The 530,853-nt window shown below is 41.6% G+C and overlaps 2 protein-coding genes across 3 annotated transcripts; both read left to right on the plus strand.

Moving 5' to 3' along the window:
- The first annotated feature begins 22,921 nt into the window (after positions 1-22,921).
- Positions 22,922-380,998, plus strand: TENM4 (teneurin transmembrane protein 4). Its single transcript, XM_030461389.1, has 29 exons — positions 22,922-22,986; positions 35,205-35,494; positions 40,005-40,274; positions 173,500-173,752; positions 178,855-178,953; positions 181,023-181,258; positions 201,958-202,128; positions 206,922-207,136; positions 211,528-211,738; positions 230,617-230,718; positions 235,244-235,438; positions 239,633-239,833; positions 258,733-258,918; positions 272,700-272,846; positions 288,599-288,815; positions 300,810-300,929; positions 306,496-306,757; positions 311,462-311,729; positions 313,813-313,956; positions 315,049-315,298; positions 324,757-324,989; positions 333,552-333,706; positions 337,697-338,574; positions 348,808-348,980; positions 352,771-353,006; positions 359,938-360,234; positions 361,438-363,052; positions 367,317-367,459; positions 377,172-380,998. Exons 2-29 carry the CDS (start codon positions 35,272-35,274, stop codon positions 377,928-377,930), a joined length of 8,259 nt encoding a protein of 2,752 aa, XP_030317249.1. The 5' UTR covers positions 22,922-22,986; positions 35,205-35,271; the 3' UTR covers positions 377,931-380,998.
- Positions 380,999-461,210: 80,212 nt separating this feature from the next.
- On the plus strand, positions 461,211-521,302 carry NARS2 (asparaginyl-tRNA synthetase 2, mitochondrial). 2 transcript variants are annotated; one of them, XM_030469060.1, is made up of 14 exons: positions 461,211-461,405; positions 465,077-465,186; positions 466,363-466,483; positions 467,141-467,281; positions 470,973-471,053; positions 480,666-480,766; positions 495,910-496,042; positions 503,090-503,188; positions 504,482-504,519; positions 506,222-506,288; positions 507,699-507,836; positions 508,970-509,067; positions 511,199-511,225; positions 521,269-521,302. In XM_030469060.1, the coding sequence occupies exons 1-14, from the start codon at positions 461,274-461,276 to the stop codon at positions 521,285-521,287; spliced, it is 1,305 nt and encodes a 434-aa protein (XP_030324920.1). In that variant the 5' UTR covers positions 461,211-461,273; the 3' UTR covers positions 521,288-521,302. The 2 variants fall into 2 exon arrangements, with proteins under 2 accessions (XP_030324920.1, XP_008493432.1); XM_008495210.2 differs by lacking the exon at positions 521,269-521,302 and adding an exon at positions 517,685-518,492.
- The last annotated feature ends 9,551 nt before the right edge of the window (positions 521,303-530,853 follow it).

The raw sequence follows: 530,853 nt of genomic DNA on the forward strand, positions 1-530,853 counted from the left end.
AAAAAGTTTCCAGTTTTAAAATTTATGGGAGTTTAGGTCATTCTTTGCTGCCCATGAAAGAGCTCTGGAGAAAGAGAGAGTTTGAGGAATTACAGAATTGGAGGAACTCATATTTTTATCTTACGAATAAGAAGAGCTGAGAATATTACTCAAACAGCCTATTTCCTGAGGAGGTGGAAGGAATTTTTCCTGAAGAGTTGCCACTTACAAACTGTTTTCCTCTCCACAAGATTTAAAAAGAGACATTTTTAAATAACATAGCACACCTCCTCTTCAGCTGGGAAGCTGACATGCAGTGTGGGTAAGTGGTTTTGAGAAAGCATTTTTCTGAATTGGTGTTGAAGCTGTAGATAGTACTGAAAAAAAGTTGAACTCCCAGTGAAAAAATTGCTCTTTTTCTGTTGATCTCTGTGACCAGTCACAAAACCAACACACATTAAGATTTCCAAAACTGCACATTAAAAAAAATATAAATTATATAATTTGCTTAGATTCTGTAATTTCTTGTTGAATGGATGTGAATGAAATAATGTTTTGGGGTATTAGAGAGGAGGACAGGTGCCTGAGTGGATGATTGCTGCTGGTTCATATTTAACTGGCTGAATGCTGGGGACTCAATGCCAGCTTAAAGACCCCTCTCTCCAACAAGTTCAGGGTGGATATTGTGGGCATTCCTCTCCACCTTGCTAGAAGGTGGTTTAGGAAGAAAGTTCCTTCATGGATTTTACTATTGGACACCGTATGTCTCCTCTGCTGCTACAGCAGAAAATGTGGCAAACCAGACATGAACCCATGGGCCACATCCAAGTACTGGGCTATCTTGATCTAAAATGCTACATCATTGTCAAGTCAAAAAACCAGTTAAACATTTACATATATGCATATCTATATGGAGCAAAGTCTTAAAAATACAGGCACACACCAAAAAATACAAACCTTTTTGGCATTTGTACAGATAAGGCCATTTTTATTGGGAAATATTTTGTTTGGCACCGATTCAGTGTGTACTAATAGCTTAATAATTTTGGCAGACACACCAATGAAAAATGTTACTGAACCAGACCCAATTATATGTATAAAATGTAAACAGTTGTGTCTGCTGGGGATAACTGCAGTATGTTGTCAAGCCATGGCTGTAAATTACATATGGTAGATTGCTTTAAATTTGTTTTTGACAAACGACCGTCTGATGAGGTTGTTTCAGGGCCACAAAACTGATGGAAGGACATTATCAGCAGAATGTCATACCAGCATGGCTTTTGTTTCAGCTCTGGGTCCAGTTCTCTGAAGTTTGGCAGCTTTGACAGAAGTTTTGGGCTGGTTTTCTGCTGTTCACTTTCAGTAGGCTCTCCACAGTACCCTGATGCTGAAGTTATAATGAGTCAATTCCTGATAATTATTTCTTGTTCTCTACATTAGCCATCAGTGGAAGAGCTATTTAGGATATTTCTTGCTCTGGAAAAAATTCCTGTGGCACTGGCAGAAGCTGAAGTTTTACAGTAAAGCTCTGAAAGCACAACAAAGCCCTTTCTCACCTCCTTTATGCAGCCGTTTTGCTAAGCTGGATAGACGGATGCCATAGGAGCTATGATTCAGCCCTCATAGCTGCAAAGCAACTCTGAAAGTGGCTAAAAATCCTTTCAGGAAGAATGAGAGTTAAGCCTGGGATGCAATTAAAGAATCTCCATGCCAAAGGCAGGGGGGTGGGCACTGGGAAAAGTGGAAAAAATAATGAATCTTTTCAGAACATGGCAATGAGGAGACCCTTCCAGCCCAGCACCTGGTGAAACCATCAAGTATGCCCTCCTGCCAGCTTAAATTAGAGTAACACTGCCACACAGCAGGGTCCTCCTAAAATCAGGCAGGGAAGGAAAAGTCTTTAAAAGACCCTTTTCTGATGCATTCAGGTAGAAGAGTGCAAAGTAAATAATGAAGCCGAGGGGCAGTGCACAAGAACGTGTCTTTGCATTCCTTTCACATCTGCTGCTGGAGGAAAGAGCACAGAAACTGAAGTACTGAAGGATGCAGAGCCCTCTGCTCCAGCTTTTCTGGAAGCCAGCATGGATAAGGAAAGGAAGTTTGAGCACCAGCCATAGCCCACCACCAATCACTGCCCTTATCAGACTTTTCCAGAGAGCCTATAAAGATGCAGGCTTCAGTAAATGTCATGTTGTAAATATGGGTGAGTAACATCATTGTGGTGGAAAAGAAAACAGGGTGTTATTTATTACCTTTCTATCATCATCATATTCTCATGGAAGAAGGTAGTTACTAGAAGAGGCTATTGACAGGGCTTTGTCAAGCTTCTTATGAGTAAGCTTAATTTTTAAATAACAGTAGCTTAGTTATTCAGTAGTTCCTAGAATCACATTTTTACCAAAAATTCCACACCTCTGGAAATCAATTTACTTTTATCGTTCCACAGTGACATTATATTAATTGTTTTTTTCAGTTATTCACTGACATAGGTAGAGGAAGCAAAGGGGAGCTATTGGTATGGAAGCATGCTTTTAGTATTTATCCCATTGGATTTTTATTTGTATATAATTACACACATTGTAAAACATAGCTGCAATAAAGAATAAAAATTGAATACAGAATAATAATTACATGGCTCAGAAAATGTGGAATTGGCTCACTTAGTGTTGAGTTCAAGGTATTTGAGACAGATGAGATAAGAAAAAATAAATAAAGTTATAGGTTTGAATAAACATGGTCTAACTCTATGAGTGTGACTGATACAGAATGAGTTATTGTGACAGAGCATGATTAAACTTCAGGCAGAGATTCATTAGAGAAGATAACACCAAGAGCAAAATTGTTCAAATAGAGGAACTTGTTTGGCTAGTGAGGTTGACTTGGGTGCACTCTACCTCTTCTGCCATGAGATGACATATAATGACTCCCAATGTGGTTTGCAGGCACACCTTTCTTGCCTTGATGCAGTTTCACTCCTGAGCTACACTAATGAAAAACGAAAAGCAATCACACTTCAGGGCTTTTCTGAGGTCAAACTCTCTGTTTGCTCTTGTGTTCTGAATCTTTACTATGTTGGCCAAGAAATCAGCCCCAAATGTTAAGCACGTAGGTCAGGACTCCTGAATCTTATTTCCTCTGCTTGTCAGCTTGGGAACTGACAGGATCTCTCTCTTCATCTTCAGTCAGGATGTGGAGCAGGAAACCAGGCAGTTATTGCAGCTGAAGAATAGTGTCACGGGACTTCATCCAAACAGGGGGACAGAAATGCCTTGAGTATTGCACAATTTGCATTAAAAGTTGGCATCTGAAGCAGGGAATCCCTCCTCTCTCAGTGGTATTTCAATGAGGAGGAAAGAACAAGTCCATCTGCAGTTACGTTTATTTTTTATGTGGCAGTTTAGTTATGACTTTTTTTTTTTTTTTTTATAGGAGTAATCATTTTGTAAAGCTGAATACTTCCCATGTAGCTTCCTTGCATGTTTATCAGTCAGGATTAGCACCATCCTGGGACCTGAATTGTTTTATCTATCCTATCACAGAGGTGCAGAGAGGCTCTTCCCATTCAAAATGGAGAACTGCTCAAGTGAGCTTGAGTTAGAAAATTCTACATGGCACCAAATCACATTGAATGTAGTTGGAGATGCATTTTTTGGACCACTTGATTAAGTTTTGTATTTCTTTGTCACTCCTGTTATTTCATCTCATCTTTTCTGCCTTAGCAGAATGGGCTTCACATAAATACCAGCTGTTCGGTTTTTAATTGTTTCTCATCCATACATAGGGAATTCCTCCTCACAGCAGAGTACAGCTCTGTTGTGTTCACCTTCAAAGCTCTGTGACCTTTCCTTGTCCTTCAAAATGTATTCCTCTGATTTCTGTTTCTCTGAAAAATTCCTGTCCTTCCAGTTACCCAGCCTTCATTCCCAGTACGGTCTGTCTGTTCAGGTCTCCATTTCCATGGAGCAGACACTCTTTCTTCCCCAGTACTTTTATGGCTTTATATGGAGCTATAGGTTCAGGACAAGATATTAACAACAGATTTCTTAAAGGCAAGAGAAAACTCAGTATTCTGAAACTGAGGAACTAAGCTATTGTATTATACATACCCAAGTAGCAACAATGCTGGAGCTTAGAAAACTTAAGAGAGTTGCTTTAACAGAGGAATATAAATCAGATATATTTCAATTTAACACATGCAAGGAATTTATATTTAAATCTTTGAGTAGGCCTAGCTGGAGGTCACTGGCTAGTTGTTTTAGTATTGAAAATTACTGGGTAGTTGTTTTAATGTTGAAAACAATACATATGCATAGGTAGTTATAAAATACACAGGGTGGGAAATCCAGTAGAGAAAATATTGGAAGTAATAGGTATTACTCCTTACTTGACAGACAACCTAATTAATTTCTCTGGGGCTTATACATAGACTCATAGAGTGTTTTGGGTTGGAAGGATCATAAAGATTGTATGGTCCCACCCCCTCTGCATAGGCAGGGGCATCTTCCACTAGACCAGATTTCTCCAAGCCCCATCCAACCTGGCCTTGAACACTTCCAAGGATGGGGCAGCCACAACTTCTCTGGGAAACCTGGGTCAGGGTCTCACCAGTCTCGCAGTGAATAGTTTCTTCCTAATGTCTAACCTAAAGGTACCCTCTTCCAGTTTAAACCATTGCCTTTCATGCCCTTGTACAACATCCCTCCTCTGCTTTCTTGTAGGCTCCCTCTGGTGCAGATAGCATTATACTGCTTGTAATTTTCTGGCCCATGGTGGGAGAAAACATAAACTGTACTGTATAAATTTTGTTGCTTCTCATCCCTGCCTTCATGGCAATTTCTGGTGGCTATGACCTGACAGCTAAAAAAGAAAGTGGCAAAGTCCATCAGGGATTTGCAAATCCAAAAGGAATGTCTGAATGCACAGTGACCTGATAGCACAATGCAAACATCAGTAGATCTATCATGAGCAAGAATGATTTAGAATAAGGCTGAATCTTGTCCCTTTGAAGTAGCTGATATTGTTGGCTAGACCTACAGCCATAACCCATTGCAATCCCATATTTGTTATACTGACTTTTGTTTAAAAAGATCCTTAAAGGTCTTTAACCTGATTTGCTCACATGTTGTTGACATTCCATTGTTGAGAGGTGAGCAGATTTACAAGTAAAAAAGAAATTAGCAGGGACAAATTTTTTTTACTGAACATAGGAAAAAATATTTTTAAGAGAAGAATGCTTAAGGTTCTGTAAAATTCACAAAGAGCAGACAAATTCAGTGACTCTTTTTTCTCATCTGGAAAAGAGCAAAATAATACATTCTGCATGCAGAAAGATGGAGGGCTGGTTTAGAAAACATATCCGCCAGTATCTCTACCCACCATACCCAAAAGTTCAGCTCCTCTAATTATAAACATCTAAAATCTGTCTAAGTCTAACTTCAGTTAACTATTTCATGATGAAATTATTCATTTGCTGCAAGTTCTTTTGTCACTCTGAACAGAGCCTCAAATCTGAGCATACCTCAAGCACACAACTTCTTGCTGTGTAAATTGGGGGATCTGAATCCCACCCAGCTACCCTGGAGATAAGGTTTACTCAGAAATTTTAAGTCATTCCCTGACTCATCCATGATGGGATTCCACTGTAGAAATATTCTGACTTCAGTTTTTGGTAACTTGTTGTAGGATCTGAGGTGTACCCCAACATCCTTTCTTCCTCTTTCAGATCTCAGTAGGAACCAGGAAGTGTTAAGGAGCAATTTTGCTGCATTGCTCCCTGCTGAAAATAAATGAAAACTGAGCAGATATGTTGTACAGCTGCACCAAAGCCTGGCTGTGCTCAGCACTGTATAAAGTTAGAGTGAGATCTGTGTCTAAACTTGAAGAATTTGTAAGATAAATAGGAAAAGGTTGAGAATCAGACATGAAGGCTCTGCAAAGCTGTAGATAGTAACATCCCAAGGGAGAAAAGCAAGTCCTCTGGGCTGTCTGGTAACATCCTAGCCTTGAGCCTGCAGCACATTGCTCATTAAGTGGATTAACTGATTGACTGGAGATTGCATCTTTGGCAGAGGAGGCTGATGTGCCAGGGACACTGAAAATCTCCCAGATTCAGAGATGGGAAAGAATTTTCCCTGGGCAATATTAGCAGAGATGACAAAGCTTTTCTGAGAAAGACAAGGGTGGTCCATTGAGGCATTTTCACAAGATATTCCCTACCCTTACAGGGGATTTACAACACTGACCATGCCCTTAGCCTGCCCTGCTTTTTATCTGTGGCCCAGTGTAGATTTTACCTCTTGTGGTTATAGGTACTGAAGGTTTCAGCATTGTTTTACTGTCTGAAGGACTGATTTACGACTTGTGTGCAAGTGGATGTTGTGTGGGCAAGACCCTGGAGTTGTTGCTGAGTAACTCAGTGTTTGCATTAGGAACCTTGAGGCCAAATCAGGGTGGGGTTGCTGTGTGCCATGTGAGCTGTGCTGATCCCTGGAGGAAAAACAGATACCTCAACTCAGCAATTTTGGTAGGTCTTAGCATTTGATATAATTGCCTCTGATTGGAGGGGCCTAAACATGAAAGCAGTCCCTCCTGGTATTCAGGGTGGTAATGATGACCTATGAATGCTGCTGTAGCTCCTTTTTTACCCAATTTTTTCTGTATTTGTTAAAGAAGCAAAAAAAAAAAAAAAAAAAAAAAAAAAAAAAAAAAAAAAATAGTGTGTGTTGTTTGAGCTCTCTCATGAGTCTAACCAATTACTGTTTTCCTTCAAGCTATATAAATTGTGTGCATTTAATATGTAGTTATCTCCAGACTGTTTATACTAATTTTCATTTATACAATGCATCTAGTAACAGAGGTAGAGTGCATTTCTTTCACTATTTCTCTTTTGAATGAAAGCCTTGAGGGAAGCCCGCAGTTTTTGATCATTCTCCACTTTGATGTAAGCAAATGTTTAAGTTATACTCTGGCAGAACGTCTGAGACTCCTGTTCATGAATGATGCAGGATTTGTCCTCTTTCCTTAGTAGCTCTATTTATAGCCATGGCTGTTTTTATTTTCCACGTATTCATAAGAGAGAAGGTGAAAAGGAAGGAACTACAAGTCCTTTGTCTAAGCACGGCTAAGTTTGTTCTTGTGCTTTACTGTTTTGTACATTCTTCCATGCTGTGTTTCATCCAGCTATCTACAGAGCAGATAAAGGTCTTTTCCAAGCCCTGGGCTCCAGGGACCCAAATCTCTACTGCTCTGTACTTCCCAGGATCACGTACTCTACACTGATGTGTCTGCAAAGAGCTGTCAGAGAAAAACAATGAACCTATTTCTGTGTTCCCTTCCAGCACGGTCACTCCCCTGACCTGTGCATTGCTGATGGTTTTGCCAGTGAGTAAATCCAAGCCAGCTACATCTAGTCACAAAAGAGACCAAATCACAAAGTCTGTTTTTTCCCAGCATGTTGTTTGTTGTTTGTTTTGTTTTGTGTTGGTTTTTTATATGTCTGTTTGTTTTTCCCTTTCAAAGCTGCTCTTTGTCCTATTAGCCAGCAACCCAGAGCTGTGTTTGGATCAGAATGGTCTGCAGTGTTAAGGGCTGGGATGTTGTGATAAGAAGGTCTAGGGTGCCAGCAATGGACAGTCATTCCTCAGGGGAGGATGTACAGCTCTGTGCTGCTGCAGGATGGTAGGAAATCAGGCAGGATTGCTCCCAAAATGCACGTTTTGGTGGGTTCAGTGCATTGTTTTTCCAGCATTTGATGGTAAAGCTTCCATGGGGAAAGAAAACTGCCTGTTCCTGGCAGAAACCATGAAATACAATTTGCAAAATACAATTGTTAACTGGTAGACAATTAGCTCCAGTGCACATGGCTCTTTTGTCAAAGAAAACCTCTGCTTTTCCATACCTTTCACCAGTTCAAGGTTGCTATAAATCTCTTCACTGATGGCAATCTGGCCCCTAGGAGGCTGGGATCTGGCCAAGAGACACCTGTAGAAAAGGTGATACATGATGACAAAAGGAGACAAAATGGATTGTGCTCAGTTCACCCTCAACAGTCAGTTCCTATAAAGAGGTGGAGTTGGATACAACCACAACGGGGCTTTTTCTTCTGGGTAAGAACACTAGGAAGTAAACTCTGAACACTGATGATGCTTTCTGGGACACAATAACAAGATCCAAGAAAATTTGGCAATTAGAGGCTTAATTAAAAACAAGTGACTCAGAAATACAAGTTAGAGAAGAACCCAACTATGAAGTTGTATGTGACAGAACAAAAAGCACTGCAAACCCTGCAGTTTGTTTGGCCAGGACTCTGTCCTGTCTCTCCAAAGGGCCTCTGCCTGATCAGATCTATGCTGGAGTTTGTAAATTAATTCATTTTCCATTTCCTTTATATTTTACCATTTCCCCTTCTTTTTGATTTGGGAATCTGGGTTCCACTAAGGCCAATGCACAGATCACATTCTGTGGCCAGGAAAGCAGTATCTTAGATGGATGGGAACTGGAGAGAGTCACAGCATCCCACAAAGCTATATGTGTCTTGTCCAGTTTTAGAGAACTCTTAGTGGAGATCCTGCTGTTAAGAAGATACTTTTCAGTCTTACATCTTGGAAGTTTTATAGACTAAAAAAAAGCCCACGTTTCCTGAACACAGTGCATTTTAGCTCTTCACTTTGCTGGCTGTGTTTTAGTTCTCTGCATGCTAGTTTGCCTTTTGAAGTCTCTCAGTTAACATATTTCAAAATAAAAACTTGTAGCCTGACTTACTGTTTCCCAAACTTTCAGAGGTTGCTTTTCATGAAAGGAGAACCATTCAACCTCTGTTGTAACTTTTTCAGTCTAATTCCTGGCCTCTACTTCTTCATTTTTTTTTTCCCTATTTTATACCCCACCCTCCCTCCCCCTTTTGTTTTTGTGCTGGTCTTCAAACTTGGGAAAATTCTTGTACACTTCACTATTACTACTTGGATAAACAATTAATTAATTAATTAATTAAACAAACAATTTCCATGCCAGTGAGCAACAGTTATAGGGACATTTCTATAGCATACACTGTTAAATATTGGCAAATACAGCTTTTTAACAGTACCCATTTGCTATTGATTTGCCCAAGGTCAAGCATCTGGGTAGTGGTAGAGTGCAAGAGGTCATCTACCTAGAAACCCCTGTCTTTGAAACCCTTCCTCAAAGCTCTGTCTGACAAGGTCAGTTGGGCAAGCAAAGAATTATATAAAAGCAGGCAGTGAGTGTAGGTTCAGGGAAAGGATTTGTGTAGGGCTCTTTTCAAGAAGAACTGATGATAGACACCTGCTGTAGGGAAAGAATTGAGACAGTCCTTGAGAAGGACTAAGAAACAGATCTTGGGCTTCAGAAGAAGGGTTGTTACTTTACAAAAGAGTGGTGATAATACTGAATTGCTTCTTTATGTAAAGGAGTATCACAAAGAAGTTAGTGCATTTTCACTGCTATGGGTCTTGCTATTTAAGATACTGTACAGTGAGCCAGCCCAATGGACAACAAAAAGATCAGACCCTCGTTTCTCTTTTCTTCTACTTTTCTTTCCCCAAAGGCAACACTGATGAGTGCTTATCAAGAAATAAAAAGCAGGAAGCTGAAAGACACAGAATGCCCGGCAACTGCAGTACTGCCTTTGAGCCTTAACCACCTCTGAGATTTGTCTTGCCACATTGCAGCTCCGTGAGAATCAGCTGCTGTGTTTCCCCTCCTCTCTCCCTTGTAATAAAATAAAATAGAAAAAAAATGAGTGAAGAGGAAAAAAAAGAAAAACATGGGGAGAGAAGGAGGGAGAATGTTACATGGGCACTAGACATCAAGGCTATGTGTGTCTGTGAAACACAGTTCTCTAAGCCGCACGACTGTAGCTGTTGCACCATGAGTGTACTCAACAGGGTTCTGCTCAAGTTTCAGTCAATATAATTCCAGAAGCACTTTTAAGTGCTGAAATCCATTGGAAATAAATCTGAAGTAACCCAGTGCACTGATTTTTATTCCACCAGCTTCAGCTTAAAAAATAATATATGCAAACAAACATCCTACAACAGGGGTTTATATCCTGTTTCCATATGGACTGGTGGAATAAATGCCCCATGTTTCTATCAGTAAATAGGGTTACTCAGAGTATAAAGTCAGCAAATAAAGTTTGTTGGTTGGTTGTGGGTTGTGGGGGGGTTTTTTTGTTTGTTTGTTTTCTTGTACATCTTTGGATTTTTTAAATTCTTCTTTCATCACAGTAAAATGCAATGAAGGAAGCAAGATGAATACCAAGTGAAATCATTCATGGTTGCAACCTTCCTAAAGCAGCAAAATGGTATAAACAGAGAAGTGAATATATAAATGCAGAAGTGAACAAGGCTGCTTGATGTACTTTGTTCTTCAAATATATTCCTGAGGAGATCACTGCTCCTCTAATCTTTCCATTCATTTCCATGTCTTGGCAATAGTACCTGGTGGTAGTTCCATATGGATGTGTGATGACATTTTGTTACTGTTTTGAAGAAGAAGGTACACAGAATTAGGGATTATTGTAACAAATTTTGCAAGACTCATGTAACATATCTGCTTATCTTTCATTTACTTCACATTAGCTGAACAAATTGCCACTCTCTGCAATTTCATCAACTGCTGTGGATCACACTACCAAGCTAAAAATAAATGAGTGTGGATTAATGAAATAGTCAAGGAATATGTCCAAACACTCAGCTGGTGATTTCTTTTTTTCAGTGGTTTTCTTTCTACACTGTTGAAAAGCAGTGTTGTATTATTGAACGTCTGCTGTAAAATACTATCGACCCTTTGTTACCACCTTCCCTCTCCTGTGCTCATTTGCTTTCATAAAATGATGTAAACATCTGTTGGGTAGGGATGGGAGGCAGTGGCTTTCTGTTTGCATTTGCCCTAACCAGCTGCATGGCTTTACTCTCCTCCCAGCTCACACTGCTCATGGGAGGCTCCTTCCGAGCCCCTTCCAATGCCTGAGGATGTTTCACATACCCAGTAAGACAAGTTTTAGCATCAGAGTGACCTTTCTTATGCTTTATTTTTACGAGTTTAATGTTTTTTTCAGAAGCTCCTCAAGTTTTCTCAGTAGCACACTAGTGAGCTTGTCAAGCTGTGCTTAATTGCTCCAGAAAATCTGCTCATGCAGAATTTCTCTGCCACATTCAGATTTTGTGTACACATCATGCTTCCCACATGCAGACTCTGTCTGTAGCCAGGTGTGGAGGACCTGGTTGCCACCACTACTGATGTGGAAAAGATGGTGAACCTTTTCACTGTCTGGCCTGTATCTGAGGAGTTGAGTATTCAGTGGAGCAGAGACCAGTACATCTGAACTGGGATTGTCTGTGGCTGTCTCCAGTTTGCTGTGAGACTTTTCATGCATCTACAGAACCACTTCCAATACTGGATTCAGCATTTTAGCAGAGCCTGTTGTGAAAGAGCAATGGGCTGTGTCAGAATTCTGACCAGTGGGTTGAGGAATATGATTCTCTCTCTCTGCTCTCCTTGTGTAGGATTCCACCTGGAGTACTCTGTCCAGTTCTGGGGCCCCTAAGGAAGGACATGGAGCCATTGGAGCTCCATTTCTGGAGACATTCCAAACCTCCCTGGATGCCATCCTGTGCAATCTGCTTTAGGTGAACCTGCCCTGGTAGGAGAGTTGGACTAGATGATCTCTAGAGGTCCCTTCAAACCCCTAACATGCTGTGATACTGTGAATGGTGAGACACTTGAAGAGGTTGCTTGGGGAATTTGTGGATGTCTTCTTGGAAGTGTTCACAACCCTGTTAGATGGGGCTTGGTGCATCCTGGTCTAGTGGGACATGTTCTTGCCCATGATGGGGGAACAAGGTGATTGTTAAGATCCCTTCAACACAAACCATTCTGTGATTTAATGGTTCTGTGATCCTCATCCAGGGCACACAACAGTCATAGCCATTTTATATAATAATTCATCAAAAAGCAAATATTTACCTTATATGAACAATTGATTGCATCCTATTTTGTCTCAAAGGTGGGTTTACTTAAAAGTAAGTATTTGTAGCTGTGCAACACTGAGATCCACAGGAGGGTGGAGTCCACAAAGTACCAACTGGAGTTTAAAATTGCCTAATTGACTTCTCCTTCCCTGGCCAAAGATTACCAAAAAAAAAAAAATCTCCAACCTAGAGTAAATGTTTTCTCATACTAGGCTGGGAGTAGAGTTACAACACATTTACACTCCCACAGACAAGATCAAATTTGGCCCTTCTTAATTAATCCAGGATCACAGTGAGACTTTACAGTTCTTTACTCTGGAAAGCCTGAAATAACTTCAAAGAACATATTTTAATTGACAAGGGTATTCCTTGCCAGAGAGAGGTATAACATGAAAAGGGGATTAACACCCAGCTGTGCTCTAGAGGAAAATTAAGGCACAGACGTAGTGTAGATCAGAGAAAGTCTGCATTAATGCTCATGGACATGAACTTCCATTGTCTTCACTAATGCTAAGCAGTGCTCATCTGCCAACTAAAAGTCTCCTCATTCTAGTGTCCTCTCTATAGTGTTAGGTCTGTTCACCCTGACTCACTGTTACTATTTAATTATGGCAGCTAGAGCTGCACATCCTCATACTCAGCAGAGAATTTGCTTCCTCCCTGAGGGTACTACAAAGCTGGAACCAGCTGACAGTTTCCAGATCTCCAGTGAACATGCCTCACAAAAGCAAGAACATTGGGATATTTGGAAGCTTAGTGATGTTACTTGGTGGCTCTGATTCTCCTCTGCTGCTATGGGAATCATGTCCTGCCTTCAGTCAAGCTATCATCTCAACTGTCCTCCTGGGCTTCCTTCCAACAGCTGTTCTGATAAGTTAAGGATTATTTAGGGCCCATTACAAACTGCTGGGGATTGCCATTGAGTAAGGAGTCTAGCCCATGCTCCATACAAATGACAAGCAGATGTTTGAGGGAGGAGGCGGCTTGTACAGCAGTTCTGCAGCTCCAGGGATTTTCTTTACAGAGGATGTATCCTTCTAATGCCAAGACCATGAATTCAGGCTTACTTTGGGTCAGTGAATTGCATTCTGGTTGTATGGAGGGTGCAACAGTTCTGTGATACAGCTATGGACCTCCATTAAATGGAAACAGCTTGGTTTCTTTTTCCCTTACAATATGTTTGATAGTGGCAAAGTGATAAGGGGCTTGGCCTACATCTGCCTGTTTTAGGGTACATAGAAATAGAGACAAAGTTTTGCAATCATTAGTACAGATTTATCTACCTCCACTGTGGATTAGACAGTGCAGTAAACCTAAGAAGTGGAAAAGGATCTTCCCAGGCTATTCCAGTCCCAATCCAACATAAGACTGCTCATTTATATAAAACACTGTGTTTCTATTGCACTTTGGGAAGTGCAGTTTCAGATGTTTGATTACTTGATTTTTTTTAAAAAAAATCTACTTCTCTTAAGAGATCTCATTATTAGTAAAATATTTCATTATATTAATGAAAAATTTTATTTCTCTTAATCAAATCTTCTGAGTTATACAGTACCACTGACATCCATTCTATTTTTTTTTCTTCTTGAATTTCTTCAGATTTCTGTGCATGTTTACCACTCCTTTGTCTCTACTGCCTTACACACTGCACATATTTATTGCAGATGTTTAATTGATGGTTCTTCTTACCCATCCCTTTCATGCTTCCCTCTACACACGTTCTCTTCAGCATGTTGATATATTTTTGGTAACTACCTGGGGACAGATGACATGCTCTAAGCTTGCTTGTAGTAGTCATGTAGAAGGAGACACACAGACTTCCCTGCTGCAGGAGGTACTAATGGAACCAGGAAAAGTTGGAGATGCCACCACCAGGCTTATGAATTGAATAAGAGGGCTCTCTGCCTACTCCATCTGCCCTCCCAGGAACACCTTACAGCATATGTAGGGAGAAACACCACTAATGTTACAATTTCCTCTGCCCTGTAGCTTGACTGTGATGTGGAGCTGTAATAAATGGAATAAACACCATCACAGCTTCTTTTCAAAATGCAGAGCAACTGGAATGTCTTCTGAAAACCAAGAGACCTTGGTCGACTCTCCTCTTTAGCCTGAGGGGACTAAAAGTCACATTTCTCATAAGAAAAATCATACTCATCAATAAGCACTTGTGCAGGAAGCGTGGAGGTGGGAATGTCTTTGGGAGAGACAAAGATGGGGAACCAGTCATGGAGAAAAAGAATAATCATGGCCTGTGTTCTGCACTATGGAGCACATATAAAAGAAAGAGCAGTCCTTGGTTTGGATCTGCTTTTAAGATTATGTCCTCTTTTCCATGAGTGGAAGGTAAAAGCAGAACTTCATGCAGTTCTTTGCAGGTATTGAGCTACAGAGACATAATGAACTAATTTTAATTGTATTAGTAGAAGGGTCTGGATTTACATGCTCTGCACTGCAACCACTGGGATTCAATTTGAGCTGGACTAGGTCAATATTTACTGATCTGGGACAAGGAAACAAACCTTTCTGGGTGAATTAAGCCAACTTCCCCTGATCTCAGAGCTTCTAATATGCCATGACAATCTCAGATAGTTTCCTTCACTTGTTTCCTCTATTCCCAAAACAAATTCACAAATTCACACTGTCTTACCCCCCATAAACTAATAAATAAAATCCAGGGCTTTGTTGCTGCAGTCATTTTTTTCAGGCAGTAAGAAAACATCTGCAATATTCTGCTATAATTAAGAAGCTATGATCATTACCTTAGCACCCTACTATCACTCTTTGACATGCATTTCAGGGGCTCAGGTCATAACATAAGAGAAGTTTGAAGACCATCATACTGCAGCAAGGATAGATGGATTATCTCCACTGCACAATATTTTCCAGATTCTTCTTCAAGGTCCTATTTCTTATCTCCAGCAATGAATCACAAAGCAGTGACACAAACAGCATGGGCTACATGGACCTTCTACTCCACACAAATCCCCTTCTCTGTTTCATGGCCAGCATCCCCAGCCAAGCATGACAGAATGCATCTGACCCATTTATCAGGCAGCTCACCAGTGTTTATCAGGGCTTGCCAGCCTCAAACCTTAAAGAAACTCTCCTGATACACATCTCAAAATTCTGCTGTACATTTCTTCCACCACACCAGTTTCTTCCTTCAGTTGAGTAACCTTTACCCCCTCTTACAGTTCCAATATCAATTTTTTCTCCTGTTTACATTTCAGATACTGGAGCACACCCTTTTATTTTAAGCTCCTATACACCTTCTAGTCCTGTTTGCTCCTTTTATTGTTCTAGGTGCTGATTCTCTTGATTTGGGAAAGTAAAATCCATTATCATTATAAAAGGCCCACACTCATTGAAGATTTCTCCTTAAGTTACCCTGATTAGTGTGTATTCTATTGTGTCTCTGTGCCTCCCAGCCTCTGATAAGCTTCTCTTTTTAGATGATCTGAAAATGCTTCCCACTGAGGTTTGAGCCCTGTAGGAAGGACATTCTTACATTGTCCTGGGACCACAATGTCCTCCCCAAGAGAACTGTGGGAGCTGACCATGCCTGGAAGATCCCTGCAACCAATTCATCATGAGCAGGTGTCTCTCCCAGAGACAAGATTTGTCTTTAGATGGTCTTTAGAGCTAATCTGATCTAAAAAAGGAGCAGTTATTTCACTCTGTGGATCAGCCTGCTTCTGATTTAGGAAGCTGCTGTCAAACTGGTGTCTTTCTGAAGAGGTAAAACATAGGACTGACAATTGTTTTCTGGAGTATACATATTAAATGAAGCCTTAAAAGTGGTAGATATCTATAAATAAATAAATAAAATAAGGAAAATGTCCAACAAACCATCTCTATTTTATTTAAAAGAAAGTTTAAGAAAGAAAATGGTTTAATATTCCACTTTAGAAGGAGCATGTGAAGTCACCACTGAATTGTCCACTCCTGAGTTCATGGAAGCATCTGCATATTTGACTACACTCAAGTCGGAAGGAAAAAAGCCAAGACATGTGGCAAGGGAAGGAAGGAAGGGATTTTAGCAGTTAATCCCACAAGCTCAGGATGGAAATATACTCTCCAGCAGAGAGTGCATCCTCCACAAGTGACATAAAAGCATAAACATCTCAAAGCTGAAACAAGCATAACTGCAACATTGAGACTAGATCTGGACTAGGCAGCAGATTTCTGTTCAGTTCCTGGTTCTGCTGACAGCTGATGTATTGGGTGATTCACTACATGGGTTTGTCCCTCAGTTTTCTTGCTATTTACCTCCGCTTTCCCAGCTGCAATTGATTTCCAGCACACCATCTGGGGCCATTTCATAGATTTTTTAATTTTTTTTTTTTTTTTTTACTGAGGAAACATTTTTATTCATAACACAGACAGTTTGACAAGGAAAATTTTATTACTAATTATTTTAATTAGCAATTATTCTAACTTTTTCTTTATCCTGGTGTGATACCCATATCTGAGAACCACAAAACTGATTAAAACAAACAGAAACTCATAAATAGAATGGGCTTAGCCAGAAAACAAGCTAGTCCTGTTTATGGTGATGGATAGTCAAAAACATCTTTCCTTCCTCAGAAGGGCATTGCTTAGCTGCCTGCTCTTTGGCCAGGGCCAGAGCATTTGACCTACCTTGCCCACACTTTCTATCATCTTGTGATTCATGATTAATTCACTTGATGGATGGCACTTTACAAATGTCAAGCAAAGTCACAGCCCTGGCCTTCAGGGAGTGTCCACCTCAATGTCAAGCATCCTGAAGATAAACAGCAGCATAAATACTGCTGAGGTAGATAAACTTAGTCCTGCTACGGCTCTGCTAAGTGGCTGTCATAGAAAAAATGTACAAATAACTCAGGCTTTCACTCATTCCTTGCTATACCTGTCCATTATTCCTTAGTTGGACTTCACTCAAAAAAGACAGTTATAGGTAACTTAGAGACAATTTAAGATAATGTTGGGAAGTCAGCTTGGAGATAGGCTTTCAGAATCCGGCCACTAAGATTCTCTGAACAATCAGGGCTCTGAGTTTCTGACTTACAGATGTGAGGGAAAGGTCTTGTTTAGGTGCCTTGCTTTGTTTTTTTTCCTTTTTCCTGTAAGAAGTTTCTGAATGAAAATGTCCAGCATTGATGAAAAGGCCACTTCCACAAAAATGTCAGGACTGAAGTCCCCTGTGTCCTGGTGGCCTCCATGTGCTCTTGGGCTTTAAAATCAGTTGTTCAGAATGCACCTTATTAAGGTGAAAACTCAGAATTGAAAATAGAGAAGGGAAACATGGAGAGGGAGAGAGGAGACATCTGTTTCAGTGCGTAACAAAATCATAGCTGCATGCAGGCATGGGAGAGATTGAGGGATGCTTTTAAAATATTAACACAATTGCAAAACAATCCCTAGGGGTGCCACAGGAATATTTGATTTGACGACAATGCAGTTCCAATTTGCTCTTTGCCAAGAGCTGGGAGATAGCATTCACGTCCAATAATCCCCCCAAATGGCATCTTTCTTTGTTAAACATCCCTTCATTATTGTTCACATTGTTTGTTGATTTGCAGGGCTTCATGTAATAGCTTGAAATCAGAGATTAGAGTTGGGAATGCAACTTGGCAACGTTTCCTGTTTGGCTGGCATTGCCTTCTCTTCTAGACAACCTACTCTAAACGGTATCTATTCCATCGATGGACTTTTCATACTGAAAGATCTGTTCCATTTCATTTGTTCCTTTTACACTAAAAAAAAAAAAAATAAAGAAAATGAAACTGAATGCTGAGAATGCTGAGAATAATTACACTGCTCAACAGCCTTGGGAGGAAAAGGAAGGAGCAGGGATTTCCTTAAAAAGCAAACTCAAGGTCCCTATAATTGTTACATTCAAGCCTGCCAGCTGTGAGGCTACCACCATATAGTTCTTCCAGGGTCTGTGCTATGCACATAAGGCAAAGCAAGCATGGGTTAAAGAGCTGGGTAGCACACTGATTTCATGGCTTGAGTAATTAAGCTATGCTCAAACCAATGAGCACATTTTCTTTTACAAAAGAAAAGGAAAATTACTGTAAATATGGACATACCTATTTCCTTACATTTCAGCCAGCTGCAGTTTTAGTGTCTATGATAGTAAACTAAACAGTACCAGGGAGATATTGTTCATACTGTATACATTATTGAATAACAGCTAACCAACAATTAATAGAGGTTCCTGGCAGTGTTTTGACCTAGGCCAAATAATTTCTAAGCATGGCTCAAGCACCAACATGGGCCAGAGACAAGGAAGGTTTATTATATAGATGAAGGCTTCTCAGTGCCAGTTGGCCTCAGTACCAGGGAACATTCCCAGACTGTTATTTATTGTAATCAAATATTTAATTTACTAGTGTAGATATCTCCTTTGTGTCTCCAATTTCAGTTGAGCTGTTCCCAGATTAGACTGGTGAAAAATCTGGTTGAGTACCCATACATTATTAGCATTCCAGTCAGGCAATAAATGTAACCATCAAAGCCTTTTACAGCTTTTTCTGCTGTTTGTTTTTAAAAAAATAATTATATTTGTTTCAAAACATACAAATTACTGAGGCTATTTCTTATGTCTTAGTGAAATATTTTAATTTCAGCCTTAGCCTATATAAAACTGGGCCAACTGGAAAGCTGCTGTAGTTCTCATACTGGTTTATAAAATGCAGGCACAGGCCAGTCATGGGCTGGAAGCTGTTGGCTAAGAAAAGGGCACAGAGAGGCTAGCTACTAATATTGACATAATTAATATCCTACTTAATCAGTTTCCTGGGGTGTTTCTCCCTCAGCATTCTCACAGGGGAAACTGTTGGCCTGAGCCCAGTACAGGGATCCCAACTGTTGCCTCTGCCCCTTCCCCATCACATTTACCTCCTTTCCAAAATTCTGGGGTCAGAGATGTTGTCTACACCTTCTCTCCTCCCTACCCCATGAAGCAGCTGCCCTCTCTGACACAGATGAGCTAATCTGAGCTGAAAACCATGAAGCTAGAGAGCCACGGGCATGTTTGCCTGAGCCTGAGGTCTCGACAGTGCCTGCCTGTGATCTTAACACCCCTTGCCTGTACATTTATGCAGAGCCCTCCTGTCAAGAGCAGCTTTGCACAGCAGCATAAAATCAGAGCTTTAATATGTTACCAAGCCCAGCTCTCTGCTCTCCTGCCATTTCTGCAGCAGAGAAAGAGGAAGGGAAGGTGGAAGGAGGCTCACACCTGCCATCCTCTTGCCAACCCAGCTCATGCAGGGTTAATAACTGAATTATACTGCTGAGCTTTACACTAATGAGGCTCCAGGGTAGGCACATTTATTTATTGCTTCTGCCCTTATAAGACCATTAACCACTACAAGAAAAGGTGATGTGCAAAACTTGGTTCAGAGGGACGTATTCCATGTCACCGCAGGTCTGGCCAGTATCACCTCTGTTACACCCCTGGTCTCTGCTTTTGGCATTAATGTTATCATGTGCTTTCAGAGCTGCAACTGGCAGACCCTCAGCAGGACAAGGTAACCACTTGATGCAACATCTTGCTCTTTATTTACCAGCCAAGGAAGTGCCAAAGCACCCAGTGACTGCTGTTAGAGTGGGCTGAGAAGCACAGCAGAGCCCCTAGACCATGGGCTACCACTTCAACTGGTTCCTTTCCACTTCATCCCTTTGTCTTCTGGACATTCCTACCCCTTCTTCCTCAGAGGCAACTACTTAAGAAACAATCCTTTCCTAATCTAAGACCTTTGCTTGTTTCCATTAAGCATATAATTACACAGAGGATGTTGTTTGACTCATTGGCTCCAGCCCAAGACAATGCACAGACATTAACCAATGCCAAGGGAGGAGGTAAAACACATGTGAATGAGGTTTCCATTTACAGCTCCTTGCTTTGATGCTGTACTCATCCCCCATACACACATCCTTCCCTGAATTACAATTTGTAGCCTAACACAAGCTCAGCTCAGTTGAGAAAGTTCAGCTATGGGCTTCTCCTCCACACTCCTATACCAGCTGAGGTGTGAGGGAGGAAGAAAGCCATTTAAGATCACAGAATCATAGAATGGCTTAGTTTGGAAGGGGCTTTGAAGAACATCTAGTTCCAACCTCCCTGCATCCTTCAGTCTGGCTAAAAACTTCACATTCTCTTCATCCAGATGTTTTAACAGCTAATAATGCAGAGCAGATGGGAGTTATGGTGCAATCCCGACCAGGACAACAGGGTGACAGGGATGTGGGACCTCCCTTTACCCTAAACACAGCATCATTGTCTCTCATAAATCCTCCCTGAGGTCATAGCTTTGGTCAGCAGCAGATCCTGGCTGCCCCGTGCACAGCTGCACCATGCAGCACTGAACCAGAATGGATGCCTGGTCTGCAAAAATGCATTTGATTTATTTTCATTTCTGCAATCATTTTATGCCAGATGAGAGTCACACAGATGCTTGTATTATCTCAAGAAAAAAAAAACATGCATGGGTAAAAATGAACATCCAGGTGAGACAGGGAGAGGTCTTTGCTTTAATTTTTTGTCTATACAAACATTTTTTTGCCTAGGAATACTGCAAGGTGCACAAACCCTGTGGTGTCCAGGACCAGTGAAAAGCAAGTAAAATGCAGAGTTTTATGCAGAGTTGCATAGGGGAAAAAGAGAGAAACAGATTTGAGAGGGGAGGATCATAGACATGGAATGAGTGGGGTGGGAAGCTCTACTACTTAATCAGATTCATCCCCAGGATATGGCCCAATAACTGACCTACAGATTTGGCTTTTTGTAAAATTCCATCACCAGAACATCTAAGTTTCTCAGTATAATGCCTTGACAGAGAAACTAATTGACTGCTCTTCAGTTTATGTCACAGCACCAAATCCCCAGTACAACTGGGACAGTGCAGCTGAAGTCACTGAACCCACCCTGAGGTGGGGTAAGAAGCCAAGGAGCAGGGATCAGCCTCTGTGTTTGCCTCAGAGCAAAACAGATATTTAAAAGAATTGTGTACTCCACTTCTTCTGGCTTTTAATTACTGTTTGCAGGGTGCATCTGCCAGCAGCAGAAGCTGCTGCACAGAGGGGCAGGGGTCAGGTTTACACGTCTGCACACTTCAGAAAAGCTTCAGGGACATCCCAGCCTTTGGTATCAGCAAGACCAAGATGTTTTCTTCTGCTTTGGGGATGCACTAATTGCCACTGTCTAAGCTGCAAAGCATTTGATGTGTGTTCCCCACCTTTGGCATCGTTGTGGATGTTTGTCTCCAGCCTGCTGTGCAAAGGGTGGGGAGAGGCATTTTCATTCCCATGAATACAGTTGTATTTGGTGAGGTATTTGTTTACATGAGTCTTCTCCCTCTACCCCTCTCAGGGGAGCCATTAATTTATCTGCTTTGCTTCCCATCAACAGGAGTTGACAGAAGGAGTTATGGGTTAACTGCTCTGTTTAGAGCGAGTGGCAGGTGCTGGTATTGCTCAAGCTAAATGAAAATATAAATATCTCTTTACCTACCCAAGAAATCAGCTTAAATGTACAGGCCCCAGTGTTTAGGTTCAACCTGTTTATAAGCCTAATGACCCAACGTGGCATTGGATGTGTTTAGTGACAGCTTGAATGTGAGGCTGTCCCTGGTTCCAGCTACATGTAATTATGGAATGAAAATTTCAAACATGGCTTAATTAGAACAGGCACTATGCTTATACTGACAGAAAGGAGACTCTTTTTGGACAAATACCTGCTCCAGCAAACCCAGGCCCTCTTGGAGGTCCTCATGGGAATCCTTGCAAATCAGAGGCTCCCAAGGTCACAGGTTACATCTGAAAAAATTTCCATAATATGTTTCTAAATGTTTTTCCATAGCTTCATTTCGGATCACTATGGGAGGGAGTTTTTATCCTGAGAACATAAGGCAGTGTGGCCCATGCTATAAATGTGTATGTTAAAAGATTTTGTACTGCTTATAAAGTTCCATTTTACTCCCCAAACAAAATGAATGGAAAATATTTCCAGGTATTTTAATGGGCATTGAATCAGACAGAGTTCACAGAAGCCATTGCTGGTATAAAACCCAGTGCCAGGAGATGACACAAGTTCACTCCTTACCAGTCAGAAATACAGGAAGAAAATTTTTCGTTGTACATGCAGCATGATTTATGAAACAAAAAGATCCAAGGCAGTAGGGAAGATCCAAGTTTCTTTTTTCACATTACTTTTTCCTATATGGGATACTAATAATTGCTACTGAAATAAAAGGAAAGAAAAAGAAAGAAAATGCTGACTGCATTTGATTGCTTTGCTTTTAACAGTTTTCAACTTTTTTAAGAAAAAAGTTGTAAAGACATTGCAAAGAGAATAAAGTATTAACAGAAATTCCAATAAATGGCAGAGAAATGGAGGTCTGTAAGCAGGGAGAAATGGATGAGGCGTGGACATAAAGCAGAGGGGTTTCTGCAAAGCAGCTTCCATGAAGCAGCAGCAGCTCTCTTGGCAGAAGTGGAGTGATATTATCTGTCAGACTCACAAAATGAACATCTGACCATGGGTGGTAGGGGCTGGAGCCTAAAAAGATTTATTGGAAAAAAATATTAGAAACCCTCTGTTCTACTGCTTGACAACTGACTAGAAATACAGATTTTGAGATCAAGCAAGATATTGCATGCCATGACCTAAAATGGATATGGTTCCATCTTCCTGTTTGGGTGACTGAAAAGAGTTTCCCTATCTGTTTTAATTCCTGTCCCAGTCTATTGCCCTCTTGCCTGAGCCACTACTTGTGAAACCACACTGTAAAATCAGATTGATTTTAATCTAGCCCAGTTAAAGTCGGGGGGGGGGGGGGGTGTTAAAAAAATGAAAAGGTAAGTGTTGGGCAGATAAGAGCTCTTTTCCTTTTTATTTCCAGACCATTTCTCTGATCTGCTTCTGCTTATGGTGTGGTTTTACAAACAGCTGCATCAGTGTCCCCAGGGAGACAGGAAGCAGCAGCGTGGCTGAGCCCTAGCAGGAGGGAACATCTGAAGCCAGGTTTGTCATAAGAAATGTTGAAACACAGAACCATTCCTCCACTCAGGTTGACATTTTCAAACCCAGGAGCCTGAACTTTGGTAAAATCAAGCTTATGTTGAAAGGATTTTTTGGCAATTGGATTTCCTGCGGATTTCTGCATCTATCAGATGTAAGGATTGATCCAGCTGCACTTGGGCAGTGATATGTGTGATGAGACATTTGGCTTCAGGAGCCAAATGAGGGTGTTGCTATCTCCTCTGTCTCCATCTGTACCACTTCCCTCTTTACAGATATAATTCTTAGCTAATAAATTAACATTTGTATACTGCTTTGAAGATCATGAGCACTAAATATAAGGTTTTATTAGGTCATATCCTGGCAAAATATTTCTTTTTTATAAGTTACTTTTTAAATTGAATTATCGTTTATGATTTTTTAAAACATTCACAGTGGTTGGACCTCTGCTATTTATCATTCTTCTCTACAAGAGTTTGCCAGGAAAGGAAGGAAATTGGGTCAAGGATTAGCTGCAAAAAAACCCCCAAACAGATAAGCATTTTACTTTAGGATTCTTTCATGTCCATGATTCCAACAAACCTAATAATCTTTGCAATTCATTGGCATGTCATGGCCTAGAATCCATCCTGAAGCTGTATGATCTCACCTAATCCGTTTCTTGTTAGACTCCTAAACTCTCTCGGTCATCATCCTGATAGTGATACTTGTCTCATAGATTATAAATGGAAATGACACTCTTAAAAGCATCAAGCAAGACTCTTTACTTGTCTGTGAAACATCTAAGAGTGGTTATATCTGTTTTTCATAAAATGAGTATAAAAGGTTAAATGCTTTGTCCAAGATCACACAATAAATTAGTGGCACACTGAGGCGTAAGGGAAAGTAGTGCTCTTTCCCAGACTCTTGCTTTTTAGCAGCAGAAATAACTATCTCTCCATCTCAGGAATGATTGCATGGTCCAGACTGAGATGGTTTACTCTCTACTTAAATCCAAGGCCTTGATCTCATAAATTCCCTTCTCTTTTGACCTTGTGCAAGGTCAGAATTGTACACGGTATGCTGCAGAGATAGTGGCCTCATGATAAGTATTTACCTTTGGTGGTTTGTGTGGGCTTGGGTTTGTTGGTTTGTTTGTGGTTTTTTTTTCATTTTCCAGAAGATAGATTTTGCAGAGATAGAAAGTCACCCTATGACTTCAGCAGAAAAGTTCACCATTCAGAGAGGGCCACTGAATAAAAATCTGTGTGTTGCCAGAATGCACTTTGCTATATCTCAGCTAAATACTGGAGCCTTTTACTACTGAGCTTTGCTTTTTTGTCTTTTACCTCAAATAAGACACATAAAAGATCATGTTTGTTGCATCTATTTGAAACAAATAGTAATAATTAACATTTATATAGCACTTTCTGCTTTCTAAGCACTGCACAAACACTATCTAATTACTCTTGGTTTAGTGTAAATTAATTCAATCCTACTCTGCTTTACAATTTATTTGCATTTTTGTTGACTGAGAGCTAGTTTAATTACTTCTAATCTTTAGTCTAACTACTCATAAAAGGTATAGCTAAGAAGAGCCATTTGCATCTTCAATTGCCTTCTGCCCTCCCCAGTCCCTTAATTTATATTTTCCTTTTGTTTTCACAATGTTTTTTGGGTTGGTTTTTTTTTTGTTTGTTTGTTTGTTTTTCCTGAATGTTCCTCCAGCTGGATTCCTGAGCATGACAGCAAACTCTCCTTCAGCAGACCAGTGAGCCTTTCCACTCATTTTGTTAAATGATACAAAAACTTACTCTTTATTCTAAGAATTACTTAATAAGTTATTCTGCTTTGCCACAGAAATTTATCTACAAGACTTATTTTCCTATGGTAAATCAAATGACTTATCCCTTCATCATTAAATTAAGGATCTTAGTACCACTAGCTGTGAATTTAGTTTCTAGTTTGGACTTGAATAAACTTAACCTCTTAATCTCTTACCCAGCATTTTATCTACTAAAAAATGTAAGAAATATTTGGCTTTCATGAATATTGGCATAAAATCCAAAAACTTCAGCAAACATGGTTCTGAAGTGCAAAGAGGAGCTGGGGTTTGTTCAGACTCTTCCACTGATTTCCTTCAAGACCTTGATCAAGTCACCTCCCCTCTGCCTGTATCTCCCACCTGTGATACAGGTGACAAGAAAATGTGCCCCTTTGAATGGCTAAATCATTGAGAATTTAGTTATGCACAACATAAATTAATAACTCTGCTGTGTGGTTAAGGAAATTTAGACTCATGTTCTTGAACGTGTCAACCTAAGATCCATCCCTTTGGAATCACTACAGTCACTTTCAGGTAATAATTTATCTTGTTTAAGAAATTACTTTTCTTTTTCCTTCATTGATTGTAGAAGGAATCGAGTGTGATTAGTTTGGCTGAAGGTGTTTGCAGGATAAATATAAAAGGTGAGACAAATTATTAACATATCTTGCCTATTCCTTAACATCATCTTAACATCATTCCTTAACATCGCAGCATCTTGAAGTCCTTCAGCATGTGTACATCCAGCAGAGTGCATCAAGGTCTATTTTGAAGGCTCATACCCTGGACATGTCAGTGCTGAGCTGTAACCCAGCAATCAGGTATAAGTCCCATTGCCAGATTGTAGCCAGTGTCAAGCAGTCAGTGATTTGTGGGGGTGTCCATCAGAGTTCTCTTGTAAAAGGGACTGTAGCTGCTTAAAATCTCTTCTTAGATAGCTCTCCTTGTTATTCCAAAGAAGGAGCTCTTTGTTTAAGGAAAAAAACAAATAGCAATTATTTCCTATTTCTAATTTGCTATTTTTATCTCTATTTTTTTCCCCTATAGGCATTTTTACCTAAGAAAAATATACTGTCTACTGCATAACGCTTGATGTGTAATTGAAAGTTAAGATCTGGACACAGTAGGGGTTATACTGATTAATCAATGCCTAGCATCTCTCAATGCACTCTGATTATCTCACAGAGCAATCCTGAAATAAGTCCATAGAAAATCAGAAATCAATTCATGGGCCTTTGCAGTCTTTTTACAGATAATTCATATTTTAATAAACTTAGTTTGAAGTCGGGCTCTTTAGGGGATTTTATCAGAAAAAGAAAACAGGCTTGTTTCTTTCCCTTCTGAAGGAAAGCAAGGACAGATTACCCCACAGCATCTGAGACAAGAGCAGGGACAATTTCACGCCTAGCACTTTAGTGTGACAAGGACATGTTGGCCTTGTGACTAATCTTGCAGGAGTTTTGGGTGTTACTTATTTGAATCCTGTGACCTGTACAAGGTACTTGCTGTTGCCTGCAGGAGGGAGACAGTAACACTCACTTTTTCCTATGTTTTCCCTCCTTGTTCAGGTGAGAGCTTCCCTCTACTGCAGGATGTTGTTCTGCAGAGTCTCTGTATGAACAGCGTTGATAAATAGGAAGGTACAAAATGAATCTGTTTCTTTCAATGCTTTTTGAGCATACCTTTGAGTAAAATCTTCCAAATTCAGTTGAGCTTTTGACATCCCCAGCCATCCAATTGCATCAGTGAAAGTCAGTGCAAGCTTAAACTATTCTATTATTTTTATAGCTGATAGGTGTAGAACAGGAGATGAACTCTGTTTCACATATGACTAGTGCTATTGCTGTAGTGATAGGACAGGGAGTGATGGCTTTAAACCTGATCTAGTTGAACATGTCCCTTCTCCCTGCAGGGGGGTTGGACTAGGTGGTCTTTAAAAGTCTCTTCCATTCCAAACCACTCTGTGATTCCATGATTCTATGATATGCACACATGATACCGTTACGAAAAGAATACATTACAAGAGTTATGCTTTGAACTTTATCTACCAACAGTTTCCTTCTTCTTAGTTTTCCTGCAGCAAACACAGCCACTCCTGATAGTGTCAGTGTTTTTAGAGGCAGGATCTGAGCCTGTTCTGGTGACCACAGGAAGAAAAGGCAGATGTGCCTTCCTTCATAAAGTCCCAGCTCTCATTCTCTTCTTTGAGAGAAGAAATGAGGAGTATTACTGATAATTAAGGTAGGTCTGAGGGTCAGTATGAGTTCAAAACCTTGTTCTTATGTAAGAGGCTGTGAGCTCATCAATATCCCCATGGAAGACACAAGACTTGCACACAGCAGGCAGTGAGTTAAAAGCAGACGAGTGTTTTTTCACACAGCATGTAGTGGCATTAGGGGACTACCCATGAGATGTTGCAAAGTATTTAAATGTCAAATGGGAATAAACCAATTCTCAGAAGGCAAGTACATAAAGGACTGTCAAACACAGTAGCTAAGAAGTTTGCTGAAACCCATTCTTCTGGAAGTGTGTCAAGAGGAAGGAAAAATCTTACTCCTTAAATCACTGTCCCCAGCCACATTCCCCTCCTGTTCTTCCAAAGCACCCACCAGTGGGAGAGAGGATACAGGGCTTGATGGTCCTTTGGTCTGACCCAGTGCCATCATTCTCCTGTGCATGAATTCAGGAACTCTTCACAGGATGATTTACTCTAGACATAACTGCATGAAACTCAAGAAGCATGAATTTTTTTATTGTAGTCAGCTATTTGAGAACAACCCTGTAAAATGTTTTCCAGTGTAAAACACCATTCAGCCAGCCTCTGATACCTTACCAAGACTGCCAGTTCTGCTTTGTGTGTGTATATATATATATATTTATATTATGTATATATATATATAATATTATATATATTATGTATATTACATACATGTTATATAAATTCTATTTAGTATATGCTACATTATATATATTATATTCTATATAATATATGCTGTATATTATATACTATATACTATATAGGATATTATTTATTCTCTAATATCTATTAAATATACTATTTTATATGTGCAGATAGGAGTTTTTAGTTATAATTATTATTGCTAAAAGCTGACAGAAATGTAAATATTGCCTCTGATTCTATAGAGCCCATACAGGGGTAAGTATAGTTTCCTCGATTGGTGTACTTGGCAGAGAAGTAGGGATATATAGGGAAAGTATCTAGGTGTGGGTGTTCCCTCACTTAATAATGGGGTAAAGATGTTGAATGACATGGTGTGCATGGGAGTTGTCTGGGGATTCTTGATGCTCTTTCGTATGGTCCATAATCTTATACTAAAAATTCCCTCTAGGCCACAGCAGACAGCTAGGAATTAGATACAAAACTTAACAAAGAAGCCTTTTTACCACCCTGAGAGATATTTGTACCAATCTTTTGTTAGTGTCTGGGAGGTGACTAGAGAGTATCAAATACATTCTGTTGTTTTTCAGAAGAAAAAAAAAAACAAGACTCTTTTTCTTTTCTGGAGGGAAAAAACTCTACCAAGCAGGTTGAGGAAACCTGTGCCTAGGGTTTCACCCTTGATGGCTGAGACACATTCAATCCTGTCAGATTCAGATTAAGTACTTAAATCTTGCTTTCTGGTATCCCTGCTAAGACTCCTAATCAGCATGTGGTGGAAGGTATAGAAAGCATGGGTATAGTTTTTTTGGATTCATTCAGTCTTTACCTGCATCTGATAGCACCAGATCTTTCTCACTCAGGGACTCACTGATACAGAGGCTGTTTTCACTCTGTGGCTCTCTGGCAAATCTCAAACCCAAACCTTGAGTCTGACATGACGAGTCAGTAAAGTTTGTAGGCTGAATGTGAAGCAGTTTACGCTGACAGATTGACTCTTCTGGCATTTTTTAAATTTAAATACCTTTATGCATTACCTATTAAACTGAGGTTGTGAAGAAACCTCACTTCATCCAAGAATGGCTATGTAAATTATTTCAGTATAAAATCAAGGTCATTTCTATTTAATTTCCATTTAGGGGCAAGCCAGATTAGGGTTCTAATGACTGCAGCTGCAAACTGCTTATAGTAGTAAAAAACTATTTAAAAGCTTTTTTAACTTCTGGCCCCCAAATCTTCCCCTAGCATAGGCTAAATGCTGCAGCCCATGAGGGAAGACTCAGACATTTGCAAACCAGAAATAATTGAGATAATTGTATTCCAGCCCCCTTCATGCTTTCCCACCATACTTCAAATCTCAACTACTGTTTCAAGCTTTTCTGGGCCTCCAGCTCATTGCAGTTTTAGATTTATTTACAAAAAGGTCACAGACCACATCTTTTGGACAGAACATTTCCAATTGCCTAGAAAGCCTCTTACCAGTAGAAGAAAGCCTGGTTGAGACCAGAAAAGGGAGTTTTTGTTACTTTCTTTGAGTACTGGGTTGAAGCCAAGCAGGGTTAACTCAACTCTTCATTCTTCTCTCTTGTGCCTGCTTCTTTCCAAAGCCTTTGCCAAAAATGTGAGAGGATGTTATACCTACAGCTCAATTTATTTCCTACATAGACCTCCTGGGATCTGAACCTCTGTTAGAATTCTGAAGCTTAAAGTTTAATAAAAAACACAAGAGTCTTTTATGTTATAGAAGAATCTTTCAGAAACCTGGTAAATAACATCACACTTTTTAATCCACGGTTGTGTGTTTGCTAAGATTGCAGCCTCTGATTACCTGGCAATACAAATTTGATTTGAATCGCCCCTAAGTACATGCCTAAATATCTGCTGAATACATTAGAATATTCAACAGATGCCAGCTTTGTGCTTTAGACCAACTGCAGATTGACAGAAACTATCACATATTTTTCTGGACAAACAGAACCAGGAAATAAGATCTCTCAGGTTCAACATTTTGAGTCATGAGAACAGAATTTAGAGCCTCAAACCAGGCATTTGCATCCTGGGAGTGGCAGGACAGTCACAGTGGACTTTATTATTTCAAGTACAATGTTAAATATCAAATAATGACTTACCATGGTGCAGGACCTTAATAACCACAGTCAAAAAGACATTTAAACATCTGAACTAAACATCTTCGGTTGCAGCTTAGGATCATGAGTTGTAGCCAACTTCCCAAATAAGAGCTGAGCCCAATACCTGTTAGTGTTTTGGAGAAGATCAATGTAAATGTGGCAAAAAAACCCTGTCTCTCTTACTCAAGAGTGTGGTTTTCATCATTCATCATAGGATTTTGCTGGTTATGCACAACTGCAATTATACCTGCTCCACAGTCTTTATGACAATCCAAATATGAAAGACCATCTTGTTAATAATACCTGAGCTTCATACTACTATCACACAAAGATTTCAGACATGTATTAGTCAAGATTTTTTTGGCTGAGTATTCTGCTATGATTATGTGACCTGATTCACAAAAAGTGAATTAGGGCTCAGTATCAGACTGCCTGAGAGGTCATGAGTCTCCTTTCCGTTCTGTTGCTTTCTTCTTGTACCACCTTCAGCAAGTCATTTTGACTTCCCATGCCTCATCTCTTCCTCTGTAAAGTGAAGGAAAGGGAGATCTTGGTTAACAATTTCATTTGTGGATCCCAGAGGGGGGGAAATAAAATCCAACTTGCTGTTCAGTATTCTCTGGCTGTGTTTTGTTTAAAAAGGGCAATGGCAATAAAGAATAGGAGGGGAGGGAGGGTGCAGAAATTGTTCTAAGCAGTGGAATGAGAAAATCTGCATTAAGAAGACAAAAAACAGGCCCTGCCTACTGGAACAATGTTGGTTTTGCATAGACAGTTTTTGAGTGGAAAACAAACATCTGTAGGAAGTCTCTTTGCTTCCTCTAGCACAGAGGTGAATGGAAATCAACCCTCCATGATTCATACTCATCTTTTCACAAAGACAAGATATTTCACTCTTCCAGATTTCACAACCCTCTGTTGCTGTAACTGTATAGGAAATGCATAAAGCTATCTCTACCATTTAAACCCTCACATTTTGACAGAAAGTTGGATGATATGACATGCTGCCTTCCAGAACAGGCACTGTCTATCACCTAGCTGCTAATCTCTGTGATTAGTGACCTGCAATGTAAGTCAGCTATCAAAGACCACCTGTCCCTTTTGCTGTAAGGGCCTCCTAGCATATCTCTTTGTGGTGTCACACTCCCTTGTCTGGTTTTTGATTGATGGAAGGTTGTCTTTTGAGCGGTGACTCAGAAAATAAATCATTCCCCTTGCCATTCATTCAGTGGGATTCTGCAGCACAAAGCGAGTGTGGTTAATCAAAGCTCCAAAGAGCAACAAAAAGCAAGAGAACTGAGAATGAGAAGGATAGATATAAAGGATAAAACATAATAAAAAGGATTATTTGGGAGCCAACCAAAGCAAAAGCAAAATAAAAAGAGCTGCAGACAAGCATTGCATTAACTGCACTGCTGCACCAGAACTAGCAAGCTGATTTTTTGTGTTCTGCTTCTTGACATATATGCAAGGATGAGAGAAGAGTCCCACACTTCTGAAATATATAACTATGTCAAGAAGCCTGATTTTACAGTATTTAGCATGTGAGTAACCCTTTGCAGGGTCAGTGAGATTTTTCTGAATTAAGTAAATAAAGCCTGAAGGATGCTTCTGTTGTGAATTGTACTCTAAACCAGCTTGTGGTTCAGACTGTACACTCAAAAATAAGAATGAAAAAAAAAAGAATAATATATCCATTCATTGGCATGGTGGGGGAAAAAAAAATCAAACTAAGCCAGAAATATTGTGTCATAGGATGAGAAAGCCAGAGCCCTTTCCAAATAAAAATGGTTCAGAGCAGAAGGCCTTTTTGTTTTGGAGAAGGAATGGAATTGTTTTGAGTGGAGAGGGAATGAAGGGTGGAAAGAACAATATCAGAAGCCCTTTTTTATAGTAGATCCATCAAGTTTATGGAAGCTTTTTAAATTATGAGGAGCATGAGAGAGATATAGAAAGAAACCAGTGGTTGAGTGTGTAACTGAGATGAGCAAGGCTCTTGGATTTGCCATATGCAAAAGTCAGAAGAGGATGAGGTGTTGATGGCACAGGTGAAACTGTAGCAGAAGTGAAATCAAGACACAAGGAGTAGTAGATAAAAAATAATAATCCATCAAAGAAACACTGCGAGGCAAATTCCTTGACAACACAACTACATCAAAGGGAAGCTATTGAGACCATCCTGGAATTGGGCCATAAAAATAAGATGACAAGAACTACATGTTGATGGAGAGGTGCTGGAAACTTACTTAAGTTAGTTGAATACAAAAGTTTCTATTTAAAAAAAAAAAAAAAAAAAAAAAAAAAAAAATTCATTATGTGTTTTGGGGGTGACCTTTCTAGTTAAGAAGTATCTCCTCACAAAATGTGAGACAGGGAGAGAAAGAAAGGGCTGAGGAGAGTTAAATTTATAAAGATATGCATGTATTGGGAATTGAAGCACTGTTATAGAGGAATGTGTCTGTGAATGGTGCAAATTTACAGGGCTTTTTTTGATGAACTGTAGGAGGAATTTCATTTTTTCAGCACCTTTCTTTACAAAAAGAATAATCTTCATCTGATGGGAATTCAGTCAATTTCCTGATAGTTTTTCTGGCCATTTCCTAAGTTGCAAGGTTACTAATGGTAATTGCAGACCCTGTTTGTACCTTGTGGCTCTAACTGTGCAGAAAGGTTTCCTTGGCACGTGTGCTTCTCCCACTAGAGTGTTTTTAAATGATTGGCCCTTGGTAGGAATTGCTGCAATACTCATGAGCAGATAGAAGCCACCTTGTTTCTTTCTGATAGAACATAGCAAGTGCTTCTCACTCACATTTTGCTATCACCATCCCCCATGGCAATGAACTACAATTTCAGTGCTCGTTGTAACAGTTCCTACTAAAGCATGGTTGTGAAGGAGCCTGTTCTAAGGTGTTTTATTAAAAAGGTAAAACAAACCTGCTCCTTTGGAGGATTTCACACAAACAGACATGGTATAAAGGAGACAAATCAATTCAATAACAATTGGGGAAAAAAAAAACAAACCAGTTTTTCAAGCCAGAAGAAAAGTCCTTTTTTTGTCTTTTTTTATTTTTTTTTAAAGAAGGAAAACAGTGCACTGAAAAACAGTTCTGTTCCTTTTACCTCCCTCCAGTGTACCAACAGGTTTGATTCAATACACCAGAATAGCTACCAATATTTGGTAGAATTCTTACATGCTTATGTTAAATTGGCTCTTTAGCATAACACCTTTTCCTTCCCTGCTGCTTCCACATTCAGGCCTTAGGTTTGCACCTCTCAAGCCCTTATTCTGCAAAATATTTAACATGTGTAAATTTTGGCTGGTGAGTAATCCCATTTGCATTCACTGTCTTGAACTTACATAGTTCATGAATGAATGAATGTAAGTTTGGTGGGTTTAAGCACATGTTTAAAATCAAAGTGGTGCTCAAATCTCTGTGGATGATTTAAGTTAAGCTCAATTATAACACACCATTTCCCTCCTCCCCCATCTTTTCATTTGTGTTCAATAGTTTCTATGCTCTTTGCTGACAAATAGGAAGAGCCAGGCTTGGTCTGCTGCCATCACTGGAATAGACTGGGAGAGAACTAAGTGGAATTTTTTTTTTTAAAGTACTGTCTTAATTTCCAAGATGAGAGCCACTAAAACAGTACAAGCTGTTGGAATTAGGTTCTCTCATTGTAAAGTTCATTTTAGTGGTTAAAGGGAAAAAAACGAAGGAAAGTCAGAAAGTCCTAGGAAAGTCAGAATTGCAGAAATATGAGTGGGTCCCTCAGTGGGACCCTGGTTGTCTTTTCCCAGCTGCAGGTGTATCTCACAGCCATCATGCAGCTTTTGCTCCCTCCTTCAGGCTCCCTTGAGGTGAAGAATTTGCTTAACTATGCTTGTGCCAGACAGCTCTACAGGTGAAGAATTCATAAGAATATATTTTCTTCAAGGTCCTGCACTAGTATTATGATTTGTAAGTTATAAAAATCCATGCTTAGGGTCTTACATCCCTCAGAAGCTCATAATATTGAGAGCCACAAACACTACTGCTATACCACATCCCTTTAGACCAACCTCCAAAGCTCTCTGTGCATCCATCTTCCAGTGCTGCACCAGAGGTGTGCACACACATCCAGGGTGCAGCATCTGAAGCAAAGCTGAAGTCTAAGAGTCCTGGAGGAGTAGGATTTCATTAGTACATTCAGGATTTAGCCTTTCAAGAGAGAAATACCAACAGATTGGGATTTTCCTGGTCAATGCATTTCCATACAGATTTTCTACCAAAAAAAAAAAAAAAAGAAAAGGTGGTAGGTGTTTTCTGATCTTCTTTTCTCTTTTTAAGTATAGGTAGTAAATAGCAATATCCTGATGTGGCATTTAGAGACTTGGTTTCTGTTCTTTAGTGGTCAGGAGGGTTTAGTTCCTGAGACACTCAGCCTGTAATTGGAGATTTCAGTGTTTAGTGTGTGGGTTTTATCACTATTTTTCTTTGTTAACTGGTAGTTATTCAAAAAAGTATTTTACCCTCTTGTTGCAAGTAATTGATTTTTTTTCCCTTTGTCTCCTGCTGCATTTAATAAACTTGAAGTAAAAAGACAATTTATTAATTAGTACTAATTATTATTATTATTTTTACCAAAAAAATTTTAATACAGGTTTTATTTCTGATATTAATTTTCCATACATATGTACACTTGTGTATATACAATGGTTTTCCCACAGGCATAAATGCCAGGACATGCTGTGACATGAAGCAGAGCACTACCATTTATTTCTACTTTCTCAACTGTGCTTAAGTTCTAGTAAATTTCCAGCTGAGTAAAGACAGGTCCTCTGAACAGGAGGACATTTTCATCCAATTTCCATCCACATCTCATCCCTTCATTCTTCTTTCCTCCTCTCCTTTCTCACTTGCCTTCTTCTCTTGTTCTTTTGTTCTTCCTTTTTAACCCCACGAGCTATCAAAACACTTTGAAAACTTTAGGACAGCAATTTTCCAAAGTCCTCTGGCTGCCAAAATATAGATGTTTCAGCATAGCCTGATTTCCCAGAGATTAGGTGACTGACGTACAGAATACATGCCTCCTCAAAGTGTCTGAATCACTTCCCATGGAAAGAAAACACAAAAAAAATGTCAATCATTTTGAAGTCCCTGAATGCATGCCCAGTTCAGACATGTGCAGGTTGCTGCATGCATATGTCCCACCAGGTGAAGCATTTATTAAATGACTCACAAATAATTGAGACTTTCTTTCCACTGGTAATTGTTCTAAGAGAGTTTTCCTCCAGTCCATTAAGTAATCTCTCTTTTGTTCTTTACAAGAATGGATAAAGAAGGCAAATTAGCCTTCAGGTGCCCAAAAGCGTGAACTCAGATCCTATTTCTTTTCTTGTCTCTTTCAGGTTGTTCCAATCTGACCACCAGAGGGGACTTCATTATTTTCATGTTGAATATTCAGACAAGGGTGCCATGGATGTGAAAGAAAGGAAACCGTATCGATCCCTGACTCGGCGCCGCGACACCGAGCGCCGCTACACGAGCTCCTCAGCTGAGAGTGAGGACAGCAAGGTGCCCCAAAAATCCTACAGCTCCAGTGAGACCCTGAAAGCTTATGATCAAGACTCCAGGTTAACCTACAGCAATCGGGTCAAAGACATGGTGCACCAGGAGGCTGATGAGTTCTGCCGAGCAGGTGAGTGTGTTTTAGTAGATACTGATTCAAACAGAGCTGGGGCTGGGTGGGAGGCTACCTCTGGAGAACTGAGGCCAAAATCAAAATGTAAGGAAAGAAAGAAGCAAGGAGCATCCTCATTGTATTGCACAGATGTGGGATGCATGCAAATCAGTGTCCTTAAGTGGGACACCTCTGTTCGTTACCATCAACTAAGGCACATTTTCTGTGTCTTCGTCTTTCTTCCTTCAACAGCCTTTTGCCATTTCCCACCAGATCCCTGTGCATGAGCAATACTGACATGACATGGAAAATCCCTGGCTGCTCAGGAGATCTTTTCACTAAGTAATGTGCCTGCTGTGACATGAACTCAGTAAGGATGCCAAGAGATAAGATAATGAGGGGAGAGTGTCACTGTCCACACTGACCATCCAGGCTACAGCAAAATCCAAGAAGCCTGGAAGAAGGGAGGCAACAGACAGAACATGGGATAAACCACCCTTGGCATTGTACATGGCCTGCATGCTGTAGTTTTGTGATGGGGACATGCTCCAGTATTAGAGTAGTAGACCACTTTTAGGATTTCTAGGAATCCATTTAGTGAATCTGAGTCAGAGTGGCTGTGGAGATCTGGAGGTTCAAGGGTCAGCATAGGCTCCACAATCTTAATAGATTCCAGATATTCTTTTTTTTATTGCTAGCCTGGAGTCAGTGCAGCTACATAGCACTGCTGCTGTTGCCTATGTGAGATAGATTTCTGAACCCTGCTATAGTTTCATCTTCATTTTCCTGTAGAGACATGAGTGTCTTAGTTCAGAAACCAAGCAGGGCTTCATATAAATTATTTTTAGAAGTCCATCAAGAAAAGCATAAAGTGGCAAAGAGACTCAAATAGAGTAGGCAACATTCCAGACAATGAACATGAATTGCTGACCCAGGCTGCTCCAAGCACACCTTAGCAGTTTGGAGAAGCTGATTCCCCAAAGGGAAAGCACATAACTGTGCTCGTTTAACTTGTGTGCTGCTTCATTTCACTCTTCAAACACCATGCTCTTGTGGTTTTGGTGCAAGACTCATTTTTAAGGCATGCACAAGCACAATACCTTGCAGAGGTATCTTTGTGCATGTGGCTTTGATGTTTGTATTTCAGGATAATGCAACAGGCAACAATTAAAAAAAGGGCCAAGAGGTGTTGTAAGTAATTCTTTGCAATCATAAACAGAGTTTACCTCTTAGCAGTTCTGAAGTACTTCATCCTCTCTAAGGAATCTATGAAGTTATAAGGAAAAGGAAGCCATTTAGGTCACTGAGTTTGATCACTTCACACAATATATTCACTGTGCAGTATAGATATGAATTAGTACATAGTACAGGTCAGTGGTTTTCAGCCTGAGAGTCTATGGGGCCATGCAGGTCCACAGACTTCTCCTAAGAAGCCCACAAAAGATAAATAAGAAAAGCCAGTCTATTGGCAGGGAGTATAAATTTGCTATGCACAAGTTCATCCTTTCCTAGGAAGATTTTGTAGGGTACTGAGAAATTATTAAAAACCATTGGTCTAAACAGCTAAGATTAACCAAGTCAGGGCACCAGTTCTACTTCTCAGATACCACTCATAGATTTTTTCACCTTGTAATTTTCTCTCGGTTTATCCTGAGGGTCCCAAAAACTGGGCTGAAGAGTGTTAGCAATAACCCCAGGCTTTCTGTGCCACATTTTCCACTGGCAGAAAGTCATGAATGGACCTCAGTTTGTGGTACTGCTTGGGATGATGCCAACTGAAACCAAGCCTTATTAGCCTGCTCAACATCAACAAGGCAAAGTGAATTTCTTTTCTGCGTTGGTTTGGAAGGCAGAGGAGGGAAGCATTTAAAATTGACTAAATAAATTCAGTAAATAAACAAGTCAGCATTTAAATGGTTTTAGCTAGAGTGAGATTGCCAGCAAACGTGCAAGTCAGCACAGGAAAAAATAGACCAGATCTGAACTTAAAAGTCTCAAATATTTATTATCTTCCTTTTATTGACTTGAGTTCTTCCAGCTTAAAAGGCAACAGTGAGCATAGCATATGAAAATCGATGCATCTCCTGCTGTTTATTGCAAATAAATTTGATTTTCAGTTAATTGTAGTGGTCATTTTTCATAATTTATGAGCTGCTGTTGCTGAACAACATCAGTCACGCTGCACACTGATGTGTCTGCTGATGGTGAATGTAGCTGGTTCCAGAGGAAGGTGTAACTCACCAGCAGTGACTCAAACACGCAAACAAAACCCAAAGATGACGTTTTCCAGTGCTCCACAGGGGATGGTTTAAAAAATACCCTGGCTGTGCACAAAAGACAAAACTGAAATAGAAGAGCAAGGTCTTTAGGGGGATGCTGCATTCTTGTGTTTGTGACGTAGATCAAGTTCCTTTGCTACTTCATGCCATGGATCTGTAGAGGATGCTCTCTCAGACCACTTTGCAATCAAGTTAAATGGATTAATTTGCCACAGGCTTGCACTGTGTTTCCCAGGCAGTGTTTCAAGGAGGTGTGAGTACCAAGCAACCCTATCTGTCCACTTTGACTGAAATTTTGAATCTTGTTCAGTCAGTTAAAAAGGCATGAAGTTCATTAATACTTTATATAGTTCCGAGTGCTGTCAGCTGCAGATCTGTAACCAGCTGAACAGTGGTTATTTCCTTCTGATGTGAAACAGTTCCTTCCCTGAGCTTTATAAGGATATATTGTCCCGTCCCATTATTCATATTGCATTCAACCATCTTCTGTCTTCTCCCTATGAGCTGCAAAGTACCCTGAATGCAGTAAAAAATAAACAAAAAAAGTATCTACTTGTGGCCAGCTGATCATTCAATGCACATATGTTATAATACAAGACCTACCCCATGCTGCAGGGCTCAGGGACAAGCCAGGGTGTTTCCACATGCATGAAACCAGATTCTGGAAAAGTAGAAAGCTGAATGTTTCCATTGGATACACATTTCCCATCTTTTCATACATAACCTCAGCAAATGGAAATATGAGGTGAGCCACATGTTTGTGTGGTTTTGAGCAGGGAGAGAATCATAACTCAGTTTTGGATACACCTCCAAGGTCCTGGCCCAATGAAGAGATTTCAGTAATGAGTAGATATGAACTTCACTGTTCAAAGGTAGGTTTAAGCCTGAACTTCTCTGGAGATCATGCACTCAGATTTATCTTGTCACAGCATGTCTGAGCTGCAAACATTATTCTTCAAACCAAGCCTGTGGCTTATGCATGGATTGGGCAGGTTCCACCTTCCTTTTTTATTTCAGGGGATTTATTTATGAAATAATGGGAAGAAGCCAGCTAGAATGAACGTGATCACTGGTATTGGTATTTGGCCACAACCCAGGGCTTGATGCCTCCTGCTGGGTACAGATAAAGTTCTTAATCCACCCAATTGAGGCGTAGCATAACAGGAGCAGGAGCGCATTGTGCCTTATAAATGCATGGTGCAGCTAAAGGCATTCATGGGTGGCCAAAATCTTTTAAAGACACTCAGGGATGAAAAAGAAAAGCATACGTTAATAATAAAATGGACTCACTAATTGCCCTCCTCAGCTTTCTCACTCAACTTTCCAAAGTGTGCTAATATTTGAAGCCCCATTCACATCGGTGGAGGCTTATTTTGAGGCTCTGCAGGTAACCAGGCATGAACTCAAGAGTCATTTTTTAGGTTATATTTTTAGTCAGCTAAGCAATTGCATCCATTTGCAGCCAAATAACCTCTGCTGTGACTGTATCAGAATGAAGGGCTAAACCGAGTCAAGGTGTGAGTGGTCAGCAAGGGGAAAGTAAGATTGCCAAAGGAAATTTAAATCCCCAGTATGTAATTTTAGGGATTTCAATGAGCAGAACTCACTCCAATTTCCTGTTGAAGCAGAGTTGCCAGGTATATGGCAGGACTTTTGATCATTGCATGCCTCATTTTGCTTTTCTCCTGAGGAGATTACTTTTCGTGTCTCCTAAAGAATTTCACCGTTTCTTCATTTGTCTTTGCCTTCAAATGTGGTGATTTCATTGAACACACCTCTTGTCAGGTTCCAGAAGCAGGGATACAGCTGCTTTTTGGTCTCGACACTCAATCTCATACTAAGCAAGACCACACAATAGGGGAATCTTTGGTATGACAGACTTAGGAGCTGCTATGTCCTATTTGAAGGCAGAGGATGAGGGGAATCTTTGGCATGGTGGACTTAGGAGCTGTTGTGTCCCACTTGAAGGCAGAGGATGACCAGTTCTACCATTGACCTCACAGGATATTTCCATGGAATGGTTTGTGCTGGAAGGCACCTTGAAAATCATCTAGTATTCAATCTTGCTATGGGCAGGGACATTTCCCACTAGACCAGGTTGCTCAAAGCTCTGCCCAACCTGGTCTTCAAAATTTCTTGGGATGGGGCAGCCACTGATTCCCTAGGCAACCTGTTTTAGCACCTCCCTGGGATGCTGAGTGAAACCATCTGCTATAAAGGAGTAACCAGGCTGCTGTGTTTTCTCCCAGGAGCCAACTTCTCCTTGCGAGAGCTGGGGCTTGAAGACGTGACACCCACTCATGGGACTTTGTACCGGACTGACCTTGGGCTGCCTCACTGTGGCTACTCCATCAGCGCCGGCTCAGATGCTGACACGGAGGCAGATGTGGTCATGTCACCTGAGCACCCCGTGAGGCTCTGGGGACGCAGCACCAAGTCTGGACGCAGCTCCTGCCTCTCGAGCCGGGCCAACTCCAACCTCACCCTCACTGACACGGAGCATGAGAACACTGAAACTGGTAAGTGGGGACAGCGCATGCAATGTCAGCCTTGAGCTCTGCCAGGGATGAGTCTTCTTACTGCTCCATCTTTATCTTCCTGAGGTTTTGTGTAGGTTTTTTTTTATCAAACTCAATGAAAACACTCCTCTAATAGCCCCACAGTGTGGCCTTTTGTGCTGTCCTATAGAGTGTTTGTTAATAAACTGCTAGAGAAGCTCTTACTTATTTATCATGGCGACAGAGATCATTAAGTGGCTGTAATACTCTCTCTGCTTTTTGTAGCAACCTTTCAGACAAAAAGCATTTAAATCTCCCCTCCTCTGGCCAATGCTGCTCTTATCTTTGCTACAGATTTTCGGGGCAGATAATTTCCTTCTTTTCCTTGCTGATTCCTTGACAGGAGCCATTTCATTTATGTAAATTGGACGACTGCTCTCTGAAGGAAAATGATGTGAAATATTTTTAGAAGCCTTTTTCATTGTGTGAAATAAAAGCTGAAGGTCATGGATTTTTTATCTCTGTAACTTTGTGTCCCCAGCTGTGGGGACTCCTGCATGCTCTTTGTAGGTCTGCAAACCTTTTGGTCAGCAGTTCTGCCAAGCAGTGTAGGAAGGAGAGAGGATTTTGATTCAATTGCAGCTTGACCCAGGAGTTCACACAGCCCTATATGCCTTTGCACCTTTAATTCAATTATGGCACAGCCTGCTTCTTAATATAGCCACTATGTACAAGTCATCCTGAGCTTGAGCTCAGCACAGAAATCTCATGTGAAAAGACCCTATTGCTTTTTCTCTTAATGCTTTTTGCCAGAGTATTATAGGGACAAATGATGATAACTTTTCCTTGGGAACCCATGACACAGTGAGACATACACCACCCACGTGGTTTTATGTTTAACTCCAACAAAATTGGAGTCAGAGCTTAGTAAGTTTATGCTCAGAGGTAATGATGTATTAGGCAAAGTTCAAAGATAAATAGCTTTGGGCTGTTAATAGTGTACAGAGAATATTTTCAAATTATCTTTACAGTACTTGTTGTACATTACAGAGCAGCACCTGTTAGGACAGACAGACAGCACCAAATTATATTGCTTTCCTTCCAAGTCTCCTAATTTTTATGAAAAAACAGAAGAATCATCAGGTTCAGTCAGAGTTCTGCACACTCCCAAGAAATCTCTAGAAAACAACCAAAACCAAACACCTTGCACTTCCATCTCATTCTCCTGTATCCAAGCTCTCTTACACTTTCCATGGTGCTCTATGAGCATCTGTGCTCCTATCTCATACATCTTTCTTTCCACTAAGAAAAGCAAAGTACAGAATTTTAGGTTTTGGTGTTGCTTTGTTTTTTTGGGTGGTTTTGTTTTTTGTTTTTGTCTGTCTTAAGAGAGGATAATTACATTAGCTACAGGAGTGTTTTTCACTGGTTTCTGTAATGCTATCTCTGCATGTGCAAATGCAACTCTGTACCTACAGATCACTTACAAATGAAATTATGTTAGCAACAACACATTAGCAACAGCACATTACTGAAAGTAATAACAGAGGCAGTAGTACTCATACCAGGATGAAGACAACCTCCAGTTCCTCTTTTCTTAAATTTAATGGCACACTAAACATTTGTTGAACCATCATTTCATAGCAATTAGAAAAGGGAAGATGGAAAAAGGGAGAATACATATCTGCAGGGTTTTTAAGTGCTGTACAAGTGTAGGAGTTTCTTTGGACCTTAGGCATTTGCAGTCTTACCTGTTGAGTGTTTTGAGTGAGAAATGTTATGTTGTACTAAAAGACACAATGTCTGTGTAACATAAATAATATTTAGAGAAAGGTGGTGTCCAGTATGTAACCAAATTGTTTGTATTGACAAAAAAGAAGTGGTGGAACTTGAAGGAAAAGCTGAAGATCCAAACTGTTGAGGAGCTTCAGCTGATGCTTAGACTTCTTAGGGAGATGTCAGAGACATCAGCTAAGATCAGGTCAGAAAAGCTGGTCCAGAGCTTAAAGATATATCATCTCAATATAATGATTACAGTTGAAGTTGTGGTATGAACATATCCAAAGACTGTAAGAAAGGAAGAGAAGAAGGGCCAAGGAAGAGTCTTAAATTTAAAGAAAATTTGGATGTTTTCATTTTGTATTTGGTTGGCACAGATGAAGGTGTGAGCAATTTTTGCAAACAGCCCCCTCACGTCCTGCAACCTGCTGTTGGAGCAAGTGAAGCCTGAGATCCTCTCAGAAGCTTTGTCTAGCAAATGAAAAGGTTGCTCTGTGTTTCCTCCCTCTTAACATAAGCAGTGTTACTCTGGGCTCTCTGCTGCTAGCTCTCAGCACAGGCTATTTTGAGAAATCCCAGATTTATAGGAGAAATGTTTTCAAGACATGAAATCTTGCTAATGGCAGCATAAAGTAACATAATGCTATGACTCAGTTTACAGGATACCTTTATTAGTCAATATTAATTGTTGACAGTATTGATAGAAGTTATAGCCTTTAGCTGAAGTCAATATGGAACTTTATGAACCTGCCATCAATAGAAGATTTTATGGGGCCCATTAAACCAACTTTTGCAATGAGGCTTAGCGTCAGCAGTCTTTATGCTCTTCATTATTTACCCAAAATAAATAATCAAAATTTACTTGTGATGTTTGTAAATTCAAAGATGTGGAAGCATGATTCTACTAAGACATTTATTGTATTCTTTGAAAATGAGACTTCTGGCTCCCTCAAATAGCAGGTTTGCTTTTATTTCAGGAGTGGTGATGCCTTGAAGGAACAGATGCACTGCTCTGTAAGTGCAGCCACAATCCACCCCTCTGTCTTTAAGGAAACCGATGAAGTGCTCTGGTTCCATGGCATATTACAGCCCATAAATCTCTTGCAATGCAGCTGGCATAAAAAGCCATGCATTGCTTTATCTAAAGAGTTCCCAGGCTTTCCAGGAGGTTGAATACTTTCACTAGGCTAAGAGGTTTTTTCCACTGAGGAGTTACCTGAGTTATAACTCTAGTATTGCCCTGAGCTCAAGTCCAGCGCACTCATATAGCCCAAGTGGCTTCTCTTCCACTGGGCTAATGTAGCAGGCACTTGATATAGCTCAAGGGTTTATTCTGCAGTGAGACCATCAAGGCTATGCTGAAATTGTGAACTCCTATTAAAAGTTCAGACACATAAACAGGGAGGAGTTTGGTTCCTGGAAATCTAGCAATGAAGTTCGGAGAACCTCTTTCCTGTAGTAGTTCGTGCTGTTTCTCAGCAAGACTTCTTCAAGCAAAAGAAGTTCCTGAAGTGGTCATTTGGACCTGAGCCTGGAATTAACTGTCCTTACCTTAGGTAACCCTGAATGGGCATTGTACAAAGCCATCAATTGTTTAATATAGAGAAGAGCACAGTGAAGGGAAACAAGGTAATAGTCTTCCAGAAATTAACTTATTTTGCAGCACTTCAATCACATATGAAAAGCAAAACCTATAATCATAAAGACATCATCATAAATATACAGTACTACAGAATAATTTACATTGAAGGCATTGCTCTGGTCCAGTCTCCTGCTAAAAGCAGGGCTAACTGAGGTCAGACTGGGTGGCTGAGGATGTTGTTCGGTTACACTTTGGGTATCTCCCAGGGTGGTGAGGCCACAACCTTTGTGTCCTGATTCTGGTGCTCACCAGGCTTGTTATGAACAATTTCTAGGAGCCAGTCAGGACTTCCACTGCCACTCCTCATGTCTACTGCATCCTGTTCACTCACTGAGCATCTCTAGCAACAGTTTAATCCCCTCTTTTGTGTGTCCTCACACCTAAAATGGTTAAAAGACAGTAGGTAGATCTCCCTTTGGCCATCTCTTCTATCAGCTGAACAAAGCCACCCAGATCCTACTCTCCTCATAAAAGGTCTGTAGACATTTAAGCACTGGAAGGGATAGAGCAGTCTGAGGAACTCCAGTGGTGAAAGCTGTTCAGTGTAAACTACACAAATAGTTAAAAAGAATGGTTGAGATCAGATGCTGCCTCTGACAGTGGCTGTACATGCTGGCCTCTTGAGCCTCACTATGTCCAGTTTCAAAAGTCTGTGGCATTGCTGAGCTTTCTTTGACTTCAGGGCCATGTAGGACTGTTCAGACTGGGCTTTGAGTACCTGGGCTTTTGTACTGCCTAGGGAACTCCTAACAGATGTAGATGCAGAGAGTGTTTGTGTGTAAGCATCCATGATATGGGCTATGAATATTTCCTTTGGGTCTATAGGGGAGATATTACCCTACATGTGCCCAGACCATTATCAATCATGTTGTTAGTCCACAGATAGATCTGAACTTAAGAGATGCACAGAAAATGTAGATATTCCCATAAAGAAACCCCCACCACCAAAAAAAAACCAAAAAAACACCAAAAAACAACCAGATGAACAAAAAAATACTTTTCTTCTTTCTCCAATGTGATCATGAGATTCCTGGTTTATTCAGTGTAATCACTGAAGGATAACTTTAGACCTGGGCCAACAGCATTTTTTAAATTTATCTTTGTGAAAGTCACAGCCCTTTGCTAAATTAAATAAATAAATGACACAGCTTAACTTCTTCACTTTCAGCTATCCAAAGAAGCTGTGGCAAATTGAGGGTTCATGTTAGTTTTAATCGGGGTTTAGTGTAAATATCCACCAAGGCACATAGTTGGTTAAATATGGGAAGGTACAGGAGAGAGGGAGAGCAGTTTTCTTGGTTAGCAAGACAGGTCAGTGGTGATTAATGCTGTGTACATGTGCAGAGAGAACCTGATGTTTCCTTCTGTCCTCATCTCCTTCTGGGAAGAATGTGGGCAGTATCAAGAGGCCACACAGGTCTCACAGGCAGGATGGGTAACATCAGATGTCTTGAGACAGTTCAACTGAGCTGGAGATGCTCCATTATGAGATATTGTGTAAAGAAATTCTTGCAGTAGAAGTGTTGCTGGAGTGTGGCATTTCCTTATCTAGTGGACTGAGAGATTAGTAGCCATGAACCAGAATTCCAGATCTGAGATCCCTGGAAGACAAAATTTAGACTGCAGAACCATGTCTGTCAAATTGCTCTTTGCTAGTTCTTGCCATCTTCACAATTCAAAATGACATAGGAAACGTCATCTGGCAAACAGATCTGCATTGCAAAAGGGGTGAGAATGGCACTGCTGGACCCAAATATCTCATTTAATAATGGACTAGTGAACTAGATGCAGGTACGATCAGCCCCAACACTTCCGCCACCCATCTGTTGGTCACCTTGGTAGAGAAAGAGCAGTTTAATCTCAAGGTTCATTTATCTTTGGCTTCAGCTCTGAAATCACCAGTCAGTGCCAAAAGTGGTGTGGTGACTATAGCAATACAGACACTTGCTCACTGGTGACAAGATTAAGAACACCAATTCATTTTACATTGCTGGACCCACAATCCTACAGAGAGGAATAATTTTTCTTTCTGTCACTACTGTTTTGGGATACATTTAAATGAGCTTTAAAACTGTCAAGCAAACAACCAGCCCAATATCCAAACCTGCTCTCCAAGCCTTACAGACTCAACCAGACAGGTAGCAAATATATTGTAATTAACTTTTACTTTCTGATCAAATAAATTGCATTCCTGGAAAATTCTCACAGGCTTGTGTAAAACTGAAACATATTGGCAATCAGGAGCTGGAAAGCTCAGGTACTAGCTCTGACTGCTCTACCATCACAGCTCCAACTCATTTTAATTGACATAACACGTGATTTAAAGAGCATTTCTTCTAGTAACCACCACACTTTCTGCTTCCACACTGCTTAAGCCATTACTGCTGCTGGAAGGAGTGCTTAAGAAACTGCATAGGAAATTAGGACTCAATAGAATTGAATGCTATAAGAAGATATTTAGAAACACAGGGGTACATTACAGAAGGAAATAATTAAAGACAAGTCTTTCAAACAGGGCACACCAAAGAAATGATGTAATTTTATTTCTCTTGGGTAGTTAAGAAATCTAACTAATGCTTTTGCTTGTTCAGTGGTGCCTGATACAGACCTCAGTGAAGCCTTTGAATACTCCCATTGCCATCAGCAATGTTAGATCAGCTCCTAGGTGTATGCTGGTAACTGGATGGTTTGGCAGTATAGGCAGTGCACCCACATGGTGTAAATCCCAGTAGTTTTGATTAAATACACCACAAAGTGCTCTTTGCTGCTAGGTTTCTTATCTCTGTTTAGGCTTCTTATTAAATCAGAAAGCTCTCCTGATGATCGAGTCACATGCTTCAGAATTTCATCAACTTGTTCCAAATATTGTCTCTTCAGAGCTATCTTACAATAGCTAGGGGAGCTATGGGAAAAGGGTAATTATTTCTATGTGTTTTTCTTCTTCTTTGGTTGTCCAGAGCTCATCTCCTAATGTCTATATTTGCTGCCAGAGGCCTTGCAAGGTTCTCCTAAATAGCTCCATCCTTCTGCAGAGGAGGGATTTTTACTCAGTTTTCTATACATTCACCTTCCTGTTTTCCAAATCATGTTGACCCAAATCACTGGCCCAATATACAATTCAATATATCAATGCAATTAGCAGTGCCAGCATTGCTGTGTAATTTTAGCATTACAAATTATTTGTTAATACCCCAGTAGATAATCTATGATGACTTCTTTTTATTACCATGGTTTGCCAAGCAATTTCCTTTCAGGCTTCATACACTCCATTGTTAATATCGTTACCGTGGCTGCAGCAACATCATCTTGTTGTTTTGGTTTTTTTCTCCTTTGAATTAAATAGTGCATTATAAAGTACTTGCAGTGAATGAGTGTGTTCTTCAGATGTGCTTCTTCAGCAAACCATGTAGGCAAAAATGGGATACTCAGACTCTGAAGAAGTCAGAAAGGGGCTTTAAAAAAATCTTCACAATAAATAAATAAATAAAGAATGTGCTATGAGCTATACTTTATTAAGTTTCCCCTATGCCCTTTGGGCTGGGGAAGACAAGAATAAATTAGAATTACCCAGTCAAGATCAGACATCTGCTGGCTGTCATCTTTCACTTGCCTCTTATCAGTTGTAACCTTAATATTAACAAGATGTTTCAGCTTGAAATAAAAATTAGTCAGAACCCTTACCACAGAAGATCCATCATCAATTGCATAAGTTATTGAAGAGCTCCAAAAACAAGTAGCAGATACAGAAGGGTAATTTTAATTAATCTCCTTCCTTGTTTCAGCTCTTGAAAGCTCTTACGCTGCTTGTTTCCTGGAAGGATTTGCAAACAATCCCCATTTTAGCAGTACATGGGTATTGCTTGGGTATTGCAACCTACTAAAGCTGCCAGGTAGAAATATTCAGAAACTTAATGATTGCTTGAAATGTGAAGGTTAGAGGAAGGAATGTGTCTTCAAGCTCTCTGCCCATAAAGATATTAATATTCTTATGAAGAATACTAGTCCTAGAAAGGAGACTTTAGCTACATGACCATCCCAAATGCTACATTCTCCACTGAGAAACAGCTCCCTTGAAGGCTGTTACATCTTCCTTACTTGTGATCAAACTTTCTAACCACTGATGTTCTTGGTGACAGATTCCTCCTATTTTCTGTCCTCTTATCTTTTTTGTCCTTTTTAGATATCAGCCCTAAGTCAGTTCTTCAACGTGAAAAGATGAGGCACCTCCTCACTTCTTCACAAGTGTCTCAGGGAAAGTCTTACCTTGATGAGACCCCAAATTTTTGGTGTTTAGGGCAACAGACCCTTCATCTCCCTCCATATTCAACCAACTCATAGCCCACTGGATGTTAAAACAACCTTTCAGCTGAAGTTACCACTGTGTCTCAGGCAGTATTCAACCTCCTCAAGAGCTGATTGTCCCTTTTGTAGCACCTAGATCATCCCAGGCACCTCAGAGGGAGCTGACAGCATCTGTGCACCCAGTTTGGGAGGTGAAGGTACATGGGATTAATGAGTTTAATAATTCAGTCACTGCATTAGTTATCAGTATCTTGATTTTGTTCCACAGTGAAAGAATTCCCACTGATTTCTAGAGCTATTCTATCTTATCACTGCCTGTTTGCCTCTAGAGGAAAACAAGTCTTTCCATTTTCTTTTTTATTATTTTTTATTCCCCTATGGTATGCCCTATAGAGAGTGTATTTTCTGTATTACTGTAATCTATGTCTGAAAGGATGCTGACATTAAAACCCTTCACAATGTTATTCTGTTGTAATGAACTGCAGTTCAGTATAGGTTAGTGTGTAGGTTTCCCATTATTATTATTGTGATGATGGTGAAGCCATTAAGCAGGAAAAAAAGGCCCAAACTGTAGAAACTCATTAATAGCCTGAATATCAGGGGAGAGGGCATGTAGAGAAAACATTAACAGGTAAGAATTTACTGTTCTTTTCAATTAGTCTGTTAATTTCTGCCCCTTCCTTCACCACTTTAAGCTGCCTTGTCATGGAGATTTTTTTTTAAAGGAAAATAATTGCATTCAGTAATATTGCTGGCAAACTGCCAAGTTCTCTGTAAGTAAACCTATGCCTTTCTTTTGCACTGTTTCTAAATGATGTAAATAACTTAAGTTTGGTGTGAAACATCTTAGGGGGGTGTACAGCCAGGTTCATCAGGATAAAGTTCTTGCTTTATCAGGGGGGTTGGATTAGATGATCTCTAGAGTTCCTTTCCAGCTCTGATGATACTATGATTCTTTGATAAGACCTCTTGCTCTTTTGTCAGCAATATTTTGCTTCCAGCCTGGTTTTGGGGTGAAATTTGTGTGTCAATCCCATTGGAGAATGGCCAGCGCATGGAGTGAGGGTTATAGTCAGGATGCTGAGAGCCATTGAAGGTGGCTTGCTCAGCAGTTCTTGGGTAACAATTCACATGGAGCTCGGTGAGCATTTGGAGTGGGATTTTGTTTTTAGGACTAGACACAAGCTCTGTCCTAAGCAAGCAGTTGAACTCTCTTGAATAGATGAAAGAGAAGCAACACGGAGAAAAGCAAAGAACTAGAGGGGATGATAAATCCAAGCAAGGAGAGAGTGATGGATGACAGCTCAAAATGATCTCTGTGGAGATCCTTGCCCTGCAGACTTAAGCACAGAAAGGGATCCAAAGCTTCTTTTCCCTTTGCCTTTTCCTTTTTCCCTAATTGGTCCTGGATGTGTAGGGTCACTCCAAGTTGCAATGAGCAGGACATGTCAATATGCCATCCCAGCCTTTCAGAGAGGTACAGCACTATTTCCTGCACAGGGCAGAAATATTCCAGGTTTTCTGTCTAACCTGGAATTTCCAGATGCTCCTGTCTGCATTTCTAAATTCCCATTCAGATCACTGCATCTGCTTCTAGGTTCAGCACACAGAGTATTAGTCCTCATCTGGTCCAATCTCCTCAAATGCCCCTTGAGGTATCTGGCTTTGCTTTTTTTCCAGAGAAGATGTATCTTCACCCCTAAGCAAAACAAAGTGAGAGGGAAGAAAATGTTTTTATTTTACCTATGCCCAAAGGTGTGCACTGAGATCCAAATAAGAGGCTGCACAGCTTCTGTCATGAGAATTTTGTTCATTAAAATCTCATTGCTTTATTTCTCAGAGGGTTTTGATTAACTTTTAGCAAAAATGCCATTTTATTCAATCCAAGGCAGTGATTGAAAATGCAGCACTGCCCATTTCTGCAAAGCAGTCCATGTTTGAACTGTTCTTAAAGCTTTAACTTTTAACACATTTTAAAGCAAGTTGTTTTGTTTTATCCATCCCAGCATTGTTAGTTTTGAAATTTATATATAAAGAGAAAATAATAATTCCTGTAGGGTGTTCATGGAGATTAAACATTTTACAAACTTGACTTTTGTTATGTCCTGATCAAAAATAAGTCTTTGCCACATGTAACTAAATTATAAAGACATTTGGGGAGCAGACATGTTACAGGACTGCTTTTGGGTGAGCACTGGGTTGCAGTTCAGGAGATTTAATCCATGGCTCTGCTGCAGACAGTGCTTAACCTTGGGTATATCACTTTATATCTCTTTCTTTATGTCCGTTCCTCTTTAAAAACCAAGGATGTTATTTCTTTTCTGTCTCTACTTCCTTTTAACTTGTGAACCCAAATATTTTCTAACCAAACATATGGATAGCAGCAAATAAAACAACTTTACTCCACTTTTGTCCAGGAATATATTAAGAGAATTTTTAGTGATTAAGTGTTTAAAATATGGGCCTAGGCAACCCCTCAAACATGCACTAAGTATCTTGGGGGGTGAAAAGAGACCCTTTCATACCAAGCAGCACTGGCAGCCAGCACAGCCCTTTTCTCACTGCTGTATTTAATGACCCCCTCTCAAAGTGCTACAGGGCTTCCACAACCAACTTCAGCTGCAGCAAATTTAGAAGTGAACTACTTCATCAAAATGACAGCTTTCTGCTGCATTCAGAAACACACACTCTGATTTCTGCCCTGGTCACTTTGTAATGGGGGACATAGAAATTTATTTTTTTAAAAGAAACCTGAAGTTAAATACATATTTCTTCTTTTAGTAGGTAAACTGTTTAAACAAAATGGGAAATTATCACAGGCTCAGCTAAAGCTGAAATTCAGAATAATCTGTTAGACTCTTGCCAATAATTTTTAGATGATTTGCAAGCAGTTATGTTTTTAGAGCCAAGGTTTTAAGGAAAGGCAAAGTAGTCAATGGGTTGCAGTTTCTGGGAGGCCAGTCAGTGGAGGTGCCAGATCAGCTCCTGACAATGATTGCTTCTTCTGCAAGTGGAAAGGGAGATTTTTTTTTCAAATCAAGTCATTGAAGTAAATCAGCTCATAGAGCATGTAGAGGAATCAGAAATTCACCAGCAGTTGAAAAGCAGGGGAAGGAAGACCTGCATGAATAAATCTGGAGACAAGATCTTTTCTAGTGACTTCCGGGACCTCTTTCTTACATCTGGATAAGACAACTGGTTTAGGAGGTTGCCAGTCCTGGTACCCATTTGTATCCCCTTGAAGTGGTTCTCTATCTCCATGGTCACAGCAGTGCAATTCCTTAGGTGGTTTGGCTGTGACTTATCCCGAGTAAGGTGTGACCTGAAGCTTTTCCTCAAGGACAGGGTGTCAGGGCTCAGAACTGTGATTTTACACCTCCTGTGGGACCACTGTTATCCCACACCAAGGTGCTGAAGAATGTCCAAAGAAGGGCAACTTAGCTGGTGAAGGTCCTGGAGCACAAGTCCCATGAGGAGCATGTGAGGGAACTGGGGGTCTTTAACTGGAGAAAAGGAGGCTGAGGGGAGACCTTCTCACTCTCTACAACCACCTGAAAAGAGGTTTTAGCAAGGTAGGGGTCATTCTCTTCTCCCAAGTTACAAGCAATAGGACAAGAAGAAATGGCCTCAAGTTGCAAAAGGTGAAATTTAGATTGGATATTAGGATAAACTTCACTAAATGGGTTGTCAGGCCCTGGCACAGACTACCCAGGACAGTAGTGGAGTCACCATTTCTGGAAGTACTTAAGAAACTTGCAGATGTGGTGCTTAGGGACATGGTTTTGTGGTGGACTTGGCAGTTCTGAGTTAATGGTTGGACTTGATGATCTTAAAGATCATTTCCAAGCAAAACCATTCAATAATTCTACATAGAGAGATCAGTTCAGCCTCGGGTAGAGAAGTGGAAATTCCACCCAACAGAAAACTTGCCCAGTTTGGGTCAAATAAAGGCCAGTGGCTGAGGGTGGGGTAGTAAAAACACCTGGGACCTACTTAAGCCAGGACTGCCAGAGAGGAAGAAGCATTGCTGAGCTCTCCTGAAAACACAGCTCTGTTTCAGCTCCCCAGCCACAGCTCAGGCTGTCATTGTTAATGCCAGTTCATTTTCTGTGCAAGACTTATTTTCTTCTCATATCTCCAGCAGGTTCAAGTACTTTCATTACACTCATTTTGGGAGGAGGTGGATGAAATTATGACTGAATTCCTGTTTCCATTTAAATGCAGCTTCATGTGAATTCCAAATAAATGAAAAACAAAACAAAACAAAAAAATTCCAGCAATCATCTACTGAATAAGAAATCTGTTGTTCACCATTTTCTCTTCATAAAAAATGAAAAAAAATAGGAATCTGAATAAATGCATACTAAACTATATAATTGCTGAAATAAATATGTATAGATATAGGATATTCTTTGATTTAGCATAAAGAAGCAGCAAATTATACCAATCAGTAAGAATGAACTAGTTTTAAAAGAAAATAACTGAAAAGCACACATGCAAAACAAGATTAAAACTGATTATTTAAATCAAGATTCTCTGTTTGCTGGTTTAAACCATGATTACAATTTAAATCAAGCCACCCTGCCATGAATAGTTGAAGGACAATGATTTTTCCTTCTTATATAATGTGCAGATTTTGCAGCCAAGTGAGCCTCATGCTGCTCATAAAGGAACATGGAGGTACCAAACCTCCATCTCTAACCATGTTCTTCATTATGTTCCACTTTGGTTTGGGTATTTGAAATAGTCACATGGCAATCTTTGGCTGGAAGAGGAAGAATCTAGAAACCTACAAAAAAATCTCCAAGATGCTTTTTTTCTGTTGGGAGCCTTTAGAATGGAAAATAGAGACTCAACTGCAAGCCCAGGTTGTGATGTTGATTGCCCAGTAACACGGGGGCTGGAAAAGCATCTGTATCCTGATACTAGAATATGTCTCCTAGAATCTCTCTCCTAGATATTGCCTCTTTGGATAATTACATTCCACTTAACAAAATTCCCTCTGCACCTGCAATTGGATGGGGTGTTTCTCCTCCATTAAATTGCTCTGTTTTGCTGCTGTGCTCTACCGAGCAGCTGTTAATGTTCCACCCCAGAGGTGTCTGCAGTTCAGTGATGGGTGAAATGATGGAGGCTAGCAAGACACTTGATCATTTGGAATGAAAGGTGCTACATAAACATACCCCATTAGTTTTATTAATGCTCAACAAAGCAAACTTTTCCTGTAGCTGGTTCGACTCCTCCTTGGCATTTAATACATAGTGTTCCCTCTGGGAGAAATAGTAGGTAAATGCAGGGCACGTGCAATTTACTGGATGCATTTTTCCTGAGAGAAGCCTATTTCCCAGACCAATGATTTGACCCATCGTATGCTGGGGGACTGCAACAAAAGGAGCAAGAGAGGTGATTCTGCCCTTCTGCTCTCATGAGACTGCATTTGGGATACTGTGTACAGCTTTGGTACCCCCAGCACAGGAAAGATAAAAACCTGTTGGATCAGGTCCAGAGAAGGGCCACAGAAATTATCAAAGGGCTGGAGCACCTCTGCTATGAAGACAGACTGATAGATTTGGGGCTATTCAGCGTGGAGGAGATAAAGCTCTGATGTGCTTTCCAGCCCAACAAGGGTGCTACAAGAAACCTGGGGTGGGTGTTTCACCAGAGAGGGTAGTGATAGGACAAGGGGTAATAGTTTTAAACTGAAAGAGAATAGATTTATGTTGGATATTAGGAAAAAAATCACTATGAAGGTAGTAAGACACCTGAATAATATGGTGCCTACGGAGGCTGTTGATGCGCATCCCTGGAAGGGCTTGATGCCCAAGCAGGGGGGTTGGATCTTGATGATCTTTAAGGTCCCTTCAAATCCAAACCATTCTATGATTCTGAGTGTTTGTAAAAGTCTGGAGGAGCATAAATCTTGGGTCACTTCTCAGGAAAAGGAAGGCTTTGACCTTGGGCATTGCGCACATGCTGGTGTCAGGAGAGTAGGAAACTTGGCATGGGATGAGTCTGCAAACTAAAGAACAGGGAAAGGGTTTAGATGAATGGCACCTGATGGAGTTATAAAGAAAACAAGTCTTTTCAGGCAAACCAGGCTTCAGTCTTTAAGCATGTTGTAAATTTTGTTGATAGAGAGTTGCCAGTGTTGAGTTCTGTGTGTCATTGGCTCAGGCATCTAGATAAAGGCTGACATTGACATCTATGCAAACAGAATATAGATGTTCATATTTGTAAGTTATATGAGTAAACCAGACTTCTTGTGACACACAGCAGCAGGAAAAATGTGATCTCTTTGTCCCCTCCCAAGTCTCAGTGTCCCTTGTCCCCATCTGAATATTTTTGGCTGTTCATTGCCCATGAAGTTTTGTTCTCCATGGGGAGAGTCCTTGGCATTCCATCTGCATAGGACCTCTTCCACTGGTAAGCTGTTGGTTCTCAAATCATGACAAATTTGCTTTCTTTTCTCATTTTTCTTCTGTGAATGGAGCTGTGAATGGAGAAAGCAGAAAGCAGAAATCAGCTCACAAAAACTCCCTGGCTCCTATTGTGGTTGAATAGAATATTTTCATAACTCTCTGATGGGGGTCACGAGTGTTTGTGGAGGGGTATCTTCTTTCATGTGAGATGGAAGTAAATAAGCTGGGTCCCATATGAATTTTTGATTATTAACCCCTTTCCTGCTCCACATAGACTTAGGGACTTGCAGAGCCCTGGTGAAATTTCAGTGAGCAGTCCTACCCCTTTAGTGTAAATGGATGAAGCAAAAACTTATTTAGTCAAAAACTATAAAAGCTGTCCCCTCCTGTCCTTACCACCTCCAAAAAAAAAAAAACCAAAAACCCAAAACAGTAAAAACATTTAAAACATATAAATTGCTATGTGAATCGTTGGATACAGATTTCCTGAGGCTGAAAGGGGAGGTTTTGGAGCTGCAGATATTGGAACTCAGTATGATGCTTTTCAACATTTTAGTGGTTACCTTGTGAAAAACTTAGACTCATAGCTGGTAAAGTGTGTGACCATTAAAACTAGACAGAGTAATAAAGCAAGCAAAATAAAAAGCTGTAAGGACAGGGCCTAAACACAGTACAATGCAGGCAGGTGCAATGATCTAATGATCTGTACTGGAGTGGGAAGCTCTTGAGGACAGCAAGGTGACAGCCCAGAGTTTTGGGGTCTGAAAAGAGTCATGGGTTGGGGTAAGCAGATTCCCAGCAGCATCTCTGTGCAATGGTCTTGGTGTCTTTAAACTCAGTACTGGATGTCTTGCTGGAAGGCAAAGAAAATGAATAAGACAACTGGGTGAAAGATATAGAAGATATAGAAGATAACTTCTTTCTTCTGGTGCTTAGGGACATGGCTTAGCACAGAACTTGCTAGAGTTAGGTTGGTGGTTGTACTTGATGATCTTAAAGGTCTTTTCCAACCAGAATGATTCTGTGATTAAGTTGCACAACTATGTGCAGGATCATTTTCCAATGGTGTATTTGAGAAGGGATTAAGATTTTCTCCTAGGGAGATATTTCACCATCTCAGAATAGGAGATGTATTTGGAAACTTTCAGGAAGAGCCACAGCCTGGGCTCTGCAGACCCCCAAGTCATTTTGTCATTTTTACCTCAGTTGGTGGCACTGGAGGTTTGCATGCTCAGCATCACATTATGGTTGGTCCCACATGAGTGTAAAAGGTAAGAGATGATATTCATGAAGTAATTTTGTAATTACTCAGTAAATTTGCAGGTGACACTAAATTGGGTGGGAGTGCCAATCTGCTGGAGGGTAGGAGGCTCTGCAGAGGGACCTGGACAGGCTCCATCAATGGCTGAGGGCAACTGCATGAGTTTCAGTAAGGCCAAATGTCAGGTCCTGCACTTTGGCCACAACAACCCCCAGCAGCACTAACAGGCTTGGGAAGGAGTGGTTGGAGACCTGACCACCAGAGAGGGACCAGGGGGTGTTGACTGACAGCCAGCTGGACATGAGCCAGCAGTGTGCCCAGGTGGCCAACACCAGAAGGTGGCCAACACCGTCCTGTCCTGCATCAGGAACAGTGTGTCCAGCAGAAACAGGGAGGTGGTCCTGCCCCTGTATTTGGCCTTAGTGAGTATTGTGTAGGGCACCACAGTACAAGAAGAACATTGAGGTGCTGGAGAGGGTGCAGAGAAGGCCAGCCAAGGTGATTAGGGGTCTGGAGAATAAGTCTTATGAGGACAGGCTGAGAGAACTGGGGCTGTTCAGCTTGAAGGAGGCTGAGGGGAGACCTCATTGGTCTCTACAACTACTTGAAAGGAGGTTGTGGTGAGACAGATGTTGGCCTCTTCTAACTGGTGACCAGAGATAGGAAAAGAGGAAATGGGGTCAAACTCTGCCAGGGGAGCTTCAGGTTGGTTATCAGAAAAAATTTCTTCGCAGAAAGGGTGGTGTCCAGGAAGGTGGTAGGGACTCCATCCTTGAAGATGCTCAAAAGATGGCTAGATGAAGAGCTACAGCGGATGGTTTAGTGCTTAGGGGTTGTAGGGTGGACAGTTTGGATGTAGGGTGGATTTAATGGTCTTAGAGGTCTTTTCCAGCCTTGACAATTCTATGATTCTATGAAGTGTTCCCAAAGATCCTAGGCCCTAGCATCTACTATTTCCTCTAAACAACACCTGAGTGGATTCACATCTCCATAGGCAGTGATGAACTGAGTCCTTAACCTTCTTCTAGTTCTTTTCATCTGGAGTATCTCACTGTAAGTAATGTTTTCCAAACCTTTAATGCTCTCACGATCCGTGCCTTGTTTATCACTTTCCTCCCTGAATTGGATTTGGGTAATTCATTCTTGGCTTTGAAGTTCTTGCAAAAATGTTTTTGTCCTTCAAGAGAAGAATGTCCAGACCACAGTAGAGATGGGAGAGGTCAATACCCCTATTCCTCAGCAGGCACAGAAAGCAGATAGATTCATTTGGATGTTTTCCTGGAGAAACTACTAAAAAAATCTCTCCCAGAGCTATTTCACAGATTGATGTCTTATCAATGGTGGCATGTGGGGATTGAGAGGATAGGAGGGACAGATGGTCCATAAGGTTCCTTTGAGCTACAGCCAGACTCAGAGAAGAAAAAGGAAGATTGGAGAATTTGGGGAGGAATTTATTTCCTCCTTGGACTTGAACAGGGTGCTGAAATTCATCCAACAGACTCTGTAAGGCCTTTTGGATTCTTAGAAGAAGACATAGATGTACAGCCTCATTACTGCTTATTTGGACATAAAACAAGGGCTGTAAGGAAGGAGGGAGTCAATAGGCTTTGCTTCCTTCCTGTGCACACAAACTCCTCTCCAATTGGAAATTTACTGATAGGACTCTTATGAAATAATTATTTCAGCATAGTTTGTTTTGGCACAAGTATCTAGCTGATCAGTCTGATTCCACACAGAGAGTTAGTTTGAAATAAATATTTCCAAATAATTTTCCAGGAACAATTATATTGGTACATTTCCAAGTCTAGATAAGCCTATAAGTAAGATTCCACAGTAGGATGGGAAAAAATAAAACAAAAAAACCCCAAACCTAACAAATTCTATACTTGCATGTTTTCTGAAATATGAATATGCAGAAATATGAAATATGCAGAAATTCCCTCCACTTGAAAAAATTATGTCTGAGAATTGTTTAGTGAATCTTTTTCTAATAATTTTAAGTGAGAGTGCCAGAAATTACAGGGAATTCAGATGTCACTAGCAGGGAATATTTTGAAAATGTCACTGTTAGGAAAGCTGATGTGGGAAGAGCAATATTTGTTTAAGTCCTATGCAGCTCTGTAGGGATTTAGGAAGGAGCCAGTGATTCCTTTCACCATGACATGCCATAAAACCTCTGAAATGACACTTGAACCCATTGAGATCACAACCCACTTGTGCAAGAGAGAAGAGCAGAAAAACTTAGCTTTGCCCACCTGTTACTGAAGAATAGTTGTTGCTGACTGGGGTACCTGTTGCCCCCTGAATCCAGCATCACATATTCTTCCACACTAGCCCTCAAGCCAGGCCCTCCAAAAAAAAAAAAGGCATGACCTTGTCCCAGGGTCATTTTTCCTTTACCAATTGCTTGAAAGGTTTCAGAGGGAGGTTCTGCAGTGTCTGTTTGGTTTTTTTACACAGCTTCAGGGAAAAAAAATAAAATCAACTGCATGACTCAGACTCATCCAGCTTCTTCTCAGCATTTACGGTTTCTACCACCCGGATTTTGTATTCAGTATCTCTACTCAAACAACTCTATTTCCTCCCTCCCTTTCTTCACCTTTATTTCTTCCTGATGAGCAATTCAGACAGCAAACTGTTCCTCTCCTTCATTCCCATCAGTGACTGCATTCAAAGTCCTGCCCATGTTCTTATTTTCTTGGCAGAGCTATATTCAGTGAACACATTTGTTTCTCTAGCTAGAGAACAAAAATATCTGCAAGCAAACTCATTTCCCTTCTGAACTGCTTAGAAGGGTAGTGCTGGGAATGGGGAGGAAAGTGCTTTGTCAAGTGTTAGGGGAACAAGAGAGACATCTTCTCCCCCCCCCTGACATTACCCTTTTAATATTATTGGGAAGGCTCTCTTTGTCTCTCACTTCCTTGGGGACTGGAAACATCTTGAAAAATTCTTTCATGCAGGCAGATAACAAACTCACTGCAGAGCTGCATCAGAAAGGGAAAAATGACTTGCAAGCAATGACAAACATCATCATTCCTACAAAGGAAGTTAATTCTTATATAAAGGCCAAATCTTGTGCATTGGTTTTTTGTTTGTTTGTTTGTTTCTGGCAAACTATCCATTCTATAAAGCCAGCGTATCTAAGCTTGGCTGATGGAAGTTTTACCTAAGAAGGGGGATGAAGAAAAAGACAGCATGGGATAGTGTGATTTATTTGAGATTGTCCTGATCTGATCATACACAGCACATAAAAGGCTGGGTTGCTTATGCTCAATGAATTGGCACAAGGGCTGTTCCCACAGCAGAACTGGTGAAGCCCGGGCCAGGTGTCAGGGGGAATTCCCACTTCCACTGGACTGAAGTCCTCAGCCAAGTCCAATTGGCTTTTCATCCCACCAGGACAGCAAAACAAAGCTCTGTGGCCCTGTCCAGGACTGCTTTGAAGTAGACTTTGATTTCATCTGCTCTGCATGGCTGTTAGAAAATCTCACAGTGCTTTAATGAGAAAGCTGACCCAGGTGTTTTGTCCTAGGGTGTCTTTCTCATCAGGGGTGTATAGTTAGCACTGAACCAACTGGCCAAATGTCCTTAACATTACAGGCATCCACATCCTAGAGGAGTAATTACCTGTTGCTAAAAGACAAGTAAACTTCATGAAACAGCTGCAAAGTGGTGATGTGCAAGCCTGCAAAGTGTAGGTGTATGTGCACAGGTAGTTTGCTGGGATGCATATCCAGCCCTGTTAATTATCCCTGCCTGCTGTTCCATGATCTCTTGTTGTTAAGACTGGGACCACAGCCCAAGGGTCAAACATCTGGTCTCCTGAGTCTGCCCAAAATGCTATTAAGATCCTCAATTAATAGGAATTGATCTGGAACTACTGACTTCAGCTCTCTGGAGTCAGAAAATAATCATGTACACCCCTAATGCAGTCAGTCCACTGGATTTATGAGACAAAAAAAAAAAAAAAAAAGGTTTCTGGTTTTGGTAGATGGTAAATCTGTTTATTAAATTCAGGGGGGGAATGCCTGTATATCAACTGTCTTTTTTACAACTGCAAAAGGACAAAAATACTCCAATTCTTCAGCATTTACTGAAAATAAAAGTACTGTGTTGTTTAAGGCCCAAGTAAGTGGCAGTCATAAAGTAAGTGCCCACCTAGTAATATTTCACCTAATGTCTTATCAGATGATGGCTGACATACCAAGGTCAGCCAGGTTTAAGATGCTGAAAACTTTGTCAGCATGGTGCGAAATAAATGAAATTTTCCTCAACATGTTCTCAAGAACAATAAAAGAAATGGTTTAAATATATACATACAAAAAAAATTCTCTCCAGAGTGAAATGACTGAAAAAAAGGAGCAGGTATAAAAAACAAAATCAAAGAGGTCACATTTTTATTTCTTTTTTTTAATAGAGAGCTTCCTTTTTCAAAAGCAAGATGTTTCTGGTAGAATTGTACATAAATATATGACTTTTTAATAAGGGCATGTAGCTCATTACCCTCTGCAAATTAACCATATCTAATCATATATTTCCTAAAAAATAAAATAGCACATTGCATCTGTTAGTCTTCATTCAAACACAAACCAAATATGCATGAGTACTGTAGTATAAACTGTTCCATCTGTTGCCATGAATGTATAGGCATGCAGGTCACCCCCACACACACAACAGAAGGGGCTTTTGCTCTTCAGCATCTGTCTTCACTGAAGAACTGCATTTCAGCTGGGAGTAGCCAAGCTGGAGAGCAGCACTACTGTAAAATAAGTCCTGTATCCTGATGTGGTGGTCATCCTGTGTGCATGGCTTTTGGATCACCAGGGGCAAATCTTTGGGTTTTTAGCACTGCTATAAAGCCAAGCTTCCCACTGAATTATTGACTACATCACACAGAATCACAGAATGGTAAGGGCTGGAAGGGACCACTGGAGATCATGTAGTCCAATCACCCTGCCAGATTAGGTTCACCTAGATCAGGTTGTACAAGATGGCATCCAAGAGGGTTTTGAACATCTCCAGAGGCAGGGACTTCACCACCTCTCTGGGCAGCCTGTTCCAGTGCTCTGCTACCTCAGAGTAAAGAATTTCCTCCTTGTGGTTAGGTTGAACCTCCTTTTGAAAAAAGACTGGCCCCATCCTCCTGACACCCACCCTTTGAGTATTTAGAAGCAATGATGAGATCCCCCTTCAGTCTTCTTTAAGCTGAACAAGCCCCAAATCCCTCAGCCTTTCCTCATAAGAGAGATGTCCTTGTCCTCTAATCATGTTTGTAGCCCTTTGCTGTCCTCTTTCCATCAGTTCCCCATCCTTGAACCGGGAGCCCAGAACTGGACACAATGTTCCAGAGGGGACCTCATTGGGGCAGAGTAGAAGGGGAGGAAACTTCCCTCAACCTGCTTGCCACACCCCAAGATTCCAGTGGCCTTCATGGCCAAAAGTGCACCCTGATAGCTCGTGGTCATCCTGTTGTCTCCCAGACACAGAGCTGCTTTCTAGAAAGTCAGTCCGCAACTTGTACTGGTGTGTGGGGTTGTTCCTTCCCAGATGCAGTACCCTTCCTACACTTGCCCTTACTGCATTTCATGATTTTTTTCCAATTCTACAGCCTCTCCAGGTCAGATTGGATGGCAGCTCAGTCCTTTGGTGTGTTAGCCACAGTTTTGTATCATCAGTAAACTTACTGAGGGTAGACTCTGTCTTCGTCCAGGTCATTGATGAATATATTGAACAGGACAAGACCAATGGGGAACACCATTGATTACTGACTTCCAACTATGTTCTGCACCACCAATCACAATACTCTGAGTTCCATCTTTGAGCCAGGTTTTCATCCACCCCATTGTTCCTTCATCTAACCCACACTTCCCTAAACTTGTCTATGAGGATGCTGTGAGAGACGGTGTCAAAAGCCTTGTTGAAGTATGGTAAAAGAAATTGTTTGTCCTCTCTGAGGATGTGGAGTGAATCATGGGGAGGTGTTGGAAGACAGGCATTACTTGAGATGCAGACTAGAGAGTGGTTGATGTTAGCAGCTGGTATGTGTAATACTGCTCTGAGTTTCATCCCACATATTATTCTGAATAGGTCACTTCAAATTTATTGCATTGCTATATTTGAGTCAAGTGGTCTGGTGTGACTGAGGGGAGATTTACAAACAAATTTGAAGCCTCAGTTCAGGTTAGTGTTGTGGGAAAGACAAGGTACTATTTTTAGAACACAGGAATTTACAATTCAGTGTGTGACACTGTCACCACCTCTCTCATTTTCTTTTGCATTTTCCCTCTGGTCTGCATATCTCAGCCACTCACACCAGAGTTGCTGCAAAGCCATAGCATGTAATGGCTCTCCAAGAGTCAGTTCTTCTTAATGGACCAAAAGCAGCCAGATGTAGCCTATTCCTGTAGGGTAAGGGGAAATCATAGCCATGGAGACCATCATATTCATGTCAGGAACTGTACTGGTATAAGTTCAGCACTGGAAAAAGCCAACCTCCTTCAGTCAGTCACAGCTGTTACAGTTTCATCTGAACTCCCCTTCTTGTTATAAGATGCAGACTTTGTCTCCCAGCACAGTAATTTTCCTTTTTTTGGGCTGCAGAAATATCTGCTTGGGGCTTTGGTCTTGGCTTAGTGAGACTTGTGGCATTTTGTGTCCACGAGATGATTCTGGTGTGAGCACAGCAGTTCAACAGTCACAACTATTGCCCAAAAGTTAGGTTTGCTTTGAAGATCTTAGATAATATCTGGGGAGGACACTGTGCAATCTCATGTATATGTTTGCTGGCCTGGTACTCAGAGATGTGCCAAGTTCAGCTGTGCTGAGCAAAGCAGATAAAGCCAGAGGGTCTCTAAACTGTTTTCTGAGATAACTCTACCCTCCAAAAGCCCAGCTCTTTCACAGATATATGCCATCACCCCTGCTTGCTTCACTTGCCATCTTCTTTTACGTTTCCAGTAACCTGGCTATTGCAGTCATCATATTTATAACTTACTTCTGGACAAACAAGATCTTTCTTCTCATGGGCTGGTCTTGGGTCACTGATAGCGTATCAAAGCAGACAGAGAAATGGCAACTTCATAAAACACAGCCAAATTCCAAGGTTGTGTCTAGACAATCATCACAGGACTACACTGAAATGTGAAATCAGCAATGAGGGGTGAGCCCTGGGGACTGGTGAGCAGCTGGGAGGAGCTGATGAAGAAAGGTGCCATGGAGAGAGATCTGTCCCAGCTGGCCACTGGTGCCAGCACTGTCATTTTAATTAGCTATGTGTATATATACACATGTAGAATACACACTGTACCTCTTTATCAGCAGGATGGGTTCACTAAATATATGTCAACTGAAATGACTTTAGAGAGAGCCTCAGCACTCGGGTACCCACCTGCTTCCCTATGACAGCTGCCCAGACTCTGTAAAACACATCAGATGAAAGGCAGCACAGAGCTCCAGCATGATACTGTTATTACATCTAACAGATGAGCAATCAGATCTGAACTGACCAGGGACTGAGCATCTGAGGAAAGAGGAGAATCCTTTGGGAAAACTGTTACCATGAAAGTAATACAATTCAGTATTTGTACCAGTGACTCTGAAATTCAACATCAGTCAACCTAGTACTAGCATCCTTTTAAATATCATCTTTCATTTCTTAGCAAACAGCAATACCCTATAACAGCACTTGGGCAGGAAAAGCAAAGGAGCTGCACAGCAACCAAACACCCAGGTGGGAGGCAATCTGGGTGGATAGAAGCAGTTAAAAAGCAAAGTCTTGGTAAGTTTTGGGGTGCTCTGAAAAATAAGGACAGTGATATACCTGGCTGAGGTGAATCTTAAGAACAGGGCAAATAACAGAGACCACCTGTGAGATGGTGGAAGGAGGCAGCACTCAGCCAGAGGCCACAGATGATCCTGTGAGCCCATCATGTGTTCCTGTACTTGGGATCCAGCAAACTGGACAACCATCTCGAAATATGCACGGAACAAATCCAAGTGGGATAGCTACCTCAATATCTGTGTGGTGGGCATTTGTTTCATATTTTGGAGGAGGAAAAAAAAATAAAATAGGAAAGAATGAAATGTTCTTTGACCATTAAAGACAGCTTTAGGGAAAAGACAGTGTATAAATAAATAAAAACAGCTTCCCAAGAGCTTGTAAAGCTTTTGTTTGGTAGTGGAAGGACATTGAAGCTCTCTTGTAAAAATTTATTTTACCCTATAAAGTTATCTTTTTAATATGCAAAAAAGAGGAGAAGACTATTGATTAGCCTTACATTTCACTGCACTGATTTCCTGGACAAGCTCAATATCAATAACTCAAAATCTGGGAATAAACCAATAAACATGGACTGTGGTTGACCTTAGCTATAACCTTCATGATATCTCTGTGGCAAAAAGGAAAAGTAAGCATTGAAGAGGATAATGAAAGCTCTTGTTTTAGCACATCTTAATATGCACAGCCATCAAATACATCCTGCTAGATATTCATTTCATGAGCAAATTAGATGAGACTTAGAAGATCATAGGGTGAAATGCTGTTTTTGATATCCAAGTGTCTCACACCTTAGTAACCCTCTGATATGGTGAAGGTGTGCCATGAATAAAAGTGTCTACAGGTAGTGGGCTTGGTATCAGGGGATTCAAATTATTCTCTTGCTTCAGTCAATTCTTGTGCCATTTTATACAAAACTCTTCCTCTCTCTGGACTTTAATTTCCTTTATGGCAATACTAACTCTAACTCTTTTCCCCCCAGCCACCCCAATTTACATGTTGATGAACATGCTCAAGAAAGAAGAATTCAAACTGAAATAATTGCAAAAGAGCAGCAATTTGGATGGCTAAAGCATAGGGGAGCCTGGGGTTACTACAAAGTCTATCTGAGTTTCATCTATCAAAGGACTGGAGGAGGAAGGCAGGGAAAGGGTATGATTTCAGACTTTAAATATATCAGCCAGGTAAACACCAGGGAGGGAGCAGAGGTCTTTAAGCTAAAATAGGATGTTGGCACAAGAATAAATGACTACAAATAGGCCAAAAATAAAATTAGGCAGGAAACTAGAAATTTTCTAACTGCTAAGAAAATGAGTTCTGGAATCCCTTCCCATCCATATTAGAGAGAATAAATAGTTTAAGAGAGCTGTGAGGAAGCTTGTATGGAATGATGCCTCTTATATTTGAGGGACAGAGTTGGTGACCTTGATCATCCCTCTTAATCCCACGTTCTTCTTTCATTTCTGTCTCATGCAACACCTGCAGACTCCTGTATAATGTGTCAGGGAGAGCTGTGTCAGACAGGTCACTTCTGCAGCCCAGCAGCCCCTCTTTTAATACACTTCCAGTTCACAGGGCTGAGAGCCATGGTGGAGGAGAGGGATCAAAGACAAACTGTATTTAAAGTTTTCCTTTCTGTGCAGGAGAGCAAAGAGCTTTTTTAATTACAAACTACCCCAGACAGAAGGGATGTCTCTGCATTCAGCACAGGAATACAGGAACAAGGGAAATTCAAAAGCAGCTTGAGATTCATCTACTAAAGTATTTTTATACTTTCTGTTTATGTATTTTTACCTTGCTGCAAATTTGAGCCATTCAATGGAAAGTCAGAGCCCTGCTGGGCAAAACGCTGCTCATTTCATGCTAAGGAACAATCCTTGTCCCAAAGGAATTGCACAGCTTGCTGGAGAAAGAGGTTATTGTCCCCCCACCTTGCACATGGAGAACTGCAGCCAGGCTTTATATTTCAAAAAATGGCCTCAGCTTGGGCCCTTACAGATATCTTTAAGCTTCTCTGATAATACAAGCAGTTGAGTGTGAAGCCTGACACTAAAAAATAGTATGTTTTTTTTTACATGTTGCTGTTCTGCTTCTTAGACCTTTTGATTCCTTGCTGCAATGTGTTTCTCCTCCTCATTTTTGGTGGCTGTCAAAGCCACTTTCAACATACCCCAGGACAGAGAAAACTGAAGGATTTTAGTGTGCCTCCATCAGGCAGATCTGCCTGACCAATCACTATGTAGCTGAAGAACTGAGGCAAAAGAAGAACTGGCTCTCAGATTTCCTATCTAGTAAGATTTTAATCTGAACATTTACTAATTCATGCTTTTCCTCTCCTCTTTCAAGACATCCAATCTCTATATTTTTTTCTTACTCTTTTCATCACTTATGCTCCATGCTTAACAGAATTATCATCACCCCTGATGAACATGTTGTTCAGTGGTGATGGTTTAGCATTTATACCTAGCCATTTGCCCTCAAAACTTTTGACACAGGGTAAGAGAGCAAAACAATTAAAACTTAATATTCTGCTACATTATGATAATTTTCCTTCATTGGTGAACATTAGGAAATGGCATTATTGTAAAGACCCAATTACCTTTTTTATGAGCATTGTATATTTGTAAAGTAATAAAACAGAGTTATAAAACTCAGATGATTAGAAAACTCAGAGATGTTCTGCATTTTAAGAGGGGGGTTGGAATATTGTTTTCATAGTATCCAAGCACAGCCCAACCAACAATTAGTTACTTTGAAAGCAATAAACATTACCTGGGAAGCAATAAAAGGAAATGCAGGAAAGTTACTTGATGAATGATTCTCAGAAGACATAAGGCAAAAAGAAGGAAATGTGGTTTAGTGGTTAGAATAACAGCCAAGTAGTCAGGACTCCCAAAATCTCGTCCAAGCAGTGATGCTGACTTGCTAGATTCAATTCATTCAACATTTCATTTTATTCAGTGTCAGATGTGGTCTAATAATACCCAAAGAACGGATGAGAAAATAAATATGCAAGTATTTGTCAAGTCTTTGAAAGTTAGGGTGAAAGAAGTCATTATAAATACAAAGAAGTGTAAATGGCAGAAAAATCATGGAAGGTCTTTTGGTGAAGTCTAACTCTGTAACATGCTAGCATAAGTGATAACAGACTAGACAAGCTCCTGTCATCTACAGGTCAGAATTCAGCTGCTTAATTTTACCAAGGGAAACACAAACATCTTTAATTTCAGTTCTGAGAGAATTAAGTGAATTCATCTCTCTTCCAGTGATTTCCATAATGCCAGTTTTGGCCCTACAGACTGAATCTGCTTAATGCAATCCCATGCCCATCACACCCTACAACTGACAAGGTCTCCTTAGGTAAGATGATCTGTTGGGGTGCAGGCAGAGCAAAAGAGCACAAAGCACCAAAGAGGGATATGCACAAGTTCCTAGAACCAAACACTCCTGCCAAGCATCCAGGAAAGCTGAAATCAGAACAAAAAGCACCCAGGATTCATGGAGACCCAGGAACTGCCACACAGCAATTTTCAGGTTCTAGTTAGAATAATAAAAAAGAAACCTTCAGTAAAATAAAAGAAATTCTGATGGTTTTGTATACCTTTGAAAATTCTTCTGTTACCTTAACCTTCAAGGCTAGGAGAAGATGCAACACAGGGGTTGTTACTCCATTAGTCATCTCCATTCCTAGAAGTGTTTTGGAAGCGCTGATGAGCACAAACAAGGAAATGAGGATTTAGATACATTAATTGAGTGATAAAGATAAAACTATTGAGAAACAGGAAAGAGAGGAAGAGGTAGAAGCAGACAGAGTCAAGTCCACCCCTTATGTTGGGTTCTTATGTTCGTGTCAAACTTCAAGTCTGCATTTTCCAACACACCTAGAAAAATGTGGCCTCTGGCTGCCCTTTTGAGCACATGGAGGCCATTTAAAAGTGCAGAACCCAGTTGCTGGGTCCCCCTAAGGATACACATCTAAACAGAGGTATGTCTTATCATTTGCTAGATAGCAGAAAAAAGGGCTTTAGGGGACTAGTTAATTTTTTCATCCATATAAGTCTTTACCTAAACCTGAAAACAGGACTATTTTTAGAGTCTTTGGAACACATTGCCCTCATTTCCTGCACTGTAGCCAGGTTTTGGGTAGATATCAGATTTTGTAAGCATTATTTTTACTATGCATAACTCACTTCACAGATACCAGAACTCACTTAGCATATGTAAAACATGAGCAGCTTCAGATGGACTTTTCTTGCCCCAAGTGCAGGCTGTGATCTTCAGGGACAAACACTGTCCATAAATTAATTAGATCATTTCCTTCCACTGATATGAACAGCCTGGGAGAAAATGAGATTGCATGCATGCTTGCTTTTCTAGTTTTTTTCTGTTTCTGTGCCAAAGCATTTCTTTTCCTTAATTACAAAGAAATTTGACCAGGTTTATGCCAGAGTTACAGCATTTCTTTGTATGTAGTTCTTTCAGATTGCAGGGCTTTACTTGGAATCTAATGCTTGTCCAGCAGTAGAGGGAGAAAAGTTCTGTTTAAGGCCCCTGAGATGTTTGAGAATATCCAAATTTGGCCTTTTAGTGTCATCATTTTTCATAAGTATTCACACCATGTAAAGCACCTCAACAGTTTTAATGCAAAACACAGAAAACATCCTGGAGCTGCCTGGCCTTCTCCACTGAAGTCGAGGACCACTGCTCCCAGCTTCTCTGCTTTAATTAAGTACCTGCAGTTAGGTGGCATCATTCTGTAGTAAAACCCTGTTGATCTCATTGGGATGTAAGCAAGAGCTTAAAATTAGGCATAGCTGAAGTCCTCTGCAAGATCAGGACCTCAAAGCATAATTCTCTGAGATGCCAAAAGCCTTTATGGTTCATTTAATCATCAGGAGCGAAGGATATTCAGCATTTTGCCAAGCAGGCCTCTCCAGCTGTGTTATATTGGTTTTGATTGCTTCTAGTTCACTCGTGTTCATGCCCCATTTCAATTTGATTTGTACAAAACCCAAGCCTCCAAAGGCTCTCTGCTGAGAGCTTCACAATCTACCCAATTCTGCCTGGAAATGCAGAAAAATATTTTAGCTGCCAATTCAAAGCACAGAATGGCAACAGTCCCTGTTCAGCCATGGGTTTTGCATGTGTGGCATTGATGACCAAAAAACTGAAAGCAAAGGAAGTACAGAAAATCAGGGAAAAGTTGTTTGAAGAAGGATTATTGGAAATTTAGAGTGGAGGCAAAAGATGAAAGCATATAGGTTGATGGTTTGCTCAGTACAGTCAATGATAAAAATCCTGTTGACTTTGATAGCAGATAATCAGGCTTCCCATGTGTAAAGTTAATACTGAATAGGAAGCAGCCTAATTTCTTAAGGATTCTCCTGGTGCTATCAGCTGGAACCTGAAAAACCTATATAGGAGCAGACCTTTCACTGCCTTGTACTTTAACTGGCTGTGAATTGCTTAAAAATCAGGTTCCGAGTGGGTATAAAAAGTTCAGTTTGATACAGGAGCATCTGAGCACAATTCTACTTCACTTTGCACTGATATAAGTGATTACTCACATCAGAAAGAACCAGAGAATCAATTCCAGAATTTTTTTAACTCAACAGCTCTTGGGTCTGCCAAATTAGCTGAGGACCTGGCCTGCAGAGCACAGATTACAGGGGAGAAAATAAAGGATTCATAAATTCAGATTAATTTTTTCTTTTTTCAGAGATGTATATGGTAGAGAAGGAAGAAGCATGTAGCAGATTTGCAGCCAGTCAGCTTCCATGAGGCTTAACTACCTTTTGCAGAAACAAGACAAAAACACCACTTTTGAATTATCTGCCTCCATAGTCATAGATATTGTGAATTAGTCCAGATCCAGTCTGCATTCTTCAACCTCTAAGCAATTGTTGGCAAACCCCACCTGAGTGCTGGGATTGCCACTAAACGTTTTCACAAACATCTGTTCGGGCTGCCTGATAAAAACTTTTTTTTTTTTTTTTTTTTTTTTTTTTTTTTTTTTTTTTTTTTTGGTGTACGTGAGGTTTTTAAAGTTCAGAAATCTATTTTAGAAGCTTCAGAACAATAGCATTTGAGCCATGCCATCTTCTCCAGGAGTTGGTAACTCTCATTGCTTAATTGGAAGGAGTGTTTGAGTCTTGGCCACCATCCCAGTTCATACTGTTATTAAGTTGATAGGGGAGCTGTAAACTAGGCTTATTATATCCTCATTCTGTGATCCTCTACATCTGACATTACTAGATACAACTAGGGAACAAAAATACTGGATAGTTCTGTTCTGCACTAGAATCCAGATGACAATAGGAAGTAAGTTAAATGAGAATGTAGATCACATTTCCATATATAATTTCAGCATTTCTTCATCTCTTTTCCTCTGAGTATATACGGTTCTTGACTTTTTATCCTGATCTCAAGTACTGTTTGTTCTAGAGTGTCCAAGTCCAGAAGTGGCTGCATTTTACTAACTAATGATTTGCCTCTGAGATGCTCTTTAAAGAGGTTCTTATAGAGCACTCAGCCACATGCAAAGGGGTTTAATGACCCTGTCTCCAACCTGCTGGGGCTCAAAGATGAGTCAGTATATGATGAGGAATGAAAAAATTTGCTTCTGCAAAAGACAGAAAGATGGTTTGTTTAATTCAGTTAATGTAAATAATTTTCCTGTGTCTGCATTAATGTAATTCCAGTGTGCAACCACAAACAAGATTATTACCAAGATGTGGCATAGGGTCTGTACAGTCTCAAGATTATTAAGTTATTATGAAGAAAGCTATGTATTTTTATACACACACACTCTTACAGGTAAATACTCAAAATCCCTCAAAACGTGGGAATATTTCTAGCTCATCAGAAGCTCTTCCCTCGTAATTTAGAGTTTTCTGGACTGTTAATTTTAATTCTGTCATTCATTTTGTTTAAATTGTTCATTATCTCATCACTGCCAGAGTAAGCTGAGGCTTGTTGAAAGCACTCAGTATGAAGCTGTCTAACATCTGAGGCTTAGAAAAGTTGAAGGCACTTCCAAAACTATTAAGAATTACATTTTCTACCTTATTTTACATGGAAAAGAAAATCCCACATCCAAATGTGAGGATGATGAAGAAATATAGAGAATAAAATAGCTTCATGTCTATACTGGTTTTACATAGTAAATGATGTGCTTCAGATGTCCTGGCATTTGCACAATTATGCAACATGAGAGATAAGAACAGTGAAGTAGAATTTATTTATGGCTTTTTTTTCATTATGACAGGGAAAGTGATTTTACAACGTCATTGAAAATGCTGTTTGTTGGTTTAGTTTGGGTTTTTTGTTGGTTTGTTTTGGTTTGGTTTTTTTGCATTACAAAACTTGCCTCATTTAGAGCATATTGAATATTCATCTTATTAGCATATGTAAACTGATAAGTTTCCAAGGCATTTTTCAGTTGTGATGGAGCCAGGTCCAGGCAAGAAATGAAGCTGGTTTCTCCTCTGGAGACAAAATAAAATAAAATAAAATAAAATAATTAAAAACGAAGCAATATTTTAAGTCCAAAAATGTCACAGATAAGGCAAGATCAGTGTTTTCTGCTGAGGAGATTTAGGCTGAAGAAAAGCAGAGGAACACTCTTTTCCCATCCCTCTGCTGATGCTGCAGAGCTGAGTCACTCACACACATCCCCACCTCCTTCACTTCAGTCTTTTAGGTTGGAGGAGATCTTTAAGATCATGAAGTTCAACTATTAACCCACCATTGAAAAGTCCACCACTAAACTATGTTCCTCAGCATCAAATCTCCATGGCTTTTCAGTCCCTCCAGTGACTCCATCACTCCCCTGAGCAGCCTGTTCCAATGCTTGATTACTTTTTGCTCCAGTTTCCAGGTTTCCCATCCTGAATTGAACCTTGATGCCCTTCAGGTTGGGAAATCCTACATTGGTCCAGCATCCTTCCCATTCCTTTCTGAGTACAGAGGACTGCACCAGTGTTTCTAGTTTTAGACCCCTTGTTCCTTATTATACTATAATTCAACAACCCTGTCTTTTTATGCAACATCTTTCCTTCTCCTGAGGTATAAAGAGGAATTTATCTCTGCTTTTTCCCTTTTCCTGGTGGTGAGGTTATTTATTTCCAGTTAGCTCATGGAAGACACATCAGGAATTCCTGCTTATTTCCTTGCTTTGCCCCCATGTCACAGCATGACCCTGGAAAAAATATTTGCACCCACATTTAAATGCACAAAAGCTGCATCTCATTTATTCATGATAGGCCTTTCCAGCCTGAAATCTGTGCATAATCAGTATTTGTGCCCTCTCTTTAGTTGTCCTGAATGGGATTTATGGTGGAGAGGAGGACTGGATGAAAGAGTCAGTCAGTACTGATAGGGGTAGATAAGCAGATAGACAAGTAAGCAGACATCATGCAAACTTCTGAGCTTTTTATTCTCATAAGGAAGTCTGTTGGTCCACTGTGTGTCAAACAGGGCATTCCTGGCTTTCTGCAAAGGCACAGAGAAGCTCTACTTGCCCTTCCTAAAGTGTCCAGAAAGCAGCTTTCCCTCTCCCTTCAAACTAGGCTGAATTTGTTAGGGATCCAATTACACAGATCAGAGGCATCTCTAGAAAAATGCATGGTAGAGCTCTCACTGCACTTCAGCAAAGATTTGTGCCTTATGGCATGATGGATTAGCCTATGGTTTCCTCTAGGAATGAGGTTGGTGGGTCCAACATACTCTGTGCCAGACCAAGGACCTCTTGAAGAAGGGGTGCTGTGAAAAAAGAGGTTCTACCTTGGCAATACAAAGACCTCCCTTCTTTCTCCTCCCATCCTGGTGGTCTGGCACACTGCTGGCACCATCAGAAACAAATAAACAAATATCAGTCAGGTCAGGAATACCTATGATTACATTTTTGACAGCAATACCAGCCAGATGGCAAGCTGGTAGGAGATGATTTGTGGAATAGCTTTCTTGTGCCAACAGCATTTTCATCGAAGTCTGGCAAAAGAGCCATTTGATTCATCCTTCCCATCTCCAGGTAAATGGAAGTTAGTTTCTCCTTGTTTCACAACCCACTACAAAAGGTTTCTGTTGATAGCTCAGCTTCAAAACAGGCTGCATACATTGCAGAGGATTCCTGGGGAGCAGATGACACAAAGCAGCTCCTCACCTAGAACTCACTTGTCTGTGAATCAAGGCCTTTCATAGCTGCTCCAGACAGGGATTATAATAGCTGCATATTTAATATTTGGAACTTTCTATTAAGCATCCAAACCTGTCACCCCAGTTATCCCATAAGATATTTAAATATTGAATCAGATCCCTTACTACAGAGCCACATTTACATTTCCAGTGCTTGCTGCAGTGATCCAGACCTCAAACTCCAGGCTGTGAAGCATCTTTCCTGCTACCTCCCTCTCTTCTTCTCTGTATTCTGTGGCAACATAAGTGTCAGTGCTGCTTCCATGGGCAGCACCTGCTAGTCAAAGCCTGGGTCCTGCCTCTTTACTAGAAAACCAGCTGTGATTTTCTGTTCTTTGGCTGGACAGGGATGGGGATGAAAAAATGAGGATAGGAAGAACAGCAGAAATAATTTGTCACGTTGCTCAGGCAGAGTGGGATTGGCATGGCTCTTGTATGAATGCAGAACTGGAACATCAACAGACTTCTAAAATATTACAATATCAGAAAACAACAGACAAACAAACAAAAAAAACCCAAAAGACAATACATTAAGATTGTTTAGTAATAATAATAATGATAATTATTATGTATATTTTGTTATTATTAATAATACTTTTATTACTATTATTTTACAAAGACATCATCTAGTTAGTGGTTGTTAATTAAGAAATTATCCCATTGAAAGCTGCTGCCTCCACTCTAATAAATCATTCATTAACAGTCCATTTCAGTGGGGTTGTTGTTTCCAAGCACTGTATTTAGTTGTTTGAAACAACCTTCACTTGCTTAGGGGGGGAAATGCAGTTACAGCTTGGTCATTGCCTGGTGTTTAATGATGCAAGGTTCTGTGAGCCAACCTGGGAAGAGAGGGTTGTGCTCTTTGGTTGTTTTGCAGCTCTGGATGGTTTCAAGGGAATGTTAGGGGATTTGTGGGGTTACTATGGTGATTGGTGTCCAGTAAGACCACAGGTGGATTATAGACATGTGCTGCAAACACAGACATACAGACCTTGCTTTCCTCTGTACTCCTAATACTCAAAAGATTGTTATATTGCTGGACCATCAATTAGGGTGAAAATATCACTTGTCTGTCTGAATGCTTTTCACTGCACAATTACCCTGAACCACAATTATTTTGTTTGCTACACTACATTTTGTTTGTTAAGACTTTAAAAAATGGCAACACACTGCTCAGGCTGCCAATTTGTTGGACCTTTCTTCCATTCTGCCTTTGCTCTTTTTTCTTTCAGTTTGGCCTCTTTGCTCAGAAAGCAGAGGCTGGGAGCTGAGATGCTGGATCAAGGCTTTCAGCCCGTGGGATAGAGGGATCATCTCTGCTCTCATTGCAGGCAGAGGGTGCATCATTTCCTGATTTAACAAGGGTGAGGTGACCCTAATGTCAGTCCCTCATTTCCTTGAGCATTAATTCCATATCAAATTTGAATCCATGCTTTAGCTCACGTGGGAACCTATTCCGTGGATGATGCAGGGCTTGCATCCTTAAAGCTTCCTTAAAGCTTTATTTAAGAATTTCATACCAAGCAGATTATAAGTGCATGGATGGATGTATGTGGATGGCCCACCTGTAGTCTGTAAATAATTCAAATGTTAATTGTTGTGCTTGGCACTTCAGTGATGGCTTTTACTTCAGTAACACCTCAAGCCCTCAAGCAATTATCAGGATCCTGCTGTGCAGAGTGTGATACACTCAGCTAGAAAGGGCAATCCATAGCCCAGAGTGTTTGCTGTCTAGTTGCAAAACCCAGCCTTCAGAGAAAGGATCATTAAACAAACAAAAAAATAGAGTTTCTTTTATACCTGTTCATCAACTCAATCAACCATGACCTACTTCTTCTTGACTAAAATAGTTGCATTCAGTACATTGCTGTGCTGATAGGCAAGTCCTCAATGTCTTGCGCTACATAGGTAAATTTCAAAAAAAATGCACATATAATTAAAAATGTTGTGGCAAATCAGGATGCTGCCCTGACCTGATGCTCCAGCTTGCCATGTTTCCAGAAGGAAGGGCAATCAGTCCTGATCACACAGTATTTAAAAAGCTCACCTTAGCCTTGAGTTTGGGATGTTGTTTGTTTTTTTTTTATCTTTAGCCACTGATGTGACTAAGTCCCTTGTGAAAATGCAGCATCTACCCTTGTCTGTGCAAGAGGAAAGGATCTTGAGATGAAAATCCGGGACAAGTGACATGTGTTCCTTTTCATTCCATTAACTTCATGGTTGTCCCTTGCTGAAGCATTTCCATGGCACCATGTCTCAGTTTTCTATCTGGTTTGCAAAGCTGGAGATCAGGCACTTGCCTGCTGCTGGAGATGCTGCACAAGCACAGTGATCCAGATAAAACTCATCAAATGCTGTTGGGATGAGTTCTTAGAGATCCTTCTGTGTCAGAGCTTTTTCTTCTCCTTCAGTCAAGTCTAACATGAAGGTGAAAGAGCCACCTCTGGCCTCCACCATATATTCTTTGTTTACTCAGCAGCCTTTCAGGGTCCTGGCTATACTTTGCAAAAATGCAGCTGGAATGTGGTCCCTTTTGTCTCGTGTGTGGTTCAGAAGCTCTTCTTTTCTAACAAGACTTTATTCCAAGAGGCCAGATTTCCTGGGCTGTATTCTGGGATTTCTAAATAAAACATGCAGGCCTCTGCAGAGCCTTTTACAGCCTTTTCTAGCCTCGTGAAACACACACAGAGGCACTCCCTCTTGTTAGCACCACTGTTACTATCGTATAAAACCTTGGTACCCACATTTATAAAGGCTATTGCTGGACTCTCCAATCAACTTTTCCCCTCAACACTGCAGCCTTTCTCCTTTCTCTGCAGCAGTGAATTATTTATAACTTTTTGCAGGGTGTGTGGGGTTTGTTGTTTTTTTCACGCTGGACACTGTGGTGTTTTCTTAACTCATGAGTGGTTTGCCACTCAAAAAAAAAGACTTAAAAGCATAGCACTGTTACAAAGAGAGGATCAAAGTCTTATCCTAGCATCCTGGCTGGTTTGCCCCTTTCAAAACACTTGAAAACAGACACAATATGTTGTCTCAGATTTGAGCCTACATACTCTGGGGCTTTGTGTACTTTTCTTGTACACATATCATATTTCAATGATGCCAGCCCAGTATTTTATTTATAAATCTATTGATCCACCTTTCTTTAAAGTGTGTATTTCAATAGATGCCAACATCAGACAAGCTGAGCCCAGGCACCCTGGTGATGCCATCGAGTGCAGAAACAAATATAACATAGGTCTTTGCTTAAATATATATTAAACCATACTCTGTCTGAATTCTGTGTGAACATTAAGAGAAGTTTTGTCATTGACATCAGAGTGATCAGGTCAGGGTCTTTTGGTCACTTCCTCTCCTTCCTTACTTGTAGATCCATGATATGTGGGAGGTTTGGCACAGAGAACTTACTTCTCCTAATGGTATGCAGTCATTTTCAAACCATATGTTTCTGACTTTTCTGAGTCAGAAGAATTAATTTATATTCCATTTAGGAATATTTATTGCATTTCCCAAATTACCTCAGAATCTGTAGATCAATGCTTATGTGTATATATATATATATGTACACACACACACACACACATATATGTGTGTACACATAGATATCTTAATTTGAGAATATCTCACTGTTAAAAGTTGCAGGAAGCTGGAGAAGGGGAAGAACACAATAGCCTCAAATACATCCACCTCCTTTTTAGACCAGGAAAGGAGATCCATCCTCTTCTGGGACTTTGAGCCACCTTCCATGGAGGGTTTCTCATTGTTTTTTCTCTCCTCATTCCTCCCATCCTTGCAGCCTTCACGTCCTCATGAACCAAAATTCAGACTTCATCACTGCCTGCCTCTACCTGTGCACTGACAAGGAATCAAGCACTCAGGAGCACACAGATGTTACCAGTGCTGTTAGCTCATGGCTTTTTCTTTGTTTCTATGGATTCCTGATCAAGAGGCTGTTTCTATTTACTGGTTTGCTTTTTAAAATGGAAATCTGCTCTGTCAACATCAAAACCAGTTTTTAAATGGATGCTTGTTGTTCAGGCTTGATTGTTGCAACACCACAAAAGAGAAAAGTGGGTATAAAGCCAGAAATCATCCTTAGTCACTGGATATTTAATAGATCTGTCCTGATCCACCAACCCATCCACAGCTGAGCCTCCAAATCCCTTGAGCAACTGCTCTGAGCAGTCGCTATGTGGCAGAGAATTTTAACTCAATATATAGAAATTTTGTTGAAATTCTCATTTAAGGATGAAAAGGGGAGGAAGGTGAGACCTACCCAGTGTTAAGGACAGTAGGCCAAATGACCATGTTCTCACTTGCTCCTGCTCTTTCTGGCTCCATTTCCAGTGAGATGAGAACAGTTTGTGCCACTGGAAAGCCTGGCCCTGTACTTTGGGCCAAACAAATTGGTCACTCTAAGGAAAAGGCACAGTAAATAATTTCTAAACTGAGCTTTATTCCCAAGAGTCATTGCCAGCTGACCAGAAGTGGATGAAGAGAGCTACCAGGGACATTTTTTTCCCTCCACCCCAGACAGCTCATATGGCATCTTGGAGAGTGCAGTTCTTGGCTCTTAAGGAAGAGAAACTGCAGCCTCATTCCTCAGAAGAAAACTGCAGAAAAATAAATAAAAATGGTTTCATGAACCTTGTAGGGGAAAAATAAATATACTTCTGTATGATATAACAGCCATCATATAGTTCAATTCCCTGTCATAGCAGGTTACATTGTACAGGAGAAGAAGTTTTATGTTAAATTATGCACTGCAAGGGAAGAGGATCAGAGCACTGAAGACAGTGGAAGGTGTTACTGGATTTAGTTTATTGCCTATTGTATAGTTTTGAAGTAACTTAGAAGCTCCTTGCTCCTCAAACAGGAAATTTTGCCACCCATAGGTTGAAAATTCTAGTGGGAAACTTGCTTTCATTTCAAAAAACAAATGGTTAACAGTAATTTTAAGGCTGTTTTCTTCGGTGCCAAAGACCAACACTCAGAGACCTTGAATCTTCTTTAGAAAGTCATTAAATTAACTTTATAACCATGAGACTCTAACATAATGAGAATACAGATTGCCTCTCTTTCTTTACCTTGGGATTTCTGAGCTTGCCAACCATGTATTTTCAGGCTTTCTCTTGTAAACCAACAAAAAAATAAACAGCCTCCAATGTCAGGCAACTGAGGGAAGTGTCAAAGTTTTAAGAAATTATTGCCTAGACCAAGATTTTCAGCACAGCTTTTAAGTTTACAGCACTGTCTTATCTCATGCCTAGAGACCTGGCCTGGAGCAGGGGGAGTGACTGGGGCACAGAGATGCATTAGGTGCCAGAAATTACTCTTCTGTGTCATTCTGTGACTCCCATCTAGCAAATATCAACAAGGTGCTAGATGTAAAGTATCCAGCAAAGGTGGAGAAATGAATTATTTTAATACTGGACCATTAAGAAAGTGGTGGGAGAGGAGCCATGAGCTAAAGACAGTTGTAGATATAAAGTATAAAATAAAGTTAAAAGTTTAATAATAGCATGAAATAAAGGAAGACATCCCTGGAAGTGTTCAAGGCCAGGTTGGATGGGGCTTAGAGAAACCTGGCCAAGTGGGAGGTGTCCCTGCCCATGCCGGGGGGTTGGAACTGGATGATCTTTAAGGTCCTTTCCAAGCCAAACTATTCTATGTTTCTCTGATTCTATAAAAATGCCCAAATTCTCTTAGTAGGTAAAAACATGTGTGTGTGTGTGTGTGTGTGTGTGTGGGAACACTTTATTTTTAAATGTTTGACTGGAAAAAGATATATACTGATTTACATCAAGTGGAGGTTTGGCTCAGTGGCTAAGGTTACACACACTCAACTCTCCTCCATCTCAGACATCCTGAATCCCAATTCCTTTTTTGAGTCTTTACATATTTTGGTTTACCAGCATTAGTGAAGCCAAACTGACCAGTATCGTTCTCTTGTTCTCACATACCAGCAATCAATACCCTGTTTCCTGTGAGATGAATCCCACTGATGCCAGGAGGCTCAGAGCAGGACTTTTCTTGATGCTCCTGTGGTTCTGCTGTGCAGCTCAAGCAGCCAGGGCATCACACTGTATTTATAGAAACAGCTAAAAATAGGTATAAAATTGCACCTCGACATAGACCTGAAAATCTGCTTCTGTTAGTTTTGGAGGTCACTGTTTGGATCATGTTGTATTATTACAAAAAGCTAAGTCTCACAGACCAGGTATTCATTAGCAACTGAGGCAGCACAAGAAGCTTGTACATAGAAGGGTTTGCAAAGCTTTGAAGAGAAGACAACCCAGCTGCCAAGTGCAGAGTCAAGATGCTGATGTTTTGTTTCTCCTGATCAGACAACTCACTCTTATATTCGATCCTGACTTTGTGCAGATTTTGTGAACAAAGAAGAAAAGCAAACTGCAAACGTGTGGTATGGCAAACCATCAGCTTCATCATTGCAGTCCCATCAGTTTGCTGCATGACATTTTACTGCTTGGCCATTCTCAAACCAAGAATAATTGAACTTACTTTTTAGAGTTTTCAGGAACTTTTCTCCCCATTACTTGTTTGTTTTGCCTAGGAAAAGACACTGCTTTTCTCATGCTTTCAAAGTGATATATATCGATCAGCTCCATCTGATTCCTGACCCGGACTACAATGAGCAGGCTAAATCCAAGTGTCTGGTAATGATGAGCTGTGCTTTAAGCCAGACATAAAAACAAAACAACAAAAACCCCACCAGAAACTCAGCTCAGCAACAGTGTCTTAGAGGCTCACGCTGCTTTTGCCATTTAATTTGCTGCAGGATAATTAGAGCCTCCTACGACGATTTTCACTTTGCAGAGAGGGAGATGGAGACCCTTCAGTGCACTCTCCCTTGGTGCACAAGGGGTTTCTTTCCTATAGCTGTTTTCTTGCCAGCATGGGGTGCAGGGGCTAGCAATTGACCACAGTACATTGAGAGAGCACTTTTAGCCCTGGGAATAGCAGTGTTTATGCCTTTTATTTTTCCATGTTGAGATAAGCTTATTAGTTTTGTTAGTACATTAGAAAAATACATTAAACAGATTTGAAGTGGTTGAAGAAGGGAGAAAAGAGAGCTTGTATTCTTTGTGACCTGATAAGATTGTACACCCTTTTCAATGAAAGCTCATTCTCTCCCATGGCCTTCTATAGGTCTTGAATTTAGCCCTTTAATTTTTCTGTGGGCTCATGACATCTCTTTGGAATGAAAACAAGTGTATTTTCCTATTTTGTGACATGTTAGACAGATTGTTCTTTTTCCCTTGAGCTTTTGGCTCCTTAACCTGGTTAGTGGCAGGTTTATTTTAAAAAAATGATCATATATCTGAGTTACAGTGAAGAATATACATACACCTGATCACCTAGACACAAATATAGGCATGTATTAGAGTAGCTAGCTTCTCTGCCTCTGGATATAGAAACAACTCTTTGCAATAAGGGTTAATTTTTTTAACCTACTTTGTGTTGGGCAGAAGCAAGAGATCACAAAACTTGAAATCTGTGCATCCAGCATGCTGTACAAGCTCTTAGTCTGTGGTTGCTTTAATCCACTTGATGAGATTTCTTTCCAATCCTGTTTAATACATTACATCAAATACTCCGTTCGCTTCTGTTTACTTAATGAGCTGATTAACATTATTATTGTTAAAGAAAGTCCTTATGTGCATAAGTCCTGCAGCTCTCTTCCCTGGTGCTATTATACACTTTATATAAATTTAATTTGCCCATATGTATCCTCGTGTGATGCTAGCACTTACACTACAAAATACAAATTACACAAACCAACCTCACAGCCACTGTACATCTGGCCTTGTGTGTTTACAATAACCTAATCCTTCCTGGTGACTTGATTTTCCTATGGGTACAAATGAAAAGTAGTTTTAAGTAGCAACATGAATTTTAAGAAGAAATTCCTTTTACATCCCCAGAAGGTGTGTGGAGATGCTGGTCACATTTTTGTGTTAGGTAAACCTCTGCATTTTTCTGTAGCTTCCAGTAAGTCTCAAATATACTGTGCTTATAAAGTGGAATAATCTGTGTGCATGTGTTGGAGGTATGGCAAGATCGAAAGTGTTACATTGTTTTTTATGTCTGTGCCAACAATGGATTAAAAACAGTTTTTATACTTTAATCTAAGAATTAGATTTCTCCCTGAAACTTAGCACAGACATCATATGATTTCTCCAAGCCATGGTTTAGTCTAGTCACAGCATTTCCAAACTCTGGCTCTGCTTGGATGTGGATTGAAGTTTCTGGGAACCCGGGCTCTTTGCAGACAAACTCGAGGAAGAAATCACATTAGATACTGAGAAAAGAGCTTTTATTTCAAATATTTATTTGAAAGCAACTTTCTGCATGCTGCAGAGCAAAGCTCTGCCAGGCTACTTCACATAAAAGGGGTGGCTGGTACTCTTGGAGAGCTGGGTACATTTGTTTTCTCTAGGAATTGCTCATGGGACAGGTCTGTGGTGTTTGTCTGAGGACTGTTTCACTGCAAGGGCTGCACAGGCTGAACACAGGAGACAATGTGAAGTAGAATATCCAAAGACTTTTGTTGGATAGACTGTTTCAAGGATGTCTTCAGTAGGAATATGGATAAGACAGTCCATGTCTTCATCATTACTGATATGGGCTATGAGGCAGCCCTCTTGAGCATGCTATAATGAGCCATTAATTCTTTAGTAACTTGAAAAAAAAAATCTGTTTAACTGTCTGAGGCCCAAGGAAAGACCACAAGAGATAGGAGAAAATGTGGACCCTTGTAGCAGTGTAGTTTGAGTATGGAGGAGAGAGGGGTTCACAGTCCCAATTCCTAGCAGTGCTGCCCATCTTTTTGAAGATGTCAAGAACAGTAAGAGTGACACAAACTAATGATAAGACTTAGCTGAAAATGTGTGGCAAGGAGGTGTAAAGGTGTGGGTAGGTTCCTGGTGAGCCACATGTGGCTTCAAGTCCTCTCTGGGGTGGCCAAGCTGGCTGTACTAGATGGGCAAGAGGAGCCAGGACAAAGGCCTGTTCATGTCAATAGGCACTGGGTACATCCTTCACCTGCCCCAGTGTGTAACACAGAGAGAGATCAGTGGGTTTAGCCTGGGAGTCCAAGCATTAGAAATTCTGGATGCTGCTCCTCTCCCCCTAAGTGGGAGCAAGCTGTCCAAGTCTCCAACAAGCTTGAGTAACTTAGGCACTCACCCAAACATCCAAATGCCAGCAGTTAATAGCTCTGTCTCACCTGCTTTGCCTGTGCATCATGTTTTATTTTTACAACTAGAATTTACAGTTTCAGCCTGCGGCACACGCCAGAAGTTCATGAACACAGAAGAAGGAATCACGTTTGCTGCAGCAGCACTAACTTAGGTAAATGGAGATGACAACTGCTTTTCCTCCCCCTGGCTGTCCATCTCCTACAATGAAAGGCAAAAAGAGCCCTGCTAAAAGAAAAAGTCACATGAACCAACACAAATAGCAGCATCTCATAAAGGACAGCAGGGAGAGGGACCTGCTGCCCATTACAACACAGCCTAACTGCATTGTGATGGAAAAGGCATTTTTTTTTTCTTCCTTAGAGCTACTTTGGTAATTGTGAAAGAAAACACTCTAGCAGAAGTGGTGTACAGCAACTGCCTGTGTGTCAGCTGTTGATAATGTTAGCAAGAGGGTTTGATTGCTGTCTGTATCATTTCAGCAATGTTGCATTTGTTTGAGAAGATGGAGCAAGAGCCCCAACCAGACAAGTAGGCAGAAAGCAAGGCAGAAAAACAACCTTTTGTTGGATCCACCGTGACTCTTTTATATCACAGAATATTTCCTTTAAAATTTTTTTTAAAAAAAAAAAGAAAGAGGAGAGGCAGAGCTTTTTTATAGAATCCTTAATGTTGGAAGAGAGCTCCAAGATCATAAAGGCCACCTATTAACCCAACATCACCATGCTAACTAATCCACCTCCTGAAGTGATAAATCCACATTTTTTAGACACCTCCAGGGATGATGACTCCATCACTTCCCTGGGCAGCCAGTTCCAGGGCCTGACCACTCTTTCAGTAAATAATTTTTTCCTAATATCTAATCTAAGTGTCCGCTGGTGCATCTTGTCCTATCACCAGTTATGTGGGAGAAGAGACCAACCCCTGCCTCACTCCAACCTCCTTTCAGAGAGCAATAAGGTCACCACTCAGCTTCCTCTTCTTCAGATCAAACAATCCCAATTCCCTCAGATACTCCTCATAAGATTTGTTCTCCAGACCCTTCCCAGCTTTATTTCTCTTCTCTTCTCTGGACTTTCTCCAGCCCCTCAATGTCCTTATTGTAGTGAGAGGCCCAGCACTGAGCACAGTACTCAAGGTGCAGCCTCACCAGTGAGGAGCACAGTGGAGTAATCACCCCCTACTCCTGCTGGCCACACTATTTCTGATGTAGGTCAGGATGTTTTTGGCTTTCTTGGCCACCTGGGCACACTGCTGGCTCCTGTTCAGCCTCCTGTCAACCAGCATCCCTTATCTTCCTTTATGTTTGCCCTCTGCAGCCCCTAATGTTACTGTTTTGGCACCTAATGCAGATATTCAGATGGCTGAATGTCACCCACAATTTTTGCACCTCCATTACAGCACCATGGCAACATCTCCAAAGCCAGTAGCACCCTGTAGGCTATTTCTGTCTGTCTTGATCTGCTAATCTTCTGGTGATTTCTATGTGCTGTTTTACTCTGTGATGGGATCCTCAGGAATATTCTGGCCTTAGAGAGTATTTTCTCTATTTGACCTGCCTAATCAGAACCAGTTTTCAAACTCCATTTTCATTAACTCAGGAAAAAAAAAAAGTTTCAGACAGAGATGATGGTAAACAGATGCTATTCAGCTAATAGCACTTGGTTCTCTAGGTACTCAAACACAGGGATGGGGCTGAAAAGAACAAAACCTTCCCACTACTTGTTTTAATGGGTAGTCTGTCTTGCATTTGATCATCTGTTTTCTCAGAGGAAAACGTTAAGAAGGCTTGTGATAAGCCAGAGGCAATTCAATACCCAATATAATAGAGACGTGGGGGGAGTGAATTGCTGATGCTCCATGTGAAATAGTCCCATTCCCCCTCCTTTCCTCCCCATCCTCAACTCCTGTTGCAGCTGCAGCCAACCACGGGATGTGCAACCTGGAATCATAAGATCAAAATAATTGAGAAACAATAACTTCTGCAGCTAAGCAAACCAAGACAGCTTGCAGAGACTGTCAATCTCCACCTTTACAAGCCCCAATCTATTTTCACCCCTGTAGACTGCCAGGTTAATTAAATGGGACTCCTTGTGGTGTCAGGAAGCAAGTCAAGCAGCAAGTGTTTGTAGAAATAAGCTTTAAAGTGAGCAGCGTATGAGAAATGGAAGAAATTTCCTGTGCACATTTCTTGGGAAATGTGTTATTCCTCAGCTGTGCAGAGGGACAGTGTCTCCCTAAGTAGTGTCCTAGTTAGCCCTGGAGCAGTAACACCTCCGTTCCTCACATCTAGAGATGCTGGGATGAATCCTCAGCTCAAAGAGTTTTGTCATCACCACTGCTCCCTGACAAAAAGCCTGGTCCAGAGAACTGCTGAATACCTTCAGCTTCCATGTTATTCAGGACAAGCTCTAAAAAAAAATCTTCACATCTTTTTTTTTTTTTTTTTTTTTTTTTTTTTTTTACAGGTGGTGAGCTGACATTACTGTGTTTCCTCCACTTTTATGACTCATAAAACTCAGTCTCCCTTTAATGTAGAAGCAGCAGCATCCTCCTTCTTTGTGTCTGGAAAAAATGCACGACCAGCACAATTAAGACAGCAGGATGACATCTGAACACTATTTTTCACATTATAGTGAGAATACTGCAGGGTTTTCCTTGATGTCAGGAAAAGAAAAAGGGCCAGTTTCAGCAATTCCCATTTCCTTATCCAGTTTCTCCTTAACTTGGCTTCTCCAGGAATGCAAAGTGCTAAAGGTACAAAATCATAGAATCCACGGTCTGGTTTGGAAGGGCCCTTAAAAATCATCCCATTGCAAACTCCCGGCATGGGCAGGGACCCCTCCCACAGCCCAGGTTTCTCCAAGCCCCATCCAACCTGGGCTTCAACACTTCCAGGGATGGAGCAGCCACAGCTTCTCTGGGCAGCCTGGGCCAGGGTCTCACCACCCTCACAGCAAAGAATTTCTTCTTAATGTCTACTATCAATCTACCCTCTTTCAGCTTCAAACCATTCTCACTCACCCTATCACTGAATATCCTTGTAAAAAGTCACACAAGTGCTTCTCTAATGTTATTTTTAATCACTTAAATTTTATTAACTGCTTGGTGCAGTGCAACTATTAACGCATATTTAGCTTGTGCCATCCTTTGATGGTATTTCCCCCAAATTATGTTGCATCCATCTTTCCCTGAGTATTTTTCACACAACTATCCAGCAGTTCTAAAACAGTGATGACTATGATGAGATCTCTGTAGCCATATCACCCATATTGTATGTTTAACCTGCAAAGCTATGTACGGGGCAGTGAATTACCTGTTGGATCACAAAAATGGCTCAGCAAGTTCAGAATGGTGATAAGGAAAAGGCACAGGTAGATTTGCAGGCTCAAGATTAAGCTGCAGGAGCATCTGTTGAGGTGGGAAGTAAATCTGATGGCTGAATGAAGCAGATCAGGTGTGAATGAGGCTAATCCACTTCAGTTCATCTCCAATACAGAGTATATCTGGTGGAACTGCTGTTGCCTCAACAGGCACCTTTGTACTGCAGAGCTGAACCTGAGTTATTAAATCATGATGCCTACAATATCCTGTATTGGTCACTTGTCCATAAAGTGAATAAGTTCTGAGGGCCTGATTTACAGGGGTCATCTTGATTCTTATTATTCTTAGGGAGGTTTCTGTGTACCTTCCCATTGCCTTCATCTCTAACTTCCCTAGAATAAATTATTTTCTATATTATTAATATTTAGATTATTTGTCAAAATAGGAATATCCACTCTTCTCATTTATTACACAGAACGACTTTGTACTACTAAGCAGAGCAGTAAACAAAATCCATTCTTTCTTTTCATATGGAAAAATAAGGAATTTGATGGAAAATAATTTCTTCTCTAGAGGTTTTTGAGAATTCTTATTGACTTTAGAACAAAAAAGATGTAATTCTCTGTCCTTTTTCACATGAGTTCAGAGTTATTCCTTTGGTATAATTCCTGTTTACCTATTTTACACTTTCTGTAGGAGGTGTAACACTGTATATGTGCAAGACAGAAAACCTTGGCTGTTTTTAATGCTTCAGTCTTTTAAAAATAAGCATAGAAGCTCAGCAAAAAATGTCTATCAGACCCCAAGTATCAATGACCATTCTTTATGCCAATCTTTCCATTTCCTGCTATTACCAGTTCCAGGGTCAGCAGTTAAAAAAAAAATAAAATGCTGAACTATTGTAAAATCATCTGTCATTTTATTTTCTCCCCCAAGTCTCTTAAAGAGTGTCTGCAATGAATTACCTCTGTGTCTGAAATGAATTACTACTCCATCCCACACAAACACACCATCATTACCTGCCCCAAGCAAGGTCTGGAACTATATTGCTCTTGTATGTTAAACAATAGTCAGGCAATGGTGAGATGCAATTGATTATGTGAAACTTTAGAAAGCTTTAGTAAATCAGCTTCTCTGAAGTCATCTGGGCTTTAGGTGTAGCTGGTTTTGCTTTAAAAGGTTATTACACTTTTCTTTTATTCTTTCTTGTTTGCTTGCTTTTTTCTTCCTCTTTTTTTCTTCTTTTCTTTCTTTTCTTTTCTTTTCTTTTCTTTCTTTTCTTTTCTTTTCTTTTCTTTTCTTTTCTTTTCTTTTCTTTTCTTTTCTTTTCTTTTTTCTTTTCTTTTCTTTTCTTTTCTTTTCTTTTCTTTTCTTTTCATTTTTTCTTTCTTTTCTTCTCTTTTCTTCTCTTTTCTTCTCTTTTCTCTTTTCTTCTCTTTTCTTCTCTTTTCTTTTCTCTTTTCTTTTCTTTTCTTTTTTTCTCTTCTTCTCTTCTCTTCTCTTCTCTTCTCTTCTCTTCTCTTCTCTTCTCTTCTCTTCTCTTCCCTTTCCTTTCCTTTCCTTTCCTTTCCTTTCCTTTCCTTTCCTCTTCCCTTCCCTTATTTCTATCCTTTTCTCTTCTCTTTCTTTTACCCTATCCTTTCTTCTTCCTTTCCCTCTCCCTTTCCCCTTTCCTTTTCCCTTTCCCCTCTCCTTCCTTGCTCTCTTCTTCCTTCCCACCTTCCCTCCTCCCTCACCAAGTCCATGTTCATGCTATAGATAGGAATAATCTCTTTGTCTTTAAGCCAAATCAGTGCCTCACTCCCATCACTTTAAATGAAAACCATTGCTTCATTCTTCAGATGCTGAGAAACATTTATCTCATTTTCAGCCTCAGATTATTCATACAGTTCTATACTAATTTTCTTCAGTGCCAAAAATCTCTCTTAGTTCAGTTGTTTTTCTTTCTTGCCAGCATTTACTCACTTAAAATATTGTATATTCCACCTTCGGTTTCCTGTAAGAGGCAAAGCAAGTTAGCTGATCAGGTAGGTTTTTTTCTTTGGGTTTTTGTTTGTTTGCTTGTTTTTGAGGACTTTATTGTCATTTAGCTTTATCTGATTAGGAACAAACCTACTTGAATCAAAGTAATCCACCCATCATTCAAGTAATGAGGGGAGTTGGTTTCTTCTCCAAGTAACAAGCAACAGGACGAGAGGAAATGGCCCCAAGTTGTGCCAGGGTAGGTTTAGATTAGATACTTGAAGAAACTTCTTCACTGAAAGGGTTATCAAACACTGAAACAAGCTGCCCAGAGAGGTGGTTGAATCACCATCCCTGGAGGTGTTTAAAAGATGTGTAGATGTGGTGCTGAGGGACATGGTTTAATGCTGCACTTGGGAGTGTAAGGTTAATTGTTGCACTTGGTGATCTTAAACATCTTTTCCAACCAAAACAGTCCTATGATTCTAATGTCACACTCATCAAAATGTATTCTAGACAGTGCTCCCCACTGCATTACAATTAAGATACCCCTAAACTACTGCTTTCCTTGAAATTCCCCTTTTCTCCAACAGGCAGTCTAGCAACTGTTAAAAAAATCTTGTGAGGAAAGCAGACTGTCACATCTCTTCAATTTTTAGCATGTAGTTGACTAAAGAAGGTTAAGTTCAGGTTTACATTTGAAACCAACCTACAATCCAAACACATTCCCAGCACCATTACACAGACACTAACAACACACACACCCATTTCCATTTTTTTGTCAAAACCTGTGTATACTGATGTTGGTGCAACAAGATCCCTCAGCCAAAGTGTTTGTAGCCTTTGCAGAGATCACAGTGGGAACTGGAATAATGTGGGATTTTCCTTTAATGCAGTGGTACCCAGGCACTTTGCTTCCTACTGTTTCAACTCTCATTTCATTTCTCTGCTCTGGTCTTGCTTTTATTTAGAGGTATCTGAGTTAGTTCGAGTAGAAATGATGCTGGGGCATAGTATAAATAAGAATAATATCTTCTAGAGTTGCTGTATGAGGCATATAAATCACAGCAAGAAGAGGTGAAGGCTGAACTGTGCTGGTGTTATTTCCACTCTGATATCAGGCAAGGAATGCATGGAAATGAAAGTGGAATGCATTGTGGGGCCACATTTTGTACTGCAGCTCCTCTCTGGATGACACAAATGAGCAAGTCAGTAGAGATGCTGCATTCTGTCAGCATAATAGAGGTCAGAATGCAGAGCAGCAGCCCTGTATCTCTTATTGGGGAATAACAGGTACACATGAAGGAATAATCAGGCCATGCTTCACCCTTTACATCTCTTACTGGATTCAGTGTGTGTTCAGACCAAAGGGCAAAACCTACGTTTCAAGTGGTGTCAAGGTAAATGCATTGGGTTAGAGATTGGGGTCTGACACGTGGTGAGATGTCCAAGGCAGATTTCAAAAGCCTGCCTGATGAACACTGCAGGCATGGGGAAAGAAAAAAACCACACCAGGTAGTGTGGTCCTCTTCCTGAGATGTGTCTGTGTTCTAGTTGCATATGTAATGCAGCTCAGAAAAGTGCTTGCAGAGTTGTGGATTGTGTCATCTGTTATTTGACCAGCTGAAAAACAAATAGCTGGAGAACTTGGTTCAAATGCATCTTGAATGTAATTTTCATGGGCTTTACCCTCTGGCCACACCATCAAATATCTTCACCATCTCCAGATCTGAAGCATAATGTCCAGTGAGCTGAGCTGTCTTGCCAAGGTTTTGGACAGACGAGGGTCACTGCTTGAAAAACAAATAGAAAGGATTCCTTAAACATCCTAAGAGAGCCACCCATCCAGCATCCAGCCACTGATTTATTTTATCCAAAGCTGAGAGTTGGTGGAGGGCAGGGTGAGGCTGGTTATGCACAATATGAATGTACAGATCTTTTCAATCATTAGCCAGAACGATAATTACACCTTAAGAACAAGAGCCAGAAGCAGAGATTGAATGGTTCAAGGGCTGTGCAGGGTTATCATATTAAGTATCTTCACCAGTGTATTTCTAAGCCAGGGAAAAGCCTTTTATACCACTGCGGCTGAGCCCTCACTTTATAACTGAACTTTAGATTTCATCAGTGATTTATCAGTGATAAATCGAGTGTCTCCTGAAGACTTCTGTTAAACCACTAAGCACCAGGAATTGCATCAGATCAGCAAACACGAACACGAAGCAGGGTCTGTCCACAGAGCAGTGAATTACTTGGCAAGGGCTCAATCACTTGGGGTGATAACAGTGTTTTTAAAACCAGGAGAGCAGCGAAGCTCTGCACAGCGAGTCGGCAGACCCGATGTGATGCTTAGCACCTTTCCCCTGATGCTGCCCTTCACCCTGCTGCAAAATCTGCCTTCATTATTTACTGTTTGTGAGGGAAAAACAGGTATCTGTGAAACAGCCATTGAGAATTTTTATGGCTGGCTGCAGATTTTTTTTTATTATTTTTAAATTTTTTTTTATGCTCTTTTTCATCCCTCTTTGCCATCACCTCTTTGCACTGCTCCAGAGTCCCGTCTGTTTGTCTCTCTGTTTATTTTAGGTATATTAATTAGGTGTATTAATCTTGCACCAAAAGAAATGCTCATTCACCAAGGGGCTGGTGTCAAACCAGTTTCCTTGGCTGGAGTTGAAGGTGATCTGGCCCCTCTCCAAAACATCCATCCTGGCCCCTTTACAGCCTTGTGTGCTTGGCGTTCAGCCGTGCCGCGGGGCCCTCCGTGCCGCTGGCCACGGCTCTCAGCAGCTCTCATCTCAATGATGCAGCAGAGCAGCCAGTCAAGAGGCTGCCGACATGGTCTGTGATGATCATGAGCTTTGTTGTTTTGGTTTGTTTTGTGTTTTGGGGTGGGTTTTTTTTGTTCTGTTTTGGGGTTTTTTTGTTTTTTTTGCAGGGCATGGGCACACAGTCAAACCTCACTGAACCGCTATGGTTTGTCAAGTTGCCACCGTGCAGCTGGCACTCCATTAGGTCAGCTGTAAACTAGAAGAATTTAGGCTAAGAAAAGAATTGCAAATCAACATTTTCCATCTTGCAGTTAGGAGCGTGCCTCTAGTCAGGAGCAGGTTTCCCAGGGAAGTAGATATCATGAGTGCATTTCTGTCCCTGGTGCACTCCTGCCCCATACAACATCGTCCTCTCCAGACACTCAGGACCTGCACCCACTCTTTGGAGTTACAGCAGCTCAGCTACCAGGCCTCCATAATTCAGCTGCATTTGACTGTGCATCCTTTCCCAGAGACAGTCCTATAGTCCCTGTGGATTTGTTGCCCAAAGCAGGTATTTTTTGTTTTTGAGCAGCAGACATCATTAGAGATGCTGTCCCTCAAGGCAATACTTGTCCTCATCCCCCTCTGCAAACTTCTGAGGGATGCTTAAGGAAGTCTATGAGAAGGATAAAGAGGTTTGCATTCAGGAAAAAAAAAGAGAGAGAGAGATAGAGAGAGATAGAGAGAGAGAGACAGAAAGAAAGACAGAAAGACAAGGAAGGAAGGAAGGAAGGAAGGAAGGAAGGAAGGAAGGAAGGAAGGAAGGAAGGAAGGAAGGAAGGAAGGAAGGAAGGAAGGAAGGAAGGAAGGAAGGAAGGAAGGAAGGAAGGAAGGAAGGAAGGAAGGAAGGAGGAAGGAAGGAAGGAAGGAAGGAAGGAAGGAAGGAAGGAAGGAAGGAAGGAAGGAAGGAAGGAAGGAAGGAAGGAAGGAAGGAAGGAAGGAAGGAAGGAAGGAAGGAAGGAAGGAAGGAAGGAAGGAAGGAAGGAAGGAAGGAAGGAAGGAAGGAAGGAAGGAAGGAAGGAAGGAAGGAAGGAAGGAGGAAGAAGGAAGGAAGGAAGGAAGGAAGGAAGGAAGGAGAAGGAAGGAAGGAGGAAGGAAGGAAGGAAGGGAGGAAGGAAGGAAGGAAGGAAGGAAGGAAGGAAGGAAGGAAGGAAGGAAGGAAGGAAGGAAGGAAAGGAAGGAAGGAAAGGAAGGAAAGAAAAGAAAGAAAAGAAAGAAAGAAAGAAAGGAAAGAAAGAAAGAAAGAAAGAAAGAAAGAAGAAAGAAAGAAAGAAAGAAAGAAAGAAAGAAAGAAAGAAAGAAAGAAAGAAAGAAAGAAAGAAAGAAAGAAAGAAAGAAAGAAAGAAAGAAAGGAAAGAGAGAAAGAAACACAAAAACCACACAACCCTCCCCCCCAAAAAAGGAAACAAAATTTAGAAAAAAAAAAGAAGGAATATCTCAAGAAAGAGGACAGGGAAACTTCTTTCAGGCTCAGCAAATCACTTTGTCACTGAAGCAAAGGGCTGTGGTTACTATGGTGGCAGTTCTGCAGATATTGAATTTGAGGCATCCTCACTAAATCTTGGAGTACAGTGAGGCAATGGTACAAGTAGTTGTTTTACACAACAGTAGTATCCTTTGAATCCTTTGCTGTTTCTGCCTTAATCAATACAGACCATTAAAAGCTCACTTTTCTGCTAATACCACTCTGGATACATCTTGTTGGGAGGTATTTGTATGACATTAAAAGACACAGTGCATTGATTTTTCATGAGACATAAAGCTCAGGGTTTTTTCTCATCGCGCCATGTAACAAAATTTCTTGCTATATTTCTAGCTACTGGGACTTAATATTCACAGTCAGTGAAACACCTTACTAAATTTTTAACTTTTTTACAGAGAAATGAAAGCAAATACCTTTAAATATTCAGGTATATATATATTTATAGATTATATGATGGTGTGTATATATTCATGCATATATTTATATATAAACCAACCATTACTCAGTCACTGTTCTTTAAAATCCTAAATGTTCTCCTGAAAAGAAACCAACAGAGACTGCTGAAGTTCTCTGATTGACAATATATATTGTCCAGTAGAGCATGGTAATGTAAAACCCATTGTCCTTCCTTAGCCAGCTGGACATCATTTCTGAAAGGATGAGTGCAGATTTCAGAATTCAAACTACCTTAGCCAGCAAGGCTCTGAGATCTGGAGTTAAGCTGGCAGGTTCTCAACTCCTATCTTCCTATTGTGGTATTGACACACTTGTCCACAAGTCAATTTCATGTTCTCAGGACATCCCAAACAGTTTAATTAGAGAATCACAGAGTGGTTGAGATTGGAAGGGACCTCTGTAAATCATCTGGTCCAAGCCCCTTGCTCAAGCTGGACCATCTCAACCCAGTTGCCCAGGACTGTGGCTTGTGAGCATGACCATGATTTTTTAGTATCTCCAAGAATGGAGACTCGAAAAACATTTGAGCAACCTTTTCCTGCTCTTGGTCAGTCTCCTGGTAAAAAAACAAAACAAAACAAAACAAAACATTTCCTTTAACAGGTTCCATAGCCTGTTGTCACTCTTAGGAACCCTGCAATTCCTCATGCATTTAAAAAGAGCAGAACTGTTGAATTTGAATGCCAGACTGTAAAAAAGGCATTACATTAAATCTCAAGTCACTTAGAGTAGGATCCATCCCAGGCAACTTTAGTGAGGCAGAACACAGTCATTAGATCCAAGCAAGTCCTCTAGGCAGCCCAGGCATCCAGCAGAAAGAGATCAGTATCTCTAGAGGGTGATTTATGCCACCAAAACAAGTGCCTCAGGGAACAACTCACACTCCAAAGGTGCTACAGTATTTCTATTCTTTTTATTACAGACAGTGCCCTGCTGCTGAGACCAGACAGCAAAAATCAAGTGCCCTGGATGTCTTTCTTAACAGAGCAGTGTTCATTCTCTGACCACTATTGGAAAGGAAGCTGATGTCAGTCACAGAAAGGGAAGCTATTTACTCAAGCCTAGGGGACTGGAGGGATGAGCATCTCCAGCTTGCTTCTTCAGTAAGAAAGTGGCATCCCTGAATAATGGGCCAACAAACTTCATCCACAGGGTGATAACAAGGTTAAAAATGACAAATTACAAATATCTAAGTGTACACAATGGAACAGATGTAAACATGCTTTTCCAGTCTGTCAATCTTTTCCAGTTAAATTTGAACTTAACAAAAAAAATGTTTATAAAGAGACAGGATTACATTTAATCTGGGCTATGAAAAAAAAAAAGGCTTTGACAGAAGATGTTAGGGCCTGATAGCTGGACTTGATGATCTTGACTGTCCATTCCAACCATGATGATTCTGTGATTCTATTTGATGTGTCTCTTGCTGACTTGAAAAAGCAGTGAAGAGGGAAGGGGCTATGCTGGCACAAAAGCAGTGACAGGACTAGAGGAGGCTAAGGAGAAAATCCACAGCCATCTCCCAGACCAAGGGAACAACAGAACCATCGTTTGGGGAAATGCAGATGGGAAAATCAGAGCTGAAAATACAGAGGTTGGAGGGTCAAGCCATTACTGGTTTCTGGAGGATTTCAGGGGAGAATCAGTTGGTGACTCTGAACAACAGTTCAGGGAATTCCTGTGCTCAGTGCAGAAGTGTGTTTACAAAAATAACTGCACTACTAGAATATTAACACTGGATTTTAAGAATAATACAACAAATGGTCTGATAGCACACCTGGCCCTGTGGCAGGAATACCACAACTGATTCAGGGCATTTCAAATCAGACCTTCAGAAATCAGATTTCAGTACCAAATTCATTATTGTTTTTAAATAAAATGAGCAGAGTAAACATATCTAAGGAAGCAATTCATTTATTATTCAAAGAATAAGAAGGATCTTAGGGTAGAAGAACTCTCCTGCTGCACAAAAATTTTTAGGAAGAATGCAAAAAGCAGCAGACTCAATGAAAAGAGCAGGAACAGTTAGTTTTTTTTTTAAAAAGGTGAATAAAAAGGTGTTTTATGGAAGTAAATTACATCCTGAGTACTACAGAGAAGGTAAATTGGCAGCCTTATTTACTCTCACTCATAAAATCAAAACAGGAACCATGCAGTGCAACTCAAGGGCAGTAAGTTTAGAAGTGATAAAAGGCACACTTCTGAAGACAATTTAACCTGTAAAATTCACTGCAACACGATATTTCTAAGCTAAAAATTAATCAGATTTGAAAAAGGAACAGGTATTTATATGATTACTGAATATAACCAAGGGCGGGTTAGACAGGAGCTAGTACAAATGCTTCAGGTTTTAAGCAAAAAACCCTCTATTTTCTGCCAGAGGTTAGGATGAGCCTTCCTCTATGGGAAGGTTGTTCCATAATTGGTCATGAAAGGTTTCTTACATTTTCCTGTGATGTACCAAAGCATAGTATTAGTCACTGTCAGAGAAAGAATACTGGATTATATGGACCATTGATCTGACCCAGCATGGCATTTTTTGTGGTCCTGTTAGCAAAATCTGATGGATTTGCAAGGATCTTTATGGGATAACAGCTTCAGTTTGAATTTTTCTTACTGCTACAGAGGCCATAGAAAAAGCAACTTTATTCCTGGCAGTGACACATCTCTGCAGTCAGGTGTAGCAGCAGAGCAGGTACCTGGTGCTTTTCTGCTATTTGCTAAGGATTATACAGCCATAATCCTTCCCATTAATACTTTGTCTTGTTCTGTGTTGAAGATCCCATAATCTTCTCCCTCTCTCCACAAATGTAACAAAACAAACCAAAAAAACCCACAGTGGATCCATGGACCAAAAGATAATAACTGAGATTAATATTAATATTAATTCAAAATGCAGACCTACCTCCTATTAATGTCATGTTAACTTTCAGCCTATCCTTCCAGAAGTTGCATTACATAACTGTGAGTTTATCCTTATTTCTTTTCTTCCTTTTTCTTTCTTTGCTTCCACCTGTTATTGATTCCCTGCTCCAAGGAAACACACATCTCTGTCACTTCCAACTCTGTCTCTTGCACTGCTGGTCAGTGACCATCTGTAGTGTTAGTGAGGTGTGAGATGAGATACATATCAATCCATTTTTCCTTCCATCTCAAGGAGACACTTGCTTGACAGAAAAACATTTCTGAATTCATCTCCACAAAATCTAATAGCCGTCAGGTTTTAATTTTTCCTCTGATTCTAAGCTAAGCAGTAACAATCACCATACTCTGTGTCTTGACCCAAGGGCAATCAAGAAGTTTGGTGAAATTAGCTTTAGGGATGGTGCACTCTTGCCTTTTGTTAATGAGGCCCTGCTCACCAGCTTTTGGGAAAATGTTGCCTATCTTCAGGTATTTTTTCAGCAAGATAGGTCAGAACACACAGATATTGTTACTTCATTGTAAACCAGTGGGCAGCCTCAAGAAATAAGGAAGGAGACATCTCCTGGAAAGCTGCATGATTGATGGAGGATGGATTTGGCCCCAGATGAAGCCTTGGGAGTGGGGCTGACACAGGGGGGGTCACATCATGACCACTCTGAGCCTAAACCACAGCAACATTAGACAGGAAATTTGTGTGAACTGAGACTTGCACCTTCTTTTACTTTCCACATGAACACAGCCACAATGTGTTTGTACTGCAACTTGGTAGAGATTCCTTGAAATTATAAGTATTGGAGGTGAACTTAATCCAGCCAATATATTGCTTGCAGCGTTTAGGTTTTTTTCTAAGTACCAGCTTTCCTTTTACAGGATCTCATAAAACCAAAACAATATGTTGCTCTCTTATAGATAACCTAAGAGCAGCAGTTGGAGAAGTAGCCCCAGTGTCTAGAGCTATATTATACCTTTGATGTCTGGTTCTGCAGCACAAACATTTCGGCAGAGCAAGACATAATGAAAGTTTAAGAGCTTGTTAAGGAACTGACTATTACAAAGAGCCATGCTCATTTTGATTCTATTAGAAACACAAGAAAAATAATTTGTCACTTTCCCGTGACTAGAAGGATCTCGGGGGGAATCTCAGATAAGACATCAACATTGTTGGTGATTACTCAGCCTTTTTTCATTACAGTTTCTAAAGCTCTGAATAAGAAACCGGTTTATACTGGTGTTCAGATCCTGCAAATGTGTCTTTACAAGACCCAGCTGTGGGAAGGACATTTATTTCCAGTTTACAGATGAGGCTAGGGAATCACAGGTAACTGGTGACTTGCACAAGTTCATGCTAAGAAGGCTTTGGTGCAGTATGGGTGGTACCAGTAATGATTCTACTACCAGTAATAATTCTACCACCAGTAAACAATAACAATAATGATTCTACTAAATAGAAACCCTGTGTTTCCCTTTTGGGTCATGGTGTGGAGATTCTTCTTACTCTTCCTCAGCTGTTTCTTTATGGTTACTATTTTATTTTCCTAAACTGAGCATAACATAGATGAAAAAAAAAAAAAAAGTCTTCTTTCCTTGGGATCCATAACCTTTTCAGAAATATACAGCTACTAGATGATGTTCCTATCTGACTGATATTTAGTACATTTTTTTCTGTGAGAACACTGCCATGCTGGAGGATAAATTCCAGAGATAATGTTGCAACAGTTCCAGTGGTTTCTCCATTATGTGTCTTTACAATAGAGATAACCTTTTGCTTATTGAAATATAATTGCATAGGGAGATAGTTGTTTTAAAACAGATTTAACAATACTGGCTGAACATTTTGTAGGAACTTTCCATAATAACCTGTTTTTATGTCAGCTTCTCTAGAGCACAGCATCACTTGTACTATAAAACTAATTGAAAATTGAAAACTGAACAACAGGAGATCTTTTCTTATAGCACATTCTTGGAATTATCTGCAGTATTGAAACTCCATTTAAATGTCAGTCATTTCTTGTCAGCAATTACCCTGCAGCAACATTAGAAAGGGATTCTCTCACACTTCCCTCAGACCATATATTGATATATGAAGATATTGATATAGCTGTGGTAACTCTGTGTCAATAACTGTGGTATTGTGAATCAATAGATTTTCAGAATGTTCATAATATAAGCAGGATATGCCACTTTAATTTATTTGCAAATCTTCAACCACATTGTTGAATTAACAAAACTAGTAATATGTAATTATTACAATTAAATGCTGGTAGTACATTGGAAAACAGAGTATAGCCCTCTACATTCCTCTTTCCCAAGTAGGTTTGCACTCTGATGCTCCTAAGTTCCTGCGAAAATATATTCAGAGATGGACATAAAATGATATCTCTGATTCCTAAGGCTGTCCTCAAGAGTAAACTCGCATGCTGCAGTAACAACAAACCCACAAACACAGCTGCAGGAGTGGCCATGGTCTCCATTTGGGGTTTTCAGGATTCTGGCCTGCTGTCTGCCTTTCAGTTTAGCATAGACCAAAGTTTGAGATGGGTGTACATGAGGAACCTCCTCCCAGAGGATAAAGATGGGAACAGAGCAGCCTGATCCAAGAGAATGGGGTATCCAGGTGGGGGACAGGTGGGGGACAGGACTGCTGTCTGCACCCACTTGCCTTCTGGATTTCAGCTGTAATTAGATAGACTGATGCTGTTGCCTGTGTGATGGCATGACTGAGCTGTAACAGCACCCAAAAGGTTCACTTCTGAGCTCCCAAAAAAGGTCAGGTTCTGGTGCCTGACCTCCTGAAGACCCTTCCTTTCACCAGGTGGCCCTTCCCTATCTTGCATACCCCAGGATTTTCTCCAGCCATCCCTTAAGACATCTTTCCAGCCACTATGCTGTTAATGAACTGTTCTCCTGGCATTTTGTCCTTTCTGTTCATGGTGGTGTCTCAAGACCCTGCCCAGGGAGCCAGCAGCAATTCCTTTCCCTCCTCTGGTGAGGAGCTTCAGCAGAGACCTTCTCCTTGCTAAGGGCAGCAATGCCTCTGCTGAGTCCCTTTTGGTAGAAAGGACCCTAAGGGACAGGATAATAGTTAAATGTTTGGGTTTGGCCTGATCTTGAGCTGACTTATTTCAGGAATTCAGCGAGCAGCACAGTCCCACAGAGAGCATCACAGCAGCCAACAGAGACACTGGCCCATGGTGTAGAAAGAGGAGGACCCAGGGAGAGCTAAGCTGCAGCTTCTGCTGCCTCAACCATAAGATGCAGCTTCACATTCAGGCTGCTTATGTGAATCATCAGCCAGCACGTGAACAACAGACTTCCTACATGTTCCCTGTTCCAAAGGTATTTGATAGGGATAGGTCCCAATCAGTGGTGGTTTCCTCTCCCAGGCCACCTCCACTTTGGCATTATTCAGGATTGGGGGTTTGCTATCAGTAGGCTGCTGGGGGAGTTTATTTTCCTTTGAGTCAGGCATCACTAATCAGACCTAGAACTTCCTCCCAGGCTTTATTAAACAGAAATCTCTAATGCAGAAAACATTTCCAATATTAAGACTAATTGAGTGTCATAATGTCAGCCAAGGTAAATAAAGCACAAAAGGAAAGAAATCAGCTCTGGGAGTGGAACGTGCTGTAGTGAACACACATCTGCTACTCAGACCCACGTCTGTCACTCAGGAAGACATCATCCAGTAAACCTGATCAAACAAATCCCAACTGAACTGATAAAGCAGAGCAACTCTTCAGATGACTTATCTGTTGCTTGAAAACCAGCTTGCAAGCCTGTGGGCTGACACTGGTGCTGGAAGGCAGTGAGGGTTTGAAGCTCATGGATCCAGTCTCCTCTGGAATTCAGAAGGAGCAAGGTCAGGTGCTGAGGGCTCCCTTCTTTTCCCTTGCAAAGGAAAAGAAGTCTCTTCAGAATTATTTCTTCACTTTTTAAAGGGCTGAGTAAAATTCAGGCAAAGTGAGTGATTTCCATCCCAGGTATGGTTGTGCTATTTCAGTCATTACAGTGCTGGAATTTTAAAACTCTGATAATATGAGTGTTGACTTGCAGTGAGTACAAATACCCTGCTTATTACATTTAATTTTCTTTTGGCTACCTGCTTAGTATTAAAAAGAAAACTTTCAAGAAGTAAATTGCTTGAGAGACATTATATAGTCATTCTCACCAAAAGAAACTCCTGTAATATGTGTCTTCAATCTGACTGTTTCTGCCTTATCTTAAAAACACCTTAATGCAGTACTATAAATAAATAGGAGAAGGGAAAGTGATGCTTCATGTAGGAGGGGAAAAAAACAGCAGTGATTGTCCTTAATCATGTTCAAACACAAATCTGGAAACTGAATGAATGTCCCCCCATGCATTTCCAGGCTGAACAGGATAAACTGAGACCAGAGGGATTTGCAGTGACCTTGGAGTCAGCGTGCATTGCTGTGGGCTTTGAGAGATGCTCTTAAAATGTTTCTAAAAAACCAAATGGCACAACTCTCTCCAGCATGATAATCTGTGCTGTTACTGCTGCAAGCTCTGGAGAAGGAGGGGGCAGGGAAAGAGGAAAGGGAGCAGAATTCTATTCCAGCTGTGCCCCAGAAATCCTTTGCAACAGTAAGCAGTAAACATCAGGTTTGATCTTTCCCCTTCTTGGGAAGGTAGATCCTGCTGTAACATCTGCACAGAGTTTGGATGTGCAGTGCCTGGGCATTTTGCATCCAAACAAGGGACTACTGCTTTTGAAGTCAGTGGCCAAAACAAATGGCATTAAGGTATTATGTAGGATTTCTCTGTGTGTGGATGCCTCCATGGAAAGGCTCTCTGACATAGCTCAGTAGATAAAGAATGAGGTCAGGCTTTGTTTAAGCAACACAGGGAGACTGGTGTATTTTTTCCTGTAATGAACACGAAGCATTAGGCATGTGGCAGCAGACTCTGCTGCTGTTGTGTAAGACACAGCCCTTGGGGAAAAAAAAACCCAAACACATAGGTGCAGTACCAGCTATGGTGTAAACTTTAATAAATTCTTTGGAAATCTCAATTTTGCCTGCCTGCTTTTCAGTGATTACATTTAAGCTAATGTTCTAGGGCCCTTTTTGTGTGGGGAAAAAAAAACCAAGGAAAAAAAAAACAAACCTTATTCCTGGGAGGGCTCTTGCAAAATTCATGGCTGGTACTATTCCATGCCCTTCTGACATGACAGTAACATCCATTTGTTTCAGTTTGGCACTGTGCAAGTAGGTCACACAATTACGATGAAGTTAAAATGAATTTTCCCTTCCTTTAAATGGGAGTGGAACAGTTACCAAATGATTAAGGAAAACATTAGCAAGTACATTTTAATTGATTTGAATGCATGTGTGCTTTGTATTGGTTTAGTTCGAGGGCATTTTTAAACAAATAGCACTGTCATTGTGAGCCTTAATTAGATAATAAATTAATAGATAAATGGATTAGAAAGTTCAGTATGGCTTTCACAATCGCTGCTACTGGCATAAAAATGAGGTGCCTGGTATTAGCAATGCTAATAAATGGCACAAGGAATGCACTTGGGGAGAATGATGATGTGGCAGCTGAGTGACTGGTGAGGACCATGGTCTTTCCTTTGGCCACACGGATTTTGGAAAACAAAGGTGCTCCTGTGCTTCCTTAGGAAAGATAAGAGTGGTGCTGCTCAGGAAGGGTAAATATGTCAGCTCCCCAGTGCACCTCAGAGCCTGCAGATTTAATGTGGGATTCATGAAACATTCAGTAAGCACACAGGACATGTTCTAGGGGTTTGGCTGCACGGGGATCACTCAGGGATGTGCCAAGGGAAAAGGTTCAGGACGTGCAGAATATATTCAGGAATCAGAACTCTGCCTAACAGGGCAGGAAGTCTGGATCACTCGGAGTGGATACGAAGCGTGTGAGAATCGTTAGGGTCTTTCTGAAAGAAAAAATGGTGATTTTGTGGATGTTGTACTGCTTATTTAAATCTGTCAAGCAGTAAATCCAGCCATATGGGTCTCGGTGCAGTTCACAGAGGCAGTGACAGTAACCAGATAACATACACAGAGTGGTACAGGTTGGAAAATGATGCAAATAATCACTGCCATGAGTTCAGGCTGAGTGTCAAATACCTGAAATGAGAAAGCTGGAAGAGCACTTTCTGTGGTGTGGATTGAATATTATGCAGCTTGCCTGAAGACGTGGCTGACTTGGATTTAGGTGGGACCTTTTTGGGTTGATTGCTCCTCAGAATACTTTGCCACCAAAATTAGAGCAAGTTCTCAGGAAGGGTTTGAAGCCTGCTAAAGTTATTGTTATTCTCATGCGGATATCAAAGAACAGCAACTTTCTGCAAAAATTTCTACTGAATGACCAGTGAATACTACTGAAATATCTTTACCACCTAGATGAAAATACTTGGATAGACCTTATTCTTATTATTTAACACTTTGGATGCAACCTCTTCTGCATCTCCCCTGAAACTTTAATTCTTAAGCACAGGATTTTCAAGGTGAAGTGAACTTCTTCAGCAATCCATCCAACCTTTGCAAAATTAACCATGGTGACAGAAACATCTTTTGGTGCACATTTCAGGAGCATTTAGATAAATGCTTTCTTTTATAGTAATATTTAAATACCTTGTGTGCAGCACCCTGTTGCTTTTGTTAATGAGAATTACAGTTCCATCTGACTAAAGGCCAGTCTGATAAAATGTGAGTGGTGTTCTACCCCCCCCCAGCTACCTCACTAATAGTCTTATTATCAGTCTATCTAAAATATAAATGTTCATTCAAAAATGCTCCAATTACTGTACAGCATGTTGCATGGAGTATAGACCTTATCACTTGAGTAATTTAAAGGCCATCAGAGTAAAGTACATGAAAATATATGAGGATAGTCACAGCTGACCTTAGATAGGAAGAGGTAAACAAGATGTAAATGGTCTTTTTCACCTCTAGTTTCCAATGCTGGAGACATTTGTCATCTGTTAGGTTGTTTAGCAAGTTTCTAATTAGTATCTTTTCCAAGTTTCACTCTCACTCAAAGGGCTCTCATCTCAAGAAACTCTAAACAGGATCAGAGACAGTAAATCCATTACAGTGGGTTGTTGTTCAAACTCATGCAATCCCAGTTCTTTGCCAGCCCCATGCACATCTGCTGAAAACCTTAAATCCATGCAGCCATGTCCTGGAGTGTTGAGGTTAACCAGCTAAACCACAGGAAAGAGAGATCCACAGATAAAGTGCTTCTGGTGGCTTTGGTGCATGGGCAGTCAGATAGCAGAGACTTTTTTGATATATTTACTGACATATTTAGCCTGGGATTCTGAGAATGGGGAGGATAATCAGCCTAATTCACTACAAAAAATCAGTCTCTTCAGGGAACAAGTTTAACCCAGGCTGAGGACAGAGAGCACACCTGGTGGGAAGAATGCAGATACCATAACACAGTCAGGACCCTGAGAAACCTGGAAATCAGGCAGGTATAGAATGGTTTGGGTCAGAAGGGGCCTTTAAAGTCATCTCCTCCAAACTCCCTGCAATGAGTAGGGGCATCTTCAACTAAATCAGGTTGCTCAGAGCTCTGTTCCATCCTTTTGGAATATTTCCAGGGATGGAACACCTACTATCCCTCTGGGCAACCTGTACCAGTGTTTCACCACCCTCATCTTCAAAACTTTCTGTGTTCTGCTTTTTAAAACTTTTATTTCTTTCTGTTTCACATGTACAGCTAGGATGACAATTTATGTCCCTCCACCATTGTATTTGTTCTCCCACTTCGTGCCTTTACTTCTGAGAGTGTTCAGCTCCTGCCAGGGAAGAAGGCTGTGGTTTGCCTTTTTCCTGCTGTCTACAAACTTTTACATAAATTAATGGAGGAGGAGGAAAACTTGAAGCCCAGAACACAGAGACTGGGAGCTGGTTAAAAAGGAGAAAAGCTGAGGGAAGCTTTGATCAGAGTTTGGTCTTCAAAATCAAAATGACAGCTTGCTTCACAGGATTTCTGAAAGGCAACAGAAACAACTTCAGGCCTCTTGTGAACACATTGCTAACACTTTTTCATGTATAGCAGGGGCTCGTGATTTCTCTTGAAATTTCTCCCTAATTGTGCAAGTTATTTTTCTTGGAATGCCATAAAGAAAATGTTGGGATAGCATTGTTCTGCTCATCAATCCTCCTGCAGGTTGTATATATTGGCACAAATGATGTAGCTACATATTGAGTTTATGAGTGCCACACATGGCCATCAGCTGAAATTTGTCAGAAATTTTCTCCACATGCTCCAGCACTTCCTTCCTCTTCTCCATCCCTGATTCCATAAGGAGGACCTGGAGCAATTTTCTGTTCTTGTAAGATCTTTCCTTTTTTCCAAATACCTTGCTATTTATATCACTAAAAGTCATGTTTGGGGGGAATTCACTCTGCATTTTGGCCAGTGACACATCTAGTTTTGTTTAGCAGAATTTTGTTTAGTGTCTGTCCCTCCATTGTATCTGCCTGTTTCAAACATTGTGGAAAGAAATTTTTAAATGTTTTTCCTTCTGGAAGAGAACATTTGTTTGGCCTTGCAGATACCTTAATGTATGCTGGTGTTCAAAACCTATTAGGAAGAAAAAAATAAAAGAAGGAAGGGAAAGAAAGGAAAAGAGAAACAAACAAACAAACTCTTCTCGTAATTTAAATCCGTGTTCATGTTTTGCAGTTTAATATTCCCTCTACAAGAGACTGACTCAGGACCCTAAATCATGTTGATTGTACAAGGCACACATTAAAATCTACATGGGATCAGAGAAGTCTGTGACCAGTCTGAAACAAAGGACAGAGCACCGAAGCAGAATAATTATGGTTCACCCTGTAGCTCTTTTCCATTCCTAATGTCTCTGATCCTATGAACCATCAACAAAGTATTCATGTTTGGGCCGTTCATACAGTTGTTGCTCTTTCAAACCTTTCTTCTTTGCTCCAGGGATCAACAACCCTGTCCAACTCACTGATCTTAAAGCACTTTTTGTGCTTTAGGACTTGGCTTATGCTGAAGTTCACATATTCCTTACCATGCCAATAGAGCAGCTTCTCCAACACATTCTTTTTAACCATTTCTCTACAATGGGAGATGACTGCTTATTTTGGTAGTTTTGGATTAAGGCTAAAACATACTGAATTGGAAAACCCTGAGTATGGGGAATAAATTGGTTTGAGATATTTGAATTGGTCCTTTCATACCAGGAGACTCTGTAGAATCATAACATGGTTTGAGTTAGAAGGGACCTTAAAGATCATCCAGTTCCAAACCCTCTGCATGGGCAGGGACACCTCCCACTAGATCAGGTTGCTAAAGGCCCCATCCAACCTTGCCTTGAACACTTCCAGGGAGGGGGCAGCCACAACTTCCTTGGGCAACCTGTTCCAGTATCTCACTACCCTCACAGAAAATAATTTTTTGCTAATATCGAACCTAAGTCTCCCTTCTTCATCTTTGAAACCATTTCCCCTTGTCCTCTCACTACACACCCATGAAAAAAGCCCTACACCGACTATCCTGTAGCCCCCCTTCAGTTATTGGAAGGTTGCTATAAGGTCACCTTGGAGTCTTCTTTTCTCCAGGCTGAACAACCTCAACTTCCTCAGCCTGGCTTCCCAGAGAGGTTCTCAGCCCTCTGATCATTTGAGTGGCTCCTCTGGACAACTTCCAGGAGCTCTGTGTCCTTCTGAGCTGGGGACACCAGAAATGGACAGAGTATTCCAGATGGGGTCTCACAAGAGCAGAGCAGAGGAGCAGAATCACCTCCCTTGACCTCTGTCTGTGCCTTTTTTGATGCAGCCCAGGATATGGGCTTGATCTCAGCTTGGGATGTATTAGGTTTATATATTCATATCTTGATAAGCTGCTTGGTTTGGTTGCTACTTCATGATCAAAAAAATCCCAAAAGCCTGCATGAAAAAAATCAGAAGTAATCATTCTCTTCAAGCAAGAGGGAAATTTGCTTCACTCCATGTTTGTACTCAAAAAGCCAAACAACTTCTTAAGAAACTTGTGCCTAAACCTGGCCAAACAGTTAACATTCCAGCATCTTTTATCCACCTCTTACAGTGCTTACAAGGAATCTCCACTCAATAAACCAGAACTATTTAAACATTTTCCTGCAAATATCCCATTCCCTCCTTGAACCTTAATAGCAGACCTCACCTGTTCTGCAAATAAACAGGTTCCAAGGGAACCTTTAGACCTGAAATAATCATTTACCTTGTGGACATTTGATTCAGGGTATTGAAAGCAGGATGGGCTTTCTCTGTGCAGTACCTGCAGGGCTGGTGACTGGTGCTGAGCTGACAACTCTGAAAAGTGTTGATGTGCATTCATTCATAAAACTGGAGAGGGTATGATAAGACAGTGATAGACTAGGGGAGAACATTTTAGGCTTTGAGTCCCCATGAAGAGCTGATCATTTCTGGTCATCCTCCCCAGGTACAGATTTTCAGATGGGGATCTAAAGGGGGTCCAGGTCCTTCAGGTTATTATTCCTTCCATCAGGTTGTGTTAGGATCCAGATGTTCCAACACAACCAAACCTAGGGACCACAGGGACATAGTAGCCCCTCAGCCTCAAAAATAACCTTAGGAATATGGGTGTCCTCCCCTGCCTATCTCACATTATGTTCTTCCAGAAGGATTAGCTGACATGCTATTTTGATCAATGAGACAAAGCATGGCGATGGTTTTGAGTTTTTTTGAGCTGAGACATAGCTAGAAAGAAGAAAGATAAACTTTTAGCTCCTACAGATTAATTTCAGGTTGCTAAGAATAACAGAGATAAGGCAGTCTCAATTAGACAGAGCTAAAAATCACATATAATGAATCCAAGATGGAAGAGATTGTTGTATCTGAAAGTGAAGTTACCACTGTTCTTTAGATAAGCTCTCAGATTTTCAGATTAAAAAAAAAATATTGCAAAAAAGGGTTTTCCATGCTCAACTTTTCTGGCTAGACTCACCAGGTCTCTGTTCTTTCCCTTGCTCATTTACTCAAGTTGCCTACTATCAAAAACCAAGGAAGACCAAACAGGGGGATACTTTTACCAGAAATGATTCTTTTTATTACACTATGCCTTTTTTAAAAAGTAAGTTAAGAGTTTGCCCTTCTCCACACATTTGAGACTGTTTCAGAAAGGTCTCTCCTTGCCTTTTTAAAGCCAAAAACGCTCAAGCAAGACAATCACACAAACAGGCAGAGATGTCTCACCCGAAATAGTCTGCACAAAACCTGCACAAGCCCAATGTCTGTTTCTTATCTGCATGGCAGTCATTTATTTTTATGAACGCTAGCATTCACTCACCAAAAATAAAGCAGGGCAGCATTTCATCATGACTCTGTTTCCTCAGAGGTATTTCCTACAAGGTGTTGGATTCACTTTCTATATGATCAACAGCTATCCCTGTGTAATTACCAGGGAGCAGGTCCCAGTTCTGAAGGTCACACAGACAGCACACATGTCCCAAGCACAGCTGCTTCTGTTTAAAGTCCCTAATAAAGGGAGGGAGACATTTGATTTTGATCAAGGTTTTAAGAAACACCATATCTACAGAGGCCGGACATTTTCTTTCTCACTTCATCAGGAAGCTTTTCAAGATGGAAATGCAGGACTGAGCAGTTTATCAAAGAGATGACCTGGCTTTGGAAAGCTTTGGATAGGTCACAGGCTTCCCACTGCCACTACGGGAAAGTTTTTTTTTTCCTCAAATACAGCAGAAGTTGGTTAGTGTATGTCTTCTGGATTATGTTTTGAGTCAGCTGCAGGTCTTTTTGAGTCTTGTCATAGCTTATACTGAAAGCTTAAAACAAAAGTGTATTTGTTTGTGGAGGGATGGTTCATTTATTTCCCTTTTTTTTTTTTTTTTTTTTTTTTCTAATTTAAACTGCTTCTTTATAAAGGTCACTCAAGTCCAGAGCAAGAGAGGATTAATTACCAACAGCCATAATTTAGAGATAAATTACCCTCTTGATATTTCAGCCGTCCAGGATACACGATGGCAAAGCCATCTATCTGAGGGAATGACATGGGTGATTTTAACCTGCAGTCCTGTTGATCACTGGTGTGCTTCATTTCTCTTGAAGAATGATGTGGGTTTTAATATATTAATAAGAGAGGTTATAAAAATAATGTCATACTTCTATGCAACTTTCCTCACCCAAAGAAGCTAGTTTTTTTTTTTTTCTCTCAGACTAGGCAAAAAGTTATTCTACAGGAATGCACACTGACTTCAATGAGGTTGTTCACAGAATAAATGTTTCTCTCCATGAATACAGCCAAGAGGATTTGGGACAAAATTATTTCCAAGCTCTTCTTTCCCTGGGTCTCATTAAATAGTGACTTACACTATTAGTAACTCAATTAAAATCAATAAGATTGGTCCATGTGGAAAAAAACCCTGGGTAACCAGCACTGTTGAGGCATGATACACATGGCAAGCAAAGCTAAGATCCTCACACTTGTCAGTGGTGGACCTTGAAGTGGAAACTTCAGAAATCCACCTCCTTCCTAAGGCCTGAGCAATCAAAGTACCTAGGCACACCTTGAAAAACCTTAAGATCAGCCTGGTCTGTTCTCTAGAAACCTGAAAAGCCTGAGGGCTTCATGTGCACCAGTGCACTGGCATTTTGTGGTGACACTGGTCTGTGCTGGTGAGGCTCTTGAGTCCTTGGACAATACCAAAGAGCCACAGACTGCTTTTTGGCTTGGGGATGCACCATGGGAAAGTGACTACAGACAATGTCCCATTTATACCCACATGGTTTCTGCATTTCCAGAGCTGACCTGCCTGAAACCAGCTCCATCCCCTTCTGATATATCTCCATCCCCTTCTGTGTATCTCAGACTTGTTTAAAGTTTACTTCATCAGTCTCAGATGGTAGCTACATACCTTTGTCATGCTGCTTATAAATACTTCTGTATTTCTTGCAGTCAACTTTTCTACCTACAGGTCTTTTCAGAAAGGGCAGAATCTTTTTTTACCAATGTTGCCTCATAATACCTTTTTCCAAAGGTCAATCATAAATGCATTCATTCTACTTTATTGTGCATAGTGACTTCTGCTTGATTTCTGGCAAGCCTAGATTCTGGGATGATCTTAGAGGCTCACTGTTCTACTGCCAAATTGCAGTCTTCTAAGAATAGGCAAAAATGGCTGATGAGAGAGTTCATAGGAGGCTTACATAAAAAGGAAAAAAAAATAGGAAAAAGTTGTCAGACAGGAAGAGTCTGGGTATACAAAACACCTGGCTTAGACATTAATCAGTGTGGTGTCTTTTTTAACACTTTCTGTGTTCTTTCATTTGGGAATAATGCACAATTCTGCTTTACATTGCAAGACAGTTAATTAGCATCCACAGGCTTATAAATAGGATTTACAGAATAGCCAATAAGATGGTATTATTAGTGTTCATTTCACTCTACTTCTACTCCCTTTTGAAATGAAGGCAGATTTTATTAAAGCAGACCTTTCAGAAAACACATCTATTCATTGCAGCTTCCCATTAAACACCAAGGTGTGAGGGGTAGATTGGTTTCATTTGCTTTCTTTTCATCCTCGATGACCTCTTTCTATTAATACTGGAGTTTCCTAAGCAAATGGGATGATCAAATGGATGGAGCCCTGTCGTGGGAATCAAGCAGTGCATCATGGTCTTATCTGATCTGTTGCAAGATTTTGGCATGGTAGCTTAACTGCCCACTCATCTACGAAGGACACTTGCTTCTGTCAAACAATTTGTCAGATAAAATGTGAAGTGTAAACACTCACTATTGTTCTGCCAGGACAGTTGGAAATTGAGGTTGGATTTTGAGGGTTTTTTTTTTCCAGTGACTCATAAGGCCTTGGTGAACAGGTGGCAGAAGTTGCTTTTATTCAGAAAATGTTCTAATCAGTTCTAGAGATTTGCATAATGCAACTGGGATTTGCAAAAAAAAAATAAAAAAATCTCATGCTCAAGGGCATGTGCTTATAACCTGCCAGGGATCTAAGGGGAATAATTCCTGTCTGTACAGCAGTGTGCAGTTTGCTAGATGGATCATTTCTGTATTTGTCTTACTACTGACTGTGGTAAAAGAAAATACTGAATTAATGAACAAATAAGATTGGGAAAATGGAATGGTTTGAGATGTACTGCTCCAAGAACTATAATTCAAATTCCATCAGTAATGGGTACAGAAATCACTCTTCCAGTTCAGTTTTCCATTACGTGACTTAACAGCCACCTTGTACCATTGGGAAGGATAAAATGGGAAGTGTAAAGAAGATATTCATTGATCCAGCACTTGGCTGACTCCACAGCATCACAGCAACAACAGGTTTCTGAACATACCTATGTTTTAGTAAGTAAATAAGAGGGAAAATCATGTGCAGATGCTGTGCTTTCCCAAAACGCAAGTCCAATGGCCTAGTTCATTCTCATTATTTCATCAGTTCCCTTTCTGTACATCATATTTTGCAGTGCCATACAAAATTCTGGAATCTTTTTGTCTCTTCCCCATATCCTGTAAACTTTCTCTAGCAGTTACTGATGGTCTCCCCACCTCTGTTTTCAGCAGATTTATCTTCTGGTGTCATTGTGCTTTTTATGTTTTCTGCTTTCTGTTCTCCATCTGCCAAAGTAGTCCAACTGCCTTTGCTTTTGTTGCCTTTGTTTACATGGTCATGTGGATGTCCCTGGTGATATAGTACAACAAAGGTCAAAAATTAAATCTGAGTGCAAAGTATTGATCATTCCATACATGCTCACATTCAGGTTGCTGACCTTCTGTTTTTATCTGTGCTGTTCAAGACCTGTGGTACATTTTCTCATATTTTAAAGGACATAGTTATTTCATCTAATTCACATCAGGTTTTCACATGCTTTTATTACATGAGGTGAGTTTACCCTAAAAAAAAAAAAAAAGAAAAAGAAAATATATTGGGAGGAGGTGGAGGGGAATCTGTTCGGTGCTTTTACTACCTGAAGAGCTTAAAATGATTAAAACTGTTGCTGATACAGTTATAAAACTGATACTGTTGTAGAAAACTGTTTCTCAAAAATGAGCCAGCAAGCATCTGTTTGCCATCTGAGACCTTGAAATGTCAGCCCAGTGGCATATTTTTGTAGGTGTGATAACCTGAAGAGTTAGACAACAAAACACTTACAGGCACAGGTAGTATCTTTTATTAACCCTGATATACTCAGAAAATGTTGACAAGCTTTCTTCAAACCTGAAATAGAGGCAGCAGACTTCACAGATAAACATAAGTTTAGAGAAATTGGTATAACTGAGCTGGTATCAGTGTCTATATTTTTGCAGGGTAAATGGCATGGAATAATGGTTACCTGAACACTTTTGTGTGTGTGTCAGAACTTTTAATGTTCACACCAGGATGACCACTTTGATTATGAAGTATCTCTTGGTCCCAGATTCCAGAGCCTCTGCTTTCACTGACTGGAAGGCCAGAATACTCAAATAGAGCCAGGTTCTGGTTTAGCAACCTCAGAGGCATGCAGAAGGAAAATCACAATAAGCACATAAGAAAAAGGAAATGTCATGCCTTCTCACATCTATCTTTGCATCAGCTTCAGCGTAAAAGAAAATAATAAAAAATAATAATAAAAAAGGAAGACAACACAGTTATTGTAGAACAGCAGACAGATCCAACCAGAACTGCCTTTGAAATAAGGATAAGGATAGGTAAGGAACACCTTTGGGACCCTTCAGATGCAAAATAGTTTGTCAATAGAATCTTTATCTGTTCACTGCTGGAATCCCAAACCTAAATGAGTTTTATTGCAGGTTCTATACCCACTGAGCCTCTAATAGAGAGCAACGAGTTTTTGTTTTTCTTAAAACATCTCCAAATGTGTGGGTTTTTTTTCCCATGGGGTTGTGATGGGCTAGTTTATGCCCAGAGGCACAAGAATCTACAGCAGTCTTTTTTTCCAGCCAAACCCACTAAAAATACAACTTATTCATTCTGTACAAAGTCTGTGTTCAGGTGACTCTTGACTGTTTAAGATATATTTGGAAATAACCCATGTTTATGATTGTGTGCATTAGCAATTTCATGCATAAGGTCTTAAGTGCTTTTTTTGTTTGTTTATTACATAAACACATACAAAACCCACTTACTGTCTTCACCATAAACTCAGGGTTTTCTGCACCTCAGAAAAAATCAAGCTCAAACATAACCAAAAAATCCTGGGTGGCATCAGCTACTTTTAGGCCTTTTGAGGATTTAAAAGGGCTCTTCAACTCAGTGTACCCTACAGCGAGGTTGAGCAAGAGACAGATTTCTTTCATTTGTAATACTCTTTTTAACATTAAAAACCCAGCAGGTTAAGTACCAAGGCACTTAATGTGCACAGAAACCTACACAGCTGGGAAGCCCTTGGATGTGATAAAGTTTGCTGACCAGCCAGGACTTCAGGATTCTCCCCAGCATCATTTACTTTACTCTTTCTCTCTCCTGTGATTTTTAACATTTTACAAACAACTGATCATATATAGAAACAAAAAGTCATACATTAAAAAGAATCTTTTCCCACTTCTAGAATTTTTGAGTTCATTTCAGTCATTCTTCCCTATCTTGTTCTAATATGATTTCACTTTACACATCAAGGTCAGTTCTTAGAGGATACCGAGCAATTAAATGGCTTAATTACAGAGCCTAAATAAATATATTAAGTGGGGAAATTGAAGGTCTGGGTAATTATACTAACACAAAAACCCTTGCTTATTTTATCTTTCTTCCTGCTGATAAGCAGCAGCTGCCATGTTTTTTTTTAAATTTAATAAAATAATTTTTAGCACTTCTTTCCTGTCAGCCTTTGGACTTTTCCAGGTAATTCAGTGAAATGTTTCAGAACTGACTGGCAAATGAATTTTCCAAGCATTTATATAGGCCATGATAAAGGGGCAATTTAGGAGTCCAAATAGGAATTAAGTTTATACTATTATCTTCACTAATAGGATCAGTACCCAGGATGTGACATCAGGAAGGAAGCATTCTGTAAGCTGAAGAAACAGCCACGTGGCTACCATATTTTTCTGTATATTGAAAAAGAAAACACTGTAATAAAATACTGCTGGGAATTTTCATATGTATAAAGTTGAGAGTAATATAGCCTTGTGAAAAACTGAGCTTTAGCTAAACCTTTATTTTTCTTGTTGTTTTGGGTTTTTTTAATGAAAAGCATTGCCTGGAAAGTTGAGCCTCTTCTCTGTGCATGCAGGTGCTGCACGATCAAAATCTTAAAAAGAAAGGGGAAAACATAACTCAAATGAATGTGTATAGAGATAGTCAAAAGGTAAAAACCAAGGCAAAACTGAAGCTAGAGTTGGTCATTAAAGCATGATGGAAGCACTGTGATGTCTGCAGAAGTTCCTCCAGGGATGTTTAGCAGGAGCTGCTCCACTCCCCTCATTTGGCCAAGACATCTGTGGACTGAGTAGCAACCTGGTGGCAGTCAGCTGGTTCTGCACCCTGCTTGCAGATCAAGGCCTTTAGTTCAAAAAGAATTATAAGAAAGCAAATAGCTCCGTAAAATATTGAATAGTGTACAGAAGGTCAAGACTGTCAAAGAGGTCAGGCAGGTAATCATCAAAATTACAGATAAAAGAGACCACTTTGTTCCTTATTCTATTCAGCAGCCCACTGAAGAGCAGGCAGTGCAGTATAACATAAGCACACCTAAGATTGGGCATTGTTAGACCTGAAAGACTCTGGAACAGGCTGCCCAGCCTAAATAATTGGGAACTGAAAACTGGATTTGTTACAGAAGGGATCTCTATACTGTAGTGAATACCTCAGAGCTGGACAAGGTAACCAACAAGGGGTTTTTTGCCACCCAAAACATAAGGATTCTCTGCTCCCGTTATCATTTTATCACAATCAAAACCATTACATTTGAAAGGAAAGAGTTCATTGTTAGTATGTGAAACTACCCATTACATGTCAGTTTTGAGGCAAGCACCTTTGACTGAGAAAAATAATTACCTATCAGTTGTATACATAGCACATACTTTTCCAACCATCAGGAAAAAAAACAAAGGCCATTAGTCATCTGGCTTTATTGCATAACTTTGATTACCTTGCAGTAATAGAAAGATTTCTCCCTACAACACAGGCTGTAATTAGCTGCTTTATGGGAGCACTATGTGGCTGGAATTAGTGATAAGGAAAGGATGGTAAATCAGGTGTTCCAGAAGTTTGCACTCTGGCAAAACCTGTAGCACATTTTCACGAGGGTTCAGATGTTGCATTGCCAAGCACAGAATTCTTTTCTAGTACTTCTCTCAACCAATTGCTTTAATTTGCCCTCAGAAAAACAGAAGCTGGGGAAATGACAGAGAGACTTTTAAGTGAACAGGGCTCTGGGTGTACTTTTCCCTGTATTTAGCTCTACTGCTTATAGCCCACACTGCTGTGAATCCTTCTCCAACCTACATGGATTTTTTTTTTCTTTTTTTTCAAATAATCCTCACATGCCTGTTATGTATTCTGAATTCTCATTACTTTCTCTCTATAGAGAAAACCTCTCTTATTTGGGACCTTTAATGTAAAGTGCCTTGAAGATTTTCAGGTTTTTCATTGAACAGAGAACTGAACATACATGAAGGTAAAGATTCTTTTCTTACAGGTCAGTAAAGCAATGATTAAGGTATTCAAATTGCAACTTTAAAGATCCTAATCAAGGCTTTGGAGAAAAAAATCAGTAACATCAACGATGACTGAAATTTTCTGAAGTCCTTCTATTGCATTTGCAAGTTTATTTGTTGTTGATTTGCTGAAAGACATACAGTCCTTTCAGAGGGAAAAATAATTGCTTCCATTTTGGGACTGGAAATGCCATCCAATAACCTGAAACTTCGTATCTACCAATTTCTTTTTTCTTGTGGGTGACTGTTGCTCCTCTAGTTGCTAATGTTGTTCTCCATCTGAAACAAATACACAGGAAATCAGAACTTTCGGTCCAACCCTAAACATAACATCATCATATCCTTCCATTATTCCATTATTTTCTTGTGCAATACCATTGACTGGCCATCTTTCTCAGGAGAGAAAAGCATCCTCTACACAAGTATATCTATATTTTGTCTCTTTGTCTCTCATGAGCAAGAATTTTTTTATGTTTTCTGAGAAAACAAAGCTGAGGTGCAGGTTTGCTAGGGTAAATTTTGTATTAGAGCAATGAGGGTTATGTATCTTATTTGCAGGTTTATCAGTAAATATGAGCCCTTCACTTCAACCTCCCTGAAAAAGTAGCACTTGTCCTGCCTTCAGATTATTGCAAAGAGACTCTCACTGACTGCAGAACATACTGACAAGCTCTTCTTCATAATACTTTAAAAAAAAAAATTAAAAAAAAAAAAATAAAATCACTTGAAGATATGGGATAGATCTGGGTTTTTTATGTGGAATAGTATGTAGACGTTCAAATGAATTCCTGGGGGTGCATGAGGTGGATATCTATCTAATGAGAGATCAATGCATAAGGATCAGACCAGACAGGAATTAAAAGTTCTTCCCTGGGCTGCACAGAAAGTCTCTCTCTGAGTCAGTGGGAAAGGCATCATCAGGCTGGGTGAAGAGGGACAGACTCAGGGTTTTCCTCTGCACACACAGCACTGTGCAAAGACGCTGGTGTGATGTGCAACCTCTTTTAGCATGACCCCATGCCCTGCAATTGTGTCTGAAGCACATTAACTCAGGCTCAGGATCATCCTGGTGCAGCCATCCTGCTTCCCCTTCTGCAGTATTCTCACACTTTCAACTGTTTTCAAATCTAGAGCCCCAGGACTAGCTCATGAAACAAACTCCTAAGGAAAATCATCTTTCTTCTTCTTCAGATCCCTTAAGAAGTCCATCTAAGAAGAGTTTTTAGCACTAGATTGCCTTCATCTCTTTTCTCAACTGAAGAAAGAGGACAATCTGTGACTCATACGTTGAAGGGAGGATGTTTTCTTTGTTTGAAATCAAGCACTGGAAAAAAGGACTTCTCAAATTAAGAAGGCTAGAATATAATAAGTGAGAGTTGCTGTCAAATGACTACCATACAACTTTAGGGATGTAAGCATCTGACTCTAACAGGGATAAAGAGTAGGATCAGAAGGAAATTGTCCCAGTAAGTATAAGAGGCTAAACAAGTACATTCATTAGCTTTATGAAGTGCAGAAATCCAAAGCCAACATAATGTTAATGAAAATAGGAACAAATACAGTCTAGTCAGGCATCATTCTCCTTACCCCAGTTTTCCTCCCCTGAGAGCTTATGGACAGATGAGCTGGATTCTCATTGTAGTGTAACTTTGATACCCCTCTGTCACGCTCCAGAGATCTGCAGCCATATGTTTTCCTTGGACTGTACTTACTCGGGCAGGCTACGTTTCTTCCCAAGAGAAGCATAAAATATCATTGCTTCAAAGTCTTCCTTCCCTGCAGCTTTTCTCTCCTGCCAGCTGCCTATGTGTTTAGTCTCCATCTCCATTGCTACCATACAGCACCTTTGTCTATGAGTTTGAAAGGGAAGTGTTAAGCCTGCACATAGGATGGCGTCTTAGGTATTACAGAAAAACCCAAAATATACCACTGCCAAAAACATCTCAGTGAGATTATCTTCAGGAAGGTTCCAAACGTTAAGCCCAGGATTCATTTGTACTCACCTGAATACATTCACATACTCACCTAAGTCAGGATCACTCAAGGCTCCCAGCATAATCAATGAAATGAACTAAGATACCCAGCTCAACTTGCTGGCAGGATAAGTGACCTCTGGAAGATAAGGCTCTACTTCCCCTGACTGCAGGGAGACCTTGGAGTGACTGTACTGCACAATGTCACATTAGCCTTTCAGTCCCCCAAGGAAATCCTGGATTGACTCTACGAAGGGATCTGGATCTGGCTGAGACTGATTACATGAGGTTTAACAAGGCCAAGTGCTGGGTCTTGCATTTGCATCACACCACAGGCTTGGGGAAGAGTGTTTGGAAAGCTACCTAAAGGAAATGGACCTGGAGGTGTTGGTTGACAACAGCTGAACATGAGCCAGCAGTGTGCCCAGGTGGCTAAGAAGCCAACAGCATCAGCAATGGTGTGTCCAGCAGGAACAGGGAAGGGATTGTTCCCCTGTACTCAGCACTGGGGAGGCCACACTTCGAATCCTGGGTTCAGTTTGGGGCCCCTCACTACAATAAAGACAGTGAAGTGTTGTAATGCATCTGAAAAAGAACAATGAAGCTGGGGAAGGGCCTAGAGAACAAGTCCTGTGAGAAGTGTATGAAGGAATGGAGGTTGTTTAGTCTGGAGAAAAGGTCTGGATAAGGGAGATCTTATCACTCTCTACAACTATCTAAAAGATGGTTGTAGCTGGGTGGGGATTGGTCTTTTCTCCCAAGTTACAAACAATAGGACAAGGAAATGGCCTCACGTTGTGCCAGGGGAGGTTTGCATTGGATATTAGGAAAATTTCTTGACTGCAGGTGTTGTCAGGCCATGACACAGGCTGCCCAGGGAAGTGGTAGGATCCTCATCCCTGGAAATACATAAAAGATACGTAGGTGTGGTGCTGAGGGACATGGTTTGGTTGTAGACTTGGCAGTGTCATGTTAACTGTTGAACAAAAAGTATCTTAAAGGTCTTTTCCAACCTAAAAGATTCTTTGATTCTATGATTTCTCTTAGAGCTGTAACTTTTATCCCTTTCAAGAGATCCTCAGTTGTGACTGTCTCATTAACAGGGGGAAATCCATATTTTATACCTGCTGGTTTTGATAGACTAATTTTTTAATAGGCAATGTATGTAAAACCCATCCCCAATGGCCAGAAAGGTCTCAAAGTGTATCAGTGATCATGACCTGAACTTTTTCATTATTTGGTGCTTTGGGTATAGGTTTTTTTAGGTGCTTTTGGGTTAGTTTTTTTTCCCTGGTAGATGGGCTCTGATGTCACACAGTTTTGGTTAATTTCCAGTATTCCATAGTTTTATCTCTTCTGCCCTTGCTTCAGAAGTTACCTTTAGAATGTAAAGCCAAACACTTTGCAAGATATTTGTGTTAATGTTATTTGCTGGGGCAGGTGAAAAAAATCTTGCACTGACCCATAACTTTTCCCTGCTAGGATAACATGAATGTGAAAGGGTGCTTTGTCTTGACCAAGTGTACCACAAAAAGTTTTGCACATGTAAACCAGTTTTGTTAGCATTAAGCTTAGAGGAAGAAATCTCTACAAAGTCTACAGCTTAGTGTTCAAATATAGGAAAATGGACCTTTTAGGAGATTTGTATGCAATCATTTGCAGAGAACTTCATACTTTATATTGCGTGGTTTGGATCAGATAGAGCATTAGTGTCAGATTGAGAGAGGCCATTTCATGGGCAGCTCATCAGCCTTCCTACTGATTACATTATTCTTTTACAAGTTGGGTTTGAGCAAAGCTGCACAAGCTTTTGTAATGCTGATCCATAATTAGGGGCTTGTATTTATTTCCCTTAAAACTTTAGATGATGTGAATTACTTGCCTAAATATTTCAGAAGGTATAATATAAATATTCTGGGGTGATTAGGTTTGTTTATCCTGTCTTTAGCAGAAGAGAGTTTTTCCTTCTTGATCCTTATTTCTTTGATTTCGAAAGAGATACAAACAATCTCCCATGTATTTGGAATTCACATTACCTGTTTGTGCTTTTGAATAACAGCACAATCTCAGCCCTGGAGACTGATGTTTCAGAAAATTGTGTAGCTAACTTCCACAATCTGTTTCTACTGTTGTGTCTACAAATGAGCAAGCTGAGTATCCGGCTCAGGCAATTGCCTGTGTAATTTTCTGAAAATCTGCTGTATTATTTTCTTGTGTTGGCAAAAAATTATATGTGCGGCTGTGCTGCTCCAGAGCACCCCAAGCCCTGAAGCAACTGCATTTCAGAAGGGAACAATTTCCTCCCTGCTCCTCTTCAGCTTGTACAATGGATAATTGTTTTCTTCTGGTTTGGGTCAGGTTAGTAACCTCAGGAGCTGGAGGAAAGGAGATCTGAGGTCTGGGTAATTTCTTGTCCCCTCCTACCTTGTGTTTCATTTGGGGGAAAACTGCATAAGGCCCAAAAACTCAGTCTATGATCCAGGCTGGGACAGAGGCAGGTAACAGCTTGGGTGCTTTTACATATCCCAGCATCACATCACCCCTCACAGAGCCACAGCTATTCCAGACATTTTCCACACAGAGGGAAGTCTGTCCATGGTCTGTCCTGTACGAACAAGAACGTTCCTGATGACAGTGAAATTCATGACTTCTGTGATAGAAAATACATCCTGGCAAACAGATTTGAAAAATCATTGTATCTCCTCAGAGCACAGTGGAGAGAAAAATCACAACCTGGAAGAGTTACACAAATCACCCATAAGGCTGGTGAAGTCCATGCAACATGTGTTCTTCATACTTTGCTTCAGTCCAGGGGAATTTATTCATTCCTTCTGAACCCTGCATGGCCCTTTTTTCCCCATATGCCAGTCTTCATACAGGGCATGGGATTGTTTCTCATTTTTGAGGCCCAACTACTCATTTCTTAATTTTGGTAACATGGCAGCTGCCCAGGTTTTTCCTGTTAAGATGATATTCATTTGTCCCCTTTATTTCATTTATTTTCCCCTCTGGCTCCATAGCTATAAATCAAACACAAAAAACTAAATTAAATAAAATAAACATAAGTGCAGGTGGAAATTCAGGAAATATAAATAACTAAGAGCAGTTTTCCAAGACTGCTTTTTTAATAAGTTTTAAACATAAGATATATATTCCCTGTTGAACTAACAATGTTGTGACCACCTATTGTTAAAGAATAGCAATAAATCTGCACAATTCCTTACTCCTATGATTCAGTGACATGTTTTGCCAGGCAGCTAGTTCAGCTTGCTCTTTTTCCAGAGTTGCTTTATGCTGTCCAAAGGAAAGGCACAATATGCTGCCATAAGAAAAGCACGACTGCTACTTGTCCCTTAGGAAAATTCCTTCTTTCTCCACCTCTGAGGGAGCAAGGCTCCTGGATGCTAAAACAGACTTTTATCATGTGATAATCAGGGCTCATCTTCAAATAATATGTTCCATTTCATCTTGCAAAGCGAAATGCCAGATAATCTCCCACTCCCCTCCTCAACCCAGCAGGATCTCTGATGCCCTGAAATGCTGGTGGAGCAAATCACTGGCTTTTATTTTCTGCAGGGAACTGCACACTGCCACGCAGGCAGGGCACTGCCTTTCCCACCTTGTCCTGTGTGTTGACAGCAATCAGTCTCAGAGACACTGCTTGGGATGTCCTGATGTGCACTTTGCCTGTATGTGCACTTCCAAATATGGCTCTCTCACAGAAAAAGATCTCATCCCCACAGCAATGTTTCATGCTTGTGGGCTTTTAATCAGTTAGATATGGTGAGGGATGAAATTCCTTGAGTTTTAGATTCATTTATTAATTTACTTTTTAAGTTTTATTTTTTTTTAGTTAGACAGAGTTACTTCAGTGTTTCTGTTGTGTGAGCAGCTCACAGCTTTCCCCAGCACAAGACTAACTACTAACTTCATTTTTCATAGAATCATAGAATTGGATGGGTTGGAATCATAGATCATCAAGTCCAACCCTTGATCCACTACCGTTGCAGTTACTAGACTATGGCACTCAGTGCCACATCCAGTCTCTTTTAAATATCTCCAGGGATGGAGAATCCACCCCTTCCCTGGGCAGCCCATTCCAATGTCTGATCACCCTTTCGGTAAAGAAATTCTTTCTAATATCCAACCTAAACCTCCCCTGGCACAACTTAAGACCGTGTCCTCTTGTCTTGTTGAAAGTCATCTGGGAAAAGAGACCAACCCCCCCCTGGCTCCAACCTCCTTTCAGGGAGATGAGAGTGATGAGGTCTCCCCTGAGCCACCTCTTCTCCAGCCTCAACACCCCCAGCTCCCTCAGCCTCTCCTCATAGGGTCTGTGCTCCTTCACCAGCCTGACTGCCCTGGTTGCCCTCCTTTTTAATATAGATCAATGAGATTTAGTTTGGATGTCAATAAAAATCACTCAAAACCACTGCACAAAGTGAGGGAAAGAAAAAAAAAAAAAAAAAGTGTGCCTGTTTGCACTCTCCTTTGGTTGACAGGATAATACACCCAGACAGAATACACTCCACTGTCACTTACACAGCCTTCCTATGAACCCACAGTGCATGCCAGTGGATAAATTGTGTGAGTACCAGAGCTGTGTTGTGATGTCACCTCTAATGATGCTTCCCATCACTGGTGCACTGGTACCACTGTCAGAAACTTTCTATTTTAAGGTTGTGTGAAGGCCAAGCATTTTCATTGGCAAGAGTTATTGTGGGAGTTCTTCAGTGAGAACTACTGTAGGTGCTGTACTGAGGTAATTCATGAGGACAGTATTTCTCCCTGCCCTTCCTCCACGGGTGGAATTTTGTGAATTTAAAGTATTTTGAGTGTGACAAAAAGTATTTTAGACTCTTTCAGTGGCTTAAGATAGAGTCTGATGAGGCAGCGAACAACAGTACTTTGAATCAAGTTATTTCAATTCTCTGTGCCTCAGTTACCTTACCTGCCAGACAAACTAATTTTGTCAGTCAATCTGCTAATAGATCCCAACAGATCTGTTAAAATTATTCCAAAGTTTGCGTATTCAGTGCTTGCAAAGCTCCTAAAGATTTTTCTTTGAAGCTTGATAGAAGAAGGCATGGAGGAAAAAAAATTTATATTAGTGATTTATTGATTGCAGATAATACCATTTTGGCTGTATTGAACACTATTAAATCCTGTTGCTTTGTGGTATGAGTTGTGTGAAAAGTCAGCTTTTTTATATCCACACTTTTTCACCCCTTTTGGGACAAATTGTAAACATATGAGTATAATCCCCAGGATATAGGCTATGAAACAATTTACTGTCCTTCATCTGAAAGTACCTCCTTGAGTGTTCTGTGTTCCTGGCAGGCATTCTATTCACACTAGCAAGAATGCACCCGTTTTAAATCAGCTCTTGATCTCTGAAGGCCAAATCCTACAAGAGACAGAGTCATTCTAGAAACAGGGAGTATTCTGATACATTACAGACAAATGTGTAGCATCAAATGAAGGCATGTTTATTGTTTGTCTTACTTTCCCCTAACTATTTTGAGTCTGCTCTGGTCTGTCTCTTCCCTAAATGTAAAGCGGTTGCCTGAATTTTGCTGAGTTCTTTAGTTAAGTTGGGAAGCAGTTTCTTTGTGTTAATCTATTCCCAAAGTTTGTCTTTCCTAAGTACTTTCGTAAATCTACCCAGGACTGTAACATATCTTGCCCCAGATTTTTTTAATCTTAATCTGAAAAACTGTCACAAAGGTAAAATAGAAGTTTATGTTCTGTTTTCCTCTGAATATGTGCAAGTAACATATCATTCATACAGACATCCAACTTCTATTATTCCTGCCTCAAGTCCAAAGAACATAATTTTGACTGTTCACTGTGAGTGGATATGGAAGATTGTAACAAATTGATGCCAAGGGGCCCTTGCTTGGAATCTGTTTTGTTTTTCTTTGAGTTAGCTTCCAAATTGCAAGAGTCTGCATAATGGATGTGTTATCTAGTCCTTCTGTTTTGTGTTTTTGAAGGAGAAACAGCACATACCGCAAAGTGACTTGGCCTACTTGCTCAGGTTCCATAGCAACCCAGTATTGCTCTGAATTCATTTTGTATTTATCAATTAGAAATTTTGCTCTGGCAGCTGAAATGAAAGTTTATGGGCTGAATCCTACTTGTTTTCCTTGGACCTGCAGTCGCAGTAAATTCAGTGAGATACTTGTCTGAGAAGGATACGGACTTGTATATTTCATCTCCCTCTTGGTTTATTTTTCTGTGAAAAGGTCAGATTTAATTTCTGGTTTTCTATCCAAGCAGAGAAAAGCAGAGAAATTCTCTTAAAGGATCCACAACTTAAGACACCCTTGTCTTACAAACACAGCTGCTGACAGGTTAAAAAAGCAAGCATCGTTTTGCTCCCCATGCATTTTCAGGTTGTCAGCACAGCTGACCAGTGCATACCTTCCATCCAGCAGCTTGTAAAAATCTCCTGTCACGGCCACCCCAATACTGAGTGCCCAAAAGGGAATTTTCCAGGGCACACAGTGATATGTGCCAGTGCCCTTCTCAGCAGCACAGCCCTCAGTAATGTGGTTTATATGCGTGATTCCTAGGGAACCTTCCCTTGTAAAGGTCAGCTCAAGCACTGCTGGAAGTGCATGTAAAAACCCCATGGGAACTTCTCACACTCTGTAATGGTGCAGTTAATTAATTTCATTAAAGAAGTTTTGGTTTTGGTTTTTTTTTTTCTCATTAATTTTCCTTCTTTCTTTACTTTTTTTTAATTTTTTTTTTTTTTATTCCCCAAAATTGCAATACTGGAAGCTGGAGAAAGCCTGTAATGAAAAAAACCAACCTGCAAAAAATGTGGAAATGCCAGAAAATTTCTGATGTGGGCTGAAAAAAGCAGTGACATTTAGCTTTTAGGGTTACAGCTCCAAATTCAGCTCATTCTGCTCCTGGTCTTTATGCAAACATAAAGTCCAGGAACTACAGATTTCATGTGTATATATGCCAAGCCTGCTGTCTTATCAAAACACAGGCAGAGCATTGAAGAACACATATCATTTAGCACAATTATTATTTTTTTTTTGTCAGGGTAGTCACACCAGTAATTTTATGCATTTTTACTGGTCTTTGGTTGAATGATTCAGAGGCTTGAAATAATTTTTTAATCTAGGTTGTCTCCATGGCTAGAAAAAGGTGTCCTCTAGTTACAAAGTTCACTGAAGTTCACAGTCTATAGGAAGACATAGGTTTAACCCTTTCTTTCCATTTCACTCTCTGTCATATTTATACTCAGGCTCTGACTATGCAGTATTAGAAATACACACATCATCCTGTTTCGCAACAAATGCATTTCAAATCAAAGAAATTATTAAACTTTGTTATCAGATAAAGCTCATCAAATCTGCATTGCAACAAAGAGGATGACACAGAGTAGATTTCAAGGAGTTAGAGCTGAATCTCTTATTTGCACGTCAGGGTCTGTGAGCAGTGCTCATCCACTTGCACATTCTCCCTTTTTGAGCTGTCTCCAACTCCTACCAGTAGTTAACACAATGGAAAGGTTATAGCTTTGGCACCATAAAAATGGTCAGGGAGGGTGAAGTGAGCTGCATACTCCTTAAAAGCTGCCTTCCTAGAAGAGGAAATTCTCTGTCTGTAGGGCTGTCAGAAAGAATGAGACCCAGACAGCTTCCACTGCTGATCATAACAAAGCACAAAAAAGGGCTTGCAACTCCTGCACACAGTCTGCAGGCTGCACAGACTGCAAGAAAGCAGCTCATGAAAAAAAGCAGAAACTCTGTACCAAAGCTGGCTTCTCCTTTGGGGAACCAAAGTCACTTGAGTGTCTCTGAGCACAGGTGCAGTCCTGTATTCTCCCCAGGCTTTGCCTCCAATGCCCCCAATTCTGCTCTGATCATAATTTGCAATCTATAAGATCTGCATATGCCAAGAAGGTGACATCCAAGGGCTTACAAAGAGAAAAACTGATGCCAAAGTGGAAAGAAACTTAGACAAACAAGCTTTGGGGGATTTAAATGTTAAACCCACTTCATTGTTTTGGCTCTGTGTCCTTTCCTAAACTGTTCATGTTGTGTGTAATAAGTAATATTGTAGAGCTGCTATGTTCAAAATGTGCTTTTTTTTTAGATGCAGATTGCTTTTTAAGTTTGCTAGTTTTCTTGTGCTGACTGTTATTCTCTGATTTTGATGGATGTTGCATGATAACATTCCAGTATTTGGGAAAATGTGGGAGATAAATCATTATGACTTTCAGATCAAATGTATCAAGGGGAAAAGCTCATGTTTAAATGCATGTTCCTTTATTTTAACCTATTATATGTCTTTGTGCTTATTTTCCCTGTTTTTATTCATGTACTGCATATATCTGACCTCCAAGCTTGCCTGAGAGTTTCTTCATCAATTTGAGGGTTCTGATTTCCCAGTTTCATTTAAAAATCTGATTGGAATGTGATCCTGGTAACCATTAATTACTTACAATATGGTTTTCAAACTGGATCTCCTTAAACTCCAAATTTCCCTGATCCAATTTCCCTGCAGTCAGTAGAAGCTCTTCCTTGACCAGGTGCAGCTGGATGTAAAGTATTATCTAAGAACCTCATTCACTGCATTTCTCATGATTTAATCAACGAAATGATAGTGTCTGGGCTGAGCTTCTCTTCTGCTCAGTACCAGTACATGAGTTCTCTGCCACGCTTCACCACCGCACAAGGATGACCGTCCCTTTCCTTCATCTTCTGCCTGGAAAAGGCAGGCTGTTCGCCTGAAAACCTCAATAAGGGAACGGTTCAACCCCATCCCCAACGGGCTCTTACCTTTTCCACGCGAAATGTGAAACAATTTACCTCACAATCCGGCAGGCAAAACTTTTTACCTTTAGTACAAACTCAGCCCGGAGGCAGCGCTTGGCTTCGCTGACAGCCGAGTGCGCGAAGCCTTATCTTGCACCAGGGATTCCCTCCAATACCGCAATACTAAACAACGAAAAAACCGCAACAAAACAAAACAAAAAAAAAGGATGAGATACTATTTTAAACGGACTGTTCCCGCCCGAGGGACGGTGCGGTCCTCTCAGCGCAGCCGGCGGGCAGATATGTGCAGGCGGCCGCCCCTCAGGTAGGGCAGAGTCGGGGTGTGGGGTGAGGGGTTGGGGGGAGGAGGGGGATAAGCGTGTGTGTGTGGGGCGGCCTTCCCTTGTGCTCAACTTTTTTGTCTCTCTGTCTGTCTTTCGTGGGGTTCTTTTGTTTATTTTCTTTCTTTCTGTGTTGTTTCCCCTACAACCCACCCCTTCCCTCCCTTCTCTCTCTCTCTGTGTCTGTCTCTGTCTGTGGCCCGCAGGTCCCCCCCTGCGCTGTTCGTCCGCCTCCTCCACCCCCCCCGAGCACTCCCCCTCCCCTCCCCTCTCGCCGCCGGCCAATGAGGGCCCGGGGCGGTTGCTGGGCAACGGCGCGGCCCAGCCGGCCGCCGACTCTGACTCTGAGGAAGAGTTTGTCCCTAATTCGTTCTTAGTTAAAAGTGGCTCTGGAAACCTCTGTGTCGCCGCCAACGGTGAGTGACTCTCTCAACCTACCTACCTACCTACCTACCTACCTACCTACCTACCTACCTACCTACCTACCTACCTACCTACCTACCTACCTACTTTTCTTGCTCGTCTGACAGCCGTGCTTTGGGGTGGGAGATTGCCCGGGTGTCTTAATGTGCTCTTTGGGGTTTTGGAATGTTGTGTACGAAAGAAAAAAAAAAAATCTACAAACTAACAAAACAATCAAACCAACCAAAAAAAAAAAAAAAAAAAAGAAAAAAAAAGAACAAAACAGCATTGGGCAAGGGGACTAAGGGGGGGAGGAGGACTCACCTCATAAAGGCTGAAAAAGAAAAGAAATCATCGGGCAGGTTTGTAGTGGCTGCTTTCTTGGTTGGTGGGGTTTTTCTTTTTTTTTTATTTTTTGGGGGGGTGTGGCGGGAGGATTTTTTTCTTTTGAGTCTTTTTTTTTTTGTCTGAAAAACTCACCCTTCTCAGCAAGGGTGGCAAGGTGCAGCCAGGGGCTGGCAGGGCGCAGGGTGAAGGGAGGGGTGGCCGGGTGGGCTCACACGGCCCTGAGGCTCCCACTGCTGTCAGAAAGCTGTCACCGAAGAGAAGTGTGGATGGAAAAGTGAATGCCGAAAACCCAGAGTTTTCCTTCTGAGTTGTGACAGTGGCATCAGCGTTGTGTGCTCAGCCTCGGAGGCTCAGAGGAGGGTGTCTGCCTCCACATCGCCCTCAGAGGCTCTGAAAGATGCCCTCGGGGTAAGTATTTGAGGTGGAAGCTTCTGGGATGCTCTGAGACTCCCCAAACTGGAGCCGAGGGTGCTCAGGCACCGCTGGACAGACCGTGCTGCTTAAACAAATTTCAGGGAGAGGAATGAGATTCGTATCTGTCTGCTGCAAAGACAATGAGTTATAAACAGAAGGGTAATGCTCATTGGCAAAGAAATGTGAAATTTCATCAAGGGTAGTGTAACCTGACAAAGTGCAGATTACAGCAGTGGAATAGCAGTGGCCAGTCAGGCCGCTGCCATCCGGCTTGAGTGATAATTGCTCACGGGTCTGATTTATGATGAAGGAGAAGGCATTCAAAGATATCTTGAAAGAGAGAAAGAAAGGTGAGAGAGAGGTTTACAGCTGGCAACAGCATAGCTCCATTTATGTTAAGCTTCTAAGAAGGTTTCCTAGTATGCTGTTATCTCCAACTAAGGAGAGAAAGTTTGACATTTAATTTGTGTCGTGCCCCCCACCCCCTTCTGTCCCAGCTTCCCACTTCTTTTGTAATATTTGTTATGGTAAAAAAAAAACACTTTCCCTTCAAGGTTTTTCAAAGGAGAAGGTTATCTTCTCTGAATTGTCATCCTAAAGAGTGTAGGGGGAAATAGAGTGTTGTATTCATTCAGGAAACTGCTTAAAATTCATATCCTCTGTTCAGCTTCCCCCCTCCCCTCCCACCCTGTAACACACACACACACGTTTGACTCCTTGCAGTTGCAGTACATTGAAATCTGCAATCATGTAGATTTCCCTCTTGTTGGAAGTAAAGCAAAATCATCATTTATACACTTTGATAATTTAGGGAAGATATATGTACACATACATGCACACCCTCCTGGTAAAAAGAGGGAAGAAAGAGAAAGCAAGTGAGAATAAAGACCTTAATCTCTTATTTTATTAATTAGAGCTGAACAATAGAAAAAGCATTGTTCAGAGTCCACAGTGGGTTGATGACATTATTGTATTATTGATGTGCTGGTGAGCTAGTTAGACTTTTGGCTTTTCAGCTGCCTGTTTATTTATCCTCTGTGTTTTTTGCCTTGCCTTGTAGACCTACTACATTCCCTGAGGTCTTCTTTTTGTGTAGGATTCAGCAGATCGGTAATAAATATGTCCCACACAAAGACAGAGTGTTGGTGGTCTCATATATGTGCTCATACTAGTTGTCCAGTAATCAGAAGTGCAGGTAATGCCACCAAACTGGTGACTTGTTAGGATCAGCTCAGCATCACTCTGCTATCAGGAGGTAAACAGAGGTAACTTTTGCCTCCTACCAACCCATAATCTCAGCATTCACATGAGTAAGAAGCACAGAGCATGCAAGCCACCGTGTCTAAAAAACCCAGACTCTTCTGACCTCTGTAAATTGATTTAATTGCTTTAGTTCCTTAAGGTTCTGTTTCTGTGAGGCTTAGGCAGTTTAAACTTTAAATGACAAAGGCAGGTCTTTATGTTCCTTAAATGGTGAAAATTAGTAAAAGCTTATTTTGGTTAGGGCTAAGTTTAATACAGTTAGAGCACTCATTCTCAGAGAATAGTGGCTGTCTCAACAGCAGGACAGCCTGAGAATGCTGTCCAAAGGATTTGTGTTGCACTTTTTAATTGATTGTGGCTAGGTTTTCCTTCCACAGCTGTGTAAACTCGGCCTTAGAGGAGTCCATCCAAAGTAACTAACACCCAGGGAGCAACACTGCTGTTACAAATCCCCATGTAAATTGCAAATATAATGCACATGGAACTTAAGAAACATGCTACTTTTTGAAGATACAGTAGCCTATTCTTTATCTAAGTGCCTTTCATTCCAGAAAGGTAATAATGTCTGTAATATGATTTCTATACTTGCAGAAAAATGTCAAACTAAACTTTCAAATAAAGGCTAGAACAAGCTAATAAGTACATAAATATGCAGGCATCTTTTGAGGGCTTTTAATTTTGTATTCAATGTATTACAAGACATTGTTTTTTTCTTTTTACTTGTAAGGTGAAAGTAATTTTAAAAATTAAAACCCCACATTTTTGTTTTTACCTCTACTATCAACAGGTATTTAGTTTGAAGGAAAAAAAAAAGACTTTTGAGGGTTGGATCTTTCTGCTTTTGTTTTTTCATACATCTACTTCAGAGGATTTTTTATTTTCCCTGAAATTACCTAAAGTAATTAGGATGTGAATGCCTCCATTTCACAGAACCATAGAATGGGTTGGGTTGGGAGGGCCCTTCAGCAATCATCTAGTTCAACCCCCCTGTCATGGACAGGGGCATCTTCAACTAGATCAAGTTTCTTTAAGTCTTGTCTAACCTGACCTTGAACACTTCCAGAGAGGGGGTATCCAGAACTTCTCTCAGCAACCTGTTGCGTTGTTTGACCACTCTCAAAGCAAACAGACTCTTTCTTATACCAAACCTGATTCTATCCTCTTTTAGATTTGTAAAAAGTTCAGTAAAATGTCTCTCTCCATATTCCTTATAAGCCCCCTTTATGTACTGAAAGGCTGCAGAAAGCCTTCCCTTTTCCAAGCTGAGCAACCCCAACTCGGACATCTCAGGATGCTTCCTTCCAGAAACCTAAACATTTTTTGACTTGAGGATCTCAGCACTTTTTGAAAATTAGCCTGACAGGGAGTATCTCACTGGACTTTCAGTAATACTAACTAGTACTGCAGGTTTCTCATCCATCATTATATCTATATGCTGGTGTGTAGGTATATGTGCATAGCACTGGTGAGAAGCCAAAACTTCTGAAGGCATCCAGACTTTAATCTGATTGCTTTAAAAAACTAACAAATGCTGTGCTGGAGCAGAACATCCATTTGTGGAGTCTCTTACAGAGGAAAGGGAGAAGAAGCACAAACCAGTGGGGTTGTAGGGAGGATGCTGATAGGCTGGGAAAGGTTGATTGCCAGCCAAGGAGAGGGATGTAGAGGCTGGTGATTGTCTTGGCAACAGCAGCCCTCTGCCATTTGTACCAGTAAACATCAGGAAAAAAAAACCAAAAAAACCCAAACCAAAACAAAAAAAACCACCAAACCCCAGCAAACTATTGTCTTTGGGGAATGGTGTTTAGGAAAATGAGCCTGACCATTGCTGTCCACTTCATAGAACCATAAAATGCTTGACTTGGAAGGAACTTTAAAGATCATCCATTTCCACACACCCCTTGCCATGAGCAGGATAACTCCCACTGGAGTGCACTGGGGATGTTAGCAAGTACATCTCTGCTTAGCACTGCTCTGATGTAGGGACATGGCTGCTATCCTCATGGGAAACTGATGCTCAGAGTGACAAAGAATAGGTTCTGAAAAATATATGAAATCTGTGCAAAGCTGACATCTAAATTCCTTTGAGAGCACTGACTGTGTTGCCTCATAGTCAGAGCATGACTTGTTCCTGGTCTTTCAGAGGTGAGCAGGCATTTGATGTGAAATGTGCTTTTGTCATTTTGTGGGGTCTGGTGTGTTCCTCTGTGTTGCTCATATCAGGCAGACAGGAGGGCTGGATGTAGCAATTTGAAACAACATCTGCAGATGGAAGGCCCAAAACCCAGAGTCAGGTCTCATTGTCTGGATTTTATTTAATTCCAGCAGAAGTAAGGAGATACCAGAAAGTTGTAAGAATATCTAAAACTGAATTGCTGCTCCTAGAATTACTTTTGTTGTGTGACACTGGAAGTAACATCTACTAAAGTCTCCATAGGAAGGAACTAATACAGTTGGGAGCCTTATTACCCATTTCTGAATATATGTAACCCAATTTCTTTGGTTTCTCCCTCAAATACATCCCTATTCCAACAACTCTTTTTGCTCCCCACAGATTACCCAGTCCTGTTCCTTTGCTCCCACTAAGGGCGTTTATTCACAAAACCAGCAGCAGTGAAGGGTCACACTGTCAGTCACCCAAAGTGACATTGCTGCTGGAGAGAGAGAGGGGAGGTAGACATGGCTCACTGTTATTAGATTTTAAATTCCAAGAGGAGTGTTCAGTGTTGTGTGAAGCATGGACAATGCAGCCCTCACCTCAGGCACAAAATACGTTTTCAGTGGATGGGAGGAGAGAAAATCATGTTGAATATGTACATAAATATTCCAGGGTTAGAACCTTGGAGACAAGTGAGACTTCTATAGGATCCTTAATTTCAGTGGAAAACAGGGCAAATTGGGATCAGTTTGCCCCCAAAAGGCTGAAAAAAGCCACAACCTGCTGCTTCTACTTAGTGGGATCTACATGAAAGAGCTACTTGGCCAGCAAAATCCATGGTCAGGGAAGAATGCAGATTTTGTACTGGCTTTGCAACTTTTTCTTTATTTAGAGTTCTGGACAATTCAAAGCAGTAGGTTCCCCTCTAATTTTTAAATAAATTGTACCAATCTAGACCTCCTGATTGGTATGCTAAAGGATGTGTCTTATTTTATTTAGGATTTTTTTTATCTTTAATGATCAGCCTTGGACTGTTGAAGACAATCATCATTTCCTCCCTTTCCTATTAATCAGAAAGATTTTTCCAGCTTTTTATTAAATGATTAGACACAGATTTTTTAAGATAAATCCTTCACAGAAAGGCTGATGAGGATTACTATAGTCTTGTTTATGTTTTCTTAAATATTTTGATTTGACATAAATTGTGGATTTCTGACTTTACACTGAGTAACAGACCAGATCATCTGCCACTAGTGCTGCTGGATTCTTTCAGGACCTAAAGGAAGTCATCTTTCAGAAATGCAGGGCACTTTCCACTGAAAGTTTTTAATTTAGGTACATGTGTGCTCAGTGTTTCTTTCTTTAGCATCCTTGATGTGTTTGGTGCTGCATGGGCTACCACACAGAGACTGCTGTTTTCAGACTCATCCTGCTCCCCAGGATGACCTTCTGAAAGGCTGAATTTAGCATCATCCTTATTTCCTGCATCACTCCTCTGCTAGCTGGGTCCTACTTCAGCCAGAAGTTGTCCTGTTAGGAGTCCTGCTCAGGGAGAGGGTTTGGTGTTTACAGCACTGGGGTGGAAGAGACAGTCAAAAAGAAATCAAACTGCAGCAGGGAGCCCAAAAGACACAGAATATTAAAGCATTCCAAAGAAAGAATGCTTTTATTCTTAGAAGAGGAGAGTTCTCATGAATCTGACTGAGAAGAGCAAAAGAACCTTTGGTAACGTAGTCTTAATAATTGATATTTTACTCATCTGATAATTAATAATAAATCACAATTAAATACGGTTTTCTTTTATGTAAGGCTTCTTTATTTTTTTTTCCAAAAAGGCTTGTAGATGGAGTATCTATTCTTTTGCAGTGTTTTGTCCTTGCTCAGTGTTGCTTCTTCCTTTAATATCAAGTAAGGGTGTTAAGTAAGAATAATAATCAATCTCTGTATCATTTATCAGAGATTTAGCACTCAGTCCATTAGCACTCAGTGTTACTCAAAATGGTAATTCATAATTACAGAAGGGAAATGGAAAAAGGAAGATATAGCAAATAATTTTTCAAGTGCCTTAAAAAAAATTAAAATATTCTTTGGTTTATTGTGTTCCACGTTAACATTTTTTTAACAACAACACACCACCCCTCAACCTTTCAAGAGTTCTGGAAAAAAACATCTTAAGGAGAAAAAAGGTTTAAAAATAAGTTTAGTTTAGTATTAGCTTGAAAATATTCTTTAACAATTTTTCTTAATTTTTTAGAAAAGTGGTGATGATCAGAAAAAAATAAAGATGGTAGGTAGGGCATGTGCTTGGAACAAAGTCTTTCTAAAAACAGTTCTACATAGTTCTTCTCTGCATTTATCCTCTAATTTGGGAACATGTCCAGAGTTCAGAAACTGTGACCTAAATTCCTCCCTCTTAATTTTAGTTGGAAAACTAAACAACAGACCTACTAATCATAAGCTTTCAGTTTATTTAGAGGTATTTCAGGCCACCAGAGTCTAAATCATCTTGAGGAGATTCCTCTTTTGCCATTCATTGTGGAAAGAGCTGTGGCTGAGAATGGGTTCATAGGAACCTGAGAAGTTACTTAGGGTCCTGGATCTGGTCCTTTTGGCTTGATTTTCAGTTGTCACCTACGTGAACTCACTGAACCATCAAAAAATTCACCAGCATTCTTGAAAGTTGATTCTCCCAAACTTACCTGTGATGACAACAAGGTTCAGGTTTTGAATTTCCAGGCATCAGCCATTGCTTCTTACACCCTGAAGATCAATAAGAAGTTGTAAACCCAAAGATGTGAGGAGGAACAAATCATGACTTATTCCTGCTTCTCTTCACTCAGGAGTAGAACCATCCTGGTGAGGTTCTGTTCCTTCTGTTTCACTCTTCTACCAGGAGGAAAAACCAGAAAGATTTCAGTGTGCAAGCTGCAGATCTTTTGAGGACATGAAGCTCCAGATGTAGCCACTTTCCTTGCTGTCACTGATGTTCTTGCCCTGTGAATTTACTTTGCATCCTGAGTGTATTTGTTTAACCTGGTAGTTGTTTGGCTTCAGGATGAGCCAAAGGTGAGAAGCAAATCATTTGCCATAGGACTAGATTCTGTCTGCTGATAATGGTGGGAGGCATTAGGATTGGATTCCTAGCATAATGAGGGTCAAATCCTGACCCAGCTACAAACCTCTGGCTCAAACAGGGGGAGGTTTGTTCAGAAGTGGATAATATGAATACACAGTAAGTCAGGGTTGTGGTTTTGTTTTGTTGTTTTCTTTCTTTTTTCTTTTTTCTTTTTTTTTTTTTTTTTTTAAATGAATAAATATTCCAAAGAGAACAAAGCAAAGTTATGAGTGTCACATTCACTGAAGGGCAGCATGAAATGAGTCACCTTTCCAGGCCAGTAGGGAACACACTGAATCACTTAAAGCAGATTTATAGCTTTTTAGCTGTGATAAAACCGTATCAGTGTGTATATGAATTTACATAGGACTAGGGCTTTTTTTTTCATTCTTTTAATGCAAGCCACATTGGAAAGTGTGCACAAAGGAGCTCTACTCTAAGGAAAGACAACTGGAACAAATTATATGCATTCAGACTTGTTAAACTGAATTGGCAGCAGAAATATTCCTGGTAACCTGAGCATTACAGCAGCATTGGTATAGTTAAGGTTATGTCAGCATTTCCATTAGAAACCCCTACTTTCAGAGGTTTATATTTGCAGTAAAAATTCACTGTGGGTTGAAACTTGACAAGCTGTGCAAGGTCTCATCTGAGATGGATTTTTATTTTTTTTTTTTTTTTTACCTTTTTCTTTATAGAATTGGGGAGAAAAATCTGTTTGAAGAGTCAAGCTACAAGAGCAAAAACAAAAATAGAAGCATTCTGGCTTTGATCCTTTTCAGTGTTAAAAAACCCTGTTTCTTTCTTTATAGTGTAACTATTGAATGCGCAACAAAATCTTACTCTGAAGCAGGAATGAATCATTAAACTATTAAAGGAAATGAAACATTAATTTATGGCCCATTAGATGCTTTTTCACTACAGGACTGCCAGTGTTTTGGTCTATCTCAGGTTATACTGAGAGATTTGTGACTAACATGAAACAAAGCCCCCAGAGGAGCAGGATTCTGTGTGGAAAATATGCTTCTGGGCAGCTTTAGAACAAAACATTGAAGGCAGCGTTGTCCAGAGATTGAAGCAAGTACCAGGAATTCAGGTTTCTGCCACAGGCTTCTCAGTTAACCAACTTAACCTCTTTTTTCTCCATTGGAAAGGGAGGATATAGCAAGCCATTGGCTTCAGTATCCTTCCAAACTAATTCCTTGTCTGTATGATATTACTAGAGCTAGCCAAGGTTTACACTATAGTGAACAAGTAGACAAAAGGGACCTGTGGCTCCATACTTGCAAACAACAGGTTTCAGAGAGTAAGCTAACCTTTTTTTTTCTAAATCTTTTCAGATTTCTGGGTGCACAGCCCTGAACTTGTTATTTCTGGGTATGTATCACCTGTGAGTTGATGTCTATATGGCTGAGGTTCTTTTAGGAGGCTGTGTGTGCTCTCAGTTCCTGCAGGGCCATGTGTCTTCTACACTCTGAAAAGTCTTAGCTGTTGTTCATCAGAACTTTTTCCATTCACCAGATAAAAGCTGGTGTGGAAGTGCAAAGTATTATAAAATACAGGAAGGAAGTCTAATGCTCATGTACTTGTGGCTGTGTTGTGTTATTACTGTGAAATGGATCTCTCAGTTGGGAATGAGCTCAAACTTTGGGAAAGCTTGTTCCATTAGCTATTTTCAAGCCATATGTCTCCATTTTAAAATGAGGACCTGGGGGCTTTGAACTTTATTTATAAACTGAAATTTGCTGGACACCATGAACCAGTTGATTAATTTGTAAGGGAGAAGATGCCAGAAGTCTTGCTCTGAGCTGTGTGGTTGTTCAAACTAAACATCCAATAACTGCATAGCCCCAGAAGATGTCTCCCCCCCACTTCCTCCTCCATCGTTTCTGTGCTTTGCATTATTCACTGTGTTTATTGTAACACACTATTAATCTCAACCACAGCTTTCAAACCATGGTGTGACCTCAACAAATACTTCAGCTAAAGCAGTGATAGCTTTAGGTATTCTGGGTGGAAGCTCTGAGACTCTGAGTAGAAGGGAAAGGATCGGGTTAAAATGTTTTAGGCATTAACTCAGAGAAGAAAGTGTCTTCAGTGGATACAGTTCAAGTTTGCTGAAAAATGATATTTGGAACATGACATGAGGGGATAGTGCAGATTCTTGCTGTGTGTGTATGAACCACGGTGTATCCTTTGAAGTTACTTCCCATGTGTACCTGGGTGCAAAGCAGTAGGGTTGTTTTGTTCAAGAGAGGGCAATCCTTAACTGTGTGTCTAACAGCAGGACCAAACCCTTAGTGCCCATGCTTGGTAATAAAGCTGATGTGATAGACAGTTATGGCACAGAAGAAGCCTTTGATCTTGGAAGGATTTATATGAAAGACTGTCACAGTTCCTTAAGAGTCAATTGGGTTAAGCCTTTGAGGCATACAAGCCCCAGTATGTGCATCCCACATAAGAACTGATTTTGCTGGCAGTTTGGAAAACACCAGAATTTGAAGGGTTAAAAGTTTTGTTTGCTTTTCATTCCCACCATGTGGATTGAGATGAAATAGCTAGTATAGTGTTTTAAAGGTGTGATTGGCATTAGCTCAAAATCTACGACTACAAGATCAGTATTTTGTAGTAAGTAATGCCTGGAAATGGGAGTGCTGACAGCTTGTGACCCTGGCCAAGGGACCTAAATTTTGGTGCCTCACTCTTCTATAAATGAAATGGAGGATAATTATAATTGTTTGAGTCTTACAAGCTTTGGAGATTTTTAGATTCTTGATTGAAAATGAAAAATACTCTTCTTGTGCTGTGTCCATTCTACTGATAGATCCACAGCATTGCAAGGCTTTGTTGCTGGCATTTTATATCAGCTCACATCTCTGTAGGAAAGGGGTAATAATGCCACAAAGTATAGGCTCCTGTTTTGTAACGTTTTCAAAGTCTGGCCTGACTGTTAACAGGGAAGATTTGCTAGATCTTTTATCTCTTTCCTAGTAATAATTAGGCCTTTTAATGGAAGCCTGCCTAATTGAGGCCTTTTCCATTTAGAGCAGATATAAACTATAGCAAAAAGACAAAATGGTTCAAGTGAGAAGGGTATGACAGAAGCTAATGAAATTCAGAAATGTATTTCTGCTTATGAGAGATCAGATGATACCTGTCAAAGTAGCATCAAAATATAGAATCATTCACTAGTGGCAGCAAGAACATTGCAAAAGACCAGTGACTCCATGTTACTTAAACTACAGAAGCCTGAAGCTGACCCCTTTTTTCATATACTCTCTCATTTGTTGTCTCAAACAGCAAATAATCTTATTGGTAAAAGTGGTCAAAATAAGAAGGCAGGACAGGCCCTCATTAATTGCCTTCTAGTTGCTTCTGTCCTTTCATGTCTCAAGACATCAGCTATGTTTGGAAATTAACCCCACAAAATACAGCAAGGGTGTTTGGAGTGGCTCTCAGAGTAGTCTAAAAATTACTGTTATCATTTCTTGGCTTCCTTACCTGTCCTAACTCAACATGCCCTGGCAGGGCAGTAATTTAAGGGGAGTTTTTACCTGTTGTCTTAAAATATATGTGAGCTTATTTTTTTTCCTGTTGTGCTAAATTTCTGTAGGTTTTCAGGGTATTTCTAGATGTCCTGACAATTTAGTCTCTCTACTTCATTTTCTTTCCTTCTAAATAATCCCTTTATTGCAGAGACCAAAATCTGCCTCTTACAATTATTGAGGTTAAGCAGATTATTATTCCAGCATTTTGGACACCTGAGGATAATGGATGTTCAATAGGTCCAACACACTGCAAGCAGGGGAAAGCATTCTGCAGCCAGAAGTGGCTGTATTTCTTTGCAGCCTTTGGGGGGAAGGGGTGTTGTGGTGGCCAGGCAAGTAATATGAGAGTCTGTGTCATCATATGCACTATTCAAAATCAGCCAGCCATGACAGCTCAGGAATTGGAGTCCAGGTTCTTCCACATGAGGGGAGAATTGAGCTTTGTGACCTGCTGCAGAAAAATTAAAGTAGCGCCACATGCCTCATTAGCATGACAGCTGTGGCAGTGGGCTGGGGATATAATCAAGTGCTGCAAGACCTTGGAGTGCTTCAGGAGGGACGCTCACGAGTGGAAAATTGATGCTTTTTGATACATTAGGTGGTAATGGAAGAAGCACAGCAGAGAAGTGGTGTGATCGGATGATTTAGTTACAGCTATAAATCTCGTGGCAGTGTCGTGGCAACGTGATAGGACACAGCATTTGGGAAAGAGCGTGGCATAAAGATTCCTGCATTAGTCAAGTCTGATGTTGGAGCACGTGAGGTGAAGGGTTGGATTAGTGATATAAATGACAGAGTGGTTCATCCTGGCAAACACTGAGCTGGTAGAACAAGGGTATTTTGTAGTTAAGGAGCACTATAAACAGTGGTGGCAGTATCTGGATTCTGTACAGGTATTGCTGGTATAAAATTGTTGTGGTGAAATGAAAATCAACATGGATTACTCCAGGTTAAAACTTATGCTTACACACTGACCCCTTCTTTGCCATACCCTGCCTGGTCAAGCGTGGAGATTTTGTAGAAATTCTCTGGAGTCTCATTTCAACAGTAGAACTACTAATACTTGATGATTGCCTGTGCTATGTTTTAATGTAAATCAGGTCTTTTCCCTGCTACTCAGTTTACATAACTCCTGCCCAAAGCACCTTAAACAACTTCTCTTTCTAAAACCTAAAAAAATGGCTACCTGAGACTATCACAAGGATCTCTGTTCTACCTCAAGCCATATAGTTCCTCATTCGGGTATCCTGTTTTAAATTCATTCTTCCTCTTAAATTACAATAATTTTTTCTGCTCTTCTTTGTACTGTAGTCAGTTTTTCTACATCCCTCTTATAGAATGGAACAACTGAGGTTGGCATAGCTTTAGATATGGAGCTAGTATCCAAATAAAGGTCAGGTAAAAAAAGAATGGAGTGATACTGATTTCAGTCATTAATATGTGTTTGATTACAAAAAATATAATTACAATTAGTGCAAAGGAGTGGAAGTTAGAGGAGACAAAGAGGATTTTAACATTTTCATAGAATGAGTTCCTGAAATCCTTACTATTACTATTAAAGTTACTGCTTGTAACTTTTCTGATACACCAATGAAACTTGAAACAAGAGGTCATCTCAAAGGGTAATAGTTTCCAGCCAAAATGTGCTTCATTCCACCAGACCACCCATCCTTTCTTTATCAATGAGGTCAAAATAATAGCAGTGCTTGACACTTTTACACAGATGGGTAAAATCTATTGTGTCAGTAGATACTTCCAGAAACCTAGCCCATGTAACTGTTTGTAATAGAAGAAGTAGTTATATTGTGCCTTTCCTGTGTATATTTCCAAGCAATTAGGAAACAGTAGGTCCCCTGGTACCTCCTTGAGTCAGATAAGTCTGATTATCTCCATTTTGCAGAGGTCACAAGTGACTGGCTCGAGGTCACCCAAGCATTCTGCGATACCATCGTGGTGGGATTCATCTCCCCTTATTCTTCCATTTCTGTAACAACCACTACACTATGTTCTCTCCCAAAAAGCTACACAGGGACACTTAAATACAATTGAGCACTTTGTTGCCATTGATTTTTAACAGTCTGTAAGCCACTTCCCAGACCTGATTTCACCTGCTGAAAATGGCTTGCTCTGATCAGGAGCTTTCCCCAGTTTACAGACAACAACAATGCTCATGCATGGAATTCATGTAAACTACACAAATATGGACAAACTTCCAAGTACTACAGCTAGCTAGATCTGCAAAAACTATTCACTTTGCTAATGGAATGAGAAATAAATTATTTTCAAACATACTTGTGAAATTGTCAAAGGCACTTTAACTGCCTATTTGAAAACTGTGTCTTAGTTCTCAGTCACATGAATTTCTGAACATCAAATTTAGGCTTGAGCCAAATGTTTTGGTAGCTGCTATTTAAAACAGTTTGCTTTGTCTTCTTTTTTTTTTTTTTTTTTCTCCCCCCAAAAACTCTTGGGTGGTTTATATTAGTGTCAGTCCATGCCAGAAGTTCCTTCAATCCATCTTGGGATAAAACATAAACAGTTCTCCTCTGACTGAACTGTGGGTTGGTTGCTGTCACATGGAAAGCTGACTAAAGCCCTTTAATTTATGAAATGCTACATAGTCCTCAAAAGATTGCCTAAATATTTTACTGCATGTCACTTTTTGTTGGAAACCAGAACCCATATTCGCTGTGCTGTCCATTAAGTAGAACCTCTTCAAATTACTTTTGCTTCTAAATGGGAGTTTGTGTGTGCTAACTTGTATCCAAAAACTTCAAACATGTCTCAGGGCTCTTGCATCTTTTTCACTATTTGTCTCCATCTTAGTTTAATATAATATTTATGTGTAGGAATTAGAGGTGGTCTTAAAGCTCTCGTTTTATTTTTTTTCCATATTTTCCTTGCAGGGCATTGCAAGGGGGTAATATTTAAGGTCCCTTTAAAGAATGTGGATGGCTTTCATATGCTCAGATGCTAAGAGAATAAAATGTTTGCATGCTGCAATGATTGATAAATGATTGTATACAAGAAATAATTATAATATTTGAAGTTTTACAGCATTAATTTCCCTGGAAGCTTTTCATCACAGTAGCCAAGGAAAATTTATTTTAGGTAGACTGAGGAATGGAAGATAAAGGATCTTCAGATACTGGCATAAGTGACTTGCGTGGCAGAAAGATAATCCCTGAACACACCTGTGCAGTAGAAACACAACATGTGGATTAGTTTTGTACTTAATCTGTCACTCTGGCATTCCCTTGGTGAACTGCCTGAGTGGTTTCTGGCAGCCCAGCTCAAGTGTCACTGTGGCTTCAGCAGGAGCCACATGAGCACTGGTGGATTTTGATCCTGAACAATGCATGTTTGTTTATTCTAGTCTGGTGTCTGAATTGGAATTTTAATGGTGTGAAAAATGAGGGGAGGGAAAGGAAAGCAAAAACCTCGGCACCGAAACACAGCACTCAGTGAAATGACTCAAACTTTGCAGTCACATCTGCAGCAGTTTTTCCAAGCAGCTCCTTGTTCCATCCCTCATCCCAGTAAAGTGGAATTCTGCTGTTAGAATTTTTCTGCCAGCAAGCAGAGCATAAGTATAGTTTTAAAGAAGAATAGATTATATAAGAATAAGTTTAAATTCCCAGTTCTGCACTTTTAATCCATCCAGCTGGCTTTTGCACTTACTGAACTATAGTTTCCTTGTGTTCTACGTTTTGCACTTTGAGAGTCCAAAGACTTGCACTGAGGGACTGCACGTGTATTAAAAACATGAGTTTTGTAATTTCAGGAAAATTCTTTTTGATTCTCAGAGTGCTCCACATAAAAAGTGGGAAGTGAGAAAAAGGGAACAGATTACAGGAATCTGTCTGTGATTTCTGCCACTTCTGGGCGTTTTGGAGGAAGTGGCTCACCTGGATGAAGTACTTGTTACAAAAGCCAAACTTCTGGCATTAAAAAAAAAAAAAAAAAAAGGCATTAAATTCCAACCTGCCAGTATTAAAGAGAGGAGGAAGCAGAGGCTAGAAAAAGACCTAAGAGCATTCAAGAAATCTTTGTTTCAAACATACTTGAGTTTCAGATTGGCCTGGTGTACTTCCTGTGCTGTTGGAATGATGTAAGTTGGAAGGGCTCAGGTTGGAAACAGGTCTGAAACACTGATTTCTGAGCCCAAACAGTGTTGCACTTACTGCCAGAATGGTTTATTCAGCTTGCTGGATAGGAGCCAGAGGAACTGACCGCCCTGGGAGCTGAAAACAGTGCCAGCCAGCCAAAGGATAACATTGCTTTGACTGAAATGGCAACTGCTTGTTTGTTCTTCCAGCAAAAGGGGGTAAAAAAGCAGCTTTTAGTGCTGGTGGTGACAGAGAAGGTTAAATATTTAAGAGAAAAAAAGATTATTGTGGAAGAGGATGAAAGGGGGCATTTCTATTTCTCCTTTATTACACTTTTCTGGTCACTTGGCCTTCACTGGTTTTTAATTAAAAGAAAAGCTTGCTCTTGATTGGTTTTAGCATGCAGGGTTTTTTCCTTCTTCTGTTAATAGATTACCAGTTCTACAGAATAAAATACCTTTACTGATAAAGTTTAGAGGGTACCAAACCCAGTAGTTGGTGTAGGCAGTGACAGAGCAGCATGGGACAGTTGTGGAGGTTGCAAGTCAGAGGTTTCCACATAGTACCAGAATATTTTACTGAGTACATCAGCAGCTGAATGTGACTTAGGACTTGTTATCAATGACTTGAGCAGGAGTTTAAGGTGAAAAAAGTATTCAAGCTGAGGTATTTTCAGGTTTTGCCTTTTTTTGGTTGCAATTCAACTGTCAAAACTGCTTATTTTATTTTATTTATTTTATTTTATATTATTATTATTATTATTATTATTATTATTATCATTTTCTTCAGCTTGTTAATGTTTCTAGCAAGACAAAAAGTTCCAGTTAAGGGATATAGCTGGTGATACTAGCCTCTTGTTCTGTATGTCTCAGGGCAAATACTGCATTTGATTTTTGCTATCTCTAGAGATGTTTGGTGCTTATTTTAGTAATCCAGCTCCTGGAATTTTCCAGTTACCACATAACTTCAGTCACACTAAAAGGAGAGTAAAAATAAAGTTTCTAGTGCTCCTTATTTTACTTAAGCAGGTTTAAACATGGGGCAGCTGCAGACATTCAAGCTGAAGAGAAATAGTTATCTTATTAAAAGTCATTTTAACAATAATTTTAATGGAATATGTTAAAAATAATTTAATATTTTTTTAATAAATTAAAAATAATTACAATTTAAAACTTCAGAAATCGGATTTTGTAGGAAGTCATGTCATTTACGTGGTTTTGGGGGGCTCACCTCTTACTGGAGAAGGTTTACCTAACTCTTTTGGGTTGGATAGACAAAGTAAGGGACAACAGCTACTGAGGGCAGGTCAAATGGTCTTATTATTTGAATGAAGCATGCAGTGAGGAATATGAAATATTATATTTTATATTTTCATTCCCAGATGCTGTTAGAGATGAGCAAATGCTTATGCAGATATTGTAAAACTTCGTGGTGTTTTCAGAAATGGAAGATGAAGCAGGGAAGCAAGGAAGAATAGGCCTTCCTCTCATTCCTTTTTGACTTTAAATACCTTGGAAGCTCTTTATCTTTCTTCTGTATTCTGGGACCATCACCTGAGTACAGTAAACCTTGTTTGGTCCTTCCAGCCTCCCCTTCCTGCCAACTTTTTTTTGTCTCTGAGTGGGACTTTGGCCCAACTAAAGCCATACGTGACATTCCAAGATTAAATACGAGTCACAGGTTGCCTATTGAGAGCTGTGGGCTTTGTCATTGGCATGGTCTTCCTCCCTGGAAAGCATGAACTTCCTCATATGATGCCATGAGCACCACTTCACACACTTTTAAGGGTTAAACAATATTTCTGTGCAGTGATGAATTCCAGTGTAGCTCAGCTTTACTCCAGGTGAGTGGAAGGACAAAGATTTGGCCCATTGGATTTCTACTGTTCCTTTTTTAGTGATGTGCCAGAATGTGCTCTGCTTTAGAATTGCCATTCTGGGCATTTAGAGGGAAGACAAAATGACAGGCTGAGAGCTAGCATTGCTAATACCTCAAACAAATGTTTTTCCAATTAATTAAAATAAATTGGCATAACAAGAAACACAGTGTGCGTCCTTAAAAGTGCAAAGCTGTGTTCTAATGCAGCTTCCTGTTAGAGCAAGTACTTTAATTATCTCTGTTTGTGCTCAAAAGCAACTTTGGATATTTTTTTCTTAGAAATCAGCATTGCTTGATTCTCATTGCTCCTTAAAAGGCAGTGAAAAGCAGTTGTCCTTAAGCACGATGTGTGTTTTCCCCAATGCACACAGACTGTTCCCTTCAGCCTCCCTTAGGAGTGACCTAAGCCTGGTGCTCAGTAAAGAACTTTCATCTGTGTTTGAACAGAATCACTCTCTTGATTTGCAGCATTTTATTATTTAAACACAATAAGCTTTGGTAGTTCATCAACAGAAAGACCGTTCACTGAAAGACAGAGAGTGGTGATAGTAGTAGCAGCAGGTTTTTCTTATTCAACATAGATCATAAAAAAAAAAGAATGAAAAGAGATTCACTGCAGCTGGCAGGCATGAAACAGTTCCATCAATATCAGTAGGAAAGGAAAAATTCATGTTGTTGTAGAAATAATTACTGGCCAATTCCTTGCACAAAACAAAATAAGACAGTAGTACAAAAGTATATTTCTTATTTTTGCCAGATTCCATATCTGGATGAAAGTGAATTTGCTAATTGCTTTTTGTGTGTGTAGAGTGTTAAGCAAACTGCAAGCTACTTCCTTCATCACAAACAACACTGCTTATGTATGTTTGGAGTTACTCCAGGTTGTCCTTTTAAACTAGTTGTGTATTTTTTTCTTTGGTGCTATCAGATGTGTGAATGGGAAACCCCCCAGGAATGCTTGCTGATCCTGCTGGAATTGTTGCTGGTTCTTCCTGGCCTATCAGTTTTCATTACCAGTCACTCTGGGACAGTCTGAGGTGTTCTCTTTAACTGAGACATGAAACCAAGTTCTTGACCACTTCTTTGTGGTTCAATAAAAATCTCTTGTAATCTTTGTAATACATGGGTATTGACTCCTCTATCCTAGTCCCATTCTAATTCCAGTAATTCAGTTCCACCAGTCCAGATTTTCCCTTTCTTTGCAATTAGCTGAAGTAGTGTTTTTATTTTGCAGTTGTTTTTTTGGTTTGGTTTGGTTTTTTGTTTGTTGTTTCCCCCAGTTTGTATTTGAAACTTAATTTACTGTTCAGTGAAACATGGTGGAGTGGGTTAGCCAGGAGATGAGAGACTAGAAAATCAGGTGGGCTTTTTTGGTCTTGACATCCATGAATCTGTTCAGTGCTGTTCATGGTCTTAGGCAGCTGTGTTTCACTGCAGATGAATGCTAGTGATGTCTTTCCCATGTCTCTTTACCTGCAGAAAGGATGGGGAAGGGCAGTTAATTAAATTGTCAGAAAAATCTAAGATCATCTTGGACCAAACACAAAGCAGCATCACCTTAATGATTGAAAAGCACCCAGCCCCTATATGCTTGCCACTGCCTTTCACATTGCCTCAAAAAACCTTTCTTACTTCAGCTAGGATGCCTTCCAATTCTTTGCAGATTTTCAGTGAAAGTGTTTGTGCTATATATTGAGAGAGCAAATGCCAGAATAGGAAAGTTTCTGTTGTATGAAAAAAAAAATCTTTCTAATGCTCTTGATTATGCATCCCAGCTGTCCTTGTTTTGCAAGTCCAATAATTTCAGCTTTTGTAAAAATGTTTGTTTATTTTTTTTTCCCTCTCCCTGCTTGGTACACACACCAGGAATTCTTTTTGTGTCATGGCTCAGATTTATTTCCAGCAAAATAAAAGAAAACAAACCTCAGCTAATTGGCTCTTTGTTCTCAATTTTTTGACAAGTGACAAACACTGAGATCAGATTGTAGTGCATATCCTGCAGCGGTCATATGGAGCCTGAGTTTCTGAATCTCAAATTCTCCATAATAAGCTCCCACCTCTCATCACACTGCCTGGGTTTGGGGTGTTTGTGTTTGCATGTGCTATACCCCAAATGCTTCCTCCCACAATTAGAAGGGTAACCTGTAGCTGACCAACCTTATGTGGAAAATAGGATTCAACATTTAGACTTAGCTCCTATCCTGTAATTTTTTTTTTTTTTTTTTTTGGCTTTGTTTCACAACTTTTGAGCTGTAAAGGGTTTGAACCTTGTTGCTAGGAAATTGTGGATAATACTGCTGGGCTGAATTCAGCCCAGGACACCCACCCATGAGACCTGCTGTTGTCTGAAATCTGTGTATGGATGTATAAAAAATATGTCCAGTGCTTGCTGTTCTAGAGAGTCTGGTCTTACTCATGTTGAGGTCAAAAGCAAGATTTCTATTGTCTATAGGCAAGGCTCAAAAGTTTGGGTAATCAGAGAAGGAAGGCTGTTCCCTCAGTGAGTTAGGGCAGAGTTATTGCTGTAATCTTGTCCCTGTCCAGCCATTCACTGTAAAAGTCAATTGACATTTTACTGCTGAGAAGAACATAGCATCTGATAGACCATGTAATTAAGAAGTTACTCATTACATTCTGTTTTCATTCTCCTTTGTGGAGGACAATGTGCCCCAGCTATGTTGATAAAACACTGCAAAGTCTGGTAAAACCAGAGCTGAAATTCCACAAGCATTTAGTTGAAGCACTGCCCCACTGTGTTATCTACTTTATTATTTATTAACCCTCAGCATAAACAGTCTTCATCTGCAAAACGTATTTGTAATAAGATGGTGTGATTTTCTCCTTTTAACTTACAAATGCCCTGCTTTCTGCCAGTGGGCAGTTTATATAATAACCATGTGAATGAACAAGAGTGGATCATGTGAATTTTATTTAGAAATCCTTCCCCCGCCACCCCAGAACTGGAGCCACCAACAGCTGTTCCATAAAAAAACATGATGATTATTTTCAATAATAATTTGTCTGCCCCTGTAATATTCTCTCTCTCTGTCCCTGCTGTGTCTCTGTAAGCAAAGGGGAACCTCTCATGACATCCTGGACACTGCCAACACTGGCTTTGCCCAACACTTTTGCTTAACATTATCAGTTTAGGTGTGGATAAGGAAAATGGAGAGGAAGCTGGGACTTCACTTGTCAGTTTTGAGCAAACATCATGCTGCAAGCTTAGACTGCAATTCATCTCAGGGGATTTTTGTTGATCTCCACATTAGCTGCTTGAAGCCACATCATGCTTAGGTGTCAGATAACCCACAAAAACACCCAGGAGGCAGCTAGGCCTTCAGTGGGTACTTTGTCTTTTAAGGGAGAACTAATGGGTCATGTGTGGGCTTTTGCCCCCCTCCTTGAACTACTCCATCCTCTTTAAACTATGTAGAGACTGTGTAAATCTTACTTGAAGGAATCCCAAGCATGGCCTGCTGGGATGTTGTTGGCAAGTGGCAAGCAAAAAATTTTCCTGGTATGTTGTATCCTCACATTTAATTTCAAGTGTTCACACTGTCATTCCTTTCTCCTTAGTATGATTTAGCTTAGAGGGAACAGTCCTGTGATCAGACAACTGTTGTTGGTTGTATGTAGTCTAAATTAGGGAGGGAAGAGGTTTCTGGCCTCTTCATTGAGTCTGTAGAGGAATGGGAATCTCAGACTGAGTGGCACAGGTTTTGTGGTAGGAGTTCCAGTGCCAGAGAAATAGAATCCTCATGGTGCCTTTCTTTCTGCAGTTCGTTGCCCAGAAATGTAGATCTTAAGATCACCTGGGGCACCAAGAGTGACAATTAGTGCTTATGACTTTATTCACTTGGCATTCATTGCAAGTTAGCAGGAACATTCTCATTGCAGTGGTGAGAGCTATCGGGCTGGCCAGGTGTGTCTCTGTTAGCAGAGCTCTTCTCATCTTTGCAGATTATCTTCTAGATGTCTGTGTCCTGTGCTTTAACACTTGTAGGTCAAATCGGGCTGTAGAGGCTGGAAGGATGTGTTTGAGCTGGCATTGCTCCAGCCTTAGCAGCAAGTTCATAGCAGTGATCACTGGGAGATTTGATTATCAGGGATTTATCAATACTTACCCAGTGGCCTTGCATGAGTTATCCTGTTGCTTTTAAAGGACACTAGAGGACGAGGTGAGATTTATTTACACATATAAAAATGCAGGCAGATTCCTGGGGGATTTATAAAAGGTGCCTAGCAGGCAAGCAGCCTCATTCTCCTGACACTTGACGAGAGGTACCTTGCTGTACAGATGCTTTTATACACTTTACTAAAGGTATGCTTTTCAGAAGTGCCCAAGTGATGTATGAGCCTAAGTCACAGTAACTTTTGGGAACACTTAGACTCTAAAATGCATGGATCATTCTTGAAAATTAAGCCTAACTTGTGCCTAAGGCTTTCTAGAGAATATATCTCCAGTGCTTTCAAAAGTATTAACCTCGTCATTTCTCTTTCACACTTCCACACACCTAAATATCTTTGCATACTCAGCCTTGCACCCTATTAAACCTTATAATTTACCACTGTGACAATAACTATCTTCAGCAGCACCTTGTACACACAAACTAAAAAGCACTGCTTAAAAGCAAATGAGAAAGAATGAGTGTCCCTTCAAGTGAACCTTTGTGTCACAAATCACAGCCATAGGGGAGCTGATGGTTCAGAGGGAGCTGTTCCTGTCAGTTCTCTAATGCTGCCTGGATGCTGTTGAGAGGGAAGGTTAGCCCACAGTAGAGGCTTGCTTGAAGCTATCACAATGATGAAGTGAAATTTGAAATTGCATGAGATGTTTGCTTGAGAAAGAGCAGATGAGTCCCTGCAGATTCTCAAATCTTCCTTGCTGTTCTGTAAAATGAAACCATAACCATCTGTTATTCTTCCACTAGTGTCTAGGAAGCTGAGGCACAAAGGGATAACCTTTGAATTATACCTTCTGACTTTTAAAGGGTTTGAAAGTATTGCTGGTTTTGGTACCATCCAAGATTCTGGTCATACAGTTGCATGATACTGACTTTTCTTCACTTGAAAGTTTGGAGTATTTTTGGTACTACATCAGTAAGATCTTGAAGGCAACTCAGCCCTCTTTCACAGATTTTGCATGACTGTATCAAGTCATTTGAAGGAACTTAGTGAGAGTTTAAATTAAAGTCACTAATAGTGGCATGGGAATTAGTAAATTAATTTGGAAACAGGACCCCCAGTTGCTCGGAAACTCTTAGGTGATGTGCTGAGCAAGTGGTCCTTCCCTCTTTAAAGAGCTACCATTGTTGACATAGCTTACCTTATAAAATATAAATTACAGTTCTAAAGGATTTAAATGGTTTAAATATGGGTTTGTAATTCCCCCAATGATTGCAGCATAGCTTTTCCCATCTCCAGGCTAGTTTTAATTAGACTTGGAAATGGAAACTTCTCAGTAAAACAGAATCCCATGAAGGGCTTTTGTTTTTTCAATGTTGTGACTAAAAATGTCACATTTTGCTCTAAGGTGATGTATAGCCAGCCAGTGCTTTCTAGGATGTGAACTTTTGACACCAATGAGAATAATTCCTGCCAAACAAAAATCTATTGCTGTTCAGATTCCTTGCATGACTGTATTAATGCAAATGTTTCTCATAGCCCAACATGAAGTTCTGTATTATAAACCATTACAACACAGCCATCCTTTTCTCTGAGTTTCAGATCATTAGCATAGGGCCAGCAGAACAGAGGACCAATTTCCATGATAATGGAAGCCCTCTCCTATTTAATCACTTACCACCAAATGAACCATTTAATGCCACATTCAGACCTATTGTTTGAGGATTTCCCAAGGCCCCCCTTGATCCACTTACACTCCCTTATCTGCCTTTTGTCTCTTGTTAACCTGCTTGCTTTCTCTTAGAGGAGGGGGGGGGAAGGGGAAGAAAAATCAAATCAATTGCAAGAGGCCTGCAGCTGTTTAATTAAACTTTTTCCCCCTCTTGAAAAGTTGCTTGAGATTTCTTGGAGCTTCTTAGCAGCATCTAATCACTATAATTTAAGAGATTCTGTAATTACTGGCCTCACATGGAAATGGCTTGGTTGCTGCTTCTTTGTCCAATCTAGTTCAACTTTAAATGACAGCTGAATTTATTCTAGATGAATGGCTTGTGCAGTGGGAGCTCTGTCGGGGTGGTCTGGATTTATTTGCAGCCTTAAAAGCATCTAAAACAAGAGCAAAACATAGTACTAAGTTCACAGAAGAGTGGACGTGCAAGGCTTCTGTATTTATATCCTGAGGACCAGCTCCTCTAACCTTTGCTTTGAGTAGAGCATATGTTGTACTCATTTGGGAGTATATGGGTAAGTAGATTCTATTCTATAAGAATAGAAAGCTGCAGAATATGCTCCAGAAGGTGGATGGAAACCAACAGCACTTTGGATAACGATTCCACACTCTAATAAATTCAGGAATATGGTTAACAGTGTTGTCTAAGCCAGGAAATTGAGCATTTGATTCCAACTGTATTTCACTTCATTCTGGCTGTGACTAAATGGCATTGTCTGTGTTCAGAGAGCCACAGCTGCCACCAGCATGTTCATGCAGTGCTTTCCAGTGGTGCCAATCTGGTTCTGTCTACACTTGGAACTGAAACTCTCTTGGGCACTGAGGCCAGGGGTTGAGGAACAATCTTCATCCATGCAAGTAAATCTGCAAGCCTAGAAAAGAGGGTGGTTATGTGTGCCAATGGGCATCACCCCAGGACTATGGTACCTCCTCAGTCATGTGTCCAAAACTATGGCAGAAGATTCTGGTGGCATCATCCAGCCAGTAACAGGAGTGGTGTGCCAGTGGGTGTGCAGACTGGGACATCAGACTGGTTTAAGCTGGACTGGGAGATGGGTTTCTAACATGTGCTTTTTTCTTCTGAAAGAACAGAAAATGCTTCTGTGACTGCACAAGTGAGCAAGAACATTGTTTTCCCCACTGTGTTTTAATTGTATATAAGGTAGAAATGGTACAGCAGAGAATAGAAATTCACACAATAAAAGATGAAGTAGAGCAGTTGCTCCCTTCAGCTCCTGTTGCAGGATTGCTTCCCACAGTCCATTTTTATATACTTTGTACTATTTTGTTTTTAATGTTCAAAGTAATGAAGTTTCTTTTAAACATAATGTGGAATTAGATAGCATTAAAAACACATCTGGAGATTCAGAAAAATGACAGCCCGTGCTTATAAATTTATGCATAAAATAATATTTATTTAAACACTGTGCTCCATAAGACAGCCTCATTTCCTAAGGGTCTCAAGAGAAGAGCAATCATACAGTATAATCTATTTAATTTAATATATATCATTGCAATGCAAACAATAAATACAGAACATTCAGACTAGAAATTGCAGTAACTATATTAAGCAATCATAATTTCAGTTCATTATACACTGAAAAGCTTCTTAAGATATACTATTTTCTTTAACTGAAACAATATGTAACACTTTTAGTAATAATAATATTTAGCAATAACATAGCATTCATCTTCAAAGTACTTTAAAAAAGAATCATGTTTTAAACCCAAAGAGTGTGCACAGGTGAATATTAACCTGCTGCACAGCTGGAAATATATGGGCTAAAAAACTTGCTTTGGACTACAAGGATAGTCACAGGGAGTGATATAATAGGGACTTATGCTGCCCTCTTTTATGTTTAGACCTTTCTGACTGGTAAATTGAAGAAGGAATCCCTGGAGCTATTGAGCCTTTTTCATGATTTGTCCCCTAACTCTACATTTCTGAAGCTGTCCCCATCCCCATACTGTTGGATTTTTTGTTTGTTTAGGCCTGTGTATCTCCCTTTTTATGCAAACAAGTCTTCCTGGAAGGCCAATTATTTCTTGACTTTGCATTAAAGTATCTGTTTAGATAAGAGGAGAGATAATTCCCCTGATTAGTATCTCTGGATTTATTTTCCCTATAACCTTGTAAGAAAATCGAGCCAGATCTCTCTCTCTCTCTTTCACCCCTACATGTCTTGTGATACAAATTCAGGATTAACATTTTGCTTCATCTTTCCTTTATCAAATGTTTATTCAAGCAAGGGAAACAAAGAGGCCTGGTTGTAAGCTCTAGGACATCTACTGAACTTTAGACCTACTACTGCAGACTTGCAGAAATGATTATGTGGGAGATTATTCTTTATTTGGAGCTGCCTCTGGGTGAATTTTACTTTCTTAATAGCTACACATCCAGTTTTCAGCCTAGAATAAGAACACAGTAGCTGCCTCTTGGTATTCCCAGGAATCCTTTTGACAAACAGATTAGTCCAAATACTAAAATGGATTTACATGGTTAAAAGCTGGATTTCTCAAGGACCAAAGTTTTCTGAAATTCAAGCAGAGCTGATACCAGTCTTGTAGTTTTGAAATCAGTATGGCAACAAAAAGGCTGCATTTCAGACCAGCTGAAATACATTTCAGTATTTTTTAACTGCATTTCCTATGTAGATATGGAGTAAGCAGTGAATGAGGAGTTTGAAAATGACATTCAAGTCAAGAAATGCTATTAAAAAATCTCATAAGCACACTTTATATCTTTTTTTCTGTTTTGTACTTGAAACCAAGTCCTGTTAGATCAAGATTTTTTGAGGTAGAAGAGCTTGATTTTTCAGAGTTGATGACCCATTTCTCAATAATTCATAAGAAGAGCTGAGTTGCCCTGTGTTTCAGTATAGGAGAGCCAGCCTGTGAAAGTCTCAGTCATTGAACTTGAGTTCTCAAAGACTTTGTGATCTTGTGCCACTGAACTTTGGTAAATCTAATAAATCTTTCCTTCAGTCAGAAGCAAACTGCATGGGCATTCACAAAAAATGTTTTGGTGACACTCTTCCTGTTCTAGTTATTCTTGAAGCATTAAGAGAATTACCTCCATCAAGAATATGAAATAAGTTTGATGGCTGCAGTGCACTGAAAGCCTGCTCAAATGCACTGTACATCAGGGCTTTTTCACTCTGTTCATCTTTGCATTGGCAGTGAGAGCTTCTGGGGACAATTATAGAAATATTACTGTAGGACTGGACATTTATAGATGGGTTAAAAGACAGCAGAATTAGAGGACTATGAAATACTGACTTTAGGAGTGGTTGTTATCAGGTAATAGGATAGAGGAAAATCATGTCTGGCATATGATATAAAGATAGTGCATAAGGTAAAGTTAATAAAATACAGCTGAGGAAAAAGACTCTGATTTACAGCTATAGCTAGACTGTTATTTGAAGTGTTCTTTTCGAAATAAGTTATTTATCTTCCAAAACTATGGGAATCTAGCAATACAGATGTCAGAGCTCATGCTTGCCTGAAGTTACATGTGCACAGCTTTTGTGAGCTCTTCAGTGCCTGTGACCAAATGCAGCATCTGATTTTTCTTGTTTGTGCTGCTTTGCTTTACTCATGTCAATTTTTTCCTTTTCTCTTTTCTTTTAGTCTTCTTTTCTTTGGACTTCTTAAGCCATGGAGAATATCCTTTTGCCTGCTCAGAGCTTAGTGGCTGATACTGTTCGTCATTAGCTCTTCATTAGCTCTTTCCACTGTCTGTTACTTGCTTTTCAAGTGCCAAAGTATTGCTCAGACCCTTGTCCCTTACCTTCTTTCCTGTAAGCTTTCTAATCTTCTAGTCATGCCAGCTGCAGTGCCACCTTCCCCTGCAGGAACTTCTGTCCTTGTGATGGCTTCAAGTTTGTGATGCCCAGGTTTGCCATGTTTGCTAACTCACCTCCCTCACATCCTTGCTCAAAAACATTGCAGCCACCTGTCCACAAGAAGCTGGTTTATTCCCTTGCCCAAGTAGAGAACTCATGAACAGCAAGTTTATGTGTTGGAAGTCATTTATGTAGCCAAAAAGCACAAGTCAGGGTGGTTTGTTTCATTTTATAAAACCATCTGATAGTGTTTGGGTCCCTCCATCATCTGTCAGAAGGGGCCTAGACAACTGACTGAGTGGGTAACACTGATAATCATTGGACAAAGAAGTTGGAACGAGATGATCTTTAAGGTCCTTTCCAACCCAAACCATGTTATTAATGTCACCGTGGCTATTCCTTGGCTTTTCTGTTAGTAACACTGCCTTTTACTTGAAATTTAACTAAAAGTTCTGCAGGACCTCAGCCTTGATTTTTGTGTGACTTGCAGTAGCTCTTGAGGAGTCCAGCCTGTGTGCCCTCCCAGTGCTTTGCTAGCAAGGGAAACTGGAGCTGTCTCAAGAGCATCCCACCAAGATAATCTTTAGGGACTGCAGTTAAATCCAACCACTCTGCACATGAGATACTGAGTGAGTCCAGCCCAGTGTCACCAGTATGTCCCAACCTCTTGTTTGGGTAGTTCTATGGTCCCTGTCAAGGAAGGGGAATTACACTTTACAGGAGTGTGTGAACCTTCCTGAGGTGTCTGAGCCACGAAAGTGCTGGTGATGGAGCTACTGGTGGAGGCTCTGGGACACATAATGAGCAGCCTGATTCCCTCCAGCCCCGAGTGGTTTTATGAATACACAGTGTGGATATCACTCACATCTGAATGAAACCAGCACAAGTCTGCTGAAGTTAGCGTATTTATTCTAGACTAACATTAAGCATGCTACAGATCAGATTCTCTTGCATACAGAATTCATTATGCCATCAAGTTCTCCTCTGGTCAGATTCAGTAATAACTATGCAAGTTACTATAAAATATAGTACAGGATGTGAAATAGCTCCACAGTGAAAATTGCTACAGTAACATGTAACATAGTCTGAGCATTGACACTAAATAGCAGAAGGATGTTGAAACAAAATCCAAACTCTGCAGGAATGGAGACATTTAACATCTCTAAGAAATACCTTGCAGCAGCACTTGTCAGATTTCTTTTCAGTTGTAGTTTCCCCTAGTGCATGCGTGCTGTACCAGTTTTTCCAAGAAAAATTGCTGCTCGGGGGCCTACCTTTTAAAATGTCTTTCAGTGGATACTAAAACCAGTTCTGTCATAGTTGGACTTGGAGTGCTGAATCAAAAGTTGATTAAAATATTTCATAGAATCATAGAATCATAGAATTGGCTGGGTTGGAAGGGACCTCAGAGATCATCGAGTCCAACCCTTGATCCACTACTGCTGCAGTTCCCAGCCCATGGCACTGAGTGCCACATCCAGTCTCTTTTGAAATATCTCCAGGGATGGAGAATCCACTACTTCCCTGGGCAGCCCATTCCAATGGCTGATCACCCTCTCCAGAAAGAAATTCTTTCTAATCTCCAACCTAAACCTCCCCTGGCACAACTTGAGACCATGGCCTCTTGTCTTGCTGAGAGTTGCCTGGGAAAAGAGCCCAACCCCCCCTGGCTCCAACCTCCTTTCAGGGAGTTGCAGAGAGTGATGAGGTCTCCCCTGAGCTGCCTCTTCTTTAGGCTGAACAGCCCCAGCTCCCTCAGCCTCTCCTCATAGGATCTCTGCTGGATCCCTTCACCAGCCCAGTTGCCTCCTTTGGACCTGCTCCAGGACCTCAATCTCCTTCCTAAACTGAGGGGCCCAGAACTGGACACAGGACTCAAGCTGTGGCCTCACCAGAGCTGAGTACAGGGGCAGAATCACTTCCCTGGACCTGTTGGCCACGCTGTTCCTGATCCAGGCCAGGATGCCATTGGCCTTCTTGGCCACCTGGGCACACTGCTGGCTCATGTTCAGCTTCCTGTCAATCCAAACTCCAAGAGAATTTTTTGTGTTCTAAAGTAACTGATATACATAGAAGTCTTCTTTATTGAACCTTTTCAAGCCTTGATACCTTCTCAAACACTTTGTCTTAGTTTACATAGAAATCTAAATTTACTTCTCAGTTATTCCTCTGCAAACAGGTATGTCCCACAGAGACAGGAGCAGAATTCTGAGGTTCCAAGGGGAGCTTTGATGCTATGATGTAGGAGCCATAGGCCACCAGCAACTGGTGGAAGAACACATGAAGAAGGTGATCAACAGGGAGATGATGGCGTATCAAAGCTTCTGCAGTTTCTGATCTGTGTTGGGCTGCCTCAGTAGAATAATCTGTGAAATTTCAATCACATCCACGTAGGTAGACCCAGTAAAATCAATAGATTGTCTTTACATCCACTTGGCTTCAGATGTGTTATTGGTGATAATATCTGAGGTTCAAACAAGCCAGTTCAGCTCTCACTGTCCAGGTTATGTTATCTGGTCTATAAAGTTCAACTTGCAAACCAGGCATGCTTGATGTGAAACTAAGAACAGTGTTACTTTCTACCTGAACACTGTGGCAAGTGTTCCAAAGTAGCAATTTAAAACAAATCTAGGAAAGCAGTTATAATTCCATGAGAATATAAACATATGAAATAATGAATAGTGCAATACATTTTCATTTTCTTAACTATGTATCATGTAGTTCTGCTTTCCACACTAGATGCATCTGACTGTGAAACTAGTGGAAAATAAAAATACTTCCATTCGTCCTAGTTGCATTTTCTCAGACTACAAGCCTTCACAGAAAGAACTGGTAATTACACTTGTCACCATCTCATTTGGCCACAGCTGCAAAGATATAATACAGTAGCAGGCTCATGTTTAAAATGGCATTGACTCAACTGGAGCTCCCAAAGGTCACCATCATTAAAATCTGGGGCATGAGTTTTATATGTGCCACTAAGATCACGTAGATGAAGAAAATAATCTACAGGGAAAGAGGATCCAGGAGCCTGTAATTCTTTTAAAGCACTGGTTATATAATGCATAAGCCAGTGGGGGCTGCAGGAAATAGAAATATGTGAAAAAGAAAGCAGAAAATAAGTGTAAGGTCAGTCAAGGCAAATAACACTTGTATTATAAGGTCAAGGCTGCCCCTGGTTTTCAGTGCCTGGACTTCCTCATGTTCCCTTTATCTTACAGGACAATATTGAACATTATTATTAATAAGATAATGAATTACACATAAGAGGGGACTGGAGGTATAGTCACTGAGCCTCAGTCCATCATATTTGATGGCAGTCATGGCAGTCAGGCAAAGTTCCTAGTGATTAGAGAAAGGGAAACATCACACCCATTTTTAAAAGGGTGAAGAGGAGGACCCTGGAGACTGTTGATCAGTCAGGTAGTTATGGGCCTGGTAGGATCATGGAACATATTCTCCTGGAAGCACTTGATGACAAGGAGGTGATTAGAGACATCCAGCATGCCTTCACAAAGGGCAAGTCATGCCTGATTAATCTCATGTCCTTCTACGATGGAGTGACAGCGTTAGGGGATAAGGAAAGAGCATTTGATGTCATGCACAACATCCTTGTCACTAAATTGGAATATGGGCCTGATGGGGTGGTGACTTGACCTTGACTGGCCCTTAGGTGCCCACCAAGCTGCTCTAGCACTCCCCTTCTTCAGCTGGACAGAGGGAAAAAATACAATGAAAAACTCCTGGGCTGAGATAAAGACAGGGAGATGTCTCAACAGTTACCAACATGGGCAAACCAGACTCATCTTGGGTAAATTAGCTTAATTTACTGCTAATTTACAGAGTAACATAAGAAGAAATAAGACTGAAGAGATAAGACCAAGTCTAAAGCCATGTTCTATGATTATGTGGTAACACTGAAAAAACAAAGTGCTTGAATGTGTTTTATCCAGGCAATGACATTAGCTCCACACCTACCTACGGATAATGTATGCACTTGCCTAACTCTGTGTGAGATTCAGAACACTTTGGCATTTCACAGTTCTAGTCATTAGTTTCCTAGGCATATATTGATTCATGTGCTATGTATTGGTTTTCAGATCTCTTTCTTGTCATCTTACGTGTGTTATATGCAATATTCAGATAAGCTTTTGTAGTGTCTTCCCTCCTGTTCCTTCCAGCCCTTCAATATGCTGCCAACACCACTGACACTCCCTGTTTTATGTCAGGCTACACCCTGACCCACTGAATCAGTTGCTTTAAATCCATGCTGGACTATTTTTTATAGTGTTTTTGTTTTTCATGAGAATTTTGATTGTGTGTGCAATCACTTGCAGTGTAACTGAATGAGCAGGTGTAATGCTTTCAAATTTTAATGGATAAACAGTACCTATTACATGAGAAACTATGCTCTGTAATTGTGCAAAGAATACAGTCAGGAATTAAGAAGCATTTTGTCACTAATTACAAAATGGCAAGGGTGGCACAGAGTGATCTGTGACTGCCTAGAGAGAGGGTGTCAAGCTGAGAGGGATGAAGAACAAAAAAGCAAGTTCCAATTGCTGTAGTAGCCTGTAAAATATGAGGCACATAATCTGTCTAATAGTCAGGAAGTTTTCTTTAAGATCCATCTCTCAGCCTGACCTCATGACAACCAGGTCAGACAAAAGTCCCAGGCTGATGGGTAAGATGTAATCTTGTATGAGCAGAGGAAGAGATTGACTGTTAAGAAGGACCTGAGAGAAATTTTGCTGCTGATTTAATTATGATCAGGTTTGGGCATATTGTGTTACCAGAGCAATCATCTTTTAACTTCTGAGTTCTCACAGGGATAGGAAAAATTAAAAACAAATATAGATCAGCAGAAATGTTTGAACTTTTCTACCAAAACTGCAAATGACTGGTTTTGATGTAGAAATGATTGGGAGATATACGATGACCCCCAACATATGAGTTTCATTTAGATGATCCTCATGGTCCTGGCAGCAAAACTGGAGAGTCTATAAGGGGAAGGAGGAGACAAATAAGAAGGGTATTCCTAAAAATATAATAATTTATGATTTAGTGAACTAGATTCTGATCTAACTAATACCTTGGCTTCAGTGGAATTTATTTTGGATTTACCCTGGTGTAAACAGGATCATATCTGATCCAGATCTGGATCACTGAACCTTATCTAGGCACAAGAAATATATCTGGTATTTCCTGTAATGTGTGGTATGTTATTTCACTGTAGCATTTGCTAAATCACATCTCTTGAAACTTACTCAGCCTGTTTTGGAAGAGCAGTTGATATGGAAAGAGGATTTTTTTTTCATTACATGTTTGATGTCTTCCTCTCAAGGGTAACTTCCAAGCTCCATCAGATTGTGGTTTCATTCTAATTTAAATCATTAGATTCAGAGCAGGACAAGATAATCCATCTGAAAGAAAAAAACCAACAATGCAAGTATATGTAATTAGTACTACTTTCCTTTGGTTAGTCAATGGTCTAGAAAGAACTGAAAAAGCACTCAGACTACATTTGTTCTTCCTAATGTATTGCGACTCACTCACAGCTTTTATAATGAAGTTCTTTAGATCTCCTCTAGGAATGATACCTCTTTTTTTTTCTGGTTAAATGTACTAACAGGCTCTAGTATGCTGTGAATAATTTTATCTATCAAGAAAGATCCAGACACAGAGACTCATGTGGGCAGCAGGAGTTTTCATTTTCATATTTGTTGAAAACCAAACTAAGCTTTTGATGAAGTGCTTACTTCACATTTCATGTTCTTACTGTGTTCAGTACATATATTTATAGGTGTAAATCCCTGAGGATATTTTGTCTAAATTTGAATGTTCTTCCAGTCCCAGGGAGGCTGGGTACCAAGATTTGTGGCTATATATGTTATCAATTGCTCCTTTCCATTCATTATAATTTGCCAAGAGAGTAGTCTTTTCTTGACAACTTTAGTAACATAAATGACAAAGAGGAAATAGTAGCAGCCAAAAGATGAGGATGTGACTTCTCCATGTGTTTCAGTTTCTCCAGCAGTCAGGTTATTTGTATCATAAACTTGAGCTAGTGGGAGTAGGTGTATCATACACCAAGATCTGAAATGGAAAAATAAATTAAAAAAAAAAAAAGAAAAAACCAAACAACCAACAAAAAAACCCTCACTACAAATATAATATATATACACCTATAATTCCTTTTTAGAGTACTCCTACCTGAAGGGAGGTTGTAGCCAGGTGGGAGTTGGTCTCTTTTCCCAGACGACTTTCAACAAGACAAGAGGGCACGGTCTTAAGTTGTGCCAGGGGAGGTTTAGGTTGGATATTAGAAAGAATTTCTTTACGGAGAGAGTGATCAGACATTGGAATGGGCTGCCCAGGGAAGGGGTGGATTCTCCATCCCTGGAGATATTTCAAAAGAGACTGGATGTGGCACTCAGTGCCATGGTCTAGCAACCGCAACGGTGGTTCAAGGGTTGGACTCGATGATCTCTGAGGTCCCTTCCAACCCAGCCAATTCTATGATTCTATGATTCTAAGCCATACACACTTTTCTAGGTCTTGATGTAGAAGTAGGTGTTTGACCAATAACAACACAATTTTGCACAGATTTTGTCTGTTGATTTTACATATTTATCTTAATTAGTGTGCTCTGGATTCATGGTGGTTTTGGAGTGCTCCATCCACCTCCTTTCCCCCCTTTTTACATCTTGCTGGCATCCTCTTTCCAGTCTTAACTTGTCCAGCCTTGAATATTACCTCTATAAATTGTTACAGAGCAGTATCTGGGCAAGTCTTCAGAAATGCTCAGGATCAAACAAAATGCTTAGGGAAGAGGCTAAGGACATGGTGTATTTGTGTATAGAGTAGCCTTCAGAGCTACAATAAAAAACCAGCAACCTACAAACAAGTGCCCTACCTTGAATTTTTCCATATAAAGAGGCACAATTCTCTTTCCTGGTGCTGATCAAAGATCCTTGTGTCTCAAGCTGTGCTTTGCTAGAGCTGTGAAGAATCACATTGGTGTCACTCTGACCCTGGCTCAGAACTAAAAACTGATTGCTCCTGATGCTGAGATCTGAGCAGTAGTCACTAGTCCTGTATCATACCCCACCATCAAACCCCAATGTGCAAGCTGTCACAGTCCTGACATCTTTGATAACAATCTTTTTTGCCCAGGTGAGTGTATTTGGTATCAAACAGATCTGTAGACTTGCTGTGGGTTTCTGTATCACAAATTTACAGCATACAAAAGCTGTATGAAGCGTATGAAGGTTGTTGTAGTGAGTGCTTGTCTTTGCTAGTTTTCTGGCAGAAAACCACACTTCATCATCCCAGACACTTGAGTTTCCAGATAACCTTCCACAGATCATCCAGCCCCAACAGCTAGGTTGCCTTCATCTGCAAATAACAACACAAGTTGCATGTCAACCAGAACTTTCCTTCTGCTTCCATACCTGCTCATTTGACCTGTTTTGTAGGTAGAAACCCTTTTGGAGTCAGCAGAGTCCAAAAGACTTAGTCACTCCAGGTCAGCTAAGAGATAAAAATGCTATCAATAGTTGCTCATGGATCTTCGCTTGATTTATTACAGATAATGGTGTCTAATGATGGATGCCTGTAGCAACAGCCAGGGACAGCTTCTGGAGAGGATGAATCAAAGTTTCTTGATTTATTTGAATACAAGTCTTATTAATCTGCCAGCCATCAGTTTTGAGTGGCTAATTATCAGACACTGCTGGTGTGATAAAAGCTTTTAATTGAAGTAAGTTCTCAGAATTTGTTGATTCTGGATTGCAGAGAGAAATTGAGTTACTACAAAATTCAGTGACTGCAGTATGTATATAGAGAACTGATCCCCTCCCTGCAGTTTTGATGACTCCCTGTGTCTCATCAACGTTTTGACAACTTTCATCATCATGAGGAAGCCAGTTGACTGGAAAAGGCCTTCATTGGAAGCTCTTTGCTGTCTTCTGTGGATGTTCTTGGGGACATCCTAAGTCTTTTAAAGGGAGGAAGAAAGAGAAGGCTTAAAGGACACTTAGGTGATGCATCACTTCATGGGAGCATTCATGTTGATTCCTAAAAAACCAAAAGGAGCTTCCTCCAAGACTGAAAGATTATTGTCACTACTTTTTTTTTTCTCCCTGTAAACTCTTGAATACTTCAAGATCGAGGCAGCACTTTAAAGAAGACCATACACTGTCTGAATATGCAATGACTAAAGAAAGACAGTAATTTTGGCAAGTTTGTAAAAGTCTTTTTCATAATTTGTCTAACAATCTCTGTCCTCTCAATGTAATGACATTTTCAACTGTGTTTCCCAAGTAAATGAGGCCTAAATAATATTTTTGCCTGTCTGCCTGTCATTCTGAACATGTTTTTTAAACTACTGGCCATTTCAGATGCTTGGTGATGGAGCAGAGGTCTCTTAAGTTACCAAATTCTTATAGTTTTTATAGAAATTGGTGCTTTTGTGGAAAAAAGGACAAGGAGAATTACACTGATGACCATTCCTTGAATCAGCAGCCTGCAGGTCAGCCAAAACATCCCCACTGCTACCAAAAGGCCATAAGGAAGCCACTCATTATCACTTCTGCTCTTTTCCAAATAACTTATTTCCAAGAGTCATGAAAAGAATGCCTCCAAGAGGCTGAATAACAGCCATAATTGTGATCAGATATTCTCCATAGTTCTCTGCTCTCTCTACTCACTCCATTTGAAGAGCTCTTGACCTTTGTAGAAAGCTGTCTCTTGGCCTGACCTTCCTACCCTGCTGCAGCAGCACTGGGCTGTATTTACAGAGAGATTCCAACTCCTGATCCACACTGTGCATAGTGCCTCAAATATGGGAATAAAACCTGATTCAGGATGTGTCCCTGTTCTCAGCAAATGTATCTGTCCAACAAAAATAATGATCCTGAATGCATGCAATATCTGCTCATCAAGAATGGAACCAAATGGGCAACAGATCTTGAAGCATTCCCTTTGCTGCCATCCAGTTTCCCTTTGGAAGCCTGAAACATCTGAGCTCAGTCATCCAGTTTAAATTGCCACCCCAGAACCCTGCGTGCCTTACTGCTCTTGGTTTGGTGTTTTTGTTTATTTATTTTTTTTTTTGCTTTTCTTCTGGTGTTAGTTGCTGTAGCAAAAAGCAAAAAAGCAAAGCTTTTACCAAATCTTTGGGATCTCACGCACACATATTCTTGCTAGAGGCAAGCTTGGCCAAGAGAAATGAAATCCATAAGTTATTCTGTATTTGGTCACAAATCTTTGTGCTCAGCTTTGTTACTTCGGAGTTTCAGACTTAAGTGTTTTAATGTACAAATTGAGCACAGGTCCTTTCATCATTTCATTACCTTTAATTATAGTCGTAATCATTTTAATATGGAGTCCTGTTATCAGATGCTCTTAACCACTTAATGTTTTAAATTACTTGGATAATCTAGGGTGAAAGTTGCTATGCAATTAAAAATATTATTTACGTTTCTGACTCTCAGTGTATACCAGACAGATTATTTTAAAAGCATCGTGTCCCAAATAGGGAGAATATCACTTTGCTCCTCTTACTAGACACTGGGCAGTTGCACAGAAGCTTTTGGGGTTTGTAACTCTCAGCTTTAGTACCATGTATTTCAATAAATGGAGAGTGTAAATTCCCTGTTGCTCAGAGCTTTTCTCTGAGATCAGACCATCTCTTGGCCCAGAAGATCCCATCACAGTTGGGTTTGTGGGTTCATTTCAGAGAGCAGTCTGGTGTTTTGCCTATGAATCTTCCAGAAGATAACAGGCTGGATTGGGTAGGGGAGAGGTGCAGAGAAATTTGAGAATCTACTTGCACCCCTCGAGTTGATACGGGTTATTAGAGCTGACTTTAAGGACAGTTTGGCAGGGTTTAGGGAGTTCAGGGTGATTGGGGAAGATCAGGGATGACCCAAAAGAAAATTGATAGCTCAGAATAAAAACTGCAGAAGAGAGAAAAGACAGCCTGATCTATTTTTCAATGATCCTTTCTTCAAGACTAACCTCCCCCTTCCTTCGTTTTGTTTTTCTTCACTGGCTTCATTTGTAATTTTTAGTGTGATGGTGATTTTTCTGGCTGTTCCTCACTGACTGTATCCACAGCCCCTCCTCGTTTGTTTTTCTCCAGTGAGGCATCAAATCTTGATTCATCTCAATGCATCCCCAGCTTCTAAAACATTCCTTAGGAGCTGAGCACAAAACTGCCACTGACGTCAAGAATTACCTGGCAGATCAAGGCAAGTATTGACAGTACAGGAATTTTGCAGATGATCAAGGGCATTGGATCTCTCTGGGAGTTTCTGCACGTTTCTTTCCAAATAGCTGCACTGACAGAGAGGTAGGCAACTGGATTCATAACAGCAAACACAAATCTATCCCTGTCGTGGTTCAATCACTGGAACTGAAGAATAGAGTCTTGCCTGGTTTCCATTATCAAAGTTCTCCTCAAGCATTAGGGTGTTTTTTTGCACAAGATGAGTTGTAAAATTATTTGACAGGCATGATGGCCTTTCCAGTGATGACTTAAATGATTCTTTCCTGTGGTTTGGGTGGCAAATTGGTAAATGTATGATGTGTTTTAGAAACCTTTAGGATAAAAGTAATCCGGAGTTTTGAGCATAAACATATTCTGTGAAATTTAAGCCTCATAGCTAAAAATATCCAGTCATTATTCATTTAAAGCGTGTTATTAAGTAATTGTACTTTTACTTCAGAAATGTATTTTTGGAAAGAAGTTCCTTGACATTAGACTGAGTAACATGTGTTATGTTAGCATTCCTAAAACCAGACAGCCAGTTATTCATCCCAGTGTTTAATTTACTGCCTGTGCTTTATGATGGGTCCATTTCCAGACTCTACATCATTCTGCTAAAGGGTTGAGGGGGTTCTGGGATTATGAAAGGAAGGAAGAAAAATCCTTTATCACATGTAGTTGTTGAGCTGCATGCAATAAAATAAATCTTTGTGGTCATCTCTTTAATTAAACCAAAAAATGATGTCAGCCTCATAGATTTGTGCCAGTTGGTGTGTGTGACAGATAACAAACTAGTTTTGACAAGATTGTCCCTAAAAATGCTGTAGTTTAATACCACTGCATGCTGAACTTGATTTGTTCTGTTTAAAAAGAGTTCAAATGGGTATAAAATTTATAACAAACACTTTCAGTATGAAGACAGTATAATTTTTTTTGCTTAGTGAATAACTACCAATGTTTGAAACAGAAGTTTCCTATATAGTTGAAATGTTTATTGTCAGCATACTTGAAGGTCATATAAAATCCCCTTTCTACACCAAACAGTTGTTCTACTTCTTTGGCAATGAAATGTGAAATTATTGTTTATTGTTTTGATCACACTGAAGCCCTTGATAACACACAGGTGTATGCATGTGTGCACCATCTCCAGAAGTTGCTGATCTTCATTTCTAAATCATGCCGTGCTCACATTTTGTTGAACAATATTATAAGAAAATTATTGCTTTATTTTGACATTTTTCACTGGAAGCTCTCCTAAACTGCTTCGGAGAATGTCAAGAGCACTTACAGAAAGTAATGAAAAGAACCTTAGAAAATTCATCTTTCATGATAATCTGACTGAGCTTTACAGTCTCACGCTTCATGGCAAAGTGTTATCTGAGTGCACTGTCACTCTCTTGAACAGCCACATGCTCAGGGAATCTTCAGCTAATATTGGACTTCAGTGCTAGGACTATATATTTCCAAAGTACTTTATTTAACAAGCTAAGCACCCAGCTCCAGAGGGCTGCACTAATGTTGTTAATTCAGGGCTTGGTTTCAAAATTTTTGTGGTGAGTTTTTGGAGGTCACTGAGAGGCACAGTGCCACTGGTGTAAATGGAAGATGGTGCTTTGTAGTGTAACGAGGCAACCAGGTGCCACTAATTGCCAGGGAGTGAGCATGAGCTTGTGTCAAGCCCACCTGTGCCTAATTAGGGTGGGCCCCCACTGCGCACGAGCAGGACCAGGGGGCCAATAAAAGGTGAGGCCTGAGACACAGGCAGGGCTCACTCCTGAGCTAGCCACCAGAGAGATCAGTTGCTCTCAGAGCAACAGCACTGATCCAGGCTAGTCAACCCTGTGGGCTATAGGCTCAGAGCACTGTTTGTGAGTCTCTGCTGGAACACCTGGTTGGACCTTGAAGCGCCGTTCCCTAAAAGAGGTTTGTCTTGCTACAGTGCTTCACTTCTGTTTGTGCATCTGAAAATCTTCCTGTTGGCACACTTAAAGCTACCAGTAATCCAGTGGCAGTTTCACACATGGGTGGGTTGTAGACTTGTGTCCATGAGGTAGGACTTGCAAAAATAGATAATGCCTCTTTCAAACTCTTTTCTACCTTGTGCACTTGACAGTAACTGCTGTATAATCAGGGTTTTTTTCTCCGTTTCTCCTGTACTGAAGAATAAGCACTAGAGTAATAAAGAATAATTCTGATACAAATGTTTTTTCTTTCAATTTTTTGCATGAAAGCTAGGGCAGTCTTTTTGTTCTACCAGAAACCTTTTTTATTTTTTCATTTTAAATTAGTCCGTTTTCCAAGATAAAAGTTGATGGGTAGCAAGCACCTCTTTAATGTATAATAGCATTAAAGGCAATACTTCCTGTTATTGTTAGGGGAACAAAAAATTTAAGAGCAGGAATTAAGAAAAGATCAATATCTTTAAATTATAACATGGGGTTTCTGTCTCTATAGCACTGTAATACTTATGTACCCAGCTGTCTATCTGTAACGAGGCAGAGAGAGGTACAAAGGTACATTCAGAATAATAGGCTAAAAAATGAACATCAGAACACGTAGAAATGGACATGCCATTTCAGATGACAGGAAAAAGTATGCTAAATGAGACTAACCATGAATGAGAGTCATCATATATATTTCCTTTCAGAAATGTCAGAGGGACTGTATTAATTTGTACTGAGATATTTTGGGGTGGAGGCATTGTGAATAGCCAGACAAACAGACACACCAGATAAACTATATTGCTCTTCCATCATGGCACTTTTGTGAACAAAGTGCAGCATTGCTGAGGGGTCTTGACAGATTCATAGTTTTGATTTTCTTTTAGTGGCCTCTTCAAGTGTTAATAAAAATATAAAAGTTTTATGTCTGTTTCAGAATTATTTGGAGTGCAGCCTTCTGCCATCCTGCTTCTGAGAATGTCAAATAGAACCTGAAGGGAAAGGTCATGGAGCCCAGCTCTCACAAATCAGATTCTTGTGCCAAAGGGAATAAGGTTTTCCACCTGTACAGAGAGATTTTACACTTAACTGCACCCATGGTTTTCACCAAAGGAAGTCAGCCAGCTTTTGTATGGGCAGTGGATGGGGTGGGGGATGTAGGTATTAATCACTATGACAGACATCATGTCAGTCACAGCTGTCAGATGGAATTGTCACCAGTTTATGTTGGGCTTTGGAGGTATTTAACAGAAATGGCTTTGTTAAAACTTTAAAGGCAGAAAAAAAAAATTAAAAAAATAAAAGGAGAATGGGGTTAAGGAGGGAGTAACAAAGAAAAACCTGGCAAAGCAGTTCTGTATTGTGCAGTGCCTCTGGTGGCACTTGGGTGGCAGAAATTGATCCAAAGTAATGAAAAAAATCAAAATTTGCTAGCAAATATTTGAGATACTTTATTTCAGTTGCTGTCAGCATGAAATTTCCCTGTTTCTTTCTCTAGAGTAAATAATTAAAATCATTAGAGCATGTTGCCATTGTGCTACACCACATCATATTGCATTCCATAAGGGCTTTACTGGGAAATAATAGAATTGTGTGTTTTCCAGAGACTGATTCATTCACAAGCCTGGGACATGTACAAACAAAAAAGGAAGGGACAAACCCCTCCCTTGGATCTCTGTGCTTTGCAACTCCCTAGTGGCTCTAGGAATTACCAACCCTCAAAGGCCAGAATACAGACCCAAAGCTTGCAAATTAACATGGAATATAGCAACTTTTTAAGATTTTTTTGCAGCATATTAATCTTTTACTAAGAGAGCATCACTGGTCCTGTCCTGCAGCTGAACTGCATGGAAGTCCCCTGGCTTCATATTTGCAAAAGGAGCATCTCTGGATTGCCACTGCTAAATTGTAAAAAATATATAAAACAGACTCTTTTCTCAGCTACTATAAGTAATCATCTCTGCTGATGTGGCTTGGGATCTGTCAGTCCTGTCTCTTTGTCTACACCTAAGCCCCAAAAGCACTGTAGTTTAGATAAGATTGTTGAAGGGGGTAAGCAAAATAGAGACTGGTCATTTTATTTTTAGGGAGAAACAGGCAAAGATCAGGTCTATATTTCAGATCTTTTCCAATATAGGTATATAAAAAAACCCAAACTAAACCAAACCAATGATATTTCACAGAGACATGCTGGCAAAATCCTGAGTTTATGTACTATTACAGGAGCCAAAGGCACCTCTTGGGGATGTACTTTAGTTTGGGAAGCTGCTTTACACAAGCAGTTCAGATATCTGCCAATCTAACTGTACCAGCTAATCATGCCTGGTTTGGACAAGGCTGAGCTGTGTGGTTTTTTGTTTGTTTATATATTTGTCTCCATATGTTACTGTATGAAAGAATCATATAGCAGACCCAGGAGACAGCATACCCAGGGAAAGCAGTGAAAACTCTCTGTACAAGAGTTCCTCCGTTCCTCCTGTTAATAAACTGCAGACATCAGAAAGATATTCCACATTTCTTCCATTAAAGATAACCTTAGGTGTAATAGCAGCTGTGTTTCGTAAAGATGCAGGAGGGGGGGAGAGGTAGGCATAAAATCTAAGCCTTATTTCCATTTCTCCAGGCCTTTTGTGCATGAGAGATGGCACCCAGCTGCTTGTGCTGAGCCTCTGCAAGTTGGGCAGCACTGAAAGGAGACTTGAGATTATCTAAGCAGCATATGCATTGCCTCAGCCCCAGCCACTGGGCTGGCTGCAAATTACTTTTAGGGTTTTTATAGCATACATTGCAATACATAAAACACAGGGGATTGAATACACCTTTTGACACTTTAAAAAAAAGCACATTTTCAGAGGTAGTGGTTTCCTGCCACTCTTACTTAGAAAGGAGAGAGCTGCAGGCTCTCAGTTGTTCAGGAGATAGGTTGCAGTTTTAGGTAAACGTATTTAGAAGTATTTGATGAGTGTGATTTGCAGCAACTGGAAATTAGAGCTTGGATACACCATCATTTACTCAAACCAGTGGATTTTTTTGCCTCACTTTAGAATGCTCTCTCCCATTAAGATACAGCAAAGGTGTTTATCCTTAGTCACTTGGCTGAGAGTCCATGGAAGCTGTCAGCTATCAAAATGGCCCAGCAAAGTTACCTGAGCATCCTCCTTGCAAGCAGGAGAACTCTAATTACAATTCTCCAGATGTAAGAACTCAAATCTGAGGGTTATAGTGAAGTTTTATGTTTGGGACATTTCTGAGAGGGAAGGAGCTATAAGGATGAATTGTTATATATAGAATTGGCTGGGTTGGAAGGGACCTCAGAGATCATCGAGTCCAACCCTTGAACCACCTTTGTGGTTGCTAGACCATGGCACTGAGTGCCACATCCAGTCTCTTTTGAAATATCTCCAGGGATGGAGAATCCACTACTTCCCTGGGCAGCCCATTCCAATGCTTTATCACTCTCTCCATAAAGAAATTCTTTCTAATATCTAACCTAAACTTCCCCGGGCACAACTTAAGACCATGCCCTCTTGTCTTGTTGAAAGTTGTCTGGCAAAAGAGATCAACCCCCCCCCTGGCTCCAGCCTCCTTTCAGGGAGTTGTAGAGAGTGATGAGGTCTCCCCTGAGCCTCCTCTTCTTTAGGCTGAACACCCCCAGCTCCCTCAGCCTCTCCTCATAGGATCTGTGCTTGAGTCCCTTCACCAGCCCAGTTGCCTCCTTTGGACCTGCTCCAGGACCTCAATATCCTTCCTGAACTGAGGGGCCCAGAACTGGGCACAGGACTCAAGCTGTGGCCTCACCAGGGCTGAGTACAGGGGCAGAATCACTTCCTTGGACCTGCTGGCGACACTGTTTCTGAATATATGTATATGAAGTATATGTTTGTTTATTTATTTGTTTATATACCTAGGGCTGCCATTGTCTCCAGTGTGTAGTTTGAAGGTAGTTAAAAATATTCCTTTCCAGTATAGCCATCAGGAAATCCATCTCCAGGGCTACAAGAGGATTTTCGTTGGGCACTGTAAAGGCTATTTTTCCATGTTTCCAGCAACACACTTAGGAACTTAAATATGTTGTTTAAATATAAATACCTTGTTTACACTCCGCCAGATATTCTGGTGCTCTTTCCATTTTCTTCTGGCAATGATTCTTCATAAACTGTTACAGTCTAAATAGTAATCTTCTGCTTTGATTTTTTTTTTTATTAAACTGTTAAGTCTGTGATTTTCTTTTATTAAGTTAAATAACAAACAGCATGGGTTAAAAGCCTGCATATTATCCTTTGACAGTGCCATGGACCTTTTTAAAAGCATTAAAATTCTATCAGATGCATACTGATGAAAAAACAACTACCCAGAGCTCTCGTTGACTCTGTGCAGACAACGCCTGACAACCTAGCATCAAACAAGAAATTGATTTCAAACCCAAAAGTCAATAGTTTGCTTTTGCAAAGGCCCTTTGGCACTTGAGAAGAAAGTTTGAATGTAATGTACACATTTGATGAAAAAAGTACAGAAGAGAGGGCTTTTTTGGGCTTGAATTCATGCACCTGTAGTTTCCTATAAACAGTAAACCCAATGAAGTGTTAATCTGTGCAACTGAGAGGAGCTTCACCTAATTTTACACAGACACATATACCATCCAGGTGGGCCTGATTTGTGATGTCATTCATCTAAAGAACTGTTTCAGAATGTTCTCATAAAGCTGAAATTTGTCATCAGTAACAAGGTACCATTTTATCTCCTGTCTGGTTACAAGGTCTTCTGTTTCCTCTTGATGCTGGTTACAGTGTGATTGCAAGATGAAGAATTATTGCATTTTTCACACAGTGTGAACCTACTGGAGGTTAAGTTTAGGCTTTCATACTTAGTATGTCTTTTTTCACTGTCCCTAGTGTATGTAGCTTGGTGTGACAAAGGTGCCACCTTTGCACCTTACTTCAGTTCAGTCCAGATGTTTCACAGTCAGCTAGATTATATGCAAATGGGAGAAAACCTTGGCCTGCAATTGATCTTGGTTATCACCAGAAGCCACCAAGATACCCTACCAGCAGACAGTGTCTTCTATTCTGATTTTTCTTCTTGTATTTTTCCATTATCTTCCAACTTGGAAGCTAAATATTTTGCTTGCTTTCCATCTTGCAGATGCCATCATTGGCTTGTCGTGTCTGACAGGGAACCTGTCCCTGGCAAGCTGTCTCACTTTTAACAACAAACTCTCTGTTCCCTCTGTGAGTCCTGGGAAAGACCCAATGCAGTCTTTCCAAGCTCACCTGAGTTTAGGTGGCTCATCAGGTCAGGGGGTGAAGGCACCCCAGCACCCCAGCTTCCATACCCAGGGGCACTCAAAGGAGCAGGGAGCCTATGAGGGTGATTTCAGCTGATGGGGTGAGTGCTGTGAGTCTACATCTGCAGTAGATTGAATATGGTCCTGGAGATGAAGTGAGACTCTTACCTGCTCTGTCAGTTGAATGGAGAGTTCAGTATTTTAAAAAACATTGTTTCCTCTAAAGCAGGGGGGATTTCTCTGTGTGTGTGTGTGACCCAAAGTCACACTACCAAGTTAGCCATCACAGCTACTGTGAAGTTTGAGTTCAAGGGAGCAATGAGTGATTCGTTCCACCTGGCACTATAGACACTGAGTAAAGAGAAATATTTCCTGTACCTAACCCAGACACCAGTCAGGCATCAGGCTGTCTGAATATGAGCAGACATACAAATGACAAATGTGTGGAGGAAAAGGAGAAGCTGTGGGGGAAAAAAAAAAAAAAAAAAAAAAAAAAGATGAGATCTTATTTTTCACTCTGGGGTTAGCACATTTGCCCCAGAACACAATCCCAAAACTTAATGAATGAGAGAGTGTAATTGTTACACAGAGTAATTTCAAAATATAAAAACAAGACTACTCGTTAAAGATTAAGGGAAAGAAAAGGAACATGGGGTTCAGACTTTTATTCAACTTTTGTTATATTATCATGGGTAATCTTTTTATGGTTCACATTTATTTAGTTCTTCATTCACAGGTTTTTTTGTCAAGACTCTCTATCATGTGCCAAGTACAAGCTTCATTAACTGAGTTATCTTTCAGCTCTGCTTTATCTGGGGCTACCAAGCCAGTACCAGTCAATGACATTTTAATGTTAAAAAACAAACACAACAAAGCAACACAAAGGCAATTTGATTTCTGTTAGTGCTTTTCACAATCAGATTTCGAATATTTTATTACATTTGAGTACTTTCATGTTTCATCTTTCATGTTTGAAACACTTAGGAGACCCATTAGAGAAAATGAGGCTTACAGGGGTGTCCTTTAAGTTCTGAGCTCTTTAGAATTCTGCAGTGCCAGCCTATCTTCTAGAAGAGTTGAACTTCAACACTGGGAACCTGTTTCATTGGCACATGACATCTAAGACTGCAAGGACACCTTTGCTATTGACAGTTGTTTTTTTTTTTTCCTGTCACTTCAAAGCAAAAATAATCTCATAGGCTGTGTTATTTGACACTGAAGGCTATTAGAAATTTATTTGAAGGAACACTGTTTTACAAAGTTTTTTTTTCTTCCTCAGTGCTTTGTTAGCTTAGTGGATCCTTCTGAGCAGCATATTGACATATTTTTTCATGCCAGAAACAAATAGGTAGCGATAAACTCTGTATCTTTTCAGGAACTAAGAGGAAAATGGCAAGGAGGAAAGTTTTCATAATGTGTAAGCTAACTTCAGAATAGCCACAAATTAGCCATCTGATAGTAAAATTTGCTGTTAGATGTAAAAATTCAGTGCTGCCTAGCAGCTTTAACTATGTAATGTTTATATATAATATATAGTAGGATAATGAGAGCACATTCCCACTGTACATGATACAGACACATACAATGATTTATGCTCCCAGTTCTGGAGCCCCCGACACAGGAAGGACATGAAACTCTTGGAGTAAGTCCAGAGGAAGCCACAAAGATGATCAAAGGGCTAAAGCACTTCTGAGTGCTTCTAAGGCTGAGACAGTTTGGGTTGTTCAGCTTGGAGAAGAGAAGTCTCCAGGAAGACCTAATTGTGTCCTTCCAGTACCTTCCAAGGTCGTAGAGTGATAGAACAAAGGGTAATGGTTTTAAACTGGAAAAGGGTCCTTTTAAGTTTGACATTAGGAAGATCCTGGAACAGGTTGCCCAGGGCAGTTGTGTTCGGGGCCAGGTTCGATGGGGCTTGGAGAAACCTGGTCTAATGGAAAGTGTCCCTGCCCATGGCAAGGAGATTGCAACCAGATGATCTTTTAAGGCCCCTTCCAACCCATCCCATTTATAATTCTGGGACTCTATGATACGCTGTAAAAGAGCCACTGCAGCCAGCATTAAGGTTCTCTTTTCTTTAGAGAAATGTAACCACACACTTCATATCACTCAGACATTGCAGAACAAGTTAAAAAGAGCATATTCAAATGAGAGGACAATTGCAATTTTAGGAAATCAAGAAAGAATGTGCTTTTTGGTATTCCCTTATCCTTTCCAAATCCCATAAGATCTTTGGTGACTGCAGAGGGTAAGAGTCCCGGTACTTTTGTCGCATGAAGAAAATCCTGCAGAGCTGCAGTAATTTTCAGTAGGAAGATTTCGTGGCTTGTGCTTTCATCTACACCTTTTTTAATGTTCCTTAACTTCAGAAGAAAAAAAAAATAAAAAAGATAGTAAGGCAAGAGAAATAGTTGCTAATCCTAGTCAAGGTATATTAAATTCAGTAATGCTCAGACATGACATAAGTGTTCAGAATTTGTATATGAATAAAATTAGAAATATTCTGGAAGGAAAAGCTACCTAAATGACAGAAAAAGAAATATAAGCTATAAAATCATATGAAAAATCACATAGACCAGAATAAGATAGATGTGCTGTCTTTGCTTAGTAAAGAAATCACAGAGGGTATGCAAACAGAGAATGAAAATGACACATTTTTACTTTATTCAAAAGCATTATCCATAATAGCATCTGCAATGTGTCTGCAATAATAGGGTGTAAATTAGAATTTACATAACAGATCTGTGGAAAAAGGCTCTGACTCACAGTCTGAAAATGGTCTGAAAAGTCATCCAATAGCAAGAGAACTTCATAAAACACCTATAGCATATATGAAGATTAACCCATTTCCCCCCCTTTCTTGTTTGTGTGGAGTGTTCATCTCAGGCATAATTTGTAATAAAAACTCAAATAACTGGTTTGGAAGCATTTGGTATGTTGCTTCTGATTAGACAAGTAATTTTCTCTGGAATGAATTACATTCTTGTGAACACTGATAGACTGACAGTCTTAGAAACTGGAAATCCTCTGTTTATGTTCCTTTCCCTCAGCTTGGAATTAATAAACTGTTTCCATCTTCCTTTGTCTACAAGAAGAGATGTTCCTGAGACTGCAGGTTTTGGTGCACACTGTGCCTACCTCCCCATCATCTCTCTGTCTCTAAGCACAGGTCACACCAAGCCATGGCTTCTGTCTAGTGAGTGAGAAACTGAGTCACTAACTTAACTAAGCCAGCAGAAGGATTCTTCCATTTATCCTTTTATTACCTTCCTGGTCATGGCTTCAGTTAAACAACAGCCCCCAGTAATATCCAGTCCAAGGATTGCTGGATGCCACAATCCATGTGGTGCTGCAGAGCTGAGGTCAGATCTGATTTAGTTCTGATATTCCCCATCCATACAGTCCATGATCATGGCTCTGTCCTTTAGTTTGCAGACTGATGGACAGAAGTTTTTGGGGACAGGTAGTGTTAGGTCAGAGGTCAGAATAGCAGTGGTGGTTTACTAAATCAGACTTCTCAATATTCAGTTAGATTACAGGGAAGAACCTGTCTGTACAAATGTAGATTTGGACCAAAAAAAAACCCCAAACCAAACCAAAGCCCAACCAACCAACCAAAAAACTAAACAAACAAAAAACCAAAAAACAACCCACCAAAAAAACCCCCCAAAAAACAAAGCCAAAAACCAAACCAACCAACCAACAAAAAAAAAAGCAACAAAGCAAAGCAAACAAAACCAAAACAAATCTCAAGCCCCAAACAAATGTTATCATTACTAGGTTGGTCTTTCCTAACTGTCTGCTTTCCTTGATCTACTACCTCAGAGTATTGCCATATCACTAACCTTTACATCCTTCTTCACCATATGTTGTTTCTTTTCCCTGACACCTCAGTTTTTTATGCTACATGCATTTCTTAACTTAGTTTGAGTAAGTTTTTATCAGCACAAACTATTGAATTTTGTTCAGTTGTATAACCCTGACACACTTTTATGGCTTTCCCTAAGTTCAGTCTATGATTAAATGTATTTTCAGCCTTCTTGTTGACTTAACTACTGAAAAATCTTGGACAAAAGCGACAGAACAAACTTCACTGTGAGCTGTGTATCCATCATAAAATTAGTCTAAAATGTTATGTATCCAGGCTGGTTGTATTTTTCATCCCTTATCACAAATCAGTGTCACAGATAGACTGCAGTTTGCAAGCAGTAGTTATTCACTGGAGTTAACTTAGCTGTCAGGACAGCCTTTTTGCAGTGCTTTAAGCTTTCATAACTTTTATGTGTGAAACAGGACTGTTTTTCTAGCCAGCTGGGGGATCAGTTCATGTGTCATAGAGCGTTTGGTACAAGGCTGTGTTGCCCTCTTGAATTTGATATGGGGTACCTGGTGTTTCATAGTTTTTCAAATTTCATAATTTTTAGAAGTGCCTGATGCATAAATGAGTGCAGTATGGAACGAGTGGAATCATGAACCTTAAAAATATTTTACTTATCTTTTAGACCATCCTCCAAATCTTCAAAATCATTCAAGACTTAGAACTCCACCACCTCCGATATCCCACGCTCACACCCCAAACCAGCACCACGCGGCCTCCATCAATTCCTTAAACAGAGGGAACTTCACTCCACGCAGCAACCCCAGTCCAGCTCCTACAGACCACTCTCTTTCTGGAGAACAACCAGCCAGCACTCAAGAGCCAGCCCATGCTCAGGACAACTGGTTACTTAACAGTAACATCCCACTGGAGACTAGGTAGGACTTTTTTTTAGTACTTTACATCTGACTGTATGTGCTACTGATGTTATATACAAAATGTACACACTTTATAGGCAGCCTTTCGGTTTGTGAACAGCTGTTTAGCTTATGTATTTTGAGTTGTATTTATTATTCCTTGTCTCTATTTTTTATTTTGGCTAGGAGAAGAGGAAATTTCTTTCATAAAATCAAAATACTGTCTTTAACATCTGCTCATAAGGTTATTTTCCTCATTTAAAATTGGAATCAGGATCATAGATTAAAATATTCTTGATTTTCTTTGTCTTATTTTCCTTTGATGTCTTTTCTTCCTATGTGGTAGTATCAATCAATATCCTATTTAAGAAACTGAACTCAGTCAATATATTGAAAACTTTCTAGCTGTGCCCTATCAAGCAGATAGTTTTGTAATACATCATTCAGGAAAGGTTGATCTTGTATTACCTGATAAGGAGAGGTCAGCTGCTGAATTTTACTATCCTGCAACATTGCTCCAGCAAGCATCAAACACTGGGTAGCAGGGCATCCGTTGGTTCATAGTGGTTTAATTTAGCATCTAGATCCTTTTCCACCTATACAACACATGAAGCATATGGCAAGGGTGAACTGGGTTCGTCCAGTTCATACCTTTGTTTAGGTTTTATGTAGGTTCTGGAAAAGGAAGCTGGCATACTCAGCCTCAGTCCTCCCATCTGATGGTGAGTGCATCTACTTGTTGCTGTCACACTTGAAACTCAGTTTTCACATTCTCCAGAGGTCTTGTGTCACCATTCCCTTTGCTACTGAGAAACCAGTAAAGATGCTGGAGTCATTAGCCCCCACATATGGTATGTTCTTCAGTCTGGAGTGTCTTCCAGGTCTCACACTGTGCACTTAGCTGCCTTTTCTCTAATTTTTCATACCTTCTCAAACCAATAAGAAAAAGTTTAGGCAGAAAAAATATATACCAGCTGAAAAGGGAGTCAGGAGCCAAATTTGTCATGACACTGCCTGTGGGAATCTTACTGAGATTGGTGGTATCTCTGCCTGCATCCTGGGACAAAATGTACCCAGTTTTGCCAGCTTCTGCTAAGAAAATGGTTTTAAAAACTGAATACATCTGTCAGTCTTTCTGAGAATGAGCTATGCCTGCTGGCCCTCTGAAACATCCAAAACAGACCTCAATCTAACATTTTATGGCATTTAAGGATAATTAATTTCTCTGTAACTGCTTGTTAAAAAGACCCAGCTAAGAAGCCGGATCAAAAAGATTAAGATAAAATTATGAGCAGGTACTGAAAGTGTGATTTGGCAACAATTTCAGTAATTATATCGTGTTACTAATTCTTGAGCATATATACCCAAGCAGTGACTTTTATGTGTTATTTCTTTGGGGAAAAAAAACCCAAAACCATAGGCCCCACTCCTGCAGCCTTTATGTCAATAATCCTCTATAATTCCGGAGGAGGCCCTATGCCTTTTTCTAAACCAGGATTCTTTGGAGAAGTGTTAACAGACTGTTTTAAAAGTTCCAAGACATCCTCACATCTGAGTAAAGTCTCTCAGAACCCAACACCTTGCAACTGAGAAGGAGTGTCCTTGATGCTGAATCGATGCAACAATGTCAGAGATAAAAGGTCTTTGCTGAAAACATCCTGCCCCCATTTGTCCAATATTGCTGGCAATCAGAGAAGAAAATGGACAACCCTACCATGTCTTAATAAATGCAGGAGTTTGTAGACAGAACAATTACCTGGTAGTACTGAACTGCTCCTGTTAAACTGTAAATGAATACATCCTTAAAGACTGCCCTCATTTCTTCACAATGAAATAATTGTGGATGAAACTTTCCAAGTTCTGAAGCAGACTGTTCTTTCTGCAAGTTGGGTTGGCCATATAATTGCCATTAACCACTCTGGATGTTGGAGGACTACCTACGTGAAGAGAGCCTTCTTCATCATCTGATTATTTGCATCATTAATAGTCATATTTGTAAATGCTCTGCAATATAAGTATTTTATTAATTATGTAAAAAGCTGATCTTTTTTTAGACTGATGGTGAGGCTTTTGACACATTGGTTGAAATGGTGTAATTTAGCCCAGTGTCCCTTCAGAGAATGAGCATGTTGGAACAGAATGTGCAATTTTGTGCTAAGCAGCATATGAGCACGTTTACAGAGCACAACTGACATGCTTTTGTTTCTTCATTAAACAACACTGAGAAAATAAAATGTGTTATAATGGTGTCATAATGCAGAGGTGGTGCTGAATAGATGAGCAGTAAATATGTGACAAATCTCCACTCTAAGAGTCCACTCTTCTGACATGCAGAGATCTTCCATTTCCTTCACTGGGAATTTCATAGACAGAAAAGCTCAGGCTACAGAGCTCTTCAGCAAAATTTGGACACTGGATGCCCAGTTCCACCTCTTTCATCAAATTGACCTTCCCCACTGCAAAGTTTTTTAGAACCAAAAAAAGATCTTCACCCTAGAGAATAAATGTCCAATATGTAAAATATAAATCCTGGCTAACAGACATTAATCCAAGAATTAAGGCCTTTGAAGTATACCAATAGGAGATTATAGTAATGTCATGTCAAAAATGGAATTGTACTTCTCTTGAATATCCACTTTTTAAAAACCCCATATTAGTCAACAGAGAGAGAAAACATGAAGAAAAAGTTATGGCTTTTAAACAGGGATTGTCACAGGCAGTGAAATGTGCCTTCCATTATAGATGTAAAACACCCCAAGAGGCTTGATTTTGGCTGCTGTAGATCCCAAGCAGTAGTCAGAAGTAGAAATTTAGGATGGTTTGTTACTGCCTGGAAATTTGCACTCTTAGATGTATAGGGCAAGTGCAAAACTAACACCAAAGCACATCCCATATCTGAGAACTTCATTTGTTTCATGAGGAAGAGCCCCTCCCCATCTCTCCCTCCTTTTCATTAGTTTCCCTCTAGACCCTTTTCTCTCTTCTTTTTCCTCTTTCTTTTCCTGTCTGCTCCCTCTTTTTGTTGCTTTAAAAGCAATATACTGTCAAGGTTTATGATGAGAAGATCTTTGCTCAGCAGTCAGTCCTGACAGGTAAGTCAGTTCCCCCCATATTTATTTCTCACTCTTCCTTTTTCTGTGGCCTCCTTTCTGTTCTTTTACATCTGACCTTGCAGGAGCAAATAAATGCCAGCTAGATGGACGGTTAGTTAACAATCCAGCAGCTTTCAGGAGACTTCCATTCCCAGGAAATTTCATGTGCTAATCTCGTAAGGTCAGATTCTGCCACCACCACTCATAATGAGAAGGAAGAGTGGTTTGTAACTAGACAGCTATTTACAGGTAATCTCCAAGGGAGCAGGGTCTGGACAGGCTTCAGGGAGGAGGACAGTCATGTGTCAGTCACCTCTGTGACCCAGCGACCTCTCTGCTAGCAATACATGCATTAGAAGATTATGTAACCCTCCCCTCCTCTGTTTTATTGACAATCCACAACTGAAATTCATGGAACCAATTTGACATGGATTTTAACTACTGATGAACTTTTATTGATTGGTGTGTTGCTAGATGCCTTGCCTCTTACCCATTAAATGCTTGGTGCCTGCACGTATGTGGCTTCTTTCTGCATTGAATTCAACATCCAACCTTTCCTGCATTCCCAGGGAATGTAAGGAAGCTGCAGACACTTGGGGATGGATTGATGTCTCAAGTGCTATGGCACACAGCTCATGCATGTCAGTCCACTTTACTCCTATGAATAGGAGTCACTTTCATTCAGATCAAGGAGTAATATGTTCTGTCAAAGAATCCCAGAGGTCTCCAAAAGCAGTGAGTTGAGCTAAACAAGCACTGGCACTAGCAGTAGGAAAAAGGAGGAAAGAGAAAGGAAAACGAAGGTTGAGGACATTTTAGAAGAGACAGTACCCAGGTTTGTATAACGTGACAGGGTTCATTTCTCTTGAAACAGCATGTTACCTGAATCCAGTTTCTTTGACAAAGGAGTTCTCGTTTGAGTTCACATCATGTCACTTATATCCTCTAAGTGCTTAATCCTGCATAAGGGATAAAGTGTCACTATGCTGTTGTTATGTTCCCTTTGCTAGGTTCAGCCAGGGAATTTATTCACATTCAGGCTTAGGTTCCATTTTGATGCTGGAAACAGATATGGGCAAAATCAGGACTGGTTTTTGGCTTGTTTTTGTTGGTTTTTTGTTGGTTATTGATTTGTTGGTTTTGATTGTTTGTTTGTTTGGTTGTTGTTTTGTTTTGTTTTAAAAAATATGGGAACAATGTTCTTTAGAAACAAGCCTGACACAATCTGTTTCCAGGTGTCTCTGGTTAGTTCTTTATGCTCCTGCTGTTCTCCTCAAGAAGTACAATAGAGTTGAGCATATATAGGTCAAAATGTGATTCATCAAAGTACATGCCAGGGAGGCCAGATAATGTAAAATGCCACTATTGTGTGCAAATGTCAAAACCAGGCTTTTTCACATATAGGCCCTTAGCATCTTGCCTTTTGCCTATATTATACAGATTACAGCCAACACTCTGGTACTGGAATTTGGGTTATATCATAACTTTTTTCCAGATTCTGTCTTCTTATCACAGAGAGACTTTTATTTGGAATATTCATTCTGAGAAAAACTTGCATTTTTAAACTTCTACATTACAAAATATTGATCTAAAAAGGAAAACAATCAAATTGGTAATGAAAAAGTGCTCAAATACAAAACTGAAACTTAAGCAAAGCAGTGGCAGATTTTCACTGGCAATCCATGAAGAAGTTTTGGAGTTCACAGTAACACAGATGCAGGAGTTTAACAAGGTTGCAGCTTTTGCCTGGACTTCCATGTGTCACTGGCAATAAATAATGTGAAATGAATGTCAACTTATTTTATACATGCACATGGGTGTGTGTGCTTATATGTGTGTATATGCATATATATAGAGAAGTGAACATTCTTGAAAGCTATATATGTATATGTGTAGCATCTTATACATATAAATATATGGTCCATCATTCTAATTCCATGCACAACTGCACTATAACCATTGTGGTTTATAAGATCACACTTCATATATGCATGACTCACTGGCTTCATTCATGTTTCCATATGTATGTAGAAACATAGCAAAGCAGACATTCCTAGAGACATTGCAGGACAACCTCATTGAGATGGACATTCTCACCTCCTCCCGACATGACGGTGCTTACAATGATGGGTATGTGACACTTATGTGGTCTTCCTGTTTACTGTACAGTCGTTATGATCCTTGCATGAAAGCATTTTGTCATATCATGGTGTTTAAGGGCAAAAACATTGCTGGCCTCTTCCAATATGGCTTGAAAAAATGAGGTTCTGGAGCTCGAAGCACTGTGTGCTGTACATATTGATGGTGGCCTCATCATTATGGTAGCAATCCACAGCATATTATTTATTTTTAATTTTTTTCCCATTGTTTTGAAAGTAATTTCTTTCGACAGAAGTACCTACAGCAGTTTTGAGTCCCATATAAACTAAGATGAATGTAATTTTCATAAAAGTCTTAACCATTTTTGTGCTGGCAGCCTGATACTTCATTGTTAAGCTGCTCTTTTCCACATACCTTATCTTACAAATGTCTACCAGTGGTGCATGTAAGCTAAGCCTTTGATTTTGAGTTAACCACCCATTCTGGCATTTTTACCTAACTTTTGATCATTTAACTTTGAAGTTATAACAGATATTTAACTTAATGCCAAAACTGTTGACCTCATGTGAGCAGTTTTCATTTGGTAGCCACCATAAAGTGAAGACCCAATTGGTGTACTTGGAACACTGCAGGTACCTCTTTGCTCAGAACAGAAATCTGTGTCTAAATAAATACTTTCCAGAACACAGGGTAGTGTCTGACTCATTGCAAAAATGAATGTTTTGATGTAGAGCATTAGTAGAAATGATTAATCTTTCTCTAATGCTCAGCAGTCATGCTTAAAGTACCAATAAAGCCATGACTGTAATACTACAAACACCTGTTTTGGAGATTTATGTGCTACTTCATGATGCATGAATTAGTGGCTTTTCTGCATGGTGATGTTTCTGCATGTAACATTTCTCCCTGTGACTGTACAAGTGACTTCAAGAGGAAAACAGAGTCACGTCTTTCATCTGATATAATCCATTGGCTGACTGACTCCCCTGGGCCCATGCTGATTGCATTTATGCTGGCTGCAAACCTGTCCCCATAAACCATGGCAGGAGGTGCATAGTGCACTAGGGCTGTTGTTCAGTCCTCACAAGCTGCATTTTTGTTTGAAATCAGCATGGTGATAAAACGAGTCAGATCCATTCCCTGGGTTCCATTCCCAGAATTCGAATGCTTTGTACTTCACGGTGTCCCACCAAAATTAGGTTTTTCATTCAGGATTCCTGTGGAGAGAACTTCCATCAGGACATTTCATTTCAGGAACTCATGGACTACAGTGGGTTCTTTTTGTGCTGACTTTCATGAGTCTCACACAAGGTCCTCATAGGCTGGCTCTCAGGCTGCATTTGTAGTTATGGACAGAATGTGGTGCCTCCCAGTATGTCACTGGACAGGAAACGCTGTTGCCTTTGACAGTAATTCACACTTTTTAAAGGTAGGCATCAAATATGGTGCTCTGGACTGCTTTCTGGAAGCAGGTGCCTCTCCCCACTAGCAATACACGACTTGAATTCCGGCCCTTGATGCTTTTAAGCCACACCATTGCCCAATGCTTAAATTTGCTGGGTGGGGACAGTGTAAATATTCCCCTCTGTGACAATTTGGGTGCTATGGAATGGCTTAAGCTCTCCTTCCCCATCTCCATTCACCAGTGCCATACAAAAAAAGCTCTCATGCAGTGATCAACGAATTGGTAAATGCCCTCCCCTCTTTAATCTGAGCCACACTCCTCTTCAGTCTCTATAGGGCTCTGTGGGAGCTCTGGTGCTGCCCGTGCCACCAGTCTGTCATAGCTGTGCTCGGGGTATTCATCTTGCTCTAAAGCCAGCTCTTCCACAGAGGGGACTCCCCCCCTTGAAGAGTTCTCTGTGGCACTGTTGGCACTGTGATATTTTTTTGTTTTATTCTGTTTTGTTTTCCTTTAGTCTGTGTGACTTGCCTTTGATATTTACTATTCTCTTTCGTGCATGCCATCCATATCCGTAGCCAGCATTGTGTGGAGCTGCTTTCCTCGTCCCAGCAGCAGTCATCATCCTCCCACCCCACATCTCCTATGGCTTCAATCTGTGTGAGGTGTCACTTGCTGTTGGTCTTTCTCCCCTCAGGCACTTCCTGTTCAAACCTGGAGGCACTTCTCCCCTTTTTTGTACAACGTCGCCGGGATATCCCTTGACGTCCAGCACTGTGTACTCACCTCCCCCTAGGCCCCTTCCCAGAAGTACCTTCTCTAGGCCTGCCTTTAACCTGAAGAAACCTTACAAGTACTGTAACTGGAAATGTGCTGCCCTGAGTGCCATTGTCATCTCGGTCACGCTGGTGATCCTGCTGGCGTATTTCATAGGTAAGCTCATTTCTGTTGTTGTTTTTTTTTTTTCTGCTTTTCGTTCATTTAGTACAAACCCACCCGTAATCCTAATGTTTGGGAACCAGAGGGTCAAGATCATGGTATGGAGTAATGGGGAAGAAGGCCTCTGTTGACTTAGTTGATGTTGCAGTGATGTGGTTGGGAGCCTAACACATCACAGAGCCAGAGGAACTTATTAAGACATGAGTCGTGTGTTGCACTCCCTTCAATGACATAGACTGTTTATTTTCTGCAGAGAAAAGTTTACCTGGAGTGAAACAAACCCACCATGTTTTTCCAAAGCAGACCATTAAAGCAGGCAGTGAGGTTCATGTCCCAGGCACAGTCACATCCAGGTCCATGGGAATACTTTGCTATTGACTTTGATGGGAGCAGGGTTAGAAAGAAGATCCTGATACTAAAAAATGTGGGTTTTTTTATTCTGTCTTTTAGTGGCACATCCTAGCAATTTAACCAATGATATTGAAGTTTTTCAAGTAACCTGGAAGACAGGAAAGACTGAGTTTAGATTGTGGTCCAACAAAGCCTTCTTTGAGCAGGGGAGTTAGGAAAATGTGCTATTGGGTAGAACAACAGGATTTTTTTTGAGTTGTGTGTGATCTGAATTTATTTGGTTTATAAGAGTTGTCATTATTCATTGTAAGAAAGTGTACTCACTGTTTGTTGCAAAAGTAATTGACACATTAGACTTGCAAATTGTATTTTTCAGCCTGTAAAGTTGGGCCGTTCCCATTAATTTTTCTTTAGTTAGATTTGATATTTGTGTTACAAATGTCTTACAAAGGTTCATCCCTATACTTATTTTAAATTGTCAGTGGTGCAAACTCTAGCTGTCAGTCACTTGCAGATATGATCATGGGTAAAAAAGCCCATTTCTTGTGGCACAAATGAGTCTTTTTGATTTCTCTGTAACTTCCTATACACTAATGATCCATAAAAGGTTGTGGTTAGAATTACAAGTCTTCGCCTAGATTGAAAGTTTTTTGCTTTCATTTCACATGAGTATAATTAGCACTGCCACAAAGGATTGCTTTTACTGTGTTCCTTTTATGTATATGTTTCTAATGACTGATACTTTTCCACTTCTGCCTTGCATCATACTCTGGTCACTTTTATGCCTCCTGTAAGAGAAGCAGGAATGATTAATTAGCCAACATTAAATCAGCAACAGTTTGATGAAATATGCAGCCAATTTTCATCATTTAGTACGTACATTTGGGCTCGCCTTTCTCATTTGTCTGGTATTCTCCTAATGCCCTGAACATGGTTCCTTTGGACATTATCTCACTGAGTCAGAGGAATATCATTATATCTCAGAATAGTGGCATGTGCTAATTCTGATGAAAGAGGTCTGTGATAGATTGAGAAGAGTTTGGTTTGCTACTTAGTATTCTCCAACTAGAAAACCTTTTTTCTGCATTCTGGAGAGTTGCAGCTCCGTTTGTAATTAGTTAATGTGGTTAAAAGGTAGATCCATTGAGTTTTCTCTCATCCTTTTTTCCCCATTCACAGGAATTCTGTTGCCTTTGCCAGGCTCCATGGTTGGTTGGCAAGGTGCCAGAAATGGTGATCAGGTTGAACTGCAGTAATTATGGGTCATAATTACTAATTTCTAAAGGAACTATCAATTATTAAAAATCAGATTCAATGGCTCAGTTCAGCATAAACATATTTAGCAAAGATTGTCTCTACCAGACCCAGTGGTCTAATCAACAAGAAAAAAAGACAGATATTTAATTAGATTTTGATGAAAAATTGTGTTTAATTTCAAGTATAATCAATTATTAATTACTGTAACGAGTGACTCTGGCGGGGTTTACTAATTAACTCATTTAAAAATTATGAATAACCTTTTCATTTATAATTATTTTCTACATCCTGTCAAATTGCAGATGAGAATTGTATCACCTAACCCAAAAGAAAAAAATGAATCAAGGAGTCAAAATGTTTGTACTTTAACTAAGTTAAACTGAGATCTTCTGCTTTCTGATAAAACGTCACAGTTCTTAACAGGAACTTGTTCATTGTTCAAAGTAGCTTATTCTATTTGTGAACAAATTTCTGGTTTTCCTCCAATTTTTGTTTCCCATTCCTCATTTGAGAAGTATCTTATCCTTTTCAATGCCATGGAGGCTACTTGAGTGGTCAGGTATAACAATAATGAGTAAGAAGGTCAAATCTAAATAACACTGCATAAGTGTTGGGAACTTGGCTACTTTTCCATCTGCTCTTGCTAGTTAAAAAAAACATAGAAAGGATCTTTTTAATGACCATTTTCATCCTCCAAAGCAAACTGAGGTCATTGGAAAGACTCCCATTTAACTGCGTAGACTTTGGAACAGGTCCCATGGCAGTGGCTTAGCATTTGCTCTATTTTTTTTTTATTTTCTTTTTTGTAACACCAATCAGTTAATGGAAATACTTCAGAGTAATGTCTAGAGCTTCAAGATGATCTTCACAGCATCAAGCACACCTCACTGGTCTCTATAGATATTAAAAACTATCTATTGCAGTCCTTACCTGCTGGTACAAGTGTGTGGAGCTAGAGATGTCAGGAGATCCATTAAAGACTCTGCTACTGGCAATATTTTTTGTGGGAAAGGTGCTCAGACACAAGGGTGAGGTGCTCAGACACATGCATCTGAGGCAGGCAGCACTGCATGGAAACAACAAGGCATTGGGTTACTTCAGGAGTTCTTTGCTGAAGCCAGCTCATTTTTTGTTCATCCAAGGTACTCACTAAATCATTTGTTTAAGGCCGAGAGGGCAAGTTTCCATTATTTTATTAAAGTCTTTGTGGTATTTAGTGCTTTGAGGTTCATTTGTCTTGCTGGGATTTTTCAAAGAAGAAATGAGAAGGCATAAATAGAAGTCCATGGAAGCTGAAAGGCTGGTATCATCTGTCAACACCATGATCACACTGAAGGTTTTACAGGGCTGAGTCACTGGTCTGGAGAGATAATGACAAACAAAATATACCAGGGTGTATTAAGCACCAGAAGCTGGTTATCATTTGAATTAACCAGCTTTTGATTGACTTGTTGCCACTTTTTCAAATATTCAGAGGCTCACTAAGGCAGGGGCAACAATGCACATCAAAGTTTTGCACACACACAGCTTATGCAAATCTTATGAGCTCCACAGAAGCTTGTCTTGTGTGGTGAGAACACCAAAGAGAAAAGCAGTGACAGATCAGGGCTGTAACATTAAAATGGCAGGAACAGCCCTGCTGGAACCACTGCAATGAAACTCTTTAAGTAGTTTGGAACTGACCTGCAAATTTACTGTTCCAGGAGGTTGTGAAGAGACACCACTTTAAAACTAAATCCCTCATTTTAGGACTGTCCATTCAGTTGAAAGCTAAACAAGGAAAATTTTCGTGGCTTTTGCTGGGCTGTGATGAGTTCTCTATGCTATGGAGCTTTGCCTTGGAGGGCTAATTTATAGCAAGATTCTTATGGCAGAGATAATACCAGGAGGTATATTGCTATCCAAATATTTTGCCATCTGAGTTTCTGTACCTGGTAAATACCAGGCCTGCTAGCATGGCATTGTGAAGCATTTCTGACATTGCTGCACTGTCTGGAAGGAAGAATTGGGGATTTAAAACCAGAAAAGACCTGTTTGATTGTAGCTATCTCCATGCCCAGCAACTTCTTGGCTAGGTACATGTAACAGTTTCTAAATGAATTTAGTAGAGAATAGTTTCTTTCTTCTGAAAGTATCCTCTGCCTGATGCAGATTCCAGGCTAGATGGAAGTACAATTTGATGTAGTTAGGCACTTGCAATTTTCCTACACTTAAGCATGTGCTGTGGTTGCATTGCATGAACAGAAAGAAAGATGGGCATTTGATTTAGATTAAAGTTAGGGCTGGAAAACATATTATGAAGCTAAAACAGTCATTCATGTGACTGGAGAGAGCTCTCAGCTTTTTAGCTCTGTGTTCATTTCAGATGCAGCTTCACTTAAAGAACGGTGTTGCTTGCTACAGGCAAAATGCTTTGACAGTAAAACTGGGCTAGGATTATGGTGTTTTTATAAGGTGTCTTTCTTTTTACTGTCTAAAAATAACCCTGAAAGCTAAATTTAGGTCAGTTTGCCCACTATTCTTTGATGCTGTGTAATAAACTCAGTTTAAAAGCAGGTCTCCAAAACTCTTAGCTATCTTAACTAGTTAGCTATGGATGTGTAGTACACCAGTTACCATGGTGTTTACATGCCACTTTAAATCAGAGGGAAAAGTTGCTAATAATTATTAATCTGGGGCTATGACTACTGATCCTACATTTATACTATGATATTCAAGTTAAAACCTAAACCAATTTATTATCCTGCCAACAACTTTCTTACATTTCCTGCTTCAATATTTCTTTTCTGATCCCAGATTAAGTTCTATTTTGCTACTGTTGCCATTTGTTCTTTGGATTTACAAGAATCTTTCAATATTTTCTATTTCCAGCTTATCTTAGATAAAATGCAGAAATAGTAGCTAAACAATCTGTTCTATCAAAACCTTTATGTTATGAAGTCAATCTGTCACCTATAGAGGAGCTTCCAGGTCCTTTCTTGGTTCTTTCACAACTTCCCAAAATTACTGCACACAGTTCACTTGAGAACTTTGGATCTCATTTACTTCATTTTACCCTTAATCCAAACCTGAGAGATCCAGTCTGGAAGGTCTTATAGCATTATCGGTAATATATTTTATTATTTATATTTCATTTTATAGTTTAAATGACATCTAGCTCATCCTTTCAAACCCAGTGACATTTGGGAAATGTGGACCTTATTCTTCTCTTCCTCATGTTCCTCTTAAACTGGAGAAAATCCATTTTCTCTAGCACTTGTTCAAATGACCTGACTAAAGAACATTAAAAAAGAGAGACATTGAGCCTTCAATCTAGTTTTGAGTGATCTTATCTTTTTTTTGTTGTTGAGCTCCAAATTTTGTTCCTGTGAATTATCTAAGGAAAGAGAAGACATGAAAATAGTCTCAGCCCCATGAATGCCATGAACATGAGCTTCTGGTTGATTGTGGATGATTTCAAATGAGGTGCAGGAATCTTTTTGCATCATCTGTTTCATGGCAGAGAGAAGGAAAGGTCACAGGGTTTTCTTTGCATGGGCCTCAGTCATACTCACTCTTGCTTAGGAACAAGTGAGGGGTCTGTGTAGTTTACAGGGGTTGGTGGAGTAAATCTGAGCTCAGGGAAGCACCTGCAGGAATCTGGTGAACTAAATTTTCCCTGGTCAGATCCACAGAATATTAAGGAACCACTCAAATGTTTCAGCTCCAGTCACTTTACTGACATTCCCCTTTCTTCCTCTCCATGTGCATGCACACATTGTTCTGATAGATCCTTGATGTGCAGCTCAGTGTAGCTACATTGTCTGCTTTTCACCCAATTTGTCCCAAAAAAAGGGCTTTTTGTTTTTAGTGCTGTACCCCTACACAAACTGTAATCATCAGAGAGATGTGTTAGACCCAAAATTAATTTCCCCCTGTTTTGTTGCTTTTCATTGCATGTTGCATGATGGTCTGAAGAATAACTCAGATCTTATTTTCCATTCCCTGCAAAATCAGGAAGAACTGTTTATGTTAGTAGATATTTGTGGGTTTTGTTTGGTTTTGTTTTTTTTTTACTTTGGATACCAACTTTACAGTTCAGAGAAAAGTAAAACACAGTGATTTAACCACAGCTTTAAAATGAAGGTGATAAAGGTGCACAAGCCCACTCTAAAGCTATTCTCATGAAGATCAATTCACTTCTGTGGGTGTTAAAAACCTCACTATAGAAACTTCATTAAAGAATATTCACTGTCTTGACCTAAATAAGATCTGTATCTGACATTAAAGGTGTTGGGACAGGAAAAATATACAATTTTGTATGCACTATTGAAAGAGAAACAGTGCCAAAAATGTTGCTGGAAAAGGATAATAGAAGATAACATAAACCAAATAATTTTGTTTCAGTTGTCCAGCAGGGAAAAACTGAGAAGTAGTAAAATTTAGGTATTCCATGTTTTGAAATTCAGCAGCAAAACTTCTACTTTATAAAGTGGTAAACACTTATTCAGAGTCTATACTGATAAAAAGCCTTATCAAGTACTGCCTCTGTTTTGGAAATAATTCTCTTTATTAGAAAATTCCTGTAATTTTAATTTAAATTGTTTTCTTAACAGTGCTGAAAGCCATAAACATTATCATATTACAAAGGCTGACCTCTTAGCAGATTAAAGGTTGTTAAACTACAGCTACCTACTCAAGCATTTATGCATAGCTCAGTAAAATACCTCCTTCAGTTCATTTTTTCCCAATTCACATGTGTCAGGAGCTCATTAGTTTATTTTGGCTATGAAAATCACATTAGGATTTTGTTACACAGCACCTTTTTGTGCTTAGTCCTGCTGCTATTTTCAGGCTGTGCTTTTGAGGAGCCAATGTCCCATTTCACCCAGGGAACTTGTGGCTGCCCCTTCCTGGAAGTGTTGAAGGACAGATTGGATTGCAGCAACCCGGTCTCATGGGAGATGTCCCTGCCCATGGCAGGAGTTGGAAGTAGGTGATTTTTAAAGCCCCTTCCAATCCAAACCATTCTGTGAGTCTAGGATTCACTGACACAACTTTTAATCCATTATCCTAAGTTTATAGGCTGGCCTTTGAAATGTTCTGTTTGAAGAACATCTTGTTTGACTCTTTCAGATTTTCCAGCTTTTCTACTTATCTGTTCTGACCTCACCGTTGTATTTGTAACTTGAATATTCTTTGAGTCATCCACATGTTTAGTCATTCATGACTTTTGTATTTACATATGTAACATTGATGTCAGTGTTGGATATTTTCAGGCTGACAATCAGGTGTTGAATTTCACAAGAAATTTTAACATTTAATGATTATTCACTGGTGATGATGATTTTAGGAAGAGCTTGTTTCTTTTATTGAAAGTCATCCTGAATTAAATCAAATGTCTCACTAAACTGTGATCCTGTCAAAAAAAAATGAAGAGCTGTTTGATTCTTAGGATCTATTTTTCAGAAAAGCAATATGGTTGCCTGAGCTGCCACACATTAATTTTCTTTATTCTTCATCAGTTGAATTCTGTGTTGTGTTTTCCATTATTTTGTCTGTAATAGCTGTCAGGTTACTTCATCTGAGTGACTTGCATCCTCTTCCCTTCTTAAATATTTGCACAGCATTAACCCTGTTCTAATCTCTTGGTAGCTGGTTCAGTATTAATCAGTAGTCAAATTCCTCTTCTGCTTGCTCATTTCATTTGCTGGGTACAAGTTAAATGAGCCTGAAGATTTAAAAATGTTTCTCCTAGAGTAGATGCAGTTTAATATAATTCTTGGTTATGAACATTCTGGAAAAAAAACTTATGTCTTGTGAAATAATTGCATTATCCCAGGTATTTTCAAAAACAAGAACAAAAATTCTTACTGAATACTCTCTTATAACATTATGAACAATTTTCCTGTCTCCATCAAGTAAATACCTATATTGTTGCTCAGTTTGCTATGTTTCAATATGGTTTCAAAATTTCAGTTTAAAAATGTTCTGTTTTTCTTTGTTTTTTTTCAAGCCAAGTATTTTTTTCTTCATGTCCTCAGCATCCTTTATCAACTCTCTACACTCTCTTAGATTTATATAGATTACTCTCTCTTTCCCTATTGTTCTGGGGGTTTGTGTATTACTCTTTTTTATTTCTGCTTATTGTTTTATTTTGACACTGAATTAAGAGCTCTTTTTGTCAAAGTCTGATCTTCTCTCATCATTGTGGGATGTCAGGAAGAATGACTTCCAGTTACAACCAGACCACCAGTATGCCTGATTCTTTAACCAGTAGAAAGCAGGTTGAGGCTGTATATCTGATCTTGGAGCTTGCAACAATGCACCCGAAAACCACAGGCACATAGCATCACAGTTAGCCCTTTTAGGTGACTGATCCTTTCCTAAATTTAAGAATCTTTGATACACAAAGGGATGAATTTAATTCTATGTATTTCTTACTAAATGGTAAGATACGGGCTGTCAGCTTTTACAAGGTTTTACCAGTTGCTTTCAGTGAGTTTATATAGTTGCTATAAGCCCCCAGAAAAGAAAATAAAAGCATGATGACACCAGAAGTGCTGGCCCTGCCTTTATGAGTGGCACAGATGTGCTGCTATGGTCTTCATCTCATGGCTCAGATTGACCTTTGCACACAGACACTGCAAAGGAATTGGTTTTGCAGATCTCAGTATCTACTGGGATGACTTCTCCTCAACTCCATGTTTTTATTTCATACTAATTCGTGTGAAATAATATAAATTAATTGCAGTTAAGTGGAGACAGAAAGAAGTGCTTCCAGAAATGGGATCTCTTTCAGGGTTATTAAATACCATAATTTTTTCTGGGTAACTAGTTGTAAGGCTAAGCTCTGTTAGGGATGTCACTGACAGTGAAAAATATTCCTCAGTTCTAGTTTAACATTTGTCCCTATCTTTTTCTAACATAAATAAGGAGATGGTTTCAAAACCTGATTTACAGCAAGCTCATCCATATACAAATAGTTAGATAGCTAAGAGCTGCATTTAAGTTGAGTTTATTGCATAGCATAAAAAAATAATGGATAAACTGACCTAAATTTAGCTTTCTATTGGATATGTTCAGCAATGCATTCTCTAAGGTTTTTTACCTGTAGTTAAAGTTGAGCTTTGTGGTGGATTTACATCTTTATATTGTTACCTGAAGTGATGTTGATAATTATACTGCCCAGGTGACATGCCAGATGAACTGTAGAATAAATAATAAAAAGTCCAGTCCACTCTTTCTGTGACAAGATTTCAACAGTGCTGTTTATATTGAAACTTAAATCTCCAAAGGAACCAATTCCAGAGTTCCCTTTGAAACAGCCATAGATAGGTAGTTATAGGTTGTTATCTCTGTGTTTAAATGAAAAAAAGAATAAACTCTCCCACCATTACCAGCTTTTCCTATCTTCCACTTCATTTGATTTTATCATACCTTATTTTCCAAGCCTGCCCTTGTTGTAACCAGAAGTTTTTTCCTAGATGGGTGATGAGACCAGCATATGTTGGTTGTTTTCAGGTATGGTAGCCCATCCCACAGCAGCAGCATCACATTTTGCTTGCCTGGTACAACTGTAGCATCACTTCATTATGCAAAAGAGACTCTTTAAAAAGCAAAGCAGATCAAGGCAGTTAGCAGAGATGATGGGTATGCTTACACTAAGTATTTCAAAAGAAACTCTAATTGGACTCTATCTGTGGAGATGGATCTCACTTAATTATGGCAGGATTTATAATGAAATCAAGCATCAAAATTACTTCCTGAGGCTTTTGGTGAAAAAAATAATCCCACAATCTGAGCATAAAGATAATGCAAATGGAATTAATTGAAGTGGTCAAACAGTTTGTTTTTATTAGTATACCTTCCTGCATTACTTCAGGTTGTGAAACATGTATATGGGACCATCTTAAGCATCCTGCTGGTCCAGCGTGGGTGTGTTTCTATGTTGTTAAACTCTTATGGATGGTCTGTTGAGAATTATCACTAGTTTGTGCTAGCTGAACTGTACACAGGATTTCAGGAACTGGCTGCCAGAGCCAGAATCACAGTAGACTCCCTTCTAACAGTGAAATGATTCAGACTGTCACGTTACATTGCTTGATAGTGTTTAATTGCCTTCTATCAATATGGTCTTTGGGGATAAATGAACAAAGCAGTGTAATATGTTCCTGAGCAAGGCCTTTGGTACATTAATATTTAACCATGAAACACAATTATCATGGCCTAAAATACTCCAAATAGAGTTGTGACAATAGGGGTCTGCATCCCTACTGCCAGCATAACCATTCACTTATGCAAAACTTTGCTGTTTGATCTACTGGTATTTTATATCCACATTGCAGAAGTGTGGAGGTAATGGAGAATCGTGATGCCTCTTTTCTGGTAGGAAGAACAAAAAATGCTGTGTGCTTTATCATCTCCCTGATCCACCCAGAGCTGGATGCCACAATACTAGAAAATCTGAGTTCACACATACTCAGTAGGGACCTATTTAGAGTGCAGTAGCAAAATTGTCTGCACTGAGTGTATTCCTTCCCTTTCCAACTCCCTCCTACTGCTACCAACCAGGCTGCACATATGGCATCCCTAGAAAGCAATTGAACATTCAACAATGCTGGAGTTGCCAGGGCTGAGTGGCAATTTCTGTGCAATTGTTCTGCTCAGCATTGGGCCAGTGGAAAAAAAAAATAGCCTGTGATGAGGGAATTGAAGGCTGCTTCAGGGTAACATATGCATACAGGGGCTGATCTAAAATCACATCAGCAATCTTAATTCTGTTCTTTGCTCACTTTTGAGTGCTTGACTTGGCAAACTTTGAGTTTCTTTAGCAAATCCTTTTTTTTAGGTGTAATTAAATATAAAGATGACTGTGGGGCTTTTAAGAGAACACTGGGGGTTGCACTTGCCAGCACTTGCCTTAATCTTTGTGCTGGATTTAGTTCTAAGTCCAAGGGAACAAATCATCAGGTTGTGTTAAATTTTGTTACTGAGAGAGCTTTCCACACTGATCTGAAACATTCACTTAAATTTATAGTACCTGAAAGTATTGTGCTGGATTTTGTCCATGGTCTCTGGACAGAAAAAAAATTTCTAGTGTCATTAATTTTGTTGTGTCACCCACTTTATCAGCTTTCCTAGACAGTACATTTGTATCCATTTGCCAGACTTTTCTACAGGAGAAATAAAAAGGAATTTTTCCCTCTCCAAATGAACTGTTGGAACAATCTGCTTGTTTTTCAAGTTCATGTAAAGTTGGAATATAAATTAAAAGATCATTAGCCTGCTTTAAAAATACCTATGTATTTGTCATCTCAAGTAGATGAGATGCTCCTGAATACATGTGCAGGTTACATTTTTTTCAGATCTCTTCTGAAAGTCATCAAATCAATAGGATTCTGCTTTAGAGCTCAGGTTTTTTGACACTGATGAATCCTGATCTACAAAATGTGTAAATTCCTACTTAATTTGAAGCACCTCTATCTTACTCTTGTAGTCAGAAGATTTACTCAGGCTGAGTAAAGCTCAAATTAAACCATTGCTTTGGACATCAAGGAATTCAGAGATTGTACTTTTGTTAATTTTTCTTACATTAATTAGCACAGCCCAACTGGGGCTTTGGTTCCTTTAGAGCACACATGGTGATTGATAACACTAATGCAGGTTTCAGCCGATTTTAGGAATAAAACACAAGCAACCCTCTCAAATCATTGACTTGTCTTTATAGTAAAATAATCCTTATGTTCAGAAGAACAGATGAACAAACTGAGAGGTGTTGAATTCTACAACAATATATAGATCTTAAACCTTAAATCAGGATACTAGATTTAAACTAGTTACCTCTGTTATGCTGGAGTAATAGAAGATGAATATAATTTCTGATTTTCGAACAATAAACTGTTTTTTAATCTTTAAACAGCCTATTATATTAATTTGGGGAAGCAGGTTTTCTGACAGTATCTGGTAGAGATAATAAGAAAGGAAGCAAATGAGAGGTTGATTTACCTATGTAAATTACACCCTTTTAAATTAAGGTCTCATGGTTTATATGTGTGTAACAAAAGAGCATTTGTAAAATTATACCGTCCACAACAGACTAGCCCATAATTTTAATAATTGCAAAGCAAGGTGGGAGGCCCTCTGGTAGGGCTGCTTGTCCTCATTTCTCTAATTGAAGTGAGTACCCAATGGGAAGACCCATTATTTCTCATCTTATATACACAAATTAAAACTCCATTTAGAGGTACAGTGGGACCGTCTTATAATTGACTTTGATCTTGGATAAATATCTCAGTAATATTTATAGTAATATGGTCTCTCCCAGAAAGGGTATCTAGGAGGGAAAATATTATTTTAGTGAGAAAGGCCTGGGCTTGTGTAACACCAAAGTTATTAGGGCCGTGGGGACTGCAAGAAGCTTCTTGGGCACAGGAAGCTGTCTAGTAGCAGCAAAGGGCTCCTGAGGTCCTTCTTTCAACTTCCTATTTTAGTTTTACAATGGTGTAGGTGGTGAAGGGAATTACAGGTTGTACTGAAGCAGGTAGCACCTTGGATAAACCACACCACCTTTATATCTATTCTTTCTAATAGGTAAACACTTGTCAGTCACCACTCACTGTGATTGGTGAAATAATTGTTTCCCTCTCAGAAATGAGCAACTGGATTTTTTTCTTTTTTTTTTAAGGTCCTAAAATACTCATAAAAGTATTTAAATATATCCATTTAAAAATTGATTTTCCCTTTCCTGCAGGAAATTGTAAGCATTCAGAAAACTACTATAGAGCACTGGAGGGGCCAGTGATCATCTATTAGAGGTTTGAATGGACAGGCAATCACTTGAAAGTCTTTGATCCCCAGGAGTAATTAGGAAGACATTGAATAGGAAGTGCTGACTCTTTTCATTGAACAAACATTGAATTTAACTGCTTCATTTTATAACATGTCTTTCTAGTCACTTCCTTGAAGGTTTCAAAGAAATATGATGCTGGAAGCTTTTTTTCCTCCTATTAAGAGCAATTGGGATCTAAATTAAAATATGAAGTGTTTTCCTAAGGAGGAACTAACACTGTTTGGTAGACCACTTGCTTCTATCTGGGAAATCTTCAATACAGCTCTTCAGTCAGGAGGGGTCAAAGAGTGACTGATCTGTGTCAAGTCTAAGCAAGTAAATACATTTGTAGCCAGGATTTTAGGTGATGACCACAAAGCTTTGATTTTCTGAGAGGCAGTTCCCACTCTGGTGGCAAAATTTTAAGAGGCAGGAAACTCTCCATCATTTGAATTCCTCCTTTGCACATGGAGATTCCGATTGAGGGAAGAGGTAAACCTGAATTATCTCTGAAAGAAAGACTTCTGGCACTTGCATAGTTTAAGCTTTGTTTGAACATGGAGGGATGGTCAAGCAGCAGGCAGGGTCCCAGGTATTACTGGATGCACCCAATAGCTGACTATGCAAGCATATGCCTCTTACTTTATGAAATTAAAGGTTCTAAAAAAATCCCAAACAAGCACAAAACAGCTATTTCTCTGTTTTATCATTCAAATCTTTCATCCTATTCCCTCCACTCAGGAATAAGTAGATATGTATTCTCCAGTTCCCAGCAGGAAGAACTCACAGTCCAGTCTAGCAGAATGGTTTCATCCCCAGTCTGTGAAGAAGGCTTGTAAACTCTTTTTTCTTGTTGAAGATGGATCACTGAATAGTCAGAAAAAGGGCCAAATGGAGAATTTACAAAACTGAGTATTAGCCTAAGTTCCTCTTTGTAGCTTTTTTTTTTTTAATATTTCTAAACTATTGTCTTGTGTCTAATAAATCAGCAGGTTAGGAAGCAGAACCATGGGACCTCCCAGCAACAAGCTGAGGGTCTTCACTGAAACACCATGGAATGAAACTTCCTTTTGGGCTGCATTCCTTCCTGACCTAAGAATTTTGCATTTCTAACTGCATGGCACCCCTGATCCTGCTGGGCTGTGGAGAGCACTGTGTGTGTGCATCCATTCAGGCAGAGGATGATTTCAGAAATCAGCTTTTGATTCCTCAAATATGACTTTTAAGCCACAGAGCAAGAGTATTTTGCACAGGGAAGAATTTTAGAGGCCAGAAACCCAGAGTGCTGTGCTGAGTTTTTGGTCACAAGGTACCTGCCAGAGTCCACAGAAGAAATGGCCTTGCAAGAATCCTTCTTCTTGCCCTGCAGTCTCTGGCTCAGTGATCTGGCAATGTTTGTGTAAGTGAATTCATGATATTAGGGATCATTGGAATCTTTAGTTGGGATGCTAGATTTCAGTTCCAGACCCAGGAACCTGTTAGTTACTTTGGTATTAAATTACTCCAGCACTCAAAGTGTCTCATGCCCTTAGATGAACATCAGTGTGAATCTGTCAGGTACATAACTTCATCTTAAAATTGTATATGTATATTGCTGCTTTTACACTCTTCTGACACCAGTAGAGCTTCAATCCTTGACTTTTGCTGTGTTGGTATGCCCTGCCATGCTGGGACACAGAAGCCTTGTCAAACATTGAAAAGGAACAGGAGTGTAAAGAGAAAAAACAAACTGGTTGATTTCTTTCTTTAATGTTTGTTTTACTGTTTCTGTTCTCCTTAATCTTGCATGCCTCTTCCTTGATTTATTGAAGATTGACAAACTAGTGATTATTTCATGCTGAAAGGCTCCTTTTCATAACACTGAATGTCACAAAAATATGATTAACTCTGCAACAGTCAATTCTCCCACTTCTACAGAAATCATATAATTTCAGTGTGGAGAGACACAGTTATCGAGATAATTACAGTCAAGTTTATTCCAGAGACAAGAGTGAAAGCAATACATTTACTTGAGTCAAAATTAGCCCTGAGTAATTTGGTGGTGGAATTCAGGGGTTTTTTTCAACTAGAAAAAAAAAAGCAAACCTCAGGTCTTATTTTAGAGTGTGTTATTTTAAGTCTGACTGTCAAACCTGTAGATTAAAGAGGAATATGTAACTACTCTTACTTTTTTCCTTAGCTTTCTCGTGATCTTTCCTAACTACCTTCTATTTCTTAGTTTCTATAATTCTGTGTTTTTCTCACTTTCTTCCTCTTTCTCTCTCATTTTTATTCTTGTTCATTATGGCCTCCCAGTGCTTCTTGCCTGATCCTCCTCACGCTGTCTTTACCCATTCCCCCCTTTGTCCTATGGGGGCTTTGGAAAAATATTCTTTCTACCAGCAGTGCTCTTTTGGCTTGTGTTGGCTTTGGCTTTGCTGTCACCAGAGCAATGAAGTGCTTGTAGAAATCAGTGGAGTTTGGCTTCACTAGCCAAACTTTTCTCCAGACCAAGCCCAGGGTTAGGAGAGTTGAGTTGAGGAGGGGGAGGGTGGCTCTGGAGAGAAACCTGGCATTGCCAAACCTTGTACTCTCCCTGGTGTTATTTATGCAAACTATACTGATATCTTCAGATAAATAGGGATTCAAAATATGGAACATTCTTAGTGTGAGTCTAAAGACTTTGGGTCTTGCCAGCATCCCATTTAATCTCTGCACTTGCTGTAAATTCAGGCTTTGCACATGCTCATGGTGGTGACAATTAACTTCTTGGTTCTCTTGTGCTTCCATTCTGAAAAACTCTGTCTCCCTTGTTCATGGCAAGATAAGTTGTTAGCTGTGAAACAGTTGCTATTTTATTCATTTCTTAGCTTATCTAGGAGCTTTATCTGGGTGAGGAATCACCATGCCAGCAGCAGTATCTGCAGGACTTAGGTACGAGAGGACAGGCAAGAAGGCAGCAGCAGAGCTGCTGTGGGAACACATTTAACAGACACTATTGAAGCAGCTGGAGGTTTCAGCCATAGCCTTAATTTCAAACATTGTAATTGATTCCTTTGGTTATTTATTACACTTAGCTAGCTTCCTGGGGCAAAGTTACAAGCTAATAAAGGGCCAGAAGTGTGTTTTTCAAGTTTTTGCTGACTGTTGTGATTTCTGGGGGTCTCGTATGCTTCAGTAAGCATGTCTTGTCTTTTCTTCTCCCTGTGATCTATCACAATCATCAGCCTCTCTCTACTAACTCCTTCGCTCCATCAGCCTGTCCCAAGAGATGTTCATTTTGTTGACTGTGTGAATTATTACCTTTGTTTGTCCTTTTTCATTCTAAATGCTGTACCAGTGTCTTTGTTCTCTACTCCGCTGAGTGTGTTGGTTTGTGTTTTGCTGTGTCCTAAGCAAGAGGCAATACTAGGAAGATATTCAAAAGCCTGTGTCTCTTCAAAACAAACTTTGAAACATCTCTTTATCTGGCTCAGTAGCATCAATTTAGTTGCTTATGACCTCCACAAATAGCTATGGATTAAGAATAATGCAATAGAGATATATATAATATGCTAAAACCTGAAGAGTCATAATCCTAAATACTTCGTTCCACTGATCAGAACTTTAATTTATTTGGATGGTTAAATAGCTCAGCTGATGCTAATTTGTAAATTTGCTTTGCTGAAATGAATCTGAGTCCAGCAAATGAAGAACCACATCACACTGATATGGTTGAAATCCTGAACTCAGCAAAGTGATCAAACCCTGAAAGGACTGGAGTTTGGCTTCCTTCTTTTCCCCACCAAGAGGGCAGCCAGAGGTGACTGAGGTCTGAGGATAAGGTGGCTTATTCTACCACAGAAAATTCTGTTATCTACTAAGAAAGTTTCAGGGCACTTCTTGCTATCACTTAGCTACATTTTTTATCATTCCAAGATAAGGAAAACAAGAATTTTATTAGCTATGGGGACTGTAATCAAAGCTTCTGCAAAGAGCAAATCATGAAGCTTCCTAGGCAGTGAAAGCTGCGTGGTATTCTACAAAGGGTACACAGTAATGATTGTTAATTGCAGTGCACTCTTGCAATGCATGGGAAACCTTCAATATCTGAATATCTACTGAGTATCATGTTGGGGAGGGAGGGGAAGAAGGACAGGGGGGCTTTTAGGAGGGCATTTGCTCTTGGTGAGACACATCTTACACCTAGCTGAGCAGAAGAAAAAGAAAAGCCAGAGAAAATGTCAACAGTGGGTTCAATTGACCTGGAGACTGAGAACATCAGCAATCTCAAACTATTTTTACAGCTTCACTTTGCTTTTAGGAACATTAACACTTCAAAGTGTATGACTGTGCTTCTCATCCATGGTTCCAGGGCTTTTCCCTGATTATAGTCTTTTTTGTTTGTTTTGGGTTTTTTTTTCCCAAGGAAGAACTTTGCATCGATTTAGCACAGAGCAAGGTTGATTTGTACCTCTCCTAAAATCTTTAAACAGTTGTGTGCATCAACAGTTTGACACATCCCACTGAGCTGTAGAGACCCAAAACATCCACTGCTGTTACTACTTGAGCTGGCACGAGTATGGCAGTTAGAGAGGATCATCAGAAGAATCAACCTTCCACTGGCTTACCAAGCAGACACGATTGGTATTTGACAGATAGTAGTGATAAACACTTAATCACTTGATTTCCTAATAACAAATCTGTTATCAGGCCATGTTTCCAAAGTAAACTCTTTGTACTCTTCCAAAGTAGACTCTTTGTTTGGGTTATTGCCTACCTGCAGCACAAATTGCCAGATGTCTGCCTGCCTTATGGTTGGGAATATTTATAGTCTTTTATTTTGCACTTAGAAACATCAAATCAGAAACCCTTAGTAGAGCACTAGCTCGAGGCTTTTGCACTTCATTTTATGACTTCTTTTTAAGCCAAGTGGAAATCCTTGCTCAAATACTTTCAAATAAATATGTGTGTTTCTTGAATTTTTTCACTTTTGTATATGTGATGTGCCTCATTCTTGTGATGATCTCATTCTTATGGGTCATTGCCTGAGTCCTTCCTACAGCCTTCCATTATTTCATGGGAGCTTGTAAGAAAGATGGAGAGAATTTTTACCAAGCCCTGTAGTGACAGGTCAAGGGGTAACAGTTTTAAACTAAGCCAGAATAGATTTCCACATTTATATATTTACATATTTACACATTTTCATATTTACACATTTACACATTTACATATTACATTTAATATAAATTATTCTTTACTATGAGGGTGGTGAAACACTGGAACAGGTTTCCCAAAGAAGTTGTGGATGCCTCATCTCTGGAAGTCTTCTAGGTCAGGTTAGATAGGGCTTTAGGCAACCTGTTCTAGTGGAAGATATCCCTGTCCATGGCAGATGAGTTGCACTAGATGATCTTTAAGGGTCCCTTGCAACCCAAACTGTTCTATGATTTTTCCATTCTATGATCTATGTGATGATGGGAACAGTGTACACAAGAAGCTTTTTGCTTTAGACAAAATCTACTAACCAAAGACAAAAGTTAACATATTAACCAAGCCTTTTACCTCTTTGTGATAACAGAGTATCTATCTTGCAGATAATTCTGTCATTTTTTCTGTGTTGGGACATTGTAAGGCACTTTGCAAACATTTAGGAATTAATGGTGACATGGAATAGTTGATTCACTTGCTCAAGGGGATGGATAATATGTTGAAAAGCCAGAGCACTTCCAGGCTGCCAGTTCTGTTACATTGAAGCACGATGTTCCCTTCATAAGAAATTTCCTTTCAGGTGTTTTCAAATGCATTTTGAATATCTGGAAGAAACGTTCATAGCTTTCCCACTACACCCAAACCAAGCCTGAGTTCTTAATTTTTTTTTTTTCAATAAACAATTATTAACAAGCAGCAAATCCCTACCGAGGAGAGGAGGGGTAACCATGTCCTTTTGGGGAAACAGTGGCCTTTCAGGATGTTCCTAGGAGTTTGTGTGGCACTTAGACTGATATCCAAAGGACAGAGCAACTCAAATGGTGTAGTAAAATAAAAAAAAAAACACTGGGTCAATTTCAGCCTAGACCATTGATGCTCAGAGTAAGTTCATTGAAGTCACTGAAGTAAGAGGACATCTGGTTGATGGAGTTGGTATTAAGCACTTAGGACCAGCAGAGGCATCTGGACTGTTTGCTGTCTAGGACTGCCTGAGTTTGGTGGAGCAAACAGTAGAGTTTTCATTTGGTTTTGAACTACAAGCATCCATGTGATGAACCATGGCTACTTGCACGTACTCAGAGCACCTTATCCCCTGAGCTCTGTAACAGCTCAGAGGCACCTGGGGAACAGTTGGGTCCTGGGGAACAGTTGGGCTGGAAGGCGTTTCAGAGCTTCAGCATCCATTACTGAGCTTGGAACAAAAACTGCTGGTGGAGGGATGCCTGAAATGCCCATTAGAGCTTGTGAACCTTTGAGCATAGAGTAAGTTAAGTGAATTAACACAGAATTGCATTTTAATGTGCAAACAACTGAATCAGGCCTTTAATCTGCTGTAGTTCTCTTTTTCCTTCTGTGAAATAGAAACAACAGATGAGGTTTTCTGAGGTTAATAGCAATGAAGTGCCCAGGCACTCTGATGATGAGGGCCATATAAACACAAAGTTATTATGCAAGCATAGCAGTGCCAAGTGCTTGATGCAAATTCCTTGCTTCCAGTCTGATTTCCTCTCTTGCACAGTTTCTCTGCCAAGTAAATATACTCCTTTCAGATGAAATTACTGTCCACTCTGCCTAAAAGTATCTTGGTTGAATTACCAGTTGTGTTGGTAGCATTCCATCTATATGTGTATTAAAATACTGGAGTTCTTAACAGCTCCTCAGGAAACCTTCCTTGCTGTGTTTCCTTGCTGGTAGTCTGGGACTTTTTGGAAAATATTTTCTTTTTTGAAGGGTAAGACTTTGTTAATATACCCATCCCCCATTACATGACAAAAAGAGAGGTTTGTTCTCATTATATTTTGTGATGTTGTAGTAGTGCAGAGACAACCTTATTCCTGGTAGTAAAGGGTAGGTGACGTAATGAGACTGAATTGGAAAAAAATCTCTGATTTTGCTAAATTGCCTAAACATGCTTGTTTTGGAGAACTACTCGGGTTACTTTTCAATCCTTCAATACTTCTCAGTTTCTCTTTTAAAGATTGCTACTGATCCACAGGTTTAAATAAGTGCTCCTGATGCACTTGTCGCTGACACTGTTTGCCAACCTCAGATGTATCTTTCTGAGTAAAATTACAACTATAGGCAATGGAAATGCTTTATTTCTGTATTGGTTTTGTTTATGCAAAATGGCTGTGATTCTAGTACCATTGTACAGTTTCTTGGAGAAATTATAATGTAAAAAACCAAGGCATTCCCTTAAAAAAGAAATGTCATTCCAAGTGTAGCAAATATCAGATCATTTAGTTGTGTAGAGCCTGAAGCTAAACTTGATATTGATTGAATATGAATTTTATGTTGGACATGGAAGAACCAACATTGGAAGCCATATTCTTTTTCTTTATATTTTCAAGAGGCAAGTATTAGTTGTATGTGATTTTCTATACCCTTTGTACATGCATTTGTTTTTTAACTATTCTATCTTTTTCTATAATATTCTATCTTTGCACAGCCCAGAAACCTTCAGAGAGCTATGCTCTGATATCACACACACTTCAGTGGTGCTGCTTGCTTTCAAATCTCAAGGATTTATCTTTGATCTGAATAGGAGAAGCTGAGTTGTGCTAAGGAATGCTCAGTCACAGTTGTTCGTATTTGTGGTACTGAGCATAGGGGCATATGTGTAAGATGGAACTTAAATTGCTGTCCTTTCACTTGGTCTTATTCAGGAATATCTGTCAGAGATGTCTATAAGACATTCTGTGTTTAATTGGTTGGTTGGTTAAAATAAATAAATAAATTATAATACACAGTGAATAGAGAAAAACCAAAGTTCAGATTTTGGGATTTATTAATACATAGATAAATGATACTCATTTATTTCTGAGTCCACCATACTGTCACCCCAGTCTTGGGAGCTTTCTGAAACACTGTGCCAGGTTATTCTCTTGCAAAAACCACAAATCAGCAGTAATCCTACTGGAAGAAGCAGAGTAGATTGGTACAGGTGATCCCAAACAAGTTGAAGTGGGTGGAAAGACCTAGGCCAATTCTCGTCCTAAAGCAGCAATCACTATTTGGGCAGTGAAGCAAGGTTTTAGAAAGTGCCCCTGTAGTTCTGAAACTCTCCCAAACAGAAAAAGATGACTTTTCTCATTGCTCACCACAGCCATGCACCTGTTTGGCCTAAACTGGCACCTGCAGCCGATGGAAGGGCAGATGTATGAAATCACGGAAGACACAGCCAGCAGTTGGCCAGTGCCAACGGACGTCTCCTTATATCCTTCTGGGGGCACAGGGTTAGAGTTACCTGACAGGAAAGGCAAAGGAACCAGTGAAGGTATGGTGTGTGTCCATGTTGTGAGTCTTCTGTCTGCCTCTGAACTCCAGCCATCCAATCTCATCTTCCATTACCCTCATCAGGTGCTTTTTTCCGGTCTTTCACGTCTAAAACTGGTAGTTGTCAGTCTTCTTTCCATATTTTTCTAAGTTTCATACTCTTCTGATGCCCACTACTGTAATAAAACTACACACACCTCACCACACATCTAAGGCATCCTCAATGTGGAACCACCAGCATTGTATATCACAGGCTACAGAGGTTCATCATGAAAACCCTGCCTCAAGTTGATGCTTTCATGGGAAAAAAAAAATGTATCTTCAAAATTAATGATTCCTGAGCATTGGATCAACTTTTCTCTATAGCAGTATGAAAATGAGTTTGCCTACTCATTGCCACCTCATACCAAATGTCTTGAGGACCAAAATATTTACTAAGAGCTATGACATTATGAGCTCTGGCACCCCAGGGTAGGACATCTCTTTCCAAAAGCAGCCTGGTCTCCACAAAGCATCATGATATTGAGAGTTTGCAATTTGGAGCAACTTATGGGTCATCAAATGAGCATTATCCAGCATCTTTGCATCTTACTGTGCTTTGTATAAAGGCAGCACTGCCAAAAGTACAAAGCTCTGCAGAGGAGAGGTGCTTTATCCCTCCCAAGACTTAGCTGGAGAAATGAGAAATTCAGTTTTACAGACTTGGTCTGTCGAGATTCTCTATACAAGACTAACAAAATCCAGTAAAATTAAAGTCATTGGCTATTTTTGGTAGTTATTTTGGGGGCTGAAGTTTTGTGGAGAAGAGATAAGAAGTATGCTACTGTTCTGGCAACACATTGAACTCAAAACTTTCCACAGAGTTCCCTCGACTTTGGCTGAGAGCCTATGTTTACATCTTTCATTTAAATTAATTGTAGTCTTTTTTTCATTTTTTTTCCCTCTAGGAGCTTATCTGTCTTTATTAATCCAAATAAACACCATAATTATGTGTGTTCCTTAAAACACTGTATTTACTAGCAACTGATGTCTGATATCAACTTGCTACAAGCAAAAATCAGCTATGTCAGTTATTCTCAGCAAACCTTACGAGACAGTACAACAAGCTGCAGATACCCTGCTGTTGTATTCAAAAATACTTCATGGCAGATTCTTTTTTTTTTTTTTCCCTCTGACTCACCATATGTTTCATTTTTGAAACATCCAGTTTTTGATCTGTCCGTTTCCTTTTAAAAGTCAAAATGAAAATAAATGGCTGCATCCAAAGCTGCCATCCAAATCAAAGATTTCTTTTTCAGCCATGTTTACAGTGAAATCAGAAGTTTTGATTTCTGAAAAAAAAAAAAAAATCTGTTAGAAGAGAAATCTCAGAAATGCCCTAGTTCTGTCTTTAGAAGACCTCTCCATTTCAGAGGAGAGTATCTTGTACTGACTGAAAAACAGATCAGAACATCTTTATTGCAAGTATGAGTCTCCCCATCAGTTTACTGTGCAACTAATGATGGACTAGCAGTGTTACACAGCTGCTGTTCTAAACCACCATGTATTTGACTGAAATGTGTTAAAAATTGGTAATATGGTATATTTAAAAGTCTTCTTGATCGCAATATAATAGGCTGTAATGTGTAAGACTATGCTTCTGATTGAGTTATTACCAAAGTATTGCCAATTCTTACTAGTTATCCCTCATTTTTTCTTATCTGTGGCTGTGCTTTAAGCACAGCACTGACCTGTTTTTAAGCCCATCCCTGTTTAGCAAAGCTCTTAATCACATTCCCACATTTAACCATGTGCGTCACTGCATTTGAAGTCACAGAAACAGAAGTGTTCTTAAGTCACCTTGCTGTCAAAAATGCAATCAGATTCAGCAGGGGCTGAAATGAAATGGTTCATTTTGATATCCAAATCAATTAGGAATAATTGCTACGGCAAGTAAAAAGTTCAAGGTAATGTGTGGAAAGACCAAAGTAATTGACAGCCCAATTAAGAATTCAGACCTGAAGTTAATTTCAAGGAGTCAGCTATTCTGATTAAAATCTAATTTCTGATTAGGAGTTGAAATGGCTTTCTTACTGAATTTTCTCTATGAAGATTCCAGTTTATAGGGCCTGATCCTAGTTTAGGTTAAAACCTGATGAAACACAGATGGATTTGAGGGGCTGAATTCAGCCGAGTGAGGATGCTCTTTCTTCAGATTTCTTTTTCAGGATAAATGTCCACAACTGTCAACATGATGTAACACTTCTTAGGATATGAGCTACTCAGACATACAACTGTCCACCAAGAGGAGACATAAACTTTCTAATTGTGTACACAAGCAATTATTTCTGTGAGGTTGTCTCCTGCAATCACAGAAACATTTTTTCTTGCAAGAGTGAGCACTGCTCTCTGTACAGGCAGAATATATACTGGGCTCCTTTTCTCCAGGCTATCTCTTGCACAGCAACATTCCTCACATTAAATTCTCACTGATTCACTCCGATGTAAAATCTTTATTAATGGAGAAGTAGGGCACATATCAAATACTTTAGGTTTCATCTGAATTTCAAAAAATCTATAAAGCACGTAACTAGTAATCCTACTAATCAGAAAAGTATATCCTGTGTTAAATCAAAACATTTAGTGTCTTTAGCTCTTTTTTAATAGAATCCTGAATCATTTCATCTTACAATAATGGAATAATAAACTTTACATAAAGACATGGGAACTGTTTCGTTTAATCCTGGAAGGGTGAAAAGTAATTTTTATTATGCCAAATAAATATTAACAATCCAGTTGATAAAGGAATCCCCTTCAGAATCAAGCTAGTTGGTTTTTATTGTACAGTTGTACTCTGTGATCACAAAATGATTCAGAAAGAATGTCCATTTACCTAAGCTGCTCCTGCTTGTTTAATATATACTTTGACTAAAAAAGGATAGGTAGTCAGCAGATTTTCCCCTTATATTTATTTGAATGTGACAAACAAAGATAAGTGAGGACCTCCTAAAAAATTACCAGTATCTTTTTTCTATGAACATTTATTTTCTAGATTGTGCTGGCATGCATCGATTTCTGCTATAAAACAGCACAGGACTGAAACATACCATCAATTTCCAGTGTTGAGCAGTTGCTAATCTGAGGTTACTCTTATTTGGACCAAAATTTTCTGCTAAAATGTGTTATACATGCCAAAAAAAAAAAAAAAAAAAAAAATTAAAAAAAATTCTCCATATCATAGACAAATATCATTTTCAAGGACTACTTTTGTTAATAGGCATGCATATAATTTCATATGGATTTTACAGAGATAGCTAACAATTCATCTGGTTCTGGAGAGTTTATGTAGGGATGAAATATGTAGAAGTTTAAGGAAATATTATAATTAATATTATATAATATTAAAGGAAATATAATTTGAAATAATACAATCAAAGTTGTTCTGCCATCACCTTTCCAAGAGAACAATTACATTCTAAGACTATTTGACTTGAATTCATGATTGGTGGGAAAAGATATTTTGGTTTCCCATTTCCCAAATGTAGGTTCTGGGGAAAAAAAAAATTGACATGTAATTTTCCTACAAAATATTGCCTGTTCCTGAAGGTTTCCTTCTCCTTTTGCTAGAAATGTTTGATCTGTGGAACATAGAGTAGTATGCAGTAATGGCACAGAGATAAGTTAGCAAAAACTTAATTATTAGTCCCTTTTGGTGACATGATGCTTTCCATACTAAAGCCAAAATCTTTCAGGTGACACTACTGCATCCTTGTCAGCCAGAAATGTACTTAAATAAAGTCTGTTTGCTAAGCAGTTACTTTCTTCATCATTATGTACTGGAGGTGAAACTGTGGCCAATGCTTAGAGCTTTACAAGGCCAACAGGCCATAAAAGCAGTATCCTGGGACTTTATTTTTATTCTAGCCCCCATTCCCTGGCCTTCCTTTGATCCAAAGGTTTTGAAGCAGCCACCAGTTTTGAGAACTGTGAGTGTGGGAATTCCTAACTTGGAGTTTCTCAGAAGTGTTTTCCAGGGATGCTCCTTGCTGACTCCCTTGGACATCATGGGCATTTCCTGCTGGCCATCCAGACACGCAGGCTCTTCAACCTGGTGGTCACTTCAGGAAACTGATGCCTCCATTTGCTTGTCCTTAGAAAGAAGATGGAAAATAATAAGACACTTTACAAATTGTATTGAAACAAAATTAAAATCTCTCATATTTTTTAGTAGATATTACTCAAGTACTCAATGATTACTGTGATTTTTCTCAGTCTTGTTTTTTCTTTAGCTTTTTTTTTTTTTTTTTGGCTGTTGAACAAATTTAAAATCTTGTTACCACTATCAAGATTTAACTTAATAGAGAAATATTTTCCATTCCCCCCTTAGGTGTTGCTCATGTTGCTGTTCTCCACACTACCATTCCATCCTGTGACATGTCTACCTCACTTTTACTACCCTACTCTTTTGCTAATTTAATGATTTCTCTGTTCATGAATTTATGTTCATCTAGGATATAGTGTCAGATTATTTATTCATATCTTCAAAATGTAATTGCACACTTTCTGATGTTATATTATAAACAAAAGGCCATTTTTATCCAGGTTGCTCTTCCCGTTTCCATGTTTTCAAACCAAACATTTTCTGAAGCCAGGAACAACCCTGCCTGTTTTCCTCCCATAATCATATGGATTGGGTAGGAAAAGTACTCTGAAGACCACAGGACACTAATAAACTCTTTCTCAAAATCAGTGTCAGAGATACTTTTAGGCTACTTTTAAGGCTAATACAAGATTTTTGTTCCTGTGTTTTGGCAGGAAAGCCCAGTAGTTTCTTTCCAGACGACAGTTTTATAGACTCTGGAGAAATTGATGTTGGCAGAAGAGCCACACAGAAGATCCCTCCTGGTATCTTTTGGAGATCTCAGGTGTTCATTGACCACCCTGTGCATCTGAAGTTCAATGTGTCTTTAGGAAAAGCTGCTCTGGTTGGCATCTATGGCAGAAAAGGCCTCCCACCATCACATACACAGGTAATGAGACTTCATTATAATTAAATAATAGTTGTCTTAACTGTTCTTATGGCTATTGGATTTATTATTTCAGCTATTCCTTTCAAGAATTTGTTGCATTCTTGCAAGATGTTAATCATCTGTCCAGAGAACAAGTGACAATTGCAAGATGCTTCCACAGGCAAAGTGGAAGTATCTAGAGGAGGAAAAGGGGTTTGTGGGCTGGTGGTCACTGAAGGCATCAGCTGGTTACTCCTAGCAGCATAAGATAGCACCTTCTCCATACAGTGCCCCTTAGAGCAGCAGCCACACCCAAAATATATAAAAAAGAGTTATCTTTTAAGCAGTTTTGTGTATCACAGGCCTGTCTCCCTCTTTCAGCCTCTACCTTTCCACTCTCATGGTAAGAGCAGCAAGACCTCAAGTGTCTCAGCCTCATGAGATCAAGGTTCACTTTTGTCTTCTGTGCTAAAATGCCTCAAGCCAGCTCTTCACATTATGTGTGTAGTCTGTCAGGTTGAACTGAGATTGGGCAGGATCCAGTAACTGGTGTATAACCAAATTAAATAAAGTTTTTACAGAAAAGCACTGGCTTACTTAAGCAGCGATCAAGAGGTAGACATTATTCTCTAGGACTAAAAGTGGTTGCTTTTCTTGACAAACTTGGCAAAAAACATGGCAAGAAGTCACCTTCTGGGAAATAAGGATTTTGTACATGATTTTGCCTGCTTTACCTTTCAGTTTATTATTTGTCTTTAACCAGATTTATTAATACATTAGAGTATAACACTCCTTGGCAGTGCAAAGCATCTTACTCCCACTTGAATCAGCAAGTTACCAAAGTATTACCAGATTTACATTATGTTGTAACTTCCCCTTGCCAGCCACTGTTAACTTAAAAGCCAACACAGCTATTTGAGACCTATAGAAATACCCTGCCTTTCTTCTCTTTTTGAACAAATATGTTTATTACACTCTTTCTGGGTAATACAGAATTTTCTACATATTGACACCTTCAACTTATTAATTTTAAAGAGGTGTCATAAATCTACACTTTCTCTGCCTAATTTTCTGCAGAATTAAAGTATTTTCATAGGATGAGCAGGTCATAAATTGAGTGACACAGAATTGCTGCTGTTGCCCATTTTTAGTCGATCTCTCTTTACAGGATTTTCAAACATTTAAAACTTAAAACTCATATATATATAGTTTAAGTGAACACTCAAGTCATGGTCACATAATACTAACTAGATTAGAAATCCCTATTATTTGTACTTGTTTATTGCCATTATTAATTTCTTTTATGGAATAGCAACTATTATATCATAGTAATATTTTAAACAATTAAGAAGCCCACACTGACTTCACCATTGCTGCTGGGGTTTTTTTCTGACTTCATTCTTACTGGCATTTTCTGGGAGATTTATCAGTGTCAGGACTTTCCCCATTTAAAGCAGCTTGGTTGTGTGTCAATTGAAGCCTCAGCTGAAAATGAGATGTTGACTGTGGGATGTGGTACATGTTCAGCAATGTTCCATGCTGGAGGAGGAAATGCACTTGCACAGAATCCCTGGGAGTGCTGCTTTGTGTATAGCCACTGACTGGGAGCTGCCAAGTATATTAAAAAAAAAAAATCATTATCTGGACCAAAATATCACCAAAAATGACCAGAGGGACATTTTTATGCAAACAATAGAAGCCATTTATACTGACAGAAAGAGATCACAAACTCCACCCTGTTATAAAGAAATAATGTCATGAGGCTGCAGCTATTGAATCAATATTGATTTATTACTTATTAAAATTTAATTTAGTTTTTTAATTATTTCTTTTCCTAGATTAATATTTTATAAACCTGCTGTCAATTAAAACATTATTCTCATTTTGTATATTGTTATATGATGTTTAATCTTATCTTAGTTTATTAGTTTTAGGAGTCATTAAAAAGGTAACTTGTTTTCTACATTGAAACTGTAAACTTGTTAATACCTGTTACACAAATCTCATATTTTGTTTTTTATAATCCAGAGTATCTGCTGCACCTCATAATCTACCCAATGAGTCTTATATTTCCAAAATTTGCAAGACACTTCATGAACAAGACTTGAACAAAATGTATGCTTATAGCAGAGAAACAATCTCTCCAGTAAGAGTTTAATAAAGGCTCAATTATTTTTCCTCAGCCTATCTAGTTGATGGCAGCAGTAAAATTGTGGCTGATAATCAGGTTTTCTATGTTAGATATTTGTATATTTCTTCTGTCTAGATAATCAGTTTTCTGTAGCATGAGCCTTAAAATATTCTATTCTCTTGCAGGATCTTTGAATTGATCTGAATATATAATAAGGCTGACCCTTATATATTTCTGAATTTGCTAAAATGTTAAAAGTTATATTTATCTGTGATAAAACAACAAACTATTCCAGACTCCCTTTAGGAAATTTTTTCTGCCTGTGGTTATCTGTCTTTTAGTTAAGTCTGCCAAAAACCATGGACACAAGTAAGTAGGAAGAAAAAGCAAATTCCGAATTTCTATAGTCTTAGAAATAGAGCCTGTAGAAGCCTAAATTAGTTTGCTGTGAACTAAAGGCATTTCTTCTCATTGTCCTTGAGAAAGCATAATAAATGTTAAACAGTTTTATTGTGGTCTTTTAGATTTAATCTTCCTAGACAAGAGAATTTTAAAAAATGTTTTTAACAGGACAACTTTTCTTTAATGCTAAACTGTAGGGCTCGGCCATCACAGCTTGTGAGAGGCTTTTTTCCATTTGTACAATTTGAATCGATTAACATGGTACATTATTTACAATTTCCTTGCTTGCAATAACTCTAATTGCATATTAAAAGACTCTGAATGTATTAAAATGCAGTAAAACACAATCCATTTGTGGTTCAATTAATATTTACAACTAGTAACTCTGCAAAGTCATCAACAGTGGCAGCAGCATCTTGCAAATATTTATAAAAAATTAACTTCTACTTTTGACAGGAAACCCCATGTCAGCATCACCCAAATTACACTGTACCAACAGCATCTCACCATAGCTGAGTGCCTTGAACTTGTTTTCATCTCACTAAGCTTTAACCATCTACATCCAACACGTAGCAAGATGATATTCATCAGGCACAATCCGTGGGACATTTCTGGATTATTGGAAATAAACACTGTTAATCTATCTTAATTTAGCATTGACTGCAGAGGAAAGAACATGTCATCAAGGCTGACTTTGAAAGACACACCAGACAACTTAATGTAACAGAAGCACCCAGACTTTGTTTACAGTAAAGTCAAAAGAGATAAGAAGCATGAATATTGTTGCTACACTCAGCAATCATTCAGTGCACCAACATTTACTGGTACAAAAATAAGTGGTGGTGGTTTTTTCTGTCTGTTTTCCTCCTTTTTGCCAAAATATAGAAGCTTTTTTGACCAGCCTGAGAGAGGCAAAACCAAGTGAGGTCAGGAGACTAAGCTGTGTCTTATCTGTGCTTCAACTGTTGGATCCTGCCCACAAGATGTCCTGTTCACCAAAATTCACTATATAAGTCATATTAGTTCACTTAAAGTTTGTGTTCTTTACTGGGCTTCTATCTGACTCCATTACTATATTACCAGATAAAATAAAATTATTGCAGCAAGTCTGTGGAAAACTATTTAAATAGGTATTTGCAATACTAATAACAGCATCAAAGCTGTTCAGCTGAGGTTACCCTGGAAAAAAAAAAGAAATTGTCCTTTCAAGGAAAACTTCTGAAAGCCACCCTCTAAATGAGACTTTTATGTTACTTTATCTCTTTTCCATCTTCATCTTCCATGATCTTTTGGCTATTTTTGCTGCTACTTTTACATAAAGCCCTTGCTAGTTAAGCAAAATACTTTTGCCGGAATTTACTTACCTCTTATCTGTTCCTTGGAAATCCCCAGCAGTTCTGGCAAACAATCTGATTAGGCTGGATACAATTTTCTGTCTATTTTCCCTATTAGGCAAGACACAAAGAAGCTAACAAATAAGCTTCTTATCATCATACTCAGAGTGCAATTTAGGTATGGTCTGTGGACCTCATGTTTCCCTGCCTATGTTTCTACAGAATGAGAACACATCTGTAGGGTTAGGATGCCCCAAGTCACATTATAAATAAGGATGTTTTCTTGATTCATGTAATTAGAGAAAAATACATTTATATACTAGTTATTTTGTCTATGGTTACTTGCAGGTAGCCCAGGAACATACTTGAGTTACCAGAGAAAGTCTTTGTGATGCTTCCGGATATGTGTGTTTCCGGTTCTTGATCTTCATCTTGATCTTGATCTTGTGTTTTTCTCCCAGATAAGACAGACCCAGAGCAAGAGCAAGAGGCAAAGCTCGAGAAAGCCAGAAATGCTCACAAATGTCACTCTTTCTGTGTTTCAGTTTGACTTTGTTGAACTTCTGGATGGAAGACGTCTGCTGACACAGGAGGCAAGAAGCTTAGAAGGACCTCAGAGGCAACACAGAGCTTTTGTGCCCTTGTCCAGCCATGAGACAGGGTTTATCCAGTATTTGGATTCAGGAATATGGCATTTAGCCTTCTACAATGATGGCAAGGAGTCAGAAGTGGTTTCTTTTCTTACTACTGCTATTGGTAAGGATTTCCTGTATTATTCCTAAACTCCTAAATATGCCTTGTGGCCAGGTATGAACACACATACTCAAACTGCATGGCAGTGTTGTGTAGTTCTGGAGAGAATTTTGTAGACCTTTACATAACTATACCAAAAGGAGTTTCCACCCAGTGGCAAGGATGGATTACAAGCTTGAAATTCCCTGCTTCATTTACTTCCTTTAATCTTCTTTTTCTTTAGTTTGTTTGGTTCATTGGTTGGTTGTTGGTTGCTTTTTTTCTGAAGCATTGTGTAGGAATTATTGAAGAGCACACAGCAGCATCATGCAACAATTTTATGTGACAGTGCCTTTGAACACCATCCAGATTATTCAAGCAGAGGTTCAGAGTAGTGAAGACACCATTAAAGGTCACTACAAAGGTAGTGGTCACTACACCATTAAAGGTCACTAGCAGTAGGAACCACGATGGCAGCATTCTCTATTTCTCCTCACTAACCAAAAGAATCTGAGATTTCTTAAGAACAAATTAACTAAATGAGTCTCCCAGCTTTGTCAGTTCAGTGCAACAGCAAACATTTGTTGCTGTCAAGGAGAAAAGGATGCTGCCTGTGGCCTGTGTGACAGCCCAGCACACTGGATATTCTCTCCCCACTCTGTAATTATCAGAATCTGTTTCTGATTCAGTAATAATTTTAAATTTGACCTGCTGAAACTATTCATACACCCAAATTCATTTGATTGCAATTTAAAGATTGGTCCATAAACTAGCACTCAGCTTTTTTCTAGCCACAGTGATCGTTTAATGGACTTCTTGTCTTTGCTGAAAAAAGCAGACTCCCTCTAAAGCTGCCATTAATCCCTCTCCCAGAAGAGGCATTTGTGTTGAGTCTCAGCTGTCTGCAATAGTTACCAAAGAGCTAGTGGCTGTAATTTGTCTTGGCAGGTTAATTAAAAGTTTAGGTTTTATTAAAGCAAAGTCATTAAGATCCTAATATTCCGTTTTAGTGCTAAAGTTTATCTAATGCAGAAGTGGAAACACTGCTATAATACTCTGTGTTGGATTTAAAACCTGGAAATACACATGGCAATCCTGTTCACAATTAAGCAACACCAAAATAGTTGCACATTAGCTTTTTAACACTGTAATCTTGCTCAATAGAATGCAGATGTCCTTTCACTTACTTTACATTAAAAATTTAAGGTTTTAGTTGCACCAACCACCTTCTGCCCAGAAGACCATCCAGATAATTCTCCTGAAAGTGACTTTTTTTTACCTAAGAATTGTTTAAAATTTTCTGCCACAAGAAAAGCAGTGAGGATCTCACAGCAGAAAGGCTTTTAAAGCACAATCACTAGTTGTTCTTGCTTTCAAAGTGATTCTTTTTTTTTTTTTTTAATTTGCCTTTGAACAGTGGGGAATGGTGTGGGTGAGCAGTGTGTCAGAATGTCTTTTAGGTAATTCTTTTTGTTTGTTTGTTTACACTCTTCTGTGTATATAATAAGCAGAACAATCCATGATATGCCATTCATGACATATTAAATGTATCCCTCTTGACCTTAAATCATTCTTTGTTTCACTAAAAGAAAAGATTTTTTTTTTGCTATACAAGAGAGAGCTTTGGCCCATACATGGAAATGTCTTTGCCCAGTGGCAGCTGTATGTGAGCACAAAGCTGTAACATACAAGAAAAACTATTTAGGTACAAGCTATGCACTTTGAAACTCATTTGAGATAAGTAAAAAAACTAGATAGGAAGATAGAGCTTTTTAGAATTTGGCCAGAGTAATGCAGCATTTTGGTACCATAAAAAAATGTAGCAGCCTTAAAACATTGGTATCTTTCTTCTTAGTCCAGATTTCAGCAGCTAGGTTTTAAAGCAAACAAGACAGGTGTTTTGTATAAATATACTGTAAAGCTTCAGAACCTTTCTAGTGCATTCATGAGGTCTGGCAAGACATGGCTGCTAGAATTTAAGTCTATATAAATACTCTAACACCGTGGTGTTATAATTTTTATCAGTGCCAGGGTAAAGAGGACTCAGCAGCCTGACACAGTGTTTATGAACCAGGGTGTAAAATTGCAATGCCAAACAAATAAATCAAGCCACACGTGATGGAAGCCTTAGATCTGTCTGTGTGGGGTGAGGAACCTGCAAAGGAGTTGTGCTGACTGTCAGAAGCAAGCTGCCATTTAATTTGATTTCTGTGGCAGGAGCACATAATCTCCCTTTATTATTGCACTGACATAGGGCTTAGAGTGAGAGTGTGTTAGCAAAGTATAGCAGGAAGAAGTAGAATCTGGTGATCTGAGAAGAGGACCAGCAGCCTGGAACTCCTGAATTCTGATTGATGTGCTAATTCTGACCCAGCCCAGGCTCATGCTTCAGCTTCTCAGCAAGTAAAATTGAGGAGAGTGACATTTCCCCCGAGATGCTGTGAGGGTGTTAGAATTGCTGGCAAAATGCATTAAGCATTAATTTTGTCACATATAATAGTAGAAAGCAGAAAACTGATAATGGTGATCATAATGATAAGTTCACAAAGCCAAATTGTGCAGTCATTCTTCATGCAAACTTCCCCTATGAGTAAGGACTCACCTGAGTAAAGGGCTTTTATTCAGTAATAAAAATGTTGAGTGGAAAGGGTGCTGATTTTCCAAGTGCTGCTATGTTCCAGCAGACTGAACTTTTCAGAGCCAGTAAAATCATTGCTGGCTCTGTATGACAATATCATCTGCAATTACTGTGCAGTGCTTGTCTGGAATGATTTGGCCTCCATTATTCTAGAGAAAACTGAGGAAAAATGGAAGAAAATATCTGCATTCCACTCTGAGAACAGACAGCTAATTTCATAAATTGTGAGGCTGTCCATCATGCAGTCTTGGAATCCAATATAGCTATAACTAAAACCACTAAGGAATATTAACACTGATTTTGAGGGCAGGAGATGGCAGTTTAGCTTGTTTTCTAAAAGGATATGGAATCATCAGCACTAAATAGTTAGGTAACATCAAAATGTGTGCCTGTTAAATGTCACTGCATGTAAACCTGGGGAAAACACAGCCTCATAATGCCTGTCAGAACTTACATGTCTGCATAATACAGGCAGTCCAGGTGGAGGGGGAAAAAAGGATTATTCTGGGATTTTTTTCATCTTTTAATAGCATTTTTATACCCCATTCTAAAGGAATGGACGATCAAGTTCTCTCAATAATAAATTAATCTTTTTGTAAATGACATTAGTAGCACTTACTAAAATTTCTAATAGAAACACTGCTCTGAAATCCTTGTGGATTCACCTCTGCCTGGTAGTGGTGACTTATTCAGAGAAACCATGCACAAGTGGGGCAAAATATTGGGCTAAGGAATCAGCTGGAGTCAGGACAGAGACATTGGCCAAAAATCTGCTCAGTAGAAGCAAGAAACATCTGAGAGCCTCAAAACATTGTTGTTTGAGAGCAAGTGCCTTCCAGCAACTGTTATTGCTGAGCTCTGGCAAACATGGCTGTGCAGGGCAGGAAATAAAAAGGAAAAGCAAAATCAGATGTCTGAGAGAGGAGAGCATCTCTGTTTACCAACATGGCACCTAAGAGACATCAGGAAACACATGAAGAACACCCACAACAGGATGTAACTCCATAGAGCACTCAGTGCCATGGTCTAGTAACTGCAACGGTAGTGGATCAAGGGTTGGACTTGATGATCTCTGAGGTCCTTTCCAACCCAGTTGATACTATGATGAGAGTTGAACGGGACCAAGTGCAAAGTCCTGCACATGGGTTGGAGCAATCCCAAGCACAAATACAGATTCTCCCCTTCTACTCCATTCTCATGAGACCCTTCCTGAAATACTGCATCCAGTTCCGGAGCTTCCAGCACAAGAAGGTCATGGAGCTGTTGGCACAAGTCCAGGGGAGGGATAGAAAGCTGATCTCAGGGCTGGAGCAGCTCTGCTCTGGAGACAGGCTGAGAGAATTGGAGATTGGAGAAGAGAATGCTCCAGGGAGATCTTACAGTGGCCTTTTAATAACTGAAAGGCCTTGTAAGACAGATAGGGACAAAGCATTTTGGTAGGGCCTCTGGTGACTGGAGAAAGAGTAATGGTTTCAAACTGAAAGATGGGAGATTTAGATTAGGTCATAGGAAAAATTCTTTCCTGTGAGGAAACCTGGCACAGGTTTTCCAGAGCAGTAGTAGATACCCCATCCCTGGAAGTGTTGAAAGCCAGGTTGGAGTGTTCTTGGAGCAACCTGGTTTAGTGGAAGGTGCCCCTGCCCATGGCAGTGGGCTGCAACTAGATGATCTTTAGGTTTCCTTCCAACCCTTACCATTCTGTGATCTCATTTTTATCTTCTATAGGAGACAATTCTTAAGCTTAAAAAAAAAAGGGCTGTTGTTCCTTCTGCCCCCTTCAGTATCCAAAAGAAAACTACCATAGGTACTTTACTCCATCAAAGTACAAAGCAAGCTGGTGGTGTTATTTCTAAGGGGCTGCCAGAACCTACAGCCCTTCCTGTAATATCCTGCAAACCAACCCACCCCCATACAGCCCCTAGGACAGAAGTTCACACACAAGGCTATCAGCAGAGGAGCACTTCATGGTAGGACTGACCTTAGAGAGGGGAGAAGAAATTCCAGGGTGCAGAGACAAGCACCTGGGACTGGGAGATGTCCTTGTGTGAGAAGTGAAAGAATGACTCTTCCTTAGCTCTGAGTGAAAATGTCTTTTATGTTTAACTTGTTCTTAGCAAAAAAGGAAGAACCTGAGCAGCTCGGATTTGCTTCCCTTGGTTTTGCTGTCTTTGTAGGCTAACTTAAATGCTGTCAATTTCCCATTCAGAGGGGATGTGGAAGTGTGATCCACTTACAGTCTCAAAGCCATTCCCGTTATTTACACTTGCTTTGGTAATGTCTGGAAAAGTTTACGTTGGTTTCATGGAAATATTGAGGAGTCAGGATGTTGTGTAGACTGAAGGGGGGTGTGATCTGCTCTGGTACTTTCTTTTAGCTCCTTCATGCCTGAGTTAGTTGACTTATAACTCCCCCATATACAATTAGCTCTTTAGGACTCAGAATGAGGGAAAGTGCTTCTAATGTCACAGCAACCCTTTTCTGAACTTCTCCTTAGGCTGTATCCAGCAAAAGGGGCTGAAAGTTTAGCAAGTATTTTGCTGAATCAGGACCCTTAAACTGTTAATGGGATTAGAGCTGCTCCATGCAAATGCATGGTTGCTACAAGTGTTGTTCTCTGTTGCATGAGTGTGGTCATTTTAGCCCTTCCCCTATTTCACAGAGAGACTTCTGAGCACTTCCACCTTGTGGTCATGCTATGCAGATAGTTAATTACCTGTTCCTTCCCAAACTCAAGCTCTTTTCTTGCTCTACAAAGAAAAAAGACATATAACAGCATATGAGAACCATGGCAGGGAGGAAAATCACCACTTCACTTTTGATGTTATTGATCTCTCTCCTGTAAAATAACAGCAGAGCTTTGCATGCTCTGCAAATAGTTTTTTGCCTCCAGCTCTATGTGTCCCAATACAAGACTTTGCATGACAGGCACTCTATCAGATGGTCAGTGCCTTTTTTGATTACTCTCTTGTTGCCACTTTGTGGATGCTGTGTTTCCTGCTTTCAGCTCTTATCCAGTTTCTCTGACAGTGGTGAAGGTCTTGGTCAAGTAGTATTTAGAAAATAGTCTTTCAATTCAGGTAGGAGGCAAAAAGGGCATTTAAGATTCCCTGGCAGGCAGTGGTTTAGCTTTTTTTTTCCTTGTGAATTTGGTCTTATGTGATGTTGCATTGACAGTTCTGCTTCATGTAAAACTTACTTTTATCCAAAGAGTAGATTCAGGTTATGCTGGAGCACTGCAAAGTGTCTCCCACTAACATCCAGCTGGCCACAGGACTTCAAGTCCTTCAGTCAGAGTTGAATTTGTCCAGGCAGAAGGATTGCAAGAAAAGAGGAGATTGCTGTCTCCACCCTCAGCAAATCCAGCCATGGTCTGGGGAGGTGGAAAAGTGGGGTAAACTCCCTCTGCCTGAGTTTTCTATGAGCTGAAAGAATTCCTCTCCACAAGCAGGTGTAGCTGATGAGATGTAGCTGTGTGATTCATGAGATTTCATGTTTTCATCCAGCCCATGTAGAAATCTAGTCTTTTTGCTTTAGAGGGTTTAATAAAGAGCTAACATAACTGAGCCTGGATCTGGAAATGGAAGGAAAGCTGTGTGGAGGTGAAGCTTTTCACATGACTCCGTACTCCCCATGGCTAGAGGTTTTTGTTTGCTGTTCTTAGTAAACCAGAGATGATGTTTTTAAACTGACAGTGATGGAACCCTTAAAGCTTCATCACCTGTGTCAGAAATACCTCTATCAAGGCCCCCTTAATCTCTTCACCTTTTTCTCCAGACCCAATGCACAGTCTCATTTCCCAGTGCAGTAAGCTGAAGGGATGAGCATGGCCCAGTGTTGGAGTTTATCTCCCTGTCTGCCTTTCCAGGCAGCTCCTAACAGATCAAGCAATGCTCCAGGTTCTTAAATCCCCTTCAGCTTCAGTCAGTAATGTTTCTACATGATCCTATGCCAGACCATTCCTTAAATGCTATCCTATCTGCAGCTTTCTTCCTGCTTCTGCTGGAGAGGCAGCACTTCCAAGTAACCTGAAATCAGACCAATCTATTAAAATCTACATGTTATTTGTGATGACCTTTTTTCCTTCTGAGTGTGTCTGGAACAATTCTTACATAAAACCCCTGCTTCCCAAGCCCTAATGGCAGGCAAAATTATTATTTCAGGATTTTTCTTTTGACGACTTCAGGCATCTCTAATAGAGGGAAAATCAGGGACGCATCTCAAAGCTAATTAAATAATAAGAAGCCTGTAAAGGTCAGATACTTGGCTGTAAAAAATTCCACAGCTGCTCTTTCCATACAGACTATATCTCTTCATAGACACTCTGTGAGTAAAAGCTAGCAGTAGGAAAACATGATGTGTAAAGCTAGCTTAGTTTTAAAGCAGAGATAGAATAATTTATTTAATGTTACACTTGAACTTTTTCTTGTATTTTTGTTTGTTTGTTTGTTTTTAATATTTTGGTTTATATATGTACACTTCTTTCAATAGAACTTATGATTACAAGTGGTAATTTGGGTGGGAAAAATAGACTAGCAGGCATATGCTTTCCTTTATACTGTTGAACAAAAGAAATTAAGCCACATTTGTTAAGATTGTGTGGATGCCAGTGAGTATTCATCTCAGTAGAAGTTAGACATCTGAATGTCTTTAATGATACAGATTTTGTCTGGTTTTGATCATGCTTGAAAATGGTAGGAAAATGAAGGTAGATTTTTCTTTATTTGCCTACATCTGTACTTACATGGGCTGGTAGCCTTGAACTTGCTTGTCAGAGTGCTGTTTGCAGGCAGGCAAGTTCTCTTGATCTGACAGAGCTTGTACAAAAGGTTTATTGATTGGGGTAATTATGTTAGTTTTAGGGTCAAGAAATGGTTTATTTAATACTGAAGTTAAAGCCTTTTTTCTTCATGTCTGTTATTTCTGTCCTTTTTTCTGTTCAATTTTTTTCAAACCAGCAGAATTCTTCCTTAATAGCACAGCATATTGTGCTATCCGAGGGTTTCTGGAGAAACGTGTAAAACAGTGCATATGGTTTTTGTTTTTACACTTTTGTATATAGCTCTTTCCATGCACCCCAGACTGCAGGCTAATGTAAGCACAGCTTGTTTTATTCCCGTGTCCTATTACTGAGCTGCTAGAACTGCTCTGTGCAGACTTTTCTTTCCCTGAATGCTCTCCTGCTAAAGCACAGAAATATGGTTGTGGGAGTTACTCACTTCGACAAACAAAAGGAGAACCCTTTTTGTACCAGAACAACAACCTTTTTAAAGACTTAGTCTTCTAAAGGCTGTTTTAAAGTGTATATACTTTTATACAAGCACACAAAAAAGGACAGAAGCCACCATCATCAGCATCTTAGGAGTTACCAGGTCAGTCTCTCCTTTTGCATGGCAGCCAAGTGGGATGAGAAGGGCAGAGTCTGCACAGTAACTCCTGGCAGATGTTGGATTTTTCAGTGAAAATGGCTGGTCTGTGTATTAGATATGTGAATCCTTTCTTTATTGAAGTGCTACAGCAGTCTCAGAAGAAGTTAAATAAATTACATTAAACTGATTTTTAGAGGGACTGCAGGAGGCTCTGAGACAGAACATGCTTTGACCAAGTTTGTACAGCAAGTCTGCTACAAGAAGAAGCAGAGCCATGAGTTCTGCCTCTGTTTTTGTTTTGGTTTTTTTTGGCCCTTTTCAAAGATCACTGAGAGTTCAGTGCATCTGCCTGAGCACAGACATCTAGTGGCACCTGAGATGGCCCAGGGAACATCAGGTTTTCAGATCTAACACAAAACCTAGAGGAGAGTCAGGCCCTTCTGTAGCAGTGCAATTCCCTAGGACCAGACACCTACCTAATTGAACCTCAGACATCAGTCATTTGGGCCAGCATGTGCCCATCCGTATTTATCAGGCTGGCTGTATTTGCTAAAGGCTTTATGTAAAATGAAACTTAATCTTTAATGCATCCAGAACACTGCTGAGGTTTCACAGCATTTGTTTGACCAAGTGAGATCACATTTGAGGTCCACTCTCTGTGTGTATGCAAGAATGATTTGGGGTTTTTTTTCCTGCAGAAGACAACAACTTACAACATCATTTAAAATGAAACTCAAGGCCAACGTTAGCCTTGCCCTGAGCTACAAGAGCAGAAATTGTAATGTACTGAATGTGAAGTAACTCCCTGCTTGCTAGTGCAGCTCCAGAAGTTGAACCCTGAAGGCTGAACAGTTGTTGTTTCCTCTATTAGTTTGTAACAATTTATGAGAGTGAGAAGGAAAAAAAAAAGCTTTGCAATCCCTTGGGCAAATTTGGGATATAAGAGTTTCATTTACTGGAACAAAATTCAGGTTTAAAAATATTCCAACTGCAAAAAAGGAAAACTAAGAAGAAAAGAAATGTTCTCAACGTGTCTGTCTAGATTTCCACAGCACTGTCATATGTACATTACAAGCATGGGATTAAAGTCTTATTGTGCTTTGAAGCTGCATTGCAGAAGAAGACTTCAGTCCAACAGCTACACTTTGTTTAAAATATTTCCTTGAATTTTTATTTTTTTTCTCAGATAACCTGTGATCACATTTCAAGTCATTTAGAACAGAGGCTTTTTGCAGTAGGTCAATATGCAATTCCTTGAGAAGTGCATTTCATAGATCCTTTCATACTCTTAGCATTGCTCACATTCTCAAGGAGGAAAGCAGCATTCCCTGTATATCCCTATGAACAGAAGAAATACATTAGCAAGATTTTCAAGAAGTTGCCATCATTCTGGTCCCACTGAAGACAAAGGAGATTTTACCATTAAGTTATCTAGTACTATACATGGATGAGTGCCCAAGAGCTTTTGAAATCCCATTGCACCTTATGCTTTCAGCCATCTGATAGCTTTAGATTATAATTCATTCTGCACTGGAAAGATTTCTTCTTAAAAAGGAAATAGTAAGAGAAAGGAACTAATCAGTGAGATAAAGCTTTCCCTCCAAAGCCAAAGCATATTCAGACCAAATGTGGCATAAGCTTCTGAAATGGTTGGGCTTGTTCTCATCTTTATTTACTCTCCAAACTATTCCCATTTGGTCCCTGTTTCTGTAGCACAGAAGTTCAAAAATAGTGCACAAAAAAAAAAAGCTGGTTTTGTAGTATTTCCAGCTGGGCTTAGAGTCGAATATGCTTGAAATAATGTGAGAAAGACTGTGGTGAGAGCCACTTGAGTACCTGGATAGAGATCTCAAGCCAGACCTGGGAGGAAAAGTCCAGATATCTCAAGGGAAAAAGTGTTCACATGATATACTGTCAAATTTGGCAAATTCAGCAGCTCTTGATGGTTTCAATAAGCAACTCAAACTGATCCTGGAAGCCAAACCATTTGTGCTTCACTGTCACCTTTTAAAATGATCCAGCCTCTTGAGTCACTGCTGCTGGAGCAGACATTTGCTCTTGGTGCACTGATGGAGATGTGGAGAATCTGCCTTTGCAAATGACTTTAAAAAAAAAATTATTACAGAACAAGAATAGAAGGAGAATAACATGCAACTGGATACTGTGATTACTGTACTTCACTCTGACTTTCTAGAATCAGGAGTGATTAAGGGAGTTGTTTAAAGGACTGCCTGTCTGTTGCCCTTTTCCTAATTTAGCATCCTGATACCTGCATGTGAAGGTTAGAGTTCCACTGGGATATGAGAGCAAAACAGCATTTTATGCATTGGTCTTTAATTAAAACAGACCTCCCAGCATTCAGAAAAAAGAAAAAAAGAAACAAATCTGGCACAGCATCACACTAGGTGCCCTACAGAAAAGGAAACTGTGAAAGAGCACTCAGAAATAATGACTGAGTTTCCATGATGCTGTCAAGACTTTCACATCCCTGGTTGCCAGGTGTGGATTACTTCAGCTAGAAATGTAAAAGCCTTCTAAAACACAAATGAAGCAGCAAAATCGAAATCTCAGCAGGGGAGATGTACCCTAAGAAGGAATCAGTCCTTTCAAACCTCAGCTGGGGAAGGAGGAGGAGGAGCAAGAGAATACCAGACCCAGACCCAGCATTTCAACATTTTATTCATTTCCAGGGCCTTTTTTTAAAATTTCCCTTTCTTTATTTTTGGCTCATAATGTCAAATCTGGTATTTTGAGATATATGAAACCTGTTTTATTCCTTCTCACCTCCAAGTCTCCCTTGTCATTGTTATCACAATTACAAGGGCAAGTGACAGTTCTCTAGACTTAGAATCCAACTACCCTGCAGTGAAATTCAATTGAGTAGCATCATTTCTTTGAAAAATAAACAAGACTGCAAGCTCTGCAACTGGGAAGTAAATTAAATATGTTCACAGAGCCTCAGAATCTTCTTTGCCTTTCATGTTATACTGCCTGACTTCTTATTAAAATTATTGCTAACACAGTCGGGGCAGTGACAGGGAGCATTTCTGTGAAAGAGATGTTATTGCAATCAACTTGTAGGTGACAGCTTTATCCTGGATAAGCAGGTCTAGGAGATAGAATATGTGGCTTGCTGAGGTTGCTCTGGTGCAGCAGCAGAGAATAAGGTGAAATAATGTGCTGTTCCTTCACTATGCCATAGGATGTAAGTCACTGTAGGGTGAGAGGGATGCTGTGCACTCCTCATGGCCCTTATGCATTGATGTGCAGAGGATTTCATGGTCAGATATGAACCAAGGAGTCTGACTACCTTCTGCCCTTCTCCATGTGTGCTCCCTCCCTCATAGCAAAGTGTCTTCCTTAGCAAGGTCAATATGATGAAGGAGAAAATAAGACAGAGGACTGTCAGGAACAGTTTCCTCTGTGTGAGAATAAATATATTTATTAATTTTATACAGTAAATAATTCTCTGAGTATTTGTTTTACCTCCATGTATTTGAAATTTATTTACTATTTTAAAATTAATGCATGTACATATACAGAAGTTTGACATTTTTAATGGGACAGAAAAGTGCCCTTGTGGCCAAGATGACCAGTGCCATCATGTCAAGATGACAGGTCAAGATGACCAGTCCTTGCATTTAGAAGAGTGTATCCAGCAGGTTGAGGGAGTTTCTTGTCCCCCTCCTCTTTGCCCTGGTGAAACCATTGTTTCAAGTTAACAGTGAGGTTGCCTAAAAATCCTCTACTCTTTTCTTTGCACCTTCCTTCTAATATTAAACATTCTCATTGGTAAAACAAGTTTCAATTTCTTTGAACCTTCAGTTCAGGAACTGAAATTAGCACTGATTCATCAAGGAGGATTCACTGATTCATTTAGGAAGAAATTCTTTCCTGTGAGGGTGGTAAGACACTGGCACAGGTTGTCCAAGGAAGCTGCGGTTGCCCCATCCCTGGAAGTGTCTCAGCCCAGGTTGGATGGGACTTGGAGCAACCTGGTGGGAGGTGTCCCTGCCCATGCAGGGGGGATGGAACTGGATGATCTTTAAGGTCCCTTCTAACTCAAACCATTCTGTGATTCTATGATTCAGCTATAATTCTTCTACTGTAGCATTACCTACAGGTTTCTGACAACAAAACCTGCCAATTCCAGTATAACTCTTTGAGGTTCTCAGATGAAATAGTTGCATTTGAATTCATAGCACAAAATGGCATTTCATCAGTTCTTAGAAAGCAGTCCTGATGCTTATTAACTCCCAGGAAAGCTACTGCCCTCAATTGCCAGCTGGATAAATGTTTTTTTTTTTCTTTGCCAATAGATAGTTGCCTCTAAATGCCAAAGAAATTATAATGCTGGGTGGCAAGTGTAGGCTATAAAATATTTATCTTTAACATACAATTGTGTTACTGCAGCCTCTAATAGGATTTGGTGTCAGGCAAACATCTGCCTTGGCCTCTGGCCCAAAGATATAGAAACAAGCTATTAAGTTGAATGTTGCATAGTAAATAAATAAGGCAGAAATACTGTTCAAGTAGCTATACTGCTGACCAACAAACAAGGTGAGTATATAAATGAGAAGTCCATCAAGAGTCTAACAGTTTGCCTGCCTCCTTAATATGTTTATTGTATTTCATTGGGATAAAGGTAATTCAGGTAGGTAATTGGAAGCCAGGCTGACAGATCTTTATAGAGCTCACCACAGCAGAGTTGGCTTTCGCAGGGCTTTTTGTCAGCAGCAAAGTGGTCCCCTGAGCAGACAATTAGCCTGGGAGCTTTGCTGATGTCACATGAGTCAGTTTATGATATGAAGCAAGCAGTGATTTGTCTTTGCCTCAGACTACCAGAAAGAAAAATGGAAATTATAACAATTAGCATTTTCCTGTGTAACATGGCGATATCCTTAAATGAAAGATAGCGTAAGGGCTCAGGGCAGGATCATGCCCATTTATAGCTTCTTTCAAGGTAAGGAGTGACTAAGAAAACAAGGAATGAGACAAAGATTTCAGCCAAACTTCCCTCAAAATCTACCAACTGTGAGATAACCTGTACTGGAAAAAGTCTCCTGGGACAAATGGCAAACATCCAAAATTATCTTCAGCAGCTATAAGTCAACCTGGTCCATGAAGTAAAGCTGGTTTGCTCCAAACCATGATCTGTTTCTTTCTCTTTTTTGATAGCTAAAGCTCTTGAGTGGAAAGGACTTTAAGGAGTACTTCAGAAGAAGAATTTTGCTCTTGGAGAAGTTTAGGCTGTCTCATTTAATGGATCTTTTCTGTCTCTCATTTTTATGGATCTAGAAGCACTTCTGTACATCCTGCTGGTAGGACTAGGCTGGACTAGGGTAGGGAACACCTGCTGTGTCAGGCCAAGTATTTCTGTACCATTCTCCAATATGAGGCAGCATGTATTTGAAAACCATGTGTCTCATATTGTCATTTACTCCTCCTCTCAGAAGAGATCTGGATGTTCACAGTATCTATTTGGGAAATCACTTGCTATGTCAGTTGCTAATTAGGTTTTGAAGTTAGCAGGACAATTACTTCCATATTTAAGCTTCTGCAGTCCCCATTAGAAGCCACAGCACCTCAAGTTTTGCAGGTGTGTTCTCCAGTGTGAGTTGTTTGCTTTCAGGTTTCCTGTTGCTGGCTTTGATTTGTTGAAAGGTGGCATGGGAGCTGCATTTTCAGTGTTCTCTTCAGACACAGTAACAAAACCATATGAAAGCATCATTCGTGATCCATTGGCCGACTCTGTATTTAATAATCTTTGCCTTTGCCAGCTGGTGTCAGTCAGATCACTTCAGAGTCTGGAAGGCAAGAGAAAGCTGTGAGAGTCAGACTGAAAACAAAAAAAAATAAATATGTAATTCTTTCTTTAAAAGAATTGTCCACGGTCTCACAGTGAACTTTAACAATTAGACAAAACAAAACGTCATTGTTGTCTAAATCAGTTCCCATGGCACTAGTCATAAAACGCCATATGGAATTCTGTATATATTGGAAAATATCCTGTTAATAACACTAACATCTCACAGAATAAGCTGTAGAAGGAGAGTAGAACCTAGCCATAACTTCAGAGACCTGTTTTTATTTATTGACTGACAGTTTATCAGCTCTGTAGTATTGACTGTAAACATCCTTAGAAGACAGACAGTTGCTTTGTGCCACTTACTTAAGGGATCCCTGAAGGTTAAAGAGTTTACTCTCTTCTATCACCTAAGCCCCATGTGCTGGTATTTACAAACTCCTCCTTCTGAACATTTGTTCATTTGATTCTTCATTCTTTTTAGGGTTCCCCTTTTGTGACTCCCTAATTTCTTATGACAAGTCACCCCCTCCTCCTGGTTGCAATGTAGTTGTTGGAGCAGTGTTCATGGATGTGTGTGCCTGTGTCATGTGTACATTTCAGATGGGCCAAAAAATGCACTGAGCTGGCCCAGTGGTGCAGTCTGTAATCATTTAAATGAAATTCAGTCCTGGGATGAAGACAGAGTATTTTGTGGGTAGTCTTAAGTCAGGGTGACTTACTAAGACCTTCAGTCTTCAAAGTAAAAGAAATTCCAGCTTGTGATTGTACCTAAGAATATAAATAGGACCATGCTCAATACTGCACACACAGCTCTCAGATTTGTTGCTCAGAAGCCAAGTTTTAAGCCTTGTTTGTTCTCATTAGCTTTGGAGCTCAGGAAAAAAAAAAGCAGGTTTGTTTAACACTTCCTTTATGGAAATATTTTTTGAGCAGCTTTGAGACATGTACTGTGTGAATCTTCATTGCTTTTCTGAGTGTATTCTCAGTGGTGAAGAACTTTGGGGAGTGTGCAGAGACCTTAATTGCCCTGAGTCACACCAGGCAAGATAGCATCCTTAACTGCTAAAAAATGGTAAGTGGCACCAGCCACTGGAGGGGAAAAGTTTCTTTTCTTCTTCAGTTCATCTTGCCTCGAACAGGCAGGTTATTCCAGGGCAAAGTGCAAAATGCAAGCACATTAGAAATGGTACTTCTAGCTGTATTAGAAAAACAAGGAGCATCAGAGAAAGCAGTGAAGTAGAATTTGAAGTAGAAGATGAAGAGATTTTTAAGGGCTTGCTGTATTAATAGTATAGGGTGGTCAGGCCACAATTAGTTACGGAAGTGCTTTAGTGAAGAAGATACAATGGGCTTAATGCACCTGCTTTTTTATTCCTTTTGTGTGGGTGGCAACATGGTATGATGCAGGTAGGGAAACTTGCAAAGAAAAGTCTGGGCAATCAAGGACTGAGGAAATAGTAATGTCTGAAGTGATACATGTGCATATCACTGCATTTTTGCAAAGTAAAATGACAGATCTGTAGCTCAACCACAAAATACACTTTTTTTTTTTTTTTTTTTTTGCATGTGTTAATGTTGGTCACTGTGGATGGGATCTGCCTAATTATAGCTGTTTTTGATGACAATATCTGTATCTCATAGAATCATAGAATCATAGAATTGGATGGGTTGGAAGGGACCTCAGAGATCATCGAGTCCAACCCTTGAACCACCGTTGCGGTTGCTAGACCATGGCACTGAGTGCCACATCCAGTCTCTTTTTAAATATCTCCAGGGATGGAGAATCCACCCCTTCCCTGGGCAGCCCATTCCAATGCCGGATCACTCTTTCCGTAAAGAAATTCTTTCTAATATCCAACCTAAACTTCCCCTGACACAACTTAAGACCGTGCCCTCTTGTCTTGTTGAAAGTCGTTTGGCAAAAGAGACCAACCCCCCCAGGCTCCAACCTCCTTTCAGGGAGTTGTAGAGAGCGATGAGGTCTCCCCTGAGCCGCCTCTTCTTTAGGCTGAACAACCCCAGCTCTCTCAGCCTCTCCTCATAGGGTCTGTGCTCGAGTCCCTTCACCAGCCCAGTTGCCTCCTTTGGACCTGCTCCAGGACCTCGATATCCTTCCTGAACTGGGGGGCCCAGAACTGGACACAGTACTTAAGCTGTGGCCTCACCAGAGCTGAGCACAGGGGCCGAATCCCTTCCCTGGACCTGCTGGCCACGCTGTTCCTGATCCAGGCCAGGATGCCATTGGCCTTCTTGGCCACCTGGGCACACTGCTGGCTCATGTTCAGCTTCCTGTCGATCCAGACTCCCAGGTCCCTTTCTGTCTGAACTTGTCTGAGAAGGAAGTGAACAACCACTAGAGTAGAGCTCATTAAATAAATTCACCTTAACAGTTAGGAAAGTTGGGGTACTGAAACACAGGTATTCTCGTTTCTGTGATCCCCCTGAACTTATGTACCCATTGTACACAGTCATTCAGTTTAACCTGCAGTAGAAATCTAGATGTTGTATGGAATCTTCCTTGTCTTATCCTAGACATCTCTATACATCAGCTTAACCACAGCATAAATGAAAAATATTATTTCCAGAACCAAAGATTACTGTTTAACTGATGAGGTGAATTGTTGCACTTTGGAATAGCTGCCATGCCTGATGCTACATCATTTTTTGAAGGTTGCTTGATTTTTTTATTGTTTTGCATACATAAATATACCAAGACGGTTGTATGGATATTTTACTCCCTTTCAAAGACTCAATTTAATCCTGTAATGCAAAAGCTTGAAAAAACCCTCTTTAAAAAGTTTTTAATATACTATAGGTGTTGTCATAACACTGAGAGTCTGTCCTGCATCAAGCACTGACATAGCTGTTCCCATTGCCTTCAAAGATCAGGCACGTGTAACCTCAAATGCTACAACTTCCAGACCTAACCCAGAATCTTGGTGTGAGGGGAGGTAAATCCTGCTCTGATGCTGAGCAGGGTGGCTCTGCTCCTTCAGCTCCCACTTTTCAGGCAGTAGAATGCTGTTAGCTTGATTTTTTTTCTCTGCTGCATTAATTTTTGTGCTCTGCACCTTTTGAGCTTACCCAGCTCATTGAAGCATCTGACAAGTGCCAGAACCAGCACAAGAAGAGGGAGCTTAGGCTTGTACAGAGCATGAGAGGATTAGAGGCAAAGGACTGACCTTTCAGCAACAGGAGCTGTTAAATCTTCCTGTCTGTCTCATTATCTTGTTTGGCTGTACTCACACTCTATATGTTCTTCATATGTGTAAGTATGTGTATGTGCATCAACAAATAACTTTTTTCTTCTAAATTTCTCAATATATTTCTTGAGGAAAAGAAGGATATAAACATTTTTTTTTAAAAAAAAAGTATAGAGAAAAAATGCCCAGAGCAGAATTATTTTCTTTTTCAGCAGTGAACTGAAAACATCAAAAAGTTCTGAAAGTTGTATATATATGGCCTAATATTAATTAATGCAGGATAGAGCTGTGTTTATACTTGGTATTAAGTGAAAGTTAGTGTACTAAAATATCAGTATAAATGCTGAAGACCTGAGCTGCTGTTTTTTTATCGTAAGGAAAGGTGGATGCTATTTGACTGGAATAAAGACAGCAGCTCAAGCCCCAAGTGTTGACTACATGCTGTGATTGTATTTCCATATGCCATAAAGTGAATTTCTGCTTAACTATAGAACTTATGTGTTAGAAAACTGACAGCAGTTCCTTCTACCTTCCTTGTTGTGTGGAGCTATCTGATTGTGAGATGTCTGATGCTCAGATTTAAAACATAAATGCTTGGTATTGTTTTTATTATTTAAAATTGTTACCCTTTATGAATAATTAAGTTACACCACGTCCTTTAAAACTGTTGTTTGGAGAAAAACCATCCAGAAACAGTCTTCCTTTCATTTGTGATCAGAAACTCATCTGCACATCTCTGCTGCAGCTGTTTCTCTTCACTTGCATAGATAGGAAGTTTACAAATATCTTTGCTACCACAAGGCCTTGTAAAGTACATCTATGAAAGCTCAGTTATTATCCACATGGCTGAGATTTCCACCCCACTCCATGATAAATGTACCATTGGTGCCCGTCCTATATAGATTAATCCAGTTTTAACCTGATATGCATCTCCCTCAGAGAAAATCTAAAATAATAGAGTGGAGTGAACCATGGTATTCCATCATCTTTCCAAGCCCCACTTCTTACATTTACTCAATCTTGACTCACAGTTTAGTCAAGAAAATAAAATTGTTTTCATTGTCTTTTTGGTATCTAATGTTTACCAGCTGGTGTTCTTCTTTTATGAAAGATATTTTGAGCCCAAATATTCTGAACTGTCCTCAAATTAAAAGTGCTAGATAAAATTTTGCTTACCTGTTAATTTTCCTCAACTTGAAAGATGAGTGGCCAATTTTTTTGCCAAAATCAAGGAATTAAAGGTGATAACTAGAGACAGAAGAGAGGAATAGTCCCATTCCTGTTCCACCAAGATATAATATTAGCCCCAGTGCTTTGGGCTGTTTATATATTACTGCAGAACAAACCAGAAGAAATGCAGTGAGAAGTAATCCTTCAAGAGGCAGCCAGGATGAGCTTGGGTTCTGTGTTCAGCAAACTTCAGAGGGGAACTTTTTCTGTCATAGCTCAGCTCTTTTTTGGCACAAATAAATGCCCCCACGTTCACTTAGCAGAGTCAACAAAATTGAAACAAAGATGCATGTTCTGCCATCACAACTGTGTGCACTGCTTCTCTCCACTAAATTCTGAGAGAGGAAATGGTCAGGAAAATAAGGTGGAAGAACAGACAACGGGAAGTTTTCAGGTACTGAGTGAGGACAAAGCCTGGTGGGTACGGAGGAGCAGTGATTTAATCTTAAGGTTTGCAATAGCTCCACACTAATGTGTTAGGGTTGAGCCATCCATGGGTGGGTGCCATTTAGTGGAGCTCAGACCAATGCTTTCAGCCCCCAGAGCAGTGATGGCTTCAAGGTTCCAGCTGTCCTGCCATCCAAAGCCTTTTCAAACTCAGAGGTGTTTTCTTTCCTAAACTGTATGAATTCTCTTTTTTTTTTTTTTTTTTCCAGAATCAGTGGATAACTGTCCCAGTAATTGCTATGGGAATGGAGACTGTGTGTCTGGGACTTGCCATTGCTTCCTTGGCTTTCTGGGGCCTGACTGTGGCAGAGGTAAGAATTCATGCTTGATTTATTCTTACCCTCTCTCCTTCAGCTAATTTTTTTGTGCTAACTGTATTTGTGTTTACATTCATGCCTGGGCCTTTTCAAAGCACACCTCACAAAGTTGGGGATGATCCAGAAGAATGGAAAAAGGTTGGATTTATGGATTTGTTTACTACTGGTCTTGAATGCTGTGACCTCAGCAACAACATAAGCCCCCAGCTGAAGATGGACAGGCAAAATGTCACATTAGGAATTTTCTTTCTGGGAGCAACTAGAAAACAGACATTAAAAATTTGGCATTATTGTTTGCTTAGCAGAGGGCTCTAATCATGATACAAATGATTCTTTCTGATTATACAAGAATTATGTACCTCTGTTCATTACTGCAGGGCTTGCAAGTCTGCCTGAGCTCTAAAGAACTGCTGAGAGCCCAGCTGTGGGGAGTGGGGCAGGCTAAGAGGGAGCCTTGGAGTGGAGAAATGGCAGGAAGAATGGGATACTCTGGCCAAAACTGAAAACATTGGGACGACAGGGAAGGAGGGTTAGCCCAACAAGCAATATAATACATTTTTCTGCTCAAGTGAAAATTATTTTTAATAAATGGCTTTGGAAGGATTTTCCTATGACCTGAAATTTTTAGGTTATTTAAACATTTAAAAAACAAACTGAAGCACTTTTAGTAAGAACACATTTCAGTCCGAGAAATCAAAACGTTCCATGTGGGAAATGCCAGAATGCTCTGCATCAACCTTTTCAAGGCTTTTTTCAGCTGAAACAATCCAACAAACTAAGTGCAGATTTATAAATTTGGAGAGGGAGGTAGGGTAAAACATCAGTGCCCACACAAGGAGCTTTGCTAATGCAGCAGGTCAGGCCTTCACCCCAACCCACAGCTTCTTTGGAAAGCAGGCTGGCTCCTTCCCAAGACAGAGAGCTAAACTCCATCCAACCCCACGTCCTCTCCTCCTCCAGCTGAGCTGGGGTCACATCACTGCAGCTCAGCCAAGAGATAAGAATGGCTGCACACCCTACAGGGAGCTCTCTGCTGAGGGAGTGTGGTCCAGGCTTAAATCCCAGAGGTGTCTCAGAGTTCACAGCCCAGTAAGATGGATGTGACAATCTGCATCCCTCAGAGCTGTTATGTCAGACTTCTTGCTGACTCAGGTTACACTTGGTTTGCATTTCCTTACACTTGGTTTGCATTTCCAAACTTCTTTTCAAATTCTTAGAGCTGGAGACAAAAGGAGAGGTTTTTTCCATCTCCCATAGCATATTCCTACTCACACCTCCTAACTTTAGGTAGGGGCAGAAGTTCAGGGTTTGTTCCCCTCGAGGCTCCCTGCAGAGTCAGTAGAGGAGAAACTCCTTCACATTGTGTCAGAATATTTAAACTTTTGCTCTGAATCCACTTTAAGAGGAGCTATGTGGGTTATATACCCAGCTTTCAGTTTAGCCACGTGAGTATCTTCCATTTCACACAAGACTGTTTACTCTGGCTGATGGGAACACCTTTTATTCAAGGCTGTCTTTTGGTTCAGAATAATCTGAGTTCAGATCACAGAATATTCTCTGCCTTTAGGGGGGCAGATTAATACAGAATGTCATTTGTGTGTGCATTTCCACCCACTGGCCTTGTAGAATGGATCATCTTGCCCTGAGTGGGAGATACAAGGGCCCCAACACTGGCTTCATGTTGGTTTTCAGGGGAATCTAAGATGCTTCTTTTGACCTATAAATCCCTTAGAGGGCAGCAACTGCAGCATGTGTAAGGCTGCTACAGTATCTGTCTGCAGCCCTGAATCCCTCCCTGCACTGAGCAGTAATCCTTAAATAAGCAAGTCTCTGCCCATATGAATATTTCTGGGTCACAGATTTCCTGGGTGTTCCTTTGTTTCAATTCAGCCTTTTAATTCACCATTCAAATGGATTGGGAAACTGTGGAGTAGAAAGCCCTTCTGGTTTAATAAGGGTTACTTATTAATGTGTTATTAACCAATTATTTTAAACAGAGTAAATGAGGAAAAATCACCAGAGGTGATTCGTGGGCCTTTTGAAGGCCTCTTTCAACATGGGAGATGGTGTTTTTAAAGTTCTTGATAAAGTAAACAAACAAATGATTTTAATTTCTAATGATAATTATTTTAAAGTGTTGTACATTTTAGTAATCACTACCAGAACCACACTAGGTATAATTACTACAATTTCAGCATCTTAGATATTTTTTGTTGGAATCTGAATGATCAAACTATTATATATCTTTAGAGATGGAGAAGAGCTGCCCAAGTAACAGTGGGAAAAAATCCACAAACCTCTTTTGTCTTAATTCATTATTGTATGCTACAAAGGAGGCCTTGTCCTTGCCATTGCCTTGACATTTCCAGTGTCACTTTCCAGGCTGTGCTGAAGATGTTTTCCCTAAGATGGCTTTGTAGAATCCTGGTCTTATTGCAGATGGCCAGTAATTTATCTGATCTTGCATTGAGTGATCAGCTGTCTGATCACATTTAAGTCTTTCTCCAAAACCTCTCACTGGATAAAGGCAATTATTCTTTCTTCTTGTTGAAAAAAAAAAAAAAAAAAAAAAAAAAAAAAAAAAAAAAAAGCTGCAGACAATTCTCTTCCAGTGCCTTGAAAGAACAGGCTCCATTTCTGAGCATTTGAAATTTGAGACCAGGAGAGGGATGAAAATTCCATCAGCCAGCTGAAAAGTGAAATTACAGAGTGAGTTTGCTTTGAACCATGTACACAACATAGTGTATCTTAAACAACCTGCTATTGTACATGGAGATAATCTCCTTGGAAATGATGCACTTGAAACACACCCCTGCAATGTGCTTCCTTTAAAGTGAACAGAGGGCTCCTCAGTAATAACAGTTGCCAAATTCCTTTTTTTTTTTTCTAAACCTCTTTTATCTTGGTCAGGGAAATACAGTTCACTGCATATCATACTAGCTGAACAGTCAGAGCTGGCAGTGCTTCACGTTGTATTGAGCATGCTGTAATTCTGTGACACTCAAATTGACTTGCCTGCAAGGACACATGGAAACAACATAGGATGGGCACTGTGCAATTACTGTCTGGAAGAGTAGAAGAGGTGAGGAATGTTGCCCTTGACCACATTAATACCTCTTCCCACATATATTCAGAGTCAGGAATGGAGCAAAAGTGTGTATTCATCACATGCCCAATGCAGTGAAGTTAAGCAGACTGGAACATCCCTTTTACATTTGCCCTGCATAAAAATGTTCATAAATTGCCTTTGGAAGGTGCACATGAGAAGCCCAGCTGCTCCCCCCCCAAGGATAATGTGCAACAGGGAATGAGAGAAGACTGTGCTGAATATTTGTCCTTGCAGCTGAGTTTCAGCAAAACAAAATGGAAGAGAACAGAGCTTAACCAAGAATAAATTTCATGGAATAGTGAACAAGGGGAGGCTGTTTTTTCTGAGGGACAGAAATCAGCAGTTTACTTGGTAAAATCAGAACAGAGGACAAAAGGAGCATAAGGTGGCAGGTAGGGAGAATGTTAAAGGGGGAAGACATCATCAGAGAGAAGGAAGCTTAGAAAGCAGCTATTTACAAAGTTTTAGTCATGGGGGCATGAGGTCTGGTCCTTGATGCCCTCTCCATCCTTGGGGAGCCTGCACTGTATCTTTCAGTTCATCCCATCCCACTCTGGCTGACATTTTCCCTCAGAAAATGCTTAATCCTGGGATCCATCATGTCACAGCTTGAGCTTGTCATCTTTCTCCTCTCCCCTTTACCACAGAGAAGAACTCCTGTAGCTGGTTGGCTTTGAGATTCAGCTGACTTTGCCAGAAACAAGAACAATTTAAAAAATCCTTTTCAGACTGATAGAAAGATCAGAGGGTAGATTTTGAGAACTCCTGTTGCAGGAAGCTTGTAAAGACCAGTGGCCAGCTTTACACTGTGATGACTGAAGGAATCCAGCAGAGGATGACCAAAAAAAGGGGGTTGGAGATTCAGTAGATTGCATCACATGAGCTAAACTGGGGAAATAATCTCAATATAGCATTCTGGATTCTGATTAAAGCCACTGAAACCCCCAAAACTGAGAATTACAACAGAAAAGCAAGGGAGGGATTTGTGTATAGGTAAGGTCCACAACAGAGGCAGTGGCAAGGACAGTATGAAGCCTGGCAGGGGATCAGGGATAGTGATAAGCAACCTAAAGTCAGTGGTGCTGCTGAAAAGAAGACACCAGCACAGTGAAGAGACAGAATGGAAGAAAATTCCAAACTTAGTGAAAAAAAGTGTCTGAGACACAAAGCAAGGAGATAGTCCCACTCAAGGGTATTATTTGTTTTGAACATTTATATGAGGATACAGTTAACAGCTAGGTAGCATCCATGTAAAATATTATTTTTTTTTTTAACAAAGAAAAGAATAACGTAGCCCACTGAAGGCTGTGTATGAAGAATATAAATCCCATGCTGGACTCTTGTGCTCTTCTTTGAAGTGAGAGCCATGCACTGTTGTGTTTTAATGTGATTTTTCTTATATTTTCCCAGCATCCTGCCCAGTGCTGTGCAGTGGGAATGGGCAGTACATGAAGGGGAGGTGCTTGTGCCACAGTGGCTGGAAAGGAGCAGAATGTGATGTCCCAACCAACCAGTGCATTGATGTCTCCTGCAATAACCATGGCACCTGCATCATGGGGACTTGTATCTGCAACCCAGGATACAAAGGGGAGAGCTGTGAAGAAGGTATTTGCAAGATACATTAAATTAGCCTTTTGCTTTGATTGTTGTTCTATAATTACATGGATGGAGGCAATTCAGAACAGGGCTGGCACTTAAACAGAACAGTAATGGGAACCTTAGAGATACAATAGATGGATGCAACATAAAAATGATACGTTGTGCTAACTTGTCCTTAGCTATCATAATTGTTCAATAATTGGATGAAAAGCTATCAAATGTTTCAGATAGGCAAATCCAGTTGAAAGACCAGAACATCTAATCATATGTTCAAATGTTGTTATTAATGCATCGTTTCCATTGCCACGTCTAAACGTATAATTACTTTTACAGTGCTTTCTGCTCTGCTGTGCTATGCCAAGCAATTTCAGTTGCTTATATATACACAAAATGGTGGTGTGAGAGAGAAAGTCTCTGATTCTTGTCAACTTTAAAAGCTTAAAAACGCTCAGGACTTGAATTAAATTCTGCTTCAAAATCAGATATTATTTTAATGGCTCTTCCATAGCTTTTTTCTCACATTAGCCCCCAACCCTTTTTCATTTACATTTAGATTTGTTGCTCAGAAATGCAATGCCTTTTAGCACTTATCTTTAGTCTTTTTTGTGTAGGAAGTCACCTGCCACCATAAACCTTTATCTTCCCTGGTCTGTGACTGCTTCTAACTGCTAAATGAAAAAGTGGACTGTACAGTCATTCAGACAGTTATAAAAATACATCTGAAAGTGCCTAACTTAGGGAATAATGTTCAGCACTTTTGAAAATTATTCTCAAAATTCTATACAGATGGCCTGAAAGATAATTATGTTTAAATTATGCTTCTACAAATGCAAATATCAGGCCTCTGCACTGTCTGAGAGACTGAGGACATCCATTTGATACATGTATGAGAATCGTAGTGGCTTGAATTAATTTATGGCTGTCTTCATGTGTAAGGGATAAAGATTTATGTGAAATGGTTTTATTTTATGGACAATGAAAATAGACTGAATTGGATGCAGACATTCAAATGGCATCTAATCTAGCAATCCTTTTGGTGTGTGAAGTGTATCAGAGTGGGACATCTCTGATGTAACATGGCTTCAGTGTCAGTGAATATTAGAGATGAAGACAGCATCAGCTCTTATACCAATAAGGAATCTCTTGAGAAAGCTTCCTTTTGGCTTAAGAAAGCCTAATTCAATGAAGCTGTGGGGCATGTACAACCCAAGGATGGTGACTCCTGAAGTATCTTTAAAGCATCTCCGTAAACCCTGTATTTCCTAGATCATATCTTTACTGGATAAACAGAAATTAAAAGATCTTGATTTTGCCTCCAGCTAGACTTGTTTAATGTGTGTAAATCAGAGCAAGATTTGCCCTTTTTCTGACAGGAACCTTTTTTCCCTGGTCACGTTTAAAGCAGAAAATCCAGACACTACTCAGCTTTTTATGTAGCAGGGGACAGTGTCAGTCCCACTAGGTAAAAACTTGAAAAAGAATGAAGAATAAAGAGGACATGATTTTTCCTATGAGCTCTTTAGTCTTTTCCCAAATATGCATTTGTTTTTCATATAGAAGGCATAATTTGTATTGTGCTGTGAGGGGGGGAAGTAACTCAGAAATATGCCATGTGGGAAATCTTCAGGACAGAAATACATGTGTATATATGTATATGTTGATTTATACTATTTTTTAAATTGCTTTTACTTTTTAATTTCTCTTCTAAGAAGGACCATCTGGTATTGATTACTTTTTATTATTTCTCAGTTCTTGTAGCTTCACTGCTTAGTCCATGTTTATAATGGGTTTTCATTCCAGGGTTTCTTCTGTCTTTGCTTTCCCCCCCGTAGAAGTTCAGCAATGTTTATAAAGCATCAGCCAACAATCCTACATGAGTTTTTCTTTCCTCCTTACTTAGATTATTGGCCCATATTTTATAAGGCATGGGCTAAGTCAGCAAAACATTAAAGGGAGGGGAGCAAATTTAATCAGTGAAAAATGAGAAGTTACTCTTCGGGTACCAAATAAGCCTAATAACTTGTGTGACCAATGAAGCATGAAGCATATTGGGGAAAAGAGTAAAAGAGGCACTAGCCTTGCTAGCTGCATGATTTATCTCCCTGGCAAAGGTTCTGCACAAGGCTGAACTATAAATGGGGCATTTTCCAACCAAAAATTAGACCATTTGGGACATTTTCTAAACAGCAACACAGATATATACAAAACACTATTTCTTTTTTCTTTTTTGTAAGTATAATAGATTTTGTCTGCTCTGCCCTCCTGCCCTGCTCCCCATCTCCATTTCTTCCAGAGTTGAGCCACTAAATTTGTCAAGCAGAACCCCCTAAAAATATACCATTGTACTCCAAATCCACTAAGCAATTGATTAAGAAGAAAGCAGAAGCCCCTTAATCCTGTCCCAGGGCCCTTCCAACGGTGCAGAAAGCCTAAAGAGATACAGCTAGTGAGGCTGAGATTAAAGTAACCATTGTGTGTGACATTTTCTGAAAGGGCTCATTTCAACATGAAAAATGGCCCTGGGATTATGATAAATGGGGGGTTCTGACATGCACATTCCCCTCCTATAATCATCTGTGTTAGAGCTGAGATAGCAGATTGTCTGCCTCCTGTGATGGAGCCCCCCCTGTAAAACTCACCTTTTTCCCAGTTGACCTTCAGAGGGGATGATTAATTGCCAGGAGGTAGCCTCTTGTCAGTTAGCCTGTGATCTTTGTTCTCAATGTTCAAACCATCTGCTGAGAACCTACGAGGCTGCTACTCGGTTTTTTGTGCTTATTACTGCTGAGAAAGAACAGGGCCAGGGCTCCAAGGGTCTCATGCTAAAATTGGCACCCTAGCTCCCAGCTTGCTAACAGTGAAGGAGATTTATAGACTCATCCTTTCCAGCCTCTTACAATTTTTGAGGATTGTTCCAGCTACGAGCAGGGCTCCAGGAATCAAACAAAACAAAAAAATGCTCTCATATGCCTTGGGATAGTAATTGCTGAGCCATTACTTGTCAGACTGAGGAGGTTTTGAGGACTCAGGGAATTATCAGAGCAGCTGTTATGTTTCCTTTTCAGGTTTCTGGATCTTAAACAGGTCATTGGGATTCTTATTAGCTTTTGCAGGAGGGGAAAAAAATGAACTGCAAACCTGCTGTGTGCATGTGGTGGCCACTGCTCTTCTGTGTGAGAGCCAGGAGCTGGACAGCTTTCCTCTTGCTGCTTAGCCAGACTGACACTTGTCACTGATCCCCAGGGCACTGCCACTGCCACACACTGTTTCAAGAGATGGGAAGAATTTCTCTAGGCTGTCCTATATGTTTATATATAAAAATAGATGATCAACTCCTCCAATCTTCTTTTGGAAGGGTGTCTGGTGCGTTTCATATTTTTTTCAGTTGCTGGATGAAGTTCCCCCATGGGCAGAGGAGCTGTGAGTTGCCTATGAAATACCTAATTCAGGAATCAGGCAGCAGCATATATGGTTTTTTTGTTCACGTTTCTGTACCACACACCTAAATGAATGGTCTCCAGTCCCATTAGAGAAGTGCCCTTTTTGCTCAGGGGTCTGAGAGAGAAAAGCCACTAAAAACTAGTATTAATTGATCAAAAATTGAACTGGAAGAGCACGAGTATCCAAAATGGTATGAGTTTGCTTTAATCCCTACTCCAAAAAAACTGTCTAAGGATGTGTTTAACAAAAAAATTATGGATGTGTCTGTGAAAGCTGGAAAGATTTCAGCACATTTAGACATGTAGCTTGCTGAATATGGATGCCAACCCCTGCTGAATCTCTATGTCAGGTTCTCTCTCAGAAAACAAGAACTCAGCTTTGAGTCCATTAGTAACAGTATTTCAGGTTATTCTGGTAGAATCAATGGAGCCACAATACGTGTGCAAGAGAATATTATACTATTCTTAATTAATACTTGCTCATTCTTACTAGAAAGAACATTTATTAGTCTAGGTCTGGGTAAAAGAATGGATTTAATCACTAACACTTCCCTTGGTTTTCATGTCAGGGTTTAATATTTTGGGACACTCTCTTCTTGCACGAGACATCTGTTTTGTCCACAACAGGGCTTTGCTTTGTGGCTAGAGCCTTGAGAGCCCTCTTACAAAAAGAAGTTTGTTCTGCTGACTGCCTGCTAGCTTTTTCTCTGAAATTCCCTTCTGATTCCCATGTATGCTTCCTCTTCCTTCTCCCGTGTAGTGGACTGCATGGATCCTACCTGCTCAGGACGAGGCGTGTGTGTGCGAGGAGAATGTCACTGTTCTGTTGGCTGGGGAGGAACAAATTGTGAGACCCCAAGAGCCACTTGTCTGGACCAATGCTCTGGTCATGGAACCTTCCTCCCAGACACTGGACTCTGCAGCTGTGATCCCAACTGGACCGGCCATGATTGCTCAATCGGTAATGTTAGCAGTGACTTCTTGTTGGGTTTTTTTATTTTATTTAAACTTTGTAAAATATTCAGACTTCGATCTGCAAGGAGAGTGCTATAAATGTGTTCCAGTAAAGCATGTGTAGGGCATGACTGGAAGCAGAAATGCCATAGCTCAACTACATAAATAATTCTGCTTCCATTGCTGAGCATAGAGTAAGATAATAAATAACCCCATTTAAGCCACCTAGGCTTGCTATTGTTCATTATATTGCTAGGAATGTAATTGATAGTCTACATCTAACTGCTTGTTCTGGTGCTAGTTCTTGATGAATCCTAGTAGCCACCAAAAGGTCTGTTTTGATTTTTAGGAGATGGCTAAATACTCTTTAGCTGGCTGTAAACAAGAAGGAAGAGGTGGCACTCTTTCCAGGTCTTGTTTCCCTTCTGAATTTAAAGTGTTCTTCTAGGATAGGATGAGTGTCACATGAAGTTTGTATTATGTAAAAATCAAGTAAAAAATAAGTTTACTGAATAGAAGTATTTAATAGCACAAACACCCACATAGAACACAGATTTTCATGGACAGCTTTGGAAATGCAACTTTCCTTCATTCATCAGCTCGATGGGCATCTTACTCAAAATATGCATCAGGTATGTGAAATGAAGGCTAAAGAAACAATATTCAGGAGCCTTTTTGGTTCTTCCAAAAGCAATTATCTTTTAGAGGCCACACTGAGAAATGGTATCATACATTAGATAGTCAGAACCTATGAAACATTAGTCTTTTGGCTTTGTTGCTGTATATTGTGCTCATAAACAAGAGACAACAACAATAACAGCTTCTTTATCTTGCACAACTGGGATGGAACTAGGCCAAAAATCCAGGGCAGCTCAGTATAGGCAATGAAATGAACTTTCAGCAAAGTGACAAAAATACCCCAAACTATTAGGAGAATAGATATAGTAGAAAAATTACATAAACAACATTTTCACTGAAGAATTACTATCATGTGTAAAGAAAATTAGGTTAATGACTTGCAAGTATTTTCAGAAGGTAACTTCGAGGATGGGGACTGGTACAAGAGATATAAAAAGAAAACCTTTTCTACAATCATAATTTAAGCTAGATGTTTGGAAGCTTGTCATAAAATAAAATTGACTGGGCTGAGGAACAAGCAAAAGAGGAGGCCTACTTCCTGGGGCTAAAACTAAGAAGATCAAAACTTTTGAAGACATAGGGAGAGAAGCTATCCTGCATTGATAGGAGGGTACATTTGGTGTCAGGCTTTTATTAATATTATCAATTCCACACTCCTACGAGCTCATTTATAAGACCACCATAAGGGGAAAGGTAGTAGTGTATTTCTAGTGATTTTGTAGAGTAGCTTATAATTGAGTAATTATTCTGAGTTTATATGGTGGTTTGGAGATTACAGGAATGAATTTGGAAAAATGTTCATTCCTATACACAAACAGAATTCACTTTCCCTTTGTTAACCTCCAGGGTCATGTGCAGATGATTTATTAGTTTTCCTCATATTGCTTTTATAAATCCATCTAGTACAAACTTTCTTTGGTAGTGTGAGGTTAAGACAAACTTGAACATCATTCCAAGGCCTTTTTCCTCTCTGGGCTGCTTGTAACTTTCAGTTTATTGTGCCTCACAGCTAAAATCACAGCTAAGGTGATTTGTAAACTTCCATTTCTAACCTGGACCTTTCTACTGAATTGATGGCATGATTTCAAAGACAGATTTGCTTACAGATTGTGTGGTACTCCTCTTGCATCATTAAAATAGAGTGAGCCAGCACGTTAATGCACATAACAAAATACTTCCCAACTCTGTGGGGTGGAGGTTCTCTAAAAGGGACTAAAGAGCTCAGATTTTATTGACCTATAAAATAGGAACAAATGCAACAGGAGAATTATGAAGTGAAAGAATTAAATATTGCATTAATCAGCCTTCAGCTCAGTGAAACTCTTAGAACACTGTTCACATCCCAGTGAGTTCAATAGGACTGTGCCTACATGGGCCCTTCACAAAACACATTGAGAAGCAGACCCTGAGAACAGCAAAATCAACTGGATACAGAATAAAAAATGAGAGACACAGTGGGTTTTCCAGCTCTTAATACCTTGAAGCCAAGACATACCTGTCTGAAATGCATTAGGATGGATTCATTTAGAAGGTATCAGTCTCTATGGAAGCAGCAAGGTAGAAGCTTGCCTAATGTCATATGCAGAAAGTAAGATTGGACTGTCTTTGAACCTTAGACTCAGTCTTTCAGTTAAGGAAATAGATTTCACATCCATTAGCAGGAATCTTTGAGGACCACGGATTGCTGGATAAAACCCTCAGTTTCTCACAAGATAATGATATTACACTGATTTCTGTTTCTGGTTTATAAATTATTTTTTTCATTTTGCTTAGCTTGTGTCTTCATTGACAAGCTGTGCAATTTCATTTGTTGTGAATTCCACTCTGCATTGTAGGAAGAAGTAATGATATGGAGGCTTTTATTTGCTTGGTCTGTGTGCCCACTGCCAGTATCTTGAGCTGAGGGTGCTGCCCTGTTACCTCAGAATTTTTCTTCTGTAAAAAATGCTTCTTAAACATGCCTCAGCCTTTCATACACAGGATGGTTTCTTAGGATCTCTTTTCCCTCAGTATACACTGAGGTAGTTATTTGGTAGTTTCCCAAACAAGAAAAAAAATGTCTTTTAGTGGAAGCTGCAGAGATAAATTCAGAGATGACCTGTACTAATTAGCAAAAGGTGCATTTTGATTTCTCTATGGGAGTCTTAAGTATATTTTAGTATTTTACTACTATATTGCAGCTTAGTACTCTTTGCATCTAAGTACTGTTGCACAAGCAAATACAAAAAGGTCCTTTATAACCCAGTGCAGCTAAAAAGTCCAAGGCATTGCTTAGTACAAGAAAGATAATTAAGGAACTGCTCATCCTACCCCCTTCTCTCCAGGGTCTGCCATCACAGATCCCCTGTATCCCAGGCTTTTGGCATGCTATGTCCCTTCACCTCTTAATGAGCCCTAGCAAAGGACTTCATTCTCCAATCACAGCAACTAATGAAGCCATTACAGGGCAGCTCTTTTAACCTCTTATTGTGTGAGTACAGCAAGAAGAAGGAAATGGCCTGTGCTGGAACATGATATGGAGCTTAATATGTGCTAGAGTCTCACTCTTGACCTCTTCAAACTGAATCAAGTATTTCTGGCTAATAAAGAAGCAACAAAAGACTTACCATAAGACATATTTGCTGAGTGCAGTGAAAGGAATAGGTGAGTCAGGTTATCTGCACTGGGGGAATGCAGCATTCCCAAAGGATTGTCACTGATGCATCAGTACAGTCACAGGCCCATTAAAACAGTGTTATGCTTGGATGCAAAATCATTCTCAAATGAATTAGGTTACCTGATGATGTCCTTCACTCTCCTCAGGTGTAAATCATTGATGTTCACAATGTTCTCTCTTTGGTAGTTGACATCTTGACACGCATGATATTCACAGGAATCATGGGAAAGTTGGTTGTACAAAGCAGCAATAGAAATTATGGTCTCAGTGTAATAAGTGCACTGACTTTTTCTGGGCAGTTAACAGTGGGTTGTACATTGACCTGCATACAGATAAGGATCCCTTCTCAATCACTCATTCCTAATGACTCACTTTATGCACAGATGACATCCATACTTCAGGCTTCTAAAAGTACTCTGGAGAAGAGCAGTAAGAGGAATAGTATTTTGTATATGGTGGCCCTAAATTGGCTGTGGAGATATAAAATCATGGGCTGTACTTTTAATGATGAGAGCTGGGAATTGGAAGCTGGAACTTGGTGAAGATGTTAGAAGCTACAATGTTTTTCTTCACATTTTGAAAGGTCTAAGAGAGCGTGCTTGGCCAGAGCCTGAAGCTGAGCTTGCATAACTATATCTCATAAAATCTACTACTTTGGTGTTATTCACAGCTTCTCTCACAACTCCTGCTGCCAAGGGTGTTTTCTGAGGATATGTTATTTAACTTTATGACTGCCCTTCTGCCCCTCTGTGACAGGGAGGAAATGCAGCTTCCCAATGAATTGTTGCCAAGCTTTGTCAATGAGGTCTGTGATCACAAAGATATTTAGGCATTTAGGATTTACCTTAAGCAAATGCAGATTATCTAATTTTCCTACAATGTTGCAGAGAACCTCTTCTCAACTCCTGAGACATATCCCTGTCTACTACCTAAAGTTCTTCAATTTCTGCTGTGGCACATAGAGCATGTGTCTCCTGTCTGAGAAAGCATGGGATATGCTCTCTCACTTCTTAGGAGAGTATCCCTAGTACCAGGTCAATGCAGATGGATCTCAGAGAAAATAATGAAATGTCTGGGCTGACCCCCAACTGTCTCGGGGTACCCTACACAGCACAAGGAGTTGGACTTGATGATCCTGATGGGCCCCTTCCAACTTGGCAAATTCTGTGGTTCTATGAACTGGAAGGATGCCAAAGTTAAGGACAGAAGTTTCATGTTCCGATCCTTAATGTCAGCTGGGTATTGTTCTCAAGTACAGAGTGCCTGTCATTTAGGCCAGGAACAGAGTTTCAGATCATCCATCTCCTCTGCGTTTCCTCCACTGCAGCTCTCCTCCTTGCCACAATTACTCTAGAAATGTTATAAATTTCTTCAGTGGACAGAAAAAAAAAAAAAAAAGGTCTTGGATTCATACCCAGTTTGATGCTATCCTTTCCTGCTTTTAGGCTTCCCATGACAGTACCAATTTAGTGGGATAGTTGTCTTAGAGCAGAGAAACCTTTGCAGAGGACTTTTCAGATTTTAGTTAAGTGGAAATCCTTGAAAGGGAACTTAACTCATTCCTCATTGATTCAGCTGCCTTCTCATTAGGGTGCTTCATGTTACTTTGGAGCAGTCTGGGTTTCAGCTTTATAGAGACTCTCAGTTCTGCCAAATAACTGTAGAAGTTTCAGCAGGCAACATGATCACAGAGTCCTCAGGAAAGAGGCAATTACAGAACTGTGACATGTAACATAAAAAATAGGAAACCCCCCCTCTTAGGCTGCCTGATCAGCTAAAAACAGCTCATGAGGAGTTTCAGATTGCCATGTAGCAATCACCAGACTTGCAGGGATGCCCAAGTTAAGCACGGCTTCCAAGCACACTGAGGAAATAATGTGGGTGTCCACAGGTATTTACTCACCAGTTGTAAAAAAGTCATCCATGGCTTTGCTGCTTTGCATAGGCTGGATTTAAAACAGAACTAGGCTGGTGTGTGTGTGCTTGTCTCTGATTGCAGGGGAGCCATATCCTTAGAAATTATTGCCCAACACATTGAAATCAATGTTTACTTTGCAGGAGTGTGGCTCAATTCAAGTCCACTCACAAACAATGATTAGATTTAGGTTCTGTATCAGCTAATGGTAATGACCGAATTTTTAGTACCTATTTAGTTGTATAAATTAACAATGGAGAAAGCGTTTCAGATAGCACCCAACAGGGTTCCCCAGCACAGAGCTGTACAGTTCACTGGAACAGGCATATTTTGTGCATTCCAATTAGGAGATAAGGAGACCAAGAAGAATTAATTTTTAAGAGGGAATGCTAGAGCAATGCACCTTTACTTTCTAGTATTGTTTTTCATCAGGAATTGCACACACATACAGAAACACAGTTCTTGTAAATCTTACCAGACAGCATCACCTCCTATTGGTCAAACAACACCAGGAATAGCATGTGTGTGATAAAAATTGATTTCCTTGAGCTGGTTACAAAACAAAATCTTGTGTTAAATTTATGTCATGCCCAAGGTCACCAAGGTAAAAACATCAATCCTTGGAAAATGTTCATACAGTCCCTCATTTAAACTATAATTTTCTTCATTAAGGGGTAAAAATGTCCCTGTAAAAGATGGATATTACATCAGCTGTCACATGATACAGGCTTGTCATCTACCTTACTACAGACTAGGTCTACTTTTAATGTCCAAGAGATTGTGGATTTGTCTTAAAATTAAAGCCTGGGGAAGAATGAGAAAATGAACTTAAAATTTCAAATAAAGGTGCAATAAAATACTAAAACCAGCCAAAACACTTGAAATAAAACTGTTCAGGAAGGCTTTCATTTGAATACCTTCTTAGTCCCTTTCCTTTTGTTAATTGAAAATGTCCATGAGACCTCAGTATGGTGTATAAAAAGGTAGTAGCCAAGATATTTGTGGGGAGTCCAGTTCTTCAAAAGCCCAAAGTTCTTGTTTATCAGAAGATGAATAAGACATGCTAAAGGGAGGGGACAAATAAAAATAAGATAGAAAGTGCAATTTATTTTTTAAATATGGATTCCAACTCCCAATCTGATGGGAGAAATTGTCTTAGCACATTTCTCTGCCTAGCTAGAGATCCATCAAACTTCAGCCAGCTTCAGGATCTGCTTAGGATCTTACTTTTAGCCATTTCTCTCTTTGCTGAAGCTCCTGCAGTCTTGGTCAGACACAATGACCAAGGGAGAAAGGGAAGGAGCTGAAAACTTGCATGTTAGCTGTCATTTCAAAGTTGGCCAACGCCAGTGGAAATGGTGATATCATCAGTCTGGCTCTGACCATTAGATCACAAAACATCTGCTCAGATTACATCATGTCTCAGGCTGAGCACAGTGATGCCTGGTGGTGTAACAAGCAGTCCCTGGTCTTCACTGACCTTAGGCATACTGAGATGGGTAAAGCTTCTTTCTCTCATATCAGCTGTTCCAGCATCAGTGACAATTTGTAGACCTCCTCAAAGGGCAATGGGTAGACCATCCCATTCCCTATTTGTTTTCTACAACAATTATATTGGATTCCTAGCATGCTGGTTTTAGCTCCATATCCTTCCCCAGCTCCAAATGTGACCTCAGCAGTCACATCATGAGCTCAAAACTTCTTTTGTTTGGATCAACTATGCTTTGTGTTGTGGACTTTTCTGACTGAAAACAGCAACGATGTACCAGACTCTGTGGGGTTGATGTTAATTTGGTTAATTCTAAGTATAGATGCTTCACAGCACCACAACAAGCTGTTGAATTCCATGGGTGCTATTAAAATAGCATGTTTTGAGGATGGGTAAGCAATTAGCATGTTTGCTTTTATCCCTGAAAACACAGGCGTCTCAGATGACCAAATTTTGGCTTATTCTCTGACTTTACTTTTGAAAGAATGAGCCTTAGAGTCATTACAGTTTCTGGACATATATTACACCAACATGAGGGCTGCTCATAATTTATCCCCTTTCTCTACAGTAGAATCTGTTATGAAGTTGCTGCTTTTTTAAACAGTATTAAGTCACTTCTTTGACCCAGTAATCCAGCTGTCACTGAGAACAAAACTACTGTCTGTCCTGCAGGAGTGACTGAACTGGTGCTGCATTTTCTTTTGGAGGTAAAACCAGTTGATCAAGGCAGATGAGAATCTGGAATGTTATAGTCACTGCATGGAATAGGTCATGCTCCTGAAACTGTAGTAATCTGTATATTTCTGCAGTCTTAGAATTGCTCTATGACAGTTGTGCAGCTTTTGAATTGAAGATACATGACAGTCAGTAAGTTTGGCTTATCAGTTTGTAACCAGCTCAGAGAAGATGGTATAGACATCCTCTTAGATTTTTAAGTCTAGATCTTTGCTTCTGAATATTCCTTTTTTTAACCAGAATATAGGTGGAATAACAGCAGAGTGGCCACTATTGTGTAGTCCGGGTGTTAGGGTTTAACACTGGCCAGCAATTAAACCAAGTGATAGATGCTTGCTGTTAATCTCTCTCTCCTCCCTGAGAAAGAAAGGAGAGAGAATAAGAGAGAGAGACTGATGGGTTGGAAACTGAACTACACAGCTTTTATGAAACAGTAATGATAAATAGGAAAAATTACTAAATATATACAAATATACAAATATACAGGAAAATTGATACCTTGTTCTTTCCCTCCTTCCCCCCAATAACTCTCACGTCACCACTGAGGCTGCAGGGCAGCCCTGGGAAAGTCCAGGCTGGAATCCTGGAGTCAGCAGCAGTTGGGAGCTGGAGGCAGGAACACACAGATTCAGGATGGAATGGATCAGGAGCACAGGCAGAGGAATGGATGGGATCCTCCCAGGATGCCCAAGCAAACAGGGAACGGGCGAAGAAAGGGAAGCAGAAAAGGCAGGGAGGGCAGGAAGCAGGAAGCTGGAAGCTGGTTTGACCCTTGTGGTCCCTCAAATTTATACTGAGTATGAGGTGGATGGGATGGAATACTTTGTTTGGTCAATTCTGGCATCTATCTTGTCCATTCCTCCCCAAAGGACGGCTCAGGTGGGATCTCTTTACTCCTTCTGGAGGGCAAAATGTTCCTCAGAGCTGAGCAGTGTCCCTGGTTCTGCACCCCAGGCTCTGGCTGTAACTATAAACATCAAGTGTTATCAGTCCCAGCAGCAGCCACTGCCTGAGAAACTTGCTGTTCATTTCAGCAGTGCAGCTGCTTACAAGAGACTGAGCTGAAAGCAGAAGTCCAAGACAGAAAATTACCTTTATCCTGGCCCAAACCAGGACACAGGGTCTGTCTTGATTAGAATGGATCAACTCTGTCCACTCATACCACATTCATTTAGCTCAGCAAGGGTGTTCACAGGTTCCATGTCATAGCTTCTCCACTTGCTTTTCAGTCATTTCTCCTGTGGTGGTGGTGGGTAGCTCCTGCAACTGGGACAATACACTCTGGCCCAACTGGATCTCATCACAATTAGAGTTTCTGTAAAGGTTTATTGCATGTTTTCAGCTTCATCAAATCACATTTCATTCCATTTTAGAATGGCTGAGATGGAATAATAGGGAAAACAAACTAGGGACCAGTAAAACGGAGTAGCCTAAAAATGAGCAAGAAAAATTAATAATTAATCATTATACAGTGATTCACTGGCTACTGAAGGGCAGAAATCCATGATTCAATAACTGCAGGAGAATACACTGGATTCAGTATAGCTTCTCTGCCCCCTTCCAAGCTGCAAGATGTTCATACCCTAAAAACTATCATCACAATTTGTACTAATGAGCACCTTTCTAGTCATCTTGACAGATGAAAGTTCTGAAAGGCCTTTGGAGAGAGAGCTTTACTACTTTTCTGTGAAGGTGATCCTTCCAGACTGGTGTTGAGGCATATGGACAGCACAGCAGACACAGTCTTCTTCTGAAAAATATGAATAACAATAAAATGTTGAAGTTCCTTGGTGCAATGCTGTCTGAAGAAAAAGGAAACCATGTTAGGACTGTCTGTATAGTAGTGCTGAGCTCTGAATATTGGGAATCTCAAGCAAATCAAGCTTGTGGTTACTTCAGCATGCATATTTGAAAATGCTCTGTTGAATTTGTTTTAGACAAAACTGAACTGTACAGAATTGGAAAAGAAATTAGCTCTTGTCAATGACTTGTAAGCATGACCAAAGGGCTTTTCTACTGTCAGATTATCTCCTCTTTATGGATAAAGAGAGGAAATGAAAATCAGTCCTGACAAGAATCCTTGTTAGAAACTTCATTTGATACATTAGGAGCTGTTTCTTTTCTGGGAAGCTTTAACTCACATCCCAGAAAAACAGAGAGATCCAATTAAGCATCAAAGAGAAAACCATAATCCTGCACTTTGGGATATTTATTTTTGTTCAACAAATCTCAGCTCCAAGACTGAAGTCCATCAATACCTGGCATTTCATGTCCTGCTATTCAACTTCCAAGAGACAGTTTAAAATAAAGTTCAGAATAATAAATAAAGGGAAGATTGACATGAGTACAATAGTAAATCACAGCCATAGAGAAGATGCTTTAGACCCAACACCGTGGTCAATCTCTAGCATTTAAGGCAAGGTTGAAAATAGGGTATAAATATTGCAGAAACTAGAGGCTGGTAAAAGGCAGCAGATGGGTTTAATGGATTTTTGTCTCACAGAGTTATAGCTTTTCAGACAGGAGCTGGAAAACCTTTATGCAAATATGAAGCAAGGTGAAATTACACGTAGAAGTTTTCTTTTTTTTGTTTTAACTTTTTTCTATTTTTCTTTTCTTTTGTAGTTTTCTTTTTTTTTTTTTTTTTTGGCATCCCAACTGTACCACTGTATACTGTGAACTGCACAGATTGGGTAAGAGCTGTGATCCATTAGCACAGGGGTTGCTAATGACTGCTTCAGTCCTTACTCTTACTATTTCTAGCAAGACCTCCCAAGAATCCCATTGTGGTAGGTGCTGTATATTTGTAGAGTAAGATGCTCAGTCTAGGAGGACAGCCATCCATCACCTGATTCATTCAGTACTCATTTGAGAGATGGAAGGTGGGTTCCAGGTCAGTTATGGGACAGATCTCCTGGATCTGCTCATCACCAGGTGAACAGTTGCTCTGGGCACTCTTCATCTCCAAGTTAGGCAACTCAGAGTTGCTTGGATTCTTGATTTGAATCTCCAGAGGGAAATGAGACCTAGAAAGGGATTTGCAGAAGCCTTTCAGTTAAACACAAAGACTCTTATGCAAGCAAGGTACTAAATACTAGGAAGAAAATGGGGTAAAGGACTGAAATGTGGTTAATCTTTTGCATCTAGCTGATGGCCAGAGATGAGTATTTCCTTTTATTAGGAATTTCCACAAGCCTTTCTCCTAGAGATAGACAACTAAGCCAGCTCAACTGCTTAGAGTAAAAACTCAATCCTGTTCTGTCATGCACTCATTTTATAAATCCTTTGGGTACACCCAACCTTTCTACACATGTATGGAGGACCTTTACTCAGTCTTCCTTTTGCAGAGCCTGGCAACAATCAGCATTCAGACCAACTAAGAATCCTTGTTAGGGTCATGGCATAAAGCAGGATATACGTTCCCCAGTGCAGGAACTCCAGGAGCCTCTTCAGGGCTTTTTCAGTAAGTGGATTCACCTATTGTAGTAGGTGAAAACTCAGGTGTCCTGAATCACATTTCAAAACCATCACTGAAGGTCAGTGTTCTTCCTGATGAGGGATGAGAGCAAAGCTGATGGATTAATTTTCAGTCTCTGGAGAGCATTCTTTAATCTTGATTTCCTCATCCATGGAGAGAAAAGAAATTACTGTTACCTTTCAGATATATTCAGTTTGCTGAGCTATGTAAAATGCAGTGAGATCCCAGAGTGCATAATTGTCTCAGTACCAGAAATTTAGTTACATTCATGAAGGCAAATAGGTTTTGTATTTATTGACATTAATAATAACTTCTACATTAGTAATATTTACATAATTTATGTATGGTTTAAAAATAAGTAAACCAATTATTTGTCAAAAGGCATTCAATTATGCAGACCTTGCGTTTAGGACATGATCTCTGAAGAAAAAAACTCAGGACCTTCAATTAGGGACATTGACATGAATTGCACAACTGTTCCCCAGGTGCTACTTAACAGGATGGTTTTCAGAGGATTTCATGCTACAGATTTGTTACTGACAAGGACAGAATATTCAGATCTGTCCTTTCGGGTTTTGTCTTGCTCCTTAGTTTGAACCTTTCCTTATAACATCTGTTAAAAGGATGGTTTTAAAAGGTAATGAGCTTTATGTATTCCTTAGTTCCAGCAGGGGAGTTCATATGTCACTACATTTATCAAATCACATAAGTGAGAGTTTCATAACACTGCAAAATATGTTTCATTATGTAGAACGTATTTAGCACTTCACTGCTATCTAAATCATGCTGATCATGAACCTTCTGTTTTTTCCATCCATATCTATATATTACATACTTTTCCCATGTATTCCCCATAATTTACCTTCTAAAGCAAATGCAGGTTGTGAAAATCAAGGCTTACTTCCTCACCAAACTCAGCCTTTTAGCTCTCTGCAGAGCCTCTCTCCTGTGCTTCTTCTCCGGAAAAAACTGTCTGGGTCTTGAAATTGCCTCAGATGAGCCAACTTGAAACTGGAAAATCCCAGCTAATGCAGATTTTTAATTATTAAATTTTCTATTAATATGTTGAAGGTCAGTGGAACTGCTCCAGTTTTCAGGAAGCTCTGAGCAATTTTACCTGATCTTATATTTTAGCACTAAATCCATATTTATTAAAGGATTTAGCAGGCAGGTCAGAAGCAGCTAAATCTCTGATTCTGCATCACATGAATGCTAAAGTAAAATTCTCATCTGCATTGCTCTTCTTTAAGCTGGAAAGCTTTAAACTGTTGTCAAGCCAATTTTAGGATTTTAAGGGGATAGGGGTAAACATGAAAAAATGGATTTGCCATGAATGAAGCACAAATTGACATCATTATCCCTTTCCCAACCCAATTATTTAATGTAATGTGAAAATAATATGAAATTCTGGATTATGCCACTTCCTCTTTTGGAAGCTGCTCTGTCTGTTCTGTCAATTAAAAATGGACATGAACAAAGCATTACACTTGTGGATGGTGTTTGATAGGCTTCTCTTTTCCACTTTTCTTCTGAAATATCAAAGGCAACATAGCAGACTTTTTATTCTTAGGGGGACAGATTTGGGTCAGTTTTCAGCAGGGTATGGAAAAAAAACCAAACCAAAACAACAACAAAGAAAGAATCAGGTACAAGGTTTTTATTTGGATGAGTAATTGCTTTGGTATTCTTACTTCTGAAGTGCTGTTAATGGACTGTGACCTCACTACACCTGGCACGGTGCAAATGCAGAACAAAAGGGATAATCTTGGCCTCAGATAGCTGAGATTCTTAAGTATTAGGTGAACAACAGGCAGAGATTTCCTGGTAGATGCAGAGTAAAATTACAACACAATTTTGATGCAATATGCAGAAGCTAAGGCACATCAGCAGCCATTGTCAAGATTTTGGGTAGATTTTAGGGTGGATTAGGGTTTTTTAAGAGAGCCTTGAGGAATTCTAAGGTAGCCTATACAAACCAGAGAGAAATTTCTCCTACAATCTTGAGGGCATAACAAGAAAAAAGAGACATTTGTTTAAAATCTAGGCTCATGGGCTTATTCCAGATGGGAGTGAGCAGTGATGAATAGAGCAGGTCCTGAAAGTGAAGATGGATCATTTAATTTTTATTAATTACATGAAAACCAAGCAGAATCCTGGTGGAATGGTATTATCCTTTCCTAAGGATGGTGTTTTATGATGAACCTGTGACCCCTGGGAGAACCACCCAAAGCTCAACAATGCTTTGAGCATGGTCTGCTCCAGAATTTCTCTATGAAAGAGGTGTCCAGTGAATTGTCCTCTGGATCTACTTGTCTTTCCTCCTTGATCCACAGGGAGCAAGTGGGATCAGTTCATTTCTTCATGTAAGAGTGTGACATTTCACATGGTGAAATCGAGACAGTGGAAGACACAAATCCCAAACAGTAATACTGCAAAAACAGATGGTAGAGTAGAAGTGAACTTGATTCCTTAGATAAGACCTTGCATTCATGACTCAGTTAACATCCATCAGTGCCCTAGGTTAAATGCAAGTGTCAGGGAGCAAAATCCAGGCTATTACTCAAAGTCCAAGTATTTCCCACAGAGGTGCATGGGCTGATTGTACTTTCTGAGTACATTAAGCCTCATATTTACTTTTAGAACTGGGCACCAGATTTGCTCAGAAGATTCCCTTCCTTCAAGAAACTACAGGAGGCTTTGAGAGCTGTATGGCAAGACAAAGTAAAAGACAATGGACCTCTGGGAAAGGAAAAGGAATGGCTAAGCTGTTCATACAAACAGTGGAAGCGATTAAAGATGAAAGGAAATATTTAGTCACCTTTTGGGAACAGCTGGTGTGAAAATATTTAACAGGCAGGTCTTTTATGCACAAGCACAGTGTTCTAACTAAGCTTAAATAGGCAGGAGCAATATAGTGCAGCTGGCCAGTCTATGAATGCTGTAATAGGAGAATTAAAAGCTTTACTTCTCATTTGCTTATGCAGCTCAGATGGTAGCTAATCATGTCCTCTAATTTTAACAACAGACTTGGGAAATGGACCCAAAAAAAGGCAGCTTGTAATAAGAACAGAGGTAGCAAATTCTGTCCCTGGGACTGAATAACGAAGAAATTATTCACCTGCCCTTTTCTGTAAATCAGCCTTAGTTGCCTTGAGCTCCCCAAAAAGACCTGTATTAAAGAGGAAACTTAATCTGAAATCCATTTTGATCATTTCTTTGAGTGCCACCAGAAAAGTAAAAGCTACTCTGACTATTTAATCACCCATTAGAAACCTGTGAGTATTTAAGAGCACCATGTTATAAAGGGCCAGGAGTACAGAAGGATGTGTAAGGCTGTTTAAATTGTATGGTTCCCATCTATCTTTAAACTGGCAGCTAAATAGAGGATTTAGATTTGAGAGTTCCTGGCTCCTGGTTCACTGTCAGAAATAATTAAACTACATTTTAGGAAGACTGTCGTAAGTAGTTTGCTTCACAAATGTTTTCTACAGCTGAGGGTCTTTATTGCAGCTCTTGGGGCCTGGGAATCCAAACCATCTTCTACATCCAACATCTATGAATTTATGCACTCTTAACGTGGAGGCTTCACTCTCTTACTTGTGGGGGTGGTGGTATGGCTGGGGTCTCAGCTGGGTGGGAGATGAAACCCAGAATGTTCCCAGTGTTCCTCTGCTGTGTTAGCCTAGGATCTGTTTGGTTTTAGATCATTCAGTGCTTGTCCCTGGCCTGCATGTGCAAAACTGTTGCTTGGCAGCACGTTGTCTGAGAAATATTTCAGTTGAGATGAAAAAATGTCCCTGTTTTCCATCCCTTTTCATTGAAATGACTCCACAGAGATTCTGCCTTTCAGAATCTTTTGACGGTTTTTGAGTGTCACTCCATTATCCGAGTTTCACTCCTATGAATAACTCCGAGAAGGGCTTCTGACTATCACTCAAAATAGCTTCCCTTTGTTGCTACTTTTTTTTCCTGTACCACTAACCTCTAGATGTCTAGATGTCTCTACTGTCATTTCCCTGACTTACCAACAGGACACAAGAGTGAATATAAGACATCTAGGAGCTCCCATGCCTGTCACAGAGTTCACATATACCTGTAGACCCATCGCTTTAGGTCCTTATGCCTTTTCTACTTCATAGAATCATAGAATCATAGAATTGGCTGGGTTGGAAGGGACCTCAGAGATCATTGAGTTCAACCCTTGAACCACCGTTGCAGTTGCTAGACCATGACACTGAGTGCCACATCCAGTCTCTTTTTAAATATCTCCATGGACGGAGAATCCACCCCTTCCCTGGGCAGCCCATTCCAATGCCTGATCACTCTCTCCGTAAAGAAATTCTTTCTAATATCTAACCTAAACTTCCCCTGACACAACTTAAGACTTAAGACAACTTAAGACCATGCCCTCTTGTCTTGTTGAAAGTCATCTGGCAAAAGAGACCAACCCCCACCTGGCTACAGCCTCCTTTCAGGGAGTTGTAGAGAGCGATGAGGCCTCCCCTGAGCCTCCTCTTCTTTAGGCTGAACACCCCCAGCTCCCTCAGCCTCTCCTCATAGGGTCTGTGCTCGAGTCCTTTCACCAGCCCAGTTGCCTCCTTTGGACCTGCTCCAGGATCTTGATATCCTTCCTGAACTGGGGGGCCCAGAACTGGACACAGTACTCGAGGTGTGGCCTCACCAGAGCTGAGTACAGGGGCAGAATCACTTCCTTGGACCTGCTGGCCACGCTGTTCTGGATACAGGCCAGGATGCCATTGGCCTTCTTGGCCACCTGGGCAAAGACAGAAAGTCATCTGTCAAGACAGAAATAACATCTTAACATAAAAAATAACCACTGGTTAATGAGTCAGTCAGACTCATTAGAATTCTCAAACCAAAGATAAAATTCTAGGTATATAATAGGAAAGTCCTTAAGATAGTCACAAGAGACCAAGTCCTCCAAGATGCCAATTTTCCTGTTCATTGCAGGAGATATTTGCCTCTTTGGAATTTCAGAGCTTCCCAGTCAACACTGGAGGTTATTCACAGTGCACATCACTGGACTTGAGGATACCATTACTATCCCCATTGAGAGTTGGGACCCTAAAGGTCAAAGCTGAGGAATGGGAGATAACAAAAGATGTGAAGTAACTGAGCTAGTTCTCTCTGGATTGCTCAGTGAACTGGGAGCAAGAAAAATTACATGTTATTTAATATTTTGAGGTACAAAGCTCAACACATGTGAATAAAGAATGTAAACCAATAACCCAGGAGTTGTTTCAGGCCAACACTAGAGTAGACCTGTGGTGAAAGACTGCTGGGAAGCACCAGAGGCTACAGCAATACTTTTCTAATTTGGGCTTAAATGCCAGCAATCTCAGGCTTTGTATTTTTCTCAGTGTGTTTTTTCTCAGCTTACTGAAATTTTAGTACCATAAATCTAGCTTTTTTTTTTTTTCATATGCACTTTCCTTTGTCCTCCCCCCGACTTTGTTCATCAGGTCATCCAAGGAGAGCTTTTTATTTATTTTTTTTCAGTTCAGCTTTATTGCAACATTAGCCAAATTCCAGGTCCTGTGTTTTCACAGGACCAGCCCACACTCAATTGCAGTGCTGCCAGGTAGTTGAGAAAAGGGGGTAGAAAGCACACCAGGCTCCAGCCCTTTAATAAGTCAGTAATTGACCATCCCTTATGTTCATAATGGACACTGTAGTAAATTACCTCCCTCGCATCCAGGAGCTGTGAAAATCTCTGTCTCAGTGCCAAATGAAAAGTAAAAACTTATGACAGCAACTCAAAAGTCCTTCCTCAGCCATGTCGTGATAGTGTAACTTCTGGCTCCCCAGAGACCCTACATTTGATTCTCTTGCCTTTAGGCAGCAAGTGGTGCTTGCAACGTCCTTGGTTTAGGCACCCAGTGTGCTCAAATATTTTTGCAAGTTTGACTCTAAATGGGACAGAAAGATTCCTGAAGGTCTTAAGCATATTTGAACTGCAGAGTTCTCTCATTATAGATTTGAATATAGATATTAGATATTATAAATATATTCTATATCTATATTTATATCTATCTATATCTATAGATATATAGATAAACGTTTGAGAGGTTTTGGAGACATCCAAGACTGCATAAAATGGAGATGAACTAGAAGCTGTTGAACCACCCTGAGCTGTGTAGTAAGCCATGAATATCATGTTCATATTGTACTTGGAAAATTAGAGGTTTTTTCTAGACCTACAAAGCAGTATTAGTAGTAGTGTCATAGTTATCACTGTCTAAAGAACTCCCTGATCTTTGGGGACAAGGATCCATTTCAATATAAGGAGCTGAAGACCTTCCAGTTCTGTGCTATGGTTCAAAAGTTTACTCCAGGATTGAAGTGGATGCTGTAATTCAGTATCAAGAGCATGTCAGAAGTTCCCTATCTCCCTGTTACTGGTGTTAATTAACAAAAGAGTAAAGCCAACATAAGTAAAGCTGAATTTCAGTCAGGTGTGATGTTAATGCAGGCTGAGTAATTTTGAATATTTTATGTGCAGCCAGTGACCCAAAGTAAATGTCTTGTATAATACCAGTCACCCTTCCACCACAACTGAATCCTGCACTTAATACACTTAGAGGCACAAAGAGAGGCACTGGAGATGGGCTGGTGTCTGAGATATCATTCTTGGGTACTAAGCTGGGGAAACAGAGAAAATGTGCTCTGCAGAGTGTCCTGGTACCCCTTTTTTGGGTTTCCAGCCCAACTCTGCACAGTGTTTCTTCCATTTGCATCATCTCTCCATTACCCCCAGAGGAAAGTGTGTCCCTGCCCTATACAATCTGTATAATGGCTCAGGCAAGTGGAGAGCTTGAGTCCAAAACATTTGGAAAAGTTTGATCCAATTTGGACACACCAGGCAGAAGTCAGAGAGAAGAAGGAAGACCCAATATTCTGAAATCTATCCTGAATTCCCTCTCCTCTGACTGAGAAGAGTGTGGTCATGGTCAGGTGATGAGCCTGAAGATGAAAAAATGCATTCATTTCATTTCATCTTCAGTGTAACCCTACATCAGGATTTGGTTTTAGTTTTTCCCTTGAAATCAGCCCTCTCTAGTGATGCTGGTAACAGGCACTTTTACACCTGACTCACGGGCACCTGTTCTCCACCAAGTCTCAATTTTTCCAGAAAATACAGTGCAGATGAATCATGAAGCCTCCTAAATTCATGCCAAGGGCGTGGAAGGTTTTAGCCAGAAGTCTAGTGCTGGGCAAAAAAATTATCTGTAAATATACTATCATGCTTGCTGGGGCTCATGGAGGGTGGGAAGGCCAGAACTTCTTGAAAAGTCAGTATACTTAACTCATCTCTTTTTTGGAGGTAAGTACCAAAATGCCCGAACAAGCACCATCCTATAAACTCCATCTCACATAGCTCAGTAAAAGAACACAATGGTAGCTCCAAGTACCCAAGAGGGGATTTTTAATAGGATGGTAGAAAAAAGAAATAGCAGATGTGCATAATCAGTAGAAATACAAATATTTTGTATTCATTTTAAAGAGAGAAGAAGGGTTTTAGTAAATTCCATTCCTGGGACCGTGGGTTAGCAAGCCATAAACAGGCTTTGCCAGCGCTTAACTGTAGCATTAGTAGTTTATCAGCACATTGTTTCCACACTTAACCAGATTTTAATTAAATGTGACTTTTGTTCTGTTTATTGGAAGATCCTTTTCCTTCGGATTCAGTGATCAACAAAAGCTCAAGGAGTGCAAGAGAATTAGAAAGCAAATAGGAGGATCAATCACAGCAGACCTCTGCAATCCACGTCCATCTCTTTTTTGTAATACACCTATTAGGTTCTTATTGTCAGGAAGGATTAGTCTTACGAGCTCCAGGAATTCCTTTCTTTGCCCTGCAAAGCGAGGTAGTGAAGTGTGGCTGCTTTTCTGAACAATAACATTCTGGATTTTCTCCCTTCCCCTTCTCTCCACCCATCTCCCCTCCTCTTCTCTTCTCTTCTCTCCCACAGAGATTTGTGCAGCAGACTGCGGAGGACACGGCGTTTGTGTTGGGGGCACCTGCCGCTGCGAGGAGGGCTGGATGGGCACAGCCTGTGATCAGAGAGCGTGTCACCCACGCTGCAATGAGCACGGGACATGTCGGGATGGCAAGTGTGAATGCAGCCCAGGCTGGAATGGAGAGCACTGCACTATTGGTAGGGAGAAAGAAAAACCGACTGCTTTTCAAAGAATAATTGATAATCAGGGAGGGAAAAAAAAAAAAAAAAGGCGCATGCTGAATTGGATATGTGTGACTTAGTGTAGCATGAGCACCTTTGTTCTTGGATTTCAAGTTCTGACATCATACATTTTCATGTGGGAAGAAGTAAAAAAAATGTCCTTTCATTTGTTATGACGTGGCTCTCTCTATTTTTTTATTGTCAGACAAAAAGTACACCTATGCATTGTTTGATCTTATAGACACAAGTAGTCAAATGACAGCTAGATGGTTTTATAAACACCCTACTTTGCCTATCTCAAAAGGTCTTTCTGTGGCCTCCAAGACTTCTCTCTACTATGGCGACAGCATTTTCAAGCACATGCATCTGACTGAAAGTTTTTGTTCCCTTTATTTGCTCCATTATTTACATTGCCACTTTGCTTGCCTGCATGAAAGAGGAAACCACAGTCAGATTACTTCTGGCTGGCATTTAACACTTTCTTGCTTATCCTTTGTCTGCTCTGCTACCTTGCTAGCCATTTCATTTTCCTTTATCTTTGGTTCTGTATTCCTCACCTGGCACTTCAGCTCTCAGTTTTATGTTTATTATTATTAAAAAGGTGATACCAATATGCTGAAATCATGCAAAGAGTTGCAGTTCCCACATTAAACAATTTGCAGCATCATTAATGAACTGTCTTGGCTTTACCTTCCTTCTACATCTCACTTAACTCCTTGATGCATTTTCCCTTCTTTTTTTTTTTTTTTTTTTTTTTTTTGACTGTCATGTATTCAACCATTTTAGTCCCTATTCTGTAGTCATACTGTAAAATCAGTAGCATTAAAACTCCCCAGATACCATTTATTATATGCTAATGGAATACTAATTGACTGAATCCAGGTTTGCTCCCAACAATGCCTGTGTGGACCTGAAAAAATTCAGTTGCCTTTAGAAGAGATATTCCAGAGTGAGAATACTCCTCCAGTCATTTTGGTTTAATCATCTTCTTTTAAAGATAAGAGAATATATCTCTATGTTGCTTCCATTACACCACAATGCATATAAATCACACTACATCAAAATTAGCCACTAGCAATACCTTGGCAAATGCCAGCATCGTTATCCAAGTGAATTATATATTTAACTATATGTCCACATCACTTTTTTTCCTTGGATACCAGGTAAGTTTGAACACACAAAGACAGTGAGGGAATGAAGCCTGATCACAGTAGTTTAATTCCAGCATTAGAATAATGATACGAACCATATCTGTGGCTCAATTCTACTTATCATTTATTTATGCTAATGTCACTCTACCACATTATGATCTCCACATGCATCCCCTAATGAAAAATATCTGGCTCTTAAAAATTCCTCTGTCTCATTAGACATTATACTCTGTTTTCTTTTCTATGTCCCTAGCAGCTTTCATTTCTTTTCATGAGGAAGGTCTTAAAAAAAAAATCTTCCTCTCTTAAATGACTTTAAAATGAAAAGACAGCAGTCCTGTGATAATTGGAATTCTGTGTTTCTGTAATATGTTGTAGCCTTGTGTTCAAGTACTTTGATTTGGAAAGCAACACAGACTCATGAAAGGGTCCTAAAAAGAAAAAAAAAAAGGATCAGCAAAGGGTTCCAAGTGCAGGTGACACTTCTGTATGAAAGTCACTTATGCAAAAAAAAAACCTGATTCATACCCTCAGTGCCATGTTATTAGTTTTGCTGCAAAACCAAAATGCCAGTAGTTTGGTATATGATATTTCTCCACAGTACTGGTATGCCTGGATTTTTTTCAAACAAGGAGTTTTCATCTTTCATAGTAATTATATTTACTCATTAATTGTGATATTCCTGACTCTATAAAGGTCAGCCCTGCAATGTAGTCAGCACTGAGATTTTCCTACTGCACACCATAGTTTTGTGTGGTGCTGCCTTCTTGTTGCAGAGCTACCTTGGTTTAGGAATAATTCTTTAATACTTAGACTACTAGAGCAATTCTGTTTCTTTTCACTTTCCTCCTCATCTTGTTGCATGGTGATTTAGCAATAAATTTGTACACATTCTCATGGCTCTGAAGCTGTAAACCATCTTTTCCACAGAATATTTCATTGATAAATGTGTAGAACGTAAAGGAGATTTGGCAAAGTTATAAATATCCAAGAAAATTTAATAGCTTTAGAAGGAGTAATAAGCTAGTAATATTGGCACAGATGAAAGGACATTGACTTGGAATTACATTAAGTATGTGGAAAGCATTTCCCCCCTGTCCTTGTGTAATTTCCCTGCATGGCAACTTGTTCTGTTGACAGTAATTCTTTTTTTGTCTGTGTCATGGCCCGGTTTGCTTTAGCACTAAGAAGAATAAAACCCCATTGCTGAAGTGATGCTTTAACAATATTGCCACGTGTGCAGGTAACATGGTAGAAATGGATGAGACAAGTAAAGGACACTTCTTCCATTTCCTGTTGAGCATGTCTGAGAGTAAGAAATCCTTTTGTTTTGTGGGTCATAGGAGACTTTCTTATGGTATTCAAGGGAACTCTGATCCCGGTGGATTAATTTTGCTCGTACAAAAAATCATGTTACCAAATATACGAGCTTGATTGCTCACATTCAGAAATTTCATTAGAGGAGCCCCAGTTAATTCCCAACCAGGAAATTGATGCAGAAGCTTGCATTCATCATCCTAATTCAGCAAACTTAGCGCATCCTGGCAAAACAGTAGAACAGAAAGTTGATTATAGAACTGCAGGAATCCCAAGATCCAGCAGAATGGTTAAATCAATTCACTCTAATTTCTTAAAGGAAAAAAAAAAAAAAAAAAACCCAAAAAAATCACCGTGACAACAGCCACAATGCAAGACTCCTGTGTTGGGCTCTCCAGCATATTACAAATTTTCCCTCCATTAGAAACACTGCAAGAATTCAACTTCTGTTCTGGCCCAAACTACATCCAGGGAGCATGATGGTGTTTAGGAATGTTGAGTTTAAATGTGAATAAACCCTCTTACTCAGGGCTCTGAAAGGCCAAATTACAACTCAGCTGTGTGGCATCTACTCTGTGGCACTGATTCACAGGTAACACCCCAGAAAAAATTCCTGGCTTTAACAAAAAAACTCCAGAAATTTCCCAGAGCTGTAACAGCCTGGCCTCAAATTTGATGCAGTTGAAGTTATGGCCTGGGTAATGCCCAAGGGTTTTTTACTGTAATTTTTTTACTGTAAGGGTGACAGAGCCCTGGAACAGGCTGCCCAGGGGGGTTGTGGAGTCTCCTTCACTGGAGACATTCAAAACCCGCTTGGACACGTTCCTGCACAATGTACTCTAGGTGGCCCTGCTCTGGCAGGGGGGGTTGGACTAGATGATCTTTCGAGGTCCCTTCCAACCCCAAGGATTCTATGATTCTATGATTCTAAGGTGCTGTGCATCCCATCTCAGAGATACAAAGGGAGACTTCACTATGCCTACACAGGTTTTGCGTTGAGATTGGATCTGGTATGTGAATCTCTCTCTCTGTATGATACTTTACTAGCAACAGCCCTTAATCCTTTGATTCTTATTAGGATTATTTAGAAGAATAATGACAGAGAGGGGCTTCCCTGTGGGATGTTCATCATCCTCAAACAGCCTGGACTTGAGATCAGAGCCATCCCTTGAAATTCAGTTGCTGCACGTGACCTCCTGCAGCGTCTCTAGAGTGCTGAGGGACCAGCAGTTAGCTCTCCAGACAAAACCACCATCTACATTGCAGGATATTCAGAGCACCTCAGTGCCTAATTCCCATTGATCTCTGCAGAAGCTACATGCTTAACCTCTTTTAAAAATCTGGCCCTGGCATGCTCTGGTGATGCATGCAATGCCAAGTGCCCAGACAGACAGACAGACAGCCACTCCCACACAGGCTTCTGCTCACGGCGCCATCAGGCTGGTTCCTTGTTTGTTGGTTTGGGTTTTGTTTTGTTTTTTTGTTTTACTTAGCAAAAATGATTTTTGAGAAAGCTGCCCCTTTAAGTTTGCCTTTCATCAACCTTCTTGCATAAATAATCACAGATGTTCTGAATAGCCATGGCTGTAATCAGTCCCTGTTGGTTTCTGCTGGAGCAGCTGGAATCCAGACAAGGCACTCTACAGGTGGATCCTGGTCTCTTTTCCCTGCCTTTCTAACATATCACTCATACCATTTAAATCCATAAAGCAGCTTAGTCCATGTGCAGCCCAATAGAAAATAAGCCTACTAGTGTCTGGTGAAGGTTCTCACTACCCTCAGCCCAACAGAGCAGATATTCAGCTCTCTGCAGCACTCAAACATATCTGCAGCTGGAGCTGAGCTGTGTTTTCCCTCTGGCACCCACCCTGCCTGGGTGGAATGGGTGCCTCTGGAAAAGAGGAGGCCATAGTTATAGGAGCCAGTGAAAAATATGTGCTTACTGCTTTGTTCTGACATGATTTTGCATTGAGCTGAAGGTAATCTGGCTTTAAGTAGTTTGGCAGCCTTTTTGACAGTAAATGTTAAGCACAGATGAACTTCAAAGAAAGGCTTTTTCCCAGTCCCTGTGGCATAAACTTCTTGTGCCGTCACTGGCTGAGCAATGAAGGGCTGCTTTCCTCTCTCCTTCAAATTCCTGTGATCTCAGTTTTATTCCAGTGACTTCACTGAGGCTCTGCCCGCTTCACACCATGGGGCAGATAAAAAGGAATATTTGGAAAATGAAGAAGAATGTGCTGAGCAAGGAGTCCTACCCAAAGACCTGCCCCCAGCATCTCTCACTTCTTTCTTCTTGCCTCTTCATGAGCCAAGAGAAATGCTTGTGCTGTCCTTCCCAACATGCTTCAGACAACACAAAACAAGTTAGCTCAGGCTGGTGAAATGAGAGGATTTTCACAACTGAAAAATGCCCATGTGGGCTTCCCTCATAGAAGATCTGAAGGGACAGTGGCTTCCAGGAGGAGGGTGATGACATGAAGCTGAGCGTGGTGGCTTTGAGTGCAGAAAACATATTGGAAAAGGAACTTTTCTTCTGAGCCCCTGTATAGTTCTTCAGCATGTGCCTCATGCCAACATGGTTTCTAAAGGAGTGTCTTTAGATAGTAAGATGATATTTTAAGGTCAGAAGTATGGCATGGGAATGAGGCTATAGAGGTTTAGAGAAGAGACATTCGTGTTACCATGGAACATTCCCATAGAAGTAATTTTTCAAATTACAAGAAAACATGAACATGTAACTGACATGTGCTTGGTGTTGGCAGCTGCTCCCACTGCTGTCACCTGCACAGTGACTGCTGCTTGAGTTTACAGGTTGGGCTGCTCTGGATGTCAAAATCCAAGAGACACATCCATCCAAGCAGATGGTGATGCCATGCTTCCTGCATCACTACCACTGCATGGGGATAATTAATTCATTTCAGTCTCAAATCTCATAATTGCCCCACACTAGATTAGCTCTGATCCTCCCAGCCCACCCCAGTCACAGGAGGGCTTTGATGGGTGCATTGTATTCATAGGAGAGAAAAATAATTCCTGCAAGGGCTGTGGCCACCATGGTGGGCAGTCAGCATGAACCAACCTGAAATAAAATCCTCTTCAAAAGGGTACAAGGGCACAACTGAGAGGGAGATTGCAGGGAGCAGACAAGAGGACAAGGGAAGTAACATTGAAGCTGGTAATGAAAGAGAGCAAAGCAAGACTCAGAGGCTTTTATTTATTAATAAAGAGGAGTTACTGTTAGGATAGAGAGTGCCGCCTGCTGGCATGCACAGGGCTGGCTGGGGAAGGGCTCCTGGCTTCTGCTTGTGTCTTTGCCACCATCTTTCTGTTTGACCCCAGAAAATCAAATGGAAGATGGTCTTCTAAATTTCCAAATTCTGTTCTATGGGAATTAGGCACATGACTGCTCCCACTGCATCCATAACTTTTTTTTTTTCTTTTTTCTTTTGTCTTTAGCCTACCTTGGAATGAGTATATTAATACTTAGCTATCTGGTAGAGCTGCCATGAGGTTAATTTAATATTTGTAAAGTAATTTGATCTGGGGCTAGAGGATGCTGTATGAATGCAAGGTATTACTCTCAAGATCCAGGGGAAAGGCTCTCCCAGACTGGTAAGGTCACAGGAGACCTGTACTTCTTTGAGTGGAAAAATATAAGACAATCAGGTGAGGTGGAGCACTTTCAAATTACTTTTTTTTTTTTTTTCTGATTAAAAGATAAGCAGTCAGTAAAACACAGGAAGCCTGTTGTGAGCAGAGTGTTAAAATATTCTGCCATATATATGTTTTTGCATATATATATATATATATATAAACTCATAAATATATATAGAGAGAAAACTTTCTTGTTTCTCTTCTTGATCTTATTGAGCAAGAATTTCTGGATGCCTGAACACAGCCTCCTTGAGCTCTGTGACTGAGGAGGGCTATGCTCCACCCTTCTTCCTTTTTTCTCTCCTCATAATCAAGGTTTTTCTTTTCATATCACAGCAAACTCTCCTTTGCCTTTCTAGCACCTGCACAGTCTCGTAGTAGAGCTGCAATGCACTTATTCAATCCTACTTTAAATGTCCTGTCTTTTATCTCCCAAGCTCACTATCTGGATAAGGTAGTGAAAGGTATGCTCTTCCTTCCTATTTTTCCTATTGTCTTTGTGTTTCTTTTTTAAAAAAATGCACCATGAACATGCTGTGTTGAGGTTGCATCTCTTCCTCATTGTCACCAAAGTGCTCCCTAATGTCTGGAAGAGTGAACTTTCCAGTCATTTAGGTAGGAAATACCTCTGTAAGTGCTGTGACCCTGTGTTTACATCGTATCAGTGTTCCTACCTGTCCCCTTGTCCCTGCCCTCCCTTCCAAATCATCTCTCATCCTCACCCCTCCCACCCAGTAAGGCGAAGTCAGGAGGAAAAAAAAAGTGTCTGTGAATACAGCAGAAGCTGTGTATAGTGATGTGTTTAAATTAAATGTCTATGATTCATTTTGTAACAAGCAGGTGAGTGCACTTTCTGTCTGGAGTCTTCATGTTTTTGATCCATAACTGTTAAGTCTTACATGGGAGCTTTGAGTAATAATGTTATTTATCTTTTTTTAATACAAAGAAAGTTGTGACCTCAAAGCCTCTGGTTGTGTAAATCTGCAAAATCTATTGAAATTGGTGACTACACTACAATTAAATTCAACCCTATGTTCCTATTTGTAAATGTAAAGCAAATCTAGAACCCAGGTCTTTCTCCAACAGAGAAGACAAGACATTGAGCTCTTACAGACTAGAGGTAATCTGCTATCTTAAAAAAAACAATCTGTTGTTTCAGAGAGCAATGAGATAAATCAATGTAGGACTTTTAAACAGAAATAGACAATTCCACCATGCATTTAACTTTCTAAAATATTGAAATAGCACACAGGTAGTTAAATACAACAATCTGACAGTAAATCTGACTGAGCTGGACACAAATATCTTTCTACATGGCTGATTTGACACTAACAGCAGCACAGTGTGGACACCTCATAACATCATATGTTTGGTGGTTAAACAAACCAAAAAATCAGGTTGAACAAATCAATTTCTTCCATAGCATTACCCTCACTTTCAGGTTGTGAGCAATCAGAAATAGCAGCTGTGAGAGGCTGATGAAGAAGGACAGTTACACCCAAATATGTGTCTGGTGAACAGTTAATATAAAGTCTCTGCTATATAGGGCTCTTGTGGTGTGACAAGAAATGAGGTTGCCCTGCTGACTTCACTTCTCTGATGAATGTACAGCCTAATGTTTTTATCTCGCTTCCACTGAGGCTTAAAGGCAGGTTCAGGAACAATCACAAAGAGGGGAAAACATTGAAAAAGCAAAGAAATATTAATGATAAGGAACTGCCCACAGTTTAAACAAAGAGTCTTTTGTCTTCAGTGTAGTGCAGCAGCTGCTAGCTGTCCTGGACCCCTAATATAGATCAGTGGATTCTTTAATGCTAGTTAGTTTTACCTTATTGCTTAGCATCAGTAAAATATGCTTGACTTTATTTAAAATTAGGAGAAAAATAAATATTCTTCTTAATTAAGGAGAGTGGATCACTTGTGGTCTTATGGAGTAATAGTGGTTGAATCCTGAGGAGAAGAAATGGGCTATCAAAAGGGAGAGTGGTCAGAATCTCCTCTTCATGTTCCACATCTCAGTTTCCTGCATTTCAAAACCCCAGCACTGCTCCTTTTAATCTCAATTCATATTGGAGGAGGTTGGATCAAAGGGTAGCAGAGAAACACCAAGGGGATGATAGAAAAGATGAGAAATCAGCCTGCAGAGCCTGGGTCCTGGGGCCTTCAGTACTGATTTGCTGATTCAGTGGCCCAGATTTTTTTAATGAAATCTTCTCTATCTGTCATTGCTCCTCTGGATAGCCTTTTGACCCACAATTTTGCTCAAGAATAAGGACAGATTATAGTTACTGAGTGTTTCAGTGGGTGGCAGGTCCAGCAACATACTAAGAATAAAAGATTGCCTCTTCCCATGCATGGACTCTTTTAGAAAGATTAGCAATACCTGAACATTAAAAGTACATGTTTTTTGCTTGTCTAATTGCATGGTGTGCATTCTTAAAAACTAAATTAGTCATGCCCTTTTGGCTTTCTTAATTATTAACATTTTTCTGGTTAAAATCTGTTGCCAGTAATCCTGTGTTGTCAAGGGTGAACCTAACTTAGTGCTGAATCTTTCCAACAGCTTTACAGTAAACCAGCAAGTCAGAGAAGATGCAGGATTGTTTCTAAATTGGAGAGCAAGTTTCAAGAGCAAATATCAGCATGATTAAACCAAGAAGCTCTAAGTAGAATTGGAACAGAGTTTTCTAGACTAATGCCTAATTAATACTGATAATACTTAAAATTAAAAGAGGTCCCTGCTCTTACAGAGGTTTTGATTTTAGAGAGAGCTTCTCCATCCAGAATACCATTGCAGCTGAGAATACATCAGGTTAATTAATTTCTACTGTTGGTTATAAATTCTCACTCTTAAAAAAATAGCCACATTAGCACCGCAGTGAGGCATATAAACAACTAGTCTGACATGGAAAGATGCTGCTCAGCATTAATGTCAGGCTGCAAGGTGACTTATTTGGGATCCTTTGAAGTCTGAGAAGCAGTGAGCAACCAAGGTCTGACTGCAGCCAATTCCCTCATTTATACAGTTGTAAGCAATAGAATATCTGGCAAGTAACTTTTCAATATTCCTTTTACAGCATGCATCAGATTAAAGGTTTCTGCATTCCCACCATCAAAAACCATCATGGTGATACTTTAAGCACTGAGTGTTTTTCAGGACACTTCACCTCTTTTCTCAAAATCTACAGGGATTAGTTGATGCTCTGATCCTTCCCTACAGAACTTCTGCTCGTCACTTACTGATTGCTGCATCTTTACACAATGCAGTCAGCCATGTCCTCCTCATTTCAGAGCTCAACCACTGTCTTTTGGCTCTTGCTAGAACATCCATCAGTGCTTGCTACTGACAACGGAGGAAAGATAGTAGCTTTATCTTTCAACTGCAGTTTCAAGTGGCAATGAGGCTTGGCTTGAGGAAAATGCCCACTGAACATTGTTTATAATTGGACTAATGAGAGAAGGCTGGAACTGTGGAGATCATTAAGATCAGATTGTTTTCCCAACAATCTTATGGCAGGATAATTTCTTACTCTGGTGACAGTCTCCTTTGACTTTGATATTCCTTTCTTGTCAACTTCAAAATTAGTTCACTTTTTCTGTTTCTTCCTTGGTCTGTGTTGTCTCTTGCATGACAGACCTGACATCTTTGCAAATGTCTTAAAGCATCGTCATCTTTCAGCAGTGCTTTCATGTGCTTCAGTTGAAAACTTCAATAAAGGGAGTTTGAAAAGTCTCCCCTCCCTTGAAAAGCCCTGTTCATATATCGAATTCTCTTAATCACACAAATACAGTTACTGAAACCAAAAAGGAACAATGGATCATTAGTGACTATGAGAAATCAGAGCTGCAAGACTCTGGTGGTGTAAATCTGTGAGGATTAAGCCATCCTGCTGTGTTGATATTCTGAAGCACTTTGGAGACAAGATGACCTTTTAGCTTTGTTCCCCAGCATGGGGGGGCAAGGATGGGATAGAATTTATTTGTATTGTCTTTTTGTCAAGTGCTTTGAAATTCACTGGCTGTGGAATGGACAGTACTGTACTTTGCTGTCTCTGTAGTGTTAGTGTTGGTCAAGTCTTTAGTGAACCAGCTTTGAAATTATACTGCTTATAGGTCCATTCTCTGAGATATATTGGCCTTCATGACCATGTTGTGTTCCAGCTTTCTGAAGGCACAAGTCCTCTGACAGCTGCTGTTTAATTGTGTTGCTTTCTGTTAATGGTTTCTTATTGCTTCTGAAACCTGTCTGCTATCCTACCCAAACCCATGACTTAGGAGTGGTACAACTTAATCCTCACAGCATAGGTACTTTGCTGTACTTGGTAATGTAATGGTTAATATCTGAAAGTTTTGATATTCACAGATCTGTGAAGAAGAGGTTATGTCATTAGGAAACAGTTCTCTCTGGCTGCTTGGAAGAGATGTCATTAAAAACCAGGGATGATTCTGTCCTTGGTGGGAGGGGATGAACTTCCTAAATTATCCCAGTTTAGGTATCTATAGCATAGATCCTTGTATCTCATCACACTGCTTTCCCTTAATAGTCAAGAAGAGGATCAGGCACTTAAGGAAGGCAAACTCATGAGATTGTTTTTCTCTTTTATCTTTCCTCTCCTGACTGATGCTTTTCCTCTGTCCACCTTCTGAGATCTTGACTTAGTTTCTCTGGGTCCAGACAAAGAAGCTTCAAAAGAAATTATGAAAGTCCATGCAGATAATCTCAAACCCATTTCATGTGAACAAGGAGTTGCACACAGCATTCAAAGACATAGGACTGAAAGAGGTCTCCTCAGCTACAGTCCAGTCTTCTGCTGTCAAGGACAACTACATTGTGTAAAACTATATAAATCTACCAAGCTCTGTGGATAGATTAATGAGGCTTCTTCTCCTTAATGAACCTACAGGGAGGCTCCTCCAAAACTCTGTTCCTTTGATCCTAGAAAATTACTCACTTTTCTTTCAAATTTCCAACCAGTATTTATCCATGCTCGGCTTATGTCCTTTTGTTCTTATGCCAGCATTATTCTCTTTACCTTAAATAGATGTTTTCCCTTCTCACTGTTAATCTGTTTCATGAATTTGTGGAAAACAATCACAATATTTTTCAGCCTTTGTTCTGCTAGAGTAGACAAATAAAACTCTTCTCATTTCTTCAGATACGGGAGGTTCTCCCACCCTAATTATAGTTGCAAAGCAAGTCATCAGTCGCTACAGTGACTGATTATTACTTTTTTATGCAATAATATTAAATTTTTGGTTTTGAGATCTTTGTCCCAGACATTATGGAATGAAAAATATTATTAAAACAAAAACAGTAAAACTAAATCCCTCTTTTCCCTCTCAATTTTATTCACGTGAAACCTCATAGCCCTAACTTAAACCATTTCCAGGATTTGGAGCTGTTCCTACATCTTTTGGAAACAAACCCAGGAGACTTTTTGTCTTAAGCTCCCAACAAAAACTTTTAAAACCTGTCTTTTTCCCCTTGCAAAAAGTAAGAGTCTGCTCTAGAGATTAAACACTACTTGTCTGGTACTGAACTGGAGGTACTGAACAGCTGGAGGTACTGAACCCTTCTCTTATCCTTCTCCAGTGGGGTATTCCACTCCTCATTACCCAGCTCTTCTTGGTTCTCACTGCCCTCTTGTCCAGGCCAACACTGCAGCACCTTTGCAAGGAGTTTCTTGGTCAGATTCTGAAACTGAAGGATAGAAAAGAACTTATTAGGGTTACAAAGAGTCCAAGCAGTAAAAACATGACGTGTGTGAAGTGTTGGTGCAGCCAAGCTCTAATTGAGCCATGCAGAATACACAGAGAGTGAGATTTCTTCAGAGTTGTTTCATCTAGGTACATTCAGGCAGATTTATAAAGTGGGGAAAGTGTCATATCCACTGCCAGGATGGTCCAATCCAAACTGAATTTATCTGTCCCACAGTATGATTACCTAGCTAGCTAAATAATTTTAACAGGCGTTTTTAACAGTATACTTCTTCCTCTCTCATTCTCCAAAACAGCTGTATGCTTCCAGATTGTACTGAAAAAAGGTAAAGGGAACAAACACATAAATCATCGCTAGCAAAATAAAAATAAAAAAACAATAAACAAAAAACCAAAAGAACTGATTAAATTGTTAAAAGTTTGGCTCTGTTCTAAGTAACTGAGGGCAGGATATAAAAATGGATAATTGCAAGTAACCTTGCCTATAGATAGCTCTTCTGTAGTATGTAAATACTAATATAGTGTCTCAATGCCAAAATACACATAAGCATGCTCACACATAGGCACATACTTTATATTCCCATCCTCCAAAAAAAATACACATTGGACAAGACTGAAAAACAATAAGTATATATGATTTTTTTTTTCAGATCCTTTTAGAGGACTTTTCCTTACCACCTTTGTTACTTGTTAGAAAACAATCCTAGAAAAAATACTAAGTTGACTTTTTCTTTCTTTTTTTATTGAGGGACAGTCCTAAGGGACAAGTCCCAAGCCCAGGACAGACACTGACATGATGTGATGTCCCAGCACTTCTTGGGCAGACCCTTGTCCATCAAGTGGTCAGCCAGATGTTGGAATGACCCACACCTTTCAGTACTCTTCACCATTTAACTCTAACCCTTTATGGCAGCAGAAGTCTGTGTTGTTTGCACAGCTTCACAAGCAAACCTGTGTTGCAAAGCTGAGGTCCTGAAGCAATTCAAATTATGTGGCAGGATTGCACAACAAATGTTTAAATGGAGAGGACCTTAAAACAGGCCTCTGGAAGACAGTTGTGTTCCCAGGATAATGGGTCCTGCTGAGTGACCTTGTCACTTCAATCCCTTGTACTTTAGTTTCCTAAGCTGTAAAATGTGGCTTACATTTCTCACTGGTTCTCATTAAAGCTTTTTGAGCTCCTCAGGTAGAAGGCCCCCAGAACTGTATAAGCTAAGCAGCATCCCTCACAACACAGCTTACTGTGGAAATTACACTGCTATTTTCTTGGGCAAAAAAAGAAAAAAATAAAGGACAGAAACCTTGGTGAGAGGCCATCAGAAAAGAAAAACATTTCATGCCATGGGACAGTCTTTTTCTCTGCTTACTATTGAGAGAGTTGAAAGTAACTCCCTTACAGATGAATTGTAGCCAGATGAGATGTTTCCCACCCAAAACAACCACAGTTAAGAAGTTGGGTGTTGTCCAAGTCTTTTACAACATAGGAAGTGCTGTCCTTTTCCAGCCAACCTCAAATTCTTACCAGACTAAGGCCTGAAAGGCATCTGCTTTCCCCACTGAGTGTGGGGAACTTTAACCCTACATGCATTTTAGGTAACCCCACATCTCAGTCTTGCAAAGCAAGAGAGGGAGTGGGTTTTACAACCAGCAAAGCAGGAAAAATCTCATTGATTTCCTGAAGCTCACCATTCCCTCAACCTAATTAGTGGGGCTGTGCTGCTGGGAGACAGCAGCCCCATTGAGTGGTCCCCACCATTCTGAGATTGAACCAGGACATTTCACTCCAGGTGGGAAGGCACCAAGTGAGAGTGGAGAAATAAACTGAAGGCAAAGGGGAAAAAAACCTATTGAATTCACCTCTTTAAAGGTTGCTTCCTCTTTGCAGTGCATTTGAACATGTGGCTGTTTGCCTTGCAGAGGGATGTCCTGGCTTGTGTAATGGCAACGGCAGATGCACACTGGACATGAACGGGTGGCACTGTGTCTGCCAGCTGGGCTGGAGAGGAGCAGGATGTGACACTTCCATGGAGACAGCGTGTGGGGACGGGAAAGACAACGATGGAGGTAGGAGATGAGCACATGTGATCTGTCTGGCTTCAGAGAGCCTGTAACCCTTGCCCGGGGAGCAGGCAGCTGGGCTCGATTCCGCAGGGCAGATTGTTTGTTTACCAGCTGGTGGGGAAGAGGCAGTGAAGTCTGCCAGGCTGAGTGGATTTGAATTCAAATGAAGTGGATTTTGAACTTGGGGTGCCGGGGCTGAAGAGGGAGGTTTGTTTATCCTCAAATCAAGCTCATATACCAGAGAGCAGTCAGGAGCTGTGCTCTCATCCTATCACTCCACCCCAGCTGTATGGCTCAGCAGTGACACGATGGGACCACTTCAGAGAGCCAATGTCCCTGACTGTTCAAACTTTGGCCTCTCTGCCTGAGGTTTTCATCAAGGCTCTCTGGTAGGTCACTACTGACTTGGAGTGGGTGTTTTTCAGAAACTTAGAGGCTTCGGTGACTGATCCTTATGCCCACAAGCCACCCAATCCCTCTCAAACCATGTTTTATTGATTACAGTTCCATATGTAATGATGTCAGGCATGTGAACAACAGCCCTGCATAATGCAAACTTAATATTCAGAGTTATCTCATTACAAAGGAAACCCTGGTGCAGTGTGAAGGTTTGAATTAGAGGGCAGGAGATGAGATATTAAATTTAAGGCATAAGGGAGACTGCATAATTTGTTTTGTTGTCACTCAGCAAAAGGCTTTGTAAACCACAAGTCTGGGCCTGGACACAGACTGTGAAGTGGAGACTCCATTTTGCAAGCCTCCAGTTTATCATATTCAGAGGAAAAGTGCAGTTACCAAAACCAAAAAAAACTGAGCCAAGATTGTGATTATCTGCTTCACAGCAACTGGAATTCTGATTCAATATTTAAAATAGTTCTGCACATCTGGCAAGGCAAATGAACCAAATTATCCCTTTAGAAAAGATGGGAAAAAATGGAGAGCCATACAAAGAATGCACACTGTAAAAGAAAGGTCTCTTTTTGCCTCACGTGAAACTGAGTATTACAGTGCTCCTCTTTCCTATTTACAGCTGACACAGGGCAGCAATAAATTTCATCACATCAGATGTGTAAAAATATGTTAAATAAAGTCAGGGATAATCCCAGTTTCCATGGAAAAAAACATCCAACCAAAACTCTGTGAAATTCTTCGAACGTGAAGAGAAGGAGTAATCCAGCCTAAGATACAAAGTAGACCCCATCTGTATAATATCAAAAGGATCATGACCTGACTTTGAATGTGTTGGTGGAACACCATATTCTTGTATCTCCTGGTTCAAGATGCTAACATTGTTTGTAGGATGCCCTCAACTTGAAATAAGTCATCCGTGACCTTGGTAGCCTGCAGGACAGCAGGGGTAGACGGGATCAGAGACCAAAGGCATCAGCATGATTGCAAGTTGGTGCACAGCCGTTGCTAACTTGGATTTGGTAAACTCGTGTGGAGGGGTGCTGTAGGCAGCTAGAGCAGAACAGTGATAGATTGTGACATATTGCCTTGTGACAGCTTTTTCATGTGTCAGAGCCCACAAATGAGCATTGACTTTACTCCTGCTACACCAAAAAACCCCAACACGTTCATGGTGTGCATTGCTGTTTACAGAGAATCATGTGCTGTGCTGTTCCTTTGGGTTTGCCTAAGGGCTCTTCTCAGCTGGGAAGTGGAACAGGTATATATTTACCTTCTCAAGGTAAAGATATACACATTTATGATCATTTGTGCTCTGCTTCTGAGATCAAATCTATAATTCCAACCTCTGAGATGTAGAGACATCAGCAGTGGTCAGGCACTTCTACTTTGAAGCTCAAGTTCCTTGTTTACACAGGAATTTGAGTATGGTTACACAGATTGGTCAAGAAAGGCTGATTCTGGGGCTGTTTCTTAGTTGCTATGCTGATCCCTAGAGCAAGACAGCTTGAGACATTTGAGCATCCACAGAGTAATTTAGGTTGAAAGGAACCTTCAGCAGTTGTCTAGTTCAACCCCCATTCAAACCAACTGATTTGCATCAATTTTCTCAGGACTGTGTCCAGTCAACTCTAGGGTGGAGATTCCACCTCTGTGGGCAACCTGCTCCAGTGTATGGTCATCCTTCCAGTAAACATTTTTCTCCTAATACCTAGTTATAATTTTACATGTTTCAACTTAATGTCTGTTGCCTTTTATCCAGCACCATCAGAGACATCCTAGAGTACCCCATCTGCTTCCAACTGCCCTTTCACAGTAGCTTGGGTCTGTAGAAGACCCAATACATATCATTCATGTCTGACAAATGGATTTCTCAGGTATCCAAAGGCAGGATAAATAACACTAGGCACCTGTGTTACCTTTGTTTAGAATGAGGATTTTAGCTCATATTCAGTGCAGCCACCTTGTCACCACAAACATGTAACCATGGGAAACTACTGCTCTTTTCAAAGAGCAATGAAGAGGTGGAGGCCTGAACAGCCTCTTGAAAGAGCCTACAGTATGTGCATGATACTGTGGCTTTTCCCTCTTATGAGGTTGTGGAATGATGCCTTCTCAGGGCTAGAAAAAGGTGTTTATTTGACTGCTCTCCTTTAAGAATTTAAGGGGTAATTGCTGAATTTGTCTTCACATGCACATGAAGGTAGGCAATGGGAATGAGTCGTTTCATAAAGCTCTAGAAGCCAAATATCATTGATAAACCATCGATGGAAAGCTATATATTTGAGGCATCATGTATTTGAGCTATTTCAGGTGTCATTTCATAGGCGTCTACTTTTTGTTGGTGACCACTTTCTGCTCATCCCATCATCTCTCATGGTTGAGACATCATGGTGGGGCCATCCACGCTTCGCAGGGGGGGGGGGAGTTCACTCTGTCTGAGCTCATCAGAAGCTGTTTCCTGCACTGAAGTATCATGTGTCTGCTAATCAAGATCCCTGCAGCCGGAAATTCCTTGAGATAATGGGAGCTGAAGTCAGAATCTTTTTCATCTGATCCCAGCCTAATCATACCCTGAGGCAGACGAGTACCAAATTACAGGGCGTGTTTGGCTCTTAAGTCTGGAGGCAGCTCAGATAAATAATAACAAACTAAACAGAAGTCACTCAGAGAGAGACTCAGTGAAACATAATCTCACCTCAGGTTAGAAAAACCTAACTTGGAGAGCAGTCCCCTCTCCACACACAAGTGTCATTTGTTAAAGGTAGCACTTAGGTTTCACACCCAGGTCCACTTTATTTACACCTTTAAACAGCAAGTCCATCAACTTGAAAGGAGTTGTAGCATGTAACTGGGAGCAGGAGATCATCCAGTGTCAGTCAAAGGAGAACAGTACAATGACAGAGCTTTAACACTCTGTGTAGCAGGCTTGGATTTTGCTCATTTGACCTAACAGGCCACCTGTATTACAACAAATGAAAGGTGTTTCCTTAAAACAAGCTGGGAAAAGTGGTTCTTGCCTCTCTTTGGCAGAAAATAACCTCTAATTCAGGGCTGTAAACACTCACTACCTGAGAGCAGTCCTGTCTACCCCTGTACTGAGTGCTCTGTCATGTGCTTGAAGAATAAGAAGTTTGAAGGTTTAAAACACCAAGGAAATTGCCTTCTGTGACAAGTTCTACAAGTGGAGTTAACAGCATTTGACACAACCTCAAGAAGAGGTTTCTGTTCCATATGCTAAGTATGGTCTTTGTTGCATTTGTAGACTCCTCTGTTAAGAACAATGTTGAAAAAAAATGGAGAGGAAAAGGAGAGGATATTCCTTACAGTCTCACTAATATGCTATGGGGAACTTTTGTGGTTTAGCCCCAGCTGGCAACTAATCACCATTAGCCATTGTAAAATGTCCCTAAAATCTCTAGAAATGCCCATTGAGTTCATTTGGTCCATGACTTTTGGGCTCCATCTCTTCAAGATGGAAGAGGTGATGTGTTGCATGGAGTGTTGGCTTGGTGTCATCAGCAAACTTGCTGAGGGTGCACTCAATTTTTCCATCCATGTTGCCAACAAAAATGTTAAACATCTGGTCCTAGTACCAATCTCTGAGGAATGCCAGACAGCACTGGTCTCCATTCTCCGTTTGGACATCAAGCCATTGGCTGCAACTCTTTGAAAACAATTCTGTGTTATCAACACTGTTTTCAGCACAAATCCAAAGCACAGCCCCATAGTAGCTGCTATGAAGAAAATTATACCAGTCGAGACCAACACCGGCTGCAAAGGTGTTTTAACCATTGTTGCTTCAGAGAAAGGAAGAACGAAAGACATGGACCCATTGGAGTGGGTCCAGAGGAGGTCACAAAGTTGATCAGAGGGGTGGAACACCTCTTCTATGCCAAAAGACTGAGAGAGTTGGGATTTTCCAGTCTGGAGAAGAAAAGGCTCCAGGGAGGCCTTACTGCAGCTTTTCAATACTTAAAGGGTTTTTTTTATGAAAGATGGGGACAAACTTGTTAGCAGGGCCTGTTGTGATAGGAAGAGGGGTGATGGTTTTAAACTAAAAGATGGGAAATTTGATTTAGACTCGTTATAAGGAAGACATTTTTGGGATTGAGGTGGTGAAACTGGCACAGGTTGTCCAGAGAAGGGCTATAAGCTCCCTCCCTGGGAATATTTAAGGTCATTCTGGACAGAACTCTGAGCAACCTGATCTAGGTGAAGACATCCCTGCTCATTGCAGTGGGGTTGCAGTAGATGACCTTTAAAGGTCACTTCCAGCCCAAATTACTCTATGATTCTATGAAACATCTATATGTATGAATTTGCCAGAGCTGGCAAATTCACCATCTCATTGTCTGGATACACCCCAACTCCCTGAAACCACGAGAGAATTAAAAATGTTAAACTTAATTGCTCTTTTGGTCTGAAAGTTCTGTCTGATAGACACCATAACTTCTCTTGACGTTGCTTGCTGCTGCTTTGGGCTTTTCCAGAGTAGCCAAATCTTCCAGATAGAGTAAATCTTGCTTGCTCTCTGGGAAGTGTAAATTACCACATCCTTCATTTCCTAATTTTAACAATTCCAATTGTTAAACAGCTGCTGAAACCTGCTCAGACTAAGTGAATCTACTTCACTTGTGAAAGACAAGAGTCTTTCTCAGATGAAAAAAAAAACGTAAATGTTCCTAGTATTATCTGACCCTTAATATTAGGTGAAGGTTGATGTTCAGTTGTCTGCTGGTTTCTGTTACCTCTCCCAGCTTAAACACTTCCAAAGGCTTTTGTTAGTGATTACTGCAGGATAAGTTAAAGAGATAGACAGGTGGATAAATGCAAAGTCAGACAATCTTTCCTTAAAATAATTCTGGCCTACTCTGAGGCACACCATTACATAGAAGTATAGCAAATGCATTTTTCTTATGTTCTACCTGCTCAGTGATCTTCCTTTGGGGTGAAGAAATGAAACCATCCTGTTCTCTTCTTCAGTAATTGTAGTAGTGAATTTTCTGCCTTCCAGTTTATGTCTCCTTCATGACAACTACATGCCATGCATTTGGCCAAGCACAAACCCAGGGCAGCAAGGTACAAGTGGCTCCACTCTCTAGATGAGAGCCATCCCTGCCCATGGCAGGGAGGTTGGAGTAGATGATCTCTAAGGTCCCTTCCAGTGTAGGCCATTGATCTGATTCTGCCTTTGCAGGTTCATGTCTGTGCTCCCAGGTGGAACAATCATTATATTTTCCTTCCCTCTCTCCTCCTCATTCAGAGCAGCTGAAAGTCTCCTTAGTCTTCAAACCCTGAGGTCAGAGCCACCAAGCCACTGCACAAGGGGTTTTTGCCTTTCTTTGAAGCCCTGAGTATCAGTTATTGCAGCCACTAGAAACCAGCTCTCACTCCAGGGATGGTGTAATTCAGGAATGGATTCCCTGAGGCAGTCAGTGCTGTTTCTTTCCCTGTACCTTAGCCCTTTGGTACAACTCTGCAGAGCAATGCTTTGTGTCTTACTGCCCCATTCAAGGATCAGGTCGTGCTTGTAGTAAGGTGGAGACTTGCATAATGCTTTGGGACAGCAGCTTTTCAAATTTTTTGGCAAAGGCAATTTTGGCACTGCCCTTCTTAGCACCCATGTGCTCACTACTACATGCCAAATGACAGATTGGAGAGCTGGCAAGAGTCTGTGCTGCTCTTTGCCAGTACGTAGGGTTACACCTGAAGGTAGTGGCAGGGTTATAAAGAATTGTAAGCAATCCAGGAGAACCCCAGAACACAAACCTTTGTCTTTGCAAATGCTTGAGCTGCAAAAAAGGTGGTGAGGTAATTCAGATCTTTTTGCACACTGTTGTGAACCTTTTACTTCATTCCTGCAAGGCTTTTATAGCATGAGAAGATTGTCTCCTGGGCATGGTGTGGGAACTGTTTGCCTCCTTAAAATCATAAAAGAAAATGATGCATTAATGTGCTTGCTACGTTTGTGAAGGGAAGTGTTGAGATCTGAATGCACCTGGGAAAACAGCCATCAGAAATTAGTATTTACCATCACAGATAGATCCAGTCAAACAAGAGGGGATTGGAGGAAACACAAAAGGAAAAATTCTGCTGTACCTGAGACAATTGGCTAGCTGGTATAATTTGATAACCCAGCTTCTCCCCCCTCTTTTTTATGATGATTGTTCATCAACTTTTCTTCAATTAAGAGAACAAAATGAGAGGCTTGAATTTTCAGGTGTCACCTCTTTGCTGGTTCTGTGTTGGTTGGTAACACCTGGGTATCACCCACTGCTGGTTGTCAGCACTGGGGCTGTCAGGAAGAGGGTGTGAACCCAGGCACTGCAGCATCCTGGTGCAGGTGTTGGTTGTGCCTTTACAGAGGATGATGTTTTGTGAACTGATGGCCTAGCAGTGCCTGTGGGTTGTCTTGACAGCATCAGAGAGTTCCAGGTACTTTTAACTAGTCCTTATTAATAGATTCTGAAAGCAAATACTTAAGTATTCTCTGTGTCAGAAGAAACATACTATTGTCTGCTGAAATGAGGGAAATTACTGATGTGAAGGAGGCACTGCTGGCATATAAAATGTAACAGAAGGTGACATGAACCATCTTCAGAAAATACAGGCTGGAATGTGCATTTCACAAAGCATTTCTACACCTGGAAAGATGCTTAAACAGAGTTGGTGCACCAGTGCTCCAAGCAGAAAGTCAGGGAAACTCTGCCAGACCTGATTTAGGACCCTAGGCAAAATCTTGCCTCCTTTCTGGGGCAGAAAGTCCCCTTAAAAACCCTAAGGTTTTGCCCTGAGTGTGCTCAGGTTGTGGAGTGCACAACCACTTTCCTCTTGACCAGAATTTGAGAAACATGTCTATATCTGAGTTATCTGAGACTGCTTTCCAAGCTGAGCTTAGATGATTGCTTGATTTGCCTTGGATTCAGTTACCAGAATATGTTAGGGTGAACTTTTCAGCAGTAGCTTAACACTTGCAGCACTTGCCAGGAAAGTGAGAGACCTTGATGACAAGGATATCTCAGCTTCTGAGCATGTAAACTCATTGCTCCCACAAAAAAAAAAAAAAAAAAAAAAAAAAAAAAAAAAAAAAAAAAAATCATCTAAGCTCTGAGTCCCTTTTTTTCCCAGAAGAATAATTTTTGAGAGATGCTGTGGCTCCCAAAGGAGATAGTTTCAGACACAGGATTTTTTGCTCAAGCTTAAAAATTTATATCCTCTTCCCTGTCTGAATGTCTCCCCTCTGCTGGGAAGGGCCCTCACGTGCTTTCCTCAGCTTCACAAATTTCATACCAAACATAAATTCCCTGGTTCCTGGGCTGCTTTGCTGGTTGTGCAATGCACAAGTCCCTTTGTTAAAAGCCTGCCTGGAGAAAGGAAGAATCCCATGAAGCCAGCTGCATGAACTGCATCCTGCAGAGTAGCATTGAACTGGGGGATGCTGTGAACTTGCAGGCTCTAAACACAAAAATACAGCTCTGATTTAGACCCAACTAGTGCTGATTATCATGTGTTTCCTGTCATTTCCTCCTTCTACTTCCCTTTTTCTTTTCAGATATTTTGTTTAGTTTTTTTTAAGCAAGAATGGAGGTGTGGATTGATGAACTTTTTACAGAGTAATTCTGTAGAGACTGGCACTGCAGAGCTTTGGTTCTGCACTAGAGCCCCAGGACTGCTGCAGTTCAAACACCTGATTACTATTACATATGACTGCATTTTGCATTTTGCAAACATGTGCTCAGCACTTAGATAAAGGTGCAAGGGTAATTCCTTTCCCAGGCAGCCTGGGTACAACCAGTGAAGACCTTACTGAGGCAAAATAAAACCAGATCAGATGGAACAGAACAAGCAAAGAGAGTGTTAAGAGCTGACATGGACACAGAGCATTGACAGTCACATTGCTATTGTTACTTACACTTGTATTTTGTTTCCCTTTGATCCCTTACAGAGGGTCCAAAAGCAGCAATGTTTTTGTTGAATAGGTAAAATTTTTCTTTGCAAAGCGATGGAGTAAAAACTATTTATTCCCCAAATCTAATTGAAGTAAAGTGAGTGTCAGTCCTCAGCTCAGGGCAGAACATTGTAACTGCTGTAAAACTTCATCAGCACAAGAATTCATGAAAGGAATACTTTGTTTTGTACAGAAGTACTGAGCTGCTCCTCTGTTTCACCAGAGTTTAGACTAGAGCTAAAGAGTGAAGTCTGCTCTGCTCAAAGGGTGAAACTAACACTTTGTTAGCTTTACATTTGTATCTAGAATCATCCAAATGGTTGGGTTGGAAGGGACCTTAAAGACCATTTAGTTCCAACCCAAGCCCATGGCACGGACACCTTACACTGAGAGTATCTTCATTTTAAACCCTCCCCATCCGAACTCTCCCAGTAACAGAAGACAGGGAGCATCCCCACAATAAGTGATAATGCTGTCTGGTGAATGGCACAGAAAGGAAAGGTAAGATGAGGTGAGACACACAATTAATCATATAATGAATGCAATTTTTTGCTTTCATTGGCAATGAAAATACTCCTGAAAGACAATTGGGTTTTATTGTTATTTTTCTTTCTAGTTTTTCTTTGCCTACCACAATTTCTCTCAGAGTCTCTTCCTGCTGCAGTCAGTGGCAAAACATCTCATGATCTTCAGCAGGAGCAATTCTTGAGTTTCCAGTTTATATTCTCCTTGATTTACTCTAATAAGGCTCCTTAGGCCCACCTACTCCTGACTGCCAGTGTATCTGGGGCTTCTGGTGCACATTATGGTCCATAGGATGCTCTCTGCCTATAGCCAGGTCTCTCCCTACCTATGGCCTTCCTGTTTCAGCCTGACACTTGACATGCAGCACCTGTCAGAGTCTCTTTAAACACATAATAAGACCCCTGGCTGAAGGTTATTTGCATTCTGTTGTCGATGCTGGCATGACAGATTTCTGTTGCAGCATCCATAACTCTGTAGAAACGTTCAATTATTCAATCTCAGTGAGCTAAGACGCTGCCCATTAAATCAGCCACCACAATTGTGAGGCCATGAAAAGTCACAGATAATTTGACATTTTATTAGCCCTCAGCTGATCTTGTTTACTGCTGGAGCAGTCTCTCAGAACCAGCCCTTTTGCTTCTGTACAAAACTCGAATCCTTGACAACCTTGTTGGGTGGGTGAGGGACTTGGAAGCCAAACTGCAGGCAGCTTGAAAGAGCAATGAGGCTGCTGTGAGATTTGTGAGCACTTTGCAACCAGCAAGTGCAGCAGCAACCCAAGAAATGCAGGGGCAGTGGCCCCATTGCTGCTGGAGAAAAGTTTTTTTGTAGTAGAGTAGTAGCTGTGAATGTGATAGGTTTTGTTTTGGGGAGGGAATATATAAGGCTCACCTAGTAATAATTTAGAAGTAAGCCAAAAGGTTTTCTCCTCTTAATGAGCAGTGGCATTCAACAGGCACAGAGTTTTTCTTCTCAGATAAAGGCTGGTTGTGTGCCTTAGGATCTTAATCTGTTCGTAGCACAGGAAGCTCTCAGGGAACTTAGAGTATGGAGATGGAGGCTTACAGATGAAGAAGACAGTCACAAAACCCCTTTAGTTACTAAATGCCTGCCCGTTCCTGCATGCCCAGGAGGGAAGAAGCATGTCCCACATAACCAACCACCTGCTAGATGTGGTGCTTACCATTTCAACCTTGTTTCTCTCATAACACAGAACAGGGTCAGTTTATATTTGTCAGGTTTTTAGAGAAGAAAATTACTTCTGCCTTGGATCCTGCAACTCTTTTCATAGTAAATACCAGAGATATTGATCCTCCAGCCCACCTCATGGGTAGGTAAGCAAGATACAGCCCCAAGTCCTCCACACTGACCCCAGTAGCTACAGGTTTTCAAAAATTCTGGTTGTTTTGGGTGGCTGTATTTTTTTACATACTATTAAAACATCATAAAGGGCACAATTTTCACAAAAGGGTGGGTCACAAGCAATGTTTGAAAGCCAAGTAATTTTAGGTCATCTTAAATTAGTTATGGTATTGAGTATCATCTTGTGAAGCTCCTCAGTAAGGTTAATATTCAGATCTTTTGTCTGTCCAATGTGGATGGTCCAGTTGCCACAGTGAAGACTCTTTGAAGTCAGTTAATATCAGGTGTTTTCCAGCTGGTATTAAAAAAGTGTCATGCTTTTTAGGCTGAGGTCCTACTCCAAGAAGACACACAGAGCTTTAGAGTTTGGTCCCTTCCATGAAGCAATGTTTGTCTAGGGAACAAGAAGAAAACACATTGCAGATACAAATCTTCAGTGAGAAATGTGGTTATTTCACTGGGTTCTGCTGGCACTTCCAAACTCTTTGGGATCAGCACAGGTGTTTTGTCAACACAAAATAAAAAGACGGTGTCTGCTCCCAAGCTCATAGTCTGTTGAAGAGCTCACTAATGGATTGGTGGATTTGAAATCTTTAAAACGAGGCAGAGCATCTAAAAGCAGTGATCCAGCTCCACCCACAAGATACAAACTTGAGGCTATAATCCCAAAACAAAACTCGCTTTTTAGTGATACAGAAAGTACAGATTATCTGATCAAAGTGGACATGGTCCCCAGAATATAATGCTAGATAAAGAAACTGGAGCTGCTTTATCCTCAGCAGCAGCAAAGGAAGTGCTTTGCTAAATTCATTCTCTTTCATGCCTGAAGGAGAGGAGACAGAGCTCACAAGATGACCTATGGAGGTCCATCCAGTCTTACTTATTCTATAACATGAGTCCCAGTGAAAGATGCAAACATTCTGTGTATAATTTACCAGATGTGGCACCTTCTTGCCAATGGCTCCCTTTTCACAAAGCCAGTGATTTGATTTACTCAATGGTAACTCTGAGATTACAATAGGAATTTATTTCATGGCTTTATTATACAAAGCAGGTGTGACAAAAGAGTTTTATTTTGGGCAGCAGTGCCAAAAGGACATGTGCATAAATATTTGATGCATAAAAAATCTCTCAAAGATGTAAAAACTCTTATTACATGGAAACAATAAGGAACAGAAGAGATTGCTTAAAATCTGGCTCAGTGACAGATCTCTGAATTAATTTGTTAATTGAAAGGCACCCATGATTTCTCCAGGGATCCCTTGAAACTGGTTGTTGTATCCAGCCCTATTCAGCATTTTCTTCGTTGCCTTAGAATGTAGTTTAAATCTCTCCTGAAAAAAAACTTCAGGTCACCTGTGCTGGTAAGTAGCAAACCAGATCATTCTGGTACAGAGTGATCTGACTCACATTGCTCAAGGTCACAGTCCAACAAAATGTGTCTTAGTGCAGAAAAATGCAAGGTAATGCCCCTGGGAACAAAGGCAGCATGTTATGGGTTGGGAGACTCTTGAAAAGCAACAACTCAGAATGGGATTTAGAGGTCACTGGAGATAAATTGTCTCAACGTGAGTTCTCAATACAAGCCTGTTGCTAAAAGGCTACTCTGAACCTTAGAAGTATAAAAATCCAAAAGTTGGGAAGTGGTTTCTCTTCTTTACCCTATATTGCTGCCACAGTTCTTTGTCCTGCCCACACAAAACAAAAGATATAAAATAACTGGAAGGAAATGAAAGGATGCCACACACACACACACATAATAATCCAGCAACTGGAAAATAAACCTTCCAATGTGAGGTTTGGTCTTCCTCAGCTGTTCAGAGAAAAGTTTTGGAATGGATTGTTGCTTTGTGTGCAGGGATTTACACTTGGAAAAACATCTGAGCATGCAGGGCAGAAGGAAACATTGGTAACCTTGCAGAGAAAGGCAAAACAAGTTCTAGTGGTGGTATATTGGAGTTAGACAAATTCAACATTGAAATAAAATGAAGTTTCTGAGCAGTAATTAAGCATTTAAACAGTATACTGGTGGTAGAAGTGGTAGATTCAACTATAATGAACTCTCTGATACGTGAGAAATCTTTGTAAAAAACAGGCTTTGACCCAGTTCTGGGAGAAAAAAATGAACAGCCTGTGTTTGTTAGAGGTCAGACAAACTGATCCTTCTGACCTTAAAGCACATAAACTCCTGTAATCCCCCTACACAGGACTTTCAAAATTGCATGGAGATTTCTCAGCAACACATTGGTCTGAAGTGCCCTGGTCATATTATGGCTACATGTAGACTAAGGCATTTGCCACTTTTTAAAACCAGGAACTGTATAAATATGACCATAACTGAGCATCTAAATCAGCATCTGCACTCTGGGAGCTGCCAGAGTCAGGAATCCACATGTGGACCATGGGTCTCTGGCTTTGCTACTCAAAACTTGGGGTGCAGAGCTGTTGATCCCATGTTCCCCTCCTCTTGTTACCTCCTTCTGAAAATTTTGTCAGGAGTTCTAAGGAAATTCCGTCTTCATGCTTTATAAATTTCAAAGGTGCTTTGTGTTATGACTTCAGATCATTTTGTGAGATCATAACCTCCTGTATTTTCCTTTGCTGATGGTGCTGGCTTCCTGAGTTTGTTTCTGTCTATTTGAACCATTAAAGCTTGAGGGTTTTTTTTGCTCTGGTTTTATTTTTTATTAATCTATGCAGCTCCCTGAACACTTTGCTCTTCATTACACCTTGCTCTTCTGATGGAGCCTGTGAGAGATCTTAAGGCATGGGAAGGTATTGCTGTGTAGGATTTCATTGTATCTCCTTACAGTTCACTGTAGGGTACAACTGGACAGGTTGTGAACCAAACAACAAAAAAAATTTTAAAAACCTCACAAGAACACAAGATTCAGGAGGAAACATGAGTATTTATGGTCTGGTTTGTAGCTTAAGTCATGCTGTTTTACACATCTTGGACAAAAATGGCCTTTACATTTTCTAAGCTAAAGAAATGCCTTGTGCATTGACTGCTGTTGCCATTAGAGGGATTTGAGTGCATAAACCCAGTTCAGCTCTTGAGGACCTTAATGACTTTTTGATGTCCATGATAAACCTCTCTGGTATAATTACCCCCAACTTATTCCATACAGACCTCAAACATGTAATTTGAAAGTCATATCTGCAGGTGTGTCCCCAGCATTTCCACATGTACAAAACATTGTTCTGTGCATCTGCTCTTCAAATGTTTATCTATTTTTCCTGCAAAGACAGCATTCCCTTGCTGGCTCGCAGCTTCAGGTCCCAAAACATATTTCTGATGCCTGAAATAAAGACAAAGTAATGAAGAGCTATGGTATAGCTGGTTTGCCATCCTCTCAGAAGAGTTTCTGTAGCCTTAGAAAACATTATTAATGTGAGGGAGAAAATGACAACATTTTATCTCGTTTGAAACTGTAGTCAATATAGTAACAGGGCTGGGTTTTGTTTTTCTTTTCCATCTCTTTTTTTTTTTCTTTCCTATTAGGTGGCTAGGGATAAGCAAGTTGCATCTGTTCTGGTCTGTATTCTGTGGGAGGTGTCTCAAACTCCATTTGACCTTCCAGAATCCTGCTGGCCTATTTGTCTGCAGCAAGTCACTTTTTTAATGGGCAAATAAAATGTAATTAAGTTCTTTTTCATTATCACTAGTCATCGAGAGAAAAGGCAGACTTTAGTTTTTGTGCCCAAGCTGACAATTTTTTGTGGCAATTTTGCAAGGAATTATAAAGATTCAGAAACATCAGAAGGGACAGAGGTAAGGATAGTGGATGGGATTTTCAAAAGTGTTTTTGCCAATCTAACACTGCTCCCATTCTCATTAATGGCAGGTGCTGAGCACTTGTGAAAATGGCTCATTGAGTGTGTGCATGTGTGTACATGGAGCAGATATCATTGCACTTTGACTCACACATAAATTGGAAGCTCTAGGAATGCTGATCAGGTTTTTTGTTTGGTTTTCTGTGTATGGGTAAGCACATGAAATGATGTTGCCTGTGATGTTTTATGGCACTAAAATCCTCCAAGAACAGCACAGGTGTATCTCAAGCTATCATGTAAGCTATTGTAAGTACTACAGCAATAATAACAGATCAGATTCTTGTCCCAGTTATAGTACAGTAAATATAAAGTAATGCCAATAACATTAGTGAAAGGACTTCTAATTCATACCGGTGTAACTGGGATGAAACTGAAGCTCACAGGTTATAATAATGACAAACTGTCTTGTTTTAGCTTAGTGTTTCTTTGAAGTAAAAAATACATTATCCTGGCAACTCCACATCTCATCCCACTTCAGGAGAGTCCTACTTCTCAGGACAGTTTTGCTCTCCAGGCACATGAATTTCTTGCCTTGACACTGAAATCGTTAATAGTCAGCTAGGTGTAAAGGTGGTTTCTCTGATATATAGCACTCCCAGGAACTACAGTGAGACCAGCTAATCATTTCACACAAGCCTTTGAACAGCCATCACATGGCATTAATTTTCATTCACTATCAAAGTGTCTTGATTAAACTGATGAGTTGGAAGTAAAGGCCTCCATATCCCATTACCCCAGAACAAAAACATCCAGTTCCCTTATCTGGTTTAAAGATCCATCTCTCCTACATGCTAACAATTTTTATTTCTAAATGTGATGCTTCATTAAGCCTCTTCTGAGCTTATTTTGTTGTTGTTGTGTTTCCTTTCCAGTCACTGCTTTTTACTGTGTGGTTTGCAATGAACAGTGGCATCTTAGGATGAACTGTGGCTGTGGGAGGGGAAGTAGCACTGTCAGTGTCTTTGGTGACTTGACAGATACCACATTTTACAGACCCACATTTTACTGGAGTATGCTTGGCAAGTTTTTCTCATGTTTGTCCACTGCTATTATTATTATTACCAATTTAGTCATGTTGAAAGTAAAAGATTTCTGTCATGAGAGTTTGAGGTCATCTGTTACTCTGTGTCTGCATGGAATAGGTGTGACAAAGGCCAAAAGAGATCGAACCTTCCCAGCACAGTCTCCCTTCCTTTCTTATCTATGTAAGTAAAATCTTTAGTGGAAGGGATGCACAGATCTCTCTGTAGGTATCATGGCTTGCTGGATGCTGAAAGTGACCCCGACAGCTTTGGTATGATGCATTGTGCCTGTGATTTGTACAGAGAACTGGACCAGTGTATGAAAGTCATTGTTTAAGGACAGAAAACAAGCAAACAACTAACTTTTGGTGGCTCTGGAGTTGTCTGAATGACTGTGAAATAGCACGTTCCAGAATCAGTCTCTTACATCCTGTTATAGATTCTAATCTCATGTGTATGTGTGTATTTTCATATACACATATTAATGCACATTTGAGGTTCTTTACTGGGGCTTTAAGGGAACATAAGTTACTCCATGCAAGTCTAACTTCACATTTCTCTGTTGTGTGCACTGGAAAGAGGTTTTGCACTCTGAATTGTTCAACACTTCGTGTTACTGTAGCTCTAAAATCTTCCTTACCCTTCTGCAGATGGCCTGGTGGATTGCATGGACCCAGACTGCTGCTTGCAGCCACTGTGCCACGTGAATGCCCTGTGCCTGGGCTCCCCAGACCCCCTGGATATCATCCAGGAGACACAAGCCCCTGTCTCCCAGCAGAGTTTGCATTCATTCTACGATCGGATCAAGTTCCTGATTGGCAAGGACAGCACTCATGTCATCCCAGGAGACAATCCCTTTGAAGGAGGGTAAGTGAATTTTCATTTTGATTAAGAAAGAGGTGAAGCATGAGCCTCTTGGCCATGGGAAGACATAGAAACTGTTTAAGAGAAGTAGTTATCAGAAGAATTTTGTGGCTGATGTAATTCTGACTTTCTCATCTTTAATGTCTTGCCAGCCAGTAAAACAAGATGCTTCTCTTCCTCTGCACATGGGCAGTTGCATCTTGGCATCTTTTCTGCCTTCTCCTGTTTCAAGGAGGCAAATCCATCCATTCATCAGGGCTCTCCCAGTTCATTTTCCAGATGTATCTAGTAAACACCAGTAGCAGACTTTCTTCCATTAATCCAAAAGAGAGGGAAACTAGAGTAATCTTTACATTACAAGCCTCAAAAGAACAGAAGAAAACTTGAAGTGCAGGGAGGGTGATCAGGGTGATTTCCTGTGTAATGAATCAAGGTGTATATATTGTGTTTTCAATCCTGGGACATTCTTACCACTGCAGTCATCATCAAGACATAGGACCTGGCAAGGAAACTGTGTGCAGTTCACTTCTGTAACTGCATCTCAGCCATTTGTTTAAATACATGCCTGGCTGTCAGGGGAGGATATCCCTTGAAATCCATGTGCTTGTAGCAAGATACACAATACATACCATGGAGTGTCAGATGCTTAGATCATTCAGTGTCTGCCCATGATGTTGCCTTTCAGAAGTGGTGACCCTGACCCAGGAGGTGGTTTTCAACACTTAAGTTTGGACTCCACTGAATTCCAACCAGTCATTCATTTCTTTCAGCTTTCCCACACACAACAGTGAATAGATTGGCACTGAAAATATACAAGCCTCATGTCTGTGTGAGTATTTCTTTCAGCACTTACACCTCAGTTGGCTTCTCAGGACCTTCTGGGTCTGACCTAATGTTCATCCATGAGAGGACATGGGTACCACGCCCATGCATCATCATCTCTGGTGGTCTACTGGCGGTCAGACATGTACCACTTAAAACAACACCAGTGCCAGGGAGTTGGCCTGGTGTAATAATTTCCTTGGTTTTTCTTGCTGCCAAACAGTTGTTATGCCATAAACTGCTGTACTTACCAGAATGCTGAAGTTTGCATGTTCTGGATACAGAACAGTCCATACTCTGGACAGTGTTAACCCAAAGAATTCTATGCTGTCAGTTGTTGTGATTTGTTTCTATAAAATCAGACTTCAGAATATAAAATAGATTATACTCAGAATTTCTTTTTTTTTTCATATATTTAGGGTTGTAATCTCTGAACTCACAGTCTGAAGACCCTAATGTCAGGACCATATGTATCCATTCTGATACGTAGATAATTTTGGTAGACACGTCTCTTTTTAATGAACTTTCACTACAACTGAAGAAGTTCAGGAGTCTTCACATATGTTTGATAACAAAAATAAATTGCAATTTCTCTTTAAAGTCTGCTTGCATTCAGCAGCACACAGGGGTGGAGGAAAATACTGGAACTTTCTCATTTATATGACTTTGCTTCTGAGAGTGCCAGGAGAGGACCAGCAGAAAGACTGTGTTATTTAGGGTCACAAAAACTCCTACAGGACTTGCACGCCTTTTATAAATGTGATGATAGATCTCTACATAGGAAGGAACTGCTAGCCATCTGTAGACATCTTGCTAAATGAAAGATTTGGGATTCAGATGGAGCACCTGCTAGCAGAAATGTTTATGTGGCATGTAGATTACTAGAGTGAGGGCACACAAAGATTCAGATCAATGGGAAGAGTTTTAATGATTGGTTTTCATTAACTGCAGTGGAACTAATAAATGGGGCTTCTTGTTCCATTTAAGTTAGCATGAAGAATTAACCAGAGATGGTGATGATTTATGAGGTTGCCATTCTTAAAATATCAGTTTAGGGTGTTTATCACTAAATATGGTCCACAGATGTGTCACCTCAAGATGTGATTGCACTGGAACTCTTTAACTTAAACATCTTGACTCATCACAAGAACACTTGCAAATAACACTGAAGGACCTCAGCAGAAGGTATATTTTCTCCTGAGACAATACCATATCAGTCTGTTGGGTTGCTAAAAATGCCATTACTCTTTTGGGCTCTTGAAAGACATCACGTGTTCCTATATAGTTCTTAAAGATCCTATATATCTGAATAAACTCAACCATTGCAAGTGCTTTATTCTTGCTTGGATTCTATTTGTAGTTTCAGTTGTTTTCACCACCTAGAAAGCTGAACTTAGCTGTCTTTTATCACCCTGGAGATGGCAGTGCTTCCACAGAGGTCAGACACTGAGAAGCATGGGCCGGAGCTGTCTGGGACCCAGTTATTCCAGGCAAATGAGACTGACTGTATTCCCATGTGTGAATATGTCCTTTCTTCAGTAGCATTCTCCCTGTTGTATCTTTTCCAGTTGCTTTTACAAGAGACAGTTGATAATATTCCTCTGATCTGAAGAACTGCTCAGTGTTTCCATGCAGATAACAGCAACAGCTGGGGGCAACATGAAACATTTCCATCTCCCCATCCAGCTCCTGGCTTCTGGCTTGTCCAGCAGGAGGAAAGGCAGCAAATTTTTTTGTCCCAGTGGAGGGCTCCAGCATCCTGCCTTAGGACAACCTTCTCCCTTCTGTTGCTGCCACTGTGATTCATGAAGTCGTCTCCTTTTTGATGTAGATCAGGACTGTAGATTGCAGGGCATGGGACATCACACATCTTTCTGTCCCATCATCACCATGGGGTAGGATTCCAGCTGAATCCATGCCACTTGCTGTCAGCAGTCCCCCAGAAACAGACAACACAGAGGTGATGGGGACCTCTGTACCTTGCATGTTTGATGTCCTGAAGAGACACCTGTGGCACAAGCATACTCGTTATGGTCAGGACCCACAGACTACTTACTCCTCAGAGCTTTACCAGGTGATGTCTGGTGGATTGTCACACCTGGGGAAACCACAGCACATTTGCATTCCTCTGTGGGCTGTGCAGAAGGGAGAGCAGAGGGAAGGAGATGACTGAGTAGCCATGCAGTACATTTCTTGGGCTTCAGAAAGCAGCTTAGCTCCCTTTAGAGAAAACAGCAGTGCACATCACCTAATGGATACAAATAAATGAATGCCTCCTGACAGCTAGCCTTTGAGTGAATTTATTATTGAATTACACTCCAGCTTTTTAAGAACAAGCTGAGCTGACAAGCTCTCTCACCACTGCAGAAGAAAAAAGAAAGACAGTGATAAATTACACTGATGGATAAAGGTAAAGGCCTTGTCTCTTCTAAAATACCAGCAATTATATATATTATTCATGTTTGGGAAGAAAAAATAATCACTGCCCATATTGAAATGAGTGTTTATGATGATAAAGCAAGTAGCTAAATTAAATTCTGAATTCACAGAATGTCTTTTCACATCATTTTGATGAACAGATAACAGGTACTCTTCTGCTACTTGATCACTCTTGTACTGATTTTGAAAGCACTTACTCTTGCTGTTTGCTTTGTATTTTTAAGCCATTCTCAGTTGTCCATCACCATAAGGAGCAGCACAAGATGCAGTGGTGTCAAATTGTTGAGTTTCAAGTAGGACACCTGATATATTTGTTCACTCATGAGGGACAGTGTCACAGATTTGTAAGAACAGGCAAAAGTCCTGATCCACCAAGCTTTTTATGTCAAATATTGGCATAGGATTAAAGTATCTCAGAAAACCATGGGCAGAATTGACATTTTTTGTGGAGTATTTTTGAAAAGAAATTGGGTGGGTTTTAAATATTTTAGGCATATTTTATACCCATTATTTTTTGGGACAGGTTTTGTGTATCTCTTTGCTGCCAATAGTATTATGCATCCTAATTACATGGTCAGCTAGAAATAACCTGCTGAATTATAAAGACACATCAGGGAGCAGAATCTGCTATCAGTTGCAAGAGTAGTCCCTTATTGCCCTAAAGTTAGTACTCTACAAAATGTAGTAAGCTTTCATGGTTTAAAAGTCTAATCTAAATTAAATTTACACATTTCCTTTTCTGACTGATGAAGTGTCACTCCATCTGCCCTGTATCCCACCTGTGCCAGGCTATACAAAGTATCTTACTAATTATTAGTATCTTACTAATCCACTTGGGGAGGGTTCAAAAGCACTGTTAGGTGCTAACATGAAGGGATATAAATGCTCGTGTACACTATTTTGTGTTTTTTATAAATAAATGGATCAGTTGAACCATCAAACCCAAAATTGTGAAGTCTTGATGATGACTTTGAGAGAGAGGAGGATCCAAATGGCTTTCAAAATGTTTCAGTTGTCTCTTTGGCTCTCTTTGGTCTGATGATTTTGAAGAATATTATGTTGATATCTTAGTACCCTTGAAGGAAGACATTCAGACCACCTTCTCTTTTCCTTTCACCTATTTCTTCCCAAACCTGGAGGGTTGCAGGTTCACACCAGCAGATCTTCCTGAGATTTCTTCAAAGGGAAACCAAAATGCTCTCTTTTCTGTACTTTTTCTTCAAGAAAATGTGATTTTGATGTAGCACAGTAAGCTTCCTCATACGTTGTAATTATTCTTATGTGGGATCCTACCAGGTCTATTTGGTAAAAAGCTGGAGTGTTTTGCCCCCAGATCTTTGCTGCATCACTTCTGCAGAAAGTTTCTGTTCTCAGACCAGGCTGCAGAACTCAAGCATCTCTCAGCCAGCTCATACAAAATCCCCTAAATTCTAAATTTCCTACTTAGAACTGCAGGTGGAACTGGGGAGAACAGATCCTGTTGACTTTGAACTGAGGAGGTAAAGTTATCACTTGCCAGGTCAAGCTTTAGGGCAGTCTCCTCTAGCTGCTGGATGACAACAGCTGAGTCCAAGTATCATTATCAACCCCTTAATTTTATCAGGATGAGATTGCCCTTTACTTGCTAAATTGGTTAATACCTACTACATAAAAAAGAGGTTTTAAAATTTTAGTCATAAAATCTTACATATTTTATTGAACCAATTTTTTTTCTTAATTCCTTTGGATCGTTACAAAGCTGTCAGGCAGATTATATAGAGTTAAAGAACTTTCCCAATGATCATCAAAAAGAGAGATCATTTTATAATTAGCCTGGAAATAATGTATTTTTCCTTCTCTCCTGCTTAATTTTGCTGCCATGGTGCCTCAAATTCAATGGAAAGAATTGCTTTTATTTTTGGTCTTCTGAAGAGCTGAATATGTGGTCACAGCTTACAAATACCAGACATAAAATACTATAATAGTACAGTACAGAACTGTAAGTTCTGCAGACATTTTTTGTGAGGACTTGACACAAATACATTTTTCATCTCTGAAAGTTATTGCACCATAAAGTCTTTACCTTTCATAGAAATAATGGTTATAGGATCACTTCTGAAAAATTATGAAATGAGCATAATTCAGTATTAGGTGGAAAAATTATCTTATACCTTATGAGCTACTGAACACTTGACATGGATTTTACAGACCTAAGAAAATAAGAGTGTGTTTTCCTTTCTTTAAGGCCTCATGCAAAGCAGGAGAGAGTTTATTTGGTTGTACTGGAATACAGGAGACAATAATCAACTTTGAAAGCCCTACTTAGTCAACCACATTGTGAAAAATAGGGTTCTTCACTGAAACTTTGCAATAAAGCACAGCCCAGCTTTATTATGTGTTGTGTTTTCTATAAAACTCTGTTCCAAAATGCTTTCACTTGAATGGAGGCTGTTTTATAATTTCAGAGACCAGCATCAATGTCTTTTCCTCTTTATTTCCTACTTGCTGAGCAGCCTGTATCCCATTCCCTGTTCTTCAACCTTCCCATTATAGCTCAACTGAGAAATCTTGGGGTGTGAAAATAGTGAGTCAATGAGGCATAAAGACCTGTGTTGTTTTGGATGGCAGAAGTGACATCTCAGTCCAACAGTGTCCAGATTGCTTGGCAGATCAGAGAGGAAGATTGTGCTTTCATAAAGAGAAAAAGGACACACATCAAATAGGTGCATGAGATTCAAATCTTGGGAGAAGTTTTCAAAGCAATGAGGGCCTGAGCCAACTGAGAATTGTTTTGAGGCCAAAAATAATTTAGCTGATCATGGATTTCCTGGAAATGGACCTCAAACAGTGCTACATTTTGTTACTTAACTATCATGCAATAAAGATGACATCTTTTCCTTTTCAAGCAGTCACTGATATTGCTATCAAAGTTGGTACCAAAGGAGAATTTGGGAGCTATCACTTTTTAAGTCTTCCTGGAGCAGAGTGCAGGCTGATGCATGGAGAGCTTGAGAAACTTGACAGCAGCTGGTCACAAAACCAATCCTACTTCTGAATACTGAGAATAGCATATGAAGAAGACCCACTGCTTCAGTACTGTGAGGTTAGATTTTAGAGAGACAAGAAGAAGAAAAATCTGCATCCAGAGATTTTATAGTAAATTTGGGTTAATAAGCTCTTCCCTCTGTACTTCAAATACCAACTTCATGAGACCCATTTGTGAAAGTGTTGCTTTTTCCCCTGTCCTCCTTAAAACAATTTAAATAATGGTTTTCATTGAAGCATTTTATTCCATTGGCTTTACTGTGTGTTGTGTTGGCTATGTAAAACACTGTAGGATTCTTACAAAAGGATTGTACCCAATAAAGAACCATCAGTATCTGCTGACCCTTCAGTGATGGAATCTTGTAAATATCTTCACTGAATGGGCTAGAAAGACTGAGCAGATACTCTTTCTTGCTGCAAACAACTTAGACTTTATTTCCTTTTATTGATCCTGGTCAGAGCTCTTATAAATTTTGTTCTTCACCATTCACTTATAAATTTTGTTCTTCATCATTCACTCTTTTTCTCCTCAGTCTTCCACTTCGTCAGCAGCTCAGGAAGCTGAGTGGCAGGATCTGCTGCAAACCATGTCTGTCAGGGTCACTTTAGCAAGTCCCTGTTTGGGAATCAGTCAAATGTCAGTGTCTCTTTGCCAGTTTGACACTGGCATTCTGGTGCTCCCCTTACTGGGGAGCTTCTCTGTTCATCATAGTTAATGATTTGCCCAAATCATGCCAAACCCTTTGAGAAACTCACTTTTGCTGTCTGTGGTGGTGGGGGATTCTTCCTGGATGGTTTCTCTTCAGTTTCCACTTTTTTTTTTTTCATATAAACTTGCCATTCTTCTTTAACAAGGAACCCTTTTGCCAGGATCTTTTCCATTCTTTTTTCCCATTCTTAATGCAGGTGGAGCTAAGGTCAGTAGCTGGGTTTCCATTTTAAGCTTTTCCTGCAGCTGAAATGAAGAAACCAGACAGTTCAACACAAAACTACCAGGAGTTTTTTCTGCTCAGTTAAGAGCCAAGTGGGCAGGGCTTTTTTTACAGACAGCTTTTGAGGGAAATAAAGCCACAAGCAATAAACATGAAAGTCTGTATGTTCTGCTGTTTTCTTGTCTTTTGTCCTTCTTCTGTCAGCTCAGGCATTTTCTCTGTGTCTATGTGCTTGATCATGATGCCCTTAGCTTTTACCTGGCATTCTACCAGTTTTCCTTTGTATCCTACTACTAGTCTGCCCTGAGGTTGTTTAGGACATTCAACCCAAAATGGACAAGGTCAGCATCCTGCGTTATTAGCAAGCAAAAAGTTTACAGCAGCTAAAACCATGAGACTGCTTGTTACAAATGACTGTACTTAGAGGCACTTATCAGCAAGGTGTCTGAGCATGTCACAGATGAAGTGTCATGAGAATGTAAAAATCCCTGTGCAAGGGATGAATAGATTGAGAGACATTACTTCTGATGTCTCTGCAAGGAGGGGATGTGCCTTGCTTGTCATTTTGCAGGTAGAGTATAAAGACATATACAGACTGGCTGGTGTGACCATTGTCACACCAATGACAAAAAAAATAGGAGTAAAAAATAGAATTGGGATCATATAATTTCATTAATTATGCTCTCCCTAGTGAGTAGTAACTTTCTAGATTTTCTCTCTATGTTGCTCTGTTGAAGTTTCATCCAGAGCAGAAGGAAAAATGCCATATGTCTAAATATGCATATGCCAGTGAAATATGGAACTGATAAGTAAGTTCAAAGAGATGAAGAGTGTCAAATTAAAATATTTATTATTAAAAACTTGGCTGAGGAGGACTAAGTGGTCATGGTAACCATCTTCACACATCTGAAATGTTTAAAGAAGACACAATGAGTTACAGTGAAAGTATTTTGAGGAGCTGCAGAAATTCCTTAGGGTGAGATTTCCCATTCTGCCTATCTCCAGTCAAGGAAAGAATGCACATTTCTTAGAGCAAAGAGGGGTTTAGGATGCATGGAATTTTCCCAATGAAGAATTTTTAGCACTAGCAGTGTTGTTGTCTATTTCCAAGTGCTAAGCACAGTGTCAGCAGAAAACATCTATGAATAAGAAATACTGGAAGGGCCAATGTCTAATTTATGAGACATTGCATTGGAGTCAGTACTAAAGACAAATCTTTAATGTAATCCCATAATGTGAGATGGCTTTTGAGGAATTTACCTTTCTGGCTGCTGTTCTAAACCTGTTTTTGTCTGCTTGGTTTTTGTTGACAGCCTGTCAAGCTTTCTTTACATCTGAGTAGTGGGAAAGGAAAGGCATTGCTGCACTCCTGCTTGGTTTGCCACTGTGGCCAAGATACCACCAGGAAGACTTAATTTAATTTTTTAAGGAGTAAAGAATGACTTCACAAAGCAATAGTGTAAAAGTGTCTGATACCCTATGTGACATTCCAGATAGCACTTTGACAGTGATTTGGTCATATAAGTGTAATTAAAGAAGAAGAAAGCAGACTGCTGTTTGTTGCAAAACAAGAATCATTGCAACCTGGTGCAAAACTAATGAAACAAACAAAAATCCATAAATTGGAGGCAAGAGTGGATTCTGTTAATAATTCAATGGGAAGATAAGTCTCCAGATACAAGAAATTCAATTTTGTTCAGCTGCAGAAAGCACTCTGAACTGGCAGGCCTAGCCTGATGGAATACATCTATTCTATTAACATGAAAGATAATTTTATGTAAATATATCGGGAGACCTTCTCACAGAGCTGAGTGTCTTAGCAGTACCACTTAACTTGTTTGTAGCATAATTGCATTTAGACCAAGGTCTTCTGAAGGAAATGGCTGACTGAATTAGCATTAACCAGGTTCCTGGGGGGCTCAGGGCTTTGTGGGTAGTCAATCTTGCCTCCAGAAAGGACATATTGACACTGGAGAAGCCAGCTGCTTCCAACGCACTTTATTAACTATTTTTCCCAAGTGGGGCAAATTTTGTCACCCAGGGAAGAAGAAGATTTGAGACTCTAATTAGGCAGAGTCTGAGCTTTGGTTTTCCTCCAGTTTTTATCCCTCTCATTTTAAATGAATTCAGATTTGTGCTTGTTGCTCCAGCTCCTTTTTCTCACTGGGGTTTGGGAAAGATGTCCCCTTTGTGGGAACATCTTTCCTTACAGCATAAATAATAAAGCTATTGTTATAATCCTTGGGAGGATGGTGGGTGCAGCTGGGCTTGCTGATGAGTTGCTTCTCTGAGATGCCAGCTACATCCTAGTTAGCCAGCACAGATTTGCTAAAGGAGAGCAGTGCTGAGAAGCATTGTCTGGAATAGGAACTGAACCTCTCCCTGAAAGGTGGAAGTTCAAATGCATTTGTTACAGCTGCCAGGGCCAGAGCAAAGTCTTTGTCCATGTTCTGCTGGCACACATTGTTGAAGAAATAGTTGTCAGTGATATGTAATGGACCAGATGCTTGCTGATAGAAAGCACATCCCCCTATTAACATGAGCTGAGAATCTGGGCCAATGTGCTTGCAATATTGCTTAGAAGTTTGCAACTGCTTGACATGTGTTTTTGTGTAGGACAGCTAGAGAGACACCTGCAACCTTGTATTTTTTCCTTTGCTTGTTTTCAGCTCCTGGAACAAAGAAATAAGAGGTGGAAGTGTCCTTTCTGGGCTCACAGAAATGTATGATCTTGCCTCTCAAGTATTTGAAAACATTCGTAGCCCCAGTATTGGCTTCAGTATGTTCTCTGTAATTCAAAATACTGCATTCCTCATGCTCAGGTCTTGATCTTCAAGCAACAGTCTATAGTGATTCTTTGCCTTTCAAAAAAAGTTCAGCTGTTTGATGAGAAGCTGCAAGAAGGCACTTTCAAGTCCTTCCTCCTGTTTCTCTAAAGGATGGAAAAGGAGATGGGGCAGGTTGGAGGAGATCATGGGAAGAGAAAGCACAGCTTCTGCTCTTAGCTCATGTGGTTAGAGACTTTCTGCAAAAATGGCAGTGCACCTGGTGACCTGTTCAATGGATCTACTCCAAGCACTGACATTTTTCTAAGCGTATTCCATGGCATCGTGATACTTGGAATTACTCTTTACCTGCTTGTTAGGGAGTGATGTACTTGTTGCTGTATTGGAATATAATTTTGAATCTGCTGTATATAGAATTAGAGCCTTGAATTGGAAAAGTGTGGGAAATATTAAGAAAATTATTAGCTGGGTCCAAATCTTCTGCTTCATGATCCCTAACAAGTCATGACAGTTTAGAGAAAACTCAATGACAGAAAATTTAATTGCACTGTCCCATTTTCCTGTGGCCTGTTCCAAAATCATATATGAATCCAGTCACATTTTAGGTTGCCAGAACATCCTGGTAATCCTTTGAGGATTTTTGTTAGTATTGGAGCTCTCCATTTAAATCAGTATGAGTTTTGTTTAAGAGTCCCTGACAGACTGTATTCTAATGGTATGGAATATATAAATAGTGAAACTCTTAAACAGAAATTATACTTTAAATCCATTACCACCTTTTTAGTGTGACCATAAGAAAATAATGTGATCATCCCCCGATGATCCATGTCAATGCAATTTTCTTTACTAAACATTGCAGATATTGTTTGCTTCAGTGAACCAGTGAAGTGACATCTCTCAGAAAGCAAGTCCAGCTGGGCTGATTTGCTTTAGCTGAGCTCTGGTCCTGCACCTGGAGAAACATTGGCTTTCAATCTCTGCTCTTCAGCAGGACAGCAGTTAGGAAAATCATTCACTGGGTCATGTTGGCACATTGACACCACAATTTACTGTTGCTGCTCAGAAAAAATTGTTATACTCAGCCAAAAATTGGGTTCAGACACTCTCACAGATATGTGATGCTTTGTTTTTTTAGGAAGTGCCTAAGGTAGAGGTCTAGTAATGACTTAGAGGTCTGGAAACAGACTTTGGAATAGGAACCTAGAAAATCTGTCTTGGGCTTTGCTGCAGGTTTTCTGGCTGACCTTGGACAACTAAAAATCACTCTGTGCTTTATTTCCTCTCTCTGTAAAATACCAATCTTGCTGGATTAATCAATGTTTTCAAAGATCCTTGAAATCCTTAGATAAAAGAGCACATTATAGAGCATAGAGTAATTGGGATAGATGTAGCCTATAAAATAGTGCAATCTACCAAACTTGGAAAGAAAGCCTGTCCTGTTAGCTTGCTCAGTTCCCTAAGGAGTTTGTAGGGGAACTATCTGAACCTAGGAAATTATCTGTCGTGGTGTTTCAAAAGTGTGGAAGAAATGAGCTGTCAAGCCTTGGTCAAGGTGTTTCTGTAGCTTTTGTGCCTTCAATCTTCCCATACAGTGCTTGATAGGTTTCTGTTCTCTTTGGTTCTGAAAATGTGCTTTGTCCTTAATTAGGGCAATATTGTCAAGACCCTGTGAAACTTTGCTGTAGGAAATTCCAATTTGATGTTGTGAACCCTACAGAAATTTGTAGTTAATGAAATGTATGTTGCAGCAGTTGCTTTTCAAGAGCAAGATAAAGGTAAACCTCAGTTTTGGTGTTGAATCTAATTACGCAGCTCCTGAGAACGTCCTCAAAAGCAGCATCTCACCCTCAAGACACATGGCATAGCCCCCAGCTTTCCAGAATAAAAGGGCCTGGGCTTTTTAGGAATTCCTAGCCTAAAAAGTGGAGGGGAAAAAAACCAACTTGCTTTGTCACAAGACTTTATAGTTCTTACCATGTTTCTCCTTCTTTCAGACACGCATGTGTGATTCGAGGCCAGGTGATGACAGCAGATGGAACCCCTCTAGTTGGAGTGAACATCAGCTTTGTCAACAATCCTCTTTTTGGATACACAATCAGCAGACAAGATGGCAGGTAAGCCATTTTTTTCGGATTTACAGTGTTCAAGCAGCAATTATAGCATTATTTCTCATAACACTAAAAAGAAACTCCTTCTAAGACCACTGTTATTGTTGATGCATTTTGAAGATTATGATTATTTTTACTTTTTCTATTATTGTTATTAATTATTGTTGTGATTAACTTTGTGATGACACTTAGAATCTTCAGACAACAATTAGCCAGTGCCCATGGATGTAAAGAAAAGATGCCTTCTGCTCCCAAGAGCTCTGTTCTTGCTAACCCATGTTGAAATGATTAGGGAGAAGTCATTAAGACTACAGCTGTGTTAGAGGCAAGTGCTTAAATCTGAGCAGTGACACTCAACCAAAACAAAAGCATTGCAAATTGGGAGAGTCTTTCATCTTATCTTTTGTCTGTCAGTGTTAATTGGCTCCCTTTCTTTTAAGAACAAAAATGATACATAAGGGGTTCCAGCTGCACATGATCCATGTATTGACTACTAACCACTAGCATTTGGGAGAAGATCTATAGATTTTAGCACCTCTCCAATTAAAGGTTCTTCTTGGCCAGAAAAGCTGATAGAATGATAGTGAAAAAGGAATAAGAGCCAGCCAACATGTGCTTTAAAGCCACCTTCTTCATGCTTAGGGGAATTTGTGCCTCCTGTAACACTGATGGTGCCTGGGAGGCTTTCTGGGAAATGGTTCTCTTCTTGGGACACATGGCAGTAAAATTCAGATAATAAAGATGTATCCCAGGGAAACTGGTGATCTCCTTTGGAAAAGGACGACAGTGGAGTAGGTGCCATTCCATCCCCTGTAGCTTCAGCATTACTGCAAAAAGGAGAAACTCTTGCACATTTATACTTTCTCTGTCAACATTACTGAGCCTGCTTGGTGTGAAATCCAAATTGCATTCTCAAGATCAAATTTCTGTGTACAGCCCAACACAAAATCTGTGTCTATTACAAAAGACCAATATGCCTGTGAAATTCCTGGGCAATAATGCCTGCTATAACATATTTTTTAGTCTCTTTCTTTCTCATACATACAATACCCAGCTACAGTGTGTGATCTTTCATTTAGATCACAACTGCTTTGTGGAAGGAACCATCTCATTGCTTGCAACTGTGCTGTACCTAGCACAGAGCTGCTTTTAAACTGCACCTCTAGGCAGCAAACATTCCAGTATGCTAAACATGGAGACCATGGAGGTGAGCACTGCTATCCCAGCTCCAGATCATTGTAATATTTGATTAACTTTTTTTTTTTTTTTAATTCCTCGGTGATGAAAACCAGACTTTCCTCCTGCTATCAACCTCTTTCTGCCAGCATTCCAAGCTAGGGAATGTTCTTTTCACACCATGTCCTCCTTTGCCTCCAGCTGAGAAGGGGACCCAGGACAAAAAGCATTGCAGCTGGAGCATCAATATGCTCAGCCCCCTTCAGAGGATGCTGGTTCCTTGGGGCCTGAAGTTCAATTAGTTTGAAGGAGCTCAGTGCTGCAATTTGCTGACTCAGCCCCTGACAGATCCTCAGCTTCAAATGACAAAATTTCAGAGATCAACTGTCTCAGAGGAGGGAATCTGTGCCCATCCTGAAGCTGGAATTTCTCTTGGCAGCTGCTGGTGGTCAGTCTTACACCAGACACATGGTGCCAGCTCTTCTGCTTTTACTTTCTTCCCTTCAAATCCAGCTGCTGCTGCAGGAACCCTGTGCTTCTCTGGTGCACGACTGACATTTAATAAATTGTCCAGTCACAGTGCTGAGTCTCTTGAATCATAAAAATACCTCCCAAAACTGGCTGAGACATACATGCAGATATTTTCTCAAATGAATGGGCACAGCAGCATGTCTGCATACTCTAGATATAAAGGAACAAGTGAAAACCTTTCCCTTAAAGACTGAAATCCAGCAATTTCTTTAGTGGTGATGTTTTCTAAAAATTACCTTGAAGTATTTAAGAGAATTCAGACTAAAATTGTCAGGGCAGAAAATTATGTCAGGCACTCCTTATTTCTAATCCCAGTCTCACTGCTGATTTAGTGGGTAGCATTAGATGTATCTCTTAACCTTTCTAGGCCAACCAGCCAGCCTGTGAAAGAGAGATAACATTTACTTGCCTTCCTTCCTGATTGGTATAGCACTTCTTAAATACTATGTGCCAAGCACTTTCAGAAACACATAAAGAATTATTGCTATTATAATTTCAATTCTGTGTTCTGATGGTTTTCAATAATTTTCTGAATAGAGCATGACTCTCTTCTCATCAGCTTTTCCACAGTGCAGTTTTCATGTGATTGAGTCACTGTGCTTTAAGGAGTTGATGCTCTTAAGCAAAAAGTAGTTTCTTCTGAATTACAGTAGCAGATTGTGTGCTTTCCCAGTCCCTAGCAGTGCACAGTCATATGGGGTCATCTGGAACATCTTTGGTGTCACTTGGGTTTGGAGGTAAAAGAAGAGCACACATGCAAGCAGTTACCAGGGGTCATAACTGCATAAAAATCAGTGGCTTTTTTATTTAGCATATTCAGTGTATCTGTTCTTGAAAATGTGCACTGACTTGCCTTAAATTCACTTAGCAAATCAGTTTACTGATAGCAGGGCAATAACTATTTTTAAAGTAAGTGAGTTCAAAGGCAGAATTGCATCAGTTTCCCTAGATTGGTTCCTAAGCTGATTTTGTTGCTTCAGAATGATTTTTTTTGGCATGACCACACACAATTAGTATCATAAGTAAAAATTCAGTTTTAAAATTAAAGTGAACTGTGTTTTTCACCCCTGTAGTGGGTTCACTGTATTCTGGGTGAATATTGCAGCACTCAGATACAGCCTCCAATAGTTAAATTCTGGTCCTAACATGCTAAGTCATGTTAGCATTAGCAAAAGTCTTTGATGACTTTGAGGTTTGAATGTGGTTTTAGCCTAATTATTGGGATGCAGATTTCTTTCAGACAACAAGGCATGGAGGCAAAATGACAGCTCTCAAAACCACTGTACTGTCTGCATGATTTCTCTGGAGAAAGGCTGACAAATTACAATTATAAGCCACAGTTTAAAATAAAGCTTTAAATTTTATTAAACTGCCAGTTCATAGAGGTTGCAAGTCCTTAATATCCCATGAGTGTGGTATTAACAGACAGAAGAGTCTCCAGAAGTTTCAAATATCAGGTTTCTGCCATCACCTTCAGCACCTTTGACATGGCTCCCTCAAAAAGAGCAAATGCAGGGGTTTTCAGGACAAAGAGATGAGAAAGAGTTACACATTTTTGTCTGGTTTTTAGTTGCTGTTTTTAGTTGCTTTTTGTTTTTGTTTGGCTGGATTTTTTTAGCCTTCTCTGTGGATAAATAGAGCATTTCATCCTTTGGCCTGTGTCTTCAGAATCTTTTAAGACAAACAGAGCAATGTGACTGTGATTTTTTAAAGTGATAAAAAAGACTTCAGAGAACATCAGCAAAACCAGCAATAAAATTATCTCATTCCTTCAATCCCAAGGTGGTTTTGCTCTTGTTAATTTTAATTCCACTACAGAAAGCTGGGAGAAGGTGTTCTCAGTTTGGGTTTTCTGTTTGGTTGTTTTAGCTTCTGTTCAAGTCATCAAGGTAACTTCAAAGCTGCACCCTATGACTCTGGGAAAGATGGTTCATGAACGAGAGTGTCTGCTGAAAAAGACTGCCTGGCTCTGTTGTCACAGCTGCTGCTGGTGCTTTCCTTTCTGTGTCCTATTTGGAGGATGCAGAAGAGGCAAGAATGTTATCCCTAGCAGGTTACCATCCCTAACCCAGGCTCAATGAAGCAAAAAACAGCTCAGAAAGCAGTGAAAGGGAGGTGTTTCCAAAGCAAAACTCTTTCCTGCCTAAAAACTTACTGAGCGTCATTTGTAATGTTTATTCCTTTCCTCCCGTTGTCCCTTTCAGTGCCCAGATTCATGCAGAGCAAGCTTCTCCCTCCCAGCTGAAGGGCTTGCCAAATGCTAATTGACTGTTAAAAATGTTCTCATCAAAGTACAAATGCTGTGCAGCTTTGCTGGCAAGAACCAGCAAGTTACTCGTCAGGCTGTTGGAAGCCAAGCTCCATAGGTCTGGGAAGCTGATGCCCCTGCTTGAGTGGTAGAATAAGCTTGTATTGAGCTGTTTTAATGCTTTCCACTCCCTCCCGTGTACTCAATTTAAAATTCCTTCCCGACTTGCTTTCTTTTCATAATTATATTTACTAAATGGCACCTCGTTTTATCAATCATTAAAAAAAAAGTTTCTCCTGAATGATCGTTTGCCAAAGACTTTTTTTAGAAGTAGTTTGTAGTTGTTGTTGCTCCTCTGGGATTTTTGCAGCCAGTGTGAAAGCTTCATAATTAATTTTTAAGGCAATTTAAAATACTTCTTTCAGTCTCTTCTGCTGTAATAACAAGGTGCATCAAGTCTGGCTTTGGGATGTCAGAGTGGTTTCAGAGAAGTCCTTAAGCACAGGGCTCTTAAGCACCTGAGCAGGCTGAGTATCTGTGAGAGACTGGCATCTGCTAGCAGCAAGCATCAAAAGTGAGAAGCAGGACTGAGAAAACTTCTTTTGTCTGAAATACATTGCAACTGAAGAGATATCAAGAAAAAAAAAATAGCATAAAAAAACAAACAAAGAAGCAAAAACAAGAGGTCTTCAATTTCTGCTGAAATCCCTTCTCAGTTAACACCTCTTTTTTTGAGTCTATATATAGTAGATACATCCTGTGGCACTTCATAAAATTCCATCTCTGACAAGATGTAAAACTGAAACACAAAGCTAAGGGGGAAAAAAATCAAACCCTGTCCTAACATCATTACATTTAGAAGATAAATATTCTCCTTTATCAAGGTAACACCCTTTTACACAGCTCTGGAGGGCCTGACATAATATTATCCAACATTAACACAGGAAGAAAAGCCACTTGGCTGGGGGCAGCATACAGTGAGGTTGCAGACCACAGGCAGCAAGTTATCTGTCTGCCCTGCTCTGACTGATTAAGAGTCAAAAAAGACCATGAGGTGAGTTCTGTGACACAGAGGCTGCCTGCATGGTGTTTGTTTCTGACCCATGCCCACTGCACTGGGCTCAGTCCATGCCTGCGCTCCACATGTTCCCTGGGTTGCACTGGATATTAATCAGGTTAGCAGTGATGCCAAGACAAATTATATGGTGATGTGTCAAAGAAAACACTTTCCAAATAATTTATGTCATTGTGTGGATTGATCCAATCTGTGACTGCATTTGGATGACAAATACTTTTTTTAAACAAAGAACTAAAAAGAGTACGTGTGGTGAAATAACCCTAGAAAAACAATAGCAAAGATAAACATTTGTCTCAAAAAAGGAACGAGTATGATTTCATATATACATGGGGACAATGTGCAAAGAAGCTGAGTCTGTAATACTGGCTCTGCCACTTGTTCTTATCCAGCTAAAGGCTCTGGGGGCTGGAGGTTTTATGCTTGTAAAATGTGGGTGATGATATTTCTTCTGATTATTTTTCTGAGGTCCCTGCTAGGGTAGTGTTACAAACACACATGGTGATGCTTGCACTAATTTTTTATCCCCTCTCTTAAAACAGCTTTGATCTTGTTACCATTGGTGGCATCTCCATTATCCTGCACTTTGAGCGAGCTCCCTTCATCACCCAGGAGCACACACTGTGGCTGCCATGGGATCGTTTCTTTGTGATGGAAACCATAGTCATGAGGCATGAAGAGAATGAGATCCCAAGCTGTGACCTCAGTAACTTTGCCCGCCCCAACCCTGTGGTTTCTCCATCTCCTCTGACAGCTTTTGCAAGTTCTTGCTCGGAGAAAGGTCCCATTGTTCCTGAAATCCAGGTATGAACTCTCCGAGCCAAGGAGAAAATAATCTCTCTCGTTTCTGTGCTTCTTTAGCTTACTTTGAGTTCAAGCATTTTGTGCCTTTCTCCTGCTTTGATAAATGGAAGCATTCCCTGTTAGCTGTTGTGGATTCAAAGTATTTTGCCAAATTTAAAATTGGGGGTTAAACTGAATAGTCCAAACAACTGAATTATTAATTTTCCTTAAAAATACTCAGAGTTGAAAACATTCAAGCTTTCCAGGGCATCTTATTCCCTGGATTTTAGATGTCAGCATTTGATATGTCCTGGTGTTGCTTTTAGTACAAACAATAATCTGTCAAGGTAGAAATAAGTGTAGAAAGAACTCGTATGATTCCTTCTTGACTCCATTGGGGTTCCAGTAGTGTTCATGAGAAAAGAAGTCACTTTGTATCTTCTGATTTTAACATACCAGGTAGTGAAACCAGTGATAAATAAATCTAGTGGTCTCTCTACCTTTCCCTCTGGACCAAATGTTGTGATCCTTTTCTCACACTAATTTCCAGTAACAGTCACCAACTTTGTCCCAGCATAAGAACTAATTAAGGCTCCTTGTAAAGTCCATCAAGCTGCAGATTTTTGATTCAGTTTCCACATCACGTTTTTCCTAAACCACCATGAAAGATAATGTTCAGTGCTGCCTGGGAAAGCAGATATCTGAAACAGTGAAGCTATAATAATAATCATCTCACTCATTATTTGGTAGGATGCTCATTAGGTGGTGTTAATTGTATCTATTGAACTAAAACATTCTAAAACTCCTCTTCAATAAGACTGCATATCTGTCTATTGACTGAAAGCAGGCAGGGCTGTAGATCATAAGCAATAAGTTGATACAGTTTCTTGATTATAAATCACAGAATGATTTGAATTGGAAGAGACCTTCAAAGCTCATCTAGTCCAACTCCCCTGAAATGAGCGGAGTCATCTTCAACTAGATCAGGTTGTTCAGAGCCCCATCCATCTTGTCCTGGAATGTTTCCAGGGATGGGGCAACTACCACCTCTCTGGGCAACCTGGGCCAGTGTTTCATCAGTCATAATAAATTTTAGTGCTGTTTGAAATGTCCTGCATATACCCTGCTTGGCTTCCAATTGCCAATCCAGAATGATTCCCCTCTCAGTGTCCTCTATTATAGCTGCCAACCCCTTGTGAATGTCACAGATAACTTGGACATCTCAAATTGCACTAGACACTTGTAGTTATGGAATCTAATTAAAGACCCAAATGGGATTAATTTTGAGATTATAGCACTGAAATAAGGTGTTCACATGCAGTTGTCTGGATGTGTGTAGATGTCTGAGCTCCCATTAAAGCTGACAGAAACCTAATCAATATCATCAGCAGAGCCTACAGATCAATTAAGCTGCCAATCTTGAAGGTATCTGGTCCCCACTGGTGTATCCGTTAGATCTCCACTGACTGTAATTGATGCTCACATGCCTGCTTCACAAGCACACACATGTCAATGTTTGGATTTAGAAGCCTTAAACTGTAATTCAATTCCACTCTTAAGTTCATGTGACAACACCAACCTTCCAAAGATCCCATCTCTTTTCCTTTGCCATGGAGAAATGGATCTTGGAGAAGCCTCCTAACTTTTAGTCTCCTAAGTTCAGATGAGTCCCATACACAATGTACTTTTCAGACATGCCAAATGTGGGAGCTAAAACCTTTAAAATTGTATTCCAACTCAAATATTGTCAGATGAAGGTTAACAAGAGTTCATGGTGCAGGAGCAAGCAAAAGATTCTGATGTTATGGCAGAGGCTTGACTGTACTTCTGTTCATAAATGGACTTCTTTTCAGTCCTTTACTGGTTAAAAATACAATAAAAAAATAACCTAGCTGTCTGTTTCTGCAGCTGCGTTTTCTAATGCACAGTTTTCAGTACAGAAATGTTAAATATAAAAGGTGTGAACGTGTAGCTGGAAGGAGGTGACAAGTGGCTGGCAGGCCTGAGAAGGAGATTTTTACAAGTGGGCAGATGAATCTCATGAGCTTTAACACATAAATACAGTGTCCTCTACCTGATTCATTCAAAAGACCAAATAATACATTTTAAGTGTGTTATTCAGGTACCTAAAGACAGATTCAGTTCCATTTAAGATGTCCTGTAGTGTCTCTTCACACCTCCAGCTGTGTCTTCAGAAGGGCAGAGATTTCAAGATGGTCCCTGTCAGATCCATCGACCCCTTGCAGAGGTTTTAGATACTGCAGAACATCTCAAAAGCACTAGATGCCTATGTGAAGTCCCCTGCAGCAGGTCCTAAATGTCTTTCTTTCTCAAAATTCCTCCCAGCCATCAATATTAAAAATAATAATAAAAAAAGATTGTTCCTTGCCTTGTCTGCTGGCAGAGTGAAGAGAAGCTATGAGGGAAACCTGTGACCCAGCACACAAAACCAAGATTTTCTGCATTGTCTCACACAAAGAGTGGAAGAATTGCTACTGACACAAGCACAGACCAGCACCCAGGAGTGAAAGGAACATGGGAATGAAAGTTCCTAAATTGTGAAAATCCCTGGCTAGTAAGCCTGAGCAAGCAGCTCTCCTGTCCAACCAGCCTTGTGTCTGTACTACTTTTAAAGAGGAGCTTCTATTGGTTAAGATGTGATGCACTCCAAAAGCCCTGGTCTTTCACAAGGACCTCAGACACAGGATATGAATTTATCTGATCCAAACAGAAAGTATCAAATAGAAATAAGGGTATGATTCAACTACCATGGCTGTTGGTGCATTCAGAGCATTTTAAAGCTTATTTTTCCCTCTTCTCCCACCAGTGTCTGACTGGTTATACTCCCCCTACCCCATCAATGCCCTGCTTTGAGGCCATTGCAGCCCTGCTTAGAAACTGTAAATGCATTTTGGATAATCTGAATTACCATTTAAACCTGATATTCAAGCAGGTACCTTTGATCACAGTCTCTTGGTACCACTGTGCTGACCCTTTCTCTGGAATGGTAGACAGCAGAGACAGCTCAGGAGAGAGAGACATAACTATTTCTGACAGGGATTTGAACCAGATTCAGATGCTGAATAGTACCTCTGTGGCAACTATTTCTGCCTGACTTTTTCCTAGAGGGATTACATATGAGGACAGATGGGATATAAGGGACCACCTTTACTGCAGCTTGGCTCAGCTGGTCTCTGGTTGAACTTGGTCACAGCCCAGCTTGTTGCTGAGCTCATAAAATATATTTTAAAATTCCTAGGTTTTCCCAGTTCTGTCATTTTTTAGTGTCCTAAGCAGCGAGATATGTAAATTGAAAAGGCTGCATTAGACAAAGCAAATATTTATGAGCACAGTGGAACAGTGGTTTAACTTCTGGATGTGTCCATTTCTCAAGTGCTGCAGTGCTCAGAGGCTGTAAGTTATCACTTGAAAAAGTGTTGAGCTTTGGATAATAGCTTAGAAGAGGTCTCGTCAGGGGGCAGGTTACAAGATTTGTTGTTATTTATAAGGCCAACCAGAAAATCTGTAGGAGGTGAGCCACTTGTCACACCAGGGAAACTGCTGCTTCTGCACAGAAGTTGAGTGTAGGAGACGTAGCCTGGAGGACACAAGGATGGATCTGATCCCTTCTTGAAGGATCTCCTGACCCACCTGTCTTTACAAAAGTTCATTGTTGTTGGGACAGTATTTTCATAGCTCATTGTGGGGCCAGCAAACCAAAATATTTCAGAAGTGATGCAGAAGAGAACTGTGCCAGTTGTGACCTTTCTGATGCATCCTATTATCAGACCAAGTTTTCCAGCTCACTGCTGAGCATCAAACTTCATATTTCAAATTTTGCTGAAGGTTGCTGGCTTGTGATAAAAACGTCCATGCTGGGTGCTAACCTAAGAGTGAAATATTCTGGAAGGTGATAACGATTCTGCCCATGCCACAAGAATTAAGAAAGAAATGCTTTTTTTTTTTTTAATTAGTGTTTTGCATGGGAGAGTCAGCACGATGTCAGGAATGAACATTGTATCATTTTCCAGAAAATTTCCCTGCCTTTCTCCAACTTAAAAAATTAAAAATAAAAATTTGAAGATCTATTTATATTTTAGTAGATAAGGAGCAACAAGGCTAGAGTTAGATCAGGCACAGAGGTTCAGAAATGAGTTAGGAAGGGAGCAGTTTCAAAGGGGAGATGGGTAAGTCAGGGAAGGGATGGGAAGGGAAGTATGTTTCAGGGATGACATGGAGAGAATGGTAGGTTGTGATCAGAACCAGGAAAGTAGAAGGATTCAGGCCAAGCAAGACTTGATATTTGGTAGGAAAAATGAGCCAGGAGACTAAAATTACCGGCCACGGATACTTACCAAGGTAAAAAACAGAAAATGGAAACTGAACTGGTGGCCTAGAATAATCTCACACCCCAAGCTCTTTTCACTCTGGGTCCTGGGACTCGTTTTAGCAGTAAGTCCCATTGTAAACATTGACTTAAATGTGATACTTTGGTCTCATGTTCTGCCATGTAACAGAGATGGAGAAAGAGGGAAGCATTCCTTGGCTTCCACAACTAACCCTATAAATTACCTAAACGATCTCCTACTTGATGCCTGCTAGGTGTGCTTTTTTCGAGATGTCTGCCAGTGCTTTTATAAAGGTGTGTTTGATAAATTACAGTTTCACTGCCTTTTCCTGCCTGCTCACTGCTGATTTAACACCTCCTGGATTGCTTTTCCACAGGCTCTGCAGGAGGAGATTAACGTTTCTGGTAGTAAAATAAAAGTGAGTTACCTGAGCAGTCGCACAGCTGGCTACAAATCAGTCCTGAGGATCAGCATGACCCATCCCACCATTCCCTTCAACCTCATGAAAGTTCACCTCATGGTGGCTGTCGAGGGAAGGCTCTTCAGGAAGTGGTTTGCAGCTGCTCCAGACCTCTCCTATTATTTCATCTGGGATAAGACAGATGTCTACAGCCAGAAGGTCTATGGGCTCTCAGAAGCCTTTGGTAAGTGGCTTCCAGGGTTTGTGTCTCTTTTTAGAAGTGGCAACGTGCAGACCTTGTCCTGGATCTGTGTGGGCCAATCTCTAACACAAAAAATGGTCCCTGTTGGTTCAGTGCAGGTTCCTTGGGGAGCATGGGGCTCAGCTGCTCAGCCAGGACACATCTCTTCAGCAGATGAATACTTATCTGCTCTCTGGCTCCTGGCCCAACACGTACATCCCAAGCTGCTACCATCAGAGCAGTACCAAAGGGATGAAGTGGGACTAGAGGCATTTGGCTACCTGTCACCTGTGACAATCTGGACTGTTTTGAAAAAAATCCCTAGAACTGAGCCCTGTTTTCCACTCCTCCTTGTATCTAACCTCCTTTACTACTCACTCAAGAATGCCATCCCACAGTAGGGTGTGATGGTCTTCTCCGTTGTACCTTGTGCATTCATTTACATCTGCAAAAGACTGTCAGAAGCTGCAAGGCAGACAACAGGGAGGCTCTACATATTCAGTGGGCCACATTGCCAGCACCAACCTTTGTGGCCCATGCTACCCACTCTACAGGGGCAGAAGCTGAAGTACTTGCTGGGGCAGGAGGCTGTGGAAATAATATGTATGCAGAGATACACTGCATTCCTCTCTCTGCTTCCACCCAGACCTCACCCCAGTGAGCCCTGTGCAACAGGAGGGGTTACTCTGAGTGTACAGGGAGCAGAGGTGATGCTGCTCTGTAATGGTTGCTTCCCATCTGATCAAAAGCCAGAGGACATTCAGTTGCAGGTCAGGACAGAGTCTAGACTAGACCTTTTAGGCTGTGAAGACAAGGAAATCAGCAAGGTGGAAAGATTCCAAGTTAGTGAATAGAGCTTATATTGGCAGAAGGGTCATTCACTGGTGCCTTGTAGCCCAGCTGAAGATAAGTCTCTTTAGAGGATCTGTAGGGTGCCTTTTTTAATGGGAGGAAGAATAGATGCCTCCCTCTTGGTCAGACTCAGCTGCCTCAAGCAGGCAGGATGATAAAATTTGCTGAGCCTTACCCAGTGTGGAGTCCACATTGGGAAGCAGGTGCTGGTAGCATATCCTGAAAGACTCTTTACATGCTCTTTAAGATGCTACATCAGCAGTTGGTCCTCAAGTACTCCATGATGCAGGTCTACAGCCCAGGGTACTCAGCATTCAGGTTTTCAATGATTCCCACCTCTAGAAGTGGAATACCAAGCCTTCATTTCCTAATGAAATTTTTCTCTGATCCTGCAAAAGGCTACATTTGATCGGGGGTACTGAGTTTGCTCAGTGATCAGAAGTTTTCTAGGAGGCTAAGAAACTTGTAAGATATGACCCTTATTTCTATCAAGTAAAGAAAAAAAAAAAAAAAAAAAAAAAAAGAGAGAGAAAGAAAAAGCTTTGTAATTGCTTTTCATTTGTGTAGAACTTGCAGTTCTGCTCTGCTTCATCTGTTAGTTCTGAAAAGATCATGTAGAGCAGAAGAAACTGGTCCTGCTTCTTCTGAGAAAATCATAAAGGACTCATTACTCTGTTAAAAACATGATTTTCCTTCTACTGGCATCATTTTATTCTTGAGCAACTCCAATGTCTTCAGCAGAGTGACTCCTGAAAGGCTCTGATTAGACATTATGGCAAGCAAACCATGCTCTGCTCTGTAGCCTTTTGACATTAACAATGACCACAAATAAACCTCATCTAAGATAAGCTTTTCTTTCCAAGAAAGAGCATGATTTTTAGAAAGTTCGTGACATGCAGTCTTAGATCAAAGATAGTTGGTAGGAGCAAAATGCTCCCATTGAGGAGTTCACTCTCTTTAATACCAGTTTTTTAAAAATGTCTTCATAACAATGCCTTTTAAATATTTAGGCACATGTGCCCAACAGTTACATCTGCTTTGACCTTTTTGAATGTAAAATGGCCCTTAAAAAGGAAAATAATAAGACTTTCCATTGTGGTGATGACATTTGAAATGAAATTGGCAGTTGGAGGTAGAAGTGCCCTTACCCTGCTGAGCTGAAACTCCGTGTGTGCTGACTGTGCATTTCTGGGTTATTAATCTGAAGGGTCTTTTGCTCTTCTCTTGTACACAGTTTCTGTAGGTTATGAGTATGAATCCTGTCCTGACCTGATCCTGTGGGAGAAGAGGACAGCTGTGCTTCAGGGTTATGAAATTGATGCATCAAAACTTGGAGGGTGGTCCCTGGACAAGCATCATGCCCTCAACATACAAAGTGGTAGGTTGACTGTAGCACTTAAAAGAGAAATAATGTGTTGTTGCAGGGCCTAGTTGCTTCTTATAATTAAGAATTCAAGAAAAGGAAAGAAGCCTGTTCATCACGTGTACTCTCTCATGTATTTTACTAAAATATATTTCTAGTAACCTGCATTTAGGAGCAATATGGTGTTCACAACTCCAAAAGGAGCTAGATATCATGAAGCAGTTGAATGTCAGCTTGTCTGACTTTGTAGTGTCTTGAAGCAAGGGCATTAACAATGCCCACAGATGAACCTACAGATGAACTTACAGATGAACTACAGATCCTTCTAGACACATCCTCCAATGTGCAAGTGTACTTGCAGAAATGAGGAGCTTCATGGGTCATAAGGAAGAACAGAAGGTGCCAGAGCACGTGCAGGTTTCTCAAGACTGTACCAAGGAGACTTGAAAGCTGATCAGAACATGTTCAGAAGATGCAGGCACTGTGTCCTTCTTGATTATAGAAATAATAGGGGGTGAAACATCTAATTCAGCCCATGCCACTGCTGAAAACACTACCCTTACAGGGAACATAAGCAGAGCTCCTCTAAAGCTTTTCAGATGAAACATTTCTCTTTAGAATGCACCATGGTCTTCCTGTCCCTTATCTTCCCATGAGCTATGTAATTTCTTTTTTCACCTGGTTGGCTGAAAATTGCAGGGCCAGGAGAGACAGAAAAGGCAGGTGAAAATTAATATGATGCTGAAAAATCTATTTCATTTAAAAGTAAAGACAGTCTTGCTTTCCCCATGATTTTTTTTCAGCGGAAAATGTACTGGCTCTACAAAATACTTCAGAAAAGGGGCTCCTCATTTGAAGCCACCACAAAACAGTAACATGAATGATGATGATAAACCTCCTTAGAATCATAGAATCATTTAGGTTGGAAAAAAACTTTAGGATCGTTGAGTCCCTACATAAACTTATACTGCTAAGCCCACCACTTAACCACATCCTTGCCACTTGACAGATTCTCCAGCTGTCATCCAGCATTACCAGTTTGTGCTCCCTTTGAACTCAGTTTCCCTGTCTCTCTTTGATTTCCTTATTACTGTTTTCTCTCTCCAGGCATCTTGCATAAAGGAAATGGGGAAAACCAGTTTATTTCCCAGCAGCCACCTGTGATTGGAAGCATTATGGGCAATGGCCGCAGGCGAAGCATTTCTTGTCCAAGCTGCAATGGTCTTGCAGATGGGAACAAACTCCTGGCTCCTGTTGCCCTCACATGTGGGTCTGATGGAAGTCTTTACGTTGGAGATTTCAACTATATCCGAAGGATCTTCCCCTCTGGAAATGTCACCAACATCCTGGAGCTAAGGTACACTGTGCTGAATGGGGCTGTGATAGTTATGCCCTTGTGTTCTGCAGAAATAGCCTGGACCAAAAGGAAGATGAGCAGAACTCTTAAAAAATACTACAGTAAAAACAGGGGAAAAAAGCTGTCCAGATTTGCTTCTTATGCAACTCTGCTGACTTTGATTTACACCAGAGAAACACAAGCCTAACAAGTTCTTCTAGAATTGAATCACACAACAAAAATATTGACATATTTCTGTCCTGTTAAATCGAACTGTGTTGATGTTTCCCTGTTGGTATAGTTAGAGACTAGAGGTAATTCTCAAAACTAACAATCAGCCTCTGAGAGAACCTAAAGCTGGCAGGACACAGCACTGATGGTGATGGGTAGAGGTTAATGAGGACAGATGATCATTCAGACTTGAAACCAGATGATGACCTGGGGAATTCAGGCTCTGGTTGTCTTTAGGGGAACAAAAACATTTCAGCTCCCCTCAGTTCCCAGCTGAACAGTGATGTCAGGGGGAACATACAGGGAACATACATTCAGATGATGGATCATCTGAAAGTAAGGGAAGTGCATCCATTTACCTCAAATAAAAAAAAAGAGTGATAATAATTTTTAAAAATAGGAGAAATAGGGAGGCTTGTGAAGGAAGAACCATTAAAAGCAAGGACAGGCTGGGAAAAATAGAGAATTGTCCCGAGTTCTGAGGAAATGAAACAGATTGTGGCTGAATCAAAATTTCAGATTGACCAAACTGAGGATATTTTTCCTATCTCAAATTTCTACAGAAAATACAGTTACCCACTTCAAAGCACTAGAGCCTGATTCTGGACTCTGTGTATCCAGACAAGACTCACTCCAGGGAAGTCAGTAGAGTTACATGCATATTTCTGAACTAATTCTCTTCTTGAAGAGCCTGATATAAAGTCCTGAGAGGTCACTATGAGGTTACCATGGCAGGAAGGTTCATATTCCCATTTACCTCTCAGGATATGGCCTGAAAGTAAGAATCTTCCAAAAAGTAAGCACCTCCCTGCTCTACTGAGTTTTAATATCCTGGCTGGTGAGGACAAAAGGCTCCATGTCTGGAAGAACTGTCACTGAAGCTTGAAGCTTGCTAAAGCAGTAGGGTCCCATACAGCTTTTCTTTGTATTCCCATTTGCTCCACAAGGCCACAGGTAAAAATGGAATCTGCAGATCTGATCTGCAGCAAGATTGGTGCAGGATCTCATCAGTCCATTTACAAACATCCCCCAGTCCTTAAGCCTTGCTGAAGGTCTTATTTAGCATGCAGACCATCATCACAGGTCATGGTGTAGGAGAAAAAAAAAATCCAGACAGCCATGGCAAGGCTGGCACTTAGAGAAGAGGTGTCTTGATGTGCTCACAGAGCAACAAGAGAATCAGGAGAAGGCACTGAATTAGGAAGCCTAAAATGAGAGGTTTCCAGCCACAACCCAGAGAATTTGACCTTCTGAGTCAAATTCTTGCTATTCTGTGATGTGCTGTCTGAGAACATAATAATAATAACTCATGTTTGTAAGGTGGGAAGTTGGGATAAATCTTCAGACCTGGTCGATGTTAAAAAATGTAATAGTCTTCCAGTGCCAGAAAGTTATTTTAATGACCAAAGGTGAGATTTCCAGAAGAACCTAGATGATCTGGGGCCCAAAACCCATTGCAACCAAGTGGGATTTAGATCTCATTCCCAGAAGTACAGTTTTGAAAACCCAATCCCTGGTTCATTGTCAGTGGAAACACCAGACCCAGAGGAGGTTTTGCAAAGGATTTCCTGATTGGAAAAGAGAAAACTGTAAGCCTGGGCAAAGTGGCCTTGTTGACTCTTCTGCAGAGCCACAGAGTTAAATTTACTCCAGAGTTAAATCTGCTGGAACAATTGCTGCTTCATCTGTGTAAACACTTAAGTTACTGGATGTGATAAACATTTCTTCACTCTGGTGTGCTATAAAGTAAGTGTGTTCAGATGCTGGCTGGCTAAGAGCTGTGGAGAAAAGCCATTGTTTCTGGACTAAATAGAGTTTGCTTGTGTCTTCTCAAATTAGCATCTCCTTGGAGATTAACACTCACTATTTGGCTTTTCAGTTTTGTCCTGAGGAGGTGGGGTTTGAGTGCAGCACTGTGTTGCAGAGAGGTAACCAAAGCATTGTGAGTTGCAAATAATTGCAGCTGGGTGTGTAACTAGGCTCTAGACCCATGAAAAGTGTCCAGCTTGGCATAAATTCAGTCCTCTGGGATGGAGTTCATGAGGTTATGACAATGGACTACCATCCATAACTGTGCAACTGTTAAATTACCTTTGTAAATCACAAGGTATTGCTTTGAGAGTGAAAAAGCTGTACAGGTATCTGCATTTACACATATTTAGCTGAGTACTGCTCTGAATGATGTAGTCTGCCTGGTCCTTTCACCTGCATAAGTGAATACCTCCAAGCAGGTCAGATCACACTTCCTTCATGGAATGCAGCAGTACATAAGTGAGCTCACTGCCAAGTAATATCCAATATCAAATATATCAGTGTCATTCCAGCTAAGTCTTTATTTATTATTGCATTGTATGATACAGTTACTGTCAAGTTTTCAATCTGCTAATAATGCATCGAACTGAGCTGCTAACACCTCGTTCTCTCTTCTATTCCCTGCTTTCCTGTCTTCTGTCAGAAATAAAGATTTCAGACATAGGTAAGCCAACCAGTGGAGAATTCTTCTGCCGCTCCCTGTCTTGTTGCATGTTGTTATACAGTGAGCCACAAGTGCCTTTTCCAGATGATTCACTACCAAATGAAGCTGGCATGATTAAAACTGGCATAGACAATCAGTCATCAGACCTGGGAGCCATTAATCACAGAGCAGAGTTGCTCAGACTTCTGCATGAGCTGCTGTAGCTGTAGATGGGGGAAGGGTAGACACAAAAAGCAGAGTAAAAAAGAGGAGGAGGGTGGAAGGAAAAATGGGTGGGAATTAACCAAGAGTTCAGCATAGAGGCAGCATTGGGATACAGGTCACTGGAGTAGCTGTGGTGGGAAAATAATTCTCATATGGTGAAATGACTTCTTTTTGAGTTTTGAGGAGTGTGACTGACATAAGGAATGGCCAAATGTAACCCAGCATCACTCATCTAGGGAAGTAAGTTTTTGTAATTCTTGTCAGTCTGAGCTCGTCATAGAGAGCTTTAACATCATGTGGAATTGTGTCAGGCTCAGCTAAGAGGTAGCTCAGAACCTTCCCCAGGAAGTGCACTAAAAAAAAAGACAAAGAGTAATGACAAGAAAACAAGATGAAAGAGGGACTCCTAAATTGGAGCTTTGTCACTAAGAATATTTGTCATTTGGATTCACTGGAGTTTCAGTGGGTTTGATCCAATCAATTGCATTCTGGATGATGTCAACCTCCTGTCACTGTCTCTGTTTGCAAGGACTTCTCTGGCTCTGACAAGTTTCCTATCCTTCTCTCTAGTTGCTTTCTAAATTAGAAGCTTAGACTGTGGAAGTGGGATTCATTTTTTGCTGTTATTTGTTTTTCTTTTTGCATATGGGGCTGGGGATTTTGCTTGCTACGTGATTTTTATCCTGCTTTGACTTCCTAGAGGCTGTGCAAAACCAGAAATGTTCAATGTATCTGCAATGGAAATGCAATGGAAAAAAAACTGAGGTTTTTGCCCTATTGCCAGAACCTTAATGAAGGGCTGACCTTCCACAGTATCATGGACTGTCCCAGAGCATCCATTAGCAGGACTGGGAGGTTGGTACCTCTGCACTGTTTCATCAGGCTGAGTTCCAGCCCCCCAGCTCCTCTTTCACATCATTTGGAAGCAATAGAAAAACTCATTTCCCTTTGAAACAGCCAGGTTGTATCCTTAATGCCCTGAAAATACACAGGCACTAAAGTGCATCTGCTTTGACAGTGAAGGGCAGCAGCTGAATACCTGTTACAAGAAGAGGTTTTTATATATGAAGGCAATAACTGGGTGAAGATATATGGACTGGCCACAAATGCTGCAGATTCCAACAGAACCTTATAAAACTGTCAGGACTTCATCCTTTAGGCAATTCTTAAAAAGCAAGAAATTAAATGAATGAAAGCCAAGCCCTGCCTGCTTCATTGGACTTCAGAGAGGATCAGTGAGAAGGAGATGAGGAGCCCTAGATCAAATATTCCCATCCATGACTACAATAAGGGAGCGAGTTAGCAGTTGCTCTGCTTCATTTGCCATAATACTTCTTGTTAGGAAATCTTCTCATTCCTGAGCCACAATGAAGTAGGTAGGTGTAGTTTCAGCTAAAGCTCCAGTGCTTTGAGCTCCAGAAGTTCCTAAGCTTTCCACAGCTGGCAGGCAACAGCTGCAAAGGGTGAGATCCAGAGAACTGGATCTCATTGGTCTGGAAAACCTTCACTCCATATGGAGAAGCGTCCTCACATCAGGAAAAATGATTCCTCCTGCTTATGCAGTCTGTATTGAGCTTATTCTCCAGAGGTTCTGGTGGTATCAACCAAGATGCTTGGCTCTGTAGCACAGCCTGGGTAGCCAAGGTCTAATTTGCAATAACCAAAGCATCTGTGTGTCAACAAGGAGCATGTTCAGCTAAAAGGCATCACCAAAGGACGCCTCTCAAGGTTACATCCATCTGTCATTCAGTATTAGATTAGTAGGAACTTACTCCAGTATGGCTGTTTGTGGACCTGTCTTGGTGGGCCTAGAGAAGCTAATTATTTTTCAAGCATAACTATAATAATTCACAGCTAATTGTCATTATCTCTTCAGGAACATGGGTTGCAATGAGGTATTTCTGCCTTAAAAATATGCAAAAAGCAGCCACACTTAAATGTATTCTTCATTTCTTGCTTCCCTTCATACCTTTGAGAGACAGATCTACAATTAGTGGCCAAGAGACTACCCTAAGATTGGCTCTGAAGTCCTTGGCAGTCCCTGGGTTGGCTTATGTCATTGCTGTGAAGTTATATTATCCAGCCTGTGACAGTAGAAGAGCTTTGGGCATTGCACACAAACTGAAAACACTAAAAGGCCAAGTGTAGATTCCTCTCACTGCACTGTGTGGCCTCCTTATGTACTAATATATTGAATGTCACCCAAGGGAAAAAAAGTCCAGTACTTCAAGCAAGCTAGAAAAAAATCCTGTTTGTGAGCTGCAGGGTGCTTAGGGTGGAGCCATGGAAACAAAACCTTGAGGAACAAAAACCTAAATTTGTCTGTGAGAATGCAGTAGTTCTTCAGTCACCAGCAAATGCATATGGCCAGGAGGGCTCAGAGGGAAAGAGGGCAGCTAGCACAGAAAGTTTCTTGTCCTTAAATAGAGGCATCTGATCCAAAGGAGTTCCAGGGCTTATTTTAGAGCAGATTTATTCAGATAAGCTGTTATAGGTAAGTAGGCTACTCCTGTCCCTTGACCACAGTGAGAGCAAGAACCACACTGGTACCAGTAACAAGCTGTCCTTCAGAAGAGTTGGTAGATGCCCTTGCTTTTGAGAAACTAAGATTCAGTTCATCTTGTAAGATAAATGTTGAAAATAAGTCATGATCCGTAACTTAAAAGGTGTAATTTCTCTCCAGTGACAATAAAGGGAGTTAAGGCAGCCAGCTCAGATGTGAACATCCACCTTGTAGACATCTAAAGCTCAGCGAGATGAATGCCCTGGCACTGAACAGAGGACAGTGAAAAGGGACAGTCTGCTTTGCTGATGGGTTATAAGGAACCTGCTGAAACCAGGGACCATCTCCTTTTTTTCATCTTTATTTCTTAGAGATTGTCTTCTCACTTTGGAGCAAGAGGTTTCCTCCTCAGATTCCTCCAAAACAAGGGCTCTGGGCCCAAGCAGAAAATATCAAACTTTGCTTAATGTCTGTGAATATGTTATAATTCTACAGAAGCAATCCATAAGTGTCACATGTCTGCCCATTCACCCAGCTTTTTATCACTTTCCTTCTTTATGCCTGTATTTAAGGAATCATGTAAAGCAGAAGCCCTTTAAAACAGAGTTTGAATCTCCCAACGTATCTGTAGAGCTCCCCACATAGTACAAGGGGGAGCCCATATGCAATTAAAATATCAATGCAAAGCTAAAGGTTTTGTCTAAAAACCCTTAACAGAAAAGGAAAGCTCCAAAAGGGAAAACTTCTTCTCATCCACAGCCCTTTTCTAGTGATGGCAATGTCAATATGGGGGATAAGAATTTAAAGACTACAAATACAGTAACTGATTAAGTCTTCTGAATAGTAAAAAGTCCTCTTCTCTTGTTTTGTTTTGGTTTGTTATCTATGAGCAATGAGAAAGGATAAAAGGAAAAAAAAATCTTCTCTGCTTTGCCCCAAGCAGATTTATTTCTGTTGTTCAGTTCAGTCCAATTTGCCTCTTGGATTTTTTCTATTGATTGTGGCTTAAAATAAAAAGCGAAGCCCCAGTGTTCCCAGCTCCAGTGCTCATGCATTATCACAGATGAAGGGCAGCAATTTGGGAACCTTTACAGTAGCCACGTATGTTGATTTAGCATCTCTCATTCCAAAAGACCTCAAAGTGTTAAACAAAAGCTCCAGTGTATAACACCATGCAATTCATGCAAGGGCAGAACATGACACCTTCCCACTACAGTGGGGAAAAGTGTTGGCAGAGGCCAGGGAGGTAAATTCCAGCTTGATAATTTTTAATAGATTGTGTTTTACCTTCCCTGCTCTAAAACATCCCAGGTTAAATACTCCATTGCTTAAGCCAGAGGCACTTACACCCACAAAAACCCAGTGCATGGGGCAGGGTGTAGGAGACCATGATAAGCAAAGCTGAAGAAGTCCAGCCTGTAAAAAGGAACCAATATTTCCTATCACTCACACAGAGCTATGCAGCAGAAAAGGTGTAATTTGTATTGGGGCTCTCCATCCCCATTAATGACATTAGATTTAAAAAGTTAATTGTATGCTTTGGGAGACTTTCACTATCAACTCACCAGGTGAAATCCAAAATAGGAGTTTAAGTGACCCAAGATTATTACCATACCGGGGGTAGATTAATCAGTGTAAGTTTCTACCTCTGCCTCTTCCAAAGCACATTTGGTAATAAAGGTGTGTTTGCATCTGTGGCATCCAACTGTGCAGAGGATTAAAAGTCTAACCAAATCAGAGGTCATTTTTTAATGATTGTGAACTTTGAATTTATCATCACTTTTGTGTGGCATCTGTGTTCAGGACCTCATTAGTAAAACATAACTTGGGTTACCAGTTGCCATCTTACCTTAATATGATAGGTTTTTCCTGAGTGAATTCAGGTGGGAAGTACCATTCAGCTTTTCTGCTGGATAAATCTGTCTCTTTTACCTGGTTCTCTGATCAATAGTTAAAAATAAACAGAGTTTGTTTCAGTATCCATTCTACACAAGAGCTGAGATTAGAAAGTAATTTTAAGATCTTTCTCTTCTGCTGAAGGTTGGAATCAATAATAAAATCCACCCGAGTGAGGCTATGAAATCCAAAAATCAATCACAATGATAGTGCTGGGGTATGGGGACAGGAATCTCCAGTTTTGGAGATTCTGGAGATTTTTATCCATCTTGGGGGAAGTCATTTGTCTTCTTCCATCTGCAAATGGCCCTGCTGTAAGGTTCAGTGAAATTTATCTGTGTTTTCCAGACAAAGATTCCGAAGACTTGCAAAGTCCCATTAATAATGCCCTTCTCTTGTCCACCTGCCATGCAAAACAGGGATTAACAGCATCTCAAAAGCTGAATGTTGTTCAGCTGGGCTTTGGTAGGGCAGTCAGAAGAAAATGCAAGGCCCTGCTCAAAATGGATGATGGATTCCCACTGGAAACTTCTTCCACCAGGGTTGAAGCCACTTGCTTAGTGTGAGTGACATGCAGGTAAATGAAATAATACCCTTCCAGCCTGCTGTCATTGGAAAGGGATACAGATGGAGACTGAACTGCCAGGCTGGAGCTGTCTTGAAGGTCAGAGCATTTTATTTAGCAAGAATCAGTGTCATTTGTGAAGATGAAATCTGTTCAGACTTTAATAGGATAAATCACAAGGGATATTCCAGAATAAATCAGAAAGGCTTTTTCCCGAAGTATTAAGTAATTTGAATGAAGAACCAACTTACAGCTTTTTTAAGCAGATAATAATTCAGTATTTTTTATGTGTCTGAAGAGAGGTTAATTTTCCTAACATAAAGGTTTAAAGAGAGAGGAAATTTCTTATTGTGAGGGATAGAGTCAACTGTGATGGACACTCGGGTTTCTAACCAGCCTTTCCTGGAACAATTCCATTACCTGCCAATTGTGAACTATGGCCCATACATTTATTATGAATTCTTGAGACCTGATGAGTTTGGACAGCTAGAAGGTGTTCTGGAGAAGAGCAGAGGCTTTTCCCTACTTGTTCTAATTACTTCTTAGAAGAAAGGAGACCTCTGTTCAGGCAGCAGGAGATACAAGTTTGATCTATTGGTTTCATGGTTAGAAGAGATGCAGCTCAATACTCACTAGTAGTAACCACTTAATTTTAGTAAATGAAGCTAATAAGTTTGATATCTAAATTAAATTATAGATAGAATGGTTGAAAGACAATTTTTTAAACTGTCTCTGAACTAATGGCCAGTCCCATTCAATTTTTTCCATAAAGTGGGTACTAGTTTATCACTTTCTTCAGTCCTGGGATCATTTATTGTTTCAGTCATGGAGCTAAGAACCTTTTTCTGTCTGCTCACTCCATTTTCACAGCCACCTTTCCTGATTTTAAAGGAAACAGTGAACAGGGTTTAACAAGAGACTGATGTTTGGGCTCCTGAGCCTTCCTCCTCATTCCTGTTTTACTTAGGGCAAAATGTGACACTCCAAGGACCATTTATGTTACTCTCTTCAGTGAGGTCCAGCTGAATTCAGTGACAGGACTTCCCCTAAGCTCCAGGAGGGCAGGACAGGATTCCAGGGTCTTTGCTGGAGTCTACAAGAGCACCAGATAAGCCTTGATGCAGTGATTTTGAAGAGTATATCTGCAAGTGGGGTATCTGCTAGGGAATATACTTCAGAATCTGCTTTTAGGGTTTTGTTCTGGGGTCTTTCTTGGGAGGGTAGATTGGATTTGATTTTATTTGCTTTGTTTTCTGCACCTAGTTTACTATGCTTCCCCTTCACTTTCTGGCACTGCACTAACACCAATCTCAGGACTGTTTCTATATTTAATAAATTAAGAATCCCAAGCACTGAAACTCAACCTAGAGTAGGTCCTGGCATGATTTTGGCTCGGGCCAGCAAGCCCTTTCCATGCATCCCAGGCCCAGGGATTGGTAACACAGCTCAACACTGTGGACTAACGATGTTGAGCACGGCACTGCTTCACTTTCCCAGTCTGTCTGCCCTCTGCATTTTTATTCTCTAAAGTGCTTGCATTGCTTGTTGACTTTAGGAAACAAAACCATCCCCAAAAACAATAACGCTGTACCCTTGTTTTTCAGCCACAGCCCAGCTCATAAGTATTACTTGACCACAGATCCCATCACTGGCTCCATCTACCTCTCCGACACCAACAGCCGACGGATCTATAAAATCAAGTCAACCACATCAGTGAAAGATATTGTGAAGAATTCAGAGGTTTTGGCTGGAACTGGGGATCAGTGCCTCCCATTCGATGACACTCGCTGTGGAGATGGAGGCAAAGGCACCGATGCCACCCTTACAAATCCCAGGGGTGAGACTGATTCTTCTCCATGGGTTTTTTGTTGTTTTTTTTTAAAGAGGTTCTTGTGAAAGGAGCTTTTTTAGTGATGCTGGAAACTGCTCTCCTCTCCAATAGAGAGAACATCCTCAGCTTTTGCAGGCCTTCCCAAATCAACACACTGACACATCCAAAGGGCTTGCAAAGGGAATAAGTAGGTGCATCTCAACCTCAGCCAGTCCTCATTCTTCTTATTGAAGTGGCTGGGAGGAGTGCCAGACCAGAGGGGTGTAGTGATGGGCACATGTCCAAAGGGCAATAGTATAAAGTCACCAATTGATTTTATACCTGCTTAGACACTACTTACCAAATAACAGTGTTTGCTCCTCCTCAGTCTAGGTTGGATTTACTTGTGTTCAGTTCACTGAGGCTTTCTTTGCATTAAAAGAAATAAAAAGCTCTAGAAGCATTGAAAAAAAATGTACATCTCAGAGATACAGAATCTGATATTTATGCATTGACATAAACCCCTAATGCTCTGTGGTTCTGTGATTATATAGCATGACATCCAGCTTAAATCCTGTAGGGGACTGGATACTAATTTCAATATGCAAATATCCTAATTCAGTACAGACACAGCAGAATAAAACCATCACACAGCCTTCATGACAGTGAACTAAGTTGCTTGAAAAAAGTTTAGCCAAACATGCAGCCCTTGGAAAAAAACCCACACTGAGGGTATAGAGGTGAGGTGGAAGATCCTGTTGATGTATGTACCTTCTGCAGTGTCTATGAGGAGGGGAAAGAAGGATTGCTAAGAAGAAATGCTTTCAGAAATGTGGTGGGTTTGCCTGTTGTACATCTTCTTGCCCAATTGGTAGGATTACAAGGAGTTATTTATGTGTTCTTGGCTTTGGCATCAAGGTAATGCAGGTTTCCTTTTTCTTTCCATCTGGCAGTAGTAGCTCCCTTTTCCCTCATCGTGGCCATTTCCAAGTCTATCCCAACCCCTTTGTAAAGCAACTTCTTGGCAAAATTTGGGCATTCTCTAACAAGTAATTTAACAAAGAGCAGCCAAGTTGAAGATAGCTGAGCTGGTTTATCTCTTCTTGATTAAATATCTCGGGAAGTTATTTTTCTTGATAGATGACATTTTTATGACTTTTTTTTTGGTTTTTGGCTTTATTGGGTTGTTTTTGGGTTTTTTGGTCTTTCTTTGTGTTACATATCAAGTAGTTGTTTCCTGGCAGGGTGCAGAAAAAACCTCTTGGGAGACCAGGTTTTTCCAAAAAAAAAAAAACATTTAAAGCCAAACTGCTACCCTTGTAATATCCAAAGGGCCCAGTGCGTTTTCCAAGCACTCCAGATCATTATATTGGGATAAAGTATTGCCAGAGCCACAGATACAGAAAGGGAGCAGACACCTGTGGTTCAGGTTGTAGTGTAGAAACTGTCTCATGAAAAGAAAATAAAGTGACTTGGGCAGAGTGATTCAGACAGTCCAGCAGATGAGTCATGAGATCTGGGAATCCAAAAATCTGTAATCCAATTTTCTACACCACTTTGATGTTCAACCAGTGAGAAAACCCAAAAGCAACCAACCCAGTACTTTAGTTGGACATCCATTCTCCCTGGTACAAGATAAGAGGAATATTATTCATTTCCCTCCATGGGTGGATGTTGCAAGGCTTAGATGAATTATGTTTCTGCCTTGCTATGGGAAACAGAGCTCTGGAGTTCAAAGCTTTCAGCACTGAAATCCTTCTTGTTGGCAATTCAGGCTCTCAGGAGGCTGTTCTTCCACCTCAATCATGTAGCAGCAAAACACATACATCCATTCCTCACGGCTCTGAAAATTTTCACAAAATGGAAGTAAATTGAGGATGAAAGAGGAAATGACACGAAGCAAAATGGCAACAAGAAAATAATAACACAGCAAGCCCACCCTCCCAATGGAAGGTTCATAAAGAGTCTTCCCTGGTCTGGTTCTAGCTTGAGTTGGCAAAGTCAGCCGAGGTGATGGCTTTGGCAGGTGTGATTCACTTCTGTTCCCCTTGATAAATGATTAGCAATGAAAACTCAGAGTGACAATGGAAAGTCAGGATTGGTTTTACCTCTATAGTGGTTCATCCTAGCAGAAAAATCCAGCCAGTGCTCTTCCGTAATGGGACTGGATTTCATAACAGTTCACAAAAAATATGATTTTTGGAGGAGTAACGAGTATTCCACAGGTTACCCTTTGCTTCCCTGTCTTGGCAGGGGAATAAACACTCAAAAGTGAATGGTCAGTGGAAATTAGAAAATTATTCTGTCCCTGTGGAGATACCACCTGGCCAGGGAAGAACTTCATTTTATCAGGAACTGCAACCCATGGGACTCTGCTTCTTCAGGCTAAAGCTGTTTTGTTTTTTTTCACTGAAGAGAGTTACTTCATGCAATGTAGGATTTGTGTATTTTAAGGACATCTTTGCACTTCAAATATTTTCAGGTAACAGGATCTTCACCATGTTTTAATTAGCTGATGTTTGCAGTTTGCTGTGAAATACTGAGAAATACAGTCCTGACAGATGAAAAACAGCATTTCATAAAGACTACAGACTCAATTGTGAAGTGTGAAAATATACTTTAGCATCTACCTTTAGCCTTTTGGACTAATCAAGCAACTGGTGTGAGTTTTTTGTCCCTCTTGTCAGTGGAGAGAAACTGTGCCTTGGTTCATTCTATACCAATGGACATTTCCAAGGCAGGAAGAACCACAATCTGGGAGCTCCAACAACAGCCTGAAGGATGAAGTCCCCACCCCAACTAACACTGATCTGAAAGGTTCTTACTTGCTGAGCAGCAGCCTTTTTCCACAATGTTGATCAACTCTTCCAGTTCCCACCTCACCTACCTCACCTCCTGTGAGATCAGAGTGGATAATTTCATAGAATCATAGAATCACAGGGTAGTTTGGGTTGGAAAGGACCTTCAAAGATAATTTAGTTTAACCTATCTTCCATGGGCAGGTACATCTTCTGCTAGATCAGAATGTTTAAAGCCTCATCCAGCCTGACTTTGAATACTTCCGAAGATGGGGCATCCACAACTTCTCTGGGAAACATCTTCCAGTGTCTCACCACCTTTGTTGCAAAAATTCTTCCTTATATCCATTCTAAATCTATTCTCTTTCATTCTCATTGCCTTGTCAATACATTTCTCTGAAATACCTTCTGGACAGAGGTTCTTGTCAGTCTCCAGTGAAAGAGAATTCCCTTTAAATGATCATCTTAGACAAGACACTAAGAGAGATAAAACTCACCCTAGGACTATGACCATTCCTCTGCCTTTGGCACCTGTGCTAAAAGTAGGCTGTAGAAAGAGAGGACAGGTAGAAAAACAGATGCAATGGTGGTGGTAATTCTTTGGTCAGGGAGTTTATCATAGCTGTTAGGAACCAGTCTGCTGCTTCTAATTCATTTGCCACAGAGCACAGCAAAGCTTTCAGATGCTAATGAATATCAATATATCCTTGCAAATTAAAGTGCTACCACTTTCTAATTATCATCTGCTAATAATGATCCTCTTCTACAAGCAATCTAAAGAAAAAAACTTAAACTCCAGCTTGTCAGAGCATTTGTTTTCATCTGAATACTCACCAGTGCTTCTCCTTGGGAAAACGTTGGGGCAAAGAAATTATCAAGGAGCCTGCAATTAAGAGAGATTTCAGTGACAAGGCTGACACAATAGGAAGAAGGTTTCAGAAGGGACAGGGGAGGAGAGGGACATCTCATTCATTTAGCACCAGAAAAACAATGCAAAATGAAGTCATTAATTTGGAAGCAGATTGCTTCCTTCACTGTGTCCTGCTGAATGTGTAAACAAAATCTCAGTTGCTCACTAAATGTTCATGAATTCGACAGAATTAAAAAAAGAAACTCAACTCTCCACAATCTGTTAGGGGTCTTATTTTCAAATAATAATGTAAGGGCCATTTCAGGGCAGACTAGAGGCTGGCAGAATAAAATATCTTGTCTCTTGCTGTGGCCAAAAATGACACTAAGGAAAAGGGACAGTTATGGAGCACTCTTTCCTTACTAACACACCAGGTTCTAGTCATCAATATTTGGGGAACATTCTGAAGAGGCTGCACCTAGACCTGTGCTTAGATGCCACCATCAGTTGGTCTAGAAACCTCCCTGAACACCTAGCTTTGTCCTTCTATCCTATGCAAATAATTTCCACCATTTATTTAGCTGCAGCATGAACAGTGTAGTCTTTCTGAGGCCAGAATGCTGCCTTCTGCTCTTCTCTCTACATGGTTCTTAATCAATTGCTGTCTTCTAGCTTCTTCCTTGACCACTGCAGAGCACAAAGCTGATCTTTGCAGAAAACTCCACAGGAACTCCAAAACCTTTCTCCTGTGAGCTATTTTATTTGTCACTGCATATGGGTAGTTAGGCTTAGTCCTTTCCCTGTGAATTCCTCTGTACTTACTGACATTGATTTTCATCTGCCATTTTATTCCTCAGCTATTCAGCATCCAGCCAGCCAAGAAAGCTCCAAATTTTGATTCCTTTGACACCTATTTATTTCCTTAAAACTGTTTCCTCCCCATTCTTTTTTACCTAAATTGAGCTACTTGTGCAATCCAATCACTTTTAGCAGTTCCTCTTCCAAACAAACCCAACATGTCCCTGCAGCTATTTGTAGCACAACGTTGTGCCATCACCTCTTCACACCACCAGGTCTTGACATTTCAAGCAAACATCATCATGTCACAGCTTTCTGCCAGCACAACTCACTGGTGTGATACATGTGGTGCTACAAACCCTTGTTTCTTATGGGATCTCCAAGAGGAGCCAGCATGATTTTGTAACCTATGTTTTTTTTATCTCAGTTTGGATCTGCAATGCTACCTGGGTAGTGGCAGCAGATGTTTTTGCTCAGTAACTGAGTCTGAACTTTGAGCTGTATGCTGAAAATCCTTAATTCCCTTATGTTCCTATGGAAACATGAGAGGAGCCTTCTGCCAAAGCAAGCCAAGGCCTTTGGCTTTACATGCGTAACGTGCAAATTACCCCATTCTGTGCCCATTTGCAGGAGCCAGCTCACAGCACTGGAATTGTGCCATTTTCATAAAAGGAACACAGAAAGGTCCAATGTAACCTCTACAATTTGCTGCAAAGAAACCACGAGATGCTTCTTTCCCTCTCCACGGAAGTCATCCATCCAAAGACACTTGGTGGGAGAGCAGGGCTGCTCTCCATAAGGAGATTTGATGCCAAGACAATCAGCTAAAGGCAGGAAGGCATTGGAGCAGTTGCAGTGTGAGGGACATGTGCAAATGGGAATTTAGGGTTCTGACAGTCTGCAAACTCTGTTCCCCTGCAGAGCATCCCAGGAAGTGGAAGGCAATTGAGATTGCTCAGCATCTGTGAAAGAGGGATGAGTGGAGAAGTGCTCTGTTGTTAAGAACACATGCACACAACATTGCCCTGGAGCAGGATGATTCCTGGTAACTTTGCCATCCCCGTTTAACATACTGGGGTGTGCAAGCTCTTTGTCTAAGCTGCAATGCAGAATAAAGTTGTGCTCTATCAACTGATCAGAGCTGGCTTGGGAGCCCAAGTACGTGCAGGTTATTATTACTGCAGCTGATTAATCAGAGCAGCCATCAGACCTCAGCATTGAACATGGCAAGAGACTGTCAGTGAACACTGCTGATAAGTCCAATCCAATAGATAGGGAACTAGCTAAGAGAGCAAATTCTGCCTTATTTAAAATCACATTATCCAGCCTGCCACCCTTCACTGGCTTTTGGCCTGTCACACACTCTAATGGACAGGCACCCTGAAAAATACTTCTTGTGAACCTAGGAATGGATAAGAGCCTCTTCTGTTTGACAAAAGCCAATTAAGATCAACTAGATCTTCCATTAAGCCTATTTGAAAAAACATGTCTACCATTTTGCTTAAAGAGCTCAATTACATCCTTAGTTGTCAAGCAAACACCCACAAACTTTAAAGAACTTACCATTCATTGGGCAAAATAATTAGAGGAGTGGTAACCTTCACCAGCAGATGCCAGTGACAGGTGACATGTGCCAGTGTCCTGAATGACCCATTGAACAGGGCACCACGCAGGACACGATGCTGACAGATATCATGGCAGGTGAGATCTTGATACTTACACTGCCAGATCCCACAGCAGCCTTTGACAAAGTGCTAAGGTGCAACTGATGTGTTTATATTGTACAGCAAGAATAAATGGTAACCACTTCTGTGGCTTCTCCTGTAGCATTCAGATGTGCAACAGGTACCTGCTTCTGCTCTTCAAGGCTGTTCTTTCAGTCATGCAAAGCTCAGTCCTTCCTGGGCATGAGTTAAACACAGGTACTGGAATGTAGGTCTAGAAGCAATCTTTTGGGTCATTTAGTCCTGTCATCCATTATCTCTGCAATCCTGCCATATAATCCCCTTCAAAATTAATGAACTTAATCTTAAAAGCAGCAAGTAATTTTATTTTTTTTTCTCCCTGCCCTAGAGGCTATTCTGAAATCTCACTGCTCTGATGGTCAAATATCCAATCCTGGTCAAAATTATGTCCTTCAGACAGGAAGATGCTGTGAAGAACTCAGGAAAATGCTGGGTTTACCTCCTAGCAAAAATACACAGCTCCCATTCAACCCAGTGATCTGAAACATTGGTTCCCTGACTTCTAATTGACTTTGTTTGAAGTTTGTTCTTTTGCTCACATGGTGACTTAGTTCTCAGGTTTTCTTGCCATTGCTTCCAGGCTAAATTATCTGCTGTAGTTTTCTATATGACCAAATGTACTATGTTTTTCCATGCAATATCCAACCCTGTGGCTTCCAGCCCATACCATAGTTACAGCACTGGCTGAAGGCCATTATTTTAATTGCTAAAGTGATCAGGGGATTAGTCCTTGCTACATGAAAATCTGAAATTTCTGATCTGTGAACTGCTGCATCTGCACTTCACAGCATAGCTCAGAGTGGATGTAGACTGAGGATAAATGTTTCTAGCAAGGGGATCAGGCTGTAAAACAAAGTTTTGGAAAAACACAAGGTCTGATCACTTCTCAGAAACATTCTTAAAGCTTTCTGTCTGAAACGTATTTTCCATCATTTCTGTCACCACGATGACAGCCAAAAAAACCCCCCACATTATAGGCAGGATTTGTCTCTCCAACTTTATCTGTCTACAGTATAAATATTTCCTTTGGAGATGCTTGCTCCTTTTCTAGTCAATGGGCAGGAAAAGGTGTTTCTAGAAGGATTCATATACTCTCTTATGGATATCTGCTTTAAAGTGATATAAATTGCATCCTATAAGTAGGTATTTCTCTCCACTGATTGGAAAAACTCCAGATACTTGCTTGGGTTCACAATGCAGATGTCTACTTTCTGCCAAGTGCTTGTTACCCTGCTAGGGAAAAAAACTGAATAGGAGAATCCTAATCTTCAGGTACTCATGTATTCCAAGCAGAGTTTTCACTTGCATAAAAAACGGTGTTACAGGCTCCTACATTCATTTACTGTTCCTTTACATTCTTTTAGTGTCTTTAAGGCACTCCAATATTATGCTGAGTGGCGTTCTGCCACCGTAGGTTAGATGAGATGGATGACTCTATTAGTATCTGTGGAGTTATTTTTTATTTGCACTAGCATAAAAGAGAGGTGAATGGGGCCCTTAACTTCTTTTTCTGCCTTAGTCATGGACTTTCTCCGTGACCTTCTGTTATTTTTGCAATATGTAAAATTAGGATGATCACAGTCACAGACTGCTATGAGGTCTAATTAGTAAGGGTAAAGCACCATGAAATCCTCTGATGGAAGATGCAGAGTAGATCTAGCTTGTGATAAAAAAGATTAACAGAGGTTATGCTAACATAACAAATACTTGAGAAATGATGCTTAGGGAGAAGTGAAATGGCACCTACCTGCAGGGGAGGAAATGAGAAGCAGCAGTCTGGAACTGTTGGTGGCAGACCTCAAATCCACTGACAGGAGAATGTCTACGAAGGAGGTTTGGACAATGAAATTAATCACCTAGGAGAGTTCAGAAACATGTTAAACACTATAGATTAGCAGGATTCTCCTAGGAAAATCCTTTCCACTTTTTTCATCTGAAATTTTGATTGACCTAACAGATCTTTCACAGCCTTTTTCATTGCCATTTTCCAAAGATCCACCAGTGTAACCTTTCCATGTGTTTGGCTTAATATTCATACCATGAGCCATAACACCATATTTCTGAACATGCAAAACCTGTAGTTAGTAGAAAACCTTTTCCTTTCAGCAGTTCACTGAATGTCATGCCCTTTCCCAGAAGCGAGAACAGATTTCTAAATTGCATCAAATCCCAGTTGGGAGAACTTTCCATGGAATGGTGGCCAGGCCAGAGCACCTGATAGCCACAACTCTCTCATGTCCAACTCTCTTCTCATCCATTTTGAATGCCATAAAATCTCTTGCTCCCAGCCAAACCTTTGGTCTCTTTCATGAGCGTCAAACCAGACATCATCTTCTGTTCATGCTGTAGTTGTCCCGTTGCTGTTTCTTTCTGACTGTCTTGCTTTTTTACTCCTCAGGAATCACTGTAGACAAGTTTGGGCTGATTTATTTTGTGGATGGCACTATGATCAGGAGGATTGATCAGAATGGGATCATCTCAACTGTGTTGGGTTCCAATGACTTGACATCTGCTCGGCCTCTCAGCTGTGACTCTGTCATGGACATTTCTCAGGTAAGCTGATGTTTTGGTTGGGTTTCTACAGAACTGAAGCTTAACACTATGCCTTAACACTTTTGGCATGCTCTGTGCCTCCCCAAGTTTAACGAAGAGGTAGAGCTGAAGGAAAATTACATCTCCACATATTTTGTGATATGAAAATAAATGACTGGGTCACAAAGGTCCCATAAATACTGAAGGAAAGACCTAGCTGACCTAACTCGGAGATCTCTGAGGACAGAGATTTTACAGCTGTGCTAGCTACAGAAGAGGCTTCTTTCAGAGCTCCCAGTCATCTGGGAGACAAAAATTCCTGGGAAATCAGGTTTTATTAGGCTCATTTCTCAAGAAACTGGTTGCTTTAAACTAAAAAGATCAGGCAGCCATACTCATTTTAGTGGGGCTATAGGCCATGCTCCATTATAATGACTTAGCTAACCATGGGGTTTCTTCTTTCCTTTCCCCAATCCTAATTTGGCCCAGCACAGTTTTAGACCTGAATCAAATTAACATCTAGGAAATACTGATTGGAGGCTGTGGTGCCAAAATTAGCAGCAGCAGGAAAACAAGAATCTTGAATTGCATCAGATTGCAAATTGGTTGCAGCTACCATCATGCTGGGCTTTTAAGTCCTGCTGCTTAAAGGTGGAGGGAAGAAAAAAAAAAAAAAAAAAAAAAAAAAAGAGAGAGAGAAAAAAGAAATCTCAGCATGATGATTGCTTTACTTCTGGATGGCACAGAAGAGAAATCTGTTACAGCCCAGCACTCAGCTTGGTGGGGCACTGACCAACCTGTCAAATTGTGCCAGTTCTGAGACAGTGTCCTTTGAAACCTTTGTGCCACTTGTTGTTTGCCTGGCTACAGGGATGTAGCCCTCTCCTATGAAAATATAGATCATAGCTGGAGGGCTAAATACTGTTATTCAGACACAATAGATGTCAATGGGGTTTCCTTTTTGTAACTACCTAGGTAATTTCCATGCTCCCGTATGGAATCTGTTCTTCTTGCTTTTCCCTCTAATTTGAAAAGATTATTCTTGCTTCTTTGCAACTGTTTCCCACTGTCTGCAATTTATGAACAAGCTGAAATTATGAGTTTAAAAGCTCTCATGCCTTCTACAGAAGCTAATTTTTCTGGTTAAAGGCCATCTTGTAGTATGTTTCTCATCTTGCAGGCATAGTTTTTTTCCTTATCTTAATTTCAGGGGCAGATTTAAGAAGACCATTGTGGATTCAGGCTTGAAAAATTCTTTTCGTGCAGGTTAGGTTCCTTATGTATATAATGATGTTGTATTTAAACACTTGTGAGATGAGCTAAAAATGCCTCAGCTAAAGACTCTTTCCCTTCATAAAATGGTGGGAGCTGCTCTTAGATTAATTCGATGCTGTGATAGTCAGATTAACCTGTAGTCTTCTGGATGGAAGCACTGAAGAAAAATTTAATTTAAAAAAAAAAATCCTCAACCTACACCAGGAAAAGAAAACCCAGCTTGGGAAGTAGCTTTTTAGCATTTACAGTGGCTAGAAGAATCTTTTCTGTCAGGTCCCTGAGGGTGCCTGGGACATGAAATATTTAGCTGCCAGTGTTGACAAGGAATGGTTTTTAAGGAATTGAAAATTCCCTTGTCAGTTCAGAATAAACTCTGCTCTTGATGCTAACTCAAGGCTGTGGAGCTTAAAGACCACTGGAAGGGATGGAGGCATGCATTATTAAAGAGAAAACCACAGGCTATAATGTTTTACTACAGGAAGGGTTAAAATAGGCCAGGAGCTGAGAGCAGAAGGTGATTTTGCAAAGAGACAATCAGACTAGGCAGAGCTCAGCACACAGCTCAGCCATGAAAATGAGCTTCACAAGCCCAGCTATTAGAAGGCACAGTGAACTAAATACCTAAAAACTGAAAAGGGATGTAAGCAAGCAGGAATAGAAACATCAAAAGATCAAAAATAAAGCATGGCTGTGGCAGAGATATTCAGCTACAATCTTTAAAAATAATAATCTCTTGTGTGATTCTAGGTCTCACCTTCTTTCTTCTTTGTTCTTATTAAAAAAAAAACAACAAAACAAAACCAAAACAATAAGAGATGGTTTGATGGGCTTGAGCCTGCCAGGCATCTACTCCTACTCCTTCCAATGAGGTTGCCATCTTATGAATGCAAAATACCCCCCACACTTAATCACTTTAGACAAATGAAAAATGGCCAGTGGAAGAGGAAGGTTTGCAGCAAAGCAACAGGGTGATCCTGGAATTATTGCCCAGCCTTGAGTGTGCCAGACCCCAGAGCTCTCCACCATTTCACATCATGTGTTGGGTAACAGAGAAAAAGCCCACATAGGTATGGGGAGAATGGCACAAGGTGGGGAGCTTCCCAGTTAACCAAGAGATATCAAGTCCATCTGCTCTAACTTCAGGTTGCCTGGCTGACTGAAAGGGAGGATGCAATCAGAAGAGCTGTGTTTTTTCTTTAATTAGTTGAGAATCTATTTAAAAGCCTGGCTGGAGGTGGCCAAGGGCATGCTTCACAATTGTTTGTTTCCTGCCACCCTTCACACCTCTTCTGTGAGGAATATGCAACATAAGGAAAGCATTGAAGAATTGCTTGCTTCCCATCATCACAACCCTGGTGTTGTTTATTTTTTTCTATACAAAACTGAAGCAAAAATAAAACAATAAAATAACCCACACAGCTTACAATTTTTTTTTTAATTAAATTATTCTGAATTCTGTTGGTAAAGGTTTCATAGGTTTGACAACTAAAAGATCAGACACACTTGAAAAGATAGAATATTGCAGGAGGGCTAGAAATGAGGAGAAGAAGAGGGAGAAATGAGAACTTCAGTGCTCTGACTTGTGGCATTGCCAGTCATTTTTTTTCATATATTTGTGTATACAGATTATCAGTGTAGAACTGTGATGTATCACTGTTACTTGAACACATTCTTCCATTATGCTAAAGAAAATGAGAAAAACACTGTGAAGACAGAAATATTTTATTTTACAAATTGAACTGCCTGAATTTCATATGAATTGCTATTTTGCATTTTTGCAGCATCAGGCAAAAAAATAGGTGGTTATGTCTTGGGCATACACACAGTCTGCCACAGCTGCCAGTTTTGTGTCTATCCCTCCTTGTCATTTACCCAGAGGATTGGGGCCACTTGTCTGGAAAATCCTTTAGTAAAAAGATCATTTTTTTGCTTGACTGCTTTCATAGCACTTCACCCAAAATTCTCCATCCCCTGTCTCTGCCATCAGGTGCAGGCTCCATCAATTCAAATTGCTTTGCATGGTTTGGAGAAGGGAAATCCCACATGAACCTTTGGGCTTTCTTGTTCTCTCCTGTATTCTCTGGGTACTGGTGCCCCTTCAGAGAGCCCCTGGCACCTCACACCAAGGTGGAAAAGAAAAGAGAAGCCATGGTACAGAGAAGGAGCTGAGGGGAGCCCATCTCTGTCCATCACCTTCTTCCCTCTGTGTCTCCTTCATATGACAGGGAGCTAAAGCCCCCTCACCCACACCAGGGTTGTATCCTCTATAACCACCATACCAAGCACTAATAATTAGTTGTGTTTCTTTTCTATGAAAGGAGGTTGTAGAATAGTGATTGGTCTCTCTCCCAAATTACAGGTGATAGAATAAGAAATGGCCTCAAGTTGTTCCAGGGGAGGTTTAGATTGAATATTAGGAACAATTTCTTCACCAAAAGGGTTGTCAGGCCCTATAACAGGCTGCCCCGGCCAGTGATGGAGTCACCATCCCTGGAGGGATTTTAAAAGCCATGTGCTGAGGGCTGTGGTGGACTTGGCAGTGTTGGACTAACAATTGGACTTGGTGACCTTGAAGCTCTTTTCCAACTGAAACAATTCTACGATTCTATGATTCCTTTACACTTTCTCCCATTATTCCGTGTTGAAACATCATCATCACCGGGATTGATTTCTACCAATCATGCAGTGAGGAAAGGTCTTGCTGTAACGATTTCCTTGTGTTATTTTCTCATTCAGGTTCGTCTGGAATGGCCCACGGACCTGGCAGTCAACCCGATGGACAACTCACTCTACGTCCTCGACAATAACGTTGTGCTCCAGATATCTGAGAACCACCAAGTCCGCATCGTGGCCGGGAGGCCCATGCACTGCCAGGTGCCAGGCATGGATCATTTTCTCCTCAGCAAGGTGGCAATCCATGCCACCCTGGAGTCTGCTACTGCCCTGGCTGTCTCACACAACGGTGTCCTCTACATTGCTGAGACTGATGAGAAGAAGATCAACCGCATCCGGCAGGTCACCACCAATGGAGAGATTTCTCTGGTTGCTGGTGCACCGAGCAGCTGTGACTGCAAGAATGATGCTAACTGTGACTGCTTCTCAGGGGATGATGGCTACGCCAAGGATGCCAAACTCAACGCCCCATCCTCTCTTGCAGTGTGTGCAGATGGGGAACTGTACGTTGCCGATCTTGGAAATATCCGAATCCGCTTTATTCGGAAAAACAAACCCTTCCTCAACACGCAAAATCTGTATGAGTTGTCCTCACCCATAGACCAGGAGCTCTACTTGTTTGACACCAGTGGTAAACACCTTTACACTCAGAGCCTCACCACTGGAGATTATCTTTACAATTTTACTTATTCCGGTGACGGGGATATAACCCTGATCACTGACAATAATGGCAACTTAGTCAATATCCGAAGAGATTCCACGGGGATGCCCCTCTGGCTGGTAGTGCCTGATGGCCAAGTCTACTGGGTGACCATTGGTACCAACAGTGCACTCAAGAGTGTAACAACACAGGGGCATGAAGTGGCCATGATGACATACCATGGCAACTCAGGTCTCCTTGCCACCAAAAGCAATGAAAATGGTTGGACAATGTTTTATGAGTAAGTATATTAGAAATATTACGCTACAGACTTTATTCTGTGTTCTCTGAACCATGCAAGATTGGTAGAATTAAATTCCCTGGATAGACTTACTGTCCAAATAAAATGGCCAGAACAGAGAATATAGATCTCACTCAACCTCTTCATGCTAGAAGTAGGTGTGTTAGAGTTTGAATAAGCTCCCTTTACCCAGTCAAGATTTTCTGCTGAGTTTTTCTAAGTCAGCTCAGTAATTTCAACACTTGGTTGTCCTTAATTGTAGTCAGGATGGGGGATTAAACTGCTTGTCAGAGAATTTTGCTTGGCTTTGTAAACCTTGGAAGTGTGAAAGTACCATCAGATCCTCTATTTTTTTTTTTTCAGCATTTCATCTACTTCCTATGCTGTGGTGTCTTTTTTGATCTTATTTCAAATGGCTGATGTAGAATGGTGACAGGCAATGACTAATGACAGCATGCTCAGAAAACAATTCTATAATTAATGAACTGCTCTGTTTCTATTGTGATTGGCCTGGCTACGTTGTAAAAATAGTTTCAGACCTATTCAAGACCAATCCTGCACCAAAGAGTTTTTGAGCAGAGAGAAGACAGGTTGCATTGAAAAAACCAGAGATGGCAGTGACTTGAAGATTTTTGCTTCTTTTTGTATTACTGTTAGCAATTCCCTGCTTATAAAACCATGAAGGCAACACACTTCTGATGTCAAATAGGAAAGAGATAGATAGCACAATGAAGGGCATCTAGAAGGATGGTCTGCGAATTCATCCTGCTGTTGAGAACCCTTTCCCCTCCCTCTTCCTTAGTTTCATTCCTGTTTTCAAGACTAATGTATTTGAAATGCTCCTTTTAGTGCATAATTTCACATATGGTTTGAATGGTTACGTGGAAGTATTCAGCTACCATAATAATAGATCCATTGTAAGAGCCCAGTCTGGCTAGAATAGAAAGTTTCCAAGATTACAAATCAAAAAACCTGGGGAAAAAAGGAAAAGGAGACTCAGAGAAAGAAAGCTGGCTAAACCCACATATTCCTGTATTAGACATGCAGTTGCTTTGGTTCTTTCTTTAAAATGTTCCAGGATCAGTTTCAAATTTCTTTACTTAATACTCACTATTCTGCTCCTGCCTCAGAAAAAAAACCCCAATGGAAACTCTGTGATGAACCTTTTGAAAGGTTATTTGCATTCCATCAATGTTCTGCTTGCAATTACTATAGCAATATTCCTCAGTGAATCAAAGTTAATACCCTTCATCTCTTACACTGAATTTGATTGAGGGAGGCTTTAGGGAGGAAAGATGGGGTGTTTATCTCTACAGGAGTAGAAGTCTGCTCTATTGTCAGGACAATCGTGCTAAGTCAAGGAGGTATTTTCTTTTTTCCAAAGAACCCAAGAGTTCCTGTGCTTGAAAACAGATGTAGCCACAGACATGGAAGCAAACTAAACATTACAGCTAATGACCATCAGATTTCTACTTCAAACATATTCTTTTATTTAAAAGTGTGAGTGAAAATCTGAAGGAGATAAAATGTGGGAGAAGTTAAAATCAAACTTGCTCGGTGGATATATTTGTAAGAGTGATTCTTTATTTCTTGCTATCAAACAAAACAGAGCATTTGTGAATGTCATCATTCTGGTCCTTTTATGCACTTCAGAAGAGTCATAAGCAAGCTTTATAGAGCTAAATGGAAGGCAGTATTCTCTGGTGGATAAACCATGGAAATCTTGGCTGAGCAAGTCAGCACTATATGATAGCAGAGCATCACTGAAAATAGAGTTGAGAATGTGTCTTCAGAGATCCCTCATCCAAACCTGTGATCAGTTGTCTCCATTTAACTGTTCCTGACAGATTCTGATGCAACGTTATACAACTGCAGGGTAAAGGTCTATAGCTGGATTAGTTACCTCTGCCTTCCTTTATAGGAAAAGGGGAGAAACAGGTGCTTTCAAGGTGAGTTTCTTAGTAGTCAGGTCAGGTATCTGCTTCAGGATGAGGTAAGATCAGTTGCACTCTGAAAGTTTCTCTTTGTAAAGGTAGTCCAGAGTTATTAGCTTGGATACAGATGTTTACACACTGTAGATGTCTACAGTTTGTCAAATGGATCCTATCAATGGCATCTAAGTTATTGAAAAATATTCCTAATGATAACAATTTATTTACCTGTCTTATTGTTATTGCTAGAAGGCTTTTTTATACGTTTGATCTGTCTTCCTTGCTTGAATCTGCTTGAATCTTGAGTTTTGTCCTATCCTGTCCTATCTCATCCAATCCTGTGCTTACCTGTCCACTAAGGACATGGAAAGCATATCAGTTTGCTCTTCCTCTCAGCAAGAACTTGCTCTGTAATAATTCTCAGCAAATAATCATCACTAGGGAATGATCCATTGGGCTTGTTTTAAGTGAACTGGAAGGGACTGAGTCTACCCAGACTTTGCATGCATAGTCTGGGAAAAAAAAAAAATCAGAACTAATAAAATGAGGTTAGCAAATAAAGGTGAGATACTTAGATTGCTTGAGCAAATAAAGGAAAGATAGTTAGATTGCTTGATAAAGTAGGTTTCAGATAAGCAAACTATATTTTTACACAGTCTAATGCCAGAGTACACTTGGAACAAGTCAAATATTAAGAATGAGGCTGAGCAACTTCTCATAGGTTGTAGTGAGCAAAGCATCAAGTCATCCAGTGTGATTTCTCAGTATAATTCTATGACAAATCTGTCTAACTTGATGCTTCAATGGACAAACAAAATGAATACATTTGCTCATCCCACTTGTAGTGGTTAGTCAGAAGCTGATTTTGTCCCAATACAGCATTTATGAGACTTATATTGTCAGTTCTGATGTTCTGAGTTTATGAAGGACAGGGAAAATTGGTGCCTGTGCAGAAAAACACTAGAAAAATGCATTCATGGGGAGAAAGTGCTTTATACTGGACAACTTGATCTGTTTATCTAACATAAGATGGGGAAGTGCCTGGATCACAGTCTGTCAGCACAAAGCTGTCACCTACAGAGAGATTCTTAATCTACCCAAGAAAGACTTGAGAAGGGTAAGGAGCTGGAAAGCAAAGCTAGAGACATTCAAGTTGTCAGGAAGGTGCAATTTTATTAAAGCTGAGATTACCTACCAGTAGAGCAACCAACCATGGGAAGCAGGATATTCTCCATTTCTTGGGATCTTGCCTTAAGATAAATCCTCACCAGAGAGAAGATTTGCATGAGTCAAACACAAACTGCAAGGCTAAACATGGGCATGTCAGAATAAAATCTAAGTTCCTTTATATCCAAGAAGCCACAGAAGATGTTATAAACCAAAGCAACATTCAATACCTTCACATTATTGGGTTTTCTATCATACCATCAGGAAATTCACAGTGGGGAAGTGATTTAGATAAATCCTGTGATCATGAGCAGCTGGATGGTGTTCTGAGTACTTTTCAGTCCTGGCTGAAGGGGAAGGTGAAGCTCAGATTTCTGTTTTGCTCGTGGCCAAGGGAATAAAGGCAACAAATATGATTCTGAGGATAAGCTTCACGTTTCTCCCAGCACATAACAGTTGTTTGTGGGCCAGGGCAAGCTGCTCACCACTGTTTAAAAAGGTAAAAGTAAAAGCAAATTCAACTGCCAAATTTACACTGCCCCAGTGGCCCCATGAAGAACATCCTCATAAAATTTACTGTGCCTGGCTGTCTACAGAGGACCATAAACCAGGCACCAACATGAAAGAGCACTGGAGTTGCAAGAGTAGCAACACTAGGTGTGTACATGTCCAGCATCTCTGGTTCTCCTTCAGTTGTTGCTCTTACCAGGGCATTTCTCAGCCTCTGACATAGGCTGGGAAGAGCTGTGACATATGGGCACATGGGTGTGACTCTAGAGAGGAGAAGGAGGTGGGATATGTTGACATGGTAGTGGAGGTCTTCTTCAGGACAGGGTATCCAAGTCCTCCAAAGGTTCAGGCTGGGCTGGCAAGTTGGTTCTTCATTTCTGTAGGGCAAGAAGATAGATGCTGTCCCCAGGTGGTGACAAACTTGCTCACAGCCCTTACAGCTCATATTTTCATACATCCACACCTGCTGTAATGATCTTGCTTTACTGGATTTAATGCTGAGTAAGGGTCAGTACATAATGGTGTGTAGTTTCCCTTTCTTTTGAGAGTGAAACTTAGCTCCCTACAATAATTAGCCTGTCCTCAGAGGCCTATCTAGGACTTCTGTGAGGGTTTTAGCATTATATAGACCTTCTCTGCCTCTGCAGAGGGCTTGACATTTGCTGTCAATTAATGCAATTCAGCTCAGCTTGTCCAGTAGCTGGATTAAAGATTTCTCTTCCCATTGAACCTGTGACAGTGATAATCAGCAGCAAAGGAAGCTGATCTGGAAACTCTGCCAGGGAACAGCTTCTTGTTGTTCAGCTCCTCCAGTCAAAGACAAAGGATGCTGTGTGACTGCTTGCTTCTTTGTTGTAGCTGCTTTTTCCCTTGACCTGGAAAAAATATCTACCAGCCTTCACAAAGTTTCTCACCAGCTGCCATTTATCTACTTTAGAATCCAGAAATTCTTTATAATCCGTTTGTTTAAAGCAAGAATACAGCAATGATCTTGATTAGCTTGTTGAGATGGTAGCATTGTACATAAACCCCATTTCCTTCTGAGCCAAAGTCAAACCTTCTACACATTATTTAGCCCTGATGAGGCACCTGGGCTTAGGTCCTTTGTGTCCCCAATTAGTTTCCAAGATCACCTCCTGCCATACAGAATGAAACACTCACATATCACTGCAATCAAGCCCAGAAATTCAAAACTTTCTCATGGGGTGCCCAAGAAGTGGTTCCCAGCTGCCTGGGGGGGTAAAGGGAACCAGCTCTCCATAACAGGAGCTTTCACTCAAAATGTAGGATGGTGTTTTACAGATAGCCCAACTCTGCCAAACCTCACACACTGTCACGGATGGAAGGTAGGAGCCAGCTGGACTGAGCATGAAGGAGGACCTTGAATGGCTTCCCAGTGACTCCCAGCACAAAGCAGAGGTCCCATCCCAGCACCATCAGTGTTTGGTGCCCCAGATAATGCCCTGGTGTCAGTGAATGGGGTAGCAGAGCTGGGCATCATGCTCAGCATCTACCCCACAGTGAGTCTGCCTCAGAGGTGGTGTAAAGGCTTTGTAATTTTTTTCTCTTAGTCACAAACAAAGAGGAACACTTCTTACCTTTAGAGGAGCAGCCACCTCTTGACTCAAAGACTAGCTGGCTTACTGCAGTAATAGCATCCCTTGATCACCCAGTGATATCTCTGGTCATATGCTAAGTTTATGGGATTTAGTGGAGTCCTTGGTTTAAACTCATTCAAGTCAGGGTCTCTTTCAGCTCCTGCTGCAGACTGGAAAATACAAAACACTTTTGGCTTTTGCTGTCCCTCCTCTTTTAACAAGATTTATTTGCTCCACAATTTCTTCATGAGAAAATAATTAGATCCTCCTCATTGTTCCTCTGAAGAAGTCACAGTGAAACCTTGGCAAGTTCCATGATAAAATAATACTTCTCCAGTACTCTCACTAAGCTGTGAGGTGATATTTTGAGGTGCTTTTTCAGGCCTGGCCTGAAATGAATGCCTGGTGCCAGAGTTTATTTGAGAATCAAGGGAATTACGGGAATCATAAAAACTAGAAGGATCTTTCTCTGGACATTTGGTCAGCCAGAAAATTCTGCAGACAGTGACTGCAACCTGGCCATGTGTCATTAGAGAGAGGACTGGCCTTCATGCATATTTGAGTAGTATTGGTTTGGCTGTTACAGATTCATTTTTAATGTTGTGTTTAATGTTGTTTGAAAAATTGGGAAGAGGAGAGCTTGTTCAGAGGCAGCGGGTGTGTGTCTGTATAATCACATGCAAAATAGAGTTTGTAAAGTCCATTAGGACACTTTGGCACTAAGTGCAATATTATTATAGTGATTTTTTTTTTCCCATCTATTTGACTTGTAGTTTTAAAAGGATGATGGAATGTAAAAAAGCTAAAGTGAGGAAACCCAGAGACTCAGACAAGGAATTGATTTCTGAATAGGCAGTACTTAGGATGCTTCCCTTTAATTCCCAAGGCCCGGGTCTCTACACAATTGTAATGTGATAAATGAAAGCTCTGAATGTTTACAAGCTAACAATTAGGCCTCATAAGCACCAAATACCATTTTAATTCTGTGCATTGAACCTTAGCTAAATACATTTCCAATTGGGAATGGATGGCAACAGCTTCCTTTGCTGGCCTAATAATTGTCACTGTAATTGTAAGTGCTGAGTCTTTGCAGCAGGTTTGAATGGAAGGCAGCAGCTGTGGTAGCAGGTGATGAATTCATCTCTCAGAGTGGCTGCTGTGTGTGCTCCTGTGTCTCAGCATTTCCTTAATTCTGGTGCTTTCAGAGCATTTGGAAAACGTGGGAGTCTTAAGCTGTGATGAAAACTGGCCCAACCCTAAATCCCAGGGCTGTGGAAACAGGCACTATGCAACTTAGCTGCAAAATGAGGTGGCTGGGAGAGATATATCTTACTGCAAATACCAGGCACACCTGCAGCTACAGAAGAGCCAGTTTCTTGGCCTCCTCTCCGAGCTGAGGATGTGCCCTGTAAGTGCCTTTATAGGGCTGAAAGCAGAGGTAGAAGGAGCCAACTCATTTAACTGATTTAATTTCTTTAAGCACGTTATGTATTTGGGAATTTGAAGCTTTCCAGCTAAAGTGTCCTGGGAGACTGTGGGTATGTGATAGATGATACAAGGTATATGCTGTGCAATCTAAATCAAGGGAAATGGGGAAAATTCTCCAGCCTCCAGCAAAATAGAAAAGAGAAAAGGAGCTGCTTGCCAAGAGGAAGGTGCTGTGCATGTCCATGCTAACCAGCTTCCAGCACCTCCTCTTGCATTGCAAAAGGTTTAGTCTGGACGTATTTTATACCTCATCTGCCACCAATTAAAAATCATAATAAAAACAGGAACAGTCTAATTGTGCAGCTTTCTCACCTTTCTCCCTTTATAAAGCATGAGCTCCTTGCAGCTGGAACTAGGTGAGCTGTCACCCCCAAAGTGAGTGTTGGGAAGGTCCCTCCCTGGCTTCTGGGCAGAGGTGCAGCAGCTCTTGAAACACAGGAAACACAGATGGCCCAGGTTACTTCTGATGGGGGCTAATGGGGTGACTAAGGAGGTGCCAAAAATCTAACGTACACATGAAGGCATCTTAAACCAATTCCAGCACACCATTCCAGAGTGTTCTGGCCCAAATTGAGCCTTGCTTCTCAGGACCCAAAGTCCCAAGTGGAAGCCCTTGCTCTTGGGGAAGTTCCCCCCTGCAGTGTTAGTTTTGTACAGCTGTAAAAATGCATCTGTGTGTATTATTGGTATTGTACTCAGTCACTTAGACTTAAAAAGAAAAATGTGTGCATGGAGGTCTAAGCACCATCACATTCTTTCACTCTCTCTTTTTTTTTTTCTTTTTTTTTTTTTTTTTGTGTTGGTTTAACCCATTTTGCACAGGCAGAGATTATTGGCATATTTACACACTTGCATAATTCATCATTGTAAAAATTACATATTTACCTAGCAGAGAGGTAGAGGACAATTTGTGAGGGTGCTGGGAGCTGGATGTCCAGGAATATATAAAATATAAAAAAATATATAAATATAAATATAAAAAATGAAATCTAATAGAATTTGTAAATAAAAATATATTAAAATTATTCTATAAAATAGAGCTTAAGGAACTGAGTGTCTGCTGCTGCTTGGGGCTGTTAAGAATCAGTATCCACAGGTTTTTGAGGCTTTCTTTGGAGCATGTAAGTAGGGCTTGCATGAAGTATAAGTTTCATGCTGACTCTCAGTGTCATGCTGAGTGGTGTTCAAATCAGGATAAACCATAATGACTCACAGGACATCACTGACTCAGCACTTAGATGAAACAGCAGACAAGTCCATCACATGCAAAGCTCTCTGTCACCATCCTGTTTTTTGCTCTCCTTCATTCCCTAACCACTGACCCTCTTCCTTTCACACTCACACCTCTATCAGACCAAACTCACCCCTTAGACCTCAGTGCAGCACATCTAGATTTGTGCCATAATTTTTAGGAGGCAAATCGTGCCCAGTTTCAGAATCAGTTAATTTAAAAAAATGTTAATAGAGCAATAGAAATAAATCCTTAACAATTTTTAATGCAACCAAGTCAGAGGTGCCAGTTCAGATCCATCTCCCTAAAATTTCAGAGTATTTGAGACCTGAGTCCACCCTCCCTGTTCAGGCTGGTTTATATATAGAACTATTGACGTTGAGGTAGAAAGAATTTGGGGTGTTACACAGGACAACTTTAATGATAATGATGTTTTCTCTGTTCACAGAGGAGTCTAAATCATGTCCTTTGTGTCCTGGCTCAGCAGATGGGGGAAAGATCCTGCCTGTGGTGCTTTTAGGTTAAGACTCACACACTGGTTTAGGAGGAATTGTGCAGGTGATTGTGCAGAACAGAACACAAACAAACAGAACAAACAGAACACACACCTCAGAGCAAGCAGGACAGCCACAAACACAGAGCAAAGCACTTGGTGCTGAGTGCTTTAGTTCTGCCTTTTGCAAAGAAATTCAGTTTAGATCCAAGCTGTGTGCTGCTAGCTGCTTGGAAAAGCTTTAAATGATCTCTGCCAAACTCCTGTAAAGCAGTCCTGAATTTGTCCCTTTTTTCTTTTTTTTTTTTTTCTTTCTTCTTTCCCATTGATCATCAAGCTCTCAGAGGAGAGGGGGAAGGCAGCTCCATCCTCCATGCATAGATAATCCCATGATTGATGGACTGACACTGTCGAGGGCCAAATGCTTTCTTTTACCTTCCCACCTCTCCCTCTACCCAATGTGCGAGAAAAGCCCCATGTGATGGTGTCTCCAAAACCAAGGGCTGGAGAAACTGGCAATGTGATCATCCACTGAGTCTCTATACACTAAATATTAAACTGGGGCAAAAAAACCACCTTTTCAACCAGCCCTTTCTCACACTAAGTCACTGCCAATGTATTGTCCCAGGTGAAGTACCAGCACTGTGTACAAATTTGGAAAAAAGAGAATGAAGAAGAGCCTAATTTCTTTTTCTGTACAGTGAAGAACCAATCCAATGGCTGCTCCTAGGTCTCCTAGGTCATGGGTTGCAGTTCAAGAACTTTCCTTTCCCCTTTCCTCTCCTCTCCTCTCCTCTCCTCTCCTCTCCTCTCCTCTCCTCTCCTCTCCTCTCCTCTCCTCTCCTCTCCTCTCCTCTCCTCTCCTCTCCTCTCCTCTTTCCTTTTCCCTGGAAGGACCCACAGTAAAGCTCCCTTGCCAACCCTCTGAGCTCAGTCTGTTAGCCAAGGGCACCTTTTTTACAATGCCACAAATGGGAAGCAGGATGGGGTCTTTTCTCCATCACCTTAGGAGGCCTCTAGACACAGGCATCTGCTTCTCCTTCTTACTGAAAAATAACCCCCCAGCTTGTTACCTGCTGGGGGACCTGGATGATGCAGCTTATTTCATCTGGGTCCTGGTAAACAGGTGTCCACATCACAGAAACCTTCCCAGATGGTGCTCATGTTGAGTTCCTCACTGGAAAAGCCAAGGACTCAGCAGGGGGGGAACTGCTTTTCTACACTTTTAACTCAGTCCTTCCAGATGGCCCCAGGAACTGTAAAAGGTAGACGTGGAGATCAAAACTCTGCTCTGGGCTCTACATCATGTTCACAAAGGACAGGTTTTTTTAACTGATGTGGCCAATCTAGTTGGTCTTTGTTGCTACTTTGACATCAACTTTTAAAAAAAAAACAAAACACTGCTGAAGAGCTCAGGACACAGCAACACAGATTAGTTGGTGGCCTTCAGAAAGTCCTAGGGAGGATGGATGGGCTGGTGCTTTCCCAGAAGTCACGGCACAGTGGATGGGAAATAAATTTACTCTTGTAAACAAGAAGCACAGTGTAGGTGATGAGTAAAGGGAAAATCTTAAAATACAGGCTATTACTTATTTAGTCAATTTCTATTCTTTTTTTGGTTTTCTTGGGCTAAAAGCTATGATTCTCTTCTCATGAAGCCTTTGGAAGTCGAGACAACCAGACAGACCAACAATGCGTTTTTCTTCGGGAAGAGTCTGGGTGAAGACTTCAAGGCTCAGTGTCTGCTTTGTAGGGTGCTTGCTGTGTCCTGCTCTTCTGTTTCTGCTGCTGATTTCACTCCATCCTCCCTTCCAGGTATGACAGTTTTGGTCGCCTGACCAACGTGACCTTCCCGACTGGGCAAGTGAACAGCTTCCGCAGTGACACTGACAGCTCTGTCCACGTCCAGGTGGAAACCTCCAGCAAGGATGATGTTACTATAACAACCAACTTGTCAGCATCAGGAGCCTTCTACACACTGCTCCAAGGTGAGTTGGGCCACTGTCCCTCTCCCAGTCAAGTTACACATAGGGATTATCAGGAAATGGTAATCCCAGTACCAAAAGTCCCCTGCATCCTCATAGCCCTGGAGCTCCTCACATGCTGGATGAGAAACAAACTCACAGCTACTTAGCCACAATCCCCAGGACTGTGGTTGCTCTACAGCTGTTTTATCCTTTATTCTCAGCCAGTCTCCTTGCTGTGCAGCCCTCATGCACTACAGCCCTCCATCATCATTACCCTCATTGTTATAGCAAAAAAAAGGACGCATAAATCTATCCATGCTTCTGGCCGACCCCTTTGCTTCATTCTCTTAATGGCTTCCAACTTTAGAGTTACTGGAACAGGCTTCCAGCTGCTTGCTGGAGATCTCTCTTGATTCTTTGTTCCCTGGCTGTTCAAGCATTCACAAGGCAGCAAGCAGAAAAATGACCATCCCTGTTCTCCAAAATGTCTGCATGTGAGCTAAAGGGCTGGTATGGAGAGGCAGAGAGGAGGAAGGAGAGGTGGGCAGCCAGGGCAGGACTGGTGGGACCAGTTAGGGGCTGTTGGAAATGAGCACTGTGGAGAAGTAGAGGATTGATGAGGTGGAGGAAAAGGTGATGAAGTGGGAAAGAAAAGAGGAGTAAATATCAGGGGAACACCGTGCTGACATAGTGGTGAGGGCAGAAGTTGTAGTGCACAAACCATGACAACCTGGATCTCCAAGTTCTGAAGGCTGAAGCCTCCATAAGGTCAGGGTGAACCATCACTCCTGTTCCCTGGGACTTGCAGAAAAGGAAGGGACTTTCAGGCTCTTCGCTTTCTTCACTTCCCTATTCACTCTCAGTTTGTGCCTGATGGCAATGGGGTGTCAAACATAATTTCTCCTTGTGAGGAACAAAGTGTTCCAAGTGAAACTGATGTGTTCCAGCATCACATTTGTTCCCACATCTCTGGGACTCACATTTCCTTTTCCTTCCCTGTAAAGAAAGTGCCTGCTATGCCTGAACACTGCCTTCCCTGCCTCTAGAGAGGGAGGCTGAGAGGGTGCCAGCCCCTTAAAGCCCTCCTCACAGTTCCTGCAAGGGAACACAGTGACTTTCTTATTCTTTACTTCAGCCTGCAAAGCAGATCCAACCTACCCCTCCCCATCCCATCCGCTTGCATTAAGATGTCTGGCAACTGCACAGACATGAGGTTGGCTTCAGCTCAAGAGCCTAATTAAGCAATAGAGCCCACTGTTGGGGGCCCTTTAGTGAGATAATTGACTGTGATGTGATTTATACACCCAGAGCTGAAGGCACAGTTAGATAATGGTGCCACAGTCAATTATCTCATTGTACTGCCCTCCAGCACAGGGACACTCTTGCTGTTAGGACATGGAGTACCACAAACAGCTTAACCATCTCCAGGAGTCTCAAATTACAAAGCTGTTTGGATCTGAAGAAACTCACCTTAAAATGAAGAGCTGGATAACATTGGAACAGAAAGCAACCTGCTTTCTTACGGGTGTTAGGGAGTGTGAATTCCCAGGCTGAGGTAGGTATTGGTTCATGGCAACACTGCAAAAACTGAACAAACTGCTGCTGGAGATGCCCAGGGATGTATTGAGCACAGCTGAAATGAAGCTGCCTTCCAAGTGCTTCTCCAGTGCATGGAGCTGGATCCGTTCTCAAGGTCCATGAGTGTCTGGTCCACTCTGTTGTTCTCCAGGGAAAATGCATGTCTCAGATTCCTTTTACACGAGAGGTGTTCTTACATTTTCCTTCTGGATGCTCAGCTCTGGACAGCTTTCAGAAATCCTTGGTGAATCTTTCAAGAAACGTGGATCCCACTGTGAACAAGCGAGGTCTGAGAGCATTTTCAGAAGGTTACAGATTCTTGTAGCATGTATTTAGGAGCCTCTGCAACTAACAGACCCTTGGGACATCTCTGGGAGTTTGTCCTCTGGATTTTTGACAAAGTGAGCATTCATTCTCAGCCAAAATAGGGCACTAGTACCCTGGAGACAAAGCACCATAAAATACAGCACCCTATGGCTCTTGGATTTCATGTAGCCCCTGAGAAATGCCTCCAAAGCCAAGGAGGAATCTTCTCTTGGAAAAATGTTGAGAGAGGAGGGTTTGCATTCCCCACACTAGTGGGGATCCTCCACCTTATCCCCTTTGTGATGCTTGAGTGACATTGAGAGAACATGACGTGTCCAGTGAATTTCATGGAGAGTTTCAAGTTTTGCCCTGCTTTCTGGTGAAAGATGAAGTTGGGAGGAATTCTTAAGCTGTGAAGAGATATTTCACAGATTTGAGTTAAAGCAAATCTCCTACCACTTTCTCACCAGAGCAAGCATCAAAGGACAAAAGTGTGACAGCCAGCTCACTGTCCCTCTTCTCTCCATTTGCAGAATCAAGCCTGGAGAGGGTTTGATCCTGCAGTAGTCTGTCAGAAGACCATCAACTTAACAACATAGTGGTATAGCTAAAATACTCAGCTCTACATGCTGGATCACCACTGCATGTCTGTAATGCCACAATCCAGTGCCACAGCAGTGTCAGAGCATCACTGCTGTGTACAGAAAGCTGAGTTGTGGTCCTGCTGAGATCAGTGTGGCAAGGCTCCAGCTGGATGCAACAGGAGAAGGATTAGACTCACAATCAGAAACAAAACCAAAACAACAAAAAAAAGCCAAAAAAACCCCACCCCAAACTGTTGTCAGGTTTCATTTCCTAATTACACCAACTGTGCTCTTTGCTGATCGACTTCATTCAGACAAGAGATGATAATTTTGCTGTGACCTTGTTTCCTGCTGAGCTATGGCAGAGCAACTACTGAACAAACCCCAACTTGCCTCAGAATGGAAAAACAATTGACATGAATTTTTAATGGGTGTTTTCATTTACAATTAGGTATTTATGGCAGCCTGGGAGTCAGAAATTATATTTTCCAGCTTTTGAGGAGCTTCAGATAAATCAGTTGTTGTACAATGTACTTTTAAAGTCATTTTTCACTGAGCAAGTCTCATGCTTTCTTACCCTTCATGAGTTCTTCTCTGCAGAGAGAAATGCCAGCTGGAGAATCAAAGGATGGCCTTTCAGCCTGCCTGAATCCTGAAGGACATGGGAAAGATATTATTCTTCTCTTCCACCCCTGAACTCCCAAATCCTGGCCTCAAAATCTGCTTATCTTTCAAAAGCTAGTGGAGGCCAGATATATGGAGATGTGTGCAGAGCTTAGTGCCTCTGCTTTCTCTCCAAACATGAGGACTTGCACTGCTTCCTGAAAGCTTTCCCTAGTGAAAGGGTTTGGCTGTTGTTTGGGAACATGGTCAGCATTAATTCACTCTGCAATTTCCTGTCACTCATCAGATGGTGAATAAGTTGAGGAAAGTAGGCGGCCCCACTTTTTCATAGATTGTAGTGAAGTTGGGATTTTTAGGATAAAAAAGCATGGCAATTTTTCAGCCAGGCTGAGATTCAAAACAAGTATCTCACCAGCCACAGGAAGAAGTTTGAACTTCCTTTCTTTGGTAGGAGCTCCTCCACTGGTGCCTTTTTTAAGTCATGTAGGATTTTTAATTTTTTCTGCAAGGATTTGAGGTGCAGAACATCATCAGAATGGAGGAGAGGTTGTCCATCTTTACTTTCCCTGATACAAACAATACTTTGCTCATTGGCAGTGTGATTGGTGTATCATTTGGTTGCAACCATCATGTTGGTGCAGTCTGGTTGAGGTAACAAGTGAAAAGCTGGAGCTTAATCATTAGGCAGCCATCTGAAAAGATTTCTTTTCTCTCTTCAGATCAAGTCCGAAACAGCTACTACATCGGTGCTGATGGCTCTCTCAGGCTGATGCTGGCTAATGGCATGGAGGTGGCCCTGCAAACTGAGCCACATCTGCTGGCTGGCACTGTGAACCCCACGGTGGGGAAGAGAAATGTCACCCTGCCCATTGACAATGGCCTCAATCTCGTGGAATGGAGGCAGAGGAAGGAGCAGGCCAGGGGCCAGGTCACCGTCTTTGGACGTCGGCTGAGGGTAAGTGAGCAGCACAAGCAGTCCTGGACTCCCCTTTCTATCTCATCAGTTCCCAGTCTCATGACAGAAAGGGACAAGGTTGATTTGCATCATCTGCAATAGGAAGGAGGCTGCAGGACAGAGAAATAGCTGTTTGTCCTTGCTGACACAACCTTTATGATTTTAATATATCCTTATATCCCCTTATGCTCTGACATTCTCTCAGCCATCACAAAAAGTTGCTTTGCCTACAGCTCCTCTGCATCCCTGGGAACATCCCTGGGAACCTCTCATCAGACACCAGAGGTTTAGCCATCATGTCAGGCTGTTTAGGTATGTGAGGAACAATCATAACTAGAAAATACTGCAACCATTAGAGGAGCTGTTTTCTACCTGTGCTGCTGCACTAATAGAGCTGAGCACTGAAAGCTTTGGAACCCTATGGGGAAAAGGCTGAAAGAGTTGGGGCTGTTTAACTTGAAGAAAAGAAGGATCCAGGAAGACCTTATAGTGACCTTTGAGTACCTGAAGGGACTACAGGAAAGCTGGGGAGGGACTTTTTACAATGGCATGGAGTAATGAGATCAGGAGGAATGGTTTCAAACTGAAAGAGGGGAGATTTGGATTAGATAATAGTAAGAAATTCCTTCCTCTGAGGGTGGTAAGACACAGGCACAGGTTGCCAAGGGAAGTTGTGGCTGCCCCATCCTTGGAAGTGTTCAATCTGTTGAACCTGCTGAAGATTTGGGCTCACAAGGCAAGGCACTGTAGTTGCTGTTGTTCCCCAAAGTGAAGCATTATAAACAGCTCCAGCTTGATGGTTTTGTGTCCTCCAGGAGCTCATGGTCCTTTCTGTACTCGTTTGATGGGATTTGAAAATACTGTTCCACACACTGGAGGTCAGTGTGTCAGGGCTATTTAAAGGTCTTGCCCAATAAATCTGTAATTCCTCTGCTAACTGCTGGCGAGGCTGGTAACTTGTGATAATAAATCCTGTGCAATCACCCTGTGCCTTGCTGGTCTCAGATCCATGGACTGATGAACCTGGGAAGCTTCTCAGCACCTGGCAAATTTAAACTCTCTGAGAAAAATGCTTAGTGCTGTGTGATGCCACTGCAGCAAAAGGACTGCAGCCATTTATTCCCACTTAAGCCTTTCAGTAAATATTAATGTCCTGGTTTAAAATATGTGTTTCCCAGTCCTTGCTCTTCACCTCTCCCTATTCCCTGCAGCATGACGCGTGACACCTTGATGGGATTTCTCCAATCTTTCCTTACTCACACTTATCAAGTATCTCTCTTCACCCTCCCAGCCCAGACTCTGCTCTTTTCCCCTTGTGTCAAGAGCCTCATATTTCGTTATCAGAAGAAAAACTGAAAATTTATCCAAAGCTGAATATGCTTCTTTGGTGGGAACTGCTGTACATCTGCAGATTGGTTGGCACCACCCTTCTTGTTTGGTTCCTCTGGAGATCTTTATTTTATTTTGTTTTAATAACCAACAAAATTATCACATGGGTCTTTTTTTTCTGAAGGGAGAGAGCCTTCTGAAATCTGCAGCTGTGTCACAGTTATTTGGTGTTTGAAGCAGTTTCCATTCATTTAGCCACAGCTCAGCTGACCATGTCAGTTTTATCTTCCACAATTTTCACAGTAGATTCAGATGCAGAATATGTCTTTGTTTTATATTGTACTGCATTTGGAAAAATGCTCGCAAAATGAGTTTCCAGGCTGGTTACTTGTGTCCTCATAAATCTGTCAACATTTATGCACATTTTGAGCCTATTGAGGCCCTTCTAGTGAAGCAGAAGAGCATCTTACATGGTTGAAGGACCCAGTTATGGTTCTGTTCAGGGGTTCTGAGAGGCTGAGGATGTTCAAGAAGTTTTAGGCTGCCTGCTTGTACTTGCATGGCAGCATTTGCCCCCCTAAGACATAAACCTGCAAGGTGCTAATTGCCTCCCTGAGGATTTCCTGGCATTTAACATATTCTGTGTGTCATATTCTCCTCTTCCCCTGTACCAGTAATTGCTGCTTTCCTTGGCAAGGGAGAAGCTTAGGGAAGTTAAGTTAAACATAATTTTGTTCATTTGGGGAAATATTACCCTTTTCTGCCATATGTGAGTAAATCACTACTTTTCCTCTCCCCCTCATCCTGCTGCTCACATGAGACAGCAGCAAAGATAGGATGCTCCATGGAGAAAGAGGATGCCCAGAGGGGCTGCAGCATTGCTCCATGAAGCTCTTTGAGATAAGGAGAACAGGATTGAACCACTGTAAAAGAGGGAGTTCCCCTGAAACCAGCCTCCTTTCTGCTGCCATCACATGAATCTACATTTTATGAGTTGTTGGCCCTTCCTCCCAGGGAGACAGGGTGTTCTTGGGGCCTGCTGCCCTGCTGCCATGTGCTCAACCAGCTCCCAGCATGGTGAGGAGAGCATCACATCTGCCTCCTTGACCCTCCCTAGGAAATAATACAATGCAAGAGTTTGATAACTGCAGAGGTAAGGCACAGGGCAGGGACTTCTGCATGAGTCAAGGGAAAGGGGTCAACCCTGATGCCTTTTCCTCAGTCCCATCAATGCTGACCTTGTTCTGTGCTTGGCCAGGCTGTAGTAAAGCAGAACAATTATGTTTAAGCTGCCCCTTTCCCTTCTCCTGTCCCACACACCCCATGGTGAGGCCACACCTCAATCTTATGTTTAGTTTTGGGCCCCTAATAACAAGAAGGACATTGAGGTGTTGGAGCAAGTCCAGAGAAGGGCAGGAAAGGTGGTGAAATCTGGAGCACAAGTCCTGTGAGGAGCAGCTGAGGGAACTGGAGGTGTTTATCCTGGAGAAAAGAAGGCTGACACCCAGCACTGATCCTTGGGGGACTCCACTAGTTACAGGTCTCCTGCTGGACTTTTTGGGCTCTATTGTGTAGCCAGTTCTTAATCCATCTCACTGGAGATTCTTCTATCCCACATTTCCTGACCTTGCTCACAAGGATATCATGGGAGACTGTACCAAAAGCCTCGCTATGGTCGAGGTACACTACACCCACTGCTCTCCCTGGTGTGTTGACTGATGAAAAGACTCCCACATTGTCTCTACAATTTCTGCAAGATGTTGAGGTCTGGATATGGCCACCCCTCTTGGCTGGGGAAATTGCTTTCTAGTTGCCCACTTATCACATGGATGCTGTTGGCTTCTGGAGTTCTCATTGCAGCAGTATTTTTTAGCTCTCTTCAGATGAAGGTTGCCAGGCTGCTTCCATGAGAAATGTTCCCCTTTTTCTGCTCGTCCTCCCAGAGAGATCAATGCATGTTGTTTAATTACAATTTAGACTAAAGCTCCATAGGAAGCCCTGGAGAAATCAGATGTGGTGGTGGCATGTTTATGCTTTTGCTTTTCCAGAGCAAGCAAAGGCACTGAACACAGTACTGTGCCACATGAGTCTGGGGTTAAATCTAGTCTCTCACACATTACAGAGGAGATGTCAAAAACACTGTGAATTTAAATTTACCCTGTCTTGATTCTCTGCTGATCACAAGCCTTGTCAAGGGTCAAAAGCTTTTTGCTGGAGGTTTTCAAATGGTGTTCCATGATAAGGACTCCTGGATGTAGGATGGCACCTTATTTAGCTGCTCACCATAGAACAGCATTGTTGGGCTGAATCCTGCAGCCCCGTCAGTCCTTCTGCAGAAAATTCACTTCTGTTCAAGCTGTGCCCTTGGACAAGGATGAGAAAAGATTTAGGCTCTGTTTGGAGGCTTTCAAGCAGGGTAGGATTCACTTTTACCCATCATCTTGAGGGGTGGTGGTTGGCTTTGAAGCCCTTGGCTAAGAGAAGAGAGATTGCACCCAGAGAGCAGGAGAAAACAAATCATAAAATAAAAAAATAAATAATCAAACCAACCAAATAAATAAATAAATCATGAAAAGAGAGATTTGTTCCAACCAGTCTCACAGAAATTGCTTGCCAGAGCATGTGTAGGGTAGAATGACTTAGGGCACCAATCATGGGATGCAGAAATTTGGACTGAGTTTAAAAGCTCTCCTGGGACCTGTTATTTGGTCCTTCCAGCAGGGTGAAAGGCAGTGCTGCTGGCGTAGGGATCAGGGAGGCCACTTCCAGCCTGGATTCCTATCCCAGCCCTGGAAGAGCTCTTTCCATCTCTCTTGGCAGAGACCAGGAGCAGAAGAAGCTGCTGGGCTGGAGCCTCTCTGTGAATAGCTGGAAGGCAGAGATGCTGTTCCATCCTCCTTTCTTTGCTGGTTTTTTTTGTTTGTTTTTTTTATTTTGTTTTTTTTTTTTTTGCTAGCAATTGCCACTTCTGTTTATTTATAGCAGCCAGCACCTATGAGATACCAGATTGTTCTGTCAGTTACATGTGTTCATCTGCACTTAGTGCTTTGATTACTTTTTAATTATTTCCCAGCTTGCCTGTTACAGTGAGCTCTTGGCTGATTTCCTTTCTCCCATTGCCCATTTAGGTCCTAATTTATGCATATTTAAATGGAGCATAATCTACCTTTCTTCAGGTCCTACCCATGTTTTACCATAGTCACTCATAAGCTGAAAATAAGTTTTGCACTTCCCTCCTCTTACACCATTTTCACACTTATATCATGGTACCAATTCCTTGTCTCTCAGCTGGCCATGCACACTCTTAGCTCACTTCCACGTTTTCTCAGCTGTGCTTTTCATCCCCAGCTCCTGAGGTGTCTTCTTTTGACTGCTGATTTTGCAGGGTCCCTGCTCTCTTTTTATATCTCACAGCATCTGCCCACACAGCACAAAAGCACTGGAGAGGTTCTGCCTTTCCCTCTCACTGTTTGTCACTGGGGCTGAAGAACACCTTCTCCATTGCATCTCCTTTCTTCTTCTCTCCTTTCTTCCACATCCCTCATAGAATCATAGAATCATAGAATCATAGAATCATAGAATCATAGAATTGGCTGGGTTGGAAGGGACCTCAGAGATCATCAAGTCCAACCCTTGAACCACCGTTGCGGTTGCTAGACCATGGCACTGAGTGCCACATCCAGTCTCTTTTTAAATATCTCCAGGGACGGAGAATCCACCCCTTCCCTGGGCAGCCCATTCCAATGCTTGATCACCCTCTCCAGAAAGAAATTCTTTCTAATATCCAACCTAAACTTCCCCTGGCACAACTTAAGACCATGCCCTCTTGTCTTGTTGAAAGTCATCTGGCAAAAGAGACCAACCCCCGCCTGGCTCCAACCTCCTTTCAGGGAGTTGTAGAGAGTGATGAGGTCTCCCCTGAGCCGCCTCTTCTTTAGGCTGAACACCCCCAGCTCCCTCAGCCTCTCCTCATAGGATCTGTGCACGAGTCCCTTCACCAGCCCAGTTGCCTCCTTTGGACCTGCTCCAGGACCTCGATATCCTTCCTAAACTGAGGGGCCCAGAACTGGACACAGTACTCGAGGTGTGGCCTCACCAGGGCTGAGTACAGGAGCAGAATCACTTCCTTGGACCTGCTGGCCACGCTCTTCCTGATCCAGGCCAGGATGCCATTGGCCTTCTTGGCCACCTGGGCACACTGCTGGCTCATGTTCAGCTTCCTGTCAATCCAGACTCCCAGGTTCCCTTTCTGCCTGGCTGCTCTCCAACCACTCTATCCCCAGCCTGGAGCTCCCCATGGGGCTGTTGTGGCCAAAGTGCAGGACCTGGCACTTGGCCATGTTGAACCTCATCCAGTTGGAATCAGCCCAACCCTCCAGTCTGTCCAGGCCCCTCTGCAGAGCCCTCCTGCCTTCCAGCTGAGCCACACTCCCCCCCAGCTTGGTGTCATCTGTGAATTTGCTGATGATGGACTCAATCCCCTCATCTAAATATCACTGAAGATATTGAACAGAACTGGGCCCAACACTGATCCCTGGGGGACACCACTAGTGACCGGCCGCCATTTTGATGCAGCCCCGTTCAGCACCACTCTCTGGGCCCGGCCCTCCAGCCAGTTCCTAACCCAGCACAGAGTGCTCCTGTCCAAGCTGCGGGCTGCCAGCTTTTTCAGGAGGATGCTGTGGGAGACGGTGTCAAAGGCTTTGCTGAAGTCCAGGTAGACTCAAAATACAGCAGGAATTCAATCATCCACCATGGCCAAGATCAAAACTGGACCAGGGCTGAGAACAGTGCTCAGGTCAGGGTGTCAGCTTTACCCAGGGCAGGCTAAAGCAGGGCAGGAACTGCAAACCAAGTCAGCTGTTTGGAGTTTGAAATTCATCCCAGAAAAATCTGCACCTTTCTAGAAAAGAGGGATTCACCATCTGAAAGTGGTGGGATGGAGATGGAGCTGTCTTCACCAGCAAGCTCAATCTAGGCATGTGGGTTTTTCATCCTTGCTGAGTACTTTGCTGCTGTGGTGATGTGGCTTTCTAAGTCTCCTTGCACACAGGACTAAACATGAGTTATATTATCAACTCCTTTTTGTACTGCTGTGCTCTACAATCCCTGAATCAAAGTGTATTCCTGCTCCTAGCTTTGAAGTAGATACCTTTGATCTTTGCAAGTGCAGAGGCAGTGGAGGTAACAGGGGTGTAATTATGCAACACTGAATAACCCCAGGACAATGAAGTTGAAACTCCAGGTCTCACAAAAAAGTTCCTGCACTCTGTAACATCTGCAGTGGTCAAGGCCTCCATATTTTATCTCAGGAGAAAGGCTTAACCTCCAGTGCCTGCAGTATCTTCAGTAAACTCAGAGAAAAATTAGTTTGCTGTGATGGTTTTTCAAAAGTACCCTGGTTTTCTGCCTCTCTCCTCACTTCTTCCTCAACAGATAAAATGTCAGGACAACTCTTTGCTTTGAAAATTGCCTCTTATCCAGAGGCAATGAAGAGCTGGATACTCCCCAGTGTGGTCTAAAGAGATGTTTGGTGAAACAAGGCTCATCTTTGTCACTCAAACTCTTTCCAGCTTCCTAATTCTCCATCTCTTTCCTGTAGGTTCACAACAGGAACCTGCTGTCCCTTGACTTCGATCGGGTGACAAGGACAGAAAAAATCTACGATGACCACCGCAAGTTCACCCTCCGGATCCTCTATGACCAGGCAGGGAGACCCAGTCTCTGGTCACCCAGCAGCAGACTGAACGGGGTCAATGTCACCTATTCCCCAGGAGGACACATTGCAGGGATTCAGAGGGGAACAATGTCAGAAAGGATGGAGTACGATCAGTCCGGCAGAATAACATCCAGGATCTTTGCTGATGGCAAATCATGGAGCTACACTTACTTGGAGAAGGTAAGAATCCTCCTGTCCCTCAGAAATGGTGCATTTGGGGCAAATGAGCTTTATTGCTGTGACTTCAGCCCCTTCACACCAGCTGATTTTTGTTCTAATACTCCTCTTCTGCCTATACTGAAGTGCACTACTCTGTGCACTTTGATTCCAGACCACCGAAGAGCAGTTGAAAAGAGGCTGAGAAGTTTCTTCTCAGTCAACTGAGAGCATTTCTTGATGCTGTCAAGCTTTGGTGTTTGACTTCTTAGGCATAAAATTCCTTTTGATGAGCTAGCTGCAATATAAAATATCTTCAGGGGAAGTCAGAGGAGCGAGCAGAGGGACTTTCCAGATGGATTTTCCATGTGAAAAGAACACAGACTGGCTGATATGCCTTCTTCAAGTGGTCCATTCCTACTTCTAGGAGATAAATGTAACAAAAAGTGCAGGGCACAAATCCACCTGAACTGTGTAGCCCATTTGGCTATGTTTGCTGTAGTCTGCCCTCTGTAGACTGGCATGGGACTTAATTTTTTCCAGATATAACCATTCATCATTACACTGCCTGGTGTCCTGGAGATTCATAACGTGCATAACACAGGCTGGATTTTTTTATTGCTGTGTTTTTTCCAGAGACTCTCCCTACAACAGTTTAAGAAAACTACAGTAACAGCTTTTTTAAAAAAAAATAAATAAAATTATTGACTTGTCCTTTGTATTATACAATCTGTGTGGATTGTTCATTACATACAAAAAAAAATCCCAGAACAAATAAACATGCAGGCAGGAGCTTGCAGTAAGAGAGTAATAGAAGATACAAAGGCACAATGAATTACTTGTGTATTGGAAGATGTCAGGGGGTATTTTTTCAAGCACTGTTTCAGTAACTCCACCAATTTTATTTATTAGTCTGTAAAAGCTATTGGCACGGGGAATTTGGGTAGAGACAGCTACCTAGAGGGTATTGATTCAAACAACTGAGCATTCTAAACTTAGAACTTCCTCACTGCAGTAACTGCTTCTTCCTCTGACCCACTCCTGCTTGGAGATACTCGATGTGCTGTGCAGCTGCATAGCCCTCACTGTTTATCCCTATGGGTCCAGAGATCCATCTCACTTGCCCTGCTTTTTCCATTGGAGAATCTTGCAGGTTTTGTGAGAGCTGAGTGTAATTTTGCCTGAAAACCAGGAATATAATCCAATTTTTTTTTCCTTCTCATCCAGTCCATGGTACTGCTCCTTCACAGCCAGAGACAGTACATCTTTGAGTTTGATAAGAATGACAGATTGTCATCAGTCACCATGCCCAATGTTGCCCGCCAGACTTTGGAAACCATTCGTTCCATCGGGTACTACAGGAACATCTATCGGCCACCAGAAGGCAACGCCTCAGTAATCCAGGATTTCACAGAGGACGAGCAGCTCCTCCACACTTTGTACTTGGGGACAGGGAGACGTGTCATCTACAAGTATGGAAAGTTGTCCAAGTTGGCCGAGATGCTCTACGACACCACGAAGATCAGTTTCACCTACGATGAAACGGCCGGCATGCTGAAGACAATCAACTTGCAGAATGAAGGCTTCACATGTACCATAAGGTACAGACAGATAGGACCCCTCATTGACAGACAGATTTTTCGCTTCACCGAGGAAGGGATGGTGAATGCACGTTTTGATTATAATTATGACAACAGCTTTCGGGTGACCAGCATGCAAGCGGTCATCAACGAGACACCTCTACCCATTGATCTCTACAGGTACGATGATGTGTCAGGCAAAACTGAGCAATTTGGTAAATTCGGAGTCATTTACTACGATATCAACCAGATTATCACCACTGCTGTCATGACTCACACTAAACATTTTGATGCCTACGGGAGGATGAAGGAGGTCCAGTACGAGATATTCCGGTCGCTGATGTACTGGATGACTGTGCAGTATGACAACATGGGGAGGGTGGTGAAGAAAGAGCTGAAGGTTGGTCCTTATGCAAACACCACTAGGTACTCCTATGAGTATGATGCTGATGGCCAGCTGCAGACAGTGTCTATCAATGACAAACCCCTCTGGCGTTACAGCTACGACCTAAATGGAAACCTCCATTTGTTGAGTCCAGGGAACAGTGCCCGCCTTACACCACTCAGGTATGACCTCAGGGATAGGATCACTAGACTGGGGGATGTGCAGTACAAAATGGATGAAGATGGCTTCCTGAAGCAAAGAGGCAATGATATTTTTGAGTACAGCTCAGCTGGCCTGCTCATCAAAGCCTACAATAAAGCTAGTGGGTGGAGTGTGAAATATCGCTATGATGGCCTAGGAAGGAGAGTCTCCAGCAAAACCAGCCATGGCCATCATTTGCAGTTCTTCTATGCAGACCTGACCAACCCAACGAAGGTCACCCATTTATACAACCACTCAAGCTCTGAGATCACCTCCCTCTACTATGACCTCCAAGGCCACCTCTTTGCAATGGAGCTCAGCAGTGGTGATGAGTTCTACATTGCCTGTGATAACATTGGCACTCCTTTGGCTGTCTTCAGTGGGACTGGCTTAATGATTAAGCAGATACTGTACACAGCATATGGGGAGATCTACATGGACACCAATCCCAACTTCCAGATCATCATTGGCTACCATGGGGGACTGTATGACCCCCTCACAAAGCTTATCCACATGGGACGGAGAGACTATGATGTGCTGGCCGGTCGGTGGACGAGTCCAGACCACGATATGTGGAAGCATCTTAGTAGCAATAACATAATGCCTTTCAACCTGTATATGTTCAAAAACAACAATCCCATTAGCAACTCTCAGGATATCAAATGTTACATGACAGGTAAGACATTTAAATTAATTATCATGTTCACAAGTTTGTCATCACTGAGTAGGTTTTTCTTCTCTCTCAATATGCTGGTCACCAAGGTTTTCTAGTATTTAATATAATAGATAGACACAAGTTTTTCCTTGCCAATTGATCCCTGTGTCCAGGGCATGTTTAATTTATTAGCATAGATGGAGATAGTAATTCCCAAACCTGTTTTCTTTTCTCTTCCTTGGTGTTTCTTTTCATTTTGCTTCCAGTTCTTTGTTCCCTCAGATATTCCAGGTATAACTGGCAATTAATGTCCTGATAACCTTTCTCTCTGTAGAGGGACTGCATTGTTTACACAGTGTTACACAGAGATTTATATGCTAAACAAATGACATGTAAATTTGTTTTATCAGGATGACAACAATGAATTAAACCTTTTATTGCACTTAGACATTTCAGGGGACACTACAGCAACCATGTAGTTCAAAGTTAATCTGCCCCACAGAATTAAGTTTCAACTAAAAGTCAATAAAAGCAGACATGTTAGATTTAAAGGCCAGATTTTAGGGCATAAATACCCCACAGCTTAAATTAACCTCTGAAATGCTTCCTCTGGGATTTTGTAAAGCAGCACTAACATGAACTTTATGTATATTTTTTATTCAAAATATGATTTGGTAGGTTAAATGTCCTTCCTATATACATACTTTGTGCAATACTGGTAGTAAAATTCAAGAGGACTGTTTTGGTGGGACTCTTTCTGTATACTTCCCATCAGAAAACACAATCACAAATCAAATTGACATACTGCTTAAGGAGATATTATTAATTTTTAAATGCTCCTGCTGCATCTATCACAACTTTCCTGTATGCAGTGGTATTTGCATTCCCCTAAATTATGAGATTGGCTTAATAACAAAAAATATTCCAAAATAAAAGTCCTGGGGTTTTCTACTCCACTTGTTATTCTGGCCATAAAGATTCATACTTTCAAGTTCTTCTGCCGTATTAGATTTCTTTTTTTTTTCATGAAAAAGCTGTTTCCTCCAGAGCTGAGATGATGCCATGAGGGAAGTAAATTATGCCAAAAGATGCAGACTAAGATCCTGTGTGTTGGCCTCACTCAGATAATTAAGGCTAGCAGGGAATACTTCGAGTTAACTTTTCCTATCAGAAAATGCTCATTTGTCAAAACTGAATTTATGGGAAAGGGTTGAGCTTGAGAGATTTCTCAGCAGAAATGCTGTAAACAGCTCTGAAAATTGTCTAGATGGCAAATTCCAAAAAAGCCTGTGTGAAAAATTCCTTTCTAGTTTTCAGCCTTTTCAAGTTAAGTGTAAACTAATGATTGAAAAAATGGAATGGAAAAATTAAGGCATCAAAACCAAAATGGAGGATCTTCATTGGAAATTGTTCTCTTGAGTTGCTCTAGTTTTTGAAAAAATGCTTCATGACATATTAACAGATTTTTCATTTTCCTGTTCAAGTAAAGACAGGACAAAATTTCCAATCCAGTCTTGGAACAGGTGAACAACTTCCCACCCAGCTCTGATGATCACATCAAGATGTCCAAATCTGATACTTTAATATTTTATATGCACCAAACAACTGTTTCCATGGTCATGAAGGTTCTATTTTCAGTCTTTCAAGCATACAGATCCCAAATACATTGTTAAAGTATCTCCTCACACAGTGGATGGAAAAAGCAGATCACCTTATGGGATGAGTGCCACGATGCAAGGCTGTGGCTCTGACATTTCTCTCTGCTGAAGCTTTCAGGGATCTGATGGGCAGGACCTGTGATGAGCTTTTCCTTCATCACAACCAAACCTTCCCAAATTCAGGCACAGGGAATCATTCTCTGTCCCTCCCTGCCCACCCAAGGACCCCCTGTCCTTAGGGAAGCTCAGCACCCAGGACATGAGGAGATGGCAAACACTTTGGTCTGCAACCATGAGGTTTCTGAGCTCATGGGTACAAGTTGGAGGTGGGCAGGAGAAACAGGTATTTACTTTTCAAGAAGGCCATTGCTAAATATGAATATTTTAGCAATTGTACACTTCATGGCACAGGGCTTTGCTGCCAGCTTCAGCTAGCCTGATGGATTGAAGTGACATTTCCATTACATGTGTCTGCATTAAGCACTCTTTTTCTTTGCCTTCAAATGAATTTACTGTGAAATGTGTTGGCAGGGTTACTGTAGCTGAAAAAAACCTCTGTGACGTGAAATGTACTTTTCTGACAAAAAAGTTGTCACTGCCTCTTGGCAAATTAATATTTTCCCCTCTGTTTTCTCACCTCCACACCTTCCTCCCATGCTTTTTGGGTGTTTGGTTTTGAGGAGTTTTTGCTCTGAGTATTCCTCTTCCCAAAAAGAACAAAATTCTGTTTGCAAATGTTTTGAAAGTCAGTTTCCTGAGAAGTAACAAAAAAGCCTGTCTTCAGGCTTTCCAGGCATATTACATATTTTTCTGTAGTTCAGCATCCCTGCTCTGTATCCTTTTTAACATTTCTGAAGTGCTTGGAAAGTGGTTCCTGCACTGATGCCGACCTTCACTGTTTTACTTTGTTCTTCTGACCACCTGGTCCACAATATGTACATCAAAGGTCTTTATTTCACATGAGAAGAATTTGCAAGCAGTCTGGCTTAGAGTTAAGCAAAAAAAAATAATCAAACAAGCCTTTTAATTTCTTCCCTCCCTCCAACCTCTCTGTTTCAAAGGCACTCCAGAAACAATCTGTACATTGAGTGAACAGAAGTGTTTTTATTACAGAAATCCTCCTCCTTCCACATGGATTGTCACAAGGGCTTATTGGACATCTGCCCAATCTCAACATTTTGGCCTGTAAGAAAACAATCAACAGATAGTGTGTTTGTTTGGCTCCTGGTTCTCCAGTCATCTGAAGAGCCTTATTTGCTGCTTGCATCCATAATTTCTTTTCCAACCAACTCATTTAAGCTCGTGAGGAAGAGAGGGGAGAAAACGTTCAAAGAAGCATATTTAATTCATTAAAATGGTCCCTTTTCAGCCAGTTTTAACAATGTTTATTGAGTTTAGCAAAGCGAACTGCAGATCCATTTTGAGGCAATCACCAGCACACACCCTGTTACCTCCAAAACCACTTAAGACCCTGGGAGTTGATACTATTCAAGCTTTACCTTCATACCTTTATTTTGCTTCCAATTGCTGCTGATGTGCCAAACACACCCCATATTTCTTGTGGACTGTAGCAACTGTGTCTATCTGTAGAGTTCAGTGAAGGCAAACAAGGTAAAACCATCAAATTCCCAGAAGTTAAGCAGGGAAGTGATGCTGACCCAAGCAGATCTCAGAGTTAGCCCACCTCACCAGTATTTCCTCCACCCCAAAATCTGAGAAGACTTAGTAGTCTACTGTCAAGTGAATGGAGGAATGACCCAAATCTCCTGGTTTTCCATCATGTCCCCTTTAGTGCCAGTGGTCCTCCTTTTGCATAGGACAACAGTTTATTGCTTTTAGCCAGCAATTTTCTCACTGTCCTTGGATTTTTTTTCTAAGGGACTTGTGAAAAGTACCCAAGTGATGTAGTCTTGTTCAAACACAAGACTCCCACTGCTACTACTGCTTTTAAATGTCACTATAAAAGATGACATGTGGCTTTACACTGTTTTAGTACTTAAAATACACCTTCTTATGAAAAAGGCCAAGAAACTCAGGACAGAGGTGGAATTGCCATGGAACAAGCAGAGGATATGTCTCTTCTGTGATCACCTGCTAAATGACAATGTTGTTTGTGCTGGATATCCTGGTATTCTGGCTCACATAGCTCTAAAATTTAGACTTCAGCCTGCAGGCCCTTTGAGAGGCATCAGGAAGAGAAGTACTGTGGCTGAGATGTTCAGAGATGATGGTAGGATGTTCAGAGGATGGTAGAGCATTCAGCTGGTGCCTCTCAACCTCCATTAATGTAATGTTGTTCCTGTATTTCTCCTGCAAAACAGAGCAGAATCTGGTGGCTGCTTACCTAGGACAGACGTGCACTTGGCTTTGGTCACTGCCAAAGCTTCTGTTTCAGAGCTGGAAAAGTGCAGAATTGGATTGTGGTTGAAGGCACAAAAGCCCAGCCTTGGCACATTGATTCTTTCAAGGACCATTAATATTTGTGCTCTTCACAGAAAGTAGATTCTCATCATTCTGGCCAGACTGTGACAGTGCCAGACATCACAGGGTCCTCCTCTGCACTGTTCTCTTGAACAATCCTGCTTGAGAGATCAGATAATCAGATTTATGCTTCTCTTCCCTTCCAGATGTCAACAGCTGGCTGCTGACCTTCGGGTTCCAGCTACACAACGTCATCCCTGGCTACCCCAAGCCAGACATGGATGCCATGGAGCCATCCTATGAGCTGATCCACACGCAGATGAAAACACAAGAATGGGACAATAGCAAGGTGATCATTGCATCTCCATCTCTATCTCACACACTGATCAGCACACTGTATTGTTGTAATATTTATTAAAAATGCCTCTGTCAGCATGTTATCCCAGATATGTTGAGAGATTAAGAGTAAGTCAGTCTCCGTTATACTAATGAGATCTGGCTGAAGAATCACATCTTAAGTTCCTTACTTCCATGGTGCTTTTTCCTGTGATGTTTTCTGGTGGCTGTTCCATGAAATGGTATGTTGCTGTTTGTTACTCCCACAAGAGGTCATGTTACCATGTGTTGCAGGCTATGTTCATGGCCTTTGCACCAAAGATTCTTGGAACTGAAAAAAAAGTTTGATACTGAATCATTTTCAACCAACTTTTTCTCTAGAAACTTACTCAGTCTGGTTTGAAATGTTTTAAATATTTTAAACAACTTCACAAAGAAGCAGTTCTGTTTTACAGAAGGTTTCACCAGAAAGAAGTCTTAGCTGATGGTTAACTTCCATTTTACCTGACTGGGTTTAATCCCAAATCACTGTGTTCTGCTTTTAAAAATGGGCCTGCATCACAATCCACTTTGTTAGATGGTGGCATGAAATTCAATGATGGAATTAGCAAGAAAATGCTTTTACAGCACAATCATTTCCCCCCTCTCTTCTCGTTGAGAATTACTCAGCTGAATTATGGAGGCAGATCTGTTAAAGGTTAACACTGTGGGTCAGAATCAGAGCCCTGGGTTACTCCTGGCCCCACTGCTTTTCACCTCTGTGTCCTTAGAAAAGTCACTTACCTCTCAGGATAGTCACATAGAATCACAGGCTGGTTTTTTGGTTGGAAGAGACCTCAAAGATCATCCAATTCCAACCCCCCTGCATGGGCAGGGACACCTCCCACCAGACCAGGTTGCTCCAAGCCCCATCCAGCCTGGGCTGAGACACTGCCAGGGATGGGGAAAATGCAGTTTTTCTGTGCCAGTGTCTCACCACCCTCACAGGAAAGAATTCTTTCTAATGGCTAATCTAAATCTAGCATCTTTTAGTTGAAGATGTCCCCCTTTGTCCTATCACTCCATGCCCTTATAAAAAGTCTCTCACCAGCATTTCTGTACCCCTTTTGGGTACTGGAAGGTGCTCTAAGTTCTCCCCAAAGCCTTCTCCAGCCTGAACCACCTCAACTCTCTTAAGTCTCTCTCTATAGGAGAGGTGCTTCAGACCTCTGATCATCCTTGTGAGCCTCCTCTGTCCTCTCTCCAACAAACAGGTCCATATCCTCCTAGCCTGATGTTAGTCTGGGTTTTCTTCTGATCTGTTTAGTCCTAATCCTCTTTAGTCTGAATTCCTGCTTGCTGTTGCTGTGTACTTGAACATCAGAGGAGCAGTGAGGCACCAGTTTTTTTGGGGAGGTGTAGATATGTTCTTAACATTCCTACTAATAAAATGGTAACATTTTATTCCAAGGGTGTGGAATTGATCTCATCTGCCCTTCTAGTCTCTATACCTGTCATTTAACTGAAACCTCACTGGCCTGCAGCAAATTCTTCAGGTCCTGTACACACACTAAAGCAGGAGGTAAAACACAGTGTCACATTTCCCCAGTTCCCCAGCCACAAGTCTCTCTGAGAGGTCTGAACAAGAGACTGTGGAGTAATACAGGAGTCATGTGTCAGCTCCCCCTTGGTACTGAGCATCATAGCTAAGGTGAAAACAAGCTCACACGGACCAGCTTCAACTTAAACCAGAGATTTACCTTAAGATTTATCCCTTTATAATAGAAGGGACCTTTTGCTTCCATGGTTGAGTTGATGCTTGAAAGCCATTGCACCACAGTGTCTTGGTTGTCTCAGAGACTCCTTTTTTGTTTCTTCCTTCCTTGGATTAAACAATAAAGTTCTAATAGAGATGATTTCTGCAGTGAGAAATATCCTCAGGATTTTTCCTCCTCTCTGATGTGACAGTGTCCCCAGGTGAAGCTGCACAGGACAAAGCAAACAGGGATGGCTCATTCAGAAACCACACTAAAGTTTTTCCTCTAAATTGTTTTGTGCCCTAGATAATAACTCTCACAGAAACACAACAGAAATTATTATTAGTGTTCTTCTTATTATTGTATCATTATTTTTTCATTAGCTCATTATTAGTAGTATGACACTTATTGAGTAGCCAAGTAACTTGAGTGACAGCTTGAGATGAGGACTGACACTTGCTCATACCAGCAGCTGAGGTGGAAATAAAACCAAGGAACCCTCCTCATCACCCATTTTAGTTGGATCTGCCTGAGTAAGCAATAGAAGACAGTAAAATCTCCATGTTTTAAGGCAAAATTCTGTGATGAGGAGCATGTAGGGACCTGCTTGGTAAAAGGGCTTCATGCAGCCACCCTGCTTCCAGATGAGTCACTTTGCACTCTCAGTGTTGAAAGTGCCATTTTACCATTGCAGATTGTTTTGGGTTCTTCTCCTGTGTTATGACAGCAACAAAACATGAGCATTTTTATTTCAGTCTGCAGTTGCAGGATCGTGCTGTGCTAGCAAGTGGTTCTCAAATGCTGCAGAGCAGGATTCCCTTCCTATCTGTCACATCCAGCATATTGCAAGCATATATTTGCATAAAATAAATTCACTCACATATGATACCTGAACATATGATCCATTTTCCCCTAAGCCTAGCCATGCATTCAACACTGATGTTCCACAAGTTGTTCTGTTGGCTCCCAACCCTCCCAGACACAACCCATCCCTCCTTCACACTCTTTGCCTCTGTATTTATTGGTGAAGCATGCAGAAGGCAATATAAACCTCTAAAAATTTCACATAGCAAATGACAGATTAAAAGAAAACAAAATGGAAGCATGGGAAATATTTTCAGAAAACAAAACTAATCAGAGTGTGAAATGGTCTTCTGGAAAGTATGGAAAAAGCTCCACATCTTTTGTCATTTCGAAGTAGCCTGGACAAGGCACTGGACAGTGCCCATCCTGCTTGAAATCCAGGGATATTCTCTGGATGAGACACCCCAATCCTTCTCATCTCCAATCCTTGGTTTCCCTGGCTCATGCATCTCCTTATGACAGACTAAAATAAAATTGACTTAACTCCACTGGTTTTGCTGATCAAAGCTGCAGCCCAGCAGGTTGAGTCAGTTCCTTTAGCAGAGAGGAATGATTAACAGGAGCACAGCAACAAAGAGACAAACTCCACAGAAATGGCTGTTTCATATCTCTTCAGACTGCATAACCAGAGGGTCCCAGCATCTCCTTCCAAACTACTGTTGGTACTTGCCTTGCAGGGCTGGAAGATGGGAGAGATATTTCTGACTTTAAGCATCCACCAGCTCAGAAACAACTAGCATGCCATAAACTTTGCAGTAACACCCTGCAGCTCCAGAGTGACATTTAAAATCCAATACTCTGTTGTGCAGCACTTTCCTCTCCCCCTCCCTACAACTGTGAGGCTGTCACTAAATTGTTTGTTGAACAAGTTCAGTGTTATTGGCCACCAGGGGACTCTGGGTGACCTCTGGCATATTGTAGAGCTGCTGCACCTGAATCAAATTTCTCTTCTTTTCTTCTTTTCTTTTTTTTTTTTTTTTTTTTTCCTTTTCTTTCTTCCCTTCTGTCTTGTTGAGCTGTCAAGTAATTGCTGGAGCCAGAACAGCTCTACTCACAGGGAGGGATGTTTTGGAGTAGGCACTTACATCATTAACTACATCATGTTATTAACTACCCTTCTCTCTGTCCCATGAGCACTGTGTCTCCTGAATAGGTCCTGTTTTCTGTAGTGCCCATTACAGACTGTGCTGGAGGAGCAGCTTTTGATGGTCCCTTATAAAGCAGTGTTTTGGAAGCAAGGGATGCTCAGCCAGGGAGTGAGCTGCAGGGCTGCCAGGAAGAACAGCACTGCCGTTCACTCCCTGACTGAGCATCCCTTGCTTCCAAAATGCTGCTTCATAAGGGACATCAAGGAGTCTGTTGAGGGACCAGCTCTGCCATGTTCATCATTTGTGGAGAGCATCCTCACATAGTGGGGCTTTTGTCCTGGGCTAGGGCCATCTTCAGGCCCTAGTTATGTTTTGCAGAAGTAGTGGCCAGTTTTTCCTGGATCTGATGCAGGGAAGGGAGTTGAAATTTCAGAGACATTAAGCTCTTGAAGTGTTGTGGAAATAGCTCAGCAAGAGGAGAGGAATCCTCTTATTTCCCTACAGATGAAAATCTGCTGGATGAGCTCAGCCTCATTACCCCCCTGCAGCTGTGTGCATTGGCAGGGTGGAGATGGGACCTCTCTCATCCCAAGTGTTAGTCCTTGTGTTTCACTCATTGCTAGCCAATCAGCAGCTGCAGCACTGGCCTTGCTGGCCAATCACTCACCTCCATGTTTCTTCTTGCATTCATGGGGGGGGAGGTTGCTAAGCAGGCACGTTTCCTCTCAGTGCATCTGGGCTGGTGGGTAGGTGCCTGATGATGTGGTTGGGGGATGCTCTTGCACCTCCACCAGCTGAGAATTGGTGGGGGAAAACCCAATGGGGACTCATCTTCAGGTGGAATTGAGGGAAGAGACTGTTTCCTAAAGGATGGAATTTTTGCAGAGAGCTAGGGGGTAAGTAAGAAGGATGCAAATAGGGGAGAGCTTATCACTCTTTACAACTCCCTTAAGGGAGGTTGGGAGGAAGGTGGGAGTTGGTCTCTTCTCCTAAGTGAAAGAACAAGAAGAAAATGGCTTCAATTTCTGCCAGAGGAATTTTAGATTGTATATTAGAAAAAACTTCTTCACTGAAAAGGTTTTCAGGTAGCACAGGCTGCCCAGTGCAGTGGTGGGGGTCACCGTCCCTGGTGGGATGTAGAAGATTTATAGATGTAGTGCTTAGGGACAAGGTTTAGTGGTTTTTTTGGTAGTTCTAGGTTAACAGTTAGGCTTAATGAGCTTAAAAAAATTTCTGACCAAATAGATTCTCTTATTTTAGGGTTCTAATGATGAAGAATATTTCAGAGAGACGAGTTCTAACTTCGTCCAAGCCTTTTGGAAGTGGCTTTCTGTGTTGTAAGCCACTTGGGGGAAGAGAAACACCTACTGTGTATAATGACACAAGGATATAGAGAAACTCAGGAACATGTTCACGTATTTCACATCTTGGATCCTTGGTGGGAAATTAAAACTTTCAGTCTCACACTGGAAGGCAGTATTTAAAAACAACAGATGATGGTATCTGGCTATGGTATTTTTAATCCTCAAGAGGTGCTGGAAAAAAGCAAGAGGCTATTCAGAGATCTCTGTAATGTGCCATTCCCTTGAGCTCTGCACAGCAGCCAACAAATGATGAAGGTCATTCTCTTCTCTCCATTGGGTTGTTGCTAGATAAAGTGAAATGTCACCTAAGGACATCTGATTAAAAAAGACTGTGAGGAAAAAACAAACCCAGCGTATTTGTCACTCACATCTAGCAACAAATATTGAAATAAAATAACTATGAATCCTCATCTTTCTGCCATAAAACTGCTTTTATAGATACCTTGGTTTACAGTTGCTAAAAGCAACAGCATTATTTTTGAGAATACCACATGCCACTGCAGCCTTGGATGGAAATTTTCTGTTTCTCTTTCTTGCCAGTTCATTAATAAGAGTTCTAAGATGAAACAGAAATGGTAATTTCAAAGTCAGGGATACACTGTCTCTTTGAACTGCATGCAATCAGTTTTCCTTCACCCCCTTTACATTCTGAGCAGAGCATACAAGCTCTGCTTTGCCTGAATTTTTGGTTTTTTTCTTGGATGTGTTTGCTTTTCTTTGGGGAAAAAAAAAAAAAAGTGCTGTCCCCAGATACATTCTTTTATCAGAGAAATGCACTCAAAAGGTAATTTTGAAGTCATCCTGGGCTCATTTTCTAGATGACAGAGATCTGTTTAGTTATTATAATAGTTAAGTGGTGATGATGTTCAGCATTTCAGCATTGCACATGTCTGATCTCCTACTTCCCTCTGTGACAAAAGATGAGGAGAGCCCAGAAATCCTGCAACCAGTCCCCAGTGGAAACCCCCAGTGGGTGTGATTTTGTTCTTCATGAAAACACCTAAATTTAGGTCCCCACCTGTGAATGTGGCATTCAGGTTTCAATCACAGCCAGCAGATACCTGTAATGAATTCAGTTGCTGGACTCATTTGAGATACTTTAGAGCATCCTGGACCTCCTCATATCTACAGCATGGATTTACCTGCACCATTCTGCAGCAGCAGCTGGTGGCCCAGCAGGGTTCCCTGCACTGCTAAATATTATGTTCAGCACCAGCTGTTTGGGTGACCCATCACTGGAACTCAAAGGACAGCTCAGCCCAGGTGCCAGGGTCTGGGACTGAAATAAAAAGACAACATAGATGTCTTTTTATGTCACATAGAGGTCTCCCTGTGTGCACCCACTGTGTTCTGTCAACCTCTGGGCCATAAAGGCAGTGGAGCTCATGTGCAGAGCTGACCACTCACCATCATTCATTTTAGACCAAGTTTTATCACACTCTAGGGTCTGACTGTGCAAAGTAAAGACTCAGTTCATTTGCCAGTAGAGGGACTTCTGAAACAAAAAAAAAAAATTCATCTGTCCCATCCCTGAAAGTGTTGAAGGTGAGGTTGGCAAGGTGCTACTGCAAAAGGGCAAAAATCTCCCAGAGCAGTTTCTCTGTTTCTCACCACCCTGTGTGGATGCTACAGGGAATTGGGAATCCATTGGGAATCTCAGGTCACACTAAACGTGTCTTCATCACCTTGGTGAGCTGCAGGAAGTCTTAGCATCTTTTTAATTCCGAGCAAATTATTAGGTATAGATCCCCTGTGAGTGCCTCCAGATTAGGTTGCCCCAACAAACCAGTGGGTCCCATGTAATTACGTGCCCATGTAATGGACAACTGAAACAGACTTGAGACCAGCACTGCCCACAGAAAGCATGAGAAGTGAGTGCATGGAAGTCACAATCACAGACTGATGGGTTTCTTTGCCACCAAAGGCATTTGCAGCCCACAATGTCACAAACTTCCAACCTACAGTACCTATAAGCAGTGACATAACTGGACGCCAAGAGGCTCCCAGTCAGGTGTCTCTGGTCAGTCATTTAATCTCTGGTTTAGCCAGCAGGAATAGTGCCAGTAACAGTCCTACAGCTGCGTAGGCAACATGAGAAATGCTTTTCCACTAGAGAGGAGGAAATGTCTTAGATGGAGACCAAGAGGATACCACCAAGGCTGTTAGCCTGGTATCCTATGCAGATGTTCTTCACAGGAAGTGACAAAGCCATTGCTGTGAGATGTTGTAATTCCTTAAACCTCCAAGTCCTGCCAGTAGCAGGGCAGGTACTGCTTGTTTTCTTTGTAGATGGCATCCAGATGAACAACAGAGCTGTGGAAATTGTATGGTTTTATATAATATCACAAAGGCAGTGAACAGTTAGATCAAGGAAAGGTCCATTATTCAATAGCTGCGGAAAAAAACCCAACAAACAAACAAATATAAACTAAAAATCAGGGTATGCTTTTATAATGGGCAATTACTGATCGAGAAACAAAGCTATGGACAATTTGACTATAAAATGGAAAAATATCTCAGCCCAGAAGGTGTTCTGGGCTTCATTGGTTATGTACTGTGGTTGTTTATATGTCACCACCTACAAATCCATCACCATGTTTACCAGGACCTGATTTACATCCTTGAGTGGAGGAGCTTGTACTAATCAGTATTTCAACATGACTAATGAGAAACTCCTTTTCCTGTCACTTGGGCAAGTTTTTAAGATGAGTTGGAAGAGCAACATGATGTGCTTGGGTAGTGGGGAAGGACCACCTAGAGTCAATACATATGAGATGCACCTGAGAAGTTTAAACCTCCCCATTTAAACCTCTCTGCAGAGGACACAGATAACCAGGGCTGTGCGGTGCACACTTATTTAGCACTGTGCTTCATGGAGCCTAGAAACCTAATTGCTCCATGTCCATCATTGGTGACATCTACATTAATTACCTCCATTTTTTGCATAGTTAGAGCATTTGTGCAGATGGTGGGGGAGCTGGGCTTGGCTTCCTATCAGTCTTTTAATTATATCACTCCCTAGGGGTGCAAGATCTCCCACTGGCAGTATGGGGAGAAATAGAAAGAGTTCTTCCAGAGGTAACTGGTTACTGCTCCAATTACTATGCAGTTAATCAAAATGGGGAAAGTAGGGACTATTCCAGACTTCTTGGCACTTCAAAAAAAAGTCAGTCCTGAGTTTTAGGTATTTTAATTATTTAGAGCCTAAAATGTGGTCTTGAACATGTGTACCTCTGTTCCCTTATATATTTTTCCTTTATAGATCAAAACTGCTTGGAATGTTTGAGTAAACAGCAATCTGAAATCCTTTATTTTATTTCTCTAACTCTTTGAAACCCTTCCCTGGAAACAGCCACCATGGAAATGATGGTTTAATTCCCTTCCCTTGCCAAGTCTTAGATGAGAGGTCCAAACTGAAATGCCTGCATCATCTGAATTGTCTTCTTGCACCCTGGGAAGGATCATGGAATGGTTTGGGTTGGACCTTAAAGATCCAACCCCCCTGTGTGGGCAGGGACACCTCACACTGGATCAGCTTGTTCAAGGCCCCATCCATCCTGGCCTTAAACACATCCAGGGAAATGTGAGCCCTTAGTTTGAGGATGGTCTAAGGCAATATCCTTCATGGATGTTAAATATCCTGAAAAATAATTGGAATGCAGCAAACTTTTCTTTGTAGCTTATTTTTAATCCCAGGTGTCATTACATTATTGAACTGAGCCATTGGCCACGCCAGGAGAGTTTTGTCAGAGCATCCTCCTGCTTCAGTGAAATTTAAGTAAATAATTGTTCATGAAGAGGGGTCTGTAAGAAGCCTGAGCTGCCATGAATTGATGAGAGCATTTCTAAAGATGTTTTGCAGTAATGAGGAGCTGCTGACTCACTGTGTGCTTGCTCCATTATATGCTAACAGCAAAAGTGACTTTGTATTGTACCTGACTGCAAATGATCCAGGCTGTTCTATCTCATCAGTTTTATTTCAGTAGAAGCCCAAACTCGAGTATCAAGTGCTGTGGCCTTAGCTCAGGGTTCATTTTAGAGGGTTTGCAGGAAATAGGAGTTTTATTTAGGGCCTTCTGTGAATTTTGAACAACCTGCTTTGGCTAGATTGAAATGAGAAAGAAAGAAAGAAAGAAAGAAAGGTTATGGCTGCATTGAGGGTGCAGGGCTTCTCAAGGTAGCACAAGGAGTTGCAAAGTGAAATTAAAATAGAAGAAACTTTTACATATGCTTTCACAGTTTTTCACAGGAAATCTGAAAGCATTTTGTAAAGCATCCCGGCCACATAGTTCTCTGTAAATGATTTGTGCAGATGAAGAACACTGAAGGATAAAATAATTGCATGAGCTAAGACAGGTGAAAAAATCCAAACTAGACCCTCACACCACTGAGGCAAAAAAATCCTTTTCTACCTCTACTGCCTTCAGCCTGTGACAGTAAATACAGTTCAGGTCATTGAAACAATTAATATTAGGGAAATAACCTGATAAGGCATCTCTTCCACTAAAAAGAATTAAAAGTCTGAAAAAAGGGTGATAGGGGAAAAAAAACCTTGGAGCTCCTCATTACATGTATCCAGGATGTTCTGCTGGTCTCCAGCATGTTAATAATGCCTTTGGGTCATCAAGCTTCTGTTTCTAAGCCACATTTCTCTTCTTTCTTTTCCCACTCAGTCAATTTTGGGGGTCCAATGTGAAGTACAGAAGCAGCTGAAGGCCTTTGTCACCCTTGAACGCTTTGAACGCATCTACAGCTCCAGTATCGCCGGGTGCCGGCAGGAGAAGAAGAACAAAAACTTTGCCTCTGGAGGCTCCATCTTTGGCAAAGGCGTCAAGTTCGCCATGAAGGACGGGCATGTGACCACCGACATCATCAGCGTGGCCAACGAGGACGGCCGGAGAATCGCAGCCATCCTCAACAACGCCCATTACCTGGAAAACTTGCACTTCACCATCGACGGGGTGGACACTCACTATTTCATCAAACAAGGGCCGTCGGAGGGTGACCTGTCTATCTTGGGCCTCAGCGGGGGGAGGAGGACCCTGGAGAACGGCGTGAACGTGACGGTGTCCCAGATCAACACAGTGCTGAGCGGAAGGACTAGACGTTACACCGACATCCAGCTCCAGTACGGCGCGCTCTGTCTGAACACTCGCTACGGGACCACTTTGGATGAGGAGAAAGCCCGTGTCCTGGAGCTGGCCAGACAGCGAGCTGTCACCCAAGCTTGGTCCCGGGAACAGCAGAGACTTCGGGATGGGGAGGAGGGTATTCGCTCATGGACAGAAGGGGAGAAGCAACAAGTGCTAAACACGGGCCGGGTACAGGGCTACGACGGATATTTTGTCATCTCAGTGGAGCAGTACCCTGAACTCTCAGACAGCGCCAACAACATCCACTTCATGAGACAGAGTGAAATGGGCAGAAGGTGACAGAGAGGGTCGGTGCGGTGACTTCTTGCCAAAGACAGCTACTCTTTTGTGGCCACTTACCTGACTGTGTTGTACTCAATCCTTTTTCTAAACCGAACAAGGCGGGGGGGGAGGAAAATAGAAAGAGAAGGAATAATACAGTTGCACTGTAACTCATGCAACATACTATTTTTTTTTCTCCTCTTTAATTTGGCCTTCACGTGGTTTTTTTTTTGCAATGAACAGAAGATATATTTTGCTGAAGTGTGATCACAGTGGAATTTCCTGTCTTTCGTCCTTTTTTTTTTTTTTTTTTTTTTTTGGGTTTTCCCCTCCCCCCTTTGTGAGGAATTTGAAGTGCGGAGTCATCAACGTATGTCCTTAGGTGTTGAAGTGAGAAATGGGTGTCTGTGCTAACTTGTGTCATCCTAACCCCTTCTGATTTTGGGGCAGGGACAGAGAGCCTTCCTCCCAAAACATGGGGAGCTCACGGCGTGCCAGAGGGCTCTTCCCAAGAAAAAAGGAGATGGAAGACAACGCTGATTCCAACGCTCCAAAAAGTGACCGTCCAAATCATGTGCCTCAAAAGAGACTTTACAAGTAGTTTTCATGTTTCACTTGGGACATGAAGTGTTTTTTGGGGGGCTCCTGCTGAGCGGAAGTAGATTATAGAGGCAAAGGAGCTGATTATATTAACTTGCAAGATGATTTTCTTCCTTCCTGAACTGGAATAAAAAAAGAAAAAAATTCAGTCTTTTTTCATTATGAGAGTAGATAATTTGGTTTCGGTTTTTTGTTTTTTTGGTTGTTGGTTTGTTGGTTTGTTTTTTTTTTTTCTGCGTGCGCAAATCCTGGTTTTAGTTAAAAAAAGAAAAAAAGAAAATAGCAAAAGCCAAGAAAGGGACTCCTGCTCTATTGAGAAAAGCTAAAATAAATCCTCTCTCATATGTAGAGCTGTTCTATAGGTGGATTTAATGCACCCATGTTGTACATTTGCTAATGGCATAACTTCATTAAATGTATAGTGTTTCAGTACACGAGGCTACGTGTTTAACAGTCCACTGTGCTGTATCTGATAAAAACAGTTAATTTTTTAGGAAACTGATTTGAATTTAAAAGTAGTTCTAGTATCCCAGTGACATACCACTGAAAATTAGAGCAAGCCAAACCTTGCTTTTCCTGATTCTGGAGCTTGTATTTATTGGCTGGGAAACACAGTTTTGAGTAGCATGCTGGCAAGTCGTTTATGACTATGGCAGATAAATGTCTCCTGGGGACTTTGGCAGCAGGGATTTTAAAATGTTTAATAAGTAGCAACAGCTTGTGCGTGGTGGGATGAGAAGGAGAATATTGGAATCAACCCCTCTGCCTGTTTCTTACATGAGCTCGAATTAAACAGTGAGCCCAGTTGACTGTTAGCAGTGAAGAAAGGGGAGGTTGAATGGACATGCCCACTACAGAGGGGATCAAGTGCTTTAATAAGAAACTGCTGACAAAGTTACTCAGCATGCTAATGTAATTTGTATTCACATAACCTCTGTGCTCTGGTATTTGCAAGAGTCCTTGAAATTCAAGGGAGCAAGGAGATGAGCTTCTTAGCATCCTCTTCCCTGCCTGAAACAGCCCTGTGCTAGGACAGGCCCCTCCTGCAGGCAGAGGTCTCACCCCACTTCTTGTTGGAGCTCCAGATGGAGATGGCCAACCCTGGTCCCAAACAGATGTCTCTCTCACACTGACACCTGCACCTATCCTGACTCTTTAGCTCTCACTGTGTGTTTCCCTGAGAACATCTCAGTCCTGAGATGTTGTTGTTTTGTGAGGGGTTTTTTTTGTGCCATCCCCTTCAGTTTTTTCTTCCTGATTCTGTAGAGAGATAACCCAAGACCTACAAATCCACGCCAAGGCTGTTTCCTTACTTGGAGCCCTCCAACCCAGAGCCAGCCCTCCTGCACTTGTACCACCACCACTGACATCCTCCAACACAGCCTAATACTTATTCCCAAGGCTCCAGCCCCCAGGATAAAGCAGGGGTGTGTTGGCCATGCACACCTCGAGCAGCAAAATGTTGGCAGCCCCAGTGCCATCCCCACAGATGCTGGCTGTCAGCTCCTGCTGCCTTTCCTGCCTGTTCCTGAGTGCTTGCCAGGAGGAAGTTGATGGGATGGAAATTCCCCTAACAGACTGTTCCTCCTTCAGTTCCCAGTCCCTGATACCTTTGGCTTGGGCCCTGATACCTTGGGCCAGAGCCCCAGGGCTGACCCATGTTGGGGCCACCCACTGGTATGGTCTTGATTTTCTGGTGGACCCTCCTGCTTGCAGCAAGGTTGGTGTTGCTGGTGCTCCTAACCAGTGCTGTTCTTTGAACCACCCCTTGCAGCACAAAACCTCTATTACTTTGGCAGGAAAAAAATTGCAGGTACCTGGACTAGAAAGGATATAGAGCTGCAGAAGAGCCAGCTGAGAGGAGACAGTGGCTGGGCCAGCTCTAGGCTTCAGCCAGGGATCAGTTCCTTCAGGCAGCTGTCTGCTAGAGATGGTTAAAAGGCCATGGCATTACTACCTGCATTGATGCTATCAAACTCTTGACAAGCCTGACTTGCCCTGAGGATGCATTGGTGGGGATTAGAGGCAGCATTAGCCATACCTGAAGTTGCCACCTACTGAAAGGCAGCAGCACCCTCTGCCCAGGGCTACCCAGCTCCCTGTTTGCCCCTCCCCACATCAAATCAAAGACAAATCCCTCTCATCACCTCAACCTTGTGATGACTTTTAGTGTCTAAACCAACACACATGGAGCAAAAAGAAAAAAAAAAAAAAAAAAGACCTGCAGGAAGCTGAGACAAAATGCATGAACCCTGGGTGAAGACCTGCAGTGCAGAGCTTGATGTGCATCCCATTTACACTGCATCCCTCCGAGCAGCTCTGAAGAGAAGTGATGCTCCTGTAACCATCCCTGTCCATGCGTTATGATGCTAAGAGGAGTAGTGCAAGAGTACGTGGGCGACCTTTCCACGCAGCCAAGGAAAGGGATTTGAGTGTGAAATATTCCTACTGGAACCCTGCCAGCCTGACATGGCACCTTGACAGCCTTACACAGACTCTTCAGGTTATTACACGAGTTAATGACTTTGGGGAGATCACCCATTTTTCAAGAGTCTTACGGTCCCTCTGCACACATGTGGCGTGTCCAGACCTGGGAGCCATCCCACTCTGCACCGTGGTCAAAGCAGTTCAGGTTGCCTTTCTCAGCATCCTCAAACAGTGGTAGGATGTGACTGTGCCCAGCTGCCTGTTGGGTCCATGGGAGTTTTCTTCTGGACCTGCACCCAGTGCAGGAGCTATGGACATTATGTCAAAAAAAGGGGAAAAAATATAAATATATATATGTAGAAGTAAATATATGTATGTGTTCCTCTTCTCTTTATCAAAGCCTTTAACCAAAACCATTCAAAGGGATGGCTGTCTAGTGCTGGGGACAAACCTGCAAAGGCAGCTATTCCATTCCCTAATCCTCAGCCTCTGTGAAAACTTTCCCAGATGGCAAAAAAAAGAAACAAACATTTTCTTTCCTGAAGCCCTAAATTTCTCCCTTCATTAGTGAAAAATGCTTTTTCTGCCTGTTCTCAATTGTGTTCCTCTGGAAGCTGCAGGAATGGGCTGTGACCACAGATTCATGCCTTCCTCTGGGGACTGCACTCTGCCACCCATAAGCATTTCCACTTGACTGATGGCCCCTTGGCCCCTTCCCAGCCTTTGCATTGCCCCATTTGCTTCCCCACAGGGCTGTGCCAAAGCTGCCTGACTCTTTGTGCTTCCCTCTTTGCTTCTGTAAGACTTGGAGGTTCTGATTGCAAATCCCAAGCCACTAAGCCCAAGGCCCATTGATCCAGGTGCTCCTTCAAAGGCCAGTTGAGTGCCAGACCATCTCTGAGAGAAAATGTTCACTATGGTCTTGCACACTTTTAGGCTTGACTTTGAGAAGTTGTCTTGACTCCCAGAAAGAGGACTCTCTCCTCCACCAAAGGACTTTTCCTTCAAAATGCAAAAATGTAGCTTAAAGTACTTTGAACTGCTGAGCTCCTCTCTAGTCCCAGGGGTGGTGGGAAAGATCAGGATCCAGGCTCACAGTTTGGAGAAGAAAGTACCAAAACATGATTCTTTTGAAGGAATAACAGTGATGGAACCAACTTGCTGTGGCATCCAGGCATGAGCCAGTGCCATGAGGGATCTACAGCTGAGAAATGAATGTTCTTCATGCTCAGCTTGAGGAGAGAGGACCAAGACTGATTTGGCATCACAAGCAAAGGCTGAGATATTAATTTTGTTTTGTTTTGTTTCCTTTTCAACTGAAGATTGGGAGCTTGGAAAAATCATTAAGCAGCAGTGACCAGAGGGAATCATGCAGCTCATCATATCTTTGTCAGCACAGCTATTGATCAGAGCCACAATGAAAATGGGCCAACAACTCTAAGCAACACCAGGCGAGAGCCAGTGAGATGTTGGTTGGTAGGAGCCCTGATGGTTGATGCAGGTTTAAAAGACACAAATGGTTGGGAGCAGTCCCTGAGACACCATTTGCCTGTAACTTAGAACCAGTGAGGGATTTCTGTGACATATCTGTAGTTCTTTTATTGAGTGTAGGGATCAGTGTGAGATTCTGTTCAGTCACAGGCAGCATAACCAGAATAAATCAAAATTGTTAAAAATAAATATTTTTTTTTTTAATTTTAATAAAGTACTTTATCAGCTGTGACTTGTGTCACCGTGGTAGATGGCAGCCCAATCCATTATACAAAGACAAGGCTTTTAATGTGCAATTTTTGAGCTGTGTGTTACCATTTCCATCCAGGGCCCCCCTCATATTTAGGGCACAGCAATCTGGTTTGATTCAATCTCTGCCTAATTGAAACCAGGGCCAGGGATCTCAGTTAATCATATGGCCACTTTTTAAATAGGGGGGAGAAATAAGAGCCTATAACATTAATAACAGAGCTAAAAACATTGCTTTCCCCATTAAATCTTTTTTGCTTTAACTCCTCACTCTGGTGGAACTGCCTAAACTGGGAAATATGTATGATGTGCCTTCTTGTGGGGCTGGGGTTTGGTGGGATAAAATCTGGCTCCTATTTGGCCAGCAGCATCCTCCATCCCACAGCAAACCTGGTGTGGGGCCTTTTTGCTCCTGTTGTGACAGTCCTCCACAGGACAGCAAGTTCTCCAGCATCTCTTTATATTATAATCACTGTTTTTATTATCACCACTAAATAGTTATTTGAATCCCCCCATCGTGCCAAGAATTTTCATGACTTTTGTTTAAAAACAAAACAAAACTTTCTTTGTGGTTGGCTGGGGTTGGTTTGTGTTTTTTTTTTTTTCATCTCTATTCTACATTAAAATAACTTTTCTGGCAACTGTGGAGCAAACTTTCAACAGACACCACAGGGAGATGAAGCACCCTGTCCAGGACCCCCCAGCTCACTCCTGGATAAAAGGACATTGCATGTCCCATGGACTGCTCCCCATGGCACCCACCAGCTCAGCCCACCCACAGGAAATCTCGTGTGTCAATTGCCTTCTTTCCTTTCATTGCCATAAAACTTCATGTTCCTGACACAGTATTGTCAGGAACATGGCTCAGTTGTTAACTCCCATTCCAGAGGTCAATACTTTCTAGGCAGGGGAGCATAGAAAGCCACAAGTGAAAATTAACTAAATACATATATACATATATATATATATATATTATTTTTTTTCCTCAGAGCTGGAAACTGTTCGAGCAAACAATAGAACTTCAAAAAAAAAAAAAAAAGAAATTCTAAAACTTTTGGACAGTTCACAGACGCTGTTGAAATAACCAGTCAAAGATTCACACTTTTCTAGTAAAAAAAAATAAAATTAAATGTTTATTTTGTGTGAGGACTTCTAATGCAGCTCCAGCTGAGAAGAGGACTTTGTATCAAAGCTGCATATGTAAGCCCAGCACTGAAGACTCTTGTCATTACCCTGTGTAATAATTTTCCTGAAGTCTGGAACTAATTTTTTTGAGAAATTTTTTTTCTCGACACTTTGTGTTTCTAATACTGTATTCTTGACTGTGTAAATACAAGCAGGCTGTAAATAAGTGCAGATGTAGATACCTTCTAGGAAAAAAAAAAGCAAACAGACAGAAGTGACCGTGTGTAGCCTTCGGTGACAAATAAAAGAATATTTTGTGTTTAAATAGTGCTTTTTTTCCATTTTTTCCCCTTTTTTTTCTTTTCTTTTGGTGATAATCTCGAGGGGGTTTTTAACTCAGCTGCTTACATGGGAGGTGAACCTGATCCAGGAGTTGGTCACTCTACCCAAATTTCCACCTTTGGGAACATTTCCTACCTGTGCATGGGGTGCAGGGTTGCAGGTGCCCATGGGGCTTTGCTGATCTGGGATGGGATGCTGGGGATTCAGGGTATCCCTGAAGGCACTGGAGTAATCCCCATCCTGGTAGAAGGGTGAGCAAAACTCCATTGTGCACTAGAAAAGTCAAGTCACACCCCCCACAAAAAAAATGTAAAAATATCAAGATATCCTTAGATTCTGTGATATGCCCAGCAGAGATGTGGGCATCTGGTTCTCCTTTATCAAAGAGGAGAAGAAAAGCCACCACAGCTACAACTACCCAGGGAAAGTCTTGTGTGACCCTTGGTACCATTTGGTCCTGCCCAACTGGTGGCTTGTTCTGAGGCTTCAGGAAAAGAGAAAATAACTTCAGGTGTATTGAGGAATATATAGATAATAACTTCAGGTGTATTGAGGAACATATTCCTGCCTTGTCATTGGGGACAACCTAGTGAGAAGGTGAAGAGTAGGACCTGGTGGCAACCACTGAAAGAGGAGCAAGGAATTCCTTCATGGGCATCCAGCTGTACTGCCTGAGCTCTGCTCTCCCAAACCAGGTGAAATGAGGTCTTTTAGGACAAAAAGTAGAAGCAAGCATTGCTGGGGGTCATTTCCCTCCTCTAAGATAGATGGTTGAGATTGGGCAAATAAATGTCATCTTGCTTTCTCCTTTGGCACCAAACGAAGCCAGAGGGACCAGTTCAGACCTCTCTGTGTGTGAGTCTTAATTTCTCCTTCTGTGAAAGGAATCCAGCAGCTGGTGCAAATTAGCACATACAAGGCTTCCCTAAGGTTTTGACCCATTTTTGGCCATTCCTGGTGGGATGTTAATCTCACCACCAGCAATATTAGGTTTCTTTCAGGCCCAAGTTTCTCAAACTTCAGCTTCCAGCTACCAGACCTAGTGCAGCTTCTCCAACCATCCCACAAAGCCAATGTTCCCCTGACACCAACCAATTCCCCTCTGTACTCTCCCTTTGCTACCCTGAGCAGGGTAAACTCCTTCAGCCTCAGAATCTCCTTCAGGGACAACATCTACTTTCCAACTGCTGCTGAATAGTTTTGGTTTTTCACATCTTCTAGCATGTTTGGCCACAGTTTCTTGGACAAGAGGTGTCACACTGTGCAGAAAGGCAGGGTCTTGAGCCTGTGCTTGTGGGGGAATTTCCTCTCCAGGTAAGTCACTGGTCCTTCCTTTTTTTTCATAGAAAATGCCTATTGAGACAATTACACAGCCAACTTGAAGTCCTCCCAAGGCTCTGGTTTCCTGTGAGTCTGGTTTCCCAGCCTTTGCTCTGAGGAATTTGGATCACTTTGCATCAGGCTGTTGTCCACATGCATTTTCTCAGGCTGTGCTTAGCCAGGGGGTTCAGATCACACTGTGACAGTGCCCTGCCCTCACCAGCACCCACCACCCACCTCTTGTTGTGCCACCTTTTATTATCAGAAAAAAAACTGCTTTAAATCCTGGATGGCTATGTTGAAATGCATTGGACCAAGGACTGACTCCCAGTGGGAGCCAAGGAAACAGCCACATTTTAAGTTGGTGAACCAGGTTTGGCTCTGCAAACCTTATTCATGGCAGATAAGAGCAGTGTTTTAATCAAAATACTATGGATAGTAAATCAAGTGCTTTGGGGAGAGCCACCCTGTCATGACACTGCAATGGGCCAAGAGTGGACTTACACGTTGTGTTTTTAACAGGGGTCATGGTGGAGGCCTCTGGATTATCTTCCAAGAGACTGCAAAGAGCCTCTTCCTGCTTTAAAGCTGGCAGCAAAGAAAAATCTCTCTTCTTCTGAATTTCTTATAGAAAGCATCTAAAGCCTCAACCACAAACCACAGCTCATATATAGCTGGAAATTACTAAAACCAAAGAATGGTGATTATATTCAGATGGGAGAAACAGACACGTGGAGAACCCAGTATTAGATCTTAGGAAGAAATTCTTTGCTGCGAGGCTGAAGAGGCCTTGGCCCAGGTTGCTCAGCAAAGCTGTGGCTGCCCCATCCCTCAAGGTGTTAAGGCCAGGCTGGATGGGGCTTGGAACAACCTGGGCTGTGGGATGTGTCCCTACCCATGTCAGAGGGGTTGGAACTGGATGAGTTTTAAGGATCTCTTCCAACCCAACCCATTCCATGATTCTATGTGCCTTCAGGTGGAGCATCCTGGTAGGTGCAAGTACTCCAGGTTGGTGCTGGTAGAACTAAACCAGGACCACTGCCTGTCACAGCACATCACATGGCCCAGGTCAAATATTGGTCCCTCCCTTTTTAGCTTGGTTGATGTGTGTCTGGAGGTGGTGTCTGTGTCCTGTGCACTGAAGTGATGCCACATCTCAGGGAGGTAAACTCCATCCTCCAACCCCTCCAGCATGCAATGTGCACAGGGCAGTGCTGCAAGCTGAGGAAAGCCCAGGATTGCTCTCTGATCAGTCTCTTCAGCTCTCCTTCAAAAAAGGTGTAGGTTCAATAATACAAAGAGATGCTGAGCTGTTGCTGAGAGCAGGGACAGAGACTTTTGCAAAGAGTGACTTGCTTTAAAACATAATCCAGTGTGTCCCTTGGAAGCAACTGAGTTCAATTTTTGTCAAAACGTGAGAGTTCTGGTTTGGACCAGTGGCAACAATTTGTAGTGAAATTTCCTACTGAAACTGTGGCAGTCCAGGCAAGGGAATCACGTGATTTGTTGGGATATGGGATGTTTTAAAAGCATTTCTTGCATTCTGCCTGGAAAAAAAAATGCTCCAACCACCAGCCCACTGCAAAAACCACAAGCCCCAGCACTTCCTTCTCCTCCAGCACATTGTTTGTGAAAACATGAGTCTTCCTGAGCCCTGCCAGCACATCCTTGTCAGGATTTACTCGAAGAAGGATGGGGAGGAATACAGGAACAGGGCAGGCACTGCATCCTTGTGGTTAACCACCCAGCATGCTTGGGCTTCAAACCAGCTCATCTCTCACTCCCTGAATTAAATAAAACATAACCACAGCCAAAACATGGCTCTGAGCTTGGACTTTGGCCCACCACATTGCTCAGGCTGCTTGAGTAGCTCCAAGTCCACTTCTTGAGTGCCAGGAGCAGAGTTTTTTAACTTCAGAGAATGTTTTCTTACCCCAGGGTTTCCCAGGCAAGGGGTGTCAGATCATTAGAGGGAGCTTGTTCAGCAAAGCTGCTCCTTCAAGTGAGATGCTGCAAGCCAACAGGACCATGTGATGGTTTTAATTTCTGCCTCCAAGAGCAGGAGATGAGAGGGCTCATGGTTATGCTGTTATTTTCCATTCAGGAGATATTTGTGTCCTCCAGGAGTTTTTACATTGCCAGACCTCATTATCCACCATCAGTCTGAGCTCCAAAACCCTCAAGGCCCATACTTGAAGCTGGAGCGTGACAAGGCTGGGAGAAACCATCCTTAAAAAGCAGAACTGCTCATCAGTGGTGTGTGAGTCTGACCTCACTGATCTGCAACTGTCTCAAAGGAGCAATTTTAAAATGAATAGCACTGGCTTGGGTGGAGGACCTGGCTGGCCAGAGATGAGCAGGGGGTGACACCTCGATGTTATAAGAGCTATTGGGTGGAGGCTATTCCTCTTTTCTGAGCTCCAGTCTTCAATGCTGGGACATCTACAACATCTACAGCTCCCTGAAAGGAGGTTTTAGCCAGGTGGGGGTTGGTCTCTTTTCCCAGGCAACTCTCAGCAAGACAAGAGGCCATGGACTCAAGTTGTGCCAGGGGAGGTTTAGGTTGGAGATTAGAAAGAATTTCTTTACCGAGAGGGTGATCAGACATTGGAATGGGCTGCCCAGGGAAGTAGTGGATTCTCCATCCCTGGAGATAGTTGAAAAGAGACTGGATGTGGCACTCAGTGCCATGGTCTAGTAACTGCAGCAGTAGTGGATCAAGGTTTGGACTTGATAATCTCTGAGGTCCCTTCCAACCCAGCCAATTCTGTGATTATATGATTTTATGATCTCTCCAGGCACGACTGGGCCACCTTGATTGTACTTGGGAAGTACCTGGTTAAGGGGGCTGAAGCAGAGCAAGGATGGCATCAGGAAGAAGATAAGAACTGATGAATGGGTGGAGACTACTCCCCTTTCCTGAGGGCCAACCTTCAGTGCTGGGATACCCCTGGAGACACGATGTACCTGGCTAAAGTGGCTGGAAGAGAGGAGGAATGACATCTGGAAGGAGATGATTGATGAATGGGTGGAGGACTACACCCTTCTGCTCCCCTCCAGGCAGCCTCTCTTCTAACAGCCCTGGCTGACTGACAGCTGCCCCTTTGGAACAAAAGGACTCAGGGGTATATCTGGCTGTCCATGTTCTGACAGGTGTCATCTCTTGACCCACCACCATTTCTGCACCGGACCCTGTCCAGGATCAGCACCATTCTGAAGAACTTTGTTGGGCAGCTGGACCCCTGGTGGTGACTCTCTCTCTCTCTCATTCTTCCCACTTTCTTACCCTTTAGTTCTCCTCTCTTCTCTCTCATTCTTTCTTACCACCTTTTTTTTACCACTTTTTCTCTCTTTCTTAAATTTTCTTTTCCTCTCTCCCTCTTTTTCCTGGCTCTATATTTTTGTCTGTGTCAGCTGTCAAATAAAATCTGATTGCACCCAACTTTTCCTACAGTTGGACTTTGCTTTGTGTATCCAAAAGAAAAATAAATTTTAATGTTACCTCGGACTGTAACAAGTGGTATGGAGATAATCAAGGCAGTGGGTTAATAAGCTAAGGCAGGTGACAAGCTGTTGGAAGATTGTGTGATAACACCCCATGGATGCAACTGGAAAGCATGAAGCAAATTGTACAGGTCATCCTCCAATCCCAGATTTTAGTGGAAAATATGGACTAAAACAGTTTTGCAAATGAAGCAGAGAAAGAGAAAAGGACTTTGAGGTTATTTGCAATAGGTAAGCTTCATGCCTGTGCTGTATTTCCCACTAGAAACATACTCTGGGCCCCAGAAAATATTACCTTCATTTTACAAGCAGGACAGGTAAGGGACTGAGGTTAAGTGCTTGGTCTGAGATCACACACTTGGGGGATTAATAACAGAAAAGCCCTGATTTAAACTTGCTCACCAGAGTGACTTCTTCTGTGTTGTTTTCTTCTCGTTGTATCTCATTACTCTTGATACCATCTGAGCCATGATCTTCTTAATGCCAGCAGCTCCCACACACCCATAATTAAGTAGAATTCAAAAGGGGCTAATTTCAGGCTGCAGCAATCAAAGAGCATTTGGGAGCAGGACTGACATCCACGATTGGTCTGGCCAGATCTCTCATCGCTGGAGGTGAGCAAGGTTCTTCTTCTTTCAAATGTCTGGGGCAAGAGGATGCAGCTCAACAGCATCTCTCTGCCTGTCCTCCACACCCCGCTCCAGCAGCCACACCAGGAAAAACCACCTCCAGCATTTGGTAAGACACCCTCAAGGAAGGTCACCTGCATGGCCATGGCTTGGGGAAGAGGAGCAGCCACAAGATGGATTTTCAGGTACTTACAAGCATTCAGGAGAATCTTCCATCCTTTCTGCTCTCCCCCCATGCTTACAAAAGACATTGTCAGGGTTTAACACTGGCCTGGCAATTAAACCAAATAACAGCTTCTCTCTATTAATCCCCCCTCTCCTCCCTGATAAAGAAAGGAGAGAGAATAAGGGAGAGAGACTGATGGGTTGGAAACTAAACTACACAGCTTTAATGAAACAGTAATGTAAATAGGAAAAATTACTAAATCTATACAAATATACAGGAAAATTGATCCCACGTTCCTCCCCCCTTTTCCCCAATAACTCTTATATCACCACCGAGGCTGCAGGGCAGCCCTGGGAAAGTCCAGGCTGGAATCCTGGGGTCAGCAGCAGTTGGGAGCTGGAGGCAGGAACACACAGATATGGGCTGGGATGGATCAGTAGCACAGACAGGGGAATGGATGGGATCCTCCCAGGATGCCCAAGCAAACAGGGACAGGGGAAGAAGGGGAAACGGGAAAGGCAGGAAGGGCAGGAAACACAGGAAGCTGGCTTGACCCTTGTGATCCCTCAAATTTATACTGAGTATGATGTCTATGGGATGGAATATTCTGTTTGGTCAATTCTGGCATCTATCTTGTCCTTTCCTCCCCAAAGGAGGGCTGCAGGTGGGACCTTTTTACTCCTTCTGGAGGGTAAAATGTTCCTCAGAGCTGAGCAGTGTCCCTGGTTCTGTATCCCAGGCTCTGGCTGTAACTATAAACATCAAGTGTTATCAGTCCCAGCAGCAGCCACTGCCTGAGACACTTGCTGTTCATTTCAGCAGTGCAGCTGCTTACAAGAGACTGAGATGAAAGCAATAGTAGAAGACAGAAAATCACCTTTATCCTGGCCCAAACCAGGACAGACATACACACACCCATCCCCATCTCTGCTCTCCTCCCCACAGCTGGACTTGGAGCAAGCAAAGCCCTGGGTGACAGTTCAGTGCCCTGCACCCCCAGGTCTCCTCAGCTGGCAGCTTTGCCAAGTAGGGTTTTCTTCCTCTCAGCAACCCTGTGGGGACCTTCAGAAGTGTCTGCAGCAAACATGCCCTGGCACTTCAAAGTTTGAGGGCTGACAACTCTTGAAATGCATATTTCTTCTTGCCCTTTTTTTTAATTATTATTATTATTATTATTTATTCTCCTCACATATCTCACAACACCATCTGTGCTGGCACAAGCCCTGGCTCTGGCCGTGAACCTGTGAGTGATCCAAATCCAAGGATGTTTTTAATATTTTCTATGATCAAGTAAGGAAAAGCAGATTCCTCTAAGGAAGCCCTTGGGAAGGCATAAAAAGAAGTCTTGGTTCTACATTTCACAACATAAAACTGCTAAGTGATGGCCAGATTCTCCCCCCCCCCTAAACTTAGATTTCTAGCTGAAATATGTAGACCAGGAGCCTGCTGCTGAAAACTCCTCTACAACCAACAGAGAACAAGTAACTGAGGTCTTAGATAGGCTGGTGGCTTGTTGGCAGCTCTCTGTCCATGGGACCATCCCCCTCAGGCAGGCACCTCAGGTAAGTGGGTGAAGTGGCTCTACAGTAAAATGAAGTCATCTAAACTTGCTGAAGAAAACACAACCCAACATTTGGAACTCAACCATTTTCTCTTTGTCTTTTATTTTCCCCTCCTGGAATAAGAAATTAAATGCAGACTCACAGAAAAAAACACTCAGAGAGGAACTCGGCTCCTAACCTAGGCAACAGGAAGATACGACAAAGCCAAAATACCTTCCATAGAATCATGGAATAGTTTTGGTTGGAAAAGGCCTCTAAGATCATAGAGTACAACCATTAACCCAGCACTGACAAAGTCCATCACTAACCCATGTCCCTAAGCACCACATCTACACAGCTTTTAAATCCCTCCAGGGATGGTGATAGCACCACTGCCCTGGGCAGCCTTTGCCAGGGCCTGACAACCCTTTCAATGCAGGATTTTTTCCTAATATCAATCTCAGCTTCCCGTGGCAGAACTTGGGACCATTTCCTCTTGATCTGCCTGTTACTTGGAGAAGAGACTGATGCCCACCTTGCAACACTTCTCCTTTCCTGTAGCTGTAGAGACCAAGAAGGTCTCCCATCCACCTCCTTTTCTCCAGACTAAACGACCCCAGTTCATGAAGCTCCTCCTTCAGGGATGGGCTGGAATATCCATTTCAGCTGGGACTACAACAAGCATCAGAGTCCCACCAATACTTGCTCAGACACTTTTATCTCACTTGCTCTTATCTTGGACATTTCTCCAGCTCTGGCTTCTGCCTACCTCCTTCTTCTCATCCCAGCATCCATGATCTACTATTGCCCTATTAACACTCATTTCAAACCTTTCTTTGAATGCTTAATATCCTAATATTTAATCTGAATCTCACCTGGTGCAACTTCAACCCCTTTCCTCTGCTCCTATGACCAGTCAACTCACTGCAACCTCCTTTCAGGTAAGTTGTTGAGAGCTAGAAGACCTTTAAGAGCTGTTCCAAACTCTGCCCAAGGACTCAGGAGTGGATGTGCTTTTCTAAGAGATGGACAAACACCCATACCAACACAGGCTGGTTTTGTTCCATGGCCACATCCACCAGTGAGAGCAGGTACCACCCTGCAGCCACAATCAGGGGCCTCAGACCCTGCTGCAATCCTGAAGGCAAAGGGAATTGCTCCACCCCAGCAACAAACTCAATACTAATCACTTTGAGGGGAATGAAAACACCCTCCCAGAATATATTCCCAGTGTTTGGAAGGGACATAAAACAGCCCTTAAGCAGTGATTTACCCTTTTGTGACTTCTTCTCTTAAAAGAAAATCCTGGAGTGTTTGTCAGTCTAACTTTTGGTATATGCTCTGATAATAAAAAAAATAAAATAAAATAAAATAATCAAAATATATGAAGGCTCTGGATAAATCTTCTTTTTGAGAATACTTTAAATGCAAACAATAACATAGCTGAAGCCTGCAGAAGGTGTCCAGTATTCCAATTATTTGAGATAGATTCTACAAAGCCTGTACATTTTTTAAAAATATGAATGTATTTTGACATGATCTCTGCATTTTCAGCTCTTGGGAAGGAGAAAAACAAATCTTTCCCAAGGCCATTGAAGATAAGCCATGCTTTCCTATCACTTTTGACTGAAATTACCAGTGAAACCTCCTCCCGTTACTCCCCATCTTCCCGTGGTCTCTTCTTATTAATCTTATCATTTTAGTGCCTCCTTTGATATATAACCCCTTTATGTTGTGCAATGAAAAATTAAAATACAGTGCACCTCTGAGTGATTTTATTGTTACTAAAAAGGTCAGCTGTGAGAAGGTTGCATTGTGTCCCACATCCTAGAGAATTCATGGGAGGCACATCAGAAAAAAAGGAGGCTTCAGATCTCTTGACTGCATTTAAAAATTCCAACATCCCTTCAGCTGTGCTTTGTGATGCATCCCAAAACTCAGCATGGTCCCATCAGGGCTGAGAAGGCTGTGAGAAACACATCCAATGTCACAGAATCATAAAATGGTTTGGATTGGAAGGGACCTTCAAGATCATCTCAGTCCTACCCCTCAAACACCTCCCACTGGCCCAGGTTGCTCCAAGCCCCATCCAGTATCTTTTGGAGGCTGATAATGTCATTCCTCCCAATATGATTGCTGAATTAGTGAGGAGGGCTGCTCCTCAGGAAGGTGTTTTTGTCTCCAAGTCCTTCCAAAGAAATTAGAATCCATTGTGCTGAACAAGAGTCTGCAGTGTCCCCACCACAGCTTCCTCCTGTCCCACTGCCTTGGTAACCAGGGGATGCTGGGCTTTGCTCGGGGTGTTGTTTTAGGGAAAATAAAACCTTCTGCAGAAACCTTATCACCTTCTGTCTCACAGGGCACTGATGTCTGAAATGTGCTCAGTGAATTTATTAACAAGCTCTCAATAAGCTCTTCCTGAAAGTGTTTATAAGATCCACCACAGAGCCTTTTCCCACCACTCACATGAGTGCAACAGCCTCATCCCCAACAGGTTCCTTGCTAAGCAGCATGCCCAGGAGCAGATATCCCAGAACTTCAGGTTTTATTCTTCTTTGTGTTGCAGGAGCACTAATCTACAGCACTGCCTGGTCAGAGCAGACAGTACCAGGCAGCAGCTGATGACAGGAAAAAAGAAAATAAAAGAAAAAAGAAAAGAAAAGAAAAGAAAAGAAAAGAAAAGAAAAGGAAAGGAAAGGAAAGGAAAGGAAAGGAAAGGAAAGGAAAGGAAAGGAAAGGAAAGGAAAGGAAAGGAAAGGAAAGGAAAGGAAAGGAAAGGAAAGGAAAGGAAAGGAAAGGAAAGGAAAGGAAAGGAAAGGAAAGGAAAGGAAAGGAAAGGAAAGGAAAGGAAAGGAAAGGAAAGGAAAGGAAAGGAAAGAAAATGTAGCACATTTTATACAGCTTCCTATTCCTTCCTCTCACTCTTGCTCCTTTTTGGCAAATCCATCTGAACCTGGGACCCCACAAGAGGCAACATGGAAGGGAAGTTGGAAGATATGTTTCCCAAGTACTAGGGAGAAAAAGGCAGTGAAACACACCCACATAATTTGAGCTGGGGAAACAGGGGTGGTTTCCTCCCCCCGAATCTGGAAAAAAAATCTTTGAAAAAAACCCCAAAACCAAAAATAAAACCAAACCAAAAACCAAACAAACAAAAAACCAAACCAAAAAAAAAAAAAGCCCCAAAACAATTAGCAAAGAAGAATGAAGTTATCCATGAATTAAAATTTTCCTATTTTAAACCCACCTCAATTCCTTCACTGGGGTCATTCTGCAAAAAAAAAAAAAAAAAAAAAACTAAATGGAGGATTTTTACTCTCAGCCTGGATGGACAAACACACCAGAAATCAATAACCAGAAGCAAACACAGTGACAGAATCAGCTGCCAGAGGACAGGCAGCAGGCAAATCAAAATCCCTAAATCCCTGAGGATGCTGAAGAGCTTGGCACTAACTCAGACCTCCAGCCCTACTGAGCAGGGCAGGGAAAGGTCCCTCACAACCTTTGCTCCTCCAGGGGATGTTCTCTCTTTTTCTGGACACCCAGCAAGCCAGCTGCCAGACATCTACACACCTGGGAGATCTCCTGCCTTGGGCCAGCCTCCAGAAATTGCCCAATTTTCAATGATTCATGGTACCCAGAGCTTCAGGAGTTGGGTTTGCTGCAGGGAGGTCCATGCTGGTCCCCAAAGGTCTGGGACATCAGGTGCAAGCAAAGCAGGCAACAAAAGAAGAAATTAGCAGTAAGGTGGCATATGCCTGGTCCCCACTGGTCATATATTAGCAAAGCAGATGGGCTGTTTGCACAAAACAAACACATCACGTGGTATTTGCTCAAAAATGGCTTGGGTGAGCTATTAACACTTCATTAATAGATGATGAAAGGCAAATTTAGAGAGCTCCCCAAAGCGATTGAGAGCTCTGAGGGGCTCATAAATGAAATGATAATGTAGTGTAAACAAGGCTGCAGAATACAGAGATTGGGAATTAGGCTATGATTTAATAAAAGCAGTTAGGTATTACCAGAAATACATTCCTCATCTTCCCCAGTGCAAAGGTAATGTAAAATGTAAGAACAAAAATTTTCCATCTCTGGAAAAATAAGGAGCTAGAACAAGTCAGGTTTTATATAGATCCATCAAATCTTCTCACTTCTGACTTAAGTGGTTTTTTTTTTTTCCTTCTCCCAAGTATATTTCTGTAATTAAAAAGAGGAAAAAAAGAAGAGGGGGGCAAGGGGGGATGGGAGGGAACATAGTTCTGGCATTTCAAAAATTGTTTTTTATGGGTTGTTCTGGGAAATTCTGAAATAGTATCAGTCCTTATCTCACTAAATACTTTACTGCTCTGCCACCTGAAATCCCTAGAGTAGTGCCCATGCTGTCCATTAAGTCAGTCCCACAGAATGAGCAATATTGTCTGGCTTTGGCCAATGACACCCAACAAATTTTAGGCAGAGAGAGGACAGAGAGGGTAGAAGCCCATTAACGATAATATCTTTCCAACCATTGAAGAGGCCATTAGTGTTTGTGCTTATTTTTAGTTTATTTGTAAAGCACTGAATGAATCCACCCTCATCCCTGTAAGTACCTCTCTGTTCCATTTTCAGGCATTTATTTTGCATCAGGATTTTGTTCCAGCCTCAAGGCCACTGTACAACCAGGCAGCCAGGTGCATGGATGAAGTTTCATGCACACTTGAACCCAGAGCTCTCACTGATCCTTTCCAGACCTCTCAAATAGAGTAGACACAGCTCCTTCTCCAGCAGCAGTGATCAAAGGGGGGGTGTTCATCCTTCCCACCATTAGCATCCATTCAACTAATTGGTCTACTCCCCTGTTACAGTCAATCAAGAGAGATTGGGCCATGATCCATCTCAATCTAAGGCAGATGGCTGCATTAGGGCAGATGCTTCCCACTGTAGCCATGACTATTTCCCTTCCCTGGCTATGGAAGGAGCCAAATCTGAGCTCAGATAGTGGCTGCTGTTGGCTGCCATGAGTCTCACCCTCACTCCTGGAGGTGAACCTTGGCCACGTGCACTTATTCTACCCAAGTGAAGAGGCTGGTGCTGTGACCTCAAAAATATCTGCATGGGTGGAAAAACTGGAGTTATTCTTCAACAATAAATCTATTCCCTAAAATTAGTTTTTAGCAAGTAGCAGGGAGAGATTTGGGGGTTTTTTTGATGCTCTGTGAAGAGTCAAGGAAGCATGGAAACTTATGTGTCTTTGGGGGAAAAAGAAACTCCTGGGTTTCCGAGGGGATATTAATGATTAGCAGATGGTCAAGAGACCAGAAAAAATGGAAATTTTAAGAAGGATGCCATAAAATGGCAGTACTCTTACATTAGGCTATCCGTTGAATTTAAATTATTAGGTTTTTCTTTTTTTTTTTCTTTTTCTTTTTGTTTTTTTGTTGTGAATGAGGTTCACCAGCAATGATCTCTTCAGGCCAAGGCAAACAGGTTTATAGCCCTGCCCCAGTCAAGCCCATGGCTGCTGCTCATGTGAGTCTTTCTTAGTTAGGTCAGTGGGCCCATTTCTCCCACCACAATGTTCCTCTAGGTGATTTTTCCCAGACATGCAATGTGAAATATGTTTCTCATCACTTCTGACCCCTTGTAGGCTCATTCCACATCCCTCTGTGTGTTGGTTGATGTGAGAACGGTGGATACTGCCTGTTTCCAAACATGAGCTGTAAGCCTGGGGATTTTCTTTTATATTGCCATAAGCCAGTTTGGTTTGCCTTAATATTGCTGTTTTCTCATAGATCAGCAGTTATCAATAGCCAAACACATAGCAGTTGCCACAACTTCTCTGGGTGGCAAATCCTAGTAACAACTGCCTGCTATTTATTAAGTCTAAAGCACTCAGTTATATTTCAGTTGACAGCTGCCTGGCTATTTGGCACCAAAAAAAAAAGTATGAGTTGTATTCCCATGGATGCACAGTTGTGTCAAAATGTATTTTAGGCAAAAATGAAGTCACCTTCACATAAATGCAAACATCTCCTCCCTTCGTGATGAACAGCAGCTCCTCACATCCTCACCTGAATCAAGTCCATTAATTTCCTAGTCACTGCCTGGGGAATAAAAAGCATAAAAATAAGCCCAGAACCATGTCCAAAACTTAGCAAGGACAATTGCTGACTAGCAAACATCTGTCCTGTTCCTAAGCAAACCCCACCAGGGAAGTGCTGTCTTCCAATGTTTTGGAAAGGAGGAAGGCAGAGCTGCTGGAGCCCTGGCTGGAGGCAATCCATGCTGAACACATGGCTTGGATGCAGAGAGATGCTGGAATGCTGCTGCAGCCTAACACCAATCAGCAGCTCATGTTTTCAACCATTTTCTCTGCACACACTGCAGGGTTTATAAATCTCCACTTTACATCCAGAATATTCCCGGGAAACAGATTGCTTCTGACAAGGGTTTCTTTTTTATTATTTTATTTTTGAAATATAGAGGTATATTTTTTAATATAACATGCTTCCATTGTGTTATGTATTCTAGATAACTAAATTTCCCAGCTGGTAATTTCCAATCATTTATATCACTGTCGTGAGAGTCCATATTTTTATATCAAACCATATATTTGAAATATGCTGGAAAATATAAAATTATATGAAACTGATAATAAATACATCTCAACAGACAGACACACGCATGAGAAAACTTCCAGATTTTCTTCTCTGCTGTATTATGTCTTTTATCTATTCTCCACATATCACTCTCAGAGGCTCTTGCTGGGAATTTGCCACTGGGAAGCCAGCACAAGTGAACAGCCTGTGCCAAACAGCTCTGTTAGGTTACAGAAGTTATTCTGTCTTCAGCTCAGAAAACCTCAGGCTTCCATGAAGTAAGTCATAAAAAAAAATAAAACCCTCTGATCTTCAGTTGATATTGCCCAGGAAAGAGTAAAATACCCCACACATTCTGGTTGGAGGGACAGCAAAGGAAAAAATTGGTGCACAAGATGATACTGGAGCTGGGAAGCTGGGCTGAACTAACCATGTCCTTCAGGACAAGATCTGTGACCCACACATGAGCCTGAGATTCAGTTGTGCATCTTCTGAAGGCAATTTTGTTCTGTAAAAGTGGCATCATTCAATGGTCATATTTACCAGCTCTTAGAAAAAAAAATACAGCAAGATTCCTGAGTGAGGCACCTGCTTGCAGAAAGGGAAAGGAGAACTTGCATTTTGCTGAGAGCTGTTTCTAGCACACCCAGGTGCCAAATCCCATCTCATCCATCCCCCAGTCCCTCACAGACAAGAGGGAGTGTGTCCTCAAGGCAAAGGAAGCCCTCATATTCCCAGAGGAAACTGAACCACTGAGAGATCAAGTGGCTGGACCAAGGTCATACAGAAAATCTGTGTCAGAGCGTGGCATCTTAACACCAAAACTTTCCACTCCTCAAAATAAGAAAGGGTCAGGTAAGAGACAGAGGCCCTCCTGAACTGCCTGGGATAAGCAACATTGGTGCCAGGGTCTCACTTCATCCCCAGTCTTAAGGGGTACTTGGCCATGGAAGAGATGGTTTGGGTATAGAAGGGGGTGACACCATCTGTCAGACACAACAAACTGATCCTCACCATCATTTCAGGAGGATGTTGTCCACTTTCTGAATTGGCCATGGTCAAGTACCCCTAGAAAATGAGCATCACAGAAAAGCCACCTCAGCAAATGGACTCAATTAGCACCCACAAACCTGGGAGGAGGGGTTCCTTCCAAAGCCAACCAGGACACTGCCACCCAGGTGGGAATCCTGAGAATCATCCCCAGTCATCAAAGGTTTGACAGACCAAGCTTAGCTCCTAATCAGGTTGTTCCAGCTGCAAAAGGAAGCAGGAGAAGTGGAAAGAAAATCTGTATGACCCATCATAGATCCAAGTGGCTGCTCTGGGCCAGTGGCCTTGGATTCAAAGCTGAACACCCCAACATCACCGTGCTCACCCACTGCTCCCCAACACCCAGCCCTTGTTTCCTCCACCTGCTGCTACCTCACCCATGAAAATATTCAACCTGAAATTCTTCTCCACATTTTTCTACTTTTTTTTGGATGCTGCAAAGCATTCACAGCAGGAGTCACTAATCTTTCTTGGGGTAGGAAATATTTCCAGATGCTCTTGGAAGCACCTTTTATTCGCAGCATGGTCCTTAGTGCAGTTAAACAGGGAGAAAAGAAAAGCACCTCCCTTCCACGAGTGTTTTTGTGGGATGGAAAAACTATTCAGACTCCAGGGCAGGGAGAAAATCTGCCAGAGTTTTCACTGTTCTCTTGAATTTTACCATGTTCCAGCTGCTCAAATTCCTCTGTCATCAGTTGTCACTGCCTCCTGCTTTCCTGCTGCCACAGGGGAAAATAATAATGTTTAAGTAAGAAGTCCCAAAGAGAGACTGTTGTGTGTGACTTGGTTTAATTCCACCCTGAAAGACCCAAAACAGAAGGTGGGGAGTTTATAATCATGTATTATGCATTTACTGGCAAACTTTTTACAAAGATAAGCACGCAGCAAGGTTTTCAGTAACCTGAAAATTTTGGAGGTCTTCTGGGGTGCAACCTGACTCATGCCATAGGGACAACGGTACAAGCTTTTCATCCATGAGAGGATCAAAACTCAGAAATATCCAAAATTAGAAATACCCCAAATAAGTTTGTAACATCCTGCCTATAGTTCTGATGCTTTGCTTGACTTGACTCAACAGATCCCTTCAAACTATGTTAGTAAACCTTGCATGCTTCATCACTGGGGGTGCAGAAGACATTTGGGGTGGCTTTTCTAAAGCTGCCAGATTTTTGTTCCCATTTTATGGAGCTGGTTCAGGGCTCAGAAAGGGCTTCCAGCAGGCACTGCTCCTGAGCAGGAGAAGGAGGTGCTATCAGGCACTGCATCCTGATATCCATCAGGCCATCAGTGCCATCCCCCATGCAGCCAACATGGGACACAGCACCCTGTTGGCAGCATGTGACCACATCAAGGAATAAAGGGCCAATTTTTTCTTTAAATTACCAACCTACAGGTTAAACCCTTCTGCAGAGTAATGCAAGATTATTTAGGAAAGGACTGGACTGCTTAACCACAGCAGCCAGGATCTGCTGAGTTCCTCGTGGCCCACAGTGGGACAGTGACATAGGTACAAGTGGCATGAGCACGAGGAGCAGCATCCTGGGACCAGGTAGGTTCAAAGGGAACAGTGTGGCTGCAAGATCCTTAATCCAAAGGCATGGGGATTTTCTTCCAGCTCCTGCCTCTGGAGTCTCACTGTCAAGTGAGCATCAAAACCTGGAGATGTTGAGGGTAAAAAAAATAATTTCCTAACCTTGAGGAAGAACTAAACGTACCCCAAGGACATGGGAAAAACGTTTTACACCCACATACCTGCACAAGCCAGTAATGATTGTGATTTCCAAGCAAGTCTACATGGCAGGAGATGGTGCAGTTGCAGTTTCCCTGGAAAAAGGCCTCCTCATACCCTTTTTACTTAAAGCAATAATCCACAAAGTTCAGTTACAGTCTTCCCCTTAATAAATGTATCATGAGCACTCATGGGAATTGCATAGAGCTTAAAGCAAAGTCCAAAAAATGCCCTCATGAATCATGTGCTTTGATGGTAATGCAGTTAAGGGTGAAAGCATGTTCCTGTAAGGCATTATTGTTTGAAAGGCAGACGTTATGGTTGTGAGAGTAAGTTAATATAAAATAAAACACATATTAAATTAAAATAAACCATATACTATTACTATTGTTTGGTAATTGGCACACAGAGAAAAAGCCTGGCCTAAGACAAGAGCAGGTGATCATGGTAACCAGTGCAGATGCAACCCTTGGTATTATATCCCATCCTCAAATCCCCTGGTAAGGCCCTTTAATGAATTTGATCAAATTTATTCTACCCAAAAGAAAAAATTGGCCCATGGAATATTTTTTTTCAGCATATGTGCATGTGTATGTGCATTTTAGATGACTTGATAAATCCACAGCTATCTGGGTTTGGAACTAATCTTACCCTGTGTGTAACCAACATGCTGGAAAAATTACTTTATGGGCAGCAAGAATAATTCTTCTTAGCTGTAAATCAAAGCTCTTCAGGAGGGAAAGATGCATGGTGGAATTTTTTTGATTCCTCTTACCAGAAAGTCTTACATTCATGGCCACATTAAAAGATGTTTCAAAAGGGAAACTGAAAATAATTTCAGAAAATAAGACAGCAGAAAGCACAAGGGGCTTGGTGTGATCCTGAGGAAATATAAACTGAAGGAGAATATTACGAGCTGTGATTCATCTGATGCAAGAGACTTTGCTTTCAAAAATAAGCTCGGTACAGCGGAAGGGTCAAAATTGTACCTGGGATTTAGGATTATGTTATCTGCTGTTCTGCAACATGGTGGCAGAGAGAAAAGTCTTGCTGATAGTGCTGATAGTGGGAATTGGAGACTGAGGATTAAGCCACAGCACAGATAGCAACCAGCTTTCTTCTGTCAGCCTTTCAGAGATTGTAAAAAGAAGGCTGCCTGCCCACGTGAAGCAGACATAAGCCCTGTGCCCTGCTGATGAGGCCCTGGGCAGGAGACAGATAACTACCAAAAAGGTTGCATTATTATTTAAACAGGGAGGGGAGGAATGGCTGAGGGCTTTTAAGAGGGGTGTGGGTTGGTGGAAAGTTTCAGAAGCCCAGGAAACACAGATCTGAAGAAGAGGGTGAAGACCTGCTCCAAGCTCAGGCTGTCTAAGAGGTCCCCCTAAAATTAAGGGCCCTCCTTGACAGGTTTCATGGTGAAATAAAGTTTGAGTTGTATTAGAGACCTGGTTATGGGGGGCAGAATTATTGGTGTTACCTCTTCCACCTGATCACCTCTGCCTGCCAGGACAGCAGAGATGCTCAAGGTCCATATGCCCAAGCCAGGGCTGTTGATCCCATAGCACAGGGTTTCAAGGCAAAGCCAAATGAGTGGCATCTGCTCCAGTTTAGGAGCTGGCTCTCAAGTGGCTCATCCATCTCTGTGCATGAAGTGCCATCTCCCCTTATCAGAGCTCTCGGATATAAACTGTGTCCCTCTGAGGCTCCACAGGCTCTAAATCTGCTCTGAATCAGCCTGTTTTCCAGGCATTTGTCCATGGAGCACGGGGTGTGCAAAGGAAAAGCTCCACTCAGCTGTTTGGCACAATTCAACCCAAATAGATATCTCAGAGCAGGAGATATGCAGACCAGGCAAACAATGGAGAGAATTTTGCAAGGAAACAATATTCAGAAATTCAAAATTCACCTCACCATACACAATCAGACAAGGAAGTTCTGTGAGCCAAGAGTACAGCAAGCAAGCATCATCCTTCTTTGAGTGTCAGGAGGTGAGCAGGTGACCTCCACAGGTCCCTTCCAACCTCAATAACTCTACTTGTTTGGGTTTATAATACTACTTTGGCTTTTCTAAGGCTCCCTCCACTTATAAACCAGGCTTACACTACACTCCTTCAGCCCCCATCAACATGGTTCTGTGCATTTCTCTTCATGAAATTCAACAAGAACAAGTGCAAGGTTCTGCACATGGGTCAAGGCAATCCCATGCAGGAATAGAGGTTGGGAGGAGAAAGGATTGAGGACAGCCCTGAGGGAAAGGATTTGGGGGTGGTGCTGGACCAGAAGCTCAACATGAGCCATCAATGTGTGCTTGCAGCCCAGAAACCAACCCTGTCCTGGGGGCATCAGAAAAAACACAGACAGTGGTCGAGGGAGGGGATTCTCCCCCTCTGCTCTGCTCTGCTGAGACCCCACCTGGAGTCCTGTGTCCAGTTCTGGAGTCCCCAGCATCAGAAGGACACAGAGCTCCCAGAAGGTGTCCAGAGAAGAGCCACTAAAATAATCAGAGAGCTGGAGCACCTCCCTGTGAAGCCAGGCTGAGGAAGTTGGGATTGTTCAGCCTGGAGAAGAGGAGGCTCCCAGGTGACACTTAGATGCTTTCCAGTACCTGAAGGGGCTACAAGAAAGCTGGGGGAGGGCTTTTTGCACAGGTGTGTAGTGAGATGACAAGGGGAAATAGTTTAAAACTTGAAGAGGGGAGATTTAGGTTAGACATAAGCAAAAAATTCTTTTCTGTGAGGGTGGTGAGACACTGGAACTTGCCCAAGGAAGTTGTTGCTGCCCCATCCCATCTCAGCCCAGGTTGGATGGGGCTTGGAGCAACCTGGGCTGTGGGAGGGGTCCCTGCCCATGGTAGGGGGCTTGGAACTGGATGATCTTTAAGGTGCCTTCCAACTCAAATCATTCTGTGATTCTATGAAATCTCACGAGTGAGTGACACAGACCCAGCTGAAGAGCTCAGCTCTTGCAACCCCCACCCCCATTCCACAAGCTCAGTTGTTAAACCCCACTCCCACCCTGGTTGCAATCCCAGGCACAGCTGTGCACTGCAGGCCCATGTGCTCCTCACTCACTAAACTTGCTCTTCTCCCAGCCAGCCAAAAAAAAATCCCAGCCAGACCCCGTGATGGGAGACAGATGCGGAGCCACTCCCGACATCCTGCTCTGCCTCACGCTCTGTCTACCACATCACCACCTCGATTGCTTCCAGCATCATCCTTGCTGCTGATGAGGTGCAAAGCAGACACAATGCAGCCAGATCTGCTGGTGCCAGCTGGAAGAGGTGAGCTTTGGTGTAGAGCAGGATGCTTGATTCAAACAGCCCCCATCAGTCAAATCTATTGCCAGAAGTACAAAATACCTCTTTAAGACACAGGACTCATTTGGGCTTTGAATTTATCCTCCATCCTGCAGAACGTTCCCCATTACCATTACAGCAGTGGATAGGAATTTCCAGGTTGAGAAAGAAATTCCTTGAACAGATGCCAACACATCCCAGGGTAACTGGGTAAGGAAGCTGATATCCATCCTCTCTGTGTGCTGTGTGCCAGCTTTAAATTCGTGTGCTCTCTGCTTCGACACACTGAAGCCAACATGAAGGTGTGTGCTGGCCACCAGAGCCAAAAAAAAAAAAAAAAAAAAAAAGAGTTTGGGGCATATGTTTAAAAAGTGAAGTGGAAGGAAAAAGGCTGTGGGCTCTTCTTCTGAGGAAAAGCCATAAGAAGTATTTTGGGATGAAAGTGAGTTGGAGAACAGGCCTGGCAATGGCTCTGGAATTGGTGGTGAGATTGCAGGGATGTGGCCCAGGACTTTCTGCTCCAAGTGAGGAACATCCCATGCTGACAGTAGATAGGAAACAGGCACAGGAAACAGCAGGGAACTCAAGAGGCAGAGTTTGGCTGATGGCATTGGGGTTGCAACACAGAGAAGGAGCTGGACCTGAGCCAGGACCCTGCAACCTTTGATCCCTGGGGTAAATATGTTTGACAGCCTCTCCAACTAAGCTGCATGATAAGGTTGAAAGGTTGTTGAGAAGTCACTGGATTTTCTAATTCTTCTTACAAGGAGCTGCAGCAGGAGGAAGCTGAGCTGCAAGAAGAGATGAGAGTTCTCAGCCCCAAGAGGAGTCAGGACTGATGTGCTCAGAGTCATGGCAGCACTCTGCACATCCACCCAGCAGGCACAGAACCTTCTGAAAGAGCATCTCTAAGGCTGAGATCAGGCACCAGGCATTTGTATGCCTGAAGAGCAATTTGCAGAGGGTGCAGTGGCTGCATCAGACTGGATTACTGGATGAGGTTGGATCAAGTTTTCCAAGAGGAGGTGGCAGAGGATGTGATTGCAGGATGTGCTTTCATTGCTGTTTCTAAGGACTTGGCCACCTGTATGTGGAGCCTGAATTTCTGTTCCTTTCCAGTCCCATGCTGCCATCTGTCTTCTCTGAACTACTCATGTGTACTTTATCTGCTCAAGCATCAGCTACTTCAGCTGCTCCACTGCTGGATCCAGCTGTGCTGTGTGAAAGTTTGTATCCCTTCCAAAATGGGGCTTGGCCAACCACGACTGTGAAGGAACATAAAGGGATTTAGGATTAGTTAAGCCCACATGGCTGTTCTGGAGTGCTCAGGAATAAGATGATGGTGTAAGTGACTTTGGAGCACTGTGCTGAGAGCCAGCACATAGAATTCTGTGTTGCACATAGAATCACAGGATGGTTTGGGTTGGAAGGGACATTAAGGGACATCTAGTTCCATCCCATCTGCCATGGGTGGGGAAACCTCCCACTTGACCAGGTTGCTCCAAGACCCATCCAACCTGGCCCTCAACACTTTCAGAGATGGGGCAGATGCAGCTTCTTTGGGCAACCTGGGCCAGTGTCTCACTACCTTCACAGGAAACAATTTCTTCCTAATATCTCATCTAAATCTCCTTTCTTTGAGCTTTAAACCAACCTCCCCTGGTCCCATCACTCCATGCCCTTGTAAAAAGTCCCTCTCCAAGTTTCCTACAGCCCCTTCAGGTACTGGAAGGTGTCTTAAGGTTTCCCTAGACCCTTCTCTTCTCCAGGCTGAACAACTCCAACTCTCTCAGCCTGGCTCCATAGCAGAGCTGAGCCAGCCCCCTGATCATCTTTGTGACTTGATCTGGACTCACTCCAAGAGCTCCAGGTCCTTCCTGTGCTGGGAGTTCCAGCACTGGACACAGTCCTGCAGGGAAAGTCCCACCAGAGAGGAATAGAGGGGAACAATCACTTCTCTTCACCTAATGGGAGGTCTGTGCTGTTTCTTCTGTGCCATTCTCATGGCTGGTCATCCAGTGCTGAACAAAAAAAACCATTACATGGTACCCTTGGCTCAGCTGGATGTCAATGCAGCACAAGACAAATACCCAGATACCTATTTATTTATTGTGCTCTTGGCATTTCTGAGCACACACACACAATAATGCAATAATGCAATAATGCAATAATGCAAGGTACAGATTATCTATAATCCCCCAACAGCTATTGATCCATGAGGCTATCAACAAACCAGAATGATACATACCTCTTATTCAATAAGCAAACATTTGCCCATGATAGCATTGGCAGCAAGAAGACCCAAATACATTTTGTAAATAACACAGCACCATAAATAAGACATCAAGACTCTTTCTATACATCCTTAAACTGAATTACTGAGGAACAAGGTATGTTCTCTGTAAATTACTTGCTGCTGTAATTCATGGAGGAAGAAAAAAGATCTCCCCTTTTTGAAAGCAATAATGGACCAATCTTTTCTTCTGAGATATCCATAGACAGAGTCCTCCCGGGCATCAGGAGAGCTGTTCTGCTGCTAAGCAACAGGTAGACTCCCAGAAAGCTGATGACTTTACCAAATAGATGAGTGCCAAAGGTAAACCACGGACAAATCCAGCAGTAAATTTCCTCTCACCCACTTTTTTTTTTCACTCTCCAGGAGTTCATTCAGGCTGACAGTCAGCAGGTGTCATTTCAGATTTTCATCCACATCTCCAGGCGAATGGAAACAGAAATCCAATTTAATCATTCCTGTGTCACTAACTCCTAGACCTAAAGAGAGCTTCTTCACTTGCTGGGAACAAGACATCTCTTTGCTTGCCAAAGTCCAGATTTAGAGGGCAGCCTTGCCATCTTGCTTGGAGCTGGCATGCTCCAAGGAAGCATTTAAGCCTTTATACAGAGTTAGATTTTCTTTCCTTTGCCAGCACATTTATTTTTTTCTGCACACAGACACAGCCTTGTGTGTGAAGAGAGACTGAGCTATAGTGACACAGCAACAAACCAAGCTGACTGCAAGTGTGTGTTCACACTTGTTCCTCTGTGTCTCCTTTACAGCCTCGTGCCAAGGAAAGAGGTTTTAATCCAGGTGGTAAAGCACAAACATAATATATACAAATCCATACACAAGAGTGGCATGGTTGGAGTTTCTTGTAGCAATTTTAACCTGAGACTTTTTACCTCCAAAATGCAGGAGGAATGCAGCTTCCTGGGGAATGTTACAAGATCAATATTCACCCAGAGCCCTATCACAGAAAACTCACATTCAATGAATAATAGATGTCCACGAGGAGCATGAAATATTCTTTGAGCACAAAATCACATACAGGACTGAGCATCCAGAGCTTCCATCTGTACCTTTGGAAAATGGGATATCTCCAGACTTATTTGAGAAATTAAGAGTTTGTTTCCTTCCCTTCAAGCTTAGGAGATATCTGTGTAATTCAGAGAAGACTGACTGACTCGTTGAGAAATCAGTTCTCATAAATGGGTCATCTAGGGGCTTAAACTGCACCTGGTGGTCAGAGTCATTGCAATGCAAAAGAGCTCCATTTTCTTGAGATCAGCTGACATTTTTTAAGCAACTTCAAAATCACAGAATTATAGAATAATTTGGGTTGGTAGGAACCTCTAAGGGTCATCTATCCCAAGCCCCTTGCACTAAGCAGGGACATCTTCAACTAAATCAGGTTATTCAGAAACTCATCAAACTTCACCTTGAACATCTCCAGGGATGAGGCCCCAACCACCTTCCTGTGTAACTTGTTCCATTTTTCCACTACCCTCTTGGTAAAGAACATTTTCCTCACATCCAACCTAAATCTACTCTTCTCATGGAATGGTTTGGGTTGGAAGGGATCTTTAAAACCATGTGGAACACAGAATCTGGTCTCTCTGTAGTTCCTGCCTCATGTTAGGCTTCCTTCTGCATGTTGGTTCAACCAAATGCTTGGGAGTTTTGCCAGTGTGGGATTCCTCTTTTTTTGACCAATTTGGCTTTTCCTTAGCCTTGTCCTAACATGGCAGGGGTACAGATACATTGCTGTTGGACATGAGAGGAAAGTTGGAGACCTTCTAAAGGCTTAAACCAGAATTGCTACAGAAATAGCAAATTAGTCAATGCCATTGCATGTTGGTTTTCAGTACTGTGCTACACCCAGCACAGGGTTAGTTCATTGGCTGCCATCAGCTGAGGAAGAGGAAATCCATCCCACATTTTTGGTGATGTGGCCACCCTTTGTATGAGGTGAAAGTTCATCATAATACATAAAAGAATGTGTCTTATCAAGAAGTTGAAAGCAGTTTATCCTGATCTCAGAGCTCTTGTATTCAACAGGGAAGCAGAAAACTACATTCACTATCCAGCTGTAAAATATATCAAACAATGCAACTACCAAATGCCTCCTGAACTAGGACAGAAATTGCCTCCTAACCACAGGGCTTATAGCTTTGCACCCTCTTCTTTTGTTAAAGAAAGAAGTGTGAGCTTTTCAAAATGAAAGCATTTGGATAATGTTCTGATCTCAGATGATGATTAAAAATTAAAAAATTAAAAATGAAGAAAGCCTAAAGAAACAGCTAATGAAATTTTGGCATACCTGAAGCCACAGCCAATTATGAGAAGATATGAATTTTGTAACTTAGAGGATCTGACAGGAAGACCATTATATTTACTGTATTACTAATGTTTCAAATCCCAAACCTCTCAAATCCATATTGAGCTTCCCACCTGAAAGCACAGGTCTGGGAGAGGTGCCACTTGCTTGTGAAGTTTCTGTTGAATTCTCCTTGTTTTAAGCTTTGAACAACAATCTGTACAGCTCAGGCAGCATTCAGCATTTTTTTCTTCTGACTCTGAAAGAAATGCTGTGCTTGATCCCCTCTGCTCAAAATTTCTGCCTAGGAATAGTTTCTCCACAGTATGGAGGATATTTTCTTCCTCTTAAGTCTCTGTTTCACCTACTCTAAAATATTACTGGGCTTTTCTGACTGAGATTTGGAACACTTCTTCATAAACAGGTTCTTTCAATTCATTCCTCCTGCTTGACTGCTTAGCCCCTACTATCTATGTATTTTTATTTTCCTGGAGGTAAGTTTGACATAATCTCTGCTGAGCTTTTGCAGCTTCTCAGAAAGTGGCACTGAATTCCTTGAGACACCCAGAAACAACCTTGTAAGCTCTACACCACTGCAGATTTCATCCTTGAAGGTAAGTGGGATGTAGGAAAATTTCAGAATGTGGAAGCTTGCTGTCCTGAGCTGGAATTTAGTCAGAGTGAGGGACTTGGTATACAGTAGAGTCTTTGACAACACCAAAGCCAGCCTGGAAAATGCCTCTCTATTTATAAATCTGTAATTGCATAGCCCTAAGATGCCCACCACCACCTCACTACACGAGTAACACACAGAGGACAAGAGGACTTAGCAATTGGATCTCCTGCTTAACTACAGGGAAACAGAAAGATAAGAGAAAAAGAAGTGGAAAAAAAGGACCCAGACATGAGTGTTCTTTGTGTGGTATCTAAATTCATTTCCCAGGGCAGAAAACCTTCCCCATCTGTAAGCATAGAAATCTTTTGATTGGAAAAGACCTTTAAGATCACCAATCCAACGGTTAACCCAGCAGTGTCAAGACAACCACTAAACCATGTTCTCCAGCACCACATCCACTTCTCTTTCAGATCCCTCCAGTGCTGGTGACTCCACCACCTCCCTGAGCAGTTTGTTTCAGTGCCTGCCCAATGCTGCAGAAAAGAAAGCAATTGGTGTGGTCTTGAGCTGCAAGGGGAACATTGTGTAAATCAGGGGCAGTGAAAGGTTTTGGCTTTGCAAAGGAGCAGCTACATCTCACCCAGAGAACTGTATTTGTGATCCATCACCATCTCTCAGATACTCTGCTGTTACTCTGGAGGGAGAGAGCTCTGGGGAATGACACAAAGGATTTGGAAATTTTTGGGTATTGGTATAAGGGAGAGTAAAGGAAATGGGAGTTTATTTTCACTTCAGGAGGCAGCTTGGAGGCAGTGATCTGATTGCCACCTTTGGAAATCATGAAAAGCTTTGAAATTCCTCCTTGCAAACTGCTGCACGCAGGGAAAACATTGCAAGGTAGAAGCATGTGACATGGACACCAGTGTCACCTTCACTGGGAGGATAACATATGGACCAGATTCCCAAGGAGATCTAAGAAGAGGGGGGAAAAATTAATAAAGGCATGAATGAGATCAAGAGGGAAGGGGTGAAAAAAAATCAACCATGCTGGGACACCAGTGCTTCTGCTTTGTCCAAGGATGGACCTCACAGCCTTGCACAAATGTTTTGCTCAGACTTTCAAAGGCATTTCAGAGCTTTCCCGCTGGATTGAATTTTCAGCATGGGTTGCAACAGAGCTTCCCCAAGCAGCATATAGGGGAAGAAAGACTCTTGACAGTGGATTTTGCAGTTAGTGCCAGATGAAAAGAGTGGCTCCTTGCAGGCTGTGGCTGGAGCTGCCCCAGAGAAGATCTGAAGACCAGGTTGGACCCTGCTGACTCTGACTTAGCATTAAAAATTAGGCATGAGAGATGAAAGGGTAGCCAACTCTTCAGATGTTTGCTTCACAGGGGAGAGCATCATCCAACACAACAGACAGGATTACAGATGCCTCTCCAGGGAACCAAGCAGCCAAGAACAGCTTATTCTGTGTCAGGACACCTGGGACTTTGGGGAGCAGAGGACAGATGGGGACAAAAATAGCTGGTGGAAACACATCTCCATGGATGCCTGGATCAAGAGTGAAGTCTGGCATGGAGCTCTACTATGCAACTTAGCTCAAGTAGCATCCCCTGGGAGCAGGAGAGCTGGAACTGGTATGATGGGAGGCACTTTAAACCCATCTCTTGAATGGCACCAGTTCTGTGGGGGGCACCAAGTACTGTGCTGGTGCTGGCTGGCTCATCTCCAGAAACCTGTTGGCCAATTCAGAGCCTGTGAACAGCCTGCTGCCATGGGAATAAGAAACTAATGAGGCCTTAACTCTTGAATAAGTAGAGGCCAGGGTTTGGCTTGGAGCACAGCTTGGAGCCTGGCCAGGATATGTGGGAAACCACCGCCCACGTTCAGAAGAGGAGGAGGAGAAGGAGGAGGAGGGTGGTAGTGACCACACTGCTCTGTGTAACAGTGGAGAAGTCCTCATCACCAGCTTTGGGACTGGGCCACCAGTACCACCCTCTTGAGTATCTCTTTAATGTGCCAGCATTAAAACCACAAGCCCAGTAGTGGTGTTTTATGTTTTCTCTGCATCTCTCTCTATTTTTGTCAATTTACAGCCTGGCAATGATATAGCAGCAATCTTGTTTTTTAACAGATGCAAAGGAAAAGCAGTTACAGTAGAGAGACCTTGCAAACCTCATACCAAAGTCCCACTTTTCCACAGAAAGCAAAGCAAAGGGCCTGACTTTGCCCACGAAGCAGTGCTTGGCTTGTTCTGCTGAGGACAAGGAAAGAGTCGGCGTGGTGTGACTGTAATCGGCTGTTTCTTTACCATCAATCACTTTTTAATGAGGGTAAATTGAAATTCCAGGCAGGCATTAATAATGAATGGATGGATTAACTCTCAGAAACCATATGATGATGCTTTCACTGGGTTGTGATGTCTACAGGCTAACATCACATTAGGTTAGTCTCTACTTTGAACTGAAACATTTGTGCCACAGCCCAAACCTTCAAAGGGACTCATGGCCCTGTGTTTCAGCTGAGATGGAATTTTGGAAGTCAGAAAACACACCTGCCTGCTCAGGCACCTCAGCATTCACAAGACTCATTGTCACAAATGTTCCTTCAGTGCCTCAATTTTTCATCAGAAAGTCTCACCAGAGACACATGACCCCTTGCAGCTCTTACTATTTGTAATAGCATCCCCAAAATGGACTTTCTTTTGCCTAAACTCTTGGGAAGGCCTGTCATGGCCAAGATGGGGAGAGAAGTCCCAACCCAGGTGAAGAAAAATGAACTATCACTTCCCAAGATGGACAAATCCCTATAGCATTCATCCAGGTAGCAGCAGAGCTTTGTTTTCAAAGCAAGCAGCATGGGGCACCTAATGTCTCCTTTCTGTGGTGAATGATGCCAGGCTACAGGTAGTCAGAGCAGACATCAAGAGGTTGTTGTCAGAACAAGCATCAGAGTTCCCCAAAAATCATCAGCTGCATTCCCTGAAAATGCAACCCACCACTAATGTGGTTTAAATTCCCAGTGTAACAACCTTTGGCTTCTCACTCTGGAGATTCCCAGCTCATTTCCCACCACAGCAGCCAAAATAGCAGCTGCTAGAGCTGATAAAATCAGTTTGGCTGGATCTGCAAGTATCACAGCATAGGATGTTTTCTCCATTTGGCCAGAACAACTTGATCCATGTGAGCATTTTAGAAACATCCTCCTTAGGATTCATCTCCTGTTTGATTTAAGCTCTGAGATTTTCTGGTGCAAAGAGGTCTGTAATGCAGACAAAAAAATACTCATAATCTTGGAGACTGGTGGCTTCGGTGGGTTTTAGTCACCCTGGTTGGGCCTAAAAAGCATTGATTACATCCAAGAGGTTTATTTGAATCCACCTCTCCACCTTCTCCCCAACCCTGTTGACCATGCATCCCTGTAAACACAGAGAGAAATTAATGTTTTGGGGAGCTGAAGCAGGATTTCACTCTGATTTTTCTCACCCCAGTGTTGCACCTCCCTGTCTCATCCACCACGGTGCAGCTCCTCTCCCAACACAAGACCTTGCTCCATCACAACGTGATGGTTTCTCCACTCTTCATCCAAGGGAGGGGGTTGTGAAGGCCACTCTGAACCTTTCCACTGCTCTTCACCAAGATGCCCCCCAGAGCTGAGGTTCTTCCCTGTGGACCCTCACCCTCCCCCCTCTCAGCAGGGCACTATGCAGGAGTTATTCCCATCCTGTAGACATAGTTCCAAGCTTCCAAACCCATTCATCCACCCATCAGAGCAGCTACAAAACCAGGGGCAGGAAACACAGGTTAGATCTAGATGATGTGTAAGGTCCCTTCCAACCGTAGCCATTCTGTGACTCTATGATTCAATACCCAATTTTTTACTCCACACTGGCAATTCTTTTCAACACCCTCCAATTTTGGGGGTGAAACCTGCTTTCTGGTGAACAGCCCCATCACTGCTTGTTCAGACACATCAGTCAGAAATGTTTCTTTCATCCAACTCAGCACAGATGGAACAAGAAGAGACCAGACCACTTCTCTGTCTTCTTTTGCCTTTATCAGAAGCCTGTGTTTTGGATCCCTCCAGCCCCATTCTCAATCCCTTCCTCCCTTCTGGCTTTTTTTTTCTTTCCCTTTCCCCAGCAGCCTGTCGACATGCCTCTTGAACTTATTTATAGTCTTATTTATAGCATGGCTTCAGCCACCTCACTTGTTAACCTATTCCAGATGTTGATTTCTCTTTGTGTGAAACAGGGGCTGTGTGAGTTCTCCTTTATCCCTGAGGCCTTTTATTTTCAGACAGTGGCTGCAGCTGCCCTGCCCCTCACATGGGACCTGCCTTTCCCTCCAGCAAACAAAAGAGCAGCTGAGAAATGGTCCAGGGTGATGAGAGAGATGTGCCAGCTCTGTGCCAGCCCTTGCAAAGCCAGATATCCAGCAGAAAGTCTGTACAAGCTGTGTACAATGTGTTCAGTTCTTCTAAGAGCAGCCCAATGGGATGAAAGTGGACCAGATTCACCTGAATCCAGAGAGACAGAGAAACTGGGAAGCAGATCTCACTGGGGATTTCTCCTCAGCTTTATCTTCACTGAGTCTACAGCACTGTCTGCAAACTCTGTTCTTAACTTCCCTTACCCTGGTTCATCCCTGGGGCTGCTGTGATCCAACCTCTTTACCCACTTTAGAGCCATTGCTGTTTCTGGTGCCCCACAGTTGACCAGTGCCTCCAGCACCCTTTCTCCCACCCCAAATCAGAGTGACCAACTTCTCAAACCCAGACAGGTTTTGAGTGCAAGTGCTTGAACCTCCAGGTCCATTCATGGTGAAAGGAGAGAAACCTCCAGGCACCACCACCACAGGCAATGCATTCAACAAACCAGACCATTTTTTAAAGGAAGGCATTTTTTATGCTGAGGGTGCTGAAACACTGTCATGGACTTCCCTATCCCTGAGCCAAGTCAGTTTGGACAAGGCTCTGAACAACATGCTCTAGTTAAGGATGTCCCTGCTCACTGTAGAGGGAGGGTGGACTAGATGAGCTATAAAGACCCCTTCCAACCCAAACCATTCTAATTTTCCCAGATCCTCATTTCACTTGTCAACAGAGGTGGTTGCTAAACCTCTCTGATTTCTTCTTTTGGTTGGGCATTGGTGGCTGTGCAGCAGGATCCATTTGCACATGGGACTCCACTGAAAGCCACCCAGAAGGACCCTTCCCATCCAAGCCCAGCTGCAACCAGGCAAAACTCTGCTCTGCAGAGCAGCTCCTGATGTGCCATAAATGTGTGAAATGAGGCTTCTCTGGGGGTAAGAGTGGAAGGAGTGGAAGGTGCAACATCCCAGACACAACATGTTCATGTTCTGTGTCAGGGCAGCTTCAGAAGCAAATAAGCTAACACAGCTTATTGACTTCTGCTCTTCATGATCCATCCTCTGCTCTCCTTGCCTAGCAGCAATACCTTATCCTGGAAAACCCCTTCCAGAGTCTACCAGCACCCACTTTCCTTCTTAGCAGCTTTTCCCAGACCTCTCCACAGGGCACCTTGGGTTTCCTTCTCCCAACTTGCATGGAATATGTTGGTGGGACTTTTTGTGGAACCTCCTTGGTGTTTGCATTCCTCATGCTGTAAAGACTCCCTGTTGTAAACTCCAGCATCTCACAGCCAGCCTCTCCTCCCCCTGAATGCTTCAGCAGCTCCTCTCTCTTTTTTCATCCTGCCAGCTTTTGTTCCCATCAATGCACAACTGTGAAACACCCTGTGCTTTTCCAGCCTCATAGCATCCCTTCCCCATTGACTGCAGAGCCCTTCAGAGCAGGCTGTGAGCAATCCCCTGGATCTCTCCACTTATTTTCCAAAGAGAAGTGGTTTTGGTGCTCAGCTCCATTATCCTCGTTTCCCTTACACAAAACAAAGCAACAAACAACTTCCCATCCAAAAATAAATTATAAAAGTTATTTCTTGCCCACTGGAAAGCAGCAGAAGAGGCAGATGTACCCTCTGCTTTCTTCTTTGTCCCTTTTTTTTCAGGTCAGCTTTAGACAAGAAAAAAAACCTCAGGCTGACAGTGATATCTCCAAGGCAATTCAAGAGTCTCCCCAGGGAAGCAGCGGGAGTCTCATTATTTTATATTCTCCCAGACAGAATACTAAATTTGGGGAAAAGCCTGCCCCAGCCTTAGCAATAAGAAAGGAACCTTCCCAAATTGCTCTCTGGAGCCCTCGGATTCCTGTTTCATTACCTCGGTGTGAGCAGTCTCAGGTGTCTTCTTTAATCCCTGCTGATCAAGAGGGGCAAGGCTCAGCACAGCTCCTTCAGAATTATGAGCAAATCTTAATATGAGCACAGGGAAGGGAAAATATGCACTCTGCAAATTCACTTCACCTTTGCTGTTGTAAAACATGCAGGATTTTAATGATTTCTCTTTACAAGGAACCTCAGATTAGCTTTAAAGCATTTAGCAGTAATCCATTTTTTTTTTTTTTTTTTTTTTTTTTGGGTTCTTTTGTTGTTGGGGTTTTTTTTTTGTTTTGTTTTTTCCCACCGTGGAACAACAAAAAAGAGCAAGCCCAACAACACTGCAGGCTTTACTTCAGTAGACAAGATTGCAAGGTCTCATTTTTCTGGAAAACTGCTGTGCCAGCAAGGCTAGAAAGAGATCTTTCAGATACAAAGAAAAGTGGGGGCTGGGAGGTGGGAGAGAGGGGGGAATCAGATCCAAATAAATCTGCAGATAAATATTTTACACTCTTTCTGAATAGCTGGGTGGGATCTGCTCAGCACCCATGAGCCCTGAACTGTGCAAGGCTGCCACCTCCTGGAGTGGGCAGACCTGATGCCAGGGCATCCACCAAGGATCATGTTGGATTTGACGTTTTAAACCCAGAAATTGTCACTTCTGTCTTTCCAGCTTTTGTGGAGAATGAAAAGGTGGGGATGTGTCTGTTAGCATTTGAAGAAGTGATGCAGGGAAGCAGCACACACCGTGTTTCATCAGGCAAGCTATGTGCCTCCCCATTTATTACAGCTGCTCCTTTTCTATTCTATTTTTTTCTATTCTGATGGTGTTTCCCCTCCATTACAGCTCCTCCAGCCCATTCTCAGTGACATCTGCTTTGTCCCTCCTGGTGGAACCACAGAGCTGAATATGAAGGATACAGCAGGTTTTGCTGGGTGAGAAATGGTCTAGGGGAGGGAAATGGTGTAAGGTGCTGCCTCATGACCTGCCATGTCCCCATAGCTACTGATGTCCTCTTGGCACCCTGACTCCATCTGTAAGTGTCAGACCATCCCTGTGCAGGAGGAAGTTGGCTGAAGCATCAGATGATCAGAGAGCTGGAGCACTTCTCCTCTGAAGCCAAGCAGAAAGAGTTGGGGTTGTCCATCCTGGAGAAGAGAAGGATCCAGGGAGAACTTAGAGCACCTTCCAGTACTTAAAAGGGCTGCATAGAAGCTGAGAAGAAACTTTTAAAAAGTGCATGGAGTGATAGAACAAGGAGGAACAGTTTCAAGGAAGAGAGGAGATTTATGGGAGATATTAAGAAGAAATCCCTTAGTGTGAGGCTAGCGAAGCACTTGCCCAGGTGGCTGCCCCATCCCTGGCAGTGTTGAAGGACAGGTTGGATGCCTTCAAGCCAGGCTGGATGCCTTCAAGCCAGGTTGGATGCCTTCAAGCCAGGTTGGATGCCTAGAGCACCCTGGTCTAGTGGAGCTGTGCCTGTTCAAGGCATAGGGTTTGGAACAAGATGATCTTTAAGATTCCTTCCAACCTGGACCATTCTGGGATTCTGTGCTCATCATTTATCACCTATCACACATCTGTGCTCACCAGGGCCCTATCTGACAGGCCAGCTTTGGGTCTGGGGATGGTGGCAGAGGACACCCTGATCTATTTTAGGAGCATAAAGCCATGGGTATAGTGCAGGACCAGAGGGCCCTTGCTCTCCACATGACAAATAGAAAAGGGTTCAGATCTTCCTTTGGCCTTGTGAGTGAAGGTCAAGAGCAGAAGAGGACCATTTGGTCAACCAGGCTCCCCTCCTGTTTGTCACAGACTCGTTGCCTTCCCACACATTACCCATATTAAGACAAATTACTTTAATTAGAGCAAAGCACTTAGTGTTACTGTGTGCTACAGATGGAGGATAAGGTGGATGAAGGTGCTGAAAGCCTATGTTAGGAGGTCAAAACCAACCAGATTCCTTGCTGCAAAGGACAGAAAAATTCAGAGGCCCTGAATGTTCTAATAAAGTGGTGAAATTCCTGAGCTGCTCACTTGTAAGCTGTTGGCTGCTTCTTGAGTGTCTTGCAAGGGCACAACCTGGATGGGATGCTGTAAGGAGTCAGTCTGGAAGTGATAGTGTCAAATGCCCCCCACAACCTGCAAATAAGTTTTTCCCTTTTCCCAAGGAGTTTTACTTACCAGGATCAGACCCCCATAATCACTCTGAGACTGTTAGCAGCTTTCTGGGTTTAGAGAGAAGAATTAAAAACAAATTAGAGGTAATGAGCTCTTAAATTGCTTCTGAATCCACTGTGTGGCTGAGAGTTTTGGTGGATTTGGATAATCAAATCAAGTAGAGCCCAGGGCATGCAGAGGGATGATAGGGAGTTTAAGGCTATTTTCATGCTTCCCATTGAAATACTGGGTGTGATGCAACAGTTCTTTCTCATTGGAAACACTAGTAAGAAAATCACTCAAAGCCAAAGACAAGAACCAGACCCAGCCTGAAGAAATATTGTTTCCCTCCCTATGAACTGTGCCAGTGCAGCATTAGTTGCCTTATGTTATTAATTACTTCTTCTATTCTTCTATAATAGATACATATAGCTATTCTTCTATTATTAGTTACTCCAGACCTACACTGTTGCAGAGGAACTCCAGAAAAAAAGAAAGACAAGGCAATGAGAACTAAAGGGCTCTTCAGTTCTCTCCATCCTTTTCTTCACAGTAGTCCTGTGTTGAAGGTCAAAGAACAACTTTAAGGACTTGGGACAGATTTTCAGAAGCAGAAAAATGTGCTGCACGCTCTTGTCCAATGGATGGGGCACCCAGAGATGGGGCTTGTGTTTGACCATTCAGATTCCCATCAGTGTGGACACCATGAACCAAAACCATCCAAGTTCAGGTCTGAATGTCAAAGGACAAGGTGGTGGGACACATCTTGCTGTTAGCAGATGACTAAAGCTGATCTGTATAAATTCATTTGCTAATCAAGATCAACAGTTTATGTGTTTTGGAAGGTGAAAACAGCAGAAATCAACATTTAGAAGCAGGGCAGGATGAACCCTAAGCCACTTAGCAAGAACTTGTTTGCCAGGCACTGCTAATCCCCTCCTCTCCTGTCTTTGTTAACCTTGTGTACACTGTACCTGAGCAGCTGATAACACAGCAGTGTTTGGGAAGCAGATTTTGGACAGCACTCCCTTTCCCCCACCCAGGGAGCCCATCTAAAAAATGTTTTAAAACAGGTTTTATATCTCACTGGGTTTTTGGGTTTTTTTGCCCCAAACTTTGAGGGATATAAAGCAAGTCACCCCCTCCCCCCCGGGAGACGTGGTCTTTGCCACCATCTCCAGCAGTCACCTCTGCACAGTGGCTGGAACATCCCTCTCCCAGCTGAGTCCTGTCCTTGTGCACAGCAGTCACCTTCATCAGCTTTCCCAGGTCATCCCTGGTGGCAGCTCCAGATGAACAGGTCCATAAATTGATTTACCCCTCTGAAAAACATCTCATGAACAGACCAGCCAGATCAAGGCTGGGAGTAGGGAGGGGATGACTCTTGTCTTCAGGCTTCCTCGAGAGGTGCCCCAAGCCTGTCAAAATTCAAGAGGCATTTAGAGAATGCCTTTAATAACACACTGTAACTTTGGGGCATCCCTGCAGCGGTCAGGTGTTTGGACTAAATCATTGTACTTTGTAGCGGGAGGAGCCATTCTTGCTCCTGAAGCTCGACAAGCTGCTGGTCTCTTCCAGGACTCCAGCCACCACACAGCGCTTCCAGGGTAGAAGTGTAGCTGGAAGAGCCTTTCTTGCTCCAGAGGCTCGACGAGCTGCTGGCCTCTCCATGCCTCACACCAGAGTGAACTTCCTCTGTGGGTGTGTGTCCCACCTTTATTGGCCCCCTGGTAATAGGGCGCCTGCCCTAACCAGGCACAGGTGGACTCACACCCACTCACTGGCAATTCAAGGCACCTGGTTTATCTTGTTTCTCTACAGTACTTCCCCCTTTCATTTTCCCTGCACCACCCCAGTATTCCTGGAGATACAGCTCCACATTTGTGCTCATGAGCACTTTTTCAATCCCAAGGCCACCTTGAACCTTAACATGCCCAACATCCCTCCAACTCAGGACTGTGGGTGAGACTGGGGCAAGCAAGGGGGGAAACAGTGGCCCCACACTGCTCCTTGCTTTGCTGGGTCGGGAGGAGTGTCCCTAAGAGTTCCTTCTATGAAAAAGGAGGGCAGCAACATCCCTTTCCACTCCTATCAGTCTCCATCTTTTGTGATCAGAAGTCACCACAGTTTTCAGGCCTTCTTCTGACAGAGAATCAGGAACAGTCATAAAATCCTGTTTCATCCGTTGCATGGGAAACAGCTTGGGGAAAACCCCACCTGACTCAAATCCCTCCAACGTGCCTTGTCAAGCATTCAGAACTGATTTAAAATATCTTGCTACCACAAAGAGGAGCAACGTGACTTGTTCATCAGGTTACTTGTCTCCTAGGGACACCTCAAATGCTCCATCAGACCTTGCTCCAGGCAGATGTGACTCAATTCTTGCTGCAGCCCACATTGGGATCATCATCCCAAGGAAAATGTGTACTGGGCTTCCTCAGTAATGCTGGAGCAATGAAGAACAGCTCTCTTCCAGGGTTTAATCTTTCTACTTTCTACTTTTCCTCTTTTAAAACTGATCTTCCCACTAAATGGAACAGGGACACACAGGTCCCCACAATCTGGGCAAGGATTTTGTGCATCCATCCCTCTTTCTCTGCGCAGGCCAGGATTAATATAAACAGTTAACTTAACTACCAACATATGTCTGCATCTTTTTTTCCCTCTGCCATTTAATCTCTCTTATCCACTGACCATGCAAGTCTTCTGTAATCACTGCAGAGTAATTATGTGATTATTCCAGCCCTCTAAATTACAGCTGCTGCTTGGACCCCAGCAATTGCAGGTGACACAGCAAGGCTGACTTGCTCAACTGTTTGTTAATTACAATTAGAGAGAAGCAGAAGTAAAGAAAGAAATAAAAAACATAAACCCCTCCAAGCAATAATGATAAGAAAATAATCTGCCAGGAAATGCAATTTATATCAGGAATTTTCACCCCAACCTTTCTCATCACAAGGAAGATTAGAGTGGGAGCCATAAATAAGATGGCAATTTATGTTAATTTATCAGCACCTAAGCTCAAGAGCTTTAATAAAGCTAGCTCAAAGGAAATTTATTATAAACAAAGGCAATGATGTTGTTATTGTATTACAGTGGCCTTTCAAATCCTGTTGAGCTGGATATTTTTGTCCAACCAGCTTAGGCAAGGAAGAGGAGAATGAAGTGTGCAGCAGGAAGAATCACAGAAAGTTAAGGGCAGCATCAGATGGAATCTACAGTTCCTCATCAAACCTTCTCCTGAAACTGCACATCCATCAAACCACAAGAGTTTAAAAACAATAAAATCAGTAGAACCAAGGAATCAAGGCTTTTACAAAGGAAGGGGTGAACCACCTTGAAGACCGTCTCCTTGTCTTTGACCCTTTCTTGAGTGTGGCTTTCCCCTAGTGCCAGAGTCTTTCCAATGTCATGGAACTGGAGCTGAGGTACCTCCCCTTGGGTAGGGAGTTATCAGGGTTTAACACTGACGCAGCAATTAAACCAAATAACAGATGCTCTCTATTAATCCTCCCTCTCCTCCCTGATAAAGAAAGGAGAGAGAATAAGGGAGAGAGACTGATGGGTTGGAAACTGAACTACAAAGCTTTAATGAAACAGGAATGATCAAGAGGAAAAATTACTAAATCTATACAAATATACAGGAAAATTGATCCCATGTTCCTTCCCCCTCTTCCCCAATAACTCTCACGTCACCACCCAGGCTGCAGGGCAGCCCTGGGAAAGTCCAGGCTGGAATCCTGGAGTCAGCAGCAGTTGGTAGCTGGAGGCAGGAACACACAGATTCAGGCTGGGATGGATCAGAACCACAGGCAGAGGAATGGATGGGATCCTCCCAGGATTCCCAAGCAAAACAGGGGAAGAAGGGGAAGCAGGAAGGGATTTGACCCTTGTGATCCCTCCAATTTATCCTGAGGATGAGGAGGATGGGATGGAATACTCTGTTTGGTCAATTCTGGCATCTATCTTGTCCTTTCCTCCCCAAAGGAGGGCTGCAGGTGGGATCTCTTTACTCCTTTTTTCCTTCTGGAGGGCAAAATGTTCCTCAGAGCTGAGCAGTGTCCCTGGTTCTGCACCCCAGGCTCTGGCTGTAACTCTAAACATCAAGTGTTATCAGTCCCAGCAGCAGCCACTGCCTGAGAAACTTGCTGTTCATTTCAGCAGTGCAGCTGCTTACAAGAGACTGAGCTGAAAGCAAAAGTAGAAGACAGAAAATCACCTTTATTCTGGCCCACACCAGGACAAGTGCAACAAAGATCTCAAGACTCTAATGTACAGAGGTAGGAGTCACAGGTCCTTTTTTTTTTCCCATAGCATTTGGAATTACCAATGAGAATTGCCAAAACAGAAGTGACTTAGAATCATAGAATCACAGAATCATAGAATTGGCTGGGTTGGAAGGGACCTCAGAGATTATCAAGTCCAACCCTTGATCCACTACTGCTGCAGTTCCCAGCCCATGGCACTGAGTGCCACATCCAGTCTCTTTTTAAATATCTCCAGGGATGGAGAATCCACCCCTTCCCTGGGCAGCCCATTCCAATGCCTGATCACCCTCTCCATAAAGAAATTCTTTCTAACCTCCAACCTAAACCTCCCCTGGCACAACTTGAGACCATGGCCTCTTGTCTTGTTGAAAGTCATCTGGGAAAAGAGCCCAACCCTCCCCTGGCTCCAACCTCCTTTCAGGGAGTTGTAGAGAGTGATGAGGTCTCCCCTGAGCCTCCTCTTCTCCATCCTCAACACCCCCAGCTCCCTCAGCCTCTCCTCATAGGGTCTGTGCTTCACAATGGGAGGAAAATGGTCAGTTGTTGGACACCTGCAGGATGGTTGTTTTATTGCTTAACTGATTGTGGCTTGAGTGAGGAAATACCCATGAATTTTCTTTGTGAATCTGGTGAGTGTTAGCCAGCTCTGTGCCAGGCTGAAGGGCCCTGAGCTTCCCTTTCCCTGTAAGCTGAGACCCCCAGCCTGGGGAAGTGGAGTAGGACAGAAAACTGGAAAGAGTGTAGATGAAAATAAAAGTAGAAGGAGGGTATCTTCTCCCAGGAGAATGTTAGCAGGCTACAGGTGAGCTCTATCAGAATTAAAGAGGATGTGATTTTAATCTAACAATGATGCAAAATCAGTGGAAAAACCCTTGAATACCCCAGATGATGTTTTGACCAGTATAGAACCACACTGCTCTTCCAGGGTTGAGATGGGTGCATATTAGGCCTTGTAATGGATGTGATTCCTCATCCCTTTCATTATTTGATCCAGAGGTGCTGTCTGGTCTCTGTTTGCTTCCTTTCCACTCAAGCTCATCACCCTGTGCTGCAGTATTACCAAACCCAGGTCCTCCATCACACTGAAATTTCTCTGCCAGGCACATCATGCTGTCCTGTCACTCCTGGGTTCTGGAAGGGCTCAGAAAGGGACAATGAACAGGCAGCATGACCCAATCTCTGACTGTAACTGATGGCATCAGCAAATTCAGGGCCAGGTTTGGGACTGAAATATGGAAGAGGCCATTTTGAGACAGAAATGGGTTTTGGGTTAAAGACTTGATGGTGGTAATGAGCAGAGCCCCACAGAACAGCAAATGTCTCTATGTATAAGGAGATTTTCCTCACATTGGCTCAAAGAGTTTTGCAACATGACATCACAGTGCAATAAAAATAAAAGGAAAGAAAGGAAAAAAAAAACTGGTGATGAACTGCAAAACAAACTGGCTTTCCAGCCACCCAATAAAAGGAGAAGAATATCCTCCATTTCCAGAGGGAAGATGAAGAGTAGCAAAGCCGCATTTTACAGCCCATTCTGCTGGTGGAACCTAGAGGTCTGCTGACATTAATTTTACACATTCCCTTCTCTTCCCTCAAAAGAGAATTGAGCAAACCACTATGATTTAAGAAATGATAGCCCAACAGACTTTCTCTGCAGGACACCTACATCAAACCCGAGCCTCTTGGCTGCACTGCAGAGCAGTCAGTTTTCAGTCTGTTTTAGAAGATCCTTATTTTATCTCTTGCTGTTTATGATCCGAATATTTCATCTATTTTCACAAAAACCTTCAGCCAAACTCCTTGTTCAAGTAGAAATAGCAGGAGTTTCACAGCAATATTTTGGGAAATACTCATTAAAGTTCAGAAGGACTTTGCTATTGGCATCATGTTTTGAAAAGAGATTAGAATTGATTTTGCTAAACCATACTTCAAAAAAATTGAGAGAAAATGCTTCAGCTATTCTTTTAATCTTCTTTTGTTTGCCCTGTACTAATTTGTAAAGAGTTTATGCCTGAATCCATCTTAAAGACAAGCGACCACTGCACTTTATAATTACCTGGAGATAGCACATCTGGGCTGTGGAGTTAAAGGACCTGAGGAAATGGAGAAACATCAAAGTGATCCAAACAGACAAAGATAACATGGCTCACAGGTTCAAATGGAAAAATAAGTCTTCTGGTTTGCCAATACTCTTGCGAGCTATTGGCAGTGTCTCCACTGGAGATTACAGCCGAAGGAGAGGGATGCTGATGAATAAGATGACCAAGTGGTTCAGAAATGCTCCTGGCCTTACTGAAGGATGAGAGGGGAGCAAGGAAACACCAAACACTTAGAATCATAGAATCATAGAATTGGCTGGGTTGGAAGGGACCTCAGAGATCATCAAGTCCAATCCTTGAACCACCGTTGCGGTTGCTAGACCATGGCACTGAGTGCCACATCCAGTCTCTTTTGAAATATCTCCAGGGACAGAGAATCCACCCCTTCCCTGGGCAGCCCATTCCAATGGCTGATCACTCTCTCCATAAAGAAATTCTTTCTAATATCTAACCTAAACTTCCCCTGACACGACTTAAGACTTAAGACCTCCTTTCAGGGAGTTGTAGAGAGCGATGAGGTCTCCCCTGAGCCGCCTCTTCTTTAGGCTGAACAGCCCCAGCTCCCTCAGCCTCTCCTCACAGGATCTCTGCTGGATCCCTTCACCAGCCCAGTTGCCTCCTTTGGACCTGCTCCAGCACCTCAAGCTCCTTCCTGAGCTGAGGGGCCCAGAACTGGACACAGGACTCAAGCTGTGGCCTCACCAGGGCTGAGTACAGGGGCAGAATCCCTTCCCTGGACCTGCTGGCCACGCTGTTCCTGATCCAGGCCAGGATGCCATTGGCCTTCTTGGCCACCTGGGCACACTGCTGGCTCATGTTCAGCTTCCTGTCAATCCAGACTCCCAGGTCCCTTTCTGCCTGGTTGCTCCAGCCACCCTGTCCCCAGCCTGTAGAGCTGCATGGGGTTGTTGTGGCCAAATTCTTCTGATACTTTGCATACAACAAAGAATTAAACATTGCCAAGACAGTCACCAAACCCTGCTGGGAGGATGTTGGGTCCCTCCTATGCTACTCACAGCACTGGGAGTCTTCACCCAAGCTGTAGGGAACCCAGTTCTGCTCTGCTTTGGTCCACATCTGGGTGCCTCCATGGCTTTGTGAGATGTGGTTTTTTGGATATTTTGCAGCTGGAGTTCATCTTACTTCTGCAGACTTGACCTGGCAAAGAGTAACAACATCAGCTGAAACACAGAAAGCCAGGAGGTAGCAAAAATCCACAGTCACCTCTAGAGATAGGACCACAAGGTGCTCTTTGTCTTCTCTGCTGCAAAGACAAAAGAGAAATGTTTGCTGAAGCAGAGCCTGGGCTCTGGGCTACTTTTTTCCTGAGGAGCCCCCTCAGTGCAGGGCAACAAACTGATCCAGAATTTTAGCTCAGGCTAGATGATATGATGCCCTAACATGACATGGGACAACCTCAGTGAGAGGTGCCTTGACCACTAATCCTGGGATGATGGCCAGTGACAGCTCTGAATCCAAATACAAAACGCTCTGAAAGAGGAACTAAATGTGAGTCTCTCTCTTTCTGGGAGGATTCTCCAACCACTGCAGGGTTGAGGCAGGAATCAGCAAGGAGCAAAACAGTACAGCCCAGGTAGACAAAGTTCTCATCATCATTCAACCTCAGCTCACCCTTGCTACCCTTAATGTAGTGCAACGTTAGGCCAGGGACAGATCTGGGGTGTAGTAAGCAGTAAAAAATGTTTTCTGCAGAAAGAGCAGGCACCAAGCAGGACAAGAGGATCATCTGCATTTTCTATCCAGTTACCTGCAGGGAATTTACACCTCCCAGTATGCACAGCCTGTGGTATTTTAAGCAGCTCCAGAAAATGACTCCACCTAAGGAAATGATCTAATCAGTCCCAAGCACTGCCCTAAGGTCAAGGCCAAGGATGCTGCTTGGGGCTCCATGAACCTTTGCTGCTCAGCTCATACTGTTCTGTTTTAAAAATTAATGAGATATATATTCTCAATAAAGGAGCTATTTCAGAAGCTCTCATTTCCAATCAGCTGCAGAGTTCAGCCAGTAGCACCATCTGCCATTATTTTGCTTGGAAGTTTTAACAAAATAATTTGTGGATATTTGTTTCCCAGAATAGAATTTGCACATGGGTGGAATGGGTATTGATGGTGCTAAGGGCAGATAATCAGGGAACTTCTACAAGTGCACATGGAGTGTGCTAAGCAGCCCAACAGGAATTTGGGGTAGGAAGGTGCAGAGATGAAGAGACCTGGGCTCCTTGCTTGAGTGATGTGTGTGGGTTTGCAGCTGAGGAGCACACACAAATTACCAAGAGGTGAATAACAATACCAGGTACATCTCTAGAGAAATGAGGATCCAGAGCTAGTGGCTTTCTGATAGGTTTGAGCTCACCCAGCTGGGCTGAGCAGGACTTCTCTTACTGAACAAGACAGTGTCCTATTTTAACAAACTATAATTTGTATTTACTGGCTATGATCCTGTCCATACCAGTGCTTATATCTCCATGTTATGTCTGACTTCAGCACAAAGCCTTGGGAAATCTTCCTGTCCCCATCCAGCTCAGCATCAAGCCATGGCAGCAAGATGTGCAAAGGGACCCAACCTGAGCAGCACGTTTCTGTCTTACCTTCTGTAAAGTAAAGATAAGCTAAGCCAACCAGTAACACATCCATTCTAGACACAGAAAGTGGGATTACATGACTTGCATCCCAAAGACGGGAATCCAGAGGCCATGTCCTGCTCTGTCACCTGCTTGGAATGCTCAAAACTGTTTGGGGCCACAGTTTTCATGGAGGAAGAATTGAGGCACTCAGTCCCATCAGGGCCCCATGGTGGTGCTGAACTTGCAGTAGAAAAGTCAAGTTATAGTTAAAACATTTACTCCAGAAACCTCCTGGCTGCTTTTTGGGCACCTCTGGTCAGTATCACCTTGTTTCTTGTTTTGGAAATAGTCAATATCCTCAGAACACAACTCCAGTTTTTCAGCAGCAAATTAGCTCACATTGCAATTTATATTACAGCACTTAGGAAAAAAAAAAACAACAAAACACATTCAGCTTCACTTTAACTGTTTTAACAGCACTCAGTAAGTCTCTCAGGAGCTCCCAGAAGCACCATGTGTGCTGGCTGCTCAAAGAGGCCCATCCATCTCTGTCCCTCTGCTCATTCCTTTACAGCTCTACTATGGTTTCATTTTTTTTCCTTTACTTTTAGAGCTATTGCTACAGGTTTCATAACTCTAATTCCTCTTACTCAGAGTAGCTTGCAAGTGCACTCTGATTTTTCCACAAATCTTCCTCAGGAGCTTGAATGTTCCTAATCTTTTGAAACGACTTGAGCCCCTGCAGTACCAATGCCCAACTGCCAGGTCTTGACCCTTTGGGTTCTTTTCACCCAATTTTGAGGTCCACAGTGCAGACATCTACCTTTGCATATGTCTTCCACCATGGTTTTGGACAGACAGGGACACAGATCCATGAGCAACAACAAGTAGTTGGAAGCCTTGACCACTGAGCCAGCATAGAATCATAGAATTGGCTGGGTTAGAAGGGACCAGAGATCATCAAGTCCAACCCTTGATCCACTACTGCTGCAGTTCCCAGCCCATGGCACTCAGTGCCACATCCAGTCTCTTTTTAAATGTCTCCAGGGATGGAGAATCCACTACTTCCCTGGACAGCCCATTCCAATGTCTGATCACTCTCTCCGTAAAGAAATTCTTTCTAATATCCAACCTAAACCTCCCCTGGCACAGCTTGAGTCCATGGCCTCTTGTCTTGCTGAGAATTGCCTGGGAAAAGAGCCCAACACCCTCCTGGCTCCAACCTCCTTTCAGGGAGTTGTAGAGAGTGATGAGGTCTCCCCTGAGCCGCCTCTTCTCCAGACTCAACACCCCCAGCTCCCTCAGTCTCTCCTCATAGGGTCTGTGCTGGATCCCTTCACTAGCCCAGTTGCCTCCTTTGGACCTGCTCCAGGACCTCAATCTCCTTCCTGAGCTGAGGGGCCCAGAACTGGACACAGGACTCAAGCTGTGGCCTCACCAGTGCTGAGTACAGGGGCAGAATCACTTCCTTGGACCTGCTGGCCACGCTGTTCCTGAGCCAGCCCAGGATGCCATTGGCCTTCTTGGCCACCTGGGCACATTGCTGGCTCATGTTCAGCTTCCTAGTAATCCAGACTCCCAGGTCCCTTTCTGCCACTCTGTGCCCAGCCTGGAGCCCCCATGGGGTTCTTGTGGCCAAAGTGCAGGATCCGGCACTTGGCCGTGTTAAACCTCATCCCGTTGGAATCAGCTCAACTCTCCAGTCTGATCACGTCCCTCTGCAGAGCCCTCCTGCCTTCCAGCTGATCCACACTCCCCCCCAGCAGGTTCTTATCACGTGGAATTCTTGCTGGGATCCTATGTCTGGCAAATATCAGACTACCATGAGTTGTGGTGGGTTTGGAGTTAGATTTTCCACTAAAGCAATCCCAGGTAGAGTGAATAAGCCAGAGCTAAGACCCAGTCACTGTTGTATCATGTACATGTGCTCTGAGGCTTCAGCAAGTCCTGATGCATCAGCAGAAGTGCCTCTCTGCACTGCAGTTTTCAGCAGATACCATTTTCTCTACATCTACTTTGCATCTGGGGGCCTGCATAGTCCATGATATGCTTTTTTAGATACATCCACAAAGCCTTCCTCTGCATTTCTGAAGCACTGCAAAGGTTTCAGCCCCTCTGAAGCCAGTCTGGTTATCACTATGAATTGCCACAAGCCCTGGAACTGTAAATATCATTTGGGTCTGTGATTTCCTGGCCAGTAAATTGTAACCCTGACAGCTTCCAGTGATGTCTCACCCTCTGCTGCAGCTTCTGTGCATCTATTCCATGTTGGATTTGAAACTGGATAATTCTTTTTGATCAAACATGCATGTACTGTGCTGTTCCCTGTATCAGTTTCAAGCACAGCCTCTTCAAATACTCTCAGGAGTATATCTGCTATCAATAGCTGTTTTCTTGGTTTTGTTCTCTCCTTCAAATTCTACAACTGACACTGAAACTGCAACCTCTGTATTATGCCAGAGATATTAACCAGTTCCTGTGGTGCTGTGGATATGGAGTATCCAGAGTCAGTGTTTTGCTCCAGCCTGTAAATTAATATGCAAAATTTCTCATCTGAAGCCCCAGTACCAGACATACTCAGAGACATTCCACTCCAGTAAGTCACTGGAGATGAAGTCCCAGGGTTGTTTGGGTTGGAAAGAAACCTAAAGATCACCCAGTTCCAAACCCCTGCATGGGCAGGGACACCTCCCACAGCCCAGGTTGCTCCAAGCCCCATCCAACCTGGCCTTGAATATTTCCAGGGATGGAGCAGCCACAGCTTCCCTGGACAACCTGTTCCAGTGTCTCACCATCCTCACACTAAAGAATTTCCTCCCAGTTTGTAGTCTAAATCTCCCCTCTTCAAGTTTTAAACCATTGCCCTTTGTCCTCTCGCTACAAGTCCAAATAAATACATTTTTTTTCACCAAATTCCAATGTTCCCACAGGAAATGCCTTATCAGGGCAGAGCAAAGGTCTAGATGGATCGTGCCCTTTTTAAACTCCAAACTTTTTACACCAACAGTGTTTTGCAGCCAGCACTTCACCTCCTTCCTGGAGGAAGAAATAAATCCTTGTACCTGTTGGGAACCTGACTCCTTGGAACTTAATTTAAAATGGTGAAATATTCCCATAATTCTAGTGTAGCAATTTTTGCAGCAGAAAGCACAATTAGCTGTTCCCTATTGAGGTTTTCCTTGTCACCCATGATTTTGCAGACTTCTGTCTCCTTCTCAGCTGTTCCTGCCATAACTTTCATTATCCTCACCTCTCTCCTCTCTGCTTTTTCCACTTATATTAAATCAGTTTTGAGATGAGGGGAGCAGAAATGCACATGGGGCTTCAGAGGGCTTTGCACAGCAATACAATGATATCTTCTGGTTTGATCTGTATTGTTTTCCTAACAGTTCCTAGCACTCAATTTGGGGTGGTTTTTTTTGCTTTTTTTTTTTAATATATATATAAAAATACACCCTTGTGCATTGAGGTGGTGATTTCTCTAGAAATTTTTATTACCATTTCAGCCCTGAGAGGTGACAGTCAGATCAGTGATAATCTCTGCACATGTAGAATCAGAACATGGCTTTTTTGAGTGCATAACTTTACAATCTCACTCTTTTTTTTTGGCAACAACATTCTACCTTGCAAGCCAGAGACACCTCCTTGAGATTCCCAGGATAAACACTGTAAGAGGAGCTGCAAAAAATTCTCTGCTCTCCAGCAAAGAGATATTGCAATGCTCTGGTAACACCAATATTCAGCTGGATCTGCCACCTCTGAGATCCAGGGGGGAGAGGCTGGGATTCCTCAGTAGTCCCATCTTTTTATTTAAGAAATCCTGCAGCATGGGATTACACTCTGCAAGGAAAATTCTTAGCAGCTGCAAAGGGAGACGTTCTAGCAGTGAACATCACAGCACATCTGTTCTTTGTGTCTTCTGCAATGTGTCTGTGGAAATGGGGACCAAGCCCTTTCCATCCTCCCACCTTCCCTGTTTGGTCCTTTTGTAGCTCACTGCAGTTTGGGTTTTAATCCCTTCTCTAATGCCCCTTTTTTCTCCCTGCTACAACCTACATCCTGATGCTTTTCATCACCTTGTGGAAAATTGCTATTTGTTTTTTTAGCTCATGGTTGCAGCAGGAAATCTGAGGAAAAAAATTCAATTCTAAATATGTATTCATTTATTTTTTTTAAAACATTCCCTTGAAATTTCAAATAAATAAATCTGCAGTGGTACTCCCCTTATTGAAACCAATCTTTAGTACTTTCTTTGATAATAAACAATATATCCTTAATCATTATGTATCACATAAAATTTTGATGGAGCTATTCAGTACATTTCTTTACTTCCCAACAATGACAAATACACCCCACACATACAATGCTGCTGCATACTAAAGGGCTTGTATATGTTTTATCTTTATAAATACTGATATAATAGGTAGGGAAATTACAAACTTGAAAATAAAAAGCATCAATATTGTTGACTTGCAAAAAAAAGGAAAGTTACATTGCCTCATATTGTCATGTAAATGGAGAAGAAAATCATCATTCAGGAGAAAAGCTTGTGGGAAACATCATTATCTATATTCAGTATAATTCAGTAAAACAAAGCTCTGTGAAGTACTAGTAGTAAAGTCTAAAATCTATGGAAATCATTACTATTAATATTATACGTTTTTATATACACTGAAATCACTGGGGATATTTATTAGTAAAAGGCAGAAGTGCAGTAGCAGAAATATAATAGTTACTCTAAAATTCTCCAGGTTTTATTCTGAGAGTTATATTTCACATAAAGTGCTTTTTTTTTTTTTTTTTTTTTTCCCAAAATCTTCAACAATCAACTCAAGAAGGAAAAAAAAAGGCAGGCAGAGAAACAGTGAATTCAGTGTGCTTTACAGGTTTTTCAATCTCTGCAGGCAATACAGTGCAGTGCTGGGACATCAATCCAGGATTATTGGCTTGTTCCATTCTGGTATTCCAAGGGCATTCTTATAAAATTTATCTGGTTTTAGTTGGAAACTGTTCCCCCTTGCTCTGCTCTCACAGAATCACAGAATGTTAGGGGTTGGAAGGGGATTCAAAAGATCATCAAGGCCAAGCCCTCTGCCAGAGTAGGATCACTTAGTGTAGGTCACAACCATGGTTGTGTAGGTCTCAGTTTGATGTCACTCATGTAATTTTAGCCACCAAATAATCTGACCCATGGTCATGATTAACTACTTGGACATCTTTCATAGAATCATAGAATCATAGAATCATAGAATCATAGAATTGGCTGGGTTGGAAGGGACCTCAGAGATCATCGAATCCAACCCTTGAACCACCGTTGCGGTTGCTAGACCATGGCACTGAGTGCCACATCCAGGCTCTTTTGAAATAGCTCCAGGGATGGAGAATCCACCCCTTCCCTGGGCAGCCCATTCCAATGTCTGATCACCCTCTCCAGAAAGAAATTCTTTCTAATATCTAACCTAAACTTCCCCTGGCACAACTTAAGTTCACTTTGAACTGAGAAGAGTCCTTTAGAAGAAGGAGTGGTCTGACTCTTAAATGCTCACCAAGTTCTCTTCTGCCAAGCTAGATCATGATACTCACCAGGAATTAATAAATTTTGATGAATCAGTTGAAGGCATCTCCTGTAGCTCCCACTATCAGAGCACAGAAATATCTTTTCAGTGCAAAACCAACCCTGGAAGAGCCAAAGTGGGCAGCATTTCAAGTGCAAAAACATCACCTGGGGGGTGACTCTGCTTAAATGCTGCCCAGAGGTGCTCTGCTGAGGGGTAAGGGATACATTCCAGAGAGATCTGAGGCTTAAAATCATAACAACATTTTGGTTGGAAAATTCCCTTCAGATCATCAAATCCAACCATTAACCTTTGCCCCTGTACTCAGCGCTGGTGAGGCCACACCTCGAGTACTGTGTCCAGTTCTGGGCCCCTCAGTTTATGAAGGAGATTGAGGTGCTGGAGCAGGTCCAAAGGAGGCAAGTGGGCTGGTGAAGGGACTCGAGAACAGATCCTATGAGGAGAGGCTGAGGAAGCTGGGGGTGTTGAGGCTGGAGAAGAGGAGGCTCAGGGGAGACCTCATCGCTCTCTGCAACTCCCTGAAAGGAGGTTGGAGCCAGGGGGGGTTGGTCTCTTTTGCCAGATGACTTTCAACAAGACAAGAGGGCATGGTCTTAAGTTGTGCCAGGGGAGGTTTAGGTTGGATATTAGAAAGAATTTCTTTACGGAGAGAGTGATCAAGTATTGGAACGGGCTGCCCAGGGAAGGGGTGGATTCTCTGTGTCTGGAGCTATTTAAAAAGAGACTGGATGTGGCACTCAGTGCCATGGTCTAGCAACTGCAACAGTGGTTCAAGGGTTGGACTCGATGATCTCTGAGGTCCCTTCCAACCCAGCCAATTCTATGATTCTATGATTCAATGTCCCCATGTCCCCAAGTACCAGATCTGCACATCACAGACTGCCCAGCAGCCAGCAAGTAAATGCTGACCCAAAATGTTGGCTGCCAGTTGAGGCACTCTCTGATACTATGCAAATAAATACTTATAACTCTATGCAGCTCCCTTAACAGAACAAAAAGGTATTTAAAGCAGCTTTACTATTGCAGCACAGTTCATTTATCATCTTGAGCCAACTGCACAAGGTTCCATGGCACAGCCAACAAATTCAAACTTATTTGAATTCCTCAGAATAATTTATCAGTTCAGTTGGGGCTTGACTGTGCATCCTTTAGGCCTCCATTATGTTTTTATTAACACATCTTAAATTAAATATATAATTACTTACAGATAAAGCCACGGCTCTTTGTAGATAGTTTATTGGAAATCAAATTAAAATGTTATACATCCTTGGGCTGTTAAAAAACCAAAAACAAACAAAAATAAACAATCGAACAAAAAAAAGCCAAAAAAAAAAAAAAAAAAAAAAAAAGAGAAACGAAATGAAGTAAAACAAACAAGCAAGCAAACAAAAAACTTGAAAAGCTTTTAATTATCTTTATGCTCTCTTCAAACTCATTAAAGAAATATACCCTCAGCTCTCCAAGGTGTAACATCATTGCTTGATGTTCTACCAAGCTGAAGTATCTTTCAGGAAAATATGCTTTTGTCAACACCAGGTTTGGAGCTCAAAAGAAGAATAACAGGGTGGAATTTGCCAGTCTGTTATACATTCAGTCACATCTAATGATCTAAAATCTACAAATGTAAAATTACCCCTTCTCTTTCCCCTCCCCTCTCTAAACCAGTAGTTAAAATATGGCAATCCATATGAGCTAAATCTTGTACTTTAATTACAAGCCTGATGTTTACATAGGAACCAAGCAGTTCAAAGTTGAATGTGCAGTAATTAAAGTATTTCCAGATGTGTTCAGTGATCCTACTCTGTTTTTACAGCCTCCAGTTGTCATATATTTTCCTTCAGCAGCTGTATTAGACATGAAAGTTAACAATTTCATTTTAAATTGTGTTTTTTGAACAAGAAATATTCCCGGATGTCAGGGCTAATGTGACCACTACCTGGATAATGAAAGCTCTGATCCAGCAAAGCACTTCAAGATGATACTAACTTTCAGTATTAGAATCACTCCCTGTTGACTGAAGTTTCCAAAAACCCAACAAACAGAGCAGACAATTCCAGAGATAATGGGAACCACACTGGGGAATTAAAAATGGGGTGAAAAACAACTTTTCCACTAAAATCTGCTAACATTCTTTATGGTTTTGTTTTGTTTTTTTTCCTAAATGATGCTGTTTTCCTCTTTATTCCCTAACAGGCTATATAAAATGATTATTCATTATGCTTGTGTTTTACATTGCTAAGTGAACAGAGAGGGCTGTTGACTTCCAGATTTACTTTTCAGATGAAACAGAAAGCATGGCATTATCAGCACGCAGGTAAAATGTCCTTAGCACCAGAAAAAAAAAAAAAAAAGTGTAAAATGAAAATCTAATCTCCACCCTGGTAACATCTGAGTGCTCCTGCCTATCCCAGCAGGAAAATTACCAATTGAGCAAGCAGCAGAGATGATAGAAGAGGTTTCTCATGCAGAGAGATGCACTGTAAGCAAGGGAGTGCAGCTGGAAAATCATTAGGATGAATAAACTTGTGCATAATGCAAAAAAAAAAAACAACCAAAAACAAAAAACCAACCACTCCACAAACTCTAAAACACTTCGAGACAGCTAACAACCTGACAAGCCTTTTTCTTTTCCTGATTGGTTTTGATAGGCTTTAATTAAAGTCCTATCTGGTAACTTTCTGTGAAATTAGAAAAGCTTAAGAGAGTCATCTCTCATGTTTGCAGGCTTCTGAGCTGTTCCCTGCTGCACAAATCCCCTCCACCTGCTCAGGAGATGAAGTAGAGGAGTCCAGGCAAGATGAAGTGCAGTGGTCCTCCAGGTTGGGATTTATTAAAATAAAAGAAGTGGCCAAGTGGGAGGAAAATAGGTCAAACATCCCAGATCCTTGTGAAAAGCTAAAAGCATCACACCTGATTTTCACCATTTCTTTTGAATGAGTTGGTGCTGTATGTTTTCAAGAAGACATTCAAGTATGGGAAGAAGCCTGGGTTGCTTAAGGATGCTGATGAGGGGAAGGAAAAGCCCACAAACAAAGCAATGGTGCCACATCCTTGGCCAGGAGGCAGGACAGCACCACGAGGCATCCCTAGGAGCATCCATGCCCACTCCTACCAGACAAAGTTGCAGCCATCTCAGGCTCTCACATGAAGTTGTGTAAAGCACTTTCCTACAATAAACATTCTCTGCTGGGCATTAAAATGGGTGCAGGGAAGTATTGAACAAGAAAAAGTTATTTTCCTTCTCCTCTGCCTCTCTGGTTTCTGCGGGTCTCAACCTCACCTCTCTGATTAGTCACCATGTCCCTTAATTCCATTTTCTCCATAAAAGCATCCAGCTGGCTGTTAAACCTCTCTTTGCTCTTTCCTTCAGTTGATTTATTGGTTTTATTACTCCACCTATTACTGCATGCTGGTCCTCTAGGGATCACATCCTTTTTCTTGCAGGTGTAGACCTTGTTGTTATCAGTCATGAGACATTCTGCAGGCAATAGCATCCTCTAATTGACTGCTGGTGGAAAATTACACATACTACTGAGTGTATGTTTTGTGGCAAGCATTAGCAAAGTGGCCCTGTTTGCCTATGATCAAGTCAGATTTCACACCTGGGAAAAAGGAGCAATGACATCTGGTGGTTAAAGACACTGCAGTCAAACCAGAAAGAAAGTTCAGAAGGAAATACAGTGATTTTCCTAGGGATTTCCTGGGAAATGACCTAACTAGAAATAAAACAGATCATCAAAACCATGGAGTCATTAAATCATGAGTTGGTGTGTGCTGGGGACTTCAAGAAGGGCACAAAAGTTGATGGAAAATGCTGGAAGAAAAGAAAAGAGCAGAAGTCCCTTCACAGAACTTTTGGTCTGTATTTGGGGTGATTCTCCTGGCTTTGGGACCCTGGGATAGGTGCTCAGGCACAGCCCTTGCATCTCAGTCTTTCCCCCAGGCAGAGCACTCTGCATTCAGCCTCTGATTCCCACCCACTGAGCCTCTCTGCTCCAAGTGTCACTTTTTAGAAGACACAATGATAAGAAAGAAAAAAAACAAAATCAAACCAACCAAACAAACAGAAAAAAGCATCTGGCATGGCAAATTTTTTGACACTGTCAAGTCACTTTTAGAAAGCATTAGAGATCTGCAGTCATCACAAAGCAACTGGAGCCTTTAGAGGATGCTGTCCCTTTGGGCCAGACCTTCGTGTCACTTCAGAGGTCATCCAGCATCTGTGTGTTCAGATTAACTTTCTTGCATGTGACAAAGGATAAACTTCTCAGAGCCCTAAATCCTCTCACCCCTTGTCTCAGACTCATTTTCTCCACGTCTCATCAAGAGGCACATCCCTTCCTCCCATCTGGAGTAGGGGAGGAATTTGTGGTGGTGATCTCGTGTCCAGAAAACCAAGAAAAATAACTGTGGGCTACATCAGCTCTTGCTAAGCTGAGGTTTTGCAAGAGCAAAATCCTGTGGTAGGAGATGACACGGTGCTGCCTGTCACATCACCAAGCAACAAACCTGAACCTCCTGGGAAACATAGCTGGTTAAACTGATTTATCAAAATAAGAAAGTTCTCACCATATGCAAACCACTTTAATTCAAGATACACTTTTACCAAGTGTATTCTTGTTGTCTGCTAAGCAGCAACCACAGCCAGGTGGGTGCAACTTTCCCATAAATTTGATTTTGGTCCATCCATAGACAGTCCTACAATTACATCCCAGTTGCAACAGGACAAGTTTTAGTGGTTTTAAACTAAAAGATGGTAAATTTAGGCTAAATATAAGGAAGAAATTTTTTACAATGAGTGTGGTGAGACACTGGCAGTGGTTCCTCAGAGAGGTGGTAGAAGCCCCCTTGGAATATTCAAGGTCAGTTTGAATGGGGCTCTGAGCACCCTGATCCAGTTGAAGATGTTCCTGAGCATGGCAAAGGGACTGGACTAGATGAGCTTGAAAGGTCCCTTCCAACCCAAATCATTCTATGATTCTATAATTCTTTGCTCATGCTCATTCATGAGGTCATCCCACTGAGGTTATCTTCACTTTATGGGAACAATACAAAGTAAAACCTTTGTCTTTTTTTAATTTGGTTCCTGAACATAAAGCAAATGATAATGAGATGGGCTAAACCCATAGAGCCACTCAGTTGCAAAGACCAAGAGTTCCTGATGTCATTCACAGCTCAAGGAAGAAAATCTTCTGCCAGATCTCTCAGATGGTGCCAGGGCCATGCCTGGTTATATCTACAATTTTTTTGTGAGGATCTCTTAGGGATATGGCAGATTCATTCCTTGATCAGGTCACTGACTGGGTGACCTAATTCCCACCTTGCAGTGAACAGGGTGTAAGCATAAATCAAGAGATAACACAAAGTGGATATTTTCCTCCCAATTTGAAGGTATAACTGGAAATTACAGAGCTGTGTGTTCATCAGCACAGAAAATGCACTTCGCAATTTGACATCACTCATTCTGTTGGTTCACATGGGTATCTTCCTGCTACAAACTGAAGCAAAAACTGTGAACTCACCACAGATGTTAATGGCTGATGTTCTTTGTGCTTTGCTATGCAGAAGGTGGGACTATATAATCATAAGTGGTGTCTTTAAAATCTATAAAGACAGAGCTCCCCTTGTGATTAAATCATCACACACCCCCATGAGGAACAGGAGGTTTTGCCTCCCCTTTAAGGAGTGGGAAATTAGGCACAGCGTTTACACCAGTCATCACTTATTTCTCCACTTAGGGGCTGATAATGGTGGAAAAACTCTGGGTGGAAAAACTCTGCTATGCAAGTAATTCATAAATATGACCATGACTTATTTTTAACCTACCCCCAGGACAAAACAGCCCAAAATGAAGAGTTGCAGACTTGCCCTTTCAGATAGCAGCAGGAAGGCTCCAGAGATGGAAAGATGGATGCAGTCCCAGGGGCTGGAGGTTCTGTCTGTGGAGCTTCATGTCCTGAACCATGGGCTTTCCCCTGAACCATGAGGAGCAGGGGAAGGAGAAGGAGCTCCTGGGCTACAAGTTTTGCAGATTTCCATCCCATGGCATGTTGAGAAAAGCAGTCTGAACATAAGGATCTGCCTCTCCTCACCAGAGGGAATTGCTAAGGGATTTTGTGCTTCACACAGCCACTTCCAAAGAGGGGAATGCTAGCTATAGAATTTGGATTTTACATGCCAGGCCTCTGTAGAGTCTCTGGATTCTCATCAGAAATGCCTCATAGAAATAAAGCCTGCAGGGAAAGGCTATTTTACTTGCTTTTGAATTTTAATAGAGGGCTCTTTTGTACTGCTACCAGGCACCTGGAAAGCATCTGGATTCTCTAGAGAGAAAGATTCCTGGGAAATATGTTGCATTTGTTTCTTGTGTAGTATTGTATAGGGGTGGTAGTGTATAAATGTCAATACATTCTAGGTCAGGAGTGACCAAAAATCACTGTAACTGCATTTGACTTTACCCATGTTAAATGGCACTGGTAACTGCAGTGCATTTATTGTAGGACAGCCATCACTGTCAGTGTCTCAGAGCAAAAAGAAGAGTAGAAAGTTGGTATGGGACAAGAGGTCTTGAGGTTTCTGGAATAGAGACCCTGAGTTTCTGGGTTAGATCTGGGATAGAGGCAACTTCAGGAAGGAAGAGAAGAAATTTAGGGAATTTCAGTCCAAAGTGCTCTGGGCAGGAGGGCTTGGGTACACCTTAACACTGCTGACCAGGAAAGTCTCAAATGGGAATCTCACTGAAGGAAAGAACAAATGCCCTGGGAATCCTTTTCCTACCTCCCTTTTCTAAGGGAAAGATGATCAGCCTCCAGAGAGGATCCCCCCTTATTCTTTGGAGGATCTCAACATTGCTGCTGTCAAATCTAAACTAGAAGGAGCCCAGAGGTTGGTTTCTGCTGTGCACTTGGGTGTCTACATTCAGGTGTCTACATCAGCCATCTGTATAAGTTCCTGCTGAAATACATGAAGGGGTAGTCAGGCCACATTGGGATGCTCTGCTATCCTACCTGGACTACAGTTGCTAGCCCAGGAGTGGTCAAAGGCTCCGAGCATCAGTGTCAGACATCCCAGCCCCCATCCAGCTGTCCCAGATACCCCATAACCTCTGTTCTGCAGTAACTGCTTCCACCCAGGCAATGCAACCAGCTTTAGAGCTCCATGGACTTGATGTGACCCATCTAATCCTCCATCTTCTTCCATCACCAGGGCAGGGAGTGATGAGATGTTCACCCCATCATTCAGTCACCCTACTTTCTGCACTGCATCTTCTCTGCCAAAGCCATCACAGCACCTTCTGCACTATGGCTGCTGGTGGCTTCTACTCATCCTTCACCCACTCGGTCCACACTTGTCACCCATCAGACCCAAAAGAAATAACCTGTCCTAGGGACTTCTATTTCAGTGTGTGTCAGAGAATGAGAACTCTCCTGTTGGAACATGGTCTGTGGGACTGAGATGCCTGCTGAGCTTCTGAAGCACCATTTCTACCTTCTGCCAACACCCACAAAGCAGCAAAAGGCATCAGTTCCCCTTAGATCAGGAGCACAAATAGGGAATATTAACAGTAATATTATGGTCAACATCTACCCTGCAGTACTGGTTCCCAGGAACTCAAATGACCTGGCAGGTCTACCTCAACCTTGAACAACTGCAGAGCCTTTTGGTCTCTGCTCAACAGTCTTATCTAATTAATCCCCATCTTCCATCAAAAAATTTATCAGTTAGGAAATGGGAGCACAAAAAGGTTAAGTATAATGCTGAAATATTATGATCAGACTCAGGACTTGGTCTCTGGACCACTTGAGCCCAGCTCAGCTCCTAATCCAACCTTAGCTGTAAGCCTTTTGCCTGGTGGTACAGGAAAAACTGCACTGCTGCTGGGCTGCTGTGAGTTTTGCTGCCAGCTTGAGGACTGCAGCCTCCAGGGTTGCCTAAGCACCTTGCTGCCAAAACTGAATTGCAATGTGGCTTATGCAGTTTTGCTTGGTTTACTTTGTTCCTTTGATGTGCAGGGATTTAGTGATGTGCTTAGCAATACGGTAGCATGAGACACATTGCATAAAATCAAATCACTGCTGGGGCAGATGCTTCCAGATTTAAAAGCTTGATTGGTACCACTGACACGTATCTGCCTAACTGCAGGCTGGTTTGCCCAAGAGTCAGCCTGTGGGGGCTTCTCAGGACCTCTTTTAGTCCCAAAACTGCAGTAACAAGGCTTAGAAGTCATCCTTTGAACCTCAAGGTGAATGTTTTAGGTCAGCAGCAGCTGATCTGTAACATTCAGGCTGTATCAGTGTCTCTAAAGGTCTGCTTTCAGCTCTCATTCATCAGCAAGCATCACTCCTCTCCCCTCCCTTCACCACCCTGCCAGCTGTGGACATGGCCAGGGTGACCCAGATATTTGTCTCCTCCAGGCTGGATTTTACCTCAACTCACAGCCTCTGAAACAGGACATGAAACAGATGGACAGGTCCTACCTTGTTCACCTAGGAATTGCTTCATGCTCTGGGACATGTCAAGCAACATTCAAAGTTCTCTACTGGTGATGGGTCAGCTCCCAAGCAGATCCAAGCTCTCCCTGTGATTCCCACCACTCCAGCCACGTCTCCTAAGGCCAGGGCAGCTCCCAAATGTGAGGATGGAGCATGTGGCATCAGGGAAAAAGCATAATCAGTGGGAATGAGTTATCTGACAGGTTGTTTATGAATATTCCACCTACCTATAACTGCAGGATCTTAAATATCTTTCTCAGTTTATCTATGCTATCTTGGGCTTTCTTATCACATCTCTCCTCTCTCCTCTTCTCTTCCTCTCCTTCTCTCCTCTGCTCTTGTTTTGACAAGGACAAAACCCTGGACCATGCCCAAGAGCTGCAGGTGCTGAAGATTGCTGTTAGGGATTTAGGTTTCAGAATTCTGTAATGAAAATCCTTCTTGTGAAATATTGGCCCAGAATCTCCTATGAAACTACAAATAAATCACACAGAATGTCTCCTAAAGTGTCCTGGACTCTCCTAAGAGCATAGATCATACCTTCCCCAAGGAATACCTTTGTACATAATGGAGACCTGGTTCAGCTAAATCACCAGACAAGGTCCAGGTACTGATGCAGAGCTCTTCGCCAGACCATGGCCTGAATCAAGTCCTTCATAGCATCCCAGGTAGAAAAATCACCTGTCTGATTGACTCATGTTTCAAAAACCTTAGCCCTTTCTTCCTTGTTATCTGCACTTGGTAAAGGCATTGCTGATAACAGAATAATTTATAATTAAGTTTTTTTTTAAGTAATTAAAATACTTGTTTTCATGCCATATCTAACTCTCAGTTACCTGATCTATATTCCACCAAGAAGCTATTCCTACATGCACTAAAATCCTTCCTTCCTTCCTTCCTTCCTTCCTTCCTTCCTTCCTTCCTTCCTTCCTTCCTTCCTTCCTTCCTTCCTTCCTTCCTTCCTTCCTTCCTTCCTTCCTTCCTTCCTTCCTTCCTTCCTTCCTTCCTTCCTTCCTTCCTTCCTTCCTTCCTTCCTTCCTTCCTTCCTTCCTTCCTTCCTTCCTTCCTTCCTTCCTTCCTTCCTTCCTTCCTTCCCTCCTTCCTCCTTCCTTCCTTCCCTCCTTCCCTCCTTCCCTCCTTCCCTCCTTCCCTCCTTCCTTCCTCCTGGACCTCGAGCAGAAAGAACCCCCTGGATGAGTTTGTCTTTCCCCAGAGCAGGTTCAAACAGTTCCATTGTCATATTTAGATGTCAATTCCCAATTATCATGGAATTCCACCCCCAGGAACCACCTGTCCTTAGGGAGCTCAGCTCTGTGTCTGCAGGTCTTGTACAGGATCACATCACATAGGGCTGGAGGGTGTTCCAGTTTCCATCTCTGACTGCCCATATCTCCACTCCTTCTCAATTAAATAAGGAGGATAGTGTCCATCTTTGGAGAGCACAAGCCTAGTTTTAAAGAGAACTCATCAAGTAAGTGTGAGAGAAAATCTTAAAAATAGGATGAGGGTGATGGAAGTGAGGAGGCAGGGAAAAGGATTCAAGGAGTTCCACACCAAAGGTGCCAGTTTGGACTTAAAGAGTCTATTTGTAGATAACCTGGAGATAAATAAGGAGCGAAAGAGTTGTTAAAAACTGCCAGGATTCCTCGGGACACCCGGCAAGCTGTCCTAGCTGGGTGCAGAAGCGATGTTGTGAGAGCTCTGCTGTCACCTAGTGACAAAAAGGGAGAAGTGGCCGAAAGAAAAGGAAGGTCTTGAGATGCAAGAAATGTCAGCACAGGTTATGTATGATAGGGGAAGAAGAAACAGTCTATTTTGAACACCTGAAGGGCTCGGCTGGACCCGCAGAGTCATTTCAGGTGGTTTTTAAGATGCTTCTGCACTGCAGCATTGCTCGAACTCCTGCAGCCAGGTACATCTCTCCTAAGCATGGAGGCTTCTCCATCTGAAGCTGCTGTCCTTGGAGCATGTGCCCAGGCTGTTTGAAATGTCTGCTTCATGATGGGACACCTTGTTCCTCAGAGGAGATTATTTATCTCCATCAGCTGCCAAGGGAGTGTGAACAGCAGCTAAGATGGAGACATTTGCATGGCAGCTTTCTAGAACTGGGTGAGATGACTGCTGTCCCTTAACTGGAAACTGGCACTTACCTGGAGAGCAGAGTTACTTCTGTAACCTTCCTATCCCTTTTCTCATTTTTGCTGATTTTTCAGGGAAAAACCTCAAACTGGCCATCCTGCAGAGCAGCTGACCGTGAGGTGGCTTCTTCCTTCAGACAGAGCCAGGAGGTCCTCCAGCCTTTTTGGGACATGTCCTATATGGGGATGTGTTCCCTATGGGCAGGAAAGGGCCTTATCAGCATCTGGGAGAGGCTGAAGGCAGCAAAAATTATCCAGAGTTAAATGAGTTGTGAGAGAAAACAAGAGCTGATGGTGCATGCACAGAATGAGATATCAGAAGGTCAGAGTGCAAATCCCATCTGTGACCTTGACCTCTTGTGGGATTTAGGATAAGCTGGTTCACCAGCATAGCCCAGTAGCACAACAGGATACTGGTCTTCCCATGGGCAATTAAAGTTTGGTGGCTTAAAACACCACAGTGATGTTGGGCACTGTAATCCAAAGATACTCAGATTTCAAAGAAAATTCAGGTTTCACCAACCAAAAGCTGGTTTCCTCTCCCTGCTCTAAACCCCATGGGTGCCCAGTGGTTAGAAACACTTGGTTGTTCTCTTGTCAGCAGGGCTGAAGCAATTGAAGCCAAATTTTGCCTTTGTTTGCCTTTCTCACAAAGAATTCTTCAATTGTTCTGGGAAAGTGGGTATGAAACACTACCAGTGCTGTCCTGACCTGCTGGTACCAGGCCCTCCAGTCCCTCAGTATCTCTATGAATCACTTCATTAAGTTCCCAGACCTGCCAAAGGATATTTCAGAGATTTCCTTTTAACTCTTGAAAAGAAAATTTTAAGCACAATCAATCATTTCTAGTGACAGATTCTTTGTCCATGAAGTATTTCCATTCATTAGAAACCATTTATTTAAAGGCCACAGTGTGTGGGAGGGAAAAAAAAAAAAAAAAGTGGGGAAAAAAAAAAAAGCTACTTTTCGATCCTAGCACCAAAGCATGATCTGTTGTTTGCTTTTTTTCTAAAAAAAAGGAGGCACAGACATGCCTAAAAAAAAGAATCATAGAATCATAGAATGGTTTGGGTTGGAAGGGACCTTGAAGATCATCTGGTTCCAACCCCTCTGCATGGGCAGGGACAATTTCCACCTCCCACTAGACCTGGTTGCTCCAAGCCTCATCCAACCTGGCCTTAAACACCCCAGTAATGGAGCATCCACAACCTTCCAGGAAACCTGTTTCAACATCTCACCACCCTCACAATTAGGAATTTCTTCCTAATATCTGATCTAAATCTCCCTTCTTGTAGCTTAAAACCATTGCCCATCATCCCATCACTCCATGACCTCATAAAAAGTCCCTCTCCACATTTCCTGTAGTATAAGGTCCAGTATAGGGTCCCTATGAAGCCTTCTCCTCTCCAGGCTGATTAACCCAAAGCTGCTCCAGCCCTCTGGTCCTCTTTGTAGCTTCCTCTGGACTCACTCGAACAGCTCCATGTTCTTCCTCTGTTGGGCACAAGAGCATTACAGATGGTCAACAAAGCCCCAGCATCTAGGATACCATGCCAAGGGCAAAGACTTGGTTTTCATATTGGGTAACCTTGCACTCACATGGTCAGCAAGTGAAGCTCAACAATCAGCCATGAAAGAACTGAGAAACCCCTTTCTGCACCTGCCAAGGTCCCAGTGTGAGGTCTGAAAGGGTGAGTTCATGCCAGGAGCTTAAATCTCAGGGGGTCTGAAGAGCACAAAGCTTCTCCAGAACCAGCAAATGTTGGAAACAATATTGGGCACCAGAAGTGACACAAGTTCATGCATCCAAACAAACCTCTCCTGCTACCTCAGAACACAGCAGCAAATCACACACAATTTCTATATTTTCAGGCCAAGTGAGTGTCCTGGTTTGGGGCAGGATAAAGGTGATTTTCTGTCTCGTACTTTTGCTCTCAGCTCAGTCTCTTGTAAGCAGCTGCACTGCTGAAATGAACAGCAAGTTTCTCAGGCAGTGGCTGCTGCTGGGACTGATCCCACTCCATGGTTATAGTTACAGCCAGAGCCTGGGGTGCAGAACCAGGGACACTGCTCAGCTCTGAGGAACATTTTGCCTTCCAGAAGGAGGAAAGGAGTAAAAAGGTCCCACCTGCAGCCCTCCTTTGGGGAGGAAAGGACAAGATAGATGCCAGAACTGACCAAACAGAGGATTCCATCCCATCCACCTCATACTCGGGATAAATTTGAGGGATCACAAGGGTCATATCCCTTCCTGCTTCCCCTTCTTCCCCTGTTTTGCTTGGGCATCCTGGGAGGATCCCATCTATTCCTCTGCCTGTGGTTCTGATCCATCCCAGCCTGAATCTGTGTGTTCCTGCCTCCAGCTCCCAACTGCTGCTGACTCCAGGAGTAATATAAGAAAGGGGGGAAGGAACATGGGATCAATTTTCCTGTATATTTGCATGTATTTTGTAATTTTTCTTATTTATCATTACTGTCTTATTATAGCTGTGTAGTTTAGTTTTCCAACCCATCAGTCTCTCTCCCTTATTCTCTCTCCTTTCTTTCTCAGGGAGGGAAGATTAATAGAGAGCATCTGTTATTTGCTTTAATTGCTGGGCCAGTGATAAACCCTGACAGTGGGACATTTCTGAATAGGACTTCGAGCTCTTACGTTGTTCCATGGGTAAAGACAAGTTGAGGGGCAGGGCAGAGCCAAGGTCTCAGCTTGCCCTGTTACTTCCATTCATCTACAACAAGGAGCAGCAACATATTTTTGCAAAGAAGGGGGTTTTTTTAGCAGCTGAGGAGATGCTGCCAGAATCAGCAATGTACCCCCACATCACCTTGGAAAGGGGCAATGTACCCCTCAGCCCAAAATGGTTGATGTTGAGAAGTGGAAAGGTGTAGTATGTGGTAAACAAAAAGCAACATTTCACAGCAGCACATGGCACAGGCAGCTCACCTCAGGTAAATATGCCACAGATTAATAATAAAAAGCCCCCTGGTTGTTTGAAGCAGAGGCTGTCATGGAAACCTTGGCACTGAGTGGCACCATTTAGAGGCATCACTTAAGAGTGACAGAAAAAAGGGCATAGTCTCTTGGCAGGTGGCAGGATTCAGTGATTAAATATGTCAAGAAAGGATGAAATTTGGGCCTGGAAGCTCTTCAGCAGGTTGCCCATGCAGGCCAGGACACATCACAGCCTTTCAGTGCCCTGAAAACAGGGATGGATTTTCCTCTCTTAGACCTGTTGAAAGCGGATAAACCCTTCAGGCCACTACACATCCTGTGGGTTAGTACTTAAGCTACCATGAGGATGACACTGTAACCAGAAAATACAGGTATTTTGGATGTCCACCATGAGTTTGGGCAGCAGAGAAGGAAGAGAAAGTGGTGGAAGAGCTTTAGGCTCACCACCCTCCCTCTGAAACACAGTCCAGAAGATCACACCCTGTGCTGCACCCTCTCCAGACCATCATCCCTCAGTGATGAAGGCTCGGGGCAGCTCCAAGCTCTCCATTTGACCTGCATGAACACCAAACCTCCTTTTTGGCAGCCTGTTTTTATCCCCTCCTCATTGAAAGATCACAAACCAGGACACACATTCTGCTCTGCCAGCTCACCAGCGTTCAAGCATCCTCCTCCTGGCACTCAGTGCTGGGGTTTATGTCTTAATTGGCATCCCTCAAACCACTCCAGCATGAGGGCAGACAACCCAATAATTGTAAGAAACTGCCCTCCCTTTGGTGCCTTTTTCACCGTGCTTCCCCTTCCAGGCAGCCTGAGCTGTTTTATCACTTTCTGTAAAGGAAAGTGCTGCCGAGTCCCCAAACCTCACAGCAGCAGGGAGCTGGAGATAAGGCAGGGAAAATATTTCACTCGCAAGGAAACCATGCTCATCTCACACTAACGTCCCCATCCTCTGGAATCCAAGGCAATAATTACAGCAATTTGTAGATAATTATTTGTTAATTAAAAACAGGCTTGCTGGGTACAGTTACTGATTTCCTCTGCTGGCTGCACAGGGCTGTGCAAGGAGACACTGGGGGATTGCTGGTTTCATAAAATGGTCTGCTTGTTTGGTTCATAAAAAAAAAAATCCCCCCAGTGGGTCATCTCCCCCCCTCTCCCACATCCTGGCAAGTCTATTCATTCTCCTAAGACATCCCAGAGAGGTCTGTGCCTGGCTTTTCCTTGGAGATTTCCAATGAAGGTGACTGCTGCATCCCTTCAGTCTGTTTCCCCAGCTAATTTAATGACCCTGTGCTTACACAGACTCATTTCCAACCACATTTAAATTAGTAGCTCCTAAAGAAGAAGTCTTGACCCCAAGTTGAGGTCAGGAGCCTGAGAGAAGCTCAGCTCCATCCCATGTTTATATCAGCAGGAAGAAATGAGGAGTTACAGCTGGGAACACAGTGAAGCTGCAATAGTGCTGCTGGTGGCAATTATTCTGCCCCGGGTTGGACAGTCTGGGGTTCTTGGTAGCTTCCAAGGTATAGTTTCCATGTCACTTGCAAGAAGAAACAATGACAGGATTTCAGATGTCCCCAGCTAAATACTGCATCCACAAGCAGTAGGTCTCAGGGTGATGCCCTTTGTTACAGGCAGGATTTTCAGTCTTTTGAGTCCTCTGTTTCTCCTGTGCAGCACAAACTTCTCCTAGGCCCACCAGAACCCACCAAGCTGGTCCAGGGTCCCCTAGAGCTCCAGAATTTGGATGAATTTTTTAGCCTTGGGAGCAGGAAATCACATTGCTCTTGATCTACTGCTGGGTTGAGTTGACTCTGTTCTTGGCAGTCACTTCAGGTGTCCCTTCTCTTTTGGCACTGAGGAAACAGCTCCTGGGGACCTGAGAGTTGGCTGTGTGGGCTGTAAACTTAAATAGTACCAGTAGCACCAGTATAAAGCCTCACAGAAAAGCAAGCCTATGGGGAAGTATGGTCAGAAGAGAGCAGCCTCCTCCCAGTTGTAGCTGGGCAGCTCGAAGCCATGGTGACAAGGATGGGGCCAAAGGATAACCTGGCCATTTTGTCATCATGTGCCCAGAAGCAGATTGTTTCTCTCCTCTTAGAAAAACAATGGTGTCAATGACAACAAACCAGTGGTAATGGAGAGGGGAAAAAAAAAATGAGACTGTCAGTGTCCTCTTCATGGAAATAATCTCAGAGGTTGTTAGTCACACAGGGCTGGCTTCACCCCTCTAATTTTCTCCTGTACGTGGGCTCTCGTGTTCCTTTCATCACCTTAGCAGCTGAGTGCCTGCACCACGTGCAGAGGAATCACAATTAAGCAAAGTGGTTGGGATGTCATGATATATGGGACTATGTCTCTCCTTCAGCAGCACAGAAAGCCAGCAAAGAACTGAGATTAAACACCAGGTTAATTAGTACATTTAATTAGCTCTCAGTTATTAAATCCTTTCAGACCCTCAGATAAATCTCTCAAAGTACAAAACATTCCTTAGAAATGCTATTATTTCTTCCTCCCTTCTCTCTCCAGGTGGGTGCAGGGCTGGGAAGCTCTTGCTTTCCTCCTGCAGCTTCATGCTGGAGCAAAGTCCATCTTCGGTGACCTGGTGCCAGTCCCCAAAATTACTCATGAATTTGCAAGCCAACCAGATTGCAAATTCAGACTTCATCTGAGAGGGGAAGAGGCTAATGTGAAACCTTACTAATGTGGGGAGCAGCAGGAGGAAAGGGAATAGTGTTGGAAAAAAGGAGGAAGCAACAGCTCCTCCTAACTCTAAGAAACAGAAAAAGATTCACAAAGGTTTTCTGTACACTGTAAGTCACCCAGCACTGGATCCCTTTCCATGTTGCCTTCTTCTGTGCAGCAGTCAGGCATTGCATCCCTGCAGGAAAAGGAGAAGTAGAAAGAAATGGGTGAGGAACATCTCATGTGGACTTCAGAGCATCACCAGGCACCATGTCAGATCGATTGGAGGGTAGGAAAAACTCCTCCAGGCTTCTGCTTGCAGTCTCCCACAGTCCCACACTCCCTTAAATGATTTTCCTGTGGTTCTGACATCCATCCTCATAGCCTATGTATGCATCTCTGTTCTCTGGAGTAGCTGCCAGCAGGTTCTGTGCTATCCCACCAGACAGAGCTGCTGAGATCCATGGGTTTAGCAGAGCTTCAGAGTTCATGGCAGCTCTGCCAGAGGTTATTCTGGTAGGGAATTCATTCCTGCTGGGAGAATTCCTGAGATGACCAAGGAGACATACCCAAAGCATTGAGAACGTGGATAATGTGGGCCCTGAGCATCACAGGTACAATGAGCTCAGGCTGTAGGCAAGCCAGAGAATTGATTTCTCCAGAGTCAAACCTGAATGTTGTTCTCATTGTAATTCACTGGAGAATTGATGTTTGAGTCTGAGGAAGGGGGTTTCAGCACCAAGTTTCCTCCAATTTCTCCTATTTCCTTCCAATTTCTCCTAAATGTGATGGTGGGCAAGGAATTCAGGTTCTCCTGATGTTGGTGACCTACACACATAGGCTGAGAATTATTGTGAGCAAAGGGCAGTTTGTTTAGGAGAAAAGAGTAGTACAGGCTTATGCTGAGGGATACTTCTCATTGCAAATGAGGAATGAAAGATATCACACAACAAAAACTTCCCCAGTACTAGTTTGTGATTCTAATACTCTTAAATTATCAGAAAGGAGAAAGCATAGGCTGGGATAAGATGCTATTACTAAGCAAATCAGCATCCTGAGAACAAGAATGCAGCTTTCTAGAAGATAATGTTCTCTCTTTTTTTCTGAAAGAAAGGTATTTAATCCTTCTATAAATAAGCCTGAATGCATTTGCTTCTATAGTCTACAAAATATGTCTGCAACAAAGCAACGTGGAGACATTTGGGAATGAAGTAACTAATTTGATACCCACAAGAAACCATAACCATAGACTAGGACTGTGTCTCAGAGGAGTGGGCTGACCTTTCAGCAGCTGATGATAGTTCTAAAATGGCTTCTCATCACTGAAAGCCCAATCTAACATCAGTTAAAATAAACTAAAAGCTATCACTGCCTTCTGAGGATATTGGATTAGACCACACAAAACTCACTTGGAAGCTGAGAACCCCCAGAATTTATCATGGTAAATCTAAATTCTAGTGAAGCCTTACAGGCTTTAAAACACCTCTCTGCAGCCTTTTTAGGAATGAGATTCTACTGAGCTCATTAATAATAAATATACCTTTCTTTTTCTTCTGAGGGATGATGAGGACCACCACAATGAATCATAGAATGGTTCAGGATGGAAGGGACCTGGAAGATCATCTGGTTCCAACCCCCCTGCAGAGGCAGGAACACCTATCACTCCAGACCAGGTTGCTCCAAGCCCCATCCTGCCTGGTTTTAAACACTTCTAAGAATGAGGCATTCACAAACACAACCTCCTTGGGCAAGCCTAAACCCAGCACAAAACCCCGGCATTCCAGTCACCTTCTTACTCCCTGCGTTTCCAAAAGATGTTTCTGTTTGAAGAACAGTCCAGAGAGGAAAGACCCAGGCTAGGCATTGCTTTCTTCCAACCTTTTCTCCCAAAATGTTTTTTCTATTCTTTTTTTTTTTTTTTTTTTTTTTTTTTTGCTGGCCCCCTAGAACCTCCTCAAGACTTTCTGATTTCCCCATTTCCAATTGCTTACCCCAGGACATGGTGATCGGAGCTGGCAGGCTGCATCTGGCAAGCACAGATATCCCCTTGCTTAGAAGTCACTTCCAAAGTGAGCAGGATCTGGAAAGACTGATCTCCATTTAGAAGGAGGTCTTTGTACACAGATTTTGGTCATTTTTTTCTTTTACCTTCATATCAGAAAGATAAAAGCTTGCTACAGGACAAACCAGATTGCAGAGACAATCTCATGGCTCAGTTTGCATGGGAGGAATTTTCACTGTGTTTAACTGAAAGAATCACTTCTAGCAACAGGACCTATTGGACATCATACAGATTTTTCCTCCAAACCCACTTTTCAGAGCAATTTTTTGTTCATACCCACTGCCTTCAACACAACCTCATGTGACATCTCTTCAGCCACATTAATCTTTAGTGTCCAAGAACCATCAGGAACTGTGCTCTGCTTCTACCAGAAAGTTTCCCCACGCTCCTCTTTTCTCATTCACACTTCCAAAGGCTCCTTCCTGTCCATCATTCTCTGAGTACTCTTCAGCTAGAGCAGCAGCATTCCTCCCTTGAAGTCCTCAGGTTCCAATACTCAGCAACTGCCCACTCCAATTCTGTGTGGGTGTCAGGATTTAACACTGGCCTGGCAATTAAACCAATTAACAGATGCTCTCTATTAATCCCCTCTCCCCTCCAAGATAAAGAAAGAAGAGAGAATAAAGGAGAGAGACTGATGGGAAAACTAAACTACACAGCTATAATAAGACAGTAATGATAAATAGGAGAAATTACTAAATATATACAAATATACAGGAAAATTGATCCCAGGTTCCTCTTCCCTTTCCCCCAATAACTCTCACGCCACCACCGAGGCTGCAGGGCAGCCCTGGGAAAGTCCAGGCTGGAATCCTGGAGTCAGCAGCAGTTGGGAGCTGGAGGCAGGAACACACAGATTCAGGATGGGATGGATCAGGAGCACAGGCAGCAGATTGGATGGGATCTTCCCAGGATTCCCAAGCAAAACAGGGGAAGAAGGGGAAGCAGGAAGGGGTTTGACCCTCGTGATCCCTCCAATTTATCCTGAGGATGAGGTGGATGGGATGGAATACTCTGTTTGCTCAATTCTGGCTCCTATCTTGTCTGTTCCTTCCCAAAGCAGGGCTGCAGGTGGGATCTCTTTACTCCTTCTGGAGGGCAAAATGCTCCTCAGAGCTGAGCAGTGTCCCTGGTTCTGCACCTCAGGCTCTGGCTGTAACTAAAAATATCAAGTGTTATCAGTCCCAGAAGCAGCCACTGCCTGAGAAACTTGCTGTTCATTTCAGCAGTGCAGCTGCTTACAAGAGACTGAGCTGAAAGCAGAAGTCCAAGACAGAAAATCACCTTTATCCTGGCCCAAATCAGGACAGTGGGCACGGTGTGCATGAAGAGCCATGTTATCCTCACCCCTATTATCATGGCCAAAGATCCAAATCAGGAAACTTTGAACTCAGAAATCCCTAGAGAGGCAACAGTTTCTGGGATGGGGGAAAAAAAAGCCACCTTGAAGTGGGATTTAAACTGCTAACAACCATGTCACAGATTGGAGTAGGAACTTTTTAACAAAGCTCTGAAAGGAGGAACTTGAGGAAGCTCCCAAACACCAAGGAGTTTGAACAAACCCTTGCTACAGATTCACTCAGTACCAGTACTGGGCAACATCACTGGTAATCAGGCAGAAAAAGGTCCAATTTCTGCCTTTCATTGGAATATTATCTGGGGGAAGGCAGAATAAGGTTTTTACCAGAAGACACCACAAGTGAGCACCACACAGAGCTCAACAAAGCAGCTCAGGTGCTGCTGTGCATCTCCCAGAGCACCATCTTTGGGATGTTATCTCTGGCCTGGTTCTTTCCTAGAACCCACAGGTGCTCTCAGAGGACTGTGAATACAACCTAGCCTCATCAGGGAAAGCTTAGAGCAACTTTGAGCATTGCATTTATTCACCCACCAGCCTGGGGAAAGAGTGGCACAACAAAGCTGCCCTTGTCCTGAAAGCTAAAGTCAGTCAGACCAAGTCATGTGGATTGGCAGGAAGCTGAACAGGAGCCAGCAGTGTGCCCAGGTGGCCAAGAAGGCCAATGGCATCCTGGCCTGGATCAGGAACAGCGTGGCCAGCAGGTCCAGGGAAGGGATTCTGCCCCTGTACTCAGCTCTGGTGAGGTCACAGCTTGAGTCCTGTGTCCAGTTCTGGGCCCCTCAGTTTAGGAAGGAGATTGAGGTCCTGGAGCAGGTCCAAAGGAGGCAAGTGGGCTGGTGAAGGGATCCAGCAGAGATGCTGTGAGGAGAGGCTGAGGGAGCTGGGGGTGTTGAGGCTGGAGAAGAGGAGGCTCAGGGGAGACCTCATCACTCTCTACAACTCCCTGAAAGGAGGTTGGAGCCAGGGGGGGGTTGGGCTCTTTTCCCAGGCAACTCTCAGCAAGACAAGAGGCCATGGTCTCAAGTTGTGCCAGGGGAGGTTTAGGTTGGAGGTTAGAAAGAATTTCTTTCTGGAGAGGGTGATCAGGCATTGGAATGGGCTGCCCAGGGAAGGGGTGGATTCTCCGTGTCTGGAGATATTTCCAAAGAGACTGGATGTGGCACTGAGTGCCATGGGCTGGGAACTGCAGCAGTAGTGGATCAAGGGTTGGACTTGATGATCTCTGAGGTCCCTTCCAACCCAGCCAATTCTATGATTCTATGATTCTCCAAGAGAAGGACAGGGTATCCCCAGCTAGAAACATAGTGAGAAAAATCAGAAGGACATGGGAAGAAGCAGTTTTTGCATCTGATTTGCTTTGATTTTCAGAGAAGGGTTCAGCAAAAAAAAACCCAAAACCAAACAAAAGTGGAAATTGAGACAGAAAGAATATCTAAAATTGTCTAAACTAGTGGTTTGCTTAGGGAAAATCAACTTTATTTCCTGGAAGGCATGTGTTATGTATTGTATCTCATTTCATTGGAAAGTTACTGCTGTGAACCAAAGAAATACAAATTCTTTACTTTGGAAAAAAGATAAATGTGCTTAATTTCAGGTTACCAAGATATCACTGTGAAGAAAAAAGGCCATCACCTCCTAATCACAGTGTTCACACTTCTACATCTAAGTCTCAGCAGGATGTTGAATATATTGTGCATCTGGGTTTCATATGAGGACCTTTAAGGACACCAAAGGGCATCCACTGATACAGCAAGAAACCTTCATAACTGTGGGGAGTCTGTCAGGTTGAAGAATTCTGTAATATGCAAAGATTAACAAGGATTTACCCACGTTACTCTTCTTATATCCTGCATGCATAGTCCTTTATCTGTCCAGAAAGCATTATAGAATCATTAAAGTTGGAAAAGACCTCTAAGATCAAGTCCAACATCAAGTCCAAATGCAGAATTTCAAGCAGAAGGTACAAGTTGATCTCCTGAAAATGCAGTCAAGTGGATGCCAAACTTTCTGGTGATGCTCAGGACTCTGTATCAGAGGGCCATGAACAGTGGACACTGCTGCTGATAAAAGCCCCACTGAAAGAGACCTCAAAACCAGACAGATGCCACTACTGGGAAGAACATCTTTGGGACTCTCAGAACAAGAGGTGGAAAAGATTTCCACTTGCCCATCCCAGAGGGGAGAGTTTTTCTGTAATGGCATCTCCAGTTCTGAGCTACGTGGACAAACCAGGTTCATGTTACCAGACACCAGAGAGATGAGAATCATCTTGGAGAAGGCAAGATTTGATTTCTTGCTTCATACCAACCCCAGCTGGTTCCTTGCTTTTCTCAGGAATCCCATTTCCTGGTCAGATCTGGAGGATTTGAGACTAAAAACCTCAGAATCAGAAGAGAAGGAGGACAGATTGACTTCAAAAGGAGAATTATGTGGAGCTTTTCCTCTTCAACCTCTTAGAAAGGATGAAGTGAAGGAACAGAAAGATGCTGAGAGCATGCGTGAGGAGGCTCCATGAGGAGAAAATCTGGACCCAAACCACCAGGCTGAAACATCCACAGAGAGAGGCATTTCAGGACACTTCTTTTGCCTGGCTGGGCATTGCTGTATGGATGGTGCCAAGGAGATGATGCTCTAGGAGTGTAAGGTTGATTCTCTGCTCCCACCTGAAAACTGACCCTACCTGTTTGGAAGCCCCTTCCCACCACTGCTCTCTGCTTTTTCCACAGCCCCCACAGCCATCTGGGACTAGAAAAGAATCCTTATTTCTCATCATCCTTTAAACCTCTTCCCTGCAGACACCCTGACCACTAGCATCCTGCCTCCCAGCCCAGCCTTCCCTGAGTGATCTGATCTATGAACAGCACCTGTGGCCTCTGGAGAGCTTTCAGAAGAGCTCTTATCTTCAGGAAAAGAAACAAAACATATTTTCACACATTTCTATATCTTCACAGAAACCCCAAATGGCTCCAAAACACCCAGCTCACATAGCAGAGGGGGAACTGCATGGACCCCTATGGGCCTACTGAACCTGAGATCTGGGGTCAGCATCTGGGGCTATGGTTCATGGTACTGATGTTGTTAGATTGTGGGACACTGAAGACAGCATCCAAGCAGTGAAAAGAGGATGGTCAGCTCTGCTGGAAATGAATTGATGTTTGTGGAGAGTTCTGGAAAACACTAACCCCTGTCTGTCACCTTGACATCCTAATTAAAAGTGCTGGAAACATTCCTGTCAGCACATGGACATTGTCTGCAGTCCAGGAGCCTGGGGTGGATCACAGCAAAGAAAGTCCTAAGAGCATCAGCCCCAGGAGAGGAACTCTGCAAAAAGGAGTAGAGAGCAGATCAGAGTGTATGGAGCAGCAGCTGATGTAGAGCTGAGCTCGAAGGGAAGAAAAGCTGCCCACTACCAGTACTTCATCATCATTTTCTTCTGCAGACTGATGGACCAAATTCCTGCCCTCTCCAGTGATACCATTTGGGCTTCAGCTGGACATGAATAGGTCAAGTCCACTTCTAGAAATCTGAGGCCAGGCTTTTCTGTGTCACCCCAGACCCTCCAAAGACCCAGAGATGTCCCTGTAACAGACAGGTCTGCAGGGAAGGATCTTACTCCTTCCCTTAGACACTATGATTGGTGCTAGTCCCTAACTGTTCCCTAAATTAATTGTTTATCTGGCCTGGAGAGGGTTTTATGAGTCAAATAACCCTGGAAAAAATATTCTGGGCTGTATGGACCAAACAAGAGAGGGAAAAACTGAAGCTGAGAACAGTAATAAATGCACCATCTGTGACCGGGCAGAGAGAACACGGAACGTGTGCTGAACACTCATTACACACTCATTTAATTCTAACATTAAGCCAGGAGTTTCCTGAATGATAGAGCCCTAATTTCCTACCAATTTACATCCTGTATCTCTGCCTGACACTGCAGCACTACCAGATCCTTCCTGCACTGTGATCCTGTAGGGAACAACATCACCACGAAACACACAGCAAAGCTCAGTGCTGGCCCTTACAGGAGGGGATGGTGATGGGCATGAAAACAAAACTAATCCTGCTCTACTCAGAACCAAGACATTTGTGTTCCTGTGTCTCTATCCAGCACAGAGGCAGCAACCTGAATGTGTCCAGGAGATCTGTTTGATTCCTTGCACAGAGGATGGACATGGGACTCCCTGCATCCCTCCCTGAGCATTCCTGTCCTGTCTGTCTTTCTCATCCTCTGGTTATGTCTGTGCCTCTGCTCTGCAGCTCTAATTCCTCAGGATGGGTTTTCAAGGCAGCCTGGAGCTCAGGTCTAGACTGAGAGCCAGAGATGGGGACATCAGCTCACTTGGGGCAAAGGCAGAGGTGAAGGAAGGCGCTGGCAAACAGCATGGGAACTTTGAAGACAAGAAGCTTTTCATGTACATATAAAAAGCACCACAGGAGAAAGTCAAAACCAGGCATCTACAAAGCTTTCCCATGAGCCCAGGGTGTTTCTTTTAAATGAGCTCTCCGGTCAGCAATCCTTTTCTTACCTGAGACTTGGCAGGGAGGCAGGGATTTGTCTCCCTCCAAGCTGCCTCCCAGCATCTCCTGGCCCTGGGGCAATGTCATTCTCCTGGCCCTGGGGCAATCACACTGCTGCTGTCTCTTGGTTCATCTACCCTGCTCCAAAGATCGATGCAGATGAATGAAACAACCTCTGAGCAGGTTCAGCAGACACGTTCAGCTGCTGCTCAGTGTCACTGTGCAGAGGATGGATGCAACTAGATCAGGCAAAGGGCAGAGCAGAGCAGCAAAGTCTGAGCAGCATGGGGAGGTGGCACTGACTTAAACCCCTTTTGTGCAGAATCATTGAATAGTTTGGGTTAGATGGGACCTTTAAAGGTCATCTACACCAATCCCCTTCAATCAGCAGAGACATTTTTTTCTTAGCTCAGGTTGCTCAGAGCCTTGTCTAACATGACTTTGAGCACTTCCACAGAGGGAGCATCCAAAACTTCTGTGGGAAACATGTTGCAGTGTCTCACCACCTTTATCATAAAAAACTTCTTCCTTATGTCCAGCTGTCCTGGTTTGGGCCAGGGTAAAGGTGATTTTCTGTCTTGGACTTCTGCTTTCAGCTCAGTCTCTTGTAAGCAGCTGCACTGCTGAAATGAACAGCAAGTTTCTCAGGCAGTGGCTGCTGCTGGGACTGATAACACTTGATGTTTATAGTTCCAGCTGGAGCCTGGGGTGCAGAACCAGGGACACTGCTCAGCTCTGAGGAACATTTTGCCCGCTGGAAAGAGAGAAGGAGTAAAAAGGTCCCACCTGCAGCCCTCCTTTGGGGAGGAAGGGACAAATAGATGCCAGAATTGAGCAAACAGAGTATTCCATCCCATCCACCTCATCCTCAGGATAAATTTGAGGGATCACAAGGGTCAAAAACACCTTCCAGCTTCTTCCTTCCTGCCCTTCCTGTCCTTCATGCTTCCCTGTCTTCGCCCGTTCCCCTGTTTTGCTTGGGCATCCTGGGAGGATCCCATCCATTCCTCTGCCTGTGCTCCTGATCCATCCCAGCCTGAATCTGTGTGTTCCTGCCTCCAGCTCCCAACTGCTGCTGACTCCAGGATTCCAGCCTGGACTTTCCCAGGGCTGCCCTGCAGCCTGGGTGGTGATGTGAGAGTTACTGGAGGAAAGAGGGGAGGAATGTGGGATCAATTTTCCTGTATATTTGTATTGTATATATTTAGTTATTTCTCCTATTTATCATTACAGTTTCATCAAAGCTGTGTAGTTCAGTTTCCAACCCATCAGTCTCTCTCCCTTATTCTCTCTCCTTTCTTTCTCAGGGAGGGGAGGGGGGATTAATAGAGAGCAGCTGTTATTTGGTTTAATTGCCAGGCCAGTGTTAAACCCTGACACCAACCTAAATCTACCCTCTCACATTTTAAAACCCCTGTCCCTCACCCTGCCACTACAGTACTTAGTAAACCACCTCTCCCTTTCTTATAAGCTCCTTAAAGTATAGAAAGGCCACACACAAGGTGTCCCTGATGCTTCTTCTCCAAGCTAAATGACCCCAGCTCTCTCAGTCTGTCTTCAGATGCTCCATTGCTCTGAGGATTTTTCTGTTCTCCTCTGGGCTCTCTCCAACAGGTCCATGTCTTTCCTGTCCTCAGGATCTCAGAACTGGACACAGCACTGAATGGGGGGAATGTCTCACAAGAGTGGAGTAGAGGGGGAGAATTCCTTCCTGGAGGTGCTGGCCATGCTGTTTTTGATGAAGCTCAGGAAATGATTGGTTTTCTAGGTTGAAAGTGCATGTTGCCAACTCATGTCCAGTTATTCATCCAGCAGTATCCCCAGGTCTCTGCAGGGCTGGAGACACGTTTTTTACAGCTGCTTCTCACCTGCCACTCAGAGAAGCTGGAAGAGGCAGAGGGACATGAAGCTGAAAAAGGGCCAGGAGAAGGGTTCTGTCCCACAGCATGGCTTGCAGAGCAGAACTGAGACCTGACTACTGCTGAAATGGAAAAAAAAAGAAAAAAAAAAGGGAAAAAAAAAGAATGGAAAAAAAGAAGAAAAAAGAAAAAAAAGAAAAAAGAAAAAAAGAAAAAAGAGAAGAAAGATAAAAGAAGAAAAAAGAAAAAATGAAAAAGAAAAGAAAAAAGAAAAAGAAAAAAGAAAAAAGAAAAAAGAAAAAAGAAAAAAGAAAAAAGAAAAAAGAAAAAAAAGAAAAAAGAGAAAAAGAAAAAAAAGAAAAAAAAAGGAAAAAAGAAAAAAGGAAAAAAGAAAAATAAAAGAAAAAAGAAAAAAAAAAAAAGAAAAAAAAAAAAGAAAAAAGGAAAAAAGAAAAAAGGAAAAAAGAAAAAGAAAAAACAAACAAACAAAAACAAGAGGTTGACACAGTGCTTAGCTCCCCAGAGAAGGAGCTAAAAGCACAGGACAGTGGCAGATTGTCCCTGAAATCCAGACCATGCCATCCCCAGACCATGATGATGATGATGATGGAGACCTCAGGTTCTTCCCCCTCCCAGGAGCACTCCCAGGGGTAAATGAGGAGCAAAGCTGCAGCCTGGCCTGGCTCAGAGCCCACCCAATATTGGTGTCTTCCCCAGAGGATTTGTCCTGTCCCATCCCTGAGGAGCCTTGAGGATCCTCATTAGAGCCCTGAGGAGAAGGATTTGGGGGTGGTGGTGGAGCAGAAGCTCAACATGAGCCACCAATGTGTGTTTGGAGACGAGAAACCAACCCTGTCCTGGGGGCATCAGGAAAAACACAGACAGTGGTTGAGGGAGGGGATTCTCCCCCTCTGCTCTGCTCTGCTGAGGCCCCACCTGGAGTCCTGTGTCCAGTTCTGGAGTCCCCAGCATCAGGACACAGAGATCCTGGAAAGTGTCCAGAGGAGCCACTGAAATGCTCAGAGGACTGAGCACCTCCCTGGGAAGCCAGGCTGAGGGATTGGGGTTGTTCAGCCTGGAGAAGAGGAGGCTCCCAGGGGAGCTCAGAGCAACCTTCCAATATCTGAAGGGGCTCCAAGAAAGCTGGGGGAGGGCTTTGGACACAGGGGTGGAGGGAAAGGAGAAGGGAAATGGGTTAAAAATTGGAGAGGGGAGATTGAGGTTGGAGATGGGGAAGAAATTCTTGAATTTGAGGGTGGTGAGTCCCAGGCTGCCCAAGGAAGCTGTGGCTGCCCCATCCCTGGCAGTGTCTCAGCCCAGGTTGGATGGGGCTTGGAGCAACCAGGGCTGTGGGAGGTGTCCCTGCCCATGCAGAGGGTTGGAACTGGATGATCTTTAAGATCCCTTCCAACACAAACTGTTCTATGATTCTATGATCCTTTCTCATGCACTGGAGGAGGTGGGATCCCAGCTGGGACTCCTGAGGCAGAGGAGGCATCAACAGAACTGCTGAGGTCTCAGAAAGCAGCAGGATCCCTTCCCCCCATCGTGGGGAACTCTTGGTCTTCAAACATGGGGATTCCTCTTCCTGCCACAGGTGTGGTAAAAATAAGAGAGGAATAGACAGAGAAGAGAAGAAAGTAGCACACTAAAGAGCAATCTGCAGCTCAGGGTTCCCTTGTTTTAGAATCATAGAATCATGGAATTGGCTGGGTTGGAAGGGACCTCAGAGATCATCAAGTCCAACCCTTGAACCACCGTTGCGGTTCCCAGCCCATGGCACTGAGTGCCACATCCAGTCTCTTTTGAAATATCTTCGGACACGGAGAATTCACCCCTTCCCTGGGCAGCCCATTCCAATGTCTGATCACCCTCTCCAGAAAGAAATTCTTTCTAATCTCCAACCTAAACCTCTCCTGGCACAACTTGAGACCATGGTCTCTTGTCTTGTTGAAAGCTGTCTGGCAAAAGAGACCAACCCCCCCCTGGCTCCAACCTCCTTTCAGGGAGTTGTAGAGAGTGATGAGGTCTCCCCTGAGCCTCCTCTTCTCCAGCCTCAACACCCCCAGCTCCCTCAGCCTCATGGGGTCTGTACTCGAGTCCCTTCACCAGCCCAGTTGCCTCCTTTGGACCTGCTCCAGCACCTCAATCTCCTTCCTAAACTGAGGGGCCCAGAACTGGACACAGGACTCAAGCTGTGGCCTCACCAGGGCTGAGTACAGGGGCAAAGAATCTCTTCCCTGGACCTGCTGGCCACGCTGTTCCTGATCCAGGCCAGGATGCCATTGGCCTTCTTGGCCACCTGGGCACACTGCTGGCTCCTCTTCAGCTTCCTGTCAATAAATAAATAAATTTTGTGACCAAGATCACTATTGCTAGGAACAAATTTGTGGTGCTTAGCTTATTAGTATTGTAATGCTAAGATTTCTAACTACAAGAGAATAGTGTGGGTGAAATCTGAAATTATACCAGAAATATCTTTAGGTGAATTTAGTTCAATGTAATATGAAAACCACATCTCTATGTCTTAGGTTACCTGCTGAAACACCTCACCCTCTGAGCATGGGTATTTTGCTAAGCAGGTATTGTAACTTTAAACGAAAGTAAGAAATCAAATTAACCAATAGTTACTGTGATAAACGTGTGACACTGTGATAAATGCAAACCAATAGCTGAGAACATGTGTTTCTGTACTCAAAATCAGATAAATTACAGTGTGTGTGTTTGTAACTGGGGTGTGCTGCCCCAGCACCCTTTTCTGTGCAGAAACGTAGTAACTAGAATCACCCCGACTCTGTTGATCGGCTTTTTCCACACCTGGTGGAAACCCCAGGTTTGCGATCCATGCGGGAATCTCCTCCCGCCTTTCCCCGCTTGGCGCCATCGCCCCGCCCAGGAACTACAATTCCCAGAGGCCCTTGCGCAGAGGAGGCGGAAGAGGCGGCCCTTGGCGCGGGAGCTTTCCTCCGTTCCGATTGGTCCGCTGGGGAGACCGCCGGCGGCCATTGGATGAGGCGGTCACGTGGGGCGGTGGTAGTCCCGTCGCCTCAGAGGAGCGGGACGGGATGCGACCGGACTGCGGTAGGGAGCAGAACCTCTAGGCCTGGGCCATGCTGGGGGTCTGGGGAGGCTGGCGGGGCCTCCGCCGCTGTGCCTCACTGCCTCGGGCCCAGCGAGCAGCGCGACTGCGGGTCCGAGACGCGTTGGTTGCCCAGGAGCCGGCTGGCGAGGTTAAAGTGCAGGTGTGTGGCCGGGAGGCGATGGCGATGGTAATGGTAATGGTGATGGTAATAACCCGACCCGGAGCCCTAATGCAAGGTAGAGGAGCTGGAGTGGCGTGGTCCACGCTGATTTCACTCCCTGTGCTTCGAGGAGAAAAGCTGGAAGTGTCCAGGACTTTACACTAAACTTCCAGCTCTCCTTCACAGCCTCTGGAGTCAGCTGTCACTGCTGTTGTTGGGTTTGCTGCTCTCCTTCTGCTTTGAGGTTACTCGGGGCAGGCACAGGAGCAGGGAAGGGGTGTTACTGTGCTGGTTTACACGGAAACGTGCTCGGTTTTAGTTTCATCACCTGTTTGTTTTGGGAGAGTGAAGCACTGTCTCCGTGCTGGTGCTTTTGAGTATTTTCTTCAGGTCTTGTTCCCTCTCTAGGTTTAGAATGGGTTTGGGTAGAGCCAGCAATGAGATTTTCACTGATGTTCTTGTCCTGTTGGGAACCAAGGTAGGCTGAAATAAGTGGACTTTTTAGCAATGGAAGTCAGACCCTTTCTCAGCACAGGGTTGTGAGTCCCCTGTTTGTTTGGTGTTCCCAGCAAAGGTTGCAGATGCATTGTCCCTGTTTTGGTGCAAGACCTTTGGCTAGAACTTCAGTCATTGGTATTTCTGGATGAATCTGTAAAGGACTGGGGTACTTGGCAACAGTTTTAAGCTAAATTGAAAGAGGGCAAATCTAGATTTATAAGAAAGAAAGTCTTAATAAACAAACAACAAAGGGTAGTAAGATACTGGTTGCCTGGAGAAGTTGTGGCTGCTTCCTCCCTGGAAGTGTTCCAGGCCAGGTTGGATGAGACTTGAAGCAACTTGGTCTAGAGGTGTCCCAGCCCATGGCAGGGGGGTTGGACTGGGTGATCTTCAGGGTCCTGTCCAAAACTATTCTGTGATTCTGCTCACCCAGGAACCAGTTTGTGGCGCACTTGAGATTCCTACCCACAGATGAAACCAAAAAGGGAAGGGAGAAGCTCGTTCAGTAGAGGTGCTTTTCACCTACAGTTTAATGAATGGATAATGGAAGCTGGAATAAACTGATGGTGAAATTTATAGTACATTTTTTAGCCTCAGGTGCTACTTTGCTACTTATCCCCTGTGCTGGGAAAAACTTTTCCATCAAATTGGGTTGGGGAACTGGTCTGACTTAAAACCAACCTGATTGTGGCCAGGTTATTGGAATGTGAAGTCTGGTCTGAGTCAGGATTGTCCCTATACATGTTTTTTGGTAATGTGTGGTCAAAACGTAGCTGCCACAGCCTCTGATACAAACCTGTTTTTATGCTCTTACTTCCTATTGCAGCATGCAAGAGTCATCTCCTTATTTAACAGATCTCAGAACAGTCTGATGAGGTGGGAAAGAAGCTCTTGAGAATGTTCCTTTGTTCAGGGGTTTTGTGTATTTTGTATTTTGAGGAGTGCCTATGGGGAAAGACACTAAGGTATCTGCCATTCTACATTAAACATCCCATATCCACATGTCTGACATGTTCTGGGGATTTACTGGAATACAGTGGATAAGCACAACAGCTTCAGGCACATTATTGGGTTAAACACCTTTGAAATGTGTTGCTGTAGCTGTAGGAAAAGGAGGATGCTCAGATGGTCAGGTGTTAGTTTTACTGAGTCTGGTTTCTTGCATGAGTTCTGGCCCCTGGTGGAACACCCTGCTGAGGATGTTGAGGTGAACACCTGTTTGAAATTGTGAGGCTGGAGCAAAAAGCTAAAGTTTTGTTAATAATGAAGTTCTTGGTGTCCTGGTTTGGGCTAAAAGCAAAAGTACAAGACAGAAAATCACCTTTATCCTGGCCCAAACCAGGACACTTGGCTTTAAAATTTTCCATAGTTCTTGTATGCAGTTGTCCTCCTGCCTTTATGCAGAAGTGATTAATGCCTTGTCTGTGTTAGTAGTGTTGTGATTTTAAGAATGCTTTACTTCTGGTACTGTTCAAATAAAGTTTGTTCAGTCTGGACAACAGAAGTAGACAGATTCACATTGGTTTGTCTGGTATAAAATCCCTAAAGCACTTGAGCAATTTGAAGTTGCTGGAACTACTTGGGCTTTTACAGATAAGCAAAAGACAAAACTGATTGTAAAAAGAAGCTGTTTGGTTGTTTAATCAGCTCTGCTTTTTGTTGGTCTCTACAGTATTATTACAAGATGAGCTGAAAGCTCTCCTGTGAACAGTTTTGCTTTTATGAGCTGCTTTTTCTCAACTATTACAGGGAGGGGGAGCATCTAAGGGGGTTTTATTTTAGATGCTACTACTTTTGCTTAGTGCCTTGGTACTCACATATATTTTTAATTTCTTTTTAAGGGAAATGGGTTTTTCCATTGAAAAACCCAAATTGAGACCCTAACCTGACACATTCCTGATCAGTGGTACTGTTTTGCATTTACAAAGAGCTGCTGTGTTACTGTTCTAATTATTTTAGTCATACTGGACAAGAACATTTCTAGTTATTTTTTCCTAAATATATATTTAATGATGCTATTGTAACTATATTGTATATAAATATAAATATATATATATTCATATATATGTTTTCCCACAGGGACAGTGTAGCAGTGTTGATTTTGAGGTGTAAGGAGAAACATCCAGAATTATCAGGGCATTAATTTTGCGTTTTATTTTGCATTATATATAATGTATAATACATATAATATATATATTTCTATATTTAATATATAATATATATTTATATGCTTTATATATACATATATATAAATATATTTTGCATTAATTTTTTTTTAATTTGCCCTTGAATCTAGTGGCTGCAGCATTGTTGTTTGAGTAACCTAATGGCTTAGGGCTTGTGCACAATTGGTGAACAGATTTAAGTTGGAACCTTCCTATAGGTGATACAGCAACAATAATTATTACTAAAATCATCAAAACAGTAAGTTACCATAAAGAACTGCTCATCTCTGGTCTTGCCTGTTGAAGAAGGAAGTATTTATAAGGGACATAGTTAATAATATGTACTGTGCTAAAACACTTTTCATCTTCAGAGTGCTTTTCTGCTTTCTGTATTCTCAGCTCTGCAGTGGCACAGGTAGATTTGAGTTATCCCTGCTGTACTCAGGAGGAGAGGACATGTCTCAGCCTAAGGATTTGTTCCTCTCTGCTTTGAAGTCAATAGAAAAACTGATGTTGACTTTTTAAAATGAATTTTAATGAATTTTAATGAATTTTTATTGTTGTTATCCCTAAAGAAATCATAGAATCATAGAATTGACTGGGCTGGAAGGGACCTCAGAGATCATCAAATCCAACCCTTGATCCACTACCGTTGCAGTTCCCAGCCCATGGCACTCAGTGCCACATCCAGTCTCTTTTGAAATATCTACAGGGATGGAGAATCCACCCCTTCCCTGGGCAGCCCATTCCAATGTCTGATCACCCTCTCCAGAAAGAAATTCTTCCTAATATCCAACCTAAACCTCCCCTGGCACAACTTGAGACCATGGCCTCTTGTCTTGCTGAGAGTTGCCTGAGAAAAGAGACCAACCCCCAAAATATCCTTTGTTGATAATAAGAACTTGAAATAGGCCTGAAGAAGCTTGTCCAGCTCAGCTCTGGACAAAGAGCACAACTACACAGAGTCCATGCCAATAAATAATAAACTTCTTTTTATTTTCCTCCTAGGGCTGGGTCCGCTCTGTCAGGCGCCAGAAGGAAGTTTTGTTTCTGCATATAAATGATGGGAGTTCTCTGGAAAACCTCCAAGTGGTTGCTGACCCCAGCCTGGAAAACAGGTTGGTCAGTTTGAGATAACTGGAGAAATCTCTGTGTTGATCAGTGTTTGGAGGGGTCAGCTCAGGCCTCTGTTCCTGCCCTTGTGGCTCACTAGAGTGCTGGAGGAGCCTCCAGCAGCTGGCACTTGGCCAGAGGAAAGGCACTGCTGCAGTCTGGGGGCTCTGGGTGTGTTTTTATGGAGAGTGTCTGATTACTGCTGTCTCCACTTAGCAGAGACTTTGTGGTTCATTGCTTATCCTGTGAGATTAATGTGGAGCTAATTTTCTCAATTGCTGTGGCAGTCTGAGCATCCTGGACTATTGGTGGGGTGGCTTGAAAATCATAGAAAGGGCTGGAAAAGATCATGGATCATGGAGTCCAGCCATTAACTTAACACTGACAAGTCTACCACTAAACTATGTCCCTCTGCAATACATCTACATATCTTTTAAACACCTTCAGCATTGGTGACTCCACCACTACCTGTTCCAGTGCCTGAAAACCCTTTTGGTGGAGATTTTTTTTCTAATGTTCAGTCTAAACCTCCACCTGGCACAACAAGAGGCCATTTCATCTTGTCCTTTCACTTGCTGCTTGGGAAAAGAGACCAATAACTGTCTTGCTACAGCTTCCTTTCAGGGAGTTGTGGAGGCTTTTCTCCAGGCTGAACACTTCTGGTTCCCTCAGCTTCTTCTTCTCACAAGATTTGTGCTCCAGACCCTTCCCCAGCTCTGTTGCCCTTCTCTGGACACTCCTCAACACCCCAATGTTCTTCTTTTAGTGGGGGCACCTAGAACATAACACAAGATTTGAGGTGCACACAACATAGAGGTGGCTGTTCCCCAGGTTTGCTGGGATGATTCAGGAACCTCTGCATATAACTTGGTTTTTTTAATTTTTTTTTCCTGAGGGCCTGGTCTGCCCTCACCAATAGCCTCTTCTGCTAATAAAAGCCTCTCTCTTTTCCCCTCATTTCTCTAACACTCCTACCTGCCACTGAAGTATTCTACAGCTTTGTGAATCTATTCACTATCCCAGCTCTGCATTTAATCATTTTTCACTTCATCAATTAAGCCATATGGCTACAGCATATCTTGTGATCTGAAGTGTCCTAGCTAAATGAACATGAGTCTCTCTTCCTAATGTATTTAACTTTGCTTCAGCAGCTACTTAGTTCTTTTTTCTTGGTTTCTTAGAGACCTGACTTTTGGAAGTGCAGTGGAGGTGCAAGGCAAACTGGTCAAAAGTCCTCACAGGATGCAAAACATGGAGCTGAAAGCTGAAACCATCCATGTGGTGGGACCTTGTGATACTTTGGTATGTCACTGCAGTAGAAGCCCAGCTGGTGGGGAACGTCTTTGGAAATTAATTTCAAAAAGTCCAAGTATCCAGCAAAGCATGCTTCCAACTGTATGTTCTTTAAGTCTTGGGTGCTTCTGCAGGCTTTGGTTTGTCAGCAGTGTCCACAGTGTATGTCAAAGGAGAAACCTAGAATCACTGGAAGCTCTCTGGGGGCAGAGCTGTTCCTATGTGGAAAGTGGGACACATGCTGGCAGCTAGGTCTGTATTGGTCCCATCCTGTACCTGGTGGTTCACCTTGGAAGTCTCGCTGGGATATGACTTGGAAAAGCAGTGGGAGTGACTAAACACTCCAGATTGTGCAGGTAGAAGAACCATCTATAGCACAGGCACATTTGAAACCAGCTTGTTGTTTCAGCAGGGTGTTAACAGCTGGCTTTCAAAGAGGTTTAATATCCAGAAGGTAGAGTAGCATGGCCACTGCCTTCCCTTGTGTTCCTGGCTTTGGCTCAGCTGCAAGCATCATAAATCCCACAAAATAACTGGCAAAAAATAGGCAGAAACATCTAGTTCTCTGTAATGATTGAGTTTAAGTAGGCAAAGATGGTGCTCCACAGATAGCCATAAAACTGTTTAGATTCTGTGTTCTCACCCTTTTGATCTTTTTGTTTTTAGTCATTCCCCCTGAAGGTGAAGGAGAGGCACCCTCTGGAATATGTCCGGCAGTTCCCTCACCTGCGCTGCAGAACCAACACCCTCAGCTCCCTCCTGAGAATCCGCAGTGAAGCCACTGCAGCCATCCACTCCTTCTTCCAGGTACTCCCTTCTGTACCTTCTGATGTGTGAAACACTCCCCAGTTTGGCTTCACAGGAACACCTTAGGAGGGAGGGAGTGTGATGTGATGACCACAGGGTATGGATTTTGGACATGGTCATTTGCTTTCCAGGCCTGGGCCTGGCTGAGGCCTTGGCCAGACTGTTGTTTGTGACTAGGTTAACACATCTGTGGTCTTGTTAGTGTCTTTCCACACATTTCCTGCTAGGTATTTTATCCCTTTCACTAAGTTGCAATATAATTGCTCAAGAGTGTGTGTGGTCTGTGGAACATGACATAATACAGAGTTGTTTAACCCACCCTCAGCAGTGACCTTACCCTCCCTGGACAGAAGCCTTCTCCCACATGGAAAGATCTGTGATGCAGGAAAGCCAACAAACTGACTCAGAGCTTCATGTTATACTTCTCAGTTCTTAGCTGTCTCTTTGCTGTGTTAAGAGTCTGTGGATGGTGTTAGCTGAGGTTAGGAGACTCGTGTTTTGTTGCATTTCAGCCTGGTGGGGTGGGAGGAACCTGTGTTTTAGGAATGTGTCACTCCTAAGCTGTGGGTGTGGTTCAGACTGTGTTGGCCCTGGTTCCAGATCTCTTGTAGAGACCATGCAATTCTTTACATGAGTGGTTAAAGAAAGTTAGCAAGTCCTCTAGCTCCCCTCAGCCCTTTATTGGAAACCTGTTCATTCTAAACTGAAACATGTTTTGTTTCATAAATTGGATTTAGTTTGTGTGGAATTACATTCAGACCACTCTGAGTACAAAATTCATATGTAGTAATTACTATGGCCCAAAGAACAGGTCAGAATAGTTCAGATTGAATTTCTGGTCCCAGTTAGACTGGGATTTGTTGCTTGCAGTGGCAAGGGCAGTTTGTTAACGTTAAGAGTTACCTCTTATGGCATGGCATTTAGAAGATTATTTTTCTAGGAGCTTGATAGAAATACTTTGTCAGGTAAAACTGCTGATGGTGTCAGCATTGTGCCAGTTCATAAGAACTCGTCTGTGCTGGGTAATCACTCTGCTGGTGTTGTGCCACTAGATGGCACTGCCTACAACAATTTGTGATTTCAAACTTCCCAGAGGAGTCAGCTGAGACAAAAAAACCATCCTATTCTGACAGGGGCTTTACTTCCTCAAATTAACTCCAACCAGAATCTGATGTATCTTCCTGTTTAAAAATGTTCAAGAGCTGAGCAGAATTAAAAAAAAATACAAAGTAGCATTAATTTAGCAGCAACAGCTACATTAAAGTTGTTTCTACAGCTATAGGGAATATTTGGAATATATCTGGCCTGATATTTGCAAATAGTTATGTCACAACTCTCCTAGCACCAGGAATGTCTGTGGTTTGCTCCATGCCTGGTGGAAGGAAAGCAGTCTAAATAGCCACCCACATCATCCAAAGAATCTTGCCATTTCCAGCCTGACAGTGTCAGCACATAACTAGAAAGTAGAATGAGAATGTTTTCACCGTCCAAAGCTATAGAGAGGTCATTGGTGAAAGAAAGTCAGTGGGGATTTTTGGATACACACTTGAAATTACCTGGATTCCCTGTAGCTTCAGAAACTTCTTTGGTCTGTGTATTTCCACCAGTGAATGACTGATGCCAAATGCCTTCAGTTTGGAAGTTGAAGGCTAAAATGTCATCTTTAAATCTTCTCCTGAGTATCGTGGTCCATTTGGGATAGCAACATTGTTCCATAGCAGAGTGAAATGGATCATAGGATCATAGAATCTGCTGAGTTGGAAGGGACCCATCAGGATCATCAAGTCCAACTCCTGTCCCTGTGTAGGGCAGCCCCAGAATCATACCATGTGCCTGAGAGCATCATCCAAACTCTTCTTGAGCTCAGGCTGGCTTGGATGCAACATGAATGGCAACCTTGACTTTGCATGTTGACTTTGGATGTACCAGGTTTGTCAAAGCCAGTAATGTGACTTGAAGTCACATTACTAAGGGGGGACACATTAATAAGGGGGTCTGTGCAAGAGGTTTTTATGGGATCCTCATCTTGGATACTAGTATTCAGTCTGGTGCAGTTCACACTCCTTTCCAAAGCATGTAAGGGATCTTCTTATGATCTCTTATGAACTCTGCATCTTTCCTCATACAGGTTGCTGTAATTTGGGAAATATTCTGAAGTCTCATCTTAGGGCTGGGAGATCAGCAGCTCTCTGAAGCAGCTTGTGGCAGCAATCTGAATTTTCCTTTACTAGGCTAAAACTGCCCTTTCCTGGGCAAAGGAAGTAGCTGTGGCTCCAGAACATCTGTGTAGTAAATGGAGCTCCATAACGAGCTCCTGCTGGGCACTTGGCAAGCTGTGGTCTCTGCACCTGTTATCAGGTAGCCTAGAGCTGACTGCAGGGACTTTGCTCCCTTTTGGTCATGTTAGGGTACTTCTACAAAATGCATTCATGTCCATATGAGCTCTTTGGTCCAAATTTAGTTTAGTTTCTTTGTCAGAATGGGCAATATTTGCTGTTTAGCTAGGTGGTGATGAAGACCTGTCATGAAAGATCAGGTTTTATTATTATAAAATCTGTGAAATGAAGCTTTTAGAAACATCTGCTTTTTTAGGTGTTGCTTTGTTGGTTTTTTTTATTAGTGTGTTGTATAAATACACAATGGGTTATGCAATGTCATTGCCTGTGTCATGGTAATGCTGGCACACCCTGATTTTATAGGGGTTCTCTTTGTGCCAGCCATTACAGTGATGCAAGAGAAAATAAATCCCTTGTTCACAGCTGAAATCAGATGGTTCCAGGTTCTTGTTTGCCTTGCCACACACAGGTGTCATCTCTGTACTCCACCAGTGATCTCTGTGGCAAGGCTAAGTTAGGAACCTGAAAGTGTGGACTTCCATTCCCAGTTTTGCCTCTAACATGATGTTTGTGATTGTCTGAGGTTTGCCTAATGTACCCATCTACTGAGAATTGGGTTGCAGGTGGTTTAAAAGCCTACAGCTGCACTGCAGAGAAACCCAGGGAACAGGGGCTTTCTTCACACAACTTTCCTGGTTTCAGAGGCCTCTGCTGGATCTATTACATTGCATTAAAACTGTTACATGAATGGGAAGTTCTCCAGGTACTAAGAACATGACCAAGCCAGGATATACACTGTCTCTTAAAAAATCAGGAGCTGTGAGGTGGGACTGACATTTTCATAGTATTTGGGTGTTTTTAAGTCCTCTCTCCCATGCTGTCTGTGATTTCTGTTATCTAACACACTTGATCATTTCTCTTAGTGGAGAACACTGAGAATCCTCTGCCCAACCTCCAGCTTCCAAAAAGCTGGAAGAAGCTGAAGTGTTAAGGCTGTAGCAGTGAATTTCATTGCAGCTGCTCAGAAAAAAAACAAAAATCCAGGAGAGGACGAGAGGAAAGGGGAATGTGGTGGAGATGGGCAATTGTAAAAACCCATAATCATGGCTTAAATCTCATTTCTTCATGGTACATGGAGGAAAAATCATAAGTAATAACCACTGATTTGTAAATCATGTCAGCATTTAGTTAGTTCTGTCATTGTCTGTGTAAGGCAGAAGTTGGCTACAAGTGTGCACAGGCTGTCCTGGTTGGGGGCTAATAGCTGAGTTATGATGTGTGGTGGTTGATGTCATCCTTGAAGCTGTTGTTTGATGTCTTTAGCTTAGCTAACTTCAGTGCTCTGTCTGTTCCAGGATAATGGCTATGTGCATATTCATACCCCCATAATTACATCAAATGACTGTGAAGGTGCTGGGGAACTCTTTCAAATTGAGGTAAGTTCAGTTGCATAAAGTTTGTTTTGATTTTTGCTTGCAGAGTAATTTTGGAGTCATTGAAGGTTAGAGGAAATGTTTGTCTTTACAAAATTTTTCCTTTATGTACTTCTGTGATTATTTTTTAATATAGCAGTGCTTTGCTTCAACTACTAATTTAGGCAGAATTAAACAGATGCATTGCTTTTTTCTTTTTCATTGCTGTTTTGTGCATTAATCAGCACTTTTTGTACTGATGAGGTTTTTTTCTATCCCTGGTGCTTTGGAAAAGTTTACAAAGAACAACAGAGGGAAGTGGAACATCTTGGTAAACAGTATGTTTAAAGAAAGATGTGATCATAAGAGCCCAGGAGAAGGGATGGGACATTTAATACAGCCTACTTTAGGCAAAACATGTCTTAGCTTTGAAATGAAGAATGCAGTTCACCATTCACTCCTTTAAAGAAAGTCAGCAATACCTAAAACTTCTTTACACCTGTGTATATATTTCTCCCTACAAACTACTCCTGTGGCATGTCAGAATTTTCCCCCAGTGTTTCCAAGTCTCCTCATCTACCCACCTGATGACTGCCACAGTCTATCATTATATCAAGTATTTCACATCTTGGGTCAAAACCTCCAATGAAACTTCAACACATCTCTAAATCCACTCAGATCTTCCCCACAGATTTCTCATTATTCCTAACTCCCACATTTACAAATCATAAGAAACTCCATCTGCCTTTTATACTTTCTATATTTGAAATCCACACTTCTGTCTCAAACAATTACACCCATTGCCACTTATGCCTGTTGGCTCCAGACTTGCTGGTGAATCATATGTAAGTGAAAGAAAAATGGTTGAGGTAGCAGTTACTTGCTGCAGGATCACATCTTCCATTCCTGACAAAAAGCATCTGCCTACTGGTTCTTCAGGATCTCAGGGTCTAACCTGTGCTACTGGTGATTCCCTTTCAAACCAGTACATGTAGCTCAGGTTTCTGCTTGATGGGACAATCAAGTTGATTAGCTAAACTACATTGTTCCTGCTTAATGGAGATCCCTTAATGCTACCAAAGGTTCATTCCAGGCTGTTGCATGCAAATTGAGATGTGAAAACAAGTGACACTTAATGATGAGAATATTATACAGTTTGCAGCTGTAGAGTTTGTTACGTCTTTGGTACAAATTGTATCCACTTGAAAGCTGGAGAGGATGCAGGGCTACAGCGTAGGTGGCTGGTGGTGACAGAAGCACTGATGCAAATGTTGATTGAGGTGCTAAAGTGTGAGTTTGAAACTTGTGTAAAGTGAATCTTAACTAAATGCTCAGTTCCAGGCAAATCTCTTGCTCTCTCTGCAGTATGATGGCCTAGGTGTAATTAACACCTGTTGGAGAAATGTCTCTGCTTGGTAGGTGTGGAGGAAGTGCCAGGTCAGATGCCATGAAATGGCCTGTGCCTCAGAGGAGGGGCTTAAGAAACCCACTTGCTGCCAGAAGTGGAAGATTGCCCCTGATTTCCTGTTTCTCCTTTGAGCACCACTTTCTTGTCTGGCCTAATTTAGGACTTGCTTTTGTTTCTGCAAACCTCTGTTCAGAATTGGTCTTGGACCACTTCCTAATCCCACTGTGATCACTCCACTGGAGCAGTGACACTGGTTTTTGACAGTAGGAATCTTGGAAAGGTTAAGTTTTCTTTGGGCCTTGCATGTGAGGCTGTCAGACACAAAAATAAGGGTGACATAAGGATGTCAGGCATAAAAATAAGGATGTGGTATTTGCAGCAAACCCAGGAATCTCTCTGCTTTCAATCAAACCAAGCATCAACACATTCCATACGTGTTGTATTCAGTCACTTTTAAACTAGCCCTTAACTCACTGCGCAGACCAAGGGAGAAAATAAATTCCAGATTCTCTTACATTTGAACTGTAGCCAAGAATTATGGAGATGGCAATCTGTGAAAGCAGCCTGCAAATGAGATTCCTCAATGTAAAAAATGTTTAAATCCTGTACTTAAAAGTTTTAAGACCTATCTCCAATTGCAACCAGCACGTAAATTGGTGTCCTATTGCTCCTGAATTCATAGCAGTAGCCATACCCCTGCTGTTAACTGTTTTTTTCTGGGGTTTTGTGGGATGTTATAGCTTCCTTGGGTGGTGTATAGAAGTGATACTTTCACTGGCTTCAGTGTCCTGCTGCAGGGGGAATAAGTTGAAAACTGGTTGAATAGCCTTTAGGATCCAAGTGGAGGTTGCTTTTCCACCCACTGTGAACCATTGAGTTTTAATATCTGTCTTCTCCTCACTGGCACAGTTTTAATCCTCTGACTAATGTCTTATGGCTGCTCAGGCCCGTGTGTTCTTTAGACACTGTGGAAAGTAAAAAGAGTAGGAATCTCTTTCACACAAGACTTAAAGACATGGGGGGAAAATATCTGGAGTTAGAAGGAAGATGTTTTTGAAGGCAAATGATCTTTGATTCCTAGACCTCTTAATCCCATAGGATTTTTTGTTTGTTTATGTATGTTCAGCTTCCTTATTATCTTTGTTTAGTTTTAGATGTACTGATTAGTCTGGGCATTGCTTTGGTTGGGATGTTACCATACCAGGACTTGGGATGGGGGAGAATCCTTTCTGCAGAGGAGATTTTAAAAAATTAACAAATAAATTGCAAGATGTTAAGAGTTCAGGAGAAATTTTTTCTCTTGGGACTTTCTACACCTTAAAAGTATAGGTTTGAGGAGAAACTGCCAGAAGTGTGGCAACATCTAGGCAGGTCCTAGCCCACATGGAGAATATCAGCAACACCAGCTGGTGCATTTCTGTACCTTTGATGGTGTCTGCCTTTGGAGGTACCCTGGAGGGGGGGAAGCCTCTTGATTGTGTTGGCATTTTAAAAGTGAATTTACTGAAAATACTGAAGGGCTTCAGATATTGAAAGCTGGGGTTTAATAGAATGCAAAGTAGGATGAGGTAATTCTTGAAGTAAGCAGAACTCAGATTAGCAATATGAGATGGTGCTTTTTACTTGAATTTAGTCTGAGAATAGTTCCTCTACTGGTGCTCTCAGTAAAAAAGGACCCTGATCCTTTTTAATTTTTTTTTATTTATTTATTCTGAAGTCTGAAATTCTTAGCAACTTTTGGTTGCTGAACCTTTGGTTCCAAGAACCTTCACCCAGTCCCCTTCTGGGCTTCTTCTTAGGGAAATGTGCCTTTCTTTCATCTTTGTGACCTGGCTGTGTATCTGGTCCCTGCTATTTTCAGTAGCCTCCCACTCTGTCTTCAGTGTTGAAGACTCCCTGCTTTCTGGGTCTTTTGCTCTGTTTCCACTTTGCTACCTGAAAAATGTCCTTGTTTGACTGTCCTCAGCTGCTGCAGGGAAGGTGCAGGCTCCTCTGTGCTCTGGAGGAGTCTTTCTGGCCCAGGACACTATGAGGAGGCTCTGGACAGCTGCTTTCCCTGCTGCCCAGCTGCAGCCTTTGAAAAGAAAACCTCAGCATACAGTGAGTTATAAAGCACAAAAACTGTATTGGCATTCAGTTCTTCAGAGTGTTTTGTATTGCCTGTAGCCTTGTTCCTTCCTGGGGACCATGTTCCAAGTGTAGGGAGAGCTGCATTCTACCTGTTGGCTCCAGCAGAGTTGCAGTGTTCTAGGTGTGCTCTGTATCAGGTTTGTCTCTTCCCACACACACAGATCACTGCACCTCCACATTGTTGGACAGAACGTGGGGTCTGGATGAGGTTAGTTCATTATTTTCATTCATATATAGAAGAGCAATGAGGCTGTGAAGGGACTCAAGCACAAGTCCTGTGAGGAAGGGCTGAGGGAGCTGGGGGTGTTCAGTCTGGAGAAGAGGAGGCTCAGAGGAGACCTCATCACTCTCTACAACTCACTGAAAGGAGGTTGGAGCCAGGGGGGGGTTGGTCTCTTCTCCCAGTAGCCATCAGTAAGACAACAGGGCATGGACTTAAGCTCTGTTAGGGGAGGTTTAGGTTGGATATTAGGAAAAAATTCTTTTCAGAGAGGGTGATCAGGCATTGGGATGGGCTGCCCAGGAAGGAGGTGGATTCTGCATCCCTGGAGGTTTTTAAGAAGAGACTGAATGTGGCACTCAGTGCCGTGGTCTGGGAACCAGAGAGAGAGTGGTTTAAGGTTTGGACTTGATGATCTCAGAGCTCCTTTCCAACCCAGATGATTCTTTGATTTGAAAGGATGCTTTCTTAAATGTGAACCCTAAGAACCATCCAGATGTTGTTGTTACCTAAAATGTGTTCAGGAGTGCTATGGTGGTGTTTTTTGGTTTGTTTATTTCTTTGGTTTTTTGCCACCTGCTGGCAGGAGTGAATGTAAAAGTTTCTGGATCCCCCAAAGATCCAAGCACACAGCTGTGGCACAAGGAATTACATGCCTGTGGCTGAACATACAGCTACTTACTCCTACCATTCTTTGAGTACTGCTGGAAAATAGCCTTGGCAGCACCAAGGGATCTTCTCGAAGAATCACAGGTAACTGCAGAAGTTTTAAGAGTCTGGCAGATGTGTCAGGGTCTGAGAGTCAATGAGTTTCTGGAAGACTGGGTCTTCAGAGAGGTGCTCTGCAGGCATCAGGGTCAGCTGAAACTGAGCTGAGGGAGGGTTTGCTCTTGTATTTCCCAGCTCTCCCAGTTTCTGCTCATTTCTACGTGGTTCATCTCTGCCTGTAATTCCATTTATGAGATGTTTGTCTCAGCAGAACCAGCTGCAGTTGCCCAGTGTAAGTCCAGCTGATCCGAATTAGGACTGGAATTGCAAGGAGGACTTCTTGGAAGTCATTAATTTTGCTGTAATTGTCTTAAGAAGGAAAACCCAGTCATCTTTATAATGGGACATCACAGAGGGCAGGTCCAGATTAAAGACATGGTGCTGTGGGCCTGGGCTAGAGCTCCAGCAGTGACTTCTCTGAGCTTTTCAAGTTGTCTCTGATCCCTTCCTGTATTTGGCTTGCACAGAGTGAAAGACGGAATCAAACAGTTTATACTCTTCAGAAGCTAATTGCCTCAAGTAGAAGTTAATACAAGGCTGACATCAAAGGGAATAATTTTAAATTAAATCATTAGACATTTGAGGAGATGGAGAACAAAACAGGCACTAAATCCAGTTGTTCTTGAATTTAGAATGAGAATAAAAAGCCTTTGATGTTAACGTCAAATCCTAGTACGTTTGTAGCGTGTTTACTCTGAGACACAAAGATGTTTCATACAGATTCCTCTTCCCTCTTTGCCCCTTGTAATTTGGGTAGGTTTTGACTAGGGAATGGAAAGCACTTGAAAGCAAGCACATTATTCCCCCCATGTCTTTTATCAAGTAGGTATTTTGGGGTTGGGAAGTGGGAGAAAAGTCCATCCAATGGAAAATAAACACCATAATGTTGTTGCTGTGTTTAACCAAGCACAGACACGAAAAACAGTCTCATTCTGTGTCAGTAGTGAAGGGGAGAGCATCACCTACTACTTAATATTTGTCTTCTAGCAGTGACTGTGTTGTTCATAAGAAAGAAGCAAGCTTGATCTAAAAGGCTGAGCTTAAGTCTGGGGCACTTGCACTTGAAAACGTTGGCCTAATCCTGTGTTTGAATGTGTAAAGTGGAGGAACCACCTCCAGTGGATTCGTTGCTATTTTTACATGTGAAATTTGGAGTTACTAATTATAGGCTACCTCCTTGCTGAAGGGATCCCTTCTGAGGGAAAGGGGAGGCTTTTAGTTTTCCCTGTGTGGCAAGTGGATTGACTTTTGCAGCTCACACTACCTGTTCAGCAAGCTTTGTGTCTCAAAATGAGGCAGAGGAAGTGGGCAGCTGTGAAGAGGCAAGGGAGGTGGGAGTAAAATTTTATTTAAATATCCCTGTGTTCACTCTTAACCTTCTTTTGGAAGCCATCCAGGAGCTGCTTGCAATGCAGACACACACCTCAGGATCTCTCAGTGGCCTCTCAAACTGGCTGCAGGTTTTTATAAGCCCAGTTGAGCTGTAGACTTTCTCACACTCTTCCTCCAGTGACTTACTCTTGTGTCTGTTTTCTCTTTGCCTCCCTGAGATTACATCTGATTTGGAGAATGAAAAAGGACACTCATTATAAATAAACCAAGCACCAGCTTCTGGAGACAGCTGTATCCTGTTTGTGGATTTGGGGGGAAGTGTTGAGATTTCATGTCTGATTTCTTCTGTTCTTTTCCTGCTTCCAGTCTGTCTCTTTCTTGTTGTTTAGAAGTTGCATCCTACAGGATTAGGTGGGATTTTTCACTGGTTGAACAAGGACTGTGAGTGAACTAAGCTTGCAGTAGGTTAAACTGGAGTGGTACATGGCTCTTCTCATTACTCTTCTGGCCATGTCCATGGTATGTGAATGTTTGTATGTTTATTAATGTCTGCATTGTTTTTGAGCAAATACTCTGGGTTTACTTGAAGAAAACAATAGGAGCCTGCTTCTACATCCTTGGGTGTTGTTGTTTGCTTTCTTTTTAGAACTGCAAAAGCCATGAAAGAAAGGAAGCAGTCCTGGGGTTGGAGCCACAAGTTGTCATATTTCCATTGATCTCAGTGAAGCAAGGCAAACTGGCTCTTTTCTTAAGGGTGATGCTGTGAAGAGATAAAAACTGCCTTGTGATCTGAGGTCTTTGTCAGTCTCTGTTTTATCTTTGTGATGAGCAGCAGAGCTTTTTGAGAACAAAAGCAACACCTTCCAACTCATTGAGAAATATGGCAGGTTGTAGAGTATCAAAGGCTGGCAAAGAAGCCTCAGCCTGGCAAGCTCCCTGTGACAGCAAGTTGGGGAGCAGGGTGACTGGAGGCAGTGGCATGCTTAGCTGAGCTAGCAGCACTTAGATGCTGACTCCTAGGAACTACACTTTGAAAAGTGGGTTTTTCAAACTTAGAAGAATTCATTTGGAAATCAATGTAGATCAGCCAAACCTCAGGTTAGCTTCAAGGTGTCTTTCTGTCTTTCTTCTGAATCTTTGACTCCTCCAGTGCTAAGATATGACATTGAGATATAGAAAGTGCTGAAACAAGAAGTCTCATTTGTCTTCATGGGTTTTTTAAAGTCACAGAATTGTGACCTCTGGATGTCACCTAATCCATCTCTCTGTGCTCTAACAAGGTCAGCTAGAGCAAGTTGCCCAGGACTGTGTCCTGATGAGTTTTCAGTATCTCCCCAGATGGAAACTTCACAGCCTCTCTAGATAACTTCTTCTAGTATTTGACCACCCTTACAGGTTAAAAAAAAAAAAGTTATTTTTCTTTTGATGTGAATTTTGTCTGTCTTTTTTTAAATCTGTTCCCATGGCCTCTTGGCTTAGTGAGCACCACTGGGATGAGTTTGGTTGTTTCTTCTCCATTCCCTTGCATCGGGTCTTTATATACCTGGATAATATCCTCTCAGCTTTCCCTCATCCAGACCAAACTGTCTCAGCTTCTCATCTGAAAGATTCTCCAGACCTTTAATCATCTTTGTGGCCCTTTACTGGAATCCTTTCAGCGTATCCATGTCTTTCTTGTACTTTGGAAGCAATCCCTTCACCCAGTGATCCTGCTGAGTCAGCAGTGCTGTGTGGAGAGGAGGGATTCCTTCCCTTGACCTGCTGGCAGTTCAGCAGCTCAGGAGGTTGATGACTTGTTTTGCAGTGAGAGCTCCTTGCTGTCTTATGGTCAGCTTGGTTTCAACCAGAGAAATGGTAAAGCACAGTCCTGATGCTCAGATGATTTTCAAAGTGCTCCTCACAAAGGTCTTCTAAGTTTTATCTCTGTGCCTGTAAATTCTAAAACAAAAATATATCATCACTTGAATGGGACATTTTTCAGTCCTTTTTATAGTGAAAACTGAACTTATTTTCTATTTTTTTCTGTATTTTCTATATTTTACTATATTTTCTATTATTTGTATTTATTTATGCTTAAATGGTAACCTGGAAAAATATGCAAAAGCTGAAATGAAATATAGTTTATTTTTCAGTGCCTATATAATATATAAGCTGTGATGTTTCTAACTCCATGTTATTTTGGTTCTGATTTTTTTTAAGTCTAAATAACAAATCTTAAGAGGCTATTCCTTTGTGGGGGGGGGTTTCTGATTTATTGATGGTCTTTATTTCAGTGGAAACAAATTCATTTGCCTATGAAAAGGAAATAACACTGGTTTTAAGTCTTTGCTAAAAGTCACTGAGCCTTCATTTTCTCAGCAGACTTGAAATTGAATTTTGGAGGCAGTACTGTGTGAAGCTTCAAACTTTGAAATGATGGAGATTCTTCTCTTCCCCCTCACTGTTCATCTTGGTAGGAAAGAGTGAAAAATCAATACTTGTATTTGGAGGCTGGGCTGATGAGAGGCTGGGTTGATAGGCTGGCATCTTTCTTTCATATATTGCTTGGCAAAATGTTCTCCAAGAGGTGTTTTGGAGGGATTTTAATTTTCTATGTCTGCACTTCCTAGAAATGTGAGAGGTGTTTTCCAGCTGCTCCCAAACTGCTGGGTAGACCCAGCTCTTAGGTTATTTATGTGTTACTTTCCCAGGGAGAAAAAAAAGAGCCTACACTACTACTCTTGTTCTCAGACTTGCTTGTAAAATGGTAAATATGTTCTCCTTGACATTTATTTATATTTTGTAGCCTCCTTCCTTTCTAAATTGTAATTCCTAATTCAGCTCATGGATGCTAAGGGTGTGTAGTGATAGTCTAAGGGATAACTGTTTAGATCAGACATTAGGAAGAAATTCTTTAACGTGAGGGTGGTGAGGCACTGACCCAGGCTGCCCAGAGAAGCTGTGGCTGCCCCATCCCTGGCAGTGTTCAAGGCCAGGTTGGATGGGGCTTGGGGAAAGCTGGTGGGAGGTGTCCCTGCCCCTTCCAACTCAAACCATTCTGGGATTTTAGGTTTAAATGCAGAAGTTACAAAATTCTTTGACTAAAATGCAGGGCTCCTCACATACCCATATACAAAAGAAAGAGCTGAGAAGTGAGGAGCCTCATATTATTAGCTCAGTATGAACTCTGTGCTGCCCTAAAAAGTTTTGGGCAAACAGTCCAATCCTGTGGGGCTGTGTCACCTTCACAAGTTACTTCCTGCTCAGCTGAACTGATAGAACTAATTGCTGGTGATCCATTTAATAATCCCTGTTAGTTTGAGAAATGCCTGAAAGAAACATGTATCCTTCCCCTGTGCTGATGTGTCCAAGCTTTTTCCCTGCTGGAGGTAGGTGTTAACAGTTCACAGACTTGTCCTGCACATTGTTGTGATACCACCTGTGTCCTCAAAAGTCACTGAAAGCAAAGGTGGGAGCTGTGAGGTTTCCCACTTATTTTTCACTGCACCAAGATGTTGTTTGCATCTGACCTTTAGAAAGAGAAGTGCCCAGGAATGCTTTCTCTGGGGGGGTTTCTCTTTATGTTTTTTGCTTGAATAGGTTTTAGAGACAATTCACAGTCTGAGCAAAGTTGGGGAATGTTGTATTATGACTTATCACACTGTTAGGTTCAATCTCAGCAGTGCTTGGGTTGAATCTCACGGAATTTCTCAGGAGATAAAAAGGGAAAATAAGCCAGGAGCTTTGCTTCTTATTCAAACACTAGCAGTCTGACTTCTTCCTCATTTTTGATTTACAGACATCAAATGAGGCAAAGGAATCTGAAGAAAAGACCCATTTCTTTAATGTTCCTGCCTTCCTGACAGTTTCTGGCCAGCTCCATTTGGAAGTGATGGCAGGGTGAGCAGAACAAGAAGTTTTTGGCTTTATCTGCAAGATCTTCTCAGTTGGTAATTTTGCCCCAGTGGTATCAATCATGTATCTGCCCCATGTGTGCCAGAAACTAATTGAGCAGCAGAGACTGGATGATATTGTGAGAGGCCAGCCTAGGCAGGGGAAAATTAGACTCCTTTTTAATTTTGGTCCTTGATATTCCTTTAAATACTTGGAATCTCCTGCTTGCTGTGAATTGGGAATATTGGATAGAAATGTAATCCTAATGGGAATGACTGTAGGACTGTTGCTAATAATTGTAGTACCTTAAATATCTTTTTGTTGTTGTAGTTCCCATCTGGCATGTCTCAGAAAAAAGAATAATTCCATTTTATTTATCACATGCCTTTCCTCTTCTTTTTTTTCCCAGGCTTCATTTTTCTCTTTTCTTTAATCTTCCTGTTGTGTTTCTTCCTTCTGCCAGTTTTCACTTCTCCTGTTTCATGGCTTTTACACTTGATGCTTTGTTCATTCTGGCCACTAAAGTGATCACAGTCAATTAGTTAATACTGAATTTGATTTAAAAAAAAATATATATCCTTAAGCTTTTAATGTTAATATTCCACTGAGCTTGTTAGGGGTGACATTTTCAGTCTGCTGGAGAGATAGTTCCCTTTAATTAGGGAGTTTGGTCCTCATCTACACTGAATTTTCCCAGTAAATTAACTTAATTGGTACATTAAATGGATGGAGTCAAATCAGCACAATCCCATATTTGAAGGCACAGGTTTTGGAGCACTTACAGTGTGGGTTCTCCTCAGATTTGGTACAGCCAAATCACTGCCTGCCAGCTGAATGGCTGATAAAGCCTGTGAGAGAACAAGTCTCAGGCAGGTGACACTACAGATATTTGCCACCTGCCAAGGGGGTTCATCATGCACTTGTAGTGACTTTAAAATCACTTTTTAAAGAAGTTTTTTTACATATGGAGGTTCTAACAAGTATTTCTAGTAGCCTTCAGTATTTGGTCTCCATGCCTCATATCAAATGTTAAACCAAATAACAAATTCTTTTTTCTTTAATCACTACTGCACAGTTTAAGTATATATTAATACAAAGGTATTAAGTTTGATTCTGTAAATTTACTGCTGGTAAATAACTGCAGTGTAATTGCTCAGAGAACAAATTTTGCTTAGAAATGAAAACCTACACATGTCCTCAGAAGCCTGTTTTCTGCCTGGTTTGTTCTCTCTGAGAGAAAGTGTCTCTTCTCAGACCACCTAGATGGCTGTGGGCTGCTGAAATGCTCAAGCTGAAGGTTCCTGATGGACAGGATGTTTCTCATGTGGTGCCCTGGCTGCTGGGACAGAAGCACAGGTCACTTGGCAGCCAGAAGCTGATGCGTCATCACAAGCATTAGCTGGGAAAGTTAATGAGGAAAAGGTTTGTTTAACTGTAGGGGTGGTGGAGTTTTTGCCTCCCCAAGAGAAGATGAGATGACTTTCATTTGTACACGTGAGATTTAATTGACTGTGATGTGATGTGACCTTTATTGAAAGACATAATTTCCCCAAATCAAATAAGTCCAAAGGAAAAAGTATGGATTGTAATGATTAACTTGAAATACAATCTCACTCTCTTACATCAGGCTGTTCCCTTTAAATAGTACACAGCCTGCTCTGGGATTGAGCAGAAGACTAAAGTGGGCAGATGTAGAACGTGTCTGCTGGATATTTTTTTCCACTGATATCACTCAGGTGCACCCTGCTCTCTAAGGATGGGTATAAAAATCAGTGCCTGTCAGCATGCAGTACATGACATTACAGCTTCATGTTCCTCTTTTACAGGAGCACTTTGTTCTTATGGGCATTTTAAATGAATCCAGTGTCATCTAAATTTAGATAAGCTCTGTTTATTTATGATGGGCCATAGCTGTTCTGTGAACCTGCTCTTTTTGTTTTATTTAAGCACACTGAGTTCTTGAGGCCTACAGCTCAAGTGGTATTGAGTCCCTGCAGTCTTCAAAAATAGATCAGTGTCTTCTAGATGCAGAAGCAGTGTGGTGATGGATCATGGTATTAACCCTCTATGTACTGTGAAACCCTTTAGATGCTGTGAGGGTTTTATCTGTGGTTAAGTTGGGTCCTACTCTGTGAATGAAACTTCTACATGGTCATAAGTGCAAATTAGTAACCAGAGCTGCTTGGCAAATGAATGTGTTCTGATGATGCTTTCAGAGTAGTAAAAAGTAGGAGTCCTACTCCCCACAAAACAGAAATGTTCTGGTCTTCCTAATAAACAAAGTGACCAAAGCAGTAAAGATTTATGTGTTTTGGTTTTGATCCTATGAAATTTACCCTGCTTCTACCTTCTGTTTTAGCCAGACTGAATTTTTCCTATCCAGAAAAGTAACTATTCTTCTAAAATTCCCTTTAGGTTGAATACAGTGTTGACTTGCTGTAGTCATAAGGCTCTCAGAAACAACTGGTTCCTGAGAATTAGTGGGAGGAGACCATGTTAGAAATGCTGGAGAGACCCTTTCCTGTCCAGTCTTAACTCATATCCTGTTGTGACTTGCTGTGGGACATGGGAATGCAGAGGCAGAGCCTACAGAAGTGTGTTAGAAACTGGGGATAGAGCAGGACAGGTATGACAGACAGGGAGGAATTTGTCCATGGGGCTTATGTAATAGGGAACAGAAAGTCAGCTGGGCTGGTCATGTCTGTTTGGAGTTAGCTTTTTAGCTCTGCAGAGCTCATGAGCAACCTCCAAGCTGTGGTTGGAAAAGGCTGGGCAGGGGAGGTATGGAGAAGACATACCAGATGTGTCTGGAACCAAGTCATCTACTGTCCTTGCTGAGAGTTCTGCAGCCCACACATTATCTGAGTATCCACGTGTTGTCTGGGGCTCCATTTTACAGCAGGGCTGCTTGGTGCTATTCCTAATAACAGGAGAGGTCAGCAAGTTGTTTGGATTTGTGAGTTTTAACCTTCTGTCATGAGAAAAAAATGGAAGAGAAGCATTCCTGCATTTATTGACTCTCTTTGCTGTGTATGCTCGTTATTGAAGGCAAGGTCAGAGAAGTTCATTTTGTCTCTGCCCTTGCAGGGGGGTTGGAAACCAGATAATCTTTAAGGTCCCTTCCAACCCAAACCATTCTATGATTCTGTGTTTCTCTGACATGATCACCCCAGTTGGCATAACTTCTCATTTCATTGTACTTCATCTTTGCAGTGACAGCATTGAGGTTGTCTGCTCAGAGTGTCTGAATCATTGTCAGCTGCTGTAAATCTTCAGGCTTTTTAAGGTCTCCAGAAAAGTCTTTATTCAGTAGTAGTTTTCCCTTTTAGTCTTCTCAGTCTCAGATGAGTCAATAGCCAGTGTATATGGTAGTAGTTTGTAGGACTGTGAGATAACTGGCTTTAATGTCACTGGTTTTCTCTGAAGTCCTTGTGGCATTTTCTAGCCCCTTGATCCTCTGGTGAAGATAAAAACCCCCTCTGGGGACCTGAACTAGTCTGGAGGGTCTGTGACAGCTAAAGATGATTCAGATGCATACTGGAGACAGCCAAAAATCCTGTTGCCAAGAAGTACAGCTCACTGGCTGTATTTACTCATTCTTTTTTTCTCCTTTCACCCATCTGCACTTCCCAGAAGCTCTACCTGCTCTTCTCCTTCAGTCCTTCTTGCTAATAGTGACATCATTGTTCTGCATTGATTTTCCTTGTGCCATGTTTCATCCCAGGCACAGGCAGTCAGTTCTGCCTTTTGCATCATGACCACAACTAAAACTGCCCTTCTAAAAGCTCTGGTGGCTGTCCTCTCCCTAAATCAGATTAAATTCTATCCTCATTCCTTTCCCTGCCTACCTCTGTTCCTTTTTTCTTGCCAGGCCTTCAGGTTTCTTCTCTCTTGCTTGTGTTTTCTTGAAGCTCCAGGACAACCTTACAGCAGGCTGCTAGGACCTCTGGGGAGGTTATAAAAAAAAACAAGTCCAGTCTTTGCAATGGTGAACAGGAGGACAAGAGACAATGGAGATAAGTTTAAAACAGACAAATTTTAAGTGTTGGGGGGGAAAGAAAATCACTAAGAGATCAGTCAAGCATTGGAAAAGATTTCTGAGAGAGACCATGCAGTCTTCATCCTGCAGGTTTTCAAGAGCAAGCTAGATAAAGCCTTGAGCAATCTGACCTTCTAGCTGACCTGCTTTGAGCAGAACACTGGACCAGCAACCTCCTGATGTCCCTTCCAGCCTAAATTATTCTGTCCAAAGTTTATTATTGGCTTCATTCTCATTTTCCTCTCCACCAGTCTCGCCCACAAGACTATCTTGGTGGTTATCTCTCTAGTTCACTTTCAGTTAAACATCTCCAGAATCTGCATTTTTCTTCCTACTTAAAATCTCAGCCTTTCTTACTGACATCTGCCAGCTTATGTCTAGCTATCAAACATGGTTTAGTTGAAGCATAATTAATCCCACTCCATTCCTCTCAAGCATATCCCCTGATTTCTAAACCATCATGGATTTTGCCTTTTTGGGGTTTTTTTGCCTATTTCCAAATATTCTTTGCAGTCCTGCAGTTGCTCTTCTTGGTTTCAGAGGGGCTCTGAATAATCTCAGTCATGCAGCCATTTTAGGTGGGTCTGCCTGAGTTTGTACAGAACAAAACACAGTGGATTTCCTGTAGGTTTTGGAAGACACTGAAGTCACACTGATCCCTCTTAAAATTCCAGGACTTCACTGCTTTTCAAAGCATGGAAGAGATGGAGAGAGGGGGCTCTCATTTTGGATTGGTGTTCAAGAAAACACTGCAGAGCCAAGGAGAGATGTGTTTGGGGCTGCTTTCTATAAAAGAGGCTTCATTTTCAGCAGCCTGGCAAACACAGCCCTAAAATTTGATTCCAAAATGACTTGCTAATGATGTAACAGATTGCATTGTCTTCATGCAAATATTTGCTCTACATTCTACAATTTTAAATACTTTTGTATGCAGCTGCAGGAATGATGGTCAGTTGTATAACATTCCTGTTGCTAAGAATTAACAAAAATAAGTGTAATTATTTATCTTGGATGTCTGAATAATAAAAAAAACTCTTGACATTTCTTGCACAACATTTGTTTGAGTCTGACTCACAACGCAGACTCTTATAATTAGCACACTAACTTTCATTAATTAGGCTGACACTTAATTGGAGCTATAAAAAGCAACTGTGACATGTCTGTTTTTAATCAATTACTGCGTGCTTCAGTCTGATTCATGGCTGCTGCAGTGATTGTTAATGACTTTGTGCTACTGAGAGCCTCAATACCTGAATTCCAAAGGTACAATAGTGAGTTTTGAGCTGATTGGAGCTTTGCAATGAATATACTGTTGGTCCTTTCTCCCACTGCACTTTTTTGGGAGAGGAAGCAGGTAATTGCCTTTCTGGAAGCATGGTGAGTGTACTGAGAATAGCTGCAGTTCAAACATGACCCTGGAATCCATGTGTAAGGGGCTAAATGCAGTTCCAGCACTGTCTTGGTCTGTGTGGTCTTTATCTCCTGACTAAAAATTGAGTATAGGTGGCAGCAGAACAGATTTTATGCTCCTCTGGTGAAAGATGTGATCAGCTGAAATTCTTGGTCTTCCTTTTACAAGCAAGCAAAGATAAACCATTCTGTTTCTGTCTTTAATCTAGTTCACAGACCCTTTTCCTTCTCTGACTGTCTTGTCACCCCAGTTCAAAGCAGCAGCAGGATCCATGTCAGAAGATCCCAGCATCCAAACTGCAGCTTCAGCTTCATGTGTGCACCCAGACAAAACTCTGATTGCTGCAGGGGGTTGAGGAACTGGTTGAGTTCCAACCCTCTGCCCACATGTTCCCCTGTACCATAGTAGCCACATTCATGGTGGCTTCTGTGAACTTTTTTTATTTGGTGAGTGAGGCAAGCAGAAAGCCTGTGGGCAGCCTGGCTCAGCTGACCATCAGTGGCTTACACTGCCATGGCTTACTTGAAAGGGAAAGGGATCTTAGGGTCCTGGTGAGTGAACAGCATACTGGACTGGAAAAGAAAGCCAACAGGATGCTGGGTTGCATTAATAAGGGCATCACCAGCAGAGATAAAGTAGCCATTATCCCACTCGGTGCTTTTCAGGACACACTTTTAACACTGTGTTCAGTTCTGGTCCCTGCTGGACATATTTGATGTGGACAGGCTTGACAGAGTCCAGAGAAGGGCCCCAGAGAGGATCAGAGGAAGGGAGATTCAGTTCTCTCAGAACTGAATTTATTCATCCTGGAGAAAAGAAGGCTTAGGGGAGGTCTCATTACCATGTTCCAGTACTTAAAGGGTGACTGCCAAGAAGATGGGGACTCCCTTTTTACAAGGAGTCATATGGCAAAGCCTGGGTAGATGCAGAGTGGACACGAGAATTGAAATTTTCACTATGAGAACAGTCAGACACTGGATTAATTTCCCCAGGGAAGCAGTGGATTCCCCAACACTGGACATTTCAGGCTCAGCTGGAGAAGATGCTGGGCCTTGAAAGGTTGGACCAAATGATCCTTGAGGACCTTTCCAACCTGGCATTCTGTGATTCCATGGGTGATTGCTTACAGGACCATAAATGTGGCTTGTGTTCAGGCTGCAGCTTCTGCATCTCATGGAGCCTCTGCACCCCAAGAATAAGCTCCAGTACGAGATGTTAAGGCAGACAGCTTTATTCCTGTTTGTTCCCATAGCTTTCCTTAAAATAGATGCACAAATCCAATTGTATGTGCCCTGAATTTCCTCAAGGGCTTGCTGTCATTGCACTGAAGTAGAATATGGATATAGATTGCTGGAATGGGTTGCATTTATCATCAAATCATAGAATGGTTTGGATTGGGAGAGACCTCAAAAGATCATCCAGGTCCAACCGCCCTGCATGGGCAGGGACCCCTCCCACAGCCCAGATTGCTCCAAGCCCCATCCAACCTGGGCTGAGACACTGCCAGGGATGGGGCAGCCACAGCTTCCTTGGGCAACCTGGGACAGGGGCTCAGCACCCTCACAGGAAAGAATTTTTTGCTAATGTCTTAACCTAAATCTCCCCTCTTCAAGTTTGAAACCATTTCCCCTTGTTGTCTCACCACACACCCATGCAAAAGCCCTACCCCAACTTTCTTGTAGGCCCCTTCAGATATTGGCACTCCTCTGGACACCTTCCAGGAGCTCTGTGTCCTCCTGGTGCTGGGGACTCCAGAACTGGACACAGGACTCCAGGTGGGGTCTCAGCAGAGCAGAGGGGGAGAATCCCCTCCCTCGACCACACTTTGTGCTCCTTCTGATGCCCCCAGGACAGGGTTGGTTTCTGGGCTGCAAGCACACATTGATGGCTCATGTTGAGCTTCTGGTCCAGCACCACCCCCAAGTCTCTTCTCCTCAGGGCTGTCCTCAATCCTTTCTCCTTCCAACCTCTATTCCTGCATGGGATTTTCTTCACCCAGGGGCAGAACCTTGCACTTGTTCTTGTTGAACTTCATGCAGTTTGCACAAGACCACTTCTTGAGCCTACCGAGGTCCCTCTGGATGGCAAATATGCATTTAATATAGCTTTTAGTAATTGTTTCTTAATACAGTTTACTCTCTTTAGTTACTGTAGAATTTGAGGCCTTGAAAGTTTTAAATAGCTACACACAAACTTTTGAAATGTGACCTGAACCACGACTCTTTGTGTGACAGAGCAACCATTGATGGTGTTTCTTGCTGTGATTCATATTTGTGGAGATGGTAGAACCTGCATCCATCTGAAAAACAGTTGATTAAAAAAAAACAAAAATTCTCTTCAAAGGTGCCATAATGCAGTTTGTGGTGAATATGTGTTTTTTCCTCGTGTTCTACTCTGTTTTTCCACCCTGAGAGGAAAAAGATGTAACACAATTGCTCACTCCCCCCATATTGGTGATGTATTTAGCAGTCAGTGCTATGATTAAATTTTGAAAGAGATCTTTGCTGCTTCTTTTATTTAAATCTTTGAAACATTTTATATCACTCCTTTGTAGATCTCTGTTAGCTGGGGCATGGGAAATGGTTATTTGAATAAATGCTTAGCTACTTTGGTGGCTTTCAACAGCCCAGCTTGAGTTATCATTGCTAATTTGTTGTTTTATTGACTTTAATTAGAAATAATAATATCAAAACTGGGACAAAGCAAGACTCCATTGGGATTGCAGTACAATAGAGTCTCATGAAAGGGAGGAGGACCCAGGCTGATGGGAACTCTGAGCCTGGAACAGAAGACATATTATGGCTCTGAGTAACTCCATTTCCTTTGTTTCTCAGTTTTCCCTTATTCTCCTGCCATCTATAAACTAACAACATGATGTCTGGATGTGCTGTGAGTTTTAATAAACAAAATGTGGGGTGCTTTTTCAGATAATTAGGGTATATGGGTCACATTGCTGTTAATTTCTCAAGTGTGTTTGGATCCTTTACAAGCAGAGGTGGAGAACCTGAGAGGATCCTTGGTCTGTCTTTTGCTGCTGCTGAAGCCAGAGCAGAGGACGTGGCAGGGGGACAGCCAGTCCTGGAGAGTGGCAGGAGAGTGCATGGTAGGACACTGCTGCAGCAAAGGGAAACTGCTGTGTTGCTTCAGTCTGACTTATTGGGGGGGAAGTTTGGCACTTCCCAGTCTCTGTCTGGGAACTTAGACAGCTTTTTTTATTTTATTTATTTATGTATTTATTTTTGGCTGCTTACAGAAAAGGAAGTACAATCCCATCTCGTCGCAGCATGAATTGAAACCTTAGCACTCAGCACACCATCTCTGCTGCCCAGGCATAAGCCTCACATACTTCTGTTAAAGCCCTTGTTAAGATGCAGCTTTTCTCATCTGCACTTCCTCAGGGCAGGCAGAAGTGGCACAATCTATGAAGAATCTTCTAAAAATCTTTTTTTTTTTTTTCTTCCCTTTTTCTGGATAAGGTTCAGTTCCCTGCACCACCCTTTCAACAGAAACATGCACATTTTCATTGAGCAAAATCCAAACCACCAAACAATAGTAAATAGGAGTATTATTTTTACATTGAGGTCAAAAAAACCCCAGATATTTCTCTCTGAGGTTTGATCTTGACACAGTCCACCCAGCTCAAGGATGTAAAATATTCTCCCTCTTCTCCAAGCTGCTGGGGACCTGTACCTCACTAGCATCATTAGGAGCCCTGAGTTTCCAGCTCCTCTGAAAATTCCACCATGAAGGCATTGGTTGGGTATGTTTGAATCATTGTCTGTGTGTGTGGTTTCTTGCATCTGGCCAGAACATCTCTCAACATATAATTTTTAGCCTCTCTGAACAATCCCAGTCGTGCTTCAGTCCAGTGCTGCAGCCAACTGGTGTCTCCTGGCAGCTAAGTAAAGTCATCTGCCTACTTCAATGGAGCAGGCAGGTCCCTCCATTCTCAAATTGATTATGGTCATGCTGGAAGAGAGGAGGAATTAAATGGGATGGCTCACTTTATTAATCTCTTCCTTTCCTAAAGGAAAGGGCAGTGCAGCTGACAAAGCAAAGCTCCTGGGCTTTAGGGTCACCTCACTCTTCTTTCCTCCTCTGCCAGCAATGTGTTGTTTGCCCTTGCTGTTCTCCCCCTCTACTCATGAGACCCCAGTGCTGGAACCCCTTTTACAGGAGGGATATGGATGTGGTGGAGCACAGAGAAAGGCCACAAAGATGATCAGAGGGCTGGAGCACCTGTTGGGGTTTTCAGTCTGTAAAGAAAAAGGCTCTGAGGAGACCTTATTGTGGCCTTCCAGTATCTGAAGGGGACTACAGGAAAGCTGGGGAGGGACTTTTTAGGATGTCAGGGAGTGATAAGACATGGGGGAATAGATTCAAACTAGAGGAGGGGAGATTTAGATGAGAAGTTAGGAAGAAGTTCTTCACCATGAGGGTGCTGAGACCCTGGCACAGGTTGCCCAGAGAGGTGGTGGAAGCTCCATCCCTGGAAGTTTTCAAGGCCAAGCTGGATGGGGCTCTGAGCAGCCTGACCTAGTGGAGGTGTCTCTGCCCATGGCAGAGGGGTTGGAACTGGATGATCTCATAGGTCCCTTCCAGCCCTGGAAATTCTATGATTCTATCATTTCTAGATTTTTTTGCAATCTAGGTTTTAGGGCAGGGGTGGGGGGTGGATGATAGCATAGGGAAACGTGTTGTGTTCATTTATCACAAATCACCGTTCCTTGTCACTCTTCTCTGCAGACCTTGTCAGAGTAATCACTCTATTTGTGTTTATGCAGACACCTGTAGGGTTTTGGGGTGAGAAGGAGGGCACCCCACAAATGAGTGGCTGTGTGTACTGGTGTGGTTTAGGGCTTAGCCCTGAGTCACAGCAATCAGCTTCTGCCTCCAGCTGTGTCACTGCTGCGTGGTGTGACCTTGGCATGGGCTGCAAGCTGACTCTGCAGGGATTGCATCTTCTTGATTAATAGCCTTGCTCAGACTTATATCCCCTTGGTTCGACAGCACAAATAAGTCTTTATTACCCCCTTAACAGCTTGGAGTCCTGGCTCAGAAAAGGAGCACAATTCATTCCTGGCTTGGGAATCATTGGCACAATTAATTATATTTGGATAGGAGTGCAAAAATTGCCAGGAAGGCAGAGACACTCAGGCCTACAAACATTACATGAGTTTAATTAAAAGGATGATTTTAAGCAGCTTTGGGCACAGATACTTTATACTTCTCTGTTGGTTTCTATCTCTGCTTCAATAATGAATTGTCAACAAGTTCAAATGAAATGAGCTTTCATTCTGCGTGGCACAGAGCTCCCAAAGGGGAAGAGGAAGCTGCTTCTGAAGCAGGTTTTAGTAACATGTAAAATAAGTCTGAAAAGGGGAAAGTTTTCTCCCTTCTTGGCTTTTAATAGGGTGGAGATCACAAATGCAGCCTTTGCAAGAAAGAGCTTTCACCAGGCCATGATCCATGTGGAAGGCTGCTGTACTCCAGCAACACATCCAAATGCTGCTGTTTGCTTCCAGAGGGATTCCTGCACCTGGAAGGTGCTTGAGCTGTTTCCTCAGCTGTTCCCTGAGCTGTTCCTGGGCTGGGGATAACTGAGCTCAGCATTTGGCAGGATGGGGCCCTGGGTTTTGCAGCGTTTCGCTGTGCCAAAGGGAGTGCTGAGTGTTCTCTTGGCTTCCACATTAAGCTCTCAAACTTTCCCAGAGAACCAGGCAGAGCAAAATACAGTCCCAGAAAGGGAGCAATTAATTAAGCAACTCTGTGCCCTCTTCTGGTGTCTGTGAACTGCATAAATGCTCTGGGGATTGCTGTCCAGAGCTCTGATCCGGGTGAAGGGAGCTGCAAAGGGACTCATTTCAAAGCCTCTCTGTGTTCTTTGGTGGCACGTACAAGGACAGCATTACAGACATTATTGCTCTGTCTGTAGTGGCTGAGGAAAAGGACTCGGCAGATTATTGGGCTTGCTTTTTCTTTTTTTTTCCCTCCCTTGTGCGTGTGCTTTTGTCAGAAATGCAGAATTAGCACTACTGATTTCTTTTTTTTTTTTTTAAGACTCTTGAGTGTCCACAGCCCCAACTGACCTAAGCACTTTTAGAGACTTAGCCAGAAGTTTTCAAGTTATTTTTAAGTGCTGAAAGTCTTGAAGAGGTCTGGGAATGTTAAATGATTGATTATTTGCATCGTAGAGCATAGGAGTCACAGCCCTGGACTGAGGCTCCATTGTGCTAGGTGCTGAATGCACACAGAACAAAATGACTTGTCTTGCCCTCAATGCCATGAAATCAGAGCAGAGTCATCTCCCATCCCTTTTTTCTAATATATTTATACATGCTCAGTGTGGTGCAGTAGTACATCAAATCCCAGATAAATTCTTTTAATAGCAGATGAAGTAGAAATAAAGGTTGGATTTGTGTAGTGTGGGTTTCCTTAGTGTCTGGCAGAGCACAGTAAATAGTGTATGAATGCCTGCATGACAAATAATTGTTCACACTTGGAGCTGATAACAGTGACTGTATATTTTTAGCTGTGTTTCTCTGTTCTGTCCAGGCCTCTGATCAGTGCTGCATTGCCATTTACCAGATGACTTGCATTCACTGTGCTCCTTTGATCACTTTGCCAGCATGACATCTGGCCAGTTTCCCTTTGCCAGGGTCCCAAGATCGTGGTGAAGTTCTCACAATTATTTGTATCTATCTTTTCCTTTTATGATTAGCCTGAGAAATGAATGATTCTTTCCCACCCTGCAGATGTGGGTTTATTTTGGGTTTGGTTTTTGGGTTGCATTGTTGGTTTTTTTATTTCCAGGGGGCAGGCAGGCAAACTTAGCCCTGCACCAGTGCTGTTGCTTTCTCTCTGGGCTATCACAAACCCCTTATTTCTGCTGTTGGTACAGTCCATGAAGTTGCAGTGTTAATGTTTCATTTTGTAAATGTAGGTGGTGCTCGATGTACAAGTTAGAGAAGAGTCATCCCAGCAGGATGCTTAGAGCGGAGGAAAGGCTGAAATCAGTTCCTGTGGGAATTGTTCTACACTTGTCCTCCTGAAAAGCTCCCTCTGGGGCAGAGAGAGGCTTTATTCTTGCAGTATAAAATCAATTTGTGACTATGAAGTGTTTGACCAGTGTTGGTATCTTTGAGCAAGATGAATTTTTTATTATTATTATTATTATTATTATTATTATTATTATTTTTAGGTATTTTGCAGCCAGTGAGCCCCTTGGAAGGTAGGTTTCTAATCTAGAGCTTCTTTTCAGTAGGAATAAAGGACAGTTCCAAGTGCTTAGAGTAGCCTGGATTGCTGGAGGCTATCACATCTGCCACAGTAACCTACCTTAAGTGAAGTGTCACACTACTGCTCTGAGGGACAGAATCTCCTGCTGGATAGCTGATATCATGCTTTAGTTTTGAGTTCTACTTGCCAGAGAGAAATTAGAGACCTGCACATCAAACCCATCAGTCCTGGATGGGTACTGCAGCAACTGCAAACTTTTAAAAATATTTCTCTCCTGTGTCTAGTCCTGACCCAGTCAAAATCTGAACTTGTGACTGTTTTATTTAGGAAAGATTCTTCCTTCAGCTTCCTTCAAATTGAAAAATTTTAGCAAAAGCCTGAAACATGAGCACAGGTAGCACAAGAACATGCACCTCCTGTTTCCCACTGCAGGCCAGCCTCTGTGGCTTGGCAAGCAAAAGTTTTTGACCAGTTCTACCTTAAACATTGAGCAATTTTGGCCGAGTGATTCATTGCATCATAGTTGTTGTTTGTATTGCTATAGCAGTTGAGGCTCTCAAGCTTTGGATCCAAGACCTTGTTGTGCCAGGTGCTGCAGGAACATGGAAAAAATAAAAAACCAGAAAGGCCTTGTGAGGAAGAACATGTGTTTTGCTATAACCCAAGACAACAGATGGCTACAGATGGGGGAGCACAAGGAACTGATGAGATAATACTGACCTGTGCAGTGAGTAATGGTCTGGGTACATCACTTATCTAAACAGTGCTGAGGTTTTATAGATTCTACAGCAAAGGGCAGTTTGAAGGAGGATGCTCAAGTGATGGCAGAAGTTTACAATAATATAGCATCAAGCAAGAAAAGTAGCATAGGGAAAAGAGACATCCTGAAAATTATATTTGGGGAAATCTATTTGCTGTTAAATCTCTGTGGTCAGTATGAGAGAGTGGAGATATGGGACCAAATCTGAGACAGAAAATGTTTTTATTGGAGCAGGGAACTCAGAGCCAGTGGGGAAAAGAAACCTACAGGCAGGCTACATATTCAAAGTCTTGACCTGGAACTTTCTTCTGGTGTGTTTACTGCCAGCAACTCAAGGAAAAAGAAAGTGCTGTTTCTTTGGATCATAACCTCTAACTGTCATGTGGCAAGAGGGAACAGATGAGTGAACCAGAATGTGTGTGTTCCTTTATTTGCAGTGCAGATGCCTTCATTAGAGGCAAAGGAAAAACGCTGCTTTTTTGAGTGTTGTTTATTTAAACTTCAGTTTAACCAAATTAGCCTGTGCAGAAAAGAGCACACATCCTCTTTTAAGTTGAAAGCTTGCAGAGCAAGATGTAAGTCAAATGTCAACCCCAGCAATTAACACGCATCCTTTCATTAGTGTTAAACTGTGCTTAATCTGTACTGATCAGGTTCTTTCTCCTACACTGTCTGTGGCTAAAAATAACTTCAAGTTAAGAATGTACCAAAGGCAGCAGCTGCCCAGTCCATGGTTTTTCTGAAGCTGCTTACTCTCTCCCTGCTCATAGTTTGCTTCCCATGCAGCCTGGGAGGAAACAGCCATCACAGCAACTGCTTGGGAAGCTCTTACTGGCTGTGAGGATGTCCTGGAGCCCACAGTGTAAAAAGGTGTTGCTTGGAGTGTAGTTTCTCCACAGCAAAACATTTTAAAGGCATCCTGAGTAACACAGCATGATGTGCCTACAGAACAAGAGAGGATGTATTTAAATAGATTGCCCAGAAGGTTGCCAGAGAAGTAGCTTCATAATAGGAAATGCATTGGTTACTTCAGTATAAAATGATATCCCAGATGTGTTCTCTATAGTCTGGACCTCTTTAGCTGAACCATTTTTATCTGTGTGGAAGGAGCCCTAGTTATTACCTTGAAGGCTTTTTCAGCATTTAACTTTGGTCTTGCCACTAGAGGGGGACTGCAAACTGTACACTGTACACCCATCTCTCTGAGCTTCACCAGGCCCTTCTGAGCACCATCACCAGCTCAGCAACTCCAGCAGCAGGACCCTCTCTGCCCTGTTGGGCTCTGAGGTGTCACAGCACCCATAAAGATCAGACCTTGGAGTCAAATAAATGTGATCAAGGGGAGCCTGACAGGTGTGGCATCTGGGTGCTTTTCCAGTGATGTCGTTCTGCAGAATGCCATTTTTTTATTCCTACACAGCTACAAAAAGTGTCCAGAGCATAAATGGTGTTCAGTGAAAGCTGAATAGGTTTTTTTCAACATGGCTCTGTCGTAGTGAGGCGTGAAAAATCCCTCTTAATGCTGAAGCAGTGTAATGGTAGCACACCCAACAGTGCCACTAAATGGGTTAAAGAGGGAACAGAGACACGAGCTCTTCCAGCTCCTGACAGAAAAGTGAGCTTGTGGATGGGGCTTTAAATCTCACACTCTCACTTGTGTTGTGCTGGGCCTGACCTCTCTGTTTCTTTTTGCCTTGCAGAGCTTTTACCCACGTGTTCACCTTTGGCCCAACGTTTCGAGCAGAAGACTCGCAGAGTCGCCGGCACCTGGCAGAGTTCTACATGGTGGAGGCTGAGCTGTCCTTCACTGAAAGCCTCCAAGATGTCATGCAGGTGGGTGCTCCAAATGTCTCTGCAGGACCTGTGTCAGAACTTCCTCCTTCTCCTCTTGTTCCCTGCCCCAAAGTCAGGTTGCAGCTCCTCTCGCCCTATGTGGGCTGGGTAGTGGTTGCACAGGGATTTCCCAAGGATCAGGGTTTGCTCAGCAGCAATAAGCTCATAGAGTGGATTTAGAAGGGAAGATTCCAATGGGATGAGATTCAGCAAGGCCAAATGCAGCAAGGTCCTGCACTTTGGCCACAACAACCCCATGCAACACTATAGGCTGGGCACAGAGTGGTTGGAGAGCAGGCAGGAAGAAAGGGACCTTGGAGTTTGGGTTGACAAGAAGCTGAACATGAGCCAGCAGTGTGGCCAGGTAGCCAAGAAGGCCAATGGCATCCTGGCCTGGATCAGGAACAGCGTGGCCAGCAGGTCCAGGGAGGGGATTCTGCCCCTGTACTTAGCTCTGGTGAGGCCACAGCTTGAGTCCTGTGTCCAGTTCTGGGCCCCTCAGTTCAGGAAGGAGATTGAGGTGCTGAAGCAGGTCGAGAGAAGAGCAAGGAGGCTGTGAAGGGATCCAGCACAAGTCCTGTGAGGAAGGGCTGAGGGAGCTCGGGGGTGTTGAGTCTGGAGAAGAGGAGGCTCAGGGGAGACCTCATCACTCTCTACAACTCCCTGAAAGGAGGTTGGAGCCAGGGGGGGGTTGGTCTCTTCTCCCAGTAGCCATCAGTAAGACAGCCATGGTCTTAAGCTCTGTTAGGGGAGGTTTAGGTTGGATATTAGGAAAAAATTATTTCCAGAGAGAGTGATGAGGCATTGGAATGGGCTGCCCAGGAAGGAGGTGGATTGTGCATCCCTGGAGGTTTTTAAGAAGAGACTGAATGTGGCACTCAGTGCCATGGTCTGGGAACCACAGAGAGAGTGGATTCAGGGTTGGACTTGATGATCTCAGAGCTCCTTTCCAACCCAGATGATTCTGTGATAATGGAATAAGGAAGATAATGGGAAGGAATGGGAGGTTGCACAGTTGCTGTGTTGTCAGGAAATCTGTACGTGTGCCTGACTGCTGCTGCTAAGTGGCACACTCCCCTTCTGAACCTTCAGCAGCTCTCCAGTCAATCTGAGCAGTATTTATGCAGTGTGTCCCTTGGTGTGCTCTGTAGAGAGGTCCTTGAAACCTGAATTGAAATCTCGAGTAGGAAGAAGAGTTCCTAGCATACACTGTTCACTGGATTTAGCAGAAAATGGAAATCCTTACTCAGCTGGCTTTTGATTTTTCAGCATTGACCTCCCTGTTGCAGTGTAACCACATGATGGGTGATAATTCATTTCAGAAGCCTCAGCATATGCCAGCTTAGGCCCAGTAGGATTTGTGAGTAAACATCTACACACACTCATATATTAGATAAAATCCTTGGAAAGCTTTTGGAGGAATAGCCTGGTTTCTTCAGCCTGGATCATATACAGTCTTTTGAGTCAGTAATACTCTCTTTTGTGCATGCTACTTCTGCATCTTTGATGTCTGGGTGGCACTGGACTGTGCAGACCTGTTGGGAATCTCTGTGCTCCATCATTAACAGTAGCCTGCTCTTTCTGTTCTCTCTCCTTTTCTCAACAGCTTTCTGTATTTTTAGAGAACAGCATATTATATGTTTAGGCCTTATTTCCTCTGTTTCTCTAGGTAATCAGGAGCTGATTGAAATCTTTATGCTTTTATGTAGTGTAATAAGCAAGGTCTTCTGTTGAGTGGTGTTTGAGCCCTTGAACACCACATGAACTCTGCTCTTGTGCTGAGAGCCCAAATTTCTTGTTCTTTGTATTATTGACAGCCACTTCAGAAAATTCAGAAAACCAGATCTAAGAACTGTTCTGGCATACGTAGGACTTAGATTTGTAGGAAAAGGAAGAAATTTGCCCCATGGTTTGCTTTTGTGGCTGCTATGCATGTTCTGAAGTCTCAGCTTGCACTCTCCTCATTTGGTTCTTTCCTTTGTCCCAAAGTCTTTGCCAAGAGTCCCTAGAGCAGAATCCTATCTGTCAGCCATCACTTTGCATTCCTTGTAGCAACTCTACATTGCAACATTCTTACTTTTGAGATGTTCTTATTTGCACAAGTGGAGTTCCCGTTTTTGATTATTTTTAAATCCTTGGGCAATCTCTCTTAAAAAAAAAAAGTAAAAAAAAAAAAAAATAAAAAACCCAAACCTGACAGCTGTTCAAAAGCCTGAGTTAAGTTTCTTCTTCCCTGTATCACTGACCTAAATTCAGTGCTCTTTCCTCTGTCTGCCTGTTGGAAGTTTATCTGTTTGTTGTCATCTGTAAGTTCTTTGTTTGGTGCAAAAAGCCCAGTTGAAAGCCTTGGGGACTCTGGGCCATGGTTAGCCTCTGAACTTTATCCTCACATAAATAACTGGATTGTTTAAAATTTATTTTTAAAACTTTTATTCCACATTTGGACTGAACACCTCCAACTTCAGCATGTCATTGTGCTGGGAATGCTCAGCTTCTTCAGGAACATCCTCAAGTATTTGCTTATACATCAGCAAAGAAGAGCTTTGCTACAGAGATGTACATGCTTACCATTCACTGATGAGGGTTCAGATCTTTCAGACAAAGGCCCAAAAGAAACAGGTTTCCTTACAGAATAAAAGGAAAAAGATTTAATAACAAAGTTAAACGTATTTGGGAGGAAAGAGCCTCAAATCTCAGAGTAACTGCCTTTCCCCCCCATTGTAATTGCACAGAAAAATACTCAGGTATTCATAAATTAGTAGCACAGTTTCTGTGAAGTCTCATGCATTTTGATCATGCAATCTAAATTCCCTCTCTGTGCCAAAACATGTTTTAATGCTACAAAGAAACTTCAACTCTCACAGTACCAGTTTCACAATACTTTCTGTGGAAAGTCCCATGTGCTTAGCTCTGTACTCCACACTGTGTGGCTGGGTGGTGGTAGCACCATCCCAGTGTACAGGGAAGTATGTAAGTGTATGTAAGTGTATCTAAGGAGAGGCCTCTTTCCAGAAGAGTCTAGTCAAGAAGTTGAGTCAAGTTGCCCCCAGGCTCTCTTCCTCCAAACCAGATGAGAAAGAGGAGGAGGAGTTAGAAAAAAATCCAGTAAGATGCTAGAAGGGGTCAAACTTGTATGAAAGTGTCTGAACTCACTAGAGCCATTGCCTCTCTATCTCCAGTCCCTAAATTGGAGGTCTAAGGTCTCATCTGTCCTCTGAGATGCCTGCTGCTACCCTCTCTCTTCAGTGCTGTCACATACCCATATTTGTAGGTCATTATTGTCTAGTTTTCATTCCAGTGGCTTAGCAGTGCAGTGGATTTAGAGGATCTCACTTCACACTAACAGGGTCTCGGAGAGGCCATGTGATGCATTATTCATAATTGAATTTCATCATATGAACACAGGGAAAAAAAATGATGCTGAAAAACACCATCATTTAGGCTGTAAACGTAGTAAATGCTAGAGGAACATATTCCTGAGGGCATTTGGGGGAGTTTATTTATAGTCTTAGTCTTCCTTAACAAGATCAATTCCTAGCACCACTGCCTCTTTAAGAGATGAAGAATACATTTCTTTTAGATGAAAAATACAACTTAACACACAGTGTTTGAGCTCTGTCCTGAGGGCAGAAATACTGTCTTCTGCTGTTTATGTACTTCATCAAAGTTAATTTGCTGTCATTACAGCCCAGTGCCATGGAGCATTTTTTATCTCTGTTTTATAAAAGGGAATTCAGGCATGAAATGAAATCAACAGTAGCAGTGGGTTTGGGTGCCAGTTTAGGGACCTTAGCTCTGAAATGTGGGTGTGGTTTGATTTCCAGAGTAGTTGGCAGGCAGAGTACTTTCTGTCTTCAGTGCCAAGGATGAGACAGTTGTGCAAATCTGACAGCAGTCGCAGGGGAATTAACACTGCTAACCACATGGGAACAGGGTTCTGAGTGTTGTTCTGAGTGTTTTGCACAGCCTAGGGACATTGGAGGGCTATAGGTTCTACAGGGCTATAGGTTCCTTCTCTGAAGAGACATCCAGATGTCACAGCTGAGCCTTTTTCTGTTTCCTAACTTCTGTTAGTGTTTGTTGTTCAACCTTGATGAGCAGTGAAGCATCTGACAGGGAAGAATCTCCTTCCTTTCATAACAACAGCTCCAGAGGGAGGCCTGAGCTATTGGTTATATTGCTGAGCAAGGAGACTTTATGACCAGGATCAGATGAGTGTGAGTGAGCATGATGACAAGAAGGAATGGTCCACTTGGTGGATGTTTCATATATAAATACCCTGTGACCTCCATCTGCATGCCCCAGGTAAATCCATAAACATTTCTAGTGGCAGTCCTCAAGATTTTTTAAAAATTATCTAATGTAACAAAGATGATGATTTGAACCCTTTGTGTACTGCACAGCACTTCCAATTGCTGTTGCTGACATTGACCACTGTTGGTTGATGATTTCCTGTTTCAGCCCTGGTTATAATTTTCTTTGGGAAGAGGGTAAGTCACAGTATCAAAAGATCCAAGTTAGAATTAAGCAGTAAATTGGGAGCGAATCAAAATCAGGGAGTTAACCATTTAGTTCCACAGCAACACTGGGGAAGACCAGGACTGATACTGCTAAACTTTTACCTCTGTCCTCCCTGCCAGCACAATTTCTATATTTCCATTATGAAGCAACCAAATTAAGGGCTCTTGGATACTGAGTCCACCTCCAAGATGAGCTATTTGCTGTGATTCCCATGGCTTTTTCCCTTTATAAGCCTATCAAACATCTCTTACAGAAAACATCCAAACCAATCACTTGGCCTGTATCTCCAGCTCATGCTCTCCCTCAAACCAGCAAGCCCAGTGGTTGTGCTTCTCCATGAACGTTTTATATAACCTGCTTTCTAATTCTTCATTATATTATTTCCTTAAAGCCATTACTTCTGAGCTGAAGAACTTTTTATTTTCTCTCTCCTTCTTTTTTCCCCCCTCCAACATTCATCCCTGGTACACGTTTGGCATAAACAAGAGCACTGAGGAGGCCAATGCATGACCCACGTGTCTGTCTTTTTTGCCAGGATAAAACCTCAGTCTGAAACCTGGAAGTATTTCTCAGATTGTTTTTCCCATACCACCCACATCTTTTTTCCACAAGAGGAAGCTGCTTATGTTGAATGCTGTGGGAACCTAATTGTTACTTTATCGCACAGTGAGGGAAAAAAAAGTGCTAATTAAATAACATGTTTTTCTGAAACCAGATGATACTTTCATTTTCTAGAAAGAGGAAGCTTAATGTAAAATCCCTTCGTCTCTGCCTGGCAAAACCAGATGAATTGCCAAGAAGTTTTCTAATTTCATTTGCATAAGCCTTTTTCTAGCTACTTTGAAGACAGTTCAAAGCTGGCTGTTAGGTTATTTGCCACTCTGCAGCAGGAATGCTGGCTTTTCATTTGCTGTGTACCAGAAGGAGGCAAACTAGTCATCTGCATATGATAATTCTATTCCTTTATTTGGATCTTCCTTTTTTAAACAGAGGGTTCAGATTGATTCAGGAGTCTGAAGGTTGAGTTTGGCTCCAGAGGAGTCAAAATTTCCCAGCTTCCTGTGCTGGTGGGATGCAAAGGTTGTTCATCCAAGCAGAACAGTGTTTCAGCAGTTTGGGACAGGTGAGGAAGGAGATGAAGGATGATCTTCTAAACACAAGCATTTGAACAACATGTCTGAAGTCTCATCTTGTCTGTATCAGTAGCCCAGCTTCTTCTTTTCTGTGCCTTTTGTTCCTCTCTGCCCTGTGAGCTCTGGCAGCCACCAGCTTCTTCCTCAGATCCACTGACTGAGCCTCAGGTTCATCTTTTTCACAGTTGGTCTCCCCTGGGTTTTGTGGTGTCATGGCCCTGCTCCTTGCCTTGTTGTTGTTGGTATTTCTTTTCACAACTTCAGTTAATGAAGCAGTGATTATGCTCACACAAAAAAAAAACAAACCAAAAAACCCCAAACAAACACTAAAAAACCCAGGAATGTGCCAAGACTTCAAGACATGCTTTTTGTTTTGAAAAACCTGGTCTCATTGCTCTGTTGCTTACAGAGGGGATGAGAATAAGGAGGGGGATTTTGAAGAAGAGTTGAGATTGTCAGTACTACCCAGGTATCAACTACCTGCCTTGTGCATTCCTGAGACTACAAGGAGTCATGGGAACTCTTAATCTGTATGACAGCAAGTGTTTTGGATGCCTGCTGTGCTTAATGAAAAGAGAAAATTACTTTTAAAATGGGTTGATCAAAATGCAGTGGCATTCTGTGTGGGTGAGCTGTTTTTGGGGTTTTTTTGTTTGTTTGTTTAGAACCAAAATAGCATTTTCGTTTCTTCATGGTTGAAGCCCATTTTACTGGCTAAGTATATCCAAATTGGATGGTAATGTCATTTAGCTAATCCACGTTAGGTTAGGGAAATGAAACCACATCTTTTTTTAGTTTCTCAAACATCCCTGCATTGATGTGTCCTCCACTTTAGCTCTGTACTTTTCTCTGTACCTGTTCTCTTTGCTTTGCTCTGGCTGTGTAGTGCCTGGGATGGGCTCATCTGTTTGATGGGCTGGCTCCACACAGGACACAATTACTCTCCTCTCCTCTCCTTTAGTTTTGCCTCTTGAGAAAATCAGGAAACCTGAACTGCTCACTACAGGAAAGGTATCTCACTAATAATTAATCTGAGACTGAGCACCACACATGATTGTAATGTGTGTGGTTATGGCTGACCAGGGCTGCTACCTGAATTTTTTAAGCCATGCTTTTTGCACTTACATGACTGAAGGTACTGAGGCAGACAGTGGAGCCCCAAACCCATAACAGAAACACAAATTAAATTATTAAATTCCATTCCTCTTCAGCTACTGAGCCAACCCTGCTAATTAGGAGCCTTGGGAAGCTTGTATCTTCTTGTGCAGTCTGACCATGCAGAAGGACAGAAGCTCCCTCTGTACCTCTTGGCTGATGTGTGCCTTGTTTTATTTTTAAGTCTGGGACATCTAAGCAGTGTTAGTTTTTCACAGACTTCTGTTTTTTCTATTAGGTTATGGAAGATCTCTTGAAGACAACAACAAACAGAGTGCTCTCCAAATGTCCTCGTGATGTTGAGCTTTTTCATAAATACATAGCCCCTGCCCAGAAGGTAATAAATGTGGCAGGAAAAGAGCTGCAATCTTTTTATTCATTTTGGGGGCTCTTGTCAGTAGGGAAGCTTAATTTTGTTTGGTTTGTTTTGGGTGGTGGTTTTTTTGGTTTTTTGTTGGTTTATCTGTTTTTTGCTGTGTTGTCCTGTGGTAAACTCTGAATAGCCAAAAGTCAGCCTGAGCTTAAGTGATTGTTCAGGAGAACACAGAGGGGATGCACAACTTCCTGTTAGCAAAAGCTGTAGCTGTCACTTCATACAGCAGCCTCTGAATCCTCAGCTCCAAAGATCAGCTCCCACTTTAGCACTGAATGACCATGTGTGGATTGTGATCCCTATTTCTACAGAGGGATTTGGACAAGGTGGATCAATGGGCCCAGAACAATCCTGTGAGGTTCAGCAAGGCCAGCATCTGGGTCCTGCACCTGGATCTACTTCAGACAATGCTACAGGCCTGGGGAAGAATGGCTGAAAAGCTTCCCAGAGGAAAAGGATTTGGGAATGTTGATCAACAGGCAGCTGAATATGAGCCAGCAGTGTGCCCAGTTGACCAAGAAGTCCAACAAGCATCCTGGCTTGTATCAGGGACAGTGTGGCCAGCAGGACCAGGGCAGGGATTGTTGAGTCCTGGAGAGGCCATACCTCAAATCCTGGGTTTAATTTTGGGGCCCTCACTGCAAGGAAGACACTGAGGGGTTGGAGCATGTCCAGAGAAGGGCAGCAGAGTTTGGGAAGGTTCTGGAGCACAAGTCCTGTGAGGAGTGGCTGAGGGAACTGCGGGTGTTCAGCCCCCATAGGCTAAAAGAGAAAAGAAGTCTGAGGGGAGACCTTCTTGCTCTTTACAGCTACCTGAGAGGAGGTTGTAGCAAGGAGGGGTTGGTCTCTTCTCAAAAGCAACAAGAAATAGAATAAGAGGAAGTGGCCTCAATTTGTGCCAGGAGAGGTTTAGATTGGGTGTTAGGAAAAATTTCTTCACCAAAGGGCTTGTCTGGAACCAGAATAGGCTGCCTAAGGAAGTGGTGGAGTCACCATCCCTGGAGGCATTTAAAAATTGTGTAGATGTGATGCTGAGGAACATGGTTTAGTGGTGGACTTGGCAGTACTGGGTTAACAGTTGAACTGGATGGTTTGAAGTTATTTTCCAACCTAAATTCTTCTATGATTCTGTCTAGAGCACAATGCAGACCTTCAAATCAAAACTTAGAGGGGGGGGGTAGCCTTTCTGAGTTCCCTGTGGGCCCCTGAACCTTTAAGAGTAGCTTTACATTTTTATTTTTTCTTGTTTTGACGAAGGACAGGTTGGAACAAATGCTGAAGAACAAATTTGTGACGTAAGTATTTCTATTTCAAAATGATCTGGAAGAAGTCTTCTGGGGAAAGAATTTCTATTTTCTGTGTTCTTTTTCTTTCCTAAAAAAATGTCTTCTGTGTTAGCATAATATCTCCAAAAGAGCATGAATTGTCATTCCTTTTGTACTATTTGCCAGTTACCCTTTCTTCTCCGCATGAGACTGGCATCTGAATCTGATGGCCACTGGTTTTGCTTCCCTGGACAGGATCCTCTTTCTGCCAGGTTATCCTCCTTCCTGCGTGCACCTACACAGTGATTAACTCTCTGTCTTGCTTTATTTTATTTTGGCTCTGGTTCTCTGTCTTCCTTCACACTTGCACTCCAAAGGCTCTCTTTTTGTTAAGTTATTTTTTTATATACATTTTAAAATTCCAATTGCGGGTTTTTTTGTCTTGATTGCTTGTTTAACCCATTTTCAAAGGTTTTGGCTTCTCTCCTTGGCCTGGCAAGCAGCCACAGCCACATTTGGGCAACAGGATCATGATAGATCCTCCCCATGCCTCATGCCTGCCTCACTGCCACAGGAGACCTCAGTGAAGTCACCCTGTCCCCATTTAAGTCCTTCTGTCTTTGAACCTAACTGATGCTCCTGAAAGGACAGAGTTACACTCAGTTTCTCCCATGGTTTCTCCCATTCTTCCTACCAAAGGAAAAAGAGAATGAGTCAGCCCATTTTTTTTTCCTCCTTCCCTGTCTTTCTCCTCCTCAACTTCTGGCAGATCTGGGGCATTCCTGGCTTACACACATCAGTTACATGTGCTGAACCTGTGCCAGTGATATACCTCATTTGGACTATGGCCTCTCATAACCCAAACACGTGGAGTAATATATTCCTTCCTGAGGTATTTTCTCCAGAAGCCTTCCCTGTATTAGTGAAACCTTGTAGCTGGGTGTTGTAAAGAGCTTCTACTCTCTAGGGAATTTGGTTTATAATTGGGTTTGGCTGATAATACACAGTGGTGGAATTATTGTGGTTGGGTTATTCTCTCTCTGTCAACGTTTGCTTGGTATTTGGAAAACTTTTCAGCAAAAGTATCTTCCACTGAGTCCTGGTTTCCAGCTATCAAACCTGCAGCATGTTTCAGTGCACTTTTTCTGTTTGCTCTGCCATGATGCTGGCAGAAGTTACTGGTAGAAGTCAGTGGAGAATCTGCTCTCAGATCAGAGCTCTCAGAAGAGCAGAGAAACACTGCTGCAAAAAAATCTCATTTTTACAAAGTAAAATGAAAAGAGTCACAAGCCCTTTGCACTCTGGGCTGTTATTTTTGCCTAACACCATGCTGACCAGTGGAGCTGTGTTGTTGAAGCTGTGCTGATGAGGGTATGTTGTTTTATTTAAAAAAAAAAACCAAAACAGATTTCTGTGAAGCCATTCTCTGTGGAGCTCACTTCTGGCTGAAATGCAACATGGCAATAATGCAAAAGTGTCTTGAGAGCTTAGCACTTCCTGCCCTGCATGTAGCTGAAGCACAGGAAAACATAGGATTCTTGCCATATAAAATAATTTTGGTTTCTGTCCAAAGAAGTATTGCTGACATCACAGCACAAATTGGCACGGTGGTGGGGAAACGCCTCCTTGATTTTCCAGTGTGGCACTTTGCCAGAAAACTTTCTTGTTGTTCCTTTCATAGTTATCTCAAAAACTTTTTTTGTTTGGGTTTTTTTTTTTTTCCTTCTTGCAGAATTTCCTACAATGAAGCAGTGGAAATTTTGAAGCAAGCTCCTCAAACTTTCACTTTCAAGCCAGAGGTAAGTGCTTGCCTGGTGCCTTGTCCCTGTTCCTATTCATGCACACAACCAGCCTGGACTTTGTAGATCTCATTCCTCTCTTCCTGATAGCACAAAGGTTGTTATTTTGCACAGGTTATCTGCCTCCTGGAGTATTTCACACAGTTGTAACCCAAGGATAACTTTTGCCCTTTGGGGGTGAAATGGAAGCAATATAAAGAGTGTGTTCTGTGGCAGAACATGTAACGTCTGCAGGGAAGGAAGTGATGAGTTTGCTGTTAAAGGACCAAGGCTTTGGCAAAAAGCACTTCTCTTTCCTGTATGTGAGTAGTGCTGAGTGTGTTGTGAAGTCAGCAGCAGTCATCTAAGGAGGGTTGCTGAAATAATCCTCAAATCAAGGAGTGATGTTAGGACAGCATCAAAAGTTTGACAAGGACTAATGAGCCAAAACCATGTCAAAATACCTTGTAATCTAGATGTAGGTAAAGGGAATCCCTTGTCTTTCCGAAGAATAAATGCTGACTGGGAAAAAGAATCACATGCTGGTCTTTTTAACACTGTTAAATCATAGTTTTCTGAAATTAGTATTTTGTCCAATTTCAAACACACATACATACACATTTGTAGTGGTGCTCATCTTGTGTGTATTAATGAGTCTCAGGTGGAGCTACCTTCATAGACACCTGGGTAGCTGTCTCCTCTGTGTACAAGTGTGTCTAGACCTCAAATCCTGTGTCTGTACTACCTTGTTTTGAGACAATAAATTCAGGGTATTTTCCAATGAGGACAGCCTGCAGGATGTCTGCTCCCCTCTTCCACATCCCCAGCTCTTTGCACATCCTATAATAGAATGGAGGTATCTAGTCAAAAGCCACAATTTTTAACATTGCTGAAAGCAACATCCACAGTTTCTGGTAACAAAAAAATTGATTGAAAAGATTCTGGGGTTTCTTAAATGAGAGTTAATGTAGCACATAACAGGACACAGCAGGGAAGAGAGTGGTCATCCTAGGAAAGCTGCTTTGTATCTGCCAAAGGTAATACTGAAGTAAGGCTGGTTTGCTGGGTTGAGAAATCTGATTTTGGATAGATGTGTATTTCTCTTAGGCTATATAGAATGGGATTTTTGGGATGTTTGTTTGTGGTTATTTTTTTATTTGATACCAGATGCTTGGGCTTGATAGAGGGATGATCTGGCCCTGTTCTTTGGAAGTTAAACCATGTTATTTTAATTGCTTTCCTCTGCCTTTAAACTTCTGAAACTCTCTCTGCTTTGCAAATTTTCCCAGTGTTCTGTGTGAGGAGTTGCTCTGTTTGGTTTCATGTTACTCAAAGCTCCACATCTCTCCTGTGCAGGGGTTTTGCTGTGTCTCTTGCCACAGGCAAGATGCACCAAAGCAGGATCCCAGGACCCTTTTGTTGTCTTTACAGTGGGGCTGTGACCTCCAAAGAGAACATGAAAAGTACCTGGTGAAGCACTGTGGGGAGGTTCCTGTGTTTGTCCTTAACTACCCATACGACCTCAAACCTTTCTACATGAGGGACAATGAAGATGGACCTCAGCACACAGTGAGTCCATAGGTCACACTTCCACCTCTTTTTTGGTCAGGTATGGGTCTCAGCCTGCTGCTAGACAGATGAGGATAATCTTCTGCTGGGCCTCTGGTCAAATAGTGCAAGATAAGCTGTGACCATCAGATAATCCTCTACAGTTGTTTTTTTTTCCTGTTGTAGGAGGAATCACCAAAGTATGAGCAAAAGCAGAAGGATTCAGGATTTGTGTGCCATTAAGGTTTTGCTTAAGTTATTTAAGAAAAATCTTCCATAGTTCTAGTTCTTTTCCTGGTAGGTTTCTATATTTATAGATGAAATATCTACAGTTGCATGGCTCCAAGCAGCCTGTGATGCTCTTGTCACCCACATCTGCCATCCATGTAATCCTCAAAAAGCAGGTGGACAAAACCTAAACTCTTCTTCTACAAGTCTTGTAATTTGAAGGTTGAGAATTGAACTGAGACAACCTGAAACATCATTTCTACTGAAAAGAGCCACTACCCCACTGTGTGCCACTGTTTCTTCATTGGTTTTAATTCTAGCAACAGTCCAGCTATGGAGTAAGAGAAGTAACTACAAAACAAAAGAGGGAAAAAAACAGCCCAAACCTAACAGTGGTAACACTGGGATGCTAACACTTGGAATAAGCACATCAGTGCCATTGATCCAGATTGTTACTACTAGAACTTGCTCAAGGAATGGGACCAGAAGGGGTTAACACAATTTACAAGCATCAGAGCAGCTTAAACTCTAAGGGGATCAAGGCTTTAGGAAGCTTGCCTGCGTGTCTTTGCCTCCTTGCAAGCTGCTATAGGGTTCTTCATACACACACAGGTTGTCACCACTGTAACCTGGTGGCATTCAGTTCACACCACCTGCTAGAGATGTCCTCAGTCTGGAATATCACTGCTCTTGTTTAGGTTTCCTGTAGGCTCACTGATTTTCATCACTGTGGAGTTTCCCTCCCAGTCTTCTCCTGTCAGCAGAGGAATTTTCAGTCATCTGCAAATACTTAAGTGTCGTGGAGTCAGTAAGAGAATTAGAGGAGTTTATAACAAGCACCCATTCAGTATCAACATACCTCTGCCACAAACTGGATGACTACATGGCATGACTTATTTTGGCTCTCTTTTTTTTCTTCTTTTAAGGTTGCAGCTGTTGATCTCCTTGTACCAGGAATAGGGGAGTTGTGTGGAGGCAGCCTGAGAGAGGAGCGACTGCCACTCCTTCAGTCACGCTTGCAGAGGTATGGAAAACCCAGAGGTACCAGGAGACTGATCTGACCAGGAGAGTGCTTCAGCAGCTCTCAGTGGTTGGCAAGACAGAGGAGTGGAAGGGCAACTAATGGTATTAAAAAAAAAAAAAAAAAGGTTTATTTTTGTCTTTCAGAAATCCATTTGAGTAGGTGATTGCAACATGGTGAAGTTCTTGTAGGTGTGGAAACTTCATCACATTTTAGCTCCTCAGAGAAAGAGACTTATGCTAGGAGGCCAGGGCAGCAGAATGCCTCAGTTCTGCTTTAGCTGCCTGGAATGAGGTCTTGGGTGAAGCACTTCATCCTTGAGCCTCCTCTTTGCAGTTTCTGTGGCTGAGGGTGCATTGCAAAGGTGGAAGTTGTCACGCAGGCAGAGCTGAGATACATTTGTCATCACGTTGTGCAACTGAGGAACTGCAGTTTTGCTTGGAAGGTTTGCTAGCTGTGATGCAGCTGGCCTCAGTGGCATCATTTAAGAGAATACAGTTTTTTGCTAGCAATTGGGTGGGTAGTTTCACTGGAAGTGTCTGGGACCTGTACTGAGTCACTGGCTCTTTCTCAGCTGCTTTGTTCTCTATCATGTGGCTTGGAGTAATTTTACTCTAAATTCATTGTCAAAATACTGAAGCTGCCATTTAGTTAGCAATAATTGACATTATAGATGAAGTAATTCTCTCTATACACTACTCCCTGTCTGATTGTTCAAAAGAACCTTTCATAACTGAGATGAGTCCAGCTGGACCAGTCATACACTTATGCTAAAGCCATTTTGGAGGAGAATTAATCCCAGAGTAACACCATCTTGCACACTGGAAATGAATTTTTTGCTTAAATCAGCCACATGCTCATGGAGGTAGATCTAGCCAGTGGGGAAGAGCAAAATCCACTTTAGTATAATGAATCCAGAAGGCACAGGGCAATTAAAATCACCAGAACATTGGTTCTCAGTTCATGGTGTAGGATGATATTGTTTGCAGTGCTTCCTCTTGCTCTCCCAGCAAAGTCTCCCAAAGCAGGCATGCTTCAGCTGAAGCAAAGGACAGTGCTGCCTGCTGCACTTCTTCACTTGAAATTTTTGTTAGTGAAATCTGGAGTCCACAGCCCTCAAGGTGTGGGGCTGCAGGAGTGGTCCTTGTGGAGGCTGAAGCCAGACTTTCTTGTTTGTCAGGAAAGTCATAGGATGTATTTTAGGCTGCAAATGGGGTGTGACTTCAGTGACCTTAGAGTACAGCTCTGCATTGAAGATGACCTGGAAAAATAACACCACTTTTCACATGTTGTTTTTTGTTGGTTTGTTTTTTTTTTTTTAAATTTTGAGTACAGAGGATCTGATCTACTGAGCCCAAATACTTTGTTAAGGCTTTTCAATTATACTTCCTGCAGACCCAGCATAACTAAGAGAGATAAAGAAAGGGATTCTTGTCTCCTTATACAGACTTCATACAATAGCTCTCCAAGTCCTAGTCAGGGACAGCTGCAGAGTACTGAAGATGAGAGAGAAGTGGTCTTTCTTTGCCTACAGTTTTCTGTTTGTGTTCTGAGAAATGGGGAAAAAAACCCAATAATTCTGCTCTGACTCCGCCAGGGCAGGAAAAGAGGAGAGAGTGCACTGGTGGCAATTAGAAAAAGACCTTTTTTTATTTAGTAGCTTTACTGAAGTTGACACACATTGATAAAGCCATGGGAGTTGAGTGGTTTTATGCACTGCAGAGAAGGCACATGTGAAGAGATTTAGACTCAGCCATAAATGAGGCTAAGTGGATGTCACTGTAAATTCAATATTTGGGCCTGTATTGTCCAAACATTCACAAGGAGTTTACTGATAAGCTTAAAGTTAAGGATATGCACAAGTCTGTGTGTGAAGCTGGGATCAACCCTGTATGTTGACAAAACAAACTTCACATTTTAAGAAGCATGGTGGGGATCTGTTTCAAGATTGTCTCCTGATTTCCAGAACTGACAGCCACTGATTGTGTTTTCCCTTAATTTCCTGCCTTTCCTTTTTAGATTGAGTTTAGTCATCAGGCCCTCCCTTTTCTTGCACATTCTCTTCCAGGTAAATGCTGCTTGTGTGGATTTCTTCTGTTCCTTTTCTTACAGGCATTTTCTTCTTGTTCCACAGGTTAGGACTCACAGATGCCTACCAATGGTAAGACACTCACTTGGTCTGCAAGCTATATTTATTCTTTTGAGAATCTGTAAACATCTGTCTCATTTTTTTTGATCCTGTTCTTGAGGAGATGTTTCTTGGCTCAGTTGCCCTGCCATCACTGCCAGTCTAAATGGAACAGCCAGTTCATTTAAACAAAGTTTGATCTAATGCTACTTAGTTTATCTTCCCAAATAGTCCACTTACAGCACAGCTCATTCATTTCATTATGGCATGAAGTGGATTAATTTACAACCTGTCAGTGATTTTTGGTATTTAATCATTAAGCTGTGTTCCATTTTTAATAGATTCTGACCACCATCCCATGTGATAAGCAGGTTTCAGAACCACAAGCAATTTGTGACCTTTAACAGCTCTATGAATAACTCCCTTTGCTATTGACAGGGCAATTGGGTTGAAAAATCTTCCCTAACAAGGCAGTTGAAGCAATTAAAATTGCTCTACTATGAAGACAGAACAACCTTTGAATTAACATTTTAGCCTATTAAAATGACAGAAGGATCTTAGTGTTCCTCTTGACAAGTGTTTCTGGGTAGGTACTTTGTCCCAGCTACAGAGAGGTGATAGAGTGGACAATTTTAAATTTAGAAGAGTATATTCAAATACTCTGCAGTATTTCAAATGATCATTAGTGAGGCTACCTTGGAAAAAAAGCAGAGTCTGTGGAGGATTCTTCATTCTCCTCTTCCCAAAATATAAGATCACTTAGGAACAGCCCAATGTATGGCAGACCTTTACATCATCCATTTGCAAACAGGGTGAATTAAAGGTCTTTATGGACCAGAATACAGCATATCACTTCATCTGAGGGAAGGATTATCCTGACCAGGGATGGTCAGTTGTGTGGTTAGATTCTGAGATTCAGTCTGAGGAGCTCTGATGCTCAGTGGCAGAGCCTGCCAGCACTGCTAAAATATCTCAGCCCTGCCTCATGCTTCTCTCAAAGGGAGAAGATTAAGGCATTGCCTGTCAGCCATTTGCATTTTCATGTGATATGTAGCAATCACATTCTGGAAATTCTTTCCTCTTGTGATCTTGTTTTGGAGACTCTGCTTTGTTCTCTCTACTCCACCACAGATGATGTAACTTCCCAGAGATTAAAACTGTTGTTTACCCTCTGCCATAGCAGGCTCTGGTGTCCTAGGAAGGTGCAGGAGTAATCCTGGGTGCTTCTGGACTACAGTCCAGAATCTGCCAGAAAAGATGTAGGTGGGTTGCCAGCATCTCTCTTCTCAGTGGAGGTGACAAGAGAGCTGAAATTAAGATCCTCCAATTTACTGATTGAATTTAGTCTCCAAAACTGGCTCACAAACTCCTTGAAGAACAGTTGAGTCATTCCTTTTTAAACATATTTGCTGACTTTAGAATGGGCTGTATGGTATGTGGTCCCTTTTGAAATCCCTTTTATATTGCCATATCTTTGTTTCTACCTCTTTTCTTCTCCCACTAAAAGCATGAGGATGTTGTGGGGATTGACTCCTTCTAGGACAGCTTCAGGAGTGCCTTGTTTGTGAGAGAGTCATTGGGCAAAGAAGCAACTGATGATGTGAAATACTGTTGTGTTTCTGCTTGTTCCTACCTTTTAGAAAGCTTTTTTTAAAAAGTAAATAAAGAGACATAGTCAAACTCCTGTCAGTCTTCTTCTGTTCTCTACATCTTCCCTATTGTGCAGGTTTCTTTCCACAAAGAATATGAGTTGCAGAAGCATTTGTCTTGATTTTTCACAGTTATTTTATCTTGTTTTCACACTCCTTTCTTTGAATTGTAGACAGAAAAGATCTCAGTGTTTTAGATGCTGATCTGGGCAAGACTTGGAGAGGTCTATGGAATCAAGGTAGGAAAGTTGGGTGATCAGAGTTTACTCTGTGACCAGGGAGTATTGAGTGTATTGCCTTATAAACAGAGATCCTCTTTTCCAGCTTCCAGGAGACAGCTCAGCACTAGCAATAACAAAGCAGGTGCTTTGTAATGAACACTTCCCCACTACCATCAGCTTGAGCACTGTTCCCTTCAGTCTTTCCACATGTAAGGCACCCATTTCCTCACTCTGATCATCATTGGTGTCAATGGAGATGTCCCAGTACTGAACCCTTTACAGTCCACGAACCTTTCTGTTCTTCTGGAGTCACAACCCTGGTGAAGACTCAGGGTAGCAGAGCAGGTGTTACCTGCTGTCTTAGAATGGATATTACCATCTTGTCTTTGTCTTGCTCCTGCTGTAGATGGAGAATATTGAGCTGTGTTGGGCTCTTTCATTTCTAGTTTTCTTTGGACTGAATGCTGGAGTGTTCTGTTGGGTCCTTGTGTGGCAAGGTAGAAAGGAAGAATTGGACTTAAGGAATAGCAGCACTGCCAAGCCCCTTGCAATCCATGGCCAGTGACAGCATTCATTTAATCCTTTAATCTCCTTCAGAGCCCAGCAAGACCAGGTAGCCCATCCTGCTCCCTAGCAGTCTCCTGATCCTATTACTCCCACTTTGGAGAGGAACTGGAACCCTATGCTGTGCCATGCAGAGGCAGGCAGAGAATCAGTGCTGATGCCAGCCAAAACATGCCCAAACCCCATTCATGTCAATGGAAGTGGTTTAGATTGGCCTCCTTAAATACTTTTTTTTGTGGAGAAGAATGCTCTTTTTTTGAGCAGAAGCTGCCTGAAACCAAAGACAGCATCACAACCTGGTGATGCTTTGCATGTTTGTTTCCTGAAACATTCCACAAAATGATCTTTCAGATGCCATTTCACTAGGAGTTTTTCATTCTATTTTCTTTCTTTTTTTTTTTTTTTTCCCAGTAGAATGTTCAGCTCATGGACTGCAATATCTTTGTTCTTTCAGCCTTACCTTTTTCAAACTGGCTACAGAGGCTCTGGTATAACAAGAGGGTTACATAAAAGATCAAGATATTTGTTTTGAAAGAAGACCATAAAGAATACATTCAGCTTATGAATGGTTGCTAAGAGTGCACTGATCTTCATAGTGCCTTGCCGTGCAACACAGGAGCTTGGGATGATGATAAAAGGATATAGATTTTTAAAAGGATGAAAGGAAACGCTTCTCTAACTTGGCACATAACAAGCTCCTGGAATTCATTGCCGGGGGGACGTTGTTGCAGCACATACTTCAGTAAGATTCAAATCTCTTCAGAACTACCAGTCCTCCAGGTCCAGAACATGAACCCTGGGACTAGCTGGGGTCTCAGAAACTTATTCTCCCGATGGAATAGTGTTGCACACTCCCCCGTTTGCCAGTGGAGAGCTCAGTTCTCAGTTCTTATTTATGATTTACTAGTAGAGGAGGCTAGACTGGTTCATGACTGGTTTTGAGGTGAGAAGCATCCAGTATCTGGAGACTAGTGAATGAAGGAAAACCTCAGGGAGCATTTTCAGGCCTAAAGGGAATTTTCTCTTCATCTGCAGGCAGTTACTCTTTTTCTTTCATCTAGGAAGAATGGAAAATTTCTCAATTCCTTTGCTTCTTCTAAGCACAGCCATCAGAAAGGATTCACAGGCTTGATCCTCTCTGTGTTTAATTCAATGGACTTTTTCCATTAACTTTAATGGGGTTTGTTTGCTCCTTTTGCCAAAGTGGCTTCTCAGAGTGCTTTGAGATCTACAGATGAAAGTCCTGGATAAGCAAGGATAGAATTTATTATTATTGTTCATCTGGAAGACGCTGAGTTATTTCATCTCCTTACAATAACTTTATAAACTCTGTTGCCAGCAAAATGGGAGGAAAAGATGCTAGCCTTAGCCTCAACTGTCTTTGGACAGGCTGATCTTCCTTGTAGATGTAATCAGAAATGTTTGTGCTGTTTGAATTACTACTCTCAGCTGGAGTTGTCACTGCTGGTTTGTCAGTTCTGCTCAGAACTAGTGAGTACAGATTGATCTGCAAGAGCCAGCACCCATATCATGTTTACCAGATCTTTACTCTTTCACAAGTCACTGAATCACAGAATTGTCACACTTAGAAAAGGACTCTGAGATCACCAAGTGAAACCATCAACCCAGAAAAAACCACCGTGCCCGCTAGAGCATGTCTACATGGTTTTTAGTACCTTCTGGGATGGCAACTCCACCACCTCCTTGGGCAGCCCATTCCAGTGCCTGACTGACTGCTCTTTCAGTAAAGAAATTCTTTCTGATATTGTAGTCTAAACCTCCCCTGCTGCACCTTCTGGCCATTTCCTCTAGCCCTGTTATTTACCTACACCCACCTCCCTACAACTTCCTCTCAGGTAGCTGTAGAGACCCATAAGGTCTACCCTGAGCCTTCACCTCTCCAAATTAAACACTTCCAGTCCCTCAGTCTCTCCTTGTTCTCTGGACCCTTCACCACCTTGGTTGTGCTTCTCTCAACCTGCTCCCAGAAACTGTGTCCTTCTAGTGAGGAGCCCAGAATTGAACACCAGGTGTGGCTTCCCCCTCAGCATCAGCTGTGTCCATCATGTTCCTTTCAAACCCTTGAAAAGCTAAGTGGAGCTCCTTAGGGGCATTTCCCAGTCTCTTAGCAGAAACTGAAGTTGTTCTTGATGCAGTCTGTATGAAGGGACTAGAGATGGAGACTACCATGCTGCTCTGCAGCATAAAAGTTCATCTTCTAAGCCCAATGGCTTGTCACAAGGTGGAAGGTGGATTCAACTGAGTTTTAGCAAGCCAAGCTAAAACCCAGCAGATCAGAAAACCTGTGTCTCACTCTCAAGCCTGCTCTGCAGTTTGTAGCAGCATCACTGCACTGTGTGTGTCACTGCTGGCAGGGAGAGGTGAGAAGTTCTGCTTCTGGTTTTGCTGCATGGGCAGTGGAGTGGAGGAGACAAAACACAGGTAGAAAAACCCTGAAGGTTGGATTGAGTGTAACAAATGGCTTCCCAAATTTTAACTACTGGTAATGAACTGCAAGGTAAAATAATATTTGATGATCTAAAAGGCATGCTGTCAGACTGAGTCTGCCAAGGGGATCTCCTGCAGCTGCTGAATTTGGTGGGAGAGTGTTTCTGGTTTGCAAGGAGAGGTGATCAGTGACATTACTCCCTCTGTTAAAGTGGAGTCTTCAAGCTAACAAAATTCTGGATCACTCCAAGCAAGTACACTTAAATATATATAGTGTATCTCTTACATGGAAATATAAATATGTAAATATATAAAAATAAAAATACACACACACTGTAAAATACACTTTCTTTGCAGTTCATTAATAGTGGTTAAAGTTTGGGAAACCATTTATTACAGTCAATCCTATCTTAATTTTTTTCACAGTGCTTTTTCTCCTCCATTCCACTGGAGGAGAATATATATATACATATATATATATATATATGTACATATTTATTTTTATATTTAAGTGTACTTTATTTTTTTTAACTGGGGTGATGTAATATTCATACATGAAGATTAGAAGCATGTAATACATCTGGATTCACTCAATTGCTTTCTAGTCCATTCATATAAAGAAGAATAACTTTGTGGCCTCAGCAAGCTTAGAAGTGGCCCCATAAATCAGTAGGACCACTGAGATGTTTTTCAATCCTATTAAAATAAAACTGCTACTGACAATTTATAGCTGCTAATATAGTTCCTGTGTATCATGTCAGTTATAGCCCAGCTTGCAATGGGGAACTCTAAAGAAGAATCATCATAATCTTATTTATACCCATACATTTGGAATATCTGCTTCCAAACATTTTCTGAGTTTTCTGTGCCTGACAAGTGCTGTTCTTCAAAATGAATGAAATGTCTTTTCCAGATCACATTTTTTGGGGAAGATATGTCCAAGAATTTTTGCTGACCTACTGTGGAAATAAATGAATCAGTCTCCAAGAGTGATTGTGTAGAAAGTAACAAAAAGCCATTTTAATTATCATTAAAAAAAATGTGAAACAGACAGCAAGACTCATTTAGCCTTCTGAAGAAATTGCTGGAAAAGAACTGACTCAGACTGTTGAAAAGTAGACAGAAAACGTAAGAATATGTATACTGGGCCAGATTTCAGCACTGGCAAGGGCTAAACAAACCAAGCAGGCTGTTCCATCTCCAACAAGAGAAATGCTTTGTGTCACTGCTTGTTCCTCTGCTAGGAATATTTCGGGTCCTAAAACTTACAAAGATGCTCTCAATGTGTGCAGAGCTATGATGGTAAAGCTGTTCATCCTACCCAAGTGAGTTCTTGCTCCTCAACAAAACAGGCTCTGGCAAATTGGCAAAGCACAGCTGTGGTGATTTCAATGCATTTGCACTTGGGGTTTCTGCTAAAACAACTCTGCCTGTCAGGGAGCTGCACTTCTTCCCATCCCTGGCCAGTGCTGGCTGCATTGGCAGAAATCCCCAGTGGCTAAGGGCAAAGGGAAGAAATGAAGGTGGAAAGCACAACCCTAGATAAAAAGCTGACTCTAATTACATCAGTGTCACCCTGCTGCAAATGTAACTGTCTGTTTAAATTCCAGGTACCTAGACCTCCGAAAATTCGGCTCAGTTCCTCATGGAGGCTTTGGAATGGGGTTTGAACGCTACCTGCAGTACATCCTGGGAGTTGACAATATCAAGGATGTGATTCCCTTCCCCAGGTTTTCTCACTCCTGTCTCCTGTAGCTCAGCAGTTCACTCGTGGGGAAAGCTGCTGGTGTGACTATAGGTGTATAAGATATTAGGATGTGACTGAATGTGTTTTAGTAGGAAACAGAGAGAATTTTTATATCAGTGAAACTCTTGGTGAATTTAATGCTGCCTTGTTGAAAATGTTCTGGTGAGATTATGGAAGCACACTCAGTTAATTTGATAGCCATTCATATCTTCAGGGTGCTACAGGAGTGTTAATAAATCCCACTTAACTTAAGGGTTAGGATTCTCCTGAGAGTAGTACAGGCTGTGGAAGTACTGAATAAGCATTGCTGGGAGTTAGTGGGGTTTTTATGTGGAGTATTAAGATGGAGGTGTGACCTAAAATGGACCAGGAGCCAGGGACTACTGTGGGGCTTTAATAGGCTTTAATTAAATGCCTGGAACAGTGCTTTGAAGATGGAGTGTTATAAAATTGTGAAGTGTTGTCATGGCTGTGATGCACTTGCTCTTTGAAATGTCTGCTATAAAGAATGATTCTCTCCACCTCGAGTTAAAAGCAAGTACTGTTTACCTTGGAAAATCAGCCAGACCTAGGAAGGAAAAATGTCATATTGGAACTGCTGGAGTGAATTAGGTGAATGATGTTTGATTGTGTGAATCATCAATAAAGATGTACACTGGGTTGTTTTGTAACTCTGTATGGTTCCTTCTTCTGTTATAAAACAGAACCATGATGCACTCAGCATCGTGGTGTTTTCTTCAGTGTCTTTGAGAGATATTTCCATTTCTGTTTACCCAAATCAGTTGCACAACTTTTGCAGGAGGTATCTGTTTTCTGTCTCCAAGAGAACACATGTTCATAGCAAAAAGAAATGTTCAGTTAGATGAGAGTTCATTCATCTCCCCAGAGCCAACTCGTGGTTTATTGGTGGGGTTTTGTTGTTGCTTTGCTTTTTTGTTCTTGTTACTGAGAAAATATCTCATATGCTCATCAGACCAAGAAGCTTTTGTCTTTCTTTTTTTCAAAACAGACAACATATGCTCCCAAGCATTGCATATGTATTAAGTAATTGCTTATCACTATAGGATCTGAACCCATTAAGGGTTTATGCTCTCAGCTTCCCTGCCAGGTAAAGAAATATTAATTTCTGTTTTGAAGACAGGATTATAGGATGATCAAGTGATTTGCCAAAGGCGATTGGAAACCAGTGACTTATCTGGGACTTGAACTGGGAGTTTCCAGTGGTGTTCTTCCCTTCCAAATTATCAGAATTCAGCAAATGGTCATTTGCATAGTGCTTACTACTCTGGAGCCCCAGCCAGCTGCTGTATAAACAACATATATATATTTATATATAAAGAGAAAAAGCAAGGTAACAGCCTTATTGCTAGTGAACCTCGTGTAGATTGCCACATTCAACATGAAGTGGCTGCAGAACTTCACTGAGGACTTTTTTTCCAAGTAGATGAAAGCAATTGAAAAGTAGTAATCAAATAGCATTCCACTGATAATGCTGCAGTCACAGCTCTCTCTGGTAGGGCTGTAAAATACTGCACCTGCAGTATCTAAAAATACATATTTATGTCATCCAGCACCTGCCATTTTTCAGTTTGGTCCTTGGCTTGGGGCTTTCGTGTGTTGTGATCATGCAAACCACACCACCACAAGGTCATTGTTATGGTGTGTTTGTTGCATGCACTGACACACCCCTTCCATATCAAGATTTTTTTTTCATATTTCCTTGACCCACTTGACTAGGCAGGTGTTAACTGTGCATTTGCTGGTTTGCATTTCCCAGTACAGCCTGAGTTGGTTAAGTTGGGTTCCACAAAACGGCTCAAGCACCTGCCTGCCTTGTGAAAGCACTGAGAGGTTCCTATCTCAAACACCCAAGTGTCTTCTGGCATTTGGATCACCTCTCTTTTTAATGCATTGTCTTGAATGTTGTTGCTGCTCTTTGTTTTTTAGAATACTTCTCTGTGCAGAAAGATGTGGAAAGATTACAGCTCCCACACTGCCCCATCTATGCCATGTTCCAAATTAAGCTGTGTTCCTAAATAATGCAAGTGAGATCCTTGGCCACTGGTTCTGTCACTGTTACTGTGTGAGAGTGCCTGGACTGGAAACCCATCTTCTGAAAACAGAGTGGGTGGATGGCAGAACCATCTCCTGCCCTCTCTGTGCCCATCCCTGCAGCAGCTCTGTGCTGGCTGTGTCGGGTTTGGCATCAGCAGGTTGTTGTCACCAGGAGCATGTTGATCACCCTGTGAGATGGCAGATCTGATGAGGAGGGTGGGGCTGAACAGTGACAGGTGAAAAACAAGGTGTAGAGATGACAATAGAAGGTGGTGAAAAGTCATAGGGTGATGTGGCATGAGTCACAAGTTCCAGGCAAGGGCAGCAGCACCATTCCAAACAGGCTCACAGAGTGGCTCTCAGAGCCTGACCCTCTAGCAAGATCCAAAGACTGGTATGAGCCATCCTTCATTCTTTGCCTTGGTAAGAGGTTGTTGCAGGAAGGTTGAACCTTTGATTTATAGATAGATAGGTACACAAATGTCAGAAGTTTTGGACTTTAAGAGTGAAGTTTTTTTATTTTCGGGTTGGTGGGTTTTTTTCATTTTGTTTGATTTTCTGGTTGCAGCTATTGCAGAAAGGCAGGTTTTGAAGGAAGATGTAGCAAGGATGCAGTGTGAGTAATTCTTGGTCCATTTCTGACTATACATCCAAGAGGTACACTCTCCCCAGTCTTCTCCATGTATTCCTACTTCATTCAAAGATACTCAATGAGATGGAATCTGATGGGACAGGTTGAACCAAAGGGGCATTACCCTTGGGTCTAAAAGCTCATCCAAAAAACTGAACCCCATAATCTTGAAGAAATAGCAGGAGAAGAAGAGGGTTTTTTCCAGCAGAACTAACCAGAAGAATGTTCAGGCTCAAAGGGGAGAGGAAGGGTTGTCCATTCTTGGAAGCAGGCTTCAGCATGCATTATTTTTTCTGGTGGTGTGAGATAGGAGAGAAGGTGGAGGTTGAGCCCTGTGTGCATGATCATGATGCTTGGAGTTAGTTCTGAGTTTGATGTTCTTGTGAGAAGTTTGATTTAGGAGCACCCAGCAAGGGTGGGAGCTGCTCTCTCCCTCCAGGCTGGCATTGTTTGCCTTGTGCTATGTATATATAACATCAGCTGGTATTGCCAAGGAATGTGATGTGTTTTGCCTGGGATTTCTGGGAGGAATGTCATCTATTTCCTTTAAATCTCCTCTCCCAGGATGAAACGGAAGTTAATCTGGAGGACAGGGGAGGTCGTTCCTCTTGGACAGGCAGGGAAACACACTGAGAATTTCTTAGATTTAATCAGTTGGCAGTGCTACATCTTTGCTTAGAGTCTGCACTCTGCTTGTGGCTGAAGGCAGATAAAACCTCTGACACTTCATCAAATAAAAAGCTGTTACTCTTTGCACACAGGAACCATCTCTTAGCCTGAGCATGCAGTGCAGTAGCTCGCATTGGGGTGTTCTCAGTGCAGTAAGCAATCAGCTCAAGCCCAAGTGACCAGCACAGGCTCTGCAAGCATCCTTTGGGTAAGTATTTCTTGAAGTTTCAGTTCTTCAGCAGCTAGCACTGCCTTTTAGGTTTGTCCTCATTTTGAGCTTCAGAAGAAAACACCAGTGTCACTGATTTACTGCGTCTGTGGCTTCATTACATTAAAACAGAGCAACAGGAGAGCAACACAGCTGGGAATAAAAGAGCAACTCCATAAACTTTGCATAACCAAATGCCAGCCTCTCAGAAGAGCGTTTAGAGGAAAATCTTTGTTTTCTCTTCAAGAATATCAGATAATCCCTTTATTTAAGATTTTTATTTGCAGGATCAAAGTATCCTGAAGTACTCTAGTTTTAATTAAAAAAAATAATACTTGTGGAACTAAGAGCACGTCTCAGTCTTTTTGGCTTTAAATCCACAGGAGAGCAAATGCGTGCTCTGAAGCTCGTAGTAGAGATTGTTCTCTTCCTTATGATTCATGTCGTGATACCATGACAGTGTCTGGGACTATTGTACAAGCTGCTGTAGGAGCAGAAATGAAAAAAATACATCCCTGAGCCAAATGTTAAAAAGTCAGCCGACCAGCACAGGGATTTTAGCTGAATTACCTGCATTCAGGCCCCCCAAACCTGGGGGAAAAGCAGCCAGGTGCCCAGCTCAGCAATCATCTCTCCTGTTTAGTTGCTAGTAGTTGTAATTTATAAAGCATCACTCCTTTGAGGGAATGCCAAGACTTTGATGGGAAATGCAATGTACAGTTTTTTGCTTGCTGGACTAATATTGATTGTTTTGGAAATAGCTTATAGATATGTTTTTCTTCAGAGGGAGAAGGGGAATAATTTGCCAAGAAACACTTTGGTCATTGTTTCCATTAAATGTGTGTATAGAGATAACTGTGGCCTTGCTGCTGCTGCAACCAGTAAGAGTTGTTAGTGCTGTTGTTTTAGCCTCTTGCCTTACTCTTAGGGACATTTGGGAGATGGGTCCAAAGGAGAAAAAAGAAAGACTTTCTATAAAGATTCTCAAAAGTTCTAATTTCCTCAGATCTAACCAAAGCTGCCAAAGCCACAAAAATGGTGGTCTCAGGGGTGAATTTATTGCTGTCTTACTGTTTGTTGCAGAGCCGTGACCTTCGGAAGGGCTGTAAAGTTTTATTTTATGATCCTGCTGGTAAAGAGACGTATGTAATTTACTATACGAGTTCTTCCAGACTTGGCTAACAACAAGTTTGACCCAGAGTTCAAAGAAATTATGGCTCCCGTTGTTTTATTGCTGCTGTGAAATGTATTATTATCTGTCCTACAGCTGTGTCAGTGCCTGCTGCACAAGTTGTTCACAAAGATGCTGTAAAGGGAGAGCTCTCACATAAAGGGCAGGAGAGGGGCAGGACTGGATGGCCATTTAAAAGACATATCGTAGCTCCAGCAGAAATTGTAGGGTCAGTTATGGGTGAAATGTGGATGAAATTACTTCAGAATCCTTGTTGCTTTTCTTGCTGAAACCGTTTTACTCTGGGAAATTGAGGCATGGAGCAATTAAGCTGCTTGCCCAAGGTTATAGATGATGTGTGGCAGAACCATGGAACTGACCCAAAGCAACAGAATCCTTGCTCAGGAACTCCCCCCCATCCTAATTCTTCCCTCAGTTTGCCTTTGGATGCACTGCCACACCAGGAGCAAGGCAGGATGTTTGCAGCTGATCCAGTTTCAAACACGTTTTTGGCATTTCTGAGATCATAGACTGTGCTCCAGTGATTTTTATCTATCCCTGTATATCCCAAGGCCTTTCAGAGATAGACATCCTGCTGTTTATTTTTTATTACTCTTACAATTGATTATTTTTTTTATCTGAATAATTTGAGGCAGACAACAGGGTACATTTTTAGTTTTCTTTGCAAAGCTTCATCTTGCTTTTTGCTCTTCACCAGTGGTTGTATATCTTACTGCCAGGTTAATGTACTGATATTTGTCTCTGCTGTAAAAATAGAAGGTCTAAATTTTCAGAAGTCACTAATCATATGGGTGTTGGCAAAGGAATACACAAATCAATCAGAAAAATTGGTGTGATCTGGGAGGTGGCCTTTATAAATCATGTAAACACAAGTTTCTGTATTGGGATGTTCTGTCTGCACTTCTGAAAGTTGCTAGATCTCCAGCCTCAGGGGAAAATAATTGTATTTTCTGAATGCAGTGACTTTTTAATGCTTCTGTGGTGTCTTTACTTCCAGAGTAATTTCTGAGCATTAATTCAGTGCTGTCTTTGTGGCCCTTTGAAGATGCTGAGCTCCAGGTGTGTTTAAGCCTTGTAAAGCAGCCTTGTGATCCATATTTTTCTAAAACCATGAATCTCCTCTTTTTTGCCTGTCCCTCAGCCTTGCTGCTGCTCTGTTGATGAATGCACAGCCACGAGCTGCCTGTCCAAGCAGGAGACTGCTTGTCACCCACTCCAGACAACTTCAGGGCTTTCTGACCTCTGTGTGTCAGTGCTGCCAGGGCTGCTCACTCAGCAGTGATCCTCGAGGTGAGTGCAGAAAAGTCAGAGACAGATGAAGGGACTTGCCAAATACTATGGAGAGAAGCAAAGCCAAGGCTGGGATCAAGGTTAGGTTCCCAGGCTCCCCTGCCCAACATGAATTTCTCCCATTTTTGCAGAAGTCACAGAAAATCAGTGCTCAGCCAACAACCAGTTCACAGCAGTGGGAGATGCAGCTGCAAGTGGTCACCTACTGCAGAGATTCTGGTTTCCCTGTCACTGCTGGGGTCTCATTCTGACAGGTTGGAGTCACACAGTGGCATCTCTGTGAAGCTTTTGAAGTGACCTCTACAGCTGTTTATTATAAATAAGTCACCCAACAGTGTGACAACCTGCAGCACAACCACCCAGAAGGGGCTCAGCACAGGGTGGGCTTCAGGTGCCTCTCTGTAAGCATGCATGGGTGCTGCTTTCTGTTTCACCTTACCCACCTGAACTTTGCCACCTGCAAAACCCAAAAAAACCCACACAAATCAAATGCCAGAGCTTGGTTTGTATGATGGCTGCAAACAGCCTTTCAAAGTCCATTATTAGTAGTAGTATCAATAAATTATCAGCATTTATGGTGATTTTAGAAGCATGAGGTTCAAGTAATTAACAAATTTCATGAGCCTATTTGTTAACGAACTTGGTGGGTGATGTGCCAGGAAGGATTACATCACCATCTTTTTATTTTCCATGTTCAAGCTGGTGGTTTTAGCACTGTGTTACTCCAGTCCTGGACTGACATTGGGTACCATGTGTAACAGTGCTGATATGGAGAAAAAAAAAATAGGAAGAAAGTTTGTGCTAAACCCTCTGGGACAGAGCATTATGAAGTGTTCATTTCCCAGATCATTAGAAACTCAAAATAACCATCTGGCCAAAACCAGAGCTGCATATGCCTGCATCTCTGGCCTCACAGCATCCAGCTGGAAGGGGGGCTACACTAGCATCTGGGACTGGGAGCTTTAGAGCATCCTTTGCTGCTGATCTTAGGAAAATCTCTTCACACGTTGGTCTTCAAACAGTTGATCTGCCACTCCCAAGTTGAGCTGACTTTTAGGAGATGTGTGTCTGAAATGCAATAGCCATTTTTAACCAGGAGTGTAATATACTTCCTATGCCTCCAAATGGTCTTAAAATCTTTGAAACCACAAGAGCATTATCACCTCCACGTGTTATGCCAGTGATTATTTTCACCATTAAAAAAAGTTATTTATTTCAGTCTCCCATTTTCCTGGCCTCAGCATCTCTCAGGAGGATAGCAGTGTGTCTTCACTCCCAGTGTTTTGGGGCCATTAGAAGAATTTGCAAAATTTGGCCCACAGTATGATGGGAATGAGCTTTCACATGCTGCTTCCTACTACTAATACTAGTAGGAGCTGGGGGATATGAAATGCAGGTCTGCATGCTGATGGCTTTGTTACATTTACCCAGTGCCACTCTCTAGATTACTTGTAGGAGAGCTCTAAGTCTGCTATAAATACAGCATTTTATATACTCCTTGTTGTCAGCTGGTGATGTACAGAAGATGGGGCCTGAGGGAGTCCTTCCCCATCAGCCATTCACTCCTGCTCATGATATCAGCTTCCCTACTTGTAGAATAAGGATCAGAAGATTTATTTGTCTCTAAGCTCATGTGCATCAGAGGTCTGTCTGTGCTCCAGGAGTTCTAGCTTGAAGGTGTGTGTGGTCTACGATTGTAAACAGGCACAGATGCACACTCTAAATTTAAATTTAACCTTTCCAGCACAGGCCTGAACGTAATATGACAGCAATGACATCCTTCTTCTAATAGATTTTTTAGTTCATTTTATTGACTGTACAGTGCAAGGTCATATCCTGAAGGGCTATTGCTGGAAGGAGTAGGGGGAAAGCATCTGTTTTTATTCTGGCTTCTGTTTTGACCAGCAAATATAATGGCACATGACCGCTGAGCTGAGGGTAATCCAGTTAGAAAAGTCTTCAGAGTTACTGCACCAACCAAATTAAACTTGATTACATCCCAATTATGCTGAAAAGCCAGACAACAGCTCTTAGCTTGGGGTGAAGTAACTTCTTGCGACCGCCTGCAGGGAGGCCTTGCAGGGTGTCAGGAGGATAATTGCTCCTTTGCTCTACCACAGAGCACCATCTGCTCTTGAAGTAATGCCTAAGGATGTGAGAGTGTACCAGGGTCAGGTAAACAGGCAGGGGAGCCCAGTGAAGATTTCTCCCTGCTTGTTTTATCATCATTTGGTTTATGGTTGCTTGCCCTGGACCCAGCTGCTGTCAAAGCCCTATTGTGCCAAATAGAGAGGGAGTCATTTCCATACAGAGCTTCTGGTCTCATCAGGAAAAACAAATAAGGATGAAGTGGCCTTTATACTTAAATCAGAATCGTGGCTGTGTCTGGATCACTGCCTGGTGCTCTTTCCACCAAGCAATGCTACGGTGGCTTTCTGTTTTGAGAAGATGAGAAAAAAATAGATGAGAAAAAAACTCCCCATTTCCTTCTTTTCCATGGTGGAAACAGTGTAAGTGAGGGGGGGGGGAAGGCTAAACATAGCTGCCAAAAATATCTGGATCCACGCAGAAGAGTTTGTATGAGGAACTCATCCATTCTAGACGGAAGGACCAGGCATAAAGAAGCTCCATCTGAGCCCAAAATTGAGAAATATTTCAGCAGCACTCTGTCCAAGCTCAACTCCAGACAGTCTTAGAATCATAGAATCCTAGAATGGTTTAGGTTGGAAGAGACCTTAAAGATCATCCAGTTCCAACCACCCTGCATGGGCAGGGACACCTTCCACTAGACCAGGTTGCTCAAGGCTTACCAGGGAGGGGGCAGCCAGAACTTCCTTGGACAACCTGTTCCAGTGTCTCACCACCCTCAAAGGATTTATTTCTAATGTCTAGCCTAAATCTCCCCTCTTCCAGTTTTAAACCATTTCCCCATGTCCCCTTACTACACACTCATGCAAAAAGCCCAACCTCAGCTTTCTTGTAGGCCACCTTCAGATATTGGAAGGTGCTATAAAGTCACCTTGGTCACCTCACACTCCAATTTCCTCAGCCTGGCTTCACAGGAGAGATGCTCCATCCCTCTGAGCATTTTTGTGGCTCTCCTCTGGACACGTTCCAGAAGCTCCATGTCCTCCTTATGCTGGGAACTCCAGAACTGGACACAGGACTTCAAACTGTCCATTTTATTGAGGGAAGCAGGACTGGGCTTTACCCTGGACTGAAAGTGGCTCCTAAATAGGAAAGCCCATTGAGTTATCTTCGAGTGCAAGGACCAGAAGTGTCCACTGACTGCATCCACAGGCAGCACTCATCCCAGCTGAGCCCTCCAGCCCCCTCCCCGTGCTCTCTGGTGGTCTGTATCCACTCTTGATGGGATGTGCTGATTTCTGCCAGGATCTCCAACAGTGTTGGCACAAAACCAGTTAATTCTGTTGTTTTCCCATCACCACCACTAGCAACTGAACCACCAAGACCAAGGGAACGTGTGCACCTTGAACGCTGCTGACCTGAGTTCTCTTGTCCGCTCTCTTCTTTGTCTGTCTTAGCCCCCATCTTTTCACACTGTTGTGAAGGTGCTTCAAACTGTCTCATAAATTGATCTAAGCACCCTGTGCTGCTATTCCCCCTGCTCATGGAAAAGAAGCAGTGCTGCTGGAGCTGCTGTCTGTCAAGTCCAGGAAAGCCCTGTCTTGTGGTTTGACTTCCATTGTGTTTTTTTCGGGGGGGCTCACTCTGCTCTTTTACAGAGCATGGTGGAAAGCTTGAAAAGACTCGAGTTCTTGAAAGAAATGATGATGATTCTTTTTTTTTTCTCCTAACCTTGAAAATTCTTGAAGAAATAAAAAGCCGTTGCTTCCATCTAGCTCTGCTGCAGGAACTGTTTGGTGAAGATAAAGTCGGGTGGTATTGTTGCAGAGCTGGATCTCCTGAGATTGAGCATCCGCTCAGAATTGAAAAGCAGGCACGTAGCACCAAGCAGCAGAGCAGAGTTTTAGAGCCTTTTCCACTCCACAGTATATTTCGGTTCCTATTAACTTCAGTAAAGGGCATTTCCAAGGGATTAATGCCTGGCTGGCGTAAGTGGCCCAAAGAATTTCAGCCAGCTGGTCCCTAATCCCCAGGAAATGCCCTGTGTCTCCATCCATCTCTGCTGCTTACACCCGCCACCGGGAGCCAGGAGGGGAATTGCTCTGCCTGCAGCTTCCCCATCTGCCAGTAGATGGCACAGCTCATTTAAATAAATTTGGAGCAGGTTGGAGAAGCCGTGGACATTGTGGTTTCTTTCTTAGAAGTTGTGATTTTTCATAGATTTCGGTTTCAGCCAAGAAGAGGGAAGCACATTGAAGGTTATGATTTTAAACCCCGGAGGTTTCTGCAGGAGAAAGTGTAATTTTATTCTGTGCACCCCAGCACGTGAAACAAGCTGCACAAGGGCTTTTTCTTGAAAAAATGTTTTTCTTTCTGCCTTCCCCTTGAGTGAGGAACATAATTTCTTACATGGCATCTCTTTATCTCTCCCTTGCTACACTACTAATTCTTCTCTTCCCCCTTCAGTTGCTCCTGCTGGCTGAGACAGATTCTCAGTGGTTTTATTTAACTCCCTTGTTGGATTTTTCCAACACAGGGCTGTGGTCTTCCCAGTTTTCCACCAGGGCTGCTGGCTTTTAGCTCAGACTCCAGAGATTTACGCAGTCAGCTGGGGCCAGCCTGAGTTCAGTCTGGAAGAACAGCTTGAAGTTGGTAAAACTGTTACGAACGTGCAGGAGCTGCCAAATCAGAGCTGCCTTATGACATCCATCGTCTTTTTAACTCCTAAAGGCATTGGGGGTAATATTTATAATCCTGGCCAAATGCTTTAAGCAGGGCCAGCATTACAAGGCATTGTAATGTTGCATGCATGGGATCATATGTAATCTGGCAGCCCACTGCCAGAATTAACTCCCTGTTCCCACTCTGAGCACAGCCACGGTGGGATTAGGGAGGCATGTTCACATGAAGAGTCTTTGTTTCAAGAGAATATTTCTGTGCAGAGCTTATATTTCACATATGAAATGGCAACACACTTAATTCAGGAAATGCAACCCACTTCCCAGCCAAAAATCCCAGCAATCTGAAGTACTTGTGTCAGGCTTTTGCAGTAGGCATCCCCAAAGTGATGAAAAAAAGAATTTACAGGGGTACTTCGTGTTCTGAAAACCGTCTAGATATATCCTCACATCAATAAATGTGATCCAGAATAGGGGATGAGTGGGGAGGAAGGATAGCAAAGCAAGGGAGCAGGGTAAGAAACCAAAGGCTGTCACAGAATCTGTCAAATAATTCATTCCAGTTCACACGATGGTAATTATGGAGCATTTCTTTAAACAGCCATCGCCCAGATGAAGTGTTTCAACTGGGGGTGGTGAAAGTTGTTAACATAAAAATGCAGACAGGGTTCTCTGCAACTGGTTTTCAAACTGATACCACTTTTGCATTGGTCTCAGGATGAGCAAATTCCTAACCCGTGAATCACAAACAGACACTGTGGAATGGCTTTGCATGATAACCAGTGTATTAATAATGATCAGCTGCTCTCGATTAGGTCTTTACAAATTCCCAGGAGGTCACCAGCTTCCTTGAAACTGCTCTGGGTTTTGGGAAGGTCTCTCAGGCACAGGTCACCAGGCCACAGCTTTGCCTGCCAGTGTTCAAAGTGCCTCTAATCCAGGAGAGTTTGCGGGCGAGACTCTCACTCTCATGCAGTGGAAATGGATACAGCTCCAGTGCACTGAATAAGGCAATGCTGGCTGGTGCCAGGCCAGAACTGCCCTCTCTGTCCTCCCCTCCTCTCAGCTCCATCATACAACACTGTGCTGGCAGAGATGGGCAAGCTGATCCAACCAGAGCTGGCATCTGTGCAGTGCTTGAATAGGACCAAGCCCTTTTGGGCAGTGAAAAGGCAGAAAAATTTATTTTCTTTTTTTTATTTATTTTTTTTTTTAGCCTTTGCATTGCGCTGGCAGGAAAAGGAAAAACCAAAACAAGCTGTTGAAAAAACAAACAAAAAAAACCCAACACATTTTTAACAAATGCCATACTGGTTCTTTAAGGATTTACTCCCTTCTTTTATGTATTCACAAAGATGATAAACAAGTGGCTTAACTGTGCTGTCCCCGTCTAAGAAAAGAGGTGTCATGCCTACCTCCCAGAGGCACTCAGGAGTTGTAATTACTCCTCTGAAGTGATGCAAGATTCCCGCTCCAGCAACATTGTATGAAGATTGTTGTTGTTTGACACCCAGTAGAGCATCCCCGCCAGCCTGGAGTTGTTATTGCACCAGCTACGGAAGGCACAAGCAGCACCGTCCCTGCCCACGGAGGAGGTTGGACAGGCAGGGAAGTTGAGGCAAAGAAAACTGAATGTGCCCAAGCAGGTTTGGAGCAGAGCTGCTATACAGGGACAGGGCCTAGAAATCCATCCCCAGCAAACAACCACGAGTTGGATTTTCTTAATAAGTGGCAGCGTGAGAGTGTCGTGGGCTTGGCTTTTATGGGTGCTGTGCCCAGGGTTTTGCTTTTAAGGATGCAGCAAGAGGAGGGTTAGAGTATAATCTTACTCACAGGGCTGCAGAGGGATGTTTTATTGCTGGCTGAGCTGGGGAGAGGATCAGGCTTTTAAATGTACAGTGTTTCTAGATCTGAAAGATGATAGTTAATCTCAGCCAGGGTATAACATGCTGCAGTATAAAACCCAGCCTGTCTACATGACACTCCAGTGGCAGTCAGATTCCCTTTCAGTGGGCGCAGCTCCATTATTTCAAAATCAATAATAAAATGTGAAGCTTTTATCGATTCCCCTCAAAAATTTTAATTCTTTTTCTTTCTTTCTCTTTTTTTTTTCCCCCCCTACTGTAGAGTTTTCTTGCCATCCCTGGTATCTGTGTGTTCCTTGCTCAAGCTCTTTGTTTTCCTATGGAACCTACACACACACAAGCCCGGGATCACAGTG

This window comes from Calypte anna, chromosome 1 (genome assembly GCF_003957555.1).
Source record: "Calypte anna isolate BGI_N300 chromosome 1, bCalAnn1_v1.p, whole genome shotgun sequence".
Classification (NCBI taxonomy): domain Eukaryota; kingdom Metazoa; phylum Chordata; class Aves; order Apodiformes; family Trochilidae; genus Calypte; species Calypte anna.

Excerpts from the sequence above, each read along its gene's own strand:
- TENM4 (XM_030461389.1), top strand. The coding sequence starts at position 35,272 with ATGGATGTGAAAGAAAGGAAACCGTATCGATCCCTGACTCGGCGCCGC. Across the intron at positions 35,495-40,004 it reads TGATGAGTTCTGCCGAGCAG|GAGCCAACTTCTCCTTGCGA; the intron begins GTGAGTGTGTTT and ends GTTTTCTCCCAG. Across the intron at positions 367,460-377,171 it reads AAGAATGGGACAATAGCAAG|TCAATTTTGGGGGTCCAATG; the intron begins GTGATCATTGCA and ends TTTCCCACTCAG.
- NARS2 (XM_008495210.2), top strand. The coding sequence starts at position 461,274 with ATGCTGGGGGTCTGGGGAGGCTGGCGGGGCCTCCGCCGCTGTGCCTCA. Across the intron at positions 503,189-504,481 it reads ACATAGCCCCTGCCCAGAAG|GACAGGTTGGAACAAATGCT; the intron begins GTAATAAATGTG and ends GTTTTGACGAAG. Across the intron at positions 506,289-507,698 it reads CTTTCACTTTCAAGCCAGAG|TGGGGCTGTGACCTCCAAAG; the intron begins GTAAGTGCTTGC and ends TTGTCTTTACAG.